Source organism: Malaclemys terrapin, chromosome 6, assembly GCF_027887155.1.
Source record: "Malaclemys terrapin pileata isolate rMalTer1 chromosome 6, rMalTer1.hap1, whole genome shotgun sequence".
Taxonomy (NCBI): domain Eukaryota; kingdom Metazoa; phylum Chordata; order Testudines; family Emydidae; genus Malaclemys; species Malaclemys terrapin.
In genome coordinates, this window is record NC_071510.1 from 94,864,167 (window position 1) to 95,440,882 (window position 576,716).

At 41.8% G+C, this 576,716-nt stretch overlaps 4 protein-coding genes across 11 annotated transcripts; 1 reads left to right on the forward strand and 3 right to left on the reverse strand.

Annotated features, from left to right (window-relative positions):
- Window positions 1-124,492: 124,492 nt before the first annotated feature.
- IPO11 (importin 11) lies at window positions 124,493-355,281 on the reverse strand. Its single transcript, XM_054033042.1, has 29 exons — window positions 355,141-355,281; window positions 347,493-347,593; window positions 338,638-338,710; window positions 331,962-332,165; window positions 324,770-324,902; window positions 322,550-322,608; window positions 314,311-314,359; window positions 312,610-312,680; window positions 309,787-309,979; window positions 307,874-308,026; window positions 307,512-307,555; window positions 305,034-305,124; window positions 302,152-302,199; window positions 301,396-301,501; window positions 289,976-290,102; window positions 278,561-278,594; window positions 278,326-278,366; window positions 276,695-276,811; window positions 271,409-271,522; window positions 255,587-255,702; window positions 254,672-254,748; window positions 235,994-236,073; window positions 233,603-233,683; window positions 224,891-224,986; window positions 214,432-214,545; window positions 200,659-200,780; window positions 152,654-152,749; window positions 145,940-146,024; window positions 124,493-126,084 (listed from the first exon to the last, which is right to left on the reverse strand). Exons 1-29 carry the CDS (start codon window positions 355,276-355,278, stop codon window positions 125,920-125,922), a joined length of 2,928 nt encoding a protein of 975 aa, XP_053889017.1. The 5' UTR covers window positions 355,279-355,281; the 3' UTR covers window positions 124,493-125,919.
- LRRC70 (leucine rich repeat containing 70) lies at window positions 162,572-166,991 on the reverse strand. 2 transcript variants are annotated; one of them, XM_054033038.1, is made up of 2 exons: window positions 166,830-166,991; window positions 162,572-166,198 (listed from the first exon to the last, which is right to left on the reverse strand). In XM_054033038.1, the coding sequence occupies exon 2, from the start codon at window positions 166,185-166,187 to the stop codon at window positions 164,262-164,264; it is 1,926 nt and encodes a 641-aa protein (XP_053889013.1). In that variant the 5' UTR covers window positions 166,188-166,198; window positions 166,830-166,991; the 3' UTR covers window positions 162,572-164,261. The 2 variants fall into 2 exon arrangements, with proteins under 2 accessions (XP_053889013.1, XP_053889012.1); XM_054033037.1 differs by having other exon boundaries at window positions 166,770-166,991.
- A 16,913-nt stretch (window positions 355,282-372,194) lies between the features above and the next one.
- On the forward strand, window positions 372,195-384,835 carry DIMT1 (DIM1 rRNA methyltransferase and ribosome maturation factor). Of its 3 annotated transcripts, none has more exons than XM_054033039.1 (12): window positions 372,195-372,350; window positions 373,846-373,919; window positions 374,956-375,042; window positions 375,563-375,624; window positions 375,728-375,821; window positions 375,913-375,962; window positions 377,239-377,362; window positions 377,486-377,578; window positions 378,620-378,684; window positions 379,123-379,186; window positions 382,060-382,166; window positions 384,339-384,835. In XM_054033039.1, the coding sequence occupies exons 1-12, from the start codon at window positions 372,290-372,292 to the stop codon at window positions 384,379-384,381; spliced, it is 924 nt and encodes a 307-aa protein (XP_053889014.1). In that variant the 5' UTR covers window positions 372,195-372,289; the 3' UTR covers window positions 384,382-384,835. The 3 variants fall into 3 exon arrangements, with proteins under 3 accessions (XP_053889014.1, XP_053889016.1, XP_053889015.1); XM_054033040.1 differs by lacking the exon at window positions 372,195-372,350 and adding an exon at window positions 372,739-372,908; XM_054033041.1 differs by lacking the exon at window positions 373,846-373,919 and having other exon boundaries at window positions 372,267-372,350.
- A 2,601-nt stretch (window positions 384,836-387,436) lies between these two features.
- KIF2A (kinesin family member 2A) lies at window positions 387,437-473,792 on the reverse strand. Of its 5 annotated transcripts, none has more exons than XM_054033034.1 (21): window positions 473,627-473,792; window positions 441,055-441,149; window positions 440,360-440,479; window positions 439,746-439,800; window positions 435,727-435,792; window positions 434,996-435,096; window positions 433,182-433,277; window positions 432,168-432,222; window positions 427,818-427,980; window positions 420,844-420,934; window positions 420,555-420,618; window positions 419,158-419,249; window positions 418,800-418,942; window positions 417,824-418,028; window positions 416,673-416,783; window positions 402,947-403,014; window positions 398,324-398,437; window positions 396,976-397,126; window positions 394,764-394,865; window positions 392,859-392,994; window positions 387,437-389,159 (listed from the first exon to the last, which is right to left on the reverse strand). In XM_054033034.1, the coding sequence occupies exons 1-21, from the start codon at window positions 473,688-473,690 to the stop codon at window positions 389,074-389,076; spliced, it is 2,178 nt and encodes a 725-aa protein (XP_053889009.1). In that variant the 5' UTR covers window positions 473,691-473,792; the 3' UTR covers window positions 387,437-389,073. The 5 variants fall into 5 exon arrangements, with proteins under 5 accessions (XP_053889009.1, XP_053889008.1, XP_053889006.1 ...); XM_054033033.1 differs by having other exon boundaries at window positions 398,354-398,437; window positions 435,670-435,792; XM_054033031.1 differs by having other exon boundaries at window positions 435,670-435,792.
- Between the last annotated feature and the right edge of the window lie 102,924 nt (window positions 473,793-576,716).

The following is a 576,716-nucleotide window of genomic DNA, read 5'->3' on the forward strand; positions in this document are numbered from 1 at the left end:
TTCCAACCCCCCCTGGGATCTACAACAGGGAGAAATTAACCATCCCCCCTCCTTCCTCCCACCAACTCCTGGTGAATCAAGATCCAAAACCCCTTTGGATCTAAAACAAGGAAAAATCAATCAGGTTCTTAAAAAGAAGGTTTTTAATTAAAGAAAAAGGTAAAAATCATCTCTGTAAAATCAGTATGGAAATTAACCTTACAGGGTAATCAAACTTAAAGAGCTCAGAGGACTCCCCTCTAGTCTCAGGTTCAAAGTACAGCAAACAAAGATAAACACTCTAGTAAAAGGTACATTTACAAGTTGAGAAAACAAAGGAAAACTAACACGCCTTGCCTGGCTATTTACTTACAAGTCTGAAATAGGAGAGGCTTGTTTAGAAAGATGTGGAGAACCTGGATTGATGTCTGGTCCCTCTCAGTCCCCGAGAAGGAACTCACTCTCAAACAAAGAACACAAACAACAGCCTTCCCCCCCCAAGATTTGAAAGTATCTTGTCCCCTTATTGGTCCTTTAGGTCAGATGCCAGCCAGGTTACCTGAGCTTCTTAACCCTTTACAGGGAAAAGGATTTTGGAGTCTCTGGCCAGGAGGGGCTTTATAGTACTGTACACAGGACAGCTATTTCCCTTCCCTTTATAGTTATGACAGCAATGTATTGATGAATTCCTCTCTATTATTACCACACATGATTTTTTACCTATTCTAATTGATGGTCCTGTGAGGTCAACAGCAGTGTATGCAAACATTTTCAGAAACAGTTGTAATGGCACTGTAGGGGAAACGATGTCAGAGCAAAGGCAGTTTATTAAATTCAACTTCTTGCTTGATAGTTTAGTAGTTTATTTTCTACAAAAACACATTTAAATCTCTATTATTAAATTGTTTTATAGCTATGATCAGAAATATTCTGTAGTTTTAAGTTTAAGCACATGTTTAGTGCTTTGCTAGATTGGGGCCACAAAGATTCTAGAAACAAAACCCCAATCTATAACATTCTCTGTTAAGTTCTATGGGACTTTTCCATAATTATTTGGTTATTTAACTTCAGTCAAAAAGGTTTAATCTTTGTGGTCAAATGCCCAGGGAAAATGGGCATTGACCAAATGACTGTAAGTTTCAAATATTTAGTCAAATGAACAGCTTGACAGAATGTCTGTAACATAGAGACACTATATATAACATATTTAAGGAGTGTTATTGCTCCCAATGAAATCAATGACATATCTACCCATTGACTTCTGTGAGAGCAAGATCAAGTCCTTAATTATCTAGCATGAACTCCATTGCATCTACATAAAACTGAAGTAATTGTGCTGTATATTGAGGAGCATCTAGAGGGGTTGGAAATGTAAAATCTCCCCCCAACCCAGAGCCAGCAAGTTGGGCTGGCTACGAAGCCCTCTCCTCCAACCCATCCCACTAGCCCTCCTCACCATTTATTATTGGTATTAGGGGCCACAAGCACCATGTAAACAGAGATTCTCCTAGCCTCTCCCCTGGCCCCCCACTATTACAGCTGTCACAGAGACAGTTTCCACAGCATATAAGCATGCACAGGCACCACTGCACAGCTTTTTTGCTAGCATAATTATATAAAAGCCCCTCCATCTACAGTCCCTTTCCACACCTCATGCAGCCCATATATGGGGAGCCTTACACTGGCTTACTGCATCATGGGTGAATTTCACTCCTAGAGCGTTCTGCAGCTGGTGCAATATTTTTAATATGCTGCATATTTGTGGTGAACAATGTATTACTGTAGTAAACAGGGTTCATTTTCCATGTTGTGTAGGCCTCAAAACAATAGGGATCAGACCTACCATTGGTGGGTAGGATCTCATTAGGTGCTACTTTGAAAATATTTTCCAAAATACTTACTAGAGTGTGTCCAGAGATTTCTTGAATATTTTAAATATACAATACTGCACAGCAGTTCCAAGGCTGTAAATGGATACAGTCTACATTAATGATTTCCTGCTGCTTCACTTTGGCATCTATCAATGATAAATATGGAAAAGAAGCCAAGACATTTATTTTCAGATTGGAATACATTGATCCTGTGACTGCTGCATACCACATTGATCCTGCACTTTCATTCTCACTATACCAAATGACTAATAAGGTGAATGTTTTTATTCCATCTAATAAACAGAGGTGCAGTGGAGAGAGTTGTTTACTATACCATGCAACTTTATTTTTGACAGTATTTTTCATATACATTGCATCACTAAATGCTTTTTATAGTGTTATGTAAAATGTAATAGCAGAGGGAGAGAGAAATTAAAGAGCAGAGGCAATGAAGAAGAGATGTGTTTTCAACCAATATCTGAAGTGATTTTACCCTCTCATTGTGATGGCCTTAAACAATATATTTGGTCTGTGCCCTAGCAAGTTTGAAGACAGTTTACTAATAACACAGATTAAACAATAATTCATTGTGCTTTATCAATAAACTGTTTTCTGATGGGCTGTTGTTGTATTATTTTTCTTAACTTTTATTCATAAATAGGATTCCATCATTTATCAGTGTGATTGGCTGGCAGGAGTTTCATTTAGTATCATTGATGTTTTAAAACTAGTCCAGGGCTGGAGAAAAATGAGTTTTATTTAACTTTTGATTTTGTAGAACTGCTTTAGGGTGTAAAACGAATATATTTGAATATATCATTTGAAGTAAAAAGATTAAAGATTGAAGACAAACATTCTTTATTTAGTATGTGATGTTTTACAGCTGCTGTAGGGCTCTGCAATTTAATATTTGAGGTTTTATACCATTTTGCAGGTCTAGACCAAAAAAAAAAAAAAAAAAGAGCGAAAAATGCCACACTTTTTGCTAGATGTTTTATAGTCTTAGAAATGAATAATTGTATTTTTGACCTCTAAGAATGACTCCAAGCTGAAATACAATTATTATTTTACATCTCATGTCTTAAAACAATAATGCTGAGCATTAATATAGCACATCTCAATATTTCTACGAATAATTAATTAATTTAGCCTCAGGAACAATTTTTATAGTTGGGGTGCTAAAGGCGGAAACCATGTATTTGGGTTCTTATTCCTACTTCAAGCCAGGGGATGTGGCAGCATCCCAGCACCTATGCATCCATATGAAGAAGGGAAGCGTTATTGTCCCCATTTTATAGATGAGGGATCTATAGCAGGATGATGTTCTAAGGTGGTTAGTGCTTAAGGTGTTGGGCCCACTAGCTCTGTATAAACACAGATTGGGGAATTGGAGCAAGGAACTGGAGTGCTCAGTTTTGGATGAGAATTTACAAAGCTTTGAATGGAGAGCCCAGAGCAGGAGTCAAGTTTACAGAACTTGTGGGTGCTGAAGTTGCCTGGGCACTGGACACTAGCTGAGAACTCAGCCTTAGAATTTTCAAAAGGTGTCTGCCATGTTAGTTTTTGGTACCCAGTATCTAGATCTTTAATCATTTTGGTGGCTCTCCTCTGGACTTTCTCCAATTTGTCCCCATCTTTCCCGAAGTGTGGGGATGACAACTGGACAAATTACTCCAGTTGAGGCCTTATCAGAGCTGAATGGAATAAAGAATTATTTCTCATGTCTTGCTTACAACACTCCTGCTAATACATCCCAGAATGATGTTTGCTTTTTTGGCAACAGTATTATATTGTTGATTTATATTTAGTTTGTGATCCACTATAACCCCCAGATCCTTTTTCACAATATTTCTTCTTAGCCATTTTGTATTTGTGCAACTAATTATTCCTTCCTAAGTGTAGTATTTTGCATTTGTCCTTACTGAATTTCATCCTATTTATTTCAAACCAGTTTGTCAAGATTATTTTGAATTCTAATCTTATTCTCCAAAGCACTTGCAACCTCTTCCAGCATGGTATCATCCACAAACTTTTATAAGTGTACTTTCATGTCTCAGGTCAAGGAATCATTCAGGAACTTCCATTGAGAGTAATAACTTGAATCAATAAACAACATAGAGTCTCGGTGGACTGTCATCCACATTATGGTAAATTCTGCCTGTGATCTGCACGTGAACAAGAGTAACTCTCTCTGATATAAATTCCTGGTATTGATGACACACTGTTTGCTACAGGTGCACAGACACAGGGACAATACAAATGATGGATAGCACTAGTCAGTATTCCCTATCTGCATCCTATCTGAAGGGACCAGGGATCTGGGTGCCCTAACACTTAGCAGCAAGCAAATATCCCCAATGCCTCATTCAGTACTAGCTGCACACTATACTGAAAGGCCCATATATGAGTAATATCAGCATACTAAATTCCTGATGTACGTTTTATAATAATAGGAATTTATAGCTCCTGCTGCCAATAACTCAGCACCAGGCACAATTAATTGGTCTTGGTGCAAGGGGATCTGCAGCAGTTGAGTCCCTGAGATTGTAGTAGCTCCCACTACTCTGATAACCCCTGCCCCCGCTCTATTGAAGGGTGTGTGTGTGTGGTGCAGGGCAGGGTGAGGTGAGCAATGGAGTCCTTACACCACTAGGCTCCCTGGCATCCAAGGGCTGTGGAGTCCCACACAAGCTCCAGAAATCCTTCATGGCAGAACTGCTAGGCTCCGCTGCAGTGAGGGCTCTCCACAGCCACAGGAGAGGTGGTAGGATTTTACCCTTTGTAAAAGAGCATCTTAGACTGTCAACAATGTTTACCCTCAATAAAAATAGTAGCTAAAAATGATTTATATTTAGACATCAAAAGAGTTGAAAAATGAAGCGATAAATTTCCAGGATGGTTCAAAGAGATCCCACTGAATGGCTCCCATTAACCTTAATCGGAGAGCCATGTATAGTAGCTAACTCCCTACGATTTATGCTGAAGATTTAGTACTGAAGGCTTTTTAAACTCTATCCTCAGCCACTTAGGGACTTTAAACTCTGAAATATTAAAATTAAAAAGTTTAATATCAAAAGGATTCTGAACATTTTTACACAACATTATCTAAAGGATACGGAACTCCCTCAAGGAACAGCATTGTAAGTCTGCAGCAGTTACAAAGGACTTGCCAAAGCAGTAGATGGCACAAACTACCTGAGCATTTAAAGAAAATTGGTGAAAGTAACCCCAGCCCTGGGCACTCTGAATAAATGGGCTTTGCAAAATGACCTATGGGCAGGGTTGATGGAAAGGAATCCATCCCCAAATTGTGATCACAGAGTAATTTCACAGCTACTATTCCAGACCTTGAAATAGCATTTGTACCCAAAAATCTGTGCAACCAGCAGTCGTGATCCTGCTCTTTCCTAAACCAACCCCAAATTGTTCCCATGCACTCAGCCATACACATTTGGTGCAGAACCCTGCTCGATCATTTGCAGTGGTTATGGAGTTCGTCTCTGTACCCATTCAAGAGCTGCCATTCTCCCAGCCCCCTAGTACATCAAACCTCTTAGGGTTCCATTCCACTGAGGTCTTCCACAGTCTGTGCTTTTCTGGGTATATTTAAATGCCTTTCTCCTGCTTACTGAATGTGCTGAAAATAACTAGCAGAGCTAGCAGAGCCTGCCTGATTAGCAAACTTTGATCTACATTTTAAAAGAGCTCGAGTTCAGCAGTTTCTCAAGCCTGGGGTGAACCCAATGAAAATCTGTGAAGAATACAAGCAAGGTGGGGGAGAGAAGGAGGAATGTCTTGGGTGAGCTGGAAGCTACCAAGAAAAGACAGAGGGACATGATCCTGCTCTTCATTAATGTGAGTGATGGAGTGTATCAAGGATAAATGTCACTTGGGATCTGCAATGATGTAACAAAAAGGAGGGGCAGCATCTCACACACCTAATAACAGTAGAATATAGATGTAGCATGTTTGATAACCTACCAATTAATATTACAAATAGAGATACTAGGACAAAATATCACCTACAGTGTTAGCTGAAGTACTTTGCTTCCAGTGTCCAGTGAATCCATAATTGAAGTTATTCCCTGTACCCAAAACATACATAATCTGATGAAGAGAGAGGACAAAATTAAACAAGTACAGTCATTTTTCCCTTACCAGTTTTGCAATAAAATGAAGGCCCTGCCTGACTCTGTCAGCATCCAAATCTATATTAAAATCTTTACCAATATGTTTTGGAGCAGAAGTTTCATCTACTGGATAGAAGGACAGGAAATAAAAGGGGAGAAGTGAATTTATATATAGAGAAAGTGGTGTTTGCTTTTTAATTGTGCAAGAGACTGTGTCTCAACCCACCACAGAAAAATAGTTGACATGTGATGCAGATAGATCAGATGACACACTTGGATTGGTTTCCTAGCAAGCCAGATTTCTGGTCAGAGAACTTCTCATATTCATGGATGAGTTTGGACAAATCAATTAACATCTCTATGCTTCAGGTTCTCCATCTGTATAATGAGGACAAGAATGCTCACTTACTATTGTAAAGCACTTTGAGTACGTCTACACAGGGATAAAAGCCTCAGATTATGGTTTTGTCGGGCCCTGGGCCAGAGCATGTGGGGGACCCTCCCCACCTCTTCTGCCTGCAATCCCCACTCTCCCACCCACCCCGCAGCGCTCCTGCTGGGGAAATGGGTTCAGGGAGCAGGGGCTTCCCCTGTTCCCCAGAAGGAGCGCCAAGTGGGCAGAGCAGGGCAAGCCTCCGTGCCCTGACCTCAATTCCCACCAGGAGTGCCGGGTGGGCAGGTTGGGGCATGGGGGGTGACCATTTTCCCCAGACCCCCCAATTGGCCGTGGCTCCTGGGAATGGGCCCCGTAGTTAATCCACCACTGAAGCCTCCACCCTTGCAGGGTCCCAAAGCTCTGGCTCGAGGCCGAGACCAAATGTCTACACAACATTTTTTCTGCCCCAGAGTCTGAACCCAAATCACTGACACTTGTAGGATTCTCTACAATAGATGCAAATCTAGATCCAGAGTTGCTACCTTTTCAACTCCCTCTGCTCCAAATCTGAGATACTATTGGAATCTCTAATCTTCTCCACATCTGAATACCTAGGTAAAATGCATCGGGAGAGGGCATCAGGGGCATCCATCCCACCTTGCACAGAATCACAATATCAACTCTTGCACACCATGAACACACGGATCAGAAGAATTTTTCACCACTGGTGACACTAAAAACTCCATAGGGGAGGAAAGGCTGGAGAAGGTCAATTCTGCCCTGGCAAGCAGAGCTGAGGTTAGCACAGGGAGAAATGTATCATGTTTAAGGGTGTAGGAGTGGCTACTGTTGTGTGTGCATTTTGTCTATCTCAGGTTCAAGTGCTTCCAGGAGCTGACATTGGCTCCTCTTCACACATGCCCCACCCCCAACCCTGGGTTATAATATAACCCCTACTACCATGCTACAACAGAGTCCTTAAATAAGTTGTGTAAGAAGGTACAAACAGTGGACAATTACCATATTGTATGTGCAATGCTACAACAGTGATTCTCAATCCCAAACAGAATTATTGTTGATTCGATCATTGTTTTTGCAAATTATACCTATACTCCCTTATTGAGATTGGGCAGTAAATTGCTGTCTTGAATACTGGCAGTGAGGTAGGGAAAGGTTATGCCTATACTTATTCACTCAATGAGCGACAAGTAGAATTGTGGTGGACAATGTGCAAAGGCACCTTCATCTAATATATGCTTCTAAGTCATTGAAATAGCCATGGTGTGCTGATGCAGAAAAAGTCTTTGATAGAACTATACAAACTAGAAATAGAAAAAACCTATTGAGTCATTTAGTCCATACCATTGCCAACTCGGAGTAGAATTCCAATGGATGTAATCTCATTCACATACAAAATATATTTGGCTCTAATGAGCAATATCTTAAAATGGATTTAAAAGCTCAGTTGTGACCAAAAAACAGATCTATCTTTCTATCTTTCTTTCTTTAGGAACAAGCTGTCTTTGCTTTTTCCTATTATTTGCCTTGTCTTTATAACCTCTTTGAGACTGGGATACAAATGGGAAAGAGAATGTCCAAATTAGTTGTGCATCAATATGAGCCCACTCCCACACTCCGAACCCCTCAGTCCCAGCCCGGAGCCCTCTCCTGCACTCCAAATCCCTCCTCCCCGGCACCACCCCAGAGCCCACACCCCCAGCCAGAGACCTCACCCCCTCCTGCACCCCTGCCCCAGCCTGGAGCCCCCTCCTGCACCCTGGAGCCCGCACCCCCAGCTGGAGGCCTCACCCCCTCCCACACACCAACCCGCTGCCCCAGCCCAGTGAAAGTGAGTGAAGGTGGGGGAGAGCAACCAACGGAGAGATGGAGTGAGTGGGAGTGGGGCCTTGGGAAGGGGTGGGATACGGGGTAGGGCAAGGGTGTTCAGTTTTGTGCGATTAGAAAATTGGCAATCCTAGTCACCAACAGAAGTTAATCTACTAAAAGATATTACCTCACCCACCTATCGCCCCAGTATTCATGGTAATTTGAAATAGGTCTGCTTTACAGCATGCCAGAACTTACCTTCAAATACTTTTAAAAAGTTAAACATTTCAAAAAACACAGCATCACCACTGCAAGAAATAAAACCCAAATAGATCCAGCAGTGCATTACAAACCACCCCATTCAGAACCGACCAAAACCACCTAAAACACATGACCAAAACCAACGTATGTAAAACGCCACCGAAATCCACACACAATACGTGAAAAGAGATCATCAACTTCCTCTGTAGAAGCCTCATATAGAAACACATGAGAAACAATTCTGGTACTACATACAATTGAGAGTCTGTATTAATAAATATATGAAAAAGATAAGTACTGATGATACAACTCTATGAATTTGTAAAGAGAGGAGTCAAATTTTGAAAACTAGCATCACAATATTATGTCTTAGTTTCCCTTCCACATTTGCAAGGAAAGATGAATGATGGGATTTGAAAGAATCATATATTCGGGGAGAGCTGGAATGATGTTCTTACTAAGCTGCATGGGTTTAAGGGAAGAGAAAATAATATAAGTTGAATTCACTGTAAAATTATTCATAGAATATATTGGAGCCACTGAAGTTCTAGAAATTGGGTCCAAAGTTATAACCTAGGTTATGTTGGAGACAACACAGGGAGGCAGGAACATACATGCATATGCTGTGGAATTTACAAGCATCCATCAACTTTAATGAAAAGTCAGGCCCAATATGGAAGAAGTTGCTATTTCAGAAATACCTGCCTGTATAATCACCCAAGTTTATGATTTTTCACATTGGGAATGTAATTTACTAAGTCAAGTTAGAAATCTGAGAATTAGGAAGGTTTCCATTTGCAGTGATTGCCTTAAGGGTGAGTTTCAGAGTAACAGCCGTGTTAGTCTGTATCCGCAAAAAGAGGAACAGGAGTACTTGTGGCACCTTAGAGACTAACAAATTTATTAGAGCATAAGCTTTCGTGGACTACAGCCCACTTCTTCGGATGCATATATAGCTATATACCTTAGTCTTTAAGGTGCCACAAGTACTCCTGTTCTTCCTTAAGGGTGAGTCTATAATAGTGAAAATAAATTAATAAATACTGTGACATGTTTAAGAAATAGCATGGCTTGATCTCGAGTGACAGGATTTAATAAAATGATATATAAGAGAAGGGATAAAACTGAGGCACTTGTATTAATTTGAGTAGCCATTTTATTTCATTTTTCATCTGATTGCAGGACTCTCTGTCTCCTCCATTCACAACTTATAGTCTACTCAGCATGATGCTACTAGGTTAACTTTTTGTTTTCCTTGCTATTCTCATATCACTTCTTTAGTTATCTACATTAGCTGCTAATAAACTTGAAAATTATGTTTAAAATTCTATTTTTGGTGCTTAAGAAATGTTGTACCTTTGCCCCTTCTCTGATTTGATTCTTGACACATCCCAGTCACATTTCTCGTACTCAGTGGCTCCCCCACTTCTCCCTTTTATGGTCTCTACATATTGTATCTTTGGAATATTCTTCTGAGAGAGATTCACCAGGCTGACTCCATTATTTCCATTAAAATCAAATTGAAAACAATTTTGGGCTGCTAAATTTGATTTGACTGTCATGTTAACTTTTATTTAAACTGGCCCAATTGATGTGATTGGGGAGAAAGTGGAATATCATCTTCTCCTTTGAGTATTTACATTTGTTTTATTATCAACTGTAGCTGATCCATTGCCTCACTAATCAGTTAGTACAAAACTTATCATATGGAAAAATGAAAATGAGAAAACAAAATAGACATAAACTTTCACATTCACTTAGGGCCTGATCTTATCAGGTCCTGAGCACCTCACAGAATAAGGCCATCACTAAGTGGGACTTTATACAAGTAATTAATTTATCTTTCAAGTCCTTTTCTTTCGCTCTCAACATTTCTCTTATTAAGGTCTTGGTATTTAAACATAACCTTTCAGTTGACAGTTCAACTACACCTGCAGATAAACTATCCAGTTCTTCTTCAGATTACATCAGTGACAACTCATCTAAAATAAGTTTCCAATTCTGGGATGTGATGAAAACTTGAACTTCACACACAACCAAATAAGTGTGCAACAAAATTAATTCATTGCTACTAGACTAGAACGGATAGTTAAACAATATATCAAGTATAGCTCCTTATGCATATCTTTAATCGCTTTTTTGCTGATATGTTTTTACTGTATATGGTTATGTGTAATATGCAAAGCTGGAAAATAATCCTATCCATTCCACAGGGTCTACAAAAATTATTTCTCAAAATTTTTTGCTTGAATTGGACTGAAAAATGTTTCCCTTTTGTGAATGATCACCACCCTGTTTATAGAATCATTGAATCATAGAAGATTAGGGTTGAAAGAGACCTCAGGAGGTCATCTAGTCCAACCCCCTGCTCAAAACAGGACCAATTCCAACTAAATCATCCCAGCCAGAGCTTTGTCAAACCAGGCTTTAAAAACCAATAAGGATGGAGATTCCACCACCCCCTAGGTAACCCATTCCAGTGCTTCACCACTCTGCTAGTGAAATAGTGTTTCCTAATATCCAACCTAGACCTCCCCCAATGCAACTTGAGACCATTGCTCCTTGTTTGGTCATCTGCCACCACTGAGGTGGCAGCCTAGCTCCATCCTCTTTGGAAACCCCCTTCAGGCAAGTGAAGGCTGCTATCAAACCCCCACCCCCTTCTCTTCTGGAGACTAAATAAGCCCAGTTCCCTCCACCTCTCCTCATAAGTCATGTGCCCCAGCTCCATAATCATTTTCATTGCCCTCTGCTGGACTCTCTCCAATTCATCTACATCCCTTCTGGGGGGGGGGGAGCAAACTGGATGCAACACTCTAGATTTGGCCTCACCAGTGCCAAATAGAGGGGAATAATCACTTCCCTTGATCTGCTGACAATGCTCCTACAAATGCAGCCCAATATACCATTAGCCTTCTTGGCAACAAGGGCACACTGTCAACTCATATCCAGCTTCTTATCCACTGTAATCCCCAGGTCCTTTTCTGCAGAACTGCCGTTTAGCCAGTCAGTCACCAGCCTGTAGCAGTGCATGAGATTCTTCCATCCTAAGTGCAGCATTCTGCACTTGTCCTTGTGGAACCTCATCAGATTTCCTTTCGCCCAGTCCTCCAATTTTTCTAAGTCACTCTGGACCCTAGCCCTACCCTCCAGCGCATCTACCTCTCCCCCCAGTTTAGTGTCATCCGCGAACTTGATGAGGCTGCAATCCATCCCATCATCCAGATAATTAATGAAGATGTTGAACAAAACCGGCCCCAGGACTGACCTCTGGGGCACTACACATGATACTGGCTTCCAACTAGACACTGAACCATTAATCCCAATGATCTAGCCAGCTTTCTATCCACCTTATAGTCGATTCATCTAATCCATACTTCTTTAACTTGCTGGCAAGAATACTGTGGGAGACTATATCAAAAGTTTTGCTAAAATCAAGGTATATCTCTTCCACAGCTTTCCCCATATCCACAGAGCCAGTTATCTCATCATAGAAGGCAATCCAGTTGGTCAGGCATGACTTGTCCTTGGTGAATCCATGTTGACTGTTCCTGATCACCTTCCTCTCCTCCAAGTGCTTCAAAATGGATTCCTTGAGGACTTACTCCATGATTTTTCCAGGGACTGAGGTGAGGTTGACTGGTCTGTTGTCCCCAGATTCTCCTTCTTCCCTTTTTTAAAGATGGGCCTATATTTGCCTTTTTCCAATCGTCTGGGATCTCCCCCGATCGCCACGAGTTTTCAAAGATAATGGCCATGGCTCTGCAATCACATCAGCCAACTCCCTCAGCACCCTTGGATTCATTGCATCCAGCCCCACGGACTTGTGCATGCCCAGCTTTTCTAAAATAGTCCTTAACCTGTTCTTTCACCACTGAGGGCTGTTCACCTCCTCCCCATATTGTGCTGCCCAGTGCAGCATTCTGGGAGCTGACCTTGTCTGTGAAGACCGAGGTAAAAAAAGCATTGAGTACTTTAGCTTTTTCTACATCATTTGTCACTAGGTTGCCTTCCCCATTCAGTAAGGGTCCCACACTTTCTCTGACCTTCTCCTTGTTGCTAACATACTTGTAGAAATCCTTCTTGTTACCCTTCACATCCCTTGCTAGCTGCAACTCCAATTGTGCTTTGGCCTTCCTGATTACATTCCTGCATGCTCGAGCAACATTTTTATACTCCTTCTTAGTCATCTGTCCAAGTTTCCACTTCTCATAAGATTCCTTTTTGTGTTTAAGCTCACCAAAGATTTCTCTGTTAAGCCAAGCTGGTCGCCTGCCATATTTGCTATTCTTTCTGTACATCAGTATGGTTGGTTCCTGTGCCCTCAATAAGGCTTCTTTAAAATACAGCCAGCTCTCCTGGACTCCTTTCCCCTTCATATTAGCCTCCCAGGGGATCCTGCCCATCAGTTCCCTGAATGAGTCAAAGTCTTCTTTTCTGAAATCCAGGGTCCATATTCTGCTGCTCTCCTTTCTTCCTTTTGTCAGGTTGCCACCCACTTCTATTTCCCCTACCAATTCTTCCCTGTTTGTGAGCAGCAGATCAAGAGGAGCATGGCCCCTAGTTGGTTCCTCCAGCACCAGGAAGTTGTCCCCAACCCCCTCCAAAAACTTCCTGAATTGTCTGTGCACTGCTGTATTGCTCTCCCAACAGATGTCAGGGTGATTGAAGTCCCCCATGAGAACCAGGGCCTGTGATCTGGAAACTTCTGTTAGTTGTCAGAAGAAAGCCTTGTCTACTTCATCCACCTGGTCTGGTGGTCTATAGCAGATGCCCACCACGACATCGCCCTTACTGCTCTCGCCTCTAAACTTAACCCAAAAACTCTCAACAGGCTTTTCTCCAGTTTCATACTGCATCTCTGAGCAACCATACTGCTCTCTTACATACAGTGCAACTCCTCCACCTGTCCTTCCTGAACAGTTTATACCCATCCATGACAGTGCTCCTGTCATGTGAGTTACGCCATCAGGTCTCTGTTATTCCAATCACATCATAGTTCCTTGACTATGCCAGTTCTTCCTGCTTGTTTCCCAGGCTTCTTGAGTTCATGTACAGGTATCCCACTTCCCCACTTACCTCAGGGCTTAGGTCTCCATATCTGGCTAACCTAGTTTAAAGCCCTCCTCGCTAGGTTAGCAAGCCTGCCTGCGAAGATGCTCTTCCCTCTCTTCATTAGGTGGATCCCATCTCTTTCTAGCAATTCTTCTTTCTGGAACAACATCCCATGGTTGAAGAATCCAAGGCCCTCACTCCAACACCACCTGCATAATCACGGATTTACTTCCACTTCCACGCAGTCTGCAGTGACCTGCTCAAGGTCATTCTTGGCAGTATCATTGGTGTCCACATGGAGAAATAGGAAGGGGTAGTGGTCCGAGGGCTTGATCAGTCTCTGCAGACACTCTGTCATATCCTGAATTCTAGCTCCAGGCAAGCAGCACATTTCTCGAGTTTCCCGGTCTGGACGGCAGATGGATGACTCCATCCCCCTTAGGAGGGAGTCCCTGACCACCACCACCCGTCTCCTCCTCTTGGAAGTGGTGGTCCTGCAACCCCCATCCCTAAGACAATGCATCCCATGCCTTCCGGTCAATGGGGTCTCCTTCTGATCCCTTCCCTCAGATGACTCTTCCAAAGCATTCTCCGCCATAGTACCTGTGCAGGAAGCCTGAAATTAGTTTCTTTCCTCTATCTGCATTGGGGGTACATGGGTTCTCCTCTTTCTTCTTCTGGAGGTCACATGCTGCCAATTTTCTTCCCATTCTTCACTGCCTTCTCTGATTCTTTCAGCATGCTGTGCCTGTGGTACCAAACGCTGACTTCTATCTAAAAAGTCAGCATTTTCTCTGATGCAATGCTGGGTTGATACTTGGGTCTCTAGTCCTTTAACCTTCTTTTCCAATATGGAGACCAGCTTGCCCTTTGTACAGATGAAGTCGCTTCTATCCTCTGGGAGAAAGACAAACATGGCACATCCTGTGCAGGTCACAACACCTTTTCATGTTCTCTGTATGTGTATATATATCTCCTTAGTATATGTTCCATTCTATGCATCCAATGAAGTGGGCTGTAGCCCATGAAAGCTTATGCTCAAATAAATTTGTTAGTCTCTAAGGTGCCACAAGTACGCCTGTTCTTTTTACTATCCATATAGTCTTCCTTCTAAGAGCCTCTTCAGATCTTGTAATTACTGCTCACAGAAGCCTGAAAGGCAAAAACTCTGTGGGAACTCCCCCAGGCAAACTCCCTGTGTTGGCTTCTCCTCTGTTAGCAGTTCACTCGGTTCACAACTGGTTGCGTTTTTATAAGGCTGCTGGCTCGAAGCAGTTGCCCGGGCTCAAAGCACAATCAACCACTCTAGGCCCACCTGGAACAAAGCACTCCCAATTCACACTTTTCAAACAAACACACGATCAACCAGTCTCTGCAACTACCAGTCAAATAAATGGTTACACCAGACAGACACTCAGATATTCACCCCACCAGCTAACAACACAGCCCCCCCAATATAGCACTCACCGGAGCTCCTCTTAGATGGTTCCCAGGCAAACTCCCTCTGTTGGCTTCTCCTCTGGTCGCAGCTCATTCAGTTTCTTTTTTTTCAAAAGGAACTAAATTTTAAAAGACTTAAAATGAAACTGATGACATTGTAATACAATAGAAAAACAGCACATTGCTGTAAACAGTGTCAGAGGAAAAATGGTCATATGCAACATATTTCCAAGTGATTTACTCATCTGCTTCAGGAGGCAATCCTTGTAGGGGTGGAGACTAAAAAAGCAAACATGCAAGAAAGACTTCACACCCCCTTCACACCAGGAGATGGATTCCACACCAGATGCAAGTGGAGAGAACATTATAAGGAGGCAGGCATTGCTCAGTTGAGTGATTTGTAGATCCAGTGGCTGGCAACCCCCCTCAAATTCCTGTCCACTCACTCACCCAAAACCTCCTTCCTTAACTTATACCACCTTCTTTCCCTACCCCAATGGAACCCACCCACTCTCAGTTGCGTAGTCCATTACTGGTTGTCCCTTCTCCTTACCCTTACTTAATAACCTTTTTATCTTTCTGAGAATCTCAAGCCCTCCATCAAAAGACCCCCTTACACTCTCATACCCTCCAAACATGCATACCCCCCACACACACACACACACAATCCCTTGTCACATGTACCTTCTTCTCCCTCTGGGGAACTGTTGTCATTATTCAAAAGTCCTGTCATGGTATATTTGAGTATGGATTATTGAGGAGAGAAACTGAACTGATCTGAGTTCTGCTTCTGTTCTTTGGATAAAGATACAAAGCTTATTCAACCCTTTTGAGGGGGAACCAGGCCCGCTTACCCTCACTACAAAACCTTTCCTCACTACATGCTATTGTCCTCTTCATGGGGTGGGCCAGAGTCTTGCTATTTCCCTCTGTTGCTTGCAAGGATTGGCAATGGGGCTAATGGAAGGCCTGCTCTAACCATTATGGAACCCAGTTTCCATTCACAAAGTCCATTTAACCATTACAATCGCTTCCCAAGAATGAACTGGGGCATTGTGAAATATCCCATTCCCTGGGTGCCTGGTTGAAGAAGCAGGCCTGAAGGGAGGTTACATAGCAGGCCACCAGGCTTCCCACAAACAAACACACATGACTAGAGACAGATGAAATTTTTGGATGAATAGTTTATTCACTGAAAAATGCAGTTTGGGTGGACTTGAAACTATTTGTGAATTTAACATGAATTTAGTGAATAGTTTCAGTCAGAAACATTTTTTTTTTTTTTGGTGGGGGGCAACCTAGATTCACAAAACATTCAGAGAAGGTGGTGTCTATCTTACAACTTTTAGTCCAGTGGTGAGGGCATTCATTTGGTATGTGGGAAACCCAAGTCTCACACCTCTGAAGGGAGTGCTCTAACCATCAGGCTATTGGCTATTCTGAGAACAGACTCTCATTCTCGCCTATTGAAATTGTTCCACTTGGTATAAGTAATCACATATTAATTGGAACAGGTTCTTGGGGCTTCCCCCTCTCAGGTAAGTACCGTAACCAACCTAACCAATAGGCTATTGAGTCATTTTCATACACATGATCTCTTTCTTTCTGGCTCAATGACTATTCAAGTATTTTATCGAAAGTGGAACAGCTTCAACAGGAGACAGTCCCAACTCAGGCTACCCTATAGCTTGGTGGTTAAGCCACTCACCTGGGAAGGTGGACACGTGGGTCCAAATCCCAGCTCAGAATGAGAATTCCAACCCGGGTCTCCTACATCCCACATGAATGCCCTCCCACTGAGCTAAAAGCTAACAGGTGAGCAGCAGAGGCATCACCTCCTGCTTGTGAATCTGGCCAGAAATAAAACAGTTCAGGTCAAACAGTGTTTCATTTCGCCCGAAATCAGACTTTTTCAATTCACCAGAATTTTCAGATTCAGTTCAATGCAAACCAATTATTTCTTTTAAAAAAATTGGAACTGCCAGCACACCAAAAAATCAGTTATTCACCCAGCTCTGCACCTGACAAGAAGCCTTGCCACAGTGGACAAGCAGAAAAAGCTGAAGATGGGAGAGGCAATGATAGATGGGACATGGCTGCTCATGGACAGCTATGTACTCTGCAACTGTGGGAAGACCCTAGCTCCCAGGCCCCTTTAATAGAATCAGGGCCAGTATACTAATTCTGTTTTTATTTTCCTTCAGTGTCACTAACTGAAATAAGACCAAAGTCATCTCTCTTTATCAGGAAATAAATAAACGGCAAGCAAATATAACTGATGTATTAACTCACACTTACTTCTTTTCATCTAATGCAGTGGTTTTCATCCTTTGCAGACCCCCTAAAAATTTCAAATGGAGGTGCAGACCCCTTTGGAAATTCATCCTGTGCTCTGTGGACCCCTACCATAGAAGTCTTAGACTGAAAACTGACTGAACAGAATTCACCTATAAATGTTGCACATGCTCGGTACGGCATTTGACGCAGAATGAGAAAGGGTACTAAACTGTGGGCTTCTATGGTAATAACAACACTTCTGGGTGTTGACCTGTAGGTGGGGGTATTCACATACTTTTGATTGATCAGAAAAATGGAATGCCTTTTCTGGGATCTGAAACTTTATTTTCATAGTCACCTTTCATGGACCCCTTAGACATAGTCTGTGGACCCCAGGGATCCACAGACCACAGGTGGAAAACCATTGATCTAATGCCATGACATCACAAGGAGCACCCTAAAGGTCTCCCCAACCCGGGCTATATCAAACAGCTGTAGGTTAACCCTTGTAATTTCAATTTCTTTTGTATTTTCTGATGTGCCAAAATAAAATGAAAAAGATAAACTCACTAGAAGGGGATGTGGTCATGCCTTCTTATCAGTAGCAGCCTTAAATACTCTTTTAAGTTCCTCTTAAAGTTAGAATGGTGGATGCTACAACCATCCTATTGATTCTCTCTGGCTAGTGCCATTCTCTATCCCCAGAAGAAGGCCTCAGCCCAGATCCTCAAAGATATCATAATCAATGGAAATTAGGAGCCTAAATACCATTCCGGATCTGGGACCTCCTGAATAGTTACTTATCGTCAGTGCCAGCAGGAGGACACTAGATATATTATTGAACAACACTATGGACCACTGAACAAACTGTTGAAAGACCAAGAGGTATGTACAGACAAGAGCACCAGACACTATGGTGTCACCTTTTCTCATCTAACTCCAGCCAAAACACTGTTGTACCCCAGCTAGGGCTGCCAACTTTCTAATCGCACAAAACCGAACACCCTTGCTCTGCCCCTTCCCCCGGGAGTTGGGGTGTGGGCTCCAGGAGGGAGTTTGGGTGCAGGAGGGGGCTTAGGGCTGGGGCTGGGGTGCAGGAGGGGGTTCTGACCTGGATCAGGGGGTTGTGGTGCAGGAGCAGGTTCAGGGTGGGGGCTCCAGCCAGGTGATGCTTACCTCAGGCAGTTCCTGGTCCGTGGCATAGCAGGGCTAAGGCAGGCTCCCTGCCTGCCCCGGCTCCACACAGCAGCCGGCATGTCCGGCTCCTAGGCTGAGAAGCCAGGGGGCTCCGTGTACTGCCCATGCCTGCAGGCACTTCCCCCACAACTCCCATGCCAGCCATTTCCGGGAGCTACACAGAGCCAGGGCAGGCAGGGAGCCTGCCTTAGCCTTGCTGCACCACCGACCAGACTTTTAATGGCCCAGTCAGCAGTGCTGACCAGAGCTACCAGGGTTCCTTTTCGACTGGGCGTTCCGGTCAAAAGCCAGACACCTGGCAGCCCTAACCCAGCTATGAAGGAAAGTGAATCTGACAGCAACTTTGAGATGAAAAGGGTAGTGAGAGTAATGGCTCTGCCTTCAGCACGCAACCTATTATGGAGGAAGAGTCATGCAAATGTAACATGCTTTTCACACTTCCTCTTTGTGGTGCCAATATTTAGTACTGTAACACTTTAAAAGTTTAGTTGTAATCAATTCAGTTGAGTTGCATTGTAAGAACATTGTTCTTAATGAATTCGTTTAGCATTCATGTAATTAGTTCATCCTGTAGGCATTCCCTAGTAAATTACCACTGAGCAATGGATTTGTGAAGCATTACTTTTGTGTACAAGGAATGGGATTAGAGTTATTGTTATTGAGCTACGGTGGAGCAAATAAGCAATAGATACATTATTTAATTTTAGCATATTTTCCATCCCTTGTTTCTCACTTACTGTATTAAATTTGCCTTTCTACCCTCCACTGGTCCTGTTTGTTTTCATTAACAATCATATAGTGCTTTTCAAATTAAACAGCCTGACAATTTTGTACTTCACCAACTCAAATAATTACCTATCAAGTCAATAGGCTTGGCTGGTATTACACTGGAGTCCCATGCAAGATGTTGACAGATCTGATTTTTTTGTTTTCAGTGGTCCTGTTTAGTGATTATCAGTACCATAACTGTTGAATTTAAGGGTCTCATTTCCTCCACTCACACATAGTACCATGGTGCTGCAACCCAGACCTTGGTAGACTTATCCTGTTCTGTATCAGAGGGGTAGCCATGTTAGTCTGGATCTGTAAAAAGCAACAAAGAGTCCTGTGTCACCTTAGAGACTGACAGACGTATTGGAGCATAAGCTTTCGTGGGTGAATACCCACTTCATCAGACGCATGTGGTGGAAATTTCCAGAGGCAGGTATAAATATGCAGGCCAGAATCAGTCTGGAGATAATGAGGTCAGTTCAATCAGGGAGGATGAGGCCCTCTTCTAGCAGTTAAGGTGTGAAAACCAAGGGAGGAGAAACTGCTTTTGTAGTTGGCAAGCCATTCACAGTCTCTGTTTAATCCTGAGCTGATGGTGTCAAATTTGCAAATGAACTGAAGTTCAGCAGTTTCTCTTTGGAGTCTGGTCCTGAAGTTTTGGAAATTTCCACCACATGCGTCTGACGAAGTGGGTATTCACCCACGAAAGCTTATGCTCCAATACGTCTGTTAGTCTATAAGGTGCCACAGGACTCTTTTTACCCTGTTCTGCCGCTGACCTTTTTAATTTGAAAATCCAATTAACATCCCCCTCGTGACAGCAGGTTGTATTTACATTGGACCATCAGATCAATCCTATCAGTGGAGAGATTTGGGGTTTTTTTTTTATTTTATTTTATTGCAATTTGTATGTGAATGAAATGTCTATTTGGGAACCCTAGTTTATGGGGTTGTCTGTTGTCCTAATGCTTTACAGTAAGTGGCCACTTAACTTATTATTAATTTAATCTGCATCCATTGTAATGCTATTAATCATGATGTACTAATTTGATACCACTGTGGCTATCATAAATAATATGTAATATCTCCACAAAACATAACTAGCTACTTCACTTGTGCATTAAAAACAGTTTGCCTCAGATATTTTATTAAATTTTGTGTAGCTGTTGCTAGCAGCATTCCTTAGGGAAGGCGAGCAGAAATCCTTTCCATGCATAGTGACTTAATGACCTTGTATTATGTATAGATTATTCAATGTTTGTGAACTTAATAAAGTTTAGCTGGATTTGCATTTATAATATTAAGCTTGCTTGTGGGTGGCTAAATGCTTTTATTTAAGACTGATAACCCCCTCCTAAAACTTCATGCAGCACTCCAGAAATTGCACTCCATGTGTGGCTGATAACTATAAAGCATTTCTGAACAAGTTAAAGTAATTTAATATCTTGAACTCAAGCACAATACAAAATCTTAACTGGGAGGAACACTTATCTCTCTTGATCCTAGAAAGCACAGCAGACTTAACTGCATGCATTTGGCAAAATGTTATGCAAATTATATTTCTTCCATAGCACACAGCTTCTAGGTGACCACATACACTCTCTGTAAATACAGTTCTTAAGAGGAGTAGCATTCATGCATACAGTTATACTTCTGGAATATAAGAGCATCATGTTTTTATTTACAAGGGTAAATTTTCATGTACCTTTTAAAGTTATTTTAATACCATTGCTGAATAATTTGATGTTTGCCAAAGGCCAGACTTATTATAGCCTAGATCAAAATATTAATGAAGAAAATATGTTAAAATATCAGTGCACGAGGGTTCTGTTTCTCAAAATACAGACATTAGGACTCTGATAGGTACAATACACCTAAAAGTATGCCAGCCCTGCAGTGCGTTTTTCACCTGAGCCAAATGTCATTTTCCCATCAGGGCAGTTAAACTCAGCATGAAATAGGCATGCTACACTTTTAAGCTACTCTACATGTAGTGAGTTTGTGTACTGAAGGTAGCTAGAGCTTTTTCAGAGTTCTGTTTTCCTTGAAATAAAGTCAACTGCTGTATCCTTCTGTGAGTTTTCATTTACCAGAAGCAGGCATTACCCTAGGGTTACCATCCATCTGTATTTCCCCGGACATGTCCGGCTTTTGTGTCTCTAAATAGCCATCTGGGAGGAATTGCTAACAAGGTTAAAATGTCTAGGGTTTTTTTCTCCCTCGCCTCCCTCCCTCCCTTCCATGCAGAGTGCGGCTGCTGATTGGGCGGCTGGGCCGACTGACCCACTCCCATTGGCCTCCAGCAACCAGAGCCCTCCCCTGCTCCCCCCTCCCTCTGTCTGCAGCCCTGTGTAACACACAAACTGACCCACCGGGCAGCGTGTTTTGCAAACATGTGGAGCCAGAATGGTGAGGGGAGTCCGGGGGGGGGCAGTCAGGGAGCGGGGGAGTGTTGGATGGGTCCCTGGCCTCCACCTGCCACCCTCCCCGCGCGCATCCCCCCCCACGCATCCCCCCCTCCCTGCCTCTCCCTTGTCTGCTTGTACTGCCAGAGCCAGCAGCAACTGCTGTCTGCTGCCCCCAGGTCCTAGTGCCCCCATCCACTAATGGGACGACAAGCTACCCTTACCCTGCCCTTCCACCCTAGCCCTGAGCCTCTCCAACGCCCCAAACCCCTCAGCCCCAGCCCTCATCTCCCCACACCCTAATCCTCTGCTCCAACCCTGAGCCCCTCCTGCATCATAAACCCCTCATCCTCAGACCCACAGCCTTCACCCCTGCATCCACTCCTATCCCCAAACTCCCTCCCAAACCCCCTCCCCCCTTCCCACACACCGTCTCCTGCCCTCAAACTCCCTCCCAAAGCCTGCACCCCTCCCTTTGCACCGCCTCCCACCCCCAAACTCCATCCCAGAGTCTGCACCCCTCACCCCCTCCTGCACACCCACCCCCTGCTCCAGCCCGAAGCCTGCACCCAGCACCCAAACTCTATCCCAGAACCTGCACCCTGCACCCCTCCTGCACCCTAATCCCCAGCCCAGGACCTGCACCCCAGACCTCCTCCCCCCACCCAACCCTCCTTCCAGAGCCTTAGGCAGGTCGGGGGGTATGTTCTGGGCACCACCAAAATTTCTACAACCCTGCCACCCATACGAGTGGATAAGGGTCGGGGCAGTCAGGGGACAGGGAGGGTCCTAGAAGGAACAGTTAGGGTGGGGGGTTCTCAGCAGGGGGCAGTCAGGGGACAAGAAACGGGGGGGGTTGGGGTTCTGAGGGGAGCAGTCAGGGGGTGGGAAGTGGGAGGGAGTGGATGGGGTGGGGCATAGCAGGGGCGGGGCTTCCCTCCCCTCCTCCCCCAGTGTCCTCTTTTTTGATTGTGGAAATATGGCAACCCTACATTACTCTGAAGCTGCGTTTTAGAAGTGGAGAAAAATAAAGTTTTTTTAGTAGGTCTCTGTTCCACTGGGCTGGGCCATTAAGGGACATGAAGCCTATCGGCATGGTCCCTCTGATTTGGGGGACCCTGAAATATAAAAGAGAATCTCAGCTTTCATTTTTAAGAGAAAATTTTCTAGCCTTTCTCCTTGTGAATTTGTTTTGAAAACATAAACCAATGCAATAGATTGCTAGGGTTGAAAGGAAAAGGCAACTGAGTTCTACTTCTGCAGCAGGAGGTTGAGGGGGATCTAAAAATACATATATCTTCTAAACTTAATTTTAAATAAAAGCATATCCCAAACAATAATTTCACTAACCATCCCCCAAATACAACACCAGCCCTGTCCATGTGATTGTAGAGGACAGAAATCAGTTGCACCTGAAGGAAAAGGAAGCAAAAATGTGTTTCTTGTGCCTGTCCCAAAATGCTAAGTCTGACCTGCTGTTCTGTGTATTAGCTGTGGCAAGACACTTGTGTGGTTTCATTTCTTAAGGGAAGTTTCTTCTGGTGGTGTATTGTGTGTTAAGACCCTGAATGAGCTGCATTGTTAGGTTATGTATCTTTGACTATCCCCATGTTCCAGCTGATTTCACAGAGCCTGCTGATAGCATGTACTATATCATAGCTAGCCATCTATATGCTGCATAAAGCTCACAGCTTTTGTAAACCTTTTCATTGCCATATTTGTGAAATAAATATTCTTAGGAACAACAAGCTGGTATGATTACAAGAGCTGGTTGCTTGCTCCCTTTACTTGCAGAAGGATGGTATCTCAGCCATCTGCTCTTACTGCTTGTTATTTTTCAGTCAGAGAAAGAACAAACTCTTTAGGTCTAGTGGGCCTCTCTTTGAATCATAGCCCAGAAGCAAGTTTTATGGTAACACACTATGGCAGCTTAGCAGACTTAACTAATTAGTGGAGTCAGCCATGCAATGTCTGGACTCGCTGGGTATTCCACATATTGCTGCAAGAGAGATTCAAAACACGACTCTTTGTCCAAAGCCTGGTGCTCTACCAGGGAGCCCAAAGGGAATCTTTTTCTCTGACCAAACCAGTTAGAGCTTGTATTAGCTGAAGGTCAAGTTATTCTTTGCATATCCAACACTCTCTACTAAGAACACACTCTCTCATGGCATGTAAGCAGACTGCCAAATAATCCTTAAAGAAGAGGGTCAAAATAGTTAAATACAAAATCTGTAGCAATAGTTTTTCAAGAGACAGAACTCCAGCTATGAGACTTTCTTCTGCAAGAGGCACCCTTTGCCTTATGGGAATGGGAGATATTTTAAATACTAGGGACTAATTCTCCTTTCACATACAGAAGTACCTCTGCTGAAGTCAATGGGGTTGCAGTAGTGTAGATGAGAAGGTAAATGTTTTTCTTTATTAAGGCCTTGTCGACACTAAAGGGAAAAGTCGATCTAAGCTACACAATTTGAGTTACATGAATAGCGTAACTCAAATCGACATAGCTTAGATCTACTTACCATGGGGTCCACACTACGTGATGTTGATGGGAGACGCTCTCCCATCGACTCCCCTTACTCTTCTCGATCCAGTGGAGTACAGGAGTCGACGGGAGAGCGATCGGCGGTCGATTTAACAGGTCTTCACTAAACCCGCTAAATCAACTGCTGATGCTTCGATTGCTGCTCGTCAATCCTCTGGTAAGTGTAGACAAGCCCTAAGAAAGAACTCAGCATAAGCAATTATATTACCATAATCCATAAAAGTTACAGGGGTAATATTTCTTTATTCTTTAACCTTTTTAGGCAAGTGAAAAATCTTCAAAGCCAAGAATTTCTTAAGTAAAGTTTAAAAAATTCCTCAAGACGAGAACGCCTCTTGCCAACATAAAAGGATCTGATGGATTAGCCTCTCTATACTGTAAGATTTCTTAAATAGTGAATCTCCTCCAAAACACTGGAAATTTCAGAAGGAACTAGTTCAATGATATGGAGCTTTGGAGATGAGGGAAAGTATGTATTTTTAATTTGTAAGTGTAGTTAAAATATATATAAGGAAATACTTCCACATCCATCATGAGCAAAGTTCATATGGACTTTTTCGGAAAATTTTGAATTGCATGTACACATTTGTTACTTGTAGAATCAATAACATTATCCCATCTCTGTTATGGAAACAAAATGTTTAATGTTGTACAAAAGCCCACAGGCAAGTCCACAACATGGAGACCTGGGAGAAGGGTTGGAATCTGGGGAGGAGCATGGGCCATTATAGCAGGGATAAGAGAGGGACAAGAGAGAACATACAGGGGAAATCAAATCAGTATCTTAAATGTCTGTATACTAATGCAAGAAGAATGGGGAATAAGCAGGAAGAACTTGAAATTCTAGTTAATAAACACAACTATGACATAGTTGGCATCACAGAGACTTGGTGGGATAATATGCATGGCTGGAATATTGGTATAGAAGGGTACTGCTTGTTCAGGAAAAACAGGCAGGGAAAAAAGGGAGGAGATGTTGCCTTATAAATTAAAAATGTATACACTTGGATCGAGATTAAGATGGAAAACAAAGACAGACTTGTGGAATGTGTCTAGGTAAGGATAAAAGGGGTAAAAAACAAGGATGATGTCATGGTAGGGGTCTACTACAGACCACTTAACCGGGAAGAAGAGGTGGATGAAGCTTTTTTTAAACAACTGACAAAATCATCCAAAGCATAGGACTTGCTGGTGATGGGTGACTTCAACTATCAAGACATCTGTTGGAAAAATAATACAGCAGGGCACAGATTATCCAACACATTCTTGGAGTGTATTGGACACCATTTTTTAGTTCAGAAGGTGGAGAAAGCTACTAGGGGACAGGCTGTTCTAGATTTGATTTTGACAAATAGGGAGGAACTGGCTGAGAATTTGAAAGTGAAAGGCAGATTGGGTGAAAATGATCGTGAAATGATAGAGTTCATGACTCTAAGGAATGGTAGCAGAGAAAACAGCACAATAAAGATAATGGATTTTAAGACGGCAGACTTCAGCAAACTCAGGGAGTTGGTAGATAAGATCCCATGGGAAGCAAGTCCAAGGGGAAAAACTGTTCAAGAGAGCTAACAGTTTTTCAAAGAGACACTATTAAGGGCACAAGAAGAAACTATCCCACTGCATAGGAAAAATAGGAAGAATGGCAAGAGAGCACCCTGGCTTAACCAGGAGATCTTCAATGATCTGAAGCTCAAAAAAAAAAGTTGTATAAAAAGTAGATAGTAGGTCAAATTACAAAGAATGACTATATACAAATAACACAAGTAAGTAAGGTCAAAATTAGAAAGGCCAAGTCACAAAATGAGATTAAACTAGCAAAAGACATAAAGGGTAACAAGAAAACGTTCTATAAATACATTAGAAGCAAGAGGAAGACAAAGAACAGGGTAGGCCCATAAGTCAATGGGAGGGAATAATAACAGAAAATATGGAAATGGCAAAAGTGTTAAATGACTTTTTTCTTTCAGTTTTCACCAAAAGGGTTTGTAGTGAATGCCAGTGAAAATGAGGTAGGATCAGAAGCTAAAATGGGGGGTGGGGTGGGGGAAACAAGTTAAAAATTACTTAGGCCTGGTCTACACTAGGCGTTTATGTCGAAGTTAGCGCCGTTACATCGAATTAACCCTGCACCCGTCCACACCGCGAAGGTATTTAGTTCGATATAGAGGTCTCTTTAATTCGACTTCTGTACTCCTCCCCGACGAGGGGAGTAGCGCTAAATTCGACATGGCCATGTCGAATTAGGCTAGGTGTGGATGGAAATCGACGCTAATAGCTCCGGGAGCTATCCCACAGTGCACCACTCTGTTGACGCTCTGGACAGCAGTACGAGCTCGGATGCTCTGAACAGCCACACAGGAAAAGCCCCGGGAAAATTTGAATTTGAATTCCTTTTCCTGTCTGGCCAGTTTGAATCTCATTTCCTGTCTGGACATTGTGGCAAGCTCAGCAGCACTGGCAATGATGCAGAGCTCTCCAGCAGTGATGGCCGTGCAATCTCAGAATAGAAAGAGGGCCCCAGCATGGACTGATCGGGAAGTCTTGGATCTCATCGCTGTGTGGGGTGATGAGTCCGTGCTTTCCGAGCTGCGCTCCAAGAAATGGAATGCAAAGATCTACGAGAAGATCTCTAAAGACATGTCAGAGAGAGGATACAGCCGGGATGCAACGCAGTGCCGCGTGAAAATCAAGGAGCTGAGACAAGGCTACCAGAAGACCAAAGAGGCAAACGGACGCTCCGGATCCCATCCCCAGACATCCCGTTTCTACGAGGCACTGCATTCCATCCTAGGTGCGGCCGCCACCACTACCCCACCAGTGACCGTGGACTCTGAGGATGGGATATTGTCCACGGCCGGATCCTCGGACATGTTAGCGGACGGGGAAGATGAGGAAGGAGAAGAGGTGGACGAGGCAGTCGACAGCACTCACAACGCTGGTTTCCCCGACAGCCAGGATCTCTTCATCACCCTTACAGAGATCCTCTACCAACCGTCCCCAGCCGTTACCCCGGACACAGAATCTGGGGAAGGATCAGCCAGTAAGTGTTGTAAACATCTAAACATTTATTTTTAACAGAACAGGAATATTAACAATTAAAAAAATGGGTTTCTCATGATTAGTTTGCCCTAGGCGCTTAACGGTTCAGTCATGGGCAGTGCAGCTATTGAAAAAAAAATCTAGCAATGTCCAGTTTTGCATGATTGTCCTGCCCAAGCCGCTCTACTGTTTAGTCACTGCTACAGCAGCTACAGTAAAATGCGGTCTATATGTCCGGGGATGGAGCAGAAATCCTCCTGTGACATCTCAAGGAAGCTCTCCTGGAGGTAATTGGAAATCCGTTGCATTAGGTTCCTGGGGAGAGCGGCCTTATTGGGTCCTCCGTAGTACGACACGTTGCCGCGCCACGAGACAAGCAAGTACTCGGGAATCATTGCTCTGCACAGCAGGACGGCATACGGCCCTGGTCTTTGGAGGCTTTCCCGGAGCATTCTCTCTTTCTCGCTGTCAGAGATCCTCATGAGGGTGATGTCGCTCATGGTGACCTGCTTTGAATGAGGTAGGGGAATGTTAGTGTTGGGACTGCTTTACCGTTCCTTTACAGAACTGTAACCGCTGGTTTGCAGCCACGCGGTGGAGGCGGGAGAGGGGCAGCCGAAAGGGATCGTTCCCGGGGACAGCCGCGAGGGTGTGGGACAGGAGCAGAGTTCCTGCTTGCCGGATTGCTGGCAGCAGGGACCGACATTGATTTCAATGTGAAATGAGGCCATTGCTAATATTAAAGTTTTAAGCTGCCACGAGTCTACGGCTTACCATGTCTGCCTGCAACAGAAATTCCGTTGTCCTGACACGGTTCTCAAATGTGCTGTGCAAGACCCCAGGCACTGAATGCGAAGGCCGAGAATTCGACCTTGTGCTGAGTGCGCATGTGATAGGTGCTGTGCATGGTCTTGTTCACAGAGAAAGACTATGTTCTTTGTTCACAACTACATTTATCTTTCTGAGGAATTCACTCCCTTTTTCCCATTCCCACAGCCCCATCTGCGACTGTCTCACAACCTAGCCTGGCATCACACTCCCAGAGGCTAGCGAGGATTAGGCATAGGAAGAAGAGGACACGGGAGGACATGTTCTCAGAGCTTATGGCCTGCTCCCGAGCCCAGGCAGCACAGCAGACCCAGTGGCGGGAGAACTTGTCCCAAATGCAGCAAGCAAACATGGATCGGGAGGAGAGGTGGCGGCAGGAAGACCAGCAGGCGACTCAAACCCTGCTTGGACTACTGAGGGAGCAAACGGACACGCTCCGGCGCCTTGTGGATGTTCTGCAGGAGGACAGAGCCCCACTGCAGTCCATCTCTAACCGCCCTCCCCCGCCACCAAGTCCCATACCCCCCTCACCCAAAGTGCACAGAAGGAGAGGCGGCAGAGTCCACGCCAACTCTCACTCCACCCCTGCAGAGAGCTCTAGTAGCAGAAGGCTCTCATTCCCCAAAATTTGACAAGTTCTTTCCTTCCCGCCTGACACAAGCCCCCGTCCAAGTTTCACCTCCCAGTTCCATGTGTAGTTGATGATAAAAAATATGTTTCTGTTAACTAATGTTTCCATCATGTTCTTTTGGAGGAGGGGGGGAAAGGGGGATGGTAATTGGACAGGACAGTCACCTTTGGCAGGGTACATAGGTGGGGGCAGGTACAGCAGCAGGGCACATACACAGTGCAGAGACTAGTTGCCCTGGTCAGTCTGGGAGGTGGTTTTCATGTTCTGTAGTGGGGGGTGGGTTGCTCTGTGACTTTGTGGCGGGGGAGGGCAGTTACAGATCTTAAGCGGCGGTCCTTATGCAGGATCACAGAGCCACACAGCAGGAGATCTGTAACCGACCTCCCCCTGCCACAAAGTCACATAGCCCCCCCATACACACAGTCCCGATCAGGAGGGGTGACAGGCTCCGTTGAAAGAACCAGCCCACCACAGCGGAGCCTGTCAATCCTTGAGTTTAGAAGCTTTCTTTGCGTCACTACACTACACCCGCTCCGCACCACAATCCGCGTCCCAGTTTTAAAAAATTCCCGCGAAAACAGTAGTAAAGAAAACGGTGTTCATTAACAAAGTAGAACTGATTTTATTTCAAAACGTGTGTTGGAAGGGGGGGAGAAGGGGGTATGTAACTGGAGAGGATAGTCAACATAAACTGGGTAAAGAAACGGGGGCAGGTTCGGCTTCTCTGTACACAAACTTTACAGTCACAGGTTACCCTGCTCACTCAGGAACTTAGCTTTCAAAGCCTCCCGGATGCACAGCGCGTCCCGCTGGTCTCTTCTAATCGCCCGGCTGTCTGGCTGTGCGTAATCAGAAGCCAGGCTATTTTCCTCAACCTCCCACCCCGCCATAAAGGTCTCCCCCTTGCTCTCACAGAGATTGTGGAGCACACAGCAAGCTGCTATAACAATGGGGATATTGGTTTCGCTGAGATCACAGCGAGTCAGCAAGCTTCTCCATCTCCCCTTGAGACGGCCAAAAGCACACTCCACCACCATTCTGCACTTGCTCAGCCGGTAGTTGAAGAGTTCTTTTTCAGTGTCCAGGGCGCCAGTATAGGGCTTCATGAGCCAGGGCATTAGCGGGTAGGCTGGGTCCCCGAGGATGACTATAGGCATCTCCACATCCCCAAGAGTTATTTTGTGGTCCGGGAAGTAAATACCTTGCTGCAGCCGTCTAAACAGACCAGAGTTCCTGAAAACACGAGCGTCATGAACCTTGCCCGGCCATCCCACGTAGATGTTGGTAAAACGTCCCCTGTGGTCCACCAGTGCTTGCAGCACCATGGAAAAGTAGCCCTTTCTGTTAATGTACTGGCTGGCCTGGTGGTCCGGTGCCAGGATAGGGATGTGAGTTCCATCTATGGCCCCACCGCAGTTTGGGAATCCCATCGCTGCGAAGCCATCTATGATCGCCTCCACGTTTCCCAGGGTCACTACCTTTGGCAGCAGTACATCAACGATTGCCTTGGCTACTTGCATCACAACAACCCCCACAGTAGATTTGCCCACCCCAAACTGGTTCGCGACTGACCGGTAGCTGTCTGGCGTTGCAAGCTTCCAGAGGGCTATGGCCACTCGCTTCTGGACAGTCAGGGCTACTCGCATCCGGGTGTCATTGCGCTTCAGGGCAGGGGACAGCAACTCACAAAGTTCCAGGAAAGTTCCCTTCCGCATGCGAAAGTTTCGCAGCCACTGGGATTCATCCCAGACCTGCAGCACTATGCGGTCCCACCACTCAGTGCTTGTTTCCCGTGCCCAGAATCGCCGTTCCACGGCATCAACATGACCCATTGCGACCGTGATGTCCTTGGCGCTGGGTCCCCTGCTTTCTGAGAGGTCTGTGCTACTCTCGGACTTCAGGCCATCACCGCGGTGACGTAGCCTCCTCGCCTGACTTATCTGCATCTGCCTCAGGGAAAGGTGTATGATAAGCTGCGAGGCGTTGAGAGCGGCCACAACTGCAGCGATGGTCGCAGTGTGCTCCATGCTCGCAGTGCTGTGGCGTCCGCGCTGTCACTGACTAGAAAAGTGCGCGAACTGATTTCCCGCCGGCGCTTTCAGGGAGGGAGGGCGGGAGTGATGGACGGATGACGACAGTTACCCAAAAGCACCCTGGACACATTTTTTTTACCCAGAAGGCATTTGCAGCTCCACCCAGAATTCCAATGGGCAGCGGGGACTCCGGGAACTGTGGGATAGCTGCCCACAGTGCACAGCTTCCAATGTCGACGCTTTCCCCGTTAGTGTGGACTCACAAAGTCGAATTACTGTCCTTAGTGTGGACACACACGTTCGACTTTGCAATATCGATTCCAAAAATTCGATTTAAGTAAAATCGAACTACTCTCGTAGTGTAGACAAGGCCTTTGAGAAGTTAGATGTCTTCAAGTCACCAGTACCTGACAAAATCCATCCTAGAATACTCAAGGAGGTATCTGAGGAGATATCTGAGCCATTAGCAATTATCTTCGAAAAGTCATGGAAGACGGGAGAGATTCCAGAGGACTGGAAAGGGAAAAATACAGTGTCCATCATTCAAAAAGGGAAGTAAAGACAACCTAGGGAATTACGGACCAGTCACTTAACTTCAGTACCCGGAAAGATAATGGAGCAAATAATTAAGCAATCAATTTGCAAACACTTAAGTAACAGTCAGCATGGATTTGTCAAGAACAAATCGTGTCAAACCAATCTAATAGCTTTCTTTGACAGGATAACAAGCCTTGTGTATGGGGGAAGCAGTAGATGTGGTATATCTTGACTTTAGTAAGGCTTTTGATATTGTTTCATGTGACCTTCTCATAAACAAACTAAGGAAATACAACCTATATGGAGATACTATAAGGTGGGTGCAATAATGGTTGGAAAACTGTTCCCAGAAAGTAGTTATCAATGGTTCACAGTCAAGCTGGAAGGGCATATTGAGTGGGGTCTCAAAGGGATCAGTTCTGGGTCCAGTTCTGTTCAATATATTGGAATTGGAAAAGGTTCAGAAAAGGGCAACAAAAATGATTAGGGGTATGGAATGACTGCCATATGAGGAGGGAAAACAACACAATAAAGATAATGGATTTCAAGAAGGCAGACTTCAGCAAACTCAGGGAGTTGGTAGATAAGATCCCATGGGAATTTTCAGCTTGGAAAAGAGACAACTAAGGGGGGATATGATTGAGGTCTATAAAATCATGACTGGTGTGGAGAAAGTAAAGAAGGAAGTGTTATTTACTCTGTCTCATAACACAAGAAATGAAATTAATAGGCAGCAGGTTTAAAACAAACAAAAGGAAGTATTTCTTCACACAGCACACAGTCAACCTGTGGAATTCCTTGAGAGGATGTTCTGAAGGCCAAGACTATAACAGAGTTCAAAAAAAGAACTAGATAAATTCATGGAGAATAGGTTCATCAATGGCTTTTAGCCAGGTTGGGCAGGGATGGTGTCCCTAGGCTCTGTTTGCCAGAAATTGGGAATGGTCAATAGGGGATGGATCACTTGGTGATTACCTGTTCTGTTCATTCCCTCTGGGGCACCTGCCATTGGCCATTGTTGGAAGACAAGATACTGGGCTAGATGGACCTTTGGTCGGGCCCAGTATGGCCGTTCTTATGTTCTTTATATCAACACTTTAGATACTGGCATAAAGAGTACATTTATAAACTTTGCAGACAATACCAAGCTGGGAGGGGTTGCAAGTACTTTGGAGGATAGGATTAGATATCAACATGATCTAGACCAGCGGTTCTCAACTGGAGTCTGTGGCCTCGGTGGGGGGGGGGGCACCGCTCTGCAGCTGAAACCCGGTGCCCCGAGCCCCGGCATTGAAGATGGGAGCCACACTGGGAGCCCCCGCCCACCTTCACATAACCCCTAGCTACCCCATCCCTGCACCCTGAGCTACCCCCCCCGCCCCCACACAGCCCCTAGCTACCCCTCCGCCCACACACAGCCCCTAGCTACCCCCTCCCTGCACCCTGAGCTACTCCCCTCACTTCACACAGCCCCTAGCTACCCCCTCCCTGCACCCTAAGCTACACCCCTCACTTCACACAGCCCCTAGCCACCCCCTCCCTGCACCCTAAGCTACACCCCTCACTTCACACAGCCCCTAGCCACCCCCTCCTTGCACCCTGAGCTACACCTCTCACTTCACACAGCCCCTAGCTATCCCCTCCTTGCACCCTGAGCTACTCCCCTCACTTCACACAGCCCTAGCTACCCCACCTGTACCCTGAGCAACACCTCTCACTTCACACAGCCCCTAGCTACCCCCTCCTTGCACCCTGAGCTACTCCCCTCACTTCACACAGCCCCTAGCTACTCCCTCCCTGCACCCTGAGCTACTCCCCTCACTTCACACAGCCCCTAGCTACTCCCTCCCTGCACCCTGAGCTACTCCCCTCACTTCACACAGCCCTAGCTACCCCGCCTGTACCCTGAGCTACACCTCTCACTTCACACAGCCCCTAGCTATCCCCTCCTTGCACCCTGAGCTACTCCCCTCACGTCACACAGCCCTAGCTACCCCCTCCTTGCACCCTGAGCTACTCTCCTCACTTCACTCAGCCCCTAGCCACCCCCTCCTTGCACCCTGAGCTACTCCCCTCACTTCACACAGCCCGATACCCCACTCCCTGCACCGAGCTACTCCCCTTACTTCACACAGCCCCAGCTACCCCCTCCCTGCACTGAGCTACTCCCCTCACTTCACACAGTCCTAGCTACCCCGCCTGTACCCTGAGCTACACCCCTCACTTCACACAGCCCCTAGCTATCCCCTCCTGCACCCTGAGCTACCCCCTGCCCACATACAGCCCCTAGCTACTCCCTCCCTGCACCCTGAGCAGTTTTCATACTTTTTGAACTAAGTACCCCCTTCGAGTTATATTTTTTGGTTGCTGGCTGGGTGGCCTCCTTAGTGAGTTAGGGGGTGGAGGTGGTGCTCCCTCTCTGGACCCTGCTGAATGGAGCTGGCTTGAGCCCCGCCAGACCTTGCCCCTCCAAAATAGAAGTAAAACTATGCCTATGCCCAAGGGTACCCCCACTGGCCTGGAGCCCCAAGTTCCATCTTCACTGGGCCCTGGAGTTTTTATAGCATGTGAGGGGGGCCTCAGCAAGAAAAATGTTGAGAACCCCTGATCTAGAGAAATTGGAGAAATGGTCTGAAGTAAATAGGATGAAATTCAATAAGGACAAATGTAAAGTACTCCATTTAGGAAGGAACAGTCAGCTGCACACATACAAAATGGAAAACACCTGCTTAGTAAGGAGTACTGCAGAAAGAGATCTATGGGTCAGAGTGGATCACAAGCTAAATACGAATCAACAGGGTAACACTGTTGCAAAAAAAAAAAAAAAACATCATTGCTGGGATGTATTAGCAGGAGTGTTGTAAGTAAGACACAAGAAGTAATTCTTCTGCTCTACTCTGTGCTGATTAGGCTTCAACTGGAGTATTGTGTCCAGTTCTGGGTGCCACATTTCAGGAAAGATGTGGACACATTGGAGGAAGTCCAGAGAAGAGCAACAAAAATGATTAAAGGTCTAGAAAACATGGCCTGTGAGGGAAGATTGAAAAAATTGGGTTTGTTTAGTCTGGAGAAGAGAAGACTCGGGGGGACATGATAACAGTTTTCAAGTACGTAAAAGGTTGTTACATGGAGGAGGGAGAAAAATTGTTCTCTTTAACCTCTGAGGCTAGGATGAGCAGCGACAGGCTTAAATTGCAGCAAGAGTGGTTTAGGTTGGACATTAGGAAAATCTTCCTTACTGTCAGGGTGGTTAAACATTGGAATAAATTGCCCAGGGAGGTTGTGGAATCTCTGTCAATAGAAATTTTTAAGAGCAGGTTAGACAAACACCTGTCAGGGACAATCTAGATAATACTTAGACCTGCCTTGAATGCAGAGGACTGGACTGGATGATCTCTCGAGGTCCCTTCCAGCAGACCTTTCTAAGTTAGTGATATAGCATTTTAATTATTACATTCAAGAGATTGAAAATTACTTCCAGAAACAGTTTAAATCCCCACCCCCTTTTCGGAATCTCCATCTCTGTCTCTCTTCCCAGGACTACTTCTCTGTTTAAAATTGTCTTCTGCTGAAGAGCTTTATTTGTTTTCTGAACTTTTAACCTGTCCTCTGTACACATTAACACACTCTTCAGAGGCACTGGTAGTTCTCAAAGTGGTAATTTCCCAGTTTGTTTGCTAAGTGGTAGCAAAGAAGTCTGTGGTCCATTCTATGACTGTTCAGTGCAGGGTTGGATCCACAAAGTGACACGTGGCACCAAAAACTGCGTGCCAAGAACCACCAACAGCTCTCTGGTCTGTGCTCAGCCAACTATGTAAAGAGTATTTTAGATTCAAGACCTCAAGTCCAGGCTATTGTATACCCTCCAAAAACGCTGCACTAAAACCTTGCCGCATTTTATTAAGCTTTGTAAGATACTTTTTCTTGGTTTCTCTCTTCCCCTTTATCCAAAGGCAATGAAATTGCTAGGCAATTATTTATTTATAGGTTGCTATATGTTTAGATAGTACTTAATATGCAGGGGAAAACACAAGCCCTACTCTGAGCAATTTACAATTTAACTGACATAAAAAATACCTAATGGGTGAGATCACAGCACCACAGAAGCCAATATGAATTTTGCTGTTGACTTCAATAAGGAAAGGATTTCATCTCATATTTAGTTCTGCTCCAAATCAGTTCTGTGATGTAATTGGGGCTGTGGTGTAATTTTTGGAACCCATCAATATGCATGAGTAATTCAATTTTTTCATTCTAAAATATATTTATTTGCACTTGTCTGCACTGAATTCCATCTGTTATTCTGCTGCCCATCACTAGGATACGTTTTTTTGCCCTACCTTTGCTAGATCCCTCTGAAACTCCACACAATCCCCACTAGTCTTGACCAATCTAAAAATTTTGTTGTCTGCAGATTTTGTCAACTCAATGTTCACTCTTTTTTAGACCATTAATACATAATAAATTAAACACACTGTCAATTAGATTTGACATTAGACATCACATTTCTGTCTAATAATTATGCACCTGGTAATGATACCAGTAACACATAACTTTAATATAAAATATTTTACTCATTTTATAGAGTCAGAGACTTTAACATCATAAGGGACCATTATGATTGTCTAGTCTGACCCCCTGCACAACGCAGGCCACAGAATCTCACCCACCCATAATTTTGTTTACTGGGTTATACTTTATATTAAGATTTCCTTTATAAATGGTTTATAAACGGTTAATAACTTTTGTAAGCATGTTACATACATGAATAGTGTATGAGTTATAGATGGTTATAAATCCATTGGTAGAAGCTATTATAGCAGTTATGAGACTTTGTTATTTACAATCTAGATATTTAACTCTATAACAATGATTAAGTATTGATTCAAACATCTATTATATGTTAACTCTTTATAAATGGAATATACAGTGTGACTATTTACTTTTTACACTTAACTCTGTGCATAATTACGTTCACTATTTCTCCTGTTCAGTGAGTCAGTTACTCCTTTGCTAAAAAGCTCAAGATGGGATACTAATAGGTGTATACTAGACCACAAAGTCACATAAGAGAATGGGATGACCAGCTGCTTAAGCACCTATCTATAATGTGTAGGAAAAAAATCTACATTATCTCAGAGTTCAGTCTGAGTGACATATGCTGGAGATCTCATGTTGCCAGTACTAAAATGTCCTTGGAATTTCTAAAAATTGTAGTGGACAATTTCTTAATTCAACAAATGTTGCTTTCAGCATAAGAGAATTCTACATTAGATCTCATGTTGACAGATACAGAGAAATTGATCACAGAAGTAAAATTTTGTTTAAGTGATTATGAGTTGATTATATTTGAGTACAAACAGAATAAAGTTCAAACCAATCTGAGGGACCCAGATATTCTCTATCAAAGAATATTAAAGAAACTGGCACATGAAATTTCAAGCCCAATAGCAAGGATTTTTAATGAATCCTTAAACTTGGGATCATACCCCATAACTGAAGAATTGCAAATATAGTACCTATATTTAAACATGGGAAAAAAGTGATCCAGGAAAGTACAGGCCAATTAGTTTGACCTCAGTTGTATGCAAGGTCTTACAACAAATTTTGAAAGAGTAAGTAATTAAATACAGAGGTAAATGGTAAGTGGTATAAAATACAACATTGTTTTACTAAAGGTAGACTGTGCCAGACTAATATGATCTCTTTCTTTGATAAGCTTATTGCATTTCCTTTGTCTAAAAAAATCAGTTGATCAAATCTACCTGGATTTCAATAAAGCATCTCATACAGTTCCCCATGTAAAATTATTAGTTAAACTGGAGAAGATGAAGCTTGAGATGAGAATCGAAAGTTGGGTAAGGAACTGGTTAAAGGGAAGACTACAGTGGGTCATGCTGAAAGGTGAATTGTCAAGCTGAAGGGAGGTTACTAGTGGAGTTCCTCAGGGATTCATCTTGGAACTAATCTTACGTAACATTTTCATTAATAATTTTGGCACAAAAAGTGGGGGCATGCTAATAAAATTTGCCAATAACACAAAGTTGGGAGGTATTGACAATACAGAGGAGAACCAGAATATCGTACAAGAAGATATGGACAACCTTGAAAATTGGAGTAATAGAAATGGGATGAAATTAATAGTGCAAAGTGCAAGGTCATGCAGTTAAGGTCTAACAAGAATTTTTGCTATAAGCTGGAGACTTATCAGTTGGAAGTGACGGAAGAGGAGAAAAACCTGGGGACTGGAAAGGAATTTTCCCCCAGGTCAGATTTGCTGAGACCCTGGAGTAAATGGTGGATTCTCTGGACATTGACATCTTTAAATCAAGATTTGAGAACTTCAGTAACTCAGTGAGAGCTTATGGGCCTATTATAGGAGTGACTGTGTAAGGTTCTGTGGCCTGCAATGTGCAGGAGGTCAACCAGATGATCCTGATGGCTTTTGGCTTTAAAATAATTGATTCTGTCATCTGCAGGAGAGATATTAAGCAGAAAAGCATGCATGACAATTGAACTGTTTAAGAATATTTTACAAGGTGCCAAAAAACCACAATCAAGAGAGAAGGCTACATTGGTTAAAAAAACCAACCTGGTTTTGAGGGAAAGTAAAAGCAGCTGTAAAAAAATAAAATAAAATAAAATAAAATAAAATAAAATAAAAGTATATATAACAAATGGAAAAAAGAGATGTTGATTGCAATGAATATAAATTAGAAGCTAGGAATTGTAGAAAATTGATAAAGGAATCAAAAAGACACAAGAAGAAATCTATGGTCAGCAGAGTTAAGGGCCATAAATAAAGAGTTTTTTTAGGTACAAGAGGAATCCTAACAATGTTATCGATTCATTACTAGATGGAAATGGTAGTATTGTCAATAGTAATGCAGAAAAGGCAGAAGTGTTCAATAAATATCTTCTGTATTTGGGAAAAGGCCAGATGATATATTCATATTTAAGAATTAAAAGAGGGTATATAATTAATGCAAATCAATATAGGTTTATGAAAAATAGATCCTGTCAATCTAATTTGGTATTTTTTATGAGATTATAAATTTGGTTGATAAAGGTAATAGTGTTGATGTAATACACTTAGACTTTTGTAAGGCATTCAACTTGGTACCAAATGACAGTTTAATTAAAGAACTAGAATGATAATATGTGAACCCATGAATGTATGAGAAAGACCCTTATAAATATTAACAGGAGTCTGTGTATGATTCCTATCACAATGTGAAGATGACTATTTTCTGTGATCACTACTAAGTTGGATTGGTTTGTTATGATAAGTTCACAAGTACTCCATGGCACTCCATGGAACCAAATTCTGCAGCAATAGCCCCTACATTCCATGGCATCATTCATTTATTCCAGTGCTTCATAATATCTTTCATTCCCTCCCACAAACCTGCACACAGCTAGATGGAAAATACTAAGTGATAAATAGTTACTAATGATTATTTTAAAGGAGGAATTTTTTGTTATGACATCCAGGTGCCTGGCTCCACTCCCCATCCTTCAACTCCCATAGTGTCTTCAGAACATCCTTCTCATCTTGTTAGTTTCTTGTTTTTTTTAACTCTAGTATTTTTGTGAGGCAAGTGTTGGGGAGTAAGTGAAAAACGGTAGCAACCTTAATTTTAGCTTTAATAAATGTATTGCCTGGTGAGTTAGTTATATTATATACAAAACTGAGGAAATATTTAACAGTCTGATAAATTTAGGCCCTGGTCTTGCAAAGATTTACACACATGCCCAATGAATACACACATACCAATGGGACCAACTCAAGATGTTTTATGTTAAGCATTCACATAATCTTTTTGCAAATCAGGGGCTTATCTTCTTTTCTGCTTGCAAAAATATATGAAAGCAGAATGTGTTTATTACAAATGTATACATTATTCAACTTATTTGATAAACACTTTTTGGAATGTTTTTTTTTTCCTATAGCCTGATCATGATTATTCTAAATTCTAACTATGGGAGTTAGATGACTTTTTGACAGCTAAGTCACATGATAATATTTGTGTTTCCTGATAGACGATGCTTGCAAGCACTTTCAGAGAGAGTAGTGGAATTTACTGGGATGTCCACTTTCCATGAACATTTCTGGTTCACACAAGTGTGTCATAAAGTGAATGCAAAAAAAGGGAGTGAATATGGCTAAACTTAATTCATGTAAGAATTTAAACAAATATTACTGGAAATTTGTTTGTGTTATTCATCCAGCTCTAAATTAGATCCTGTGAGGCATAAGTGCAAGGAGCCAGAATTAAGGTTGCACTTTCATCCTTAATTTTGCCTTCCTGACTTTTGAGTGCTTGATTTTTCCACCTCAAGTTGCACATCCTAACTTTTGAAAGCTTTATTTCTGAATATTAATACCATATTCCCCATGAGTGGCAGAGAGGTCAGTTCAAACAAGTGTAAATACACGTCAATAAATTAAACTAAAACCACAGTGGAATCACACTTCAGTAGGTTTATCTGTTTTTAAGTCACTAATTAAATTTTCATAGATGATACATTTGTTAGTGCATGGTTCACATCCTTTGAGATCCAGACTTTATTCTGGAGTGTTGTATTGCATAGAACACACAATATGAGAGAAGAATCATGGCTTTTTAGGGTTTTTCTTATCATTCTCATTTCTAAGTATCATCCTTTGTTCTCCCTTCATGCATAGGAACAACAAATCTAATAGGGCATAATGAGTACATTAGATTTATTTACTGATTGATAAGTGCTCAAATCTGTCTTTTCACATTTAAGTCCTTGTGACTAACTGCATAATAGTTTTCGCTGCAAATACTTGCAGTTTGTGCATACATACAATACATATTATAGAAATCACAGGCTTTGTGATTACCACAGATATTTTACTGATATTTTCACATATCCCCATAAGTTAAAAAGGGGAAAAAAAGATGACTGCAGAAAATTCCACTAGAAGCCTTTATGCTCATAAACACTCTGAGCAAAACATCTTTTGGGAAGTTCAGATCTTTAAGAAAGAGGTGGAAAATATTGGCCCTGCAGGTGAGATCAGACATGCATCACAGCTTCAGGTTCTGCAGAATGCAGAGAAAATAGTCACGACCAACCTCCAACAATACATGACATCAGCCAACATCCTGGATATCTCTACCAGTGCTAAAGACAATCCCCTCTTGACCCAGGACACAGTTAAGATTTCCAAGCTCATACTGCTGGACCTCTCTGCAGCCTTTGACATAGTAGAATCAGTGGCAGATTACCATATGGTAAGTACTCCACTTAGGAAGGAACAATTGGTTGCATGCATACAAAATAGGAAATGCCTGCCGTGGAAGGAGTACTGCAGAAAGAGATCTGTGGATCACAAGCTAAATATGAGTCAATAGTGTAACACTGTTGCAAAAACAGCAAATATCATGCCAGGATGTATTAGCAGGAGTGTTGTAAGCAAGACACAAGAAGTAATTCTTCTGCTCTACTCCACATTGATTAGGCCTCAACTGGAGTATTGTGTCCAGGGCTGGCGCTTCCACTAGGCGACCTTAGGCGGTTGCCTACGGTGGCAGGATTTGAGGGGTGGCATTTTGCCGCCCTCGGCAGAAATTTGGCAGCGGGGGGGTCTTCGGTGGAAATTCAGTGGCGGGTCCTTCACTCGCTCCAGAATCCACCGCCAAAGTGCCCCGAAGACGGGGAGCAGAAGGACCCCCGCCGCCGAATGCCCAGAGGAGAAGCGCTGCCGCCTAGGGCAGCAAAAACCCTGGCGCCACTCCTGATTGTGTCCAGTTCTGGGCACCACATTTGAGGAAAGATGTAGACTAATTGGAGAAAGCCCAGAGAAGAGCAACAAAAATGATTAAAGGTCTACAAAACATGACCTATGAGGGAAGATTGAAAAAATGGGGTTTGTTTAGTGTGGAGAAGAGAAGACTGAGAGGGGACATGATAACAATTTTCAAGTATATAAAAGTTGTTACAAGGAGGAGGGAGAAAAATTGTTCTCTTAAACATCTGAGGATAGGACTAGAAGCAATGGGCTTAAATTGCAGCAAGGGTGGTTTAGGTTGGACATTAGGAAAAAGCTTCCTGTCAGGATAGTTAAGCACAGGCACTGGAATAAATTGCCTAGGGAGATTTTGGAATCTCTGTCATTGAAGATTTTTAAGAGCAGGTTAGACAAACACCTGTCAGGGACGGTCTATAATACTTAGTCCTGCCTGAGTGCAGAGGACTGGAATAGAGGACCTATCCAGGTCCCTTCCAGTCCTACAATTCTATGATTCTATGACAATTAATTGTACCTGAAGCTGAATGTGAATATAATGCACAGGCTTCAGCTGGTACAGGAAGTGGCTGCACCAGCATCGGACTTGTCTCATGTCCAGTTTAAGGCCTTAGTTTTAATCTTCAAAAAAATTAATAAATCAAGGCTCACTACATCAGAGATCACATTTCCATCTTTGAACCACAATGACAGCTGCATTCCTCGGTGACAATGCAGATCAGAAAGTCCAGGACAAAACACATAAGAACTGAGCAAAAAGCATTCTCAGTCAAGGGGATCTAGCTATAGACCAAATTGCCAGAGGCAATAAAGCAAATCCAGAGTCCGTCCATCTTTAAAAAACGTATCTTTCTCTTTAGAAAAGTCTTTCTACCATAAGTCTAACTCACAATTCAAAGCACCCCTTTCCCCCCAAAAAAACCCTTCTCAACCCTCTCCCACAAAAAAACAAAACCAAAAACCCTACGTCAAGCAGAGTTCTGACTCCTTAAAGTGAGAAGTGCCAAAGATTTCAATCAGTCCACTAGGAATTTCATTATTGCTATTGATTTTATAAGGTGCTCAGATACTACAGAGGTGGAAGGCAGTATAAAAATCCTTAGATAGACAGATAGATAGCAAACTTCCATTTAAAAACAAAAAGTAAGATTTTGGTTTTAGTAGGTGCAAAGAAAACCTTCTGAAAGGGGGGCTAGAAGGACCCATGCAGCAGCAAAATCTATTGTCCTTCCCCATCCATGTCCTAATACCTGTTCACTACTTGTGTGCAAGGGATCCATGCAGCACAGGCAGTACACACTGCTAGCGTGCCTTCTCCCCCACACACGTTCAGGACTCTGAGTTCACACAGCTGAAATGCTCAAGTGTCACTACAAAGAGCCACTGAAGAAGAGGTTTGATGTGTCCTTTAATATGAATCTGTTACTGTTGCCCTCAGGCAACTACATCATAGTGTTTGGAACAAAATTCTTGCTAATACTGTTAATATAAGGGACTGGAAATTCACAAAGCCAGAATCTTTTGACAATTTGTGTCATTTGTTAAAAAAAGGAAAAGCATAACAACAGTGATACATGTACAAAATGTAAGGTAATTCCCAGGAAATGCTGGCATGCTGTGTGGGATTGCTGGATTATGGATTTCATTCATTTTGGACCAAGCTCTTGGACTTTTTTGAAAACCCCTGGAAATTCAAAGCATATCAGCAATGATTTACCACCTTTCCCTACATAGATACAAACCTAAAATTTTAAGCCAGGTGTTGTTCATTTCTAGGATCTGTTTATGAGACTGCCAAAAAGGTTCTATTATTTTGTGGATGAATGATTGAAATTTATAGAAGACAGCAGGGTGGCCTCCCACACAGATGCTCGTCCTCCTCCTGGCTGGGGGTCTTTGCACTACTATTTGAACCTTCACATTAGCCAAATCCCTTCCTTGTCCCCCAGCATGAGATACATGCTATGAAAGGTATTTATCTCAGGCATCTCATGCTGGGGGCAAGGAAGGGATTTGGAGGTTCAGATAACAGGGTTTTGGATAAACGGAAATATACTGCACATTCACAAGTGTTATAACAGTGGATCTATAACTAGGCTATTAGTCATTTTCCCAAGTACCAAGACAAGTCCAACTGTTTATATAATGGGACCAATGATCCTTTGTAAAGCATTTTCAGATCTACAGATGAATGATTATAAATAAATTTGGGGATATTTTTAATGGTTTCTTATTTTGATGTTTAGGTACTTTTCTTCCTTCAAGGACTTTCAACCCAAATATAGCATGATCTTTGGCATACTTCCAAAAGGTACAGGGAATGGGACAAAAGGATTAATTATTCCATCACTGGGAAGCCCAAAATGATGTTCTGGCTCTTATTTTATTGACTAAAGGCAAAAAAAAAAAAAAAAGAAAAAAAGTAGCTAGTGCTCCCTTGTGCAAAGCGCTTCATTGATTAACCATGTTTGTATCTGAAAAAGGCCTGAGGCAGAAGGCGTGTTTGCTTTCACCAGGATTAAAAAGATTACACAAAAGTACATCTATAAGGCAAACAGGTATTGTCCCAATAGGACAACTGCTCCTTAATGCACAAAAAAATAACCAACATACTGCAAAGTCATTGCTATCTTTCGAGACAAGACGACATAAAATGTATAAGACTACATCAACACTTCATAACATAAGGCTCAATCTGTACACTTTCCTTCCCTGATTCTCAAAGCCATATATGCAGCAGTGTTTACAACTAATATTACAAGATCTTCCCATGCTCTAAGTGGTGAAAGGACCATTGCTTCATCTGTCATTTTATATCCATTTACTATTAATATTAAACACTAGTTTGTTTTTCTTTCAATAAAGTGTCAGTCCATTTTTTTCCCTAAAGGGAGAATAAAAATCAAATATTGAAGTGGATCTACACCCACTCCCCTGAGCTTGTTCTCAAAGATTATTCCCTCTGTCACATTATTCTTGCTATCTAAGGCCCAAATCCTGCCTCATGTTTATGCAGAAGTAAAAGCCATGTAAATCTCTTACTCCTGCATGTGTCAGCTGTGCACTAGCTGGACCAAGCCTTGATAGGTCAAATTAGTGTGAAGCCAAAAACTGTTGTAACTGTTGTAATGAAGCTGCTGCAGAGAGAGAGAGATGTCTAAGCAGACTCCTGAGCTGGAATGCCCCACCCCACCACGCCCCACACATAAACTTTGTATCTTTTCAGAAGGAAGGATGCAAAAACTCTTTACCAAAGCAAGTCCCCATTTGCCTGAAACATTTACAACAATCTTAAAATGGGCTTTTGAAAGCCCCTAAACATCAGGGAGAGTTTCAGATCCAGGGTTAGGGAAAAGATATACGTTACTGTATCCTTAAAGCCATAACATTCCTTGTTCAGTGTTATAAGATATTGACTCTTTCTGGATTCTTTACCATTGTTACATTTCAGTTTCAATCAGCCCAATACAAAGAGTAGGGGTATATATAAAATTTTCATCCAGTTTCATATGTGCTAAAATACCCTTTTCCCACCATTGAAACAGACATATCTCTGATCATTACAATGGCCATTATGGGATTAATAAATGCATTCAAACCTTATTGGAACAGTATTCTCCAATCTGAGCATCTGACAAGACAAAATGATCATTATAGATGGTGGTTTCACCTTGTTTTTGCAGAATTGAAAACAAGGAGAGGTGATTACAAAACACCTTGGTAACCCTTGTAATCCTCAATGTGTCTCATCAGAGAAGCTTGCAATTATATTACACACGTGGGATTTTCTGTCACATTGCCTCTTACATGCAGTGCTTAACATGTATTTGCTTTTTCAGAGAAATGACATTATTTAAGCTTCATTGATCAAACCAAAAAGGAAAAAAAAAGCCATGTTATATTTTAAAACTGCATGCTGAAAAACTGGAACAAGATTCCTTCACCTAAATTTGGATCAAAAGATACTTTAGCAGGGGCACTCATCTCTTCTAATAGCAAAAAGAGCAACAGGCTTAGCTCTGACATACCTGTTGAAGTTTTATGAAAATTGTGAAAATATTCTCCCCACAAAGTACGTCATTTGTGATCTTTTGAATTGCTCTTTGCAAAATTCCTTGGTCTGGTGTACGTGTTTTTTTGTAACCTAAGTAACTCTGAATATTAAATTTACTTCTCAGAGATTTCAAAGATTCCATTTCAGAGACAAAGGAAAAATTGTATGTGAGTGTACAGATCTCAAAGGGCTGAAGTCAGTCTTAAGTGCTGAACAGGCTTTTTGCTGGTCTTCTGCACAGAGTTGAATTTCACCCATATTAAATAGTGAAATATAATTGTTTGGGGCACTCTGAGCTGAACTTTAGAGCCCTTGTTTGAAGCTTATTCCAAATATGCCTGGTCTAAAACCCAAGAAGAAAGAAAGAATTCAGAGCTGATTAAAGAGGCCAATTTCATTCTTATCTTTTTTTTTATGTTGAACTGCTCAAAGTATTTTTTCCACTTCCCTTGTACAGCAGAAGGCAAAAGAATGCTTCTAGAGGATGCTTTATTTTAAGTCTTCCTCCTCTCCATTCCCCCCCCCCTTCTTTAGATGATACAGACACATTTCAAATGGATAATTTCAATCTAGAAATTCTTCAAAACCATTACAAATTCAGTCTGCACCCCCATCTATAACCTTCCCCATGGGAGGGGAGAGGGAAATAGGCTTTGTGGTGTACCTTGGAGAATGTATTAATTTCTAACTCCTCAAAATAATGATGAAGCATACTGGCAGGGCACTGAAGCAAAGAAAGCACTACCTTTTTCTGTGCTCCACACCATTTATAAACAGAGGGCTTCACCCTCCAATGCCATCTAGCTACCACGTTTTTATCTTCTGTGGTATGGAAAGTAAATTATTGTGTACAGGGAACAGGGTTTAGAGTACATCAAAGCCTTCAACCTGACTTGTTACAATGTGTTCTGTATTTTTTAGTACAGGTTCTTCACTACTCATGCAATGTGTCCTTTCTAATAGGTATTAGCTGTTCTCCCAAATGTTCTTTTGGGTAAGGTAACTCAGCAGCTGACAACTAAGGTATTTTAACAGTGAGCACTATCGAATGAGAATACCCTCTGTGCTGAGGTTTATTGTAATCTTTACATAAATACTGTTATAGTGACACCCACTGGTGCTCAAGTGATAACAGTCAATAGACATTTCCAGGGATTTAGAGCTCAGTTATGAAAGTTTGGGCTGAAGTTTGGCATTAAGACCCTCAGTCCAGGAGCAACACTTCTGTACAAATTGTGAAAGAGACAAAGAGAATTTTATATAAATTGTGTAGTGAAACTTTTTAGGATGTATTCTGCCACCCTTTTGCACACTGAGTGGTACATGGGGACTACTTGCAGTACTACTTGATGTAAGTGCAGGTGGTAGAATTGAGTCCTATTGAATTTTTCTTAAAAAGAAAAATATAATAGCAAGTGAAACATTACAACGCAAGTTGCACATACATACATGTGTGTGTTGACTATTGAATAAAAAAGTCATTTTTGAAATTTAATTTTCAGTAAACTGAATCCATAATGTGAATAGTTTCCTATTATTCTTCTCTAAGATAATATAAGTGATCAAGGAACTGAGCTTTAAAATTGTAGCAAGATGATCACAGAAATCAAAGATTTAGAGATGCATAATCTATACTAGTGACAAAGGCCATTTTCTACCAATGCAGGATTATTCCCTTATTAGTAGTGCTAATTATTTATACTTTTTATAGTAGCATGCAGAAGCCCCAGTCAGGGTGGAGACCTGTTATGGTAGGTGCTGTACACAATTATAACAAAAGATATGTTCTTTGCCACAAAGAATTTACAGACTAATTTAAGACAAGACTCTGCGAAGTCTTTGATGAAATGAAGAAAAGAAAGGAAATGGGAAGGGGAGTATGAGGATAACAGTGATACTTGTAAGTGCATTGTCCAGACTAATTTTGATCATCCAAAGCAATGGAGTTATTGTTATGTGTTCAGGGATGGAGCTGTACCTTTGCTCAGGCTCTTCTTCCAAGCAACACCTGCATTCTCTCAGTGGAACCCCATGAATCACCCGACTTTTACAGTGGATTTACCAGCCTACAGCACTCCTGTTTACCAACCATATTACTTCAGCAGGCCCCATTGGGTTTGGACCCTGCTATAGACTTCTCTCTGGGAGCTTGTGATAAGTATGAAACTGCAGTCACTAAGGACAGCCTCTTTAAAACCAGTACTATATATTTATTCAGAGCAACATTAAGAGAGAGGAAAGGGTTAAAACAACAAAAGTCTAAATGCATATCATCCCACCAAACTCCACCCATCCTTGCCAGTTTATGTAGGTCTGATTTAGCTTTGGGTCCCGGAACCAGGGTGCAGCCATTGTCTCTGCAGACCCTCTGTCTCTCCTGACTCACCAGAGGTTCAGCTTTTTAATTTCTTTCAAGGTATTGGTTTGAGAGTTCCTGCCTAAAAGCCCCTGGGGTTTCCATACTGGAGTCTTCATTTATAAATCTCAAACTAAATTACAAATTACTTACAGAGAAACAAACAAAAGCTGAATAGCTTACACCCCTTGAAAGCTCTCTGACCACTTTATTCTACCTGTCTATATCACTTGTTCTCTGGACAGCAAGTCCCTGCTGTGTCCAGAGATCTCTCTTACCAAGCCCTGATCCTGTGCTTGCTGAGCTTGAGTAGCTATCCTTGCTTTCCAAACAGTTTTCTCCAGATACCTAAACACACAATGGGGTTTGGCAAACAGTTTCAGTCCCCACCATCCAGAAGACGGTCTATTGAGGAAGAGAAATCTTACCTATGACTAATAGCTGCCTTTTAAAGGTTTAATAACCAGGCTCAGACAACACCTTTCACATCCCAGTATACCTGGTTCTAGCCAGTTTCAGTCAAGCATATTGGTAAGCTCCATTCAGGGGGGCTTTTTTTTCCTTTTGTCGTGATCTGTGGATTATGGACAGAGGCCCAGACTCTGTCACACTTGTGTTTGGCGAGACTATATAAACATAATACTTTTAGCATTAGCTCAGAAGTTTCTCTCCAGGCCCTTAACAGTTTTGATTTACTTTCCCTGAACTTCCCCAAGTTAACATCTCTCTGCTAATGAATTTAGAAGAGTTGTAGTCTGAAAATAAAACAAAAGTCTTCAAGATTTTGAATTAACACCACCTATAATGCCCCAAGAAAAATACAGATTAAAACCTTTATCCTGCAGTAAGATCCAATAGCATGGACTCTGGCAGCCCTGCAGAGTCCCATTAAAGGCCAAAACAGCAAATCTCATCACAGGATTGAGGCCTTGGATTTATCAACAGAAGGAAATTTCCCAGTATAATTATACTGATATAACTCCCTGTGTGGCACTCTTATTCTGGAATAAGTGTGTCCACACAGGAGTTATACCAGTATAACTACAGTGATATAATCAGGCCAGTAAATTTCCCTGTATGGACAAGTCCTTAGTTTCACTTCAGGGATCTGGTAAAGACCAAACATACCGACTATCCAAACTTTCACAAGCTGATAGGGAGCTCTGTATTCATAATCTTCTTAACCATTCCACACTGTAGAATTAAATTTGGTCCAGTTTGTAGTGAAGCAGCAGCAGCATAAAATCAGCTGTCTTTTTAAGGGTTGTTAATAACTAAACGGAATAGTTTAAATCTACAAAGAAACATAGGACTATAGTTGTTGCAACAAACCAGTATTTAACTTCTGCTCTTCCTAGCATTTTCATCGGCTAGCAACAACTGCAGTTGTGACAGAAGATGTCCAAATTCTAAATATAAGCAAAAGTGCTGGACATATACTGGAGAGCACAGTTATCTGCTGCCATTTAGAGTTCTAAGAGCAACAATCATGAGATTAATATGACCACAATGAGACACAATAGCTTAGGCTGCTATAATTCTTCTTCCTGATAACACATCAGTCTAACAACCAAAACAGTGGCACTGTAATGCCAAGGTTCAGAAATAGTGCACATTATCATTTCATGAAAGAAAAGCCTTTGAGTTTTGGCACTCTTTGTGCTCTCATCTCTGTAACTGAATTAATTAATGCAACTGACACTAGACACAAATTGATCTTTTGTATTCTCATTAAGTACCAGATCTGCTACAGTTAAGGTTGAGAACTCCTTTCTCTTTAAAGGACAACTCTTCTACATGCTCTAAAATACTGAGACTTACCTGGAATGTCTTGAAATTTTCTTTGTTGTATAAGAGTGCAGGATAGCATTAGTGATCCAAATTTGGGGTAATTTCAGCCAGGAGTTTCCAACATACAGACATCGGGGGGGGGAGGGGGAAACAGCATTTCATAAAGTCAACAGACTACCCTTCTTTGCACACATCTGGGACTCCAACCACGGATCCCAAAGCTGATCTCAGTTGCTCGACATTTAGTTCAGCTTGTACATGGCACCCACCACCCCTTTCAGGAAACAATATTGCAGATTGCAATGCACATATGCAGAAAGACTAGGTAAGAGGGTTTCCAGTGAGCCTGGTTTCATGTGAACTTTGTGGCTCAAGGGAACATGTTGTGGCTATTGAACCTATGCTACCAGTAGTTACTGTAAGTTCAAACCCTACCCTGGACAGAGATCTGAGAAAGAGCTATAGGCAAGTTACTATTATCCACCTTTGTCAATGGGGCTTTTTACTTTGGGGAAATGTAATCTGGATACAACAGCTAATTCAGAAGTAGCTCAAACTATTTACAGAATGAAAATGGATTACATGTGTGAATGCTTACTGCATGGTGTCAGGGGTGGGAAAGTGCAAAGAGATATGAGGGGGTGATGTATTAATTAAATGGGCCCAAAGAGTCAAAGTCCGTTTAACCAAAGTTCACAGTCTGTTAATGGTGTTAAAGATGCTAATAACTGGCCTTTTTAAGGAAAAGAGAAGAAGTTGGTTGAGATGGGCTGGAGATGCTGTTGTTGTTAAAGGCCGATCCCAGTTCCTAAAAGACAAGACAAACACACACAAGAGGGAAGAGAGAAGAACAGCAAAGAGAGAAACTGCATTTGCTGTCTCTGGTGTTGATTTTTACTTACAGTCTCACTGTTGGAAAAACCCAGGCCCAGTACACAGTCTTATTAGCCACTCCAAGACCTGGCAAACTTGTACCAGCATCGGGCTGTGTAGGGCATTGGTTTTAGCTGCCTTTCTGGTCACAGAGTTTCAACAGTGCTGCAAAATACTGTCTTGGCTGGCTGGACTAGACTCTTAATTGACAGAAAGCAAAAGCAGAGAGATCAGAAAGAGAAGAAATAAGGGGGGAGGAAAAGGACACAGGGGGAGGGATGGGTGTGTGTGACAAAGTCTGACATCCCTGGTGGTGTTTGGGATTTAGCCAGAGCCAATGGAGATGACAATGTCATCTGGGTCTCTCTCTCTGGTCAAGTCTGATCAGGATGAACGCACAATGTTGTCATGCTGAATCCTGGAGTCCCAGAAGATGGTGAGGGCAACAGCCATGATGGTGACACTTGCTCTTTCCCCTACTTTCAGTCAGCCAGCATCACAGTACCCAGCTTCCCTCCCCGCTTCCTCCCCCACCCCCAAACAAATGCTCTTCTTTCAATGATTCTGTGATGCGGTGAGCTCCCCACACTAGCCCTGCAAGAGCTGGGTCTGGCTGGGTGGGCCAAATCAGCTAATTAGGCTGCAAACAGGGAAGCTTTAGGCTGGAGATAGCTGATTGGAGAGAACAAGCATGGCCTATAAAGCCAAGTAGCAGGCTACAGACTGGGTGGCTGAGAAAGGGCTGTCGCTCCCTGGGAAGAGGGAGGCATTGTTGGGGGGTGCTGGGAAAGGCTATAGGAAGCCAGGCAGCAGCCTATCCCTGGGAAGAGGGGGGAAGATTTGGCGATGGTATGCCCAGAGAAAGGAGGGGAACCGGAAGTGTGGAAAGAAGCAGTGAGGACAGAGAGAGAAAGCCTAGAATTGCTGAACATCTCTGGATTGGAACCTGGAGAAGAGGATGGGCCCAGGTTCCCCTACCTGCCACCGAGAGCATGGCATAGACCTGAGGCAGTGAATGGGAAGACTGCCTAGGACCAGTGATGGACTGAACTCCTCGGAAGGGGGAACGCTGAGGGCTAGGTCACGAAAGAGACACTGAGGGTCCTGGTGTGAAAGGAGCTGCAGACCAAAGTCAGTGTGATGGCATGCAAACTGCGGATGGTGGTGTCTACCTCAGGAGCTAATCCCCAAAGGAGGAGGTGCGAGGGTAGCAGTGAGTGGAGCACCCCATGATAGACCCCAAAAGGGAGCGATGGGTGAAATTGCCCATCCTTTCATTATTTTGTTCACCAATTAGGCTTACTTTCCAACATATCAACTTTGGTACATTCATTTCTGGTCCCACACATCTCTTGTTTACCAGGCATGATCTTAACACAGTCCTCGAGTTATATCAGTAGGCCTTTTTGTTTGGACTAATTCAGCCTATCTCCCTTTTGCACCTTTCCCCATCAACATCTGTTTAAGTTATTGTGATATCTTATGAACTTTCACTCCCTTTTTACATTTGAGCTCACAATTAGGGTAAATGTGTAGGCCCACTCATCACAACATAAAGGAGTGGGAGGGATAGTGTTGAGATTCCCTCCAAGACCTCTTTCCACTTGGCTTCCAAAGAACTGAATTCAACTCCAGACTTCATCACTCAGGTATCTGCATTGATCAAACTCAAATGCAGGGGTGATGGATGCAGTGTACGTAATAGCTCCAAAGTTACACAGAAACCTTCTCCCTTTATATATGTTCCAACATCTCATTGCATTTACTATACATTGCATCACACGTTTGGATTGTGCAGCATGCACTGTCCACGCACTGTCCATGCTTTGACTTCCGCTTTACGTCATCTCTACATTCCTAATTTATTTTGTCCCTACTTATCTAGTTCATAGTAAATAGTTTCCTGAGTGTTTTCCCTCTTATCTTAGTTGGCTCAGACATTTTGTCTTCTTAGCCTACTGACCTATTTACTTACCTTATTTAACACAAACATTCTGTTTTCAACCTAATCATGAGTCCAGGCCTCAGCTACAGATAGGGAAAGAGGGGGTTGGGCTTGCGGTGGGGTGTGGGATAAAGGGAATGGAGGAGGGAAGAAGGGTTGGTGATTAGGGGGAATGGGGGGAATTAGGAGTGGGATCCCCTATCAGCCTTCCTTCCTTCCTCTGTGTGCCATGATCTGGGGGCCTCCCCTTGGAGGGGGGGAGTATTTGAGTCCCTCTCCCAAGTGCCCCAGTATCTGGGGGATCCCTGCTCTTCTAAGGGGTCAAAGCCAATCTCCCTGCCTCTTGTGCATGCTGGGATCTGGGGACTCTGACCCTCTGGGGGTGTGTGAGACTCTTTCCCTGACCTCCCCCACCCCATGTGGGAGCCAGGATCTAGGGAGGATTTGCCCCTCTGGGGCAGGTCTGAGCCTCTCTCCTTGTCCCCCATGATGGAGCCAGGATCTGGAAAAGCTCTGAGGTTACATAAATTTTAAACCACTGAAAATGAAGAAATACCAAGTTAAGGTACACATCACCCCCGTGTAGGGTGAGGAGGGTTGGCTGGATGTGTCAGAGGCACAGCCGAGAGTCTGTCTGAAGAAGGGGTGGGGGGAATAGTGGGGTATGGGGCCCAGTTCGGTATACAGCTCAGGCTATATAACCAAGAAAGTGGGCAACCTCCCAGTAAGCTGCTGCCTGTAATATGTGTATGCAGCAGCAGAGGGTTCCAGACCACAAGGAGCAACTTTTCACATGCTAATAGCTTCTACAGTGCTAATGGCTCAATGAGATGGAAAGGGGAGGGTCAGCAGGAAATATTGGCAGGGGGGCTATGTTGCAGGAGGATGGTGGGGACATGGTTGAAGAGAAACACAAGTGTCTTCTCTTACATGCTTAAAGTTACTGTAACTACCAAGTAATAAAACTGTCAACATTTTGGGACATAGACCACATCTGTGATTTCTCTCTCTGCCCTATCAGCAACTCCACCCTCCAGACATTATCACCATAATGAAGTATACAGAAGCTGGGAGGACCACTTAGGAATCACACAGCATCCTTTACCTTTAGCCAGCCACAGTAGCACTTCAACTGCAATCCTACATGCCTAAATTAACACTAACTCCTACAAAAAAACATTTCTCTTTCTGTTTAAAAAAAAACCCCTAGGAAATACACTGACAAAGAACTTTGTTAACAGAGTTGAGGCTGCCTTGTGGTATCTTGTGCTCTCCTGGAACAGTGAGTTCAGCAAAATTCATGCTTCTGCAAATCAGGGTGGGGGGGAGGGGAGAAAGAGTTAGTGCTCATAACACACATACTCACTCTCTGCCTTTGCAGACAGTGCAGGACACTCAAGTAATAGGGCACATGATTACTGCAGGTTAGAATCTACTGCTTTCTCTTTGCTATGGCAAAACCTGCTTAGGTGCTCTATACTCAAACTCTTCGCCTTCTTGTTATAGCCCTTTCTCCCCTTTACAGCTCCTTCATCCTTACACACAGGATGCCATTTAACACTATAGGTTCATTCACCCATCATTAAACACACACATCACTCTCATATCCCACCTTACTGTTGATAATCCCCATGGCAAAAAGACCCCTGTTCCCTATTATTGATAACCTACACAATACAGTGCTGAAATGATGCGCACTGGGTCTCTCACGGTATACATGCATGTAGGGAGAGAGAACGGCTCAGACACCTCCCCCAAAGGGTCAGAGCTCCTAATATCACAATCATGGCTCTGCCAAACTGCTTCAACTAATCCCTCCACCATTCAGTGCAGGTCCACCTAATACAGTGAATACAGATGAAATGCATTGAGATAATTCCCAGTGGCTATTGCCAGCCCCAGGGAGGCAGAGTTAAGCCTGTATGGGTGTGTACTATAACTCTTTATTTCCTGGTTTCCAGGGGTTTGAGTTTTTCTAAACTTGATGTTCTGGAAGGGCACAAGATCCCACTGGACAAACTTAACTGTGCATTAATGATGATTTTTGGCAATGACTAATATCTCCAGTTCATACACTTACCACTTTGTCAATAATTTCCAAGCTCCCTTTTTTTAAAGCCACTCAAAAATGTGGCGTCTTTTCTTTCAGTAAATTAAAGCAAATGTACAGAAACAGTTTTGCTGATGTTTTCATAGGCAACTAATAGGGTGTAATATTGGGAGGTTCCAAGAACCTTTCCCTTTTCACTCCATGGATTTATACAAGGGACAGACACAATCTAGTTCTAGTATAGTATGTGGCCTATTGTTCTTTCGATCAGTGAAAGGTTAGGCTAGAAAAGCGCTATTCTTTTATATTACCTTATATACTACTGAGAGCTGTGCAGGGTTAGCAGAGGTTCAGTTTAAATAAAAGCAATTAAGTTAATTCCAGTACATATGAAACTTGCAGCACTAGAATGTTGAGTATAATATTTATCATCTAGCTACGTTAGATACAGTGGAGGTAACTACAATGTACATTTCTTACAGTTTCTCACTTACTTCAGCTTGGCTAGACTATTAGTGTAAGTAGCCTATGACCAGTAGTCATAGGTGATTCAATCTCCTTTTTGAATCAATCCTGTAGGGAGCTAGTTATAGCAAGTGTTAATTTTCATTGATTACAAATAAATATTAATCATCAAACAATTAGTCATTTATATTCTCTAATTTGCCTCAAAAAAGAGTCAGAGTCCTGTTCTCACAGCCCTTAGAAAGCAAAGGTGCTGGTTTGGTTTTAGTTGAAACACTTCCCTGACAGAAAAACAATAGAGTACAAATCAACTGACCATTCAGCTTTCATGCTGGGATTCTGTTGTTGGATTCATATAAAGTTAAAGAGAAAATAAATACTTGAAAGGATTGCCCGAATACAAATGAGGTTATGTGCACAGAACCATTTGTGTGTATAGTTTGGTAAAGTTCACCTTGAAAATTTGACCCATATTTGTAATGTGCTTTCAAGGGTAAATTTTTGAAAAGTGCCTATGTGACCTAGTAGCCTAAGTCTCCGTTTCAAAAGTGACTCAGGCACTTAGGTAGTTTTAGTCCCATTGACTTCAATGAGACTTAGGTTTCTAAATCATTTTTGAGTATGGGACTTAGGCACTTTTGCCAGCATAATTAGAAACATGTCTTAGAACAATTTCATGAATATAGTTGTTTGCAGTGCAAACATTGCAGTGCCGTGAGAGTACATGGGAACCAGAAAGTAAAACTGACTAGAAACAAAAGTGAAGTTAAGTCATCTAGTTCCATTACATAAGCTGAGTAAGAGGCAAAAAGGTAAACAAACAGCAACATGAGAAAAGGAAACAGGACTTTTAGAATTCTTTCAGTAGTAATAAGTTAAGATGATATTGATGATACAGGAGAGGAAACATGTAGGGTTCTCCCGCCTCCCACTCCCATCCTGCAAATGCTTATTACTGACGTCTCACAGCAGAAAGCACTATGCCTGCTAGTACAGTCAAGGCCTGGTTTTCAAAGGTGCTGAGGACTCACAACTCCAGCTCAAAGCAATGGGAGCCGCAGGTGCTCAGCACCTCTGCAAATCAGGCCTTAAGTGTTTGCAGGATCAAGCCCATAATGTTTAGCCTAAGAGTGATTCTATAAGTATCTAGCTCTGGGTTTTATAAAACTCATATGGTAGCTTTTCAGTTCTCCTTGTTGGAGAAAACTAAACTCTCTCTATATCTTCCTGAAAAGAGGATTACATTTTTGATGCATAGAAGTAACATCCGCTGGTTTATAGAGCTTAATCCTGTAAAATGCTGAAGCACCTCCCCACAAGGTGCTGAGTGCCCTGAACTCTCATTGAAGTCAGTGGGAGTTGTGTGGGCTCAGAGTGTCTCAGGAAGGTGGGATCAAACACATTTGTCTGTGGTAGGGTTTAGTGTTGGTAACGTACTTATGTAAAACTGGAAAACTGTATTTTCTGCCCTTTAAGTAGCTGAAGGTCAGGTACTGTCACAAGCTTTTTTAAAAAAACCTGTTCTTTTCTTCATCCCATTATTAGGATAATCTTCTTTAATATAGTCAACTACAATAAATGCATGACCTCCATTAAGAGCAATGGCCCATGACAAAACTTAAAGGATTTGTAATATATTATTAAGCACATAGATCATAGGACTTAATGAACTGTCAAAGATAATTTTTCAAGACAGCCAAAGGTCTTTATAAATGGCAACCAAACAAGGTTGTATACAGAGTGTGATATTCTTTTCACAACCTTATTTTGAAGGCCATTGACATTCACCTCTTCCCCATCTTTCTCAACAGGGCAAACCCTGACCTCACTAAGGGTATGTCTCCACTCAAGCTAGCGATGTAACTTCCAGCTTGGCTGGCATACCTGGGCCAGCTTTGATCAAGCCAGTGCAGTAAAAGAAAAGTATAGCTGCAATGGCAGGGCTGGCGGGATGAGCCAGCTGCCCAGAGTACAATCCCACCCAGTACTTACTCAGGCAGCTAGCCCATCCTGCCATCTACACTGCCATCGCTATGCTGCTGTTTTTAGAGCTATAGCTCTATAGCATGTGTACATCAACCAGAACTGGAAACTATATCTCCAGCACTACCTTCAGTAGACATATCCTGGAACAATGCTATGTAAAGCCAGCTGGAGCTCTGCAGTTCTGGCTCACTTCTGTGAGGTGCTAAGCAGTCTGGCCCCAATCTAGAAAAACTCAAAGGATCTGCTTAATTTTAAGTATGTGAGTTGTCCAATGTAAATCAATCAGACTACTCATACATTTAAAGAGATGTGTAAAAGTTTTGCTTGGACTAAGACCACCATTCTCAGAACCCTGCAGAATCAAGCCCTTGATTTCCACGGGCAGTTGCAATAACTGCAGGTATAAAAAATGTGCACGTGTGTGTGAATGGATCTCTTCTCTTTATCATAAAATGTGTTACTACAGACTTAACTGTGCCCTCAGTCTATAGGATTTACACCTGTGAAGTTGCGGCCAGAATCAAGCCCTAACAGACTTAAAGCAATCAAATGCTGGGCCTCTGCAGGAGTTATATGCATGCCAATGCCTTTACATTGCAAATGAAAAATTAAACAAATTGTTTAAATCATTAACTTTCTAAAATTTAATTAACTTTTATCAACTTTCCCTTTCTCCTAAAGAGAGAGCTGTTCTTTTGTAGATCTTGTCTTGGCACAAAATATACTGTCTAAAGTTAAAGGTGATCTGCAAAGGATATTTAAATTGGGTTTGTGCCCCTTTTTTGTTTTTAGTTCCTGAACCAGCACAGATTTACACTGTATGGTACTGCACTGACTTCAGTGGGACTATGCATGTATGCTAGGGTCCTCATTAACAGATCTTGTTGCACATTTGGGCCCTACAACAAAGAAAGGTCTACAGGGCTATCAGTGAAGGTTGTTTATCACCATAACCCACAGAAAACCTGGGGTATCTTAGAAAAATCAGGAACACGAATTCCAGATTTCCTTGGCTTTGGTGGAGGACTTTGAGAGACTTTTCTGTGACATTTATTGGGAGATTTCACACATTAATAGAAAGGAAGGGACTGCTTATTTTTGTTAACTTCCTTTTCTTCCAAGCATTCATTAGGTTTTGAGTCAAATGTTAACATTTTAACTATATCTATTGGTTCTCCATAAAGACCCACAGTTTACATTCCTTTGTAACTCGCCTTTTTGTAAAAATTCATCCTTTGGCTTTAGCAATGGAGAACTTGAAACTCCATGCATTTCCCCAGTCAGAGGTCTCCTATAATGCTTTGTTGAGTCTCTTTTCTGCCACCTCAATATTACTGCTTCTAACCCACAGAGCACAGTCATCTGTGAACAGAGTGACACCTACCCTGGCACTTATTTGTGTTGGGAAATCATTTATCATAATATTAAATAAGGTTGGTGTGATAACACTTCCCTGTCATGTACCATTTTTAATAACGTACCACCCATTCATTCTTCCCCTTATCCTGAGAGAACCTATTCCGTACGATGAGCCTTCCCTCCACAGAATGTCATAAGCCCTTTCGATATCTAGAAAGACAGCTATCGTTAAACCTTTTGGGCCACATACATTTTTGTATTTCAGTTTCTAATTTAACAATGTATTGAATGATGCATCTTCCTCTCCTAAAACCACTCTGCACCTTATTTATACTGACATTGTTTTCAAAACAGGAAACCAATCTTTCATCCATCATTCTCTCCATAATGTTACTCAGACAGGACATATGGGCAATTGGACAGGATGTGGAGGCATCCACTTTTATGGATAGTTTGCCTGGTTTTCCCATTGGAATTTCCACCCTATCTTTATCACTCTTTTTTCCCATATAGTGTTGTATAATTCCAAGAGATCCCTCAAACTGCTTTCAGAGATATTAAACATTGTTACATATCTTATATTTACCTGGGGATGGATTCTTGCTGATATCTATCGCCTTCTCAAGTTCCTGCATACTTTAAACCATTAATTCAGTATAGTATCTTCCTGGTTACCCCAACTATATAATAGATCATGACTCTCCTCAATTAATTGTCTTTTAATCTGGGATGAGTCATCAGGTTTAAGCAGGCTCAGATGTAACTCATCACAATTTCCTGGATCTCTCAGAAGGATTTTGCCAGCCTGTGTCACAATATTTCCTAGAGCTCCCTGTGGAGCACTGGGTCTCAACACTATTCTCAGTGAAGGCCAGAGCTTCAGAGGAAAATGGCTAGTGGTTAGATCACAGGACTGGGAGAAAGAAGAGCTAGGTTCTATTCCTGACTCTTAACCAAGGCACTTAACTTCCTTGTGCATTAATTTTAAACCTGGTCGAAAGAATGGGAAAAAAAATTACTGCAAAAAATATATAGAAATTGTGCGTCTTCTATTGACATTTAGAAACAATTTGAAATTTTCCAACCAGCTCCCCAACTGTGAAATAGGGATAACAACACTTATTCATCTTTATAAAGTGTTTTGTACTCTTCAGATGAGCAGCACTATGTAACTAATCAAAGACCCATGTGCTTGTAAGCGGTTTAGATTTTTCTCTCCACACACACACACACACACACACACACACACACACACAGCGCTACATGAACTGTCCTTTTGCTGTGTGTATGTACATTGTCTAGTATAATGGAGCCCTGATCCCTTGTTGGAACCTAGAGGACCCATCTCAGTACAAATAAATTAATAATAAATAATAATGATGATGATGATGATGAAATGCTGTGTTGCCAATGCTATAATTTGAATTTGTGATTCCGGGGAGTCTTTGTGCTTCAAACCAGTTCCTGTACCACTAAGTTATTCACTTAGTTAACCCCCAAAACAAGACAGACAACCACATACCAGCACGGAAGGACATGAGCAAGAACATCTTTTGCTAAAAGTATCTTGACTGTCAAGATGTAACATTAAACAGGGAACGTGTTCTGGGTTGTGATGTGATTATTAGGAACTTGAAGCAAGATTATTTTATTCCACAGAAAGCTTGAAGAACATGCAGCTGAGAAGATGCTATAAATCAGCTTTTGAAAAATATGATTTCCCCCACCAGCAAATGCTGCCAGAACAGGGTACAGTAACTGGAGATTTGTATTCAGTATCCAATGTGTTTATATATATATATATATATATATATATATAAAACCCGCCAGTCTCTCTCTCTGTATATATATATAGAGAGAGAGAGAGAGAGAGAGAGAGACTGACGGTTTATATATATATATAAACACACACACACACACACACACAGAGATCTATGTAAATATAAAAATAAAACTCTAGCTTAAGAAATTATTTTGCTTAGTTCATTTGATTTCAAAATGAACTAAGCAAAATAATTTCAAAAATATGGGGGCACTCCTTCAGCCCAGCTACAGCCTCAAGGAAAATCAAAAACAGACAGACCAAATACACCACTGACCAATCCCCTAATGCGTTGTGCCAATAGTTTAAAAGAGTGAATGGGATAATCTGGGCAATTAAAGGCCTGTCAGCCTGACATTGATCTTTGTCAAACTAATGGAATAGCTGATATGGGCACGTGATTAATAAAGAACTAAAGGAGGGTAATAGAAATAATTTCAATCAACACGGGTTTATAGAAAATAGATCTTGTCAAACTAACTTGGTATCTTTTTTGATGAGATTACAAGTTTGGTTGATTAAGGTAATAGTGTTGACGTAATAGACTTCAGTCAGGCATTTAACCTGATAATCACATGACATTTTCATTACACTAGAATGACACAAAATCAATGTGGCACACATTACATGGATTAAAAAAATGAGGGATTATCATCAAGTGGGTGTGTTTCTAGTAGGGCCTCACAGGGATCAGTTCTTAACGCTGTGCTATTTAACAATGTTACCAATGAGCGGGAAGAAAACAGAAAATCATTAACTAAATTTGCAGATGACACAATGACTGGGGGAGAGAGAAATTCTGAAGAGAATAGGTCATTGATACCAAATGATTGCTTAGCTAAGTCAGCCACAAGTGAATAATATATTGATTTAATATGCCCAAATGTAAAGTTAAGCATACATGGAAAGCAGTGACTGAAAAGGAATTGGGAGTAGTGCCCATTGAAACTCAGGATTTCTGGTTTGCAAGAGATTTCAGCATTTTGTAATGTCTTGCAAACCAGAAGTCTTCCAAAAAAATTGCTTTGGAAACACCAACACACAGTGTTTCTGAAATTAAATTTGCGTCCCAGGACCTGCAGCTGCTGAATGAAATTGACGTTCTTGTCTGTCTTGTCTGACCAGCTCTACTTGGGAGTAATGGTGGCTAATCAGCTGAACATAAGCTCCCCTGAGACAATGTAGCCTTGGCTACATAAACAGGGGAATAGCAAATAGGAGTAGAGAGATCATGTTACCTCTATTGGATACTGTGTCCAGTTCTGGTGTCCACAATCCCAGAAGCATGTCAATTAAATTGGAGAGGGTTCAGAGAAGAGCCACGAGAATGAGTGTAGGATTTAAAAAAATATTCCTTCTAGTGAAAGACTCAAGGAGCTCAATCTGTTTTCTTAATGAAGAGAAGATTAAGGATTGAAGTGATCAGTCTATAAATAGCTACAGGGAGAACAAATATTTGATGACAGAATGCTTTTCACTCTAGCCGACAAAGCTATAACAAGATCCAATGGCTGGAAGATGAAACTAGACAAATTTAGACTGTGAGGGTAATTAACTGTGAGGGTAATTAACCACTGGAACATCTTCCCACGGCTTCTGATGGATTTGCTACCACTGGCAATTTTTAAATAAAGATTGAGTGCTTTTCTAAAAGATATGCTGTAGTTCAAACAGGAATTAATTCAGGGGAATCCTATTGCCTGTGCAATATAGGGGCTTGAACTAGATGGTTACAATGGTCCTTGTCCCTACTGGTTTCATAAGCATGCTGGCAGAATTCGATTTTTATTTTTTTCTAATTTCAATAATTTTTATCAGTTTTCATTTTAAAGATTTTTCCTCTATTTTTATTTTTACATTTGGGGGCGGGGGAAGAGGGTTGGTGTTAGAGTTAGGGCAGCACTGGTGGGGAAGAGCAGAGATCCCCCAGCTGGTGAATGAGAGAGCGGGATCCATGACAGGAGGGCTGCACAGGGTTCCCTGCACTGCCACCAGGGCCAGCTCCAGCTTTTTTGCCGCCCCAATCAGCAAAGAAAAAAAAAAGTGACACTTTGGCAGCAGCTCTATCGCGCCGCTTCATTCTTCAGCAGCTGGTCCTTCCCTCCGAGAGAGACTGAGGGACCCACCGCCGAATTGCCGCTGAAGACCCGGACATGCCACCCCTTTCCATTGGCCGCCCCAAGCACCTGCTTCCTGCGCTGCTGCCTGGAGCCGGCCCTGACTGCCACAGAAGTCATTCAGCAATGAGGTGGCCTCTCACGCAGGCAGGGGCTTGTCCTCCTCCTCCTCCTCCTCCTCCTTGCAGTCCTGACCAGGGGTCTCTGCTCTGCCACACCAGAACCTCAGCCTCTTCCCCCCACCCCCTGCACCTTGTGCTTTCAGGGCTTGGGTATCACCAGCCCTGAGGCAACACAGGGATCCATCTGCAGATCTGCTGTCACGGACCTGCTCACTCAAACCCATGTCAGCAGGGCTGCAGAGGGCTCCTTGCATGACCGCAGGGCCAGTGACAACCTATCCCTTCAGGCACGCTGACTATTACCGATTGATTTTGGGGGGTGGGTGAGTTCAGTGCGTCAGCTGAAATCAACATTTACTGACAGTTACCGATTAAAATTGAATCCTGCTAAGCCTATTTATAAGCCATGCATTTATGAATTTGCAACATGGAGAAATAAATTATGGATCGATGTACTAAGGCCACTCAATATATATTCACTCAAAGACTGTACTGAATCTCTGCTGGGCTACACCTCCTATGTAGAATACCAAAAGCTATATGTTAGAGACATGGTGCTGATAAAGCTATATTCTTACATATAGTATGAGATTGCTGCTCCTTTGGGCAATGAAATAGAATTTTTCATCTTAGAAGATACCAATCCTTCCCATAATTTATATAAATGGAAGAACATTCCAATTATATGCATTGTGACATTTGAGCAAGTGAGTTAGCAAAATAACAGTAACGATAGTAGGATTCTGATACTTAATTGAGATCCCTCCCCAGAGTAAAGGTGTCAGAATCTGGCCCCTAGTGAAGAGATTAATACTAAGGAACCAGAATGAGTAAGACTATTATTTTGGTAATCCATCTGTCAGAAGTCTCAGTGCCCAAAGGACTCAAAAGCATGGATATACAGCATTATTAAATACAAGAAAGCCAGCTACGTGTTTTTCCATCAGACCTGATGCAGTTAATATAATTAATCTTCTTCAAACTGAAATGGAAACCTAATAAATATGGTTACATTATCTTATATTGAGACAGATTTATTCTTATTTTCTTTTTCCCCATTTGCCTAAGGATATCCATTTTTTTAAACAATAACTTTTAAGGTCTGAAAGAAAACTGGCCTAATCCTAAAGCTTGAAATAGCCCTGTTGCTGTACATTCTGCTTGATAACATCTGCCTTTTGGAGCTTTAACAGCTCATTTTTTCTGCAGTGACGGTCATTATATGCCTACAAATAATTTGAGAATGGCTAGGCTGCTGGAACCACAGCCCATCATCCTTACCAGTATTGTCTTATTGTTTATTTGTACTCCCCCATCTGTTTGTATGCAGCTGTTGTCTCTTGTCTTATACTTGGATTGCAAGCTCCTTGGCGTATGGACTATCATTTTGTTGTGTGTTGGTACAGCACCTAGCACACTGGGGTCTGGGTTTATGACTATGACTCCTAGGTGCTATGGTTATAGAACTAAATAAATTAATAATAATAATAAATATAAATGTATTTGAATGTTTCACAGAAAGGCATGTTTGTATTTATCTTAAGGTACGTAAGTGTTAAACAGAGCTGATAAGTGCTCTTCTATAAACAAAGCAAGTATAAGTAAGTCCAACTCCTATGATTCTCTCTAAGTGAGTAACCAAATAAGACCTATTACAAGTGTTTTGTGATAGACTCTATCAGTACACTGCATTATGGCTACCTAGCTGAGATTTCAACCTCATGGGAATTCCACACAGACTTAACAAAATGATCATATCTCTATTCTTTGGGCATTTGATTATCTAGTGCCATCACTTCTCCTTCACACATCAATCCATCAGGCAAATTAAGACAGCATTACTTGACATGAAACTAGAAATACTGTGCATATAGTCTAGATGAAAGATTACAGCACCATCAAGCATTACAGCACTACTAACACACCCATTTATGTATTCATTTTGCAGGATTAAATAGGACCTGAATGGCGCACAGGCTTTGGTTGAACCCTCCAGATATACACAGATGTCACGGTCATTGATAAAAGGAAAATTCTACCTTATCATGAAAAATCTCAGTAATATTGCCAAAGACTGAAGATCACAGCCAAATGCTGCAGCAATGGTGCTGCAGTGTCAACCACACAAAGCATGAAGACCGCTGGTAGAAAACTGAGATTTTGACTATCATCTTTTGAAAATAAATTAATTTTGCAGTAAAGCAACACTGAAGCTCTGTAGACTACTCTTTTGATGATAAATCCAACTAATAAATTATCTTAAAATGTTTCTTTGAAAGCAGATAGTCAAGTAGGAAAACTATTTTTTGCCAAATGGTCAGAAGGCAGGTCAAAATATTAACTACGGCCACTATTTTCAATCTTGGGTTCCTAAAGTTAGGCACCTACATCCATATTTAGGAACCTAAATAAGAAGCCTCATTTTCAGAAGTGCTGAGCACCCAGCAGCACATATTGATTTAGCTTTTGGGACCTTGGGGGAACTAAACTTCACTGTAAATATTACCGTATCTCTATGGATGCAGATGCCTAATTTTAGGCACCCAAGCTTCAAATATTGGCCTATAGCAGCAAATGGTTCTCTCTTTACGAAAGTGGAGGTGCTAATTTACCAAGTAGTAAACAACGTTCACAAAGAAATAGTTTTTTTAAAAGTAACTAATGATTTCTATTTTTATAAACTCAAACTTTTTCTATCAAGCATGTGGAATAGGAAGTGAAGTAGAAAAGAACACTTGCACTCCAAAACAGGAAAACAACAGCATAAATGGCATCTGAGTGAAAATAAAACAAAACAAAATAAAATAAAATGGGAAAAAACTAGGGGCGATGGTAGGATCTACTATAAGCTACCGAAGGAGAAAGTGAATAAGGTATTTTTAGAACAAACAACAGAATTATCCAAAGCATAGGCCCTGATGGTAACAGGACTTTAACTACCCAGACATCTGTTTGAAAAACAAGATAGCAAGACACAGACCTTCCAACAAGTTCTTAGAACCTAGAGGAGTTAAACAACTAGCCAAAGCACTCTCTGAACCATTAGCGATTCTCTTCAAGAACTCATGGAGGATAGGTGAGGTCCCAGATGGCTGGAGAAGAGCAAACATAATACCTATCCTCAAAAAGAGGAAAAAGGAGGACCTGCAGGAAACATAGACCAGTCAAGCCTAACTTTGATATCTGGAAAGACACTGGAACAAATTATTAAACAACCAAATTGTTCAAACCTAGATGATTATAAGGTGATAAGCAACAGTCAACATGGATTTGTCAAGAGAAAATAATGCCAAACCAACCTAATTTCCCTCTTCGATGGGGTAACAGTAGATGGCATATATCTGGACATTAGTAAAGCTTTTGACACAATCCCACATGACATTCTACTAAGCAAACTAGAGAAATATAGTCTAGATGAAATTACTATAAAGTGGGTGCACAAATGGATGAAAGACTGTACTCAAAGAGTAGTTATCGATGCTTCACTATCAGACTTGGAGGACATATCAAATGGGGTCCTGCAGGGAATTGTCATTGGTCCAGTACTATTCAATATTTTCATTAATTACTTGGACGATGGAATGGAGAGTATTCTTTATAACATTTGCAGATGACTACAAGCTGGGAGGGATTGCAAGCTCTTTGCAGGACAGAATTAGAATTCAAAGTGTTCTTGATAAACTGGAAATTTTGTCTGAAATCAACAAGATGAAATTCAATAAAGACAAGTGCAAAGAACTACGCTTAGGAAAGAAAAATCAAATGCACAACTACAAAATGGGGAATAACTGAATAGGCAGCAGTACTGCTGAAATGGATCTGGAGGTTATAGTGGATCACACACTGAACATGAGCCAACAATGTGATTCTGCTGCGAAAAAGGCAAATGTCGTTCTGGGATGTATTAACAGGAGTGTCATATGTAAAGTCATGTCTAGATGGCAAGTTAGTGTGTGGCAAGATGGGGCGTAAATCTATAGTGCATACGTGTGCTGCACACTAACTGTCTGTGTGTAGCCTGCTGCCAGGCACTGAACATTCCCTAGTGTGCTTTGAATCCATTAACATAAGTTGATTTTACAGCACACTAGGGAACGTTTAGTGCATGGCAGTAGGGTCCACATGGATAGTTAATGGGCAGCATGCTCCAGCACTGTAGATTTATATCCCAGCTTGCTGTGCACTAACTCACCATCTAGACAAGCCCCCAGACATGAGAGGTAATTGTTCCACTTTACTTGGCACTAGTGAGGCTTCAGCTGGTGATTTATCTCCAGTTTTGAGCACCACACTTTAAGGAAGAGGTGAACAAATAGGAGAGGCCAGAGGAGAACAACAAAAATTATAAGGGATTTAGAAAACATTACCAGAAGAAAAGGTTGAAAGAATTGGGCATGTTTAGTCTAGAGAGGAAAAGGCCAAGGGGGGATGTGACAATAGCCTTCAAATATATTAAGGACTGTTATAAAGAAGACAGTGATCTATTGTTTTCCTTGTTTACCAAGGGTAGGACAAGACGTAATTGGCTTAGTTTGCAGCAAGGGAGATTTAGGTTAGATATTAGGAAAAACTTTCTAACTATAAGCTTAGTTATGCTCTGGAATAGGCTTTCAAGGGAGGTTTTGGAATCCTCATCATTGGAGGTTTTTAAGGACAAGTTAGACAAACACCTGTCAGGGACGGGCTAGGTATATTTAATCCTACTTCAGCCCAGACGGATGGACATGATCTCTTGAGATCCCTTCCAGTCCTACCTTTCTATGATTCTCTGATCTGACAGAAACACCTCTGTACACACAAGTCTGGTACTTTTGACAAGAATATAATGGCTTAGTAGAAGTGACTCATTTCTAACAGAGAAGATTGAAGCAACACTTAAGATGACGGCATGAGTAACTGGAAAGGACCATCTGGGTATATTGAGAGATTGGACATTGGCATGAATTGTAACTCACTGATTTTGAGGATTTATAACCTGCTGAGAGATTACACAATGATGAAAGCATTTAAAGTTTGTCTGAATATTAGATATAACCCATTAATCCTGAGCTGTTACCTGACTTAATGATCTTTTCTTCAGGAAATCTCTTTGGTTTGAAATTTTTAGGTCAGTTCTTCAGGACTGTAATTTAAGTTTACTAGCTTTCCTCCTGCACTGAAATGGAAGTCTCTCTTTTCCTTTAAATTCAGATAGGCCAGATAACAAGAGAACATATCTCAGTGGACAAGAAAGGCATCTATATTTCTGGCAAAACAGAGAACAAGAAGCAATAAATCTTTCTCTTTGTGCACAATCCCCTTCTCATCACTCACTACTAACCTCTGAACGCTTGTTTTAAGGATCTCTGCAGATTTGTACTCTCTGGGCAGAGACTCTACTGAGACCTGACTAAAAGTGACCTTACGAGCAGTGCAGCTGTGCAGCTTTACTTATTTTCCAATCAAATCAAACCTCCTTCAGTTGGCTCCCTGGACATATGGCACAACCATCTGTAATAAGAAGTTTTCCCCAATATAATGACTGGGATGGAATAGTTTGATTCTGGCAATAAATGGGCAAATTGAGATGAATTATTTAGTAGCCTGTTAAAAGTATTCATAATTCAAATGTTTACTGTAGAGTCCTCTGCAGGGGATGTGGAAAAAGCTCATGAACAAAATAGCTCTGGTGTAACAATAAATGGAAATCACTACATCGGATGTCAAATCTTTGTTCTTTTTCCCACTTTCCCTTTGGGCTATCCAGAAACTTTCCCTTTGTGTTAATGGTAGTGAGAGGAAAAAAATATCCCCAAAGACTTCTTGTCTATCTCTGAATTTAGCCTCAAGAAAGAAAAAATGAATGAATGAAACCTCTCACCATTGTAGGTCACAAGCTAGTGCTACCACTTCAAAAAGCCAGCGGAGTATTAGATCTAACTTATAATATCCTCTCATAGACTTAATGTGCCAATCTGGTTATATTATGTTCTGTTACTCTGCTTAAACCAAGAAGTTCTTCCATCCCAAGTAAAAAAAACAACAACTGTTACTTACCTTTTTGTAACTGTTGTTCTTTGAGATATATTGCTCATGTCCATTCCATTCTAGGTGTGTGCATGCCCATGTGTGCGGTCGTCAGAGATTTTTGCCTTAGAAGTATCTGTAGGGCTGGCTGTGGCGCCCTCTTGAGTGCCACGCTCATGCATCGGTATATCAGGCGCCACCGGACCTATGCCCTCTCAGTTCCTTCTTGCTGGCAACTCCAACAGAGACAGGAGGGTGGGTAATGGAATGGACATGAGCAACATATCTTGAAGAACAACAGTTACAAAAAGGTAGTTAACTGTTGTTCTTCTTCAAGTGCTTGCTCAAGTCGATTCTATTCTAGGTGACTTACAAGCAGTGTCTGAGGTGGGCTCAAAATTCACAGTCTTGCAGCACTGCTCTGCCAAATCCAGCATTGTCTCGAGCTTGCTGGGTAAGTGCATAATGAGACGCGAACATGTGGACAGATGACTAGGTAGCAGGCCTATAGATCTCTTGGATTGGCACCTGCGCAAGGAAGGCCACTGATGACGCTTGTGCCCTAGTCCAGTGTGCCATCACGATTATCGGAGGAGGCACCTTTGCCAGCTCATAGCAGTGGCAGATGCAATTCGTGATCCAGGACAAAATCCTCTGAGCACACACCAGGCAACCTTTCATTGTGTCTGCCACTGCGATGAACATCTGCATTGACTTATGGAATGGCTTTGTTCTATCTACGTAAAAGTGCTCTCCTGACATCCAGGGTGTGTAGCCTGCACTCCTTATCTGACAGATGAGGCTTTGGAAAGAAGACTCGTAAGTATATGTCCTGGCCAGCATGAAACTGGGAAACGACCTTGGGCAGAAACACTGGGTCCAGTCACAACTGGACGTTATCCTTGTAGAAGACCATATAGGGTGGTTCTGAAGTAAGCATTTTGATCCTGGAAACCCTCAGGCTGACGTTATTGCAACCAAGAATGAAACCTTCCAGGAGAGAAGCAGGAGAGAGCAGGAAGCCAGAGGCTCAAAGGGAGGTCCCATGAGCCTCAAGAGCATGAGATTCAGGTCCCAGAGAGAGTCGGATCCTGGATGTGCAGGTAGAGACACTCCAGACCTTTCAAAAACCTTGCCGTCATGTCATGAGTGAAGATCGACCTGACTTTGAACGGAGGAGATAGTGAGATAAGAGAAAGCCAAGGTAGCAGCCAGGTGGACCTTCATCGATGACAGGGACAAACCTTGGAGTATGAGGTGCAGCAGATAATCCAGGATCTCCAGCAGCGGGGCCTGCTTAGCCCAGATATACCATTCTGAGGCCCAGCACATGAACCTTTTCCATTTGGCCAGGTAAGTCGCGCTGGTGGAGGATTTCCTGCTACCCAGCAACACCTGTTGAACACAGACTGAGCATGCCCATTCATCCACATATAGCCATGCAGTAGCCAAGCCGTCAAGTGCAGCACTGCCAGGTTTGGGTGCAAAAGGCTGCCGTGGTTCTGGGACAGCAGATCCAGCCAGAGGGGCAACTGCAACAGGTCGACTACTGAAAGGCTCAGCAGTGTGCTGAACCAGTGCTGGCGAGGCCAAGCGGGGACTATTAGGATAATTCTCGCCTTGTCTTGCTTGATCTGAACAAGGACCCTGTGAATCAACAGCACTGGCAGGAAAGCATACATCAGAGCCCCTGACCTCGGGATGAGAAACGCGTCTGATCGGGGGATGGACAGGGGCTCCCTAAGTGAACAGAACACATGGCATTCTGTTCTGCCTGGACATGAACAGGTCCACCTGGGGAGCCCCCACCTCTGGAAGATTATGCTGACTGCCTCCGGATGGAGTTACTGCTCGTGGTGAGATTAGAAAGTTCTGCTGAGGTGATCTGCTAAAACGTTCCTGGTTCCGGATAATGCATGGCTATCTGATGAATGGCATGCCGCACACAAAAATCCCAAAGGCGGAGAACTTCTTGACAAAGGGCTGAAGACCTGGCACCGCCCTGCCTGTTGATGTAATACATCATGGCAGTATTGCCCATCAGGACCTGCCCCACCTTGCCCTTCAATTGGGGCAAGAAAGCCTGGCAGGCCAGACAAACCGCTCTGAGCTCCCTGACGTTGATGTGGAGGGCCAGATCAGCCTGGAACCAGTGGCCCTGGGTGCTCAGCTTGCCCAGGTGGGCTCCCCAGTCTAGGTCTGAAGCATCGGAGACCAGGATCAGCAACGGGGATGGGGTCACGAAGGGAACTTCCTCCAACACCAACCCGGGGTCCAACCACCAATACAGGGATGACCTGATATGATCCGACACCCTGTAGACCAATGCCAGTCACACATGCCAGAGATGGAGCCAAGCATGGCTGACCACAATTATACATGTGGCCATGTGGCCCAAGAACCGCAGGCAGGCATGAGTCATGGTGAACAGGTGGCTCTTTACATGGGAGATCAGGTCCGACATGGCCTGAGCATGCGCTTCTGGAAGGAAGGCTCTGGCTGGCGTAGAGTCGAGAACCGCCCCAATTAACTCCATTTGCTGGACCAGTGCTAAGGTGGATTTTTTCTTGTTTATTAACAGGCCCAGGTCATGGTTCCTCTGCATTTGCTCCCAAGACCTGCCCTTGATAAGCCAGTCCTCGAGATACAGGAAGACCTAAACTCTTCAACGTCTCAGGTAAGCAGCCACTGGTGCCATACATTTTGTGAACACACTCGGAGCCAATAAGAGGCCAAAGAGCAGCGCCGTGAATTAAAATGGCGTCTTCCCATCATGAAATGGGGGAAACATCTGTGACCTTGGAATATGGAAATAAGCATCATTCAAGTCGAGGGCGGCACACCTGTCTCCCGGATCCAGGGAGGGGATGATGGAGGCCAGGGAGACCATGTGAAACTTCAGCTTTTTGAGAGACTTGTTGAGGTGACCCTGGTCCAGAATAGGTCTGACGCCCCCTTTTGCTTTAGAGATTAGGAAGTAGCGGGAATAGAACCCTTTTCTCTTCATGTCCTGAGGGACCTCCTCCACCGCCATGAGGTGCAGGAGGTTCTCAACCTCTTGGACGACGAGTGGCTCGTGAGAAGGGTCCTTGAACAGGGATGGGGAAGAAGGGGGGTGGGAGGCAGGGGCGACCAAAAATTGCAGGGATAGCCCCGAGATACTATGCCCAGCACCCAACAGTCCGAGGTGACCCATGACCAGGCTGAACAGCAGGAATGAAGACGATTGACGAAAGAACAAGGCGGATCCAGGGAATTGACTGGGCATCGCTCTTGAGCACACCTTCAAAAGGAGCGCTTCTGGCCTCCAGGATGCTTTCCCAGGCCAGACTGCACAGGTGAGTGGGAGGAGGAAGGGTGATGATGACTAACACTCGTATCTCTCTCCCTTCTCCTCGTAGACCCCTGACGAGACTGCCAAGGCCTTGGCGGCTGGAACTGCTTCCATGCAGACTGGGGCATATGCATGCCCAGCGAGTGAAGCGTGGCCTGAGTGTCCTTTAACCCATGCAGCTTCGCGTCAGTCTGCTCCAAAAAGAGACCGTTCCCATCAAATGGGAGGTCCTGGATAGAGGTCTGCAGCTCTTGGGACAGGCTGGCAATCTGAATCCAGGAACTGTGCCTCATGACTAGTTGGCAGTTTGTATCATGCAGAGTGACCCAGGGATCAGTCCTGGGGCCGGTTTTGTTCAACATCTTTATTAATGATCTGGATGATGGGATGAATTGCACCCTCAGCAAGTTTGCAAATGACACTAAGCTGGGGGGAAAGGTATATAGGCTGGAGGATAGGGATAGGGTCCAGAGTGACCTAGACAAATTGGAGGATTGGGCCAAAGAAATCTGATGAGGTTTAAAAAGGACAAGTGCAGAGTCCTGCACTTAGGTTGGAAGAATCCCATGTGCTGCTACAGGCTGGGGACCGACTGGCTAAGCAGCAGTTCTGCAGAAAGGAACTTGGGGATTACAGTGGATAAGAAAGTGGATATGAGTCAGCAGTGTGCTCTTGTTGCCAAGAAGGCCAACGGCATATTGGGCTGTATTAGTAGGAGCATTGCCAGCAGATCGAGGGAAGTGATTATTCCCCTCTATTCAGCACTGGTGAGGCCACACCTGGAGCACTGCGTCCAGTTTTGGTCCCCCCACTACAGAAGGGATGTGGACAAATTGGAGAGAGTCCAGCGGAGGGCAATGGAAATGATCAGGGGGCTGGGGCACATGACTTATGAGGAGAGGCTGTGGGAACTGGGCTTATTTAGTCTGCAGAAGAGAAGAGTGAGGGGGGATTTGATAGCAGGGATTTGGAACTACCTGAAGAGGGGTTCCAAAAAGGATGGAGCTAGGCTGTTCTCAGTGGTGGCAGATGACAGAACAAGAAGCAATGGTTTCAAGTTGCAGTGGGGGAGGTCTAGGTTGGATATTAAGAAACCTATTTCACTAGGAGGGTGGTGAAGCACTGGAATGGGTTACCTAGGGAGGTGGTGGAATCTCCATCCTTAGAGGTTTTTAAGGCCCGGCTTGACAAAGTCCTGGCTGGGATGATTTAGTTGGGGTTGGTCCTGCTTTGAGTATGAGATTGGACTAGATGACCTCTTGAGGTCTCTTCCAACCCTAATATTCTATGACCACCCTGATGTGACCATCCTAGCTACTGATCCACGGCATTCCATGCCATCTGGAGAGAGCCCCTAGCCAACGCGGTGCCCTCCTCCACAAGGGTGCCGAATTCCTGGGCCAAACCCAGAGGGAGGGACTCCTTGGATTTATGGAGGGAATCCCATAAGTAAAAATTGTATCTCCCCAAGAGGGCCTGATGGTTCGCTACCTGGAACTGCAGGCTGGCTTTTGAATAATTTTTTCTCCCAAAAAGGTCCAGTCTTTTGGTCTTGTTATTTTTGGAAGTTGAACTGGTGTGGCCCTGCTTGTCCTTTTCGTTGGCCGCAGAGACAAACAGCAACCCTGGAGGTGGGTGGGTCTAAAGGCACTCAAACCCTTTGACCTTGACAAACTACGTTTTTTCAGCCCGTTTGGAGGTGGAGGGATGGACAACTGGGTCTGCCAGAGGGCCATGGCAATTTTCAGGATGCTGTCATGCACTGGTAGTGTAACATGTGATGGGGTGGAGGCTGAGAGGACATTGAACATCTCCTCCACCTCTAGGCCCAATTTCTCAGTCACCTGTCAAAGTAGAACTTGGAGTTCTTTAAAATTGCCCAGTGGGCTGGCCCTCGAGGGTCCTGCAACTGCCTCGTCCAGGGATGAGAACGATGACTGTACCGCTGCGATAGGCTCCAGGGCATCATCCCCCATGGGGGAAGGGTTTTTTGGGGTAGGCACTGTCTCGTCTACCCCGACCTTCAAGTGGGTCTCATGCACCGAGCCAGGTGCTGCCAGTGCCGCCAGCTGTTGCTCCGAGGTGGCGGCAAAGGTGCAAAGGGGGCATCATCATCGGCATGCCCCACGCACTCTAATAAGGCCACTGTGCTGGCCACTGGCCGTGCTGCCAAGGCGTTCGTGTTGTAGATGTCGACACGGCCTCAGGTACCCAATCGCACCGGTGGGGTCTTGGAGAGGGTCTGAACTGCCCTTCCATGCTGGAGGAATCCCCTTCCAATGACCACAGTGGGGCCATCGACACCTGTGTCTGCCTGCTGACCGTCGCCACCAGATACTGGTGTCTGGAATGGGAGGATCGGTGCCGGTATTGAGGAGACCAGTGCTGGAGCTTAGGGGACCGGAATTGCGACGAGGAGCGCTCCCACAGGGCAGACGACCAAGATCTGCGCTGACAGGACGACCGGTGAGAGGGCAAACGGTGCCAGTAGTACGGAGACCGGCGCCTCCCCTTAGGTGATCCGCGTAGACATGGCGGGGACTGCGATCGTGGTGCTGGTTACCGAGAACGAGCCTTGGAGGATCTGGGCTGCGATGTTGGAGCTCTGTGGCATGAGGTGAAAAACGCTGCTTTCTCTTGGGGGATCAGTGGCGCTCCACTGCGCCATTAGGGATCTTAGCGACTGGCTTGCTCTCATAGGGAACCTTTGCCACTTCCTCCAGCACGTGTGGTGCCGGTGCCATGGGTGGAGGCCTCTGCTTTCTCAGGAGAGCTTGGGAAGACTTCAATGCTGTCAGAAGTTTGGGTCCCCTATCACTCCTGGGAGTTGGTGGTGGATCCTTTAAGGGGCTAAGGGCCCCAACTCAGGAGGCACGTCTATGTGGCTCCGGAGTGGTAGGGCAGCCCACGGCTTTTCTTGCCAGATGTCAGGGAGCTGTGCTTCTTCATTTTCTTTCTGGGCACCAGCGATGGGGAGCAGTGCTGGGCGGAGCCAGATGCCAGGAGTGTGCTGTGCACCAAGGCTAAGGTACTAGGCGAGTCTTGGCGGGATGGCTTGGAAGCCGGACGAAGGGCCACCTCCATTAGGAGAGCCCAGAAACGAATATCTCTCTCTTTCTGAATCCGGGGTTGAAAATTTTTACAAATACGGCACTTGTCCTTCACATGTGACTCCCCGAGCACTTGAGGAGGCTGCTGTGGGGGTCACTTACAGGAATAGGCCTGTGACAGTCACGCAGGGCTTAAACCCTGGAAACTGGGGCATGCTCCACCTGTGGCAAAGTCCCTGCTGGACTCTAACTTCTAACTCCTAACTATACTTAACACTAACTACTATAAACAACTATTTACAAGGCCCTAAGGCTCAAAGTCAGGAGAGATGAAACTGCCAGTCCTTACTATATGCAAAGATAGGCGCTCTGACTAACCATCACAGGCTGTAAGAAGGAATTGAGAGGGCTAGAGCCAGCGGCACCCGATATATCGACGCATGAGCGTGGCACTTAAAGGGGATGCCGCAGCAGGCCCTACGGATACCACTAAGGCAACCATCTCCGACAACCACGCACATGGGTGCGCACACACCTAGAATAGAATCAACATGAGCAAGCACTCAAAGAAGAACTAGAGAACATGTGACAGTCCCTGGGCTATTGGGACTAGATAATACAATTAAAATAATAGACTTATAAACTGAAATATGGAGTTGTGAGGACCCATATTTAGAAACATGAACCAAACTTTTTTGTCCCCTTGTGCATAAGAAATTGCTGCTGTGATTAATAGCACTAACAATCCTCTTAATATATCCTTTTGACAGCTTAGTTTGGTTTACGAAGAAACACTGAACTATCTGCTAAAGGAAGATCAAACCTCAAGGACAGACAGGCTTAGTTTAGTTTGAGGTTTTCTTAAGTGAGATTTCACAGAGCAAGTAAGCCTTCCTATTTCTAATCATCATTAGTAATGGTTTGCGCTTTGTGACTATAGTATGAAGGGTACTTCTGATTATGTTTTGTACTGACATAAGCCAAGAGGAAAATCTATAAAGGGATGGAATTGTTACTGGATATAATTATGCTATAGTGGTACCTCACTAAGGCCCCAATTCAGCAAAACACTTATGTCCAGAGGTGAAAGTAAGCCGGTACAGGCTGGTACGGCATACCTGTAAGGAAGTGGCTGCCAGTACTGGCCAGTACACAACCAATGTTAAAGCACTGTCGCAGCAGCGCTTTAAGGACCGTACCGACAGGGCCACTGATGGGGAGAGCAAAAGGGGCAGCTGCCCTGGGGCCCAGTGATTTAAAAGGGCCTGGGGCTTCCGGCAGCGGCCAGAGCCCTGGGCCATTTAAATCGCCACTGGAGCCCCAGGCAGTGCAGGCCAGGCAGTGCTGAAGGGCTGGCTGGGGTAGTATGACCCCAGCCCCAACCCTTCCGCCTGAGGCCCTACCTCTTCCAGGGGCCCAGAGCCGCCCCCCACATCTTGCCCAGGAGCCCAGCCGCCCTGTGCACCGGTAAGTCCTTTAAGTTACTTTCACCCCTGCTTATGTCCCATTGAAGTCAATGGGATTTAGGCCTGAGCATAAATATAACCATATGCTTATGTGCTTTGCTGACTCTAGGGTAGAGTCTCTCCACAGAAGAGACTGGACTGGACTGTATGGGGCTAGTACTTTCAGAAAAACATTAACAAACTTATCCGAGAGCGAGGCATATCAGAGAGTGAGCTTTTACAAGATGAGAACTAATCAAAGAGCAGCAGTGATGTTGGGAACTTCTCAGGGTAGTTTGAGCTGCAGTGGTAGTAGTGGTAGTTGTCGTGCAAAGGAGCAATGAGGTAAAGAGCCATTAAGAAGATACAGCTGTCTCTCCAATGCAATGCCTGGATATTCCTAGTAACAAAGAAACATTCCTGCTGAAAGCTTTCCTGTGCCTTTTCTGTGTTAAACGGAGCCATCAAAACTCTTAAATTCTAAAGCACTTATTAGATATATGGCAATGCATCAGTCAGTGTGAGGAGACTCTGATCCCTGGTAGCTTTCTGGGTTCTATTAGCCTTTGTAATTTTTGCCAGTAGCTTTTCAGCTGACTGAGAATTCTAATAGATAAATTTTCATTCCTTTCTGTACAGAATATCTGATCTTGAGTTTTCCAGAGAAGAACAGGCTCAATAATCTCACTACTAAAAGCAGTTTTGATTACGGTTCACCTTGGACTTGAGGTTGTTACGTGACCTGCCACTGATCTGTCCATGATATTTCTTTAACAGGAGAGGTTAAAGACTCCGTAGTAAGATACTGGTGTCCAGAGTTGACTTTTGAGTAGAGGCCTGACTATAAATTGTTTGACATTAGGTTTCTGGCAGTTCAGGATCAAAGGACCGTGGAGGTGAACTATACACCAACCTTTGCACACACGTCTTCTGTTGATCTGCGCTTTGGTCTCCTCACCCATATCCAAGAATCCGGCTGAGTATTTCTAATAGAATTGTAAATGGAAAAGAATCTGTCCCATCAGATTATTTAAAACTCAATATGTTAGAGTCTGTTACATTTCCAGAGTACACTTTTCACAGCCCTATTTTTATACCATTAATATGCAAACGCTTTGATCGCCAAAACTAGCCTTATATTGTTATAATTAACGTAGTGCGAACATTATTAAAGTTTTATGACACATTGACACATGTAAAAGAATAGTTATTTTCTATATCTGCAAAGAAATAGAATTCATTCTCTTAAGCAAACTTTTAATGACAGTTTCCTGACACACTGTGCCACAAACCTTGGGGATCCAACTTCTGAAAATAGTGATGAATCAGCTGGGGGAATTGATATTACCCAGCAGATAAGTAATGAGGAGAGCAGCAAAAGTTAGCAAGTACACCATCAAGAGAAGTGTTCAAGAACTTCCACGATATACCCTTAATACCACAAACCCAGAACTTTCTGATCTCTATTTTTCTTCTTCTGTTAGGGTCCTTGTTCATCTCAAAGAGAAATGAAACTGCACATTTCCAGTAAGCATATTTTTAAAATGTAAATATGTGTAATTAGTCCCACTTTAAACCAGCGGCAGCGAATTCTTTGGGCCTGTGGTGCCCGGGCTCCACCAACGTTCAGGGCCAGGTCTCTCCCTTGGCCTTGCCTACCGCCCCCACGCGCATCTCCCAGAACATCTCTCGGCTCCACCCGCCGCCCCTGGGCAATTTAAAAGGCCCTGGGGCCCCCGTCTGCCACAACCGGCAGTGTAGCGAGGCTAAGGCGGCTTCCTGCCTGCCTGCCTGCTCTGCACCACTTCTGGAAGCGGCCGGCACATCCTGAGGTCCTGGAGGAAGACGGGGGGGAGTCTCTCCATGTGCTGCCTCCGCCCCGAGCCACTGCCAAACTGGTGTGCAGGTCACTTTCGGGAGCCGGCATCACCCGAGGTAAGCAATGACCCACACACCTCCTCCTGCGCCTCAACCCCCTGCCCCAGGGGAGTGGGACTTGGACCATTCTGGGCACCATCAAAAATTACCCAAACCTGCCGCTAGTGCTTTAAACAGCAATATCTCACTTTTGTTTGCAGCATTTCCTTGGAAGAATAGAAGGATGGTCTTGTGAAGAGCTGAAGTCCCCAGGTGAACAGAGTCTGAAAACAAGTCATGTCATATCACTCACTCAAGTTAATTGGGAGATTCTGTTATGAAAGGCAGTAAGTCTTAAGCAAAGGAAATAACTAATATCCACAATGGATCTGGATATTACAGAAACAAAATATCACTGCAAAACAAAGAACATAGCTATCTCATACATCACACAATAGACTCCAGCTCTGAAAGTCATAGGATTTGAACAGAAACACAGACAGAAATCCAATCACAGCCAGCTTATAATTTTGAATATTGAATGCAAACAACAAATGTCTGTAAGCAATCTATAGACCAAGAATTATTTACAAAAATTATTTGGCCAATAATTTCAAACAACATTCAAATGTAAGAAAAACACAATCTTTTTGCAGTCAATATGAGATCCAAAAAGAAAAAAAAGAAGGCAAAAAACTCAAGATGTCACCAATCCAGATCCCCAGCTTCTACAACATTTAGGAGTTCAGCTCCCTTCCCTCACAGCTGCCATCCCCCTGATTGTCTGGTCATCAGTCAACTTTCCAGTGTGGTTTCACTCCTTTTAAAGGCCATTTCCTACTCAAGTTGAATAGTACCCTGACTCTACAAATAGCCATATTGGAATCAGTAGGGACACTAAGGGTATAGGGAACTATTCCATAAAAGCAGAATATGTGGTCCAATGCAAATTAGGGGCTTAATTTATAGACACTTCCTAATGCACTATATTATCTCAGCATAATTTCTCAGAAGATTTGGCTTCAAAATAGCCTGAAAGCCTCTTTTCACTGGAGCCAACTTAATCTTGCCTTCCTCCTCTTTACACTCCCTTGAGAAATTTCAGTTTTAACTATTACAGCAGTGTCTAATTCTGAACACTTATGGGAAAGCTGCCATACAGTTCTAAAGATACTTTTCATTATGGCATTTCATATTCCTTTCTAAATAATATTTAACTATGGGATATGCATTTACACAGAGTCCATGAAATGAAAGCCTTCCCCAGGGGGTCAGAATGCTTCCTTTCCCCTACAAAGCTTTGCTGAAGGGAAGCATATCAATCTACAGACATATGGCCTCCTAACCAACCATTTGGAAAAGAGGGGTGTAGGGAAAGAATTTATCTGGTAAGTTGTGAACTGTATGGAATGGCAAGACATACTCCATCAGCTTCTGGCTACACATGGGGGTCCCCCATTGGTCTTATTCTAGCGTTCTTTCCACCCACACACACACCAACAATGGCAAAACAGCATGGACATGTATCATACTGCAGTGGCTAAGCCCCTTTGCTGCCTATATCTCTCTCCATGGTAGGCAAAAGCCACAAAAAGTGAGTTGGTGTTGTTGCCTGGAGGAACAGTAATTTCAGTGTATTTTGCATCATAATTTATACTATCCTGTGACGGGAAAAGAACTGTTGTTCCCCAACTCCTCCTGCCCTCCTTAGCCACACACCCAGTTAGACAAATCTGAGAACTCGCCAAAGCAGCTGCAGATAGGAAAGAGAAAATAATCTAGTTGGGAGTCAAGAGTGACTATCTCTCCCTTCTGCATAGACCTTCCCCCTCCACCTCTTCCCATGTATTACTTACAATTTCACCCCGTCCCATCACTCAGAAAAAGACTGCAAATGAAGCATTAAGAGCTAATGAAAGTCCTTTCGTTTGACATCTGCTGTAGGTTAGCTTATTTCCACACGTAGAAGATGAGACACATTTTAAGTATGACATACATTTCAATAACACACATAAAAAAAATACAGGTGCATCAAGTTGGTTTTGTAAGGGTGCTGACAACCTGCCAATCTGAAGATTCCAACAGGGGGCTGTGGGGGGGTTGCCTGTTTTGGTTGCTGTGCTGCCTTTCGAGTCTATTATTAATTTTTTATTAACTTTTTCACCCACCCACTCAGTGAACTGCATGTGCAACAAACTTTCAGTGTTATCAACTGTGCAAGCTAATCCATGTGGCTGGACCTTTATGCTCATGCAGAAACCCACTGATTTCAGTGGATTTCAGAACCAAGGCCCTACCCACATGCTGCCTATGACATTAAAGTAAGCAAACAGCACCTTCCTGCAACCTTTTGGTTTTATTTTCAATTGTTTTGATTTTTTTTTAAATTGATGTCAGTGACTTCTATTTACAGAACCTCCTTTCTTTTAAAGTTCCACTGATGCCTCATAAAAACCTTGTAAACATTCTGTAGAGAGACAGCCTGTGTATTTACATATGTTTATGCATTGTGTGTTAATATCTGGCATTTCTGATTTTATATTCCCTTGTTTTTTATTAGTATCGATCTTTGTGTGGTCATTTTTTTCACTTATTCTGCCCTAATTGGTAACACTAGTAGTAATTTAAATCCCTCTGAAAGACTTGATTTTCACTCAAAGATCACAAACATGAAAAAGGAGGAAGGAAATGAAAATATGAATAATTTACATATATCTAATGTATATATATAATTTACATACATATTGTATATGTATTAATAAGAAATACAAATACCAATTAGTAATAAAAATATATCTAAATTTATTCCCTGCTCTGAGTCTGCTAGTGCATCCTGTCTTCTAAGCTACTGCTGTGCTATAAACATGCTTAACTTTATGCATTGTGCATCTTTCCATTTAGGTGTGGGCCTACTCACAGTGCATAAAGTTAATCCCATGTGTAAGTCTTTGCAAGACCTGGGAAGGCTTTAGACTGTACTTTCTTTGGGGCAAGGAGACTTCATTTTTAGGTCTTGTACTAGGATGACCAGATATCCCGTTTTTAAAGGGACAGTCCCGTATTTAAGCCCGTCTGCAGATGTCCCGATTTTTTCTTAAAAATGGGCAAATTGCCTTGCAATACCACCCTAGAGCATTTATTATGCCCCCAGAAATGCTGCTTATGTATTAAGATGTAAAACTAGCAATCTTAAACACTGATTTCCTTGCTGATGCTCTTTGACTAACTGAAACAGTCTTTCTTTTAAAAGAATATAAATAAAAAGAGCAATATATATTTTAACACACTGTAGTGGGGCGGGACTCACTGGTGCGGCGCCTCCTGCTGGCTGTCCAGGGAATTAGCGTTTCCAGCTCTGGAGCGCCCTCTGCTGGCCAATTTCCCACTTGCCGCTGGCCCCCGTGTCCCTCCCGGACCCCGGTACCCCTTTACGTTGGGTGCTGCCCCGGCAGTACCCCCACAGATCTCGGTCTCCCCTCCCCGGAGAACCCCCAACTCCCTATCCCCACCTCGCCTCAGTGACTACTGCCAGTCACCATCTAGACCCCGGTCACTGGGCCAGACTGCAGTCTGTAAAGGCCACTCATCATTGGAAAAGGGGGTTTGGACCTGCTGCCTTGGCCTACCCTGGGCTGGACCTCTGCAACCCCAGTACTCTTCCTGGCCTTTCAACAAAGGCCTGCAGCCTGGGGATTTTCCAGCCTGGAGCTCTCTCAGCTCCTCTAACCTTCCCCCAGCCCTGCTCCACTCTAGGTACTTTGCTCTGCTCCCAAACAGCCAGGCCCATCTCTCTCTACTGCCAGAGAGAGACTCTGACTGAGCTCCTGGCCCACAGCCTTTTATAGGGCCAGCTGTGACCTGATTGGGGCATGGCCGCATGTGTGGCTGGTTCCCCAATCAGTCGAGGCTTGCTGCTTTCCCTAGCAGCAGCCCTCTCACCGCCTCAGCTCTCTCCCAGGGCTGATTTCAAGCCCTCCAGGCAGCAGCAGGGTGACCACCCTGCTACACACTCAGAAAGTGAAATTCAGTTATGTTAATTGTATCAAATATTAATTTTTTTCCAGCTGAATTCAAAAAAACGCAACTTGCAGACTCCTGGATACTTATTTAAATTACCTCTCCCGACTGCTCTAGTGTTAGTGAAATAACAGACAACTCTAGGAGACAGTGAAATATGTGGCAGAAATCTGAATCCAACCAGGGATTTCTGTAATGAGGAGGGATGCTGATCCCAAAGGGCATACCAAACTACAGACTCCCTATTCATTTTTTTAATGCTAGAAGGAATAACTTCTTCCCAGAGATTCCCAGTGCCAAGCTAGAGAGGGTCCTTAATTTAAAGTTTCATGCTGCCAAAGTGAGAACCAAGCCAGCAATAGCCTCTCCACTAAGGTCTCTGCTATTGTACTCCAAAGACCCCAGCTGCCAGTGGGAGTAGACGGGCCTCCAGAGGCGTACATCATCTTTAGCACACGGTAGCTTGTTCCCTTTGTGTAGAAAGGCAAAATATGGAAGCATACAGCTGGGTGTTGTCATTTCTCTTTTTTCACACCAACCTTTCTACCAACTAGTCATTTCCGAAGTAAAGTTGGATAACATTAATAGCTACAGAAGACTGATCCTATCTAGAATGGAATTCTTGTTAGAGCTGACTCACTTGGCTGCTCCTGATTTCTTGTTACAGAAAGGCACCTGGTTGAAATGGCCAATAGTGAATTGAAATGAGTTGCACAACGAGACTAGACTTTATTTAATCTACATGAGTTTCTGTTTCATAAAGCATCTTTAATGTAGCATTATGAGCACCATCTGGTGTCTATCGCAGCTGAGCTGTATGCAGGGAAAATAGTGGGAGGCAGGTGGACTGAACAGAGCTTGAAAATAGTAGCTTACTTAAACTGTATAATGAAATAGCCTATTGTGTTATCTGTAGTAGCTATTGTAATGCCAGCCCTCCTGGGGTAAATGCCATTATGATTGCCAATTCTGTAAATAATTTGGACAAAGTATAATAAAATACCTGACCTGGAAAAAATTTTACTAAGGAGTTGTAGAAATAATTATCATGATTAAAAGAGAAACAGTGAATCTGTGATTGCCCCCAAGCAGTAGTATAAAAAGGTGGGAGGATAAAACCTAGCACATTAAGATGAACCAAACATCAGGCCAAATTTCTGTTTGTCACGTAGCAGCTTAAGCTGAAGGCCAATTACCAATGAAAAAAATCAGCCCTTGGCAAAGACATCTTTACGTATCATTACATTTTTAGAAACTACAGGCAAGGGAAATTAGGTACTGGCATGGATGACACCAGTTGTAAAAGTGGAAAGCACCCAACTGTTACAACACTCATTACAGAAAAAGATAGTCTAAAACATTATGAAATAAGGACCAACTCCTACTTGTCTTACTCATGTGTGCTGTCCCACTGGCTTCAGTGAGGCTACGTGCATAAGTAAGGTGAGCAGGATTGGCCCCCTTTTTTTCTTAACTTTGTTTTCATGGTAGGTAAGGAAAGGAGAATGTTTTGAAAGGAATAAAACATAACAGCAGCATATGTCACCCTTTCAGAACTGTTTCATTATTTTTTTTTTAAATCAGTAAAATATGGCCAAGACTATCATCATCATCATGATGTTTCTGTTACCCCTCTGGCGTTTAGGGCAGTGACAAAGTTTCTCCACTCCTGTCTGTTTCTGGCAAGTCTTTCAATAGTTCCCCTGCTGTGCCCCAGTTTTTCAGGATGGCTTCCACAGCTCTTCACCATGTTGTTTTTGAGCGGCCTCATTTTCGCTTGCCTTCAAGTGTCCATCTTATTGATACTCTGGTGATGGAATCAGTTTCCACCTGAAGCACATGGCCAATCCATCATCAATGCCTCCTGGCAATGACGGCACTCAGATCCTCTTGGCTGTACTGTGTCAATAGATCTTGGTTTGAGATTGTTCTGGGCCAAAAGATACGGAGGAGTTTTCTCAGGCAGGATGTATGGAATGAAGACAGTGTGGAAGCAGAGAAAGAACTGACAGGAAGGGGATGCAATGCATGACAGTTCTTTCTCTGCTTCCACAACAGTTTGGACATGTCATACTTTCTCATTCCACAGCATTCTGCACTATAAAGTAGTGTTGAAAGTACGCAGCTCTGATAAATCTTGAGTTTGGTTTTGGTGTTGTATTTTGATTACTTGATGACTGTACTTAAGCTCCTGAAGGTGTTCCTGGCTTTATTGATTTTGTTCCAGATGTCCTGGCTTGTTCCACTGTCCTGGCTGATTGTGCTGCCCAAGTATGTGAATGTTTCTACATGGGTGAGAAAATAATCCTCTATCCATACTGATGATGGTGAGGCAATATTAAAGGTCATGGTATCTGTCTTATTGCGGTTGATTTTCAGTCCAATTTGCTGGCTGAATGCGTTGAGTCGAGTTGTTTTTTCCTTGTATATGGTGTTGGGTATATGATAGGAGAGCAATATCATCTGCGAAGTCCAGGTCTTCAAGGGATGAGAAGACTGTCCATTTAATGCCTCTTGGCATTAATGTCTTCTGTTGTATACCGCATTACCCAGTCGATGGCAACGTTGAAGAGGATTGCAGACATGACACACCCCTGACATACTCCTGTTTTGACTTCAAAACTGAGCTCACTGTGATCAACACTGCATGTAAAGTTGAAATAGAAGCTTCTGAGGACGTTGATTATACGAAAGGATTATATGCCCGCAGAATGCGCCATAGGCTGGTCCTATGAATCCTATCAAAAGCCTTCTCAAAGTCTATGAAATTTATGTAGAGTTACCGTTGCCATTCTAAGCACTGTTCTATTAAGTTTCATAGAGTGAAGATCTGGTCTGTGCATCCACGCCCTTTCTGAAAAACAGCTTGCTCTTTTCTGAGAATACTATCAACTGCCTCTGATATATGCTGGACTATGATGTTACACAATACTTTGCTTGGCACAGATAAAAGTGTGATACCATACCAGTTATTACAATCACTGAGAATTCCTTTCTTTGGAATGGAAATCCATCAGCAGACTTCTGAGATCCAGACTGAAAGGGAAACATAATAATATCACCCCGATTCAGTGTTATGCGCCAACAAATGACAGTGATGAAGAAGTAAAGGACAAATTCTACCTTACATTACAGGCGGAGTTAAAGAGAGTACCATGCCACGACCTAACTATTGCCATGGGAGACCTGAATGCCAAGGTTGGTAAGGACAACACAAACAATGACAGAGCAATGGGAAGACATGGGTGTGGCACTATGAATGAAAACGGAGAAAGGCTTGTTGATTTCTGTAATATGAATGACCTAATCAGCGGTGGAACCCTAGTTGAACATCGTGAAATTCACAAGCTGACATGGTGTTCTCCAAATGGCAGAGATAAGAACCAGATTGACCATATAATGATTAATGGCCAAGACTATAACAAGGTTCAAAAAAGAACAAGATAAGTTCATGGAGGATAGGTCCATCAGTGGCTATCAGCCAGGATGGACAGGGATGCAAAACCAAACTCTGAAGTGTCCATAGCCTCTGTTTGCCAGAAGCTGGGAATGGATGACAGGCAATAGATCACTTGATGATTACCTGTTCCACTCATTCCCCCTGGGCATTGGCCACTGTTGGAAGACAGGATACTGGGCTGGATGGGTCATTGATCTGACCCAGTACAGCCATTCTTAAGTTCTTATGGGTGGGTACAATGTCCAAAAAAAAAGAAAAGAAAACATGCAAACTGGAAACTAAGAATTCCTTCCCACAATATTAAAAATTCTTGCACAGATAAAGCTAAGAGCCTGCTAAAGCTGCATGCTAGACAACCCTTCTGAGCTGGATGCTACCCTGGATTCTCAGTGGTTTTAACTGAGGCCTTTTCACAGGGATTAATTAGTTTCAAAACGATTACCTTGAAGTATATTCCAGCAAGGTTTGGGGAGCTCTTATTTGTATTGGGCACCTCTTATATAATTGAAAGAAAAAGATAAAAAGCAATCTAGAAACTGATTTCAACAGTTAAGGAATTGACCTGGCATTAAAAGTATCTCAACTACAATATCTGTAAAACTTGGTCTGTGAATTTTTGTGAGGGTGTAGAATGATCCTGGAAATGGTTTAATGACATGTGGCTGTACCACTTCTGACAGTAATCATACCATATATCTGCTTTTTCTCTCCATAAGCTAAGCAGGGTCAGTCATGATCACTACAACACTTAGCTGCAGTGTCGCTCTTTTTCTGAGAAAATACTGAATTATTCGGGGGCACTGTGCTGCTGGAATTGCCATCTCTCATTTGAAATGTAGACTTGAGCTCTATTGGTGAACAGGATACCGTGTAACTCAGAAGGGAAAGTGGAGAGGTAGCCTAAAGCTCCTCTTTGCATTCCACTGATCCTGGCCTGGTTGTGCACAGGTCAGTGCCCTGGTGCGTATTGCCATGTATGATATCTTTTCAGGGTCCATTCTTGATATGTGTCCAAATCATCGCAGTCATCTTTCTGGAATATTAAGTACAGCATTGTTTCCTGCCCTGGCCATTATCTTATCACTTCATTTTTTATTTTCTGCAGTCTTGAAACTGTCAGTAATCTGCACTCAGCCAGTTCACTTCTGCAGTCGGCTTTCCTCATATTCCAACATTCTGACCCATGCTGCAGTATTGACTTGACAACTGTCTCATGTACACTGATTTTCATTTTTATCAAAATGTCTTTAGCCTTCCAGATCTTGCAGTTTTCCCAAATGCAGTAGTAGCAGGTTCAATTCTGCTTTTTATGTTATGTTCACAATTCCATTCTATGATACCAGTCCTTCAAGACACTCACATTTTTCCACTTGTTCTAGTTCTTTGACTTCAACTTTGATCTTTACCTTTTCCTCTTATCTTCCAATTGCCATAGATTTTGTCTTCTGCATGCTGCTCTTCAGTCTGAATTTCTGCTTTCCCAGCCTACCTTATCAGCTATTCTCTATAAATCCTCCTTGGTCAATGCTAGGAGGTCAATATCATCTGGGAACATAAGGTTATTCACTATCCTCCCATGTAACATGACTCCTCTCATTTCTTTTTTATGTACTACTGCCATTACTGCTTCCAGTACAAAGTTGAACAAAACTGGCAAAAGACTTGCATCCTTGTTTCACGCCTATGGTCACCCTGAACCACAACACAAGCATCTTGGCTACTCTCACCATGCCCAATCGACTTGCTGTAGATATTTTCTATCAGCATGGTCAATTTCTTGGGGATCCCAACCATTCTCAAGTCTTGCCTTTCTGACAAATGCTGTCAAATGCCTGTTTCAAGTCTATAAATTTGTTGTAATAGTTTCGGCTGTGTTCTGTGTACTTCTCAGATATCTGTCTTATCACAAATAGCTGACCTACTTGTACTTTGTCTTATTCTAAATCCAGTCCCCATTCCTCTGCAAATTACAAATTATAACAAATTGTCCTACTGTTCTGACAATTAAAAAAAAAATCAGTTCCTGACACATTTAATATAACTTTCTACTTGCAACTTCAAGAAGCCTGGGGAAGTGTGAGAACTGAAATTTTGGAATTTCAGAAGTCCACACATCCCTAATAACAACGATACACTTAGTTGTCTGAAATGGATTTTTTTTAATCTGATGTGTATTCTGTTTGGTTTTAATGGACATCTTATTTTACTTCCTTGATTGTTCACAGGATCTTCCTTTCCTAAAGTGGAGTTAATGTAACCAAACAAGCTGCAAGTCTTACATTCATTTTCATGTCTTTATGAGTACTCCACATGTTAAGCTTGTTTTCCAGTGTTTCCCAAACTTGGGACACCACTTGTGTAGGGAAAGCCCCTGGTGGGCTGGGCCAGTTTGTTTACCTGCCGCGTCTGCAGGTCCGGCCTATCGCGACCCCCACTGGCCACGGTTCGCTGCTCGAGGCCAATGGGAGCTGCTGGAACGGTAAACAAACCGGCCCGGCCCGCCAGGGGCTTTCCCTATACAAGCGGCATCCCAAGTTTGGGAAACACTGTTTTATACCATCATTATTCAAATTCCTGTAATGTTATCACACTGAATACAAGCCCACGAGCAGAAATTGTATTCCATCTCCCACAGATCACTTTTCATATTCTGAAAAAAATCTCACAATACATCTTCCTTGGAATGTGCATGTAATCAGCCAGGCACCTGTGTGTAAGTTGTTTCTTTCTCCCTCTCACTATAGCACACCAGGTAAAGAAGGAGGTGCAAGCCAAGGAAACAGAAGAGAAAGAATGAAGTGGGATGGGCACAAACACCCAAGTGAAAATGTAATAGAGTTTGGAATAGTTGCTGGATTCCAGGGCAGCTTTATTTTATTTAAATTTTGTATTGTGCCCTATCAAAAGTCAAGACCAAAGGTTTCCAAAAGTGGGTGCCTAAAATTAGACACCTACATTTCTATTTAGACATCTTAAGAGTGTCCTGTGTTTCAGAGGTGCAGAGTACCAAGTGATCCTAGAGAGAGATAATCAGAGCAGCACGTAGAGAAGCCTAGTTTGATCAAGATATCTTGAATGCAAGGAAGTGGGGTGGGTGTAAGGTAGGACAGAAAGAATGAGGTGGAAGAAACCTAAATGAAGATATTGATGGTAGAAATAGCAAAGAAATGATGGATTTATAGAGACATGATAGGATTTAGCAATGACCTGAATGTGATTCCAAAGCTGAATGTCTGGGATTCGAGGAAGATGGTGGAGAAGGGATGGATGCAGTTTCATGGAGCTCTTACCCTCTCCTGTGGTGAGGAGGCTGCTGTCTCAGTGTTTAGGTGATTTATCCCTCTGGCCAATAAAACATTAATCTTCCCCACAGTACTGAAGGTCAATAGGGCATAAGATTGTATTCCAGTTCCACACAATTTTATGGAATAACCCCTCAAGGCTCAAGAGAAATAAAGCTATTAGGGGTGTTTAGCAGCCATACACAGCAATGGAGTTACATGAAACAAGAGGAATATCAATTTCCCTCATGCTGCCATGTGGTTTGGAGCCTAATTCTTAAACATAATCTCTGACATGGAAGACCCAAATGCTAGTACCTGTTTAGCTGTCTGACCACACTAAAAATCAAATGAAGATGTGTAGGTAAAGAATTTGCACTTGCAATTAATTATAAGTGAAAAATTGCACCCACAAAAATGGAGGCCAAACTGAGGACCTTTACAAAATTAGGACCTTTTGAAGTCAACAGGAACTAAGGTTACTCAGCATCTCTGACAAATCAGACCAACAGTATCCTCCTTGACCCTGGTTCATAACAATTCATTGGCACTGAGAACAGAGGATGTGAGTGAGAGCAGTTTTCCTGGCTTCAGGAAGTGGCAGCATCTGAAGTACCCCAAGTGTAGGCTGCTCCAGTACATTCTATGCTCTATATTGTGAAAACAACTAGTTTATATATACTAAATCCAGATGAAGTTTGACTCTGCATGGAGCCACAGAATGCAAAGTTTGGGTCTGATATAGTTTCCATGTATGACCATGTTTGAAATCCACTCTCAAGTACTGCCTGAGGTCGGCCAAATGCTTCACAATTGCTGGTATCCAGAAATACACCTCTACCTTGATATAACGCGACCCGATATAACACGAATTTGGATATAACGCCATAAAGCAGTGCTCTGGGTGGGCGGGACTGCGCACTCCGGTGGATCAAAGCAAGTTCAATATAAGGCGGTTTCACCTATAATGCGGTAAGATTTTTTGGCTCCCGAGGACAGCATTATATCGAGGTAGAAGTGTATGTTAAAAGAAAGTGGTTCTTTTGGTTGAATATAGTGGATTTGTTGAATTTATGAAGGAAAGATAAATGACTTTAAACTTATGTTATTTGATGACAAGTCACATAGTTCTAAAACTGTATTAAAATATGCAATGTTTGTACCAGGTTTGCTACAGTGAAGATTTGCTAGAGATACAGAGCAACCCTCTCCTTCCCCACCATGTACTCCAACACAATCCATTATGAATTTATAATTGCACTTCTCCCTACCCAAAAAAGCCTAATGTTTTTGTTTATAGCCTCTCACTTAATAAACAATATCTCTCTGATCAGTGACAGGGCTCTATTGAACAGATGTCTAGCCTTTATCAATAAGACTGCACAATGACAAACAGATCTCTCTTGAACATCGCAAAGTTTACAGAATGCCCATAATATCCTGTGGGATAGCAATCATGTATTTCATGTTATTGCTTTTAAGTAGTAGTCCACACAATTATCTGGAAAAACCTCAGTTCACATTGCTTAATGCAGTCCCTTCAGTAAACACTTTCTCCAGAGCAATGACAAGTATCCTACTGCTGCCCACCATTACTCTGACATTTACTTCAAACACTTCACCAAGATCATCAGAAATCTTGTTCTTGCTCCACCAACTGCTTAGCTAATTAGCACTCATTTGACTGGTTTTGGCACACAATTTGGGACTAACTTTTTCATTTTGAATCTGAAACCCCTCTTATGCTACTGTGGTTGCTACAGAGTATAAACCATATATTTTATAGTTATTCACTCAATGTGAAGTTAAACTGTGGAAGTCAGAGAGACCAAGAACTCAACAAAATTCAAAAAGGGATTGGATACTTATGTGGATACTAAGAATACCCAGAGCTATCATAATTAATGATACATTTTGTGGAAGGATTTCAGGGTTTAAGGTAATCTCTATTAGAGATCCGGATGAGACCTATGTGTGACACATATGATCCCATATCTTCCTGCTGTGGGGTTCTTACACCTTTCTCTGACAAATCTGGTACCAGCCACTGTCTGAGAACATAAGAACGGCCATACTGGGTCAGACCAAAGGTCCATCTAGCCCAGTATCCTGTCTTCCGACAGTGGCCAATGCCAGGTGCCCCACAGGGAATGAACAGAAAAGGTAATCAAGTGATTCATCCCCTGAGACAGAACAGGAGACTTTACTAATTTATTCCCCTTACAAATGTTCAGCTAAATGTCTGTGTGCACTTACAGACAGAGATGACATGTTGTTATTAAAGTGTTAATATCATGAGTGTGAGATAATTGCATTACTCAGAAGTAACAAAGCCAGTTATTCAGGCCATCCCAAACAAGTACCAAGAAAACCTTTATACCAGATCACATCAGGTGTTCTATGTCTGTCACGTATTTTACAGAAAAACTGTCGTAGAGCATTTATTGGGACTTTTTAAAAATATCCTCCAACTGTAACACCAGCTGCACTAGTCACCATTTGCCTCAGACAGAGCCAAAAGCCCTATAAAAGTGACCTAAAATTGCTTTTCTGGACACATTAAAAAGTCAGCCTTCCTCTGCAGCATGGGGCCTGGGTTTATACGCGTGTAAATGGTGAATTCTCTGTAACTTGAAGTCTTTAAATCATGATTTGAGGACATCAGTAACTCAGCCAGAGGTTAGGAGTCTATTTCAGAAGTGGGTGGGTGAGGTTCTGTGGCCTGCAATGTGCAGGAGGTCAGACTAGATGATCACAAAAGTCCCTTCTGACTTTAGAGTCTATGAGTGTTAAGGCCCAATGTTGGTGAATCTTTCAAAGCTAGAAGCAAGTGTTGGACTCTGCTGGAAATTTGGGACTCTCCCCAATAAAATAAACCTCTGAAGGGTCAAGGTTACCCTTAATCCCTCCATTGGTGCAGACCTAAATATTCCCCACCCTGGGGCACGAGCTGGTATAATTTGGAGGGAAATTCCACATTGTAGTGAAAGAAGCAAATGTTTCTCTAGCAGGTTGGTTTTCTGTTTAAAGTCATGCCTGTTTGTAGCTGCTCAAAAGTTTGGAATATTAGACAGTCCCAGGTAGATGGACTAGAGGGCAGAGTTCAGATGAAGCAGTCAAGATACATGATAAATACAATTTGTTACATGGTAGTGTATATTAAAGCTATACATATGTTATAAGGATATATATGTGATACACTGAAGAATCATATAATTAATTCTCCCCCCGTATCCTTCCCACCTCCAAAGAACTGAGCAATTTTTCTGCCACCCCAAATGACTCTAGTCTGAGGCCCTATATAGGACTCACTAGATTCAGCCTTGAACCAAATTCAATGTCTCATGAGTCATTTGGGCTAGAAATGGAAGAATATTGACTTTCTTGTGGGACATACAACATATGCTACTAGCACTGGAAGGCTCCAAGATATCAGTCCTTGAAGCCACAATATTATTAGAGGGAGAAAATATTGTAGAAGAAACTTTACAAATTACATTCTATTTCTCTCCCTTTGTCATGTACAGTTAAGGTCACGGTAACTAAGGTACGTGGCTTTATGGGCAGAAGGATACACCTGATAATGTTTCAAACTCTCACACATTTCTAAAATATACATTTTGCATGTTGGTTGTATGCTGCATAAAGGTTATATTAGTATTTGTTTTAACTGAGCAGTTTGATTACTCATGAATAATGGATTCATCCCAAACTCATGCCCATAAAATCTTCATGAGACAATTTGTTGTGTCACTGTTTCACAGCTAAAGATTTTGTAATATGGAATATTTTTTAAAAGTAGCAGAACATAAATACTATTTAGTCTCTATTTTAACAGAAGAGAAAAGAGGCAGTACAATACAGTACCGGGGCGAGATAACTCCAAGAGTGAATGGCACTGTCCATTCACCTCGAGAGAGGAATCTGAGTTCTGGCTGTGCCAGAAATCAGGGCCTGCAGAAGAGCTAGTCTCCAGGCAACCTAACAAGCGCAGCTGGCCTGTAGTGGCTACACCTCCTGTCTGGTGGGAAGTCAGCAGACAAGCTCTTAAGTCCAGGAGCAGTTCAATGGCTGCTCAAAGCATTTGCGCGTGGCTGTGACAGCTCCTGCCTGCTTCTGCCTTGCCCCCTGAATCACTCCAGGTAACTCAGCTCTGACCCTTGGCTCCAATTCCTGACTTTAGCTCTGACCCTTGGCTCTGGCATCTGGCCCTGACTTTGGTTCTGACCCTCTGCTCCAATTCCTGACCTCTGATTCCAGCTCTGACCTTTGGCTCTAGCAGCTGATTCCTGCTCCAACCACTAAGCACAACTGACCACATCCTGGTCTCTGACAGGCTAAGGGTTCTAGTGTGAGTGTAGACTTTTCCCCATTTGTGAATGTAACAAAACCAATGAAGCATACGTTATAGTAATTATCAATCCCTGTTCAAGAATATCCCATACTACACAAAGTGCTATCATTTATCAAGATAGAAAAACATTACTGCATATTTTGGGTATCTGAACTTCTGTTACAACTAATTACAGTGAATGAATTATTTTTCCTACCCCATGAGTACTCTTACCTAGCAAATCCTATAACCATCTCACTTACACTGCTTCTCTCCACCATTTTGGTAGCCAAGACAGCAGTCTTTATACAAGAAAAAACTCCCTCTATTTTTAGTGGGAATTTTGCCTGTTTGGGGACAGCAACTTTAGGCCGCCAATGTCAATCTCTTTTTAATCAATTTTGGTTATTGCTGTAGTATTTACGAGATGTTTCGTGATACATCACAAGACAAATATAGATATGTCACACCCAATGACTCAGACACACCTACGGTGTTCTATACTTTACTCTCAATTATACTTATGTAACTGAGAGCGGAACTGGTCTCTGTATTTCAGGTATTTGCAGTGGACATAATGGGTGATACTTTGTTATATTGTGACACATTATGTAGGAATTCACAAGTTAACATGTGCCTCACTCTATTTCTCTTATCCCACAATGTCATGTTCTCCAGAATAGCAAGCAAAGCATCATATAGTAGAAAAGAGTCTTACATTGTGTAATATCTATGGCATTTTACTGAAATGATAATATGAACACTTTGATATGGCAGAAGATCAACGGAGTAAGAGAGACAAAGATACACAAAAGCACATTACAAATAAGAACTATGATAAGGGATACAGTCATGGCCGAGGATAACAGTAAGAGAAGGAACAGCATTTCCCACTGCACCATCTGAACCTCTCTCTACACAGGGATAAAATACCACACAGCTGGCACAGGTCAGCTGACTTGGGCTTGGGCTTCCATGCTGAAAAATCACCGTGTTGCTGCTTGGGCTGAAGCCCGAGCTCTGGGATCTGATTTTTAGCTCCGCAGGCTGCGAGCCTGAGTCATCTGACTCTGGCCAGCCATGGCCGTGCTGTGGATCTTTTATCCCTCTGTATCCGTATCCTATGTCACATCACTCTCTCTCTTGCTCCCATGGGGCCTGGTAAACAATTAGCCTTCTTTAGGCAGTGTTGGTGCCTGGAGGCATTATGTCTTTGAAATGCACAACACCCCTAAGTCCTGAGGGGCAGGAGTGTTGAGAGATGTGTAATATGTGCAGCCAGAGCTCTGCCCAGAGCTGATAGTAAGCGTGGGGCAGAGCTATGATCCTGCTGCTGTCTAAATAACCCTCCTGACCACTTTCTGGTGTCCCTTATGCTGTTGGCAGTAGCAGCCAGTCACACCCCTCCCTTACACACTCCAGGCCAACAGCTGAATGATGGCTGAATCCTGTAACCTCTCTCCATCTAATTTATTCATGCTGAAGCTACCATAATTTGGCCCTAAACTTTTTTTTAAATTAAAAGTACTGAAGATTATAAAGGAGACCAGGAGAGGTAGGTTAAGATAAATATAAAGGACTAACATGTATGACATGGCATTTTCCTCCCCAGCAATTCTTTGTCATAGAAATCTTTTGACTCCTAAATATCTATGCTTTACCAAGTCTCTCATATCATACAGCACAGGCTAGAGAACAAACAGAAAAGGATACTTTAGAGTCGTACAGTATTTTGTTTGGTTATGTCTGCCAATACTTCTTCCAGTGATAGTGTGTTTTAGCCACAATATGATTTGTTACATAATGCCATAACCTTTTTATTTTAAACTGTGCCCCAAGACAGAATAGATTTTTGTTTGGACTAAGCTATCATACTTATGGGCACTCACTTGTTGTTTTAATAGTATAGTCCCCAGCTTTATTGGAAAACCAAGATGAGTTAGAACTTCAATTTGGCTAGGAAACTGCATACAGGGAGAGCATCCTATACTAACATGGATATGTTTGAACTATTTGAGTTATGTAGGTTTTTATTAATGAAATATTTTATTGACATTTTCAAGTATAAACACAACTACTTGCAGTGGAAAGTAGCTTAGATTTTTCGATTAATATGGGATTTTTCAGTAAAAAGAGAGTGTAAAGTAACACACAAACATTAAATTCAGTTAAAAAAATTAAAGGTGATGGACGAACAGCTCTAGAGATTAAAGTTCCACCACCCAGTTTCTGTGTTTAAAAGAAAAAACAAGAGAAGGTCAATAATTTATATTGTCCCCGAAGGGATCAGTTTTTGGTCTGGTTCTCTTCAATATCTTCGTCAATGATTTAGATAATGGCATAGAAACACAACAAGGAGTCTAGTGGCACCTTAAAGACTAACAGATTTATTTGGGCATAAGCTTTCGTGAGTAAAAACCTCACTTCTTCGGATGCATCCGAAGAAGTGAGGTTTTTACTCACGAAAGCTTATGCCCAAATAAATCTGTTAGTCTTTAAGGTGCCACCAGACTCCTGGTTGTTTTTGTAGATACAGACTAACACGGCTACCCCCTGATAATGGCATAGAGAGTACACTTATAAAGTTGGCAGATAATACTAAGATGGGAGGGGTTCCAACTGCTTTGGAGGGCCAGATTAAAATTCAAAATGATCTGATCTAGGCAAACTGGAGAAATGGGCTGAAGTAGAGAGGATGAAATTCAATAAGGGCAAATGTAAAGTACTCCTCTTAGGAAGGGACAATCAGTTGCACACATACAAAATGGGAAATAACTGTCAATGAAGGAGCAAGGGATCCGGGGACCATAGTGGATCACAAGCTAAATATGAGTCAATAGTGTAACATTTACAAAAAAAGTAAACATCATGCTGGGATGTATTAGCAGGAGTGTTGTGAGCAAGACACAAGAAGTAATTCTGCTCTACTCCATGCTGATTAGACCTCAACTGGAATATCGTGTCCAGTACTGGGCACCACATTTCAGGAAAGATGTGGACAAATTGGAGAAAGTCCAGAGAAGAGCAACAAAAAGGATTAAAGATCTAGAAAACATGACCTATGAGGGAACATTTTAAAAAATGGGGTTTGTTTAGTGTGGAGAAGAGAAGACTGAGAGGGGACATGATAACAGTTTTCAAGTACATAAAAGGTGGTTATGAGGAGGAGAGAGAAAAATTGTTCTCCGTAAACTCTGAGGATAGGACAAGAAGCAATGGACTTAAATGGCAGCAAGGGCAGTTTAGGTTGGACATTAGAAAAAATTTCCTAACTGTCAGGATGGTTAAGCATTGGAATAAATTGCCTAGGGAAGTTGTGGAATCTCCATCATTGGAGATTTTTAAGAGCAGATTAGGCAAATACCTGTCAGGGATGGTCAATACTTAGTCCTGCCATGAGTGCTGGGAACTGCACTAGATGACCTCTCGAGGTCCCTTTCAGTCCTATGATTCTATGATAATAATTGACTGTTTTTTATTCAAATAAAGCTTGCAGATCAAGGCCAAGTTTTTCAAACTGGGTGCCTAAAGTAAGGCTTCTAAGTCCATATTTAGGCACCTATATAAATGCTCTGTTTTTTATAAAACTTGAACACCCAGAAGTTCCCACTGACGTCTGAAAACCAGACAACTCATTTAGGTGCTTAAATATAGACCCAGAACCTTACTTTGCCACCCAGCTTTGAAAATCTTGGTCTATATCCTTGACACCTGTCCCTGAAACAAAGACGAACAAGTACAAACATGTATTAAACACGTCTTACCATAATGTAGTTGTCTCTGTCTTTTCTTGCACCTCACCCTTTTGTATTTCTTTTAATCTTTTCTGTATCTCAATTTTCATTCTTTTCTTGTCTGTGTTCAAATTTCCTTTTCCCTCATTTCCATCAATTTGCTTGTTCCCTCTCTTCCTTTGCCCCCTCTTATTTATTTCTCCAGGACCTACATACTCTATTTTCTTCCCACTTTCCTCAGCCCATTTCTCTCAAATTCCTACTCAGGAATCCCTTGTGCTGGCCTCAATTACTTTCTGAAAAGGGGAGCACTCAAACTACCCGAACACAAGCTACACAGGAAAAATCACACATCGGAGAACAAAGATTTGTTGTTTTGGAAATGCAGTGTCTAGCGTGCAATTCTATGCTGAGAATTGACTCTGTAAAAGTGTCATTGTGGAGTCCATGTTTAATGTCCCGATTTCCAACCAAATGTGTTTTGTTTACAAGTAAAAAGCAAACATTTACCATTGATTCCAATGGGACCTGAGACCTAGGAATATATTGGAAGCTTTTGAAAATCCCATCCTCAGTTTCTAACTGCCAGCCCTACAATCTGCCCTGGGGTCTGAGGCTTAAGTGGGTTCTTTCCTTCTTGAACATCAGCACTACTACTCATGCAATTCCTTGCCAGTCAATGGGAGCAAGAGGTTCACATAGTCTGACTGTACACATCACCAACACAAGCTTACCCTCTAATCTTATCATAAGTGTCAAAAGAAGCAAGTTTGGTGGTTTCAACTAAATTCCCACAGAACTATAGCATATCATCCAGAACTGGAGAAGCAGGGATATTGTAAGTCAGGGCTGAGGTATACGGGCAGAGCTATATTGGGAAGCTTGCACAGTTTTCAGAGCAGCCAAGTCACACCATTACAAATATTTTTTTTCCTTTTTTTAGTAAACAATGTTTGATTTCTCTTGTGATGGTCCAAGTAAATAATGACTATTCCTGTCTTTGTAGCCATTTTCTGTTAGCTCCATTGAGTTGGATCTTGGCAAAACATGTCTGTATTTGTGGCACATTCTGTTTGTCTTGCTACCTCAGTTAACAGAGATATATTAATGTTACAATGAATACAATGTTAATATAGAATATTGACATTGTATTCTATGCACCCTCAGACTCACGTGGGTTTCAGGTACAGATTAACAAGTTTGGTTTGGTTGATACGTTAGATTAATTATGTAAATTATTCTTTATACTATAACTTTAATGGGCAATTAATGATACGTGTAACACTGACTTAAGAACTGTACATGGAAAGGTAGAAGTATTGCAAAATTAATGAATGTTTTAAACCTTTTGAATATGGCAATTGGTGAAATACCAATTTAACACAGTGCAGGAATCAGAAACAGCATCCTGAAATACATTACAGTAAATGATGAAAGAAGTTCAGAATAAAATATTAAAACAAAATACTCTGATATGCTCTGCTACTTTTAAATGCTCTATAAAACTTTAATGGAATATAAGAATGCTAATAAAATGACAGACTGGAATAACGTAAGTCTGATTCTAAAGCTATTTTCCGTCATTTTACCTCTTACTATTTATAGCTGATTTACACAGTGTAAATTAAACCAGATTACTTTTGTTGATTCTTTATTGGTAATAACACATTATATTCTTCTAATTTAGTGAGTGACTTTTAGTGCTTATGAAAATAAGGAGCTCATATACCAGATATAGTGGGAGAAGATGCTGTGAACACATTCCCATGAAACTCTGCCAATGCCCATACATCAAAGCATGCCCAGAAGCTCTTCTACTATTTTAGGTGTGGGCCTTTTCTAAACTAAAAATTTGTGCTTTTTGCCATGTGAGTAATCTAAGAACTCAGGCAAAGACCATTACAAGCATTTCATCAGTGAAATGAATTAATATTTGAACCCAGAGGAAGTGTCTTAAACCCTTAGCCACAAGTATGTCACTTGTTGCAAATATAGGCCTTGTTCCTGCAAAGATTTAAGTAGTCCCATTGAAGTCAGTGGGATGACTCACAGTGTGTAAAGTTAAGCACGTGCATAAGTCTTTGAGGATCAGGGTCATAGAGTCTGAACCTTCCTAGGAAACACTGTTCAAAAAGGGCTCAGTTGTGCCTGGTCTTGCAGTAAGGTCTAAGGAGAAGAGGGCAAAAGGAGCCTACCTTTCTCCCCTATGTCTCTCTATGAGCACCATCGCAATTCCTACAGCCAGAGTGGCTACGTTAATTTAGAATCCATACATCTGTATAGAGTAAATCCAATCAGTCTCTCCTGCAGTAGATAGCTGTGTGGGTGTAATTCACCTCTCCAACAGCTATATGGCCATGCCTCAGTTTCCTTGAGGAAGCCTGTCTTTTCCAAGCTGGTGGGGTGACTTGGCCTTCTGGCCAGATCAAATCTCCCCCTCTTCTGGGGTAAATAAAAAGCCAAACAACAAAATAACAGTCCATCATTCTTTGGTTGGTGCAGGGGCTCCACCAACAGAACCTCAACTTTCCTGGGCAAAGCATTGCTCCCTTCTCTGGGTCCACATAACCTTCCTGTCTTGTTTAGTCTAGGGGTAGCTATAATCCTTTTTTGCTTTACTAGGGCTCAAATATCTTCAACCTCTCACCACAGGGTTTCAACAGCACCTCTAGTATCAGAGGGGTAGCCATGTTAGTCTGGATCTGTAAAAAGCAACAAACAGTCCTGTGGCACCTTATAGACTAAAAGAAGTATTGGCACATAAGCTTTTATGGGTGAATACCCACTTCGTCAAATGCATGCATCTGACGAAGTGGGTATTCACCCATGAAAGCTTATGCTCCAATACTTCTGTTAGTCTAACAGCACCTCTAGTTATCTGAGTTGGCTCATGCCCCTCACTTTACTAGGAATCTGGCTCTGGGACCCTTAACCATGGAACATTTTTTTGCCCTAATCCCCAAACTACTGTTTCATTGCTTCCCATGGCCACATCTTAGGAGGCAGTCTCCTTCAAGCCCTTCCTCAGGCCTCATCAGCCGATCTCTGTTCCCAACTCCCTCTCCACAGAAAACTACGTCAGCCCTAGAAGGGCTTTTCCAACCCACCATTCGTCAGGGCTCTGTCCCCACACCCCTGGCAATAGGAAGCTTCTCTCCCTTACCAGCAGGTCTTGCTCTGTCTCAGCAACTTGATCTCTGGGCTATAAATATGCAAGGAAAATTAGGCACAGGTGAGGCCTTCATTTCAACTCCTTTGAAACACATAACTGTTACAACTCCTGTAACATGAGCATTTTCCAACACTGAGTTTCATGTACCATTGTGCAGCCTATTCACCTAACTTGGTTAAGATTCTTTAAAGTTCCTATGATGTTTGCAAATTTTGCCACCTTACTGTTCATTCTCTTTTCCAAATTATTAATGAAGATATTAAACACTGATTCTGATACAGAATCTTGAGGCATCCCTTTATTAATCTTCTCTCATGTTAAAAACTGACCACTTATTCTGTCTTTTTTTTCTGCCTCTTAGTTAGCTTTTAACTAGGGCTGTCAAGCAATTAAAAAAAGTAATTGCAATGAATCACGCTGTTAAGCAATAATAAAATACCATTTATTTAAATATCTTTGGATGTTTCTACGTTTTCAAAAATATAGATTTCAATTACAACACAGAATACAAAATGTATTTTTGATTACAAATATTTGCACTGTAAAAACCAAAAGAAATAATATATTTCAATTCACTTAATACAAGTACTGTAGTGAAATCTCTTTATAATGAAAGTTGAACTTACAAATGTAGAATTATGCACAAAAAATAACTGCATTGAAAAATAAAACAATGTAAGACTTTAGAACCTACAAGTCCACTCAGTCCTACTTCAGCCAATCGCTCAGACAAACAAGTTTGGTTATAATTTGCAGGAGATAATGCTGCCCACGTCTAGTTTATAATGTCACCTGAAAGTGAGAACAGGCGTTCTCATGGCACTGTTGTAGCCGGCATCACAAGATATTTACATGTCAGATGCACTAAAGCTTCATATGTCCCTTCATGCTTCAACCACTATTCCAGAATATATGCGTGATGACGGGTTCTGCACGATAACGATCCAAACCAGAGCAGACCGACGCCTGTTCATTTTCATTATCTGAGTCAGATGCCACCAGCAGAAGGTTAATTTTCTTTTTTGGTGGTTTGGGTTCTGTAGTTTCCACATCAGAGCGTTGATCTTTTAAGACTTCTGAAAGCGTGCTCCACACCTCATCCTCTCAGATTTTGGAAGGCACTTCAGATTCTTAAACCTTTGGACAAGTTCTGTATCTAGCCTCAGAAATCTCACATTGGTACCTTCATTGTGTTTTGTCAAATCTGCCGTGAAAATGTTCTTAAAATGTACATGTGTTGGGTCATCATCCAAGACTGCTATAACATGAAATATATGGCAGAATGCAGGTAAAACAGAACAGGAGACATACAATTCTCCCTCAAGGTCACTCACAAATTTAATTAACACATTATTTTTTTAACAAGCATCATCAGCATGGAAGTATGTCCTCTGGAATGGTAGCTGAAGCATGAAGGGGCATATGAATGTTTAGCATATCTGGCACATAAATACCTTGTAACGCTGGCTACAAAAGTGCCATGCGGATGCCTGTTCTCACTTTCAGGTGATATTGTAAATAAAAAGCAGGCAGCAGTATCTCCCGTAAATATAAACACACTTGTTTTTCTTAGCAATTGGCTGAACAAGAAGTAGGACTGAGTGGACTTGTAGGCTCTAAAGTTTTACATTGTTTTGTTTTTGTTATGTAACAAAAAAAATATCTACATTTGTAAGTTACACTTTCATGATAAAGAGATTGCACTACAGTACTTGTATGAGGTGAATTGAAAAATACTATTTCTTTTGTTTATCAGTTTTACAGTGCAAATATTTGTAATAAAAATAATAATATAAAGTGAGCACTGTACACTTGGTATTCTGTGTTGTAATAGAAATCAATATATATGAAAATGTAGAAAAACATCCAAAATATTTAATACATTTCAATTGGTATTCTATTGTTCAACAGTGCGATGAATTGCAATTCATTTATAAATCAGTTAATCTTTTTGAGTTAATCACCTGAGTTAACTGCGATTGATCAACAGCCCTACTTGTAACCAGAGACAGAGTTTTACCTCTCACCTCACAATTTAATTTCCTTAATAGCCTTTTGTGTTCAAGATTTTTTGAAAGTCTAAATTATGTCAAATATTTTCTCTTTATCTGCTAGTTTGCTGACTTGCTCAAAGAACCCTAACAGAGTAGAGAGGCACAGTTTTCCTTTAGTCATTTCCAAAACCGGATTGCCAAATGTACTTGTTGATTATTATACTGATATTCTATGGGGAGCTGCTCCAACTAACACTGGCAATAGCCCTTCTGCTCCAGGGTAGATGGATGCTGGCTGCGGCGCTAGATGCTTGGCTTCTAGAGTGAGCAAATATGAAGCAGTGAACTTCAACATTTGTAAGAGAATGGATCATAGAGGCAAGAAGCCAGAGCTTTATTGCATCCAAAGGAGCAGGGTATTCCTGTGTGATTTCCAGAGCATTCAAAGCTCACTTGGGATCCTCCAGTTTGTGGGAGACACCATCTTACAGGCTCTATTCAGAAACTATGGAGGGTGGCTTCTGATGGGATCAAGCTATTACTTGATACTAAAAAAGTACTTAAACTGCAGATGACCTCAGCAAGGTTCTTTTCAGAGTGGGCAGGCCAGCACTAATGGTGAGCAACTAAAGTTGACAGTTCTTTACTACGGAGAGAATTTCTGTTTGCAGTATTGTTGCAGCCTGTTGGTCCTAGGATATGAGAGAGAAAAGGTGGATGCGGTAATATCTTTTATTGGACCAACTTCTGGTGGTGAAAAAGTCACGCTTTTGAGCTACACCAAAGAACAGATCTGTTTTGATCAAAAGCTTGTTTCTTTTACCAACAGAAGTTGGTCCAAGAAGAGATATTACCTCATTCACCTTGTCCCTCTAAAAAAAATTTCTGGCATTTTCCATCTAAATCTATACAAAGTAACCCATATGATGTGGGTAAGAAGAAGTAGGGTGGAGCTGAAGAGTTTGTATTCAGGCTTCTCTATTGTTAGTTACAGAATTCTGTTTTTCAATATTTTGTACAATTGCATGATTAACAATCACATGAAAATACACACATTTATATGGTTATAAAAGCTTTGTAGGAATACTACTATGACATGATGGGTCTTACTGGAGTGTTTTATAAGTTAGAATACGTGTGGAATTTTCTGGAGTCTCATTTATGAATTAAACACCATTTTTTTCTTGAATATAGCAGACAGGCAGAGCTAACTGGGAAATAAAGTGGCAAATTTTGAAGGAGTGGAGAGGGGGGAGCCACTTGTTAAATTTATATTTCAGATTGTTTTGGTGATCTGATGTGGCCGATCCATCTCCTTAAGAGGTAAGCTTCTAAAAATATTTGCCAAAGCTTGTTCATTCTCTGCTCCCTTTAGCATTCTAGGGTGGAACTTTGAATCTTCTGATAATTTCAAATGTCACTCACCTCTACACTTTTTAACTTATCTGTCCCCATAACTCAATTTTTTGAAATAAGCAATTATCTCTGCTCTTCCTTTCAAGGAAGGAGGTAAAACCTTTATTTTCATTATCTTGAGCCTCTAACTCCCTGTCCCATTTTACAGAGAAACTTCCCTTAAATTGTGCTTCTGGGTATTATAAAGTTTTGTTTTGTCCATTGCTTTTTAAATCTCAGTTTCAGGTCTTCTGTTTCCTAGAGGCAGTATGGATTTGTTATTTATCCTTAATATTGTTCTGTATTTCCATATATCAATTCTTTCAAAAAGCCAGTGGCTTATTAAAACAGTGTCTCAAGGCTGGCATCACTGGCAGACAGGAGGAAACAAAGTTTGAGCCTTTAATTATACATGTGTATCTAGTGTTGTTGTAGGCATGTTGGTCCCAGGATATGAGAGAGTCAAGGTAGGTGAGGTAATATATTTTATTGGACCAACTGCTGTTGGTAAAAAGGACAAGCTTTCGAGCTTCACAGAGCTCTTCTTAAGGTCTAGAGAAGAAAACTAGTCTCTCCAAGTTAAATATAAGCTAATTACCTTGTGACATAATGACATTACCTATAGCTAAAAAGCAAAGCCCATTTGTGCTGAAAATGTTGCAGATGTAAGGATTGGCAGGACTTGAGTCCAGGCCTGCAGGGCTACCAGGCAGCCAACATTCCCAGCTGGCAGCAGCTGTAATGTGGGCACCCCCTGCGGCCCACAATCCACAGAAATTGCATTCCACAGGAAGTTCCACCTTCACTGATCTCACAGACAGTTACCATAGTGATCCCCAATTGGCTCCTTGCTCATATATAAGCCCATGGAGTGTATCAGGCAGTTTTGAATCATAAAAGTTACATACAGCTCTTTCTCACTTTCCCTTGGCAAGCAAGCAGCATGGCCAAACCACTAACCGTGGTGAGTTCGGCTGGAGTGGGGGGAGGTGCAAAATGGGACAAAGGATTTGGGTGGTTACAGAAGGGGATCACCTACAAGTGCCCAGGGAATGACCAAGAGGAGGCACCAGACAAGTGGTGAGTGGAGCACCCCAAGACAGCTTGACTCCCGATTCTGACTCCAGCTTTGGCCCTCATCTTGACTCTGGCACTGGCCATGACCCCCGGGCTTTGGCTCCTGGCACCCAAGCTCCTGCCACTAGTTCTGCTTACCTTTGCCCAGGAGCCTCACATGCTGTATTTATGAGGCACTGCCACTGAGCAAATAATTAGTATTGTAATTATCCTAAAAAATTAGGGGGGGGAGGTTGTTTGTGATCTGTCTATGAGCAACATACATTATTCTCAAATTTAAACATTATTTGAAATTATTTGCCAAATGTGTGTAACTCATTCTTGGCCAGAATATTGTTCACAAGTAGGTTATTGTATTTGATGTTAGGGACATATTCATTAGTTTTGAATTGAGACACAGGCTACATGGTATAATTTCTGTTTTTGACTAAGTAAAACTGTGAGAATCAGTTTTATGGTGCAAACCCTGGAAAACTGATTCTAAGTTTCTGATTTCAATGTAAAAAAATATGTAAAAAGTTGCTTTGGACATATTGACTGTCCCCCCTGCGTCTTTCCTCCCTTCTTTTGCACTTGGTGTAAGTTTTCCACTGTATGACCAAAAATCCATATTTCATAGGATCAGTTTTAAGGACGTTTCTAAGGAAATTCTTGTGCTAAATAATTTTTCTTAAACACAAATTATGTACTAACTGCAGTAAAGCACAGCAAAGTCTTAGATAGTGAGTGGGAATTTAGAGGTGATAATCTGCATCACTGTCCTCTAGCGGCTCCAAATCTCTTCAACAATAGATTTTTTTTTAACAAAAGTTGATTGTAGTCAGTTTTCTTCCATTCATTTTGCATTCCCCAAGAGTCAGCAAAATCCAGTATTTATGTGCAACTACTGTACCTTATGGAAAGTTTCTTCTGAAGCAGTTAAATCTGATTATATGATGATTACTCATCATTATTAATTATAGTTAGGAAGTAAAATGGAAGTTGTGAACTTTGAAGAATTAGTAATTAATCATTTATTTTCTGAAGCAGCAGCATTCAAGCAAGACAAGTAAATGAGTCTGGAAAGCCCTCAAAATGTGCACCTTAATTATAAATATGCTGTATTTGCTAACTCAAGACATAGCATGTTCAACTGTTCAAATCTCCTTAAAATCTGTAAATTAAGCATTATAAAGAGTTTGGAAATAGACAATGGAAAAAATTATTTTATTAAACTATAGCTAATACCATTAAGTAAAGATCTGACAATGGATTTGAGATTATCTTGTGAACTATAAATGGAATTTTATAATTGTTCAGCTGTCAAAGAAAACAAAACATTGGTTATGTAGATAGGTGATGAGTCATGTCCATGTCGACAACTTGTCTGTCAGTCAGGAATCTTATTATACAAAGGATCTAAATATCCATGAAAAAACAGATTTTTGATGGACAGCTGAGCTACAGGAATAGACTCCATAAAGTAGACAATTTTCAAACAGCCAGGATGGTTAGAATGGTTCAAACGGCCATGGTTAGAATCAATAGGATTTCGTTTTTTAACTTAACTGGTGGGCTGTTTACAACTTTTATTTTAGATTTATTTTCTTCACATTATAATTTAAATTCTATCCAGATTAAATGCTCTTTAAAGCATTGCCAATATAAAAATGCCAGCCTGGTTGTGGGTATGTAATAGAATTTAATTATCAATGGAATAACAGCTTGTTGTACATGGCTGTCTATTATTCTATTTGTGCTCAGACAGCAATGATCCCACAATTACCCCTAGACTGTAAGCACTTTGAGGCACAGTGCCTAGCCCAATAGGGTACTGATCAATGAGTAGGGCTGGTAGGTGCTATAGTAATAAATGAATTAATAATAAAGTAATGTAACTTGAAGATGGCAATACAGCACAATCATGATCAAATATTTAGCACCTATACAGATCACACCCTATTAGCAAACCAGTGGATGCCCTGAAATGAGAACTTCACACACTTCCTACTGCCTCAAGGTAGAATATTTCTGCTGAGCAAATGGTATTGGATGGGAATCATTCTACCATTTTAAAAGCACTGTTTTTGGTAAATAAATCTTAGTACATACAATATATCAAAGCTTTTGTGAACATGGCAGTTATAAAAAGCAGATCTCTTGGCATTGGTCATACCATCTCAGGCTGTGAGCCTGACCAATCAGAAGTTAAACAGATCCAGTCTGATCAATACTTAGGAAACTTCCAATGAAAAGTCAAGCGCTGTAGAAAGAGGTGGTGTCAATTCAGTACCTATATCTTCTAGGTCAGTACCAAGTCAACATCAAAACAGGATTTACTTTTAGGGAACAGTGACATAAACTGGTGCTTGGGTGATAAGTAAAACCAAGAGTCCCTGGCCATTAATGATCCAATAGCATCTTTTGTAAGAACAAGGTCACTAGCCTTAGTGTCCTGGCCAAATTCCTTCTGTAGTTTCAATTGGACATGGTGGTATCTCCAATTTCAGACAAATAATTGAGTGTAGTGTTGCTGTGCACTGTTAAATGGTTTTACCCCAAAGCTGGCTGTACTTTATTGATGGCTAAAATAATTATTGCATAAACAGCATTCAGGGCCTAATCATTCATGAGCAACCCAAGGTGCACGTTAGGTTAGAAATGGAACATTTCCACAGCTTTTCACTGTATTGATGGTCAATGCAACAGAGATCTCTACAAAACAAAAACAAAACCATTTATTCCCCCTCAACAACTATTTCTCTTCAAGATTCCAATTTAAAAAAACAACAAAACTCACAGATCTTCTTAGCTACATGCTAAATTCCTTATTTAATCACACTGCTTTCACTGCTTCCCACTACCATTCAGATTCTAAACTCTTTTGGTCAGAAGCTTGTCTTCACATCTATATGTAGTGTCCAGCACAGTGGTCCCCAAACTGGGGGGCGTACCCCCTTAGGGGGGCACGGAGGAACGCTTGGGAGGGTGTGGCTGGGGCCTGTTCTGGCCCCAGCTCCGCTCCCAGCCTCACCCCTAGGTGTGATCCCAGCATTGACCCCTGGCTCCCGGCCCGGCCCGGCCGCAGCTCCACACCTGGCTATGGCCTCAGCTGGTGGCCCCAACCTGGCCATGGCTCCACTCCCAGCTACAGCCCTGCCCCTAGCCCCAACCCGGCCATGGCTTTGCTCCCATCCCAGACCCCACCCCTAGCCTTGGTCCCTGGATCCTGTCTGTGGCTTCGGCCCCTGACCAAGGCCCCGCTCCCAGCTACAGCTCTGGCCTTTACCGTGGCCCCATTCCCAGCCCCAGCTCCTATGGGGGGCAGGGGGCATGGACAGAGGTAAGGGGGGAGTGTAATGTAAAAAGTTTGGGGCCCATTGGTCTCACACATTGTTGGTATGTATCAATTGCATAATTTTGCCCAAAAATCGGGGTTGGTAGGAGACAAATAGATTCCTTTGCAGCCCTGCAAGAAAAGTCTTCCTCAGTGCCAGAATGAGAAATGTCTTAGCTGATTTTTTCCCTCATTCATAATTAATGGCTCTCCTGTGGAATGTGGAGATGGTCAATATTAGTGCTTGAGGCTCTGGACTAAACCCTGTCCTTCAATCAAGGCCACCAGACAAGTTCTTCCAAAACTGTAGAAACACTCCAGCAAACATCTGTTAGCATTAAGATAAAAATTTGAAGTTATATTGGCAAACCTTAAGGCAATTATATGTTCAAGGTTCCCCTTAGAGAAAAAATTCCAATTGTTATAAATTGTATTCTGGGTCATTACCAGACTATCAGTGGGTTGAAGGAGGAAAGAAACTGCCAGAAGAAAGTAAATTATCAACAGGTAAGAAATTTTTCATTCTGCTGCACAGCATCTCTCCTCACTCATCACAAATAGGAAGTAGTGAGAAGCGATTCCCCCGAGTAGGGACGGAGAAGGATAAAGCAGAATTTTAATGATAATAGTAGAATAATATGAGCAAGATGAAATTCCCCCCGTATAAAGCAAAAGCTTAGTAATTGAAAAAATTATTTGCGAAATAAGCCAGTAACATCTAGCACATTTGATCCCCCTCCTGACCTTCCTCGAGGGCATCCACATAAAGGTTTCAGGCTTCCTAGCTGTCAGCTCACTCAAGTGGAGACCCATGTCTCTCTCTCTCCAGACTGGAGGTTTAGGCTTGCATTTCGTCTGCACTTCACTGTGACTTCCCCAGGAGGCCTGACTAGGGTCTAGTGCCTGTGGTTAAACTTTCTCCAGAGGCTACAACAGTGTATACCAGTTACCAACCAGCCTTCAGAAAGCAAAACACATTTATTCTTAGGGTACAAGCATTACAGAGAAAACGTATAAAAGGAATAAAAGTTTCTACGCACATGCTAAAAGCTTACCAGCGGTCTCCCATCGGTTTTATGGGGTCCAGTAAGGCAACATCCTTTCACAAGGGTTGCAGCCCTCCCTTGGGCAGAGGGTCCTGTCCATTTGCTGAATCAAAAGGCCTTTGTTAGTCTAAACTCAGCCATTTTATACCAAAAGCCTTTTCTTTATCTGTTGGTCTCTGGAAAACCCAGTTTGAACCAGTACATGCAAACCTCCCCAAGGGGTTGTACATCTCAGGGGGGAGGTGGGTTACAGCCTCTTTAATCATCCCCCACTGTTTTTAGACCTTGGAGGAGCTGTGGAAACCCCCTGCCCCCAGAGTTGCATACAATCCCTGGCTTACAGTGATATATAAACCATATATATAAACTTAATAGAATGTGGTCCCCAAAGTAAGATACTGTGTATAATTGCACCTTCCTACCAAAGGATGCCGCTGCAGAGGAACAGAAACTTACTTTGCAAATCTTTCTCAGATGAGGCAGAGACAGTCTCTTCACAGAACATAATTAGGGACTGTGGAGAGGGATCATTGATTCCCATCTGTGAATGGCTTCCCAGATGCCTAAAATGCCAGCGAGTACAAGACTTTAACATCTTGCCTGTAGCAACTTTGAAGCTTTATGGTCTTAGCAATTTGAATGGGAGTGAGATGAGCCGGTTAGGTTTGGCAGATCTACTTCACATATCTTTATGGCTCCAGGACAGGGGTGGGCAAACTACAGCCTGTGGGCCAGATCCAGCTTGTGGGATTGCCAGCCCCATGGCACAGCGGGGCTAAGGCAGGCTCCCTGCCTGCCCTGGCCCTGGCCCTGCGCCGCTCCCAGAAGCAGCTGGCACCATGTCCATGCTGCCCCTGGGCGGGTTGGGGGGGCAGAGGACTCCATGCGCTGCCCTCACCTGAAGGCACCGCCCCCCACAACTCCCATTGGCTGGGAACGGGGAACCGTGGCCAATGGGAGCTTTGGGGGAGGTGCCCGCAGGGGCTGCAGGGACATGGTGCCAGCTGCTTCCGGGAGCGCATGGGGCCAGGGCAGGCAGGGAGCCTGCCTTAGCCCTGCTGCCACCCCGGAGCCACTACAGGTGAGCAGCACCAGGCTGGAGCCCGCACCATGAACCCCTCCTGCACCCCACACCCAAATCCCCTGCCACACCCCGCATTCCCTCCCACACCCCAACCCCCTGCCCCAGCCCTACGTTCATGGCCCTGCATGCAATTTCCCCACCCAGATGTGGCCCTCGAGCCAAAACATTTGCCCATCCCTGCTCTATGAATACCCAACCTTTCCAGAAAAGCACTAAGGATTAAAACAAAGTGATCGCAGAGCTATTTCCCAAGAAATGTGGAATCTGAGCTCCTTTCCCTGGCAGAGCGAAGATACGTGGGCTAAAAACCAGACAGGTACAATCCTCATTTGGATGACTGAGAGAGAGCTTCACAGAAATATCAGAGTACAGAGAGAGGCTAAGACTATGTCTATGCTACAGCGGCGCAGCTGCACCAGTAGCGCTTCTGGTGAAATGCTCTAAGCCAAGAGAGCTCTCCCATCAGCCTCTGCAAGAGATGGCAACTATGTCACTGGGAGAAGTTCTTCCACCAGCAGAGTGGTATTCTCACCGGTGCATAGGTTGATATAACTTACATTGTTCAGGGGTGGGGATTATTCATACCCCTGACCAATGTAAGTTAGCTGGAGTAATTTGTAGTGTAGACGTAGCCGAAGTGTGGGAGAAAAGCTCCAACAAACACTCCCTTAGGGGGGGGGGAAGGCAAAAGAGAAAGGTTTTAAATCCTTGTTTTTACATCACTTGCTCATTTACAAAACTAACTGCTGCCTTATGAAAGGTTGTCTTTTAGAGACCAGGCACCTCCAGAGTTCACACAATTTCCCCGAGCAGACTGTGAGAGGTTCGCATCCTTGGGAATCATCATGCTTCTAGTTGAGCCTTTTCACAGTGGCTTTGTGTGGGAGGGGAGGCCCCATTTACTGGTCCAATTCAAAGCCCCAGGACCTGGTAGAGTGAGGGCCGCCTGACGGCAGCAATAGCAGGGCACAGCTCGCCCTGTAACAGTCCAATAGCTCTGTTAGACTATTAATAGTGGGAGGGATAGCTCAGTGGTTTGAGCATTGGCCTGCTAAACCCAGGGTTGTGAGTTCAATCCTTGAGGGGGCCACTTGGGGATCTGGGGCAAAATCAGTACTTGGTCCTGCTAGTGAAGGCAGGGGGCTGGACTCGATGACCTTTCAAGGTCCCTTCCAGTTCTAGGAGATGGGATATCTCCGTTATAAATACAGTATTGCCAACCTCAAGAGATCAAATATCAGGTTAGAACCCCAAAATCGTATTTTTTTAAAAAAAGACTATACCACGTTTTTATCGGTCTTTTGATCTTTGAAACTCCCTGCCCATCCCCACTCTGTGCATGAGACAATTGGTGTTGCCCACTGTCCCAAATTTATTGAGCAAAGCGATTATGGCCCTCACTGCAAAAGCTCTCACCTCCCCACCCCTACACCTCTCCTCTGCCCTGCTATTAATTTTGCACCACCCCCATTAGTTTAGCCCACCCTCAGTTCAGCCCATCCAGCCCCCCCAACAGTTTGCCCCCCCAGCCCTTATCAGTTCATTAATTCCATTAGTTCAGCCCCCCAGCCTCATGGATGCTCCTCCTGAGGTTTTTCACTCCCCTCCACAGGACTGGAAGGGGCTGTAGTAGGTCCCTGGTCCCTCTTCCATCCTGGGGGGTGGGGCAGCTCCAGGGGCTCTTCATACCCCTCTGCCTTTCTCAGGCTGGGGGCTGAAGGCAGGGAGAGAGGAAGGGGAGTAGAGGTGACGTCCTGTCCATTTGGTCACAGAAGGAGAGCAGGAAGGAAGATGCGGAGTTGCCCTGACCTGCAGGGCTCTTTAGGTCCCTCCTCCCCCCTTCTCTCTTATAATAATAGCTTCCTGTTCCTACACAGAGAAAGAGCAAGAGACAGAGAGAGCATGCAAGCACTGCCAGCAGAAGCTCTGATCGGTTATTTTTGCCCCAGGACAAATGGGCTGACAACCAGAGGGCTCAAATTCGCTAGAGGGCTAGATCTTCTGGCATCATCCCAAGACTGGCTCGACCCCAGCTAAAATCATGTCAGGGATGGGGGGAATTGCAAGAGTTGACAAAGCTATAGATGCTTGCAAGACTTCCCTACTGTTGTTGAAGGGGGAGAGGGAGCTTGTTGGAGTAGTGCTGAACAAGAGGGTTAGAGCCTCAGTGCTCCCGCCGGTGATTCCTCAGTTGAGGACAAGGAGAGAGGCAGGGCTGGCTCCAGGCACCAGCCCACCAAGCTTGTGCTTGGGGCGGCACCTGGAGGGGGGCGGCCCGGCCCGGCGCTCCGGCTCTGGCCGCCGGGGAGAGCGGGGCCGCGACTTGGCTTGCCGCCCTTCCCGCGGCGCTCTGGCCGCCGGGGAGAGCGGAGCCGCGTCTGGGCTCGCTGCCGGGGAGAGCGGAGCCCCGTCTGGGCTCGCCGCCCTCCCCACTCCCCTGCGCTCCAGCTGGTTGGGGAGAGCGGCCCGCGGCCGGGCTTGGCGCCCTCCCCTGCCACGCTGGGGGGAGGGAGGGGCAGCGGCCGGAGGCTTTTTTGCCTAGGGTGGCAAAAAAGCCAGAGCCGGCCCTGGAGAGAGAAGCTAGGAGCTTAAATGAAGTCGCTAATTCACAAAGATGAATAAAAATGAAAGTTATAAAACTTGTTACACTGCCAGAGGCAGAATTTCTGTGTGGACTAAATTGAAGGGCACAGCTTAGTCCTGGAGCCTCCAGTAACAATATTAAACCACCTCCAGATTTCCCAAGTGGAGGGGCTGGGGTGTTACGCATTTGTTATGAACCAGAAGAGAAATTGTGTAGCAGAAATATGTTCTAACACAAGCTACTTTCTCCCCCTTCAATAAATACATATAAACAAGTCTCTATCACTTACTTTGGCCTCTGCCCATCTCTCCTATGGTACCTTCCTGGACAGGCTCCCATCCGGTGCTGCAGCAGTCTTCAGACAGCGTGCCATATTTCCACTCCTTCCAAAATTCCCCTGTAGGCGTCTCTCCATGTGAAAGCTCACTTGGATCATCTACTTTTCACAAGCACTTCCAATACGTTCTCCCTCTCCCCTCCCCACAAACATCAGTCTCTCCTCTACCAACCCCAATTATTCTCTTTTCCTTGCATGCTCTCTCTCTCTTTCCCCAAACTCCTCATTCTCTCCTCAGCATACTTCATTCTGTCCTCCCACAGTCTCTCGTCTGGACAGTTTCTTTCCCCTCTCCACAATCCCTCCAACCTCTATTCCCATTCCTCACAATTTCCTTCCTCTTCCCCCAAAGCTAGGGCTACCATATGTCCGGATTTTCCCGGACATGTCCAGCTTTTTGGTCTATAAATAGCCAGCCGGGGGGGGATTTTTAAAAATCTAAAAATGTCCAGGATTTCCCCCTGGTCGGCTATTTATAGACAGAAAAGCGGCGGCCAAGCGCCGCCCGGCAGCCAAAGCCCCTTCCTGGCTCCCCCTATCCCCTGCAGCCTTACCACACTGTCCAGCCCCTCAGCTGTCTTCCCCCTCCTCCACTCCCCTGAACGCTGTGCCCACCTGCTCCTCCCCCTCCCCTGCTACCCGCAAATAAGATCTTCGCGGGAAGTCTGAAAAGAAGCAGGGGCAGGTGGGAGGCAGCAGCAGGTAAACTGGGGTGAGGGGGTGCAAGGAGGAGAGCTCCGGGGAGGCGCGTCCCTGGCCGAGCGGCACCCTCCAGCACGGGCCGAGTGGCGCCAGCGGCCCCAGCGGCTCCGGCCCAGCTCAGGCCCCAGCGGCTCCGGCCCCAGGGCGGCGACCCCGGTTCCGGCCGAGTGTGCCAGCCGAGCCCAGCGTGGACCAGCTCGGGCCCCAGCAGCGCCGGCCCAGGTTCCGGCCGAGCGCGCCGGCCTGGCCCCAAGCCCCGCAGTTCCAGCCGGAGTGCAGCCCGATTCCTGGGCTCTTTAAAGCCGGCCCTGGTCAGGGGACAGGGAGGGGAGGTTGGATGGGTCGGGAGTTGGGGGGGGGGGGGCTGCCAGGGGGGCAGGAGTGAGGAGAGGGGTTGGGACAGTCAGGGACAGGAGCAGAGAAGGTTAGATGGGTCTGGGGTTCTGGGGGGGCTGTCGGGGCAGGGGTATGGAGAGGGGTTGGGACAGTCAGAAATAGGGAGTGGGGGTTAGATAGGTCAGGGGTTCTGGGGGGGCTGTCAGGGGGCAGGGGTGTGGAGAGGGGTTGGGACAGTCAGGGACAGGGAGCAGAGGGGGTTAGATGGGTTTGGGGTTCTGGGGGGGCTGTCAAGGGGCAGGGGTGTGGAGAGGGGTTGGGACAGTCAGAAATAGGGAGTAGGGGGTTAGATAGGTCGGGGGTTCTGGGGGGGGCTGTCAGGGGGCAGGGGTGTGGAGAGGGGTTGGGACAGTCAGGGACAGGGAGCAGGGGGGTTAGATGGGTCTGGGGTTCTGGGGGGGCTGTCAGGGGGGCAGGGGTGTGGAGAGGGGTCGAGGCAGGCAGGTAGCAGAGGGGATTGGATGGGTCAGGAGTTCTGGGGGTCCTGTCAGGGGGCAGGGAGCAGTTGGATAGGGCATGGGAGTGCCCAGGGGTTGTCTGGGGGCGGGTATGAATATGGGGTGGGGGTGTGGATAAGGGTTGGGGGTAGTCAGGAGACAGGTAGGGTCGTAGGGGGTTCTCAGGAGGGGGCAGTCAGGGGACAAGGAGTGGGGGGGTTTGGGGTTCTGAGGAGGGCAATCGGGGGTGGGAAGTGGGAGGAAGTGGATGGGGGCAGGGCAGGGGCGGGGCTAGAGCGGGACTCCTCCCCCCCCGTGTTCTCTTTTTTGCTTGTGGAAATATGGTAACCCTACCCAAACCAACCTCACTCTCTCCATTGCTCCTCCACTTGTGACTGTCTCCCCCTCCCCCCAGCTAATCCCTCTCCTCCATGCCTGTCCTATAAGGGGAAGGAAGAAGAAACTGCACTTCCTCTAGGACCTGCCTGTTGTTCAGGCACTGAACCTGCAGGGCAGGGGCCCAGGCAAGGCTCTGAGCCAGGGCAGGCAGAAGTGAAAGCTGCAGTCTCCTGCTTGTAGGGTTACCATATTTTGTGCCTCCAAAAGGAGGACACTCCACGGGGCCCTGGCCCCGCCCCCAGCCCCCCCCTCCCCAACTCCGCCCCCTCCCCAACGTCTCCGCCCCCTCCCCTGCTTCCCGCGAACATTTAATTCGCGGGAAGCCTGGGCAGGTAAGGAGGGGTGTGGGGGGAGGAGGTGCGGCCCAGGCTGGCCCCCCCGGCAGCTCCAGGCTGGGTCGGCTCGGGCCCTGGGGTGCCGGCTCGGGCCCTGGGGTGCCGGCCCTGGCCCCCGGCCGACCACCCCCGGCCCGCCCAGCACTGCCGGCCCCCGGTGGCCCAGCACACCCCCCGGATCCCGGCCCCGGCGGCCCGACCCCGGCGGCCCAGCGCACCCCCCGGCTCCCGGCCCCGGCGGCCCAGCGCACCCCCCGGCTCCCGGCCCCGGCGGCCCAGCGCACCCCCCCAGCGGCCCGACCCCGCGGCCCAGCGCACCCCCCCGGCTCCCGGCCCCGGCGGCCCAGTGCACCCCCCCAGCGGCCTGACCCCGCGGCCCAGCGCACCCCCCCGGCGGCCCGGCTCCCGGCCCCGCGGCCCAGCGCACCCCCCCGGCGGCCCGGCTCCCGGCTCCCGGCCCCGCGGCCCAGCGCACCCCCCCGGCGGCCCGGCTCCCGGCCCGACCCCCCGGCCCCGTGGCCCAGCGCACCCCCCCGGCGGCCCGGCTCCCGGCCCGACCCCCTGGCTCCCGGCCCCGCGGCCCAGCGCACCCCCCAGCGGCCCGGCTCCCGGCCCGACCCCCTGGCTCCCGGCCCCGCGGCCCAGCGCACCCCCCCGGCGGCCCGACCCCGCGGCCCTGGCCCGGCTCCCGGCCCGGCCCCGCGACCCCGGCCCAGCCCTCCCTCCCGATTTTCCCGGACATGCCCGGCTTTTGGGGGATTTCCCCCCGGACGGGGATTTGAGCCCCCAAAAGCCGGACATGTCCGGGAAAATCCGGACGTATGGTAACCCTACCTGCTTGCCTTACTGAATGTGGAGCAGGGAAGGGGGTAGAAAGAGACAGAGACCCTTTCCCCTGTTAGGTCCAAGGAAAATGGAGTATAGAACAGGTTGTTTGGCCAGCTTAGCCAAAGTTAGGCTAACAGTAGTTGCTGGGCCATTCCTGTCTCTCTGTGAAACATGAGGACATGCTTGCTTGGGCTACAAAGAATTAGATAAAGGGCGGGGGACCGTATTCTTGAACCAAATGTACTAGGAACGGTTTGTTTGGACATATGGAGACTTGCAGTCCCCACTCCCTGTTTCTGTTCTTAACTCCCTCCTTTCTCCTAGTTTCTAGTGCATGACGAAAAGCTGATAAGAAGCTGCTAAGGCATCATGAACTGTTTGTACTGTCAAAGAACATAGATATGCATGAATATTAGAAGCTTTTAACTAGTAAAGGAGGGGATTGGGTTGCTTTAACTATGACGCGACGGAACTGTCTATATAATCTCACTAGTTATTGTAATCGTGGCTGGTTCTCTCAGGAGACGGGCCGCTCTCTATTGTTGTGTGCACTCTTCAATAAAGAGCTTGTATTGGACCTTGCTGGTGTTGCCTGTCTCTCACTCTGCGGTCAGACAACGAACCTTGCCGTCTGGGTTAAAAAGTCCCCGACAAATTTGGCGACTCCGCCGGGACTCGTCTGACTCTCCGGTGCGGGATCAGACTCCGAAGCAAAGCAGCGCGCATCCTCTGGCTTCAAGGAGCCTTGCCCGGTAACCTGATCCCTGCATCGGCGATAAGGCGAGTTCTGTGAACCAGCTGAAGCCCGTAGAAACCCAGCAATGTCCACCTACCCGTTGAGTAGGATCCAGGTCTTCGGGGTTCGAGTCCCTGGGGAGGTCAGGTCTTCGGGGTTCGAGTCCCTGAATAAGGTAAGCAATCGCCATAAAGGGGTTAGAGTCCCCGGGAAAGGGGTTAGAGTCCCCGAGAAAGGGGTTAGAGTCCCCAGAGAGGGGTTAGAGTCCCCCGAGTAGGGTTAGAGTCCCTACAGGCTAAATGGGACAAGTCGGCAGTAAATGCCCGGGGGACGCCCCGTTGTCTCTAGTACTTAGAAATTGGAAGGAAATCTCTGGAACAACCGGTTTGACTAAATCTAAATGAGAAACTTATGCCAAATTCAATGGCCTTCCTTTACTACCCATTTGTCCCCGACTAAAGACTGGCCAAGGTGCAGAACCTTTTCTGTTGACAGGATGGATTCCCTCAGGAATATCCTGGTTGATCTTAGACCGGGACAAATGAATTATTTATTTGTATGGTATAACTATAAACCAAAAAAAAACTGCTTTCGGCCCCAGCTGGCTGTGAAAAAAATATAGACAGAGGCAAACCAAAGGCAGTACAAGTTACAGTGCTGAGATTACATTTGCAAAGCTTAACTATCCAGTGAGATCCAACAGTCTGCCTTTGAGACCCTGGAGCTGGTGTGGTTTGGGGACGCTGAAGAAGCCCCAGGCAGCCGGCCTGGACTGGAATCTCTGAAAGAGACCCCAGGGTGTAAAAGAACAGCCCTCCCAAGAGTGAGAAGTTAACTCTATAGTTGCTAGAAGGAATTAAGCAGTGAAACTTGGTAAGAATTTCTGTAAGTAATCCAGGCAAGAAGTTATTTAAGTGGAATTATTCAACTATGAATACGTTAGTCTAATTTGCTAAAGAACACTCCTTCTGTGTACAATCTGTATTTTATAAGTTTAAGATGAATTGGTATTGTTTAAAGTTGCAAAAACGGAGAATACTTTTGCCAGGCACAGGAAACTAGTGTTGTTTAAGGTATTTAGCATTTAATCCTTAAGGTGACTTAATGCTACAAAATTTAAAATGTTTTAAATAAAGACCAAAAGTTGTGGCTGCAGCAGGGTAGTCAAAGCCAAAAGAATATAAGATTTAAATTTGTTTTTGAGTAACAAAATAGCAGATAAAAGATCTGGTAAAGAGAGAGAAGGACAGTGCCCCTGGCTCTGTGTGGTCGAGCTGTCACTTTGCTGTGGGTGCATGGAGATTTTGTAAGCATAAAAGAAACAGTTACACCTTGAGTAGAAATTGATGTGGCTAGTGTTGTGGAAATTGAATTGTGGAGAGGATGTGCATTTTCCCCAGAACATGTGCAGTGTATATTGTAGCAGAGATAAAAGAAATGCAAACTTGCCAATATAGGTTGTGTTGTCTCTTTCAGATCACTGGGTGTTTGAAAGCAGGAGTTAGAAGTAAAAGGCAATCAAAAGTCTAAGAAAGTTAATTGTGTCCTTTTTTAAAGTAAGAATCTTTAAGCTGTGGATAGCTTTGGATCTGGAAGCAAGCTAAAAAGCATCTGTATTAATGCAATTTTCTAACTAATAAGGTAGAAGCCACTGAAACCTGGGCTGCCTATAAAACAAATACAAGAAAATATGGGGTAATTCCTCTGTTTTGCCTAAAATCAACAAGAGTATGTGTATATAAAGGAAATATTTTAAGTAATTAATGTCTTTCAAATCATCAGAGAAAACGGATGCCAGCTGAACAGCATTCAACATACCATGCATTTACTAGTACAATAAGAATTATTTTTGTGTTCTTTGTCCTGTCTTGTGGTGTTTGTCTTGTGGCCAGAATTGTTGTGTTTAATATTTTCATAAGACAGTCTAGTTCAAAATTAAATAAAAAGGTTAAATAAAAAAGCAGATACTTGTTTTATTCAACTTGAAATACAAAGTGTTTGAATAAATCAAGAAAAATGTAATAAACTAAAGTCTAATACATTTGCTTAAGTAAAAAAAAAAAAAGCTTTTAATTAAAAAAAAAAATGTTGTTAAAATTTGCATATCAACAGTCTTTGGAAGCAAGGACATGGAAGGTTAACCCACTCCCCATATTGCCCATGGGATCCTTCTGGCTACCTCAGATTTCTAGCTAGAGGGCTGGGGAGGGAGGAAAGCTATTGGACACAAGAGGTTGTACCGAGTGAACTCCTCAAAAGTGGGTGTGCTCGTCCTGGTTTGTTGCTCCAAAGCTCTGTAATAAAGTTATTTTACTGGAAGGGTGTACATGGCATACATTGAATAATAAGACTAATGTACTGTATAATGGCAATGTGTATGCGTTCATTGTTGAAAAAAAGTGTATGAGTGAAAAGTGAAAGTTTCCTTTGTAAGTTAAAAGAAGCCAAGAAGGAAAGAAAAAAAAAGAACAGAACGAGTTAACTGAAAAAAAAAATAGCTAGCAAGCTCAATCCAAAGATAAGATGCTGGCCCATCCAAGGGCACTGCCCACAGCTAAGACTTGGCTGACAGCCAAGAAAAAGGGGGGCCTGAATGTGCCCAAGCAGCTGGAAAATCTGCAAAACACTGCCAGGCATTAATGAAATGTGTTAGGTTTTTCTCACAGGTAAAGAAGTGCTACCTAAAGACCGTAGCAGCCCTGCCATTCATTGAAACCAGAAGACTGAGTCTACATAAAGTCCATCAACGAAAGACTGCTTTGACTCCATGCTAGAAAGGCCCTTTCCAAGTGCTGTTAACCACCGACACTGCTGTGAAGTGCCAAGGACTACCTACCTGGACTCATGTTTCTTACTGCAAAAAGACCCCTCCACCTCGGGAGGACTCTCCGACTGATGATCAGCCTATTCCTCCTTCTAACTCTGCTGTGCCTTCTGGACAGCAGGAAAAAGAAAAAAAAGACAAGGTGAAGTGCTAGTAACCTCTCCCTTGTCCACTGACAGACCTACTGTGCCTTTGGATTTTTTCCTAAAAGAAGCAAAACCCATTACAGAGTGATGTGCTAGTAACCTCTCCCCTGTATGATGCTGAACCATGACTGTTTCAGAAAAAGAGAAGAAGGAACACTTGCTCCATTGAAACCACCAAAGTCCAGGAATTCCTGATTACAAAAAAAAAAATTAAGAACTGACCCTGGTGAAGAAACAAAGAATTACACACTGGCAGGAAGAAACTTGTGGGACCCATGCTTGGGAATGTGGTTTTGATTGGATTTTGGGGTTTATTCTACAGGCTGCGCCCTGTGTTTTGAATAAGTCCTTCAGCATGTATTGCCCTCCCTAATTGGATTTTAAATGCAAAAAAGGCTGCTATTAGATTAGCACAACAGAGAGCTTGAGTTATTTCCTCTAGAAAAAAGAGAGACTTGACCGGATCCCTATAGGATAAGGCCAATAGTACAGCAGCAGTTTAAAATATTTTAAGAACCAAAAACATAATAAGAAATTAGGGCAACTAAAGAAGGCCACAAGCCTTATTTGTGGAGCACAGCTAACCCAAGTACAGGCTGGAATTGGTGAGTTACATGTTATCTCCGCCCTTAGTACTATGACCCAAAAGTTGCTGATAAAAATGGTATTGAATATCACTGAGGCTGGGAAGGCATTGCAGTGGGATCTAGCATGTTCAGGCTTGGCCCACTGCCCTTACAGACACATCAGGAGTACCATCTGATCTGTGGCCATAGAGAAATACTTAGAGACTTTCCTGGTGGAAGTGCGGACATTCTCAATGCTCCTTCCAAGCATATGGACCGGTTAGGGAGGTGTGGGCTCCCACATACCGAATCCTGCCGGGTCCATAGGGAGGATGCATGTGGGATTGGGTAATTCACCGAGACATCTGGGAAATTAGACTAACGCTGATGCCCTGGTGGACTTGGCAACTGCACAGAGAAAACTAAGGCAGATGGTTCTCCAGAACCACTTGGCTCTAGATATTTTACTGGCCTCTCAAAGAAGAACATGTGCATTAATTGGACAAGAATGCTGTGTGTATGTCCCAGATGTTTATAATGCCACTTGGGAAAGAGCAAACCACCTTATGGAGATAGCAAAGGACCACGGAGGGAAGCGAATTGAATCCTGGTAGAGTAACCTGTTCAATTGGATTCCAGATATAGGTGGTTGGCTCCATAATGTACTCCGAAGCGCCGTTGTAATTATATGCGGCTTACTGGCCTTGTATGTTATAATAAAAGTTGAAAGTTGGATGGGCGCCAAGGTGTGTTCTGCCCAAAAGTAACCAACCCCAGTCTTTCTGCTCAGTAGTTGTCCCAGGAGTCCCTTCGAGGTACTCCAGGGACAAAGGGGGGACTGTTAGGTCCAAGGAAAATGGAGTATAGAACAGGTTGTTTGGCCAGCTTAGCCAAAGTTAGGCTAACAGTAGTTGCTGGGCCATTCCTGTCTCTCTGTGAAACATGAGGACATGCTTGCTTGGGCTACAAAGAATTAGATAAAGGGCGGGGGACCGTATTCTTGAACCAAATGTACTAGGAACGGTTTGTTTGGACATATGGAGACTTGCAGTCCCCACTCCCTGTTTCTGTTCTTAACTCCCTCCTTTCTCCTAGTTTCTAGTGCATGACGAAAAGCTGATAAGAAGCTGCTAAGGCATCATGAACTGTTTGTACTGTCAAAGAACATAGATATGCATGAATATTAGAAGCTTTTAACTAGTAAAGGAGGGGATTGGGTTGCTTTAACTATGACGCGACGGAACTGTCTATATAATCTCACTAGTTATTGTAATCGTGGCTGGTTCTCTCAGGAGACGGGCCGCTCTCTATTGTTGTGTGCACTCTTCAATAAAGAGCTTGTATTGGACCTTGCTGGTGTTGCCTGTCTCTCACTCTGCGGTCAGACAACGAACCTTGCCGTCTGGGTTAAAAAGTCCCCGACACCCCCCTTTCAGAGTCTGAGCCCCTTTTCATGGCACAGCACAGTTTATGGCTGATGCTCAGAGGGCACAATTCCAGTTCTGCTTCTGCCTCAAATCTGAGCCACTTTCCTGGCAGAGCAAGGGTCTTGGGCTGAAAGCCAGGCAGCCACAATTCCCATGAGGCTGCAGTCTGAGGCAGGGCTACTACCCAGGAGGGACAAAGAAGCTTCTCTGCCTGCCTAGACATGCTGCAGGGTGGGGGAGGGGCGGTGAGCATGCACAGAGCACAGCGAGAGAGAGACTGTGTGCAGGAGAAAAGTCCCAGCAAACACTACCTTAGGAGAAGGGGTTTAATTAGGGTTACCATACGTCCGGATTTCCCCGGACATGTCCGGATTTTTGGTCCCCAAATCCCCGTCCGGGGGGAATTGCCAAAAAGCCGAACATGTCCGGGGAAATAGGGAGGCTAGGATCTCTGAATCTGTGTGTGTGGGTCGCCCGCTGTGACATCATCTCGGTGTGACACTCGGCTCCTGCCCAGGGCATGCTGGGGGCTGTAGTCCGGCCGGGCCTCGCTCTTCAGGGAGAGCCGTGAGGGGGGAGCGGCCGAGAACTACAACCCATAGCGCTCGGGCAGCTCGGCTCTTAAACAGAGCCTAAGAGTTGGGAGGAGCAGAGCAGCTAGAGCCTGGGAGGGAAGTGCCTGGCCGGGGGCGCAGGGTCCGGAGGCATAGGGGCTGCCCAAAGCCCGAGCGCTACCGGCTTCACGGGTTTGCTGGGCAGCCTGCAGACCTTGCGCCCCCAGCTGGGCTCTTCCCCTCCCGGGCTCCAGCTGTGTTGGGGAAGCGCCGGCCGGGGGCGCAGGGTCTGGGAGCTGCCCGGCAAACTGTGAAGCCGGTAGCGCTTGGGCAGCCCTTTTCGCGTGGCTGGGAGGGAGGAGGGGGAGTTAGGGCGGGGACTTTGGGGGAATGGGCGGAGTAGGGGTGGGGCCGGGGGTGGGAAAGCGGCGGGGCCAGGGCCCGTGGAGTGTCATCTTTTTTTATTTTTTAAATATGGTAACCCTACCTTGGAGCAGGCTGGGGACCAACTCTGAGACCTGTATGTGACAGTGCAAGTAGTGTGACCAGATAGCAAGTGTGAAAAAATCAGACAGAGGATGGGGGGTAATAGGTGCCTATGTAAGAAAAAGCTCCAAAAATCGGGACTGTCCCTATAAAATCGGGACATCTGGTCACCCTAAGTGCAAGGGTTGGGTGGCTGGGAACAGGCAGAGTATAATTCACGCTCTGTAGCGCCTGTGAAAGCTGCCTCACATAGGGAACACTGCTTAAATTTCAGCCACGTGTTTGCAGGAGAGCTCTGCCATGCCTCAGTCGGGGCAAAGGAGTCCAGCAGGGAGGCATTGCAGCAGCAGATCCAGTTAACTGAACCCACCATGCTGTTTTGTAGCCAATCTGTGAGGGGAGAGAAGGAGGAAGATTATAAATCAGGTGTTGGCAACCTCTGAGAAGTGGTGTGCCGAGTCTTCTTTATTCACTCTAATTTAAGGTTTCGCGTGCCAGTAATACATTTTAACGTTTTTAGACTGTCTCTTTCTATAAGTCTATAATATATAACTAAACTATTGTTGTATGTAAAGTAAATAAGGTTTTTAAAATGTTTAAGAAGCTTCATTTAAAATTAATCTAAAATGCAGAGCACCCTGGACCGGTGGCCAGGACCCGGGCAGTGTGAGTGCCACTGAAAATCAGCTTGTGTGCTGCCTTTGGCACATGTGCCATAGGTTGCCTACCCCTGTTATAAGTCATAACTGCACGAAAACGAAAAAAATTAAAGGTTTTATAAACAAATAATCAGGAGAAACTGAACTCCCAACTTCCTCTACCACCAGAGGCAGAAAATCTGGTGGCCTGAACTGAAAGGAAGAGAGCTTTGTCCTGAAGCCACTAGCAACAACAAATTCCCGTGGCAGGCGAGAGGCATTAACCCACTATCAGGTGCAGATTAGCCTCTGAGCCAATGGGGTCCATGCCTGGGGCCCTAAGAAAAATGGGCGCCCCCGTACTCTGAGCTGCCCCGCTCTGCCCAGCTGGTGCTCCCGCTGGGGAGCGGGGTTGGAGTGTGGGGGCTTGCCCTGCTCCACCGGCCTGGCACTCCTGCGGGGAACAGGAGAAGCCCCCATGTCCGACCCCACTCCCCAGCAGAAGGTCTGTGAGGGGCAGGTGGGGGACTGCAGGCAGAGTGGGGAGGGTCCCCCTCTTGCTCTGGCCCAGGGCCCCACAAAACCATAATCCGCCTCTGTCCACTAGTAATGAATGAGAATCTGCAACATAAAGGTACCTAGTGAAATTTTCAAAAGCACTTAGGTGCCTATCTGCATCTTCAGTCACCTAAATACCTTTGAAAACCTGGCCCTAAGGGTTAAACTTACACTTATTGAAGTAAATGGCAAAGCTTCCATTGGCTTTAATGGTTCAAGGCTAAAATATGAAATCCTCCAAAGTGAAGAACAATCTTTTTTGACATACTCTGTAGAATGCCTATGTCTGTTAATGTAATGATAAATACTAAGGCATAAATACTTTTGAGGATAGAAATTCTCACAGAATGTACATCTTTCCACCTCCTGATGGGTTTTCAGCTTAGGTATTGATACAGCAGATTTACTAAATTAGCTATTTTAACTATTACTTCATTTAAATTCCTAGATAAAAATATAACTTTTAGTTCAAAGTGCCAAAAACTCCCTAAGTTCTAAGAGTATTTTTGTTAAAATGCAATCACAAAATTAACAAAAAGTTATTTTGAAAAATATGTTGTCTTTAATGTCAAAACAATACCTCACTGATTCCTAACGTGCCCACTCTCCAGGAGAATGACCTTTGAAACAAAGTTTTTTGCTGTATCAATACCTAAGCTGAAAACCCATCAGGAGGTGGAAAGATGTGCATTCTACAGAGTATGTCAAAAAAGCCTATTTAATATGTTCTATTTAAATGTATTTTAGAATGTGTAATGGAAATATATTTATAGTGGGGGGGGGGGGGGGGGGGAATGTGTAAATCATGTTAAGTAGCTTTTAGCCTGAATCATCAAGCACAAAAGTTAAATCTGTAGTGAAGAATTCAGAACAACAATAATTGCCATTTACAATTCACAGCACTTTTATACCTTATAAGTACAATAAGACTCTTGAAGGAGGCATGAATCTCTAAACTATTGAGAGTGTTTTGTATACTTAAGAATAAAAGCATACAGATTAAGACAGTCAGAGGTAAGGTATCTTTGGAAAGTTTAATTGAAACTTTACTGTTTTATTTTTGGAAGCATCAACATTTCTAACACATTTTCAGTTCTATAAGATTACAAAGGGGCAGTAGGATCTCCAGTTACATACTGTACCCAGGTTTCTATAGAAAATTCATACTGTACATTTTGCTACCATGTTTTCAACAGTTTCCTTTAAAACAAAACAAAACTAGAATAATCCACAACTAAAAAGGGTTTTGGCAATAGAGGGCAGATAGGAAAAGTAAAGTACCCCCTGAACTCTCAAAAAACCAAAAAACCCCAAAACAAAACAAAACAAAAGACACTTTTTTTTCTCTCCTGGGGAAGAGGGCTGGACAGAAACTTTCCTGTGTGTCACTGACAGAGCCCCGAACATTCCTTCCTCCATCTTTCTTACTTTACCATTCTCATCACCATTCATAGTGTCTGATCCAAGGTTAAAGCTCACTGAAGTCAAAGGGCTCTGGATCAGGTCCTTAATCTTCTGAAGAGGGCACTATTCAGCAACACAGAGCATAACTTCCACCTCAACTTCTTGCAAGGCTGGTGGTATATATCCACAATACACTCAGCCCCCACCAGCCTGAGAGAAAGAGACTAGGATCAGAAAGTGAACTTGGGTCTCTGATACAGGACAGAAGTGCATTACCACAATGTATTGGGGTTCTTACACTACATATTTAAGTAGAAAACGTGTCTGCAGAAAATAAAATGAGACAATTTCCCTTTTCTAACAATTTTACCCATACATGGATCAGTATCATGAAAATAAAACATTTTACTGGTAAATTTGTTTTCTTTTCAAACTGTTTATTGCCCAAGCATGAAAATCTTAGGAATATGTACGTATGTGGATGTATGTTATATATAATATTAAAATCCAATTAAAGACTTAATGTCTTATAGTCTCCTGCTGCAATAATTGTTTAAATGGCTGTGCAGAATTGTTTTTTTTTATTATGGTGTCATAAACAATTAAAAATGTAAGGCAGCCAAATTGAGCTGTTATTGTTACACAAAAAATATCTTCCACATTAGCCCTCAATTTTCCTCAAAGTGTTAAACACACATGATTACAAGATAATCAAAACATTTCTTTTTCTATTAACAGTAAATTAAGCAGTTGTTTCCACTGTACACGTTACCTCATGCAGCCCCCCCATTCCTCATATATATAAAATTATACTCTCTTGTGAAACAGGTTTGTAAACTCTAGTTAGGAACCAATTTACATTTATTCTGTCAATCCTACAGAAAGAAAAAAAAATCAGTTTCATGGTCTCTGCTTCTTTATTTTTTACACAAGTTACTTTTAACTTTTAAGCAGGTTTTTGCATATAAGATGGAAGGCTAGGTGTTTTTTCATATTTTTGAAATGGAGAGTCAGACATAGAAAATCTTGTTTCTGACTCTAGAAGCCTTGCAAGAATTCTTGTAGCTGTGTGAGTATTTCTGTATCCACTGTTTCCATAAGTGCCTGAAAGGCTTGTTCTCCCAGTAATTCTTGCTGTGCCTTTAGCTTCTCATAGACAAATTGCTGCAGCGACACAGTGTGTACAGGGTCCTTCAGTGCAAGCTGTGGAAAACAGATAAGAGCAAAAATATAGCAATGCAGGCAAGAGGCAGTCCCAACACCCCAGTGACTCATACATCTATTTTATAATCTGAGCTGAAGTAATAAAAAGCTTTTCCTTTCCTTTGTACTCATACTGAGAAATGGTCTCACTGAGTCAAATTCTTCCAAGGAGAACTCAGTTACCTCCACAATGAAAATTAAACTGTAGTTTCAAACTAATTAAATAACAGTTCTCAAATCATGGACTCAAACTGCTAAAATACTTTGCACTTCTATAACTTCTTCCATCAGAAGATCTCACAATACTTTATTAACTACCATTAAGTATACTCCTCATCATCCACATGAGGTATGGTAGATATTACTGTGATGGCCACATTAGAGATGCCAATCACCCAGATTTTACAGATGGGGAATCAGAGACATACATAGGTTATGTAACTTGGTCTAAGTTCACACAGCAAATGAGTGATACAGCTGAGAATAAAACCCATTCTGTAGACTTTCACATCTAATCTCTAACCACTAGATAATGACCTGCATTCACCCTTGACTTGTGAGGCTTACAGTGAATCAAACTAATTTGTATATAAACTGCCTATAGTTATTCCCTTCCTCTAACCTCAAGAATTGTGAATAGTAAGGTTATATTACCTCTGAATTTATAACTATAATGACCACTGCTAGAATACTGTGTCCAGCTCCAGCACACACAATTCAAGAAGGATGCTGATAAACTGAAGAGGGTTCAAAGAAGAGCCACAGAATGCGTGAAGGATTGGAAAGCATGCCTTATAGTGAGAAAGTGAAGGAGCTTAATCTACTTAGTTAACAGGGACTTGATCACAATCTATCAGTACCTACATGGAGAACAAATATTTGATAATGGGCTGTTTTATCTAGCAGACAAAGATATAACAAGATCCAATGGCTGGAAGTTGAAGCTAAACAAATTCAGACTGGAAAAAAGTGTAGATTTTTAACAGTGAGGATAATTAACTATTGGGACAATTCATTGTGGTGGATTCTCCATCTCTGGCAATTTTTAAATCAAGATTGGATGTTTTTCTAAAAGAAATTTAATTCAAATTCAAACAGGAATTTATTCAGGCAAATTCTATGGCCTGTATTGTGCAGGAGGTCAGCTTAGGTTATCACAGTGGACCCTTCTGGCCTCAGAATCTAAAGTCCATCTATCTATCTGTGTATTCTTAAGAGTATGAGCTCTTCAGAGCAGGTACCATACTTCTAGAATGTTTGAAAGCACTTAATGAATGTTACTATACATAAATAATAAATAAAAATAAGGATTATCTTTATTTGTAATTAATACTTTAAAAAAAACAACAAATAATCTAGGTCTTAGTATCCACTGTATAAAGTCAACATAGAATCTGTGTTTTTTTCTCAGTACTAGCTTCAATAATTAATTAAATAATGTATAGTACTTACATCGCACTTTATATCTTCAAACTGGTGTGCGTGTATTAATGACTAAATCTTTACATCACACTTATGAAATGGGTCAGTAGTGACCCCATTTTACAGAATAGGACATTTAGACAGAGAGATTATGTAATCTGGAGTGATTTAACACACAGAGTCACTTTCAAAGTCAGGATTAGACTTCAAGAGTAGATCAGATACAGAGTAGATACAAAATGGAACAGCTTCAACAGAAGAGATATAGAGAAATTCAACCCAGACTAGCCGATGGACTGGGAGTTAGGGCATTCACATGGAATGGGTGAGACCTGGGTTCAAATTCCTGTTCTAGAGCATGAATTCAAAACTTCGTCTCCCCAATCCCAGTTGAGTGCCCTAGCCACTGGGCTAAAATTATAAAGTCACCACCCTCCCCAAGCCTGACATTTTTTTTCTGGCTGAATCTGCATTATTCAGCAAATAAACTATTTGTTCAAAAAAATTGCCCAGTTTTACTTAAGAGTTCTTTGCTTCCCATCTAATGGTTATTCCACAAGAACATACCTCTTTTCTTGTAAGTAACAGAATGGTGCATAAAAGATGTGTTTCAATAGGCTCCTTGTAGGTCATCCATGAAAATACTAATGAGACCCATCCCCATTAATCTTAGAATTCAGATGAAGTCATGCATGTTAGACTTGTGCAACTCTGCTCTTCAGAGGTTCTTGTTACTGCCACTTCATTTGCAACTTTGTCTCTTATAATTTTTTATCTTACACAACTACTGTATGATTGGAGTTTCTTATACTTTTAGTCTTAATACTTTATAAACCCTTATGCAAATGACAAATAAAATTAAAATGGGTTATTGTTGCAGGCAAAGGATGTTTACCATTGGTCAGCCTGAATAAGTCTAAAGTTTTAGAAGATAATTAACTTGATGAATTAGACCAAGACTGCAAAGTCCAGGCAGTCTGTCACCCCTCTCCTATCTCTTCCTCTTATGGGAATTAACAAAAAACATCATACTTTGGGGAAGTGCTTATATCAAACAGGAAAGCAATATTGTGCGTACCTATCTAATGACCCTACTTGTGCTGACAATTTAATTTGAATTCAGTATCTTCAGAAATAAAAGCATAAGCCCCCTACTGCTTGAGCCTCCTACCTTATCTGGTGGCTGTAGGAGACAACCTCATACGTGGAGCAGCTGACACTCTCTTAGCGTGGGTTACACTTACTACATAATTTTCAAATATTCGTGACTGGCTATTACCAAAACAAATTTCTTCAAAGAAGGGAAAACACATTCTACATTGAGGACTACTTTCTACACCATATGTACTAAACCCTCTGAGCTACACAAAAGCACTGGAATGTGAAAAAACAACCAGCCAAAATTCCTCCCTGCATTGGGATAGCTCAAAAAAGGAACACCTGGCTTTTTTTTAAATCAAGTGGGAGAAATTCCAGGCCCAAAGTATTTTTATAATATTACAGTCGAAGAAAAATAGAGGTTTGAATCTAAGATCCAACTTAATGTTAACTATAATATTACGGACAAAGAGTCTTGTGGCACCTTATAGACTAACAGAAGTATTGGAGCATAAGCTTTCGTGGGTGAATACCCACTTCGTCAGATGAATGTAGTGGAAATTTCCAGAGGCAGGTATAAATATGCAGGCAAGAATATACCTGCCTTTGGAAATTTCCACTACATTCATCTGACAAAGAGGGTGTTCACTCACAAAAGCTTATGCTCCAATACGTCTGTTAGTCTATAAGATGCCACAGGACTCTTTGTCGCTTTTTACAGATCCAGACTAACATGGCTACCCCCTGATATAATATTACTGTGATACTGCAATACTTGTTGCCTATTTCTCTTATTTCATGTATGATAAAGGTAAAATTGAAAAAAAACTAGAACAGAAAAAGACAGACATGAAAAATCCTTTGACGTATCACAAACAAGCTGCTAAAACTACATTTTATATTTGTTATGAACACCTGCCATTGAGATGAAATGGTAGACTACTTTTCATTTTCATTCATAAGTGACTGCAAGGAAAGTTTTTTATTCTATTGTACTCTCTGGCATTTAATTCTTTGCAGTCTTTCACCACTCCCATATTTGTCACCTTTTTGTTGTAAATCTCTTCTAAATCAATTGTCATCTCTATATTTCCAACGCTGGTTTTTTAGCCTTTGATTCACTACCATTTCTATCTTCTAATCTTTTTTACCTCTTTAACACACCTTCTTTTCGTACTTCCCCCCAACTCATCAACTATTTTTATACTTTCAATCCCAATGTCTTCTTTTTAGTGATGCCTGTAGAGCAAATGTTTCCGCACCTATGTACGTTCGTTTCCATATTGTAAAAGACTTTGCAAATTGAATCACACTAGCTATTTCTAAGGTGTAGTAATTTCACGTGTCTAGCAGATGGTGTAATTTATATGCTAAAATAACACCATCAAATCTTATTCATTAATATACATTAATAATGTTTAGACATATACAGTAGAAACTCAAGAGTTATGCACACCTCAGGAATGGAGGTTGTTCATAACTCTGAACAAAACATTATGGTTGTCCTTTCAAAAATTTACAACTGCACATTGCCTTAATACAGCTTTTAAAATTTACTATGCAGAAGAAAAATGCTGCTTTTAAATCATCATAATTTAAATGAAACAAGCATAGAAACAGTTTACTTGCCTTGTCAATTTTTTTTTTTAAACTTTCCCTTTATTTTTTAGTGGTTTACGTTTAACACAGTACTGTACTGTATTTGCTTTTTGGGGCGGGGGGTGTCTCTGCAGCTGACTGATTGCATACTTCCAGTTCCAAATGAGGTGTGTGGTTGACTGTTCAGCTCGTAACTCTGGTGTTCGTAACTCTGAGGTTCTACTGTACACAAAAAAGCAAATTCTACATTACACCCATTACCACAGTCAATACTTGCCAAGGTAACTTTTGTTCTCTGAGTGTATTGCTTTTGAAGATCTATACTGACAAAGTGCATGCATTGCCACACAGTCACAAAACCCATTTCAAAGCAATTAGCTCTTCTGGATGGGAGTGCATGCCCCTATGTTCCAACACTCTGGAGTCAAGAGTATAAAACGCCCTTAACCCCAGTTGTCCCTCAGTTCCATTCTGATATGTGTGCTAGATTGGAGGATGGCGTTTTCTGTGAGTGTCAACCATATGGAAAATTTGAGGAGTCTACTATTTTGTTATTTAGATCTTTCAGGCCTTAGAAAAGGTGAGACGGCACTGAATTTCTCAAATGTCATGTTTTTAATTAATTTTAACTCATACTAATTAAAAAAATTGCTTGTAAATACTCATAAAAATCATTCTGAACTCAAATAGCAAGTGTGAAAAGCTTGGGGCAGATACACTGTATTCTTCATATATAACAAGGAGTTCAAATCCCTGCTTTAGGTACAAAGCTCAACTGAACCTTAAATACGGAGGTGCTGGATGCACGTGTATAATAATAATGAGTGCATTCTATGGAGTGACATTAGACGTTTTCAGAATCCACTGAATAATATATTTTATATTACTGATTTATACAATATTTAATGTTACTGAAGTGATTAATCAGGAAAAAAATCAAAGTGAGGAATCTCACAAACCTAAAAGTACCCGACAATCCAAAGTGACGACCTTGACTCTTAATCTACCCACTCTGCCTAGAACAGTGGTCCCCAAACTGTTGGGTGCTCCCCCGGGGGAGGAGGGGCATAGAGGAACGTTTGGGGGGGAGGGGCATGCAGTGGGGCCCAGGCCAGCTCCCATGAGGGTGGGGAGGGAGCGCCATGCTTCCAGCCCCTCTCTGCCCCCATACCAGCTCCACCCACAACACCATTCAGGCACCAGTCCTGCTTTGCCTCCAGGCCCAGGCCAGCCCCCATAGGGGGCAGTGAGGGAGCACCATGCTTCCACTCCCACTCCGCCCCCAGATGAGCTCCACCCACAGTCACACGCCACCCCCAGTCCTGCTCCGCCCCCAGCTCCACTCCACCCTGTGCTCCACCCCCAGCTCAGCTCTGTCCTCATTCCTTCTCTGCTCCCAAATGTGCTTTAACAGTGTTATGGTATTCTCCAATATACGTTAGGATTTTTTGTACCTGATATCCAGAATCAATCTGAAAATTGAATTTTTAAAGCTCTTTTCAAGAATTTCTAGACAAAACCCATCAGCAATCATAACTAATATACAACAATTATAATGATTGCCAAAACAAATCACATGGGCTCCAATGCAGATCCCCACTGTAATCAATGAGATTCCACAAATTGAAACACACTAGCTATTTCTACTGTGTACATCTTGGTGGATCCTTTTTCAGGGTCTAGCCCCTTGACATTAATAGTGGGGGAGGGAGGTTAATAACTACTTCTCAGGTATTACCATTATTAATTAGTACCTGGCTTAAGGGAGAAATCTGAAATCTACTTCACACCATTCCCTTATATCTGAAGAAAATGTCCTTCCTCCCATAACTAAAGTCTTGACCCTGCTAGGTTCTGAGCATTTTGGCTTTGACCCAGCAAAGCATTTAAGCTGGGGGGGAGGGGTTTGACCAATCCACCTGACCCTCCCTGCCCGGTGCTCTCCGCCCTCTATGCCTAGCTGGGCCTCCGGGACAGACCTGCCTCTCCTGGTACCTAGTGTCATGGCTGGGGGGTGGGGGGAAGGCACGCAGTGGGGAAGGGATGCCCTGGCCCATGTCTTTGTAGAGCTCATCTCTTCTCCTCCTCCTCTGCCCCCTGCCCCCCCGAATGTGGCTGGAAGCAGCTTGTCTCTTCCTGCCTGCACAGTGTCGAAAGGCAGGTAACACCTCCAGACTGCTGCTGGCCACCGACATAACCCAGCCACTTCCGGCTACAGTGTGTGCAGGAAGGGGTTAAACCCTAAGGATGCATTGTGCACCAGGGCCCAGGGAACCTGACTGCAGAGGCTTCAGCGAACCTGTCCAGAGATACAAACTTAGATACAAACTGAAGGCTGCAAATCAGCAAAGCACTTACGTGCATGCTTTAATTTTAAACAGTGAGGTGGCTCAGCTGGGGAGGGTGGCTAGGGGATGGAGCAGCCTCGCACTCCCTGGGAGCAGGAGCGGAAACAGGGTGGAAATCGTTTCCTCCCCCACTCCAGAGCTTAGCTGAGGGGGGAGAGGTTTCCCCATGCCAGCGCTGTGTGGGGCTTTGGCACATGCAGGGCTCGGCTCCTCCTGGCCAGTGCCTCGGGCCAGAGGGTCTTGGGCCTTCCCGGGGTGCTGGCCCAGCCAGAGGGAGTGGGGGAAGGAAGGAGCCTGCCAGCCATGGTGGTGACCTGAGCGCTCTGATCAGGGGCTGGTTCTCCAGATAGCACTGGGAGTGGGACGTGCCCCACCCGGGGGGATATAGAAGGGCAGCGGGACTGGGGAAGGTGAAGGGGTAAAGCAGGGAGAGACCAGTGAGAGGGGGAGCACATAAAGGGCCAATGGGTGGGCAGCAGAGGTGACACGTAACCAGTGGCTGCCTGGCGCTTGCCTGTACTCACCAACTACCGTAGCTCGCAGTGCGCAGCCAGCGCCAGCAGAAATGGGGTGGGGCCCTGCTGGCCGGGAGCTGGCATGCAACTGAGTCTACACTGATGGACCAGCAGGAGGAGCAGACAAGCCCCCCGTGCTGCTGCTTCGCCCCGCCACCAGTCTTGCTCACCCACCCCCATCATTGGGCTGGACCCCATCCCACTCACCGCTGGTGGGCGGGTGGCTGGCAAGCAGGGATCCAGCCAACAGCAGGACCCGCCAGTACTAATGGGGGAGGAGGGGGGAAGGAGAGACAGAAAATATGGGACAATTTGTCTGTTTTTAAGAAAAAAAGTCAGGACACCTGCAGGAGGGTTTAAATATGGGACTATCCCTTTAAAAATGGGATGTCTGGTCAGCCTAGGTATCTACCTGGCATAGCTGGGCCTGTCTGAAGTATGGAAGCATGGCATGTTGTGTCTGCAGGTGAAGTTTCCTATCACCCTCTCACTCTGCATGGACATTTAGAATTAGCATCTGCATAACCCGGAGAAAATGATCCAAGAACTTGAATGTAGGAGACTGGGCATATCCCTGTGTCTGAAATTCCTCCAGCAGTGGTAGCATATGTTACAGCATCATCAAGCTCTTTAATGACTTGTTGTAAGGATTCAGTGTCTTCAGACTCAAACACCTTTTGAGTCAGCCAACACTTCCCAGACAAATGCTGGAACTACATGAGCACTTCCTCCCTGCTCACACCATTTAACAAATGAATAAAGTTTCAGAGCACTCAGGGCCTCAAATACTAGATTCAAGCTATGTAGAGAAGGCGAATCACTTACCAGCAAGCATTTGATCTCGAGTACAAGCTGCATACACCTCAGATTCAATAAGAAGGACTAGCAATGTGATTTGTCTGGGTGAAAAGCACCCTGATAAATCACACTGGTACCAAGTTCATTTGGGGGAGCCCATTTCATTTGCTGAACAAAAGCATAGAGCTGCAACAGCTGCTGCTATTTCCTTACATTTCAGCATTGTGGCATAGACTGTGGCCATGTCAGCTGGTTGGACATCCACAAAAAGTGCATATGCAAAACTGCTGTGTAGGTGCTATTCTTTGTTGGAAGCTTGTACTTTAAATCAAACCAAAATGGAATCACTTGAGTGTGAACAATATCATCATCATTTGGTATTGGTAGGACATCATGAGGTAGTAGTGTTAAAAGTTACCAAGAGCGAGCTCAGATGGTGTTTATATGTAGGTGACAGGAGTTTATTTTCTCAAGTACTTTTTCATGGTGAGTTGGTTCTGGACATGTTCTAGGTTTCTCAAATGCTGCACACTGTATAAAAAAGACTTTGGTTGCCCAGGAAGAGTAGGTGACTTCCTTCCCAGCTTCCATGATATTTCTTGTGATGCTGGACTATTTGCAGACTGTTCTTGAATTACCATTCTAGACAATGAATGGAAGGTGTTTACTATATTACCAGTCTCTGTAGTGATGTCTATATTATCATCACCTTCTTTATGGATGAGATTTCCACCAGCACAAGTGCTATAATTCAATTTGGAATTAACAAATCTCCCTTGAGTCTTTCTACTTCAGTTTTTAAAGCACTAGTGATTAACCACCTCAGCTCATCATCATTGATAAAAAAAATCCATGAAGGTGTAGTATATCTCTATTAAATTGCAAGATCCAAACTCATGGTGTAGCTGTGAGGCAAGGCTTACGTGCAGTGGTGTCATGATTTTGGAACAGTTAAATACTATGTACTCCACAATTTGAATGTCTTCTGAACGATTATACTCATTGCTAGCCAAATTATATGCCTCTTTATCTATCAACCAAAGGACAAACTCCTGCTCCAAGTGGGGCAAAAAAGTAGCTGACCTCTGTAAACTACAATCACCTGGCTTTGGATAATACCGAGTCTTTCCTTCTGGCTATTTCAGAGCGAAGGATTGAAGTGGAATTATATAAAACCACTTGTTCATTTGAAAGCTTCTCATCAGGCTCACTCACCAGAAGAACATTCACAAAATGTGGGTGAATTTAAATTCCTGTTTCAGATTACTAGCAGCTTGGATAGCATCAGTTAATGTTATTGCACTGCATAGAAGAAGGGTAGACTTGCTTTGTCCATGCTGTGCATGGAATGAAATTGCAGAACATAAAGTCTTCCTAATTTTTCCTGTAATTTGCTACTGGAATAGCCTGCATTTTCTACATCTGAGAGAAGTAGGGCTTTATATCTTTGTAGCAGCTTGGACAGGAGACTAGCCTTGTTGTACATAAGACCATTGTCTAGTTCTTCCATCAGCTGATAAAATGCAATGTCATCAGGTGAATGTATTGTTGCAGTGTAACTAGATGGTTTTGCTTTACGATTTGTTTTACTGAAGTAGGAAGAAAGGCACGTTGAGTGATAAACTGCATTCTTAGCAATCAACTCTTCCTCAGATATTCTGCACTTATGTCATCATATCTTCTTTGAAATGCTCCCCCCCTTTGATTGGTTATTCTGAACTGAATATCCTTACAAAATCAGGACCCTTTTTTGAAGCTGAATTAAATTGTTAGCAACCCCGGTATTACGTTTGCTTACCTCCATGTCAGCTTCAGGCACACGAATTGTGCTCACCTGGATGTCTGATATACCAGTGAAACTTAATTTAAAGATTCAACTTTCCCTGGGATGTAAGGCAGCTAAGTAGGCCAATCTGTAGGAGACGCACCAATAACTCAGCTGCTAGAAATCTTTGGATGATAAATTTAAAATTACAAGAATGCTAAGATTAGTTTAACCAATCTCTCTGATAGAATAACTGATAATGTCTCATTATTGCCTAGAGAGCTTAGATACTATTAATAAGTTACCAGTTACCGTACATGGTAAAGTGTGAATGCGTTGTTCCTTACAGGTCTCTGGTCAGATGACAGTTATATGAAAGGCACTTAATATTATTTTTGTAAAGCATTTTAATATTTTGTATAGCAAACTGACAGATTTGAACAATTTGCATATTTTTAAACTGTACCATCTTCTAAAATATTGTGATTTTGTATCAAGAATTTTTTTTTAAAGTTTGTATTGAAATTGACCTTTAGTTAGGGATCTTTGTTTAAATTTTGTGTTGTGATTTTGTTGAATTTATTGCATTATCTGAATGAAAACTTTTCTACATGATCCTAAGATGATAAGCTTGGTAATGTATATACACCTGACAAGATTCTTTATCTTCCTCTGTACATGAATCAGGAAAACTCCGTATGAGAAAAATAAAATTGACAAGTAACTGGTTTCCATTTCTAGTTCTTCCACAGACCCTGGACACTTAATTTCTGTGCCTCATTTTCCACATGGGGATAAACGTGGGGAATACTACTACTTAATTCTATCTAACATGTGTTGTGTTGGGAGATCTTCATGAGGTAGGCCTTACAGAAATACATATTATTATTATTATTATAATTGGTCTACTACATTGAATTAGCATATGCTTAATAAGGACAGCAACTTTAGTGAGACATTTTCCTGAAAATTGAACTAGTCTAATTATAGTGTATGGCTTGATTGTTGCTTAATTGGGACAGCATTAGCAAAAATTCTGCTCAATGAGGATTCAGTCAGTGTCAAGGGGTTAAGTAATATTTACATTTGAAGTGTTTAGCCTTCTAATTCAGAAATGACCAACGAAAGATTAAAAGAAGAAATGTATTGAATATCAGTTCAGTATCAACCTTTTTAATTCAGTTCAGGGTTCTCCTTCATTATAAAGCTTTTCAGACTGTTTATGAAAAAAAAGATTATCAGAACAGCTGCTTAATCATGATGACAGACTCAGCAAAGGTGTCCCAATAAAGCAGATACCATTGTAGTTGGCATATGAAACACTGCTGCATAGCTTTCTAACAGGCTGGTAAATAGTACTTTGAATGTTGAAACAAGATCTCTTTGTCTAGGTATTTATCAGGCTACCATCAATGTAGTATCTAAGTACCTCAAAGCAGTTACTAATTTATTATGATGCCACCACTGTGAGGTCAGAACTGACTCAGAAGTGTGCACTGGGATCAAGTCACTGATTCTGGTATAGCTCTCATTTCCCAGTTATTTATATTAGCATCCAGAGGTCATGATCAGGATTGGGTGCTGTACAAATATAGAAGAATAGAATACAGAAGTCCCTGTCCCAATGAGCAGAGACAGAGGATCTGGGCTGAGCCTCTTAGAGATCTAGCACAGAACTTGCAGCACACAGGGAGAGAGGTTAATGTGGCTTTAAGCTTGAAAAGAGATTAAATTCATGGGGTTTTTTTAGCTTAAGCAATGAGGGTTCAATGCCAGTAGAACCTTGGAAATGTTAAAGAGAAATAATCCACAGTTTTGTTGATTAACACCAAATTGTTCTCATGCTATCAACAATACTGTTGCACTGCATGGGAAACAATATTTTACTATGTGCATTGTATTGTAAACAACCTAATAAAGAAAAAACAAATAAAGCTATTTATAATTAGTACTGTACCAATATTTTTTCTTATTGATTTCTGTATACTTATTATAAATCTATATTTATGTGTGATGCACTATATTATGTACAAAAAAATCCCAATAAAAATCATTTTTCAGCAAGCTGGCTGTAACAAGGAAGCTAGAAAATTAAAAAAAATTCTGTTGAAAAAATCTTTCATGGGTTATTTATTGTGAGAAAGGCTTTTTATTTTACAAACTTTCAGCCAACATGCCTATGCAAACTGAATTCTGTTTTCCTTTAAGTATATTTAGCTATCTACAATCTCATCAGAAAAATGGCATTGCGTGACTTCCACGGGGACAAACTTATCTCACGGGAAAGGATCAGACAGATACTTTAATTCAAGAGCAGACAGGGATGAGTAATATGCAGCCTAATCTTCAGAGTTAGATTTACAATATAATAAGAGAGACAAATCAATAGTCTCTTTATAATCACTGTGGCTAACTTTTTTTCAATTATAAGCAGTGAACAAGAAGTACCGTTTCTCATAGTTTATATATATAGTTATTTTCTCACCAGATTATAAGAAATATTAGGCAAGAGAATAAAAAAAAGTCCCAAATACATACCCATATGAAAGTACAGTCTAATTTCAACCAAAAAATAATTTACTTCAATATAAAGTTAAGCATGCTCAATCTCTATCTAGTATGCGGTGCACGCTGTTATGTCACTTTAAAAATGTTTCAGTTATGTTGTGATATTCATTATTAGAAGAAATCCATCTCTAAAATTACACAGCAGTGAATTATTATTCCAGGATAAAACCTCAGTGGTGTTTAAATTAAATAATCCTTAACTGACCAGAAAGTATTATTTAACCTTCACTTTACAGAGACTTTTTCTATTGTGTTCCCAACATCTCATGGGTCATGGGACTACAGTTTGATTAGAGACCATTTATTGCCAGATGGATTAAGTGCATCTGAGAGTCTGGCTCTAGATTTACAATTAATGGAGCATGATGTACTTGAGAAAAACTTAACTGCTGTACTGAAACACTCTTAAATATAGCGATAACAACACTCTAGTAACTAACTTGCTATCCTCTTCCTAAAACTACATTTACAAATAAAGTAATCTCTCCATAATTCATGAAAAAAGAATGCAGTAGATTTCTGACAGGTTGCACTGTCAATCATGCAAAAGTAAAAAACGGTTACCTACCTTTCGTAACTGTTGTTCTTCAAGATGTGTTGCTCATGTCCATTCCATTCTAGGTGTGCGTGCGCTCACGTGTGCAGTCGTTGGAGATTTTTGCCTTAGCAGTATCCATAGGGTCAGCTCTGGCACCACCTTGAGTGCCGCATTCATGTGTCGGTATATCAAGTGCCATCAGCCCTACGTCCTCTAAGTTCCTTTTTGGTGATAACCCCGACAGAGGGGCAGGAGGGCAGGTAACGGAATGGACATGAGCAACATATCTTGAAGAACAGTTACGAAAAAGGTAGGTAACCATTTTTCTTCTTCGAGTGCTTGCTCATGTCGATTCTATTCTAGGTGACTCACAAGCTTGTGTCTCTCTCACCTTCTTCATGCTGACCCCTTCACGAGGCTGCCAAGGCCTTGGTGGCAGGGGCGGACAGAACTGCTTCCATGGCCCTTTTGGAGGTGGGCAGGATGGATGATGGGCTTTGAATCATAGAATATCAGGGTTGGAAGGAACCTCAAGAGGTCATCTAGTCCAACCCCCTGCTCAAAGCAGGACCAATTCCCAACTAAATCATCCCAGCCAGGGCTTTGTCAAGCCAGGCCTTAAAAACCTCCAAGGAAGGAGACTCCACCACCTCCCTAGGTAACGCATTCCAGTGCTTCACCACTCTCCTAGTGAAATAGTGTTTCCTAATATCCAACCTGGACCTCCCCCACTGCAACTTGAGACCATTGCTCCTTGTTCTGTCATCTGCCACCACTGAGAACAGCCGAGCTCCATCCTTTTTGGACCCCCCCCTTCAGGTAGTTGAAGGCTGCTATCAAATCCCCCCTCATTCTTCTCTTCTGGAGATTAAACAATCCCAGTTCCCTCGACCTCTCCTCATAAGTCATGTGCTCCAGACCCCTAATCATTTTTGTTGCCCTCCGCTGGACTCTTTCCAATTTTTCCACATCCTTCTTGTAGTGTGGGCCCAAAACTGGACACAGTATTTCAGATGAGGCCTCACCAATGTCGAATAAAGGGGAACGATCACGTTCCTCAATCTGCTGGCAATGCCCCTACTTATACAGCCCAAAATGCCGTTAGCCTTCTTGGCAACAAGAGCACACTGTTGACTCATATCCAGCTTCTCGTCCACTGTGACCCCTAGGTCCTTTTCTGCAGAACTGCTACCTAGCCATTCGGTCCCTAGTCTGTAGCAGTGCATGGGATTCTTCCGTCCTAAGTGCAGGACTCTGCACTTGTCCTTGTTGAACCTCATCAGGTTTTTTTTGGCCCAATCCTCTAATTTGTCTAGGTCCCTCTGTATCCGATCCCTACCCTCTAGTGTATCTACCACTCCTCCTAGTTTAGTGTCATCTGCAAACTTGCTGAGAGTGCAGTCCACACCATCCTCCAGATCATTAATAAAGATATTAAACAAAACCGGCCCCAGGACCGACCCTTGGGGCACTCCGCTTGAAACCGGCTGCCAACTAGACATGGAGCCATTGACCACTACCCGTTGAGCCCGACGATTTAGCCAGCTTTCTATCCACCTTACAGTCCATTCATCCAGCCCATATTTTCTTAACTTGGCGGCAAGAATACTGTGGGAGACCGTATCAAAAGCTTTGCTAAAGTCAAGGAATAACAAATCCACTGCTTTCCCCTCATCCACAGAGCCAGTTATCTCCTCATAGAAGGCAATTAGGTTAGTCAGGCACGACTTCCGCTTGGTGAATCCATGCTGACTGTTCCTGATCACTTTCCTCTCCTCTAAGTGTTTCATAATTGATTCCTTGAGGACCTGCTCCATGATTTTTCCAGGGACTGAGGTGAGGCTGACTGGCCTGTAGTTCCCCGGATCCTCCTTCTTCCCTTTTTTAAAGATGGGCACTACATTAGCCTTTTTCCAGTCATCTGGGACCTCCCCCGATCGCCATGAGTTTTCAAAAATAATGGCTAATGGCTCTGCAATCTCATCTGCCAACTCCTTTAGCACCCTCGGATGCAGCGCATCCGGCCCCATGGACTTGTGCACGTCCAGTTTTTCTAAATAGTCCCGAACCACTTCTTTCTCCACAGAGGGCTGGTCACCTTCTCCCCATATTGTGCTGCCCAGTGCAGCAGTCTGGGAGCTGACCTTGTTTGTGAAGACAGAGGCAAAAAAAGCATTGAGTACATTTTAGCTCTTTCCACATCCTCGGTCACTAGGTTGCCTCCCTCATTCAGTAAGGGGCCCACACTTTCCTTGACTTTCTTCTTGTTGCTAACATACCTGAAGAAACCCTTCTTGTTACTCTTAACATCTCTTGCTAGCTGCAACTCCAAGTGTGATTTGGCCTTCCTGATTTCACTCCTGCATGCCTGAGCAATATTTTTATACTCCTCCCTGGTCATTTGTCCAATCTTCCACTTCTTGTAAGCTTCTTTTTTGTGTTTAAGATCAGCAAGGATTTCACTGTTTAGCCAAGCTGGTCGCCTGCCATATTTACTATTCTTTCTATACATCGGGATGGTTTGTTCCTGCAACCGCAATAAGGATTCTTTAAAATACAGCCAGAGGGCTTTGGCAATTTTCAGGACCCCGTCATGCACTGGTAGTGCAACACGTGCCGGGGTAGAGTCTGAGAGGACATTGAATAAGGTGTCTGCCTGCTCAGCCATCTCCTCCACCAATAGGCCCAAATTCTCGGCCACCAGTCAAAGCAGGGCCTGGTGTTCCTTAAAATCGTCCAGCGGACTGGACCTCAAGGGTCCTGCGACCGCGTCGTCCGGGGACGAGGACAACAGCTGTACCGCCGGGATAGGCTCCAGGGCATCATCCCTTGTTGGAGATGGGGGATTTTGGGGTGGGCACTGTCTCCTCTACCCCGACCTCTGAGCAAGTTCTCATGGACCAAGCCCGGTGTTGCTGCCAGCTGTTGCTCTGAGACGGCAGCAGATGAATGGTGTGAAGGGGGCAATGCATTACCGGCATGCCCCACGCACTCCTTTAAGGCCACTGTCCTGGCCACTGGCCATGCTGCCAAGGCAGCCGTAGATGTTGAAGCAGCCTCAGGTGCCCATTCACACTGGTAGGGTCTTGACGAGGGGCTGACCTGCCCTGCCGTGCTGGAGGAATCACCTTCCAGTGACCATGGTGGGGCCGTCAACGCCAGTGTCTGTCTGCTGACCGTTGCTGCCGGAAATTGGTGTTTGGAGTGAGAGGATCGGTGCTGGTATCAAGGAGACCAGGGCCAGGGGGACTGGAATTGCAACGGGGAGCGCTCCCACAGGGCAGGCGACTGAGAGCTGGGCTGAGAACGACCAGCGGGAGGACAAACGGAGAAATGGAGACTGACGCTTTCCCCAAGGCTATCTGAGTTGAGATGGTGGGGATCGCAACTGTGGTGCCGGAGACCGAGGGTGAGCCCCAGAGGATCTGAGCTACATTGCTGGAGATCTGCAGTGTGGAAATGGAGAGCGCTGCCTCGTCTCGGGCTTCTTTATTTTCTTTCTGGGCACTGGCGACAGTGGTACGTTGTACACTGAGGCCAAGGTACTAGGCGAGTCTTGTCAGGACGGCTCGGAAGTCGGATGAAGGGCCGCCTCCATTAGGAGACCCCGCAAACGATTATCCTGATCTTTCTGAGTCCTGGGTCGAAAATGTTTACAAATACAGCACTTGTCCTTCACATGTGACTCCCCCAAGCACTTGAGGAGGCTGCTGTGGGGGTCACTTACAGGCATAGGCCTGTGACAGTTCACGCAGGGCTTAAACACTGGAGACTGGGACATGCCTTACCTGGGGCAAAGTCCCCGCTGGGAATCTAACTTCTAACTACACTTAACAACTACTTAACGCTAACTACTATAAACAACTATTTACAAGGTCCTAAGACTCAAAGTCAGGAGAGACAAAACCACTAGCCCTTGCTATGTAAAGATAAGCGCTCCGACTAACCACCACAGGCGGTAAGAAGGAATGGAGAGAGCACAGGGCTGGCGGCACCTGATATACTGACGCACAAGTGCGGCACTCGATGTGGTGCCACAGCTGGCTCTACGAATACCTCTAAGGCAAAAATCTCTGACAACGGCGCATGTGGGCGCGCACACACCTAGAATGGAATTGACATGAGCAAGCACTTGAAGAACCACCATTCATTCTTAGAAGTCAGCTGATAAAACAATGCAGACAAAAGAAGAAATGCACATGCTTAATATCATGATGTCATTTTCAAAAAATGATTTTTGGCATAGCAGATTCAGTCCTTTTATCTAAATGTTCTGTTGCACAAAGAAATATTTTGTCTAATAAAATAACAAAATTACACTAGAGAGATATACATTCCCTCTCACTGGCAAATTTGCTTTCGGTGTCTCAGTTGCAGAAGTGTAGACCCTAGATTTCTCTTGTCACTTACTGTGACTGCTAGGATGATTACCAGTTACCACTGAGGATTTCCCTGTTATCTAGGACTCCCTCCTCTGCTTCACCATGCTACTGCCTTCCTACCTGAAAGAAATATGTTAACCTACCCTAGCTCCCTATATAATATAGTGGGTTTCTTGTAAATGCCAGTGCTTGGAAAACCTAGTTGGCAGTGAGTCTGCATTGTCTCAAATGAGAGACAGAAAATAAATTAAAAGGTGAATGGCATACAATGTCATTCTGTGGCTTGGTCTATGACAGCTCAGATGACGGTTTCTATAAAACAGTACCCTACCAGGGGGGAAAAAAACCTAGGGAGGAAGAACAAAAATTCAAGCTTGGAATAGAAGACAACGACTAAGGGGAAGGGAAGAAGTGGATTATTTTATACAACAGCAAATATATCCTGAACTACCATTGTTGGGTCTGGGTACCTGCTGCCAAAAAAGGGAGCACTTAGCATAGAATTTTGTTGCAAACAGGTCTTAAAAATAATTTACAAGCATTGCATTCTTACTGAATTTGGCTCTATTAAAGCAACCAAACCATTATCATCATAAAAGGATAAAAAAATCTGCTATGGATAATAGTAGGATAATATTTTTGTGGATTGTGAAACTGTTTTATCTTTTTTTTTTAATTAGTATGTTCTAATTAACTTAAAACACTACAGAAGTTTAGAATTAAAAACAAAATTAAAAACAGCTGAATGGGATTATTGTAATTAGGGATACTGCAGTCTTAATGAAAAGTGGATTTAGCTAGATTAATATGCAAAGAGTTGACCTAAAACACTAATTGGCTCTACTTAAAATTAGCATACAATTTAAGGAAATTAAGAACCACCTGAGGAAACTGTGAACCATATACCAAAAACAGGAAAGTCAAATGTTTATATAAGATGTTGGCTTCCTACCAAAGAATGAAATATGAATTAAACAAATTGTTACAGATATAAACTGTCACTTCTGTTCTACAGGATAGAAAATGTTTCAAGTTTCTAACAACTATTCTGCAAGAAAGACTAAATGTTTGGAAATCCTTAGTAATGTTTCTGTTTGAGACATAGGCAAAAACTGGAAGACATGTTGAAGGATTTTTTTCTCCCTCTCCCCCACTCCCATCACTTCTTCGCAGCATTTCTTTAAGAATATAAGAATGGCCATACTGGGTCAGACCAAAAGTCCATCTAGCCCAGGATCCTGTCTTCCGACAGTGGCCAATGCCAGGTGCCCCAGAGGGAATGAACAGAACAGGTAATCATCAAGTGATCCATCCCCTATCACCCATTCCCAGCTTCTGACAAACAGAAGCTAGGGACACCATCCCGGCCATCCTAGCTAATAGCCATTGATGAACCTATCCTCCATGAATTTATCTAGTTCTTTTTTGAACCCTGTTATAGTTTTGGCCTTCACAACATCCTCTGGCAGGTTGACTGTGCATTGAGTGAAAAAACACTTTCCTTTTGTTTGTTTTAAACCTGCTGCCTATTAATTTCATTTGGTGGCCCCAAGTTCTTGTGTTATGAGAAGGAGTAAATAACACTTCCTTCTTTACTTTCTCCACACCAGTCATGATTTTATAGACATCTATCATATCCCCCCTTAGTCATCTCTTTTCCAAGCTGAAAAGTCCCAGTCTTATTAATCTCTCCTCATACGGCAGCTGTTTCATACCCCAATCTTTTTTTTTTTTTTCTGAACCTTTTCTAATTCCAATATATCTTTTTTGAGATGGGACGGCCACGTCTGCACGCAGTATTCAAGATGTGGGCTTACCATGGATTTATATAGAGGGAATATGATATTTTCTGTCTTATTATCTATCCCTTTCTTAATGATGCCCAACATTGTGTTTGCTTTTTTGACTGCTGCCGCACATTGAGTGGATGTTTTCAGAGAACTCTCCACAATGACTCCAAGATCTCTTTCTTGCGTGGTAACAGCTAATTTAGACCCCATCATTTTATATTGGGACGGGGTCTAAAGTTGGGATGATGTTTTCCAATGTGCATTACTTTGCATTTATCAACATTGAATTTCATCTGCCATTTTGTTGCCCAATCATCCAGTTTTGAGAGATCCTTTTGTAGCAATTAGCAGTCTGCCTGGTACTTAACTATCTGGAGTAGTTTTATATCATCTGCAAATTTTGCCACCTCACTGTTTACCCCTTTTTCCAGATCATTTATGATGATATTAAATAGGACTGGGCCCGGTATAGACCCCTGGGGGACACCACTATTTACCTCTCTCCATTCTAAAAACTGACCATTTATTCCTACCCTTTGTTTCCTATCTTTTAACCAGTCACCAATCCATGAGAGAACTTTCCCTCTTATCCCATGACTGCTTACTTTGCTTAAGAACCCTTGGTGAAGGACCTTGTCAAAAGCTTTCTGAAAATCTAAATACATTATATGCACTCAATCCCCCTTGTCCACATGCTTTTTGCCCCCCTTAAAGAATTTTAATAGGTTGGTGAGGCATAATTTCCCTTTACAAATACCATGTTGACTATTCCCCAACAAATTATGTTCATCTATGTGTCTGACAATTTTGTTCTTTACTAGACTTTAGAGTCTGAAAAAAATGCAAAAGTATAATTGTCTATGGTATGCAGTTTGTCCTGAAGGTTCCTGACCTCTCAGTTGGCATCAGAGTTTTTAATGCGTACTATAAATGACAACAATGGATGAACCAAATCCAGTGGCAAAGACTTACGGTTGACTACTGTATTAAATTATAACTCTACACATTTAACTAAAGATATCAAGAACCTACCATCTTCTTCCTTTTGTCCTGTTCTGTAGGAGGTTCCTCATCTTCTGTCACTTTGGGCTCCTCAAAATGAGACATCAACATGCAGCTAAGAACAGGAATACACATATTGTAAATTCACACTAACAATTAAAATACTCAAAAAATAAATGGCAGACTAACTAGGTATTCAAGATAATGGAAAAATATGTATAAGTTATTTAAAAACTACCATTGCTTTCTAACAGTAGCTACCTCAACAGGATATCAATAGATAACATAAAGGATCCCATGTCACTCAAGAGGTTTATCGGTACCTGTTTTATTGCAAAGGGGTCCTTCCACTGTTAGAGGCAATAGTGTCCTTTCTAAATTGCCAACCTGCTTAGACAACTTGTTGTCAGCTAGAATATATTGAGCCAGTTTTTAAAACATGTATTCCCACATCATATATAAAACCAAGTCCCTTTTCAGTTTGTATGTTTGCTACACTAAATAGACATATGGATTTAGAAGTTACTGTGGTTAGAGAGGGCTCAAATGTTTTTCTATTTAAGTCTCTGGTTTAAGTCAGGTTTTGAAGTAAAATTAAAAAATTTCAGATGCTTAGGGCTTGGTTCGTACCATCAGGCCTTCTTGGTTCTTTCATTAAGGTTTTTCAAGGTTCAGTTTAATAACAGTGCTATATAATCCCAGTATTTCACATGTCACAAATGTTTCATGCATTTTAAAAATGGCTCTCAGAGGTTCTTTATATTATGGTAAAAAGTGATTAGGGTCTTTAATAAAAGTGAATTGGTGAATAAGAAAGTAATTTTCAAAAGGAGATGCAGATCGGTAGAAATGAAATGAAAGGCACACGTATGGATGTGGGGCTGCTAATTTCCGATCCCAAAATCATGATGAGCCAATAAATAATGTAATAAGCCCACTGTGGTGAAGATGCTGCAGTCCAAGTGTGCCTCAATGAGCTACTGAAGAAGGTGTCAGTCCCCTTTGTTTCTAGACTGTTCTCTCTTAGGACATCGCTATACTTGGGAAATGTATCACAAGACTCGCATCAGTTCGGACACTGGTTAGTTCACAGATCCTTATGTGTGTTTGAACAGCAACCACAGAACCCAAGGGCTCCCCTTGTTTTATGTTTAAAATAAGCCATGGAGTCTGCACCATTGTGGTGTAAACCCACGTTGCCAATGAAGGTTCCAGGCTGCATTATAAGTGAAGTCTAAGATTTCTGAGTATTTTTTCACTGGGGATAGTAAATAAACTGTCTCTGGGAGGGGGGAACAAAAACTGCCCTTGACAAAACACTAATACAACCTTATCCCAGTTCCTTTAGTGTGTAATAAACACCAGGGAAGACAATTAGAGAGAGATTCTTATCTAGTAACAAACTACCAACCATAAAATAACTAAATCCACAGAGCTCTTTGCAAAAGCCTATAGTAAGAAGGTAGAAGTGCTATGGACAATCTGGCAGTTAACAAAATCAGACTTTGCCACTTATAGCTGAAATAATACTTTCAGAAATTACACAAAATGAAGAGGCAGAAAATGTTAGTAAGTTCTAACCACACAACTCGTCGCTCTGGTAATGACTCATGAACCAGTGGAACAGAAATTGGATTTGATTCATACCTCAGCATGGAGTTTAGGTGACTTACACAAACCAGTACAGCAAGTAAACTTGCTTCTTTACATGAACAAACAGACTTTAATTCAGGACAATGAACCTCTGAGAAGCAGAGCGGAACTCAGAATATTTCATGAAATTTAAAATAATATATTAAAATCTGATAAAGGAAATACTTTTTTTTACACAGCACATACTTAATCTGTACAACTCATTGTCACAAAGTTTACACACACGGATGAAAAATGGGAACATCCATAGGTACATTACATTGGGTAAAAAACTAGTTCTTTTATACCGGGTATAAAGACTTCCTGCTTTAGGGCATAAACCAATTAAAAACATACAAAGTGGTTAGAAAGCAATGTCCCCTATCAGGCAGTTTATCCTTATTTATCTACTATGGAGTTTATTGCAACCTTCCTCTGAAGTATCTGGAATTGGTCATTGTCAGAGACAGGATATCAGGCTACACAGATTACTGTTTTGATATGGTATTCAGATATGCTGTGTTGCAATGGAAAACACAAAATATTCAATCCATTTATATTTTGTACATTTCTCTTCCATACTGACAGAGTTACTTAATTATCAGCCCCCTCAATGTGTTTAAATTATATCTAAGAGATGCTTGAAATTAAAGGAATGCTCCTCTCCTATAGAAAGATCTTCTTTATTCCTGCATTATAATGCTTAAGCTCCATGCTCTCTTCACTGGTACAAGAAGGATCTGTTTAAAATGGATGATCCATATTTTGAACCAATGTCAGCTATGACATCACACTCTGCTTTCATTGTGATAACTGTTTTTTGTTTTTTTTTTTTGGTCAGATTGACATTGAATTTTGGAGCTGATGAGATGAAGAAATTATGTGAAAAGCAACAGAGGGTCCTGTGGCACCTTTGAGACTAACAGAAGTATTGGGAGCATAAGCTTTCGTGGGTAAGAACCTCACTTCTTCAGATGCAAGTAATGGAAATCTCTAGAGGCAGGTATATATCAGTGTGGAGATAACGAGGTTAGTTCAATCAGGGAGGGTGAGGTGCTCTGCTAGCGGTTGAGGTGTGAACACCAAGGGAGGAGAAACTGTTTCTGTAGTTGGATAGCCATTCACAGTCTTTGTTTAATCCTGATCTGATGGTGTCAAATTTGCAAATGAACTGGAGCTCAGCAGTTTCTCTTTGGAGTCTGGTCCTGAAGTTTTTTTGCTGTAAGATGGCAACCTTTACATCTGCTATTGTGTGGCCAGGGAGGTTGAAGTGTTCTCCTACAGGTTTTTGTATATTGCCATTCCTGATATCTGACTTGTGTCCATTTATCCTCTTGCGTAGTGACTGTCCAGTTTGGCCAATGTACATAGCAGAGGGGCATTGCTGGCATATGATGGCATATATAACATTAGTGGACGTGCAGGTGAATGAGCCGGTGATGTTGTAGCTGATCTGGTTAGGTCCAGTGATGGTGTTGCTGGTGTAGATATGTGGGCAGAGTGGGCATCGAGGTTTGTTGCATGGGTTGGTTCCTGAGTTAGAGTTGTTATGGTGCGGTGTGTGGTTGCTGGTGAGAATATGCTTAAGGTTGGCAGGTTGTCTGTGGGCGAGGACTGGCCTGCCTCCCAAGGTCTGTGAAAGTGAGGGATCATTGTCCAGGATGGGTTGTAGATCACTGATGATGCGTTGGAGAGGTTTAAGCTGAGGACTGTAGGTGATGGCCAGTGGAGTTCTGTTGGTTTCTCTTCTGGGCCTGTCTTGTAGCAGGAGGCTTCTGGGTACACGTCTGGCTCTGTTGATTTGTTTCTTTATTTCCTTGTGTGGGTATCGTAGTTTTGAGAATGTTGGTCTCTGTCTGAGGGGTTGGAGCAGATGCGATTGTACCTCAGTGCTTGGCTGTAGACGATGGATCGTGTGGTGTGACCGGGGTGGAAGCTGGAGGCATGAAGGTAGGCGTAGCGGTCGGTTGGTTTTCGGTATAGGGTGGTGTTAATGTGGCCATCGCTTATTTGTACGGTGGTGTCCAGGAAGTGGACCTCCTGTGTAGATTGGTCCAGGCTGAGGTTGATGGTGGGGTGGAAGCTGTTGAAAGCATGGTGGAATTCTTCCAGGGCCTCCTTCCCATGGGTCCAGATGATGAAGATGTCATCAATATAGCGTAGGTAGAGAAGGGGCATGAGTGGACAGGAGCTGAGGAAGCGTTGTTCCAGGTCAGCCATAAAAATGTTGGCATATTGTGGGGCCATGCGGGTGCCCATAGCGGTGCCACTGGTCTGGAGGTATATATTGTCACCAAATTTGAAATAATTGTGCGTGAGGATAAAGTCACAGAGCTCAGCAATAAGTTGTGCTGTGTCATCATCAGGGATACTGTTCCTGACAGCTTGTATTCCATCTGTATGTGGGATGTTAGTGTAGAGAGCCTCTACATCCAGAAATTATGTGTTATCTCTGGGTTTTAAAGTTCTGTTTTTTCTTGCAGGGATGTGTTTGATGTAGTTCAAAGGGAACGCTTTTTAATTTTTTCAGCAGGGGGTTAAAATATACAATGGAATTTAACTTCTTCCTGTTTAATATCCCTGTTAAATTAAAGCTGCTAAATTAAACAGAGGAACAGTGTATATTATGTATGAGCCTGAACAACACTGATTTTTTGCAAGATAAAGTAATAAACCGAAATCAAATTATTTTTCAGCTAAGACATCCTCTAACTTGACAGAAGATAAACATGCTGGAGAAAATTTCAATAATGACACTCTTGCTTTCTAGAATAAATTGTATTTTGATATCCTTAGTACAATAACACTGAAGAACAGATTTTTCACCCTCATACATATTTGTGAGTGCTGTCAATAGGAAGATGTTTATATGTAAAATCCTGCTTTCTCTCTCTTGTAGCTGATAAGGCCTCTGCTTGGGGAATAAAATATGATGACTGCTTATGCTGATGTGCTATTGCTAGTCTTTGTTTTTTCCATTAACAAAAAGATTTACTCTTCACTATTGTTCATTTATTTATTTTATTTATTTTTGTAATTCATTGTAAATGTATAAGGAGAATTAAGGCATAAAGGAATTGGATGTGGGAAAGCAACACCTACATTTGTATTTTTAAACTCAGAAATACCTCTGTCATATACGTTGTTTTAATGCATTTAGGCAGAGCAGCACATTCAGAATTACAGAGGCTCTGCCTGACCATAAATACATTGCAACTTAGAAGTACTTCTAAGGTTGTTAAGGAATCCTTTGTAAGTCTGAAAACACCTGAATCACAGTGCTCCGTAGAAGGAAAATTTCTTACCAATTACTAGAGTTCTTAAAATAGATAGCCTCTGCAGAGAGACACTGTAGGAGGCACACTTGCCTTGCAATTCCACAGCCATTCTAACATATTTTAAACATCCGGGCATGTGTGTGCCTCCATCTGCGGACCCAAGAACCAGGCCTCATCACATAAGTATTCATTTCTCTACTTCATCTAAACTAGCTGCAGTACTCCCAAGAAGCAAGGAAGGAGGATGGATCAATGTGGATCTGCAGCAACAATATATTTTGAGAGCTCCAGTTACTGATTAGTAACGTTCCTTTCTCTCTCAAGAAACTGCTTCATCAGACATGGCTTGTAGAAGATTAGCACACAGTAATTCTCATGAAGAGGGATAAGGACCATTTAAATAAAGACTTTTACATCTAAGATGCAGATACTATTATGTAAACAAGCTGTGGAGGAAGGGTTACTCTTGTAGAATGGGCTCCCAGTCTCTCCAGTGCTGTAAACTGGGTACCAAATTTCATCCGGTCTTGATTTTCACCCCAAATACTAGAAACAGGATATTTTGCAAAAGCACATAGTTTTAAGCAATAACTCAAGGTCATTTTATGTCCATTTTATACACTTTAGTCTCAACAGGCAAGCTTTGTTGCTTTGGGAACAAGCCTGAAAAACTTATGGTTTCATTGATACCACCTTAGGAGAAACACTGAATGAAGTACATATAATTTATAAACCAAATGCTCTTTAATATATATGTAGGGGTGTAAGTGCACACATGCTCATGAAAAGCCATACAATAAGAGACCAAGTTAATAGGGCTGTCAATAGCTTAAAAAAATTAATCGCAATTAATCGCACTGTTAAATAATAGAATACCATTTATTTAAATATTGTCCTCTGGAATGGTGGGCATATGAAGAGGCATATGAATGTTTAGCATATTTGGTATGTAAATACTTTGCAATGCCAGCCACAGAAGTGCCATGCAAATGCCTGTTCTCACTTTTTGGTGACATTGTAAATAAGAAGAGGGCAACATTATCTCCTGTAAATGTAAACAAACTTGTTTGTCTTAGCGATTGGCTGAACAAGAAGTAGGACTGAGTGGACTTGTAGGCTCTGAAGTTTTACATTTTGTTTTATTTTTGAGTGCAATTAGGTAACAAAACAAAAAAAATCTACTTTTGTAAGTTGCACTTTCACAACAAAGAGATTGCACTACAGTACTTGTATGAGGTGAATTGAAAAATTCTATTTCTTTTATAATTTTTACAGTGCAAATATTTGAAATAAAAAATAATATACACTTTGATTTCCATTACAACACAGAATACAATTTATATGAAAATGTAGAAAAATATCCAAAATATTTAATACATTTCAATTAGTAGTGTATTGTTTAACAGTGAAATTAAAACTGTGATTAATTGCGATTAATTTTTTTGAGTTAATCGCATGAGTTAACTGCAATTAATCAACAGCCTTACAAATTAGACATTGCCTCATACATTTACCTACCACATGGTCTTACAAATCACACACAATTTGTAAAACCATGTGGCAGATGAAGTTATTAGCCAAAGTCTAATTTAGTCTACTCCTACTTCAAAGCTTGTTACAAAATTACAATACTTTCCTCATGCTTCAATACTCCCATGAAACCCCATACAAAAAAATATACTATTGTGAAAACAGACTTCTTCAAAACATGCAAATGTTTCAACTCCCCAAAGCAGTTTTTCTGGGGGGGGGGGGGGGAGGGGGGAGAGAGAGTGCAAATCTTAAACTGCTAGTAAAATTCAGCACACACAAGTTAATTAGATTTTCCACTTACTCTTTGTATGTTCTTGTTTCAGGATCTTCAGTCATAACATCATGCAGCCCTTCCACAGAAATGTTAATGATGCCACAGAATTTATCTTGGATAACACTGGAAAACAACAGGAAAATGTTTTAGCTGGACTAGCTAAACAGGAAATTTGCTTGATAAGCATAGGGCACACCTATATTGCAGTGTTTTCATTATTTAATGCTCAGTTGAACACATTGTCAAGTAACTTTTCAAAAATTTTAAAATAAATTACACAAACTGCTAAGAAGCAACTGGCAAAACAAGTGACTAAAAGTATCGAAAAGGCAAATTAACTAGAAATGTAGAGTTTTCTTTTTTTTCCTTTAGAAGGATGAAACTGCACTATACGTCTACCAATAACGTATACCATACAACTTTGTAGACAATTACAAAACTGGATAAAAATTGAAATATCTTAAATAAGGGAAAAACATTTATCATTACTATATGAGTGCAATTCATCTTTAAATTTGAAGGATAGGTTTAAAACTCAAAATGATGTGCACAAACTGGAGAAATGGTCTGAAGTAAATAGGATGTAATTCAATAAGAACAAATGCAAAGTACTCCACTTTGGAAGGAATAATCAGTTAGACACATGCAAAATGGGAAATGACTGCCTAGGAAGGAGTACTCTGGAAAGGGAGCTGGGGATCATAGTGGCTCACAAGCTAAATACAAGTCAGATGTACACCTATACCCCGATATAACACTGTCCTCGGGAGTCAAAAATCTTACCGCGTTATAGGTGAAACAGCATTATATCGAACATGCTTTGATCCGCCGGAGTGCTCAGCCCTGCCCCCCTGGAGCACTGCTTTACCATGTTATATCCGAATTCATGTTATATCGGGTCACTTTATATTGGGGTAGAGGTGTATTAGCAGGCATGTTGTAAATAAGACACAAGAAGTAATTCTTCTGCTCTACTCCACACTGATAATACTCTAGTTGAGGCCTAGTGTCCAGTTCTAGGCACTACATTTCAGGAAAGATGTGGATAAATTGGAGAAAGTCCAGAGAAGAGCAACAAAAATGATTAAAGGTTTAGAAAACATGACCTATGAGGAATATTGAAAAAACTGGGTTTGTTTAGTCTGGAGAAGAAAAGACTGAGGGAGGACATGATAACAGTTTTTAAGTACATAAAAGGTTGTTATAAGGATGAGGGAGAATGTATTTTGCTCTTTTTAAAAAAGACTATGTACAGTAAACCTAAGAAATATTAAAAATATGGAAGAAAGAATGATATTGGGACTGATTCTAACAAGCACAGTTTCTAATAGCAATCATATATTTCATAGAATCGAACACTTGGAAGGGACCTAGAGAGGTCTTCTAGTGCAGTCCACTGCACTCAAGGCAGGACTAAGTATTACCTAGACTATCCCTGACACGTGTTTGTCTAACCTGCTCTTAAAATCTTCAATGACGGAGATTCTACAACCTCCCTCGGCAATTTATTCCAGTGCTTAACGACCCTGACAGTTAGGAAATTTTTCCTAATGCGCTACCTAAACCTCCCCTGCTGCAATTTAAGCCCATTGCTTCTTACCCTAGCCTCAGAGGTTAAAGAGAACAATTTTTCTTAAACAACTTCTAAAATCTTCTATTAAAGCAGGGGCATATCAACACTGTCTTTATGGAAGATAATTATGTACTAAAATATGGTATATAAGCTTGTGAACAAATTGTGGCTACCCCAAAAATGCTTTCCTTCTTGCGTAACAAAATTACTTACATTTAATTTTTTAATCAAACAGTCATATGAGAAATTAAATTCAAGAAAAATCTTGGATTTGAATGAATACCCTTACCAGCAATAGGCAGTTTTTACATTAAGGCCAGTAAGGACCAATATGATCTAGTTTTGACTTCCTGTGTAACACAGGCCACAGAATTTCACCCAGCACATCTTTTAGAGCATCATCCAATTCTGATTTAAAGACTTCAAGTAATGGAGAATCCACAAGATCTCAGTGATTATCATCACTGTTAAAAAACTGTGCCTTAAATCTAGCCTGAATTTATCTAGCTTCAGCTTCCAGTCATTGGATCTTTTTATGTCTTTGTCTGCTAGACGGAAGAGCCCTCTACTAAAAGTTTAATTTTGTAAAGTTTTAGTTTGAATGAAGCAGCTAAGGAAACAAGACCTTGTACCTAGCTTTGAAGACAACTATAAAACAATATTTTAGACTTCATTGTGATGGGTTGATGGTAGTGACTCTCCTGTTCTATTTTAAGGCCCATTTCATCCTTTCATGCTTGAAAATGGATTTGTTGAACTGACCTCATAACTTTCACTATTTTGGGAAAAGCGATATTGGGAGCACATAATACTTTAGGAAACATTTTTGTCTGATCCAGATAGTAGATAATGTTTTCACCCCTCTACTACAGTGCATGCTTAGTCTCATGAAGGCACTAGAATGCTCCTATGGACTCTGCTGGAGCATCCAACCTCTCAACAAGCCACTTTAGCAGCACATGGCCTGCATATATACTATTCTGTTCTATACAGGTTCTTATACTGCACCTTTAACCATAATATCTGAATACCCTCCAGCAATGCATTAAGCAATGTGACTAACATAAGTTGTGTGTTTGTTCTTTCATCCCCTCCCCAGGGGAAGATTATGTGCAGTGGAGTGTTTTACTTTGGATTTAAAAAAATATATTTACACACACACACACACAGTTATATGTTTATATGAGAAAAGGCAAGACAAAAGAAATATGCCTTGCTCTTAGAGTGGAAGGTAATGAGATTTGTGATGGTTATTAGTTCCTCTGGGAGTTCATTCCAGTCTTGGACCACCCCCAAGAAAGTGCTATTCTTATTGTAGAAAGTTCCATTGTGCCAGAAGAGCAAAGTTCACAGCCTTGGACTTTATCTTCAAGCTGTGGTGGATCTTTTAGATAATCTGGGCCTCAGCCATTGAGCACCTTTAAGATAACATGAAGACCTTGAACTTGATTCGAAATTCCATGGGAAGCCAGTGTACAGAGCAGAGGACAGGTGTGATATGTTTGCAGTAGCCTTTGTTGCTGAGGAGACTTGGCCCAGTGTTTTATATTAGCTGGAGTTTCCTAAATGCCGAAGGCTTCATGCCCAGGTATATGGCAGTGCAGTGCAGCTGTGGGGGGGCAAAGGTCTGAATAACTGAGGCCAAAGCATCATTCACCAGGATGGGACAGAGTCGCTGAGCCAAGCAGAGATGGTACAAAATATTATTTGCAAAGACTGCTATGTGAGAGCTTGGTATTAGTGAAGAATCCAGGAGCGCTCCTAACCTATCCACTGTACTGCCCAATTGTGGGCATGCACCTTCAACATTGCATCCACAGACCAAACTCTTCCAGATAGTTTTACTCTATCCACCAGCATAACCTCTGTCTTGCTCATGTTCAGCTTCAAGTGTTAACTTACTGAATTCCAAAGTTTGTAAACTAAGCCTATGGCAAAATGATGCTCAGGAATATGTGTGATTAAATTGGAGAACTAAAGATAAAGCGTAAGTGTTGCTCACAATCTAAGAACTTTGATGCAGAGCTATCCTGGATTAGGACAGTGGAATTAATCTCACCTCCAGGACATTGTTGGAAATAGCCATAGATCCAGACCACTCTACAACTTTCAACCATTATTTTATAGCCAATTAGACATCACCTTAACTGGTTAAATGCAACGTGGTTCCGTTTATTTCTGACCTCACAACTCAACTCAAGGGCTCTTGTCCATACTACATTTTTGTGAAATCCCAAGAGATGTAGGGCTGTTGTAGTCTGTGAGGATCAGGTGGATGTATTCCATATAATCAATTTTGTATCTGTTTGAAGGGAGTGAGCATTGGCGTACCTCAGTCCTATCCATTATCTTCTAAATATTCTATCTTATAAAGTAAAACTGTATTTAAGTGGTGGTAAAAATAATCTATACCTGATTTTTTAAATTGAAGTTTTACTTTAATTCTTGTCAGCTTCTCATTTTACTTTCATATTTAGGATAAGAATTGCTTATAAAAGACGATAAAATGCAGCTTTCGGATTACTTATAGTTATGTGAAAATGTTCTCTTTTCATCCAAAAAAAGAAAAAATATACTACATACCTAGGAAAAAGAGAGAGACTGCATCTAGCACTGGAATATTTCATGTCCTTGTTTCTGAAGTATCATAGGGAATACATGAAAAGTTTTTTTTAAAACCTGCTTTGATATTACTTTATTTAATCTATCATTAAATAACCATCTTGATATCAAAAGTTTTTGTCCCATCTTTCGCTCAATTCTAGAAAATTTCCTCTAGGAAATGAATTTGTAATTTGGTGTTAAAACAGTTATCAAATACTTCAGTATGAAGCGTATAATAGTCTAATTGTACACAAAAGGACGCAAAAAGGGGAAACAAGCAGGACACAGTATAGCATATAAGGCACATGGCCCAAGCATGCAAAGAACATACAGGGCTGGTTTCAACAAGTTCTTGCATTTGAATAGCTCTGGTATTCTAGAGGTGTAGACTATACCCTTTGAGCATATGCCGCTCAATTAGAAGCACAAGCCATCTGGCATATATTTTCTACTGCTCTCAATATGCATGGTTCTTGGACCGCTGTTGGGGTTTTGGGATCTATATCAAAAAGGGCTGGTCTATGGAAGGCACAGTTCTGCAGGACAGGAAATGGCCAACTGTGATCCACCTGTTCAGGAGTCCCTTGAATGGATTATTTTAAGTGGCCAGAGTGCAAACTACACTGGGCAGCTCTCTTATTCACATTTTTGGGGGGTTTCAGTGTTTACAAATTGGTGGGAAAAGCTCATAGGAAGGCCCACCTGAACACCTAAGCTTCAAAGGATCTGTGATTCTCCAAAACATATCAGAGAAGGTTGACCATTGGGAACCTGAGATCCTGTCATCTGGTAGAAGCAAGAGCCAAGGAGTGGCGTAGAGCTTTGTGGTAACATTGTTTGGTCAGGAACATTCTGAAAAGAAGCAATCTGGATTATAAATTTGTTTCATCGTCATTTTCTTCCTCTTTTCTGGGGGTGGAGAAGGGATCTTTCTATTACATTTACATTATCATTTTTATTCCTTGTGCTGCAATTGCAGGACCTGGTAAAGATTAAAAAATGTAGAGTATTGCAAAGTTGAAAGTCAGGCGAATGTAGAACACTTGCCAAAAGTGGGTAAAAATTATAGTGTTCAGTAAACATGTGTGTGACTTTTCAGCCATGGAACAAAAGGAACAAAGTTTCTTTTTCCAACTATGCTAAAAGCCTTACCAAATATGAGATAATTAAACAGTGCAAAATGTTTAGAATACAAGACACATATTGAAAAAAAACAAGTCAATGCATGGTTACTATTGTTTAAAAACAAACCTACATTAAAGATCAAGGGCAATATAAAATGTATTATTATCTTATTCTCAAGGAAACATCTTGCAAATCAATGTAACAAATAAAGGATTTCCAAAATTAGCCAGTGTCTGTTCCTAGAAAGGTACTGGCAAATCAAAATGGCAGGCCAATTCAAGACAGCACTAGGGACACTGTGTTTAAATGAACTTTTCTTTCAAAATTAAACAATGAATATTGTCTATAGTAGGAGTTTAATACATAAAAAAGTAAGCATCTCTTATTCCATATAGTTTGATTTCAGCCAATAAAAATATTTTTATTACTAGTTGGTGGTGCTTTCATGACAACTGCATTTTCCTCATTATTCAGAGCACAACTTTTCTCTGGGATCCTGTGAAAAAGACTTAAGATCCAACACTGCTGGTTTATACCTCCTTTTAGTAAGGGCTGTAGGACCCGGCTCCAATGCTGCAGCTGATACCATAAACACTATTTTAATTGGTGGAAGGGCCTGTCTGCACATAAAAACTTGAGCTATAATTAAAAGTACACCAGGATGTAAGTATGTATACTTGTGGCATGTTTAGTTCTACAGCTCTTGTTTTAATATATATTTACTTTCTCAGAATAAAAACGAGTGAGATGTAGCATCCAAATAGTGTGGGTTCCAGGGAAAATATTATAAATGTTTGCCCTTTCCCTACTCCATCAACCAAGCTATCCATTCACGTTTTTTTATTATTCTAATAAGTTTGTGCAAAAATTCAGCATCACCATTTTAACAACATGCCAAACTACTGTAGACAAAATTCTACCACCATCATTTTAATAAAACACATACCCCAAAGAATCAAAATGTGGGTACTCAACCACATTGTCCCTGCCCCTAATGTGTATATCCCTGCCCCTAATGTGTATATCCTGTTAGTCTGTCAGAAAGGGAGGGAAGGGAGGGAGGGAGAGAGAGGAAGGAAGGGGGGAGAAGGAGAAGAGAAGTTGGATTGGGAAACTGGAAACTTTGCTTCCCTTCCTTGAAGATCTGGAGGAAAAAGTACAGAGGTGAAATCTTCAGTGCTCTTCCACAAAGGCCCAGAGGATTGATGTAGAAACTGACAAGTCAATGGGGAAGAACATTCAAATCAGTTCCCTATTGGCCAAGAGTAGCAGAGGTGGCAAGGGTAGATTAAAGCGTCACTCTTTTTCTCCATGGGCTAGGATGATGGGAATAACTCCAGAAATACACCATAATGAATACAATTCTTTTCATTTACTAAAATAGCATTTGAATTCAAAAAGATATATTAAATGTGAATGCTGGAAAATTAATGTATGCTTCCCTTTAATAGAAAAAAAAATACCTCCCCCGCCCCCAGCCTGATTCCAAACCTTATAACAACATCAGCAGGATTTTTGGGTGCTTAGTACTTTGAAAAATCAGACCAATGATGCTTTTCCTTCTACAATGGAATTTTTTTCTCAAAACTGCTTCCATATCAACATCATCTTTGTAGTATCTTGAAGAAAATGTAAAGAAGCATTTCACTAACTGTGGTCAGGGGAATGCTTGTGGTCCACAGAGCACTTGCTGGTCATGTGGAACTGGTTTCTCCTCATTTCCAACTAATAAATCACATAGAGAAACAGCCTAAAATTACATTAAATAATTACCTAATATCACTTGTGCATGTAAGCAATGGCTGTAGCTGCCTCAGGAATGTTACACAATCAAAAATGAGAGAGCAGTCTGATTTTGAGGGGTTGCTGTATTAAAATGTAATCTATACTCTGAAACAGTGAGGACCCCTGATCTAAGGAACAAACGTATAAAAACTGAAAAGCATGGTCCATATTCTCGCTTCTGTTATGAGAGAAGCCACGTGGATTTCTTTAACCTAGGAGATTATATTGGTCCTTTATTACGAAGGACAGACATTAAAATGTCACAGACTCTTTAGGAAGACAGAAAGTTTTTTAAAAATCCACTCATTTCATATTCTGCAATTGTTACTAACCCCACAAGAAAACCTAACATCACCAGATCAGTGAATTCTATATAAGAACCAGAATGCGACAATAAGCACAATGGGGCAAGAAGAAAGATAAGATGTTGGATGGTTTTGTTTCAGCTTCCATGACCATGCTATCTAAAGCATATTTTAAATCTGAATCCAAGGCAAGAAACATTTTCCATGCTTTTCTCCTCTCTAAGTGCATGTGCATATTATACTTAACATCTCTATATCTGTATTATATCCTCGTAATGCCAAACAATCCAATTGGTTGAAACAAGTTCACGTGACCCATAGTAGCTGTTCCCCTAGTAGCATATCAGGGATGATTTTTAAACTTAAAGTCTCATTCAAGGATGCCTGATGCTACACCACATTTAATACAAAGAAATCATGGGTCAGACACTTGGCTATTGCAAGGCGTATATAGTGCAGTGTAGGATGAGAGCACAAGTCTGATGGTGGTGGAAAGCTTGTTTTTGCACACACCCCGTACTGGGTTGTTGTGAACAGGAGCCGTCCTCAATAGCAGCTTAGAGTAACCCGAGAAGCTGAAACTGCAGCTGGGGATCAATCCAACATAGAGGCATCTCAGACATGTCCCCTATGCTGCCAGCAGGAAAGTGAGATGATACAGGAGCCCTTTGGTGGTTCTATGCCTTTAGAGCAGTGGCTTTCAAACTTTTTTTCTGGGGAGCCAGTTGAAGAAAATTGTTGACGCCTGCGACCCAATGGAGCTAGGGATGAGGGGTTTGGGGTGTGGGAGGGGCTCCGGGCTGGGGCAGGGGCTCCGGGCTGGGGCAGAGGGTTGGGGTGAGGGCTGCGAGGTGGGGCCGGGTATGAGGTGTTTGGGGTGCAGGAGGGGCATCAGGGTTGGGGGTGATCTCAGGGCTGGGGCAGGAGGTTGGAGTGTGGGAGGGGGTCAGGGCTCTGGGGTGGGGGTAGCAGGCTCTGGGGTGGGGCCGAGGATGAGGGGTTGGGGGGCTCAGGGCTGGGGTGGGGGGGGGCCTGCGGGAGGGGGTCAGGGCTCTGGGGTGGGGGTAGCAGGCTCTGGGGTGGGGCCGAGGATGAGGGGGTTGGGGTGCAGGAAGGAGTTACGGGTTGGAGGGGGCTCAGGGCTGGGGCACGGGGTTACCTCTGGCGGCTCCCAGTCAGCAGCACAGCGGCAGGCTTCCCACCCGTCTTGGCACCACGGACTGTGCTGCACCCCAGAAGCAGGTCCAGCTCCTAAACATAGGTGCACAAGTGGCTCTGCGCAGCTGTCGCCCGCAGGCACCATCCTTCCCTTCCCCAGTCCCCATTGGCCGGGAGTGCAGAACCAGTGCTCGGAGCAGGGGCAGTGTGCGGAGTCCTGTGGCCCTCCTGCCTAGAAACCAGACCCGTTGCTGTCCGCTTCTGGGGCACAGCACGGTGGAGAACAGGTAGGCACTAGCCTGCCTTAGCTGGGCAGCACTGCCGACGGGACTTTTAATGTTCCGTTAGGGTCCCTGGGTGCTGAGCAAGGCGACCCAGTGCCTTACATGCCGCGACCCAGTACTGGGTTGCAACACAAACTTTGAAAAACACTACTTTAGAGGATGCCCATTGCGCATTGTGGTGATGCTCCTATGGCAGACTGACCATAATGTACTGGCAGCATGATGAAAAAGGGATGTGCAACACTAAAGGATCTGGCTCTATAGTTGAACAAGATAAATTCATTTCACATTTGGGTACACATTTTCAAACACTGGTCTCCATTTTTACTGGTGCAAAACTGTGGGCACAAATATTGGGCTTGTAGATTTGGTTGCTTAGATACATAAATGATCTATATTTTTGGTGCACATACCTATGGATGAACTGCACTTACAAAAATGGAGATCCAGTTTAGGATTGGCTGAAAATCTGACCCTAAATTAGTAGTTGTGGCAAACTTCTATAGCTTTTTAATGCTATCATTCATATTGTCTGGGGAGAAAAACATCAAATAAATATAATCCCAAAATAAAAGAAAATTAGAACAGTTTAAAACACACCCCAGGATACCAGCAGACACAATCAAACAATATTCTGAGTAAATATAAATAGCTAAAACAGATGCACGGTACAAATTAAAAACTAATTTACATTTATTCAAGATGGATCCTGATCTTAAAAGCTAGATCTCGGGTACTGGCTGAGACAAAGTCATTTCACCTTGTGATTCAAAATACACCCCTCAGCAAAGGCTATTTAATAATACAGCATGTTTAACTTAAAAAATCTTAAATGGGATGATGAATGATACAAAAACTGGCATTTTCAAGTTCATAGGAAAAAAACTATTAACCTTGGGATGAAAAAATTCCTCCTATTAAGGAATAATTATCTAGGCCTCTGATGCTGGATATTATGAAGTCCTTTTTTCAACGTACAGGAAAATTTATTTCTCTATATACCCTATTTTCCAGTTAGTGTGATATGCAGAGAGAAGATATATGAATATATGAACAAACAATATACAGTTCACTTCTGAGGATGGTGAATTTTTATATATATATATGGCAGGGGGCCTGACCAAGGGCATAGCCACACATAGGCTTGTGTCCATGTGGGAGCAGAGCAAAGACTGGAAATAATAAGACCCTGTGTGCCAGGTCACAATGCCACTCAAATATGGCCTAGCCACTGCTCCATTATGGCAGCAGGGAAGTGGTTCTGCCATTACACTATCCAGCTCTGGCTACTGCTTCCCCATTGGCAGAAGCGTGCCTCAACCCAATCATGGCCCTGGGTGGATGGCAGATGTTGGCTACAATCAGATTAGCTGTGGGAGATGGGAGACATGGGAAAGCAGTGACCAGAGAAAGGTGCTAAGGGGCAGAGTCCTTCTTCTGCTTGAGTGTGAGAGAAGTGGTTGCACCAAGGAGTGGTCTTGCAAACAGGCTACTGCTCCCAGTCCCAGGCTTTGTTCCGCTCCCCATCAATACAGGCTCCATCCAATGCCACCCGGCTCAGGTTACTTCCTTTTTTATTGATGAAGGCACGCCCTGCCCTCATCCATTGCTGGGTGGGGGCCCTGGTCAAAACCTGATTGTTTGGCAGTTGAGAGCCAATCAGAGCCTGTGTTGATGGGGAAGCAGAGATGTGCAGAATGGTATGAGGCGGCAGCAGCTCTACTAAAAGACTGCCCCTTGGTAACCTGACTCAATCTTAAAAAAATAAAATAAAAAAATCTAGGGCTGACACCCCGCCATAATCCCCCTCACTTTAAGCATTGTGGCTGGTGCTCAGATTTGGGTGGGCCTGGGTGCTAAGACCCAACCAATCCATTCCTGGCTACACCACAGAGGCAGAGATAGATTTAGGGAGGCTGAGCCTCCTCTAGTCTTAGCAATCTGCTGCCTATGCCTGGGGAACAGCCAAAACTTTTGGATAACTGGGCATTTGGATAAATGGAAATGCTATTGGAGAACATATTGTGTATTCGGATAACTATGATTTTTGGATAGAGAATTTGGATAATGAATTATATTGTATATCTTGTTTTAATATACATACTATACACACTGCAACAATTACTCCGAATATTAGCAACATATATTTTGTATTTAAATACAAATAATGTATAGTTTATTTTGCCTGTTTCTCAGAAGATTTAACCTAATCCAAGTTAAATGAAAAGGAATGCTCATCCCTTTTGTTTTCTGCTCCATTTCAGATGGTCATTATGAATTACTATTCACATATTAAGAGACTATCTTCCTAAGAGAACCATTTTCTCACACAACTATTTCAGCTTCATGATGCTGACAACAACAATCACCATCAGTTTTGCTTACTCATTTACAAGCTGTTTTATGTTGCTTCTATGAATAATTTAATAATAATAAATATTTGAAAAGAACAAAACCTTTTAAAAGCATAGTTTTAGCTTCTCACACAGGGAGAACACTCATTGTTAGCTGCAGGAGTTATGAATGAAGAATTCCCTCAAATGGGGACAGAGTAGAATGAGATTTGTCCATGACACAGGCTTAAGATTCAAATGACAGTATAGCTATTAAAAGTTAAGAAATTCAGTGACATTTGGAGTAAGAATCATGATATCAATTCCAAATTATAACATTTTCCACAAAACCATCAACCAGTTAACCAAATAGAGAAACTTAAACTATTTTTAAGAGAACTTAATGCACTTGATTTCTTGACATTTCAAACCACAATAAATTCAACATCAAAAGTCTAGCTGAATAAGTTACAATGCTGAATGTTCAAACAGGATGACCTGTGCCTGACTTTCAGGCATTGTTCGTTTGATAAACTTAATTTGGTCCAATTCTGAACTTCTCATTGGATTTTGAGGTAGGGACTGAACTGGGTCAGTTACATTGTATCTACCAGCCTGGTAAGAACTGTAGTACTCTATTCCCTTTTCCCCCGACTCTCCCCGCATCTTCAGCTTCTGTCTAAACTGGACAATTTTATAGATTAGAAAAAGGATCACAGCACATGCTAAAATGAAAAAGGCTAATAAAATGTCAAATGCCTGATTCAGTTTCTCCACCTGCTGTGTACAGATTAGAGACGTTTTTAAGGATACAGATGCAGCATCTGGAGGAAATTCACTTTTCTGTTCCATGGTCAAGTTAACTGGCACAATCTGTGCAGCTGTTTGCACTGGTAATACTGATAACACTGTTGTTGCTTCTGATGGATTCCCAGCAGCATATTCCTCATAAAGAAATTGACTGGCAGATGTGGTTGGATCTCTTCCCCAGAAATTAACACGTTTAGTTCCAGCATTTTCCAAATGTACAAGTTTATCATATGTGGTTACCATATGCCATGCCATCACTAAAGTGGCGGTGCTATGATGGATACCTACAGATGCTACACTCCAGGCGGTTTCTGGATTAGTGGTAGTGATAGCACAGTTTGTAAATTCAGTCCATTTAACATAATGCAAAGGTCTACCGCGCATACTTGGGGGATTTTGACAATGGATTTTGACAGAGATTGAAGATAATGCTAGCCAATTACGTAGCCCAAGCAGTGTGCAGCTACAGTTCCAAGGGTTGTTATTTGCCTGTAGATGAGTTAATGAAACCAAAGGCTTGAGCATTTTAGGCTGCAAATTGGTAAGGTTGTTAGATGCTAGATTTAGAATCTTTAAAAAAGATCCCATTTTTTCAAATGCATTATCACCAATACTAACTATTTTATTCTTGTCTAGTTGCAGGTACATTAAATTATGCAACGAAGTAAAAGTGTTGGAATTTACATGTTCTAAATCATTATGGCTTAAAATTAACTTTTTAAGGTTATTTAATCCAGCAAATCCATTCATGATAATGCTTTTTATTTTTGCACTTTTTAAAGATAGATATTCAAGCCTGTCAAGTCCTTTAAATGCAAAAGGATGTATTGACCCAACAGGGTTGTGAGACAAGGAAAGTCTTTCTAGATTTTTAAGTATTCCAATGGCCTTTGATGGCACATGTGTTAAATTATTACCTTCAAGGTACAAATACACAAGGTTTCCAAGATGATGAAATGCTGTATCTGATATCCGTGAAATCTTATTGTTGGCTAGATTAAGCGTTTGAAGACTAATCATTCCCAAGAAAGTGCCACTTCCAAGGATACTGAGGCGATTTCTTTCAAGCGTTAAGTATCGAACTGAAATGAGACCACTAAATAATCCTCTAGGAACAAAAGATATTTGATTATTCTGAAGGTATAAACAATGAAGATCTGAAAGCCCTTCAAATATTCCTGGATCCAAACGTTTTATGTGATTATTATTTAGATGTAAGTAGCACAGTTTACTAAGTTCAACAAAAGCCTTTGGATGCACATATGAAATGCTGGAATTATCCAAATAGAGCACAGCAAGCTTCTGAAGGCCTGTTAATTCATTTGGAATTACATGCGATATATTATTCCCACTGAGGTATACAAGTACTGTACTTTTTGGAAAGTTCTTTGGAATGCTTGAAAGACCTAAGTTACGACAATTAACTTGTTTCCCAGTGCAGAGCTGGCAGACGGATGGACAGCCAAGTACCTCTTTCTGGAGCAGCAACAAAAGAAAACAGTTAAGGATATGGAGGAATACTCCTGTGCAGGGTACAGAACTTTGAAGTCCACACACATCCCTGTCTTTGGCTTTCTCAGTCATCTCTGACTTAGCTATTAGAGATAAAAAAAATCAAATATGTAAATATCACTCATTTCAAGTTCTAAGGTTCTATTTGAATAATTTTAAAAAACAGATGCAACTCTTTGTGATAATTTTTAATATTCTCAGCCAATATGCCATATAAATGAACAAATAGTACTTTTAAATACTGTATTCTACATCTTCTCTCTTTTGACACTAAATAGTTAAACATCATAAAGATTAAACTGCTTCTTAGGCAATGGTCCTATATTAGAAGTGAACTAAAATTAGAGTAAAAGAATGGTAAAATGAATATACTTGCCAAGCTAGTCGAAATATATTTAATCAGTTACTGTTTAAAAGCAACTAATTCTGTCATAACAATGGCTTCAGTAAATTCAACACATTGTAAATTCTTTTCCTTAATTTTATATATTTGAAAAGTTTTAAAGCTTCACTGGCATTTATAAAGAAATACTGACTTTTTTTAAGTTTCTTTTCATCAGTAACATTTACTTCCCTTTTTGAATTTTACTTTTAAGTGAGCCCAGTTACGTTCAAAATATACCCCCCCCCCTCCAAAAAAAAAAAAAGTCTTACCCCAAACCACAAATTCATATTATCAGGTGGCTTGTGAGGCAGTTCACTGGACTTACTTACAAGTTTACTTTTTAGACGTGCTGTAAGACTTTTCTTAGCAACATTCCGGTTTATTAGAGCGCTCACGTTTTGCCCTAGGTTTTGCAACTGTTCACTCAGGAAACATTCTTCCCATAGGCTCTTCCACAGTGAGTGGTTAAAGAGAGGTTACCATGGATACAGGAAATAGTGAGACAGGAAGTCATTTTATCTGTGCTTCTAAAGTATAGTTGGAAAGGAAATCTCAGCTATTTATTTCTAGAAAACCCAGAAATAAATTCATTTGTTGTAGTACATAGCTGTTACAGTCCATACATGCTTAATTTATAAAAACTGGTGATGCATAATAAGAGTTGCATATCAGATGGCTAGGCAGATCTAAATATTACAGAGTAAAACATATATATTGTGATAACACACATCGTAAACGTAAAAGCATTTATTCACAAATAGAAAAAAAATCATGTAAAGCATTTACACAGTTCACTGACTACAGAGAAAAGTTATTCCGAAAGCAAACAACATAATTAACGTAGTCTTGCCAAGTAAGAAAGTACTGAGGTCTATAAAAGGGGACTTGGGCTGTGATCTCATCAGGTCTCACAAATTAAGTAAAATCAGGTCTGGTCAGTATTTGGATGGAAGAGCAATGAAATCTTAGATGGTGTAAGGAAATGGTGTGGTGAGACACTAGAAAGCAATATTTTATCTAAGTCATTTTTTGAACTTAATCCTGCATATCATAACATGCCATTGTGTTGCTGGAGGTGTCAGATGCAATTTTCAAAAGCATGCAAGTGACTTTCATGTGCTCCTAAATCATTTAGGTGCTTTTGAAAATACTATGCTTCATCTTTGGGAGGTATAAAAACGGAGGTTGTGAAATCTTGCAATAATTAAAAGATCTTGTGATCATTTCTGTAAGAGTGGAATTCTCTGCATCCATGTTCCAGCCAAAATTAATATGACTGCCCAAAATTCTCCCTGCAGCTTCAACTGGAGAAGTTATTATCGTCCCTCTTAAAACATAGTTTTGTAGTTATGTATGCAGAATTCATGACATATTACACATATAACTTTTTACATTTCAGCAGTGATCCAGTCATCCCTATGATAAGCAGGCTGGTAGCACCACCCGATATTAAGGTTGCCTGACACTTACCACCATAAGACCCTGATTCAGTTACTTATAACTTTCCCAAACTGCAAGTGTTATGGCTGAAATTTTCCATGCTAGATAAACTGCCTAGCTTTAACTGAACTTTTCCCCCACCAAAGGGGGCTGAACCTTTTGGGGGGAAAAGTTCAGTTAAAACAGTTCAGCCATTTCCAAGAATGAGGTTAGCGATAAACCCATTGTTTTGTCCATATTAAAACACTCTGGTAACTTTTTCTTTGAGGATATCCAATGTCCCCTTGCTTTGGAACAGGGACTTAAAATTGGCTAGGGAGGGAGAGCTGAGGAGGGCTTTGGGTCAGAGATGTGTGTGTTTGCCATCCCTGTGAAAAATCCACTCAAATTTGGCCAAGTTATAAGCCTCTGAAAAATATCACTTCACACATGATTACTGGAGACTTAGTACAGCTTGGCAGCTAAAATCTCTGAAGAGTCTGTCCTTACTGAGCATGCATATTACACACAAAAGCACTGTGCTAAGAACATTACGGTCGCAAAATCAAACACTCAAACGTCAGAAAACTGCCAGAATTAAGGTTGCCTGTTGAACCTTAATTTGGCTCCTTTGTCAATGTACATTAAGATAATTTTTATTTACTATTTTTCCTACAGGACCTTGCCTCATTCAGTGCACAAAATGGATAATACTCTCTGAATGGGTATCTAGTCACTATTCCTTTTTATCCTCATCATTCAGTGTATGGCTCCATGTCTTATTTACTGCATAGTATTTAAAACCTGCACTGAATACAAAATTATTAAATTTCCTTATGGACTTTTCTATGACACCAAGAACCATTCACAAACATTAATGAATTTATATTTACAACACCTTTCCAGTGTAAGATATTATCCCCACTTTGCAGAAAAGATATTGAACCATAGGGAGATTAAGAACAAATTTTTCAAGTGTCCACTAACTTTGGGAGCCCAACTTGAGAGTTCTAGGGCCTGATTTTTCAAAGCGTGTAACCTTTTATAAGCATTTTATTCACCTAGAACCATATTGACGCAACATGAGTCATCATCAGCACAGACCTCTACCACTTGAGCTAACAGGTAGCAGTAGTAAGCTGTTATCGTCTATGTGGCTCAACCACCAAAGGGGGCTTTGCCAATAAGTTTTCACACTATTTGCTAGACAGCACCAGAATTAACACAAGTCAATTCCAGGTTCTGGATGGGAGCATGCTCTCGCTATTATAGATCCTTCTGCCTGTTACTGGTCTCAGACTGCTCCTATCCCTTCCCTGGCTCCAACTTCCTTCCCCCCCTTGCCTCCTCACTCCTTTGCATTCTAGTCAGGCTGTTTTCTCCTCTTCCTCCTTGCTGTCATGATGCTAGGAGGGGAGAATTTATAGTGTAGAAGAGACAGTCTTCCTACTCTCAATTCTGGTATCTGGCACCACGGCTGCTCTTGGCAGCTAGAATGAGAGTTGTGTGGCAATGGAGGATTCTCAGTGTAGATGAATCTTTGGAATATAATGCTGCCTGCCTCTAACAAACCTCTACAGCGGATGTGCAAACTGTAATTTTTCAGAGGCTTTTAACTTTGCTAGAGGTGGGTAGATTTTCATGGGGACAGCAAAGGGCACATGCTTGATATCATGGTGAAACCCCCAGCCAAATTTCAAGTTTCTGCTCCAATACCTGGATGCACTAAAGCTTCTCAACAAAATGGTTGTTTAAAAAAAAAAAAAAAAAAAATCAATGAGGCAAAACAACATACTTTTTCCTAACTTTGTTCTCAGAACTGTTTTTGCTAAAACTTTACAAAAAATCATCCTGAGGCACATATCTGGAAGGGAAAATTTAAGCCCTAAATTTAGCAAGCTTGTAAGGAACTGTATAATGTCTTATAATGGAAACACCTTAACTACAGGTGTTGCTACCAGCCTTGCCTATAATAAAACGGTATTTTGGCACAAAAATGCTGACATGGAAATAACTTCCAGCCACTGTTCCAAACTGCATCATTCATCTCAGTAAGGTTATGCTAAGTGTACGTACAGTAAATGTACATACAAGTTTAAAGGGTTGATTTATCATCTTTCCTACATGTTTGCTTCATAAAATTACGGACGCTTCTTTGTAGAAGGTAAATTGGTACCAATTCTTTTTAAAAGGCCAAATTCTTTCCATTACTTTAACAGAGTAACATCCTCAGAGAATGTGACCTGGGATTTTCAACAACCCTTCGCATCTGTATGAAATTTTTGTTTCCTAAGGCTTGTCACCCTTTTATATAATCCTTAGCAACCCTGCAAATGGAACAGATGAACAGCTTTCCAGCTGCACAGAATGTTGTTGATAGATCCTTAGTATGCCCAATCAGTGAGAATTTTTATAGAAGCTTTTTTAGAGTACATGGTAAACACTGAATAACAATGATTTCTTGTCCCTTCCGTGAGCATACAGATTTTTTGCAGCAATTTGTAATAGTAATGTAGTTTGTCATTTTAGTTAAAATTGTCTTTTGTGCTTAATTTCACAGCTATTGTAACGAAACAAACAGTAGTACCAAAAGTTAATTTTAAACCATTTTTTGGTGAGGATTAAAAAAGTAACAGTCACTTTTTTTGAAACACAGCAATTCCAGCATAAATGGAATGTACATGAAAAAGAAGTTAGAATGTCTTGTTAATTCATGTACAGAGCACGACAAATGTCATGTACACACCAACTGAGGCCCTAGCCTGCAAATGATAATGTGTGATTGCAACAGCCTGCTCTTACACTGTCATTTGCAAGATCTGGGCCTAAAACAGCATTACCTATTAAAATAGCCAAAAGCCTACACTTTTCATTTTCACCTTATAAAAGCAGTAATGGCCTTGTTACAGAGTATCTCTTAGACAAAAAAATGGCTGGAGTTAACAGGCTGAAGCAAAATGAACTACGCCCACCTGGCCTTTTATCCCAACTAAGTTCACCAAGGTTTGGTCATTATTGCTGACGTAATTACTCTGATTTTGCAATCTGTATTTTGGATTTTTTTTTCAGATTTATTTCTCAATTTAGCAAATATTATTTATATAGTGCCATAAATATGCATGATATTTTACTGACAAAAAGTACAATACTTGCCCTGAAAATCTTTCAATCTAGAGTGCTAGTTCTGCAAGCTGTTTTGTAATGACAGATGCTAACAGAAATTTCTAGGGAAGCAAAAATTAGAATGTCCAAATCTAATAGAATAGTGGCAAGGCCATATTCATAAAATGCATGCTGTGCTTCTTTTGTACATTAAAAGCAAACACGATCTTGTTTTCTTTAAAAGAAAACCATAAATTACTGTCTGAAATTATCTTGTTGTACATAGGCATAATAATAACTCTATGTTAACATTACAGGTAAAACAGTTCCTTTCCAAATTCCACTTAAGCATATTGCAGAATTCCCCATCACAGGGTATAAACAGTGGGGTAATCCCAACTGTCCCGCAGTTCCTTTGCCAATACAGAATCCAGTTGTTAAAGGACTTCATAGTAGTGGGAAAGGATGGTTGGTCATTGAATATTTATGGAAAATGCATCTTGAAAAACAGTAATTGTCCATATGTATTCCACTCTTGGTGACTCACAAGTAATAACCTAATTCTTAAGAAGAGGGTTCTCAGAATCTAGCTGAATAGTGATTATAAGACAGCTCTGCCAAAGTGGGAATCAGATCTTATTGCCTCCACTAAGGAGTAATGTTTTATAAATGTATGTACCAAACCACATGTTGCTGTCCTACAGATTTCTAAGATTGCAAAGCTTCCCAAAGAAGATGGCAAAACTGCGTAATCCCCAATGGAAAGGGCTGTAATTCTTCACGGTGGATCTAAGCTAGTTAAATCACAGCATGTCTTAATGTGTGTAGAAATCCAATTAGATACTTTCTGGGTCAATATAACCTGACTTTTTACCCTACTTGCATAAACTACAAAGTTCCCAGGGGAGGGAGCATCCTAAAAGGCCTAGTCCAGTCTACTTAAAAAGACAGTGTCCAAAAGGGTGTGAAATCTGGCTTTCCCCCTTTTGTTGGAATGAGGTTTATGGAAGATGACAAGTAGATGTAGCAATTGGTTGAGAAGGAAGTCATAGCTTACCTTTGGTAAAAATTTTGAATGAGGTGTCAAGTACATAGAGAGGTCCTAATGAAACACATTATAGAGAGGTCCTGTCATAAGTGCTTTTATTTCTCCCACCCATCTAGCAGATGTTATTGTTACTAGGAAATCTGTTTTTGATGGATAGGCAGAAAAGGAAATGTATAGCTAGGGGCTCAAATGGTGAACGCACCAATCTGGTCAGCATTAATATCTCAAGGAAGGGGTGGCTGCCCAAGAGTACACATGCATAAGGCCTTTCAGGAATCTAACAAGTGTAGGGTGTGAAAATACTGAATGGCAGGATAATTAGCTGTATTGCTGCCAGGTGGCCCTTTAAGGAGTTTATAACTAGTCTGGAATTGAATAGGTAATCCTCAATAGCAGGTATTGGAGCCTCAGTTTGAGATAACTGATGGAATTACCAAATTTATAATGTCAATGAGGCCAAAAGAGCTGCTGGAGCAGCTCCATGAACCCTGATGGGATGGAAACCAATTAAGGGAAAGAGACAATGTGGAGGCAACCCCCCCCTGAAACATGTAATACATATTACACAAAGGCCTTGGCTACACTGGCGCTGTATAGCGCTGCAATTTGCTGCACTCAGGGGTGTGAAAATGCCCCCCCCCCCCCCGAGCGCAGCGAGTGCAGCGCTGTAAAGCGCCAGTGTAATCAGCACCTGCAGTGCTGCACGCTCGCTCGCAGCGCTGCGCGCTATTCCCCTTGGAGAGGTGGAGTACTTGCAGTGCTGCGATAGAGCCGCAGCAGCACTGTGAATCCCCAAGTGTAGCCAAGGCCAAAGACTGTGGTTTTGAAAGCATTGGAGAGCTATTTAGCACAGACCATAACAGTAGGCAGTGCTGAAATTCAAAGAGCCTAGGATCTCAGGAGTAGGAGATTTAGAAACCAGGGGTCAATAACATCCTGCCATCCACAATTTCATGAAGTTCTGATCCTTATCTCTTGATTTTTCTCTATAATTCAGAAGAAAAAGAAGTTTCAGAGTAGCTGCCGTGTTAGTCTGTATCCGCAAAAAGAACAGTACTTGTGGCACCTTAGAGACTAACAAATTTAAAGCTTAAATTTAAAAGCTTATGCTCAAATAAATTTGTTAGTCTCTAAGGTGCCACAAGTACTCCTGTTCTTTTTGAAGAAAAAGGTGGTGGTTGTTATCAGTTGGACATTTGTGAATCCTCTCCAAACCATGACAGTAATTAGCTTCTATACTTCCTGAAATAGGAAGTAAGAAACAGAAATAAATCCTGAATACTTCAAATTTTTTGGGAAATATGGGAGGGCATATTGGAATTCAGACTTATCTCTAGTAAAATGGTTTGATCAGAAATGGGGAAGTGTTAAACTGCACATAAGAGAATTAGAATTAGTTTCCTCCTATTTTCTACTGGAAATGCCATATTCCAATATGGTATTTGGATTACCCGGTTTTTCCTGTTTATGGACTGGTGTAGAAGAGACAAAAAATTATGCTTATTAAATTGATATTACTGATTCTTAATACAAAATATCCAGGGGTGTAATTGTAAATAAAGAGATCAGTGTTGCCAAAAGAGAGTCTTTAAATGTATTATTCCAAAGGAAAAGTTTTAGCAAAATGCAAAGAAGATTACAAAAAAATTTCAAAAATGCCTACATGACTTAGCCTCCCAAGTCCCATTTTCAAAAGCAACTTAGGGCTTGTCTACACAAACATACAGTTTGTGGCAAGCTGGGGCGTAAATCAACCCTGCACTAGCTTGCCATGCGCTAACTGTCCATGTGGACCCTGCTGATGTGCACTAACAGTTCCTTAGTATGCTTTAATCTATCCCACTTGGAAATGGGGTAGTACCCATCAGCAAGGTCTACACAGACAGTCAGTGTGCAGCAGGCTAGTGTGAGGTAGATGCCCACCCCAGCTTGGTGTGAACTAAATGTTCATATAGACAAGCCCTTAGGCATTTAGGAGTCTAAGTCTCATTAAAAGTTAGTGAAATGCCTATAAAAGCCTTCAATATCTTCAGTCTCATTTTATTTTTAAAATTTTATAACATATCTGCAGCATCACCAGAAAAAACAACAACCCTGAAATATAATAACTAAGAAGTCACTGAATTATGGTTTTGTGGTTAAGGTGCTGAACTGAGATTCTGGAGCTCTGGGTTCAAATCCTGTCTCTGCCACTTACATCACTCTGTCTCTGTTCCCCATCTGCAAAATGGGAACAATAATGCTTCCTTTCTCTCACCCTTTGTTTTGTCTTGTCTATTTACATTGTTAGATCTTTGGGACAAAGACTGTCTTTTACTTTGTACATTCAGCACTAAGCACCATAGGCCCTTGATCTTGGTTGGAGCCTCTCGGTGCTACCACATCAGTTATTGTACTGCAATAGTATTTGATAACAATTAATTCCCTAGGAAAGAAAGTGCAAGCAGGGAGAGAGAACAAAAATATACCCACAATGAGGTTGGTACACAATATATTAAACAACTGAAATAGCTACTTCTCAAAATCTTAGGTCCCTCTCAAGGAGCAACATTCATAAATGGCTGAAAGTCACACTTTGATAACTACAAAAAAAAAAAAAAATCACAACTTTTAAAGAATTATCCCAAATAATGTGGAGCTAGATCACTGCATTTCAACTTATTATTGATTTTGTTCTCCAGTGGTAATGGAAATGTCATGTCTTATATGCTAATAAATAACATTTATTTTGAATGCTGTGGTGACTTCCATCTAAATATGCTCACATTACAATTGGATAAAAATTACTAATATCATTGCATTTTACATGTTAAAAATTAATGTCAGAAGGCATATACAATGCATATAAATTACTATAATACTTGTAAATATTTATACTAAGTCTCTCAGACAGTAATTTATCAGATTCTAAATGAAAAGACTGGTCTACAGATGCAGACTGTGAATACACAATTGTTGCATCAACTGTAATCTTTCCAAGCCACCTGTATCTTATCTCTACCCGCCAACCTATGTTAGATTAAAGCTAATATAATTCAGGCTATGAATATTAACCAATTCAGAGCATCAATTTATGCATAGCAGGAAAATATGCAGTAAGTTCAAAACAAGAACTAAATTGATCTATCTTTATCTTTTTCAGAAAATAACAACATTAAAGATGGTATCAAAGTGGATTTTTAAAGAGAAACCCAAACCTATAATTATTACAAATTACACTAAACTGCACACAATAGATGAAAAACAATTCATATCACCACAATTATTCTTCTGAACTTGCAAATTCTGTACTGACCTTTTTCCCTTTGTAAATTTAAGTATGCTAGACAGGAAAAAACACGGTGAAGCTCCTTAACTTGGAGAGCCAACTTTGCTTATGCCAGTGTTTATTTTTCATAAAAGGTAGGAAAAAAAGTATGTAACAATGTAAAAAATAGTATACAATTGTGGTTTCAGCTGCAATACACTGTCAAAATCTCAGCATAAAATTTAGGGTAACATTTCAGGGTCTCTATACCATCCTCAATCTCATGGACCTCTCTGCTGTTGCCACTATCAATCACAACCTCCCAAAAATACTGTCCTCGCTTGGCTTTTGTGACTTACATCCTCCAACTACTCTGATGATTTGTTCAATGGTCCTTTCAATATTTCCCCCCCTACCCCCACTCTCCAGGGGATTGCCAGAGAGATCTCATCAACTCACCCAAATTCAACCACCATCCATCTATATTGTCTGGGGATTGGTCCTGCTTTGAATAGGGGGTTGGACTAGATGACCCCCTGAGGTCCCTTCCAACCCTGATATTCTATGATTCTATATCAGGGGTGGGCAAACTTTTTGGCCTGAGGGCCACATCGGGGTATGGAAATTGTATGGCGGGCTGTGAATGCTCCTCCCTCTCTCTTGCTCATAACATCTAGGTTATCTCCAGATCATCCATCTTTTTCCTCCATATAATTTCTAACATTTGATTTTTTCTTTTGGTTCAGACAATTAAAAATATCATACAGGTCTTCATCTCCTGCTTCAATTGCTGCAGCCTTCTCTCTGGCCTTCCTAATCACCCTTCTCTGATTTGTGAAAAACACAGCTTTGAGGGGGTCCTGGTATATGACTAGGCCTCCTAGGTATTATAATAATACAAATACAAATAATAAACAACAACAAAAGGGTAACACCCACAAAAAACCCTTCCCAAGCAAAATAATTCCAATAATGTATGCACTCAATCAATTGCAAGAAATTCTGATAATGAACTGAAAAAGCTAAAAGAACAGGAGTACTTGTGGCCAATTTATTTCCAAAAATGCCACCAAAATCTAAAGACAGCATACTCTAGTGAACAGACAGGGAGCCAAGAGACTTCGTTCTATTCCTGGCTCTATTGTTGACCTGCTGCACTCTTGGGGAAGCCACTTCACCGCTCTGTACCTTTGTTTCCCCTCCCTACCCTTCATTTGTCTGTTTAGATAACAGACTCTTTGAACCTGGGACTGTTGTCTGCTAGGCAACTGTACAGAGCACAGTCCAATTGTATCCTGATTTTGGAGCCTCTAGGTTGTAACATAAAATATGCAGCATCTCCTGGAACATTTCCAAATCAACTTTCAATTGGCATATCAGCTACTCAAATAAAAATATTTCTTCCCATAAATGAAATCACAATTTCTGTACTATATTGTAAGATTTGGATTCTTCTATAATAATGTTAATTTTTGTGAGCTGGACAGTCTCACACCATCTCACTGCAAATATAGGACATCAAACAGCTGATGGATAATTATTATTGATCATTAGCAAGCAGTGATAAATCCAAATTTTCATAATAGTCCTCAGTCTTTTTAATATTTATATCAAGTTAACAACCTTTCACAAACTAAAACCATGAGTTAAAAACACAGCAACACTACTAACTGATATTTTTATCAAACACCATATAATGTATTGCAAAATTATGATGCTAACCTATTAGTTTAATAAAAAATAGTAAATTCCAATTGTAAAAGGAAACCAATAAAAGTAAAGCCATCATTCGAACATGCTAGAAACAATCATAATCACTACTATACACTCTACATACAGTAACTGTGGAATTAATACACATTTTTTTTCCAAAGTAGCAAAATGAACAAGCGCTATCTTCACAAACCTTTTTCAAATTTAATCCTAAATCAAATGAATTCACCAAAAGCATCCAATAAAATGTAAGATTTCATCACCAGAATCATTAATTAGCAAGGCTCTAAGGTGACTTGGCAAAGTTTGCACTCCAAATTATAATAGCTGTGTACAAAACATCAATTTTTACTAGGAAGTTCCAGCAAGCAACAGCTGCCAAGCAAACTGAGCAGAATAAAACAAGCAGTTATATATAGTAAATATATAAGTTACTGCATTTAAATAAAGCACTATATATGGCATCATGAAATGCTAGTCACCAGTGACATGAGCAGCCGTGGCACACTAAAACAAGGTACTATTAAATAAAATCATCAAATTAAGTTCAAACAACAAATGGGAAAATGTAATAAATGTATCTAAATAGTAACACAAATGTCTTTTGAAAAAATTTCATGTCTACAATACTGGAAAGGTCTTGTCATTATTACATTACCACCTAATTCTTTATACTACTATTGAACATCTGGCTTCTTTGATGCTGAGTTCCAACTGCACAATGACAAATGATAGCAAGTTAAATTCAAAATGATAGATTTAGGTATATTGAGGTTAATGTCTACCTTAAATCATAATAATTTAACAGGTCTTGGGATTGGACTAAAAACTAAAACAATTGAACTTTCAGCTTTCAGCAACACTTCACTGCCTGATGGTTCAGGAGACAGCACTGATATGTAGAGCCCTGGGTGGATACAAAATCTGTAACCGCATCCAATCCATGCTCTGCAAACGTGGTCCACACATATCCATGGATATAAAACGGATATCCGCAGATTTGCAAGGCTCTGGATATAAAATTTGGATCTGCATCCATCTGTAATCTGCAAACATGATTAGCGGATATCCGCGATATAAAACAGATAGCTGCAGATTTGCAGGGCTCTACTGATATGCTGTCATCACAAGTAGCTGTGAACTTCTCAAGAACCAGGTAATTACACAAAACAGGAAGCATAAAAAGCTTAGCAGACTTCCTGAAAATTGAAGACAATACAAACGTTCCATACCTAGTAATATATTGTACAGTTTTCCTGAAAAATCAAAATGTTAACTATTTCAGTGTCACTAGATATTGGGCAGTTCCTGAATATTAACTCATGCAATAGACAATCTCTTGCAAGTCATATTCTACCTAAACACAAAAGATTCATTCATAGGACCAGACTAATCAGTATTTCAAGAAATGAGACACATCAATAAGTGTTGGTGAACCCTTGCAATTTTATTGGGAGTCTTGTGATATTTGGTGGTTTTTTTGAAGATCCAGATGCTAGAAGAAAGAAATAGTCATGAAATCTCTCTCTCCTCCTCTCTCTCTCTTTTTTTTTTTTTTTAGGTTTCTAGTCCACATATGAAGTGAGTGCACCCTAATGGCTCACAGAAGGCAAGGCAGATAAAAAATACCCCAAATTTATTCTTTTTTAAAAATCCAATTTTTTTTACCCAATCTTGATTTTAAGGGACTTAACTCGTGAGTTTTGAATCCTGAAGTTAGCAATAGTGCAACGGTTTCTCTGCAAACATGTCAGCAATGAGTAAATTCTGTAATGTAGAGAAAGCTTTAAGTGGCGCAATTCAGCTGGCAATCCCTGCCTCAAGAAACAAACAAGTGCAAATAGAGGGGTAGTTACATACACAGAGAGCTATATAAGAAAGTTTGCATAGTGTCTGCTCATTGTATATATGTCCACAATTCAAGAAGGATATTGATATAAATTGGAGAGAGTACAGAGAAGAGCTACGAGAATGATCAAAGAACTAGAAAACGTGCCTTGTAGTGACAGAGTCAAAGAGCTCAATTTATTTACCTTGACAAAGCAAAGGTTGAGGAGGGACTCAATTACAGTCCATAAACATCTACATGGTGAACAAATATTTGATAATGGGCTCTTTAGTTTAGCAAGGAAAGATATAACATGATTCAATGGTTCGAAGTTGATGCTAAAAAAATTCAGACTGGACAATAGGCATAAATTTTTAACAGTGTGGGTAATTAACCACTGGAACAATTTACCAAGGGTAGTGGTGGATTCTCTATCACTGGGGATTTTTAAATCCAGATTGGACATTTTTCTAAAATATATGCTCTGGGAATTATTTGTGGGAAATTCTATGGCCTGTGTTATACAGCAGATGATTACCACAGTCCCTTCTGGCCTTTAAATCCATGTCTCCTGCCAATGCCATTAGAGAAAACACTCACCATGCTAAAGAATCTTTGCTTACGACACTCAAGATGTTGCAGAAATAAAACACTAGACTAAAGGCTGAGGCCACAATTCTTACTGAATTCAAACTGTACCGTTATCTGGCAGTCAACATGTCCACCAGTGCACATAATTACAAGGGCAAAGGGTACTCATCTTTTGCCACAGACACTACAGATGCCACAACTCCCCAAATGTACCAATGCCACAACTCCCCAAATGTACCAATATCAGAGGGGAATATTTCTGTTAGTAGGATGAGTGTGTGTGGGTGAGAGGGGCAAGGGATGTATGCTAAAAGTATTTATTCTCATGCTTGTGAAATAACAAGCCTGTTATATAAGCACCTTGAGGGGCATACACAATTTTATAAAGCAGTTTTTATCCCTTTCTTAAATTGTGTATAAAACCTCTTGTGGTGAAATTGTATTTTCATAATTTGGCTGAGGGAAGCAAAACTACATAATTATTAACTGTAATTACCTAATGAGGATTTATAATTATACATTATAAGTACATATACTTGCAGTGTGCCAATTATGTGATTGGCAGTACTCAAACTGTAAAACTAAAAGTATGGGGATGTTACTTTCGACTTTGGGAGCAGGCTTCTGTTTACAGCAGAAGCTGTAATGAGCAGGACAACCTAGGGACCCACTTCTCATACTGGTGGTGGGAGTTAAGTGCCAAACAGCCTACATCACTTCACTTTAAATACTGAAATTGAGATGTGTAAATTATGTTGCAAACAAGTCTGTCCATGCAATAATAAATAAATAAATAAATTGGAGAACCTCATGCGCATGCAGACTACAATCAACAAATAATAAAGACGTGAATAAATATAGCTTGAAAATCTTCTCACTTCAAGATAATTCAGTAAGCTTGTGGCTTTTAAAAAAATGTTTTACATAAAAAACCTCCTGGATTTCAGCTGAAATTTTCTCACTAGGAAAAATCTGTTTTTGCAAAAACTATCTTCTTTTCTTGGTAATAATAAAATTAAAAAACTAGGCAAAAACTGTTCCAAATACAACGCCAAAGATCTTTTAATATTGAGCATGTGGAGAATGATCTCATCAGGATGGGAAAAATGTTTATAAGATAATAGGATCATTAAGGTGGAACTCCCTCTTGGAGAGGAATCTTGGATGTTTCTGAAGCCCTGACATCTCCTGGTAAAATTTAGATAAGTTGGATAAAAGTTTCCAGAACTTGAAATCTGCTCACTCTGCAAGCTGTCTCCAGGAATATCATCTTTCATGTAAGGCTATTGAAATAGACCCACATGACAGTCTCATAAGTAAACAAGGGAAATGTAATCTAGATGAAATTACTATTAGGTGGGTGCACAACTGTTTGAAATACCCTAACTGGGAGATTGTATCTAGTGGAGTCCCATAGGGATCAGTCTTCGGTCTGGAAATATTCAATATTTTCATGAATTATTGGATAATGGATCGGAAAGTCTGCTTATAAAATATGCAAATGATACTAAGCTGGAAGGGGTTGCAAGCACATTGGGAGACAGGATTAGAAGTCAAAATGACTGTGACAAATTGGAGAATTGGTCTGAATTCAACAGGATGAAATTCAACAAAAACAAGTGCACAGTGTTTCACTTAGGAAAAAAAATTAAAAGCACAACTACAAGATGGAAAATAACAGGTTAGGTGGTAGTCCTGCTGAAAAGAATCTGGGGCTATAGTAGATCATGAATTGAATGAGAGTCAAGAATGTGATGCAGTTGCGAAAAAGGCTAATATCATTTTGGGGGCTATTTGCAAGAGTGTCGTATGAAAAACATGGGAGGTGATTGTCCCACTCTACTTGATGAGACCTACTTGATGAGGCCCTGAAGTACTGTGTACAAATCTTGCCGCCATACTTTAGGAAAGATGTGGGCAAACTGGAGAGAGTCCAGAGGACAGCAACAAAAATGATAAAAGATTTAGAAAAGCTGACCTGTGATGAAAGGTTAAAAACAACATGGTTAGTCTTCAGAAAAGAAGATTTTTTTGGGGGGGACTGACTTGATAGTTTTTAAATGTGTTATGTTAAGTGCTGTTATAAGGAGGACAGTGAACAATTGCTCTCCATGCCCACTGAAGATAGGACAAGACGTAATGGGCTTCATCTGTAGTAAGGGAGATTTAGGTTGGATACTAGGAAAAACTTTCTAACTATAAGGGTAGTTATCTTCTGGAAAAGTCTTCCAAAGGAGGTTGTGAAAATCCCATTATTAGAGATTTTTAAGAACAGGTTGGGCAAAGGATGGTCTAGGTTTTCTTGGTCCTGCCTCAGTATCAGGGAGAGCACTTGATGAACTCTCAACCTCTTTGATTCTATAAAATACTTAATTTTACAGGATCTGAGTAGTTCAAAAGAACCTTTCATCAGTTTTATCAGGCCCACATTAACATCCCATGTCTCAAGGGACATTTTAGTTGAGGTTGCTAATTAATTATTGTTATTGTTGTTATAGTATTTGGGAGCCCTAGTTACCAGGATCCCATTGTGCTACCGGTAGGTGTTGTACAAACACAGAACAAAAAGACAGTCTTCTGCACCAAAGAGCTTACAATCCAAGTATAAAACAATAGATGATAGATGTATAGAGAGATAGATGGAGGGGGTACAAGGAAACAATGACACTATATAGGTCAACGTGCTAGGCAGCGGGTCTCACCACACCAGCAGCCTAGCTTTTGTCAGGATTTTGGTAGGCATCCTGGCAGAGAGTTTTATGGAGCGATCTGGAGGAAGAGAATAAGGTAATTTTGCAGATTTTTACAGGAAGCTCCTCACAAGCACAAGTAGCAGCATGGCAGAAAGCATGAAGGTTCCTGGTTGAAGATTTAACAAGTGAGTGACAAATGTTGGCATCATAGGCCAACCGGAGGCAGGAGTTGACACCTCATTAAGTAGGGTGGGGATAGTCTGTGAGAGGCCTTGAAAGTGAATCCAAGTAAGTTATATTAGATGTGATAGAGTGGAAGCCAGTGGGAGGATGCAAATAGAGAGGTGACATGGTCAAAGAGATGAGTAGAAGACTGATCTTTGCAGCAGCATTCTGAATGCATATGAGCAGGGCAAGGTTGCAATTGTCAAAGCCCTAGAGAAGGATGTTGCAGTAATCCTGATGCAAGATAAGTACCTGGAGGAGAGTTTTAGTTGTGTGAATGGATATGAAAGGTTTTATGTTAGCGATGTTATGCAGAAAGAATCTGCAAGATTTAGACACAGCCTGGATGTGAAGATCTAGAGAGGGGTTTGAGTCAAAGGTCACACTCAGATTACAGGCCCTTTGTGTCAGGCAGGATGGTGGTGTTGTCCACACTGACTGAGATAGGAGGTAGCAGGAAGGGCTTAGGGGGAGTAATATTAAGAGCTCTGCTTTAGCCATGTTGGGCTTGATATGACAGCTAGACCTCCACAAGGAGATGTCAGAGAGACAGGCCAAGGTTTTAGTTTGGAGCAAAAAGGCAGATTGGTGAGTTGGCAGCACAGAGAAGGTAGTTGAATTTATGTTTGCAGATGATATTACAGAAATAAGGTGTAGAGGGAGAAGAGAAGTGGACAGAACTCTCATGGAAAGTTGAAGGGGGATGAGGAAGAACTCTAGAGGACACACTGAATAAGCAATTAGATAAGTAGGAGGAGAACCAGGAGTGGACAGAGTCATGAACACTTTTTAAAATGTTATACAGCACACAAATTGAAACACGTATAGACTTAATTGGTTTTTAAGCAACATAACTTTCTGTACAGACAACAAGAAAAATATATAAATAAATAATTTGTTGACCCGGGGGAGGAGTAGGGGGTTTCAGATTAGCAGAATTCATACAAAGTCAGCACTAAAAATAATAAATACAAAACCAAGAAAAAATTAAGCGTTATATTATTTTAGTAAGTCTTTACAGTACCTGTAATATCATTGAAATGAGTCTTGATTTTCTATTTTAAAATAATTAACGACAGATTACTGTGTATTTTCTTTCTGATTAAACCCAGAAAATAATTACAAGCATCTCAAATTATTAATGAAATGCTATTTTGTAACCACTATATATTGTAAGTAGCACTGATGCTGTTAATTGTTTGCTAAGTGCTAACAGTATGCTTAGCTCTGTAAAATGAACACAATTCCTGCACTCAGGGCCCTGTTGACACACCATGATGTGGGCCTCCCTGCAGCCCTGCGCCTGCCCCCCTTTCCCCCGAACTTGAAGTGATGGTGACACAGGACCTCCTCTCCCTCTGAGGGAGGCAAGCCAAGGAACAAGTCTCCTCTACTCCCAAGACACAGCAGTGACCTCCTCTCCACACCGGGGGTAGGGGGAATTGGCAAGGCAGGAGGTAGCCCTCCTAGTATTGACAGCCTGGCTGCTTTGGTGGATGAGCTGGACCTGATGCTCTCATCAACTACCATAAAGAATCATATTTTGAAGTGGTTTGGGGAGGACCCTAAAGAGCTATGGGTCTTCGAGGTAATAGCCCATAGAGATGAATATGTTAGTTTACAGTTCTTAGAGCGACTGTTTCAAGCAGATCTCTCTGAGGGCAATACATGATCATATACAATTTGGGTGGGGGGGAGGGGAGTGTGATATTACTGTGAAAAGTGACTGTAAACACGGCATTGTAGTATTCCACGTTTACTGTCTCAGTGACTTCCATGCCAAATGTGCCAGGTTTACAAGTACATGTATGTTTTACTTCAATGCCAGCCCTATGCAAGTATTTTAAATTTCTCGAGGGAGGGTGGGAGGCCTTTGTTTGATTTGGATGTAAGTCCCTGTAGTGAGTCGGTGTGGCTCCCCTCCTGCCCAGCAGAGGGAGTGCCCTTACAAACACCCAAGTGGGCGGAGCCTCTGCCACCTGTTCCCGCCCCCCGGAAGTCAAGGGGCGGGACAGGAAGTATAAAAGCTGGCCGCCAGAGCTCAGTGAGGCCCCAGCCACTGCAGGGAGCAGACGTGTGGCGGGAAGCTCGCGGCCGGGAGACCTCTGAGGCCATGGCCCTAACTGGCCGGAGCTGCTCCGAGCCCACTACGAGGAGGAACCACCGGAGCCCGTCCGCTCCTGTCATTGGGAGGAGCCGTTAGAACTCCCCCACACCAACCCCGAAGGCGAGATGCCACCAGGGCCCTTCTGCCCCTGCTGTTACCAGGAGGAGCCGCTTGAGTCCACACCGGACTTCCCCGAGTAGATGCCGGACCTGCCACCAATCCCCGGCCGGGAGGAACCCATGCTGATGGACTGGACTGGGCCCGGTGCCACGGACGAGGTAGGCCCTGAGGGGGAACCTGGAAGTAGCCCGGGGGTAGCCGACCCTGGTCAGGCTGCAGACACATACGAGCCGATGTCAGTGTGTTTCGGTCAGGATACCCCACTGACTCGCAGCAGCTGCTGCTAGGGCCCCGGGCTGGGACACAGTGGAGTGGGTGGGCCTGCGTCCCTCCCGCCACCCCACTCACGGGTGGCAGGCTTCCCCCTCACCCAATGCTCAGGTATAGGGCCTTGGGCCTAGCCTGACCATTATATTGTTGCTCAGCCCCTGCACCAAAGGGCCTGAGCCCCCTAACTGTTTGTTGCTCAGCCCCTGCACCAAAGGGCCTGAGCCCTGAATTAACTGTTGTATTGTTGCTCAGCCCCTGCCTGAGGGCCTGAGCCCCTGAACTAACTGTTTGTTTGTTCCACCGGTAGTGAGTCGGTGTGGCTCCCCTCCTGCTCAGGAGGGCCGAGCCCTGGCACGAACCTTCCACAGTCCCATTAAGTCTTACTCTACCTCAGGTGGTCTCAGTGCCATAGTTCAGATGCACCAAGATATTCTAAGCTGGATTAGTTGCGTTTAACAACTCCTGTTCCCTGAGGCTTGGTACATGACAGAAGGGGATCTGCACAAGCAATACTGAAGAAGGAGAATGGAAGATTTCTTAAGCGAGTTCTAAGGAGGCTAGTTTTCTAGGATCAGTAACCAACTACAGAAACAGAGCTCTTCAAACCACTTTTATGAAGTCCTCAGGGGAGTGCACAAAAATATTTGTTCAAGATTTCTGAGATTATAGATCAACACACCTTCATTCAGTGATGACTGTTGCTTTGTTGGCACTGCCAGTGCTAATCATAGCACTCACAATAGCACATTTATTTCCCAAGTTAACAATTAGCAGTGAAACATCTGGTGGGAAATGTCTATTTTCTCCATAACAGTGTGCAGAGAAGAGTCCTGTTGGGAACCTGGACCTGCTAATGTAAACGCTGAATCATGAGCCTAAGGTTTGCAGAAGTAGCCAGTGCCGCCCTTCCTACTATAAAAGCTGGCCATCAGAATTTAAGAGAAAAAAATTAGAAGTCAAACCATTAACATGCAAATAAATCAGAGCTAGGCTATATAGAAACATGTATTGATTTAGCTAAATTGGGTTCCTAAAACCAGCTGAGTTATTTCAATACCAGTCAGGGTTTGGACACACTTTCTTACCAATTTTAGCTAAATTGACTTAAGCCAGTTTTATTCCAAAAATAAGAGTGTCCACCCAAAGACTTGGACTGAAATATCTAAATCACTTTTAGTTTACACTATTTGCTATTTTGGTTTGTGTGTGTGTAGACAGGACTTCAAACTAGGTCAGACAGAGACATAATAGGATATTAAACTCCTAATTAATAATATGGCATATTACAGTCCACACAGAAATTTAGTGAAATTTCTGCAATATATTTAAGTTATCATGAAACAGTGAAAATGAATAAAAGCAATTGCATATTTCTTATTAAGCAATACCTTACATAATATTACGAATTAAAAGTCAATGGCTATTCCAAATTAAGGTAAATCTCACCAGAGAGTTTAATTGAAATGTGTTTATAGACCTGTTTGTGAAAATGCTTCTATTCAGATAGAGGACAAATTTAAAAGAGTTTATGGATTAATAAATTTTAACGCCAGAAGAGACCATAATGATAATCTAGTCTGACCTCCTGTATAACAAAGGCCAAAGAACCTCACTCAATAATTTCTGCATCAAGCTTATAATTTCTGGCTGAGCTACAGCACATCTTTTAAAACAATATCCAGTCTTAATTTCAAGACTTCAAGTGATGTAGAATTTACCACAATTCCAAAATAAATTGTCCAAAGGTTATTTTCCCTCCCTGCTAAAAATTTCCATCTTATTTCTAATCTGATTTTGTCTAACTTCAGCTTCTCACCACTGGATCTCACTATGTTGGACTAAAGAGCTGTCTACTACCAGAAGACTCTTCTCTATTTAATAACAAAAATACCACCTAGGTTTTATAGGTACTTGTAGACTGTGATGAAGTCACCTCTCAACCTTCTCTTGGATAAATAAATAGACTGAACTTTACAGTTTCTCAAAATAAGGAATGTTTTCCAGACCTCAGATGGTCTCCCTGATAGCTGGGGTGCATCTTTGATGGGGCTTGGAACAGTGAAGACTCCTTCAGGTGAATGAGGGGTAGGGGATCTCAACCAGGAGCAATTAAGGAGTGCTCTACATGTGCCTTTTAATTCCTTCTCACCCTCCCACTTGCCTTTAGTTTGTATATGGAGCTGCTTCTCTTTCCCCTTTTCCTTGTGCTGCAGAATGTGGGGTAGGGTACTGCTTGCTGCATCTGACCTGCCCATTACTGTTGCCCCTGGACAGTGCGGGTGGTAATGGAGTCCATGGGAGATTGTTCGGTTTACTGCCAAGGCAAGTTGCCATTTCGGGCTCCGTTTCTGCTCCATCCTTTTCACCCTTTAATTAGTTGCTGATTACATTGGAGGTCCGGGTCTACACTGATCACTAGTTTTGGGATCTGTAAGAGCTATTTCCCATATGATAAAACTGCTGTATGGCTTTTCACTTTCAATCCAGCATCAAGGAGGTCTGGTTTGTGGGGTGGAGGTGTTAAATTACAACTTTGGCAGATTCTAGTGTGGTTAGTGAGTTTAAAGAAGGTCCAGTTTGAGGTCACTGCAACCCAATGGGTATTGGTCCAGAGCACAGCAATGCACAGTGAAGGGCTATGCCTCCATGTCTTGTGCAACATTTGTCAGCATCCTTTTTGAAGGACACAGTATTCCAGTAAGGGTCTCATTAATGCCATATACAAAAGTAATACCACCTTCCTACTCCTAATCAATATTCCTGTTTATATATCTAAGGACTGTGTTTTCCTCCTTAGCTACTGAATCACAATGGAAATTAATAATCAACTAGTTATCAACCTTGACCCCTAAGTCCTTTTCAGAGTCACTGCTTTCCAGGATACAGTTCCCCATCTTATCAGTGAGTCCTGAATTTTTGTTCCCAGATACATGACAATACATTTGTCTGTGTTAACACTTATGTTGTTCAAATAAGCCCACCTTACCAAGTTATCTAGGTCAGCCTGTATAACTAACCTGTCTCCACCATTATTTATCACTCCACCATTTTTTCTGTCATCTGCAAATTGTATCACAATTATTTTATATTCTCTTACAGAGATTATGCACCTAATTTATTTTAACCACCTCCTATTGCCTTGAAGCATGCCATATGATCAATTCAGTCACTAACTGTCACTTACTTATCATGTTTTTTATTTATTCATTTAGCAAAATTTCCACTTTATTACTTTCAATATAAAGAGGACAGGTATTAGACACATGGCTCAGATGTTACTTTTTCATTAGAATAGTACAAAAATGGGCAAACACCACTAAAAGTACAATAGAAATACTAAATGAACAGCTTCATATTTCTTTTATTTATAAGAATTAATTTTAATTAATTTTCAAATTAGATGCTTACATACTACTATGAAGCTGTAAAATTCTACATGATTTCTGAGTATTTCTATCTCTTGACATATTCAATTTTAACTTTTAAAATTGCCCTCAATTCTACTATTAGAACAAACAAAAAACAACAACAACAAAAAATCACCACGATAAGGATCAAAAGACTTCTAGAAGAACTACTTAAAGAACTAATGGTGATGTTAAGAAGAATAATGAAAGCAGAATCAGTGTGCTGTTTCCATCCCTTTGCTTTCGAATGCAGAAAGACATACTGCATGTTTAATCTTTAACAATTTGAAATTACACCAAAAACATTTTTTTTTTAAACTTTCCCATCTATGAAATTGCAATGATAGCTTCGAAGAAATAGAAATTGAATAAGGAATTACAATCACTAATACAAGAAACTACATTTTGCTGAAACGCAAGTCCCTTTTAAAAGATGAACTTTGTCTAAAACAATTAATACTGGGTGCTAAAGTTGAAATGTCATCTTCTAGAGGTGCTTTCAGACCACAAAGCAACAGAACGAAGAATTCTAAATCTGGAGGAAAGACCTAGTTTCAAAGAGAACTTCAATCTTATGATAAAAGTGCAAGATGTCAGAAAACTTACAGCTTTGAAGACAAAGATAAATAATTTGGTTTAGAGAAATGTTTCTGAAAGAAATCCATATTTACAACTGGAACCAAAGGCATGCTTTTATGATTATCTGTCTATTTCTGTGCAATTATCTTTGAAAAAAACCTTAAAAAGATACGTAAAGAAACAAACAAGGTATAATTTCCACATAAAAGAAAATTCAGCAGAAGAAAACACAATATCTTTCTGTTTATATGAATAATATCAAATTGTATTGACAAACTCTCACAGTTGTATCAATGCATGAGTGTATTTTTGAAACCATTTCAAACACTCTTCACTCAAACAAGCTCCAAGCCTTTGTAGCTATAACACAAACATCAAGATGAACAGATATATAAGAGTGAAAGGAAAACTTCATTCTTAATTGTAATATTTTAACCAGTAAATCTAACAAATGTAGAATCATGGTTCGACTTAAACATAGTGCACTATGGGTAGGGTAGAGGTGGAAAGGGGTAGTTTGAAATGGTTGAGCACCAAATAATTTTATCCCCAAATTAGTAAAAATATCTAGTCTAGAGAAACAACAACAAAAAAAAACAATTAAGAGCTGCCCTACCATTTCTTAACGGCAACTCAACAATGTGACTCCCACTATTTTAATCACAGGGGTTTCATTGACCTATCTCCCACCTCTCAGGGAGGTGGATTACCTACGCTTATAGGAGAACTCCTCCTGTCGACATAGGCAGCATCTAGCATGAAGCACTATAGCAGTGGTTTTAACTTACCAAGAGAAAAATGCTCCAGAGGCATGTCTCTCTCAAAGGTGTAATCTCTGTTGAAAGCTCTCCACAGAGACATACATAAGAGACTGTACCAGAAGTAATCATTGTTTTTCATTTGTGTTCTGTTTTGTGGTGTTTTATTTGTTTTCTTTTCGTTTCTTTAATAATAATATATTACATGGTTAATAATTTTGATAATTTTGCTTAGTTTTAATTGTGGTGTTCCCTAAGGTATGTCAAAGAAGTGGTCTTGCATCGACCTAGCACTGTCTATTGCTGAGGATAATAGCTCATCTTAATTAATTACCCTTGTTACAGTTGGTACGGCAACACCCATTTTTTCATGTTCTCTGTCTATATATATTTTCCACTGCATGCATCCGATGAAGTGGGTTTTAGCCCACAAAAGCTTATGCTCAAATAAATTTGTTAATCTCTAAGGTGCCACAAGTACTCCTCATTCTTTTTACTGAGGATAAGGTCAGTTTACCTACACTGCTCAGGGGGTGTGGATTGTTCACATTCCAGAATGACACAGTTAAAACTGATCTAATATTCTAGTGTAGACCTGGCCTTAAAAGAAATCACCTAAGGAGTTGTCCTAAAACAGGCCAATAAATGAATACTAATTAAATCCCAATATTTCTATGTTTACCAATATTTAGAGACAGTCTTCTTTCCAGGAATACATGGCCTATCGTTTCTTGTTACTCTGGATTAGATTTGCAGTAATTTTGGGATAAAATTACATGGCACTCAGCCATTTAAAACTTTCCACCCCACAACTACTTATCTTTAAACTTGGTTAACAGTCAGGCAACTCAGGATTGCACTCATAACTAAAATGAATTAGTAAATAATGTAAAATAGCTCCTCTCATTGGATTAATAACAAGAATTAAAAAGGTTTTAAATTGTTAACATGCTGACAAAGACACTTAAAAAAATAATGATATTTACATTTTGACATGACAAAACAGACATGAAATAAAATTCTGTCTAGCTCCGTGTAGGTATGCAGAGGGGAAGGGGCACACTCTTAAGACACTGCCCTCAGGAAATATAAGGACTGCTGGAGGCTAGTGTCACAAAGGGAGCAAAGAGGAAGAACAGGCATGAGTCCACAATGGCAAGAATTGGGGTGGCACAAGGCAAGTACACACTGCTTCTGATGAAAAGGTGTAACAGGTACTTCTCTGGCCCATGTTCCCTTAGCACACAACCTGTGGAAGCAACCGCTAGGACAGTGACACTCTTTCACCATCCCTACTGGGGGTTATAGGACAAGAGCCATGATTTTACTCACCTGTGGTCCCCTCACCACCCATGGCAATTGAGAAGCTGTGGGGTCCCCTTGCCGCCAGCCAAAGATGGGCTGTTGTGGGGGATGGGTGGGGCCCTCTGCCACCTGCCGTGGCTGGGCGGCTGCGGGGCCTCCTCGGTGCCTGCCGCGGCAGGGCAGCTGCGGGGGAATGACCCATCGCTCGCAGGGAGTGGGTGCTCTGGGATCCCCCTACCACCCACGGGGGCTGGGAACAGGGGGGTCCCCCTGCCCCCCACAGGGGCTGGGAACTGTGGGGTCCTCCTGCTGCCTAGGGGCTAGGAGCTGCTGGGGGCCCACCCCCAGCAGTGGCTGAGAGCTGCGCAGCCTGTCAGTTCCAGCCCCAGGGCAGAAAATGTCACTGAGGTCTTTGGAAGTCATGGATTCCGTGACTTCCATGACATAATCATAGCCTTACTCAAAACACAGACAAAAAGACTCCACAGCCTCTGAACAGCAGTAGCCGCCACCCTTTACTAACAGCAAGACAGTACAGAGCTCCTCCTGACAGAGCATCCTGCTACAAGAGGCTTTTAAAGTTGGTCTCTGATATAAAATTTGCAAAAGGAGAGGAAAAAGGCTAGAGTTTAGTTTACTAACGTTTTGAAAGACCTCTTAGCTTAGTTCAATATATACTTTTAAATCTATTTACATTTATATGTCTGCATTTATATTTTTATTTGCATGTTACCTATAACAAACATTTTATGATTTGCCTATATATATATTTTATTTTTAAAAGGTAAGTTATAACCACAATAACCGACAGCAGAATACAGGAGATTATTTTTAAAATATTTATGTGGATTGAAAGGTGTAACTAAAAGTGAGGTTTCTAAGTAGTAAGTAAGAGCACAGAACGAGGAAGAGAAATAAAATAATGTAGTATAAGTCAGTCAAATACATGAAGTTTTACATAATTTAAGAAGGCAAACACAGATAGTTGGACACTGTTCAGTTTGAGGAAAACAAGTAAAAAGAGGAAATTGCTGCTACATGGAAATGTTTTGTAGCATACTAACCAGGAAAGATTTTTTTTTTTTTTTAAACTATGAGCTTCTAAAGACTATAGCACAATGTGCAGCTGTACTTCAGAAGATAAACAGGATGTTGGATTGAAGGACTACACGCACACAATGTTATATATAGTGCTATTATTGTTATTAAAGACACTTAGATCTTACCTACTATGCTGCATATGGCTCTGATTGACATTGCCTAGAAAGATTTTATAATACATAAACAGAGACTAAATGTAGACCAATATGAACTAAAACCATAAAGTGGTGTTAAACCTTAGCCACTCTAGAATCCTTCACTGGTGCTGACACTTTACCTACAAGCTTTCATCAAAGGAATACTGTAATATTTTTGAGGAGGTTGAAATGTAAGAAATCTCATGCCATTGTTGTGGTAAGGCTCTCTCACCCAGTCCCTGAAACTTTTGGGTTCTGAAAACAATTTTGCTTCTTAAATCCACCATACATTTTTAAACCAAACTGTGAAGGATATTAATTTTTAAACTGAATAATACAATCTATGTACTCTTCAGAATGGTTTGGGATCCTTCTGAATGCAATACACTGCCTACATGTTGTAGATGCTTCCTCAGCAATTAGAGGAAATGAATACCAGGGGAAAATACAGCAAGGAACAAAAATATTTTCCATCCGGATGGAAAGGAGGCAAAGTCTGCAGCAAGCACAAGCAAAATGGTGACTTTAAATCTGCAGCTGCTAGTCTCTTACAGATTAAAAGGGCCACAGACTAGAAAAGCATGCCAGGAAAAGCATGTACAAAAAGCCAAAGCAAAACTAAGCAGTTCAGAAGGCAGAAAGGGAAGGAAACAAAAGTCACGCTGTTTTCTCCATCTCTCCTGTGCCATTCTTCTCCTTCAGTCCCTCCTCCTCATTCTGGATTAGTCTGGTGTTCTCCACATTAAGAAACACAAAGACAGATCAAACCCAACTTGTCACATGGCTGAAGCATCAAGTCAACTGGGAAATCTTTAGGGGGGAAAACTTACTTACTCTTTCTGTGCGTGCATGTGCTTGGATAACTCAAAAGAGTTTTGTTTAAAAATTTCCAACTTAACTTGCACTTGAATGACTAATGAATTTGGAAGGCCTTTCTTTTAATGCAAGTTACAGATCTGTGTACTGAGTACATGAAGTATAAGTTCCCATAACTGCAGAAGATGTATAGGACTATAATCTTCAATAGTGGTAGGGCAGTTATTTGAGCGGTGGTTTTCATAGCCCAACTGACTCTCTTTGAGAGGGTATTTTGGACCAGGCAATCTTACCAGGTGTCATATAGGAAAATTGTGAAATTTTATGATGATCTGATTTTGTACCTGTGACATAAATTAAATTAATATGCCTGCTAACGACTGAAGTTTTACTCAAGGATAGAATTCCTCAGTATCTTTTTCTTGCAACAATGACTTGGAAACCCCCCAAAATGAACTTGTCATTTGCTCACTACATTTATAAGATTTTAAAGTTAATGGTGTAATAAACTCAAATGTTATAGCTAGTATATCCTGAAATGAATACATTATGGGAATCACAAATATATAATTGCAGAAAGTTGAAAGATCATTGCTTGCTGGCGTGAATACTGTGTGCCTCATCTCATTAATATCATCCTGCAAGCCCATCCTTACTTGAATGAATAATCCTATTGATTTAAATGGTGTTATTCATATGAATAAGGCTATTCAGGTATAGGCCCAATATTTTCAAGTTAAGTAGGGCTGAGCCCCATTAATATTTGGAAGGAAGATTTCTAGGAGAAAACAGGGCTATGTGCAAACCATGTATACTTTCCATACCATACTGTTGCAACTATGTCTCAGGTAAACAACTGAAAAATGAAAATGTTAACTTAAGAAGTAGCCCAACTTTTGGAGATGGAGAGAAAAAAAAATTGGAAAGTATTCCCCAAAAGTAAAGAGAATCCTTCATTTGAGGTTTACTCAGACACTTTTATATTTTCTACAATTTTCCCGTCTTCAATAACAAGCAGCTTTCTAGTTTTCAAAAATACGCTGAAGTTCATCTGTCCCATGGTCAAAAATAATACTATAGTTTGGAACCCTCATCATTTAATCCTATAAGTTTTTTCCCCCCTTTTAGATAATGCACCTTTTCTCCTCAAACAACATTCAGCATAGAACATGTTATTGTGTTAGGGTGGCCAGATGTCCCGATTTTAGGGTCTTTTTTTTATATAGGCTCCTATTACCCCCCATCCCCTGTCCCGATTTTTCACATTTGCTGTCTGGTCACCCTATATTGTGTAGAAGACCCACATACTGTCAACACACAATCAGTATGATATAGTGTAAAACACACATTTCAAAAGTACATTTTGTCTGTCTTAAGTTATAATGAATACCCAACATTAAATTATCATATAATAAAAAGCACATTTTATAGTAAACCATCACACCTGGGACAGGCAAGATCAGCTGAAAGGGACTACACTGTGTTGATATGTACTACTGCACTCAAATCTCTTCTTCTGAATGCTGGATCTGAAGAGAAGTTTGAGTCAGTATGTTAATGCCTATGGATAATGTACCAAGTCAGAGTAAGAAACATCATCATTATAACTGAAACAGAATTACCATATATTTAAGCAGCCCTCTGGCAGAATGTGAGCTCACAGCAAGGAGCGAAATGACCCCCTTTAGCCTAATAACACTGCTTGATACAAGACTATATCCCATTAGCTAATGATGAGTGACAGGCTTTTTGTCAATTCTTAAAACATTAGATTACACATAAGGGAATCAGATTTCTTGAGTTATGCTGAAAGACAAAACTTTAAAGCTCTAAGTAAATTCAATAAACATCAACTTTATTTTGTTTTTTGCTTTAAAAGGGAAATATTGGGAAACGGCGGAATTGGGATTAGGCCAAACAAATGTTAAATGAATATCCCAGACCTTGTTCTAAAAATAATTTTACCTAAGCAAAAGCAATAAAAGAATTTACAAAACAGAGCTGCTAATTCCCCAGATACCAGGCTAGGGTAATTCCTTACTAGGAACACTATCTTGAGGGCTGCCCAAAGAAAGAAAAATATGAGTCAACAGATTCAAGGAAAGTAGGCAAATCTTCATAACACTAAACTGATCCTCCAAGCACATAATCATTTGCTAGGGTAGACAGCCAATTTCTCTAATGGTATGAAAAAGAAACTGCTAACTAATGGACTGGGGACCTGTAGCGGGGCGGCCTGGCTCCCAGGCGCCCCTGGAAGCGATGAGCCAGAACAGCCGCCACAGTGGGCAGAGCCACCGTGGCCTGTCCCCGCCCCCAGAAGTCAAGGGGCGGGACGGGAAGTATAAAGGCCAGGCCACAGCGCTCAGTAGCTGGCCGGCAGCGGGAGAGGACAGACGCTGGTGCCCGAGCTCCCGCGGACCCTGAGCCTGCCGAGAGCTCGGTATCCTAAGGAGGGCTGGCCGAGCCTGCCGAGAGCCCAGTATCCTGAGGAGGACTGGCCGAGCCTGCCGAGAGCCCGGTATCCTGAGGAGAGGGCTGAGCTTCCCCCCGCCGAGGGCCCAGAGGGAGCGACAGACCTACCTGGTGCTCGGGGCCCGGAGGAGCCCATGATCTGCGACCCACCAGACGGAACTCAGGAAGAACAGGTACCCATGGAGGAGGAGATGGGAAGTGGCCCGGGGATAGCAGACCCCGAACCCATGTCAGTGTGTTGCGGTCAGGATCCCCACTGACTGCGCGGCAGACGGACTGCTGCAGATAGGGCCCCGGGCTGGAACACAGTGGAGTGGGTGGGCCTGTGTTCCCCCCTGCAACCCCGCGCCGGGTGGCAGTCTCTCCTCCTCCCTGTCCAAGGGGCCTGGGCCTCTGACAGACTATTTGTTGGCTGCCCCGCCCTGACCTAGGGCCTGGGCTAACCCAAACTGACCCAGCCCCTGCTACAAGGCCTGGGCCACTGACTGACTATTGGTTTGCTGCCCCGCCCTGACCCAGGGCCGGAGCTGCTAATTGTATGCTCAGCCCCTGCATAAGGGCCTGAGCTCCGAACTGCTAATTGTGTGCTCAGCCCCTGCATAAGGGCCTGAGCTCCGAACTGCTAATTGTGTGCTCAGTCCCCTGTCCAAAGGTCGGGGCCCTAACTGCTATCAGTTTTGTAGCGGGGCGGCCTGGCTCCCAGGCGCCCCTGGAAGGGACGAGCCCCACCCCGGAGCTATTACAGGACCCAACAGACTCGTCTTCAATCTACCCTGGAGTCATGTCTATGACTGATGCTGACCAGTAATTCATCTTTAAGAATCACCAGGAAGGTTTAATCTTTGCAAAAGGAAATCTGGAGCAGCTGGAAGCAGAATGAGATACTGTGGTTCAAAATGTTCTTAGTACAAGGACTGGCAAGACCAGTCTAAAGCAATCAACCTAAGTTTTGCTCCCTCCATTCATGTCTTTCAGAGATTCTTTGAGGGAGGAAAGACATGCATTGAGGATTCCACCCACTGACAGAACTCCCAACAACCTGAATCTGCGACAAAACCTCTTCAGCTAAATTTTGAATTTGGTTACAAATAAGTCCACCATGCGAAACTCTATTCTGTGCATATCTCCTGAAAAATTTTTAAGAGCATTTCCCAAGAAGCAATTGAGGCAGTCAACCTGCTGGTTCAGACTTATGGCTAGATGCCTTGCCCTGGTGGACTGGAGATAAGCTTCTGTTCATTATAAAAAAAGCAATGATCCCTCCTGAGCTGAGCTATTCACCCAAATGCTCCCCATTTGGGGAGATATGACAAGGCTTTTGTTTTCTAAAATTTCATGGATACAGAACTGACCGTAGAATTTGGTGGCATTCAAAAAAAATTATGGGGCTCACGGAAAAAATTGTGAACTAAGTTTAACTCTATGCTATACTGATTTCCTGAGTCTCAAGGCAGACTGAACAGTATTTTTCAGGTAACTGTGAATGCCCTTTCTCATCTAAATATATGTGATAACTATGAATTCCAACTGTGTTAATTTCAATGCCAGCTATTACACTGTTCATCATTTTAGCAAAAGAACAAATAAACAAACAAACACCCAGTTTATGTACTTATCTACCACTGGTGGATGCAGTGGGGCATAATGAGGAAGGGGCAATGATGTAGCTGGTTGCTATCGTGGTCTGCAGGGGGAGGAATTTATGTTTTTCCATTTTTTTTGTTCATTAATAATATATTAAGTATTCAACCCTCCATCCCTCCCTAAAGATAAATCAGCTATGCCCTGCTCAACAAAGGAGAATGGAAGAGGAAGAACATTCACTCCCTAATGCCAAAAGCTTTGAACACCTAACAGATGTTCAAACCTTAAATAATCTCCCAACTCCTTCCTGATGCTGAAAGTACAAATGCCCCCTAACCAGCTGCCAAAATCTCCAGCTTTCCACATGGCAACTTCTATACAACTTGTTGTCAATGCAAATTCTTTGGCACCTGTAAAACTTAAAATTTGGTACAGTGTAAAACTGAAAAATCATTTCAAAATTGAGATCTATGTTCAAATTAACATATCATGGAATTCTGCACTGTAAAGTATTCTTTACTCTCTAACAAACATAACATAAGAATGGCCATACTGGGTCAGACCAATGGTCCAACTAGCTCAGTATCCTAACTTTGGACAATAGCCAGTTCCAGATGCTTCAGAGGGAGTGAACAGAGTGGGTCAATTTATTGAGAGATCCATCCCATTGTCCAGGATCCATACTGCAGTATGTAACCCATCACTTAAATCAGCTTCTGTATCAGATGACTGGAGGATAGCTAATGTGATAATTTTTTTAAAAGGCTCCAGAGGCGATCCTGGCAATTACAAGCTGGTAAGCCTAACTTTGGTACCAGGCAAATTGGTTGAAACTATAGTAAAGAACAGAATTATCAGACACCTAGATTAATGTGATATGTTGGGGAAGAGTCAACATGGCTTTTGTAAAGGGAAATCATGCTGCACCAGTCTACTAGATTTCTTTGAGGGGGTAAACAAACACGTGGACAAGGGTGATCCGGTGAATATAGTGTACTTGGACTTCCAGAAAGCCTTTGACAAGGTCCCTAACCAAAGGCTCTTTACCAAACCAAGACGTCATAGGATAAGAGGGAAGATCAGGAACTGGTTAAAAGACATGAGACAAAGGGCAGGAACAAACGGTCAGTTTTCAGAATGGAGAGAGGTAAACACTGGTGTCCTCCAGGGATCTGTACTTGGACCAGTGCTGTTAAACATATTCAAAAACGATTTGGAAAAAGGGGTAAACAGTGAGGTGGCAAAGTTCGCAGATGATACAAAATTACTTAAACTAGTAAAGTCCAAAGCAGCCTGCGAAGACTTACTAAGGGATCTCACAAAACTGAGTGACTGGGCAATAAAATGGCAGAGGAAATTCAGTGTTGATAAAGGCAAAGTAATGGGAAAATATTGGAAAACATAATCCCAACTATACATACAAAATGACGGGGGGCCAAATGAACTGTTACCGTTCAAGAAAGACATCTTGGACCCACTGTGGCTAGTTCTCTGAGAACATCCACTCACTGTGCAGCAGCAGCAGACAAAAAAGCTTAACAGAATGTTAGGAACCATTAGGAAAGATGTAATAATAAGACAGTAAATATTATAATGCCACTATATAAATCCATGGAATGCCCACACCTTGAATACTACATGTAGTTCTGGTCGCCCCATCTCAAAAAACGATATATAAGAAATGGAAAAGATACAGAGAAGGGCAACAAAAATGACTAGTAGTATGGAACAACTTCCACATGGTAAAAGATTAAAAAGAATGGGACTGTTCATTTTAGAAAACAGACAACCAAGTGGGAATATGATCGCAGTCCATAAAATCATGAATGGTGTGGAGAAAGTAAGTGTTATTTACCCCTTTACATAACATAAGAACCAGAGGTCACCCAATGAAATTAATAGGCAGCAGGTTTAAAAGAAATCTAAGTACCGTATATACTTGTTCATAAGCCAAATTTTGTTAGTAAAAAAGGGAAGCACCAGAGAAGGGGGTCGGCTTATGAACGGGTATAGAGAGGGAGAGGTGGGACACAGCCTCTCCCGCCAACAGAGGGAGCAAGGAGAGGCAGCACAGCCAGCAGAGCCAGAAGGGAAGAGGCGGGGCCAGAGTCTCTCCGCTTCTGGCCACGCTGCTCTCTGCCCAGCCTCCAAAGCAGCTGCAGGTCCGGGGCTGGCAGGCTGCAGCTGTGCCGCTTGGTCCCGCCCCCCAGAGCAGGCTGTGGCCGCACCGCCCGGGTGCTGGAGCACACTGTGGCTGCACCGCCTGGCCCAGCCTGCCGGAGCAGGCTGTGGCCGTGCCACCTGGTCTGGCCTGCCGGAGCAGGCTGCGGTCATGCTGCCTGGTCTGGCCTGCCGGAGCAGGCTGCGGCCCCACTGCGCAGCCTGCCGGAGCAGCTCCAGCCAGGTCAGAGACATCCTCCCATAGCTCTCCCCAGATAAGGTGGGAAGGGATGGGATGGGGAGAGTGTGGGGGTCCCGGGCTAGGGGTGGGGTGATGTGGGGGTGGTCACAGGGGTTACTCTTCTGACTCCCAGCTTCTCCCCACGAAAAAATTTCCCCACCAGTTGCTGTCCCGGCCCGTCAGGGTAACCAGCTGGTGCGCTGGGACACTCTGTTTACTTAGGTTTACCTCCGTGTGCCTGCGGACACTCAAGGTAAACAAACCATCTCGGACCACCAGTGGCTTATCCTGATGGCTGGGAGCCAAAGTTTGCTGATCCCTGAATTATAGGGTTGGCTTATGAACAGGTTATAAAAATTTTCCATTTTTACTTATCCATCTTGGGGTGGTCGGCTTATACACGAACCGGCTTATGATCGAGTATATACGGTAAGTACTTTTTACACAAAATACAGTCAACCGGAGGAACTCGTTGCCAGGGGATATTGTGAAGGCTGAAAGTATAACTGAGTTCAAAAAAGAATTAGGGTGGTAATAACTACAAACCTTGGATGGAGGGGTACAGTTCTTCTCTACACACAGGGATAGCTGAATCAGATTTGGACCCATGTTCCCAAACTGAGTCCTAGGCTCAGAGTCCATGGCAGATCATGTGGTGGTGACAATTCCTCCATATGCACAGACAAAGGTTACTTAGAATGCCTTATTTCTCCATGATAGGTCCCAAGAGTAAGAGGAGCAAAATGAGCTGCACCTACTGGGTTCCACATACATCTTCACATGCATTTTTTTTTCTCATTGTCATGTTGAAAAAAAAAATCCTATATATGAAGTAAACCAAACAAATACTGTACTCACAAGAGAACATCAAAAGCCTAAGGAGCAGATTGATCCAACTACTTAAATGTGGAGGAGAGGAGCAGCAACTCTTTAGTTTTAAACTGGGGGAGAACCTGAAGTAGAATTATCTACTTCATATATTCAATATGTTCAAGTAATGCTGTCCAAGAAACAAGCAGACAAATTATACTAGCTATGCAGAACTAAAAAAGAGAAGAATTATTTCATACTATTTTATATTAAGCTTTTTCATTTCTTTGGTCACTAACAACAGATACAGCAAAATTATTTATCAGTATATTCTTAAAAATGTTTAAAAATCATCAGGCAAGATCTTTTTAATTTGTTTTAACATTAGTGACAAACAATGATATCTATTACATTTTGCTCACCTATTGTCTGATGGCAGAAGTGAAAGTAATGCCAAAGCTGAAAGCTTTCTTCTTTCTGGTTGGGTAATATTATCCATGCGGTCAACCCACATTTCAATCATGTTACCAAGAAGCTGGTCCAACTGCAAAAACAAATCCCCGCCACAGCATTACATATAGTCTACAAATGCAGTGTTAAACTATTCATGTAGGCAAGTATTTCCCTTTATCTGAATACACTTCTACCCCTATAAAACGCGACTTGATATAACACGAATTTGGATATAACATGGTAAAGCAGTGTTCCGTGGGGGACGGACGGACGGGGCGGGGCTGCACACTCTGGCGGATCAAAGCAAGTTCGATATAACGCGGTTTCACCTATAACGCGTTAAGATTTTTTGGCTCCTGAGGACAGCGTTATATCGGGGTAGAGGTGTATATGTAAAAGTGAGACATGTTTCACATAAACTGAAATATTCACATTCAGGTTATTAGAAATTCAATTATTTTAATTTAGCTCTTAATTTGGATCATCTAATCTGATTTCCTGTATAAAGCAGGCCATTCAATTTCTCTCACTTACCCTTGTTTTGAGCCTAATAACTTGCGGTTGGCCAAACATATCTTTCAGAAAGGCATCCAATCTTGATTCCAAGACTTCAAGAGAAAGAAATACCACCACTTTCTTTGGTAGTTTGTTCTAGTGATTAATTACCTCACTGTGAAAAATCTTTGCCTTAATTCTAATTTGAATTGGTCTTGACTTCAACTTCCAGCCATTGGTTCGGTTCTTGTTATACCTTTCTCATCTAAATTAAATGGCCCTTTAGTACCCAGTCTTTTCTCCCATTGAGGTTCTTATACACTGTAATCAAGTCACTTCTTATTCTCTTTTCCGATAAACTAAGCAGACTGAACTCTAAGTCGTTCACTGTAAGGCATATTCTTGGGCCTTGGTATCATTTTTGTGGCTCTTTTCTGCACCCTCTCCAATCTTTCAATATCCCTTTAAAAACGTGGACACCAGAATCAGACGTACTCTAGTATTGGTCTCAACAATGCCATATACAGAAGTAAAATCACCTCCCCACTCCTACTCAGAATCTATAGTTTAAAGTTTCAGATTTATCTGTGTGAATTCATACTCTTCAATTAAGAATTAACTCACTGCACAGAAGCAGCTTTTAGGATGCTAGGCAATACTTTAGGTAAGTACACTATATTTTCACCCTCTGAGCAATGGTTTCATGGTAAATTTATACTATAATTCCACACTGTAAGCAAATCAAGAATTATTAAATTCTTAAAAAACTAGAAAAGGTATGCATTTTCAATTGTAGAGTAAACAGTTATGCTGAACACAACTGCTGGGCAGTATATTTAAAGAAGGAAAGTGCATCCTCTACTTTCATTTTGCTTTCTCACAGTTCCTTGGAATGTTAATTCCACCCAGGTGTGTGCTTGCCTTTCAAATGACTGACCTGGATGTTGTGTGTGTGTGTATATATATATGTGTGTGTTTTCTTTTTGTTTTGTTTTAAACCCATTTCCTTAACAATCTGAGGTGATTATGTGATTCAACTTCAGAGCTAGCATGCACATTTATCTTCAAGAATCAGAGTAATTGCTGACACTATAAGGAAGATTCCTATTCCTATTGAAGTCAATGAAACAACTCCCCTTAGCTTCAACAGAAGCAGGATCAGGGGACCGAGAGAGAACTAGCACAAGCTGGCAGGCCAAAAGGGAAAAAAAGGAAGGTGAGAGACCGACAAAGAGAATGGATCAATTGATGGATAAACCCAGATGCTAATCTGAATGCAATGTAAGCAAAAAAAGCCCAAGCGAAGAGTGAAGGGACATGATGACTTTAGTGGATGAAGGTCAAGAAGGTGTGTGTGTGGGGGGGTGGGGGGGCGAGGGGGTAGTTGGAAGATATTTGGCCTTGTAATACAATGGCTATAAACTAAGCCCAAAACTCTAAGAGCACCTGGGGGAGAATGTACAGTCTGAAGTGTACTAAGATAGCCGGAGAGAATTGGAAGAAAATCATTCATATTAAACATGATTACAACAGACTTTACAGGGTCAAACTGGGTTTGGGGCTGCATCGTGCTAGGTATGGTACAAACACAAAAGATTACATGGCAGACCCACAGAGTTTACAATCTAAAATAACACATGACACATGAAGTTGCGGGAGAGCGGAACACAATCAAACATACAAAATTACTAGATACATACAAATATTACCAATTTCCCCCCCCAATAGTAGTAATCATCAAGTATCACCATATGCCCATTAATCAATCCATCATTAATTAGCTTACTTCTTAGAGGTTTTGAGGCAGAGGAGACTGACGGAACAGAAGTTAAGGAAGAGCATTTGATAGTGTTAAGCAGCTGACAAATTTGGAGATAAAGCTGGTATGTTTGGAGGCAGAGAGGGTGGGTGCCATGCTAAGAATCAAGAACAGACAAGTAAGGAAGGGTACAGTTACCCTGAAAGTAAGAATGAGCCTAGTGCAGTTTAAAAACAGTCTTTTGATACAGAGTATGAAGAAACGTGTCCTGAAATCAGCTGAATATTGTGAATAGTGTTAGTGAGGTAGGGTATATGTTGAGACTTGCATTTTTTTGTTCTTGAATATACATGATAATGAAACTCTACAAAAATCAGGTTCTTAATTTAGCGTATGATAGAGCGTTTTTTTTTTTTTTTAATTCACACTTATGGAGATGCAGGTTGAAACGCCATAATTAAATCTGCAATCTGCACCCATTATAATCCTTATTTTCTCACACTAGTTAATGTTGTTAAACATAATTTGAAAATATTAAACAAACTGAGGATAAAACAATAGCAGTGATATAACCAGGTGTTATTCTTGAAATAAATGTGAGTTTTACTTTTTCAGATATTTCACTAGTATTTTAATTTTGAATGAGACTGCTGATAGTAATGAAAAAAATCAAAACACAGGAAATTCCCTGTGGATGGGTAAATAAAGTTCAGCTTTTCTCTATGCAATAATATATTTAGTGCATGGCAACACAGAATATATTCTACTAACAGTATAGGAGCTACTGTACATAAATCTGCCAGCAAATTTTGGCAAACTGATTTCACATAGAGGAACCACTTTTACACGCCTTTCAATAGACATCACATTATTTTGTGACTGTATGGAATGTCAGATACCATACATTATAGGAGAAGGTAATTAATATAGGCGGTGATTATATGTGCTTGATTCTATCCATATTCATTTTAAACAAAGTGTTATCATCAAAGCTATAATACTTTCAGAAATTACAATATAAAACTGATGGGACAGCACAGTTAGGAAAATTCCGATTGCCTGGCAGAAAAGGAAAATGTGCAGAGCTACCAAAGAACAGAACTCTACACATCAGATCAGATGCTTGACGGAAAACCAAAATCCCAGTTAGGGAATTACAATGTAAAGCAGTTTGAAACTAGTGAGACTCAGTGTTGTCCCCATCTTAAAAAAGGCAGTATGAAATATGGAGAGCTGTCAGATTCAAACTAATTCAACTATATTGTTCAAATGAGGATTTAGTTTGTCTGGTAGAATCTCATGAACAACACTTAATGTGATTCTAGAAGCATTTCTCAAATGCGGACACAGATTTGTTTTTTTGCGGCCACAACAGCATGAGCAGAGATGAGGGGGAGGGAGGGAAGCAGCACTCAGCTGTTGCTCCTGAATAGCTGTTACTGAGGGCAAGTGAGATACGCCACGTTGGTATTTGCGCTGGCGCCACCAGCAGGAATCAGTGTCTTGCACCACGCAGCCTACTCAGGGGCTCCAGGCAGCGCCTCTGGAAACATGTGGGCCCAGTGTGTGCAGCACTGGAGGCAGTTCTTGTCAGTGGAGGTGGCTGCCGTGTTTGGTCGCTGGGGGGGGCTCTCCTGAGCAGCTGTCCCGCTCCTGCCCAGCCAGAGCACAGGGAGCCTGGGACTCCACAGGCATCTGGTGAGTTCCTGACCCACTTTCCCCAGGCCGGGCTCTTCCTGAAGGGCCGCGAGATGCAGGGACAGAGAGATGGGTTTGTCAGAGCGGTCACCAGCAAGAGTTGCTGACTGCACTCTGAGACCACCAAAAAAGTGGTTGTGCGGACTCCTGCTGTAGACCATGTACGTATTGGGAAAAGGAGACTAAGGACAAAAGGTGCAAGAAACAGAAGAGAAAAAGCTGAAGAAAAAAACAAAACAGTTTGGCAAATTAGCAGGTGAGAAGCTGTCCAACAAAGGCAGCATACTCAAAGAGAAGGCATAAAACGGATACTCCATTCTATTACTAACTCTCACAAATAATTACCTCTTCTGAGAACCCTAGTGCTACAGTTAGTTGTGGGAGTGTTGAGCCCCATTTTCACCAGGCCCAATGTTCACACAGCTTCCTTAACTGTCAGAACTGTAATTCTGTACTTTTGGATAAAATGTCACAGGAAAATATTAAATAGCCTCAAATCTATCTGTAGCTATTGGGGGAGGGGGGCAAGGGGAGCGAGGTAGGAGGAGAGAAGAAAAAGACAATTGATGTCACACATCAAAATACATGGACATGCCATATCCTAATCTATGAATCATGCAATTACACTGCCACATTTGCTGTACAACTAGACAGAATGTGTTATTTAATGCCATTTCATATTAAATGGCTACCCTAAAAAACATATAATTTATTTACTGAGCTCCAATCACTGAAGTATCTTGATTCCAAAAACTGTAAGATTTCCAAGCCCTGATTCTCAGTAACAATGTAGTGGAGAGTAAAGATTCCCTGATTCAGAGCCACTTACCCTGGTGAAAATTAGGGCTACACAAGAACAGAAAAAAGGAACCTTATACCAGTGGAGGATCAGTCATACCGGATCACTGCTCTGCCATGGCCCCTCCAATCTTTACCCCATCCCCAATGGGCCCTCGGAAGGCACTCAAAATACCCCTTCTTTTACCTTGGATTGTGGGGTGGGGGCTGGAATAGGAGGAGCTACAGCCATCTTCACTAGCTGTATACCAGTGGAACGTTCCCCTGCACCTGGGGAATATTCTGTTGGCCATCTTTGGGGTCATTAAGGTTGTTTTGCATTGCTTATGCAGTGCAAAATGGCCACAGTGAACTGGAGAATCTGTATTACCTCTGCTGGTAGATTTTTGCTTACTAGGCACTTTTAAAAATGTTTGTTATTAATTCCTTTTTATGTTTATTACTAATCTTCATTATTAAAGGAAGCCTTTCATAAATTAGTGAGTTTTGCATCATGATTTGAAGGCTATCAATCTTAGACCCAACCTGATCACCTGCAGGAGGGTTATTCTGCAGCTGATAGCCTTCTCTCAAAAAGGCCTTACACATCCAACTCCCAAGAGCTGTACTCTAGATTAAGCTATTCTGGGGGATTGTGAACAGATAGAAAAAGCTGGGCCCTCATCCACTGAGGGCCTTGTAGAAAAGATCAGGGCCTTATATTAGTTCCAGAAGCACAAAAGGAGCCATAAGAACATGCAGAGCATTGGGGCAATCAGTTTTCAATATTTCTTCCTTATTTAGGAGGCATCCTGCTGCATGCTGCACAAACTGACATGTGTTGACCTCACTGTCACACTCTACAAAGTGAGTTACAAGAGTTGAGGCTGGAGGAGCTTAATAGATGAGACACTATGGCTAAGTCCTCATAAAAGAAAGGAAGAGAGAGAGAGCGAGAGAGAGCGCCTCAGATCTCAAACCTATTCTGCTCTCAGTGCAGTATATTCACACATTAGTGTGTGATTAGTTACTATACAATGAATTCCAAAGATGGCTTCAATTGGTGTTAGATATGATGATGCAGTCATAATTATTTCAGACACAGCGCAGAACAGATTGACTAAAAATCACTCAAATAGGTTTGGGTGGGAGAATGCGTTTTGCTAAACTAAGAGGCCACTCAAGCTTTGTGGCTTCTAAAATTAAAGCTGGACCAGAACTTTGGGGTATTAAGTTTAGTTTGTAGCTGGCAAAAGTAACTTCAGCCCTTGGCTGATCAACTTCCTTCTTCTTCTGGTGCTCTAGCCTAAGTTCACCACCAGTAGAAATATGAAAAAGCCAACTGATGGTATCTTCAGATGTTGCTGTGCAGATCTTTGTCACTGCAGGAAGGGCTTGAGAAGAGATCCTTTGTCAACATGACTTAAAAGTCATATAAGCAATTGCAAAATTCAAAAATAAACCGAAAAAGGAAAGAGAAAGAAAGTTGCATGAAAATACAAAGAAAAAAAAAAAAAAGGGGGGGGGGGAAATAGCAGATGGAAAGCCAAAAAATAAATGCAAAGTAAAAAAGAAAACGAAACAAGTAAAGAGGTCCCTCTACAGTAACTCCTCATTTAAAGTTGTCCTGGTTAACATTGTTTCATTGTTTCGTTGCTGATCAATTAGGGAACATGCTTGTTTAAAGTTGCGCAATGCTCCCTTACAACGCTGTTTGGCATCAGCCTGCTTTGTCCACTGCTTGCAGAAAGAGCAGCCTGTTGGAGCTAGCTGGTGGGGGGTTGGAACCAGGGTGGACCAGCAGCCCCCCCCAGCAGGCTATCAATTGTCGGGCAGTTCAGGTCTCCCTCCCCCCACTGCAGTGTGGTGCTCCTGCCCTCTGCCTTGGAGCTGCTCCTGGGAGCCTCCTACTTGCTGGGGGGGGGGGGCGCAGGGGGGGGCGCAGAAGAGGGGTGTCCCCCTGTCCTGCTCCTTTACCCCATTTGGCCATCTCCACAGAGCAGCGGGGGACACGACAGGGCTCAGGACCGAGGGAGCTTGCTGGCAGCAGCTGCTGTCTCAACTTGCTGATCAACTTAAAAAAGCAGTGTACTTAGAGTGGGGTCAGCGTACTTAAAGGGGCAATGCAGTCAGTCAGTCAGTCACACACACACACACACACTGTGTGTGTGTCTCTCTCTGCCATGCTGTCTCCCTTCCCTCCATTCGTGCTGCCTTGTACAGTGTGAGGCTACATTAACAACAATAAGTTAACCCTTGAGGGCTCAGACGAGTGCTGGTTCATCATTTAGCAGTAAAACATTCCCTGGGAAATATCCCACCCTCTTCCACCCACTTACTCCACCACCTCAACCAAGCTACACAATCATCACTGCCGTGTACAGTATTAAATTGTTTAAAACGTATACTGTGTATATATATATATAGTCTTTTGTCTGGCAAAAAAATTTTCCATGGAACCTAACCCCCACTATTTACCTTAATTCTTATGGGGAAATTGGATTCACTTAACATCATTTTGCTTAAAGTAGCATTTTTTCAGGAGCATAACTACAACATTAAGCGAGGAGTTACTGCACCTCATTGTTTCCTGTTACTTACTGTTTTATACTTCTGCTGCCAACATATCTATATAACACCCATTTTTACCAGCACTGTGTTCTTCTTTGTGATGTCCTAACACACACTATGTATTTGCCATGTTATTTGTTTTCCACTCTTTCAAGGACACCATGTCTATATAGGGGATTCCCCTTGAAAAAGACATTGATGTTTACTTGAGTGGTAAAATGCTTTACAAAACAAAACCTTCTCGAAGTTTTTTTAGGAAAATTCATGAAGGAATGAGAGAGCCCAAAGTGCTTCTAAGTTAAAGACAACTGCCAACATTACAAGTTTGCTCAAACTTTGCAAAAAAAGAAAAAACCCACAATCAAGCAGAGACTAATTTTGGAAAAGATGAAGTTTCAGAAAACAGTTATAATTGAAAATTCGTGCAGCTTTCATTATACTGGGAGCTATTAGGCACACACTATAATCATTTCATTTTGAAACAACCAGGAAAAGAGGTACAAATAACATGGTCCTTGGAATAGTTATTTTTGTACTAATGTGAGATGAATGTATAAAATTAAATGAATGCTTTCATGTGTCACATTTGAAAGCCAAATATTTTCTTATATAAATGAAAGTGAGGTACACTTAATTGACTTGGCTTTCCTTGGTTTAAAATAATGAGATGAATGCTCAATTTCATATTGCCTTAACATGCAAACTACGGTTAAAATTGTATCTTTTTAAAAAGTTTTTTCAATCAGCAAATGTATTCAGCAAATCATGATATAAAACGTGATTCAATACCAGGTAAATTATTTCTTTCCTTATTCCTATCAGTACTATCACTGATTAATTGTTATCAAGTGTGCTGAACAGTGCTGATCATAGGCTAGGGGACCTCCAAGAAGCAGGATGGTGACTGCTGGCCAATGGCAACAGTCCTTTGTCAGGAGGGCTTCCACTGGTGAATTCCCAACATTTCAAAACATTCAATGGATATTTGTTGATTAGCTGGCAGGGGCCACCCACAAAGGGCAGCGCTGGGCTGAAGTAAACCTTTCGCTCATCTACCCTCTGTGCTTCTGTAAAATCTGCAAAGGGATCTGGTGATGCTTCTCTCTGTAGAATGCACATGTGGCAAAGAGCAAGTGGTGAAATTCTGGCTTCTTTGAAGTCAATAGGAATTTTGCCATTGACTTCAATGGAGCCAGGATTTCACCCAAGGTTGTTCTTGGGTTACTGTAACTGCATTTCCATATGTCAGCATGCCTGGATTTATGTTTAACCTCAACTCTGAATTTCCTGCGAATTTGTAATGTTTGTTTTGGGAATAAATGCAACATTCTTGTACTATTTTTAAGCTGTAAATTACTAATATCTCAATCTTAACTCCATCTTAATATAGTTTTTATTTTTGAGAAAATATTTCTAGATATTACATGAATGTTTATTTCTCTCCATATTTATGAGATTTTACACAAATCTAGGGCAAGTGGAACAGGAATTTCTTTGTATTCCTTTTCTGCACACCAAAAAATAAAAAGCCTATTTCTATATTCTGGGCCATTTTACGGTCATGTGACTAGTGCCCTCTCCCCCCAGCCTGTTGTTACAAGCCCTCCTTTGCTAGGGGGTAAAGGCAAGAAGTGTGTGAGAGAGAAAGAGAGAAAAGGGGAAAAGATTGCTTTCCCTGCACCCAATACAGGTTTATAGTTGGGTTATCTTTCTTTCTTCCCCCAACCATTCCAGAACACCACTACTCCAACTCCTCCCTGTTTATAATCTCTGAGATTGTGTCAGGAAAATGAATCCTACAGGTGGGCTGGTTTGCACCACCCAATAGCTCATAATAATCATGTTTCAATAGATTATTCTTGGGATGGGAACTGAAAGCCCTCATCTGCCTAGCTGGTTTTGCCCAACAGGTTATGGTAATAAGGGATTTCTTAATTCATTTTAGAAGCCTTGACATGCCCAGGACCAGTTAACTGGTACGCAGCACATGGGATATACCAGAATATAACTGAATGGTAACTGGAATTGGTTCAATTCTTCTAATACAATTCAAGATGAGGTGGGTGAGGTAATATATTTTATTGGACCCATTTCTGTTGGTGAAAGAGACAGCCTTTAGAGCTTACAGAGAGCTCTTCTGCATGTCTAGGATGGCTTGTTCAGAGGGTTGCCTCCCCAGCATCACACATCACATTAATTTGGCATCATTGCTTGAATGGCCAGTGACTACCTACTAAGAAGGACAGCTTGGGTTCATTTTGTGTTGGTGGTTACTGACATTCTCTACAAGTGAATTACTGGGGATTTGCCAGGTGAAAAGAGGAAGTGGTATTATACATTGCCGTGACCAGATCTATTTGGGAGCTATGCACATAACTGGCATCGCTAACAAGATCACTGAATAGTTTTTGTTTCCAGTGGGAAAATGTTCCAACAGTTGCTCCAGACTGGGCAAGGACCTACAGTAATGCCCTAGCAGCCACTGATCCGAGTTGCATGGGAGGTTTGGTGTCAGAGAAGTAGTCTGCTGGTGTTGAATATAAAAGGTTTTGTGCACGTTCTTCCTTTGCAAGAGCTGGCCCTGACAAGCAATTATCCATCAGGTTCACAGAGTACACCCTTGCTCATTTCTACTAGGGCCTCTGACATGGCTGCCATAACCACTGACATACAATTCACTTCATACCTCACGCCATGGAGAGTGTGATGAGGTATACAAACCTCACACTGGGACAAAAGGGGTTAAAGGACTGGGCCCAGCTAGCCCCATCCCTCCAACCCTGCAGAGCATACTCCAACTGGAGACCGAGTTGAAAAGGGAGCAACCCAGCTAAGAAGGCTGTAGAGAAGTACAGACCTACTCTGCAGGCTCCTACCAAAAGGGACTAGAGATGCCTATGATGTAGTACTGTATGCTGAGCTTGGTTGGGATGGCAATTTTGTTTCCTTTTTATCCCCACCCCACCCTCACTTCTCTGGGACAGAAGCGGAGGGAGCACTGATAAGAAGTGATCCAGGGAGGGTAACTCGGAGAGACTGTCTCCCCCAATAAGGATCAATACTGTTTACCCTCCTAGGGCCCTGGTTTGGAGCCCGGTGGAGTGGATGGGCCTGAGTTCCCCTACCACTACGCCACAACTGAGTGGACATTAACCACTAGGCCACCCAGTCCACAGTGTAGGATGGCCAGGTGCCCAGTTTTCAACCGGAAAGTTTGGTCGAAAAGGGGACCCAACAGCGTTTGGTCAGATCTACTGACCGGACACCCAAAGTCTGGCTACTGCAGGCAGGGGAGATTGGGAGGTGCCAAGTCATCACCCATGCCAGCCCCCACTCAGCCAGGGCCACCTCCTGCTTGCGCCGGGTGGTTGCAGCTCCCAGCCCTGGCTCTGCAGGTGAGTCCCTCCTGACCAGGGCAGGGGGAGTTGGGGGGGAAAAGCAGTGAGCGACAGGGGGAGGGGGTAAGAGAAGTGGATGGGGGCAGGGACTTGGGGGGAAGAGGCAGGGCAGGACCTGAGGAAGAGGCGGGGCTTTGGGAGAAGAGGCGGGCAGGGCATGTTTTGCGGGGAATACACTGGCCAGGCAGGGTTTTGTGGGGGAAGAGGTGGGGCAGGGGAGGTTAAGGCACTCCTGCTGGAGTATCTGGTTTTTAAATATTAGCAAGCTGGCAATCCTATCACCGAGGACCCTACTACAGAGGATTTCAGTGGTGCATATATTGGTGATGTGGCAGCCCTAATCTTTCTTCTTGTTGTGTGGGCTTTTGGTAGCACACAACAGGGTAAGAGTTGGAAATAATACTGATTGAGATTGCCTTTTCCTCATTTTTTTTAGGCTACTCCTGCTGGGTGAATTGGCAACATGAACTTGGGGGTGGCCAGGTACAATGTTAAAAGGATAACTCACTACCAAATCTGAAAGTCTGTCCTTTTCTCTGCACTTATCTGACCTGACAGCCAGTGGACAGAACACCAAAGTTTGTAGACTGAATAGCTTAAGGGAGTGAGATTCACCATCATGTTTGACACCACCTCCTGTAAACCCAATTTCTAATATCACAAAATTGGGCTTTAGATTTCGTGAATGGAGAGAGGGGAGGCAATCAGAGAACATAACCACCAACCAGTTATGGATCAATTTTGAAAAGCATACAGCATTGCCAACATGCTTTGACCCCCTCTCCCTAATATGTAATTTTTCTTTCCCCACGTTATATCTCCTATTTCTTCTTTTCTCTGCTTGCTTTCTGTCTAATAAGGGCCTAGCTTAGCTGGCAAAGAGACATCTACCTTTTGTAAAATTACCGAGTCTGACCAGAAAGGCAAACTAAAAGCAATGCATTAAACAGACTGACACTAATTGTTTGATAGGTCACAGAATGGCTAAGACAACCGGAGCTATGCCATAGTTTACCAGCAGCTAGGTTGCAAGTGAAAAAGATACAGGAAGAATGGGATCTCTTATCCCAGACACAGTCCTGGTTATTGCTGATGTATGCCAGTACACTTGAAGCTAGTGGCATCTGTGGCAATTCATCATGGCAGCATGGGTTAGATTTTCCTCCAAAGGGTTAAATTGATGGGAAGGGTGGCTACTGCTCTTAATCTTTCAGTGTTCAAGAGTAGGGGAAATAACCCTTTGTGACACACTGTACCTCAGAATGACACCCTGTAACACCCATATTCATTATTCATATATGGTTGTGATATTTCATGTAAAACATGCCATGTAAGGTATCATATGAAAGTCATGATCTGCTGAAACCGGCTGTTCTCTCCAAATGTGTGTATCATTAGTGTGTATAAAGTTATGCGATTGTGCTATGGTTGTTACTGAAATGTGCTGTCACTTTGTTAGTGACACACAAAGAATCCCTGCCCAGGTGGGCACTGACCACTCATTAATCAACTGTGTGACTCAATTATGCAAGCACCACACAATGGGAACTGATCATTCACAGTGACTTAGGGCTTGTCTACACTGGCACTTTACAGCCCTGCAACTTTCTCGCTCAGGGGGGTGAACATCCCCATCCCCAAGCTCTACAAGTTTCAGCGCTATAGCGTGTCAGAATAGACAGTGCACCAGTGCTGGGAGCCGCGCTCCCAGCACTGGTAGCTACACCCCTTGTGGAGGTGTTTTTTTAAGAGCAGCAGCGCTTTAACATTGCCAGTGTAGACAAGCCCTCAGCAAAGCCCACCAGGACATGCCTGGGCTAGAATCTACCAGAGTGCCAGGCACACGGGACAAGGGTATAAAATGAAGGACAATTGCAGCAGGCAAGGGCCTTTCTCCTCTATCACCTACACTGGAAACCATCAGGACACCAAGAAGACAAAGATCATCTGAGGAGACTGGTCCAGACTTCAGGAGGCAAGTCTGTACATTAAGGTCTGTAACAGCCAATGGGGTGAGAATATTGCTTTATTCAAATCCTGTTTAGTTTATAGAATATAGATTGGGTGCTTATTTTTATTTTCTTTGGTGACCATCTCCGTCCTTTTATGCCTACCACTTATAACCACTTAAAATCTATTTTTCTGTAGTTAATAAAACTGCTTTATAGTTTACCTAAAACAGTGTGTTTTGCTTCAAGTGTTTGGGAAACCTCAGCTCAGGAACAAAAGCTGGTACATGTCTTCTCCACATTAACGGAGGGGCAGACTGGGTTATAAATGTACACTGAGGTCAGGCTTCTGATCAGGGCAGGACGGTACAGCTCTGGGGTCTTAGGCTGGGAGCTGTGGGGAATTGGCTGGAACCTCTCTGTTGTTGGTTCATGAGAAGAATTCATGTAACTGCCTGCCACTGGATGTCTGTGTAAGTGCTGTACCTGGAAAAGTCTGCAGCTTGTCACAAGGTCACAGTGTGAGAGGAAGTCCAGGTTGGTAAACCAAAGGGCCCAGCAGTACCCAGTTCCAGGTTGCACCCTGGGGAACCCCTCACACCCTTCCCTAAAAATTAGACATCTGCCTGACTTCTCTTAAAAGGGATGCATCCGACGAAGTGGGCATTCACCCACGAAAGCTCATGCTCCAATACGTCTGTTAGTCTATAAGGTGCCACAGGACTCTTCGCCGCTTTTACAGATCCATACTAACATGGCTACCCCTCTGATAAAAGGGATGAGTTCTCAGAAATGCCCACCCTTGATGGTTGCTTTGTTTAGTGGTCTACACAGGGTTGTGGGAAGTCCCTGGAATTCACAACAGTAAAATATTTCACAGACATTTCAAAATGTTTTAAAACAAGCTTTCTTCCAGAGTGGGAGAAGATAGAAGGTGAAAATAGAATGACCTTTTATTTCTACCTGCACATTTGAGGTATGTCAACCAATAAAGTGGGAGAGTAACTTTACTCTTGTGAATAATAGCACTTGGTGTTCATAGGATCAAGCCTTTCATAAACAGTTCATTTGAAATGCCAAGACAAATCCTCTTACCTCTTGACCACACTCGCATGCCATCTGGCTCAGAAGCAGTGAAAAAAAACTTGCATTTTGTAGTAGAACTCTACCTATGACTCCCAAGTAAGTAGACATCACCACGGGATACCTCTGAAACAAAAGTAAAGAAAACAAACGATTTTTATTTTAATGTAGAAAAAGTACATACCATACTGCAGAAATACCAAAACAGTATAGGGAGAATGTCTGCATGCATTCCCTTTCTTGATGCCTTACCTTCTTTTACCAAATCAGGATTTATTGAAGTGTACCACAGAAGCCACCAGAGATACAGTATTGACCTACCATTACCCCAAAGATAGCTCCTATTCTACCAATCTGGACAAACTATTCTAATGTTAGATTACATATCACTGAGTAGTAAATGCTGTCAGATGCTAACTTTTAAGGTACTGTATAGTTTAGATTAATTGCATCTTACACAATGAAGCATGTATTGTACTGGTAACATGGCATTCTGTTAGCAAATGCAAATTTGGAATGTATTTTTCTAAAATTAATATTTATTAATTATATCTAGAACTGTTTAATATCTCTTAAAATATTGTTACAGTTCTCTTTGATAGCTTTTGGCAAGTCTATACAGTGGCTAATTTGCTAGTCTCCCAAAATTCAGTTTATATTTTTAAAATGTGCCTTAGCTAGTTACAATAATGGCCTTAGTATTCAGAATCTCACAGGATTGTTATAAGATAATATTCGTATAATCAATTAATATTGTTCAATTCAGGAGATATCAATGGTATTTCTGGTATTGACTCCCGCATCTAGCAAGTTATAAACAAATATTTTACAATATTTTGTACTTGAAAAATGAAAAAGAAGATACTCCACAATGATATCTGAGATTTTTTTAGATATGGGCAAGTGAATTTATTATAATTATGAGACAGAAAACATCTTTAATATCCACATCCAGTTTTTCTCTGTATATTTTGTTTTTTGTGCATCTTTTAGAGAATATTTTATTCAGAGCAGAGACTGTCTTTATTTTTGTGTTTTGTAAACCAACAAGCACATTACTGACTCTAAATAAATAAATAAAAAGAGGTTATTTAGCTTACAGTAATGGATGTTCTTGACATGTGTTGTCTTTAGGTTTTCCACTCTTGGGTGTTCACATGCCCCTAGCACCAGTAAGTGGAATTGTTTTCTCCAGCAGTGCCTGCTGGCCCATGTTGTGCCCCAGTTAACCTTGTATACCCTCGCAAGGGGAAAGCAAAGAACAGGTGGGGCCAACTGTCTCTCAATTGTTACAGACTTCAGTGTCGTGGGAAAGGAGGGCCGGTCATGGAATATATATAGACAACACATCTTCAAGTGATTGTTTATATGGCTGTTGTCTGGCCATCAGTAAGTTTAGGCTTGAAAGTAGGTAAAGGTTTTTAATCAGAGGAATGAAGTTCCGGAACAGCCTTCCAAGGGGAGTAGTGGAGGCAAAATACCTAATTTGTTTTAAGAGTGAGCTCGATAAGTTTATGGAGAGGATGGTATGATGAGAATGTCTATAATGGCATAGGGCCCATCTGTGACTGCTATTAGCAAAATATCTCCAACCGTTGGAGATGGGACATTAGATGGGGAGGACTCTGAGTTACTACAGATAACTGTTATCTGGCTGAAGGGTCTTGAACACATGCTCTGGATCTAACTGATCGCCATATTTGGGATCAGGCAGGAATCTTCCCTCAGGTCAGACTGGTAGAGACCCTGGGTTTCTTTCACCTCCTCTACAGCATGGGGCATGAGTGACTTGCTGGTTTGTACTAGAGTAAATGGTGGATTTTCTAAAACTGTGAAGTATTTAAAACAAGAATGGAAGACTCCAGTAACTCAGCCAGAGGTTATAGGCATATAATGGGTGGATGAGGTTTTGTAGCCTGCAACATGCAGGTCACTTTAGATGATCATTATGGTCCCTTCTGGTCTTAGAATATATGTAGACTCCCATGCAAGGATGTGGGAAATCTGATCTTAAGTAACTAAAGGCTGAAAAACTGTCATGCCAAAAGACGTGCCAGCTCTGGAAACCTTCCCTATTGCATAGTGCTATTGAATACTGTTTAGTAAATGTATGGATTTAACTCTATGTGGCAGCTCTACACATTCTGGCAATAGGAACATTTCTAAAGAAAGCCACTGAAATAGCCTGACCTCTAGCACAGAGAGATTTTATATGAACAGAAGGCTCTTTAACCATTTAGCCATTTAACAGAGATTGAAACCACCCAAAATCCAGTTAGACAATCTTTGGGAAGAAATTGCCTTCCATTTTACTTCTTTGGCATAGGTTACAAAACATTAAGATGTCTCTAAATGAACTGGGGTTCTAAATAAAAGATAACACCCTAGCCATGTCTAGTATGTGTAGTTTTTTTTTCTGCATCATTCATATGGGGGGTTGGAAAAAACACAGGTAAATGAATAGTTTGAATAATATTAAAATGAGAAAAACTTAGGAATGAAACTAGAATAAGGCCTAGGGCCATGTCTATCCTTACAAGCTCACAGTGGCACAGCTGTACCAAAATACCCTTGAGCAACAAAAATTTTGCTGACATGAGTGCTAGTGTAGACATGGCCTAAGTGAGACCTGATCTTTATGAAAAGTCTTCCACTCTGTGTGCAGACATAATAGTACCCGAAAACTATGTTTGCACAGATAGATGTTGAAAAGAAAACGTGGCTAATGGTTTGAATGGAGCTAATATAACCCAGCTAATACAATATTCAAATCTCACAAGGGAAGTGATTCTCTAACCAGAAAGGAATAGCTGCAACTAACCCCTTTCAAAATCTAGAAACGGTGGGATGTGAAAATATTTTGTAATTTTGAATTTGTGGATGGTAGGCAAATGCAGATGCTAGATGTACTTTTATCCACATTTTTTAATGAAAGCAAGTAGTCCAATATATATGGGATGTCTGTTAGGAAAGGTAAAACATGATGTCATTGTGCCCAAATGGTGAACCATTTCCATTTGGCATTATGGGTAGATTTTACAGAGTCCTTTCTACTATTAATTAGACTACTTTAGACAACCTGGGAGCAGGACCTCTCCAAGTCATTTAAGCAGCAAGGATCTGAGCTGTAAGGTGCAGAGATGGTACATCTTGATGAAGAGTTCTCCCCTCATCTTGAGAGATCAAATACAGAATTAAAGGTAGCAATATTGGAGTCTGACTTGACATTCTTAACGGGTCTGGAAAGCCTGGGCCAAGCTGGTGCAATGAGAATCATCACTGCAGTATTCTGCTTGAGTTTCCTCAGAATTCACCATATCAAAGGTATCGCCAGATAAGCATACATGAGTCCTCTTGACCACAGAATTAGAAAGGTATCTGAAAGAGACCCTGGACTCTGTCTGCCTCTCGAGCAAAAGCTGTTGACTATCAATGCCATGGCAAATAGATCTATAATTGGGTGACCCCATTTCTGGAAAAATCTGCTGAATAACAGATATTTATGGACCACTCATGGTCAGAAGAAAAGTTCATACTCAGACAATCTGCAACTGTGTTCATCAGTTCTGGGAGATGAATAACTTTGATAAAAATTCCATGTTTGATGCACCACTCACAAAGCTGGATTACTTCTTGGCATAGGGGAGATGACCTTGCTCCTCCCTGCCTGTTTACATAAAAATAGCAGTGGTGTTGTTTGTCATTTACCTGTATAGACTTTCCATGGGTTAGAGACAAAATACTAGACAGGCGAGAATCGTCCTGAGCTGTAAAATGTTTATATGCAGAAGGGATTCATCCTTTATAGTTTTGTGTCAGGTGTTCTGTAACTGAATTATGATTTGCATGATCTTCTTGAATCTGGACTGAGGTGGGTAAGCTGATGCCGTGGGGTCCAGAAGAGCACCTATGAATTATATTTTTTAAATGAAATCAGTACAGACTTTTCCTTGTTTACACTTCGTCCAGAATCGCCAACAGCTGAAGAAGGCAATGAACATTTTCCAAGACCTGCTGAGGGGAGGAAACATGTATCAGCTGATCACTGAGGTAAGGATAAACTCCAATGGTCTGTTTTCATAGAAATGCTGCAATGACCACCAGGCACTTTTGTTAACACCCTAGGGGCTAAGGAATAAACAAGAGTAAAAACCCCTTCCCTTGAATCGATGAGGAACCTCACCTTTGCCCTATTTGTCTGATGAAATAATATTCCGGATTTCTCAAAAATATAATAGATGGTTTCCAAAACGGGAAAATAAGAGAAAAAGATGCATAACAATCAGTTTTGAGTTCTTGACATGACCACCAAACTTGTTGCCTGTTGATAGACGTAGCTGAAGCAAATGGCCACCTCTGGTGGAAACACTGTTTCTTACTAGCAGGCCAAAATACTTGTGATACAAGGTTTGTAACAGACTCATCAGCTGAGACTGCAGGAATTTTTTTTTCCCAACTGACTGTATTCTTCCAAATGACTTTAAATTTTCACCGGAGATCTTACGGAGATACGTTGGATGTCACCTGTTTTAAAGCTAAGTACCTCTCAGCTCTAGAATGGTAAATCCTCAGTAGTGCTCTCAGCTTCATGTGGGATACCCAAAGACTGGAACGGAGACACTTGCCTCGTTGTTATGGCAGTCATCATGAAATAGACAGCAGCACTGGATACATCCATTGCGACTTGTAATGAGGTATTAGAGATAGCTGTTCATTAATCAGAGATTGCAGTTCTGATCTGGACTCCTGGGTATCTTGTCAAGGAACCTGGAGATCCTATTCCGGCAGAGATACTTGCCTTTAGAAAGGAGAGCTTGATAATTTGAGATTCTCATTTGAAGACTGGCAGAGCGCAAAGCTCTTCCTTCTCAGCAAGTCCAAATGATTGGGCTCCTTTTCCTTTGGCATTAGCTGTTTAGTATGCTCCTGGCCTGCTACAACTACAAGAGAGCCTGGTATGGGGTCAGTACAGAATAATTCAAACCTTGATGATGGTACCTGATATCTTCTATTGATCTCTTTTGAGGAAGCAGGAATTCTGGTGGTGTTTGTCAAAAAAACTGAGCCAATTCCAGCAGGTCCTCACTAACTGGCATTGTCAGCCTTTCTACAAGTGCAGTATGTAATATGTCTAGATGTTTGTGGGATTTTTCAGTCACACGCTTTCACCAACCTCTTCAGAAGCTTCTGAAATTTATGAGTGTGCTAAGGTGGTGTTGAAGAAAATGGGATCGCAGCTTTGGCAGGCAAAGAAGATAAAAGTGCAGCTGGAGGAGATCAGTCTGATGAAACTGCTCTTCTTCAGAAGTTTGGATTTGCTGCTGACCTGGAGAAACATGAGGCTTCTGTTCCGCACAAGATGCAGATGGCCTGACTGGAAAAGGGGACTGTGGTCTAGAATATTTTCATGACCAGTCTTCTCAAAAATTGAGGGCCTCGAGAAGTCCAGTATAACCAGGAGTGTGAAGCTCTATAGGAGTTGAAACCAGGTCCATGGGTCCCCAGGCAACCTTCGCATGTTGGCCACCATACATCTTGTTAGTAACTGATGGACTGAGTGGCTAATGGAACCACCGTTTTTCTCAACCTATCTGCTCCCTATGGCTATTCAGAATTATATGTGCTGACTTTAACACAATTAAGTTTTTACTGCTTTTTATTCCTATTAGCATAGCAGGAGCAAACATCGCTCAAAGAGTAAGCTGTATTTTGTTCTTTCTTGTGCATCAACAGATGTTTAACATGCTACAATCAGTCACACCTTTATACCTGTATTGAAGACAAAGAGTTACAGAGGTGTCACTGAGGGTATGTCTACACTTTGAGTTGGGAGTGTGATTCCCAGCTCAAGGAGACATACCCGTGCTAGCTCTCATCAAGCTAGGGTACTAAAAATAGAGTGCAGCCATGGGAGCATGAGCAGTGGGATGGACTAGCCACCCCTAGTATGTGCCTAGGGTCTCAGAAGAGTATGAATTTGGGCTGGCTAACTGTCCTGCTGTTGCAGCTCCATTCTGCTTTTAGTCCATTAGCTTGATGAGAGGTATCACACATATGTCTCCTTAACCTGGGAATCACACCCTCAAGCTCAAAGTGTAGACATACTGTAAAAGAAAAATGCATAGGCTACGAGGTACAGAATTAAGATAGCTGTAGGAACATTATGAATTACTGGAATTTTCTTGCTTGCTGCAGTGCAACCTTGTGCAGCAGGATAGGAAGGATACTAAGCCACCATACAAGTATTCGGTACTTCTTGCATGCCGTGTTTTGCTCTGTGGTGATTCCCTAAATTCCTCTAGCGTATGGGAGAAGTAGGTTGGACAGCAAGGGATTCCAAAAACCACAAAGGTTACACAACAGACTCCTTCCCCAATTCCCATGAAATTCCACATTCCTTTACTTAGGTTGCACAGCTCATTTATTCAGGCTATTGACTGAATTAAAATTTGCCTCTTAACCATTATGTATTTAGGAATGACATTGCCCCCATTTTAAGGAATGCAGAATAGCCTCTCAAAGTTCAAGAAAATGCCTTTCAAAACTTAAAATAAAACCCTAGCTAGTTGAAAAAGCAAAGTGTTTAACCAACTCAGTGTACGTAATGTTTATACAACAGCACCACGGAAAGGGAGAACATGGAATTCGAAGCACAAAACAAAAGCAAAATAACATACTTCTCTCTTATCTCAGTTAGCATCCTTATTCAGTGATACTTCAAGTCACTGAGCTATGCAGAACATCAGTAGCAGCTTGACAGTCTCCTTTTCCTTCCTTATCTAGTTCATTTGTCCCTGGCACAGGGGACTCAACAAATTCTCAGTGGTAGTTTGGTTCCTTTCCCAATTTATCAGATCTTTTGTTAGCTTTATAAAAGTGCTGTTGGTCTGACAACAGCAACTCATCACTGTAATTCTCAGTAGTGACACTTCCTCATGGTAACAGTTAAGGAATAGCAGAGTGCAAATACACAAATTGGTGAAATAACAGATGACGGAGAAAGTGCTGAAATATGTTATTTTACCACTTCATGATATCACCTACTGGTTATTTCAAGTCTTTTTATTCAAAGTGAGAAAATAATAGGATTTATCAGGTATACTTAAAAACCACCAAGAAAAAGAGAAATGATGAAATGAAAACCTTAGGTCATGTAACAGAAGAGGATGAAGTAACCCCCTAAAATAAGAGAACTCTATAGTTGTTCTCAGTCTGCCAAAGTTTAAACAAAAGGAAGAAAAACTGACAAGATAAATTTCAGTGCACATGGTATTAATTTATTATGTTTTCTTTAAACCCATTCTCTTAATTCAAGATTCTAATATCTAAATTATTTATAATATATAAATATATAGATATATTTACAGTAACAATGGAATCAAGTACAGTAAATGTAGGTTAAATGTCTGATGTTCCTTATTAAATTAATAGGGAAGTGTTATTTACTCCTTCACATGACAGAAGAACAAAGGGTCACCCAATGAAATTAATAAGCAGCAGGTTTAACACAAACTAAAGGAAGTACTTTTTCCATACAACCTGTGGAACTCGTTGCCATGGGACGTTGTGAAAGCCAAAAGTATAACTGGGTACAAAAAAGAATTAGATAAATTCATGGAAGATAGGTTTATCAATGACTTTTAGCCAAGGATGGTCAAGGACACAACCCCATTCGCTGAGTATCCCTAAACCTCTTAATCCCAGAAGCTGGGACTGGATGATAGGGGATAGATCACTCAAAATTGCCCTGTTGTGTTCATTCCTTCCGATGCATCTAGCACTGGTCACCATCAGAGACAGGATACTGGCTAGATGGACCATTGGTCTGACCCAGTATGGTATTATTATGTTCTTACGTTCACTAAAATTGAAAACTGAGAGGTACTTTAAAATGTTCACTTAAAACAAAGGGCTGCTCCTTAGTCAAAGGCAATATTAGAACTCTTCCCAAAAAAGTTAAAGATGTTATGACTTCCCGGACTACCGCATTTTATCTATGCCATTTATTTACTTTATTTACTTACCTATGAATCTTTTTTGAATTTGAATTAAATTAGTTGCTCACAAAAAAACTCAAAACACTTCTAATTAGCGTGGAGAAACTTATTGTTCATAATGTGCTGTATAAACTCAATTAATACAGTATTATATAATGGTTTACAATACACACCATGTTTTATGTGATATTATGAGTACATATAAACTGTCATTCTTTTTATCTGTTTTCAATATCAGCCACATATTCTGAAACAAATTAATTTTGGCTGAAATTTTCCCTACTTAGTATCAGCCTAAACTTCTTTCTTTTTTAAAGCCTGAGCAAAATCAAAGAAGTCATTTATTTTTGGTTCTGGCTTAAACAGACACACACTTTTCCACATAGTATGATCAGAAATTAGTCACACACAACTTCAATGGTTTAGCCAATCACAAATTTGCTAAAACATTAAGTCCCAATCCTGCAATGCATTGTAAGGATCCCTGCAACTTCTACTCCTGAGGGAATTCTGCGCTACTGTGCATGTGCAGAATTTATGTCCCGCTGTAGATTTCCTTTGCTTCCCTGCAGAAAAATGACTTTCTGACAGGAAAGAAAAGAGAAGCCACAAGCGTGGTCATGTGACCCTCCCTAGCAGTATGTTGCAGGTGCCCAGGGCAGCCGGCAGAAAGGTAAATCACTGTGGGGTAGAGGGTGTGACTGGGGAAGACCCAGCTGGTGGCTCCCACCCTGCATTGGGCTCAGCTGCTAGTCCTGGCTGGGCTGGGGAGGATGGGACTTCCTCTTCTCTTGCACGGCATCTGGGGCCATGTCAGACCCACCCCCAGATTTCTCCGCCACCTGTAGAAAGCTCTGCAAACTCCCCCTCCCCGTGCTTCCTGCACTCGTTGCTCCTCTGCTGCAGGGAGAGGGGACCTGCTCACCCCATCAGCCCAACCCCATGCAGCCAGACCCCCTCATACCCAGACCCTCCTACTGAGCCTTACCCCCACCCCTGCACCCAGAACCCCAGACAGGCACCACTCCCTCTGCACCTGGACCACCGACGAGTCACCCACACCCAGATCCCCCCACCTGGTGTGGATCCCCACCTCACTGAACCTCACTTCTCCAGCATCTGGACCTCCCCACTGAGCCCTCCACACCCAGACCCCTCTGACAAGCTCTATCCCTCTCCCCCACTGAGCCCTAACCACCCTCAGCTGGACCCCCCTTCAGCGTCCCATTACCATTGCACCCAGAACCCCACAACAAGCCCCTGTGCATCCAGATCCCCCCACACCCAGATTCTCCACTGAGTTACCGGAGCTCAGTTTACCCCACACAGGACCCTCTCAACTCACACCTGGATCCCCCCACACTAAGCCCCTCCACACTTGGATCCTACCTTGCTGAGCCTGCCTGCCCACACCTGGTGCATCTGGCATGGAGGGGCAGGGCACTGGGGTGTTTCTGGGGTAGGCCCTGTCCTTGTGCTGTGTCAGGGTTGGGTGCAGCTTCACCGCTGAGTCCGAGTCCTGGGTGGGAGCTGCTCAGTGATCTCCCACTTCTGTGCAGCCAGTGGCCTGTGCTCCCCAATGCCATGCTGGAGTCTCCACATTTATTTGACAAATAAAATTTGCAGAATTTTGCAGAATTTTAAAATAATATGCGTGGAATTTTTATTTGTTTTTGGCTCAGAAGTGAGCCAAGTTTAAATACTGTTTCACTGATTTAAAGTTTTGAGATTTAAATGTATTTATGAAACAACAGATTTTGCTATTTTTTTTTAAATGGCTGGACAGTTGGAAAAGTGCAGACTGCTGGGGGGTTGTGGTGAAAAACATTAGCTTTAAACTGATCTTAAGGCTGAAGTGGACAATGCTTAGGCCCATAATATGAGTTGGTTGGGTTCTGATGAGACTTGCCAAGAGCAGCAGGGATCAGTAGACATTATAAGAAGGCTCTAGTAAATGAGAAACAAATGCCTTAAGAACTTTCCTAAAATCTGTATTTTCTATAAATCCTGCATTTTATATACAAAAGAGAGTAGAACTACTAATATCAAGGGTAAAATCAATTTAATATCTGTAATTAAATTTGATACTTCTCCTATTCTTCATTATACCTGACTCCCAGGGGGATGTACTTGATGACTTGAATTTCTTCTATGATGTTAATGTACTACACACTTCATAAAATGTAATAAAAACTACCCCAAATAGAATATTTGAATTTGTAACACTGAATTCATAAGGGCAGAGGTGAAAAAGTATAGTGATGTACATGTTCATTTGGAAAGGTAAGAAATAAGCCTGTGAAATCACATGAAATATTCCAGTCACAAGATTTCATTTTCCAGTAGTTGCTTTTCAAAATTAAATCTATTACTTACTTAATATTGGTATCTGGGTACAAACTTATGGAAAATAAGTGGAAAGCAAATACATTTGCCATGAAAAACTAGAGTAGTTTGAAGAAAATAATTCTTACCTCCCCATCTATAATCCCCCTGAACACAGATGGCAAAAGGGGTTGAAACATTTGAGGCCCCAATGCTGGGTTTACTTTTAGGACATTTTCCACAACCTAAAAAAACAAAAAACAAAATAACCCGTAACAACAAGCAAAGAATTACACTGAAAAACTACAATGGAAGTTCTACGACTTATGCATATTAATGTCTATTAGCCTGGGTGACAGAATGTGGGCTATTTCATAAACTATACAAATTAGACATTTACAATACTCTTCAGAAATGTACAAAACATCCTGCTAAACTGAACAGTACAACTGAACTAATACATATGTAAGCAGCTGATCTGTGATGTTTTGCTGTTTCTAACTGATTTGAATTTGGAACAGAGAAAAGATACCACATATAAAGTAAAAAAGTGTTTGGTGGGAGGGAGACATAGGAAAGTAGGTTCCACAGCTAAGTAAAATATTAGCTAGCAAGCAATCTGTGACAATTTATTTAGTATAACCCCCATCACATGAGATGAATTCTTTCAATAAAGGAGATCCAGTTCCCCTGTGCAAGAACAGGTGCTTCCAGTTTGGTCTATTAAGAGGGAAGGGCAGCTCCTGGGGCTATATAGGATCAAGGAAGAATCTGAGAAAGGAAGAGTCTAAGGGCTTGTCTACATTTACTGGGGGACAAGCAGCAATTGATGGATCGGCGGTTGATTTAGCGGGTCTAGTGAAGACCCGCTAAATCGACGGCAGGTCGTTCTCCTGTCGACTCCTGTACTCCCCCGGATCGAGAAGAGTAGGGGGAGTTGACAGGAGAGCATCTCCCGTTGACATTGTGTAGTGTGGGCCCCGTGATAAGTAGATCTAAGTGACATCGATTTGAGTTATGCTATTCACGTAACTCAAATTGGGTAGCTTAGATCGAATTTCCCCTGTAGGGTAGACAAGGCCTTAGTGAGTAAGAGTTTCCTTAGAGCACAGTATCAGTCAGTCAGGAAAAGGGCAAGTGAGAGCTGCCTGGGAGTCAAGGGCAAGTGAGAGCTGTCAGAGATCAGGGGACTGTGGAAAGTCTTAGATGGGAGCTGCAGATGGTTCCTGGGAAAAGACTGAAAGCAAGAGCACCAAAAAGGATTTGCTGGTTGACTTTCTGAAGTGAGGGCTGGAGAAGGCTGAAGGTCAGAGAGCAGCAGAGAGACAAGGTGGGTGAGGTGTTACTTTTTCTGGACCAACTTCTGCTGGTGAGAGAGACAAGCTTTCGCGCCACACAGAGCTCTTCTTCAGGTCTGGGAAAGGTACTCCCAGCATCACAGCAAAACGCAATGTGAAACAGATCTGGAGCCAAAAGCAGTTGAGAAGGAACTGAAATGGTGGTGAGTTCACCTCTCCCTATATGCTCTTACACCAGAGCATGAAGTTGTATAATGAACAGGTGTGGACCTGCGGACACTGCTAATTTAAGTCTCTGATCAAGAGCACATGGGCATGCACATATCCAATGGTAGAGCACCCATAGGAACAATAACTTGAAGAATCCACAGATCCCACTGAAAAATTTCAGTGAGGAATGGCCAATCCCTTTTCTTTCCTAACTAAGCCTCTTTCTACTACTCTAAGCATAACTTTTAGAGTAGCAGTTCAAAATAGTACATCTTTGAGCAATGCCTCTTCTTTAAATATCTCAAGACAGATTCTCTGCTGTCTCTATGATCAGCTCAGGACACAAAGGGGGTGGAGGGATGGCCATAAAAGCCAATTACTACTCCTTCACTTTCTGATCAGCCCCAATCCAGTTTAGAGCAGTTCTAGAGGCTGCTCTAACTTGTGCCATAGGCAATGGGGCCCCCAAAGGTTCATCTAGCAGAGAGGATACCCAAAGTGCAGCACAATCCAGCCAAGACTCCCCCACACCACATGCACAGAGATTAAAGTTGCAGAGGAGCTTAATATTCCAGGTCTATGTCTGCTGGAGGCCTTCTTGTGGTGGGAGGATGATCAGTTGCACAGATTACATTCCCTTTCTACCACCATAGGAGGATGGAGTGGAGGAAAGAATCTTGCCCTTCCATCTCCAAATCTTTCATTCTTCTGAATGTCTCCAAGTGAGAATCACAAATTCTCAAGAACAGTAATCCAATACTTCATGAATTGACACCACATATGTACAGGCAAACCATTTGGGCATCTTAATTCAAGATGGACATCTTGTACTTCAGTGGCTATAAACACAGAATAACTATTTTAGATTCGAAATGCTTAGTACACAGAGCCTTTTTTAACCCTGCGCAAAAATTATAAACACCCAATGGAAACTAACTGTAGATATTAAGAAAACAAAACTTTGCCAGGAAAGCTCCAGCCTATTTAAATTCAATACATTAGTTTACAAGATTATTCAAAAACAATGTATTCAAATTACTTTCTTTAAAGTGTCAATTTTCATACAATATCTAAGCCCCAAAGTGACATTAATATTAAAATGTTGAGAGGAAAATATGGCATGTGAATTTTTGATATGGAAGAAAACCTTAACATGTCAGTTTGCTGGTCAGTAATTTACAGTATTTAACGTAAATTAGGTTGTTGAAATATACACTGAGGAAGTCCCCTGAATTAAAAAGTAATTAAAATAAAACATGCGTGTTTAAAAACATGCATAATTTATAACGTTGGTAGTATAAGACAGATGTTTGCATACAAATACTGGTGCAATTTTTCAAAACAAAGTCATTTCCTCCAAGTTTATTTCACAGATATAGCCAGATGGAAGACTAAGAGGGGATACTAAAAAAAAGAATATAAATCGATACCACACTGCTAAGTGTTGGAAGACTAAAGCTGTCTCTACTTGTCCACAAAAAGAAGATGAATGAATGAGGCGGTGCATAAGATGGTATCCAACCTTTTCAGCCTGAGGGCCAAACATGTTATTTCACAAAGGTCAAGAGGCTACAATCAATATTTTGTGACAGATCCTCTGGGCTACTCTGCTCCATTTGGCATTTCTCATGGTGCAAAAAGGGAGAAGAAACCACCCACAAATCTTCTGCTGGGACTTCCCCCAGTGTGTGAGTCTCACCAGTAGGGTGCAGAGCCAGTATATTTGACTCTGATGTATCCCTTCCCCACATTAGCTATTATCATGGGGGAAATGTTGAGATGTGCAGAAGCATATTGAAGATGTGGAGAGGGAGCGGCTGGTGTACAATGCACTCTGGCTAGTGGCTATATTCAAGTGGCATATGATTTCTTGGGTATCATAATCAGCTAGTGCTGCAGCCATGAGTCACCTAGGAACCGTGACTGAGGTATGACTGTCAGCTTCTCCTCTTCTTCCACTCCCCCCTGCTACCATGAGTAAGGGAAGCCATTTAAAAACCATCTGGGCTGCAATCTGTTCCTCCTGTGGCTCTCACAACCCAACAAAGATGGAGGGTGGCCAATGAACTGACTACTGGAACTGTTCAAAGAGATATGGGATCCCATCAGAATTGTTGTTGGGGCTGCAAAAAGGCAATGAGAGGCAGGTGGGAAAACAGTGTCCACTACCTCCTTCCAGGGTACGTCTACACTGCAATTAGATACCAACAGCTGGACCATGCCAGCTGAGTCAGGTTTGCTGGGCTCAGGCTAAGGGGCTGTTTAATTGCGGTGTAAATGTTTGAGCTCAGGCTAGAGCCCAGGCTCTAGGACCCTGTGAGGTGGGAGAATCCCAGAGCTTGGGCTGCAGCCCAAGTCCAAACATCTACCCTGCAATTAGACAGCCCCTTAGCCCAAGCACTGTGAGTCTGAGTCAGTTGGCATGGGTCAGCCACGAGTTTTTAATTGCAGTGTAGACATACCCCCAATACTGAGATGATTGATTCAAGTACTTCACTTTAAAAATCACAGGGCCTGGCTCAGGAAACACATTTTCAATTAATAATCAAATAACATTTTTCTTCTGAATTTAGCATCTCAAGGATCAAAAGCGACCCCCAAACCACAGGCTGCACACCCCCAGCCTAGGTACATTAAGTGACAAGTACTGTATGCAGAAAATTGTATACAGCTCAGCTTCTTCTTCCAGGCACTGCATCTCAGTATGCCTTTGTCTGCCAGATAAAAAAGGCCTCTACAATCGGAAATCTTCTCCCCATATAGATAGTTTTGGAGGGACGGAGATAGGGACTGGAGTGAGAATGGAAACAAAGCTTCTGCAGTATTTTGTTACCAAAAAAGGAGCTTGTTAACTTTCAAGTTTCATGAATACTTCAAAACAGAAAATGTTTTTCTTGGATTTCCTTGGGGCAAAATACACTGCAATTTTTATCATAATTAGTATATCACAATGAGAAATCAGTTCATTGCAGACTTCTACTATATGAATAATAATGTTGTATTAATAAAACTGAATGCAAGTCAAACTAAGACTTAAGAGACACAGTTAAAGCTCCTAGAAAAGACATCATTTTTTCAAACAGTGACAGTAATAAACCATAATTATTGTAACATCTGAATTGCACAGTATGAATCTCTATTTTCTTCCGAGTTTCCTCAAAAGGCATATTTAAAGTGTCAATACTTGTATTTTTAGATCTCAGAAATGAATTTATCAAGATCTGTTTTTTACAATATCTTTGGAGTTCCCAAAAGCTTTATTAAAAAAAAAAAAGTAACACGAATGAACCCAACAATGCAATTTACAAAAACAGCTACTTATATTACAGTAGCAACTAGATATCCTAACCAAGATTGTGCAAGGCACTGTACAAATGCAAAGTAGGAGATAATCCTTATCTAGAAGAGTTTACAATCTAAATAAACAAGACAAAGGGGGTGGGAGAAAGGGAATATTATCCACTTTTGTAAAGATGGGAAACTGTGGCATTGAGAAATTAAATCAGTTGCCCAAAGCTAAATAGGAAATCTGTGGCAGCACCAGGAAGTTAACCCAGACCACCCAACTCTCAGTCCAGTGCCTAAATCACAAGACCATCCTTCCGCGTAAACAGTGCTCACTGAATGCACCATCTACAATCACTGTCTGGAGTCCCTCTTCTCTAATTCTATCCTAGACTCTTGCATGCCACTGAAACTGCTCTTTCCAAGTCTTTTATGAGCTCTGCTAGCTAAAGCTCAGAAGCAGTACTCCATCCTCATCCTCCTTGACGTGCCAGTCACCTTTGACACCATCAACAATGCTCCTCTCTTCTCGAAATCTTGTGCTCCCTTCACTTCCATAACTCCATCCTATCTTGGTACTCCTTCTACCTTTCTCATCACTTCTTCAGTGTGTTGTTCAGAGGATCCTCCTCATCTGTCCTTCAACTTTCTGTCAGGATACCACCGTGCTCTGTCCTTAGTCCTCTTCTCCTCTCCCTTTACACCTTATCTCTGGGAAATCTCAATTCATCTACCATTTCTATACTGATGACTCACAGATCTATCGCTACTCCAGACCTATTTTCTTCTGTCCAAACTAAAATCTCAGCTTCTCTCTCTAACATCTCCTTGTGGATGTCTAGCTATCAGCTCAAGATCAACATGGCTAACATGGAGTTCCTAATCATCCTCCTCAGGCCCCACCTGCTACCTCTCTTCTTGATCAGTGTGGACAACATCACCATCAGGCCCATAACCTGGGCATCTTCTTCAACTCCAACATTTCTCTAGGTCCTCACATCTGGGCTATGCATAAATCTTACCAAATCTTTCTCCATAACATCTCTAAGATATGGCCTTTCTTAACCATCCGTCTAGCTAAAAATCTTGTTCAAACTCTCATCTCGCGCCTTGACTAATGGAACACCCTTCTCTCTGGGTTTGACAAATGCAATCTTGCCCCACTCATCTCCATTTAGAATGCTGCTGCAAAGATCATTCTCCTACCGTGTCACTTTGACCATGTCATGTCCCTCATTGCATCCCTCCACTGTCTCCCTCTTCTCTAGTACATCAAACAAGATGAGTGTATTCACTTTCAAGGCCCTTTACAGTCAATTTCCAGCTTACCTATCATCTCTAAGCTTACTTTAAATTAGCCTATGATGACAGCCTTCTTTGCCCATTTATTAAATTTTAAAACAAGCGTGTGCTTTCTCCCATGCTGCCCCACACATGTGGGAAGCACTGTCTGTAAACGTTTGCAAAGCCATCTCATTATTCACCTTCCAATCCCTCCTCAAATCTCTGCTTTGCCACAGTGCCTACAAAACACTTGACAGTGGTTAAGATGTTGGTTTGTTGTGATAACTGCCAATTATGATGACCAGTATTGTTTCATTGTTTTCTTATACTCCTCCAACTGTATCCACCTGTTGCCTCTTGTTTTATATTTAGGATTGTAAACTCCTTGGGCAGAGATAATCTTTTTTCTCTGTTTTTATACAGTGCCTATGAACTATGTCTAGAACTCCTCGGTGCTAAGGTAATACAGAATCTACACACATACATTCATGCCTCCCCCTGCCCCACGCCCAAATTTTTCTGATATTTCTCACTTGGTTGTACTTGTAGTTAAAATAATTGAACTGGGTGACATTTTTGCAGGTTTACAGTATACTAAAGAGTGCAACTAAAATATACCACATTTAACATTACATTTACAGAAAGGAAGCATCCACAAGATAAAATAGTTTTCACTACCCACATGACCAAAGAATTAAATGTATGGGAAGACCTTAAGATTTCTGGAGTGTTAGACATAGTTAATTACCTTTTAATATGTCAACAAAAAAATTCATTATTTATTATGAAATAATCTAGATTAAGAAATATTTTAAGCAATTTTAGAATTATATACAATTTCTTAATGTTGCACTTTTATCCAAATAATGAAAAGTAAAATATTCTAAAACTATAACTAAATTCAGAACCAAGTTTAAAAATGAAATAGCAACAATTTTCTAAAATGTATTTGGAGTTGAGAATTATTTTTTTGCATTTTCTTTTTAAATTAACAGTGATGTGTATCCTCTATATTATACTCTAGGCCACAATATACTAAATACCTACATATTTAAACCTATGTCCACCTCACACAATATCCCTTTCCTATCTCACCTGCCATTATAATAAAATACAATTGTGATTAGCTTCCTGCAAATTCCAAGATTTCACTGCTAGCCATAAATTAAATACAATAGTGCTGACCCCAAGGTCTTTCTTTGAATGTGGAATGTTCCAGTGTGGTGAATTGTTAATATAGACTTTTTTTTTTTTTTAAAGTATAAATAGCACTACTATCTAGCTTCCATGAGTTCTCTCTCATCATACCCAAATGCAAGTAAAGGCAAGTGAAACTAGGTTCCTGAGATTTCCTGAGTACAACAGCTTTACAATACAATGGTTGGCCACTCACAAATTTGTCTCTACGGTTTAAAAGTATTGCTGCTAGGCTATGGAACAAATCAATAAAATTATTTTAAGGTCACATTACACTCACTGGGCCAAGTCCTCACTAAGTTCCATACTCCAAGCTGCCTGAAGAGTTAAGTGACTGGGAAAAAATCTCATGACCATTTTAATCTAGCTCTAGCAGTGCAAAGGGCAGATGTACATGAAACATCTGGGGAAAGGGATGTGAGGAGCATGACCAGAACACTAGAGCTGGTGCCTTTAGGCTGCTCCAAGATAGGCCTAAGCAGGGGACAAGGATTGCGGAAGATAAAAAGGTAGTTTAGAGCCACCTTTGCCTCTCACCCTGAGCTGCGTTAATTGACCCAAACTTTCTTTGCGAGTTCTATGTTGCATCATGACATTCTTGCTTTTATGGGTCAGTGGCTTAATAGCACATTATTTCAAGATTGCTTCTATCTATCAACAAAAAAAGGAGTAGAAGAATAAAAATAAGTCCCATTACAGAAGTGAAGCCTTGTATAGTCATATTTGAATTAAAGAGTACATGCTTATTAATGGCTAAACTGCTTTAAATGGTCCAGTGATCATACAGCTTGGTATGCTTATTACAGTGGGGATCTTCTGAAGACACTTCACAATAGAAAATTATTAATTTAAATCTTGATCTTTACAACTACACTTGGGTTTTCTGCTGCTCTGTTTTACTTTCCCTCTCTAGGACCTCTATCCTCTAATCAATACTTTAGCCAACAAGTAGCATCAGACTCACCATAAATAATAGCATACAGAAAATCAGTCAAATCCTAAGAAGGCTATTTAATCATTATACCTTTACCACTATATGACTAATAATTTTCTGTTAGAGAGACAGGGTAGTTGAGGTAAAATCTTTTATTTGTCCAACTACTGTTGGTGAAAGACAGGCTTTCAAGCTACACAGAACTCTTCTTCATATTTTTCTGTTACACATCACAGGTTTCAGAAATTCACTTACGGTTTCTTCTAAAAAGCAACAGAGGGTCCTGTGGCACCTTTAAGACTAACAGAAGTATAGGAGCATAAGCTTTTGTGGGTGAATGCCCACTTCATCAGACGCAAGATTCTTCTAAAAATCCCAAATCTTTCCTGTTCAGTTTCTATATTACAAAAGACTTCATAACTAAATTTACTAATATTATTTCATCAAGTGAGCATGTTAAAATGTCAAAAACAACAAAAACCACCCTGTGCTTTCACTAGTAATTACTACTTGAAAGAATGAGAGGGTTTCTTCTATAAGGTGATTGTAAGAGCTAAATGCTATACCTAAACATGTTACAAAGGCCTGCTCTTTGTAATAAGTTACTGATTTTTTTACTCACTTTAAGTGGAAGACCAAAAATGACAATATACCTTCAGCACTTGAACTTGACCTTCAGTAGTTATATCCTTTAAGAGCTCACAAAACGATCGGCATAGGTCACCTGAATACACCTGAAATTAAATGAAAACCAAAATGAAACGTTTGTTATTTGCATTATATGAAGAGCAAAAACTAACCCTTAAACCTTGACATATTATGAATTCTGTAATCAATTTTATTTACAACTGCAATTCCTAGTGAAACTCAAAGAACTAATTCTGTCATAAGTTAAAGCAAGACGTACATTTAAATTGCGTGACATTTAAACTTTATATTTGTAGGAAAATGGTAGTTGTTAAAAAGTTATAATCTACTGTACATCCACAAAAAATCCAAAATGACCAGCTAGCATCTGAGAATTGTGATTATTTCATCAATTCGCATCACATTTTTGTATCTCACTCTCCCCTTATGTGCATTTCTTGTTTTTTTATTGCTAGCAATATTTCCATGAGAGCAGGATCTTTGTTGTTTCTAAACTAATCCGTTGCTATTTATATGTAATCCAAAAAACTATCAAAACTTCTATAATATTACAATTAACTTCTCCAAACAGCATTATGATTTAATCACAGTTAGGCAGTGAAGAAAGGCTATACCTTACTTGTGGATATTTCTTGATCTGTATAAACAGGAATACTGAAGATTAGGGAGGTAATTTTGCCTCTGTGTTTGGTATTGGTGAGATCACAACTGGAATGTTGTGCTTATTTCTGGAGTCCACACTTTAAAAAGTAAGTTGAAAATTGGAGGGGCCTCTGAACAGCACCACAAGAATGATTTGTGATCTGGAAAATATTCTTTACCATGAAACTAAACAAGCTCAAACTATTTTAGTTTATTAAAGAAAAAGTTGAAAGGTGACTCAATTATAAGAACCTATACAAGGAGAAGACATCTGGTACCAGATGACTCTTTAATCTGGCAAACAGTCATACAAAAAAACAGTGGCTGGAAACTGAATTTAGAAAACTCCAAACGTCTTGCCCTTGAATCTTCAGAGGTGGAGATGCTTTGTCTAGGACAGCAGGAGAAAGAAAATCCTTGGCCCCATATAAGCATTGCCCTCCTCTATTTTTCCTCCCCTTCTCAGCAGCACTCATCTTCCTCATGAGCTTGAGCAGGGAATGAAGGGGGCTCTTTGGCTTATCGGCGGTTGTAGCATAAGCCTCATGGGTTCTCTCACATCTAAAAGCTCCTACATATCTACATCACTTTTGAAAGTGGGACTTAAATTTTTCAAAAATGCTTGTCATAGATCATAATGGTTCCTTCTGCCCTAAAGTCTGTAATGATTTCTGTAAAAAAGAGAAAAAATGCCACCAAGGGCCTGGTTCTGTCACCTTTTCTCACAGAGTAGGCAGTACGTTGCTCAGACAGTAGGCCAAATCAATGGAACTACTTGGTGAATAAGGTACTACTTACTGTACATAAGAGTGACAGAATCTGGCCTCCAGATACTATAGTGAGGGGTGATTTAAAATCCATGTGATGACAGCAGTAAGTATCAGGAACTGATAAACCGAGAAACAAAGATTGTGTTTTCAAGCAAATATCCAGGATAACATAATAAGCCAGCAGATGGCATGTAACTGTGAGAGGCAAGTCTACGAGGATCAATGATCTAGATGTTTGAAACAGGAGTGTAAGAGACATGCAACCAAAGGGGCATTCAACCTTTGCGTTACAACCAAAATGGAATAGGAAGGGAGGCACAACAGAGAAAGAGATTGACTAGGGTCGTTTTATGGTTAAGTCACTGCGCTTAAAATCAGATTATCTGGGTTCGATTCCCACCTCAGCCACAGACTTCCAAGTCATTTAGGCCCAGATTTTTAAAAGTATTTAGGCACTTAGCACCCACTGATTTCAATACTTTCAAAAATCTGACCCTTAATCTCTGTGTCTCAGTTCCCCATCTATAAAATGAGAATACTACCAACTTCCTTCCTTAGTCTATCTTGCCTAATTAAGTTGTAAACTCGTTTGGAGAAGGGATCATCACTTCCTATGTAGGTATACAGCACCTAGCACAATGTGTTTCAGAACTCACTTGGTGCCTGTGGGCACTAGTATAATATAAACATTATTATTTTTATTAAAATTTCAAACTATTGTTCCCTAATGAGAATGTTTCAATGGATATTTTAAAATTCTAAATATGGTTAATATGATGCTGTATACATCTAGAAACCAGAATCTTCAACTACATTATTTTACTGAAAGCCCAAAATGTGCAATGAATCAGTTATTACAGCAAAATCATATTTTGATATAGGAAAAAGGAGAAAAGTGTCTTTTGGCACAATACACTACTAACAATCAAAATTAAATGGTGAACACAAAGCTTCACAAAATAGTAACTTCATTTCCCCACATACCTGTAGAAATTCAGATGATGATAAAAAAATATAAGCATTGATGATCTTAAAGCAGGTTCTGAGGTTTTCTGAACTTAGCTCTGCAAAAATAAGTAAGTGTCAGATGATTCATTGTCTTTGCCAACAAACTATTTTTACAAAGCTTTAACTAAAACAATTAACTTTTTAAACAATTAGTCATATTTACTTTTGTGTGATATTTATGTTTGCTTTATTTTCCTCTTATTGTTTTGTTATATCACAGAATTACTTACCTGGTGGGGCATTTTTCCCAAATAAGTCAGTAATTACAGATCTATACACCTGGATTCATACTCCCAATACATGGCTGATACTTTCTACAACCAAAACTTTGGGAAAAGTCATCTTGACAACAAATGGTATATACCCATTAATTGAAGGGAAGTAAGTCTGATCTCTAATATCCCATTCTATTTTTGAGTGAAATATTACTACAAGCATTATAATACATCAACTGACGGGAAAAGGCAGATGGGTGAGTAGAATGTGTGATCAATTATTACCCTTTTAGTGTAATATTTTTCACAAAGGAAAATAATTAAGTTTATTTACCAGTAAAATGATTGCCTTTGTGGATATGCACAACTGGAAACCGTGCGGCACTTCACTACTTAGTGTTCATTGAGGCCACGTACACAGACTACTCTTGGGGGAACTATGCGCATCTGCGTATGTGCAGAATTCCTCTGCCCCACATAATTTTGTATTTTCCCACATGAAATACATTTTGCCTAAAAAGTGCTGCAGTTGCGCCTTTTGCCCACAAGAGGCCACTGTGATGTCAGAACAGCCCCTGGTGGGCAAAAGGGGGAACTGCGGCACTTCTGGGGCAGAATGTATTTTCTATGGGGAAAAAAGCTATGCCCAGTGCCGCAGAATTCCCCCAGGAGTAGAAGTTCATCACAGCACCCTGCCCGCAGAGCCAGATTAGGACAGAGTGGGGCACAAAGGGCTGCTGGGATGTCACAGACTGGGGTTCAGAATGGCTAGCGGAGGGGAGAGACTGGGGCATGGGCTCAGGAGCTGGTGGGGTGACAGCATTGAGCCTGAGGACAGGAGAGGGGGTTGCAGAGACCCATGGGGATGGGGGCTGCGGGGACAGGGGCAGATGTGCCTGACTAAATGGAAGAGGGTTGGAGTCATCCAGGGTCTGCATTAGGGCAGGCTTCCCAACTACTTAGGAATTCCCCAATATCCCCCTCAAAAACCTACCACCCACACCCAACACCCTCCAGGTTCAGTCCTAGGCTCCTTCCCTCTCCCTCAGCTCCCACGTTAACCCTGGCTCCTCCGAGCCTTTGCACTGTTTCTGACAAGTGCAGGAAATACAGTTCTCTATTGTAAGTTTAATAAATTACTCAGAGTTCTGTATTAATATGCCTAATAAGGAATCTATTTGTAAAAATAAATAAATAAATAAATAAAATTACCAGAATTTTTTTTTTTTTGGTCTGTATTGTTAGACATAACTTGCTGACAGATATTTTGAAATAAATTACCAACATAATTGAAACTGGCATGATTATATTGTGTTATTTTGACAAATAAAATTTTCAAATATTGTGTGCAGAATTTTTAATTTTTTGGCGCAGAATTCTCCCAGGAGTAACACACGCATCGTAGCAGCACAAAAGTGAGAAACAACATTTTCAATAGCCACTCCGTTCCTTCAACTTATTCAGGAATCCATTTAAGAATCACCAAAAAAATGAATGAAGGGTGTGGGATCTATACATGCAGTCTTCTTGAACTACAGTTACTGGTAAGTAATCTCCCTCTCTCCTTCAAAAAGTATCTATAGATTAAGAAGCAATGATAAACACCTTATACAAAGCAGATCTGAGTAGAACTAGTGAAACAAAGATTGCAGGACTGCTCTTCCAAACTGGGCTTCAGAGCTAGCTGTCAAGTCAAGAGAGAATACTGAGTAAATGTACTGAGCTTCAGGTAACTGCCTTGCATATTTCAGTGATGGAGACATTCTAGAGATATTATAGAGGCTTCAGGTACTGATAGCCAATAGATTTGTATGAGACACAATTTGAAGAAAAAATGAACAAAAAGGAAAAACAAAAACAAACAAAAGGTTAAAATATGATGAAAAGTTTCAATAAAAAGCTTCAATAAAACAGCAGCTCTATTATGCAACATCTTCAATTAAGTCATGTATAACAGACACTTATCTTTTACAGTTCAGAGTTATCACCTGGCCTTCATTTTCTCACAATTCTTGGTCTTTTATGATCTTTAGATTACATAATCTAACCTAGAAGTGATTCATATTGATTTTCATATTGATTTTAACTAAGCTTTGGATCAGGAATAATTGCAGCTTTAAAATAAAGTGCACACATTTCAGTCTGCTATTTTATTGAGTCACCAAATGATATAATTTTTACTTAGGGGCTTTTGCCTGTGTAATCCAGCCTCCTCCTGATTTCCACAGATGTCCTCAAGCAAACAAAAGGTCCTCACCCTTTTTCTGGGTCTACTCCAGATATTAGCAGCCAACCATCTCTCTAAGAATCCACTCCTGAGACAGCAGCCCTTACCACTGTGACTCCCACTTCATACACACGTTTGTATAAGCCTACAACTCAAACTGCCCTTTGGCCACGTAGGCCAGGCAGGTAAGGTAGCAGTTGTACACTGGCAAATTGTTTGACAAAAGATCGGCTCTGAACCTCAGGGTTCTGGGTTCAGTTTGTCTTCCCCCTAAACCATAGCTTCTCCTTAATGTGTGGAGGTGTGAAACCATTAGAAATATCCTTGAGCAAAATGTACTCTGTTTGACCACATGGGGGAGGGGGAAGCGGAGAAAGAGGAGTTAGAATCATAGAATATCAGGGCTGGAAGGGACCTCAAGAGGTCATCTAGTCCAACCCCCTGCTCAAAGCAGGACCAATCCCCAACTAAATCATCCCAGCCAGGGCTTCATCAAGCCTAACCTTAAAAACCTCTAAGGAAGGAGATTCCACCACCTCCCTAGGTAACCCATTCCAGTGCTTCACTACCCTCCTAGTCAAAAAGTTTTTCCTAATATCCAACCTAAACCTCCCCCACTGCAACTTGAGACCGTTACTCCTTGTTCTGTCATCTGGTACTACTGAGAACAGTCTAGATCCATCCTCTTAGGAACCCCCTTTCAGGTAGTTGAAAGCAGCTATCAAATCCCCCCCTCATTCTTCTCTTCTGCAGACTAAACAATCCCAGTTCCCTCAGCCTCTCCTCATAAGTCATGTGCTCCAGCCCCCTAATCATTTTTGGTGCCCTCCGCTGGACTCTTTCTAATTTTGATGAAGGAGGGTTTTGTATTTTAAGTCACTGGTATTTACACATCTTTCAACAAATCAAAAATACGATGCAACTAAATAGCAATCTTACTCAAAAGGCTCTATTGATCCAGGTGCCTACTAAGCTTTGTTCCTGCAAGTGTTTACAATGGCTACACTTGAATGACTAGTCACAGGTGGCTCCAAGGGTGTTGAAATGAAGACCAGATCTGCCTGTGCTGATTTATGTAATCTGATCACCCCAAACACTCAGATTTTAGCGCTGAGTATGCTGAATTGTGCATCAGAGACAATATCATCATCTTTGAAACAATTTGAGATGCATATAAGGGAAGCCTATTCTTCACACCAAAGGTGTTAACAGACATGTTCTTTTGCTACATCTTCAAGATTTAAGGGCAATGCTGAATGCTTTAAAATCCAAATCTAGATTATTTAGATCTCTCCTTTCACTCACCATGCCTGAAATGATAACATCTTGACATGGAGATGAGATGTGAGAGGGAGCCAGATCAGACTTATGTTTAGACCAGATCAGTGTAGTGTATTCAGATTGAATTCTAATTAAGTTTTAAAATGACATTTTAGATCCATATGATTTAAACATCAAATTAAATACACACTGAATAGAACATATTTCTACTTAGTTTTCTTTTTTCTCTTTAGGGAATCGTTAAATGTTAAAAAGGTAATAATCACTCTTAAAAGACATATTCAAATAATGCAAAAATATGACTGTATGAATCACAATGTAAAGGAAATCATTAAACTAGCTGATTGCTTTTAATCATGTGTTGGTATTATTCAGTAGAGTAGACCTATATATAAGCCACTTACAAAAGTCCCTATGCAACATGGGAGAGGCTAGGCAACTAAAAATGGTTATTTCTCTGGTCTGTAAAATTGCAGCTAGGAATGGAGGTTAAGTCCGCTAGCAGGAATGTTTGGTAGCTAGAAGAGCAACCAGCACTTCTTGGGAAAAATTACAAGAGGAAACAACAAATGGGTTTGGAGGTACAGGTGCTTGAAGGATTGCTGGTAGGTTAGGAATCAGAGGCAAGAAGGGCAAGTGCTTGTACATTGAACATTGTTAAGTACAAAACTTAATAGCACTGCAATGCAATTTATAGGCAACATTTTCCTACGCAGTCATTAATCAAAGCAAGCACAGAACTCTGCAGTAAATCTACTGATATCTACCAACACACTTCTTGATAACCAGATGCATATTTTGCACAAAGTATCTTTAATTCTATTTATGCCATCCTTTACATCTTTACGCCTAATTCTTTTACATCTTTACTGAAGGAAAACATACTAGCAGGGGGGAAAACATATTTATACATATTACAGGTCACGATTTTTAAACAAAGGGTGACTAAAGTTAAACTCCTAAATCCAATGGGAGCTACTGCTCAGCACTTTGGAAACTCAAGCGACCTTTTAAGGCATCTAAATAAGGGCTTAGGAGCCTAACTTTATGCACTTGTTTCTGAAAATCTTGGTCTAAGTATTTATTGTGTAATGGATTGAGTTTTAAATTTCATCTGAGAGCCATGATGTCCCAAAGCAAGGAATCCTACAAAAAGTGAAAAAAATGGATACATTGCTAAAGAGGAGTACACAAGAATAGCACAAGTATGTAGGAACAAAATCAGAAAGGCTGAGAACTTGTCTATACTTAAAAGTCTGCAGCAGCATTTCAGTGAAGATGCTACCTACACCAATGGGAAAACTTCTCCCATTGGCGCAGGTAATTCACCGCTTTGAGAGGCAGTGGCTATATCAATGGGAAAAGCCCTCCCGTTGACATAGTGCTGTCTATATCGGGAATTAGGTCAGTGTAAGCATGTGGATTTTCCACACCGCTGAGCAACGTAAATTGCTAGTGTATACCAGGCCTGAGGCACAAATGGAGTTACACCTAAAAAGAGATATAAAAGACAATAAGAAGAGGTTCTTTAAACACATTAGGAGCAAGAGAAATACTAAGGAAAGTGTAGGTGCTCTACTTAGCAGGGAAGGAGGCTAATAACTGACAACATTAAAAACGCTGAGGTGTTTAATGCCTGTTTTGCTTCAGTCTTCACTAAAAAGGTTAATGGGGACCAGATATTAATATTAACAAGTAGGGGAAGGAATGCAAGCCAAAGTAGGGGAAGAACAGTTTAAAGAATATTTAGATAAGTTAGATATATTCAAGGCAGCAGATCCTGATGAAATTCATCCTACTGTACTTAAGGAACTAGCTGAAGCAATCTTAGAACTGTTAACAATTATCCTGGGGGGAACAAAGAGGATCCGGGGAATTATGATCAGCTTATGCTGTCAAACTGGGCGGGTGTATCTGTTGGGGCCCACAGTCCTGGGTCCAGTACTATCTAATATTTTCATTAATGATTTGGATAATGGAGTGGAGAATACGCTTATAAAATCTGCAGATGACATCAAGCTGGGAAGGGTTGCAAGCATCTTGAAGGACAGGATTAGAGTTCAAAATGACCATGACGAATTGGAGAATTGGTCTGAATTCAACAAGATGAAATTCAATATAGACACATGCAAAGTACTTCTCTTAGGAAGGAAAAATCAAATGCACAACTATAAAACGGGAAATAACTGGCTTGGTGGTAGTACTGCAAAGAAAGATCTGAGGGTCACAGTGGATCAAAAATTGAATATTGCCTCTATATAAATCCATGGCATGCCCACAACTTGAATACTGTGTGCAGATGTGGTCGCCCCATCTCAAAAAAGATATATTGGAATTGGGTAAGGTTCAGAAAAGGGCAACAGAAATTATTAGGGGTATGGAAGAGAGATTAATAAGACTGGGACTTTTCAGTTTGGAAAAGAGATGGCTAAAGAGAGATATGATTGAGGTCTATAAAATCTTGACTGGTGTAGAGAAAGTAGATAAGGATGTGTTGTTTACTACTTCTCATAACACAAGGACTAGGAGTCTCCAAATGAAATTAATAGGCAGCAGGCTTAAACCAAATAAAAGGAAGTATTTCTTCACACAATGCACAGTCAACCTGTGGAACTCCTTGTCAAAGGATACTGTGAAGGCCAAGACCATAACAGGATTCAAAAAAGAACTAGATAAATTCATGGAGGATAGGTCCATCAATGGCTATTAGCCAGAATGGGCAGGAATGGTGTCCCTAGCCTCTGTTTGCCAGAAGCTGGGAATGAGTGACAGGGGATGCATCACTTGATGATTTCCTGTTTTGTTCATTCCCACTGGGGCACCTGGCACCGGCCACTGTCAGAAGACATGATACTGGTCTAGATGGACCTTTGGTCTGACCCAGTAGGGCCATTCTTATGCATCAACAAAGTGATGTAGCTGAGAAAAAGTCTAATATCATTCTAGGGTGTATTAACCAACCTTTTGTATGTAAAACACAAAGAGATAATTGCCCCAGTCTACTCAGCCCTGGTGAGGGTCAGCTGCAGTACTATGTCCAGTTCTGGGCACCACATTTTTGGAAAGATGTGGACAAACTGGAGAGTGTCCAGAGGAGAGCAACAAAAATTACAAAAGGTTTAGAAAACCTGACTTGAGGAAAGTTTAAAAAAAGGGGCATGTTTAGTCTTGAGAAAAGACTGAAGCAGGACCTGATAAAAGTTTGGACAAACACTTGTCAGGGATGGTCTAGGTTTACTTCACCCTGCACAGTGAAGGGGCCTGGACTTGATGACTTCTCAAGGTCCCTTCCAGCCGTATATTTCTTTGATCCTATGAAACAACATACATGCTGAGGCAATTGGTCAATAATAACCCAAAGAGAAGAGTACTGCCTAATGAATAACTAACACAAATTCCTAGAGGTCTCTCATCCAAGTACTGGCCAAGCCCGACTCTGACTATGGGAGATCCAGATAATTTACAACCCAGTGTTGTACAGATGTACTATGACCAACACTCTCCCAAATGTCATCCCCATCTTGGTCCTTAAGACTTCTCCCGTTGTGTTCAGTGATTGCAACACAGCTCACTGGAAGAGGACACATTTGCTCACTGCCTCTTGACCAAGAGAAAAAGTAGGTGAAGGTTCCATATACTCGTTACCTTGTAGCACCTCTAATTACAGGTTACACTGTTTTTCTACTCTTTATGGATGTCTGCCCTAAATTACCCATACAGTAATAATCAATAAAAAAACCAAGCTTAATTAAAAACAGGAAATTGTCCAGCCCTTTGTCACAGGTACCAACTCTGACATCAATATAGCGGTGTTGTGCTCCCACAAGACAACACATTGCGGGAACTATTAAATCTAACCATACCATTTAAGCAACAAATCCATAAAACACTTTCACAAATCCCTGTATTTTGCCCTAGAAAACTGCCAGTTTGGTATGCAGTTCTCCAGCAATCAGTGGTGATGGAGTCTTGGCACCAGACCTGGTCAACCTGGACAGATCTAGGCAACTTGGTATTACTTCTGCTGGACATAAAGCCACTTTGATTGGGCCTTCAAAGTTTACACATTGCCGGATTTAGTAAACTGAACCTAAGGAGTCTCTCCCATCTTTTGAGATTTGAGGCATCCCTCTAATCTTTGTGAGGACTAATAATAATCTAGGGCTGTCAAGCAATTAAAAACATTAATTGCGATTAATTACACTGTTAAACAATAATAGAATACCATTTATTTAAATATTTTTCATGTTTTCTACATTTTCAAATATATTGATTTTAATTATAACAGAATACAAAGTGTACAGTGTACTTAATATTTATTTTTGATTACAGATGTTTACACTGTAAAAAAGCAAAAGAAATTGTATTTTTCAATTCGCCTAATACAAGTACTGTAGTGCAATCGCTTTATCATGAAAGTTGAACTTACAAATGTAGAATTATGTACAAAAAATAAGAGCATTCAAAAATAAAACAATGTAAAACTTTAGAGCCTACAATTCCACTCAGTCCTATCTCTTGTTCAGCCAATTGCTCAGACAAACAAGTTTGTTCACATTTGCAGGAGATAATGCTGCCCGCTTCTTGTTGACAATGTCATCTGAAAGTAATAACAGGTGTTCGCATGGTACTGTTGTAGCCGGCATCACAAAATATTTAATGCCAGATGCACTAAACCTTCATATGTCCCTTCATGCTTCAACCACCATTGCAGAGGACACACATCTATGCTGATGACAGGTTCTGCTTGATAACAATCCAAAGCTGTGTGGACCGACGCATGTTCATTTTCATTATCTGAGTCAGATGCCACTAGCAGAAGATTGATTTTCTTTTATGGTGGTTCGGGTTCTGTAGTTTCTGCATCAGAGTGTTGTTCTTTTAAGACTTCTGAAAGCATGCTCCACACCTTGTCCTGCTCAGATATTGGAAGGCACTTCAGATTCTTAAACCTTGGGTTGAGTGCTGTAGCTATCTTTAGAAATCTCACATTGGTACCTTCTTTGTGTTTTGTCAAATCGGCAGCAAAAGTGTTCTTAAAATGAACATGTGCTGAGCCATCATCTGAGACTGCTATAACATGAAATATATGGTGGGTAAAATAGAGCCGCAGACATACAATTCTCCCCCAAGGAATTCAGTCACAAATTTAATTAACGCATTATTTTTTTAACGAGCATCATCAGTGTGGAAGCATGTCCTCTGCAACAGTGGCTGAAGCATGAAGGGGCATACGAATGTTTAGCATATTTGGCACACAAATACCTTGCAATGCTGGCTACAAAAGTCCCATGTGAACGCCTGTTCTCACTTTCTGGTGACATTGTAAATAAGAAGTAAGCAGAATTATCTCCCGTAAATGTAAACAAACTTGTTTGTCTTAGCGATTGGTTCAATGAGAAGTAGGACTGAGTGGACTTGTAGGCTCTAAAGCTTTATATTGTTTTGTTTTTGAGTGCAGTTATATAACAAAAAAAATCTACAACTGTAAACTGTACTTTCATGATAAATATTGCACTACAGGACTTATGAGGTGAACTGAAAAATACTGTTTATTATTTTTACAGTGCAAATATTTGTAATAAAAAATAATATAAAGTTAACAGAGTACACTTTATATTCTGTGTTGTAATTGAAAACAGTATATTTGAAAGTGTAGAAAAACATTCAAAAATATTTAATAAATGTCAATTGGTATTCTATTGTTTAATAATGCGATTAAAACTGCGATTAATCACAATTAATTTTTAATTAACAATTCTTTTTTTTTTTTTTGAGTTAATCAGATGAGTTAACTGTGATTAATCAACAGCCCTATAATAATCATGCCATAAGGGCACCCTTGCTCCCCTTTTTTAGATTAAGAAAAGCTGTCTAATCTAGTTTACAATAAACAAAAATAACCCGCAAAATGCAGGGGGGAAAAAGCAACAAGGAAAGCACCAAGGCCATGTAGTGTACTATGAGTTTGCTATATCTTCAATCATGAGAAAATTGAGTAGAGGTTGGAAACTATTTCCTTTTATTCCCACGGAACTCTACTTGGGAGGAAAGTGGATCAGTCATAGGTTAAAATAAACCTCATAGATTAGCTAGTTAAATTCCTTCCTTAACCTTCTTCGTCTCTAAAATTCCTTCTACTTTAACTCTATTCTATATAAACATCCCTAAGCTAGAACAAGCATTCTACATGCAACAAATAAAATGAATTTTGGTACAATGTATGGTATTAAACAAGAAACCATTAAAATCTAAGCCACATATTTTCAAAAGAGGCTTTACCAAAAGCCAAACAGCATAAAGTAATGTAGAGAAATACCTGAGAGACAAACAGTGCATGAAATGAATCCTGAATTTCCAATTGGTTTAAGCAGTTCAGGAGGAACAGATAAAAAACTGCTGTCATATGGCTGCTGGCTACACCTGAAGTGTATAAACTGAACCTTAATCTTCAGGGTACAAAAATTCATCTCATGAAAAATTGTAAAGGTCACCCCTAAAACCATAAAATTAATTCTTTAAACTAACGGAAGCTAAAACAGATTAATCATAGTGGGTGGAAATGTTCAGCTCATTGAACACAAGATTACAAGAAAAAAGGAATGGATTTTAAGGTAAAATGAAACCCTGCAACAGAAAAACCAGAATAAAAATTGCCAAGAATTTTACACTACATAGAAAAGTTAGATGCCTGCAAGTCACCCGGGCCTGATGAAATGCATCCTAGAATACTCAAGGAGCTAATAGAGGAGGTATCTGAGCCTCTAGCTATTATCTTTGGAAAGTCATGGGAGACGGGAGAGATTCCGGGAGACTGGAAAAGGGCAAATATAGTGCCCATCTATAAAAAGGGAAATAAAAACAACCCAGGTAACTACAGACCAGTTAGTTTAACTTCTGTGCCAGGGAAGATAATGGAGCAAGTAATTAAGGAAATCGTCTGCCAACACTTGGAAGGTGGTAAGGTGATAGGGAATAGCCAGCATGGATTTGTGAAGAACAAATCATGTCAAACCAATCTGATAGCTTTCTTTGATAGGATAACGAGCCTTGTGGATAAGGGTGAAGCGGTGGATGTGGTATACCTAGACTTTAGTAAGGCATTTGATACGGTCTCGCATGATATTCTTATCGATAAACTAGGCAAATACAAATTAGATGGGGCTACTATAAGGTGGGTGCATAACTGGCTGGAAAATCGTACTCAGAGAGTTGTTATTAATGGTTCCCAATCCTGCTGGAAAGGCGTAACGAGTGGGGTACCGCAGGGGTCTGTTTTGGGACCGGCTCTGTTCAATATCTTCATCAACGACTTAGATATTGGCATAGAAAGTACGCTTATTAAGTTTGCGGATGATACCAAACTGGGAGGGATTGCAACTACTTTGGAGGACAGGGTCATAATTCAAAATGATCTGGACAAATTGGAGAAATGGTCTGAGGTAAACAGGATGAAGTTTAACAAAGACAAATGCAAAGTGCTCCACTTAGGAAGGAAAAATCAATTTCACACATACAGAATGGGAAAAGACTGTCTAGGAAGGAGTACGGCAGAAAGGGATCTAGGGGTTATAGTGGACCACAAGCTAAATATGAGTCAACAGTGTGATGCTGTTGCAAAAAAAGCAAACATGATTCTGGGATGCATTAACAGGTGTGTTGTGAGCAAGACACGAGAAGTCATTCTTCCGCTCTACTCTGCTCTGGTTAGGCCTCAGCTGGAGTATTGTGTCCAGTTCTGGGCACCGCATTTTAAAAAAGATGTGGAGAAACTGGAAAGGGTCCAAAGAAGAGCAACAAGAATGATTAAAGGTCTTGAGAACATGACCTATGAAGGAAGGCTGAAAGAACTGGGTTTGTTTAGTTTGGAAAAGAGAAGACTGAGAGGGGACATGATAGCAGTTTTCAGGTATATAAAAGGGTGTCATAAGGAGGAGGGAGAGAACTTGTTCACCTTAGCCTCTAAGGATAGAACCAGAAACAATGGGTTTAAACTGCAGCAAGGGAGGTCTAGATTGGACATTAGGAAAAAGTTCCTAACTGTCAGGGTGGTTAAACACTGGAACAAATTGCCTAGGGAGGTTGTGGAATCTCCGTCTCTGGAGATATTTAAGAGTAGGTTAGATAAATGTCTATTAGGGATGGTCTAGGCAGTATTTGGTCCTGCCATGCGGGCAGGGGACTGGACTCGATGACCTCTTGAGGTCCCTTCCAGTCCTAGAATCTATGAATCTATGAATCAGTTTCACATTCAAAACTGGCTGTTTCAAGAAAAACAGTTCATTTGCTCTACTTGTTCATTCCTTCAGTCTGAACTGCCAAATATACAGTAAAATGGTATATGCACTGTATCAGTGTGTCCTTAATCTTCTGTCAAAGCTGTTTTATTTGTTAATATATAGAAACACTTGCAGAAATCATTTCTGATTGATTCAATTTGACAACCATATAAAATCCTGTAATTGTTTTTCACGGCAATTACATGAAATGATTACTGAAAGCTATCACACACTATAGGTTATAAATACACAGACATACACACAAATGTATCATGAGTAGAAGCATTGAGATCTGAGATTTTTATAATTCTTCCTCATCCCTTCCCTGCATCTTCTCAAGGAAAGTGGAGAATCTTAGAAACAGGTCTTTCTACAGATTTTTCAGTGGGGAAATAGTAAACTTTAATTTCAAGAAAAAAAGATAAAGGCGGCCTATAGTTAAGAACTTTGTGACATCTAAATCAATGCATATTTGTTTTCTTGAGTCTGCAAGTCAAAAATAATGCAATATCTTTCCTAAATCACTATAGTAGCATTTAGAGAAGTGTGATCATCCGAACTTAAAAGTTTAATCATCAGTAACAATGACCCTCACTATTTATAGCAACAAAGAGGAGCTTCCATTAGCCCAGTGAAACCTCTCTTTCTCAGCCAGTGCTTGATAGGGGGTCCAGTTTGAAACTTTATCACTTCCTCTGGATTCCCAAACTTAATCTCGTCAATAACCTCTACAATCGTTTATTTCAAGATGTGGGACAGTGCCTTGGCACAACAACCTACATAGAATAATACAAGTCACCACTGTTCCACTGGAAGTGAACACTAGTGCTACTTGTACTAAAAGTCTAATGCTACTAGCATTTCAAAGGTTAAACGTTGGAATCACTGCTAACATATTATCAATGTGGTATATGAAAATGTAGATTCACTAGAACAACTGGCACATATGCAAGGAGATATTACATCTTCTTAGTTATTCATTCTATGTCCACCTATGTCTACTTATAATGTAGGCAAACATATTTCCCAACAACGTTGACATGAATAAGATGACAGAAGCCACAGAGGCAAAACACAACCAAGTCTGCCCCCATCCCAAGGAATCAAAAGCTGGTGTCACTCTGTCTATAAACATGAGTCTCACAAATGTACTGCTTAACAGTAAAATCACATCAATCTCAGCTGAGACCTTTGATATGAGAAAATTACATATCACTGATTCTATGCCGTTGTCTTCTCTTTATCTTCCTACAAATAGGAAATCATTACATCATGTTCCCCATCAGTCTTTTACCTCAACAGACTGGAAGCACGGAGAATGTGGTACAGCTCTTTCCAGCCTTCTCCACACTGTTTCTGATTCTTCCACAAAGAACAGAAAGGACAAAGGAAAAGAAGAAAAAGACTACATGAAGGAAAAAAAGATAAGGAAAGGAGACAAGGGGCTGGGCTACACTGGGGGGGGAATCGATCTAAGATACGCAACTTCAGCTACAAGAATAGCATAGCTGAAGTCGACGTATGTTAGATCGACTTGCCTCCTGTCCTCACGGCGCGGGATCGATGGCTGCGGCTCCCCTGTCGACTCCGCTTCCGCCTCTCGCTCTGGTGGAGTTCCGGAGTCGACGGGGAGCGCGTTCGGGGATCGATTTATCGCATCTAGATGAGACGCGATAAATCGATCCCCGATAGATGAATTGCTACCCGCCAATCCGGCGGGTAGTGAAGACGTACCCAAGGAGTCACCGCCCTGTTACACCAAGAGAAATGAGAGAGAACTCAGGGACATTAGTCTCAATCAGAAGATCGGCCCTCCAGATTCCAGCAAGGAAGTCCTATCGTCCCTCCTTTCTCTCCCACAGCCCTTCTTCCTGACCCAAGCAATTTCTCTCTCCCCTCTTTCTATATTGCTGCAGCCAAAAGTGCAACTCTTTTTCACTGGAAGAATTCCAATCCACCAGCTCAGTAGTAGCCCCTACTGGCAATCATATCTATTGCACTTGCTTGTGATTGATATGTATTTTATCCTCCGCCCAACTTAACTGCCCAATACACGTATTCTCCCAACAAAGAGCAACACAACTCTCCATGTGCCTGCTGTGGACATGTCCACTGCCCCTGTGTTCAGAGACCAAAAAGGAAGGCTTTTCTATATCACTGAAATCCCTGAAATTTTAGGTACCCAGTCTCTCTGCCCCTGCCAAGTCCCTTATTCTGCTGGGTTCCATGACCTCACTGAATACACAGGTACGTCTGTTAACCAAGGATTGTTTTTACCTTGGAGGTCTTCAACTTCTTTTACTTTCAGATGATAAATGCTATATAAAACCCTATATTTTAACTGAATACCTCAAAGCATTCCTTACTGAAGAGATCACAACCATCTAAAGATACTCTCCCCATGTCCTGCCACCTATGCTTCCTACTATCATCATTCTCCCACCCTAGCCAAAGTGTATAAAGATCAATGCTACCACACTACTAAAATTGGTCTCACAAACTGTGAATCACCTTCAGGGTCAGAGAAATTATGATAAGATATCAGCGGAAGCTCTAGAAGAGTAGGAGGATAACAATCATCAGAATAGGCTCTGGGAATATCATTGTCAGACCTATTACCTCTTCTGGTTTGGAAGCCAAAAGTGCATTTGAGAGGCAGACTCCTGATCAATCCACAGTGACATTCTACCTGCTTGATGATATTCTGGGATTAAACCAGGATATTTTCTGTCTCTAAGGACTTGGAGAATAAGTACTTCATAATCCTAGGAGCCAGATGCAGCCACTCCCACCTCAGATTCTCAATGGCTTGTCCTCTATGAACAAGCTTCTAATGGTCAATACTGTATCTCTCTACTCCATAACTGTAACAGTGTGACGGGATCCCCGGGGTGCAATCTAGGACTGTGGGACCGCTGTGCCCCCTTAACTCACTAATCTGGGATGTCTCTCACAATGCCTTACTAGTGATAGGCAGCAAACCCCTCCAGGTGCTACCACCATTCAGTACAACTGCATGTGGAAACCCGCACCCAGCTAGATTGCATGATTGCTCCCAGCACCACTTACAAATCACACAGAGAAAGGCACCAGCTAAATCTCCCCAGCTCCCAGCACTGTACCACAGGAATACACCATTTTACACTGCTAAAACCCTTTCTTGAGCAAGGTAAGTTTATTAATTGGTTCACCACTTCATCAATGGAAAGTAAACATACACCAGCCTTTGTAACCTGAGCAAATTTACCAAGCACTTCAGTCAAACTCACTGGTAAGGATAAACATCCGAGTAAAAACTTTTGTAATCAATAAACTTAAAGAAGTAGCCGTGTTAGTCTGTATCAGCAAAAAGAACAAGGAGTACTTGTGGCACCTTAGAGACTAAAAACTATTTATTCTCCCCCCTACTGTTACTCACACCTTCTTGTCAACTGTTGGAAATGGGCCATCCCGATTAGCACTACAAATGTTTTTTTTCTCCTGCTGATAGTAGCCCACCTTAACTGATTACTCTCGTTAGAGTTAGTATGGCAACACCCATTTTTTCATGTCCTCTGTGTATATATATCTTCCTACTGTATTTTCCACTGCATGCATCTGATGAAGTGGGTTTTAGCCCACAAAAGCTTATGCTCAAATAAATTTTTTAGTCTCTAAGGTGCCACAAGTACTCCTCTTTTTTTTTTTTTTTTTAAGATTTTAAGTGATTATAAGTGATAGGCAAAAGTCAGAGTAGTTACCAAAGGAAAATAAAAGATAAGCACACAGTCTAAATTCTCAACCTTATTAGACTAGGCAATATCTAGACTAAGCAGTTTTTCTCACCCCACTCGATACTGCAGGTTGGTTACAGTCTTTCGTATGCAGCCTCTCCCTGTTAGCCTGAATTTAAGATACGTGGAAGGGCAACGCAGCATAACTATGAAAATCATGACCACTTGGACAATACTATGTTAGTAAATTTATACCCAAAAAGAGATGTTCAAAAGGTATAGAAGGAAGATTAACAGGAAGTGTCTAGCAATTGCAAAGATGGACATGTAAATCTGAAGTTAAATACTGAACCATCTACAAAAACTTGGTTCTTTGTAATTGCAGTACTTTTCCTTGAAGCACAATTTTGGTCATTAGTATTAAGATACATGGGAAGATCATGGGAGAGGGACTAGTTAAGCCTGCCTACTATGAGGAACACTTCTCATTAACCTTCATAATAAAATATGAAGTACTGAAATTAATCTTAGAAAATATGATAAATGTTCGTGACCAATTCAGAAATGTTAACTTCTACATTTTCTGTTATGATTTAAAATTTTTCCTCTGAAAAATCCATTTGCTATAGCAATTAGTTCATCAATCTCCAAAGCACATAAAAGTGCAGCAAATAATTAAAGGAAGGCAAAAAAATATTTGCATAACAAATATTACTGTGTACAGTGTGGTAACACACGCAAAACTACCTCCACCAAACAAGGACATTCCACCAGAGAAGTAGATCATATCGTGGAATGGGTCACCCAAATACTCCAAGAGAACCTGCTTCAGTACAGAAATAAAACCCCCTCGGACCACATACCCTAGTTGTCACCTACCACCCCACGGTGGAACCCATATGGGGTATCAAACAACTACAACCCATACTCGATGGGGACCCCATCCTGAAAGAAATCTTTCTTGAACCCCCTCTTCTGGCCTTCAACAACCCCTAAACCTCTCCAAGCTCACCATCAGAAGCAAGCTCCCCACAGACCAGGACACACCAACTCAAAGCAGCATCAGATCCTGCTAGAACAACAGATGCAAAATCTGCAGACACATTTCCATTGCTACAATTATCAACATTCCCCACAACACATCTTTCAAGATTCATGGATCCAACACATGCCTATCACAACATGTGGTGTACCTCAGCCAGTGTATTAAATGCCCCAATAGCAACATGGGTGAAACCAGACAAACACTATGCTCTCAAATGAACTCAAACAAGAAAATGATAAAAGACAAAAACACCACATCACCTGTGGGTGAACACTTTTCACAAAGCGATCATTCTGTATCTGCTATCAGTCCTCATCCTCAAAGGAAATCTGCACATTATTTTCAAAAGACAAAACCTGGGGGCTTAAATTCATAACTGTGCTAGACACTAAAAATCATGGATTGAATAGAGACACTGGATTTATGGCTTATTACTACAATGTATAACTAGGGCACTACCAAATTCATGGCTGTGAAAAATGCATCACGGACCGTGAAATCTGGTCTTTTGTGTACTTTCACCCTATACTATACAGATTTCGGGGGAGGAAGGAAGGGAGGGGACCAGCGTTTCTCAAACAGGGGGTCCCGACCCAAAAGAGGGTCATGGGGGAGGGGGAGGGTCGCAAGGTTATTGTAGGTGGGTTGCAGTATTGTCACCCTTACTCCTACGTTGCTTTTAGAGCTGGGTGGTCAGACAGCGGTGGCTGCTGGCCAGGCAACCAGCTCTGAAGGCAGCACCCGCTAGCAGCAGTGCAGAAGTAAGTATGGCAATACCATATCATGCCACCCTTACTTCTGCGCTGCTGCCTTCAGAGTTGGGTCAGGACCCTTACTGTTACAACACCATGAAATTTTAGATTTAAATATCTGAACTCATGAAATTTACAATTTTTAAAATCCTATGACTTTGAAATTGACCAAAATGAACCATGAATTTGGTAGGCCCTATGTATAACCCACTAACAACTCCCCTTCCAGCTGTTTACCCTCCTCCTTCCTTTTCAATTATAATTTGAAAATTTACTACTTGAATATTAATTATTTGGAATGGAGCCATTAATTCTTTATGTTCTTCAGAGTAGCAAGTAGGATTATTATCTAATTAAGCAAGTAGAATAGTCAGCTATTCTCTACACACAAACGCAATGTTATTATTTGATTTCGTGTTAAGCTTTGAGGGGCTTTTATAAAATCAGTGACTGTGCAGTCTTAATGGAACACTATGAAGTCCAACTCAGTTGATTCTTTTTTTGCAATAAGTAAGCAAATAAACTATATATAGATGAATTTCATTTCCAAAATTAATTGTCAAATAGCACTCAGCTGCTAAGCAACTTCAGTTAGTTCTACATTTTAATAGCACTTATACTGCATGTATGAATATACATCATATAGTCTCCAAACATAAGACCCACGGAATCTTTTGTGAAACATATGCCTCCAAGAACATGCAGCCTCATAAATAAAAATTACACCATGGAGAATAAACAGATATTTGTGCAGAGATACCTATCGAAATTAGCCTACCAACCAGCAAATATTTTGGATGACATTCTGGACTCATTAAAGTCAATGGCAAATCTCCAATTGACTTCAACTGGTCCGGAATGTCACCCTTTGTCTTTAAGTAAAAAACAGTCCATTAATAAAAAGCATCATCTCCAGTTTGTTTCTTTGCCTTTTTAAGTACAAAGCACTTAAAATGTTGATTTATTTAAACACAATCGGGGTACAAGAAAATAGGAAATTCTTTAAGTTACTCAAAGCTCGTTCAAGCATTTTTAATAGTAAGAATTTTGATCTCAACTTCTTACTGCCTTAGTTATTTTATTACTAGAACATGAACAACGTTGTTAGTATAGAAAACAGAATCCTTATTATTAAGACTCACCAAGAAGGGCCGACATATTCTGAAAGATTCGCAGCAGCTCAGGAGTAAGACATGGGCTATTCTCCAATGTCACTAACCTAAGAGTAGATTAATTAAAACATTGTTTACATTTAGTTCCCTGTTTTGCATAATAAACATGTTAAGAGGAACAATTTTGACAAGTATAAAAATATTGTAATATTCTAGTATCAATATAAAATCTCTTCAAATGAAGAATGCCACAATTATTTGAAATTATTATCTTTCAAAATGGTATTTCCCACACTGCTGGTCTGTGGAATACTTGCTGGTCCTGTCATCTCAAAAGAATGGGGGAAAGAAGCAAACATTTTTATGCCTCTCTATTTTTATTTTTAAATGATGTCTGTTTGAAGCTGCTCAGATGTTTGGAATGTTCAAAGTATCCATACGGGAGGTGGATTAATGGGCAGAGTGCAGGTAAGGTGGATAAAATTGCATGCTACATGCATCAAGACAACATACTAGCATTCTAGACCTCTAAGAAATTTCAGAGTCACCAGTTAAAGAAACCTATGCTACAGAAATATCTCCCTTTTCCCTCAAAATATTGTTCTGAGGTGTAATAGCCTGCATTGTGACAATCAGGTGAGAGCAGACTACATTCATCATTCTATGTTCCAACTTATAATTCCTGTGGGTGAATAATCAGTGAAATTTTGCATTATGTTTATAAGCAAAGCACATGATTAAAAAAACACTACATGCTCAGATAGTCAAACCTCCACTGGTCAAAGCAGCAATAGCCCATAATTTGCTTGATCCTAAATCTGAGCTTGCCACGTGGTCAGTTTAGTGTACATATTACATATATGTTTCTAAGCAAGTCACTTTTTTTGTAGTAGTGATAAAAATATTAATATGCATTTATCTGCTGAGCAAAGTTCTTCCACTTACCATAATTCCAAGCCATCTTCCAGAAGATAAACATGAGGAGGCTGGGAAACATCTGTACTTAGCTGAATAATGGGAAGTAAGAAAGGGTAGAGGTTCTTGCTGTCTGCTCCTAATCCCTGCAGGAGGGATAAACAAAACAATATAAAACAATTTAAAAAAAAATCTGATCTGAAACAGAAAATTTAAGGTATTTTCTTTTTAGGCCACACCTATTTTCTACCATTACTCATTACACCAATGAAGTCAGCTGGATTTCATTTTTACAATTAGTAATGGAACACAACAAATTCTAGCATACTGGCACTAAAAATAAAACCATAAGCCTAGCACACACAGTCACTACATTTTTATGCCACATATTACACTAGAGCACATATATATAAAACCATACACTTTAAAATGACTAGGGCAATAGGCATATCAGCAAACCAACTTAGACTTTCATTTCTTAGGGAAAACTGATTGAGATTTGTCTTTAGACCCATTCAGGTTTATCTTTAAACCCACTGGGAGAGTAGAAGCAGCAGCATTTGGGGATGGACTGTTTTCTTCTCTTTGAGGTGAACATACGAGAAAATAAAAACTAATGGATTGGTAAGGAAGAGAGGCTGGGGTTTCACAGCACCTCCCATCTAAGGCCTTGGCTACACTTGCAAGTTACAGCGCTGTAAAGCCTCCCCCAGCGCTGTAACTCTCTCCCCGTCCACACTGGCAGGGCACTTGTAGCACTGTATCTCCCTGGGTACACCGCTGCAGGTACTCCACATCTCCAAGAGGAATAACAGCTGCAGCGGAGTGGCTACAACTCACAGGTGTGAGTGTAAACGCTGTACTAATCACCTTGTCAAGTGGCCAATCCTCTCCATTGTTGTGACCGGCTGCAGGAATGCAGAAGTGCCGGTTTCAAAGCTCCTACTGCAGAGAAAAGCAAACAATTTGCAGCTTGCTTTGAGTAAGTAAATGAATGAGCAGGGGGCCGGGAGTTCAGAACTTGCAAAATAGAGAGCTAACATGCTCCAAAAAGCACTCTCTCTCCCCCCACACTCCCTGTCACAATCCACCCCCCCCATTTTGAAAAGCACGTTGCAGCCACATGAATGCTGGGATAGCTGCCCATAATGCACCGCTCCCAACACAGCTAAAAATGTTACAAGTGTGGCCACAACACTGCGCTGGCAGCTGTCAGTGTGGATACACTGCAGCGCTTTTCCCTACTCAGCTGTACGAGACAGGTTTACCTCACAGCGCTGTATAGCTGCAAGTGTAGCCAAGGCCTAAGTCTGCAGTTAATCATGTGAGTCAGGATAGGGCCTAAGACAGACTCTGGTGCTTGCTAGAGCAACATCAGCAGAAGGATTTCAAACCAGACTTTGGAACTATATGACTAATGATATACACACTAAAATATATCAATTGTATACAGCAAGTAAATATAAATATTATATCACTCCTGATCCTCTTCAAATATTTTGAGGACAGTAAAATGGTGAAAAGATTGCAAAACTGATTATGAACAGTATACACATTTTAAAATCATTTCAATGTCAATCATGCTTTCTCTAGAAAAACTTTAGAGTAGCACAGATGGAGCCTATAAATACTTAATGGAAACCAGGAGATAAAACATTTTAAAGGAGGGAAAGGTGTCAAAATTTACTTTGTGGATTTTATCACACCCTAAAGCTTCTGAAATGTTCTTGGAACAGGAAGAATATAAATTCTTCTAACAAGGATTCATATTTATAGTGACATTGATTTTTTTAAAATAACTAATATAAAGAATGACCTCTACATGTGGCTATAAGGCACAGAAAACACACCACACAACCTAACACATCTTTAAATCAATTTAATCTAATCTGGGACTAAGATGCCTTAGTTTTAAACATGGTTATTGTACGTTTTCACTACGAAGCAGAATTAAGAATGTTTGATATAGTAACTCTGCATTTCCATAAACTAATGTTTGGATTTATTTTATGTTTTAATTTTAATCTCAGAAATTCTTTTTTTTGTTATAATTATACCTTGCCTGTAACATATTTTACCCTAAATTACTGCATTGTACTCTCAACCTTAACTCTATCTCAACTGTTCCTTTCTTTGCCTATAAGAAGATATGGAGAGATACCTACTCTGGACTTCCTATTTTCTGATAATAAAGATGAGGTACTATCAGAGATTGAGGTGTCAGAAGACAAGGTGCTTGGAGAAACCAATATTTTGGAAAGTAATAAGTCACCAAGCCAGATGGTATACATCCAAGAGTTTGAAGGAGCTTAAGTATGTAGTGGCTGAAATTCCAACAAATATATGCAATCTCTCATTAAAAACACCTACTGCACCACTGTAGCAAATGCTGTATTTATATTTAAAAAAGAATCTGGGATGAACTGGGAAACTACAGTCCAGTAAATCTTAAATCTGTACCTGATAAACTGGTTGAAACAATAATTAAAATTCAAATAATAGAACACCTCAATCTCTGATAGTACCTCATCTCTATTATCAAGTTACTCCACTCAAGCTAGCCTAGCTCTAGAGAGACCAAACTCTAGAGAGACCAACCACACTGAAAAACAACCATGGCCAGGGCCATGACATTCTGAGGCCCTAAACTATGTCAAGTGTAAGAGGCCCGATAACATTAAAAAAATAATTTATTATTTTCACAGAAAGGACATTTAATATATAAACATGAAAGCTTTATATCTGCATATATAAAGGCAAAGTTGTAAAAATAGAATAATAATCTAACTAAAACATGTGTCTTGCAATATGCCTGTTTACATTATAAAATAATTTCAAATTAACATATTTTGTCTATGATTTCTTAATTAGAAGATATGAAAACTTTATATCTACAGCAACACAAAAGCAGTTATAGTTACAGAGACCAGCTTACTTAATGGAAGTAGTACAACCTACAGTATGTCTGTTTGCACATCACATTAATTTTAACACTGAAATTTAAAACATTTTCTTTCATGATTTTTGGAGAGCAAAGTCATTGATGACGTCCTCAAATGATAAGCTATGGAGTTTGTCACTTTTGATGCACAGAATGCTTAGGGCAGATGTCTGCCTAGAAAATGCTGCAAGAAAACCTCTCTCTCTTCACGTTCGCTTCTCTACCCTCTGTCTCCTCCAGAACCACTAATTAATCTCAAGTAAACACCTCAGGGCCACAGAGTCGTGCATAAAGCTTGTTGTCAAAGAGAAAGAATTTACCAGAAAAAAGACTGGTAATCTCTAGACAGGCATTGAGAAAATGAGGAAAAAATAACCTATATTCAAGCAAAGATAATGAATATTATAGGCCTTAATAGCCTATAAATCATGTATGCAAATAGTTTGAAATAACTAGCTCACCAAGTATTCAGAATATTTTGATACATATGTATATCTTCCTTCCATTCTCTCAAAACCCTTTATTTATCCTTTCATCAGCACTCTCTGATATTTATTGTGAAGGTTCCCGAAACTGACGGAGGGAAGCCAACACAAATTTATCCTCCTCAAGATCCACTTGACCCAAGTCCATAAGACGATCACCTGAAAACTCAATCATGTGAAGCATGGATAGCACATGAAGCAGAAAGCAGTATGCACACTAAAATACACAATTATATGTACGTACATATCAAAAGAAGAAAGAACACACTAACACTTAAGAAAACGAAGAAAAACAGGAGTGAAGGCACTATATGACTAAGCATGCTGGACCATAAATGAAAGATGGTGGCCTTCTGGCTATTACCAGCCAAGGGGGACGCTATATATAACATCACTACTAGGATGAGTCCCATATGAGTATGAGCTTGGCAGGATTGTCTCATGACACTGCCGTCTCCGACCTCACAATTTTCCCGATTTTATCAGCAGTGAGATTATTTATTTATTTAAATACGTTATGAAGGCACAGTCAGAATTTTACCAGTAACAGCTGGCCAACAAAACACTGTCTTAGGAGACTGATAGCAGACTTACTCATAGAAATACTAATTTTACAAGTGCAATTATCGTTTTTTTCTCAGCCCTGGCCTCCCACCTGTCAATAATGAACAATTAGTGAAGGGTAAGGGAGGTTAAGGATATTTGTGTAGCCAGATGTGTATATTTTTGTCATATTTGAATGCAAATGTCTATATTTAGAAAGAATCTTCTTTTTCCCATATCTCATTTATCAACCAATTTTGCTAAAATTTGAAATGGAGTCAGTTTTTTATTTTTTATAGGCCCCTCATGTTGAGAGGCCCTAAATTGTAGAGTAGTTATCTTATGCCTTAATCTGGCCCTGACTAGCGCTACATAAAGGAATTTAATAAGCAGCAAAGAGTGATTGGATTAGCAGCTGTTGAGCTGCTATAACTTGAGCTACATTACTAGCTTGACAATAAGCAGCATTTGAGTTTCAACCCATCCCCCTAACAGGCCAACATAAAGCACCATTTAACTCACTTTAGAGATTTTTGTTTGTAGATGGGAGTTAGACTAAGGGCAAATTAAAGCTCAAGCTAATTGTAGCCAATTAGTTCATTTTATCCATTTATCATTATGTTATTTAGTATTATGATCAACTCATATGCTATTTCATATATAATCAATGTTTGCTAAATAGATTTAAATTGCAATCTTATGTATAAGATTGACAAGCATTTAGGAATGATGAGTGTGTATTAGGTACATAAGTAAAACATGGCTGGAATGCAAAGCCAATAGGTTGAGGCATGTAAGATTTTAGCTTGGCCATACTGGGGCGTAGGCTTAAGAATGTTTGACATGACCTAGGACTAACCCTATGCTAGTAGGGTTACAAGGTTACTGTAAAACAGTGGCTCTCAAACTTTCCAGACTACTGTACCCCTTTCAGAAGTCTGATTGTCTTGCATACCACCAAGTTTCACCTTACTTAAAAACTACTTGCTTACTAAATAAGACATAAAAATACAAAAGTGTCACAGCACACTGTTACTGACAAATTGCTTACTTCTCATTTTTACCATATAATTATAAAATAAATTGGAATATAAATACTGTACTTACATTTCAGTGTATAGTACGTAGAGCAACATAAACAAGTAACTGTATGAAATTTTACTCTGTACTGACTTCACTAGTACTTTTTCTATTGCCTGTTGTAAAACTAGATAATATCTAGATGCAGGCCTGCACAACATGCGGCCCGGGGGCCACATGTGGCCCGCCTGGGCTCACTGTGCGGCCCGCGGGGGTTGAGTAGGTGGGCTCACTGTGCGGCCCGCAGGGGGGTGAGTAGGCAAGCGGTGGGTGAAGGGGGGGGGCTGAGTAGGCGAGCAGGCAGGGAGTGACTAGGTGAGCCAGGGGAGGGGGGCTGAGGAGGCAAGCAGTGAATCAGTGGCTGACCTGTTCTACTGATCTGGTCTGGCTCCCATCCCCTCTCTCAGGGCCAGCTCCAGGCACCAGCAAAACAAGCAGGTGCTTGGGGCGGCATATTTCTAGGGGCAGCATTCTGGCGCCGGCCATCATAGGCGCCAACTCCGAGGCATGGGGAAAAAGTGCCCCCGCTGCCCCAGCTCTCCTCCGCTTGCTCCCCTGAGCGCACCGCCGCCACTCCGCTTCTCCCCCTTCCCTCCCAGGCTTGCCGCAGGCGAAACAGCTGTTTCATGCAGCAAGGCTGGGAGGGAGGACAAGCCGAGTGGCGGGGCGCTTGGGGGAGGCAGCGGTGGTGGTGGAGCAGAGGTGAGCTGGAGCGGGGAGTGGTTCCTCTACCCCCCGTTACTGCCTGCACCCCTCCACCCTAGCTCCCCTCTGCTCCGCTTGCTCCCCTGAACGCGCCGCTGCTCTGCTTCTCCGCCCTCCCTCGCCTGAGAGGGAGGGGGGGGAAGCGGAACGGCAGCACACCAGTGGGAGCAGGCGGAGCGGAGGTGAGCTAGGGCGGGAGGTCACGGGGGACCTGCAGGAAGCAATGGTGTGGGGGAAATGCAGTATGCCGGGGGAGGAGGCGTGTCTGGGGATTTGAAGAAGGGGTTCCGAAGGGGTGGAGTTGGGGCGGGGCCGGGGGCAGAGGGGCACAAAAAAAGGGGGGGGGAGCGGCCAAAAATTTTTTTGCTTGGGGTGGCAAAAATCCTAGAGCCGGCCCTGCCCTCTCTAAGAGTTGCAGCTGTCTGGAGGTGCCTGCCTTCCACGCCTTCCTCATTCACACCTCATTCATTCAACAGGGCAATTGATTACAAAGTGGGGGTAAGATCTTATTCTACTTCTAGCAAAAAGACATTTTTCTTTTACCTTAATTATACTACCTTAGGGGCCCGCTATAACAAATTACCGAGGTTCAATACTGCTGTTTCAGTGGGGTGGCGCTGGGGAAGGAGAGTTTGTTTCTGTGTGGTGTGTGGCGCCAGGGGGGTGTTGTGTTTCGGGGGGGCTGGGTAGCGCTGGGGAGGGGAGGTTGGCAGCGCTTGGGGGGTTTCGGCCCTCAGCTGTTTTCTTTGGAGTAATATGGCCCTCGCCGCTTTACGAGTTGTGCAGGCCTGATCTAGATGAGTGGGAGGGATAAAGCGATCATCCCAGAAAATTGGATGGGGGGAGGGGGGGTTAGTTTGTTTTCTGCTGCTGAAGGTTAACAGGAAAACCGCAGCAGTCAACGGGCTTTGCTTGGTATGTGGGAAAGGAGGGCGCAGAAGACAAAAGACAATGGCTTACTGTGGCCGCATGCATGCTGAATTCTGTTGCCCGGACCTGTGTCTGTGATCTCTAATACCAAAGCCACAGGCACTCAATATTAAGATGGAAAATGCGACCTTGTACTGAAATCACGTGCTATGTAATGTGAATAGTGCTGTTCACCATGAAAGAGTATAAGCATTGTTCTGTAAAATGTATCATTTTAAAAACTTCTCTCCTTTTTTCCATCCCTCCAGCAGCTGCAAATTTTTCAAGCCTCCCTCCTCCGTCCTGAAGGCTATCTCAGATAAGGCGGCGGAGAAAGAGGACGCGAGATGAGATGTTCTTGGAAATAATGGAATGCACCCGCAATGAAAGAGCTCATTTGAATGAGTGGAAGGACACGGTATCTAAATACAGGAAAGATGCCAGTGAACGTGAGGTCATGAGGGACGCTCGAGATGAGAGGTGGCAGGCTGCAACGCTGGGGCTGCTGCGTGATCAAACGGACATGCTCCGGCGTCTGGTGGAGCTTCAGGAACGGCAGCAGAATAACAGACTGCCGCTGCAGCCGCTGTATAACCTCCCTCCCCCCTCACCATGTTCCATATGCTCCTCACCCAGACGTGTAAGAACGCGGGGGGGGGGGAGGGGGAGGCTCCGTGCACCCTCCCACTCCACCCCAGTGGACAGCCCAACCAAAAGGCTGTCATTATATTGAATTTTTTCAGTGGCCTTTTACTTCCCTCCTATCCTCCTCCCAAACATCACCCAGGTTACCTTGTCGGTTCTCTCCCTATGTTTATAATCAATTAATAAAGAATACATGATTTTTAAATGATAGTGACTTTATTTCCTTTAAAAGCAAGCTGTGATCTAAGGGGGGAGGGTGGTTTGCTTACAGGGAAGGAGTCAATCAATGGGGCGGGTTTCCAACAAACAGAACTTTCACACCATAGCCTGGCCAGTCATTAAATTGGTTTTCAAAGCTTCTCTGATGCACAGCGCTTCCTGGTGTGATCTTCTAATCGCCCTGATGTCTGGCTGTGCATAATCACCAGCCAGGCGATTTGCCTCAGCCTCCCACCCCACCATAAAGGTCTCCCCCTTACTCTCACAGAGATTGTGGAGCACACAGCAAGCAGCAATAATAATGGGGATATTGGTTTGGCTGAGGTCTGAGCGAGTCAGTAACGAGCGCCAGCGACCTTTTAAACGGCCAAATGCACATTCTACCACCATTCTGCACTTGCTCAGCCTGTAGTTGAACAGCTCCTGACTCCTGTCCAGGCTGCCTTTGTATGGCTTCATGAGCCATGGCATTAAGGGGTAGGCTGGGTCCCCAACAATAACTATTGGCATTTCAACATCCCCAACGGTTATTTTCTGGTCCGGGAAGTAAGTCCCTTGCTACAGCCATTTAAACAGATTAGTGTTCCTGAAGATGCAAGCATCATGAACCCTTCCCGCCCAGCCGACGTTGATATTGGTGAAACGTCCCTTGTGATCCACAAGTGCTTGCAGCACCACTGAAAAGTACCCCTTGCGGTTTATGTACTGGGTACCCTGGTGCTCCGGTGCCAAGATAGGGATATGGGTTTCATCTATCGCCCCACCACAGTTAGGGAATCCCACTGCAGCAAAGCCATCCACTATGACCTGCACATTTCCCAGAGTCACTAACTTTCGTAGCAGCACCTCAGTGATTGCTTTGGCTACTTGCATCACAGCGGCCCCCAAAGTAGATTTGCCCACTCCAAATTGATTCCCGACTGACCGGTAGCTGTCTGGCGTTGCAAGCTTCCACAGGGCTATTGCCACTCGCTTCTCAGCTGTGAGGGCTGCTCTCATCTTGGTATTCTGGCGCTTCAGGGCAGGGGAAAGCAAGTCATTAAGTTCCAAGAAAGTGCCCTTACGCATGCGAAAGTTTCGCAGCCACTGGGAATCGTCCCACATCTGCAACACTATGTGGTCCCTCCAGTCTGTTCTTGTTTCCCGGGCCCAGAATCGGCGTTCCACGGCTATAACCTGACCCATTAACAGCACGATCTCCAAAGCACCGGGGCCCGCGGTTTGATAGAATTCCATGTCCATGTCCTCATCACTCTCGCCGCCGCGCTGCCATAGCCTACTCCTCGCCGCCTTGTTTTGCAGGTTCTGGTTCAGCATAAATTGCACGATAATGCGCAAGGTGTTTACAATGTTCATGACTGCTGTCTTGAGCGAAGCGCGCTCCATGCTTGCCGTGGTATGGCGTCTGCACTGTTCACCCAGGAAAAAGGCACAAAATGGTTGTCTGCCATTGCTTCCCTGGAGAGGGGGGAGGATGTACCCAGAACCACCCACGACAATGTTTTTGGCCCCATCAGGCATTGGGATCTCAACCCAGAACTCCAATGGGCGGAGGAGACTGCAGGAACTATGGGATAGCTACCCACAGTGCAACGCTCTGGAAATCGACGCTAGCCCTGGTACATGAACGCACACCGCCGAATTAATGTGCTTAGTGTGGCTGCATACATTCGACTTTATACAATCTGTTTCCAAAATTCGAATTATATAAATTCGGATTAATCCCGTAGTGTAGACATACCCTTCCTGTGAACGTGTGGGTCAGCCTGTGAAGAATGGCTACAGAAGCCTTACAGATGCATGTGACCATGTCATCTGATACTGGAACCTATCTTGAATTCTGTACTTTTCCACACGAAGCTGGGCGGTGTGTGGGGGGGTGGTCAAACTAGGAAAAAAAAGGACTCCCACCGTATGCAAATCCTATTTAAGGGTGGGAAGTGAGGTAATCCAGGTCGTCAGTTCTCCCCTGCTACCCCACCCAAGATGACTGCTGGAAACAACTAAGTTGGAACTGGGGGAAAGAACTGGACCCTGGCTGGAAGGACATCCGGCTTGTGAAGATGATGATTGGAACCATGTTTAGGGTGAGAACTTACATGTAACCAGTTTCTTGCTCTGTTTTATTTTCTTAATAATCTGCCTTGTTCGGTCTTCTACCTCCTTAACTATTTAAAATACATCTGTTATAGTGAATACATTTATTTCTGGCTTACAATATAACCCAGTTTATGTGATTTCTAATCGGGGGGAGGAGCAAGAAGTTGTGCATATCCTCCTCCACATTGAGGGACGAGGTGAATTTCATATAATTTTGCCACAGTCTCAAGCCTACTTCTGGTCCTTATTCCTGCATCACTGAGAATTACCCTTTTAGACCATACTCTCCATCAACATCACAGACTTCGGTGCCCATTATTTGCTGCACTCTGGACTTCATGCCTGATTTTGAATTATTTTGAGGATATCATTTGGATAACCCTTTTTAGACCTCAGGCCCCACTTTGGTTTTGAATTATGTTGTATTTTCTCTTTCGATCCTGTATTTAATTTTGTCTTCTGTCCATAGATTGTTAACTAGTTTGTTTTTTAAGAGATTATATATGGAAGAAAAGAACACAAAGTTTGCCAACTTTCATAACTTGCTGCCTTTATTTTTCCTTTTTCACGAGTGTTAACTGCTTTGACTTCCTGGAGATACATACAGAGCTATATTTATTAGGGCATCTGGTAAGCAGTAGTCTCTTGGAAAGTCTCAGTGAATTCCTCTGAGCAAATTCCCGATGAGGTAGAAAACTGCTAAAGCATGTATTTCTAGAGCAGATGCTTTCTCCTTTGTCTTTCCACAGAATGAACACAGGGAAAAGTGCCAAATCTGAAGTATCTTTGGATGTCAGGAAAGAACAAAAATGAGGTCTTTAGAAGAAAGAAGTGTTTCATATAGAAGGCAGCATCTCAATGTAAAAATAACAGATGCCTCTGCAAAAGGGAGGAAGGACTTCTCTATTTAAAGATTCTAAACAAAGAAAACAAATCAAAGCTGCTACACAAAAATAATAAATATATTCAGAAAGCAGTGTCCTAGTATACAAATGAAAATATATTTCATTGGAGCATAGGACTTGCCAGAATGGACCAGGCCTGTGGTCCCTCTAGTCCTCTATTCTGTCTCCAAAACTAACCAGCACCATAATCTTTAGAGGAAGATGCAAGAAACGCCCAGAAGGCAGATGTGAGATAATCTGCACTCTAGGGGAATCTCCTTCTAATATCATATAATCAGAGATTGACATAAGCCCTCAAAAATGAGATTTTATTATATGCCTTGCCCAACTCTACTTTTCAGTGTTTGCTATCAAAACTCTGGATAGATCCTCCATTGTTGACTGCACTTTTCTTGGGATTCTGAAACTTTGGAGCCAAGAAGATTGCCCCATTACTACAGATATTGCCATAGATCACAAGGCACCATCTGCTGCTTCCAGTGCTTCTTGCAAACTAACTGTCCTTCATTTATTAGGAATTTGAAGTCCGTCCTATGTTTCTATAGCAACTTATCAACAAAATCTGTGAACTTAATTATAATTAAGAAAATAGCAGGCAAGCTGGGCCTGACAATTTAACATTCTAAATTGTAAGCTTGCCGATGAATAACACCTATGACCAAACAGAACTGGTTATTTCAACTCTTCCTCAAATGGAGTAACCTTGGGTTGGGGCTGTCTAATCTTCTCGTCTGCAGCCACAAATAAAGAGCCTGTACCAGGTTTGAACAAAGATATTCTGAACAAATGGCATTTAGTATCTTTTGTCTGCCTTTTTTTTTTTTTTTTTTTTTTTAATTTGAGGTGACAGTTGCTGGTGTTTGCCAAATATTTTTAGCAAGTTCCAATAAACCCTCATTAATGGGAAGAGCTACTCTTCTTGGCATTAAAGTATATTGTGAGGGGTCTCCTGCACCTCCTCAAATGGAATAGTTCTCTGAAAACATTCGCTCCATGTGCAGTAAAAGTCAAAAAAAGCTAACAGAATGTTAGGAACCATTAGGAATGAGATAGAAAATATCTAAATCCATGATATGCCCACTACTTGAATACTGAATACCGTTCTGATCGCCGCATCTCAAAAAAGATATAGTAGAATTGGAAAAAGGTGCAGAGAAGGGCAACAAAAATAATTAATAGGATGGAACAGCTTCCATATGAGGAGAGATTAAAAAGACAAACTGTTCAGCTTAGAAAAGAGACGACTAGGGGAAAATGGGAGACATCTATAAAATCATACTGATATGGAGAAATTTAATAGGAAAGTGTTATTTACCCTGTAGGGAGCTGGGGTGGCCTCCCTCCGAACCAGAGCGTAAAGAACCACTCTCTCAGCCTGAGTGGGAGGAGCCAGGGCAAGCTTACTCCACCCCCGGAAGGGGAGGGTGGAACAGGAATTACAAAAGGGGGGGGCCCTTAGCCCACTCAGGGCAGCACCAGGGAGGGAGACAGAGCCAGACTGCTGGCTATTCCCTATAGACCCTGCTGCCGAACCAGGAGATGCCCTGGAGCAGGGGAAACCTGACCTTGAGGAAGGACTCGGGCTACCAGGACTGCTGGCCACAGAGTACCCCGAGGAAGTGGAGGAGTCAGGCAGCAACCTGAGCCCGAATGAGCCTGATGCTGAGGGTGAGATGGAGCTACCGAGGCTACCGGAGGTGGAATATCCCAACGAGTTGGAGGAACCCGAGGGACCCACTTGAGAAGTAGGAAGTGGCCCAGGGGTAGAACTGGACAGTGTGGTGAATCAGTATTTGATCAGTGTGTTGCGGATGGATCCCCACTGACCCAGTGGTGGGACCCTCTCCTCCCACCGCTGTCAGGGCCCTGGGATGGAACACAGTGGAGTCGGTTGGGCCTGCGTTCCCCTACCCCGGCCACCCCGCCTCAGGGTGGCAGAACCCCAATAAAGAACTAAGGACTCTAGCCAGCGCTCCCTGGCCTGAGGGGTGCGCCACTGACTCTTGCCGGCGCTCCCCGGCCTGAGGGGCGCGCCACGGACTCTTGACGGCGCTCCCCAGAGTACCCCGAGGAAGTGGAGGAGTCGGGCAGCGACCCGAGCCCGAATGAGCCTGATGCTGAGGGTGAGATGGAGCTCCCCGGCCTGAGGGGCTCCTCAGAGTACCATGAGGGGTGTGCCATGGTCGCTGGCCAGTACTCCTGTGTCGCGCCAACTGCGACGGCACATCTCCCTCCGCTAATTCCCCATCGACGAAGAGATATGACCAAGGCCTTTCGGCAAGGCAGTAGCTCCCCACCACCCCCCAGTGGTTTGGTGGACCAACTGAGACCTTGCTACATACCCCTTTGCATAACATACTTACCAGGAGTCAGCCAATGAAACTAACAGGAGGTTTAAAACAAACAAACAGAAGTACTACTTCGTACAACATAGTCAACCTGTGGAACTCATTGCCATGAATTGTTGTGAAGGCCAAAAGTATAACTGGGTTAAAAAAAGAATTAGGTCAGTTCATGAAGGATAGGTTCATCAATGGCTATTAGCCAAGATGGTTAGGGACAAAACCCCATACTCTGGATGTCCCTAAACCTCCAACTCCCAGAAGCTGGGAGAGACAACAGAGGATGGATCAAACGAAATTGTCATGTTCTGTTAATTCCCTCAGAAGTATCTGGCACTGTCAGAGGCAAGACTCTGGGCTAGATGGACCATTGGTCTCACCCAGTATGGCTGTTATTAATCTCAGCAACCTTTCTCAGTAAATCCTGAAAACCTCTATAGTCATCCAGATGAGACTGTGCTAAACAGATTACCATCTCCTTTGGACACAAAGATGAAATACCCAACTGGGGTGTAATGTCCTCATTTTGGAGCTGTTCCTCCTCCTCAAAGACTTCCTCTGCAGGCTGAGGATCCTGAGGAGATTCTGATGTTGCACTGTTATCTACTTCTGAGTAGAAGTCTCATTATAAGGTGGAGCATGAGGAGGATGCTCATGATAAGGACCCCAGGGTTCCAGTATGGCCATGCAGGAACATTAAACAGGTAAAAAGCAGGGGCACAAGAGGAAGAGTACCAGGGAATATGGCTACCCTCATAATTCCTATGGAGCGTAGGTTTATAGGAAATGCTAGACTCCCTTTCCAACCCAAGAACTCAGAAGAAAAGGCCCGAAGAGAATATGTGGGAGATCCTTCCCCATTGTGCTATGAGCCAAATGAAGAACAAGAAAATTCTACCTCTAAAGATGGGCTGCTGAGGCAAGAGTATTGGGTTGTAACACAGTAGTAGCGACTGGTGCCAGAGAGAAGCCCATTACTGATGAAACAGTGAGAATACATACAGGGGCAATGCTAAACCCAACTGAAAATAAAGACGACTCACGTTCCTCAAGAACTTGGAGTTCCTCTGGTGCCATGTAACTCCCCTGTACTGTGGTGCCGTGAATCTCTGCTCAATCTCAATATCTCTTCATGTGAGAGTTTTTCCAGTCCCCTACTCATTCTTACTGATCATCTCTGGATTCCCTCTAATCTGGAATATCCTTTTTGAGATCAATGACCAGTACTGAATGCAGTATTCCCAGTAAAGGACAAAGCATTGATTTAGATAATAGCATTAGAATATTTTCTGTATTATTCTCCATGCTATTCCTTATGTATCCTATTTTATTAAATACCACAGCTGCACATAGAGCACACTTTCAACTATCATATATACAGCTCCCCCGTACCCCCATTAGGGTTAGAATAATAGAATATCAGGGTTGGAAGGGACCTTAAGAGGTCATCTAGTCCAACCCCCTGCTCAAAGCAGGACGAATCCCCGGACAGATTTTTGCCCCAGATCCCTAAATGGACCCCTCAAAGATTGAACTCACAACCCTGGGCTTAGCAGGCCAATGCTCAAACCACTGAGCTATCCCTCCCCCGCTTTCCTTTTATAAAAGCTGGTAAAAACATATTTAAAAACAAGTACTTGGTCCTGTTTGGGCTGGTTTGGTATTGTGTAAAGATGGAGTTGTCTGAGGTGTGATTTTTCCAAAAGCTACCATCTCATTTGCTTTTTGGTTCTTGTCAAAACTAAGAATACTTTATATTAAACATCAAGGAAAAAAGAGACAATGACAGTACATTTTCATTTATTAAATAGGAAGGAAAGAGTGAGTATGTTGAGAGCTCCTAAAGAAATTGACTCCTGTTCTTTTTAAAGAAACTGGAGTCACCCTCATTCTTCTTCTATAATGTTTCCTATAAAAACAGGTGTGAACAGCACTGAATATCATAGGGTGGGCAGTCCCCAAAAGCAAAAAGGTTTCTATTCAGTTTATCCACAGTGGAAGGAGACTGACGCTGAGAACTGTAGAAAATTAATGCAATTTCAAATAAGTGGATTGTGAGTTATGATTTGGCAAAAGCCAAGCAGTGCTGTACAGAAAACTAACTGTTTAACTTGACCTGAAAATTCAACAGATAAACCCTTTACCTGGGATAGCCCTGCCTCATCAACCTGAGGTAGGATAATAAGAAAATGTGTGTGTTCTAGGACCCAGCACAGAACTTCTTAATTTTCTCAGAAGTTTTCCATTCCTATTTGAATTCATCTTTGTCCTTGCCTTTAGTTTGCTTATTCTCTCTCCCTGGCCAGTGGCTACCACCTCCCTTGTGGATCCAAACATATCTCAAGGGAAAGAACTCTTCTTTCTCTGATTTGGGTCTTAGATTTCAGAGTGAGATGGCTTGGACAGCGTCTCAAGCCTCAGAGCTCTCCATCCTCTGAGATATAAATGAGGAGTAAATGAAGGGATTCATTCTCAATAGGCAAAGAATGTGGTGCAAAAGTGGAAGGGACGTGGCCAAACCCAAGAGCCTTGTGGACAACTCTGAACTATCTCCAGTATTTGCAAGAAGAGACATGCACCCTAAACACCTTGGATTAAGGGAAGGGGAAGAAGCCAGAAAAAGCAAATTGTTAAAACCTTTCAGGCATTCTTCATTACTTCATAAAGAAGATAAAAGGCACAATTCCAAAATTTTTCTAAATGAAAAGTTAACTTGATTAACTTAACAACAAAACTCAATAAAGCAACTTTTAATGGCCAAAACTATGTAAACAAAACTGTTGTATGTATAATACTTGCTATGCTTGCCTACACAATTATAGCACAATGTTTCTAATATACTTTTATAAAGCATTTAAGGATAACTAAAATGTAAATAATACTCTATAAAGCTAAATACTACCTTCAGTTTACCAGCATAAAATGTTACACAGAATATACAAATGTGAGAAAGTATCAGGAAGATTTTGATACTTTACCTGAATAAGATGAATTAGAGTGGTTAGAATGGCACATCTCAGCATATTGTGCTCCTCACTTTGTTTCCAAAGCAGGGGTAAATACTGAACCAAACATCCTACATATGGCCGTATCTATAGTCAAGAAATCAAAATGACAATATTTTTAACAGAGTAAAATATTTTACTTAACCATGAAACTATACAAAAGCTATTAAATCTCCAAAAATTTCACACATTATCTTTGAGCCAAAATTGCACAAGCTATGTTCAGTTGGTTTTGTCACAATATTAAATATATTTTTGTTTTGAACATGCTCCTTTTTTTCATTAACAAAAATTCCTAACATTTCTTACCAAGAGATTTAAATGGTCCATGACTATGTAACGGTTACACAGAACATGTTATTCATAGCAGACATTATGAAAATGTGAGTAAAAGCTTAGTCATGTATGAAAAGAAAAAACGGATGATGTTTTCATATTGAAATGGTTTCGTCTAAAGTATGGATTAGAACAGCCTATATAATTGAATTGTGTGGGAAGAAAGAGTCCAAGAAAACCCAAGTTCAGTAAAAGAAAAGGAGAGGTTACTCATCTTGTGCAGTACTGGACTTCAAGATGTGTCCACCTGTAGGTGCTCCACTTCAGGTGTGCATGTGTTCTGTGCCTTTGACTAAAGATTTTTGGTAACAGTGCCCACTCAACCTGCGCATGCACCCTACATATATGCTCATGCCACATACTGAGGCTATATAAGGCTGTGTGTATGAACCACCCTCTACTCCAAAGTCCCACAGAGGAAACTTCAGAAGCAGAGGAGGAGGAGAGCAGGTAGCGGAGCAACCACAGGGACACACATCTCAAAGAATTCCAGTTACTGTACAAGGTGAGTAACCTCTCCTTCTTTGAGTAGTATCCCTCTGGGTGCTCCACTTCAGGCGACTCCTTAGCAGTAACCCCCTTAAGTGAGCAGGAGTTTCGGAACAGAGTCCAGCACTGAAGAGAGAACTATGTTGCCTACAGCAGCATCCAATCTAGCAGTGTGAACTACAGCATAATGGCTGGAAAAAGTATGCACCAAAGTACATGATGCAGCTTTGCAGTTTTCAGCAACTGGAACATCCTTGAGGAGGGCTAGACATAGATTCTGATCTAGTAGAATGTGCAGTCACTCAGACGGGAGATGGCATATGAGCCAAATTATAACAGGTAATAATACATCCAAAGATCAATCAAAGTCTCTGCATGGAGACAGTGAATCCACTAGACCTAGTCACAATAGAAACAGAAAGTCTAGGGGATTTCCTGAATGATCTGGTTCTGTCCAAGTAAAAGGCCGATGCCCTCTTAACACCCAGTGCATGGAATGTAGCTTCCTGCATAGACTGATGTGGCTTAGGAAAGAAAACTGAAAGGTGAATAGTATGGTTAATATGAAACACAGAAGAAACCTTAGGTAAAAGTTTTGGATGGGGTTGTAAAGATGCCGTTTTTCTTGAAGAACACAGTAAATGGAGGGTCTGTCATTAGAGTCCCAATCTCCCCAACCCTTGATGCAGAAGTGATGGCCACCAAAAAGGCTGCCTTCAGACAACTGTAACAGAGAGCACATAACTAGTGGCTCAAGAGGCTGTTTCATAAGATGGTTAAGAACAAGGTGAGATCCCAAAGCAGATTAGCATCTCTAATCTGTAGAAAAAGGTTCATAAAATCTTTCAGGAATCTCACTTTAGTCAGCTGTGTGAAAACTGACAAACCTTCTGGCAAGTGGAAAGCTGTTATTGATCTGAGTGAACCTTGATGGATTACCTATTGGAATTGAACCTAAGACTGGAAAGAGATGGTTGGACAGGCAAAAGATGACGGCAGTTACACCAAAGACAACATGTCTCTATTTCTGAAGGTAAGTGTGTCTTATTGTTTCCCTCCTGCTATTTAATGGCACATGTTGTACTCCCAATGAACAGGATGCTTCTATCTAGTCCCAAAAAACATTGAGGAGCCATGTTTGGAGTTACAGAACATTCAGATTGGGGTAATGTGTTCAACCCGCATTCTGAGACAACAGTTGAGAACTGATCAAAAGCTGCCATGCATGGTGAGCAGTGAGTCTGATGAGATAAGAAAACCAAAATTGTCTTGGATGAGTTGGTACAGTCAAAATGACCCTGGCTCAGTCCTTCTCAATCTTGTTGAGACCCTTTAAGAGCACTGGAGTTGGTGGATATGCATAAAAAGACACTTTCCCCATGTAAAGAGAAAGCTGTTTCCTAGAGTCTGGGGATCGAGTCCTCCTCTGGAACAGAATTTTCTGCATTTTGTGTTGGTTGCAGTGGCAAAAAGATTGACCTCTGGAAACCCCCAAGATAGGATTATTTTGTTTGAAGACTTGAGACTCCAACTCCCAGTTGTAATTTAGGGGAAAATGTCTTCGGAGGTTGTCTGCCATGGAATTTTGTATACCCAGGAAGTAAGAAGCCAAAATGACTATCTGGTTGGCCAGCCACCAATTCCAGAGCTTTATTACTTCAGTGCAGAGAGAGGAGGAATGTGCTCCTCCCTGATGATTGATATAATATATACAAGCTATGTTGTCCATTATGATCTTGATTGACTTGGTTTTGATTAAGGGTAAAAATAGGAGGCAGGCATTTCTGACCATCCTTAACTCCAGAAGAGTGATGTGCAAGCATTGTTTTTGTTGTGACCATTTGCCTTGGGCTGTGTGAGGACCTAAATGTGCTCCCCATTCCAGGAGGGAAGTGTCTAATGTTATCATGACCATAGAAGGAGTCTGTCTGAATGAGATTCCTGCACAAACTTTGGAAGGATCATTCCATCAGGTGAGTGACTGTAGGACAGAGTGTGTTGTAGACCATGGTATTGACGCTGCTTTCATCTTGGAAACTCAATATAGATGGAGCATTAACAGAAGCAGAGGGCCCCTGTACATGGGGGTTTTCTGTATCAGGGTCCAAAGCCGGTCTTAAGGCTTGCTCCATCACTAATAGTCTATACTTAATTTCCTTGTTTTTACGGTATCTTCCCTTAAAAGAAGTGCAAATCTTGCACTTGCTGAGAATATGCAACTCTCCCAAGCAATGTATACACTGAGAATTCCCATCAATGATGGGAATGCTTCTCAACAGAAAAGGCATCTTTTAATATCTGGGGAGCCCAGCCACCATGAACACAACTGTGAAACGAATGCAACTATAATACAACATGTTGTATTTAACACCAATTCAAATAATTGAAACATGAAATTACAGTTTTATTGCACATCCTTATTGCACATTGTAAAAGTTCTTCCTGGCATGAGTTCTATGACATCATAGTAGAATAAATCAAAAGGTGTTTTAACAAATTGAACAATAAAAACTACCAGATGTGTAATTTTTAACATCTTCTGCATGTTGTATAATTATCTTTCTTTATAAATTTCCAGATTTCCAATTCATTTTGTTAGCTACCTATATAGAGTATCATAAATTAACCACTTCTGCACATTAGTTTTTAATGCTGAAAGGATAACTTCCTATAAAGCAATCATTTCACATAACTTGTTTTTTCTTTACCATGGTATGTTCAACACAAAGTATGGACAAAAACTTTGTAAATTTTGCCTGATTTATTACATATTTTGTATGCTTCTTGTCCCTATTTTAATAATCAGAATTAAATTTAAAGCTAGGATACACTAAATCATCAGCTTAATTAAGCATAGTATACTATTTCAGCCAGAAATGACAAGAAAAATATTGCCTGCCAGCAATTTCCAGTTCATGGACCCAGGCATCAATCAACACAGCTGGCTAGTGTAAATTGGGAGAGATTAAGGACTGTGCTAGGTGGTTGCATTTCCCCAAAACTAATTCCAGTGATGAAGGAGTCCAAGTGAGAGGATCTATATGTGCCTCAAACACTCACGTAATCCAGAGCAGCATCAGTATTAGAGCCAAAGTAAATCTCAGGTGAACTTCATCTCTTATCCAGACACTCTCACAATGTACATACCTTTATTATCTGCATTACAGCAGCACCCAGAATGTGCTAAGTGCTTTCCACATGTAGAGTAAGATGCAAACCTCACCTTGAAGAGTTCATAATCCAAGATGATGAGCAATGCACACAAAAGTGTGCCAGAGATATAAAACAATTACTTTAAAACTATTTTAAATTAAGTATCATTTATCCTCAACCTCCCCCATCTAGCCACTATCAGCCTTACTACTCCTATCACTATATCAAGACCTCCATCAATGGGTAAAGGAAAAACAGGAATCAACAGTGCTCCTTCCATGAAGAGAAAAGGAGGAGCCACTAGGACAAACTATTGTGGAGGGAGAAGAAACAATTATGAAAGGAGTGAGGATCCACTAGCAGGCTCTCTGTTCATACAGGGGATAAACAGAAAATTTACATTTGTCTCAGAGATTCACAAAGAAAGCTGCTGCTTCGAGGACCACTTACAGGTCAGAAGAACTGCTACCACCTCTACCTTGCCTTACCTTTCTCTACCCCACTTGAGGCGAGTACCCTAAAAAAGTTGACTGCAGACAACAATCAAATGTTATTTCCTCAGGAACATCTTAAATGTCCTAAATTTAAACTGAAAATATACTTCCATACTAAGGAAAGGAAGTAGTAAAAAGTGAGGTCAACAATTTTAACCTTATAACCTTGTAGTTGATGGTGACTTTAAAACAATGCAGGAAACTGAGCTCCATGACCTTGAACTGCTATAAACTAAACTGCCTAGACACTACAGTAATAGGCACCTCAAAAAATGTATCTTGTAATTATCAGAGGGGTAGCCATGTTAGTCTGGATCTGTAAAAAGCAACAAAGAGTCCTGTGGCACCTTAAAGACTAACAGATGTATTGTAGCATAAGCTTTCTTAAGGTGCCACAGAACTCTTTGTTACATCTTGTAATTAGTTACAACAAAAAATATTAAAAATCAGAAGTGAGAGAAGCTGATTAGAGCTGAAAGTCTAAGACAAAAAAGGGAATTATAAAAATTAAATTAAATTTTGCACATGTAGGAAACAGCAAAAAAAATACAGAAAGTTGAGTGGGAGGAGACCAGGCAGAGCAAGTATTTTGGGCAAAAAAATATGAACAGGGGAAGTAGAAGCAGAGCTGTGTAGATTACTGAAATAAAATAAACACTGCAGGGTAATTAATTCCATTATTTTGATATAATGTAATAGCAATAAATAGGAAAAAAATCTTCTTTGCTCTCATCAATGGACAAGTATACTAGGCTTCAAATTTAATATTATAGTCTGTAACAGTTACCTGTATATTGACTCTTTCAATCACACAAGAAAGAACATGAAGAACATGCATCTTTGTGTCACATTCTGTGACTTCTTGAAGTAGCTGAAAGAGTAGAGTGAACATGGATTCCAGATACTACAATAAAAAGAAATTAGTAAACTATGGATTAGTTAGATTATCAAGAATACAAATAGAAATCTAAAACAGCAATTTTCTTATCTGCCTACAGCACTGGGCTGAAATTTCTCATGAATTTTTAGTGTGTTGGAAGTTCTGCAACATGTTGGTCTTGCATTTCGAAAAATAGTCTAATAATTTTGACCACTCATAATCCAAAATTGAATTTTACAAAGTTTCAGTACCTAACATGTACTAGCCTTACATAGGAATTCAAGCATGGGACCAGTTTCAATAAGCTTTGATCTCAGGTTTAAATGTATTAAAATTACTTCAAAGTTTAAATTCCTAAAAGTTGGAAGCTATCAGCACCTCTGGAGAGAATGATATTCAGAGGCCACTCTAGCTATAAGAAAACGAGGCAACTGCTAGGGCAGCAGGGGCCAAACCTGAGCAGCGCTGTAACCCTGTGCACCAGATCACAACGCCACTCTCAGATTTGGCCTGGCTGCCCCTCTGTCATGACAAAGGGGCAGCTGGGCCAAACCTTAGTGAGTGGTGCTGCAAGTCCCCCTCTCCGGTTATGCTACCATAAGCACCAAAAGACCAGAAGGCTCACTACAATCCCGCCTCCCAGAAAGTCCTACGTGTGCTCTCCCCCCCAATTTAGAGCATCTATTCTAGTGGGTGGCAGGGATGGGTGGCACACAGAAGTTTTGCATAGGGCAGCAAATTCTCTTAAGCAGTCTCTGATAATTTGCTAGAGGTCTGGAAATATTGTAAACTTTGACAACAATTTTGTTTCCTAAAGTTATTATTAATGACATTTTTAATACTTATCACAACAATTTCAAACAGCTAAAGCAAAAATACCAAATGCATAATGCATGTGGACACAAGTGTTCAACAGTATAAATTACAAGATGATACTTTTTATAGTTCATCAAATATATCACAGCAAAATAACCTTAACTGAAACAGACCACAATCTATTGTACGGTGATTACCATCTCATTATTTACTTACTGCCAACACTGTGCTCACAAAGATAAACATTGGGGAAATTCTGCTACATTCCTAATACATTGCATTACACCTAACAACCACAACTAATATTTCTGGCAAAGGGTAGTTTAGGAAGCAGTGTGTGCAGAAAGGAGCTCGGAGGGGAAATCGGGGATATGTGGAAGAGGTAGTTTAGTAAAGACTGGCACCCATACTGGGAATAATGTTTAGTCTGTGATGTGTGGTAATGACAAGGTGTGTATCTGTGGGTGGAAGAGTGGAGAATATATGTATTGTCAGGAGGCTTTTCCTTGCTTCTGTGTCAGGTAAGATGTGTGTGTGGCAACCTTAACTGTTGCACAATAAAGTCTCTGTGCAACAACAGAATAGTTTTTTTCTTGTTATTGAAGTTAAATAAATACAGCAACTATTGAACAGTTTCTTTTGAAATGGAACTGGAATTGTTTCTTTCCCTCCCTTCCTCTACCCACACAAGCACTCACTCACACTCACATACATGCCCTTACCGGTAAAAACTGGTCAGTTCTAAACTCAAAGTCATCTACAGGTGAACAAAAGTTAAAGAAAAACTGAAGATTGAAAAACATTATTACAATATCTTTGACTCAATCTGATATTCAACTGTTAGTGAGGCTACACAATTACTATTAAAATGTGAATTATTAATGATCAAAAAGCATTAATTTCCAGTAGCTTTGAAGAAATAATAAAATAGAAAATTGTAGTTAATAAAAAGGATATTTAACTTCAGTGTTGTAGCTGTCTCAATGCGGACCTGAAAGACAAAAATCAGGAAATATCATGCTATTACCCTTATTAAATATTACTTTGATTATCTCACAGAAGTTAGGGTAATGTTTTCAGATCTGAAATTGTTAAGCTTTCACATATACTTTACATGTTTCCAGGGATAAAATTAAATTAATTTAACACTGGCATATTTCTATATTTTCCTAGGGTTTTTAGCTTTATATTGTTTATAAGGAGCAGTTTTTGCATAAATTAGAATTTTTCAGGATTTAAAAAACTACTACAAATTGCCAAGAATCACACCATCTGCAGGACCTACTCAGCAGTCCCTACTCAGGCAAAACACTCAGTTAAGTCTAATAAAGACTGCAGAAGTGGGCCATATGGCTGTGATGAGAATTCTTGAGACAGAGGGCATCACCTGTTTCTGGGACGGTTCTCATGAGCTACCACCAACAAATCAACTACAGGCCCACGAACACCCTATTTCCAAGAATTCAGACAATTATGAGAAGTAGCAATCAAGGAAGCATTAACTGCAACCAAGGCCACAACCAGTGACACTTAGCCCTGCCCCATCTAGATGGTAAGAGAGAACACTGGGACCCCTTCTAACAGAGAAAATTTAAGGATTCTATTTTCTCACCTTAAACCATGCAGTAGGCCACCGAGCACTACAAAAATCACTGCTCGATGCTATAGACTTCAACCTAATAACCAGTATCTAACTAACGAAGGCTATTTTTTTTTTTTTTGGCTAGCTTCCAAAATGCCAACTGTCAGCTACTGGTATCCTGCTCTGGTCCTGATCACAGACACGGAAAGAAAACACATATTTATTCCGTGGGACCTCGCTGCAGCATATGATATCGTTGATCACCAAACAAACCTGTCCCATCCACAGGAAGCTGCAGAGGTGAACAGAAATGTCCTGATATGGCTCAAGACCTTCCACTCAGACTAAATCTAGATAGCTATTATTGGCATCTGTTTTTCCACCTCAAAAACAGTAATGTAGAATCTCCTATGATTTATTCCTCTCCCCCATATTACTCAAGAGCTATATGAAGCCATTAGGAGAGCTGATAAAACAATATAAACAGAACGGCCTGCATCATAGAGATGACACCTAATTCAACATCTTTTACATTAAACAAACAGCACCATTTCTCAGAAAGCGCTTGGGGGCCCTTTGGGACTCAGTGCTACTGAATGCCGAAAGAACCATGGAAAGTAGGATTTAGTAGGCATCCTTCAATCTCGAGAGACCATGGGTATGCACCCCAGAGAGGTAAAGAATTTACTCAGTTGGTTTTATGGCAGCCGCAAACGTGACTGAAGAGACCCACTCGAGAGAGAGAGAATCTCTGCTGCATCTGTCACATTTAAAGGTGATGTTTCGATCCTTTGGGGTCTGTCTTCTGCGAACTCTTCTCCTCTGCTAAGCTGGACTGCTTCCTCTCATAACTCCGGAGACCTTTGTTGAGTTCTTGGTTCCAAAGGCTGCGGTCCTGAGTGTGATCTTTCCATTTGTCCACATCCATGTCCATTTCTTTGAGGTCTCACTTGCACACATCCTTGAAACACAATTTGGGGCATTCTTTGGATCTTTTTCCAGATGCCAATTTGCCGTGGAGGATGTCCTTTGGGATGTATCCATCATTCATTCGGCACACATGCCCAAGCCAGCGGAAGCGTCTCTGTTTGAGGAGTGTTTGCATGCTGGGTAAGCTGGCCTGTTTGAGCACCTCAGTGCTGGTGACTGTGAAAGCTGTTGAGCCTCTTTTCCTAATGAGAGTATAGGATCCATGTCTTGCTCCCATACAAAAGTGTGCTGATAACACATGCACGATACACACAGATCTTTGTGTGTTCTGTCAGTTTGTTGTTTAGCCATACCCTCTCGTTCAGTTTAGACATTATTGTGGTGGCTTTTCGAATGCGGATGTTGAGTTCTGTTTCAAGTGAAAGGCTGACTGCGATAGTGGAGCCCAGGTATGTGAACTTGTTCACCACTTTAAGTTCATAGTTGTTGATCTTAACGGAGGGTCCTTCCTCAACTCCTTGGCACATTATGTTAGTCTTTTTTAGGCTTATAGTTAGCCCGAAGTCTTGTTGGCTTTGGAAAAACTGTCCATTAGGCTTTGAAGATGAGCTTCTGTGTGGGTTGTCACTGCTGCGTCATCAGCAAAGATAAGGTGATGGATAAGGGCCTCCCGATTCTTGGTTTTAGATCTGAGTCCTGCAAGACTGAAAGCTTTCCATCAGATCTTGTATATAAGTAGATTCCTTCCGTTGAGGAACCAAAAACTTGTTTCAGTAGCAGGGAGAAGAAGACCCTAAACAGAGTTGGGGCAAGTACACAACCTTGCTTAACTCCACTACAAATCTGGAAAGCCTCAGACACTGAGCCATCATATTGGACTGTGCCGTATATGTTTTCATGAAAGGATCGAATCATGCTTAAGAGCTTGAGGGCACATCCAATCTTTTCTAAAAGCATGATAGTCCACTTCTGTCAAAGTCAAAAGCCTTTGTGAGATTGATGAAGGCTATGTAGAGGGGCCTTTTTTGTTCTCTGCATTTCTCTTGTAGTTGTCTCAAGAGAAGATCATGTTGATAGTAGACCTTTCAGCTCTGAAGCCGCACTGTCATTCAGGATAGATTCTGTCTGAAAGGGTCTGAAGTCTGTTCAGGACAACTCAGGAAAAGGCTTTTCCCAAAATACTAAGAAGGGAAATAGTTGTTACAGTCACTCCTGTCACACTTATTTACTGCAACTCATATCTGGAATGAAGCCACACATCTTTAAGAATGCCAAATAGTGTAAAATGCTCCAGCCATCTGCTTAGCTTAAATTGAAGCAAGGGAGATTTAGGTTAGACAAGGATTCCAAGAAATGGAACCTCTTTAGCTAAAAGGCCTATTAATAGGCATGCGACAATTCAGCATTGCAAACTGCCAGACCCTGTTCTCAAAGTACAGTTTTTTAATGTGGGAAAGGGTGACACTCTTCCTGTATTGGCTCCCGCTGGAATGCAGGGAGGAACTGAGACACCCTCAAGGAAGGGCAGGTGCTAGCCAAAACAGCAGTAGTCTATCACTGGATTGCCCCACTGGTAGAATATTGACTTGGTGATCGATTTCAGCAGTGACCACTTGTGTCTACTGAGAAAGTCCACCAAGTTGTTGCTAGTGCCTCGGAAGTTCAAGATTACTGTTACGCCATGGAGAGAACACTAGCTTCATAGCTTGAATGCGTCCTTGCAAAGGGGGGGGGAGAACAGGCACCGCCTTGTTTATGTAGTACATCAACCAATTTATTGTCTAACAATATCTGCACTACTGAGTGCTATAGGACCAGGAGGAAAACATATGACCTAATAGTGTGAGGTAAATACACACTGTCATAGCCAGGTGTGATAGCATGGTTTCATTAACGACTGAAGTGAGAGGAATCTTCCATATGGTTATAGTATGGGTTTGCTATCATGGAATCTATCCTGACCTCTATGAACTCCATTGTCTGTGATAGAAAAAGACAATTTCTTATAGTTCACCAGGAGGCCCCACCATGTGAAGAGAGAGGACATAGTTGAGGGTTATCTAGAGTTTCCCAATGTGTTCTGCCTTTGATCAGTCTGTCTATATACTGGCAGATGTGGATATTTCCTTAGGTATGCCAGCACTACCATGGCAAGGCATTTTGTAAAGATACTCAGTACCTGCAGAATTCAAAGAGCAGTGCCATGTGCTGGTAATGATTGGCCTCACAGTAAATCTCAGGTGATTTCTATGGGCCAGGTGGATGCCAATGTGACAATACACATCCTGCATTTCAAGAGATTCAAATAAATCCTCAACCTGAAGTATCAGATAACGGAAGCAAGTGTGAATCTGAGTTGAGGTACATATTTGTTCAGTCTTCATGTCTAGGATAGGACACAGATCCCCTTTCTTCTTTGGAATAAGAAAATATTGGCAAAGACTTTCCCCCCTTGTACACTTGAGAAACTTCTTCTACTGCTCCTAGTTGAAGAAACAAGGCTACCTTTTTTTGTAATAGGTTGTCATAAGAAGGATCCCCGAAGAGGGATGGGGAAAGAGGCAGGCAGGGGGCAAGGAAAAGAATTGGATGGAGTTGCCATAGACAATGGTGTCCAACACCCATTTGTTGACCAAAATCTTCAATCAGACCAGATGGAAATGAGTAAGGTTTCTGAAGGTCAGCTCTGAGATAGTTGTGGCATGGCTCTTGACCATCTCATCAAACCTGCTGCCCTTGGGAGGGAGGCTGGTGCATGATGGAGGATGATCAGGATAACAGGCATCTCGTAGAGAAGCATGGTCTCTTTCTGAGTGGCTATTCCAGTAAACCACCATGGGAATAAGATGGTGGTCTCAGTCTTTGAGGTGGCTGGTACCAGAAGGGTTTATGGTATGGCGTGAGAGTGTAAATTCCCAGGGATCTAAGGGTTGCCTTCGAATTAGTAAGGGAATGGCGTGCCCTCAAAGGGTAGAACCTCAATTGTCAGCTGGACCGCTTTTGGAATTCCAGACACCTGTTACAAGGAAGCCCAGATCATTTTGACTGCTGTAGTCATGGACTGAATGGCCGCATCGGACATGTCCATTACTGCCACTACTGCTGTTTTGGCTCACACTGCCCTTCCTTGAGGGTGTCTCTCAGTTCCTCCCTGCATTTCAGCGGGAGCTAAGAGAGGAAAGGTGTCATCCTTTCCCACATTAAAAAAACTGTACTTTTTGAACAGGGTCTGGCAGTTTGCAATGCTCAATTGTACGATGCTGATTAATAAGCCTTTTGGCTAAAAAGGTCCAGTTTCTTGGAATCCATGTCTTTTGGAGTCCTCTTACTGGACCTGGTCGCTTAGACTGCAGAAATGGCAAGAGACCCTGGTGTTGGATACATGTAGAACTGCTCAAAGTCCATACATGGGACTTGGTAGCACTTTTCTACTCACTTTGAAATTGGGGAAGAGAGGCCAGGGCATGGCATAGCCCCTTCCCTAGGGCCAATATATCCTCACTGATTGGAAAAATAAGGCTTGTGGGCACCGAGGAGCTGAGGTTATCAAACAGCTTGTGCATAATCTCTTGGATCACCATTGCCTCAATAGCCAAGGCTTCAGCTATTCTTTAGAGAAGTTCTTCAAGGACATGTAAATCACTGATGGCCGGTGTCAGTGCCAATGTGACAGCTTCATTGGGGAGAAGGATTTTTTTGGTAGGCCGGGGAAGGTAGCTGAAGTGTCTCTCAAGCCACCTTTGCTTCTTCACCAGAACTCCTCCAGTTTTGGGGAAGGTGCTCTACCTACCAAAGCCAATAAAGACTGGGACTGCCTCTGAAGAAGCTCCAATCTGGGACTTAATGCATCGGGAGCCCGTGATTGAGCTCTTCTGAGATAACCATCTCTCAGGAGAGGGTTCCATGCTTGAAGTGAGGAAGGAAGAACAACCTGGGGTCACAAACCAGAAGTACATCTCCAGGAACAGCAGTGCAGTTGGATGTAGTTCCGGCACTGACGTTGCTGGTGCCAGTACCTATGATACCAGTTTTGATGCAAAGAGGAGGTGTAAAAGTGGCTCCTCGAAAATGTACCTCTGTATCAGAAATGGCTTATTGGTCATTCCAGAATCAGTACCAAGGAGTATCTCAGCACTGATGTTGGTATTAGTGCCACAGGTTCTCAAGCCTTCTTCATCAATAGTGGCTTGCTATCATTTAGCTAGGCTAGGATTTAGAGGGTTTATCTCTGGCCCTCGACTCCTTGTGGAATGATCATGTTGACCTATTCTAAACTGTGTTTTCTCGCAGTGTGGGAGCATCATTCAGCATCTGAAGAGGACAGCAGTGGGGGCCTCTGCTTGGGAGATGGTGCGGAGGTTGATGTGGTCACAGCACTGGGGATCCTGGCAACAGTGCCAATGGTCTTGGCACTCTTAGTTTTCTGCTTCTCGCTGGAGATGAGGCAGGGTGCCTAGCAGCTCGGGCACTTGTCAAGGTAATCTCCTTGGCCCCAGTTTGAAGGACAACTCCTCTCCAGAATCAGATGTGATCTCCAGAGATTGTGCCAAGAGGTTTAATTTGACTCTGGTATCTCAAAATTTCTGGGTTCAGAATGAGGAGGAGCAGCAGATGGAACACCTATCAGGAATATATTCCTCCTTGAGGCAAAAGAGGTATCTGCTGTGTCCATCGATTAAGGGCATCAGATCATCGCAGGGAGGACAGTTTAAATGCAGTGGGTTTAGAGTCTACTATTAGGAATGGTTGGCATGAAGTGTCCACACCCACAAATGAGGGCATGCAGGGGATGGGGTGTCAGTGAATTTACCATAAATTTACAATGCCATAATTGAGCCAAATTTGGCCCTCAGTTCAAAAATATTCAACAGTGATAATTCATGATAAATATTTTAACGATTTAATAACTTCAGTTTGCATAAAGGTTTTAAAATATTGACAAATTGCAGATGATGTGTGTGCACCATCTCTTCAAATCTGTTCTAATGAAGTCAATTAAAAATATATGCTTCATTCACTATAGCATTCATGATACATGCTGGGAGAAGTGACCTTTGGAAATGATAGTATGTGATCATGTGAAATCTTAACTATTGCATTTCCTGGCTTGAATGCTTTGCACCATTAATTTTCTATTAACAGTTTTTTGACTTATTTCCTAGTTTTTAAATGATAAAAATTACACACGTTTTATTTACCTAGAATGCCAATACTGAAACAAGGTTTTTATTAATCTTAGCTACCAATCTCACAGTCTTGGCTACATCGGTACCCAGGAGCCAGAAGTCACCACTTTTATGTATATGATCTAAAATTCCACATGCAAGTGTGGAAACAACAACACTTTTCTTTTTTTAAAACCAACCTGGGAGCCTAATTCTGAGTCCAGTCCACATCAGATTGTCAGTGGCATTAGCTTCTTAAAAAGAAGAACAGGAGTACTTGTGGCACCTTAGAGACTAACAAATCTATTAGAGCACAAGCCTTCGTGGACTACAGCCCACTTCTTCGGATTAGCTTCTTAGTGAACTGTTAATTGCTCTTTATTATATTTAAGATACTTAAAATATTTTAGTGGTTTATTCTTGGTAGCTAGATGTAGGGATTAGAAAGAAAATTACTTATAGTAACTGTTGTTCTTCAAAAATGTTGCTTCTCTATATCCATATTCCTGAGGTAAGGTGTCTGTACTGCAAGCCACTGGAATCTTCTGATGAGCAGAGTCTATTGGGGCATTTCCCTTCTAGTCAGCTCCCGCTCATGGAGGGCTCTGAGGGTATAAAAAATTAAGTGGTCCCTTATGCCTTTAAGTTCCTTCCACTAACTCAGTGATTCTCCTAAGGCTCTGGAGAAGTGGGGAAGGTGAGCAAAGAGTGTGAATATGCTAACTCAAGATTCTGGAAGAATAAGAGTTAATGTTAGGTAACTTCTCTTTCTTTAAGTGGCCTCTACATAGTGAGGCTTGTGGGAGGTTAGCAAGCACCATGTCCAGTAAAGTGAGGTAATGCATTTTAAGCAAAGGACTGTAGAATTGCCAAAATGAGCATCAGCTCTGGATGGCAGGTCAAGAGTATTAGAAATGACTGATTTCACTCTCTCAGATCAGATCTCAGGTGAGAGATAAAATTAAAGCCCATATACAGCTTCAAAAGCAACTTTGCAAAATTCTATGACAAAGACGGTGCAAAGGCATCCCTTTAGATACTGAATCTGAACTTAATTGACTACACTTTGATATCTCCTGGCAGTTGAACACCTGGCAATGGTGAGAATGATGAAATACAAATAGGTTAGTGGCCTGAAAGAGATGGAAATTGAACACGACACTAGACTGGAAAATGGGATGATGACATGAGTATACAGAGGCCACTCAAAGTAATTAATTATTCACAGTTGAATAATTTCTTCTTGACAGTTATCTAGAATGATTAGTAAATGAGACATAATATAAAGTGAAGCTGTTTAAGGCCACCACTATTATAAGCATCCATTCTAAAATACCTACTTGAGATGAAACCAAACCTTCCCCAAATATTTTGGCAATAAATGTAATCCACCTTCAGCAGAACAATACTTTTCTTAAGCAAATATTTTTGTCTTTCCTGAGAAGTTGTGCACAGTGGTTTCACTGCACACTGCTCTCTACAAAGCAAAAAAATATTTCTCTAACCAGAGAAATTCCCATATACACAACTAATCTACAATATGCTGATCAGATGCAATTACATAGCACGTATCAGATATGGCAAAAGGAGACATTCATTAAAATGAAGAATTAGAGTGTTTAACAGAGGAATGTAGTGATGAAAGCAATGGATACATATTAAATATACATAACATACAAGTGATAGACCTACTCAATTCAATTCTGTTAGTATGAATCCTGCAATTCAATCTAACCTTTTATAGATGAGACAGGAAAGCAACTTTCTAAATTCTAACATTTGCAGTGCTTGCTGAGCCACCCAACAGCAGCTTCATCAGAACAGTGAAGGGCCGTTAGGCCACCATGAAATCTTGTCAGTTGACACTCATCAACAACACGTGCCGTTGACTGACGGAGGCCAAAATGATAATGTGGATCATCGCACAGACCCCATGAGTAGACATTGGATGTGCATATTCTTTGGCCAGTTCGGAATCTGTTCAGCAGTCTCCAAAGTTGACGTGGCAGGTCAAATCCAGGCGGTTGAATGGTCAGATCGGCAACAAGGAAACAATTCTAAACATCTTTAGCTGACCACTCAACGTTCCATAGTGTTGCTGCTGACAGATTCCGATCTGGCAATCGAGACCACAATGGATGCCTCAATGTAAGTCGTGCTTTGGGGTAACTGAAAATGTCCTTGTACAGTGGGAGACCTGGATTGGCATGCAGCTTTTCCACCAGTCTGGCTGTAGACTCTTTGCATTTCCCTGAGTTAGTCAAAGGAACTTAAGGGCATTTGGAGCCACTTGTTCTTTTATACCCTTAGGCCCCTCCATGAGTGGGAGAGGACTAGAAGAGAAATGGTCCCAATAAAGTCTGCTCATCAAAATAAAAGGAATTCAAAGATAAAGAAGGCATTTAAGACAATAATCTAATCTACTGCCAACTAATCTGTGTGGGGAACTGTGACCGAAAGCACCCCTGTAATTTACACCCTACACACTATTGTAATAATCTTTGTACAAAATATGCCTTATGAGGTATCATTTGAAAACTAATAACTGACTGTTGAAGAATATCACAGTGAAACATATATAGTAACATTATATGTAAAGTTATGAATTCCCCCCGTATGATGTTATTAGCATATGTTCAAAACCATATAGCCCTGACTAGATAAAAGTTGTTAAACAAGCCTATCCTAAATAAAGGAAGGTGTGTTTACCTCAGTTTAACTAGAAGTAGTAACATGGTCCTCGAAACAGAGGGGGAGGAGATGGCAGGAAACAGAACAATTTGGATTTCAGAAAACACGCATGGTAAAAGAAAGAGCATGGAGACTCCTATACCACCAGACTCCATGTAGCCTTCTATACTGCTTGGATAAACTTTACTTTGAAGGGTAACCCTCAGAAGAATCCACTTAAAAGATTCACTGGACTATAATAGAAAGGGGAAGAAAACCTCAAGTTCTCTCTCTTTCACCTAAGAAGAAAAAGGCATGAGCACTTTTGGGCCTCTGGCAGAGATCCCGATTAACGAAAGGATAAGTCACTATCTCGCTGGAAGATTGTGGGTGGGAAAGCCATCTTAAACAAAGCCTTGAACCAAAACTTACCAGATGAAATTTTAGACTTATAGATGTGTTTTCACTTTTATTTGCTTGTAATCACTTCTAACTTAATCTAAACTTAATACTTGAAATCATTTAAAATCCCTTTTTTTTTTTGTTAATAAACTTGTTTTATCTTTAAGACAATCCAGTGCTATGCTTAAATTGAACAGTTTGGTAACTCCAGTTAAAGTAGCAAACTGTTGAATATTGTCTCCTTACAGGAGCAACAAATCGTATCTGAACTGTTGATGAAAGGGCTGGACAGTGCAGAACACATGTTTTTGAAAAGTTTGGGACTGAGAGTGTGTTGAGGTCATCCTGAAAGCACTAACCAAGGCTGGTGGAAGCCAGTGTAACTGGTGTGTTGCTGATTGTCTGGTGGGCCAGGACTGGAAATATACACAGACACTCAGGATCTGACCTGCATGCTTTTTGGTTGTTTGTGAGCAGCCCAGGTTGGGACTACAACAGCAAAGCATTGTGAGGCACCCAAAGTTGTGAAGCACGCGGTGACAACCCCTTACAAGTCTGGATTGCACCCCAGAATGTGACAGGAATATCTCCCTTAAATAGAAACCTGGAAATCTAGTGTGAAGGGCACTGCTGCTGAAGAAAAAAGAGCAATGAAGCTGATTCAGTGAACATCAGAATTTCATTGCAAGTAGTTTCTGTTGGTTGTGAATAATTTCTGCTGCCATAATTTATGAGTATATGTTATGTTTGTCTGATTGTTATTGTTATTTACTGTATGAGTATAAAGAATTAATTCAGACAGGAATTGGCTGCACCTATGCAGGAAGAACCACAATGGTTCCTGAAACCAGCTGTTCATAAAACACTTGAGACAATGCACAAACCACCACTTTGAAGTTCATTACCCTTGGGAGCTGGCCAAACCACTTTGACCAGGCTCAAGGGACATAGGAGAGAACAAAGAACTTGGCTGGACTTAAAGAGACACCATACCTGAAGAGAGAAGACTGGAGTATTGAGTTAAGATGAACCAGACTCCAGAGGTAAGGTAAGCCTACCTAGGACTGCAGGTAAGATAGCTATGCGTGTAGACCTTTCATTGTGTTATAATCCTTTTTTATTTTCTTATGCTTTGCTGTGTTCCTACCATTAAGATTAAACAATCTTTCATTTTAAGAAAGCTGTATGGTGTTAATCACTGGTCACAGTCCCCGGATAAATTGCTGGGGCTGAACCCAGTCAGGCTGGCTGAGCAATCACAGTTTGTGCACAGGGGGCTGTAGCTTGGAGACCCTGTCTAAGACTAGGAAAACTGCAGAACTCCTCCCCAGAAAAGCTAAGGGCATGAGGCATAAGACCTGAGGGGGTGCACTCAGACAGTCAAAGAAGGGGACAGAGGCACAGCTAGCCCTGTAATCATCGCGTTAGAAAATGGAGAAAAACCTGCAACGCTTTAACTTACAACTCTCAATTACAGTATAACATTGGGAACTGCTCCTGAAGTATATACTGTTCAATTCTAAAGTGTAGGAAATTAAAATTCTTCATCTAAATTTAGGTAAAAAATAAATGAAACATAATCCAAAATATTTCTTAAAGATAGTTACATTTATGTATACATACCACTAAGTCTTGGTCTTGAAGCAAGTTACGAATTGCCTCATATAACATTGGTCTCATGTCAGATTTGAATTTTACAGAAATCCATTGTCCGATCAGCCAAATTACTCGCCGGCGTATTGGCTTATACCTTTAAAACAAAAAAGAATTATTGTACTAGTTTCTTACTATCCTTGTTTCTTAAACTTCTGTATTAAGAAAAACTGTTTTAGAAGAATACTGGAAGACAATGTCCAACAAACCCATTTTTCACATCTTTCCTTAAACATGACTGGTGAGAACTACACTTTTGAAGTTCTGAAGTAAAACTGCCTCACTAGCAGGCAGCATTTTCGTTGAGAAAACTGCCCCTCCTCATTTATCAGGCCTTGTCTTATTACATTGTTTCACTGTGCTCCCTGTTTTTCCATGCTCCCTCTGCTCTACCAAGGACATCATCCAAAAAACCTTATTCATACTCTTCTCCCAAACCATTTGTGTTTTCTTTCAGATCATGGCCAAACATGCTAATGCCCTTCTTTAACTGATATGCAAGGCCACCACCTTGCCGCATTCAAGTCCTTCCTTCACACCAACATCTCCCACAAAGCTTACAAAGAAATAGTTTAAGACGATTATATATATATATATATATATATATATATATAATCAACATTTACTCCATCATGCTGAGCTTTGTATTTACCAGATTCCATTAAAGAGAGAATCTACTCTGCATACAATAAATCAATGACAATATATTTAAAAATAACACTACCCCTTTATTATCATGTTGTTTGCTAGGGTCAGCTATAACCCAGGAGTTTCTCCCTTTGTAAGCCCTCCTATTCCTCCTTCCCCCCTTCTAGAAAGAGATCAGCATCTTTATAATGCCTGCCAGGGTAACCAGAGGGTTCACTTGATCTGACTGGTTCAGTCAGAGCCAAAGGTATAACTCATTTCGAGAGCTCATTGGCACTAGCTAAGAAGTTAGGATGAAGCACCTGAAGGCCTGATTAGAGGATTCCAGGGCCTTCTGCCTTATGAAAAGTCCTTGACAGAGGTCACAGCTCTGAGATGCTTGCCTCAGAACCTGCTGCTTGCAGCAACATTGAAACATGGATCCCACTGCCAGCACTCATGGTCTACAGTCAGGGCTGGTCTACACTGAAAAGTTAATTAAGCATAGCTACGTGTCGCAGGGGTGTGAAAAATCTGGTGTAGACAGCACTAGATGGACAGAAGACATGGATTACTTCCCGTCGCTATAGTAGGTCTCTACACTGAAATGCTACCGTGACATAGCTGCAGCTGTGCCACTGTAGCGTTTTAAGTATAGACATAGCCTTTGACAACTAAGGCAGTGAGCAAAAGGAAAGCCTAAGGAATACCTTATTAGAAGATTTTGACCTGCTAATGAGGAAAGAAAATTACTTTACTGCAGCACTACAAGGGTGAGAAACTCTTCTACAATCAGCATTAATTATACTTACATGCACTAGGGGCTATACTATTTAAACAAGGGTTGGCACAGTCATTTGATGATACCAATCATCTCTTGTAAGACCAGGTCTCCACTCTGTACATAGGACTGTGCAGAAGGCACAGTGTGTGACTACCAACTCTCAGGTTTGAAGAAGAAAGTGCTGAAACGCTGGGATCCCTACTCATGCAGAGTTAGGAGGATATACTGTTAGAAGCATTAACTTTTATTTTCCTTGCTTTTTAGATTTTGTTAGGTATGCTATAAAGAAATCTTAACTGAAAAACAATGTAGCATTTTTGTGCTGTGAGCATAACAGGTGCAGTTATATGGAACACCACTAGATGGATCAAAGAACACTATCTCCTCTGCCTCAAGTTTTATCACTCTTGTCTCTGTGTGTGAGGGGGGACACGACATTCCATCCACAGGGATTTAATATGCTAAACTAAGTAACTAAGGAAAGTGAACAGACCATAATTCATGTAAACAAATAAAATTAAGAAAGTGGGTATTATCAAACCAAATTAATCTAATTAACAGGTTGATTAAACCATATCAGCATACACTAACAATTCTTTATAAGCTTTATTTAATAATTTAAGACGACAGCAGTCTTTTTCAGCATGAGCACTAAAGTAATAAGGCATTATCAATCTCAGTGTCAAGTGATACATTTATAATCCAGTGGAATGGGTGATTTGGTGTGCAGGGGGGAGGAGGGGGAGTTTGGGTTATGGTGTTCAAATCACTCCCAAATAGAAGCTAGTTTTGAAATTACATTTCTTGTGCCAATTAAGGCAGGCTACCCAAATTATAGGCAGCTAGGGATAATCTCCTCCCATCCCATCCCATCTCTAGCATAGAGCTATATGGTACATAAAGGACCTGATTTTGGCCCCTGAATATGTAATTTTGATGCTCTTTTACTTGGAAGTTACAAGGTAATGATATCAGGAAATAGCTTCCATTTGAATCATGCACTCTTGCATTAAAATCTAACAAAGGCCTGATTTTAAGCCAAGTGACTTTCAGTTGAATCCTGAGCTGCTTTAAATGGTTTTATGATCCTTTTCCTGTATCTTGAGCTAACAGATCTTTTAAGTACATAAATGTTAACTTGTTATCTTCAAGTGAAAATGTAGGGTTGTAAGGGAAGAAACTAAGGCCTCTTAACATTCCTACGCATTCCAGACACTAAAAGAGTGACTTGTTTCTTCTTCCTATCTTTTTCTGTTTAGATTTCAATTTAACACTTTCAATAAGCATGTATTAAACTAAAACACTTATAAGATGTAATACACCAAAAAGTCTCAAAATATAATTATCCAAACAGCTATTTTAATTCATCTTCTTATAACTGACACAAAAACCTACACAAATGATACTGCAATTCGGTTTCTGTGTGTCAATGCAATTCCTCCTAGTTAAAAGGTCAAGGTCGACATAAAGAAGCTAGAAATTAAAGCTTAGCCAGCAAGTGAGACCACAAAGCTGAGAGTCTCTAAAATAAACACCTCCAAAACTGTTTTGGGAAAGATTTCTTATCTTCGAGCAAGCTAGATATTATCGTTCCACACAACCATTAATGCACCTCTTAACAATGTGTAAAGGAATACATTAATTGAAGCTATCTCACAATATTCCCTAATTCATAATACAGTAAAAGCTGTGTTAGCTGGCACTTTACCAACCAGAAAGCTCTATAAACCAGCATATAAACCAGTCCAGTTTATAGTCCGGTTGGCGCGGAGCTGGCAAGCTCCCTACCTGGCTCCACGTGGCTATCCCAGAAATGGCGACATGTCCCTGCTGCTCTTACGCAGAGGAACAGCCACGAGGGGTTTGGAGTGTCGGAGGGTATGCAGGGTGCGGGCACTGGGAGGGAGTTTGGCTGCATGATGGGGTTCGGGACATGGGGTTGGGGCACAGGAGGAGGTGCAGGGTACCAAATACAGGTGGCACTCATCTCGGGCAGCTCCATGTCCTGCTGCTCCTAGGAGGAGGCACAGATAGGCGGCTCTGCACGCTGTTCCCACCCCAGCGCTGGCTCCGCAGCTCCCATTGGCCAGAGCTGCGGGGGTGGCACCTGAGGGCGGAGGCAGTGCCTCCTAGCTGCCTAGCCGCACCTCCATCCACAGGTGGGTGGGTAATGGAATATAGATGGGGACCATACATTTCAAAGAGCTCCAATTACGAAGCATAAGTAACTTCCTTTTCTTCTTCAAAGTCTGGTCCTTACGTATATTCCACTGTGGGTGACTGACCAGCAGTATTCACGTAAGAGGAGGGTGTAAGGATGCAGTTGATATGGCTATCTGTAATAACTGAGGTCTCAACAAATGTGTCAGGACAGGAGGCTTGGACCAAGGTGTCATGTCTTGTGAATGTGTGGATGGAACTCCTCGTTGCTGCCTTGCAAATATCTACTATTAGTAAGTATACCTTAAACAGTTACAGAACAGGAAGGTTATAGGTCTGACATCCATCCAAATACCAAACTGTGAAGAGCTTCCGGGACAGGATGTCTGACATTGCCATTCTCGTGAGTCAGGAGGTGTGGAAAGGGATGAATGATGATGAGTAGCCAAGCTGACTTATGCGGACCTGGGAATCAGATCTGCCTGGGCCATTTGGACATGATGAGAATAACTTGTTCTCTGTCCTGTCAAATCTTCCACGGTACTTGAGGAAGCAGTGGGATAGAAGGAAAGACAAAGTTCAAGTGTTCTGTCAAAGGGAGCAGGAGCGCATCACCCCAGAAGAACTGGCCCCGAGCTCTCCTGGAACAGTACAAAATGCACTTCCTGTTTATCTAGAAGAAGAACAGATCCCAGGTAGGTGTTCCACACTGAGTGAAGATGCTGTTCACCACTGGGCTGTGTAACTCCCACCCATGGTCAGTGGCAAAGTGCCTGCTGAAGCTGTCTGCCAGCAAATTCTGGGTTCTTATAACAGTGGCTCTCAGCCTTTCCAGACTACTGTGCCCCTTTCAGGATTCTGATTTGTCTGCGTACCCCAAGTTTTACTTCACTTAAAAACTACTTGCTTACAAAATCAGACATAAAAATTAAAAAGTGTCACAGCACACTATTACTGACAAATTGGGGGGGAGGGATAGCTCAGTGGTTTGAGCATTGGCCTGCTAAACCCAGGGTTGTGAGTTCAATCCTTGAGGGGGCCACTTGGGGATCTGGGGCAAAATCAGTACTTGGTTCTGCTAGTGAAGGCAAGGGGCTGGACTCGATGACCTTTCAAGGTCCCTTCCAGTTCTAGGAGATGGGATATCTCCATTAATTTCAAAATAATTTCAAATTGCTTACTTTCTCATTTTTACCATATAATTATTAAATAAATCAATTGGAATATAAATATTGTATTTACATTTCAGTGTATTGTATATATAACAGTATAAACAAGTCATTGTCTGTATGAAATTTTAGTTTTTAACTGACTTTGCTATTGCTTTTTCTGTAGCCTGTTGTAAAACTAGGTAAACATCTAGATGAGTTGCTGTACCCCATGGAAGACGTCTGCATACTCCCAGGGGTACGTGAACCCCTGATTGAGAGCCACTGCCTTATATCTTTGGCATGAAGCACAAGTAGAGAAAGGGCACAGCCACGGACAAAAATGCTAGTTACTAGAATTCTCAGTGTTCAGTGATTTTGCTTTTCCAGGAGAGTATCTTTTAACTAAAAATCCTTTATGAACAAGAACCTGGGTTTTAGACCCTTCAAGGACTAAAGTCTCAAATACAAGTAGCCTTAGGAAAGAAAGTGCTTTCCTGAAGATCAAAGGTATCAAGAAGAAATCATCCCCACACCAGAACAACAAAAGGAAAAATGAGATAAATCCCACTTTGCTCTAATGTATAGGAAGATTGAAAAGTCAGAATTTGGCCTTGGAGAATGAAAATACTGCCTTTCTAGAATCCTGAACCTTGTAGTTCAGATTCTTGTTCCAGAAATCCAGACCATTGTTCTGGGTCCTTGAATTGAAATTCCAGTTTAATAAAACTCACTTCCATAGATACTATCAAGATATTAGGATTCCACATAATTACCAAAAAAGATTATACTAGCAATAGTAAAGGAATAGAGCCTTAAAGTAGGCTTAAGATTTGAAATAGTCTCCTATGAATCACAATTGGACTGATTTACAGGATTTAAACCTAATGCCTTGTAACTAAGTACTTGTACCTAAATTCAATTGTCTGTTTTTCATCCAGATCACATAGTAATTGTGAGGAAATAAAATCTGAATTTTTATATGTTAAGGCTGATCTAACATTACTAGCTTACCAAAGCTATTTTGCTGTTGCTTAAAGAACTGACCTTGAGCTCGTAACTGTCTTGTTATGTATGTTCATGAATCTGGAACTGTACTATACACTGTTAGATCTCTGAAAATTCATTGTTTGATGTTTAATTTTTGTTTTGTTTAACTTTAAGTACTACTGAGAACTAGTAACTTTGTTAATCAATGTTCTGCTCTGCCCTGTATTTTTCATACACTCACTCTCCCCGCACTCCTGCTGTGCTGTCTTTCCATGTATGAGTGAGAATTACCCTGCTGGTGAGAGAAGCATCTGGTGAAAGTGAGAAAATCTCAAATCACACTTTACCCCTGGGGGAATTCTGCATCACTGCGCACATGCAGAATTCATGTCTGACACAGAATTTATCTCCTCCCTGCAGAAAATACATTCTGCCCAAAAAGTGCTGCAATTCGACCTTTCACCCACCACAGGCCGCTGTGGTGCCAGAACAGCCAGCTGTAGTTTAAATGAATTACTCAAAGTTTTGTATTAATATACCTAGTAAGGAATCTGTCAAAAAAAACTTTTCCTGAATCTTTTAATTTTTTTTTCTGTATTGTAAAGACATATTTGCTGACAGGTATTGTGAAATAAATTACCAAAATACTTGAAACTGGCATGATTATATTGTGTTATTTTGACAAATAAAATTTGCAGAATTTTGCAGAATTTTAAAATATTGTGCACAGAATTTTTTGGTTTTTGGTACAGAATTCCCCTAGAAGTAACACTTCTATCTTTATTTGTGTGTGTTATAAGTTTTGGAATACTTTTATGCTGACTTTAATTGTGTGTTTCTAACTACAAAGTTATAAAACGTGTGAATACCTTAAACTCCAAACTAGCCTCATTATCATTTCTGTGTGACCCCGTGAGGCATGTTCCCGGGGGAGGACCATCATGGTAGGGAGGTGATCACTGGTTCGGGCACAGTGAGGACTTTGTCCATCTTGTCTCTGACCTGAGAGAACGCAGAGGCCAACCAGAGCTGGAGGGGCCTCATCCTGAGTATGTGCACACCGACATGTAACCCAAGAGCTGGAGGCACGCTCTGGCGTGACTGTGTCGATGAGCCTGTAGTGAGACGGTTACTCAGCTCTGGCCCTGAAGGGGTTAAAACAGCCCTGGGAAAGGGCTGCCCCTGGGAGCCAATAGGCTAGGCTGTTTGGGGAAGCAGCTTCAGCTGGGGCCATGCCCCAATCAAGCCACAGCTGGCCCTATAAAAGACCAGTGAGCCAGGAGCTGGAAGAGTCTCTCTCTAGCTGTGGAGAGAGACGGGCCTGGCTGTCTGGGAGGCTGAGCAGGGTATCTAGAGGGGAGCAGAGCTAGGGGAAGGCCAGAGGAGCTAGGGAGCTCCAGCCTGGAAAACCCCCAGGCTGCAGGCCTTGCTAAAGGCCGGGAAAGGTACTGGGGTTGCAGAGATGCAGCCCAGGGCAGGCAAAGGCAGCAGGTCCAAATCCCCCTTGCCAGTGATGAGTGGTTTACAGATTGCAGTTCCGCCCCAGTGAGCGGGGGCTAGATGGTGACTGGCAACAGCCACTGAGGCGAGGTGTGGATGGGGGTTAGGGGTTCCCCAGGGAGAGGAGACCCAAAGTGTGGGGACACTGCCAGGGGGCAGCACCCAAGGCAAAGAGGCACCGGGGTCCAGGAGGGACACGGGGCCAGCAGCAGGCAAGACATCAGCTGACCTGCAGAGGGCGCTCTGGAGGCTGGAAAGCTAATTCCCAGGATGACCAGAAGGAGGTGCTGCACAGGTGAGTCATCGCCTCGCTACAGAGCCCTTTCAGGGTCTCGAACCTGTCCCATGGAGGGAGGCTCTGGCCACGTGGAATCCAGAACTGCACTGATAAACTCTATGCATTGTACCGGGACTAACGTGGACTTGGTGTCATTTACCAACAGGCCCAAAGTGGTGCACATGGGCAGAAGGAACGCCATGTGATCCCGCACTTGTGACCGGGAGCTGCCCTTGACCAGCCAGTCATCCAGATAGGGGAAGATCTGGACCCCACGGCGCCTGAGGTAGGCCGCCACCACTGACATACAATTTGTAAATACCCTGGGGGTAGTGGACAGGCCAAACGGGAGGACCGCAAATTGGTAGTGCTCCTGCCCAATTGTGAAACGGAGGAAGCGTCTGTGCCCCTCGAACATATGGACACGGAAGGACGTGTCCTGTAGATCGAGGGTGGCGTATCAGTCCCCGGGATCCAGGGAGGGAATGATGGAGGCCAGGGAGACCATGCGGAACTTGAGCTTCACCATCAAACTGGTTCAGGTCTCGCAGGTCCAGGATGGGCCTGAGCCCCCCTCGGCCTTTGGGATACAGAAATAGGAGTAGTAGTCCACTTCTGGATTCAGAGCTCACTGGTCCTGAGGGGTCTTGTTGCCCAGGTCTGATGCAGGTCACACAGAGACTTGTCTAACAAATAACTTGAGGTAGTCTTCTCTGGCTTTTGGATCCTTTTCAGGAAGGACTTGAAAACAGAACATCTGTAAACCGTTTTTGTAAAAATGAGTATATAAAGTGCATCAAGAGGCAGACACAGCTGGGATGCCTTTTTGCCCCCAGGAGCAGTAAGAAGTAAATGAGGGGCAGCAGGGCCTATTTCATCCTTTATGCATTTGGTATAGGGAACAAGGACGCTCAGGGTCTATGCGGTTATAATTTATATGTTAATATAATCACATTTTCTTTTAAAAGTTACACATTCAGTAGCTAAATAATTTGTTAACATTTTCTATGATACAGGGCTATCATAGATTCTAAGGCTAGAAGGGACCATTGTGATTATCTAGTCTGACTTCTACATAAAACATCCAATCTTGAATTAAAAATTGCCACTCACAGAGAATCCACCACAACCCTTGATAAGTTGTTCCAACAGCTAATTACCCAAACTTAAAAATGTATGCCTTTTTTCCAGTCTAAATGGGTCTAACCATCTAGCCTTTGTCTGCTAGATAGAAGAGCCCATTAATAAATATTTGCTCCCCATGTAGATACATATAAAACAGGGGTGGGCAAACTTTTTGACCTGAGGGCCACATCGGGGTTCCGAAACTGTATGGAGGGCTGGGTAGGGAAGGCTGTGCCTCCCCAAACAGCCTAGACCCTGCCCCCTATCCACCCCCTCCCACTTCCCGCCCTCTGACTGCCCCCCTCAGAACTCCCGACCCATCCAACCCCCCCTGCTCCTTGTCCCCTGACCCCCAGCCCCTAACCGTGCCCCCTGCGCCCTCCCTAATCCCCCTATCAAACACCCCCTGCTCCCTGTCCCCTGACTGCCCCGACCCCTATCCACACCCCCACCCTCTGACAGGCCCCCTGAGACTCTCACGCCTATCCAACTGCCCCCTGCTCCCTGTCTGCCCCCCGGGGCCCCCTGTCCCTTATCCAATACCCCCGCTCCCTTACCATGCCGCTCAGAGCACCAGGACTGGCAGCCGCGCCGCCCGGCTGGAGCCAGCCACGCCACCACGCAGTCTAGAGCACCGGGGCAGGCCACCAGTGCTCGCAGCCCCACCACCCAGAGCGCTGGCGGCACAGCAAGCTGAGGCTGCAGGGGAGATGGGATAGCAGGGGAGGAGCCGGGAGCTCAAGGGCCGGGCAGGACGGTCCCACGGGCCATAGTTTGCCCACCTCTGTTATAAAATGTGATGAAGTCACCCTTTAACATTCTCTTTGTTAAGATAAATAGATTGAGCTCCTTGTGTCTATCACATACGGCATGTCTTCCAATCCTTTGTTAATTCTCTTGGCTCTTCTCTGAAACCTATCACATTGAGATACTCCAAAAAAACAACATACTCTACAGAAAAGAAAGCTACAGACATTTTACTTTGTGTAACATTAGAAGCACTTTCCACCTTGTATAAACCTGAATTATATTTGTAAATCCCCAGCAATGAATACTAGCACAGCATGGAAGTAAGTTAACCAGTTTCAGGATAGCCTGATCTCTGGATTCCTAAATCCAAAACAAGCAGACAAGGTGACCTGTAATCCTAAGCACTCTGAATTCATACCCTACAAAGTATTCTAATAATCTTTATATAAAATATGCACTGAGGTGTCATTTGAAAATAAATAACTTGTTGGCCAATAACATCATGGTAAAATGTATGTATCAACATTCTATGTAACATTATGAATTCCCCCTGTAGGATGTTACTAGCACATGTTCAAGACCAGATGGTAAAGTTGTTAAACAAATCTATCCTAAAAAAAAGGAATGTGTGTTTTCCACAATTTACATATAAGCAGTAAACAGGACCATCAAGACAGCAGGGAGAGGAGATTGCAGGAAGCAGAACAATTTGCATTTTAGCAAACAACAGCAGAAGAAAAAAAACAGCATAGAGCTTCCTTCACCACCAGACTCCATGTCACCTTCCTCACAGCTTGAATAAACTTTACTCTGAGGGATAACCTTCAGAAGAATACATTTCAACTGTTCACTGAACTATAAAAGAAAGGGGAAGAAAACCCCAAGTTATCTCATTCACCTAAGAGGACAAAGGAACCCGTGCATTTGGACTTCTGGAGGAGATCCTAATCAAGGAGTGGCGGGTTCAGCCACCATCTTGCTGGAAGACTGTGGGTGAGAAAAGCCATCTTGAATAAAGCCTGCACCTTGCTAGATTAAGTTTTTAGCCTTTAAGATGTGTTTTCACTTTTCTTTGCTTGTAACCATTTCTAGATTTATCTTTTATACTTGAACTCACATAAAATTTTATCTTCTTTTGTTAATAAACTTGTTTTACTATTTATCTAAACCAACAGTGCTGTGTTTGAATTAAAGTGAATGCTAACTCCAGTTAATGTGGCAAGTTGTTTAGTTCAGTCTCTTTAAAGGAACAAACAGGATAACTGCTGGCAAACTGCTGGATCCAAAGTGACTGAATCACGCCTGTACAGTTTAGAGAACGCAAAGTGCATGCTGGCTGCATGTGTGTCCCAGGCTGGGAGCTACAAGTAGCAGAAGCATTTTGGGGGCACTCAGAGTTATAATAGAAGCAGTGACACAATCTTTCACTGATCTGAGTTGCACCCCAGAATGTGACAGTGACAATTACAGCAGAAAACCACTGGCAGACAGAAATAGCACAAGCAATATTATTTAAGTGACACCCTCCTATTAATCACTCCCTCTTAACTGTTTCTCCCCACTGAATCCATCTCTGTGACCATATCTTTAGTTTATTGGGGGCCGGGTGGAGAGTTTGCATTTGAATTAAACAAAGATCAAATATAAAACAGGACAGTACACTGGTATTTGCCTTTCTCAAAGTGAGCTGAATGATTAAAGGTGTTATTTATTGTACTGAGAAAATTTAATAAAATTCAGATGTATAAAAGAAGAAAGGTATACATTAATTTTTACAAAAAAAATTAAAAGTAGCCATCACATATGTATTGAAAAGCATAAGATCAAAAGTGAAGGGCTTCAGGAAGCTCACCCTTTTGTGTACACATCAGTCATCTGTAAATATTTTATACCTTTCTGCTCATTTAGCAGGTATGTTTAAACAATGAATATTCACCAGAGTTGCACTTGCTTCATACTCCATCTTAACACACTTGTATCAACAAATTACTTAAACAGCCAAGATACAAAGAAAGATTAGGGTGCTCACCTGTTATGAGAGACTTGTAGCTCTGCTAGCAGCTGATTTTTAAACCACTGATCAAAATCCACACTGTCAAATAGCTCATAAGCGGCCAGCCCAACTGCATTGTAGACTAGAGAAAAACAGAGAAATTAAGTTTTGCTCTAGTCAAACATTGTTAAAATTCTAAAAACTGAAATTGAATAAATCTTGAAAATTATGCTCAGATCACTTTTGTGCAGTAAGGAATATTTTTTATCCAACATTTACATTCTGAAAATTGAGAAATTAAAAAAGGAGTCATTTGAGTAAAACAATGACAAAACCTTACAAAACTTCCCTCAGTGTTCTCTTTAGTTACAAATAAATAAAGTTCTCATGAGAGGGGTGTCATGTAGTGTTCACAGTAGTTAAAGGAGTCAGGTGCTCCACAGTTCTAAACCAATGATTCCATCAGATGCCTTAGACGAGTCATCTGTCCAGCCCTCAATTTCCTTGCTTGTAAAATGGAAAGAATATCTCCCACACAGAAGTGCTGAGGGATTAATTTTTGCAAAAGTACTGAAAAGTACTATATTTATTAAATACCTTGTTCCTAAAATTCTTGCCTATAGTTTCTGCTGTTTGAACTGCTCAAACTCAGTTCTATGAGAACATAATTTTGATATTATTTTTCAAAATGTCAAAGTTACATCTCACAAATTCTTCTCAGACATTTTATAGAAGTCAGGCACATACATAACAAGCTTTATTCCTTAAAAGGCAAAGTGAAATTTAATTTACCAGCATCTTTAATCAGTAGAGCATTAGTATCTTCCACATTCGTAGGTCCTGCAATAAAGTTAAAATAAAAGCAATTATAGAAAAATGCATTAACTAAACAAAGACTATAAGACCCTCAGTGGTTTGAGCATTGGCCTGCTAAACCCAGGGGTCTGAGTTCAATCCCTGAGGGGACCATTTAGGGATCGGGGGGGGAGGGAATCGGTCAGGGACAATATTTGGTCCTGCTAGTGAAGGCAAGGGACTGGACTCGATGACCTTTCAAGGTCCCTTCCAGCTCTATGAGATAGGTATATCGCCATATATTTCAGTGACGTAGAGCACAGCAAAGAATCAAAATATTTAGCCATAGCAATATAATCAAAAATATCCTCTCTATAAATACAAACCTAAAAGTAATGCATCCTGTATTTAAAAGTACAGCACTGTTAAACTGATGCTTTTGTTTTTTTCGAACCTCTAAGAGAGGACCCATTCTGATTAAGAGAACATACTGCATATCAAGAATATTCCTGTGCCTTACTGAAATACTGAATTTTTGATTGAAAAGTATCTACAATATGTTCATTGAAGAAAGCAAAGGAAATTCAAATCCTTATTGTACCATATTTGTTGCCTTGGCAGTTGTACTTAATTACATTTATCATAAAATATGCAGCTACAGAGTACTCATAAATGTAAGTAAGTAAAAAAAAACTGGAAAAAAATAGGAATCGGTAAAGAATGGCTATCAAGTAATGACTTTTTGCAGAAAAAGTGACCATCTGGTTACTTCTACACATTACATAAAACTGTTTGTTATATAATTAAATATAATAAAGTTCTAACAATTTAAACATTTAATTTTGACTTTTTATGCCATAAACAATTTCGGCAATGATCATTCCCATGCTAACAACACTTGAGACCTCACAATTTCAAGTGTATTTACAGCTAATAATGTGGAGTCCCTACTTTGGGAACTCAAAAAAAGCTTTTGGCAGAGGAGTGACGAACATTTCCAGATTTTTACCTTAAGGGAGTCTAATTCTGCCACCTCCATGCTAGAAACCTGTAATCCCTACAGAACCAAAGCATCCAAACAATCTCAGATCTTAAATATCCAAGGTCTCTAGGTACAGATTCAAAATATATCATAAAAATCCATAACATAGTTTTGGACATTGATCCAGATTGCAAGGTGAGTCTGATGGGGAAGAAATAGAGGCAGCTCCCTTCAAATAACCTCAGAAGGTGGACATCAGAGCTATCAAGGTCATATGGTATTCTCTGGCACTCCTTTGTGAAAAACTTTGGGGATCGGAAAAAAACAGAGAAAATGCTGACGGACATCCCCTCACTATTAACTCTAGTCTTTCAGGAAAGAGTCCATTGATACTCTTTCACAACTTCCTGCTTGGAAGCAGAACTAGTGACATTTGTTGTTATTTTCTATGACAAATAAGATCAGTCTGCAGGAAATCTCACAATGGGCATTGTCGCTAGGTTTAAGAACAAAACTATGTCAGTAGAAACTGAGTTAACCTATCTGTAGTAAAGAGTGCAGCCTTTTCACAATCTTCAAAACCTATCAATCCAACATAATGAAATACCAAGCCAAGGAGAAAGAAAGATGTGTTAATTCCCCAAGAAGTGGGAAATAAAAAGTAATTGGGTTGTGAAAATTGATTTTAGGGTTTTACGGTACATCTCTCAAAATCTGTGCTTGGCTAGGAATGAAGCAGATAGAGCTAGCAAACAGCAGCACTAAGGCCCAACTTCTGCAATCATCCATTAAAATGTCTTGACGCCTGACTACACTAAGACAACTGATTGCATGGTTCTACAGAGTAGACAGGTCTACAGACTCTTAAACTGTGGTCTATGGATCACTGCTAGTCTGAGGAGAGAGCTGGTTGATCACAAAGAGTCTCCTGCTCCTCCTTTCCAACTGTTAAATGGCACTGAAAGACAGCTAACCATATACAAACATTTTTCTTTTTCTATGTGCCATAAGGAATTATTGTGAATATCACATACATGTTTTTTGACTGCAAATAAGAATGGAGATGATCCACAAGAATCTCTTCAATAAACTGTGATGCACACTATGGGGACAACAGAGTACATGGAGTAAAAACAAAGGTTACCATCATGAAAAGTATGGTGAGGCCTGCTAACGCCTTTAGGTTGACTGTAAAACTCAGAGACTGAGCTGCATTCCTGGTTATTTTCAGTTTGGCCAAGAGAACCTCTGTCTAATTGAAAAGGATTGATCTTTTCTAACCAAAGATTCTTCACCTCACCTAGAACGTCAGGGATGACTGAAAAGCTTTGGCATCATCTCCTAAAAGTATATTCTGTGGCTAAAAGTATATTCTGTGGCTTCTGCAGTGATGTCAGACACATCATAAACTCTTCCGGAGAGTTTAAACAAATCAAGGACTTCTTGGTAAGCTCCTTGTAAAATGACTTACGGGACTTATGAAGGTGATCAGCAACTAGTAGAAAATCCTATGAGTTCTAAATCCTCACTAAAGAACAGACCTTGCTCCAAATTTTGCCCCAGCTAAAGAAATCTAACCATAAACACTGAATAACCTCCTTTTCAGCCCTGAAACCCTATGTTGTCTATATAGTTATTAAAGACACCATACACTCTAGGCCCATGAAAACAAAAATTCATAATATTTCCTTTCTGTAAATATACCCTTCATTTTCATCACAATATACTTACAAAACATCTCCAATATCATTTACAATTATTTGAAAGATAGGGGGAAATATTTTAGCATACAAATTTAGATTTCACAAATACATAAACATTAGGATTAATATACAGTCTGCACAAAGTGAAATAGCATAGTAATTCCAGTATCTTAAAAACAGTTTTAAAATCTTACCTTGTAGACTGTGAACCATTTCTAAAAGCACAGGAGTAAGGGTTTGATTATATTCATGGAAAATATCAATAAAAAGAACCTCTGTGCATGGCTGAAAAAGTAAAACAAATCTGTTATAAAACCTAAATAAGACAAGTCTAGCCCAGTTTTAATATACAGTAAAATAAATACATTTAAACTACTAAATACCTCATAAGGAAAACACTCCAGCACTACAACTTTCTGAAAGTGATTTTGTCACAATACGGCATGTTCAATTAGAGCAAGATTTTGATGCAGTAGTACCACATTCACAATGTAAGGTTTACATTCTAAGTTTGCTGATCAGTTACTAAATAAATCAGAAAATAACTGAGATAAATTTAATTAGCCAATTTTTATTCCTATAGCATCCATAATGAACAAATTACACCTTTATACTATATTTCCAATATTTAACAAAACTACCCAAAATGTATTCTTCAAGTCTCTCTGCTCTATTTTCACTTGGCATATATTTATTTCAGTTCTTTGCTACTAATGTCTTGCATACAGTAGAACTTTACCCAAGTGGCTCTTAAACTGTGGTCTATAGATTATTGCTAGTCTGTGGAGAGAGTTGGCTGATCACAAAGAGGCTCCTGCTCCTTCTTTCCAATTATTAAAATGCATTAAAAGACAGCTAACAATATACAAACATTTTTTCTTTTCCCATGTACAAGGAATTGCTGTCAATATCACATGAATGTTATATGATTGCAAATAAGAATGGAGGTGATACACAAGAATTTCTAATACAATGTGGTGAGCGCTGGGGGGGGAGGGGGAATAGGATAATCCCAATTCTCAAGGCAATTTAAAAAAAAAACTTTTTGCAATTTTAGTATTGTGTATATATTTAAATTGAAATAGAGGGAAACAAGGTATTAGTAAAATGTTACATACATAGAGATATAAGCTGCCTCTTTTAGTGTATTTTGGACTCCAATAAAAAACACAGAGTACATCCCTGCATGCACAGGATTGAGTAACAAGTCCTGAATACCAGTATTAAGTGATCAATGAAAATGGAATATCTGTTCTTGAAACAACATGCTGCTCTCATTTGTACAACCAAAGTCAACTGAGGGGGAAGGAGAAGGGTAAACAAAACAATGAATTGAAGAAGAACAGGGCAGAACTGTTTAGGGAGGGACCAAAGAGAGCTCTTTGCAGCCCTCATTCTAAAAACAATCTAATTCAATTCTCTTCCTTTCTAGGAAAACAGAGTAGAGGTCCCAGAGGAAGTATTCTGAGTTATGCATGAACATCCAGGCTCCTAAGTGTAGTACCCAAAACTGGAGTTCAAAGAGCAGCATGGATTGAAACTTCCCCTAATAAAGTGGGATTTCTGGGAAAGCTTATGCTCCCAGTACTTCTGTTAGTCTCAAAGGTGCCACAGGACCCTCTGTTGCTAAATTAATGTGTAATCTTAATAATGTAACTGTGCCCTACTCCCATTCCTTAGCCCTTTATGTTTCTAATCACCATCAGTTTTATTTCATGTTTTGATCTAGACTGTATACTTTATAGAGCAGAGCTTTCTCTCTGTTTTGTAAGGAATCTGGCACATCTTTCAGCATGATATAAACATTAAATAAAGTTTGCTTAAATTCTCTGACTTGATTTGCTCAAGTGTGTTATGTATATAAACCAATAAGCTTAAGGAAAAAATATATAGAAAAACATGTGTGTGTAACATACACATACACACACAGTTTCTGTCCTTTTTTGTTAATTAGTTTGTTTTATACAATTAGGTGTCAACGGACACAGTGTATGCTCTTTTGTCCTCCACGACAGCATATGCAACCCTTGACGTATGCTCTATATTATGCCTTTTCTATCATCATGCTTTTGAACTCAAAGAATACGCCTTTGAAAGCTACGGATGCAAACCCATGGAAATGTTACATTCTGTAGGGGGGTTTGGTTTTTAGATACATGTGTCTTCTTCCTCTGATCTTGTTGTTACAATAGTTTGGTTTTTAAAATGTAACGCTTGAAAATGTTACGCCAAAGAATCTCAGGAACCTTTATTTAATATTTATTTTACAATACTCAAGGATGTGCTAAACGTCCTACAGAGCAGAGAAAGATAGGTCTTTTACCTAGAATTTTTACATAGAACATGAAAAATATTATAAAGAAATTACCTTCACTCACTCAATATTTTTAAAGTACTGTATAGAATATGAACTCCACCTCTTTTACCATAGCACACTGCACACTTACTTTCCAGTGTATTTAAGATTAAACATTAGTCAATATCTTAACACAAATTCAAATAGTTACTGTGAACTTCAATCTGTAGTATTATATGTTCACATTCTTCTGCAAATGTTGGTTTATACTTTTTTAATAAATGTCACGCCTTTGGGCTACAGGCCACTCAGCAAAGGCGTGAAGAACCACTTTTCTTTTTAATTAATCTTGTTTCATTCAAACGGAAATACTTACCCTGAGACTGTATTTCCAAGAATCTCCTCCTGTCTCCTCTACAGCTAGAGTCCATAAAGAAAACAAGAAAACATTACATAAAAATACAGTGAATACTTTAGTTATGATTTTAAACAATATTAGTTATTATTTAATCAGTATGAAAACATCATGGATAGGTAAACATGAGTTACTGCACATCTTGGGTTATGAAGAGAATCCTGAGAATGTAATCTCTCTATACAAGACTGTACAAATAAAAATGCCAGTCACTTTCTCCTGTGGATCTTACAATGGGCATTTTTTGGATGCATTGTGAAAAGGGAACAGGTACTATTAAATATCTTAATAAAATTAGATGAAAATACAGAGTAATTTCTTACTGAAGCCTTCTGGGTCCTCTTCCCACATTGTCAATTCTTCCTCTGTTAGCAGGAAATAGTGAGAGACTAATCTCCTACATATCTCCATTAATGTTGGGTAAGTGAAGAATGATGTCTTTATCTTATGTGCTTCAAGAGTTTCAGGACTGCTATCTGTAATAGTAATACACTGTTACTAGTCCATGACTTAACGTTATACTAGAATCCTATTAATCAATAAAGAAAGAAAATGCTAGACAGAAGACTCTCATAGTGAAAGGAACACTTACATCTCCATATTGACTTTAAGACACTTTCTTATAAAGCACCTAAACTGTTTAGCAAGTAAGATTGTTCTATTAGCTGAAAAAACTGGTGAAAATGATGCCTCATAAAATAAGTCTTGACTGCTCACTTTCTGATGTTAATTAAATTATTCGGATTAATAGTCTTTTTTGTTGTTGTTCTTCATAACTGAAAGATTCTACCCTCAGGAAAGATTGTGTCATCCTATCCGGTCAGGAGCAACCATATTCTCTGAATCAGCTTGACTCCACTCTGATTGGAAACAAACACTAGAAGATTGTGGCCATTCTGAAAGAGGGCATTTTTGTTAGTGGGTACCCTTACAGCTACATTATCACTGAGAATAATACAAAATGACAGCTATTGTGAAAGAGGGCAGTTCATTGTGGAATTCTCAGAAGAAGAAAATTATCCTTCATCTTTGATAAAAATGAAACTTTCAGTTATGAAGAATAAACACTAAAAATGACCATTAAGCCTAAAATAATTATTGAATTGTACCAAGTCATGAGATTTCAGTGAGTTTCAACCACATGTGATCATTCAGGACATAAAAATGGCCTGACAGGATGCTAAATTTCTTAAAGAACCAATTTTTTAAACTAATTTTAGTCCAAACTAAGTAACAGCTTTACTTTCAAATTCTCAGAAAATTCATCTGGTACCCAAAGAGTAAGTGCTGTAATTTTTAGTAGGATACAATGTATTCTTCATACATAAAGCATTTTGACTCCTCCTTTAATTCCAAAAAGTAAATCATAATTATGGAACTGCAAGTAGCAGTTAATTCTGTTCATTATAATCCAAATATGTTACAATTTGTTCATTGACATTCTAATACCTGGTACAAAAATATCAAATAACAATTGAAGATCTGCAGTTCTTCCTGCAACATATTTTTAAGTACTGGATTTGATAATCTGAATTAAAATCATCAGAGTTTCTGAACCTCTTAAAAAATGACTAGATTATTTTAATTTGGAAAGGAAAATTATATACTTTTTTTTCTGAATCCAATTAGATGCTGGTGTCTCATCATACGCAAACATGAAACTAAAACTAAAATTAAGTAATCTCTATAGATAGATGTGTTTCAACACTAAAGAAAGTAATTGTAATTATCCATGTATTAGATTAAAAAATATTTAGCTAGAGCCAGCCTCTTGTGAATCAACCATAGAGTCAGAATTGCAGAAAAATTCATTGCATTCAACAGCATGCTGAAACTTTTACTTTGATTCTGTAGCCTGAGTTTGAATAACCATAAATTAACTTGGCCCTTGAACTAAATATGGGCTCTTTATTTTATATGGTTAATGAAAGCCAAAGCAGTAAGTAATTTCTCTGTATTTCTATGTGGGAAAGTTGTTTTGTTCCATGTTTCTTATGGATTTAAGTGGTAATTATAGAACGATTTGGAGATTCTTTCCTAAAGCTTGATTTTTAAAGTCAAAATATTAACAATATGCAATATTTAGTATATGATCATGTTAACTAGTACAATATTAAGAATTTTAAACACCTTTTTAAAAGCCTTTTAAAAAAATGTTTGAGGTTAGTGTTGTGTCACAGCTGGCAAGCTCCCCCCCCAAGAATGGGAAAACATGCTGAGGAAAAAGCAGCAGTACCTTCGAAACGTTTTGATGGCTTGTAAGCATAATTTTTTACAATCATCTTAATGAAATTCATGCACTGGACAATGAATCGCTCAAAAGCAACTCCTTCACCAGCCTCTGTGAAAACATAGCTTACAGCAAACTCCAATGATCTCTGAATCAGAGGGGTGAATGAAAAAGGATGTTGGTCCAGGAAGTCCAAAAGCTAAAAAGTGAGGGAAGAAAAACATATTACTTAATTCATACACATTTTATGTGCACAAAGGACTTTCATAAACCATCTTGCAAAAACAGGAGCACATTTATGTAATGTGCAAATCTAATAGTTGGCCACAAAAATTAAATTAAAACAAAATCACTTTTATGGTGCTTACTGATTCATTTATTTTATCTATTGGTGTTCTAATTCTCATTTCCAAAGCAATGTTTTGTTAATAAGGATGACAGTTTAAGGAACCATGTACTTTTTCAACTATTCAGTGCTTTATTATCGCTAAGTAACAATTCACAGATGTAAGAACTGATTTTCCCTAAAACAAGAAAAAAGATAGCCCCCAAATTAACAATATTCTTATTAGTAATCCACCATTCATACCTATTTCCAACCATATTTAAAGTACTGAACATTTACTTCCATTATAACTGAATAACTTTTTGTGTAAAAAAGGTGCGAACAAAGGGATCTTCAGTTTCTTTCCCCCACTCCAGTCCAGGCATTTGTTCCTTTAAAACTTAGCAATTAGTTATATAAACCATTTTAAACTATGTATTTTCAAAGGTGTCTCTGCAAGGTTGGGAACTTTTTAAAATGAAATCTGATTCTTCTTTGCAGGGCCAAAGGCTGGGCCTGTTAACAAAAGGCTTGCATAAGCCCTATTAGTGACTGTAATCATTCTCTACTCTGAAATGCTTTGTAAGAGGCAGCAATGGAAGTTGTCTACTTGAATAGGGAAAGTTAAAAGTCTTCCAACTCAATTTGTTCAGTGCTGTCTCTGCTACTGCACTCTAAATGTGCTTTCAACAAACTCAATCTCAGCACAAGATTAGACTTTCATTCATTTTCTATCTGTAGCAAGTTTATTCAGAGTTAAAGATCACAGGAAACCAAGAAAGATAAGCACAATAGGGGAAGAGACAAAAGAAGAAGAGAGACTAGTTTCCTATATGGATCAGGCTTTGTTCGTGTATAGTCTTCTCCCCTGCAGTATACAGGTTATGTTTTCTTCCATGAAGCCTTTGACTCCATAAGGATTAAAATTCTAAAGTGTTCTAAGTTACCTAGTTTCCTGGCCATTACTCTAGCATTTTCTCTTCAGTTCCTTCAAATTTCTTTAGCATTCCAAAAATGACTGAGTCATAAATGTTGTTTGCAGTTTTCTTGTAACTGTTTTGGTCCCAGGATACAAGAGCAACAAGGTGGGTGAGGCAATATCTTTTATTGGACCAACTTATGTTGGTGAAAGAGACAAGCTTTCGAGCTATATAGACAGGAGCGGCGCTAGGGGTTTTGGAGCCCTAGATGGGGGTCCTTCCACGCTCCCGGTCATCGTCGGCACTTCGGGGCACTTTGGCAGCGGGTCCCGGAGCGAGTGAAGGACCCGCCGCAGAATTACCACCGAAGACCCGGAGCGCGGAAGGACCCCCCCACCGCCGAATTGCCACCCCCCAAATCCTGGTGCCCTAGGCAACCGCGTAGGTCGCCTAAATGGAAGCACCGGCCCTGTATACAGAACTCTTCTGTAGTCAAGTTCTGTATAGCTTGAAAGTTTGTCTCTTTCATCAACACAAGTTGGTCCAATAAAAGATACTGCCTCACCCCCTTGTCTCTGAGTCACATAAGGTCACCTGAGCCCAAAAGGCTTACATCCATACAATCCTCAGGGAGGCTAGTCTGAAGAGAATGAATTGCTTCTTTGCATCTACCAAGAAAATAAATGAAAGATGGATTTGGGAACAGTCCCTGTACTCTCTGGTTGTTGGGATTTGAATGAGAAAGAAAGATATATGAATGCTTTGTTTGCAGGAGACATCAAAGAACTATGGGCCTAATTTTCAGAGGTACTGAGTGCCTGTAGCTTGACTTCAATTGGAACTGCAAGTGCTTGGCACCGCTGATAATCAGGCTCCATGTTTAAGTAAGAAGTCATATGGGCCAGAAGATGGAATCCTCAAACACTGGGAATGTTAGAGGTGTTGCATGTCTGAAAGATGATGCACCTAAATCTACTAAAACTGTCTTCTGGCATAAGCACGAACTCCTTGTGCAGACCTAAAATACTAAATTGCAGCTGAACAGTATGGGTTGTTTTTTGTTTGTTTGTTTGTTTGTTAAGTAAATTAATCAAGAACAGTCACTTACTTAATATGATCATGACTATTCTTATTTTTTACTCACAACCCACATTTTCAAGTGAGTCCAGATGTTTAATAAAGAAGACTGGAAAATTGTTTACAATCTCTTATATTAACCTCCTACACTGATCAATTCACAATACTTTTTTTAAAATATGTCTATCAAGAGCAAGCCCCGAAACAGTGGCTACAAATTTTACTTTTGAAATACACTTTATTATCTAAAATAAAATTAAATGTATGTTACAGTCTGACAGTTCATATTGGTGTCCTGAATAAAGCAGATACTCTTCTCTTTAAAGGAATACATGTTTTCAAGATTATATTTTGAGAGAGTGAAGCTATGAACTGCAATTAACTGCTTCTTCACAGTATATAAAACATATGAGTTTTAAAGAATATATATTTAACTTAATGTGGATCACTCATTCAAAAATATTGAAAACTCCATTCTAGTAATGGAATTGTGAACTTGAAACTTACCACTTTAGTGAACAGAATAACAGTCTTTTCTAGACGGTCTCTGCATACATTTTCTGTTCCTATACTTCTACCTGGTAAATCACAGATATTTAACAAACATCATTTCTTAATCTTCGCTTTATTTCATAATATCCAAATTTGGAAAAATTATCTTTGGAGACACAGCTCACTCTTGCTGTCATATCTTTCTAATTGCAGATAAAGCAAAGTGAACAAGTAGCACTATCGCAGATAAAATTCAGTGCTGACAAATGCAAGGACCCAAATACTGGGCATACAGCTACTTCTAAATTAGCTATAAAAACTCAGGAAAGAACATGAGCATCATTATGGACAGCTCTGTGAAAAAGCTGTCATAAAAGCAAACGACTGCTAGGAGGGACAAGGAAGGGGATAGAAAACACTTACAAGTTGATAATGCCATTATTAAAAATCCATGGCACACCCTCAGCATGGAATACTATGTTCATTTCTGGTTGCCTTATTTCAAAAAGATATAGCCAAAACAGAATGGATTCAAAGACTGATTACAAAAACGATTAAAGGCACAGAGACATTTCTGTATAAATATACAATGATAAGACTGGGACTCTTTAAGGAAGACACAGTAGAGGTGTGTGTGTGTGTATATACACACACACACACACACACACACACGTCTTTAAGGAAGACACAGTAGAGGTATATGAGACACAATGAATCGTATAGTAAAGGTAAACTCTGTGATAATTTACCCACTTAAGAAAAACAGCATCATACAATGAAACTGAAAAGCAACAAATTTTAAAACTAGTAAAAGTAAATGGATTTTTAAAAAGCACACAAGACACAATGAACCTATGGAACCCATTGCCACAAGCTATCATGTATGCCAAGGTCTTAATAGGCTACATATATAGAGATATCTACATAAGAACGTTCACTGCTAGATCAGACAGGCTAAAAATCAAAAGATATATTAAACACTCATGTTTCAAAGCATAAGCTAATCATTAACCAAATGTCAGGAATAAACTTTCCCTATAGGTAGATTGTTCTCTAATTGTCCCCTACAAGGTTTCTTGTACCTTCCTCTGAAGCATCTGGTACTGATCATTGTCATAGACAGGATATTGGACTAAATGAACCACAAATGCATTTGGACAAATGTACCTGAAAAAAACATCTGTCACAATATTTCCTGTCACGGTAAATGAAATTTGAGATTAAAACTACTGACTGTTTCATGATAAAATTGGAGGCAGTAATCACAAATTCTCTCCCCTTTGACATTTTTCAAAACTCATCCGTGGCCATCTTCGCAGGAAAAGCTTAAGATGGCTTAGTTTCTTTTTACATTCCATGTACGTAACTTTTTTTTTTCGTATGTTTCCTCTTTGTTCTGCGGTTTATATGGGAGATATTGCCTTTTTACTAATATTACTATTAATTCTTGACTAAATCTCTTCTTTTCTTTTTTCTTTTTTTTTTTGGCAAGAGGACTTTGGTTATTTGGCACCCAAAATTAAGATCTGTATTATTACTGAACATCTTTTCTGTACACTAGAATTGAGAAGTGCATTGAAATACACAGTTTTGTATTCATGAGAAAATGTCAAAATGCCTTTGACACCAACTATTTGTTTAAATATTAGAGGTAGGGGGAATCTTAATATTATTAATGTACCAGAAGAGGACAGCATGCTTGAGAAAAGTACTTACTACAATCCAGAAACTGTTTTAGTCGCTCAAATACTGCATGTAGAAATCCCTGAAAAATATCAAAGTCACATTTCTTTAAAAAGTGAAGCCCATTGTGGACTGTATGCAGGGAGGAAAAGTATTATTTGCATACAAAAGATATAGGATTTCACTAAAGATCCGTCAAACTGAGAAGTCAGTTCAGAAGCAATTGCAGAGTTTAAAATCATTCCCTACATTACTTCATTACTGTTAGAAAAATTAAATACAAATATAATGAAAGTAGATTTTTCTATTTGAATTATATATTTTATATGATACACAATTTTCTTTTGATTTTTACTATTTTTCATTCAAAATCCAATCATTTCTCAAGGAAAATAACAAAAACGCTGCTGTAGAACTACTAATAATGACGATCTTCCCCCTTTGAACCTCTCCCTTTGTAAGCTAACACTTTATTGAAAACAAGAGGTGAGGGTTTTCTCCAGTGAATGAAATTTCAGTAAATCATACTTAATTGTGAAGCTATGGCTAAATCCTGTGGTTATTTATGAGTAAAAAATGTTGCCTTAGTGATAGAAAGAAATTAGACATTTATTTAACATTACATCAGTCTCAGGCTAAGCACTTCAATAAACTTAAGTCATAAAGAAACATTACACTGAGATTCTAAGTGCTTAGAAGCAAAATTACTGTAGGTGTTATGACCCCTGAAAATAAAAATATGTCCTGTGACCTGGCAGAGTAGCTCACTCCATTGCCAATTTATATATAATTCATTCCACCAATAGAGTGTGTCTAATATACTCTTATGAAATCCAAAATCATAAGAAATTTCTCCATCACGAGTGGCTGCACCTTAGCATTCACAGCATTAATGAGAGATATCATACACATTGATAAATGGGTATGTAGCACTGAGCAAATGACTAGCCCAAATACTGATACTGCAAAATAAACATAAGCCAGATATAAGCTTGATAAGCCCTTATAAAATGAATGGTTATTTTCACCCATTAAAGTATGAGCACCTATAAACATATTTATTAAAGTAATTGGACAGTTTCTCTAGTTATTGCTCATAAAATTACACAGTTTATAATTACACATCAACTACTTAAATAAACTGTTCTTCAGGTTTCAAAGATTCCGGAATTCTAAATCTAATAAGACAAGTGCAAAAATACCACAAAAAGATGTCATTTGAAATGGTTCTTTCAGAAACAGTGAGAGGCTCTGAAGATGCAGTATAGATCAAGTAATGAATAATCAGAGGGAATTCAACTATTTGTATGAAATGTCAGTTCAATCAGGAATCCTATTTTCAATGGTTTTGATTATGCCTACCTGCTGGCTTCTTGCCAAAAATAAATATCAGGAGGATTGATTTAAATCAGCAAGCACCTAACCTTGATGTAAATGATCAATTTACTCACGTTTTGCATTTGTACTTTTAAGTTATTTTCCTAAAGAAAGGTTGATTCTCATTGGTTGATAACCATTAAAACATGCTGATTTGCAACTAAATATCACCTTTACACAAAATCTGGTGCTTCTTTTAGATAACCATTTATTTAATCAATATCGTAGCTTAACTTACATTTATTCAGATTCTTATTTACTAATTTTAATCATGTTAGAAAATGGCAAATGATGCATTTCTTGTTCATTAGATAAATTTTTTACTTGCTATTTGTGTCAAGCTCTTTTGGGATGGAAATTCAAATTCAATTTAAAATGCACAAAAACAATATCTAAAAATTGTTTTGTTATTAGTTAATAAAACTACCTAAAATGTTCTGGATACACACACACACACACACAGTAAATATCAAAACATGTTCTGCATTTAAAACTATCTGATTTATTAAACAAAGGAAGTAATATCTGCAGTGAATTGAAGTGATTGTTCCTAGTCAGCATGTCCTTAAAGTTTTTAAAACTAGTATATCTCATCCTCTCACATCTAGTTTTTAGTCATACTTTGGAAGAGAAAAACAAGCTTTCCTGCTTTTTCAACTCCCATTTTGTTTCTTAATTTTAAATTAACTAGTGATTGAACTGAACTAATTGAATAAACTGAAATTAAGAAAATACTCTCTCTGCACCAGTGGAAGAAGCTACTGCTGTCAAAAGCTGGTTTTGCCCTTCAACAAACTCTGGTTCCATGCGCTTATCCAGGCACTCAAACTACTGAATTGGCTCAATGAGAACAGGATATCTACCAACCCAGACCACACGGACCAACAGGTTTGGGTGGCAGTGCTTTGATGGTGGATAAAGCTGGAACATGGCCACTGAAGTGTCCCTATTAAACTAATTTTGCCATCTGTGGTGATAGTGATTGATGTTTTGGGGCACAATGGCCTCCCACTGTGTCCCAAGGCATCCATGGCTCTGTTTCTTTTTTTCTTCCTTGGCTCAGAGAAGGAAGAACATTGCTGAGAAACGGAGTCTTCCAGGGACTCAAAGGGCGTGCCAGTGAAGCATGAGCCAATCTCCTGATTACATAATGTTGGTTTTATGGAACACGAAGGGTTCCTAAAGTGTGTGGCTCAACACGGGTCTCAGCATCAGACTCAATAGCACAAGACAATTTAATGGAATCCCTGCATACTGAGCTTTCTCTGGGCATGGAGCTTGTCTTGCTACTCATTCCAGACAAACAGAACCCAATAGGGACCCAGTACCTAGTTCTCAGCCAGATAGATGTCTAAGAACAAAAACCCTGGCAGCAACTTTTATGAGGTGAAGTTTAAAGCAGCTTTGTATACAGGAACTTGCATACAGTGCTAGGAACATGCTTCTCCCAAGTTAGAAGGCACACCAAGTTCTTTAATTACTGACAGACAGTGCCATCACAGGATGGGCACAGCTGGAAAGTAATAATTTGCTTTTGGATATCTTAGTTAGGTCCACAATGTCACATGAGTGCTCATAACCCTGTAGCTCCGAGGAGAAAGGGACCACCAAGTCAAAGGTTTGGGTGTTACCCTAATATAAGTATTTACGACTACTAAAAATTGTTGGGCCAGTTTGAGTTCAAATTGTATACTGCAAACACCAGAACTTAAAATATATACCCAATTCATGTTCACTTATATATACACTGTGTGTAAAGATAATAGAAATAGAAAACCACAACAGGTACAAATCATCCATTTCCTTTTTATAGAAGTATGCAAACACAGAATTTCTAAAAACACCTGACTATTCGTTTTTAACACAGGCATTCTACATCTCAAAAATATAATCGACAGCAAAAACAACATGACGAGCTTTATAAAGATTAATGATTCAGTATACAGTCTGCTATGACATTTAGAGAAGTCTCCTTGTTACAAGCACATGAGGATTCCTAGGTAGCTCTTTAGTCTGTTTTATAGTGTGTTGAGAAAAGACTGTTCTAGAATTCCTGCATTGTAGTGGAGATCTATCTTCTTAATGTAGTGTTGACAATAGAGGTTCTGTACACTCTAAAAGAAAAAACATCCAACTCTGAGGCCACAACAGCAAGATCCTACCCAGTTTATGATGCTTTACCTGAGGCCCATGTCTTTAATTTCCTTTATACTGTTCTGCTCATTTAATTGCTGCTGAAAATGTGTTCTCTTGATTGTGTATGTAAATTCAACTTAAATAATTCACTCATATGACTGTATATTGTCCTTTCCTTTATTGTTCTGTCATTAGGATATTCATTATATTCTTTAATCAGAGGACCTCAGGGTACTGTCACTTTAGGTCTCTTGGGCGGTACTTCCTGTGCCTATTCTCAACACTGCTCCTTGGATGTACCTCTGTAAGGCCTCCTGGTGGTATTGTAGGAATATTAGCTGCTCCAGGCTCTGCAGACCTGGGTTCTAATCTCCAGGTCCTTACATGGACTCACTCCAATTTGTTCACATCTTTCCTAAATTATGGTGCCTAGTATTGAACTGGGTACTCCAACTAGGGCCTCACCAGTGCCGAATAGAGCAAGACAATTACCTCCTGTGTCTTACATAAAACATTCCTGTTAATACACCCCAGAATCATATTTGCCTTTTTCGCAGCTGCATCACACTGACGATTCTCATTTAGTTTATGGTCCACTATAACCCCCAGATCCTTTTCAACAGTACTACCACCTAGTCCCCATTTTGTAGTTGTACATTTGAATTTTCCTTTCTAAGTGAAATACTTTGCACTTGTCTTTATTTAATTTCATCTTGTTGCATTCAGATCAGTTCTCCAATTTGTCGAGGTCATTTTGAATTTTAAATCTGTCCTCCAAAATGCTTGCAACCGCTTCCAGGTTGCTGTCATCTGCAGATTTTACAAACATACTTTCTACTCCATCATCCAAGTCATTAATGAAAATATTGAATAGTCCCAAACCAGGACTGATTCTGCAGGACTTCACTAGATACGCCCTCTCAATTTGACAGAGAACTACTGATAACATGTTGACTACCAAGTTTTTTAAAAAGCCAAACCAGTGACTTGGTGGAAGTTACTGACTGAGCACCTGGAACCAGGATCCACTGAAGTGCTGAACAAGCTTTTGACAGCAGTAGGTGTAGAGAGAGTACTTTATCATTTCAGTTTATTCAGCTAGTTCAGTTAAATGACTATTCATTCAAAACTAAGAAAATGATGTGGGAGTGGAAGCAGAAAAACTTATTTTCTTCTTCCAATCTATAAATAAAAACTAAGTGTGAGAGAACGAGATCTACTAGTCCTCAAAACCTTAAAGAATATAGTAAACGAACGCATTATTAACCATTTTCTAATATAATTTAAAAAATTAAAAATTAATAATCTGAATAAATGTAAGTCAAGCTGTAATTGCTTAAATAAATGTGTAAAAATATAGTGCATCCTCCTGGTTACCAAAAAAAAAGCACCAAATTTAGTGTAAAGGCTATATGTAATTGCAGGAATACTGTGCCGAATGAGACCCAAATACCAAATGTAAAGTCCCATACTTAAATATATTAACATGGCCAACTAAACACAATTTCTTTTTTAAAAAATCCTATACTAGAGAAAGGGGGACTTCTTCAAACTTAGAGATTTTTTTAATACATATGGACTTTAAGCTTTAAAACAAAGTACTTTTTTTGTTGTTGTTAAGGTCCTCATCCAGAATAACTCTTAACCATGTGTTAGAATACTTTGTTGGAACAGGGCCTTAAATGTTATTCCCTCAGAAATGTCAAGCCAATCCACAAAGCAAACTCTAGGAGACTGTGTAAATACTGAGCATTCATTTCATACAGTCATAAAAGAGTTCTTGATACTATGATGAAGAGGCTGTGATTGTAAGGACATACTGTTATATAATTGGTAGCTCTGTCCATTAATTACTGAATTATGGAAAGCAGCAGGAACACATCTTTATAATCACAAAAGAAAAATCTGTTTTTATATCCCACAGTTTATTTGGCAAGGCTTCTTCCTATTGTACGAGAAGTCTGATAGGAGCTACACACTCACTAAGTTATGTGAGTGAAACATACCTTATGGAAATGGTAAGATCCCTTGTCTTAAACACTGGGGTAGGATTTAGGACAGCGTAGCCTTACAAAATTTGCTATATTTTAGCAAAAATGCATTTACTAATTATGTAATTTGGCAGCCCTTCTTTGAATAGTACTGGAGACTCCCTTATCCACTAGATCTGGTATCTCTTAATTTTGAAGTATGTCTGAGACGTGTAAGGCGACTGCAGGAGGATAACATATAGAAGGGCACAATCCTACTTGCTAACAAGAAATAACATTCTGAAAGTTTGGTCAAATACTTGGTTGGTATTATATTGCTGGGGTTTACATTGCTGAATGTGTAGTAACCATGCTTCTGTGCACTAAGACAGAAAGTTAAAAATAATAGAAAAAAAGACAACTGAAAAAAATGATGAACATATATGGTTTACTGGGAATTCCTCTTAGGGAGGAAGCTGTCTACATATATTTCAATGGCTCTGAAATCATAGAAAATACTTGAAATTTTAAAGACAATCTGTCTCTCTCTTCAGGTCTGGAAAAATGAATGCTTAGATCTGCAGGCCCTATTCTGAAAACCTTATGTAGTAAACAGAGCTACTGGTTAACACTCACTATATGCCAATGGCAATGCTATTATTTTGTGTACAATCTATTGCCAAACCTAATAGTCTATTTCTTTTTACTTACTTTATGTACAAGAAAACAACTATATGCTTCTAGAAAAATGTTTTTATTGAATTACATTTTAAAACTAAGTATTTCTTTTGTCATTTACTTTTATGTTAATTTTTTTTTCCTGTTTCCAAATGTTCTGTGTGCAGCAGATTTTTGTATTGACAATGAATAACTGCATTTCAGGAGTCAGTAAGGAGGAGGAAGCTAGAACTGATGACTGCTGGATAGGGAGCTGCTTGGACTTTTGGCATGTGGAAAGGCATGGGAGTCCCAGGTGACCAGCTGAAGCTTTTGGCATCTGTCAGAGGATGCACCCTTCCCTACCTCTTGTGGGTAGATTTGACAAATATTGTAGTTAGGAGAGATGTTTGACTCCTAGTAGTCCCCCCACACCCAGACCCCACCAGCAACCTTAGATAGTAACCAATTGTACCATTACTCATTACCCAAAATCTTCCACTGCATGCAACAATGGTGGAGACACTGGCTGGATATTTATTTTCTGAATATCAGCAGTGAAATGATTAACAATACTGCCATTTAATACTATCATATTTTATGTTTCACAGTGAATGCCTCATTAAATGAATGGAAAAGTCCACTCGTGGCAGAACTATTGTTTCAAGATTTGGAAAGGAAGACAGAAATGCAGCAATTCACATGTGTTTCACAATTGGACATTCTGAGTCAGAAACATAAGAGATATCCTCCTTTACACAAAATTTTTTAGATTTAGTAGGTCTAGCGATCAATTCTAGAGTTTGTGCATCCACCTCCACGAAACCGACATAGCTTTCTAAAATATTCTAAGCTTAAGGCATCAGAGACTGCAACTCCTAAATTTGGGAATATACAGACACAGAAGACATTTGGAAATATACAGACACAGAACACAGAAGATATAAGGCCTTATTGACCCAAAGCTTACCACAGCTAAGGGGTGCTTAGCTAAAAGCAGTCTCAGAACCATTTAGACATGTTGCTTTATTCATTGATTAACTTGGCTATTACCAGTCTTTTTTCTTACTTTTAAGTAAAACCCTAAAGAAAATAAAGACCTGCTCATAACCAGATTATTTTTGGAACATGAGACGGTATTATCACTAGGATTGTTTGGCTGCTTTGCAACAAAGCAAACGCTTAACTCCCCTATACAACAGAACTCTTGAGCAACAAGTATATCAAATTAGTTATGGCAAAATTTGAATTAAGTAGTATTGCCTAGAAACATACAGAATTTAGATGGTATAAAAATGATTCGATTTCTAGTTCAAGCAAAATATCAAGATGAAAAAAGTACAAATCATGTTGGAATTAATTAATTTAAAAGGCTAAACAGTAATCAAAATTATATGATTTTGCATTCCAGTACTTCAGCCTCAGGGCAAGAAATCAATGCTTTATTTTATAACATTCTGTAATGTGATGGGATACCATATCAGAACATAAACAATGACAGTTTTCCCAGTATATCAATGGTTAACCACTAAATATAGCGGGTCATAATTCAAACAAGTGCAATTTTCAATCTGATACATATTGACACTTATTGGTTTTTAAAACTGGTCGCTAAAATAATCTACATGTTGGAAAGGGTGTGGAGTTTTCAGATTTGGCTAACGGCTGCTGTAAACCAGAGTTATTTCAGTTTATCTTAAATTGATTTAAGCTAAACAGAAATAGGCCTGATTTACACCAGAACAGGAGTGTATACAGAGATGTTTGAACTGGTATCGAAGCTGTTTAAAAAAATAAAATAAAAAAAAAAATCACACCATATATTAAATTGTAGAAACTCTCTTATTTAGAGAAGGCCTGTCACTAAATTCATACAAGCTATCTTTATCCAAATTGAACATTTCAGATTTTTTCCACTACTGCCCTTCAAATACGTAGCATCAGCATAACATATTAAGTTTATTGTTTTATATTTATCAGGCTTGTCTCTTGAGCCTTCTGTACATAATATAATTATGAGTCATTTTATAAATTTTAGATCTCTTTGAAGTGGAGTGAAATTCTAACAATGCGTAGAATGTCATGGAAAGAATTCTAAATTATATCTAGAAACAAAGACATCTATCACTTACCATCACCTCTACATTCCGATGAGGTTCCACAAATCCATGAACTGTCAATTTACGAAGCACTGAAAAATACGGTAATATCTTGCTTGCACAGTCTCTTTTTGTAGAATGCTGTCCCGCTCCCCATCCACCCAGATATCCAGTAATTAAACATATGGCTACAATAACCATTGCTATAAAAGCCTCTAATTATTCAAATATGAAATAAATTGCATTTATTTTGCACCTTTAGGCTCCTCACCCGCATTCTTGCCACTAATTTAAGTTTGGCAGTACTACTTTAAGGTAGAGCTGGGTAAATAATTGATTTTGTGATTAGCTGGCAGTTCTGAAAATTAGGAAAAAAATGTAAATTCAGAAAAATTTCAGTCAATTGAAAAGGTCCGATTCAGGTTGAACAAAACATATCGTTCGACCTGAAACATTTTGTTTCTGGGCATTTTTAAAGGGCAAGATTCACAAGCGGCTGGAGGGGGAGGAGGAGGAAGTGGTGGTAGTTATGGTGCCTCCCATTCAAGCTTTAGCCCACTCATGAGGGCATTCACCCAGGATGTGGGAGACCAGGGTTCAACTCCCACCTCTCCCACATGTGGAGATGGGACCTGACCATGGGTCTCACACTGCAAGACTGTTCCCCATCCACTGAGCTATGGGATATTCTGAGGTGAATCCCTCAGATTCTCCTGGTAAAGCTCTTCCATTGTGTCTAAATTAAATAGCCATTGGAGCAGGGACATCAAGTTGGGTGTCCCACCTCTCAGGTGAGTGCCCTAATAAGTAGAATATAAAGTCAGATTCTCCCTCTTTCTGGCCAAATGATTATTTATACAAAGTGGAACAGCTTCAGCACAAGAGATTGAAAAAGACCCACCCTGGACTACCCTAAAGCCCATGGATTAAGACAGTCTTCCGCAATGTCGGAGATACAAGTTCACGTCCCTGCTCCAAAAATTTATTACTTATACAGAGTGGAACAGATTCAACATGAGAGATTGAAAGAGACCCACACCATAATATCAGATAGCCCAGTGACTGGGGAATCTCCTGAAATGTGGGAAACCCAAGTTCAAATCCCTTCTCCGCATGAGGCAGAAAATTGAACCTAGGTCTCCCACATCATAGCTGAGTGCCCTAACCACTGGACTACAAGTTATAAGATGGACAGTGGCACCTCCTCCTCCTGCCATTTTGGGAACAGTGCCTTAGTGTCCCCCACCCCAAAAAATGTAATTGAAACCGTTCAGCAAAATTCATGTCAATACCACAAATACTTTCAGCGCCCTGAAAAATAAATTTTTTGGTAAATTTACTATTTGCTAATAAATATTCACCCAGCTCTACTTTAAGGTTCCATTCATGTCAAAATAAGGCTAATGAACAATAATGAAAAAAGGTAACTCCAAAAAGGTTCTTCTTTTCCTGGTCTATCAAAAGGATCCAGTGCCCTAATTTTTCCATTTCTGGAGTTCTCTCACAGGGAAGAGAACGTGTCATTTCCAGAAACTCCTGAATACTACAGCCCACAAAGCCTTCTTTTTAAATCTTCTGATGTTTGAAACAGTTGTGTTTGTAGTCCATACACAGAAGGAATACAGACACCCCCCGACTTCCGGAACGGAACACCTTGCGTAACTCGAATTTTGCGTAAGTAGGAAACATGTACCTGACAATTACTAAAAAAAAAAAAAACAAAAACAAAAAAAAAAACCCTCCTATTTCTAGCTTACGGAACTTTTTCCTTAAGTGCAGATTTGCGTACATGGGGTTTGCGTAACCTGGGGGGCGTCTGTAGAGAGATTCACAAACCACATCTCTTGAAACCCAACATAAGACTAGGGTCATCCATCTCACCAGCACAAAGTAGAAACAGCAACTCTAAAATGTGCAACAGCTATACTAAATGGCTAACAACTATTAAAGAAGTTATCCAAAATAGCCAAGTTATAACTATTTCCAATTGATTTCTGATAAAAGCAGATCCAGGTACACAGAGCAAGGTTTTTCATTTCCTATGTAGCCCAGCCCAACTGCTAAATACTCAAGTAGAAAAGAACTGAGATTATTGGGCTCCAAGTGGCTTTGCTAGAAGATTCTAAGGTTCTCACAAGATGCCAGGGACACCGTAATCCAACAACAGGAATACACAAATGTCACCTGAATAACCTTATTTCATCGTTTATAGTACATTAAGCACACATATTTAACAATCTTTTTTATTATTACCTTTCAATGACAACAGAGTTCTTTCTAATGAATTTGTAGTTGCAGCTTCATCTCCCGTAAAGATCTGTTGTAGGAATGTATCTGTGTGATGATTCCATAAGGAACAGGCAAAACTATAAATTCCAGATGCTAACTGTAAAGAAAAACCAATACACTTGAATCCCAATATTTGACACTAGTACAATAAATGTATAGATTCACAGATCTTTAAGGCCAGAATGGAATGTTAAATCTAGTCTGACCTCCACCATAACATAGGCCATCATCACTACTATATAATAGCTTGTTTGATTAAAAAATAAAATCTTCCATAAAGGCATCCATTTTTGATTTTGAAGACAGCGAAGACACAGAGAATCCCCCACTTCCCTTGGTAGTTTGTTTCAATGATTAAAAATGTGTTCTTTTATTTCTAATTTGAATGTATCTGGCTAATCCACATGGCTACAAAGAGAGTTTTGCGACAATAATTCTTCTTGCTGGAGAACAAAATTGGAGAACTGGTTTCTTTACAAACAAGTTTCAACGTGACATATATTGTAGATTGGTGAATGTCTGTTACACTCTATTCCAATTTCTAGTCATATTTATGTTGTTTAATAAAAAATAGTATTGTACAGTATGTGCACGTGTTGAACCCTATTTTGATGACAGCTGCATAGTTATGTATATTCTTTACTGATGAAGCATATTAAACTGATTTTCTGCCCCAAGTTATTTAAATTAAGAAATTATAGTGAGGTTGAGACAGATAGTTAGTTGCAAATTTAAACATATGGAGCAAGTCTTTATATATAAATAACTCAATTTACATTTCAAAAACCATAATCTTTATTTTTTTTAAATCACTGTCTTTTATCCATCCTGCAACAAAGGAAATATTATAAGAATTTATTTAGAAAATATTATAAGAAATAAAGGTTACTTTCATGTAAGAAAACAGAATTATGCCCTAATTTCCCAGAATGAGTTATTCCAACCTAGAGAATGAGGATTTAGTAGTCTGCACTGAGAGTTTCCTGTTCATTTATCCCATTAGATGGAGTGCAGTGGCACTTGATTCAGCCTCACAAAACACAGGTAAGCCACTAGAGACTAAGAACATTAATGCAGAGTCCTTGTGCCTCTAAGTTCCCCAGCATCTCACTTCCTCACTCTGGCTCTCTGGCAGCACAGCTCTGATGGAGCCATCCTCTGAGAGGCGTCCAACCAGCCACTGTTCCCAGAACACTTATTGTGTATGGCACGTAACAGCTGTCCACACTGCCAACCAGGAGTCAGTGCAAGTTAACACTAGTTCAGTCACAATAAATCTGCAGTGGGCAAACTCGTGGGTTTGGAGATGAAAGGGAAATTATACTACTGAAAGCAACTGCTCCTCAAGCCCCACAATGCTTTGAATCCATGAAGTCTGAAGTCTGTAGAGAATCTGCAGAGTTTCCGTTGTTCCCTGGGAGGAGAGTGCTGCAGAGATGGCTTTCCCCCACTGAGCTTGCATTCTCCTCGTGTAAATGGAAAGGAGCATTTGAGCCTTTTAAACATTTCCAGGGGTAGTATGGGAAAAGCACAAACACGCTTGGTTGAAAATTTAACAAGTGGGCAAAAGATGCTGGCATCGTGGGCCAATCGGAGGTGGAAGTCAACATTTCAATAATGAATGAGACAGGACAGGTATGATAGGGATAAGCTGTTAAGCGCCATTAAAGTGAATGCAAGTAGTAACTTATGTTTGATACAAACAGGGAAGAGGGAGCCAGTGGTGGGGTGACGTAATGGGCTAGGAGAATAATCTTTGCAGCAGCATTTTGAATGAGTATGAAGAGAGTAAGGATGCATTTGTCAAGACCATACAAACGGATGTTGCACTAGTTGAGACATGATATGAGGACAGCTTGGACAAGAGTTTTAGATGTGTGGATTGGTAGAAAAGGTAAAATTGACATGTTATGAAGAAAGACGAAGCAAAATTTAGACATAGCCCAGACATGAGGACCTAGAACACAGATCCGAGTTAAAGATGATGCCCAGGTTACAAGCCTGAGTGACAGGCAGGATAGCAGTGTTGTCCACGGTGATCAAGAAAGAAGGAAAGAAAGAAGACAGCCGGAGGCGGGGGGGAAATGGGGGATACGAGCTTTTCTTTTTAGCCATGCTGAGCATGAGCGATGGCTAGACATCCCCAGATATTAGTTTGAAAAGGAAGAGATAGGTCTGGTATAAAGAGGAGCATCTGTGAGTCATCAGCATAGAGATGGTAGTTGAATTTGTAGATGAGATTATCCAGAGATAAGGTGAAGAGAAGGACAGAGCCCTGCAGAACCCCCAAAGAAAGCTGAAGGATGGATGAAGAGGATATTCTGAAGGACACACTGAAGGAGCAATTAGAGAGGTAGGAGGAGAACCAGAGAAGGAGAGAGTCAGGAGTACAAGATTTCAAGAGGAAGAACAAGGTTGACTATGTCAAAAGAGGCTGACAAGTCAAGAAGGGTGAGGATGAGGTACTGGTTCTGAGCTTTAACTAGAAAAAAGTCATTAGAGACTTTGGCGAGTGGAATGCAAAGTAGGGAAGTTGGACTGGAGAAGGTTGAGGGTGGCACTGAAGGAGAGGAACCTCAGACAGTTATTGTAGACAGTGCCGTCAATGAACTTTAACTATTCACGATGACTCCAAGATCTCTTTTGTGATTGATAACAGCTAATTTAGTCACTATCATTTTGTACGTATAGTTGGGATTATTTTTTCTAACATGAATTACACTTTGCACTATCAACACTGAATTCATAAACCACAGTCTCACATAGTAAACCATGGTTCTCACTTAGCCAACAGCGATGTAAACCAACAGTTATGATGAAAAAAACAATTTTTTTGCTAATTAACAAAAGTACATAACCCAGGGACCTCACTATACGCTATTGTGAATTAAGCTAAACTGCATTGAGGCTATTTTCATTCAGAATGAATGTGTCCACACTGGGGTTTAAAGCAGTTTAATGAATCCACTTTAAATTTACACCTGTAGTTAATTCGGATTAGCTTTCCTGAGAGGCCCTGTGTAGACAAGCCCCTTAGTTTGTTTCACTCTCAAATCATGGGATCAGCACTAGCATCTTCATACAGATGACACACTGACCTCAGAGAGCAGTTTAGGAATCAGAGGCAGCATGCTGTATTTTCATATGGACAGCTGAACCAGATGTTCAAAATAAGCTTACCTGGTTAGGGGCTTTTGCTCACCCAAACTCTTGCAGGTCATCTTATGCAGGAAGCATTAGGGAGTAACTTGTACAAGAAAGCGGGTCAATCAGATCACAAAGGCATTGCAGCAACTTGATGCGCCACATTTGGCAGAATGATTGAGGAAACTTGCGTTTCAAGAAGAATGCAAACAGGTCTGTTAAGGCCACAACTGCCCCCAATCAAACACAAGAGACCAAAAGACAGAGGAAAGGAGATTATATTTCCCTAGAAGTATTACAGTGTAGCTTAGAACATCTACCACATAATCATATTTTCCCTGAAGGATGACTGACCACCACAGCAAAGAGATTTTTCGGTCACGTTTTTCTCCTCTGAATTTGGACGCCTACTAATGTGCACTCAGACAGCCCCAATTTGTTCAGTTAAATAGTACTGAGCATCCTGAATACACACCCTTGCACAACATTAACCTGAATATTAATGCACGGCCTATAATGAATTTGGAAATACCATCAGCACCTTTCTAGATAACCATCGTTTAATATAATTCTTGACAGAATGGTACCAATACAGTTCCCTGTGCCTAACTGTGCTAGAAAACAGCTTTATAAAATATACTTCATATTAGTTGACACTGGGTTGAAGAAGCACTATTCTATAACCTATAGGACAAATCTATATGCTATACTCAACAGATTTGTATAATGGAGAGAGTAGTTGCATGATTTGTCATTTTCATTCAGACCTATTAAATTAATACAAGCAGTTGAATGCTGCCTGGGATAATTTAATTTTATTTCTGCCTCTGCCACAGAGTTCCTATGTGATGTTGGGCAAGTAATTTGAACCAAACTTCTTATAGGCAGTCACTAATTGTATTCTCATTTTCTGGGTGTTGGTCTTGAGGATCCAGAGTCTGATTTACAGAAATGCTGAGCACTCACAGCTGCAACTGAAGTCAACAGAAGTTGAGCTTTCAACATATAAAGTGCTACATAATGTGAAATACTCTAAAGAATCAAGCCGTAGGCATCTCATACTGGGCCCCCAAAATTAGTGAACAATTTTGACCTTCTGCTCTCCAGGTGTAAAATAGGAATAATAAAAACCCCTCACGTCACAAGGATGTTGTGAAAATTAAATGATGACTGTGAAACACTCTGATACTAAAGTGTCACAGAAAAGCCCATGAATAAATTAATAATTTTGTATTCACAGCACTGTTTGAATAGTGTGCAGTAAATAAAGCTTAAGGTCACACATTAGACGAGTAACTGAAATGCTGAATATCTTATTAATTGAGCTCTCTCCATCTTGTGCACTGAATGAGGCAGGGGTCCTGTGGCAAGAAATAGTTATAATGTAATTAAAGACTGTATCATAATGCAGGGGTTGAATTAAGGTTGTACAGGATACTATAACACTATCAATTTCCTAATTTTTGAGTGTTTCATTTTGCAACTTAATATTTTTTTCAGTTTTATTTCTGTAATTTCCTAGGTTTTTAAAAAAAGCAAACTGAAAAAACAAATTCCATCACATGGCATCATAATGACTCCCTTGTGGTTCTTCTGCAGAGTTGGAACCTTTAGGTCCACCATACACAGACCTCTGCCACTTTATAGGATGGAATTACTGATAGCAATAGTAGGTTGTTACCCTCTACGTAGAGCAGTACTAGAGGGAGACGACACACACACTTGGCCAGTGGGTTTCACAGATATTTACAGGAATGGCAAAACTTAGCAACCTTGGGTCCAGGCTCTGGAGAGGAGTACTCTAGAGATCACAGACCCTTCTGCTTGTCTGTCTTGTCCTCCCCACAGCTTATTCTTCTACCCCATAACTACCAACCTGTCTTCCTATCCCATTTCCAGTCTCCACTAAAGTTTCTTATCCCAGTGCCAGTCTCCTTCCCAGCCAATTCTAGTTTCCATCCTACCAGCTTCTTGTCCAATCTGTCTCTCTTTCACTGTGATGCGCACACACAGGATTTTCATCCAATCTCAGTCTCCCTTTTCACCAACAAAACTCTTACCTGACTCCTTGTCCCAATTTCCCAGCAAGTCCCAATTCTCCCCACTGTTCCTGGCTCATCTCTCCCTCTCTCCATTCTCCTTCTCCTCACTGGTTCTCGGTCTCTTCCTCCAGACAATCCCACGATCTCCTCTTTGCCTGATTCCTTCACTGGCTCCCAATCCAAGCCACCCACACACACCCCAGCTCCCAGTCCCAGCCTCCATGCCCAATCAGCCCCAACCTCCAGCTCCCACTCCCAGCCTCGTTACCCAACCAGTATCAACCTCCAACCCCCATCTGCCAGTGCCAGCCTCCATCCCTCATTTCTCATGGCCAGTCTCTCTGCCCAGTCAGTCACAAATTCCCCTCTTCATGTATCTCATTCCCAGATGCCTTGCCCACTAGTCTCTGTCATCCCCCAATGATTACAAGTCCTAGTTTCTGCCTTCTCCCCCAGTTCCAGTCTCACCAGATTCCTAGTCCCAAACTATTCCTTTCCCATCTCCCCAGTCCAGCTCTTGTTCCCCTCTGCATTCAAGCCAGGCGGCTTCCTCCTCCACATTCCCATGCACCAGCAGGGGGGTCACTGACAGCACTGGAGAGGCAGACTCCTGGCTCTCAGTTCCATTGCCCGGCCTCACTTTGGCACATTCCATTCTTCTGAGCCACCAGAGCCTAGTGTGGAGCATTCCGAGTCACTCTGAGGTATGATTCACATTCAGTCTGGCCAGCAATAGGAGTTGTTAGGAAATGGAGCATGCTCAGTGTGGACGGAATCTTCTTACACTTTAGCTGCTGAATTCTAAGAATTCTCTATTGAGCATGAGCAAACCAAGTTTTGCTCGGCCAAATTTGGGGGTCAAGCAAAAGAGACATCCCACCTGCTAAATTTTGAATCTCTAATCCAAAACAGGGAGGCTATGATGGGGTAGTGAATCCTAATGGTCACCCATCCCCTCATGTGGCATGGCCCTTTAAGAGGCTGAAAAGATGCTGCTTAGGAAGACCTAGAAAATCTGATTAACAGAACCCAGCTCCGGGGGTGAGAGCTGGGAAGACTCCTAGGTAAGGAGAAAGCGTAAAACTAACCAATATAGCTGGGTTCCAAAGAGGAGGGCTGGGGATTCTTGTGTAAGGAAGCACTGAAAAGGGGTAATCCCAAGAAGGAACTGGGAAGATTTCCAGACCAGAGGCTGTTTACTGACATAGTAAAGAGTCTCCTGAAGGAAGGAGCCAGAGACAGCTAGTTAGCAAGCCTGAGGTGATGAATGTCCCTGGATGTGTCTGAGTGAGCTTCTGTTTGTGCTTATGGCTGTCAGTAATAAATGATAAATAATAAACCCTTACAAGGAGGTTGCTTTTTGATTAAAAAAGCTGTCTTGACTTGTTTATAACCCGGCTTAAGGGAAGTGAGGAAGGGTTCTCCTGTAATGCCATATCTAACCGAAAGGGGCACACACTGGGGTAACCTCCACACCAACACAGAGCCACTAAAGCTTCTCAGAGAATAGGTCACCAGAATTTTATTTTTTTTAAAAAACAGCAGAACAATGTATTTTTCCCTAGCCTCATACTTATAAATGGCTGAATCATTTTGGTTGAAATTTAAACAAAAAAAATCAGCCTGAGGAAGACACCCAGCATGGAAAATTTCAGCCCAATGGTTAAAAGTTTGAGAGAGTTATGAGCAATTGAAAACAGGATCTTATCATGGAAAGCATCAGGCAACCTAATAGGTAGTGCTACCAGCTCACCTTAGCCTACTTTTTTTTTTTAAATACATCACATATTATGACTTGTCATGTATAGAGAATAAATAACCATTTATGACACCCTTTCACATGTGCACCTCCCATGTACCCACTTCCACAGCCCATCACAAACATTTAGAAACAAATACATAAAATAGCATTTCTACTCTTCTCTCAAGCCCAGAATATTACATGTTGCATTATTAATAGCGTTACTTACGTCATAAAAAAGTTTCCTATCTGCAGCAAGTCGTTTAGATGCCAGCGTCTTAGTAACATGATAAAAAGTAAGTAATGCTCTGTGTTGGCGGAGATCATCTTGGACTTTCACTGATTCCAGAAGAGTAGGAATAAGCTCTGGCCACTGTCTAGGGCAATCCAGCCTAGCAACTTTAGCAATCAACACAGAGATCTGAGTGGCTATCTGCAGAAAAAAGAGTTACCAGAAAGACACACATAAGGCCTAGGTAGATTTAATAAAATTTACATTCTAGAAACTTAATTTCTGTTACATTTAATAAACCTGCTAATAAAATTTTAAGCTACTTGTTTAGTTCAGGCTTAGTCAACATTTTACTGTATTACTGTATTTTAAAGGACAGCTAGAGTCACTGTATGCATTTTAGCAGCCTATTATAGTTAGGATTCAATAGAGACCATTCTTGGCCCAGTGAAAAGTTTTTAATCTGACTTCACTTCTCTTCCTGTTTAATTCTATATTTTTTTTCTATACAGAGAGAGAGAAAGAGAGAGAGAGAGAGAGAGGATAAACACACACACACACACACACACACACACATATAACAGCTAGGTAATGTTAACATATGGCCCTCATCAACCTAGTATATGAGCACCACTTCCTGTTTCAAAACATGACCTTTTTGCCTTCTCTATTTGTATAATGGTCAGAAAAGTGTAGGCAGAACATAATGCCAAAAACAGGCTGCAGCCTCAAACTGCCACAAACTAAGTGCTTGGAGCCACTAAGCATTTAAAAGCACATGCTTAAAGTTATGCACTCAAGGCACTCTACTGGATCAAGGACTTAACTTGCTAGTCTGCTTCAAGCAGCAATAACTTGTCCTATTTCCCCCTGAGATTTGCCCTGGATGACTATGTTTTGGGGGCATTATGGGTTGGATTCATGAGTAGGACTCATCACCCTTTTCCAGCAGCAGCCAGTCTGTACCAACCGTATTTGGCAATTGGCTATTCTGAACTGAAGGCTAGTAGAAGTGAAGACCTTCCTTCCCAATAAATCAAGTCATATACCCTCCTTATTCACCAGAGTAGATCTAGAGTGTTGCTGTATAGATGTTTCTGTGGCAGCCTGGACAACCAAAGAGTTAGAAGCAGAATGAGAAAAGAGAAATTCTGCCCCTCTGGTTGGGACAAAATAGTGGTTTTCTTTCCTTTTAGGGGTGTGACGAACTGGGACTGTTCTTACTGTGGTCTTTGAATGCTGACAGGGGAGTGTGGCTAGGATAGTCTGCATTGGGGGATGGGAGACTCACCGACGGAGAATACCTGAGCATGTAACATGAGAACCCAGGAAGGGGTTAGAGGCCAGGTGACACCTTTGCCCGGGAAACTGAACAAAGGGCTGTGGGAGGGGTCGCTGAAGAGAGAGTTTTCAGGAGCTGGCTGGTGATATGGCTGGGAGGCAGACGGGGCTCTGACCTCCCAAGGGGGCTGGGGTGCCCGGGGACCCCAAGATGGACCTAACTGAGGGGGATCCTGTTGTCTGTGCCTGCAAGACCTGTCTTGGACTGTGTTCCTGTCGTCTAAATAAACCTTCTGCTTTACTGGCTGGCTGAGAGTCATGGTGAATCGCAGGGAGACGGGGGTACAGGGCCCTGAGTCCCCCACACTCTGCGACAACTGGTAGCAGAGGTGGGATCTACTGCACCACGTGGATGGCGCTTCCTGCAGTAAGTGACTGGGGAGCAGTAAAACGAAGGGGGATCGACGGGGACCAGGTGGGCTGAAGAATCAGAGAGAGACGGTTTCAGGGGGCGATTAACCCCTGGGAGTGTGTGACCAGTGAGAAGGACTTTTGCAGTAACAGGGTCCCCTGGGGGATAACAGCGAGCGGTCCCAGGGCAGAGGAGTCTGCAGCTCGACCCTGGCAGAGAGGTGGTGACCTGAAGGAGGGCTGGCACACTAGGGGTCCCCCTGGAACGGTGGAAAGCAGAGAGCACAGGCCAGCGAGTGGCCAGCAGGAGGATGTATGCTAAACGTCTTAAGAGCGACCTAGTGGAGCTGTGCAGGCAGAGGGGGCTGCGCATTGGGAGGTCCACCAAAGAACAGCTAATCGCCCAGCTGGAGGAGAGGGATCGCTTGGATGAACTGAGCCCTGTCCCTGAGGGAAGCCGCCCGGCGGAAGCAGCGTGGGCCCAGGGGCCTGACATGGCTGGGAGGGGTCAGACTGCTGCCGAGGACATCCCGAGACCCTGCCTACCTGTGCCTAAGGGAGAGGTTGGGGGAAGCCCAGTGAGTACCGAGGGCACCCTGACCCCAGCGGCCAGCAAGGGATCGTCCCGGCGGAGCTCCCCGTCCCGGGAGCAGATGCGGCTGGAATGTGACAGGGAGCTGAGACTGAAAGAGCTCGTGTTAAGGCAGCAAGAACTGAAGCAGGAGCGGGAAGAGAAGGAGAAACAACGTCAGCATGAGGAGAACCAGCGTCAGCATGAGCGGGAAGAGAAGGAAAACCAACATCAGCATGAGCTGGAACTGGCCAGGCTGAGGAGCAGTGGGGCCCCAGCTGCGGTAAGTGAGGGGGGACCGAAGACTGCAAAGAGCTTTGATAAGTGCTTTCTGGCCCAGCGTAAGGAGGGGGAGGACATGGATACCTTCCTAACGGTCTTTGAGAATACCTGCGAGCTGCTCCAGGTTGACCCTGCAGACAGGCTCCAGTTTCTCATCCCCTCACTGGACTCCACAGCCAGGGAGGTGTACAGCCGACTGAAAGGGGTGGAGACAGGGGACTACGAATTGTTCAAAAAGGCCCTGCTCCGCGAGTTTGGGCTGACCCCTGAGATGTACCAGAAAAGGTTCCGGAGTCAGCGTAAAACCCGTGAGGTCACATACCTACAACTAGTCAACCGGGCGCAGGGGTATGCCCGCAAGTGGACAGATGGGGCCCAAACTATAGAGGACCTGCTTGACCTATTCGTACTGGAACACATGTATGAGCAGTGCCCATCCGACCTGAGGCGATGGTTGATGGACCAAAAGCCAGAGAACCCGCAGCACGCAGCCCAGTTGGCCGACGAGTTTGTGAACAGTTGGGCAGGGGATAACAGGGAGGAGTCCCAAAGGAACAGTCCCACCACAACGCAGAGCGAGAGTCACCATGGGACCTCCCAGTGGGGAAATATGGAGAACCCCCACCAAAGGGGAAGATCCAGCGTCAGGTCCATCCAACCCGCTCGAGGGGACCCACGGGACATGGGCTGCTATCACTGTGACCAGAGAGGTCACATACGGGCCCAGTGCCCCAGGCTCAGGGACAGACTGAGCAGACCGAACCCACAGAGGGTTGACTGGATAGAGACCCAGTCGGGCGAGAGGCAGCATTCCCAGGGAAGGGGGGCTGGTAGAGTACCACCTGCTAAGGAGGGAGGAGAGCTCCAGGCCAGCTCCTCTGGGGGCTGGATGCTCCAGACTCAAGGTTTTTGATTTATACGGTGGGCGTGGGGCTGTCCCTCCGGAGAAAGTATCTTGTTCCCCTGGAGGTGGATGGGAGGAAGGTCAATGGATACTGGGATACAGGCACAGAGGGGACGCTGGCCCGGCCCGAGGTGGTGGCCCCAGATTGGGTGGTGCCCGACACCTACCTGACCCTGACGGGGGTGGATGGGACCCCATTCAAGGTACCTGTGGCGAGGGTGCACCTGAAGTGGGGGGCCGAGGGCCCCAAGGACGTGGGGGTACTCCTGTATTTGCCCAATGAGGTGTTGATGGGGGGGCGGCCTGGAGGACTGGCCAAGCAACCCCCAGGGTGCCCTCGTTGTGACCTGCAGTCAGAGCCAGCGAGGGGCACAACGCCCTGGCCTTGAGGAGGGTGCCTTGCCTGAGGCGCAGGACCCTAACTTGGTGGGGAGGGAACACCCAGGACATGGCTCAGGGAGGCTGCGGCTTCAGACCCAGCCGGCGAGAGAGAGCAGGTGGCCATCCCTGTCCCAGCTGCTGAGTTCCAGGCCGAGTTGCAGAAAGATCCCTCCTTGCGGAAGATAAGGGACCTGGCCGACCTCAGTGCGGTACAGACCATGGGGAGAGGTGGCCGGAAAAGGTTCCTGTGGGAGAAAGGGTTCCTATACCGAGAATGGGCTCCCCCAGGGAAAATGGAGTTGGGGGGATCAGGAGGCAGCTGGTGGTACCCCAGAAGTATCACCGCCAGCTGCTGTACTGGGCCCATGACATTCCCCTCTCAGGGCACCAGGAAACCTGGCGTACCCAGCAGAGGCTGCTACAGAGCTTTTACTGGCCTGGGGTCTTTGTTACTGTCCGACAGTATTGCCGATCCTGTGACCCGTCAGAGGGGGAGGAAGGCCCGGGACAAGGGGAAAACGGCTTTAGGACCCTTGCCCACCATAGAGGAGCCTTTCCAGAGGGTGGCCAAGGTTAAAAGGGGGGCTCTGAACCAAGAGAGCCCGAATCACCGACTGCCAGACTGGAGCGCTGGGAGAAGACCCCAGCCCAGTTGGAACCCCAGGGGTATTGGGGTGGGAAAAGGGCACAGGCCGCATAAACCTTCCCACATGCAAACTACGAGTGCCATCGAGCACCCCCGACCTAAGGGGGGCGTGAAACTGGAGGGGCCTGGTGTAATTCTCACCAAGGAATGGGAGGGATGCTGGGGCATCCACGGGAACGGGGGTAGGTTCGAACTTCCCCGGGTCACTGGCTAAAGTGACCCCGCTCAGTTCGGTCTCGAAGGGGGAGAGATTTGACGAACTGGGACTGTTCTTACTGTGGTCTTTGAATGCTGACAGGGGAATGTGGCTAGGATAGTCTGCATTGGGGGATGGGAGACTGACTGATGGAGAATACCTGAGCATGTAACATGAGAACCCAGGAAGGGGTTAGAGGCCAGGTGACACCTTTGCCCGGGAAACTGAACAAAGGGCTGTGGGAGGGGTCGCTGAAGAGAGAGTTTTCAGGAGCTGGCTGGTGATATGGCTGGGAGGCAGACGGGGCTCTGACCTCCCAAGGGGGCTGGGGTGCCCGGGGACCCCAAGATGGACCTAACTGAGGGGGATCCTGTTGTCTGTGCCTGCAAGACCTGTCTTGGACTGTGTTCCTGTCGTCTAAATAAACCTTCTGCTTTACTGGCTGGCTGAGAGTCATGGTGAATCGCAGGGAGACGGGGGTACAGGGCCCTGAGTCCCCCACACTCCACGACAAAGGGTATGGATGCAAGTGGCTGGGATATGTCAGACTGTTCTAGTTGGTTCCAAAATGGGTACATTAACAAGAAACGCAATTTGGCTGGATCTGGAGGATTGGAGGGTCTGTAGCTCCTCTGCAACCCTAAGTAACAGTTCTCTCTCCCTGGAGCACAAAGGGTCCTGGCCTGCCCAGAATGACAGAGCTAGCGCAGTTACAGTTTGTGCCACAGTTAGGTAAGGCAGAGCCAATGCTGCTGGTGGTTGAGGCGCCCTATGTTTGGCTTTTGTCAGTGCTATTGTTTATCAGGGTTTAGGCTTAAGTTGGTACCGGAGGCACCATTGCCACTGGAGCATGGTCTGGTAGCAAAAGAGCCCTGTATTTGGGGGCTCTCTTGTCATGATCCTGAGACTTAGGATGTTCTAAGTCCTCATGGGATGAGTGGGAAGACTTACACAGGGTTATATCCAACTTCTTTGAAGAGATTTTGGAAGAGAATTTGCTCTTGTTTTTATGAGAATGCTCCTGCCCTCCTGACAAGACCCCAGTGGGGGATCAGTGGAAGTAGATTCCCTGGCTCCTAAGTCAGACCTCACGACAGGATGTATACTCATTGCTGAGTCAGGCTGATGTACTAGAGGGGGATCCTCCAATCTGAGTCCGACTGCTTTCTCCATTAAGCGGTTCTTAAGACAAAATTCCTGCCGCCCCTCCCTCCCCTGCGGCTGTACAGGCAGCATTGATGGTCATAACTGATTGAGAAGAAGTGTTGGCAAGAAGCACAGATTTTGAGGCCCAGAGTCCTGGGCATAGTTCAGTACCTGCAATGAGGTACTGGTGGAAGGGATGGAGAATCTAACTATGAAACATAACTAAAAACTATCAAGTAAAATTCTCAACTATTTACAAAATATATACATATGTATTTACAGATTGAAGAATAAAGGAAGATGAAGCTCTGGATGCTGGAGTTTCCAACGCAGGCCGTGCAGCAGTATGAAGAAACTGGAGAGGCAGACAGTCTGCTCCACTCTTTATCTCCATGATTAGAGGCACAAGGAGAGAGAGGGCACATGTACAGACCAACAGACCCTGCCTTCCAGAATTCTCTGACTTTGGGCACATGAAGCACATGTGTATTCACAGTGGAATAAACATAGGAACCAGAACTCAAAGAATGAGTCTTTAGTCTACCTCAGACAAACCCAGAAGTACAAAAATTAGTTATTTAAACACAAAGAGATACAAATTTAATTCTGAAATATACAAGGGCATAAATATGATAATCCAGTCAAATGAAGAAAAACTTGATACTTAAGAAAAACTTAATTCTGTGATAAAAATCTCACATCCCACATCAACATGAAATACTATTTGAAAGGAAACATGAAAACTGGAAATTCTGTCACATCTCATTTTTAAACTTTCATTTAAAAAAAAAAGTTACATCCCAGTAAGAGCACTTGTTAAGAGAATAACTAATCATCATTAATTTCATTACTAACCTGATTCACTGGTTCGTTGAAGTTGGTGATGAGCCCAGCACGCAATGTAGATTTCTCCTCTTCCGAAAGAGCACTGTTATAATAAGATGTTTAATTAACATGTTATATTTTCAAACTATAAATCCCCCCAACTTTTATGCATATTTATAGAGAGTTATTTTTATAGGTAGTATCAGTAAAAAATTTAAAGACCCAGGCTGGATAAAAATCAATGATTTTTTTTTAATCAAAATATTAGATTTGTTCATTTAAATTGAATATTTTTATTTAAATTGTTTTTACTTACATTAGATACAAGTTTATTTTTAAAAAATAACCTATTTGAAATTGACAACCTATTGTGAGGCATATACTTATTATTTATTAAAATATTTTTAAAAATTAAACAAAATATAATATTAAGCACTATATGTATGCTGCCAAGTTTTAAAGAAAGTCAGATCACTGAACGGCTGGAAGTCACTGGTTAAGCACCTGGAACCATAACATGATGAACATGCTAAACCAGCTTTTGACAGCAGTAGCCTCTTCTGCAGGTACAGTGAGAATATTTTTTTCATTTCAGTTTATTCAACTAGTTCAGCTCAATGACTAGTTTATTCAAAGTTAAGAAACCAATTAGGAACTGGAAAAGCACGAAATCTTGTTTCTTCTTCCAATCTGAATAAAAACTAGGTGTGAAAACATGATATCTACTAGTTCTAAAATCTTCCAGGACACAGTGACCTGAAACAACCACTTCAGTTCACTAACTAAGGATAATACTTCCTTTGATTAATAAATTAATCTTAAATGGAAAAGGTGTTTTTTTCTTATGTATCTACCACATTTAAGGAAATTTTATTTAATTAATTAAAAAAATAAAATGCTGGTTTTGTGCATGTTTAACTGAATTCCAGTTTCCATCCAAATAGAGCTTAACACAAATCACAAGTAAAAAGTTAATCATTTATTAAAAAGACATGCATCATTCAACATTTTCTAACATAATACAAACGTAAAAATTTATAATCTAAATATATGTTAATTAAGCTATATAACTGCTTAATTAGTGTAGACAGAGCATATCCTCTTGCTTATAAGAAAGGAGCGCCAAATTTAGTATAAAGGCTGTATTTAGTTGCAAATTAACGTTTTAATGGTTATCAACAAAAAAAACAAAAAACCTTTCTATGAGAAAATAACTAAAAAAAGTAAAAATGCAAAATCTGATTAAAATCAATTATTGAAATCAAGGTTTCCTGCTTGCTGATTTAAATCAAGATTAAAATCAGTGATCTAAATTGCTCTGATTTAAATCAATCCACCCTGAAAAGACTATTTCCATTTGAGTTTAATACATCTGACTGGATGATGAATATTTTCATGCATATAGTTTTCTTGCTACTAACAAACTTCAGCCTGGTGAAGTATAAAAAGATCATTATTCTGGTCACTGACATTTGAGAAAGTGGAGAGACAGTAGGAGGACACAAAGATGGACGAATACATGCACTTATGAGACCTTTTGTGATCTACTTTTTATTGACTTCCAGCAGCGTATATAAATCACGTTGCAGGCGGTTGTGTGTAGCTAGGTAATACACACAGACTTATGACAGATTTATCTTGGTTGCAGTCCATTATTAACAGACTCAAACCCAACACATATACTCACAGATAACTTGCAAAAGAATATAAGACAAATATAGAAAACAGGATCAAACTGATACTGTGTATGAAATATTATGTACAGAACTGTAAGCTGATGTATAACAAGGAAGGATAAGCAGTGAGGGACTTAACACAAGTAAATAATACTTTTTTTACTTTATCCTTATACAGCACTGTACTTTTCACCAAAGTATGTATTTTAAAGTACGTTACAAACAATTAAGCCTCAAAACACATATGAGGTTATTAGATATTATATTTTCACCTAAGGTTAAATAAAGCTGCAGAAAGATTAAGTGACGTTGACACAATGCAAAAAAACATGATAATAATTAAGTCATTCTACTGATTTTTAAACATGCATTTTCCTATCATCACTACAGGGCAGCATTAAAATTGTTTGGATTACATAACAGTAAATGTTTATAACTTAACATGTTTGGATTTCTTAAAAATTAAACCTTAACTCTGAATTTCCCTAGCGTAATACTTGATTTTGGGATAACTACAATATCCCTGTAATGTGTATTTTTATCCTAAATTATTGAGATGCACTATCAATTTTAATTCCATTTTAGCATTGCTTTGTCTGGGAATTTCCTTGCTTTTATGTAATTAAAAGATTCATACATGAACACTAAAGGAAGAATCTCCAAGAGAATGTTATAATGTGATAGTTCTAATTATATGACAATATGAAGTATCAACATTAAATCATTTTATTTTAATTTGTATGACCAGATTCACAATAATTTACCTAACTCTAGAGTTGTGCAAAACACAATTAAACCGAGTTCAGAGCTGCTTTGTTTTGCCACAGCAATGCAAAACAGATAGTGTAAATCCCAGTTTTCCCTGTCCCTGTTTTTGTACCTCCCTATATTCACTTGTGCACACAGAGAGACCTTAATTTCTCCCTGCCTCCCTCCCTGCTGCACTACCTACATACATCTGCATGTATGTTCCCCTTCTCTCTCGCTCTCTATATTGAACAGATCCAGAGCCAACAGTAGCTTTAGAAAATAAAATTTTAGGAATAAGTCATTTTTGCCATTGATTTTCACAACTGAAAATTTATCTGTCAGCAGAGGCAGGAGCATAAAACTGCCTCCAGAGAAACTCAAGAACTGTCCTCAATCAAAATGGCCTGTAATCTCCCATTGTTCTCAACAAGAATGAACCAAGTTGCCTTCTGGGAAGCTCCCCAGACCGGTGGCCAGGACCCGGGCAGTGTGAGTGCCACTGAAAATCAGCTCGCATGCCGCCTTCGGCACACGTGCCGTAGGTTGCCTACCCCTGCTATAGTGGAAAACTGAAGGTCCTTTGGAAGAGGCAGCATTTGAGTGAAAATTATTGATATATGTAGCAATAACTTACTAGAAAAACAGATTAGGGACGATAAATTCCAGGCTCTATGGTCAACTTTTATGCAAATACAGTTTTAAGCCTTCCTTTCACATTTATTTTACGTAACTTCTTATACAATTTGAGACTATATACACCTCTACCCCGATATAATGCGACCCGATACAACACGAATTAGGATATAATGCGGTAAAGCAGCACTCTGGGGGGGTGGGACTGCGCGCTCCGGTGGATCAAAGCAAGTTCGATATAACGTGGTTTCACCTATAACGCCGTAAGATTTGTTGGCTCCCGAGGAGAGTGTTATATCGGGGTAGAGGTGTATTACTATATAATTTAACCATTTCTCACTTCTGCAACATACCATATTGCACACGACTGTAGTTATATCTTTTTTAGAGAAGTCTAAATGAAAAAATAGTTAGACAATGGCCTATTGTGCATTCAAAATAAGGAATTTTAAAACATTTTATCAGGATTTACAGATTATACAGGGCCTGGAAAAAAAATTCACACATTAACTGTTGGCACATGGAAAGATCTCTGGCAAAGGACCTAAATGATCATTTTCAGCAGAATGTAAGCTTTCACCTAAATCGTTTCTATCAAGCCTTTATGGCTGCAGAGAGACACTTGCAAATGTTAAATGAACCAGTGTTCTCTTCCTGAGTTTGCTGACAGTTCCAGAATCTACATTCCTTTTCACAGTTTTCTCAAGCAACAAAGAGAAACGTACCAGACACTAACCAGACTGACTCCCTTCTAGGATTCAGTTCTCCCAACAAACACTACTAAGTTCCCTATTGTTTAAAACTTGTTATCTTAAAAATATACCTTTTAGCCTAGTCTAGACAAGCCTTAAAGGTCCAAGTTAATGCAATACAAAACAAAATGAGATGTGTTCTTACATCAAACATTTATAGCAATTTTCCTAGTTTTCAGCGATGTTCCTCTCCAGCTACATCACATGTACTCTCCTCTCCCCTACTCCCCAGATTAATTTAGACAAATTTTAGGACATGGGTACATTTTCAAAAGTGCTTTTAAGTCCCATTTTCAAAATGAATTTAAGTATTTAGGAGCCTAAGTCCGATAGACTTTCAATGAGACTTAGATGCCTAAATATCTTTTTGGAAATGGGATATGGATATTTTTCAAAATTTTACCCTACTGTTTTTGAATAGTTCTATAAAAGTGGAAAATATGTTCGGGAAACAGTAATTCAAATTATCTGAAGTATCCAGATGCCATTTAAAAAAACAGACACTACCATAATTTTATTTGGTTAGACCAATGGTTCTCAAACTGTGGGTCAGGACCCCAAAGTGGATCGCAACCCCATTTTAATAAGGTTGAAAGGGCCAGCATTCGACTTGCTGGGACCTGGAGCTGAAGCTGAAGCCTGAGCTCCACCCTGTCCCGGGGCGGCAGGGCTCAGTATCCGGGCTTCATTCCTCCCTTCCTCCTCACCCACAGGGTCACATAAGTAATTTTGTTGTCAGAAGGGGGTTCCAGTGCAATGAAGTTTGAGAACCACTAAGTTAGACATATCAAGTATGTCTTAAAAAATAGCCAATCACAAAAGCCTACACTTCTGAGTGACATTTTCTGATATTTGTAAACTACTGTGCTTACAATTAAGACATTTAATCTTCATTTTAAAAGTAACAGTGACATCTGCTGGATGGTAATTGCCCAACAGGATACTCTTGGGAAAAACGGAAAGCATAAAAAAGCAATTTAACTGATAATACTTTTTCACTTATATTGTGTGTTATTTAACGGGAACTCATCTCCTGTGCCAAATTTTCTTTACACTCAATCCCACAATAGTCATATCTGTTACACCCAACTCATCCTTCATGTAAATAAACACAATATGAAAAAGTAAGGATTAAGGTTCTACTACAGGATCAAGTAGGAGAAGATGGACTATTCAGGAGAAAAATCTTCAGACACAAACATCTTATGATAAGGAAATATGGCAAAGTGCTAAAAAGCACTTGAAAAATTGATCTGTGCACAAGTTACGTATCTGAGGTTTATCCTTAATGTATTGATCTTTCTAAGACCTGTCAAGTGCACAACAGAAGAAAAAAAACAAAAATATGCTCATTAATAGTTACATGTAATAAAATGTCTCAAGACACTTTAAAAACAAGAAACTCATGTTTACAGAACACTTTTTTCTCAATTGATAAGCAGCTCATGTGAAGCAACAGTGACATCTGCTGGATGGTAATTGCCCATCCATATTATGTTGAGCCCACTGCAAAAGACTTGCTGGAGAGTCAAAAACCAAGAGAGAGAGATTGTGATCTTCCCTTAATATTTTAAGTTGTTATATTACAACTAAATTATGAACAAAAATAAGTATTTAACAGAGAAAGTAACTATAGTACCATTTGCTAAATTAACTTCACTTCCGTGTTAAAATTCATGGACTGAAAAGCTAGGGTAGGCAACACTACTAAATTGCTTCAGTTGGAAGCCAGAAAGACAGGAGTTGGCATCAGAGGTACTGAAATCGTTAAGGTTTGGACAATTAAACACTTTTTTTCTTTTGGCACGAGAGGAGAAAGAGGGGTATTTGTCTTGATGTTTTATGAAGTGTGGAAAGAGGAAAAACTGAGGCATTCACTTATTCAAATAAGTATTTTCTTTTGTCATCCACAGAAATCCAGGATGAAAGACTACTTATCCTGAGTACTCACAAATCCAAGCATAAATTTAGTGTAAGAGAGCATTATTCAAGTTGCTACCACAATAACCTAATTGAGGGGCACCAAATATACAAGAACGGAGTGAAAAGCAATCCACAACAGCAAGGAAAACAATGCAGCAAAGGAACACAAGCTCAGAAAAAAGGACAGCTTCCCAGAGAAAAAATTAGGAGCAGGAAAAGCATCAGCTTAATGAAGTGTTGAATATGTAACAGATAGAATCCTAGAGACAACTGGCCAGATTATAGCCCCTGCCCCACTCCAGGGACAAACAGGGAGCTGTGAAGAGGCCATAGCAGGCTGGGCAATAACCCCTGCTCTATTTCAGTCCCTGGCATGGGGGGTGTATTTGTAGCAGGAGGGAGAAGTGGCCATAGCATTCAGCACTACAGACATTGATACTCCGGGGGGGAATTCTGCGCGACTGCATGCCTGCAGAAAACGCTCCCCCACCCCCCACAGAATTCCTGTGCTTCCCTGCAGAAAACATGGGTGCAGTTTTGGGGGGGATTGCCCCCCCCAAAACAGAGGCAAGTCATGGGTGGGCACCTCGGCAGCAGCTGGGGCTCCCCCATTAAGCAGGCCCATCGAACCCTCACCCTGACAAGCCCTATCCCTCCACACCTGGATCCCCCCCGACGAGTCCCACAAACCAAGACCCCCACCCCACTGAGCCCTAACCAGCTGCACCTGGACCCCCACCCCATCAAGCCCCATTCCTCCAGCACCCGGACCCCACACACACACTGAGCCCCACACACCCCCATCTCCCCACAACCAGACCTCCCCTGCTGAGCCCCAACCACCTTCACCTGGATCCCCTGCAGAGTCCCATTGCCCCTGCACCCAGAACCCCCAATGAGCCCCTGTGCATCCAGATCTCCCACTGAGCTGTCCACAGCCAGACTGCCCCACACAGAACCCTCTCTCCCCATACCTGGGTCCCCCCACACTAAGCCCCTCCACACTTGAATCCTGCTGGGCTGAGCCTGCCTACCTACACCTGGTGCACCTGGCAAAGAGGGGCAGGGCCCCAGGTTGTTTCTGGGGCAGGCCCAGCCCTTGCACTGTGTCAGGGTCAGATGCAGCCTCTCTGACGAGTCCCTATACTGGGGGAGGTGGGGGCTTCAGGGTGATCTCCAACCTCAATGCATTTAGTGGCCTGTGCTCCCCACTGCCATGCTGGAGCCAAATTTATTTATTGACAAATAAAATGTGCATAATTTTAAAATATTGTGCACATAATTTTTTTTTTTTTTTTTGGCACAGAATTCCCTCAGGAGTAATTCTAGGCTGCTGAACAGCCCACAGGCAGCCATGAGGAGGCAGCTGTAAGCCTCGATGTCAAGTAGAAGCCAGGTGTTACCTTCTGTGTTCTTGAGAGGCCCAGATGCTATGCTGTGCCTATGTTAGGAAGAGAAGTGATGACACTACTAGAGACACAATATTGTCAAAGTAAGAAGATGCCAGACAAAAGGAAAAGGAGAAATCACAATCTCTCCTAGAATAGGGGATATGAAGTGCTGCAAATAAGACATGTAAGTACATGCTTATCAAGCTTAAGCAGCTGGACTACTATGTTTGCAACATATCCAGATGCTGTACAAACAATTAAATCTGCGCTAGAAGAAGTCCATTACCCAGTCTAGTAGCTAGAACTAGTATTGCTTAGATCAGCAACTAGAGGAAAAGAAGTTATAGTCAGCCTTGGTACAAACATACATTAGTTCTTGTTATGCCAGAGTCCTTTTCCCCAGACCTGGGGAAGAGTGGCGGGGCCTAACCAAGTTCAGTAAGTCACCTTCTCATTTTCCATAAAACTCTTCAACTATAAAATAGGGGCTATTGTCTTCTCTGTGGCCCCAAAAGAGGTGAAGAGAATGGGAGATCTAACACTACAAAATGGTTATGGTCACTTCCTCCAAAAGGCCATTATTAAAAATAGTTGTGTGTACAAATATATAGAATAGTTATTATTCTTAATCTACTCACAAAGCAAATATGCCTTAGTGAGTTTTACTACCTGTTACATTTTTCTTTGAGAGAGTGCTGCAGAGATCCCTGGAGCTTTTTAGTCTGAGAACCCTTTAAGAAGGATATCTTTAGAAAACTGGTATTGTAGTTGTTGCTCTGCGGCAATATGTATTTTAATTGCATACCACTCAACTGCCTAACTCTGCAAAGAAATTATGGTTATGTAACTTCATATTATTTTCCTGTTTCAGTAGTTTGTTGTTGGTAAGAAAAGAACTGAAGATTATTTCCAGTGTTCCAGTTACCTCAGCAGGAAGAGCAGGGGGCTAGCTCTGGTAGAATCAATAGAATAGAAATTTAGATTTATGGGAGTTCCCATGAAGCCCAAGCACAGACCCAAGATTATTAATTTATTTAAATACTTTTTGAGAGCAATAATTGACGGTTCTTATTGATTCTCCAAAAATATGTAAATTAGATTGCATCCTAGATGACAGATATCTTGATATTCTTTTTGCTATATAAAAGGATTTTTTTAAAGCTACTCTTGCAGACCTCTTAATGCACCTCATGGCAAGAACAGTACACTTCATAAATTTAGCATAGAGCTCACAGACTTTAGAATGGTTCAAAGTCTACAGCTACGGTGACCAGATGAGAGGAAGAAAGTATCGGGACACATGGGGGGGTCGCCGGTGGAGGAAAAAAAAAAAAAAGCGGAGTATTGTAAATCTGACACATACACCTACAGTACAAGTTCTAGACTCATTCAGCATAAGAGTACCCATAAAATATCCAAAAGAGCCTTTAACGTTTTCAAATGTCTGCCATTACTAAGACTTTCAGATAGCAACTGTTCAGTGCCTACCCAAAATATAGTAAACATGACTAGATTGTGTAACACAGTCCTTAAAAGCAACGCAACACAGGACAAATTGTAAGTGCCAAAGTATGAATAAACTAGTTCATTAATGAGTTATTGGCTTTTTCATGTCCCTTCTAGTGCTGAAAATTAATATAAATCTATAACTTCAAGGCACACATTTCTTCCCTCCTATCAGTTATAATTTTTTGTTTAACAGTGGTGAAACTGCAACAAAATCTACTCTAACATGTAAACAAAGGAAACATACAACTTACTGTGGTGCTACACGCCTCCAATAGCGGTCAATTCCATTTTTAAAGTACAGCACAGCTAACCACCTTACATTTACATCCAGAGTATGATTTGTAAAGATATTCTGTAAAGAAAAAAAAGTTAAAATATTATTTAGTTCTTGGTCTAGTCCACAAGTCTCCCAAAGTTAAGACTTCACCTTTCTTCCAATCATCATAATGAGTGATAAATTTTCCCTCATGTCATCTTTAATGTACATACACAGCATATGAGACCTGTGTTTGTAAGATCTCATCCAGAAGAACCTTCAATACAGTAAATTGATTGAACTCCATTTAGTAACATCATGGGAAAATAATAGGCTATGGCTAGCTGGATTTGAATTGTTGTTATTCCTTGGAATCTAGATAAGTCAAACCTGAAGATTAGACCTCTAAGTGATGCCTCTGAGAATGCAACAACCTTCCCAGACCATCTTATCTTGCCATCCAACATTCAGAGCATGGTGAGGGAGGTAGTATAAGAACCTAGATAGATCAACTGATTTAAACAACAAAAATTGGGCATTTTTGATTCATCAACCTCTAAGTATTTTTGTTTTGACTGGAGAAATTAAACAAATGGATCCAGAAAAGTAATATGTATTGTTGGTGAGAAGAACATGGAAGGCATTTGTATAAATCTGTGTGAGTGTGTGTTTTATATATATATATAGCTATCCGCAGGTTTAGTGGTTATTGTATTGCTGACAAACAACTGACATGGGTTAAATCCTGCAGGAACACAAAACAATAGTTGTAGACAGAATTCAATTGCCTGCTGTTTGGTTGCACAATACCTAGTCTCCTTGTCCGACCAATCCCAGCCATTGCACACCCAAGTGCCTCATCTGAGATAGCATTTACTGGCTCCCAGTCTCTGCATCCCAGTTTCCCTCCTCAGCTTCCAGACCCAGTCTCTCCCAACCCCAACTCCCAGTCTCCCCCTCACTACTCCTCAGCCAGTCTACAGTCCCAATCTCCCTGCCTGATTCCTCCTTTCAATCTACTCCTCCACACACACCCTTCTGCAAGTCCAGCTCTTGTCCTCTCCGAAAATCAGCTTCCTCCCGCATATGCTGCCTGGGCCAAGCAAGCAGGTGGTCACTGACAACATAGAAGAGATCACAGCAGACCAGAACTGCAATTGCAAGAAAAGTTCTGCTCAGCCTGGAACATGCCCAGCCTGGTCATAATCTTTTGGAATTTAGCAGCTAAAATCAAAGAAGTCTCCAGTGAGTACGTGCTAAGTGTGATATTTAAAAGGTTTAAAACATGAACAAATTTGAGTAGATTTTCATAGGGAAATCCAAAGCCATATCCCTGACAAAGCCCACCTCCCTTACCAAATTTCAAAACCCTACCCTAAAGCATGGAGGCACTAGGGCTTTTCAAATTAAGTTCTGGTAACTTCTATTATGAGCAGAACAACATATCTTTTCCTTAGCCTCGTTCTCGGAAATGCCTGCAACGTTTTAGCTGAAGTTTTCCAGAAAATTTCATCCAGAAACAGAATGCAGCATGGAAAATTTCAGCCCAAATGGTAAAGTCTGGCAAAGTTATAACCAAACGAAAACAGAGTACTATAATGGAAAGTGTTGGTCAACCTTAACAAGTGATACCAGCCCCACCTATAATACATGTTCCTTTTATTTTTAATCTATACATAATTGGAACCTTTAACTTTGATTCAGACAATGGCCTTCCTCCCATAATAAGGCAGAAAGAACCATTGCCTACTATACAGTAACTGTGGTTCTTCAAGATGTTGTTAGTGTGTTGTTAGTTATATATGAGCCTCATGCATGAGAGACTGGATTCTTTTAAAGAGCAGTGCCCACTGAGGCCTTCTGTCCACAGTGTGCCCTGTGCCGCCTCATGCTTCCTGCGAGGACATAAAGGACAGAGTGTCTGTGACCTTTCCCTCAGTTCTCCCATAATTCGGAGTCTATAGTAGCCAAGACTCTGAAAGAAGGATAGAAGGTGGACACACTGGACAATATTTTCCATGCCGTATTAAAAGAGGGCAATAAAGAGCTCATTCAAATTGGAAGGGTTCACAAATCCCTTGTCTTCAGGCCCCCGGCAGGCTCCAGATCAAGAGATGTAACTGTCTGTCTACATTATTAACAAGACAAGGATAAAATACCGAGGGAGAGATCTGAACCATTGATGATTGTTAATCAGCTGATACGAATTTTCCCAGATCCCTTACAAAGTGAAGAGTGACCAGGTGACCACAATTCTTAGACAGAACTACATAAGATACAAATGGGGGTTCCCATTTAGGCAGTAATTTAAATGGAAGGATAGATCCAAAAGAAGGTAAACAGGTACTTATAGACATGGGAATAGGTGAATCAGATCAAGAATAATCTGAATGGGATCAAAGGCATTGGTCCTAGAAGTCAAAAAGAAATCACTGGGAATCAATCAGATCAAGAGTCAGGGCAGCTCAAAGATGCATCATCAATACAACAGGATAGACATGAGAGCGGAAGAAATAGTCCAGATGTAGAAGAACAAGATTAGTATATGGTCTAATCATAGAATGTAGGGCTGGGGGGACCCCAAAAAGTCATCAATGCCAGACCCCAGCGCTGAGGCAGGACCAAGTAAAAACCTATACCATCCCTGACAAGTGTTTGTCCAACCTGTTCTTAAAAATCACCAATGATGGGAATTCCACAACTTCCCTTGGAAGCCTAAGCCAGAGCTTAAATACACTTTTCCTGGTATCTAACCTAAATCTCCCTTGCTGCAGATTAAACCCATTACTTCTTGTCAGACCTTAGGTGGAGAACAATTGATCACGGTACTCTTTGTAACAGCCCTTAACATATTTGAAGACACATCAGGTCCTCAAGATTAAACACGCTCAGTTTTTTAAATCTTTTCTCACAGGTCAGGTTTTTTAAAACTTTTATCATTTTTGTTACTCTCCTTTGGACTCTCTCCAATTTTTTGGCATCTTTCCTAAAGTGTGGTACCCAGAATTAGACAGTACTCCAGCTGAGGCCTCACCAATGCCAAACACAGCAGAACAATTACCTCCTGTGTCTTATATACAACACTCTTGTTAATACACTCCAGAATATTATCCTTTTTCACAACTGCATCACATTACTAACTCATATTGAGTTTGTGATCTACTATAACCCCCAGATCCTTTTCAGCAGTACTACCAACTCACTAGTTATTCCCCATTTTGTAGTTGTACATTTGATTTCTCCTTCCTAAGTGAAGTACTCTGCACTTGCCTTTATTGAACTGCATCTTGTTGTTTTCAGACCAATTTTCCAATACAATAAATAATGAATATTATATCCATGTGGTTATGATAAAGGGATATAGCAAAATGGAAGCTGTGCTATACAGCATCCAGGATATTTTACTCTATATGGACACAGTATACTGAATGGATATAACATTATAGTTAATTTAATGTTGTGATTTATATTCTAAATAAGGTTAATAACAAAGTAGCAGAGACCCAGATCTCTCCTACTGAAATAAGTTTGACTTTAGAGTTAAACACAAATGTCCCAAAATTTATATTAATTGAAGAAGGCTTATGGTGGAAAATTTTAAGAATAAGAGAATTAAAAGATGGTGTAGTCATCTCATAATACCCAATGTTATGCATATATGTCCCCCCGCAGGTATTTTTTACACCACAGAAAATAGATTCAGCCGGAGAGGTGCTGCAATTACACCTTTTTCCCCACCAGGGGCTGCTGTGGCACCAGAACAGAAGGTAGCCGGCTCTCGCACTGGAGCAGCCAGCCGCACAGAGGCAGGGAGCAGAGTCTGTGTTCCTCACAGTGCCCTACCGTGGGGCCAGGTGAGGAAGCACGGGATATGGGGCGGACGGACAGAGTGGGGCACATGGGGCTGCTGGGGGCAGGGGGTAACAGACTGGGGTTCAGAAGAGCTAGTGGGGGGGGACAGACTGGGGTGGGGGCACAGGAGCTAGTGGAGTGACAGCATTGAGCCAGAGCAGAATGGTATTGGGGGTCCAGGGCCACATGGGGATGGGGGAAAGGAGGGTAAAGAGACACATGGGGATGGGACTGCAGGGATGGCTTAGTGGGGGTGCAGGGACACATAGGGACAGGGGAGAAGGGGTGCAGGCTCACAAGGAGACAGGAGCAGATGTTTTTGACTGAATGGGAGTGACTAGGGGGTCAGACAGGGTCTGTATGGGGGCGGCTCCCCAACTCCCTAACAATCTCCCTCCCACCCCAGAAAAAAATAAAAACTGTTCCATACTTCTCCCACCCATATCCAACAACCCTCCAAATTCACTCCTTCCCAACAATTACTTCCCTCTCACTCAGCTCCTCCATTAGCCCAGACTCCCCCAAGCCTTTGCACTGCTTCTGAACTGTGCGGGAAATAGGTTTCTGTATTGTAGTTCAAATGAATTATTACTCAAAGTTTTGTACTAATATGCTAGTAAGGAATCTATTTGTCAAAAAAGATTTCCTGAATCTTTTTTGTTGTCTGTATTGTTACAGACATATTTGTTGACAGATATTTTGAAATAAATTACCAAAATAATTGAAACTGGTGTGATTATAATGTGTTAATAAGATATGCAGAATTTTACAGAATTTTAAAATACTGTGTGCAGAATTTTTAATTTTTTTGGCACAGAACTCACTCAGGAGTAGACTGTATACATAAGACATTCGGGAGGAAGAGTCTGAAGCTACACTTCCAGGTCTCAGAATCCATTCTCACCATGAAGAGGGAAGTACAGAGGACAATACTAGGCAGCAGACATGTGGGAAAATGTAGCAATGGAGGGAAGAGCAACCCAAATACTTAAACACATACAGTGTTTAAGATACTTTTTTGCCACAGCTATAAGTGATTTTCTAAATCATTCTAACACCACAAAAACTTCATTAAAATACTCCTGGGGGAATTCTGTGCTACTGCGTGTGTGCATAATTAGCGAGACCTGCATATATTTATTTTTTTGCGCAGAAAAAAAGCTTCTGCCGAAATGTTATTGCAGTTCCACCTTTTACCCACCAGACAGCGCTGTGGCGACAGAAAAAAGCAGCAGCTCCCCACCAGCAAGGAAAGAGAAAGAGCCTGCCTTCTTCGCTGCGGGCCAGGTCAGGAGACGGGGCTATGGGGAAACAGACAATGTGGGGTGCTGGGGGGGGGAGGGGTCAGACAGGAGCTCATAAGGGCTAGTGAGAGAGGATAGACTGGGGCAGAGGCTGAATGGGAGTGGAGACACAGGGCCACAGGGGATAAGGAGGTGCAGGGACACATAGGACCAGGAGAGCGGTTGGGTGGGGGCACAGAGACACATGGGGACAGGGACACATAGGGACAGGGGAGAGTCTGGGTGGGGGCACAGAGACACATGGGGATGGGGAAGGGGGTACAAAGCCACATGGGGATGGGGCGAGTGAGTGTCTGAGTGGGGGTGGAGGGACACATGTGGCCAGGGCATGCAAGGACACATGGGAGTGCAGGAAAAACACAGGGACAGGGCAGATGTGCCTGACTGAATGGGAGAGGCTAGGGGTCAGCCAGGGTCTGAATGGGGAAAGCTCTCTAACAACCCTCCCTGCCCCCCCAACAAACCTGTTCCATACTTTTCCCACTCATACCAACAACCCTACAAGTTCACATCCAGGCTCTTTTGGAGCAATTTTCTTCCCTCTCCCTCAGCTCCTCTGTTACCGATGACTCCTCCAAGCCTTTGCACGAATTCTGAGGGGTGGGGGAAATATGGTTCTGTATTACAGTTTATATGAATTATTACTCAGAGTTCTGTATTATACCTAATAAGGAATCTATTTGTCAAAAAACATTTCTTGAATCTTTTTTGTTGTCTGTATTGTTACATACTTGCTGACAGGTATTTTGAAATAAATGACCAAAAATAATTGAAACTGGTGTGACTATATTGTGCTATTTTGACAAATAAAATAAGCAGAATTTTTAATTTTTTGGCACAGAATTCCCCCAGAAATAATTAAAAGATTAACTTTAAAGAGAGCGGTTGGAGAATTAAACAATATCAACTTTATGCCAGGAGACAAGAGAGATACATGGACATTTTTAAGAAGTTTCTGATTTTGCAATACACAAAAATATGTCAGATCCCTAACCAAAGAAGTGCTATATGCTCTGGCTGCATTACTGTCAAATGAAACAGTTATTTTATCATTACTGATCTTTTTCACCGAAGGAAAAATAATCTGTTGAAAATGTGCCTTACCATTAATGGGTCCAATGTGCTGTGCAGAGAGATAACACTCCCCACCCCCTTAAGTTTATAAGCTTTATTTAATAGAAAACATTCAATGAAAACAAAATTGTAAAAAAGAGATCATCATAGTTTAAAATGACTATTATTGAAACATTTTAATTAAATATTCTTGTCTTATAGGATAAAAACAGGGCTAGCTCAACTTCTGTTTTTCCATACACAGGGGATGAAAAACTATAGAAATGGACCAATTTCTGTCACAAGGGTGTGAGGCGTGGGGAATTGTTGAATGTAAGTATCACCTTCCTCACCCTCAATTCCAACCAGATTTCCACAAGTTTAGGGCTCTGCAGTTTCAGGGAGTGTGGCTAGATAAGAGAGGCAGAGCCAGAAGACTACTATTCTGCACTTATTATCTTACTTATTCCCCTTCAAATCTGCAGAGATTTCCTCATGTAATATAGTGCTGACCCTCTCTAAGACCTTCCACAAATTGATCCCCTTATAACTGTGTGTGGGGGGGAAGAAAAGAGTTTGGGACTGCTGTCATAATGGTTCCTGAAGAACCTTACTGCCATTTTGGGAGAGGAGAAGTGGAGACATTGGGAGTAATGCAGAGGTTTCTGGGCCACCAAGCAAACATTCCAGCTCTCCTCAAATATAACAAGATCTGTGGGAAAGCCCTGCAGATATCATGACAGCAACTGGTTTGAAGGACCGTGCTCACCCAGCACTCCAAAAGAGGCAAACCCCACACACCCTTCATGGGACAATTCCAAGGAAATTGCAAGATGAAATTTACTTTCCCCATCCTCCTCCTTTCCATGCAGATGTTGTGATTTGGCCCACAGTCATATTTTACTACAATAGTCTGACATATGGCAATTGATTTGCTTCCTGTTTTTAATGAGTATTTTTATGCAGACATTTAATTTAGTCATACTACATCAACTCTTCTAAAAAGCAAATATGGAAGTTTAGAGTACTACATCCCCCTCTCTTTGTGATTAAGATATGAATAACTAAAGCAAAAGACAAGTACCTAGCCACTGAAGACTTAACTACATTAAAAAATTGACTTGTCACAGACGACATGTTACTAACAACAAGCACTCCTGAACCAGTGTTGAAAATGGTTTATTTACTACAACTGATAGGAGAAAACCATTCTCTGAACTATTACAGAAGATTGAGACGTATTTCCTACAAGTATAAATAAGTGCAAGTGATCAAGTAAATGTCCTGCCCACCTCTTCAAAACCTAGTCAGGTGACAAGTAACAGGAAAAGGCTGAATGGTAGAAAATTTATATATATATATATATATATATATATATATATATATATATATTAGTGAAACATGTAATGAATAGCACTTTTCACTCCAGCTTACCAACAAGACTGAATAAAAGCCCGGCTGTATCTCCCACTGCTTCAACTGCTCCTCAGCTGGTTTCAGCACAGCAGTATCTTGACTGGTGGCTTGGGTCAAGACCTGCAGCACAACAGTGCTGGCACTATTGAGATCCATGAAAATCTGATAAGAATATTTAAAAAGGAAAAACATTAATGTACAGATTAATGAAAGATGCTGAACACTGCACTCCCAATCCAGCAAATCACCTAAGCACACATTTGATTTTAATCACCTTATAGGATCGAGCTCTTACAAAAAAAAGTATATACTTTTCTATGGCACGCAACACGATAGTATTTAAGCACTTGAATATATAAATGAATTTATCCTCACGCCATCTATGCAAGGCAGAGTATTGCTCCCCGTTTTACAGATGGAAAGCCAAGTCATAGGGCAATTAAGTGACTTGCTCAAGGAAATCTGGGGCACCATGACAGAACCCAAATTTCTTGAGTCCCAATTTAGTGCCTTATCCACAGAACTATTTTCTCTCTCTAATGCCAATTTTTCCACATTAGTAGCATGCAGCCCATCCTCTCCTAAAATGCTAAGAGAAAACTAGAAGTGAGTAATTGTTAAGATACCAGAAAGTTTAGCAGCTTTCAACTTTCAGTGGTGAATTTGCCTATTGACAAAAGAACAATATAAACATTCAGATTGTGATAAACTATATCCTTATCCTTTTTTTCCTGGAATGGTACAAGTATTAGGAAGAAAGCAATAAACAGTATTAGCCTGGTAGCACAGAGGATACAACCTTGGACATAAATTAGCCAAAGTTCTTCCAGTGTCTTCTTTTGTATGACAGCGCTTCTGAGAGCATATAGGCTTCATAAGTTTCAGTAGGAGAACAAGCCCACAATCTATGGTTGCAAGTTTTCTCCATATCCAGTGCCTTACAAAAGGTCAGGGTTTCTTGGGCCTGGTCTACACTATGACTTTAATTCGGATTTAGCAGCGTTAAATCGAATTAACCCTGCACCCGTCCACACATCGAAGCCATTTATTTCAAAATAAAGGGCTCTTAAAATAGATTTCTGCACTCCACCCCAATGAGCGGAGTAGCGCCAAAATCGGTATTGTCATTTCGAATTAGGGTCAGTGTGGCCGCAATTCGATGGTATTGGCCTCTGGGAGCTATCCCACAGTGCACCATTGTGACCGCTCTGGACAGCAATCTGAACTCGGATGCACTGGCCAAGTAGACAGGAAAAGCCCCGCAAACATTTGAATTTTATTTCCTGTTTGCTCAGTGTGGAGAGCACAGCTGACCACAGACAGCTCATCAGCACAGGTAACCATGCAGGCCGATAATCGAAAAGAACACCAGCATGGAGCGTACAGGAGGTACTGGATCTGATTGCTATATGGGGAGAGGATTCAGTGCTAGAAGAACTTCGTTCAAAAAGACGAAATGCCAAAACTTTTGAAAAATCTCCAAGGGCATGATGGAGAGAGGCCACAATAGGGACTCAGATCAGTGTCACGTGAAAGTCAAGGAGTTCAGACAACCCTATCAAAAAACAAAGGAGGCAAACGGTTGCTCCAGGTCAGAGCCATGGACATGCCACTTCTACACCGAGCTGCATGCAGTTCTAGGGGGGGCCGCCACCACTACCCCACCTCTGACCATGGATTCCGAGGCGGGGATAATCTCATCAGCTACACCTGAGGATTCTGCGGATGGGGAAGAGGAGGAGGAGGACAACGAGCTTGCGGAGAGCACCCAGCACTCCGTTCTCCCCAACAGCCAGGATCTTTTTCTCAGCCTGACGTGTAAGAACGCGGGGGGGGGGGGGGGGGAAGGCTCCGTACATCCTCCCATTCCACCCCAGTGGACAGCCCAAGCAAAAGGCTTTCATTTTTTAACCTTTTTTTAGTGGCCTTTTCCTTCCCGCCGATCCTCCTCCCAACACCTCCCCCCCCGGGTTCTCTCCCTCTTTTTATAATCCATTAATAAAGAATACATGATTTTAAAATAATAATGACTTTATTTCCTTTGAAAGCAAGCTGGGGGTAGGGGGAGGGTGGGTTCCTTACAGAGAAGGAGTCAATAAAGGGGGCGGGTTTTCATGAAGGAGAAACAAAACAGAAATTTCACACTGTAGCCTGGTCAGCCATGAAACTGGTTTTCAAAGCTTCTCTGATGCACAGCGCTTCCTGATGTGCTCTTCTAATCGCCCTGGTGTCTGGCTGCACGTAATCAGCAGCCAGGCGATTTACCTCAGCCTCCCACCCCGCCATAAAGGTCTCCCTCTTACTTTCACAGAGATTGTGGCGCACACAGCAAGCAGAAACAACAATGGGGAGATTGGTTTGGCTGAGGTCTGAGCGAGTCAGTAACGATCGCAAGCAACCTTTTAAATGGCCAAATGCACATTCTACCACCATTCTGCACTTGTTCAGCCTGTGGTTGACCAGCTCCTGACTCCTGTCCAGGCTGCCTGTGTATGGCTTCATGAGCCATGGCATTAAGGGGTAGGCTGGGTCCCCAAGAATAACTATTGGCATTTCAACATCCCCAATGGTTATTTTCTGGTCCGGGAAGTAAGTCCTTTGCTGCAGCCATTTAAACAGAGTAGCTTTCCTGAAAGACGTGAGCATCATGAACCCTTTCCGGCCAGCCCACGTTGATGTTGGTGAAACGTCCCTTGTGATCCACAAGTGCTTGCAGCACCACTGAAAAGTACCCCTTGCGGTTTATGTACTGGGTACCCTGGTGCTCCGGTGCCAAGATAGGGATATGGGTTCCATCTATCTCCCCACCACAGTTAGGGAATCCCATTGCAGCAAAGCCATCCACTATGACCTGCACATTTCCCAGAGTCACTACCTTTCATAGTAGCACCTCAGTGATTGCTTTGGCTACTTGCATCACAGCAGCCCCCAAAGTAGATTTGCCCACTCCAAATTGATTCCTGACTGACTGGTAGCTGTCTGGCATTGCAAGCTTCCACAGGGCTATCGCCACTCGCTTCTCAGCTGTGAGGGCTGCTCTCATCTTGGTATTCTGGCGTTTCAGGGCAGGGGACAACAAGTCACAAAGTTCCATGAAAGTGCCCTTACGCAGGCGAAAGTTTCACAGCCACTGGGAATCGTCCCACACCTGCAACACTATGCGGTCCACCAGTCTGTGCTTGTTTCCCGGGCCCAGAATCGGCATTCCACGGATAGAACCTGCCCCATTAACAACATGATCTCCAAAGCTCCGGGGCCCGCGGTTTGAGAGAATTCTGTGTCCATGTCCTCATCATGCTTGTCGCTGCGCTGCCGTCGCCTCCTCGCCTCGTTTTTCTGGTCCTGGCTCAGCATAAACTGCACAAGAACGCGCGAGTTGTTTACAATGTTCATGACTGCTGTCTTGAGCTGAGCGGGCTCCATACTTGCCATGGTATGGAGTCTGCAGGGTTTACTCAGGAAAAAAGGCGCGAAATGGTAGTCTGCTGTTGCTTTCATGGAGGGAGGGGTGAGGCTGTTCCCAGAACCACCTGCGACAATGTTTTTTGCTCCATCAGGCACTGGGATCTCAACCCAGAATTCCAATGGGCGGGGGAGACTGCGGGAACTATGGGATAGCTATGGGATAATTACCCACAGTGCAACGCTCCGGAAATTGACGCTAGCCCCGGTACATGGACGCACACCGCCGAATTAATGTGCTTAGTGTGGCCGCATACATTCGACTTTATACAATCTGTTTCCAAAATTCGAATTATATAAATTCGGATTAATCCCGTAGTGTAGACATAGTAGACATAGCTTTGGAGGCGTTTTTTTATTAGTTACCTTTCTGCAAAGCGCAACAGGTTCAGAGCAGTACGGTCAGTAGCTTCAACTTTCGCAACACGCAGAGCACAACCTGGGATGATATGAAAGTGTCAGATGAGTGAAAATTAAATATTAGCTCTTTTGTCTATTCTGAATAAAATGTTGATTTGTTAAAAGTAACTGATCAATTTCCAATAGTTAATTTACACAATCTCATACATTTAAGCATGTTATACCTGTTTAAATGATTGTAGAGCTTCAAAATAAGAGACAAAAGACATTCCTAGAAAATTCTATATTTGCACTCATTAGGCATCCATGTTAATGCACATAAACCTAATTCATCTGAACAGGGACTGTTAATTACTTACTTTTCCACAAAACATAAATTTGTTCTTATGTTTCTTTCCCTTTTAAAATGTGAATTTATAATGACCTTGCTGTCCGTTTAACAAAAAATGAACATAAAAGAAGCAAATGTTACATTAACTACTCATGGGAGAATTCTGCAGCAAAAAAATAAAAATTCTGCACACGATATAAAATTCTGCATATATTATTGCGTTATTTTGACAAATAAAAACAACTCTGGTTTCAATTACTTCAATAATTTATTTAAACTACAATACAATGGATGGAGAATGGGAGTGGGAAGCATTGGAGGAACTCCCCGAACATCCTTGCCTAACAGTAATGCAACTAGGTTTGACCCTTTATTTCTAATTATTAGTCAACAAATATATGCAGCCAAATGCTCAGTATTACATCATAGACAACTGAAGAGCAAGTGAGGGCTTGGGAATCAAACTCACAATTTAAATTGGCTACTGACCATCTCCAGAAAGGTCAGTAGCAAACAGTTCCTGGAGCACATTCTGATAGGAATTTTTTTCAGCCCAAAAATTTAGACCAGTTCTGTAAAGCACCATAAGTATTTATAAGGCCATACTGTCCTTTACATCTCTCTGGCAATGTAAAAGAGCCTTAAAACTTTTACACCTGTTTTACACTCCTGGGGGAATTCACAAAGAGAATGGGAACAATTCACTAAGCAGGCAGGCTGCTACATTTTGCTCTGAGGGGACAGTGCCTGTCCCACGCCGACCTCCTCAGAAACATCCCAAAGCCCTGCCCCTCTACACCGAGCATGCTGCAATAGCGAGCGAGAGGGACGGAGTCTCTCTCTCTGACACAGTGGAAGGAGGGAAAAAACTTTTTTGAATTATAGGAAAATTATAATAAAACCATAAAAATTGGCAGAGGCAAGTGTAGTAGCAAATTATTTTTTAACTTTTTAAAAACTGACTAGATTTCAAATTTAAGATTTCCTTTTAAAAACTAACCTATCTTTAAGAAGAATTGAGCCTTTAAAAGTTGGACAATTTCACTAGTTTAGAATATGAATTAATTAATATAATCTGTTAACTAAAATTCTAATTGTACAAATAAATCAGGTACAGCTACAGTACCGGCAAGGAAATTGCTATAAAGAAATAAATCAAAGGATTACTTCAGCAAAAGCATGTAAATCTAGCATTGCCATTCTTTAGCATCCATCCATTGGATCCTAAAGAACCCAGTATAACAACTCACTCATAGCCAGAAATCTCAATTTGTGATAAAATAGTATGTTATATTGCCACCAAGTGGTAACAATTAATTCAATCTCTTTCCAAGCCCGTAAAGTTATCTACTTTGTAGCCTAAATCTAACATTTAAACGGTGTTGCTATTTTATATTTAGGCTTGGCAGAATTAGATTTTCTTTTCAATTTTGACAATTAACTATTTTTATTTTTATGGTTGTAAGAAGTTATGGGGTGGTGTAGAGTTAGGGTAGCACAGACAGTGGGGCTGCAGGAGTTTCCCAGTATTGACAACAGGGCTGCAGGCGGCTTACCACGTGGTGAAGGGGTCCCAGGCACCTTGCCATAAGGTGTGGGGGAGGTTACAGTCCTGGCTCAGCAGAACAGAAACCCCCAATTATGGCTGCAAGGATGAGGACAAGCACCTGAGCATGGGGTAGGCCACCCTGATGCTGAACAATTCCTGCTGAACAAGTGGAGTCATGACAGCAGAGCTGCACAGCTCCAGGGCCAGTGAGACCTGATACCTACAGGCGCAAGGAAAGCTGCAGTACTGATGAGGCAGGGCAGAGGCCTTTGGCCAGGACTGCCAGGAGGAAGATGAGCCACCAGACACAGGGGGAGACCACCCTATTGCGGAATAGCTCCTGCCCAGGGTCAAAGCCATTCAGCAGCATGGTGGACTCCCCTCTGGCTAGGGTCTCATCCTCCTCCAGGTCATAGCTGGGAGGGACCACAGCCTTCCCCACTCCTTGTGCATGCAGGAATCAGAGTCATCAGCCCTGTGACAGCACAGGAATCTCTCTGCAGCTCAGCATCATGGCCCCGCTCACTAACTCCCAGGATAGCAGGGCTGCAGAGGACTTTCTTTGCTACCACAGGGCCAATGACATCCAATCCCTGCAGGCGCAAGTGTAGGTGAGGGCAGGGAGGCTGCTGTTACCAACAGATTTTTTTCATCCCTTTCACTATCTCAGCTGAAATTGATGTTAACCAACATCTATCAATTTAAACTGATTCCTGCCAAGCCTATTTTTATTTAAAATCAAGTCACACCTATCTGAATTATTTCCCTGTCTCACTTCAGAAACAGGAATGGAGCATGCCAAACATTCTGCAGCAGATCTTTCTGTTCTGGAATTTAATACTGTTGCAACAATTCTTCCCAGCATTTGTACACACATAGATAAAGAGCTTACCAAAAGCCATAACGTTGTGCAATATGTAGCTTTGTTGTATCATTTTATGCAAAAGAAAATGTCATCGATTAAGAAAACATGTATGTCAGCACCCAGAATGTGTTCAAGAAACAGCAATGACAACAGCACTTCTTTTAAGAGAAATGGAGGCAGATGGTGTTTGCATCGAAAGAATTCATTTTTCCAAAAGACCAAAAAAAGACCATCTGAAAAGGCACATCATCGAAAACAAAGACTTTTCCAGAATGTCAGATTATACTTTCCCGTAAATACACTTGGTAATAAAAGAGAAATGCAGAATGCACAGAACTATTGTTTAATAGAAGATTACTTATGAACTATTCCATGATGCATCAGCGAGTTCAATTGTATGAGTTATAATTTCTTAAGAATGCAGGCTATAGTTTTGCTAACTACACTGCTCTACAGCCAAAATGCTTCTGAAATAAATGTAGTCAAACTTTACTAATTCTGGGTCACTGAGAACAAAAATGATGCTTAAAATTGTTGATTGGCTCTAGTTTTCAAGATATGGTATTGGGTCAGCATATATGACCCTTGACTTGGGAATGGCGGAGGATAAGTGAGTTATAAAGGGAAGGGAGCTCAATTTAAACCAGAAGTGACTAAAATACATCTTTGACTGGATCTATGAATAAATCTATGACTGGGTTTGGACAGTACTTGCCTTTTAGGCAAAACAATGAAGGATGCAATCTGAAGCTGGTATTGCGTCATACATGATATGAATTGCATCATGTTATTCCTAGAAGTCATGGATGATGCAATCATAACGAAGCTTACATCACTCTGCTGAACAAATTGCCCTATATCAGCTCTAGAAATCATACAGTGTCGTGCTCTCTTATTTGTCAGTGTTTGATTTTGCAAAGGGACACATTTCTGTTTAGCCAAAGCGCGCAGAGATGCCTCGTACTTCTGTGAACAGTGCAGATAACTTCTGCTATGTTTGTGGTGAAGTGACTTTTGCATCACAAAAGCGCAGTATAACCACTATGGTTAAGAAAGCCTATCACCTTTATTTTGGCTGCAAAATTGGAGATAAGGACAAGAGGTGGGCCCCACACATATGCTGCAACACTTATGCAACAAATCTTCGCCAGTGGTTGAACAGGAAAAGGAAATCTATGCCTTTTGCAGTGCCAACGATTTGGAGAGAGCCAACAGATCATACCAGCAATTGTTACTTCTGCATGGTGCCTCCAGTTGGGAAAGGTGTGTCAAAGAAGAAAAAGTGGACTGTGCATTATCCAAACATTCCATCAGCTGTATGCCCAGTACCCCACGGTGAAGGACTGCCGGTTCCTGATGCACCAGAATCCTTCTCACTTGAGTCAGATGAGGAAGAGGATGACACTTCTGGTCCTGAACCATCAATGTCACAGGACCCACATATTCTCCCATCCTCCTCCTCTAAACCACACCTCATAACACAAGGTGAACTGAATGACCTTGTCAGGGATTTGGAACTACCCAAGAGTAAGGCAGAGCTGTTGGGCTCCAGACTACAGCAGTGGAATCTCCTGGCAGGTGATGTTAGGGTTTCCATGTTCCGTGACCGTCAAAAGGATCTTGTCCCATTCTTCTTCATGGAAGGTGATCTTGTAGCCTGCAACAACATCGATGGTGGGATGGCAGCCCTCAACATTGTTCACGATCCAGATGAGTGGAGACTGTTCATTGATTCATCGAAGACGAGTCTTAAAGCTGTTTTACTGCATAATGGCAATGTTTTGCCATCAATTCCAGTTGGTCATGCAGTCCATATGAAGGAAACCTATGACAACATGAAACAACTTTTGAGGTGCATAAACTATGACCAACATCAGTGGCAGCTTTGGGGCGATTTGAAGGTTGTTGCTCTCTTGCTTGGTCTGCAGACTGGATACACAAAGTACTGCTGTTTTCTCTGCGAATGGGATAGTCGTGCAAGAGATTCCCACTACATCAAGAAAGATTGGCCACTCCGACAGTCATTGGAGCCTGGGAGGAAAAGTGTTCAGCATCCACCACTTGTTGAATCAAGGAAGATTTTGTTACCACTCTTACACATCAAGCTGGGTCTGATGAAGAACTTTGTCAAGGCCATTGACAAAACACAAGCAGCTTTCAAGTACCTCCGTGGAAAATTTCCAAGGTTAAGTGAAGCTAAGATACAGGAAGGTGTCTTTGTTGGTCCTCAGATTCGTCAACTTCTTCGAGATGATGCATTTGACCATGCACTGAGTGGCAAGGAAAAGACGGCATGGAAAGCCTTCCAGTTAGTGGCAATAAATTTTCTTAGCAACAACAAGGCAGACAACTACAGGTTGTTGGTGGAAAACCTCCTCAAGGCATACAAAAGCCTTGGTTGCAATGTGTCACTAAAGACACATTTTTTGCACTCTCATCTAGATTTTTTTCCACCGAACTGCGGAGCAGTGAGCGAGGAGCATGGCGAGCGATTTCACCAGGACATTGCAACAATGGAGAAATGCTATCAGGGCAAATGGAGCCCATCAATGCTTGCAGACTATTGCTGGACAGTGACAAGAGATGCTCAATTTAATGAATACAAGAGACAAGCCAAGAAGCACCAAGTAGACACTGAATAGGACTAAACTATGTACATAATAGTTTTTTGCCTTTTGTTTCATAATAAATGTTATTTATATAACCCTTTTGCTGATTTTTAAAGTGTTACATAAACAGGACAGGTGAAATATTATCATGTAAAGCAACCATAAACACATGAAAAGACCTAGGTTTACAATTTATGATTAAAACTTTACTATCTACACAATATACATAGACATAAAATGTAAAAACTTAAATATCTTAGAAACAGTAACCAGTTGTTTTAATTGTCATATTTGAATTCAGCATATCAAAATACATAATAAATAGCACATTTTATCTCTGAAGCAGACGACTTCTCAAAAATTGTAGACCAGTGTTATTTTACCATTATCCCTTTTACAAGCTCTCATTTTTAGAATGATCCAAACGCTATCCAGATACTAGATGGGCACAGTAACACTTCTATTATTAAGGGGAGTTAAGTTTCACACTTAAAGCTAGAATTCAAGCTCTTTGTTTTGTAACGCAACACTGTGTATATTCTCTGAGCTTAGAGTACAGAATCTGAGAGCACATCATGAATTTTCTAGATATTTTTTAGCAAAATCTGTTACTCAGTTTGTGAATTAAAATTTATTAAAAATGGGCCCTTTAAGAATTTTCTCTCTATTGTGTGATCTGTCTCTGTAGCCCTCACATTTTCCATATAATTAAGACTTATCAGGCAACTTTGAATGTATATTTGAGGAAGTTAAATTTACTTAATTACATTCTATTAACTGTCTTTTCCTACCTTTCCTAATATAGTCACAATCTTCCCTTACTCAAAATGGCTACTATTTCCCATAACTTACAATACAACTAGAAATATCCCTGCCCTCAGTAAATTTCTTCACTGTATGAATTAAACCAATTATTAAAAAAAAAAGAAAGAAAGGAATACGGAAAAACAGGAATTCTATCATGTGCAGCCTTAAGGACCCCTTCTGGATCTTCCTCTTTGTGGATCGCCTTTCAAGTAGGAATCAACAAACTCTTTAGGAGTGGGTTAAGGAACTATTTAATAAACATCAGAAAAGTGCTGGAAATCAGGACCCCTAGGTTCTTCTCCCAGTTCTAGGATGGAGTGTGTCTACTGGTTAAGAGTAGTGATTAGATGTAGTCAAGCACAAATATTTGTCAGATTCTTTCAGAGAGGCAGTGGGGCAAAGTGTATTTCAATCACATTATGGAATGAGATTCTTCCTATTTGTTGTTACAAAGAAAAAATGCTGCAAAAAAGTGAATTGTTTTGAAATAGTCCTTTCTAGGAGGCTGGGATCGAATGTGACAGGACCAGTCAGGCCAGTTTGTGACTTGAGTTTTCACTGCACAAGGGGCTGGGAACCCCTCTTGGGCTGACATTCCTGCAAGGGTTGGGAATCTGTCTGTATCTCCCCCAGCCATCTGCCTGTGTATTTCTGCCTGCTCAGTTGCCCATAGAGACAAGCGGTCAAGTACTTGTAGCTGGCTTGAGTTCTGGGGGCTGTATTTGGAACGGGAGCCCCCTGAAGGTGGCAGTGGCTGGAAAGAGATCTAGTCATTTCTGCCTAATGCAGAATCCTATTGCATTTGCTCAGGTCTCTTGGAATCTGACTGTTTAACATCCCCTCCTGCCCCTCACCTGCTGGCTAGCACTGTAGTTCTAATGCAGAGTATGTGTGCCAAAGATGCAGTGCAGACATCTCCTAGGATCTGAGGCAGCTGCTGGAGACAGATCGCAGTTTTGGGTTTTTAATGGCATCCTCTCAAAATGCACAAGTCCTCTGCAAAGCTTGGGCTGGATTCTGCTCTTACTCTGGTCTATGTATCATAGACAGGTCTATGATACATTACATATCGGGGTTCCATTTCCAGCTCTGCTAGAAAGGATCATGTACTACCTCCATTACTCTTACTTGTAAAATGGGGTGCCTGATACCTTAATACATAACCTTATTTCTGTGGCTAACAGGCAGTCAACCTACATTTCTTTACAGTGGACTGCACTTCCACTTGTATCCTCCAGACTGGAACATGCAGTCTCCTCAAAGGACATCACTAATGGTACACCTCTACCTCGATATAACGCGACCCGATATAACACAAATTTGGATATAACGCGGTAAAGCAGCGCTTGGGCGGGGGGGAGGAGGGAGCTGCACACTCTGGCGGATCAAAGCAAGTTCGATAGAACGCAGTTTCACCTATAACATGGTAAGATTTTTTGGCTCCCGAGGACAGCGTTATATCGGGGTAGAGGTGTATTTCAAATATCAGCCAGTAAATAACCTTTAGTGTTATGGAAATTTACCAGCCCAGATAACAAAATCTTCTCACCTACTCTGACAATAACAATATTGAAAACCCTAACATTATTGTACTTTTCATCAAGTAAGTGGGCAAACCGAATGTGGCATGGACTGAAGAATGCTCCAGAACAATGCTTTTCAGATTCTTCCCAATAAAAGCTAAAGCACTACACTACAAGTACAACCATATCTAATAACCAGCGTATGATTTATCTAAGTTACAAGAAACATGGTTGAGTTGTGTCCACATAAAAGGCTTCCCGCCCCATACACACACAATAACCAAGTGCCAATCAGGTTTCTGCATTCATATATAAAATCATAATTAGGAGGCATAGTATTGGCAAATTCTGGGAAACTTGGATAAGTAATCCCATAGATTCTCAGCAAGGACAGAGTGCACAGAGGTTATTATATCTTAGGTAGCTAAATATTTACTGATTTTTTTAATTTCAGAACTATTGATAAAAATATCTGTCAACATTTCAGTACCTCTATTTAGTGAGTGGGGCTAATCTCTCCTTTAGTAGGAATGCCATTTTACTCATTGTTCCTGGTATGGTCCTCAGGATTTCTGATCTGATTATATGATGTGAGACAAACTCCTTTTCCCAATAGAAAGCACTGAACATGTTGTTGTGCCTTCTATTTTTAAAATAACCTCAAATACATCTAAAGCCCAAAATCATTCTGGTATACTGAACTGCAACTTCTCATCTAATTTGCCATCCAATACAAATCAGGCGACTATCATACAAGAAGTCATTTGTACATATTCTGTACCTCACTCTCATAGACATTATTAAAAGTATGTACTTTCACACAAATATGTATGCAAACATTTCAACTTGCATCTCTGCCTGTGACTGATTAGATATGCTTTTAAAATACCCCAGCTTAGTCGAAGAGGAGTTTGATATTTCTAGTAGTGTTTCCTTCCAACTGGAGTCTCAAACTGTTTTTCTAAAAAAACAATTTTATACTTTGCTAACTGTGGCATCAATGATGCTGTATGTCAAAAGTTTCTACTGGTTCTGCAAAAATATATAGAAGTAAATTTGCTACTTAAAGTATTACTAATGTCACTCTTACTGGTACCTGAAACACAAAAAAAACTCTAGAAGTATTCAGTTTAAAAATAAGAAAAAAATTTGTATTGTTTTTGCCTGATCTAAGTCATGCAACTCAGCAAAGAAGGAAACTAGATATAGGTAAGAAATAGTAAGTCACAGGATCTTCACATTCATCCTGATTCTGACAAAACTCCAGGTAACACAGAGGGACAAGACTTCTGTTTTGAGATGCTCTTAAAGGAAGTTTATATCAATCATAGAAATGTAAGGTTGAAAGAACCTCAGGAGGTTGTCTAGTCCATCCTCCAACACTAAGATGGAACTAAGTACACCTAGACCATTCCTGTCATGTTTGTCTAATCAGTTCTTAAAATCTCCAACAACAGGGGCTTCACAACCTCTTTTGGTAACCCATTCCAAGTCTTAACTATCTTTATAGTTAGCATGTTTTTCCTAATATCTAACCTGAACCTTTCTTAGCGCAAACTATGTAGATGACATCTTGTCCTACCCTCGGTAGACATGAAGAACAATTAATGGCTGTTCTCTTTCTGACAACCTTTTACATATTTGAAGACTTATGTCCCCCCATGAGCCTTCTTTTTCTAAACATGTCCAGTTCTTTCAACCTTTTATCATAGGTCATGTTTTCTAAACCTCTTATTTTTGTTGCTCTTCTCCGGACTCTCACCAGTTTGTTCACATCTTTTTAAAGTGTGGGGGCCAAAACTTGACACAAAGTCATCCACAAATTTCATTAACATACTCTCCATTCCACTATCCAAGTCATTAATGAAAATATTGAATAGTACTGGACCAAGGAGAGATCCCTGTGGGACCTCCTTTGATACCTCGTCCCAGTTTGACAACCACCATTGATAACTACTCTTTCAGTACAGTCTTTCAACCAGTTGTGCACTTAACTTACAGCAATTTCATGTAGACTATATTTTCCCAGTTTGCTTATGATAATGTCATGTGGGACTGTGTCATGTGAACAAGAGAAACCAAAAATCAGCTCTTGTGTATCACCTCCACTTCCCTGGTTCTACTTAAATCAGGAAGAAGAGGTAGAAGAGCAAAGGAGAGGACAGACGAGGGTAAGGAAACAAAGCAGTAGTCTGAAGACCAGGACTGGTGGTAACACCCAGAAGACGAAATCAGATTACCTATAAAATCTTGATGGCAGGAATGGTCTCTTAGTATACGTTTGTACAGTACCTAGCACAGTGAAGCCCCAACCCTGATTGGAGCCTTTGGGTATTACTGTAATACAAATAATAAATTGTAACGATAAGAGGACATTGTGAATGGGAAGATACTAGAGGGAGGTAGGAGACAATACTGGGAGAGGGCAGCTGATGAGGAAACTGACAATAGCATCTAGCATAAGTAGAAGGGAAAAGTACCCAAAGGGTGCCTGGGATAACAAAAAAGAATTTCCCTCAGTTTGGTAAGCAGAATGAAGGAGAAGCCCTCCAATCTGCAAGTATACATTTAGTGTAAATTTCAGCCTGAATTTTCAATCCAATATAGGTATGCACAATGGAGGATGAGAGGAATACTTCCTACTGAGTTCAAAAGTCAGAAGTCAATGCATTTTTTTAACTCATGATTTCTTGATCTGTTTTAGATTTTCAAACTTGCAAGGTTGACAATACTTGCTCCTCTGACTTTTTCACCTCCCTCCACGATTAATAAATAGATTTTATTCCCTCCTTGTTTCTTCAATCTATGCTTTGTAAAGTTATTTAATGCACATAATGCAAAGCAATAAGTGAAGCAATAAGACAGACATAATTCTATAAATTGAAAAGATACGGAAACAAATTATTAAACAGTAAATTTGTAAGCACCTCGAGGTTTATATGGTATTACGGAAGAGTCAACATAGATTCGTCAAGAACAAATCATGCCAACCCAACCTAATTTCCTTCTTTAGAGGATTACTGGATAGGAGGGAAGCAGTCGATATGATATGCCTTGATTTTAATAAGGCTTTTTAGTCTCACATGGCATTCTCATAAGCAAACTACAGAAATGTGGTCTAGACGCAATTACTATGAAGTGGGTGCATAACTGGCTAAAAAATCATAGCAAAAAAGTAGTTTAAATGGCTTGCTGTCAAAACGAGAGGCTCTAGTAAGGTTTCACAGGGGTCTGTCCAGGGTCCAGTACTATTAAATATTTTCATTAATTACTTGGAAAATGGGAGGGAAAGTGTTCTTATAAAAATTGCCAATGACACCAAGCTGGGAGGGACTGCAATCAGTTTGGAGGACAAGATCAGAATTCAAAATGACCTGGATAATTTAGAGAACTGGTCTGAAAACAAAAAGATGAAATTCAATAAAGACAAGTGCAAAGTATTACTCTTATGAAGGGGAAAATCAAATAATGCACCAAATACAAAATGGGAAATAACTAGTTAGGAACTAGTACTGCAGAAAAGGATCTGGGGATTATAGTAATCACCCATATGAAATAACCCTTTCTTATAATGACTGTCATGTTTTATGCTGTAGCAGATTACAGTATCATTTGGAGATGAGGGCTAACATATACCCATAATGAGCATTTGATCCAAAGGCTTGCAAAAGCAATGTGGCTGTCAGTCTCTTAATTTTCAGAGAAGCCAAGATACCATCCAATACCATACCATGGAAAAGGTGGGATTATTACATACCACATATACTGAGGTTATTTTCTAATAAGATTAGAAGAGGGAAAAGTAACTCACCACTACTGTGACAGTCCTTTCTCCAGTTCTGGTGAAAAATGGTGTTGTGAACGGGTCCCAAATCCTGCTTTTTCAAAGACCTCTAAGAAGAGATGGCAATTCTCGAATTGGAAAGCTGATTCTGGAGGAAGGAGGAATCTTTTGGAGGAAGAGGGAAATAACCTAAAGTGAGAAAAGTACAGCCTGTGAAGAAATATGGAGCTAATACTTCAGTCCTTCCAGTTTCCCTAACAAGAAGCCAGAAGAAAACTATGGGGTTGGAGAAATGGATAATAGCCCACTTTCTCCTCCACATCAAAAGGAAGTACTTTGATATGTCTGTACAATACAAGACTTGCTAAGGCTATGGCTACACTACGAGCTTTTAGAGACACGGCCATGCCGCTACAGCCGTGCCGCTAAAAGGCACACAGTGTAGCTGCTATTTGTTGACAGGAGAGAGCTCGCCTGCCAACAAAAAACTTCCACACACACACACACCCAGGAGCAGCAGTGGCTGTGTTCACAGCTGTTCACACCAGCGCTTTTTGTCAGTAAAACTTTTGTCATTCGGGGGAGGGGAGGGAAGGTGTTTTTAACATTCCTGAAAGACAAAAGTTTTGTGGGCGAAGTGCCAGTGTAGACAAAGACTACGAATAATCCTGAACGGTCTTTTCTGCACTTAGAACAGCAAATGGCATACTGTATCAGAGTGGTCCCATATCTTGTCTCTGACCCTGAACAGTACCAACTACTTCAGAGGAAGGTGCAAAAAACCATGTAATGGAAAATTATGGAATAACCTGCACAAGGGGAAGTTTCTTTCACTTTTCTCCTTGCTTCTCCCCATCAACCTATGTTACAAACAATTCTTATTTTTTCTTCCACAACATAGAGAACAAATCTGATTCTCTCTGTTTTAAGAGCCGAAACCTTCCTCCACGCCCTGATTAGCCCCCATTTTGATTGTTGTCACCTTTCCTCTGCCCTATGCAGCACTCACATCTCTTCTCCATGCAAAACACTGCAACTGAAGGCACGTTCTTGGTCTGACATGACCATCTCACACATGCCCTTGGAATCCTTGCACTGGCTCCCCACTAATCACCACATCCATTTTTGTAAGGGTTGTGCTCCCTTTAAGGGCCCCACAATAAACACATCCAAGTCTCGGACCTCACCTCCTCTAGCATCCTCCTCTGTTCCGCTAATTATCCCTGCCGAGGTGCAAGTCTGATCCTTTATCCTACCTGCTTCCACGGGGGATAAACTCGCTGTACTGCCGGGCAGGAGGGCGAGGTAACTAACGGGCGATCCCCTCGATGTGGACTTTAGCGATCTCTCGGGACTTTTCACACGATGCACATTGGGGTCCCTGGTCCAAGTGTCCCGAGGCCGCCTCTCCCGCACGGCGCGGTGCTGGGGCCCTGCCGGCCCGGCTGCCCGCAGTCCGGCTGCACGGGCGGCGGCTGGGGCGTTCGCTCACACTCGGGGCCGCTCCCCCGCTCTGGGCGCTGGCACAGGTGAGTCCCGCTGCCCCCGCCACACACAGTCCCCAGCCCGGCCAGACTCCGCCCCTGCCCCAGACTTCGCCAGCCCCCGGGGCCCGACCAGCCACCCCTCGGCGCCCGGGGCCCGTGCTCACCGTTGGGTCAGAGCCGCTGCACGTGACGCGACCCCCACCTCTTCCGAAGCTCGCGCCACTAGCCGGGACCATTCGGCTCCAGCTAGAGCAGACACGCCCCCCCCCCCGGCGCGTACTACTTACGTCATCCAAACGCGACAATACTATCCCGGCTTCCTCCTCCTCCTGTGTTGCGGGGTGTGCGTGCGACTAGTGTGCGCGTCTCCGGGGCTCGCCGGCCGCCGCCATGCCGAAAGTCAAGGCAGAGAAGCGGTGCCGGCAGCAGCGCCGTGAGGGCCAGGGCCCAGGTGAGTGCGCGGGCCCGGCGGGGAGAGGCCGGGCTCCCTAGGCCCGTTCGGGCGGAGAGGGAGCTGGCCCAGGGCTGGCGTGTGCCGCTGCTCTCTGGCCCACAGGCAACGCTGGGTGCCGCTTGGGGAAATGGGAGCCCCGACGGGTGGGCGCAAAGGAGTCTCGGCTCCGAGTGCCGCGGGCGGAGACGGTGTGGCGCCGTCACTCGCTCCCTGGGACGCTCTCAGCAACCCCGCCGCTATCGGAGTCGCCGCTAGGGAGCGTCCTGGCGGCCCTCAGGAGCGCTGGAGAGCCGGTCTCTTGGAGGCGCTGCCATAGCCTTCCCGGCTCGGCTGCGGCCTGCGGGATGGAGCTGTGCGCGGGGAGGCAAAGCCCGGCAGGAGCCTCGAGCGGCCTGGCGGCTGCAGTCTGCTCTCCTCGGTGGCCCTAGTGAAAGCTGATGAAGCCGCGGGCTCTGCTACGGAACCCTGGCCGGCTAGTGTTGGCTCTCCTTGTTTTAAGCTTTCTTTAGAACATGCTTTTTCTGCAAGCCCTTTGAATGATGGCCTCCACTCCAGGTACTGAGCTTCGGTACGGGTATTGCATGCGTTAGGACTGCGATGTTTGCGTTTAATTTACGCCAAGTTTCCTAGTTTGACAGCTCCTGGCTTGTGCTTGTACACTGGCGAGCATGCTGTTGTCATTCCCATTTTATTACTGATATACAGCTGTGTAAAAAGACAAGATCCATATCCTAAAAGAGCTCTGTCTAAATACAATAGTGAAAAAAGTAGTTGTGGTTTTAGAATCCTAGCAGTAGTATTGCTTTAACCTGAGTACAGTGTCACCAATAACTTTCTTTATTGTTGTTCCCTGTATCACTAATAATGGTATTTCCAGCTGCAGTGGTTGATATTGTGGGCTCCCCTGCTTCTGGAATGTCACTACTCCTAAGTGCCAGCCTTTACAATCACAAGGGCATTGTATACTCCAAGGGGATCGGTGTACTACACACAGATCAATGGAAAGAGAGAGGCAGTGGTTGTTATAGTTAATGTCTTAGACTATGATACCTGGAATTTGCCACTGTCAGGAGACAGAATACTGGGCTTGATGGACCGTGGGCTTGACCCAGTATGGCCGTTCTTATGTTTACACTACAGAGGCACAATTGCGGCATTGCAGCTGTAGCACGCCTACACAGTGGGAAGGGGTTTTTCAGTCAGTGTGGGTAATCCACCTCTTTGAGAGATAGCAACTTTCTGTCATCCTAGCTGCATCTATAGTGGGGGTTAGGTCAACCTAACTGTGTCACACAGGGCATGAGCTATTTCAGAGCCCTGAGCCATGTAGCTAGGTGGACCTAAGTTTTAGGTGTAGACCAGGTGTTAGACTGCTAAAGTGGTCTAGTTCCAATAAAAGAATGTGACTCACTGCTTTAGAAGTATAAAATCTAGTTTGCTGTGATATTTTTAATGATAGTGATATAACTGGCTTGGTTATACCTTATTTTAGGTATCATGTTCAATACTGGAATTGGCCAGCACATCCTGAAAAATCCCCTCATTGTTAACAACATTATAGAGAAGGTTGGTAATAACTGGACCTAACTAATTAAAATAGCTGTCATAAGAGTTGCATTCAAATGTTCTATCTCAAAATCTTTTAAGGCAAATGCTTGTAAACAATTTACAGCACTACTTAAAGTTGGATACTGTGTAAGTCTGAGGTGCTTAATCCCTTCCTGGCCTCTTGAAAGGTATGAGGAATGTTAATTCAAGATAAGCAACAGAGGGTCCTGTGGCACCTTTAAGACTAAGGGTACATCTACACTACAGGGGGGAGTCGATTTAAGATACGCAAATTCAGCTACGTGAATAGCGTAGCTGAATTCGACGTATCGCAGCCGACTTACCCCGTTGTGAGGACGGCGGCAAAATAGGCTTCTGCCGCTTTTTGTCGGCGGCGCTTACTACCACCTCTGCTGGTGGAGTTAGAGCGCCGATTCGGGGATCGATTGTCGCGTCCCAACGGGACGCGATAAATCGATCCCCGAGAGGTCGATTTCTACCCGCCGATTCAGGCGGGTAGTATAGACCAGACCTAACAGAAGTATTGGGAGCGTAAGCTTTTCATGGGTAAGAACCTCACTTCTTCAGATGCAAGTGTTAGTCTTAAAGGTGCCACAGGACCCTCTGTTGCTTTTTACAGATTCAAACTAACACGGCTATCCCTCTGATCGTTAATTCAAGATGTACAGTTGGTGAAAGATTTTCTAAGTGCTTTCTCTCTTCCTTCAGAATGGCCATGGGTAAAATCCTGGCCCCATTGAAGTCAGTGGCAAAGCTCCCATTGTCTTAAGTGGAGCCAAAGTTACACATAGGGTTTTGTGTGCACACAGAGATGTGATTACCTAATGGCTACATTTTCAAAAGGTTGCATGCAATTAAAAGTGAAACTGTTGGGCAACTTTGCTTTTGCCTTGAAAACAAGTTTTCCAAATCTATTAACCGTATACAGGATCAGCTCCATTAATGTCTGCACATAGAATTCTTTAGTTAAAATTACTTTGCAATATTGTTGTTATTATTATTATTGGTTTCCTACAATCTCATTTGTTCTTAGGCTGCCTTACGGCCCACGGATGTTGTCCTTGAAGTAGGACCTGGAACTGGTAACCTGACAGTAAAAATGCTAGAGAAAGTAAAAAAGGTAAGAATGAGTTAGGAAAATTCATCTTGATTTTTCATTGAACAAACTGCTACTTAGTAGATGAACAAATGAAAAAGTGTCCTCAAACCGGGGGGTGGGGAAATAATGTATCTATTCCTTTCTGGGTGTTCGTATCCTTCTCTCTGTACAACTCCACTGATAGAGTAAGAATGGTGCTTTTAAAGTGAAGCTAAGAATATTTGACAATCAGATACTCAATGTAATTTTAATCTATCTACTGCATTAACATTTGTGTTGGACCTTTACCATTTTTACAAGGCATTCAATCACAATTAGGTAAAGAATTGTGCTTTACATGTGTGGTTTTCTTCGATGGCCTTGTTATCCTTCTGAAATTTTAATATAGTCTGATACTTTTGTGATAGAAAAGGTGCATATCCTAATGTAAGATTTTTAAAAATGTCTGTAACAAAAGCTATTCTTATTCTGAGATAATAGCAAGAAGTCTATTCATAGTTCTGATTTGGTTAAAGTTGCAAATATAACTCTTTGTTTTCAGGTAGTTGCTTGTGAACTTGACCCACGACTTGTGGGTGAACTTCAGAAGAGAGTCCAGGGCACGTAAGTACTACCACTGGAAATAGCTCCACTGCATTTTAGGGGCCTGACCTCTTTAGAAATGTGTATTTCTAAGGTAATAACTGTGTTTTTTTTCCATCCCTAGATGCCTAGCAAACAAACTAGAAATAAAGGTTGGAGATGTCTTGAAAACTGACTTACCGTTCTTTGATACATGTGTAGCTAACTTGCCTTATCAGGTAGGGGCAAAGCAATTGCAGTGGAATAACGGTTTACATGAATTTTTGATGGCTTAGAGAGGACATACTAACAGTGTTACTCTTTCCCTAGATTTCTTCACCTTTTGTTTTCAAGCTGTTGCTGCACAGACCTTTTTTCAGGTATATAGACAAGACTCTCTGGATTGCCTAATGCAAAACAAAGACTAATTTTACAGAACATCTGATTTGGGATTATTGTTAACGATATTAGCCCTGCAAACCACTAGTCAGGAACTCTCCTCAGCATAATACTCCCAATGGCCATTGCCAGTGCCAAAGTGTTAAACACCTAGGAAGAATTTAAGACTTGGCATAACCAAGTGCAGCTCCCCCTAAAGTAAATGGGAGTTTGCTCCTGCTTACTCTAGAAAGGACAACCCCAGGCCTAAGCAGAGTATCTTAAAAGTTATGGAGAAGTAGAGCAGATTTGGACTGGAGGGTGGTGGGGTGTCTCCAGGGAGATCAAAGCAACCGGATGTTTAATACACCTCTACCTCGATATAACGCTGTCCTTGGGAGCCAGAAAATCTTACCGCGTTATAGGTGAAACCGTGTTACATTGAACTTGCTTTGATCCACCGGAGTGCGAACCCCCCCGCCTTCCCCCCCTCCTCCCCCGGAGCACTGCTTTACCGCGTTATAGCAGATGGCATTATATCGAGATAGCAGTGTATATGGTTGCATAGCTTGCTTAAGTGCTCTTGCTGATAGTTTAACTTGAACTGGAGTACTGCTATTGCTGATGCCATTGACTGGAAATGAAGGACTAGTGGGGGTATCTACTTTTACTATTTATTTTTCTAAAATTAGATCAGTTTTGAAATGCAAATAGCTTACTTTTATTCTAATTTGGCAGTTCTGCAAATTCAGACTCGTTGCTGCAGTACTAATTAGTGACATTAGGTACCAATATGCCTATTAGCAGTCAGCAAACTTGTCATGCACAATGCAAGGTTAATGATCAGCACTTTTTTAACTTAGTGAAATACCAAAAAACAATTAAAATCAGTGGAGGCTGTTAATTTACTATTTTAACAATTTAATTCAGGAAAGTTCATTTCAGAAGAAACATCTGGCTTTCAGAGGTCCAGAATGAGAGAGATAAGCAGGTGGAATTATTTCACATAGGTCGTGCACGTAAGACTGAGACTACATTCTCTTAATTTCCTTCTAACCACTAGGTACAAATAGCCAAGTTCAGACCAAGGGTAAGCAGGTGCTATATTGGGTTTGCTATAGTTGTGCCTGACTTGCATCAGGGCTGAGTTTCTCTAATATGAGTGTATGACACATCTCTGTTTGCCTTTAAAATAAAAAGCCAATAATCCACAAGTAATCGTCTATGAATAAATTATTTGCAATATAGCACTCATGTTTTCATTTCTTTAATTCTCAGGTGTGCAATACTTATGTTTCAGAGAGAATTTGCTCTTCGTTTGGTTGCAAAACCAGGGAATAAACTATACTGCAGACTCTCAATTAACACTCAGTTATTAGCCCGTGTGGATCATCTAATGAAAGTAAGTGAAACTACATCTATAACTAATGTAGGAATGTATGTCAGAGTGAGGAGGCTTTCTCAAGAATGTGAATATTTGCTTCCTGCTATTTGAAATAGTTACCTAATTTTTAATGATTAACAGGTTGGAAGGAATAATTTCAGGCCTCCACCCAAAGTTGAATCCAGTGTTGTCAGAATAGAGCCAAAGAACCCTCCACCACCTATTAATTTTCAGGTGAGATTCAAATGCTGCAGACCATAGCCAATAAAATAACTGAATAATAGTACTGTTCGATGTTTCATTCTATATGCTCTTTCAAATGGTGTAAAAGCAACACAATACAGCTCATGTAACCTACATTAGCAGTGTTAAAGGGTTTCTTAATCAGTTTAAATAGGCCTAACTCCATCATATCAATAGACTAGACCAGTGGTTTTCAACCTTTTTTTCATTTGCAGACTCCTAAAAAATTTCAAATGGAGGTATGGACCCCTTTGGAAATCTTAGACATAATCTGCAGACCCTCAGCAGCCTGCAGACCACAGGTTGAAAATCACTGCACTAGACATTCATTGACTCTCCATTGTACCTTGCCCCTTCTTGATCAGACTCATCTGAGTATCTTTCCAACATTATCTGGATGCCCCAACAGCAGTTCAAACTTAGCTTTCCTCAGAACCCCTGTTCCTTCCCTGGAAGTGACACAGGCCAGGATTGCTGTGGTTAGGTTTGTCTCAGACTGAAAGGTAAAAGCATTTGGCCAGCAGCTGGTGGTGGTAATACCTAGCTCTTTTGTAGCGCTTTTCATCTATAGACCTCAAAGTGCTTAAAAGACATTTATGGCTGTTGGCAGTATTTAGTTGATCAAGAGCAAAGAAGAGTCCTTTAGGATTCAGAGACTATGCACTCTTGCTGAAGATCGACACTCCAGGGCAATATTACTCTAGACATTTATTAAGTGTTTCCCTTTTTTACATATCATCACCCCAGTTTTGCCCAGGTTCAGCCAGATGTTCTTCATTCATATGACTTCTAGCTATCTAGATATCTATGTGATTGTCCAGTTAGCAGTTCAGTAATGCCTGCCTACCTTTGCCAGTGAAGTATTTAGCTTGTCAATTTGTACTACATTGTACTGGACTGAGCTGTGTTGTGCTATTACTGAGATTTACCTCTTTGTCATTGTGCTGTCATGAAATTAATAGTAGATAGTCTGGCCTGGTTGTTAGCAGCTGTGTATTGCTTCAGGCAAATGTTGTGCATTTTGTGTTTCAGGAATGGGATGGTCTAGTAAGGATAGCCTTTGTCAGGAAAAACAAGACACTCTCTGCAGCATTTAAGTAAGTTATTTCTATTGGAGGTGTGGTGTTTTTTGTTTTTTTTTTTTTGTTTGTTTTTGTTTTTTTCAAAGTTTAAGGGTTTTATCTAATTGCTTGTTTCTCCTACAAAAATGCCTAGCAATCCTTCAGTCTAGTTCTGTAGCAAGCCTGGCTTCAACAACCATGTTAATAAGACTATTCAGGCATCCCCATAGTGCAAGGTTGGACAGTTTACACTGTGGTCATGGATATATTATACAGTGAAACCCTTACATGCCAAATAGGCAGCTGCCTTAAGAGATCACCCAATGTGTTCAGTACAGGTGCTTCATCTTTATTATAAAAACCTCTGAACAGCCACTCAAGTCACAACTTGTTTTTTAAAAAAACAGGTTTTACTGCAGATATAGTTAGACTTCTGTATCCATGGTTGACTCACTGTATTGACTCACTTTTCAGATCAAGTGCGGTACAGCAGCTGCTGGATCAGAATTATCGAATTCACTGTTCTATACATAATATTGTAAGTAGAATGGTTTTCCTTTTTAATGTGTTAAATGTAACATACAAGGTAAGCTAAGTATGAGATGTAAACTTCAAAAGCAGCAAGATGGTACAAAAAACTTACATCCAGAAGTTAAAACCTATCAGAACAAACATTACCTAAGAGTACCTTTAGAATAACAGAATATCTAAAATAAACAGAATTCTAAGATCCTCTAAACTATAATGAAGGTTTACATGAGAATTTAGAAACAAAGGATATATTGGGATTCCACTGATGTCTCCACGGGTGTAATTTTACTCTCCTCCCCACTAAGGGCTGCTCAGACCTTGGCATAGTATAAAACCATTGACACTGCATCTATTTGAAAATATTTCTAGTGACTCATCTGCAGTGAGTTTGAGGTTGTTTACAGAAATCTAGAAACCAGGCATACACTGATCCATTTTTAAAAAAAATATTTAGCTCTTTTAATAAGATCTATTCCAGATCCTTAGAAGAGAATGGTGAGTCAGGTTAACTTCAGCTAAAGCAACCTGTTATGTATAGAATTGTGCTTAACATCTAAAGTATTTTTTTGTTCAAAATATACACTAGTTCCACATTTTAATACTGGCTAATGTGGCATTCACTATGCTGTCCAGTTCTTTAGTCTTCCTAACTTGCATGGTGCTGCATCAAAACTTCCAATTTGCTCTGGGGATATACATTATTCAAAAATAAATTTCTCTTAAAACTTTATGATCTTCTCTTTGTGCATATAGAGCCAACCATTGATATAAAATAAACAGTTTTTTAATTAGGTAGCTGTAGAACCTAAGTAGTCTAGAAAAATAACTACATTCTCTGAAATATTTATCCACTGGTTGTTTTTATCCTGATTTTCTTCTTCCTGAGGGCAAGAAGTGTATAATTTCAGGGGACTTGTGTCTGACAATGATTAGTTCACCTAACCTAGGATTCAGTGTTTGTCTGGTTGGCAAGATGGCTGTATCAGGATCAATATAATATCCATAATTTTCAATGTCTTCAATGTAATTGCTTAATATTTCAGTAGTTTAATATTGTTTTAAGGGAGGGTATGAAGTTAAGCTGGGCCACACAGTATTTTGTGTGGTTTGAATTCTGCAAACATTTAAACTCATTCTTTTGCATTTGATCCTCTTCGCTCCACATTTTTAGTCTGTCTATTGCACTAAACAGTGCAAGATTCTGTATTTTAAAGAACCAGATAAATAAGGTGTTTGTTTAAAATTACACTGGACCTCAGTTGTTTGGGGGAGGGATAGTTGTTTTTAAGCTAATATTTAGCATTTTTTGGGGTACAGCTAACGGAGGGTAAATCAAGCCGAATTTCCAGGTTTTACTGTCACTGGTGGCTAATATACTTTGTGTTGATACCTCAAACCCAAAGGTTTTTATGCTATTATACATTTAAACTGTTATAGACAAACATACAGGAACCAGTATCTTTTGCTAAATTCAGTGTGGATATGCTCAACTTTAAAATGGGTTGAGATGAGTTTCCAGCAGGTTTAAGTGGTAATAAAACTAGAACTAGCATAGTGTTCAATGGGTGGTGGTTTCCCTTTTGGATGTTTAAATTGGGTCCAGGCTACCTAATCAATACCTGCATGCTTGGCACAGAAAAGTTATCTCTGCACTTAAAGTAGCACATAGAGTTCAGACACTGCCCACCTGGCTAGTACAGGTATAAATAGCAATGTAGCTGGTGAGGTACAACTTAGGCGACTAGAGTGCCCTACCCCGGTGCTCTACATGCCCAAGCAGTGCCTCCCACATCTACACTGCTATTTTTAGTGTTGTTGTGTCCCACTGCCAGCGCCTTTCCCTGCCACAATGAAAGGCTCCAGTGGGTACAGACAGCAGGAAAAGGCCCCAGGAGTTCCCTGCTGCCTCTCCACTGCAGGAGTCTTTTTCTGCTACACGTAGCTGCACCCTGTAGTGATAAGTGTGGATGCAGCCTGCCTTTCACTGCCACTTGTAGCTGCATGTGTAGTGCTTGTACTCTGCACACTAAGGGTAGACATAGCCAAAGATGCAAGCAAAAAAAAAGGGGGGGGAAATAGATTTATATTCTAGTAGCACCAGAACCTCTGATCTACGTGCTGAATGAAGGTAGAGGTAGGCATGGTTCCTGCTTCTTTCTCAAGTATATTCATACCTCCCAACATTCAAAGTAGCTAAAGTAGGTTGGATACTACCTCCAGGAACTGAGGACAGGTTGGGGGTCGGGGCGGATCCTGTCCCCTGCACGGGGCAGGAGGGGAATTGCAGGGTGAGCGCAAAGCAGGTTGCTCTGCAGTGGCAGCTCCTATTCTGCAGGGCTGGCTGACCTCAAGTTCCTGCTCTGAGTACTGTGACTTGGACCCTGGCACATGGGTTGCAACACTGCTCAGGTTTAGCCCACATGGGCCAAATCTGAGTGAGTGGTGTTGCAATCCTGTGCACCAAGTTGCAATGCCACTCACTCAAATTTGCCATCCCCACCCCTGCTGGGGGCCAGGCCAAACCTAAGCAGTGTTGCAAACATGGACAGCAGGGGCCAGGTCACAATGCCTGGAGCAGGGAGCCTAGTCCAGCCAGTCACATGGGGCAGGCGCTGCTTTAGCTGGGGGTTTGTGTATCAAAGCGGGACAGTCTTGCAAAAGCCAGGCTTGTTGGACAGTCTGTGTATACCTTGATGAGAAAACGGCAACCTGAATTTTTATTCTTTAAAGTATTTTTCATCTGGAATGGTCAGTCACTTTGATGTATAGCAAAGCTTGGGCATGGTGCTTGGATACCTGAAGACTTGTGGAATGAACAAGCTTTTAAAAATCATTAATGTTGAAGAAATAACTTATCTGTATTGCAACTTACATTGACAGGAAATACCGGAAAACTTCAAAATTGCAGAGAAAATACAGATGGTTCTAAAAAATACAGGTTTCTCTGAAAAACGGGCTCGCTCAATGGATATAGATGACTTCATTAGGTAAACTCATGGTCTCTGAATTCCCTTCATACTTCAAACACTTATTGTGCTCTGTTCTAAAAATGAAGGCACATCTCTGGGTTGGATTCAGGGAAAAGTAGTGATATCCCAAACATTACTCTCTTTTGATATGAGATGTCAAACTTTTGACATGCTATAGATCCAGTGAGTACATTACTGTAAATATAGGGGAAACTACCTCTTAGTACGCTCTTTAACTCTAGTAGTCTAGGATGATTTTAGGTCCAACAATGAATATATATGAAAACACTGGGGCTTCTGAACGGAAGACTGAGTCTGTTGTAAACTTACTTATGTTAAACTTCTAGATTAGTAGGAATTTAAATTTGTGCTGTATTTAGTTGAAAACTTACCCTAGACTGGGGTTCTCAACCTTTTTCTTGCTGAGCGCCCCCCTCAACATGCTGTAAAAACACAGGCCCTGTGGGGGAATGGGAGGGAAGGGAACTCAGGGCTCTAGGCCAGGGGGGGCCTCTTGGGCATAGGTATAGTTTTACTTCTAATTGAGGGGGGCAAGAGCTGGCAGGGCTCAAGCCAGCTCCGCACAGCGGGGTTCAGAGAGGGAGCGCCACCTCCACCCCGACCTCACTCAGGAGGGCACCCAGCCTGAATGGACTGTGGGGGGGATGCAGCCAAATACTATAATTCAAAGGGGGGACTCAGTTCAAAAAGTCTGAAAACCGCTCAGGGATGGGGGTAGCTCAGAGTGCAGGGATGGGGGTAGCTGGGGCTGTGTGTGGGCAAGGGGGTAGCTCAGAGTGCAGGGAGGCAGTAGCTAGGGCTGTGGGCAGGCAGGCGAGTAGCTCAGGGTGCAAGCAGGGGCGTAGCTAGGTGCTGCATATGGATGGGGTGGGGGCTCCCAGTGTGACTTTAGCCCCCCTTGCCCCCCCCCCCCCCCCCCCCCCCGCCGCTACTCCTGGCTTGCAGGGGGGGAGTTTGTGGGCTTCAGCCTTGTGCCACTCCCCGCTGGAAGGGGGTGCTGTCGGCTTCAACCCTGTGCTGCTCCCGGCTTGTGGGGGGTGGCGCTAGCTATAGTGCTGGGGGCACTGGATTTCAGCCATGGGGCTCTGCAGCCCCCATGCAAGGGCTCACAGACCCTCTGGGGCCACAGACCCAAGGTTGAGAACCGCTGCCCTCCACTCCAATTATCTGTTTTCTGTGAGCGGCATTATTTATAAATCCTTAAACTCATTATTACACACGATGATGCTACACGCAGGCTGAGGGCAATAAAGCAACACACATTTAATCAAATTTCTGTTGAAAAGGAGCTTGACAGTTGGATTACATAAGGCTGAGAGAAGTAGTTTATCACCACAGATGAAGATCCTGATCCCTTGGTATGAAGAAACAGATTATATAGCTTAAACTGCTGTTTACAGCATTCTGGAGGACCTAAATCTTATTCCATAAATTACATTATAAGAGTAGGACAAGTTACCTCTAATTTTCATCTTTCCTGAAGTCTTATACATCTCTCCCTTAGCCTCCCTTTGAGTTTCTAGGCGCATTAGACAGCCTACAGAATTCTGAAACTGCAGCTGTTATATTGATGACCATGTGTTCTCTTGTTGCTTGTCATCAAATTAGGCAGTAGAAATTCTATTTTACTGTATAGCTTCAGAATGTTTGATACATTGTTTACTCAAATGTAACACAGGATATTAAAGAAATGGCCTAGAACACTTGCGTACAAGGAAGTACTCACTTGTTTTCCTTTCTATACTGTTATCTATTCATTGTTTAGGAAATGTGGCCAGCTAATCAGACCTTGACTCAGGTGGAGAGGAGCTACACCCAAAAGGGTAGTTTCTGCTATAACTAATTCCAACTTCTTGGCATAAGTGACTTAACATGTCTTGCTCCTGTGCCCATCTAACTCAAGTGCTGCTCTTTGGCTAGTGAAGGTTAAACTGACTGGTAGACAAGGTTGCTCTCAAATTACATTTGTCCTGAACTTCCAAAGTTGTGTGCTTACTACTAGTCCTTACCATAAACCTACTAACAGCTCCTTGATGTAATGACTGGAACAGAAAGCAGTATTTTAAGACTTCTCTCTTCTGACCCACTCCCTTCATCTAGGTAGTATTTGAAGTAAGTGTTACTGTGTGAAGTACAAATTCATGTAAGTTGACCATTTTAATTTTTCAGAGTGCTGCATGGCTTCAATTCAGAAGGCATCCATTTTTCATAAATGGCTGAACGGGGAGCATTTTACATTCTCTGGGGCGAACTGAAATGTGACATCATCAAAGGTGTTCATAGGAGGAAGACCTCTCATGTTGAGAGCAATCACCAGCATACAAAGTTCATATGACTATTCTGCAATAATTGCTCAGAAGTACTTGTTTGAAGACAATAGCTGTAAAGGTGCTGTGTTGCATTTTAAAATTGTAACTGTCAAGACTAAAGCTGTGCCTTTTTTCCCCCATCAGAGCACTTTTTAAATGTACCCTATGCTATGAAGTGGCTCCAAAAGCCCCCAATTAAACCCTTCCCTCCCTGACTTTTTGCACCTTCTCCTGCCATTACAACATTCACAATGGAACTCAAACCTTTGTTTGGCCACCACAGAACTATTTGTAGATTGGTGACATGATACCAATTCATGAGAGTTTAGAATAAATTAATTTTTTTAAAAAAATGAAGTATGCATCTCTTTAACCTTTCCTTTCTGGTAGCTACCATAGGCCCTGGACTATTGGAGAAATTGCTCCTAGACTGAGCAGATCACCACTGTATGTGTTCTAGATGTAGGGGCAGTTAACACTCTTGGGCACGTTGGCTGTGCAACCTGCTAGCAAGAGCATGGTAGGTTTAAAAAGACAGAACAGTTCTTTTGCCTGGTACAGTCCTCTTAAATATCCAAACTTGTTTTCAGCTGTAGTTACATCTTACTGCTAGACCCTGAATTGCATTCAGAGGCAGGGAAGAATATGATACTACCATTTTCACATACAAATTTTCTGTAACAATGCAGTTTGACAAACATTGTATGGTGCCTTTAAACTGCCTTAACCATACTGTACACTTAAGTACTCCATCTGTTATAGACATCAAAGTGCGTTACAGGGCTGGGTAAGCAGTATTCTCCTATTTCACAGATTGTAACTGAGGAGCACAGGTTAAATGTCAGTGTCAGAGCTGGGAACAGAAATCACCACACTGTCCATACTTCTTTCTTACACAAATAACTCTAGGCTGTGCAGTAACTGCACTGGCTTTTTACTTAAACGGCATACATTAAATACTATAACCTGTGTACATCTAATCTCAATAGAGATCCCTATACTTAAATATTTATCTCAATTGTAGGCAGTTGTACAGTACTGAAGAGTGCTATATATCAGATATTACCAGATTACTATTCCAGGCAAGCAGGAGAGGTGGTTTCTTGCATAATTTTCCCCCTTACATCTCCCTTTAAATTCTTAACATTGAATATAGGCAGTAAGCTTTGTTACAATGCTAGCTGCATTATTCCATTTTTGTTAATGAAACTTACAAAATGTTCCAAAAGTATTTGAATATGTAACATTTCCTAGTTCTAAAACTGAGTCTTTGTTCATAGTGTGAATTATAGGTTAAGGGCTACAGCATCACACCATTAAGTAGCAGTTAAAGATAGAGTAAATGCTCTTGTGCTAATTGCCTATGCTTAGCGCAGTGATAGGCAAAGCTAGATCAGCCTTGGAACACAGATTCTATAACACCCTTTTCCCCCTGCCAATGAAGAGGTGGTTGATGGCCTTAAGTGCAAAATCTGTAAATGCAACAGCTGGAGATAGAGGGTTTCAGGCCTGGAACAGCATCTTACAAGGAACAAGCATGTCATTCTCTATCATAAGGTTCTGTAAGTAAGTATTGCTTCAGAGTCTGGACAAGAGAGCTTTTATTCACCTTAGGCTAGCACAACAGCCCTCTTCTCCCAGCGTGCAGAAAATAAGCAATCTATACAAAACTAGCAAAGCCTAGCTTGACAAACCGATCTGCAGCCAGTAGCTGACTGGAGTAGCAGCAGCACTGGTCCCCTTTGTTTTGGCAGGGAGGGGGAAGTGTCCGTAAAAACTAAGGTTTTATCTCACACACTTTGGTAGGATTTAGACTCTATTCTCTAACTTCCCTCTATGCAAGCTGAGACAATCGGCCTTAATTGGTGTGGTATCCTACCCTTTTAAAACCTTAAATCAGCAAGTGTCCTGATTTCTTACTATAAACATACACTTAGGGCAAGAGTTCAAGTGGATCACCTTTTGGAGAATATGTTTACCACAAAGATCTCATTGGCTGTCTATTATAGCAGAATGTTCCTAAGAAGCTACTCTCCCTAAAGTGGAAATACATAAGTGATCATACTTCTTTCCTTTCCATTATTCCTTTCCCACATGATTTCTTTTGTGATGTGAGGCCTAGTTTGGGAGACAAGAACTAGTCAGTGAAACATTTAGCTAAGAATAATATTTCTCATCAGCAGTGATGAAAGTAAAATGTGTTTTACATAGAAGAATTATTTTAAAAAAATTGGACATCGATAGGAGCAGGCATATTATCTAAAATACAGCAGATTCATACTTAAACTAGCTGCACAGTTTCTCATGAAATTTACAACAATCTGAATAGCATCTACCATTCTTAATTTGCAGTTTGATGCAGTAATCCATAATGAATCACATTTAGATTACACATTTCAGAGGATCTTAAAGCACTATATGTATTGCAAGACTCTTTACAGGTAGACAAAAAGGTTGTGACTTGCTAAAGGACCACCACCCACATTATCTTGACTTCTTGTATATAAATCTTCTACATGATATGGCTCAAACCTTGAGGAAAAGTGAGATTTAGACTTAGCAATTCAGATCATTTTAATTAAAGCTTTTGATTTAAGAAGCAGGAAATTCTTTTAACCTACATCAGTTACTATGAACAGAAACACTGTTGCTAGTTTTACTTAGTTATCTAATAAAATTTCCTTTTAATTTTTTGATGGATTGCATTCTTAGATGAATGCAGTGAAAGATCAGTACATTTTGATATAGTTGTTGAAGGACTGAAGTCAGTGAAACAATACAAGTCTGTACAGGATGGTTATTACAATAAAACAAACACCCATTCTAGCACCATGTGCCTTTTAAGTATGATTTTTTTTTTTTTAAATCAGATACATCTAATTTCAATAGATGTGATCACAAAGTAAATTCCTTCCCAAAGCAAATGCAAGTTTCATAGAAGTAAATTCTCATCTCTAATTGATGTTTCATTGTTTAATTTATTAAACACATTGTGTAAAATCTACATTGCTTTTTCAGCTTTCATGTTTACAGATAGGAGCTTTTTACCATGATGCAACAAAGGTCTCCCATAGCCTAACTTCCTATGGGAGTTACAAACATTAAATGCTGAGAATCTCTGGCTCATTTAGCTCTCTTTTCATTGCCTTCCCTTTATTTCCCTTCAGTCCCGGCATAAATGGGCTTGTGTTCCAAAAAACAAGTTTTAAACCATTCCTAGGGTCTGCTGATATTAACTCTTGGAATCTGTCCTGGAAACAGGGAGAACTCAGAGAGGGCTAAAATTGTTTGACAAAAAGTTCTTACATAAAAGGTTTTTGTTTTTTTCCCCCCCTTCTTTTGGACACTGACTGGCAAAAATAACTCAAGTGCCATCACCTAAAAAGTGCTGGATACGTATGGTGCTATTTGCGAGACTTCAGGTACCTGTGGGATTTATATCTTATTATGTAGAGTTTGTGCAGCCTATTGTGCAAATCCAAAATGATAGATTCACCCCACTTTTCAGCTGCTGGCACTGTACAAAGGGAAAAATATGCATTAGCTACTTTCTTTAAAGCAACAGTACTACTCCATACAAACTATCTGCAAACTACAGTTAATGCACATGTAAGTTGTCATGCTAGTATGTGAAAAGGTATTGTGTTTATGCTATTCACTGGATCCCTGAACTTTTATAGTCCTCCTACCCATAAGTAGAGATCAGATTGCACCTTTATTCTAGACAGCATTTATCACACTTATACACATACTGTATATCTGTATTATTCTAACATACAACTCTCCTCCATACTTAAATGTTACCTTTTATTATACATCAACTAATTTATATTGTTCTTTACAAAGAAAACATTAGCATTTTATAACCATTCTTTATGGTATTCAAATAAATCATGATTCCAGATTTCTACGAGGATGGAATGTCCAGCTGTTGTACATCCTGTGAAATGAACTAGTCACCAAAAAAAAAAAAAAGGCTCACACACATTAAAGATGTACACACAATAAAAGTAATTTACATTGACAAATAAGGAATGTCATTTATTAAGGCTGTGCTTCAGAAAGGACATTGAGGATCAAGTAGCCTTCATCAAGGCACAGAATGGGAATAGGTTAGCACAGCTATCTCTAGAAGAGAAGTTATGTACAATCACTGATGAGGTGTGCATGCACACAAACACAATTTAAAACTGAACAGCTGGTCTTTGTAACAAAATTGGACATCATTAAAAGGAAATAGTGAAGTTTTTCAAGTCCACAGTTTTACTTCATTATTAAAAAAAAATGGCAAAGATTTCCAAAACATAAAATTCACAATTTGAATAAATGAAAATTTTTCAACAAAGTGCTTCACAGCTCTGAACCCTGCATGGTTGTGCTGTGCTGTCTGGTCTAGAAGCATTCTGGAGACATCATTGAAGTGTTTCACACAAAACTGAAAATGTCATTCAGGTGAAGGAGAAACTGGACATTTCCACAGAGACTTCAAAAGTTTTTACGCTTTCAAGTAGTTGAGTTCTTACAGCCACCGTCTCATAACAACTGTATGTTACAGCAGTAAGGTTCGGGGGATCCATTAGCAGCAGAGGCCCATTTCAAAGGGCACGTGGTCTCTTCGGATTGATCTGTTTACTGGCCTGTTCCTCCTCTTGTAGAGCTGCCCGGAAAGATTTCACTTTATCTTAAAAAAAAAAAGAAAAAGAAAGAAAGAAAGAAATGCCACTGTGCTTGTATTCAGTGGGTGTTTTGTAGGTAAGTCCTGAGGTTGCAAGTATTTCACCAGCAAAGAGCACAAAGTTGTTGCATTCCTCCATACATGTGAGCAGAGGCTACAGACAACAAGGAGCCAGGGAAGATAATGGACATGTTTGAGTACATAAGCTCAAGTGTAATACTCCGTATATAAACAAGTTTCTTAGCAACCTGTTCCCCTCTTAGGCCTTACTCCTGTTTCTAGGAAACTTCACAGTAGCACATTCAATGCAGAGTATGCTTCCCAGGCACTCCCTGTCCATCCTTATCAGCTATACGCACAAAATCTCCAACTGAGCAGTACAGGATTAGCCTCTAACATGTTTCTACATATTAATGCAACTTCCCGTGCTATCTTTAAAATCTCTAGAATTGGATTGGAGACCATTCTTTATACTGACATGACTGATTTAAACATCTAAAAATGAAAACAATGCCTTCCAGAATCCACTATTTTCCTGTAACACAGAAACGGACTTTTGTGACTGCAGTTACACCACAAATGGAGACTTCCTCCACATTTATTTATTTCACTGCAAAACTCCAGAGAATTAAAGAATACTGGAAGAGAAGGGTGTAAAGGTAATTCTGTCACTGTCTTCCTTTTCACACCCTACAACACTATAATCCATAGATAGTTACACAGCTCCATCTACCAAGAAACAAGGAGAGAAGACTCAAGTTGAGGCCAGTATAGAGAAACTAGTTCCAAAATCTCTGAGCAATAAACAAGAGTAGGAGTACTCATCACCATGACCAATACCCTCCAAGGGGAGGAATGGGAGAAGTACCAACAATTACTGGCAATAATTTCCTTTTCCATCTCTTTTTCCCCACCCTACAAAGAATTCATAATCGGCAAGTGTACCAGGCAGTATGAATAGAAGCAAGTGTTTATTCTAAATAGATATGCTTGCAGCACCTTATTTCAAAGGCAGTCTAATGATTTTGAAAGAGAGTGGAGTTGCCCAATTTGCTGCTTTACCAAAGCCATTGTCAATGTCTACCAACTTCTCTTCCTCAGAGGAAGCAATAGGCTCACAGGTGGCTCAAGGAAAGTATAACACTCTTTTGTTAGATCCATTTGAGTTACACTTAACCCAACACACAGTGTTAGAGCAGGAGCATTAAATATATAACTCATGGGACACATCCAATAAATGCATTCATGTGGCCTGCAGGACATATTCAGATTGTGCAAAATCTAAAACTGTTTTCATTTTTTTTTTTTTTAAAGGAACTTCCCAACATTATGGTTTCAAAGAAACCCAATATATCCAAAACTAATGACTCAGAGGTGTACATTCACCCCCATTACTCTCACTGGAGTGACCAATTATGCCATGAGGAGTGGCTCTAGATTAGATACAGTCTGAAGAGACAATCTGGGGCACTGAGAAGAATCTGCATTCTGATATGATTGAACGAGAGGTTGAAAACAAGCTGCAGAGATGAAGGCTTCTGAGTTGAGAACACATTTGTAAGCAAGAGCTGTTCATAGCTGGATACAGATCTAAACTCTGGTGGGCAGACCTAGAAGAGTGACCTAGAAGCAGTCTCCCCAGCCTCTGATATGCAGCTGGGAAATAAAGCAGCAGTTGGGAGTTAACTGGCAGACTATTTATTTCTCTCTGCCTTATTTTCCCTTTTCCTGCAATTCCATTTAGACTGTTTCCTTCCTTTGTTGTTTTGAATGGGCTAGGACAGAGAGATAGACAAAGAGAGAAGAAAGCTGGAGGACTGAGCATAGGTTCTAGACTTCCAGGATCCAGGGGGGCAAAATGAAGAATTTTTCCTCTATACTGGTACTGACAGATTATTTGCTTCCTTGAGCCGGTGTAATGGAGCTATAGTGCTCTCTGAATTGAATATGGGTTGTAGGACAGAGGAAGAAAAAAAATTCATAACAATATTCAGTTATAGCTCATTATTGTTAGTTAGTCCTTTTGATGCATAAAAACCCACAGCTAGTAACACACACATAAATAGGTCTACTTAAATCACGGCGAAATCACACATTTTTCACAGGTTGGTCATGGCATACATAGCAAGTTTCACAGATGTGTAACACATCTGTGAAATTTGCTATTTATGCCATGACCAACTAACGAAAAATGTATGATTCCTCCGCAGCGTTTCTCAAACTGGGGGCCCGACCCAAAAAGGAGTGTGATGTTACACTCCATATTCTTTATGAAAATATACTTATGATAGGGATAGGACATAACAGATATACTTTATGCAAGATGGCTCATGTAAGATATCATTGGAAAGGTTCTGATTTACTGAATGTGATTATCCAATTTGTATGCATGTATCGTTTCTGTATCTAAAGTTAGGAATATGGACTATGTAACCATTACAGCTGGGTATGTATTTGGAAGACACCCCCCAGACAACAGGCCATCAAATTTGATGGGCCATCAGGAAGAAACAACAAGACTGTGAAGATACTAATCTTTCTCCTTCCTGCGAGGTGTCCCGGACTAGCTGACACTACTAGGTCAGGTGGTCCTGCCACCTGGTACTAAACACTACCTTGGACTTCTAGTAATTTTCCACTCACAGGAAGAGGAGGTCAAGTTTGGGAAACAAAAGGCTTCCCGCCTTATGTAAATTCTATTTAAGGCTGGGAGGAAAGGCATTCCAGACTCTCCTCCATGGCCTACCCAAGAAGAAGGACTGCTGAAAGAACCTGAAAGGACAAAAGAGACTAACCTGAAGGGAAAGGCAGGGGTAAGTCCAGACTGAGACAGGGGTCCAGTCTCTAAGAATAAATAACTAGAACTCTGAGCTACAGAAACTCTGCATTCTGCCTAATTCAACATTTAGGGTGCGAAATTACTTTTTGTAATCTGTTTCTTTCGTGAATCAAGCTTAGTTTGTGTGTTTTGTTTTATTTGCTCAGTAATCGGCTTTGTTCGGTTTGCTACCCCTTTAACCACTTTAAATCTGCCTTTTATAGTTAATAAATTTTGTTTTCTTTATATTAAACCCAGTTTCTGTAATTTCTAACCGGGGAGAGTGGGGGGGAATGCAGTTGTGCATATCTTCCTCCACACTGAGGGAGGGGGCGAATTTATCAGCTTACGCTGTATAGATTTCTCTACAGCACAAGACAATATATCTTTGGGTCTGCACTTCAAGGGAGGTGGACAACTGAGTGCTGAGGCAAGTCCCTTAAGCTGAGTCTTCCAGAGCGCTAGGTCTGTGTCTTTCTACAGCTGTGTGTGGCCCTGCCTGTGTGTGTATGCTAGAGGAGGCTTAAGAGCCTGGCTCAGAAAGACAGGTTAAAGGGGGCCCATGCTGGCAGTACTAGCAGCCTCAGTGGAATCTCAGCACATCAGGTGGCATCTTGAAGGGGGGCAACCCATCACAGGGAGTCGCAAGCTTATTAGGGGGTCACGGTATTACCACCCTTACTTCTCCGCTGCTGCCAATGGTGGCACTACCTTCAAAGCTGGACACCCGGCCAGCAGCTCTCACTCTCTGCTCTGCCTTCAGAGCTGGGCGACTGGAGGCCACATTTCATGGGGGAGACCAGATTCCACTGTCTGTGATGTGATTTTCACAGCTGTGAATTTGGTAGACCCCTACTCATAAATGGACAAAAAAAACACAGCCTTACCTCGGAGTTCAGTCAGAATGTCAATTTTTTGTTCTAGGATTGCTTCAAGTTGTGTAGCATAAGAATCCACATCATAATCTACTTCTTCAGTCATCTCTAGAAGAGCTTTTTCATCTTCCAACCATCGAATAGATTCCTGAAAAGACAAGAGATGCACGACCGCTGAATGCATTAGCCAGGAGACAATCTGAAGGCAGACAGCTGAATTCACAAAGTCTTTCTGCTTTCACAAAGCTAGTTATACCCTTTTACTAGACAAACAATTTCATGAATTGTAACAAATTCACTTCAGTATCTGAATTTTTGTTTTCTATGTAGCAAAACTGTAGGTTTTTAATATGTTTTATAATAGATGGTTCCTTCATTCCAATGGCTGTGTCAGGAACGGCCAAAGATAGTGGCCCCAATTCTCTGCTACAGTCTGGAGCACTCAGCATAGCTGCAGGCAGAGGGGAAAATCACTGCTTGATGCCATCTTTGTAGCCCTGATATAAGGACACCATGCACTGAGCTAGACTGGTGATGCTGCCCACAACTCCAAGGGGCCATTCGGACACCCGGGGCACACCCCCAAGCAAGCTTTGTGGGAGGGCCTGTGCCATAGGAGCCACTACAACAGCTCCATTCCACAAGAGGATTCCCTTACATCAGGGGTTCTCAAACTTCATTGTCCCACGACCCCTTCTGACAACAAAAATTACTACACAACTCCAAGAGTCAAAAAACTCTGGGATAGCTCAGTGGTTTGAGCATTGGCCTGCTAAACCCAGGGTTGTAAGTTCAATACTTGAGGGGGCCAATTAGGGATCTGGAGCAAAATCAGTACTTGGTCCTGCTAGTGAAGGCAGGGGGCTGGACTCTATGACCTTTCGGTGTCCCTTCTAGCTCTATGAGATAGGTATAAGAGGGGGGACTGAAGCCTGAGTCCTCCTGAGTCCCAACGCCTCAAGAAAGGAGGCCGAAGCCCAAGATCTTCAGCCCCAGGCAGGGGGCCTGTAACCTGAGTTACCAGGGGAGCTAGCGAACAGGAGCGGCTAAAAAGTGAGTTTTGCGAGGGAGTTCAGAGGGGAAGTGGGTGGGAGGGGTGCTAGAGAAACTTAACGTTCTTTAAAACTTAAAGCCAAAAACACCCCCCAATAAATACAAAACATCAACCAAGGAACGAAGCTTCAGGAGTAAAAAGATAATGCAGGCAAAAGTCCAGCAACAGAGTGGGGGCTATCCAGTTTATTGCACCCAATGCAACATGTATGATTACCTGCCCTATGGGCAGGTAGTGTATGTGTGCATTCGGTGCAAGGAGCTCCTGGCCTTCAGAGACTGTGTACAGGCTGAACTAGAGGAGCTAAGAGAGACAGAGATACATAGATGAGACTTTCCAGAACACAGTAGAACAGACCAACCCCCGGTCTGACAGCCTCTGTCAGATTAGACTGATTAGACAGTCAAATTTCAAGCTCAAATTGTGGGGTTAGTGCCAAATAAGCTTCATCACCAAAACACACAGCCACTAACACTGGAAGGCATGACTAAAACCAGAAAGGAACCAAAGCAGAAGAATTAACTCAATACTAAAAAAAAAAAAAAAAAAAAAACAGTAACTGCTCTATGGTAACAAGACTTCTTTAAGACTATCAGCTTCTGAAAAGAAAACAACAGAAGTTACACTGGGTTTCACAGACAATATATCAGTGTGTTTCTCCTCTGCCACTGTGACAAAGGAGTTGGTGCTTGGGGGACATGGTGTATTATATATGATTCTGACTCTGTCTTGCCCGTGAGAATTGTGTTTAGAAATCTGTGAAGGTATGAGTGCACTAGTATACCATGACATCTTCCGTCCCAAGAGTTTGAACTTCCCTCTGGCCAATGTGAGCTATTTGATTAGTACAATCAGTATTTTACCTGGAAGACAGCCCTGTGGTCTTCTACTACTTGCTCTTCCATTTCTACCATTTGTGACACAGCTTCATGGAAAGTAAACAACTGTGGAGAAACTTCTTCCTCCTTGAAAAAATAATAAAGTTTATTATTCTGTGATGAATTTTGCTTTAAAAATAATAAATTAAATAGGTGTTTCATCCTATCCCAAGATAAGAAAGGGAAATATATAGAAAGCTGTACTGCTGAAAAAGGGACTTAGGAGTGTACAATTTTCAACTTCTTGCACCTGGCTATACATTATCAGAAATTGGGGGAAGGAAGGGGGAAAAAAGTAGCAAAACAAATGAAATTTCATTTATTTTTCATCTTTTTTGTTATAAATTTTCCAAACAGTTCTTCTACTGAGTAACAAACAAACAAAACAAAACAAGAAGGAAACATGGAGTGGGAACCACAGAAATCATTACGCCTATTCTTTTTACATATCTACTAGTGATCTGGAAGAGAAAGAAATGTTAATTAGATCCACAGATACTAAACAGGGAGATGTTGCCAACACCAGCAAAGACAGGGAAAGTAACACAGGATCTCAAGAAAGTTCAAATTAGATACCTAAGAATTTTTCTTCAGTGTATCCATATTCACCATTTCCACAAACAGAGTTTTACTTCAGTGGTGCAATTAAAGGGGTAGGACCAGACTCGGCACTGAAGAGGTAGGGGACCTGTCTACCTATTAGTCTACTTCTACTGTGCTCTCCTCTAGCAGAGGTGCCAATGCCTAAAAAGTCATTCCTGCCAGCACAATTGGTGTAGTCAATGACAGACTCAAAGCCAAGCAGGCAGGCAGAGGCGACTTCCGGAGAGCAAAAAATGCAGTACTGATTTGCTTGACAAGGTGCAGGACAGCTGCCCAGGATGCTCGCAGCTCTTTGTCTCTACCTAAGGTGGCACACTGCGCCTTTGTTATGAAAGCAGACTCCTAATGAGGAGCCCAGAGTACTATCCAGCAGGCAAAAGCAAAGCAATCAATCTGGAGCTAAATTAGGGCTTGTCTACACCTGGAAGTTTACCAATTCTGGAATAAGAATCAGAGGGGTAGCCATGTTAGTCTGTATCCACAAAAGCAACGAGGAGTCCAGTGGCACCTTAAAGACTAACAGATTTATTTGGGCATAAGCTTTCGTGGGTAAAAAAAAACACTTCTTCAAATCTGAAGAAGTGGGTTTTTTACCCATGAAAGCTTATGCCCAGATAAATCTCTTCTGGAATAAGACCATCCACATGGCATCTTATATTGTAATAATGATCATTATTCTGTAATAATTATTCTGGAATAGCTATGTTATGTCCGCAAGTTTCAAAGTATAGACAAGCTCTCAATCATTCTAAAGTATTCTCTATGCCCTGTAGCTCAAAAAAGATGATGGGTCAGGAAACCGCCTGTGATTAAGGACATGGGTTTTGTTCCTGAAGAGAGAGTCAAGCCCCATCCTAAGGCAGCCTCCAAACTATAGTGCTGAGGGAACCCAATTGTAGCAGTGAATTTAGAAACATGGACATAAGGCAAAATAAGATAAGCATGGAAAAATGCACGCTAGCAAGCCTTGTGAGGAAGAAAATCACTTGAAACAGCTATTTGCATGAAAGGAAAATATCTGGAGTAGTAATCCTGAGAGCCCTAGAAGCAATAATGGAGAGAAAGGGCTTTACAGAATGCTGCCAGTTGCCCAATATGGGATGAAGGCATGCTAGGAAAAACTGTCCGGAGAAAAGCAGCAACTTCTAAAACAAACAGGCAGTGCTACTGAAGTGTCCTTAGCAGCCAGGAAAACAGAACGAATCTGAAACAATGCAAACCCCCAAAAACACATTTTTAGCATCAGCATTAACTTTATGACCATTTGAAAGAGTCCAGAGGCTAACTATACTCAACCAAGTAGCTAGTAGCCTTATAAACATATATTACTCAGGATCTGATCTACTGTTGAATTCAAAGACAATATTATACATCTCTACCCCGATATAACGCGACCCGATATAACATGAATTTGTATATTACGCGGTAAAGCAGTGCTCTGGGAGGGCAGGGCTGCACACTCCAGTGGAGCAAAGCAAGTTCGGTATAACGCGGTTTCACCTATAACGCGGTAAGATTTTTTGGCTCCCGAGGACAGCATTATATCGGGGTAGCGGTGTATATACACTCGCCTAAAATGATGAACGCTACTTACATTTTGTTCACAAAGAAGTTTAAGATCATCTCTCTGAGGTGAGCTCCCTACAGCCCACTGTGTCTCTAAATCATCAATTTGATTTGGAGCATGGTGTATAATTGGACGGATATCTCCTGCAGCACTAGGATCAACCGTCAGTTCCTTCACTCTACAATCATTAAAAAAAAAAAAGATTTTATTTTAAAATACATGATGCTCTACATAAAATAGCAAAAATAAATTAAAGCCTTATGGATTCAGATGCAATTTAATTCATTTAATAAAGGTGATGTCAACTTCACAAATTTAATGTGACTTTAAGGCCAAAAAAGGACCATTGTGATCATCTAGTCTGCCCTTCTATATAAACACAGGACACAATTTCATCTATTTCATCAAGGCCAATAACTTGTTAGAAAAACATCCCGTTTAGATTTAAAGATGGTGACTGCAAGACTGGCTTTGTTATAAATCAGGTACAAGGAGGGAAAAAACAACCCTAACCATAAACATTTAAGAACTGTATAACAAGTCAATAATAGTCGTAATCGTTAGTGTAAAGATAGCTTCACAGATTGTACACCAAAATCTGGCCAATATATTTCTCTCTCTTTGTGTGCATCTTTTTGGTTAATAAATGATTCCACACTTTTTGACTTTAAAAAACAAATCTGTTTACTCGCACTAACAATCTAGTGTCCACAAAGAATGGACAGATCATTAATTAAAGCCAATTTCAATTTTGAGATTCTTAGAAAAGCTGAACATTAGCAAAATGAAAACAGTTTACAAAAGTGCAGCTGACATCATCCATTCAAGCAAGGATGTCCACTTTAAAAAAAGTTTATGAACTAAATGAATCCAAATTTACAAATAAATTAAAAAAGGTTAGACAAATATCCTTCAGTAATAATTAACCTTAACAACTTGCTAATATGGAGTAAAAAAAAAAAAAAAAAAAAAAACCAAAACCCCCACACGGATATGTAGGATTCACTAATGAAAAATAAGAAGGTATATATTTCCTTTTATTTTTATCAGGTAATAAAATTCAAAGACTTAGAATTACTCTAAACAGACTTATGAGAACCAATCCACTAAATCTACAAAGGTGACATCACCATTTTTATGTATGAAGGGAAAAGCAAGCCTGAATATGAAATATTCAAATGTTTAAGGAAGAAAAATGAACAAAAAATTGGGAAGATGATTGAGGACCATGCAGTACCGTCACCTGTCAAACAGGACGAAAACAAAGTATGTGATGACTCAAAGCAAGGGAATAAATGAAGGTTTGGGTCTGTAAAATTATACAGCTAAACAGAGAAACTTAAAATAAAGATTCCATGTATAGAATGAAGTAGACCTGGTGATCGAAGGAGAAAAGTCGTCATACTCATAGGAAGGAGAGAGATCAGAGCGACTGCCACTACTCTGTGAGAAGGGAATGTCCGAAGGACTAATTCCAAATTCCTTTACTCTGCAGCAGCAAGATACAGCAGCATATTAAAAGAAAGTGTTCTTGTAAAGACATTAATTAAAATGACAATTTTTCATTTAGCATTCTCTTTTATAGTTTTGAAAAGAATGAAACAAATGAAGCAGTTCGTTTTTAAGATAAAACATGTTTAGAGACAGTGTTGAGACATTTAGGCCTTTCCTCAAATTTGAGTTTCAAGCATGTTTCTAAGAAAATTCAACTGGACAAATTCTGTTCATTTACAGCAGTGTAAATTTGTAACAATTCCACTGTCTTCAGTGGAGTTATTCCGGGTATACATTGGTATAATGAACAGAATTTGGCCCGAGTTCAATATTCCATGGAATTGCTCTTTTCAAAAAATCAAGTGACTACAATTATAATTACTTCAAACTGCATACTACCCAGTTTCATGCGTATTGTAAACTGCACACACATTACTATTTTATGTGACAAGAGTTCATATAATATCCGCAGGAAGTTACTTATTTATAAATTGATTAGCGCTGTCAAGCGATTAAAAAAATTAATTGTGATTAAGCACATTGTTAAACAATAATGGAATACCATTTATTTAAATATTTTTGGATGTTTTCTACATTTTCAAATATATTGATTTCAATTACAATACAGAATACAAAGTGTACAGTGCTCACTTTATATTTACTTTTATTACAAATATTTGCACTGTAAAAAAACAAAATAAATAGTATTTTTCAATTCAGCTCATACAAGTACTGTAGTGCAATCTCTATCATGAAAGTTGAACTTACAAATGTAGAATTATGTACAAAAAATAACTGCACTGAAAAATAAAACTATGTAAAACTTTAGAGCCTTCAAGTCCACTCAGTCCTACTTCAGCCAATCGCTCAGACAAAGAAACTCGGTTACAATTTGCAAGAGATAATGCTGTCCGCTTCTTGTTTACAATGTCACCGGAAAGTGAGAACAAGCGTTTGCATGGCACCGTTGTAGCCGGCGTCACAAAATATTTACGTGCCAGATGCACTATAGATTCATGTCCCTTCATCTTCAACCACCGTTCCATAGGACATGCATCCATGCTGATGATGGGTTCTGCTTGATAACGATCCAAAGCAGAGCGGACCAATGCATGTTCATTTTCATCATCATGGAGTCAGATGCCACCAGCAGAAGGTTGATTTTCTTTTTTGGTGGTTCGGGTTCTGTAGTTTCCACATCTGAGTGCTGCTCTTTAAGACTTCTGAAAATATGCTCCACACCTCGTCCCTCTCAGATTTTGGAAGGTACTTCTGATTCTTAAACCTTGGGTCGAGTGCTGTGGCTATGTTTAGAAATCTTACATTGGTATCTTCTTTGCATTTTGTCAAATCTGCAGTGAAAGTGTTCTTAAAACAAACGTGCTGGGTCATCATCCGAGACTGCTATAATATGAAATATATGGCAGAATGTGGGTAAAACAAAGCCGAAGACATACAATTCTCCCCCTGGGAGTTCAGTCACAAATTTAATTAACACTTCTTTTTTTTTTTTTTTTACGAGCATCATCAGCATGGAAGCATATCCTCTGGAATGGTGACCGAAGCATGAAGGGCCATACAAATGTTTAGCATATCTGGCACATAAATACCTTGCAACGCCAGCTACAAAACTGCCATGCAAACACCTGTTCTCACTTTCAGGTGACACTGTAAATAAGAAGCAGGCAGCAGCATCTCCTGTAAATGTAAACAAACTAGCGATTGGCTGAACGAGAAGTAGGACTGAGTGGACTTGTAGGCTCTAAAGTTTTACATTGTTTTGTTTTTGAGAGCAGTTATGTAACAACAACAAAATTTACATTTGTAAGTTGCACTTTCATGATAAAGAGATTGCACTACAGTACTTGTATGAGGTAAACTGATAAACAAAAGAAATAGTATTTTTCATTTTTACAGTGCAAATATTTGTAATAAAAATATTATAAAGTGAGCACTGTACACTTTTCAGAATAGCAGCCGTGTTAGACTGTATCCGCAAAAAGAACAGGAGTACTTGTGGCACCTAGAGACTAACAAATTTATTAGAGCATAAGCTTTCGTGGACTACAGCCCACTTCTTCGGATGCATATAGAGTGAAACATACATTGAGGAGAAATATATATACACACATACAGAGAGCATGTACACTTTGTAGTCTGTGTCGTAATAGAAATTAATATATTTTAAAATGTAAAAAAACATGCGAAAATATTTAATAAATTTCAATTGGTATTCTATTGTTTAAACAGTGCGATTAATCATGATTCTTTTTTTAATCACGATTAATTTTTTTGAGTTAATCACGGGAGTTAACTGCAGTTAATAGACAGCCCTAAAATTGATATGAAAATGACACATTGTTAAAAGAGCATTAAGAGTTAAAATGCAACGGCAAGTGCAAGATTTAAATGTATGGACAAAGTCTACAAATGTAAGGTACGTATTAGATTCTGGCATACAAAGACAAATATAATTAATACTTCTGCACAGTATATGGGTCTCTCTAAAACGTAAACCAAGTTCTCTAAGAAACTTGTTACAGAAATATTAAAAACACATACAGGCTTGCAGTGCATTATTTTTGCAGAATATAATAGCATCACAAGCACAGGGACAGTTTTATGTGCTTGAAATAGAAAACAAATTAACTGCCTCCCCTCAATTATGAAAAAGTAAAGATCTTCAAGGATCTCATACGTTTACTGCTGAACATTTATTTCAAAGTTCTTGTTCCAGCAGTATACTCAAATATACAGTAAATTTAAAACATTTCTTAGATTTACAAAGATTTTTTTTTTTTTTTTGGAACCCTGGAAAACACTACGCAGTTGAGAAGTCCCGGACTACCCATTTCTACTCATAAGCCCAATTCTTCTAAAAGGAGTAATACAAAAGTAAGAGAAATTCTACCTCCCCACTTCTTGACAGTTAAAATATATGCCCAATGCATTATTCTATGCATTTACAAATCAAGTTATCAAGTTTAGAAGAAAACTTAAATTTACAGGTGACAAAAAATCCTGTTTGTATTGCATACTTCTGTCAAAAAGGTAAAAGTGACGAAATTAAAGCAATACAGGATATCCATACTCAATCAGAAACATGTAAAAAGCATTTCTGGTTTTTGAAGGGAAGAAACAATTTAAAAATAAAAACAGAAATAGTGGGGAAAAGGAGGAATCTAGAAGGGCTGGTCTACACTTAAAAATTTGAGTATTATAACTATATCAGTGAGGGGTGTGATTTTTTGCTAATACAGGCCTCGTCTAAACCTGCAGTATGTTGATACACATGGCAATGAAAGACTCTGGCAGTGGAGAGGGAGCAGGGAAAGGTCCAACAGCGGGGAGCTGTCAGAGTCTTTCCCTGCGGCAGGGAAAGGCTCCAGCAGTGGGACACTACACTGCTAAAAATAGCAGCGGGCACGTAGAAAGCCATGCAGGGAACACTATGACGTTGTGCTCAAGACACTCAGAGCTGTGAGCATCTGAGTTACCACTCAGCCTTAGCAAAAGTGAGAGCTTTGCTGCTGCCAAGCTGTGTGTCAGGTCACTGACACACGAACCTGTCTGCCTTGCCAGCCAGCTCTTCAAGCTCTGCCAGTCAAAACCTTGCCTTGCAAGTAACAATCAGTGAACCCCATCTCCCAAAGTCCCCAGAGATGTCTCCCTGAAGTGTACAGTCCCTCTCACTGGACACACTCCGAAATCATTAGAGTCACTGCATCCAAAGTGACAGAGCGATAACAGTGGCTCACAGCTCTGGGTGTCCTAAGCAGGACATCACAAGCATACTCTAAGGTTATGGCCTGTTCATACTCTACTCCCCTAAGCAGTGCCTCACTGTATACCTGTGCTAGCTGAGCATGCAGGGTCTGTACTGAACACACCGATTTATATGTAGACATACCTATAATTACATCAGTAAAAGCCCTAGTACACAGAGTTCTACACCAGTATAATTGCATCCACACTAGGGACTTTTTGTGGATGTAATTATACCAATAGTTAAAGCAGCAACGTTTTCTATTCTAGACCAGCCTGGAAGCTCAGGTTCTGAAAAGCAATACTGTGCCTTTCACGGCAAGGGGGTCTCAATTCCTAGTCAAACAGTGTATATGCTACAACTGACCATCTAGGCAGAAGTCCTCAAGGAGACTGAACCTGTCCTCTTACCCCAAAAGGGGACACCTCCAGAACAGGACTGAAGCATATTGGTCAGTGTGAAGATGCTTACACACTGTTGTAGTCCAGTCTACCAATAAATACTGGAATTCAGTTTCCAGTGCTGTTAACTTGTTACCTTTCATAAGCATGAAATTAACTTCAAATAAAATAAATGTTTGGATCAGTCTTTTGGTCTGTGTTTTAGAAAGAAATGCAAGCATACTAAAAATAATTAGAAAGTGCCTAAAATAATTATGTGTCACACAGTAACAGAATACCACAATTCAGAGATCTAATACAACAGCTAAATTAGCTATAAATAAAATATTTCCCATACCTATTTGCATATCTCAGTGTATTTAGAGTGTTTTCACAGGATGCCATCCCTGGAGAGATAGTAGCAATCTGGAGAAAACAAACCATAAATCAACAAACATTTTGTAAAAAGAATAACATTGCAGAACTTAAGAAGTTTACCTTGCACTTCAGATTTCACATAGATTAGCACATTTTTAAGGCCAGAAGGGACTATAATGATAATTTAATCTGACCTCCTGCATAACACAGGCCAAAGATACTCACTCAGTAATTTCTGCATCAAGCCCATAATTTCTGGCTGAGCTACAGCACATCTTTTAAAACAATGCCCAATCTTGATTTGAAGACTTCAAAGTGATGGAGAATCTACCACAATCCCAAAGTAAATTATTCCAACATTTAGTTACCTTTTCTGCTAAAAATTTCCACATTATTTCTAGGCTGATTTTGTCTAGTTTCAGCTTTTCATCACTGGATCAAACAATGCCTTTTTCTGCTAGATTAAGGAACTGTCTACTAGCCGAGATCTCTCCCCCACGTAGGTATGTGTAGACTGTGATCAAGTCACTTCTTAACCTTCTTTTGGATAAACCAAATTGATTGACTGTCTATCATCTCTCCCTATAGAGATATATTTTCCAGACCTTAAATGGTCACCCTGCTAGCCAGGATGAAGCTTTGATGGGGCCGGGAGCAGTGGAGACACCCTCAGCAGGTGTGAGGGTATGAGATCTCAACTGGGAACAGCTAGGGCAGCGCCCCAAGTGTTCCCTTTACTTCCCCCTCCCACTTGCCTTTAGAATGTGTATGGGGGGGAAGGGAAGGAGCTACTTCTCTCTCTTTCTTTCTCCTACCCCTCTTCTTCATGGTACAGGGCATGGGGAGAGGATATCACATTCTACATCCAGCCCTGATCACCCACCACTGCTGCCTTTGGGTGGTGAGGGTGGTAACAGGACCTGGTGATTGGCTGTGTTTGTTGCCCTGGCAAATAGCCATTTGGGGCCCCCCATTTCAGCTCCACCCTTAAACTAATATAATGGGTCTCCTTTGATCCCAGGGGCTAGATCACCAATTTTGGGATCTGGAAGAGATTTTTCCAATTTGACAAACTGCTATATGGGTTTTCACTCCTATCCAGCATCCCTGTGGTCTGCTCTGATAACTACTGTTAAGGATACCAGATTTGCTAATAACAAATGAAACAACTTGAAGGTGCTGTATGTCACTAAGTATTTACTTAAGCACCCTTTTTGAACCACTAACATTTACGAGACCCGTGGTGCTCTTCTGATGTGGTACAGAACCCCATACAATGCTTGGGGTCTGATCCAAAAGCCTACTGAAAGTCAGTCTGTCTTTCTGCAGCCTTTAATGAACTGTGGATCAGACGGGGGGGGGAAGAGGGAAGGGAGGGAGGAATTACCACAAACTCCATGTTTTAGGAAATTGACCAAACAGCATTAAACACACACCATTATCATTTCCACTAAGTCCATCTCATTGACCTTACTTCATTATTTCAGCACCAGAGCCATGCACTGCAACTTCAAACAACCTTTAAAAAAAACACGAAGTAAAATCACTACAATTTTGAGCTGCATCCATTTAACTCCATGGTTCTCTTTCATTCAGAAGCCTTTCCTATGTTCAGACTCCCAGCATTTACAAACATAAAATCTGATTTTAGGTGAGAGTCTGAGAAATGGGTGGTTGTTACTCCCACTCCCTCTCATAATACCGAGCGTCCTAGCAATTTAATTTTGGTGCTTAAATTTCATCTCACTGAGCATCTCTAGCCTACAGATAAAATTAAAGCTATATATTACATGTATAGGTTCTCTCATACATTGGCTACTGCTGGGGGAATTCTGCACTACTGCACACGCGAAGAATTCATATACCCTGCAGATTTTTTTTCTCTACAGAAAAAATATTCTCTATATTCTACTGGATAGGCACTGCAGATACGCATTTTACCCACCAGGGTCTGCTGTAGCACGAGAACAGAGGGCAGCCGGCTCACTGCCCATAACAATCAGCAGCAGATGGGGAGGAGGAGAGGCTGCATTCAGCACAGGGCCCTGCCCGCAGGGCCAGGTGAGAAGGCATGGGATGGGGCGGGAGGGGGGGAAAACAGACAGCAGGACACAGGGGGCTGCTGGGCAGTCACATAGACTAGAGTTCAGAAGGGATGGGGGGGGAGGACAGACTGTGGTGGGAGCTGAATGGGAGTGGGGGTGAAGGGCCACATGGGGACAGTAGGCGGATGAGTGGGGTTGCAGGGATACATGGAGATGGGGATGGCTGAGTGGGGGTCCAGGGACACGTGGGGATGGCAGCACGTGCCTGTCTGAATGGGAGGTCAGGGTCAGACAGAGTCTGCATGGGGGAGACTCTACTGGATCCTGGCATGAGTTACCAGATTTTTTTTCTTCCCTTACTTACTGTAACTGTGGTTCTTTGAGATGCGATGCACACTTGAGTCTGTGCATGCCCAGCACACCGAAGCTGGAGAATTTTACTTAGCAGTATCTGTAGAGGGGGGCACTCATGCCTCATGGCCATAGTCTCTCCCACCCCCACCCCCACCCCGGCTATATCACGTGTCATCACCCGGACCCCCCTCAGCTCCTTCACACTGAATGCCCAGAGACATACAGATGGGACGGAGGGAGGGTCGTGGAATGAACATCTGCATTACATCAAAGAACCACAGTTACAGTAAAGTAATCTTCGAGTAGATGCAGCCATGTATTCCACTTAGGTGACTCAAGCTGTACCCTCTGGGGTGGGGGCTCAGAGTCTATTTAAAAAAGAACTGCAGGACTGTCTTCCCAATGTTTGCATCTGCTCTGGATGCCGCTGTAATGGCATAATGGTTTGTAAACGTATGTATCAATGACCATGTGGCAGCCCCACAAATGTTCAATATTGAGACATCACTTAAGAAAGCTATGGGCTCAGACCTATATGTAGTGTACATTTCGTATGCAGTCTTGACACAGGAAGTTATCCACTTAGAGATCGTCTGTGAGGAGACTGCTTGTCCCTTCGTATGGTCTGCATATGAGATAAAACAGAAGAGGCAAAGCCCAAAAGGGTTTAGTCCTGTGCGGGTAAAAGGCCAGACATCATCTGACATCTCACGTTTGAAGGCACTGCTCCTCCAAGAATGAATGTGGTTTAGGAAAAAACAAAGGCAAACATACTGCTTGGCTTAAATGAAACAGAGACCACTTTAGACACAAATTTTGGGTGCAGCTGCAACATCACTTGGTCTTTGGAGAATTCCACATAAGAAGACTCTACCATCAAAAGACTACAACTCACACACTCGCAGATGTTATTGCCATGAGGAAAGCATTTTTTTTGACATAAGAGAGGAAAGGGGCAGGATGCCAGAAACTCGAACAGAGGTCCCCTGAGAGCTGCTAAGGCCATGTTAAGGTCCCACAAGGGAAACAGTTCCCCTACCAGTGGATGGAGACAAAGAATTCCTTTCAAGGATCTCGCCACTATGGCTTTGGAAAACACCAATCTTACATGAATGGGTAGATGAAAGGCTGAGATCACCAATAGATGTCCCCCAACAACTGAAGATGCAGCAAACAGTCCAAGATGTCTTGGACACTAGCCAATGTCCGCTGAATTCTGCAGGCCAATGACCACACAGTCAAATCAGCAGGAACGTTCTCGAACGCGTACAGTCTATTAGGGACATAATTAATTCCATTTTCTGAGTAGGGCCCAATGTTGACTTTCCTGTGTTGAGGATGTGACCCAGTCAAGTAAGTGCACAGTGATGCAGATGAGAGGAAGGATTGGGTACTGGTAAGGATAGGGATTGGTGGCCAGTAGGCACCAGGCCAGGGGCCCCCCATCCCGACCACAAGACGAGTGCCAATCCTGGTGCCTGTAGTGCCCCATAAATGGGCCCCAATGTGGGTCAGCTGATGAAGAACAGGAGAAAGATCCTGACCACAATGCTGAGGAGTCTCAGGTTTCTGAGGATAAAGGGGAAGCTAGTCCTCAGGGAGCAAGTAACCGGTCTAACTCATCTGTCACCCAGAACGAGGCAGGGATCGGCGCCAATAATGGAAGCGGTACCACCAGCATCAAGTACACCAGTGCCAGAAACAGTGTTGACCCGAAGTCAGCAGTGGTACTGAAACAGCTGCCTAAGTGGAGGGTGGTGAAAGCCACCACTGTAACATCTGTGTTGCTGACTGCAATGGTGACAAGGAGTTTCCTGGTGCCGAGTTCCTTGCACCGAGTCTGGTACTGGCCCTGGTTCCACAGACTGTGGAAGGGGAACATTGGGCTGTGGTGCCAACAGACCCAAGGGTTCAGCAGCCTGTCCAGCCAATGGGCTATCAACGATGCAGCCCTGGCAAAGTCCTGGACCACAGGAGAGGTTGGAACAAAAAGGCAAAGGATGTCTGTAGCCCCTGGTATGCCACTGATGTGGAAACAGTTACTGCCAGCAATCAGTACCAGACTCAACAGATGCCCTGAGGCCAGAAACTGGAGTCAACAGTACAGGGTCTCTAACCTCCCAATTTGGTACCCGGGAGCGGTTAAGAGGCATTTGGCACCATCCTGCGCACCAGCACTAACCCCAGGCTAGTCCACGCTCTTCCTAGAGGAGGCAGAGGAGACCCCATGAGACCTGGAGTGGTCTCAATAGATTTTATGCAACCTTTTCCTCAATGCATTGGACAGGGAACAGCTCCTCCATCTCTCTGGAGAGGTGCCTGCTCCAGAGTGTGGAGCAGAAGCACTCTCAGAACCTGAGGGTGACCTCTGATCTGCGTCTCGTAAAAAGTATATTAAAAAATTTAAATGGGGGGGGGGGGGGGGGAGAGATAGCTCAGTGGTTTAAGCATTGGCCTGCTAAACCCAAGGTTGAGAGTTCAGTCCTTGAGGGGGCCATTTAGGACAAAAGCTGTCTGGGGATTGGTCCTGCTTTGAGCAGGGGGTTGGACTAGATGACCTCCTGAGGTCCCTTCCTGATGTTCTATGATTCTATAAGGGCCTCTGTGTCAAAGCATGCTGCAGGGCCTGTTTGAGCAGATGCTATTTTAGGCAAAGATCCCTAGCTGAATCCGTTTTGTGAACCATCTACAGATCAAACACCACTCCTTGACATGGGGCTCACTCAAGAACAGCAAGCACCACGTGTGGTGATCATTGTTAGGGATCACTCCGCCACATGACGACAATGCTTAAACCCCAGAGAGGGCATCACAGGGGAATACTTAACTAAATACAACTAACGCTAATTTAACCAACATTAAGGGTACTACTAACTACATACAACTAGAAAAAACACTAAAATAGGGAGAAGTTATGAGGTTAAGACCACACAGACCTCTGACTCCAGCCCCGAGCAGTAAAAAGGAACTAAAGAAGGTTGGGGCAGTGCCACCTCATATAGCCAGGGAGGGGCTATGGCCACAAGGCACGAGCACCGCCCCTCCACAGGTAGAGCAACGCAAAATTGTCCAGCTCTGGTACACACACACCTAAATGGAACACATGGCTACTCAAAGAACTGTTCTCCATTTCAGCACTCGTGTGACCTGACAGGGATTTAAGGGATTCATTGTGGCCCCCAATTCAGGACCGCACATGTGCCTGTTTAAAGTTAAATATATGCTTACATGCTTTCCTGAAAGAGATGCTTTCCTGAATTGGGAACTTTATCTATAGATAAATTTATATTGCTAACAAAGTATCAAATAAAGAGGTCTGGATCCTACTCTTGTTTCAATTTCAAATTTAGTATCAAAGTAAAATACTGCAGCTCGCAGCATCTTTTGAACATTCAGTAAATTTAATTATGCTAAAATCAGGTACTAGTGGCATAACTGTGTCCTAGCTCTTCCACATTATCTAGTTTGCTCCTCCAAGTGCCACATGAAAAGGTAAACATGGGACTACTCAGGGCAACTATGTCTATAATCTTTCACAGTAAAATTTTTCTGCCAGTCCAGACAACAGCAGTTTGAAACAGATGAAGATTAGTGTAGTATAGTGAAGATTGCGTATTGTACAAGAGCGCAAGCAATCATCCTGAGAAGAAATTCTCCTACTTCAGAGAATGGAAAAATATGGGGGTAGGAAAGGCTGGAAAAGTCTAGGGAGTCCTGCTATCCCACACCAAATTTAAACCTCTAATATTAGTACATACTGGTTGCTAAGAAAAGCAGAGAAAAATTATTCATTTAAACAGATCACATGACTGCCACAAGCTTTTCTTTATGAATTACTATGGGACCTAATAAACAAGATCTGCAAATTTCTAAATCCTTGCAAAGCCATTACTGTGTAAAGGGGGTATCAGGCATTAGCTTGCATCAAGTTGTGTTCAAACTAAGCCCTCACCTGACAATTGTTCCAATACCTCAAGGGAGCTGAGTAACTGAATTTTGTGAATGTACTACTGTATCATTCACACTGTTCTAAATACAGCTTTGCATTTCTTTACACATTCCATTCTTAAAGAGTACTGACTGAAAAAGACATCAATAACATCACACACAGCAAGACCTTCTAGTTTTTCTTTCACTCACTAAAATCAATCTATTCAGGAGGTATTTGACAGAGGACTACATATGCTGCAATATTTAGGTATAACTGAAAATTTCCACTAGAGAGACAAGGCCAATGACGTAATATCTGTTGTTAGATCAACTTCTGCTGGGGGAAAGACAAGCTTACACACAGTAGCTGTCTTTCTAATATCCTGAGACCAATACTGCAAAAAAAGTTCCCACTAGTACTTTCCAGGTAAAAGTTAGCAGATTTCTTAAAAACATCGGGCACCTTTCCTCACTCCATTAGGTTACCGGTTTTGAGTCTTTGTTCCTGAACTACACCTCTTCACTCTACTCTTTGGTAGGATAAAAACCTTTCCCTATCATTTTGGAATGGCTACATTTGGAGAACAATTCTGCTCTATATTTCCTTTGGAAACATGAACCTGAAATCATTACCAAAAGCCCCGTATTTCTAAATCCACATATCACAAATGAATGAGATACACAGACATGAGAGGGGAGAGACAAAGACATTCAGTTACAAAATAACATGCATGGTACATAGACAAAACCAACAGGTTCTTAGTTTAATATAGCGCCAAAGAAGATGCTCTGTAAATATTTATAATGTATTCAGGTCTCAAGAGGAATGATTCACCTGTTGCTGCCTATTGTTTCATTACTTTAGCAAGCTATAATTTGACACTCTAGTTACCTGCCATGTACCGACAACCATCTTTGCACATTGATTTGGAAGCAGGCTGACATTATGGAGACAGTAAATATCACTGGAGAAGACATGCTTGTTCCAAGTCTCTTACCAGGGTCTTATTTTCCTAAACTGTTACCCTTAGCTTGGTCTTACTCAGCGGAGGACTGCAAAACAAAATCTAATTTAATCTGTTCAGTCTTTTCTGAGCTATTCAAGCATGAAAAGAATGGTTACTTAAACCTTATAGTAATAGTGGTTCTTTGAGATGTTGTTGCCCATGCAGATCCCACTCTAGGTGCTCACATGCTCCATGAGCACAGCAAAATCAGAATATTTTGAAGAGCAGTGTGTGTTGGGCCCCATCCACACTGTATATGTGCCTCCGCAATCCCTCAGCTCCCTCACTATTTCAGAATCCCAGATAAGAAGACTGTGGGAAAGCAGAGATGGACAGCACATCATGGGATCCATACAAACATCTCAAAAACCAGTTACTATAAAGGTAAGCATTTTTTGCTTCAAGTATGTGTCTGTGTGGATCCCACTCTAGGTGGGATTGAGGAGTTCTGACTGTCACTTAACTAAAACAACTGACACTGCTCTATCAGCCAGGTTAAGGGCATAGCATTTAATGAAATTAAGAGGATTAACTCTACGTAGCTGCCTTGCAAATTTCAGACACAGAAATCCTAAAGCATGGAGAGGATGCTGCTTGTGCTCTAGTGGAGTGAGCGCAAATCTGTGAAGAAAATGGTATATATTTCAGCCATACGATCATATAATAGCAGACAGATATACACTGTGTAATCCATTTTGAAATTCTCTTGAGAGGAGATGGCAAAAAAAGAAGGGGTGTGGGGGGGGAAGACAGCCTAAAAGGGTTTGTTCTGTCAAGTTAGTATATTATAAGGCCCTCCCAAGTTATGGAATTCTCTCTCCCCCTGAAAGGTATGGAGTCTTGGAGGGAGAAGGGGAATGGATAAATTAGGTCAAATGAAAGACTGACACAACTTTGGGAATCAACTTGGGATGAAGTTTTTATACCATCATATCTCTGTGAATGGATGTGTAAGGAGGGTTAACTACGAGAGCTTGGAGTTCAGTTCCAACTGATGTAATGGTAACTAAAACAGCCATCTTGAGTACAAGAGTAAACATCACTCCGAAAGAGGCTCAAAGGGGGGGCTCCATCAGGTTTGTAAGGATAACGTTGAGCTCCCCACACTGGAGTGGGCTGGTCTACACTGAAAAGTTACATGGGTATAGTTATGTCTCTCAGGGGTGTGAAAAATTCACAACCTGAGAGATGCAGTTAAATCAACCTAATCCCCAGTGTAAACAGCACTAGGTCAACAGAAGAATTCTTCTGTCAACCTAGCTATCACCTCTCAGATATGTGGATTACCAAAAGCAATAGGAGAACCCCTCCCATCACTGTAGTAAGTGCCTACACTGAAGCGTTACAGCAGCTCAACAAATGCAACGTATGAATAGAATGTGCGGACTGCACATTCAAATTAATGCTCCTCTGTATTAATTTGAATTTACAGTCAAATTTGTTTGACTATACATTAACAATTAATGCTCTGCTTCCTTGCTTTTATAAATACAGGAGATAAAGGGCAAACAACTATGTTAATGCAACACTAAGACTTAAAACACAGAAGTCAGTCAATTCAAATATTCCCACAGCAACTAACTTTGCATCATTGCATAAACCTAACTTTTTTTGTACTTCTTATAGTTAATTTGCTTTGATGTAATATTTTTGCAATGTGGCATAATTAGAACTATAAAACTTTTCAATTTACTGGCTTCTGATACATTTAAATATCACCCATAACATTGCTTTCAGATTTTTTTAAGAAGCGGTAGATGAGATTTTTTTTTAAATCTCCATTCTGGCTTTATTTAAAAATACAGTGCAATGTGAAATTTTTGTAGCAGAGTTTTTCTCTAATGTTTTTATTAAATTAGCAGTAAGAGCCAGGAGTATCGCTGGTTTTTGACTCATTACCTAATACATCTTATTTCAGGATCTTCAAATATTTAGCCCTTAACATTTGTAATCAATATGTTACCCAGTGTTAGTGGAAATACTGTTCTGCAACCATGACCTCGTGCTAATACTGTACACACATTTTAAAAGTCTATCACAGTGAAGGCATGCTACTTTAACACATATTAACAAGTTAAATTACAGTGGTGGCTTTAATGTGAACAGCAATTAATACACATTAAAGGCAGTGAGCCTTATATACACTAGTCTTTTCAAACATGTTAGCACACGTTAGTTAAAACATGCTAACATTACACCTTTAAATCCTAATCCAGACAGTCCCATAAGCATATCTCGTTGTGATTTAACCAGTACAACTTCTAGAGCAGTCAAAAGCCAGGGAAAACAGCTTTACATTCCAATGCTCTCTCACATACTATGATTAATAACAATCATAACAATATATACTTATGTTTATACACACACATCCCTCAATATACCACTTAGATTAGCAATAATACAGTATTTACAAACTCAAAGAGGATGCCCTTACTAAAAGTCTGGAGCTATGCTGATGCTCCTTTGAAGCTGAAGATTTTGTTGGATGTTTCTAACTTCCACATACTCAAGGTACCTCAAGAAAACTAGAAAGGGTACTGTGCCAGCAAACCAGAGTTCTGCTTCTCAGAGGGTCGCAAGGTAAGATTGCAACTTCTCCTTCCGAGCTCTGATAGCTCAAAACAATATCTTTAAGCAGATCTTACATCTGTGGCTTTCTTTATAGCGAAACAGGTCCCACTCATAATTGTCCACATTGAACATCTTTTTTTCAACTCTTGAAGCTTCTGGATCATATTCTGATTTCCTACATACAGTAGAGAACATTTTAAACACTAGGCCTATTAAGGCTTAATACTAAAAATTATAACAGAAAACCTAATAAACTATAAAAGGACAATTGGATAAAACAATCCATGAATTCATCGTAAAGAGCTTTTCAGGCTCAAAAAACAGCCCTCCAAAGCTGATTTGTGCAAGAAAAAATGAACTAGTGGGTATGCACTAGCACATTTCAAGAACCTGAATTCACGTACATACAAGATGTTCCTTAAGATGGAAGTTTATGGATAATATATACACAACCCACATTTGCAAAATGTTTTGAACTCTAATGGCAAATTAGAACATTTGAGACAGATTTATTTCTCTTGTAAACAAATCTCCTTACAAGAAAAGATCCTCTCACTGCCAAAAGACAGGATAATTGGGGGCGGGGGGGGGGGGGGGGAGTGAAATTTTGATAAAGTATTTTACATGATCAATAAAATGAGACTATTTTCTTTTAAAGTATTTACTTTTTGTTTAAAAAAAAAATCCATATTCTAAGGCTAAAAAGATTTGAAATCTTATGCCTCAGCAAATCAAAGGTGTGTTTGTATTAGCGGACAACCCATGTGTTCTAGCTTATATACCGCATAAGGTGTTAACTTTGCACATATACTAAAGTTTTAATCAGAGTTGTAGTTATGATGAGAACCATAACTTACAAGTTCCTGACATCTGTGTGTGTAAAATAATCACGAAGTTGCTCTAGCAGTTCTTAGAAGTTCCTTCTTTTAATAAATTAAATAAATAAAATAAAATAAAATAAAATAAAAAGACAAGGACACACACGATCATGGTATTCTACAGTCAAATAAATGCAGTCATTACATTGCATACTCACATTTTTTCCACACACTAGGACTTTACGCCCTTTACATAGAACACACTGTGCTTGAAAGTGTAAATTCTGAAAACAGCAGTGTACACAGTTTTAGCAGAAAGGTCTGCAAGTTTGTTGCATCCTTTGCAATGCCATTTTAAAATATAGGGGTAAGAAGAAAGACGGCATCAGATGTTTCTCAAGACTGGCATGTCCTTTGCTACATTCTCTGCATCAGTTTCAGTTTTGCACTTCCAGTAGAGCACAGTACATTAAGTTGATGTATTAGACTAGCACATGTGAAATCTGAACTGAGTGTGTCATCAATGACATGATCTAATTCAGCGATTCTCAAACTGTGGGTCGGGACCCCAAAGTGGATCACAACCCAGTTTTAATGGGGTCACCAGGGCTGGCATTAGACTTGCTGGGGCCCGGGGCCAAGGATGAAAGCCAAAGCCCAGCGTCTTCAGCCCTGGTTGGCTGTGCTCAGATTACAGGACCCCAGATGGAGCAGAAGCCCTTGGGCTTCAGTTTAGGCCACACCCAATTTTGGAATTGGCCCCCCCACCCACAGGGCAGTGGAGCTCTGGTGGGCTCGGGCTTCAGTCCCCACTCCTGGGGTCGTATAGTAATTTTTGTTGTCAGAAGGGGGTCACGGTGCAATTAAGTTTGAGAATCCCTGATCTAATTCATAACATCAATGGTTGGGGAGTAAGAGGGTCAGAAGAAACAGAAAGACTGTTTCGAGGGTAGGAAAGGCTGACTAGGGTTTGTGGAGGTGCTGAACAGCTGACTGGTCTGACCTAACTATCTTAAACTATATTTGATAATATGTTCCTTCACAAGTGGTGCAATTTGTACATATCTGAAATGTTCCCATTTCTCTGCTTTGTTAAAAATGAGTAATTTTCCAATTGCTTATAAACCTGGTTTCTACAAATGTTTCCACAATCAATCATACAGAATTTTAAAAATAAATCTTTTAAAAAAAGATAATCTAAATGCAAAAACAGCATACAAGACATAACTGCTACAAAACATTTTTTGCGGTCTTAAAAAAAACCCACGGCCAAAAATATTTGTTTAAACTTACATACACAAAAAATACTCCAAAACCCAACATCTTGTCTTTAGGTTGACAATAAGCATGAGAAAATTCAAAATAAAAAGTTAAGTGCCTGAAAAATATGTGGCTTATAATGAAAGGGTCTTCACATTCCTAATTATGGGAATACTGTAATTATGTGGTTGGAAAACAAACAAAAAATATCATGCAGTCAAATTTCCACACCCCCACATTCAGAAGCTCATTTTACAGTGAACATATTTCTGAAATTAAAAAAAAAATGAATGTTTCATCCATAATTAAAGCACAAAGAACTGATCAAAGAATCATAAGGACCACTCCAGCATTCTCAACGCAATTCTCAATGTAATAAATAAATAAAAATAGTAAATTCTTCTCATAGATGTCAAAAATTATAAAAATTAAGCAAATTCAACCTGGGAAATCAGGAAAATAATACACAGATATCTATGTAGTATTCAAAAAGTGGTATGATTTTAATCAGAACTGCACTCTGATTCAATTAGTCTAATTCCTGCATGTATTCATATTCCTATCTGTTTACTATTTTTGATTTAAACAAGTTTTCACCACTGTTACCACAGCAGATCTAATACAGCTATGGCAAAGTGAGTTTGGTCTATTCTGGCTTTGCACTAGTAATAAAACATGTTAAAAGAAACTAACTGTAGGGCCAATTTCTGCTCATGGAAAACAGGCAAAAGTAATGGAAGACTAAGTTGCAGAATCTTTATTACTAGTGCTCATGCACAAGCCAGAAAGAACACAGTTCAGCTTTCTGATTCTGGGTGAAATTAGTTGAGTCGGCTGTTTGGAGGAGGTTGGGGGGGGCAGGAGGGGGGGAAGAAGACTACCACATTTCCATTTATAAATTCAATGTTTGATCCAGAAGTTATTGAGAGAGAACCGTTATGGAACACAAAATGTCCATTTTTACTAAAATCGATTTCACAGTAGAACTGCACTTGAAAGTTAAAGAGAACCTTTGGTTCTCCTAATCTGTTCCCTCTGCCAATTTGGCAGAACAAGTCTTGCTTTTCAGAATGATTGCTGGGTAATGATATTGCACATTGATGTATGTATGTCTCTATCCCCTTCTTTAATTCTCCTATACTAACTTCTCTAATCCCTTTCACCTCCAAGCAGACTATCCTACAGTCTGAGTACTTGATACCAAACTCTGAATTTATCTTTTTGTCAGGTCAGAGACTCTCATGCATTTCCCCCCATCTTTTCCAAGATTCTGGTACTACTGCCAAACACATACACAATGAAGATATCTGGCTGGGGAGAAGGAAAAAGGGGAGGAAAGATGATCTCTAAGTGTCATGCCATATGTTGGATACAATCAAGTTTAATATACATTCCATGGGTGACGTACCTGAGCCCACTTATCCACTGATGCTTTAAAAAACCCCACACCCCTATCTGGGTCTATTCTGGTTATGTGATATGTATGTAACTCTTCATCCTTGTAACTGATACCTGTAATCCCTCATAACACAAGCCAGACCCCAGATTACAGTACCTTCCCTCTTAACTTGTGTACATTTAATTTTAAACATTAACTTTAAATAAAAATTTTAAATCTACACTCTTGGTAGCAAGTTACCAAGACTAACCATCAGATCATTAATAGGCAGTTCCTGTTCTCTTTATAAATATATCACTTACAATCTAATAAACAAACTTACCATACAGGTACGGGAATTTTCTCCTATGAATGAATCTCTTAGCACCTGAGTAAGTTTGCTTGCTCTGAATGGAGTATGAGGTTTATTTCGGCCTAAGGCTCTAATGCACTCCTGAAAGAACAAACAAGTTTATGTTCTCCTCATAATCAAAGCAAAAATATTACAATATAAATGCAATCCACATACAGAAAATATAAGCACAGGATGATATGTTGCTGTACTTTAAATTAAAATTAAGTTAATATTAGGCATCCACCTTCAATTAATGTAATGAAGGAAGTTCAGAATTAATACTAACGGTTTGTATACACTCAAGTTGGGGGTGTAATTTTCATCGAAGGCAGACATGCATACTAGCTTTGATCAAGTTAACACACTAAAAATAGCATTATAGCAGTGGCAGCACAAGCAGCATGACAGGATAGCCGCCCTGAGTATAATCCCACCTGCTACCCTAGGTACTAAGATGGATAGCTCATTCTGCCATCCAAGCTGCCGCAGCTATCACGCATGCAACTATTTTTAGCATGCTTGATCAAATCTAGCGTACACATGTAAACCTTAGCTAGAAATTACATCTCCAGGTCAAGGGCAGCCAAATCTTTAGTCCCCAAGTTCACAATCACAGCACTGTAGTTATGCGTTGAAAGACAAGCACATAACTGTACTTTGTGGAGGAAGCGTGGTCTAGCAAGGAAACATGTTAGGATTGTGAATCTGGAGTTCTAGGGAATTCAGTGCATTCAAGGTTAGGTGGCAGCTATGCAAGAGTTTTGAGGATCTCAATGGCCCCTAAATGTTGGATTTAGGCATGAAATCCCTTTGTGGATCTAGCCCCCAAATGTCACTTGGTAATAATGTTGCCATCCCATGCTTATGCTAAGAAAATCTTTATACCATATTACCAAGTAATTTTATGTTCTATGTCATGCTTGTTACACAATAATTAACAAGTAGAACTATAGTACAAGTGTCCGCTTAAGCATTTAGAGGAAACATTTTAAATGTCGTAGCAATCAATTTATCAATTTAGTGGACAAGACCTACCTACACAAACACTCATCTTATTAGAGACTTTTTTTGGTTATATGAAGAATAATAAATGAGCAGACTTCCATCTGCTCAAATAGAATTGAGTGAATTTTATTTACCTTGAGTGCTAAAAGGCTCTTGTTAATTTCAGCACCTTCCAGCCGTGTTTGCCTATCAGCACTGGAAGTATCTGCTCCTCTTTCATTTCCAGCCAAATCAATCAGAGAAAATTTACCATGCAGTTTCCCTTTCCTTCTGAGAATAATCTGAAACACTGCATGGCTCCGAGATGAATGTGCATTTGCAGATGTCTGACCAGATGTTCTTTTTAAAAAAAAAAAAAAAAAAAAAAGGGGGGGGGGGAAGGAGGAGAAAACTATTTAGTGCACATGAAGGACCACACACACTGAAACATCCTGTAAGTTAGCTCTTCAGGGCAGGGAAGACAAGTGTTGATAGTGCCTAGCACGTTGTGGATACCACCAAAATACAACTTGACAAAAAAACAGTAAAATTACATATACTGCTCCATCTCGTCTACCAGGAAAAAGGGGGGAGAGCGCAAGCATGAAAGAGAGAGCAGTATCCAAGCATTTTTCCCTCTCCCCACCCCCCAAATGTATAATCAGACTGGATCCTAGAAAGAACATTTTAATCTTTTGAGAGCAATAATCATGGCAAAAGACTATTTTTTAAACACAGTAAGGCTGGATTTAAAAAAAAAAAAAAAAATGTTACATTTATGTTATATGACAGAGATTCTTAACTGTATGCTGGCTTTTAAAACCTAAAAATCTGTCAGTATTCCAGAATATTAACAATGTGACATTAAGACAGTAAGCTGGTTACATAAATACATACAGTTCACAGCACACAGAACATTCATCTCAACTCCTCTTGGCAGATGTAGATAACCAAACAACTTTTATCCAAAAGGAAGGCAACAGCACAACTGTAGTCAATCAGCTCAAGAAAAGCTGTATTGTACAGTGTAGAAAGCTAAGACTTTGAAAGGACAAACACACAGTCTTATTATGGCAAAAGTGTTCTGATTCACTGTAATTTACACTGAAAAACTAAAAACATAGTAGATACCTGCAGCTGTTGCCTATTTCAATAAGCTTGAGTACATCTTCAACACATTTAACCTCCCGTTCATGTAATCCCACCACTTGGACCTGCTGTTTACCATCCTCCAGCACCCTTAATTTGGTCTTCCTGTTCAACAAGTCAAAAACCTTAAAAAAAAAAATTAGGTATAATAAGAGGTCTTTAGGACACACTTAATTCTAAATAATAATAATAAAATTCAGAATAATTCAGCCAAACAAGTGATTAGAAAAATGCTGTAAATATCCATATGAAAATAAAATGAGAAATCCTTCTGTGTTCTGTTCAGAACCCTTATGTGTTCTCTGAAGATATTTTTCCCAAATCAAGAACTTGCACTTACCTTCCCACTGTAAATCTCAAAAAATGTTGCATATACTTGAAGTTCTAACTTCTTATAGTTTGGCTTCTTTAGCATTAAAAAGACATCTCGAGCTGTGAATAAATTTTCAAATATACAGAAATCTAGTTATGCATTTTCATCTAGTCAAGAATCTTTAAATACACAATTGTCTGTCTTATTCACATGTCTCTCTCGCATACATGTTACAACTATAATCAGGTATTCCATTCTGTAGTGAGGAGGGATTGCCTCCCTCAGAGATTGACAGGGAGGAATGGCCATATGCCCCCTGGTGGGCAGAACTTGGAAGGCCATGCCCACTCCACCAGAAGCAGAGGGGCGGGACAGGAACAGGAACTACAAAAGGTGGGCCCTGCAGCTCAGTTGAGCTGGAGATGCTGAGGAAGACATATACTTCCAACCTGCTGCTGGAGCAGGAGCGTGCAGAAAACCACCACTGTCCCGAAGACTCACCAGAGCTACCGGGATTGCCACTGGTGGTGTACCTTGGGGAGATGGAAGATGATCCCAGGATTTAGGTACACCCCAAAGGGAGGGTAGGAAGTAGCCCAGGAACAGCCAACAATAGTCCAGCTGCTTTGCTGCCTGAACCCAGACCAATGTGTTGCGGCCGGATCCCTGCCGACCTAGTGGCAGAACAGTCCGCCACTGTTCGGACCCAGGGCTGGGACCCGGTGAAGTATGGTGGGCCCAGGTCCTCCTACTACCCTATCTCTGGGGTGGCAGCTTCCCCACCTTAAGCCAGGAGACCTGTGTTAGTCTACCATCTGCCAGAGCTAGGACCCTAAACCCTTTATTGCTCTGCCCTACCTGAGGGCCTGGGCCCCTAGATTATTCACTGTTCTGCCCGGCCTGAGGGCCAGAGTCCCATGTACTATTTGGGTGCATCGCCATGCTTGAGGGCCTGAGCCCCGATGACAAAATACTGTTCAACCCAGAAGGCCGAAGCTCTAGAGACAGCTAGTTTCCCCCTTTTACAAATTATTGTTCTAAGTGTGTGACAGCTAGGAGGCATGGACTCCCTTAGAGATTGACAGAGCAGGATGGCCAGGTACTCCTACACATTCTTTTCAGGAGTTGGTATATTTGTCTTAAGAATTCCTTTTGGAGTTAAAACTAGCAAAATATTTTGGAGAGTTACAGAAGCCCCCACAAATGGGAAGTTCAATTCCTCAGTCATTTATACTTTCTTAAGTACACTGATACATATATTGAAGTAAATAAAGTTTACAAGCTTAAAAGCTATTGGTGCCTCCCTTCTATAACAATGCAAAATATGCAGGCACTTAAATTAAAATGGGTAAACTAGATTTTTCTACTATCTGTTTATCTCCAGCAACTCGTAAGAAAATACATGCACGCACCTGATTACTTACCTGCAAGTGCATAAATTCCTTTAGAACAATCTTGGTTCTTTCCTGAAAAGTCACCACCCATAGTCTAAAATAAAAATGGCAGAACATATTTATTATCAGAGAGACGAGTTGGGTGAAGTAATATATTTTTATTGGACCAACTTCTGTTGGTGAGAGGAACAAGCTTTCAAACTTCACAGAGCTCTTCTACAAGTCTGGTTATTTAATAAGTGAACCAATTAAGTGAATGTGTTGACAAAAAATTGTACTGTGGATACATTGTGTTATTGAGCTTAAAAGAATTGCTTACATGGGTTTTTCCACTGCCTGTTTGCCCATATGCAAAACATGTGGCCATTCCCCTTTCAAATATGGTCTCCACTAATGGTCGAGCTGTAAACCTTAAATCAAAAAAGCAGAAGTATTAGACATTTTTCATTGAAGTTTAACAGAATTAAATGTAAATCCAACATTTCCCCCCAAGAACTCAACATTTTTTTTCCTAAACATTTTCCTAAGTATTTGTTCAATAAGTTACTGTTCGAAAGTTAAGCTAGGAATGACTGTCTAAATCAAAGGATTAAAATAATCTTTTAAACAGTTTATTGTAGTTATGTATACTGACAGTGGATTTTCATTAATAGAGTAATTTCTGATATAAATCCCTAGTCAAATGTAACAGTCACACCATGTTTTCTGCCTAGTAACCAATACTTAAGCAGGAGCTCCAAGGGAGATTTTGCAAGCTCTCCAAACCCCTAACAACTTCTTTGCAGTTGAATTCTCTAATAGATACTTCCATAGCCAAGAGACATGGCAAAACAAAACTATAGTCACACATTATCCTCCCTCTTCTACAACAACCAAATCAGACATGACACAGCAATACTCCCATCAGTAGAAAAAATATAGGAGTCACTTTAGATGAAAATTGTGTTTAGAACGGAATTAATTTGCACTCTGGGGGGGAAGGGGTGACTGTATATTAAGTGACTATTAGAGATACACAAGGTGTTTGTCCAGGCAAATACCTAAGTACACAGGTTTCCTAAGTTTAAGGGAAGGCCACTGAAATTTTCTTGTTTCAGTTGTTTTTTACCTGCCATGGGTAAAAAGACAACTCACAGAAGGAAAGAGCATAAGCATTTTAAAGTTTAGATTATAAAGGATCAGTGAGGAAGTATTCTTGAAAAATACATAATTTGCTATATTTAGAGGGCATAAATTCTTTGTTTGTCATAGGATAGTGATCCCTTTTGAAAAGACTATTTTCAGAACTCCAATTATTGTCAACCTAATTTACCATAAAACGGAGACCTACATTAATAAAAGAAGACTAAGCCCTTATAACGGAGTAGATTTGGGCACAGGATAAGCTCAATGGAAAAGAGCTTACCAATTATACAGTGTGTAATAAGCACCAGAACAGTTAAATAGAGTTTAAAAGTAAACTTTTTAGCTCATAGCTGCATTGAGCAGTAACACCAAATCCTGGGAATAGCCATCTATAGATATTCTCTCCTCCCACCCTCAATTTCAGGATCTTACAAAAACACCACTTAAAAAAAAAAAAAAAAAAAAAAAGAAACAAAAAAAAAACACCATTCTCTGTATCTAAAAAAAACTGTACTGCTTAAGAACACTTGCTAAATTTAGAAAAGCTCTAATTTCTTACCCCAAATAATACTATTTGTAACTCAGACAGCAGTTTTTTAGCTGATGCTTTCATGGTGTTACGAGCACATGATCTGCACATGGTTCACAGGACTGCATTATTCATGGTAATTCTGCATGTGTGTTTTTGAATGTGCACATTCTGAAAACCTGGGTCCCTCTCTTTAAGCACCGTACAAGGATATAACTAGAATGCAAATGTTCTGATGTCAGCTCAAGACTCCCTAAGATGGAGCATGTGAGTAATTGCTGTCCCCCATTCTGTGCATCAACTATGAAAGATTATCTTGCTTCTTTGGGTGGGGAAAATGGTTACCCACCTTTCATAACTGTTGTTCTTCAAGATGTGTTGCTCATGTCCATTCCAAGTAGGTGTGTGTGCACCGCATGCATGATCATCGGAAGGTTCTTCCTTAGCGGTACTGATCGGGTCAGCTCTGGAGCCGCCTGGAGAGGCGCCTTCATGGTCATTTATATAGGTCCCTGCCGACCCAATGCCTCTTCAGTTCCTTCTTGCCAGATACTCCGACAGAGGGGAGGCAGGTGGGTCTTGGAATGGACAGGAGCAACGCATCTAGAAGAACAACAGTTACAAAAGGCAGATAACAGTTTTTTCTTGGGGGGATTGCCCATGTCAGTTCCAGGTAGGTGACTCCCAAGCACTCCCCTGGAGGAGGGATTGGAGTTCACTGAATTGCTCACTGAAACACTGCTCTACCAAACGCGGCATCATCTCTAGTCTGCTGTGTGATGGCATAGTGCGACATAAAGGTATGAACAGACTATCACTTCGCCGCCCTGCAGATGTCCTGAATGGAGACCTGTGCCAGGAATGCTGCAGGTGAAGCTTGCACTCTCGCGGAGTGCACTGTCAATGCTGGGGCTGGTATCTTTGCCTGGTTGTAGCATGGCCTGATACAGGCCATGATCCAAGAAGAGATTCCTTGGGATGAGACCGGCAGCCCTTTCATTCTCTCAGCAATGGCAATGAAGAGTTTCGTCGACTTCCTAAACAGTGTAAAAAGCCAGAGCCTGTCTAACATCTTGGGAATGGAGCCTGCGTTCCCGGTCATTTGCGTCCAACTTCGGGAAGAACACTGGTAGAAAGATATCTTAATTTCCATGAAACTGTGAGATTACTTTAGGGGGAACAGATAGGTGCAGCCGCAACTGCATCTTGTCTTTATAAAACACTGTATAAGGTGGCTCAGACGTTAAAGCTGCCTGGGACGGTTGGGGTTGAAGAGCTGACTCCATTAGAAGGAGCTTCAATGAAAGTCCCGCTCCTTCTTAGTTCTGGGTTTAAAACCCCTGCAGATCTTACACCTCTTGGACTGGTGTCCCTCTCCGAAACACTTTAGACAGAAATCATGTGGGTCTCCCCTTGGCATGGGCTTCAGGCAGGACCCCCATGGCTTGAAACCTTAAGACCAAGGCATGCTCCGGTCCCCGGGACGGGAACAAAATAGTGAGGAGGTTAACCCCCAACTAAAATTTAACTACTACACTTATCATCAACTATAACTTTATCATTAAGACTTTCAAACCTTTTACAGAGTGAAAAGGAGAGTCCACTAGGAAATCGCTAGCTAATGCAAGAGAGGAGCTGCTTCAACGACCATCACTGGCGGTAAGAAGGAACTGAAGAGGCAGCAGGAACCTATATACACAGCATGAAGGCGCCACTCCAGGGGGCTCCATAGATGACCCGACGGGTACTGCTAGAGAAAAACCTTCCCACGATCATGCACATGGCATGCACACACCTACATGGAACTGATGAGCAATCATTTGAAGAAGAAGAATGGTTTCTAACTAGAAGCTTTATAAGGGGCGGGGACTTTGGGGAAGGGTGGAATGGGGTGAGGTGAGGGCGTGCATAGGCAGGAAGGGGCAGGGCCAGGGTCCAGCACCCACCAGGCAGAGGGGAAGTCAGCACCTATGGCCCAGATAATTAAGTTATATTAGCCAAAACCAAAGAAACAAGATCTCTCCATCTTGTTACTTAAGCACAAATTGGTACTCAACCAGCCTTGGAGGGAAATTCCTCATATTAATGATACAATATTGCACAATTGGCTACGTGTATTATAGGAGGCTTTTATAATCTTCCCAAGGAGGTAGCATTGGCCACTGCCAGAAGCAGGATACTAGAACAGATGAACCGTTGGTCTATTTAATATAGTAATTCCTCTGCTTATGTATGCTCTTCCTGAATTAGACCTCCAAGATTAACTAAACATGGAAGATGATTCCAATTTCTTTCACTCTTTCGTCAGAAGAAAGCACTAACTCTCTAGAGGTTTTGAAGAGGTCACAAATGCCAGAGACAGTGCTTTAGAAAAAGAAAACCCTAGATTAGATAGGAAAAGCTTGAAGATTCCTGGAGTATACTTAATTTGCTAGGGGACACTAACTATGCAGAAATGGGGTCACAAACTTTCCTTTTAAGTGATAACAATATTATTTCCCCTCCCCTGGCTACTTGTTACAGAGAATATTACTTCATGAAAACCTCCAAGGCACAGGAGAGCCTGAAGGAAGACACTGCAACAGAGTCCATTTTTTCCTCCAAGACTGTTTACACCTAACAATGTATTTGCAGCATCTTTTTTCTTCTGGCACATTTACTTCAACCTGTTTTCTCAGATGGAGTTATATGGGGGACATTTACCATAGGTTGGAAGTTGTATCTTTTATATTTATGATCTATTACAAAAAATATATTGTCTGTCTAGCCTGAGAATATGCACAAATAGCTCGCCATATAAATGGACTTGATAATATATACTTCAATTCAGTCTATGCAACATACATTGTGTTTTAATACAAGGCAGAAACAATATATTTAAGAAATGTTTAATAAAATAAGTCATTGACAGTTCAAGAGCTAAAATGGTACCAAGCCCAAATATACTCCAACTTTACTCTTAGTATGTTCCTTAAATGCAATCCTAGGCTTTCAGAAATACAAAGATTAGTCCTTCCTGAAAATCCAGAAGAAACATCAGGTTCAAAACTAAGATGATATATAACTTTTCTTTTATATATTTAAAAAGATGACATTAGCCTGACTGCCATGAATGTAGGAAATACTGCAATAGCAGTAGGTCATCAAAAAAAAAAAAAAAAAAAAGATAAATAGATGATTATGCAGTAGAACTGAACACTCCTGATTCCCAAATTTAAGAACTTTCAGTATAAAAATATGAGAGGATTTAAAATCCTGAATTAAACTGGAACTAATCACACTAAATCTTCTTTTCTTTGTGACATAACTAAATGGTGGTAATGCACTAAAATACATAGACTCATAGACTTTAAGGTCAGAAGGGACCATTATGATCATCTAGTCTGACCCCCTGCATGCTGCAGGCCATAAAACCGTCCCTACCCCTTCCCTGGACTCTGCTGTTGAAGTCCCCAATCCTGTTTTAGGTGACTTCAATCGGCAGAGACCCTCCTGCTAGAGATCCCTGCCCCATGCTGCGGAGGAAGGCGAAAAACCTCCAGAGGCTCGGCCAATCTGCCCTGGAGGAAAATTCCTTCCCGACCCCAAAAATGGCGATCAGTCAGACCCCGAGCATATAGGCAAGAGTCACCAGCCTGACCCCTGTCAGCCATTATACGATTTACCTACCATTGTTTGGTTTTCCTTGACTACTATGTTTTACCATTAAACCATTCCCTCCATAAATTTATCTAACTTAATCTTAAAACCAGACAGGTCCGTCGCCCCCACCGTTTCCCTCGGAAGGCCGTTCCAATATTTCACCCCTCTGACGGTCAAAAACCTTCGTCTAATTTCAAGCCTGAACTTCCCCACGGCCAGTTTATATCCATTCGTTCTCGTATCCACATTAGTACTAAGCTGGAATAATTCTTCTCCCTCCCTTGTATTAATCCCTCTAATATATTTAAAGATAGCAATCATATCCCCCCTCAGCCTTCGCTTTGTCAGACTAAACAACCCAAGCTCCTCTAGTCTCTTTTCATACGACAGGTTTTCCATTCCTCTGATCATCCTAGTGGCCCTTCTCTGCACCCGTTCCAGTTTGAGTTCATCTTTTTTAAACATGGGAGACCAGAACTGCACACAGTACTCCAAGTGAGGTCTCACCAGCGCCTTGTACAACGGGAGCAGGACCTCCTTATCCCTACTAGATATACCTCGCCTAATGCATCCCAAGACAGCATTGGCTTTTTTCACCGCCACGTCGCATTGTCGACTCATAGTCATCCTGCGGTCTACGAGGACCCCTAGGTCCTTCTCCTCTTCCGTTACTTCTAACCAATGCGTCCCCATCTTGTAACTAAAATTGTTATTAGTCATCCCCAAATGCATTACCTTACACTTTTTACTATTAAATTTCATCCTATTTCTGATACTCCAATTCACAAGCTCATTCAAGTCTCCCTGCAGGATATCCCTATCCTCCTCCGAATTTACAACGCCTCCCACCTTCGTATCATCCGCAAACTTTATCAGCCCACTCCTGCAATCGGTCCCGAGGTCAGTTATAAATAGATTAAATAAAATGGGTCCCAAAACCGAACCTTGAGGCACTCCACTAGTAACCTCCCTCCAACCCGACAGTTCACCCTTTAATACGACCCGCTGCATTCTCCCCATTAACCAATTCCTTATCCACCTCTGGATTTTCATATCGATCCCCATATCTTGTTTCAAATACTTCTTTAATGGGAAAGCTAAATTTGATTATCCTCCCAAATAAGAAAAAAATATGGAAGAAAACACACTACTACGTTGTATGAAGGGAAGAGAGAAACCTCTGTTAACATAAAAGAGATCTGAGATTTATTGTTTCAATATAAGAGTGGGTGTGCGCATGCATGTATGTATTATATATATGCAAGCAGTTTTTATTAAGTTTTATGAAAGAAACCATGCATGAGGATCTAAATACACAAACTTTCATACAAACTTAAAACTCCTTTCAGAGTTAAACAGTACAGTTACAAAGATAAGAGAGAAATAATACCAACGGAAAAGTGAGATTAAAGATTTACAGAGATTGGAGAAATGTAGATTATTAAATAGGGTGCAAGATGTTCGAGAGAGTGTGCACTACAGATAGAAGGTTCCCACAGGGCAGGCACGGTGCCGGGACAGAACAGAGGCTAGCACTGGATGAAGGGAGGGATTGGTAAAAGAAATAGAAAAAGAAACATGCAAAGACATAGTTATGCTCCAAGTCGCATCAATAAAGGGCTTTTAAAATATGTAAGGTGATTTTTAACTGGATCCTGAAGTGACCACAGGGCCAACAGACTGGTCTGATGAAAGGGTTCATGAGGTCACATACTGCATGCATGAGAAGAGAGGAAGCAACATCCTGGTCTAAAAAGGTGGGATTTGAGGAAGGGCAGAGAATTACAATACTCTCGGCAAGTGGAGTTTAAGGAAGAGATGAATTCAGCACAAATTGAGTTAAAGGAAAAATATACATGGGCAAAGCTATGGAAGTGGCAAACAGATTTGAAGACCAATTAGAGGAGGAGGAGTAATATCTAGGGTCAAGGATAAGCCCAAGAATACAGAAAGTGAAAAGAAATAGGAAAATAGTCACAAAAAGTGTATACACATACCTGTAAACCATTTCATTAGGAGCAGTGTCATCAAAGGCATAGTCAAAGCGAAAAGTTTGGTTTTCTAGGTACCTTGTTAAATCCACCTTTTGTTTTGGTTCATGTACCATCACAACATCTTTACTAGGAATTGTGATTACATCAAGGTCTTTCATTACAGTTTCTATAAAATAAATGATTGATATATAAATATGTATCTATATATACACACTATCTATGCATATTAACTTTTACACCATTTGGTCATCTACATTCTTACAATGTCCAAGGTAATGAAACTGCTCCAAGTAAATGTGATGTCATGGATCTCGGCTTCTGATCCCTACATTTTAAAAAAAATCAGGCACATTATGATCTGTAAGTGTGTAATTCCATCATGGAGTCCTAGTGATTATACAAATTACTAAAGTTTTGAAAATGCAGTTTCTGAGCACCTTTCTAGTATCACTTGAAAGAATAACCGCTTCATAATTCACAATTGCCTGTTTGTTCTGTAATTACTTTCTAAAAAAAATGCTTTAGTTCTTCTAAGGTTTTATTTAGGACATAATCAAAGATTATTGCCTTATGTTTTGCTTTTTTACAAACAAAAACAAACAAACAAATTACATCTCCTTCTCAGCTGGACAACTACAATCCAACACTATTTTGATTATCAACCTTAAATTCATAAATATAATTATTACCTACATAGCTGGACATTTTTACAAATGGTACCATTTATTTTTCCACACATGCCCTTTGCTTAACTCCTTATAGCTATATGAAGATTTTTCAACCATGGAAACTTTTTATTCCATTTTATACACAATATAGCTTCATTCACAATCACTCCAGGAGCAGATTCTTTAGTCAGCAAAGCATAAAAACTGATCTTTAAAATTTTATTCTGCTAAAGTGAAAACCCTTTTAAAATTATTTTGTTAGAAGAAAAGGCTGCAAATTTCAAAGGATGTTACCTATCTTCTCAAACAAACAAAAGAAATGCATTATTAAGTTCATGGGCTATAATTACTACACATCACTACAGTTTGTTAATTGCATGAGATGTATGAATCAGTAAAACACACAGAGAACCCAGTCATCTACAAGATGCACAAAAATAAAGATCCTTTGTATATAGTCAAGACCAGTGATGTGCCCTGCTTCTGTCTGTATATAAAAATCTCTTTGAGGCACACAATTTAAGAATACAATGTAGTTTTCCACAATTAGATGGAAGGTTTTGACTTCAATAATTATGTTTTGATTCTTGTCCATCATCTTTTAATTACACGGGTATTAGGAAGTAACTAAAGTATAAATCCAAGTTACCAAGTAAATTACTCAGTTTTCAAGTGCAGTACTGCACATTGAAAATGTGCATTATTCTGCAGTAAATGTGGAACTGACACACAGAAGAATGTAGGTGAAAGGAGAGTTTAATAGGTCCATACTTTGCATCAAAACTGTACCTCACTTCTAAGTAGTCAGAATGTGTATTGAGGGATAGTCTTAAATAGTCTTTTATAATGTCTGTCATAATCATCTGATATGGCAGCCTATGCTACTTGCTGATAACCCTCTGGGATAACCTCTGAAATTTCTTTTGCTTTATGTTAATTACTGGACATCACAGTTTAACACTGAAATGTGAATGGGTCTTGGCCCATGTCCTAGGATGATCTCATCAAGCTACTGTAAATCATGAGTAAGTTTTTTCTTAAACCAAGATTTTACAAAACTGAACATTTTTTAATCTGCCTGTTTCCTAAGAAACTAGCAATATATCACTCAAATGAAATCTTCTAATTATCTGAACCTTGCTATTATAGGGCCCAGCCCAGTTCTTGCAAGCATGGAACTCCCACAGACTTCAGTGAATTTGGAGTGTGTAAGATTGGTAAAAATTGAGTCTTTTACGTCCCATTTTAAACTAGGTGACTAATACAGTAAAAATATTCCAAATGTGTAGCTTGAATAGGGAAACACTATTTTTTTGAATATACGAGTTATTCCTTTGTTAATACAATAAGCTCTCTATTCACCTTCTCTCCTTTCAAACTACCATACACAAGTTTCTCCAAGTCTTTTTTCTTTTCCAGTTAGAAGACTGGGGCAGTTGAAGATATTGTTCCCTTATCAACCTCCACAATAAAAGTGTGCATGTTTTTCAGAATGTTATTAAATTTATTATGTGTACACCTAGGGTGACCAGACGCCCCATTTTATCGGGACTGTCCCAATATTTACTTCATTGTCCCGCGTCCTGACCGATGTTCGGTCGGGACGCAAATTGTCCAGTTATTTTGCCTCCACAGGCGGAGCCCAGAGGAGGCTCGCGCCGGGGGGGCACTATGGTTCTTCCACAATTAATCTTTTTAGTTCCTTCTGCAGATGCAAAACTTCAATCTTATATCCCATTTCCAATCAGCTGCTCATCTCTCGAGCATCCTGCACAGAATCAGTTCCTTCACTGATGTCAACCACCAATACAGACGACTGGAACAGAACCAGACCCAGTTCTGCACCACAAAAGACCCATAAGTCATGACTCATGACAACAGGCTGCCAATTTGCTGTTTCCTCTCTAATTAGCTTTGTCCAATTAGTTATCACCTACAGCATTCTCCCCAAATGTATTAGATTCCTAAGTCATATTTTAATAAAGATGAACTGCAATGCTAAAATGAAAATTGAATTGCTACCAGATTCATGTGCTGAATGTCTCTAACCAACCAGGCTGTGGGGAGCAGTTTTAAATAACCTGATTTTGTGACTGTTTTATTGATCTGAAAACAATCAAGGAATAATGAAAGAAGAAACATGGAAGAAAGGCAAGAGAGAAGAGCTCTCACTGTGTATAAACAACAATGTACCTTTCTCTCCCACCCCTTCTCCAAAATTCTCCTGTCACTTCCAGGGCCACCCAAAGCATTCAGGGGGCCTGGGGTTTTCGGTGGCAGGGGCCCCCAAAGACCCAGCGCTTAAGCGGCGGGTCCCGGGGCAGAAGCACCCCCCGCCGCAGGTCTTCAGGGCACTTCGGCGGCGGGTCCCGGAACGGAAGGACCCCCCACCGACGAAGACCCAAAGCGTAAGAAGCTCTGGGAGCCCAGGCCCCACAAGAGTTTTCTGGGGCCCCCAGAGCGAGTGAAGGACCCCACTCCAGGGGCCCCGGAAAACTCTCGTGGGGGCTTCTGCGGGGCCCAGGCAAATTGCCCCACTTGCCCCCCCCCGGGCAGCCCTGGTCACTTCTTGTCTTGTTGAAGTGAATGTGTCATTCTGGGACACAATTCCAAGAGACTCATTGCAACCATTTAGTATTTTGAGGGTATGAAAATTATGCTCTGAAATCGTCAGCCAACCAAGATATCCCTGAAAATTTTAACAGAGGGGAACAAACTTTTTTCAAAAAGTAAGTTAATTTATTTCAGTGATGACTGAACTCCAGTCAGTAGTGGGTAGTAAAGGAGAAACTGGCAACTATACGAATACAGGACTGTTAGTATGGTCTCTCGGCCAGGTACCTCTCAAATATTCTTTGTATCAGATGGAATTCTACAAGAGATTTGTTGGAATATTATTCCCATGCCTTCCATTGCACAAGTGGGGAACCATTTTGACCACACCTCGAACCGTTATCTTTTCTGTTAAAATCCTGTACACAACTGTCCTCATTTAATGTCTTGACATAATACCACTTTCTACTCTAAAAGACCTATGAAATATTTCAATCAATCAACCTGTTTTCATCATCTTGGCTAATTATGATATTTCTGTTTCAGAAAGGATGTATTACTAAACCCACCACACATTTGAGTAAGACTGTGCTATGCATATATAATTATAGTTTAAAGGCCAGTCATTTTGATTTTTAACTTTAGGTTACAAATTAACATATTTTCTATTATACAAATGAACATACTGAGGAAGAACTGTTATTAGGTTGTTACATGATAAGTTAATAGATTACTGATCTGAAGAAAATCTGAGTGAATTAGAGAAAAGACGACTTTGTGATCAAGGCACTGGAATAGGATTCAAGATATTACAGTACAATTGCCAGCTCAACCAAAGATTTCCTATGTGACCTTGTTCAAGTCACTTAAACTCCGTGCCTCAGTTTCCTATCTGCAAAATGATAATACTACTATTACTTTTCTACCACCTTTTGCTCATTTTGTCTATTTAGATTATAAACTCTTTGAGGCAGGAACTCTCTCTTACTACATGTTTGCACAGTGCCTAGTTTAATGGGGCCCTAATTCTGGTTGGTGCCTCTAAGTGATTCCATAATACAAATACGATCAAATACCACCAGAAGCTGCTGCTTAGTGAGATTAATACCAGCTAAACATTAAATGGTCATACCTTTTTTATTGAGCGGCCGTTTTCGTACACAAACACATATCCTGTGTTCATCAATCTACCAAAAATAAAAATAAAAAAATCTTTCAGTGAATTAAGTACTAATTTTAATGGAGAGTGTTTTAAAAGTCTGATCACTATACCAGTTATTCTGAAAGTAGTAAATCTGAACTTTCAAAAATGTGCAGTATCCAACAACCCATGGGGCACAACTCTATATTCACTGCTATGAACACTTAAGACCAGATCCTGCAGGGTGCAGAACACATCCTGTATGGTGTTGAATAACCTCTGCTCATACTGGGGCATGTACTCAGCTAGTGTAAATTATCACAGCACCACTGATTTCAATACATCTATGACATTTTACACCAGCTCAGAGTCTGCCCCATTGAGACAGGAGATGGTCTCAGTACCTTTCAAGATAAGGCCCTAAATCTACACATTTAGAATTGGGTTTTCAAAGGAACCTAAGGGAGTTAGACACCTTAGACTCCTTTGAAGATTCTGTCCTATAAATGTACATTGGTAGAGTTCTAATACTGTAGTGCCAGCGCACATTTTAATGACATAAAATTTAATAATTCCTTTCAATGCAAATGGCATTCAACAAGTTAAAAGTTACAGAATTATAATCCTAGGGTACAAAAACTACTTTTAGGTGTTTAATCACTCAGGCCCAGATTTGTAAAAGGTATTAGATCCTGCAGCGCTCAACACTGCAATGTCCAAGTCATTTTCAAAAGCAACTACAGCACTTAATAGCCTAAATCTCATTGAATGTCAATGGGACTCAGGAGCCTAAGTCACTTTTGAAAATGGGACTTAGACACCGCAATGTTCAACACTGCAATGCCTAAATACCTTTTAAAAATCTGGACCTCACTGCTTCACAAGTACATTAATATCTTTAAAAAAAATTCAAGTGTAGTAAAACGATATAAACGGCTAAAAAAAAAAAAAAAATCTGTGAAGAAAATCCTTGCCTTTTAAAAACAATTCCTGAGGTAAACTTACAGGATCAGCTGTTGTCAATGGTCTATAATCCAAACTTCCCCTGAAATCTCTTATCATACACATAATTTCATAATTTGGGTTTGTAGCATCAACATCCTATGGAAAAAAAACAGAGTTACAAAGTTTTCATTAACATGACACTTGCAAATACTTTCCAAATATAATTATAGAAAAGCTACAGAAACAAGAATAGAAGTATACCATGTTTGCTGAAGTTTTAACTTTCTTCAAAAAGGCATGTTTTGCAAAAGTTAAACCACATATTTTTCACACATCATTAGTTTTGACCATGTGACTATTTTACTCATGAAGAAACAAGCTGGATTTCTACGGCAAAACCAAAACCAAAAAAAATACAAGCATTCTGTTCAATTTTAAAATTAACTTATGTTTTGGGTTGCCTATAAATCAACCTTGCTAATGACTCAACATAAAAAAACTTGAAAGGGGATGGGAGGGACCTCTTGCCCTTTCCCAAAACCTTCTCCATTAAAATAATACTGCCTAAAGTAATAATAAATAAATAATAATAATTAAAATAAAATAGGTCATCTACAAATTCATCATCACCCACTTATAAAAACTGAAAAATTATCCTACATAAATCTACATAAAATGTGTTACCTTCATGCCTGCTTCTTTCTAAGATTCAGAAAGTTACACTGTTCGTTACAAAAAAGTCTTGGCCTTACTGCTATTCTGAAAACTTTGCACTTGGGGTTCAAGAACTGAAAAGGCTTTGATTAGATACTCCAATACTGTTGCATTTTAAAAAAGAAACCTTTGAAAACGAACACAACACACTTGCATAGTCACACAGATCAGCAGAGTAACTCCCATATACAGAAGTTTAGAAATGCTAGACACAAAAAAGGCTTCTTGGAATCAAATAATTTAAGATTTAATTCAAGATTTAATGCAGGCAGAATCTCAAAAAATAGTATCCTGTATTTTTAAAGTATTTAAGTATTATTTGTTCTCATAGAAAGAAACAGTACCTTTCTGATTCATTTAAATGGATGAAAAAAGAAAAAAAAATCCACGTATATCCTTTTAGATAAGCTTAGGCCCATCATAAAGCCATGAAATCAAGTTGCTTGAATCATTTACTTTCTGGTGGTATTTATGTCCTTAGCAGATTGCTAGTATCTCCCTAGAGACTAAAACATACATACAGGACTGCCAACAAGATTATGCTACTAGTCTTTCTAAATCTTTTACTCTCCTGTGACAAAGTCATTAAATTTTAAAATATTTCTCTTACAGGATTAGCCACTTCACATTTTAACAGAAAGTTCTAACAACTTATGGCCATATTGCTTGTATGTTACAAAATTAAAATGTCTGTAGAAGTATTTAAAAAACATTCTTCAAACCTCAAGCTCTCAAATATGCCACTCACCCCGTCGAAGATAAAAGGGTAATTTGTCACAAATATTATGCTATATTTTGAGGTAAAGGATCTTAATATTTTTGTCCATGTGTTTTTCTTAGGCAACAGTTATCACTGAGATTGCATTTGTAAGTATTTATGGCCAGACCAGCAAATGCAAAACTTAAATAATAAATGTATGTGAAACAAAAGAATCAGATAAAATGATAAGGTGAGTTACCATAACAACACAACCATGCACTCTAAATGACTATGGAACTTGAAGACTAATCATTCAGTTTTGTACATACGAAGAAAACATTTAGTTTCAGGCTAGTCATAGTTTATATAAATAATAAAGATCACAACAACTTAGCATAGATCTTCTCACCACAGGCTTTCTGCGATGTGTAGAATTCAGCTCTGAACTACCAATACAAACCTGAGCTCTTTTTTCTCTAAGTTCCTGCTGCTGTAGCCTTCTTTTCTCACGTTTCTCTTGCAATTTTTCAACCTCTTTCACACAATTAGATTTTCTACGTGCTTAAAGAAAAAGATACTTTTTTGAATATTCAATTGTCACATGGATTGAATATTTACACTACAAGTTTTCAATTATGTTATTTTATCAATAATTATAATTTATTTAAATCTTTACACTGATTAGCTCCTCAAACAGCTCAATACTAGCAAAGCATAACTACTGCAACTTTAGTTTTTTTAATTCAGAAGCTAATAAAGTTCAGAAATATTCATGGGAATTGGACAAGAAATACCCAAATAAAAATATAACAGATAATGGCCCTCAAAAACATACTAACTGATTTATATGATCGCTTGGTTTGAACTAAAAAAGACTGGACAATTTAAAATAATTTTTTAAATGAACAGTCAAGGTTTAAAAAAATTGAAGGAAAAATTTAAAACCTAATTACCAACAGAACAATGACAGAACTCAACCTTTTGTTTCCCACAGTAATCTGAAAATGCTTGTTATGGAGACCTACAGACACAACTGTGTTTAGACCATTCAACAATTATGGATTACACAGATGTCCAAGCGACTGTACATGTAATGCCTAAAATGAATGAATCCTTGATACGCGGTTTACATACAAGGGGGTCCAAATTCCTTTTTTGCAGCTTGAACTGGAGATATATCTGAAACACTACCATTCTGTTGTGTAGAGGAAGACTGTTCAGGAAGTTGAGTAGGCCGTGCACGTGCAGAACCAACCGCTGCAAAAGAAAAACATAAAATGGTCTAAAACTAATCTTAACATGAACATTTAACAAATTTTTCATTTAACAGAATGACCTTTTCACATTTCCCATATTACTGTCAGATTCTGAAATATTTTATGATTAAAAACACAACAAAAAGGTCTTTTAGTGACATCTAAGTAAACAAATAGTTTACTAGAAAAAATTAAAGGTATGTTTTTAGTTAAGACACACTATACAGTGAATTACTAATCCTAATGTTATAATTAAGACTACGATTTAGTCTTGGGTATTTTTAGTAAAAGTCATGGACAGATCACAGGCAATAAACAAAAATTCATGGCCCGTGATCTGTCTATGACTTTTACTATAAATACCTCTGACTAAACCTTAAGGGGGTCGGTGCTGGAGAAGGGGGATGTCTGGAGAGGCTGCTGCTGGGGGAGAGCCAGCTGCTTGGGCAGCCTGGGGTCAGCTGCAGTAGCCCCCGCAGAAGTAACAGAGGTCACGGAAAGTCACAAACAGAGAGCCCTAATTATAATCAACATAAACTAGCAACTCAGGCCTCAATCCCACAAACATTTAAGCAAGCATTTAACTTAAGGTAAGTAGAACTATTCACGAGTGAAGTTAACCATATATTTGTGATTGTAGTCCTGGGACCTAAAATTTTATTTGCACTGTGGCTACAGCTAAAGACCCAAACCAAGACAAGGGTCCCATAGAGCACCGAGAACACACACATAATAATACATAGTCCCTGCCTCAGAGAGCTTGCAATATTTGGGGGTGGGGAGGAGTGTGGGGCAGAAAAAGAAAGAAGGAACAGGATACAATATACAAAGCAGAGCAGAGCAGACTGAATGCTTATAGACACATCCCATTCTTATTTTGGCAGCTAAGGGCAGGTGACATATAAAGGTTAGGTGTCAAGGATACAATAAAAATATGTGCATTTTTTATATATTTGTGTGGCTTGATTTTCAGAGGTGCTGAGCAATCCCATCTTCCCACTTAAGTCAATGGGAGTGGCAGGTGTTTAATGTTTTACATCTTTATGGCATGATTTTTTTCCAGAGATGTTAAACTGTACCTATAACTGATGCTTAAAACTATCCCTTTTCAGTTGGCCAAGTTCCTGTAAGCATCACAGAAATAGTGGGTTATGAGAAGGGATTTGAAGGAGGAGAAAGTAAAGATCTGAGTAGCAATTTCGACAGGACAGTCCATGCAAGAAAGGCAACATGAAATTAGAGTATGAAGACAACTGTGGGAGCAGCGAACACATGGATGGACAAACAAACACTCCCTTGGTATAGTTGAGGAGAAAATATGATAAAACATCCAATTCATCAACAGATGGGATCTAGTTTACAGTATCAATCAACTTATTGAACAAAATAGTATACTGACACAAAGGCTTAACTGAATGACCAAAAAAGGAAAAATTCTTAGAGTAAAAGGTGTAGGATAAGAAGTGCAGCTCCCATCACAGTGAATGAGAGTTACACAGCTCTCCTGCACCAAGCTGAAGTTACTACTGTACAAAGACACAGACAACACTGACAATATCAACATTTGCAGAGCTAGATTTATAAATTTTTATTTTTAAACAAGTGAATTAATATAATGAAAGGAAGGACACAACTTATGTAATTAAATGTTTTAAATTTAGGCCAATCAAATGAATGTAAAACAAGAATTCTTCCCCTCTCCCTGCCAATACACACTGACATTTTCTTTTCCCCTTTTTGTCCAATGGAAGTCTCTGTCTAGGGAGGGAGAAGGGACAGAGTGAGTGGTCCCAATTGCCCATCAGAAGATTCTGGAAGCTTATGATGCAGGTTCCTTGATCCCACAAATAGGAATATGCAGAGACCACTCAAAGATTTTTAAGTTAAATCATTTAACAAAATTGTTCTAATGTGACATAGTGGTAATGCTGACAAATCAGGTAAGCATGGTCAGTAAAGATTAAATAATTTTAACACCGTGGAGAGAACAAAAACTCCCTTAGCTGGATAATGCATGTTTATTTTGGTATTTTTTAGAGATTTTATGCATCACATTATTATTTATCTAATAAATATACATGTTTTTAAAAACATCCTTTTGTCATATTTCATGCTGTGTCAACCTCTTCATGCTGGACAGAGGTGCTGGTAGATGCCCTAAGCTATCAAGCCTGCGCCTATTCCTCTCCAGGTTGAGCATTTGCCCCCTTTGCTTACATGAGTCCAGAAAGTCTTGACACAAAACCCAAAAACACACAGAAGGGTATTCCAACTATTTATATAAAAGAATGTCAGGCCAGGGAATGGGTACAGACCAATGGGCTGGAATACATCTGGGAAACTTAAGGGAATTCAACAACAGCACAATCCTTCCCCCACCTCCAGAGGTGCCCAAAACCTTCACTAACCTCACCCCCCCCCGGAGGCCTCTAATCCCACCAGTGGTGCACATGGAGCGGAGATGTGATAGCCTGGTAAGGTATCGGTTCTGTGTCTGCTCAGTCTGGGCCTCCAGCCTGGTGAGGTACGATACTCCCCGGGGGTCTTCACCTTCTCCCAGGACGCACACAAGCCTAAGCGCTCACCAACCGCCCCAGTCCATCACAGTACCGCACCCCAGGCTCTCACACACTTGCCCTGCATGCGGCACAGTCCTCCTTGCTTTCACAGAGGATGCCCGCAGTACTAAAGCCAAAATTGCCCCTCACTTCCCTGGCTCCTTCCAGCCAACCTGAAATCCTCCAGCTTCTTGCCCCTCTAGGCCACTGAGCCTCCAGGACTTGGCTGCTCACATTTGGGGACCATCTGCTGGTTTTTTACAATGCATTCCTTTGTGCTTTTGATTGTTGATCAATCCAGTATTTAAGTAGTCTCTAAAGGAGTGATACTCAAATTTCAGTGATTCAGGAGCCAAATTAGCGATCAGTATTACTCAAAAAATCCACAGTAATATGAATTCATTGTTTCATTTACTATTATATATATAAAATATAAAATTAACCAATTGTAGTTGATAAAATAATAATACCTGGTCAGTTTTTTTAACATACATATATTCAACTACAATTGGTTAATAACATAGTAAAAGCGTCCTGACTGATTAATAACTTAGATTGGTTAATAATTAAATCACACATTATTTTAATATCATGTGCTGCAAAGAGCTGCAGGAGACACATTAAAAAGCCACTTTGCGACTCCCGAGCCTCAGTCTGTGTATCACTGCTCTAAGGGCACGTCTACACAGGGCTGCAAGTTCAGCTAAATTAACTGAAGACATGAATCTGAAATGCATTAAAGTCCTGTGTTGATGCTCATAATTCAGAGGTAAAGTGACTTTAGTTCACTTTAGCTTAATTCACTCTTAACTTTCCTGAGTGTCCTGTAGACATGCTTTTAAAGACTAATTAAATACTGAATTGAGGAACAAACAAAAGTAGTATCAAAAGCACAAAGGAATGTCTGAAATTGTGAAATATGACAAGCGGCTGTTTTAAAGAATATATTTATTAGATACGATAAATAAGTGATGCATAAAATATAGACATGCACTAAATCTCTAATACTGAACTTAGGCCATGTCTACACTCTAGAGACTATAGCACCACAGCTATGGTACCATAGCTATACCAGCATAACCCCAAGCATAGATGCAACCTACAGCGACAGATGTTGTTCCCACTGTGTAGGAACACCACCTCCCCAAGTGGCGGTAACTAGATTGATAGGAGTTTTAAATATAAACGAGGCCTTTTATATAAAACTGATTACATACTAACTTTTTAAAAATACATCAGAATAGTTCCAGTAATTACTCCCCCTACCCATTAAATTTAACATGGCCAAGTAATAAACCAGAGAAAACGTAGGATACTAGAGAACTTTAAATAAGTGTCAGTTTAACATTTTCACTTTCTTGCTTTGTGGAATGGAAAGATATAACTGGTCGTTTACCTCTGTTGTCTCTGGCAGGAGTTTCATTCTTAATAGGAGCCACAGTCCGTCGATTCTATAAAGAGAGAAAGCTCTATAATCTGTTCACTTTATCACCTCTTTTGTAAGTAGTAGCCCAATCTCTGCTTACTTTCAGTGAACAGAAGTAATCACAGATATCAGCATGAGCAGTATTGGGGAGGTGGTGCTGCACAGTCCCTCCCAGCAGCACATATGATGAAGAGGATACAGGATGCGAGCTAAATGTATCATTTAATAACCTCCAAAACCTTCTCTAAGACAAAAGGTCCAAATATCATTTTCCTCAAGATATACAAACATTTCACAATAAAGGACACAAGCTATATTTAACAAGTTTAAAGTTGGTTCCAAGCTAAGAAATGCACTCTGTCCCCTTTGTAAGATCATTAAGGTTAATTGCTGATTTCTTCTTTTTCCAGTTCTGCCCTTCAGAAATATCGTAAATTTTTTCATGATGATACGGATTTCTAAAATATTCCTGAATTAGCTTATAATGCACAGAAGTGAAAATTAAACTTAACATTCTTAAACATTACAGGTAAAATACTAATATGAATGAGACGATAGTAATTTTCATTGAACATATCACCAACCTTCACAATCTTGTTTACTTTGGCTGAAGGAGTGGGAGGTGGTGGAGTCTCTGGGCTGGGTTCAATATCTTCATCAGGCGCAAGATCTGGGTTAAGTGAGAATATACTCTCCAAGTCAATCTGTTAATAATAAGAAAGAAAAAAAAAGACGCACACTTGTGAGGCTTTTTACATTTACACACAGCCAAGCAGACACCTTTAGTGATTTTAGTCCATCATTTGTTTAGCTTTGTAAATGGAGATACTTCGTGTATCCTCAGCTGAAGAAAATTTTTGAACAATTTTGGTTGCCTGAAAATTATATAAATAAAAGAAAGCATCAATAGTTTGGTTCTATTATATTGCAAAAAGGAGTTTTTCTATTCCCAGCTCTGACACGGGCCTGCTAGATGACCTTAGGCAAGTCACTTCCCTCTCTCTCTGTCTCAGTTTCCCGTCTGTAAAATGGGGATAATGAGACTGATGGCCAGTGTAAAGAACATTGAGATCTATAATGAAAAGTGCTACATAAGAACTTGGTATTATTATAGAAATGTATACTCAGGAAATAAAATACAGCACCACAGAAACTGATGTCATTTGTTCTATGATGCACATTAAACAATATTTGGAACCACGGAATCACAATTTAATTTAATTAAAAAAAAAAAAAAAAAAGAGAGAGAGAGAGAGGAGTTCAAAATTATTTAGTGTACCTCTTTGCCTTTAGTGTCTCCATTTTCAATCCATTCAACGGTAACGCTTTCATTATCTTCATTGAGAGATGTTACCATAGCTTGATGTATTCGACCTAGAAGGGAATTTATTAGCAGTTATGGAATTTTCCCTAAAATTATTTTAGTCCCAGTCTGCACCCCAGAAGTTTTGGATCTGATCTTGTAACTTCTCTCACAAAAAGATATGTAAGAAAAGGAAGTAGTTCCAATTTCCCCTAAACGCTTCCAAATAAAATGAACGTAGACAGTTTATTTTATTTCTGTCATGGTAGTGCCTAGAGGCCTCACTATGCAGATTTTTATATAAACAGACAATCCCTGCCTCCAAAAGCTCACAGTGTAAACAGACAACTCACTGAGACCAAAGCTGAGACCAAAAAACTAGCTCCTGACAACCCATTAGTATGCACAGAATCACAGGAGTTAAAAAATAAAAATGTGACTGCTAATTATGCAGGAGAGAACAGGAGATGTGCAATCTGGCAAACTTTCTTGGCTTAGAGGGGTTTCATAGCAGTTCCAGTTTTGTGGTCCTTTCACTGAAAGGATATTACCTGGATGTACTGTATATAGTCAAGATAAACGTATGTTTCTGAGAGCTTTTTTGTAGTCTTCTATTGAGTTCCTGAAATAGGCTCAGAGCCTCCTGACCAGCTTTTCTGATGCCCTCAGTTGACAGGGAATGGATAAGCTAGTCATCCAAATAAAATGGAGAGGATTTCATCATTAGCACCACCATCAGATCGGCAATATCAAAGTGTAAGCAACATGAATTGATCATTGTTGGAGAAGCGGAGGTTTTGAGGATATGACTTTGCAAACAGCATGCAAGTCTTCATGAAGTATATTGAGACAGGAAACATTTTATATGGAGACAAGGACCGAAGAATTTTCATCATGAATATTTAGTGTACTACAAATTGGTCAGCTGAGCTTGTAAGGCATACACTCAGCTTGATGGCATGTGTCTCTCTGTAATCGGATAACTTTGAATGTTGCATCATATGAATTCCAAAATTTCAGAGACTATTTAGCCATCAATGGCCAGAACCCTATTGATTTTGGGGGGAACTGAAAGAGGAAAATGAGGCACACATCGAGGCCCCGCCATCTCTTTAGTACAGCCACAACTTCAAGCACCTCTGCAATTACCTGCAGATCAAACTGGGTAATGGCATCCATAATGCCTTTCAGAATGACAATATCCCATCTCATCTCCATGCATTCTCCCAATATAGTTGAACATGTTCAAACCCTGAATAACTTTTCTCCCAGAGAAACAACAATGGTGTGGGTGGAAGAGAGGGCTGTGCACACAGAACCCGTAGCAGGGCGGGAAATGGGGAGCACACAGAACCCCTTGCAGGGGGGAGATTGAGGGACCATGGTATGGGTGTGAAGGTAGGGAGGATAGGGAGCATTTGGCAGGGGGAAAAGAGAATCGGGAGCACACAGAGACCCTACCATGGGAAGAGAATGTGGGAGGGAAGAATGGCAGGCGCACACAACCTCTGGTGAGGGATACTGGGGGATTCTGCTGTGGGAGCAGGGGGTATACTGAGCCCCTAACATGTGGGGGAAAGGGTGAAATAGAGGACTGACACAGAGCCCCTGACATGGAGGGAACAATAGGAAGGAAGGAGGGAAGAATAAATGGGTTTGCACAGAGCCACTGGCATGAGGGGGAGATGGCAGACCCTGGTATGGGAGGAGGGAGAATAGGCAGTACACAGAAGCTCTGGCAGAAGAAATTGTAGGGAGTCCCTGAAATAGAGAGGAAATGGAGGAATGCACAAAGCCCCTGGTGGGTGCAATGGCTAGAGATCCACTTCTTCCAGATACCGCCTCCCGCCCCCACCCCTCTATTTCTGAGAGAAATCAATGGAAGGTGTGGTAAATGGTAGAATAGACCCAGCCAAGCCTTATAAAACATATCCTCCAAGGGAGATTAAAGACAAAGATTCAGCACATAGGATCTTCCATGTTAGATCTTCTACACAGGAAAGCTTTTTCAGAATAACTTGAGTTTTTCTGGCATAAACTCCCTTGCATCCACACACAGTTCTTTTTTTGATTTATTCGGCGTCCTCTCCTGCTTTAATTCATCTTTCTGGAAGCAACATAACTTTGTTCCCGAATGAGTTATACCAGTAAAAAGTTTGTGTGGATACATTCCCATTTCAGATTGATAACACCACTTTAGGCAGTTGTCTTACTGCCAAGCCATACGGCATTGATTTACACATGGACCAACCTGTCTGTTTACCTGTGTGCCTCCACTGCTCAAGGGGTCATCTTGACTAGCTATCACCTCCTTGTTTAAATGCTGGCACACATGTAGGTGCACTCATTTGCAATTTCAGTTTATGACAAGTACACATACCCACAGTCCATCATTGTAGTCAGGCACTATGCTTCCGTGTGGTCCAATCCAGAAATCCAAGACTCCCTTGCCCTCAGGGGGACAAGAGCACGTCCAGTCCCATCTTTATGGGAGCCATCAGAGTGTGACAATCTATGGGCAGCTATGGAGCAAGTGCAGAAGAAGACTCCCGGGACATGGCCTAATGCAACACCCAAGCTAAGGAACTCCAGCAGAATTATGAAAACACAAGGGACAAAAACAAGATCTCTGGTAACACTCCCAGCAACGTGCATAGTACGAGGAGCTGGCCTGACTTTTGTGAGGAAGACCACCACAGAACCCTGCTGTGCAGTGGACAGTTTCAAAGGCACCCAGCTGACCACAGACCCTGCCAAGGAACAGATTTCCCCAAACAGCCACAATCTCTTCAGCACACCTAACTCCAAGCCAGACACTTAGGCAGAGATAGCACTGGAGATGACTTCTGAGAGCCAGGCAGCAGCTCAGCCTGACTATCCTGCAGAGGGGGCCTCAACCATAAGCATTATGTGCTGTATTATAATAAACTGTCTGAATACTGACTGCATAGAGGGATTTAAACAACTTGGTTCCTGATACCACCTGGGAGGTGCTGAGTTGAGGATGAGAGCGGACGCAGGCCTCTTTCCACCTGCTCTCCGTCCCACCCACACTCCCAAATGGCATCAGCTCCAGAAGCTCAGAAGGGTTTCTCTCCCTGTATGTCAAATCCCACAACTGGAATAAGTGTGCCATCCCTCACCCCCTTTCCCATTCTCCATGATGCTCTCTCTCCCTCCTGGCCAATAGCAGGTCTCTCTACCCCCACACCCTGCTCAAGATGGTGGCACCCTGTGGGCTAAAAAATACCAAATATATTGTCTGGTGTGTTTGTTTACTGTCACAGCAGATAGAGAAAAGGCAACAGAAAAAGTAATTTGGCTGACAGTCTGATCAGTGCCCTGAGCTTTTAGCTACCTTTACATTTACAACATGCACTGGATTATGAGGAAAATTGCCCAAATGGGGCTACAGAGATACTCTCAATGCACTGAGCGTATAAGGCATTGGTGACTACACAAGTTACGGAAGCCCATGGTCATTTTCAGTCAGATCCTCAGGATCGTTAAGCCCTTTGCAGCAAAATGGGTTCAGAACACTCATTGAAGAAGTCTACCTCTTTTATAGCGCACTTTGTGCTGATCTGTAGGTGTTATAAAACAGAATTCAAGGCAAAGGCAGTGCTCTATTTTGGCACACCCATTGCAAAGCAACGAGTCCTTGCAGCTGCCCATATAGGTGGCATTTCCCTTCCACTCCTGCACCGGCTGAGGGGCACCATCCTCATAAACAACAGCACTCTCCATCTTCCCAGTTTTCCCACTGCCTTTTTTAACAGAATCTTCTCCATCTCTTGGGGACACCTCACAGGATAACATCCTGCAGTGTAAAGACAGCCTACAGATGTAACATGCAGTTAATAACCTGTCTCTTGGGCGACACACTCCCACCCTCATACCTCCAGCTCTATACACCCAGCATTAGTACAGGGGGCTTGTGTAAGGGGAAATAAGTTGGAAAGTGTCTTACCATCTTCAAGTGCACCCAGAACTGGAAGAGCAGAGGGGAAAGGAATTCTGAAACTGACGGGGGAGTGATATTCTATCACTGTTAGCACGGAGACTAGTATAGAACAGTTACTACTTGTACTGTTTCTCTGTTCTGTTAGCATCTGATACACTGCAGCCCAAACAGGGGCATTATCAGTTGCTCAACAACCAGCAAACCTGTGAGGGAAAAGAAACAGGACAAGGGAGGACTTGTTGCTGATTTTGTCACAGAATTTCAACAGAGACTGAATAAGACAGTGAAGCAAAGATTTTATGCTCCAGGATAAAAATGAAAGAACAGGGATAAATCTAGGGAACACATGGACAGAGAAGAGGACATCCAGGAAAAGATATCAGACATACGGCAGAAACAGACCAACTTACTGGAGAACACTGTTATACTTTGCATGACATGGCTAGGTTGGGGTACTGTACGTGAGCAGTCTGCCAAGAACACAATACTGAGAAACCCCTTTCACTTCCCCCAACTACAAGGACAGGCCTTTCCCATGCCATTCTACCCCCACAAGACAAAAACAACAACTACAAGCCTGTACATTTTTACACATTGTGCCTCCCCTGCCCCAAAGAGGAGTGCACTCAGCAATTTAGGCACGTCTGCCCCATTTCCATTGGTTTAAAATTTGCACTGTGTTCTCTTTATTGTTAAATCAATTTTAAAAAATTGGGGGGGGGGGGCTGGTTTGATTTTTTATTTTATTTTATTTAAAAGCATTGCTGACTAATTTAATTGAGGTACAATTCCCCGTAATAACATGCATTCCTAGTAAAACAGCTTTACAAATCATATAAATTTCCTTCCCTGACTCCGCAGCTACAATGCTGGTCCCCTGACTAGTTGGGAAAATTTGTAGAGGCACCCAGTCTGGCTGTTCAGAAAGCCCTGGAAGTCTCTCCACATGTGCCTCCCAGCTCTCAGTGAAGCTCTCTCAGATGTTGTGCAAAATACAGAAAGCAGTTATAACATGAGACAGATATTTCTCAGAAGTATCCAGCCTTTTTATGAGTCACCTCCCCCTTCCCTTCAGTCTACTAAATGCACACTCCGTTGTCATTCTGCAGCTACTCAGTGTATAGTTAAATAGCTACTTTCTTCTATCCAAGTGTCCACTAAAAGGCTTCATAAGCCAAGGAAGGAGAGTTTGATAAGCAGGGTCTCCCAGGATGACTGAAGGAATCACAACACTATTAATTGTCCACAGTAGTACTGAGAGCATAAGTAAAAATTTTCATTGCCTAAAACTGGTGTGATCCCGGGATCATGGAACTCTCCAGACCACCCCATGTTAATAGCTCAACCTACCATGGTAATCAACTAGATCAGGGGTAGGCAACCTTTCAGAAGTGATGTGCCGAGTCTTCATTTATTCACTTTAATTTAAGGTTTCACGTGCCGGTAATACATTTTAACATATAATATAGACTTATAGAGAGAGACCTTCTAAAAAATAACTAAACTATTGTTGTATGTAAAGTAAACAAGGTTTTCAAAATGTTTAAGAAGCTTCATTTAAAATTAAATTAAAATGCTGATTTTACGCCACCAGCCTGCTCAGCCCACTGCCAGCCTGGGGTTTTGTTCACCTAGGCTGGCAGCGGGCTGAGCAGGGCCTGCGGCCAGGACGCCGGCTGGCAAGGGGCCGGCAGCCGGGACCCCAGACCTGGGGGGGGGGGGGGAAGGTTCAGGGGTCAGGGCAGAGGGCTGGGGGCGTACAGGGCAGAGGGCTGGGTGTGGGGTTCAGGGGTCCGTGCAGAGGGCTGGGTGTGGGGGGGGGGGTTCAGGGGTCAGAGCAGAGGGCTGGGGGGTATGGGAGTGCAGGGAAGAAGGATGGGTGTGGGGGGGTTCAGGGATCAGGACAGAGGGCAGTGGGGGTGTGGGGGGGTTCATGGATCCGGGCAGAAGGCTGGGTGGGGGTCAGGGCAGAGGGCTGGGGTTGTGTGGGGGGGGTTCAGGGCAGAAGGTTGGGTGTGTGGGGGGGGTTCAGGGCAGAGGGCTGGGGTGCTCGGTTTGTGGGGATGCTCCCAGCCCCCTGCCCTGAGTGGCTCATGGCAGGGGGCTGGAAGGGATATGCCCTGTTCCACCCCTTTCCCCAAGGCCCCGTCCCTACCTCTTCTCTGCCTCCTCTATGGAGCAGCGAGAATGCTGCCACTCATCCCCCTCCCCCTCGCAAGGGCCATCAGCTGACCAGCACAGGGAAGGAGAGGAGGGGGGGCAGGAAAGCACCATGCTGGGGGAAGAAGCAGGGGAGGGGGAAAGCTTGGCTGTCGCAGGACCAAGCTTCTGCTTCCTGCCTCCACAGGGGAGAGCAGTGGGCGGGGGGGCTGGGGGCCGGGACCTCGGCAGGCAACAGTGTGCCACTCAAAATCAGCTTGCGTGCCGTGTTTGGCACGCGTGCCGTAGGTTGCCGACCCCTGAACTAGATCTTGCATCATCATAGAGAAATACCTTTTTCTGTTCATGAACTCTGAAGCCTACTTTTCGAGGATGGAGAGGGGTTGCAAAATAAAAGGGGCCCAATGATCTGGATACAATTCAGGAACCCTAACTGTGCAAATCTATCAATCTCCTGTGCACCTTCTTAATACTAGCACAAACCTCCATGACAGCAGCCCTTACAGTTGACCTGCCATCACTGAACTGCTTAGCTACTGACTGACAACAATTGGGGATGGCAAGCTTCTAGATGGCCATGGCCACATGCTTCTCTATACTGAGGGGAATTCTCATGTTGGTGTTCTGCCACTCTAGTGTGTGCTCTACGCAGATCTCTAAGAAAGCAGCCTTCTGTACCCTGAAGTTCTGCGGCTGCTGCTGGTCATCCCAACTCTGAAGCACTATTTTGTCCCACCAATGTTGGTTGGCCAAGCCTAGAAGCAGCACTCCACCAAGTAAAGCCATTCCAGGAAAAGATCATGCAAAAAAGTTAAATGCTCAATTTCATCCTCCTCCGCCAGTAGTATTCACATGGCTTCATGGAGACTATACTTGTAGCTAGCTGTCTCCCAACTCATGCAGCCAGACTGTCATAGAATCATAGAATATTAGGGCTGGAAGAGACCTCAGGAGGTGATCTAATCCAATCCCCTGCTCAAAGCAGGACCAACCCCAACTAACTCATCCCAGCCAGGACTCTGTCAAGCCGGGCCTTAAAAACCTCTAAGGATGAAGATTCCACTGCCTCCCTAGGTAACCCATTCCAGTGCTTCACCACCCTCCTAGTGAAATAATGTTTCCTAATATCCAACTTAGACCTCCCCCAATGCAACTTGAGACCACTGCTCCTTGTTCTGTCATCTGTCACCACTGAGAACAACCTAGCTCCATCCTCTTTGGAACCCCCCCCCCTTCAGGTAGTTGAAGGCTGCTATCAAATACCCTCTCATTCTTCTCTCCTGCAGACTAAATAACCCCAGTTCCCTCAGCCTCTCCTCGTAAGTCATGTGCCCCAGCCCCCTAATCATTTTTGTTGCACTCCGCTGGACTCTCTCCAATTTCTCCACATCCTTTCTGTAGTGGGGGGACCAAAACTGGACGCAATACTCCAGGTGTGGCCTCACCAGTGCCGCATAGAGGGGAATGATCACTTCCCTCGATCTGCTGGCAATGCTCCTACTAATACAGCTCAATATGCCGTTGGCCTTCTTGGCAACAAGGGTACACTGCTGACTCATTTCCAGCTTCTCGTCCACTGTAATCCCCAGGTCCTTTTCTGCAGAACTGCTGCTTAGCCAGTCGGTCCCCAGCCTGTAGCGGTGCATGGGATTCTTCCTTTATAAGTGCAAGACTCTGCACTTGTCCTTGTTGAACTTCATCAGATTTCTTTTGGTCCAATCCTCCCATTTGTCTAGGTCACTCTGGACCCTATCCCTACCCTCCAGCATATCTACCTCTTCCCCCAGCTTAGTGTCATCTGTGAACTTGCTGAGGGTGCAATTCATCCCATCATCCAGATCATTAATAAAGATATTGAACAAAATTGACCCCAGGACTGACCCCTGGGGCACTCCACTTGATACTGGCTGCCAACAAGACATCAAGCCGTTGATCACTACCTGTTGAGCCAGACAATCTAGCCAGCTTTCTATCTACCTTATAGTCCATTCATCCAATCTTGCTGACAAGAATATTGTGGGAAATGGTATCAAAAGCTTTGTTAACGTCAAGATATATCACATCCACCGCTTTCCCAATATCCATAGAGCCTGTTTTCTCATCATAGAAGGCAATCAGGTTGGTCAGGCATGACTTGCCCTTGGTGAATCCATGTTGACTGTTCCTGGTCACCTTCCTCTCCTCCAAGTGCTTCAAAATGGATTCCTTGAGGACCTGTTCCATGATTTTGCCAGGGACTGAAGTGAGGCTGACCGGTCTGTAGTTCCCGGGTTCTCTTTCTTCCCTTTTTTAATGTAGGCACTATATTTGCCTTTTTCCAATCATCCGGGACCTCTCCCGATCGCCCTGATCAGTATCTCTGGAGCACACTGTTTGTATTAATGGTTGTCAATACTGTGGCACTCAGCAGTACTTCCTGCATGTTGCCTTACACAAGTTTAAAAATGGTACTTAATCGCTAAAACTGGATAAATTGTGGGATATCAGGAAAAGAATCATTATTACCTTGATCTCAACTCCCAGAATTCTAGTAGGTTCAGGTGAGTATTCAAAAGAATAGATAGTTTCATCCTAAAGGCTAAGTACATATGTGCAGCTAATTAAATGTGGTCACACATGGAATGGAATACAACAATTATTTAACATTACATAACAGTACACAGTTCTTCAACTAAGTAGTTCACAGGTGTAGCTCCACTGAATCACCACAAGGAAGCTGCAAACATGCATTATCTACTTAAACAGGAATTGGGCTAGTACTTATTGGCAGGGATTGTGCTGCTTTATGATGTGTTTGTATAGTGGCTACCAAAAAATTACTACATAACATTAAATATTCACTATGAAAATGCTATGAGTTCTTTAATGACCAGATAGTCAACCAATTTCTTCTACAGCACACTTTTCCCCTTGTATGTCTTCCATCCAAGACATAGACAAAACCTGTTTAGTTTGGATGTGACCTTGTCAGATCTAAAAGTACAACTGCAAGCTTTAATCCCCCATTAAAAAAGCTAAGCAACTGTCTAATTCAATCTCCTTTTTTATCTAGATATTGTGCATTTACATTCTTCTACCCCACTTTTTTTCTGACTGCATCTCTCGCCTTCCTTAACTTTAATCTCTTTCACATCCTTGCTTCTGCATCGCTGTCCATTCCACCTTTTTATGGCTGTTGGATTTCCTTCCATTTCCCAACATACTGAGAGCCAATCAATGTTGTTTCTTAAATTGTTCAGATACAATTAGATAGTGACACAAGGTCTCCCTCTACACACTGGGCTCAATTCACCTCTGCATCCATGGGGATTACAATTTGCAACCTCTTGCAATGCTTCTGCAAATGCACCTAAGATGAGATTCCAGGAGGTCAGGCATTGGTATCATTGTCACCCTCTGCCAGCCTAGGTCAGCTCTGCTCTCCAGCTAGGGTTCTACAGGAACCATATTAGCACAGGCTGCAAGGAAGATATGCTCCCAGGAACTCTGGCCATGCCCTTCTTTGACCACAATTGTCCAATTTGTGGGCAGTGCCTAACAGACTTTCTCCCCCTCCTTTCCCCTCAGCACAGCCTGCACCTTGCACTGCTCATTCGGACTCTGTACACCTAAGGCCACAGCCTGTGTTTCAACAGTAGAATCCAAGTAAACTGGGACCACTGACTGTGCTGCTTCAATGCTAGCACAAATGGCAAGGGCCCCAAGATTAAGCCTAAATCTGGATAGGCCATGACCAGGCTTTTTGATATGGGAAAGTTTTACCAATTATATGGATATACAAGCGTAGAGTATGTGAGGGAGGGAAATTCAGCATAACCCAAGGTATGAATTCAAACAGGTATGGTTATAGCAGTATAACTCCCCTGTGAAGACACATTTATTGCAGTATGAGTTCGCCTTTTTTGTTTATTTGCATTACACTTCTTCACAAATGACAAACTAAACTAAAAAAAGCTACCCTTATAAAGGGATAGGAATTTCCACACAGGGTTTAAACTGGTATGACTATATCAGTTTAAATTCACATCTTGTGAGATATATTGAAGGTTTTTTTCCTGTGTAGACAAGGTCTAAAATTCATACACAGCCTTCCTTAAGTCTCTCACCATTCCAGCTGGTAAGCTGACTGTCCCTGTTACAGGGACAGGTGCCTCCTGAGCACCAGTCGTCATTCACCGCTGCCCTGCTACAATTTCTCCCCTCTTCAAGGCCCCTTAACTCACAGACAGGTAATTAAAATATCCTCCCCCTCTTTGGGTCCCATTTGTTGAGTCCTTATAAACTGGCCCTCCAGACTTCAACCCCAGTTCATTCACTCTCCCCCTTTAGGTAGGGAGTCCCCAGCCCTTCCTCCCAGAGCAAAGTCCCAATTCAAAGTCTCTCAGGCTTTATGTCAGTACAGGTCTCTAGCAAAAAGTTTTCTGCTCACTATCACAGCTTCCTCAGTCTCAGCGTCTTCTCTGTAAGAGCCTTTTTCACACTCCACAGTTTCTCTATAATTTCCTGAGTTTTCCCCCTTCACTGCAGCCTCCTGCTGCTCTTTATAGGGCAATCACCCTGATCTCCTCCACGAGTAGTTCATTCTGTAATCAGGGTTGGCTATTCCCATGCATTAAGGGATGAGCCACCAGGTTACACCCCACGACAGAGACCTCATTATAGTAGCAGACCATCACTCCTATGTTCCTATAAATAATTTCCCGGGACTATTTGCAGGAGCAGGACTACCTATAGAAAAAAATAGAGACAACACAATCCTAATCTATTTCACTTGTTCTGGCAAGCACCTCTAGGGAAAGTCTGGTGTGAGACAACAGGTACAGTTCTCCACTAGATTTTCATACACAGTTAATGACCTGTAACAATTTGAACTCTTGCAAAAGGATTTTCTTTCAAAACTGGTTTAACTAGTTATCTGTTTTCTTCGTAAAGTGAGTAATATCTGTTTTTGTTTGTAAAGGTGTTATCCCTGCTTGTTGTACAAAGAGTGTTTTGGGGGTTAATTTGCAAGGCTCAATCAGCCATTCTTTACAAATTCTTAAGACTTTTTACCAGTGTTTTAAAATTGGAAAAGAAAATTTATTGAGATTACATTTTCTATTGTCTCAGGGGTACTATTTAATGTTTAGTCCATTTGCCAGTCTAGAATTAGGAGACAACTCAGAAATGAAAAGTTTGTTAGTTAATTAACTTGTGAGACAATATAGGATTACCTTTGTTCATTGGCTGATATTTTAGAACTGCTATCTCTTCCATCTGAAGAGAAGAAAAGTAATAGTCTATAGAACTATGTAACAGGGTGGCCTATCCCTTTAAGGTCCAGTAGGCCTGGATTCAATCAGCCCCACCTATGCTATAATTAATTGCCCCTCAACTTAAGGGAGCTGAACTAATTGGGGTCAGGTGACAGACAAACACCTGGGCCTCATAAAAGGTGTGAGAAAACATCATTTGGAGAAAGAGCCACAGGGAGGAAGTTGGGCTCCTTTGGAAGGCCCTCAAGTACAGTCTAGAATGACTTCAGCAAAATAGCCTGGGAGTCCATGCTCTATCCTAGAGTGGGGAAGACTGAAAGGCAACCTATAGGGGACAAGACTATGATGTCAAGTATCAGGGGGTAGCCGTGTTAGTCTGTATCTACAAAAACAACAAGGAGTCTGGTGGCACCTTAAAGACTAACAGATTTATTGGTTTTTACTCACGAAAGCTTATGCTCTAATAAATCTGTTAGTCTTAAAGACTATGATGGGACTCCAGAGAAGCAGCCTGGGAATCAAGTTCTATCCCAGAGCACAGACACAAACTGAGCCTGGTGGGTGGGTTGAAGAGGAGCCCAGTGGGGCAGAAGAACCATTTATTTGGACTTTAATTACACCAGAAGGTGACTGAACTCAGAGTCACCCAGACAGAGGACTGAGCCATGGAAATCCTTGGGAGACACAAAATATGCTGCTGAGGGGAAACTGAGGTAGGCAGTGCCTGCAATGCCACATTTGACCATGACAGGGGGATACTAGAGGGACGGCATGCCCTATGACAACTCATCTTTAATAAGAAACCATATTTTGTAAGTCTTGAAGGAAAAGCAGTCCTCAAAACTCAATCAATGGGCCATCCAAGAAGGCATTATTAAACTAGGAGTCTATTCCGCATTAGGTCATCCAAGTGCCAGAAGTTTTATCTTTGCCAAAGTAAATGAAAGAAGATCAAGGCAGCCTAGTCCTGGAATGGAGAAGATTGAATTTTCTCACAAACAGTATCCAGCAGACCATAATAAAAGATGACAATACTCATTCCAACTCCATGCCAATCATGATCTGCTTTGTGGCAAAAAAATTAAACATTAGGATTCAATAAATAACACTACCAAAACCAAAAAAGTTATGTCTAGCTTCTAAATATTCCCAGCTAAACTAGCAAGCATGTAGTGTAACATTAAAATAGGTACTACTCAAAATTTATCTGTTTTACAACAAAAAACTGGCAGAAAGTTTTATATCTTTACAATCGCCTCTTGCTCTCTGCAAACACTATTCCATTATATTTTTCTAGTACACAGCTGAATACAGCAGCTGTGAGACTAAGAAATGCCAGTAACCAATTAGGCTGGCATAAACCTTGTCTCGCATATAAAGTGAGATTCAACTTCAAATGCTGAAGCACAATAGGCAAATGAATCTGCAGAGAGTTGTTGAAAGGCATCAGTCCTTGATTCATAGTCCATTTTCTGGAGTCAGAGAATTTAAAAATCTCAAATATAAGAATTTTTATTAAAATGCATTTGGTAGGGTAACGATAGAAAAATAATTAGATAAAGAATATTTTTCTACAACACAGACATCTCCAAAAGAAGGGGGGGAGGGAGAGGGAATGCAGCAGCTGTTCCTGATGCACTAGGATTTCAAACTCAATGTTTCTTCAATTTCTGTTTCCTATAATCACAGGATCGTGATTCACATTACAGCACAACAGCTTCCCAAAAAGTCCCACTGCTACAGATATCAGTCTAACTGAGAAGAATGCCTATATTATCCGTATAAGTAAACTTGTGTTGCACAGCATACAGTTACTTCCCACAAGCTGGAGTACTTATACTACATCTCTCATATCTACACATTGTACATGTCATCTAGATTTAAAATTACTGAAATACAGTTAGCTTAGCTTTTAGCCACATTCTTCCAACACACATACCCTGTGCGTTTCGGACACCCTAGGTATAAAAATGAAGAAAGTCAGCCACACACCCTTCATTTCCCAGAGACAGTATGGAAAGCCTGAAGACAAGTGACAAGGTAAGGCAAGTGCAAACATTCAGAGAAATTTCTTGAAGACTGGATAATAGTGCAGGAGAAAGTTTAGGAATAAGGAGAAATTGCAAAAACCCTTTGGCCAAATTAAACATCCCAACTAACTCCTAAATTCAGTCAGTGATACTGAGTAAGTGTGTGCACTGAATTGTACATAGTTTTTTTTAACCCACATCTGCATTGGATGTTTTTTACCAAGAAACTCCTTGAATCTGCCCTAATTCTGGAGGAAATGACCCCATATGGGACCAACACTTTAGAATCTTTCTAACAGATTTCAGTATATTATGCAAGCTACCCATCAGCATTGAGCCAGCAATGATAGGACGAAAAAATGTCAAAATGGTTTGTTAAGAATAATTACACTATGCTAAGGCATTTTCCCCCCACAGGAGAATTTTAGGCATTTTCCCCACAGAAGAATTGCACACACCCTATGATGCTTATAGATTGGCTCCAATGCTTTCCTTCCTGCTAGAGTTTTCGTAGAGAGTAATGGGAGGATTAGAGAGCAAATGTTATGTTTTGTTGTGTATCATCAGACCTGGAATCTTTGTGTGGAATTGGAATTAACCTGTTCTATTAGTTTTGCATTTGTTACTTGGGGCTGTGTGGTTGTTTGAGAGGTATTCAGAAGCTTCTCCACAGCACAGTGCTTTAAGTCAGGATTTCAAATTGCACGCGGAAAACTGTAAACACAGTGTCCCTTGTAGATCATTAGAACTTCTGTTTTTTTGTTTTTGGTGAAGGGCTGCACTCCTTTTTCCTGGCTTAAGCTTGCTGGGACAGTAAGAAGTAACTTAAAATTAGTATGTGACCTCAAAACCAGCTAACTGTTTGTAATAGTTCCAGGTTAAGGTGGCATGAAAATGGGAATTGCTGGAGGCAATTTTCATGAAAGAAAACAAAGAACTTTAGTGTAATATTTCTGACCTTCCCTCTTAAAGAATGTGGGAGGTGTTACTCTAGTTCAGACCAATGGTCTTTGACAGTGGTCAGCACTAGATGCTTCATAGGAAGTTGCAAGAAAACCTAAAGCAGATGTTTACCTATTCTAGGTAGCTATACAAGTACCTACATAGGCCTCATCACTGGAATATCCATGTGCCTCCCATTCCTTAAAAGATGACAGGGTCGAATTGTGGAATAGTTTGTCAATAGGCAAGAGGTATCCTCACCTCATCAGTCAATGTTGATATAATCAGTCAATTATAACAAGATAATGTTCATGTTAAACATATCTGGCCATGTTATAATCCTCTGAAAATTTCATTTCCACAGTAAAAGTACAATTGTACATTGAAAAAATTCTCCTGAAAAATACTCTGAAAATAGTATATAAAAAAATTATGTTAAAAGAGAGAATATTGAAGTTGTAAAATCAAGCCCACCAAAGTTAGGAAATACCAGAATTATAGTAGACCATGCAACCTTACCTCTGCCCCCATATGCACATTACGATACAGGCTCCAATTAAAATGATGACATTGTTTTCTTCCACAGAACTTGAGCCTCATTCAGTGAGTAGGATAGATACTGCTCCGTGAATTAATCAGCTTTACATAGAGGGCAAGGCTGTTGCATATGAAACACTACCTCATTCACTACTTAAATTGGAAAAAGTATGTTGCTAATAAGGCATGGGTCTGCAGGAAGAGAAAAAACGATCTTGTGGTTAAAGCACTTAAATACCTAGCAAAAGAACTGGGACCTGCCACAGATTTCTTATGTGATTCTGGGCAAAACATTTAAGACCAAAATTTCCACAGATGGCCTCTACTGTGTTTCTATATTTTGGCATCCAGTCTGACACTCCTGGAGCCCAATCTTCTTCAAGTGCTCAGCAGTCACACTAAGTTAAAGTCACTGAGAGTTATGAATCTTCAGCAACTGTGAAAAGTCAGACCCTAAGTGTCACCCAATCACTGAAACACTCAGTAGAGACACTTGCAAATTTTGGCCTTAAATCTGGACCTCAGATCCCCCATCTGTAAAATGATTTTGCCTCCCTGCCTCACATGGGTGTTGTAAATATTAAATGTTTAAATGTCTGTGGGGCGCAGTAACAACACACAATGAGGAGGAGAATAAAAAAAAAATTCAACAGCTGCCTCAATCACTGAGCACCATCTATGCTGTGCACTCAATGAGAGAGGAGTCCTGTAGGGATAAAAAGGCAGTCTCTAATTACATTATATGCAATCATAATGCATATATTACTTTCCTCCCCGTGAAAGATTGCATAGGCAACCCTCTATTCTGACATTTCCTAACTTGCCCTATGCAGTTTATTCCACAGACAAGAACTGAGGCACCAAAACAGGATCAAGCTCTGGAACACCAGCATATCAAGACAGATGCTGAACTACTTTAAGTACTAATGCTGCTGGAGCACCAAGACAGGCACTGAAGCATCAACAAAAGAGCCACAGGTGCCAAAATGGAGGCTGAGCGCCAAGCACACACTGGCACAGAGGCACCGGTAACACCCAAAAACAGTCACTGAAGTGCCAAGGTGAGCGCCAAAGTATAAAACTGCCATAGCTGGAGAGCTAAAGCTCAAGAGAAAGAACTAAGCTCCACTCCATTTCTTGCACTCATGCTACACTTCAGATAAGAACATAGCCCAATCTTGGGAGTACCAGTCATACTAGGTTCAAGCTTGCTACATTGGTGCTCCTCCCCCATAAGGATTACCTGGAACTGTATTCTATTTCTGCTATATGTTCTGTTTGCTTCTCTTACACTTAAGTCTTCCCACATTTCAATCAACTGTTCGGCTGACTTTTCATTTTACAAGTATGTCTATGAATTTCCCAGTACATACAGAACACAAGTTTGCATAGTTTCCTCTTTTACAGAGGCTTTTTGGTTACACACCCCTTTGATGCATGTCTGAGTTTTTAGTTTTCATTTTCTTTTCTTTGAAAACCCTGAGAAATTTTCCTGCTTCAGATTCCTAGACTCCTCTGAGAACCTTTTCTTCCATTTACTCATTTTAAACTAGATCCAATTGCCATCTATCCAGTGACTTCAAATGACACTTCCACAAGTTTTTCATCATTTTGACACAACAGATTTGAGTAGAAAACTGGATCTTCCATTTCAGCTACTAGAACAGGGGTCGACAACCTCTGGCACGCAGCTCGCCAGGGTAAGCACCCTGGCTGGCTGGGCCGGTTTGTTTACCTGCCATGTCCGCAGGTTCGTCTGATCACGGCTTCCACTGGCCGCTGTTCACCGCTCCAGGCCAATGGGGTCTGCGGGAAGCAGCGCAGGCCAAGGGATGTGCTGGGTGCGGCTTCCCGCCACCCCCATTGGCCTGGAGCGGCAAACCGCGGCCAGTGGGAGCTGCAATCAGCCGAACCTGCGGACGTGGCAGGTAAACAAACCAGTCCAGGCCGCCAGGGTGCTTATCCTGGCGAGCCGTGTGCCAGAGGTTGCCGACCCCTGTACTAGAATATAAAGAAATAAACTTTTGCATCAAAAAGTAATTTAATTAATTTTAAATTAGTTGCCCTTCAATTTCAGTATATTTTCTCTACTACTGGTGTTATGAGACAGACAAAACTGAACATCATCTGCCATCATGTTGCCCATTTACTTTGCTTGCGTAAGTCCCGGTCTTCTCTGGACTTACCTAACAAACAGTTTTGTGTCAAATCCCTTCAAAAACTTCTTCAGTTGCTTTTAAAGGTAGAATGCCCCTCTCTAGTGTTAGTTGTCGCATACAATGTTTTGATTAAGATCCTTTTGTTGCTCAGTACAATTTCAACACAGTTATGATATTTAGAAACAAATGTAGAGACACAATCAAATATCTTTCTTTTTCAACCAAACTCCCGGAAGCTGATGACACACATTTTTGTGGTTGTGTAAGAGTTCTGAAATGTCCATAATATGCTTTAAGATGGTGTTGGTCATTACTTCTTTCTCAATAAGTTCTAAATACCCATATGTCAAACATTTAGGATGATCCGACCACTTCTATATTCCCCCGCATTTTATTTTTGTTGCTTGAGCAAATGGCAGAGATCTCCCTGACAGTTTTCTCAACCTTCTTGGATATTAACTTCAACTTTCTTAGATGTTATCTTCAGCAACTTGCACACAACATTCCCCAACTGAAAAGTAACTTGCTAAAGATGCAAAAACTAACAAAGAAATTTTTTTAAGTACATCAGAAAGCCTGCCAAACAGGCACTGGGGCCACTAGACAAAGGTGCTAAAGGAGCACTTAAGGAAGACAAGGCCGACGCAGAGATGCCAAATGAATTCTTTGCATCAGCCTTCACTGCAGATCAGAGTTATTTGGGGGAGGGGGGAGGTCAACAAATCTGAAGTACTGTCACACATTAATGTGTCAATAGAAGAGGTTTTAGAACAAACTGATAAATTAAACAGAAAGAAGTTACTAGACCAGATGGTATTGACCCAGGAATTCTAAGGAACTCAAATATGAAATTACAGAACAACTAACTGTAGTATGAAACCTGTTGCTGAAACAAGCATCTGTACCAGATGACTGGAATGCACCGATTTTTAAAAAGGCTCCAGAGGTGATTCTGGCAATTACAGGCCTCTGAGCCTAACTTCAGTACTGGGCAACATAGTAGAAACAGTACTAAAGAACAGAATCATCAAACAAATAGATGAACATGATTTGTTGGGAAAGAGTCAACACAGCTTTTGTAAAAGGAAGTCATGCCTCACCATCTACTAGAATTCTTTGAGGGTGTCATCAAGCATGTGGATAAGGGCATGTAACACCACTTCCTGCTAGCACCAAGTGTTAGGTCTTGTTTACACTGGCAAGTTTCTGCGCAGTAAAGCAGCTTTCTGCAGTGTAACTCCCGAGGTGTACACACTGCCAAGCCACTTAGTGCACAGAAACTGCGCAGTTGCAGCGCTGTAAAAAACCACCCGACAAGAGGCATACAGCTTTCTGCGCTGCGAGTACAGCACTGTGGTGCCAGTATAGACACCCTGATCGATTACAGCACTGCGATTGGCCCCCGGGAGGTGTCCCACAATGCCTGTTCTTGCCTCTCTGGTCATCGGTTTGAACTCTACTGCCCTGCCCTCAGGTGACCAATCATCATCCCCACCCTGTAAATTCCTTTGGAATTTTGAAAGTCCCCTTCCTGTTTGCTCGGTGATGCGTGCAGTGTTCTCAGCGCATCTTTCCAGGTGGCCATGCCTGCTCCATGCACCAGGTGATCCCCTGCTTGGAGCAATGCCGAGCTGCTGGACCTCATCAGCATTTGGGAAAAGGAGGCTGTCTACTCCCAGCTGTGCTCCAGCCATAGGAATTATGATTCCTAAAGACAGATTTCACGATGCATGACAGAAAGGGGCCATGACCAGGACACACTGCAATGCAGGGTCAAAGTGAAGGAGCTGCGGAACACCTACCACAAGGCATGGGAGGCAAACCGCTGCTCCGGCGCTGCGCCCACGCGCTGCCGGTTCTACAAAGAGATGGACGCGATACTCGGTGGCGACCCCAACTCCACTACGAAGGCCATACTTTGGTGGCTCGTGTGCCAGACTGGACTGAGGCAGGAGAAGGAGATCTTGGACGAGGGTGCGGAGGGGGACCCATATGCAGAGGACAACTCAGAGGTCAGAGATGCATGCAGGCAGGAGCTCTTTTCTACCCCGGAGGAGGCTAGCTGTCGGATCTTGGAGAAGCACAAACAGTAGAGGAGGCCCCTGGTAAGTTGATTTGATTTGGGGACTCGCTGAAGCGAGTTGTTGGGGGCAGAAGGGTTGCAGAAAGCAGGCTTGTGTCTGCATGATGCATGTACCATCACATGCCTAGTCTGAGCAGCGGAACAGGCTGTTGATTTACTCCTCACTTGACGTGAATCTGCCTCAGAGATTGCCAGGAAACTCTCATGGAGATACTGGGCAATCCACTGCCGCAGGTTCTTTGGCAGAGCTGCTTTGTTTCTTGCCCCATTAACGGTAACTTTCCCGGGCCACTCTGCCATCACAGGGGGGAGGAGGAACCATTGCTGCACACAGGCGAGCTGCATAAGGGTCAGGGCGGAAGCCACAGTCTTGGAGAAGACGCTCCCTTGATTCCCTGCTCACCTTCAGCAGCGAGATATCTTCCATAATGAACACACCCTGTGGAAAATATGGGGACAGGAATAATTATCAGGCTTCCCTGCAGTGCTGGCTTTCTCCAAGAGCCACGTGCCCAGTGTACAGTGGGGTCCGGGAACACTGATTTACCCTGCCCCTACGGCTACTCACCATTTTGGGGGTCTTGTGGCTCATGTGTGCCTGTCTGGGATTAGCCAGTTAGTGACAGGTATGTGAATAGTGGCTGTGTTTTAAATCACTGAATCAGTGGTCTGTGTGTTGCAAACAATACTGCTTCTGTAAAATGTTGCGTTTTGGCTTCACAGAGATGATCTTGGGAGCCCAGTCTCCCTCTTTGTTATCGCCAGCTGAATGGCTGCGCAGAATTAGAAAGCAGCCACGAAGAACTAAGGAGGACTTTCTGCGTGACATTATGATGCACTCCACCACCGAGAAACAGGAACTTAAGGAGTGGTGGTACAGCGAGAAGAGGACCAAAAGGAGAACCCGGCACGCCAGAATGAAGCCATGGAGCAGCTCTTAAATATTATGGAGCGCCAAGAGGTCAGGCTCCAGGCAATACTAACACTGCAAACCAAGCAGCTCCGCGCCCGCTCGCCTGCAGCTACTGTTGCAAAACTCTTTCCCATGTGACCCCCAGACACCACCAACAGACTCTGATCAACCTCTTGGCTCCACTCCTCCCTCATCACAGTCCAGCCCTGCGGACTCCCAGTAACCACTGCACTCAACACCCGTCCCTCTACAGTTTAGCCCTGCTGAAGTACAGTACCCACTGCACTGTATTCCAAAGGAGAAGGCTGGATATGATCCCTGGACATACATAAATCTTTAACCGTCCTGGGACCCCACCTCCTCCTGGGACCTTCCCTTCCCCCAGCCCCCTCAGTACTAATGTGTTTTTTTGTTTGACTCTCTTCCAGTTGTTGTTTTTTAATAAAAGAATTGTTTTGGTTTGAAAGCAATCTTTATTCTATTAATTGAAAGCAAACAGACAATTATCTTAAACCTTCATATTGCATTGTCTGCACCAATCGCAATCACCTCCTAGCATTACAAGCACTGCACTCCCAAGCATAGCAACAAATATTAGCGGCTTTCAACTTCAAATCGCTGCCTCAGGACATCCCGGATCCTTATGGCCCCGCGCTGCACCCCGCTAACAGCCCAGGTCTCTGGCTGTTCAAATTCAGCCTTCAGGTGCTGAACCTCAGCAGTCTAGCCCTGAGTGCAGCTTTCACCCTTCACTTCACAAATATTATGGAGCGTACAGCACGCGGCTATAAGCATAGGAATACTGTCATCAGCTAGGTCCAGGTTCCCATATAGGCACCGCCAGCAGGCCTTTAAATGGCCCAAGCACACTCAACAGTCATTCTGCACTTGCTCAGCCTGTTGTTGAACCGCTCCTTGCTGCTGTCAAGGTGTCCCATGTATGGCTTCATAAGCCATGGCATTAAGGGGTAGGCGAGGTCTCCCAGGATCACAATGGGTATTTCAACTTCCCCTACAGTGATCTTCTGGTCAGGGAAGAAAATCCCTGCTTGCAGCTTCCTGAACAGGTCAGTGTTCCGAAAGATGCGTGCGTCATGCATCTTTCTGGACCAGCCTGTGTTAATGTCTGTGAAACGCCCACGGTGATCCACAAGCGCATGGAGAACCATTGAGAAATAACCCTTCCGATTAATGTACTCAGTGGCTAGGTAATCTGATGCCAGAATTGGAATATGCATGCCATCTATCCCCCTCTACATTTAGGAAAGCCCAATTTGTGCCAAGCCATCTACAATGTCACACACGTTGCCCAGAGTCATGGTCTTTCGAAGCAGGATGCAATTAATGCTCCTGCACCCTTTCGTCAACAGGAGTCCAACCATCGACTTTCCCACTTCGAACTTGTTCACAACCGATCAGTAGCAGGCTGGAGTAGACAATTTTCACAGTGCACTCGCCACGCGTTTCTCCAATGGCAGGGCAGCTCTCATTTTAATGTCCTTGCGCCGCAGGGCTGGGGCGAGCTTATCACACAGTGCCATGAATGTGGCTTTCCTCATCCGAAACTTCTGCAGCCACTGCTCGTCATCCCAGACGTGCATGACAATGTGATCCCACCACTCAGTGCTCGTTTCCGAAACCCAAAAGTGGTGTTCTACTGTGGTCAGCACCTCCGTGAATGCCACAAGCAATCTCATGTTGTAGCTAGTATGTGTGGCGAGATCAATGTCGCACTTCTCTTGTCTTTGTATTTTAAGGAATATCTCCATTGCCACTCTTGACGCGTTAGTGAGAGCGAGCAGCATATTGGTCAACAGTGCGGGATCCATTCCTGCAGACCAAAGAGGCAGAGAGTGCAGTACACAAATCATTGAAAGATGCCGCCAACGGCGGACAGAAGCACAGGGATTGCTGGGATGTGAAGCAATGCATCACAGGGCATTGGAACAGGACCCAGGATGCCCCGTGACTCCCTCTGCCTTCCTATAACTCTTAGCAGCAACAGAAGAAGAGATGCGCTGTGGGATAGCTGCCCAGAGTGCACCGCTCTGAATACCACTGCAAGTGCCGCAAATGTGAACACACTATTGCGCAGGCATCTGACAGTGTGAACACACAACAGCGGTTTCCCTTCAGCGCTCTCTGAGCAGCGCTGTAACTGCCAGTGCTGTAACTATGCTAGTGTAGACATACCCTTAGACTGGGTTTTGTACATGGAAGAGCTCAGACTTTCAAACTTCCAACAAAGTTAACACTTACTGAAATCTAATCTTACATTTAGAATCTTTTTGGAGTGTAGCCTTTTAGAATGGTCCTCTTTTGCCATTATTGTTCATAACTGGAAGACTCTCCTTCAGCTAAAGCTGAACATATTTGTCTATATAATGAATTCCATGAACCATCTATCCTGTTCCAAAATTGTTGCTATTGCATACAAGCAAAAATGGTTGACCATGATGGGGTTTCTTTTAAATGTAATCTTAACTCAGTTTCCTGGGTTTGTAATACTTGCTTCTGGGATAGTTTCAAAATCTCTATAATTGTTTTTAACCTTGTATTACTGATGTATACTCTAGACCTTCCTGACACTTTTGCATAGTTTTCCTCTGAGTAAACATTTAAATCATAAACTTGCTAGGAAAAGTAATAAGCCACTTTTTCGTTGGATTTGTGCCTACAGGGCCACTGTCAACCTGTTCAGATACCTTAAAATTAAGGGCTCACAAACCCAAAGACAGGGCCTACATTTTAGCAGCTTTTCGCTTGCAGCCTAGTCTATTTTTTTCCTTTGTGCAATTTTATACTTCTACTCATTAGTCTTGTCACACCAGCCTTAACAGGTCTTTTTCCTCCTTGACGTTGACACCCTTCAGATATTTGTAAATGTATGTCACCTCTTATTCTTTCACACTCCACCCCAAGCTATACATATTAAATCTTAATCATTCTTCATATTTTAATTGCTCCCAACCCTTTTTCGTTCTAGTTCTGTATATCCTTACCCTTCACATCCCAGTGGATGAAATGGCAACAATAAAATATTCATTTAAAAACCTACAAAAACAATGACCCAACAGTTCAGGGCTGCTATTCATCTTTAGTCAAATGTTACCGTATAGAAAAATAAAAACATTCTTTCAAAATGAAAGACATGGTAAGAGCTAAATGGATTTAATTTCACCCACAAGCCACCTCTTTGTATGTGTATCTTCTCTTTCCCCACACACCTGTATCCTTTTCCCTCCTGTATTTCTCTTACACCCCTCATCCACTGACATGCTTTAAGTAGCATTTATCTCAGCAACTGGGGAGAGAGGTGCTTCAGAGGAGGAATTAGTGCTTCTGCAGCCACACCAACCCCATAATATGAAAGGGGAAGATCTTAATTTTCTGAAGGGAAGCTTCAGATCAGCTCTTTAGCCAGCGGCTGGGGATCTGGGGAGCAGCATTCTAGCTGCTCCTCAACTAATAGTTCCATCTTGTAAGTGACTGGCCAATGCAAAGAGTGGGGGCTGAGCCAAATCTTCTACTCGGCAGGCTGAGCTACAATGTGGGTTTCTCCATCAGGGAAATAGGCCATGATTATGTAATCCCAGTGATCACACAGGAGCTTTAAATCCACCATTAGAAGTAGCTTTACACTAAACAAGCCTGTGGTACAGAAGTACTGAAGAAAACAAAATTTCTCTAAGGAAGAAGAATTCTATTTTTGACTTTCAAGAGCTATTTATAATCAGTGTAGAAAAGCAGCATAAATACCAGGAAAGGCTGCAAGTTACATCTTTAATTTTAAAGCCAATGTACAGCACAGTAAAAAACTAATGCTTTTTAAAGTTTGAATTACACATGATATGCCATGAACAAGTAACAACACTGTTTGTCATGTCGTCTGCAGGGACTGAACCCAGAATGGCTGAATCTAAGAACAAGAGCCTTTACTACTCAAGCTAAAGGGTCATGTCCATTAGCTCAGATGCAGTAGCAAACTCAAAGCTCTTTGTTCTCCAGCTAATGGCTAGACCACATAAAGATACATTGTGTCAGCATGGATTACCCAGGGATAAGGTAACTGAGTCAAGTTATTTGTTAGCACATTTGAGCAGTCTTAAAACCAACCAGGCCTGGTCTACATTTAAAAATTTGACCAACCTAAACTAAAACATTCAGGGATGTGAATTTTTCCCCACCCTGGACTACCCAGTTAAGCCATCCTAATCCCTAGTGTAGACATAGTTAGGTCAATGGTAGCATTCTTCCATTGATCTAGCTACCGCCACTCAGAGAGGCAGATTAACTACAGAAACAGAACAACCCCTTCCACTGTTGTAGGAAGCGTCTATACTATGGCTCTATAAAGGTACAGCTAGCTACAGCTGCACCACTCTAGTGCCCAAAGCATAAATAAGGCCTCAATCACAAAACATATCTGTCATCAAAGAGGAGAGCGAAAGTGTGCTCTTACTTCAAGTTAGCCACAAGGGTCTACAAAACAGCGGGATGACCCAAACTTAACACAATTATATAGGGTCATATTGGACTTTCATCCTTAATATGAAGTTCCCAATGATATCAGTAGAAGTTGCACATATAAAGAATATGATACAGGAGATCTTGACAAATTAAGGCCAGCAGCACTCTTTCAAGGAGGAGCAATATCAAAATTCTGCAAAATCTAAGGTTTTATTTTAAAAAAAATTAAGTTTACAGCACTTATTGTTACAAAGATTACTCTCAGGTAATGTTTTTAAGGTTAACAAGCGTAGTGATGTCGCTATAAGTCTAGTTTCAGAGTAACAGCCGTGTTAGTCTGTATCCGCAAAAAGAAGAACAGGAGTACTTGTGGCACCTTAGAGACTAATAAATTTGTTAGTCTCTAAGGTGCCACAAGTACTCCTGTTCTTCTTTTTGCTATAAGTCTAGGAACTGCCACACAAGATCAGACCCGTAGTCCATCTAGTCCAGTACCCGGTCTCTAAAAATGATCAGGATCAGCTGCTTCAGAGAAAAGTACAATAAACCCTGCAATAGGCAGTTGCAGAATAATATGCCCATAGGGAAAGCTTCTTCCTAAATTCCATCAGTTAAAGACCGGCTTATGTACTGCAGCCAGTGGTTTATATTCCTTCCACCACTCTTGGGGGGGGGGGGGGGGGGGAGGGTTTGTGTTTTATTCATTCTTAGTATAACACTCAATATTTCTTCCATCCATGTCAACATTCAATTGTTTTTTTTAATCCTACAAAGCTCTTTGCCTCAATGATATCTTGTGGCAATGAGTTTCACAAGCTAAATTGTGTATTGCTTATTCTCTTTTATCTGTTTTAAATTAGCCGTCTTTCGAGATCACGGAATGTCCTCTTGTTCTTGTATTATGAAAAAAGGTGAATGAAGTGCTTGATCCACCTTCCCCATATCATTCATAGATTCCAAGACCAGAAGGGACCGTTATCTTGTCTGACCTCCTGTATAACACAGGCCAGAAAACTTCCCCAAAATAATTCCTAGAGAATATCTGTTAGAAAAAAATCCAATCTTGATTTTAAAATCGTCACTGATAGACACTTCACTACAACTCTTGGCAATTTGTTCCAATCATGAATTACCCTCACTGTAAAAAAATGCCTTATTTCCAGTCTGAATTTGTCTAGTTTCAACTTCAAACCATTGTATCATATTGTATTTTCTCTGCTAGATTAAAGAGCCCATAAGAGCTATCCCTTGGGTACAGCGAATCAGGGTGACTGCCCTGGGCCCTGCACTTTGGGAGTCCCCATGCTTCAATAAAACCACGAGGAGGTAGGCGGGGAGGTGAGGCAGGCGCAGAGCGGGGTGAGGAGGTGAATGGGGAGGCGAGCGGCAGGTGGGCTGGGGCAGGAGGGGGGCGAGAAGCCCCCTATCAGAACCTCCCCCTCCTCATATTACCTACTGCCTGCCAGCAGGCCCCGCCAATCAGCGCCTCTCCCTCCCTCTCAGCACTTCCCGCCTGCCATGGTTCAGATGTTTTGCAACGTCAGGAGGCGCTGGGGAGGGAGGGGAGAGAAGCGAGGGTGCAGTGCATTCGGGGGAGGGGGACAGAACTGGGCAGGGAGAAGTGGGGTGAATGGGGGAAGGGGGCAGAGCCTGGGGGGGACCCTCCAGCCAATTAGAAACTCACTGCTTATGTCCCAGGCCCCGCTCCCCCTTTAGGGACGGCCCCGGAGCCCATTATCAAATATTTGTTCCCCATGTAGATATTTACAGAGTAACCAATTCACCCCTTAGCCTTCTCTTTGTTAAGCTAAATAGACTCAAAGACCTCAATCTATCACTACAAGGCAAGTTTTCTAATCTTTCAGATGTTTTCATGACTCTTCTCTGAACCCTCTGCAATTTATCATCCTTCTTGAACTGTGGGCATCATAACGGGACACAGTATTCCAGCAGAAGTAACACCAGTGCCAAATACAGAGGAAAAGTAACCCCTCTGCTCCTCCCTGAGATTCCCCTGTTTACACATCCCAGGATCACATTAGCTCATAAGAACATAGGAACGGCCATACTGAGTCAGATCAAAAGTCCATCTAGCCCAGTATCCTGTCTTCCGACAGTAGCCAATGCCAGGTGCCCCAGAGGGAATGAACAGAAGAAGTAATCATCAAATGATCCTTCCCCGGATGTTTTGGTGACAATTTCAGACTGGGAGCTCAAATTCAGCTGCTTATCCATCATGACACCCAGATCTTTTTCCAGAGTCCCTGCATCTCTCTTTAAATATATCAGAGGGATAAATACCAGGGAGGGAGAGGAATTATTCCAGCTCAGTACTAATGTGGACATGAGAACGAATGGATATAAACTGGCCGTAGGGAAGTTTAGGCTTGAAATTAGACGAAGGTTTCTGACCGTCAGAGGGGTGAAATATTGGAACAGCCTTCCAAGGGAAACGGTGGGGGCGGAGGACCTGTCTGGTTTTAAGATTAAGCTAGATAAGTTTATGGAGGGAATGGTTTAATGGGATAACATGATTTTAGTCAAAGGAACAGCGTGCCATGGCAGGTAAATAGTATAATGGCTAATGAGGGTCAGGCTGGAGAATCTTGCCTACGTGCTCGGGGTTTTACTGATCGCCATATTTGGGGTCGGGAAGGAATTTTCCTCCAGGGTAGATTGGCAGAGGCCCTGGAGGTTTTTCGCCTTCCTCCGCAACATGGGGCAGGGATCGCTAGCTGGAGGATTCTCTGCTAATTGAAGTCTCTAAACCACAGGATTTGGGGACTTCAACAGCAGAGTCAAGGGAAAGGGTAGGGACGGCTTTGTGGCCTGCATCATGCGGGAGGTCAGACCAGATGATCAAAATGGTCCCTTCTGACCTTAAAGTCTATGAGTCTATGAGTCATCCGAGGATAGAATCCCCCTTCCTGTAATTATGGCCTACATTCTTGGTTCCTAGATGTATGCATTTAGCCATATTCAAACACATTGTTAAACTGTGCCCAGTTTACCAAGCGATCCAGATCACTCTGAATCAATCCTCTCCACTCCCCAATTTTTGGGTCATCTGCAAACATTATCAGTGAGGATTTTGTTTTTTCTTCCAGGTCATGAATAAAAATGTTAAACAACGTAGGGCTAAGAAGTGATCTATGCAGGACCCTGCTGGAAACACACCCATTTAATGACAATTCCCTGTTTACAGTTACATTTTGAGACCTATCAGTTAGCCAGTTTTTAATCTATTTAATGTGTGCTTTGTTAATTTTATATTGTTCTAGTTTTTTAATCAAAATGTTGTGCAGTACCAAGTCAAAACCTTACACAAGTCTCAGTATATCACGTCAACACTATTACCTTTATCAAACTTGTAATCTCATAGTTTGACAGGATCTATTTTCCATAAACCCATGTTAATTTGTATTGATTACATTACCCTCCTTTAATATGCATTAACCTAGTCTCGCATCAGCCGCTCCATTAGCTTGCCTGGGATCAATGTCAGGTTGATGGGCCTACAATTATCGGGTCAACCCGTTTACTCTTTTTATAAACTGGCACAACATTAGTTGTCTTCCAGTCTTAAACTTCCCTAGTGCCCCAAGACTTATTGAAAATCACCATTAACGGTTCAGCAAGCTCCTTAGCCAGCTCATTATTGTGTCACCTCTTATTCATCCCCTAAGATAAACACTCCCAGTCTTTACATTCTCTTCATATTAAAGTTTTCCTATGCTTTTATTCATCCTTCCCACCCACCTGTGAGGCCTCTCTATTTCTATTAAATCATTTTTGAGGTAGTGAGCAGTGAAAACAGAGTATTTCACGTGGATGAAAAACACCAATTTGTACAATGGTTTTATAATAGTTTAATAATTTTAGTGTTCTTTCCCATACTATTCCAAGCCTGCAGAGACACAGCTCCAGTACTATTTGGGCAAGGAGGGAAAAAAGTAGGGTGAAGAAGCTGCTGCTCTGTGAGTTAGACTGGGCAGGGAGCACCGTGGGGAGGGGAGAGGGATTCCAGCCACCCCAGCAAAGGGATGCAGGGCATGGGGTAAGATTTGCCTATCTCACCAAAAGATTGTACTTGTAGAAGGAAAGCCAACATAAGATGATTTATTATGGAGAAGAGTTAGCATAAATTGATTTACTGAGAGTGGCTATCATTAGCTGTATTATTGTGTGAGTGAAATGGAAGCAACATTAATTGATTTGGTATAGTTTGTATATATATATATTTTAGTGGTGGGCAGCTATTACTCAGGTGTATTACTCAAGCAGGAAACAGGCGATGTTTGGACCCCAGCAACATGGTACATGCTGGAGACCAGGAAACACGGGCACAGCCTGTGGCACTGGTATATTTTGGACTGGTGAGTAGGTTTAGTCCATAGGACTGAGGTAATGGGAACGTTGTTCAAACTGTGCAGATAAGGCACATAAAATTCAAACTAAGTTAAGTTATTCATGCGATTGAGGTTTTGCTTCCGAACGGAACTGTTACTTGTCAAGGGGGTTAACAGATGCTCTTTTCCAGCTACATGATCATTATTTTGAAACATGAACACTAAATTTAAATATAATAGATGCTTTAAGTAACTGAATTAGTTGGCTGGTTACTGCTGTTCCATTCTAAATGAAGGGAACTAGTTATTCTCTACAATTGATATCAAGATGGCATTTGTACCAATACTCATCTGAAGAAACCAACATTTCCCTGCAAAAGCTACTATAACATCTCTTCTTGGAAATACTGAGTTTCTTCCAAAAGCTGTCATGATATTTTAGCTACTGATTCTAATAATATATTTTATTTCTATTATACTTATTTTCCATTTGCATCATACAGGAGGAGACCACGGTTGGAACTTTAAATCCTAATCACAATGAAAAACACAATAATTCATCATACTGGAGTATTCTGATGCCCTTGCTCTCAAGTATATTATTCCATCATTAAACTTATTTTTTGTTGCAATATGCAAGACCATCAAGTGCTGTACAAGAATCAAAATCAAGTTATTTTATAGAAAGTTTATTATTGTAAGGAATAGCAAATTGTGGACTTTAAAAAAAAAAGAGGGGGGGGGCTTAAAGTGTTATAATTTCAATGCAGCTCTGTGCACAGAGAAACATTTAAAATAACTGGTGGACAAACTGGAGACTCCGCCTACCCATTGGTGTCACTCTAGAAACTGATCAAAACTTTATTGTCTGATCCTAAAGAATATTCAGGTAAACAAACAGATAAACAGCTACTTGATTTTGAGAGATCATACTTACCACTCAAATTAATGTTTTGTTTTAGAAAGGGTATGTGTTCACTCAGAGTTAGCCTGGACTCTTACCTGAGCGTTGCCCTAACCCAGGGGTGGGCAAACTTTTTGGCCCAAGGGCCACATCAGCATTGCGAAACTGTATGGAGGGCTGGGTAGGGAAGGCTGTGTCTCCCTAAACAGCCTGGCCCCCACGCCCTATCCACCCCCTGACTGCCCCCCTCAAATCCCCGACCCATACAACCCCCCGCTCCTTGTCCCCTGACTGCCCCTAACCTCCCCCTGGGATCCCACCACCTATCCAACCCCCCTTGCTCCCTGTCCCGACTACCCCGATCCTTATCCACACCCCGCACCCTGACAGTCCCCCCGGGACTCCCAAGCCTATCCAACGCCCCCCCGCTCCCTGTCCCCTGACTGCCCCCCAAAACCTCCACCCCATCCAACCGCCCCCTGCTCCCTGTCCCCTGACTGCCCCAGGACCCCCTGGCCCTTATCCAACCCCCCCCCCTTACCATGCTGCTTAGAGCAGCTGGAGCACACAGCCCCACCGCCCAGCTGGAGCTGGCCATGCCACCCATGCTGCCTGGCAGGAGCGGCGGGCCACAACTCTGGTGGCGCAGAGAGCTGAGGCTGGGGGGGGAGCAGAAAACAGGGGGGGAGGGGGCTGGATAAGGGGGCAGTAGCTGTAATTGGGGATTGTGGGGGGGGGGCGCTAGCCTCCCCATCTGGGAGCTCAGGGGCCGGGCAGGACGATCCCGCAGGACAGATGTGGCCCACGGGCTGTAGTTTGTCCACCTCTGCCCTAACCTTTCACTCAGGCAGCTAATCTGCTCCTTTTGCAGCAAAGCATAGATAAAACAATGCTGACAGTCCTCTAGTGCCTTCCCACAGTTCCCCCATGTGCCCAAAAGGACAGTTTTTCCCCAATTCATGAGAAAACATGAGATGTGCCCCAGAAGTTCTAGTGGCACACAAGGGTGTGCAGCACCAGTGAGGACACATAATTTGGGTATAGATTCACAGCATGGCTGCTCACACCCTGTTGGGCTAACCCAGGTGCAGATCACCCATGTGTATATGAAGAAATACCCAAAATGTTTTACAGAAATCAAATACTTTTATTGGAATACATGTAATCATTACACATTTTGCTGCATCACTTAAACTAATTAATAATATGGGTATTATGTACAAGACTTAACTGTTCTCATTTCTGGTATCAAAAGTGACCAGAAGTAGTCAGGAAAACAATTATTGTATGAGGCAAATTTTTTCAAATGTAAGCAAGACACACAATCCCCAATTACAGCTACTGAAAGCTCACAGAACTCTCAGTGAAATCATCTGACAAGCACAATGAAGTATAAAAAAATAAAACAGTATCTATAAAGAAATCTGCAATAGGTTAACACACAATCAATGAAAAGCCTATCCGGTTCTTTGTGTCACACACAAGTCATAATTCGCATACTGAGATGTTATGTATAATGAGTGATGGCAGTCTTAATGACATAACAAAAATGCAGTGTTTAAGAACATTCAATCTAGAGAGTGGGAAGGTAAGGTAGTTAACAGCACATCCTCATGCAGTTTATATGCTGCCTCATGCTCTAGCCATACTCTAGTTTCAGCACCCTGGATCTCCAGCTTTTTCTCAGCTGCTGCACAAGCATCTGAACTTCCCCAGAATGGTTCTGAATATTCACACTACTGGAGAATAAACTGACTTTCCAGAGACAATCCCAACATGACCCCACCCCACAGGACTTCCGTTCTTAACTGGGTTTGGGGATGTGCTGACGTATCCCCATTCAAATGACAAAGCTGAAGGTATGAGAGGCCTGCCCATTGATTCAGCAACCAAAATCCCCATCCAGCCTCTGCCCATAAGCCTCCATCCAGACAAAATACCCATCACACAAGGGATATCACCCCAAAACCCAGTCACTCGTCTCCTAACTTCATGCGTATCTCCAGAAACCACTGCACAAGCTACTGAGCAGGCAGGAAGGGAAACATTGGATCAGCAACAGAGAGGTCCAAATACAGAGCGGTGTATTTACATTGCAAAGAGGTACAGAATAGCCAAAAGAGCATCAGGTTTTTTGTTAAATAATGATGGAGGGAGGGAGTGTCCCAAGCCATCTCTCTGGCGCTGTACATTGCCGTCTACTGCAAGTACAGCTAATCACAGCTTGTGTTTCAGTGTGACTGAGAAGTTATTGCCGTACATGACAAAACCCATCATCACCCTTCTGCTCCTTCCCCCCAGCCCATCTCTCAACCTCCCCCCGCCCCAACTTCCCTCTTTGGATTTTCACCCCAAACCAGATCGTCTCCCCTCCCCCCAGTTACCCACCGCCTCCCCCAAACAGACCTTGCCCATTTTCATTTCTGCCTTCCCTTCCCCTCTCCCAATCAACCCATATCCCCCTAACTCATTCCCTCCCCCCTTTGCTCAGCCACCCCCGAGTCAGACCATCTCCCCTTACCAGCCCCTCCCCTCCTCCCAGCATTGCAGCAGCCTCCCTGTCTCCAGCGACGGCGGCTGCCGTCCGTGTCCTCGCGCCGCCCCCCCAACGCACCCGGGAAACGACAGCAACGTTCCCTAACAACCGCAGCAAACAGCAGGCCCGGCCCGGCCCCTCCCCGGGCCCCGGCGCACAATGGGCCCCGCGCGCAGCCCCCTGCCTCGCGGGGGAGGTGGCGGGGGCCGGGGGCTGCGGCTGCTCAGCCTCCTCCCCTTCGCTCACCATCGCTGCGCTTGATCTCCACATAGATCCCGATCTGGATCTTGCCGAAGTTGGCCGCTGCCATCGCTTCATGGGGCAGCCGGGGTCCGAGGCGCTGCCGGGCGGACGCGCAGGGGGCGGGGAGGGCACAGGGCAGCGGCAGCGGCTCCGGGGGAGGGGAGAAAAGGCGCCGGCCGGATACAACAGGCGCTGGGAGCCGCTGCGCCTGCGCACTGCACGGAGGCGTCACTCGGCGGGACCGGCTTAAGGGGTGGGAGGGGACAGTGGCACCTCCGACTTGGCCTCCGCCTGCCGCCTCCTCCCCCGGCAGGAGAGGGCGCTGGGCCCGGGGCCCTGGCCGGGCTCGCCGCCTCCCCTGCCCCTCGGGAGCTCTGCCCGGGGGCGCTCGCGGGGATGCGGCGGTGAGCGCGCCCATGGCCCGGCTTACGGCAAAGCGCCGCTGGCACCCGCCCCGCCATGTGATTCCGCCTCCCGTGACTGCTGCCCCGGCTGAGCTCCCGCGTGTCGCGCCCCGGCACCGCCGCCCTGTGCTATCCCGCCTCCCGCGCTGATCCCACAGCCACCCTGTTAAAAACCACCTCGCACTGATCAACCTTCCCAGCCCACGGTGATACCCCGACCATGGCGGCAAAGGCAGCCCGCTAAAAGCAGCACTTTGCTCTTATCCTTTCCTTCCCCCAGCTCAGCATTCCCCTGTTCAAAACCTGCCTCTCGCAGTAATTCACTATCCGCAACTCAAGTCCGTCCTGTTAAAACCACAGCTCAGGTTTATCTTCACCCCAGGCAAGGCCGCTGTGAGCAAACCCATGCCCTGGATTTAGGCCTCCACCTCCTCCTGTCCCCAGCTTCACAAACTCACCACCTCCTCTATACCCACACAGGACTCAACCACACTGGGCAAAGCTACCCTATTAAAACCCTGCTTTATCTTCTCTTGTGACAACTTCTCTGGTCTTATTGGAAAACCACCTCCTTACCAAATGCACCACCTCATATTGATTTATCCCCAGCTGCCAGCAATTCCTCCAGCCAGGCCAAAGCCATTTTGTTAACAATGTACATCCTGCTAGCTTCAGCTCACAAATGACTCCCCTAACCTGTTAAAACAATCCTGTTAAAAACACTTCATAGTCATCCTTTTCTCATGATGACTTCCCTGCTTCAGGTGAGTCACCCTGTTAAAAATTGTACCTTAAGTTTATCCCTCTGGACATCTCCAGACCATGCCAAAGCCCACTATTTAAAATTGGTTATCACATTTATTCCTCCTCCATCCCACCCCCTGTGATGTCCCCCACTGGAGCAAAGTATCTCAGTAAAAATTGGCACTCTTCCTTCCTCCCCACCCCCCAACACAGAGACACAATGACTTCCTCTCCAGTAAAGTCAGTCCATTAAAAATCTGCAACTCACTTTTAGCGCTTCTCTATCACCCCAGCAAAGTCACTGTTAAACATCAGCACCTCAACTTTATTTCCCCCACATAAACTTTGACAGCCCCCCCCATTCTGACATAGCCAACCCATTAGCAATCCACTCCGCAGATTTAACTCCCTCCCTATCCCCCGAAGAAGCCTCCCCGATTCTGTCAAAGGAGATGTAAAAACTGGCACCTCCAATTTATTCCCACTACACAACTCCCTAAGCCTAGCAAAGTGTCTCACTAAAATTTGGTACCTCATGGTTCTTTCCATCAGTGAGTCATCTCTAGCACTATTTTAAACATGTATATTAGTGCTTTTCACGTGGAATTTTAAAGCACTTTACAAAGGTGGTAAGTACCTTCCCCATTTTACAGATGAGGAAAATTAGGCAGAGATTAAGTGATTTGCTCAAGATCACACATTGGGCCAGAAGCAGTGCTAGGCCAAAAACTCAGGCTGCTGTTGCCCTGCCCTCTATTCTAAATAGAAATAGAAATAATGGAGATATGCCATCTCCTAGAACTGGAAGGGACCTTGAAAGGTCATTGAGTCCAGCCCCCTGCCTTCACTAGCAGGACCAAGTACTGATTTTGCCCCAGATCCCCAAGTGGCCCCCTCAAGGATTGAACTCACAACCCTGGGTTTAGCAGGCCAATGCTCAAACCACTGAGCTATCCCTCCCCCCACAATACTTGACTATGCCGCTGAAGGTCTTTATACATCATTGAGAAACTAAAGCTAACAAACCAATTTTTTCCTTTGATGTGGAGGAATATTCATACAGGAATGTTCCACATTTGTATGTATGTAAATAGGTAACTAATAGGTAAGGTGCCAATAGATTAGGCCCAAGAATATGTAGCACAGTTCCTGAGCTTCATAGGATCAATAAAACTCATTGTGTGCTGCAGAGAGCATCCTCTAGCTGCTTGCTACATCAGTGCTTAAGCAGTATAACCACCCTTTAAAGGTGACCTGCAAATTGAAAAATGGGAGGCTTTTATGCCTCTTTATTCTGTTGAAAGGTCAGAGATTCTTCCACCCTCCAACCCCAAAAAGGTTTGTTTCTCTGCTCGTTTTTTACATGAGAAGTGTAGGTTTTATTCATCCTGTTTCTATTCATGGAAGATACTCCCAACTGGAGATACTGTAGTATTATATTAGATAGAGTTGCCATCAAAATTATCAAGAGGAATGAACTTATAAAACTGCTAACAATACTTTAGTATTTTTGTTTTTGTTAATACCTATATAACTCAAACACCTGACAAACTGTTGGGGGGAAATATCTCTTGTTAAGGATTCAACATTTTCCCCTTTAGTTAACAATTAAGAAAGTACCCACTCCAGTTCTTTGATTTTCTAAGGAGATCACCACTAACAAAGAAGTCAAGACTTGATATTCCTAATATATATTAGAGTAGAAAGTGTGAATTAACAAATCTTTCAAGCCTTCATCAAACTTCATAAAGAAGGATTTTTTTCTTTTGTACACTATCTTTAAATCTGATATTGCAGCACTTCTGTTATGCTGTTTATATTTTGTAAAGTACTTCAAGATGAAGTACTGCTGAAAAGGATCTGGGAGTTATAATACATCACAGATTGAATATGAGCCAACACTATGATATAATTGCAAAAAAAGGCTAATATTCTGGGTGTAGTAATAAGAGTATTGTATGTAAGACATAGGAGATAGCTTCTGGTGACACTTCAGCTGGAATACAGTGTCCAGTTCTGGACACCACACTTCAGGAAAAATGTGAACAAATTGGACAGCATTCAGAAGAGAGCAAAACAAATGAAAAAAAGGTTTAGAAAACCTGACCTATGAGGAAAGGTTAAAAAAACTGACCATATTTAGTCTTGAGAAAAGAAGATTGAGGCAAGACTGGATAACAATCTTCAAATATGTTAAGGGCTTTTATAATGAGGATGGAGATCAATTGTTCTCCAGGTCCACTGAAGGTAGGACAAGAAGTAATAAGCTCAATCTGCAATAAGGGAGATTTAGTTTAGATATTAGGAAAAACTTTCTAACTATTAAGCACTGTTAAGCCCTGGAATAGGCTTCCAAGGAGGTTTTGGAATGCCCTTCAGTGAAGGTTTTAAAGAACAGGTTAGACAAACAACTGTCAGAGATGGTGGAGATATACTTGGTCCTGCCTCAATGCATGGGACTGGACTAGATGATCTATAGAAATCCCTTCCAGGCCTACATTTCTATGATTCCATGCTATATAAAAATAATACAGTGTTATTTAAACTCTTTTTTTCAATAAGGTTGATAGAAATAATGCTTTCAGGTTTAAATACCCATTTCTTAATCTCAGTTTGATAGTGAGATAGTCAATTTGTGGTCAAATGGACAAAACATGTTTAGATGTTTTGAATTGAATATAAATAGAAAAATGAAAATTTGTGAATTTATGATGCTTTTTCTCAAATAATTAAAAAGCAGCTTTGTTTTAAAAACCCAAACAAGGCATAATATTAATTCTCATTCAGAACCAATTGTTTTGCCTATTAATTTTAAGAAATGTTTTACTGAAAAATTTGAAAGGCAAGTTATAGGTAAACAAAGAGATATTCTGTGTCTGGGCATTGATTCTGCAGACACATACAAGCTTAATTTTACACACTAGTAACCCCACAGAAGTAAACAGGATGACTTGTGCATAAAGTTAAGAACATGCATTAGTGTTAGCTGAACTTGGGCCTTGGTTAAAACAAAATACAGTAAAACAAAATTCAAATACATGTCATTGTAGACTCAATCTGGAAATATGTGAAGCAATTTAGCCCCAGTCCAGCAAAACACGTAAGCATGTGCTGAACTTTAAGTACATGACTAGCCCATTGAAGTTAGCATCTTGGCAATATCTCATTTGTAACTCGGTGAACTTCCATCACCACACAGTATGTATGAAGGTGTAAGCAAATCAAAGTCCTTGCATGTCTCGGGAGAATGTATGGTAGTAATAAGAAAATATCAGTTCAAATGTCTTTGAAGTATGACAGAACATTAAAGAGAGTCGTCATGCAAATAAAGTTGCCTAGTAGTTTTCTAAGTGAGGGTTGATTTTTCATTGGCACGCTACCTAAAATTATACTCCAAAGGACACAATAGCCTTTTACCTTATCGTGAGTATATGCCCCTCTTTCAACAATTTAAGTTAACAATAGATGTTCAATCCAATGTTAATAGTAGAGGAATGCTGTGAGGTCCACAACTACATTATTCATTTTTAATTAAAGTACAGGAAAAACTTATTACATGGTGGGTTGCATTTGGATGGCTGCTAATGTGGAAAACTCTCCTCATGCAGCATTTATGAGAAAGTACATTCAAAATTTGTGTGATTTTTGCAATGTTTTCAAAACTTCCAAAATAGTATATTTCAATTCTTAGACCATAACACATGCTAGAAGTCTAAATAAGATGAGTGAACTAGAGTGCCTCATATTAAATGAGTATATTGATATAATAGGCATCACAGAAACTTGGTGGAATGAGGATAATCAATGGGACACAGTAATACCAGGGTACAAAATATATGAGAAGGACAGAACAGGTCGTGCTGGTGGGGGAGTGGCACTATGTGTGAAAGAAAGTGTAGAATCAAATGAAGTAAAAATCTTAAATGTATCAAATTGTACCATAGAATCTCTATGGATAGTAATCCCATGCTCTAATAATAAAAATTACCGACCACCTGACCAGGGTGGAGATAGTGAATGTGAAATGCTCTGGTAGACTAGAGAGGCTATTAAAATAAAAAAAACTCAATAATAATGGGGGATTTCAACTATCCTCATATTGACTGGGTAAATGTCACCTCGGGACGGGGTGCAGAGATAAAGTTTCTTGACACCTTAAATGACTGCTTCGTGGAGCAGCTAGTCCTAGAACCCACAAGAGGAGAGGATTAAATCAAAGAATTACCTAAGTGGAGCACAGGATCTGGTCCAAGAGGTGAATATAGCTGGAGTGCTTGGAAATAGTGACCATAATATAATTAAATTTAACATCCCTATAGCGGGAAAAATACCACAGCAGCCCAACACTGTAGCATTTAATTTCAGAAAGGGGCACTACACAAAAATGAGGAAGTTAGTGAAACAGAAATTAAAAGGTACAGCAGAAAAAGTGAAATTCCTGCAAGCAGCATGGAAACTTTTTAAAGACACCATAGTAGAGGTTCAACTTAAATGTATACCCCAAATTAAAAAACATAGTAAGAGAACCAAAAAAATGCCTCCGTGGCTAAACAACAAAGTAAAAGAAGCAGTGAGAGGCAAAGCATCCTTTAAAAAGTAGACGTTAAATCCTAGTGAGGAAAATAGAAAGGAATATAAACCGTGGCAAATGAAGTGTAAAAATATAATTAGGAAGGCCAAAAAAAGAATTTGAAGAACAGCTAGCCAAAGACTCAAAAAGTAATAGCAAAATAAAAAAAATAAGTACATCAGTAGCAGAAAGCTTGCTAAACAATCAGTGAGGCCACTGGACGATCAAGATGCTGAAGGAGCACTCAAGAACAATAAGGCCATTGCGGAGAAACTAAATTCTTTGCATCGGTCTTCACAGCTGAGGATGAGAGGGAGATTCCCAAACCTGAGCCATTCTTTTAGGTGACAATTCTGAAGAACTGTCCCAGATTGATGTGTAATTAGAGGAGGTTTTGGAACAAATTGATAAACTAAACAGTAATAAGTTACCAGTTCTGAAGGAACTCAAATGTGAAATTTCAGAACTACTAACTGTAATCTGTAACCTATCATTTAAATCAGCTTTTGTACCAAATGACTGAAGGATAGCTAATGTGACGCCAATTTTTAAAAAGGGCTCCAGAGGTGCAACTACAGAACGGTAAACCTAACTTCAGTACCGGGCAAACTAGTTGAAACTATATTAAAGAACAAAATTATCAGATACATAGATGAACATAATTTGTTGGGGAAGAATCAACATAGTTTTTGTAAAGGGAAATCATGCCTCATCAATCTACTAGAATTCTTTGAGGGGGTAAAAGCAGGGGGACAATGGGTATCCAGTGGCTAATAGTGTACTTAGATTTTCAGAAAGCCTTTGACAAGGTCCCTCACCAAAGGCTCTTAAGCAAAGTAGGCTGTCATGCAATAAGAGGGAAGGTCCTCTTATGGATTGGTAACTGGTTTAAAGATAGGAAACAAGAGGTAGGAATAAATGGTCAGTTTTCAGAATGGAGGGAGGTAAATGGTCAGTTTTCAGAATGGAGGTTGGTGTTCCCCAGAGGTCTGTACTGGGACCAGTCCTATTCAACATATTCATAAATAATCTGGAAAAGGGGGTAAACAGTGAGGTGGCAAAATTTGCAGATGATACAAAACTATTCAAGATAGTTAAATCCCAGACAGATTGTGAAGAGGTACAAAAGGAGCTCTCAAAACTAGGTGACTGGGCAACAAAATGGCAGATGAAATTCAATGTTGATAAATGCAAAGTAATGCACATTGAAAAACATAATCCCAGCTATACATATAAAATGATGGGGTTAAATTATCTGTTACCACTCAAGAAAGAGATCTTGGAGTCATTGTGTATAGTTCTCTGATAACATCCACTCAATATGCAGCGGCAATCAAAAAAGCAAACAATGTTGGGCATCATTAAGAAAGGGATAGATAAGACAGAAAATATCATATTGCTTCTATATAAATCCATGGTATGCCCACATCTTGAATACAGCATGCAGATGTGGTCTCCAAATCTCAAAAAAGATATACGCCTCTACCCCAATATAACGTGACCCAATATAACATGAATTTGGATATAATGCGGTTAAGCAGCGCTCCGGGGGGGGGCGGGGCTGCGCACTCTGGTGGATCAAAGCAAGTTTGATATAATGCGGTTTCACCGACAACATGGTAAGATTTTTTCGGCTTCCGAGGACAGCGTTATATCGAGGTAGAGGTGTATTGGAATTGGAAAATGTTCAGAAAAGGGCAACAAAAATTATTGGGGGTAGGGAACGGCTTCCATAAGAGGAGAGATTAATAAGACTTGTACTTTTCAGCTTGGAAAAGAGCCAACTAAGTGGGGATATGATTGAGGTCTATAAAATCATGACTTGTGTGGAGAAAGTAAAAAAGGAAGTGTTATTTACTCTTCATAACATAAGAACTAGGGGTCACCAAATGAAATTAATAGGCAGCAGGTTTAAAACAAACAAAAGAAAGTATTTTTTCGCACAGTCAACCTGTGGAACTCTTTGCCAGAGGATGTTGTGAAGGCCAAGACTGTAACAGGATTAAAAAAAATAACTAAATAAATTCATGGAGGATGGCTATTAGCCAGGATGGGCAGGGATGGTGTCCATAACCTCTGTTTGCCAGAAGCTGGGAACTGGAGACAGGGAATGGTTCATTTGATGATTACCTGTTCTGTTCATTCCCTCTGGGGCACCTGACATTGGCCGTTGTCGGAAGAGAGGATACTGGGCTAGATGGACCTCTGGTCTGACCCAGTATGGCTGTTCTTATGTTTTTGGGCAGTCCAAATATGAATAAAATAATGCTTTGGTATTTGTATTTAGGGCAAGTTTTATTTGCTTTTGAACTAACAAAAGATAAAATATATGGGGACATATAAAGCCAATGGATCCATTTAAATTGTGATAGGTTTCAGAGTAGCAGTCGTGTTAGTCTGTATCCACAAAAAGAACAGGTGTACTCCTGTTCTTTTTTTTAAATTGTGATGAAATTCTCATCTTTCAGTAGGCAGTAATGTTTTTGCCTATATGTAACAGAGGCATCCTTCAACAACAATAATGTATTAATTAACACGTGCAATTCATCATTTTTATAAGGTAAAAATCAGATTTTGGCAAGCAATACGTATCTTTAAACAATTACGAATCAGTTCCCATTAAATGTTCAAAATATTTCATGGCATATGTTTAGTCATTTTTGTACATTTATGTGAATCACTGTAGACATGAAACATTTTAACAACTGTCATTAAACGTGTTTCCATGGCATTCAGTGATCGGGGGGAAGGAGAAAACCTTGAAATCTCCCTAAGTATCAAATAAAATATTTTTCTACATATCTTAAATTATTCCTATGTAATAAATGTTGAGCCACAATAATACAGTAACTTTTTATCTTTTCATATGCGCACCTGTTATATTAATTGTGTGTAAAGCTACAAGAAAATCAAGTCAATAAAAGATGTTTACTTGCATTTGGGGATCAATAAAAGATGCAAGGAGGTGGTGTAATTTTATGACAGTTGGATATCCCAGCTGTCCACTCAGGATGATGATCAGTTTTGTTGCATAGTACAGTAGCTCCACTGAAGCAGCAGCAGTTCAGCTTTCTCACAACCCCTTTCCTCCTGCTCACTCTCCTTTTAAGCACCTCTTCTACTGTATTGTGTAGCTTTTTAAATCTGGGCATAGTAGTTCATGAATACAGCAATACTAGAAAATAGTGCAAGGAAGAGAGCTGCTACACCTACACAGATGCAACATTTTTAAATATTTACTTCTACTGCTTTGCTTGTCAAAAGCTGGCTTTCATACAGGAAGAAATAGCAGCCCATTAGAGAAAAGATTATCATAATATTTACAATTTTCCATGGCCTTCTCAGCTGAGAATTAAAATGTTTTCAATGGCTTCATTGTGATTCCTTTCCTCATCTTTGTCACAATGTTAGCTTACTCAGTCTCTCATCCTGTCTGTGTCCACCTATATATGAGTAATAAAACAATCTTCCTTCCACAAATCCATGTTGAAGTACATTGGATTTAATTTAGTTTAGACTCTGATTGTTACCTTAACAAGGGCCGGTGGCTCCTTTCAGCAAAGCAATTTTTTGGATTACAGTGGATTAATTGCATATCACAAACAATGTAGGTGATTCGTTTATGTCGTTTAAACAAGTTTTGCTGAACACAATGGCCTTGTCTACATTAAAATAGTTAGACATTGAAACCACTGTTACAATATTTGTAACATATGTCCACACAGAAAATTGCTGTCAATGATGTACAGGTGTTCATGGCATGATTAGGACCGAAATTGTTATGAAAACAGCTAACCACTGAGGCATTCTGCACCATTATAGGGCTAACATAGGTGGCAATTGCTGGCAGAGCTGCTGCATTGGTTCAATTGGTCCTTCTACCACTATCGCACAGTGCACTAACCACTCCTTAAGAGGCTCCTCTCGTCATTTATCTATACTCTGCTGTCATGAGGTCAAATTTTCCAGAATCCTCTTATCTGTACAAATTGAGCTGCGTACATCCTCGTTCTCATTGTGCCCATGTTTTCACTATCATCCATGTCTGTGCTATTGCCATATTTCTGTGCTGGCTTCCCAAGTCACTTTTGGATCATATTTCAGAAGAAGCCTTCATCTGAGCATGTCCCAAGCTAGCCTGATACTCACTTCAGGGCATTTGCTCAGATCTGGGGCAACAAGGAGATATGGGCCTAGCTGAACTCTTCTATCAGGAACACCCTGGTTTAAGACCAGGTGTCTGAGTGCCTGTCCCAGTTAGGTATCACCACACACACACCCAAGAAATATTGTTGGGTGAAGAACGACGCTCAAGACACAAACAGCCACTTCAGGGATGAAAACTGATATTTTTATGAGGATATTGAGTGAATTCTTGCAGTATGGGCATCCAGGGAGCTGGGTCTGATTGTGGACAGCACAGAGGTATCCTGCACTATGTTGCCGAGAGGAGGGGAGAGGAGGACAACATTGCCAGGAAACAAGAAGAGAAACGAGATGTGATGAAAAGCATGGATGAGATTATGCTAGGATTATGGCAAAGTGGCAGCACCCTTTCCCATTTCCCACCTTCTTGGCAAGATGTGCAGTGACTTTCACGGGGAGTTGGGTGCCCAGCTGCCCTTTATGCATTTGAAAATCTGCCCCAAAGCCTGTTACAAAGTGTGGGCCAAAATCCAAATGAACTAACATACACATGATTAAATCTGAAGTGGCTGTACTGGATGAGCCATGTCATGTGACTGGACTCAAAATGGCAGTCAAGCAGGAAAAAATGTACTAGTTCAAAAAGTCACAAAGACACAAGTATTGAAAATAGCAAAACTGAATGTATTTATTGCAATAAGCTGATGAGTTATCACTATGGCTCTGATGTGTATATTACATTCTCAGTCATTCCATATGGTATTGCTGGATTGTTGGTCCAAGGCAGCTATGTATGTAGGATCTGATTTCATTTTGTATTTCTTATGACTCCATGAAACACAGAATTATTGTTAGATAACAAACTACACAAGCAAAATGGGGTGGAATTATGGCTCTGTCCAAGACCCTTGCTGCCAGCCAGCAAGTCCAGGCCAGCAATATGGTAGAGATCGTTTATTTTAGCCCTAACTTCCATCCACCCCCAATCCCCACCCCATTCAGGGATAATCTCAGAAAATCTCGTGCTAAAACACTGCTCCTGTTTGGCAATAAAATTAAGTGGTAAAATTACTTCCCCCGCGCCACTGTGAAATCCCACTATGTCTTGTCCAGTCAGAGAAAGTGTTCTGTGTTATTATCCACAACAATAATACTAACATGAATTTATCAGCCTGGTCCTTCAGCCCAATAAACAGGGGCTCATCAATGGGGCTCCTCATGTGAGTAATGAAGTAGGATTTGGCCAAAAAATAATGACCTGTTACCTAATTTGTTCTTGTTCTTCTGTGTTTAGAGATAAGTCTCATCTTATAAGTTATTTATATATTTAAAATGTATATTTCAGAATCATTCAAACTAACTTATGATACCACAGATGTATCAATGCTTATATAAAAGAATTTAAAGTATTTCTATAATGATTTAACAAACCCTTGGAAAATCTTTAACAAATTATTTCTATATATCATTTCCAATAATTGTTGATACCCAAGACATTTGTTTAAAAGTGGAAATTTTCTCCTTTATTACCTATGCCTCTATTCTAATGTCTTTTGTGATTACTTTGATACTAATATATTTTTGCAACTCCTAAGTGTGTGCTAGGCACTTTACAGTACAAACAGAAAGAGAGAAGCTCAGTCCTCTGATGTGGCCAGTCTTCACTAAGTTCAGCAGAGGTGGAGAAAACCACAAAGGACAAATTGCAGCTTCTCAGTCCTCAGCCAGTCAGGACTGCCTGATTAAAACAGCCCCGGGGAGGCCATCTGCCAGCTGGAGATTGCCAGGACAGGAGACAGTGTCCTTTGACACCCTGCCTCCCTCCTGCCCCCTCGCAGAATATGGGAAGTGGGTGATATATAGGTCTGATTATGATGAGAAGATTCCCATTTGGCTGTTTGAGCCAGATATACAGACTCTTTGCACTGCCAGATATCTTTCTTGTGTTAAGTTAAAAGTGTAATTGGCACTGAGAAGGAACTTTCAAGTTTAAATGCAAACTATAACGGTGAAAATATAAGCAAAGTAAAAACAAAATAAATATAATGGGCTAAATTATTTGCTGGTGTAAGTAGTTACAGATCCACTGACCTTCCAGGGGTTTCATCCATTTACAACATCAGAAAATTTGGTCTAGGATCATGACTTTTTTAGGGGTTTTCATATCTTAAAAAATTGGGTTCAGTTTGTTATAAAACAGAAAAAAGTAAATTTAAAAAAATCCATAACTACTATATAACAATATTTAAAAAATGTAATTATTTACTAATAATTTGATAAAAATAAATATTTTATACTTGTACAATAACTTTCTTCTGAGGATCAAAAAGTGCTTTTACAATGTGGAAAATTTCCCCACTAAACCAATAGAAAAACAAAAGTCATTTGTAAGATTTACTTACTCTTGTGTATACCTTAGCTAAAAATATGCTGCATATCCTAAATATTCACCAGACAAAACTAGCCATGAATGACATATGCAGACTCTAGGATGAAAGATAAAGTTCCACACTATTCCCATACCTCACCCTGCTGACTGATTTGTGTATTTGACATAAACATATATTGTTTATACTTGTCCTAACATGGGTAATTTATGCTTGTAAACCCTTTTGAGTTATGAGTACTGCAAACACGCAGATGAACTCATGAACTTTTTTGAAAAAGCATTTTAATTGCTTTTTTGACAGCAATTAAGAAGCTTACAACAATGGATAAAGTACTAGGAACCACTATTCAGGTCATTCATCAATAAAAAAGTAAACATGTTTGTTTACTAAAATAATGGAAAATAGTCAACTGACAGGCCCTGTTTCAGGGCTTCAGAAATTGAAAAACTTATAAAACAGAGTATAATTGTACTATCAACCTATCATGGGACAAATACCTTACCATTTTTCTCTCTTCCACCAAAATGAGGAGGGTGAAGAAAGGAGCAAGATTAGAATAAACTGCCAGTGTAGCTTCCCCATTACCACGTGTCAATATTACTGTAATCAAAATTAAGCACTGACTCTAACTTCTGATGAAATCAATGGTTCCTTTACAAATGTCTTAAATGGTATGGCAACTACACCCTAAAAACAGCTGCGTCTCTGGTGGGTGGCATAGATACCTAAGAGTTTGAAAGGGTGAGTTTAAATTTCTGTTATGCCCAGTTCTCCTAAGAAAAAAGAGATGCATTGGCCTTGAGATTGGGGGTAAAAATTGGTCTTGCTTAAATCAATGGCAAAACTCCTATTGACTTAAATAAAGCTAGGATTTCATCCTGATAAAGCAGGGTTCCAGTTGAAGCTAGGACTTTGGAGAGTTTCTCTCTGCTCGGAGAAGTGAGGGAGGAGTTCATGATATCACTGGAGCTTAATTCACTAAAGGGAGCTACACTGCATTATTGAAATAAAAACCTTTGAAGAGAGGTTGATATCGAGGGGAAGGACAGAGGCTTCCAGAGGAGCTGCTGTATTTGTCTCCCAGGAGTAGGGCCGGCTCTGGCTTTTTTGCCGCCACAAGCGAAAAAAAAAAAAAAATTGGGGCGGCTAGAACAGCAAAGCAAAAAAAAAAACCTGTGGGGAGGCCGGAGCCAGGGTGCAGGGGGACTCCTTGCACTGCAGACGTGCCCCGGCTAGTGGGGGCAGAGAGAGAAGGGGGGCGGCCACCAGGGCTTCAGCGGGGCACTCACCAAGCAGCTCCTCCCGCCGCGCCACCTGCTGGAAGGGCTCTGTGCCGCTCCAGTCGCTGGGGAGGGAAGGACACGGGCTGTCCTGCCGGGCTTGTTACAGATCTGGCACCGGCTGGGGCAGACGAAGCGCGCAGCCCGCTCCCAGCAGGCCGCTACCCTCCTCCGCGCTGCTGCCCCCTACAGGGCAGCCAGATTGACAAACAAAACAAAAAAACAAAAAAACCCCACAAAAAAGTGGCCGTGCTGCCCTAGGATTGGGTGGAATGCCACCTCGTAGAATCTGCCACACCAAGAGGAAGCTTGCTCCGCTGGTGCCTGGAGAGGCCCTGCCCAGGAGCTTAGGGAGTCCAATTGTGTCCCAGAAACTTTGGTTTCAGTCAACCCTGAGGTACTTGGGGCTTTGAGTCAGAATTTTTCTTTTTGGTAATATTTAAAGCTAATAATGTTAATGATGCTTTGAAGTATGAGAAAGTAAAGTACAATCTGACAGAACAGACACAGAGTGGAGTTTTTATAGCAGGAATGCTTCAGGGAACAGGTAAGTCCTAAGATAGAAGAGTGAGGTGTTTGGTAAATATTAGCCAAACTTTGAGCTTTTAATGAGCCCACCTCTGAGGCAGTATTTAAATTTATATACAATTAGAGCTAGGTGCAGGAACTCAATATCAAAACCCCTACTGTATCTAAGGAAATAAATGGGAATAGAATATTTATTTTCATTAGATTATTGCCACATATTTAAACATTGTACATTGCAGAAGGTGCTAAAGCCACAACCAAAATCTGTCAGAGACAGTAATAAATTTTCTGATTGGCTAATTATTTACAGAGCTAATCTTTTTGTTTTTCTTTTTATATAAATGGGTTTGGATAGTAATATTTGTAGGTTTTTTGAGTCTTTGCTTTTCTTAGTAATGCCATAATATTTTCCTATAATTCTCTTTTCCCATCACATAACTGAACATGTTTACTAAAAGTCTGCATGCAATTTTTTTTCAGAAGGCTGCAGAAAGCCCATTTGGACACAGAATCTTCCCCCCAAGGGTAGATCATTTCTGATCTCCATTATTTCCCCTTACAAAAAGGGTTTAACTAAATTTCCTTTTTCCGTAATGGAACACTAGGGAAAGTTCTGGTAAGTGGGAGAAGTGTTTATTAAAGATAGCAGAAGTCTGGGTTTTCAGGCTATAGAAGAAACTCTGTACATTTAAATGTTTATATTTTACACTTTAGCCAATCTGTGACCTTTTTTGGACTTGGTGATAACACTACTCAACATGATATTATTTGATTTCAAGAGCCTACCCAGCAGTTTTATTCTTTGTTCCAAGTCTAATTCCTCTTAAAGTCATACCTCTATCTGTGTTCTAATATACCATGTTGAAAATGAAAGAGCACTTCAAAAACAAGAAGGATTAACATCGTGGCTACCATTATTGCAAAATAATTCATCGATGTTACTGGCAAATATACTAAGACACCAAGAGGAGCCCACCCCAAACCCTAGATTTGAACAGCCTTCAAGTTTGTGGAAATTTGGATTTGAATCTGGATCTGAATTTTGCAGCTGGGCCTTATTTCTATAATGCACTAAATCACTACCCTGGATCCAAATACTCCTTCAAGTCCATATGTTCAAAACCACACTGTATGGCTACAGCTGACCACTAAAGAAATTCAGACTTCAAAGATTAACAACAATATTACATAATTTGGGTAAAATTTTTTATAAGGTATACACTTCTCCAACATTGCCCCTTTGGTATCTCAGTCCCTCTCCTAATAATGACCTCTAGCCAGACCATCTCTAGGCTCCCCTCCATTCTTGTCCCCTCTCCATCCCTCCCACTAACATAATAAAGTACATCATCAGGAGCTCAAGTCTAGACTAGCACTTGTCTATTGTAAACATAGAAGATTAATGGGATAGAGAATGTGCCTCTTCCCTAGGGAAGAAGATTTGCATCTCAGGCTGTGTTGCCTACAAGCCTCTCCCTATCTTTGCACCGTGTCCCAGTCATTTAACAACAACAGGGGCAGGGCCGGTGCAAGGAAGTTTCGCGCCCTAGGCGAAACTTCCAACTTGCACCCCTCCCTTACCCAACTAACCCTGCCCCTCCGCGGCAGCTAACCCAGCCCCCCACCCGGGGAGCCCCCCCCTACAACAGCTACCCCCCCTCCACGGAAGCTAACCCCACCTGGGGAGCCCGCCTCCACGGCAGCTAACCCCGCCCGGGGAGACTCACCCACCGTGGAAGCTAACCCCGCCCAGGGAGCCCCCCCCCGCGGCAGCTAACCCCGCCTGGGGAGCCTGCACCAGCTCACCTCGGCTCCGCCTCCTCTGCTGAACACGCCGGCGCCGCTCTAATTCTCCTCCCCTCCCAGGCTTGTGGCACCGATTGGAGGAGACTTAGAACGGGGGCTGTGTGCTCAGCGGAGGAGGCAGAGTGGAGGTGATCTGGGGCGGGGAGTGGTTCCCCTGTGCGCCCCCCCCCCCCCCCGTTACTGTGGGTGGCCCTCCCTGCGCCCCCTCCTGGCCCAGCTCACCTCCACTCCTCCTCCTCGCCTGAGCGGGCTTTTAGGTGCCCCCAACCACTAGGCGCCCTAGGAGGCCGCCTAGTTTGCCTAAATGGTTGCACCGGCCCTGAACAGGGGCACAGAGAGGAGAGAGAAAGCTGGGCTCACAGGCAAAGTTACTTGAGAAACAGACTTGTATTTCATGTGATAAGACTAGGGTTTCACAGGAGGCTGGTTTTGCGTGAAAGTGATGTGATGGTAGGAAGGTACAGAGAAGGTGTTGGTGAACGGCTGACTAGGTGTAGATGTTAGGAGCAGAGCAGGTGAGCCAGGGAGGCAGGCAATATAAGGGCTGGCTCACAGCTTCCTCAGTAGCACTGCTTAACTCTCCCCGGTCTGCTGCTCAGATGGGTGCCCAGTCCAAGCTACCCAGACCATTTCCTCAGTTCCATGCCTCTTCTTTCTATCTCCACCAGTCCCTAGTTCCATTCCACAAAATAAAAGTGAGAAACACTTTAAATTTTGAAGTGGGGAGACAACTGGCTGCATGGAGGGGATATAGGAGAGTGAAGAGCCAGAGGTGGTTCAGGGAGATAAGAGAAACAATAAATGGTGACCCATAGGGGCGGGCCCAAAGGGTCACATGACCATCCCCAAAATGCTGGGGGGCAAGGCCGGCAGCTGGGGAGATGAAGGGGCAAGGCCAGAGCCTCTTCTCTTCTGGCCTCCTCTTCTGGACACGCTGCCTGGTGCACCACACCGTGGCTGCACTCTCCCAGGCAGCCTCTGGCCATGTTGTTGCCTGGGACTGCTCAGGCAGGCAGTGTGGCTGGAGGCTACTTGGGAGAGTGCATTATTGGCTCCATGGCAGGGGGACTGGAGCAGAGCCCTCCCCACCCCCCTGCCAGGTAACATGGGATGGGAAGGGGACAGGGAGAGCATGGGACCCCCAGGCTGGGGGCAGGGTGGGAATGACTCATCGGGGGGGTCACATAGGGAGCAGGGAGGAGTCACATGAGGGGGGTCCTGTAGGGGGTAGGGACAAGTCATGTGGGGGGGTCACATGGGGAGGTCACGTGCCGCCCTTTAGCTTCCCTCCCACTAGTTGCCCCTCTGAAGGGATGAAGGGAAGGTGTACAGGGACATGTAACAGGGGGCATGGAAGAGAGCTACAGAGGACATGGGGCAAGCAGAAGGCTACAGAAGAGTGGGACTACTGTCATATAACAATAGCAAAGAAACGGAGTTGCTTTTTTCTACAGGAACTTATTAGAATAAGGAAAACAGCATTATCCCTAGCTACCCTGTTACTTTCTGTTTCACTCACTGTTGCCTAGATCTTTCCTCATCCCCTTCTGTCAAGCTTCCTGATAGTTTTTTTTAAACTGTATATTTCTCCTCACATTTTCCAAATTTTTCTCTGTGCAAACTGTCTTCAAGGAGAGTTAATAGTAGAAGAGTTGCCAACTCTAGTGATTTTATTGCAAGTCAATGATATGGGCTGTTTTTCTTAAACTCTTAGTTCCTGGGGTCATGTTTTTATGTAAGAAACTGATCTTTCATTTGAAACAATGTTTCTAGCCCTCATGGTTGTAGAATAATATTAACACTTAGTATTTGTATGGCTCCTTAAACTGTCAAAGAACTGTTCAAACGTTTATTAACCATAACCAACACCCATGTGATAGTCAGATAAACTTTACTATTCCTACTTTACAGGTAAGGGAACTGTATTATGTATAGATCAAGTGATCATGTAAGCAATTTGCCTCCAGCAGCCCAGTAGAAGAGCAGGGCATTAGCAGTCAAGGTTCCCTTACTCCCAATCTCATGCTGGTTCCTGTAGATTATGCTGCAGATATGCAATGTGAATCATGACAGAGTAGACCAGATTATGATGAAACTTGAAGTATAAGGAGAGAAGATGAAATGTGAATTGGTGCAATTTCCCACTTAGGAAAAGGGCTACTGGTAAATATTTAATACAACCTGGTTCTATTCAATTTGAAACAAACAGTCAACATATTTGTAATTAACGTTTGTAAGAAACTTAATTCACTAAGGAATTGTTTCTTTTACATTGTGTGAAGAATTGTTAAAATTTGATTTCTGAATATTAAAACCTATCTACATCTTGAATGACTCTGTATCATACATCAGAAACAATGGTGCAGTTTTACATTTGTATTGTACACTGTGTTATCAGCAAGTGTTTTCAGTAAGTAACAACAGTGAAAAGGGAAGAAGAACATGGAAGAGGAATAATAATAAAAGGGGAAAGAGGGGACACATTAGTCCACATGCACTTCTATATTCTACGATTGTGATAATTTTGTTCAGTGCACAGGTGATACTGTGACAAGTGTGGTATAGATGCATAGATAGGTAAGACAGATATATTTTAAATGTTCATCAAATACACTTGTAAGAAGCTGACAAGAAAACAGATCAGAATTCAGAATGTTCAAAAACACCTCTTCTTCAGTTTTTAAAACTTTGAAAATGTATAGGTTGCAATATATTGGTTCAACCAAAAGTAATAATTGAGCTAATATTAAACCTTATTGTATAATGAAGTTGCCATTACTGAATATGGTGTAGGATAGGTGGTCACTTTTTTTGGTTTTGCAAGTTTATTTGAAATAAGTGGGAGATGAAGGAGACTCAGCATTTCTCAGGAGGTATTCTTCACTTTGCAGGATATGCACTTAGAAAAGTCTCCTGTGACAGTGCCCCCCATAAGACTTTATGGAATATGCTTATGAATGTATATATGATACAACTAGAATATATTTTATGCTACCTATGCCATGTAACATATCTCTGTAAAGGTTATGATCTACTGAATTTATTAATCCTATTTGTATGCATGTATAATTTTGTACTTGAAGTTAGGAATATTGGCTGTATACTTGCTTGATTTCTATTGAGAAAGGAATGTGCAAATTAAATGCCCAATCAAGAACCACTTAAGCCAGCAATGAACTCGAAGATGCCAATCCACATCAGAGCTTTCCCAAGAATGTGGTTCTGCTGGTAAGAAACTCAGTCATGCATGGACATGTGACTAGCCCATGTGACTCCAAAACTCCATCTTGGAGCTGGTCTTTGCCTAGGAGAGAGGAGGGGATCTCCCCCCACAAGGGAAAGTCTATTTAAGCCTGTGGGAGATCCCTCCATTTTGTCTTCAGCTGGCTAACGAGAGAGCCTCTTCACCCACAAGAATACCTGAAAGAAACTGGAATAAAGGTCAGTAACTACAGGGGGTCTGAGTGATTGCTGGACCCAGACTAGAAAGAGACTAGTCTGTAAAAGGAAGCTTACTGGAATTGGTGAGGTTTTATCTGTATTCAGTTTTATTACTGTACTAGACTTAGACTTGTGTGTTTTACTTTATTTTGCTTGGTAATTCACTTTGTTCTGTCTGTTACTACTTGGAACCACTTAAATCCTACTTTCTGTATTTAATAAGATCACTTTTTACTTATTAATTAACCCAGAGTATGTATTAATACCTGGGGTGGGGGGCAAACAGCTGTGCATATCTCCCTATCAGTTTTATAGAGGGCAAACAATTTATGAGTTTATCCTGTATAAGCTTTATACAGGGTAAAACGGATTTATTTGGGGTTTGGACCCCATTGGGAGTTGGGCATCTGAGTGTTAAAGACAGGAACACTTCTGTAAGCTGTTTTCAGCTAAGTCTGCAACTGTTGTTGAAGCAGACTGGCGTGTCTGGCTCAGCAAGACAGGGTGCTGGATTCCCAGGCTGGCAGGGAAAGCAGGGGCAGAAGTAGTCTTGGCACCTCAGTTGGCAGTTCCCAAGGGGGGTTCTGTGATCTAACCCATCACATCTCCCTTACTAGCCAATATTTTGGAGAATCATTTTAAATGTTTTCCTATTTCTCACAATGAAGAAAATAAAATTTTAATGCTCAGCATTACAATATCATCTTAGACACATGAAAAGAAATCTTCTATGGCTGATGAAAAAACTGTCACTAGTTGGAAGCTGAAACTTATTCTGCATATTCTTGTGCCCTAGATTCTCTCTAAACATCCAGTACATGTTTGGAGATTCAATTTGTTCTTTTTTAGCATAATGGGAATGAATCTATATGATTAAAATAATCTCAGATCAGGTATTTGTAATAGTTGTAGCAATTTCACCAAATGCATGAAACACAGAACATCTAAAATTCTTTAAAAAGACAGGAAAAGATATTAAAATATTCCTCCCTCTTTACAATATTGATTTCTCCCCCATAAGGAATTAATTGTAGGACCCTTGGTCTCCCCTTTTGTTTGTCACTCTCCAAATATAGCACAGGTATTTAGGTACTAGCTGAGGTAGAAATAATTATTGGAAATTTCACTATATCTACTGTACATTTATTTAAAATGCATCAAATTGTAATTGCTCATTACAAGTGGTAGCCTGGTTATGATGCTACAATAACACTGACTAAATGGTTATGATGCAGACATTTTCATAGCTCTCTTTTTAAATGATCACAGCCATGAAAATGTATACTAAGGTTTAACTTGCTAAAGTCAGCCCTGATTAGTCTACCTCTGTTTAATTCAGAACTCTGCTTAGTTGAAAAGACTGAGGTGATAGCCAACTTATAAAATGCATGTCACTAATTTATCAATCTTAGTTTAAAAATGTTTAGTAAGAACACAAATTTTATTTTTAAACTAATTTTGTAAGATGAAAGTGATCTGCAATTGTATTTTCCACAGCTTTAATTCATAATGTAACAGGGTACTTGGAGGGCCAGGCTGTCTAGCAGTTAGCACACTGGACTTCCTGGCAGAAGTGCCTGTTTCCTTAGGCCAGGAACCTTCTGGCCTCCGCTTGCATCTCTCATGTAGAGAAATGGAGCTACCTCCTGCCTCTTTGCCAGGTTCTCACCTTTTCTTCCCCTTTCAGGCCTGGCATTGGCTGTAGATATAGTGGGCAGGGCCGGCTCCAGGCACCAGCCCACTAAGCTTGTGCTTGGGGCGGCACCTGGAGGGGGGCAGCGCGGTGCTCCGGCTCCGGCTGCCGGGGAGAGCGGGGCCATGGCCGGGGCTCGCCGCCCTCCCGCCGGTGCTCTGGCCGCCAGGGAGAGTGGAGCCGCGGCGGGCTCGCCGCCCTCCCCCTGGTGGCCAGAGCGCCGGGGACAGTGGAGCCGCGGCGGGCTCGCCGTCCTCCCCCCGGCGCTCTGGCCGCTGGGGACAGTGGAGCCGCGGTGGGCTCGCCGCCCTCCCCCCGGCGCTCTGGCCACCGGGGGGAGCGGAGCCCCGGCTGGGGCTCGCCACCGGGGAGAGCGGAGCCCTGGCCGGGGCTCGCCGCCCTCCCCCCGGGGCTCCGGCCGCCCTCCCTTGCCGCGCTGGAGGGAGGGGCGGCCGGAGGCTTTTTTGCCTGGGGTGGCAAAAAAGCCAGAGCCGGCCCTGATAGTGGGACAGGGCTAGCTAGGCCCATAGGCTCTCTAACTCTTTTCCTGCTGCTATGCCATTTCTCTGGGCTTTAGCCCACGAAAGCTTATGCTCAAATAAATTTGTTAGTTTTTAAGGTGCCACAAGTACTCCTGTTCTTTTTGTGGATATAGACTAACATGGCTACCACTCTGGAACAGTATCACATTATAAAATTAGCATAATATATGTAACATACATTTTACTTGCTTAATATGGAATGCAGTGCTTTAATTCATCTGATAATTATACTGCAAATAATTGATCATATATGCACCACTACAAATATGAAAAAGTTAGAAGCATACAGTGGGCAGCCCCAGTCAGATTCTCTTTCTACTGGGCTCTACCATTTGAGAAGCCTTTTAGAATATACAGGCTGTTCACATTTTAAAAAAACCTCTTGCTATTCTGTATTCCAGATGTTCTCCTCTATTGCTTTTAGATCACTGTGATAATATTTGATGGTATTACAGGTTCTATGGACAGATAATGGACCTTGATGCCTTTGTTTCCTGAACAGAGTCACATCCTGATCTATTACTTGCAGGTAGTGCTTGCAACAAGAGCATGATCCAAATCCCATTGGAGCTAATAGAAGTCTTTTAAATGACTTCACTTGGAACTGGTTTAGGTCCCAACTGCATGGTTTTGACACTATTGCTTAAGTAAAATGTAGATAGTAACATTATATGTCAGCTGCATGCCAAGGGAGCTATGTAGCGTTCACAATTTCTAGAGATGTACATTTCACCGTACTCCGCTGTCAGTGCACAACAAATCCAAAATCCCTATAGTATCTTCAGTGGGTTACTCTGGATTTACAACTGCGTAACTGAGAGCAGACTGGTTACAGAGTGGTAGCTGTGTTAGTCCTTGCTTACAGACAGCCCCCCAACCTGAAGCAAGTACTCACCAGCAACTACACACCACACAACAAAAACACCAATCCAGGAACCAAACCCTGCAACAAACCCCGGTCCCAACTCTGTCCACATATCTATTCAAGGGACACCATCATAGGACCTAACCTCATCAGCCACACCGTCAGGGGCTCGTTCACCTGCACATCTACCAATGTGATATATGCCATCATGTGCCAGCAATGCTGCCATGTACATTGGCCAAACCAGACAGTCTCTATGCAAAAGAATAAATGGACACAAATTTGACATCAGAAATCATAACATTCAAAAACCAGTAGGAGAACACTTCAGTCTCTCTGGTCACTCAATAACAGATCTCAAAGTGGCAATTCTTCAACAAAAAAACTTCAAAAACAGACTCCAAGGTGAAACTGCAGAACAGGAATTAATTTGCAAACTGAACACCATCAGATTAGGCCTGAATAAAAACTAGGAGTGGTTGGGTCATTACAAAACCGAAACCTAATTTCTCCAATACTAATTTCCCCCTACTGTTACTCACACCTTCTTGTCAACTGTCTGAAATGGACCACTCTCCTTAGCACTTCAAAAGTTATTTTTCCTCTCTTGGTATCCTGCTGTTACTTTAATTGTCTCATTAGACTGACCTCACACTTGGTAAAGCAACTCCCACCCTTTCATGTGTTTATACCTGCTCCTGTATTTTCCACTCCATGCATCAGATGAAGTGGGTTCTAGCCCACGAAAGCTTATGCCCAAATACATTTGTTAGTCTCTAAGGTGCCACAAGAACTCCTCATTGTTTTTGCTGACAGCAGACTATGGCACAAGGTCAATAGAGGTATGGGACTGGAGGATCTGTTAAGGATCTAGTCTGTTGTGTCTAAAAGAACTAAGAAGGACATACTCTGATGCTGACAAGCTCAAATGTTTGAAGTCTGACATTACATTGATTCAAGCTACTACAATTTTTGTTGTCTCTGAGGGAAATTTCCCTACAAGAAACACTAAAGAATACAATTGCAGTAATAGTCACTAGGAAAGTGAATACTGACTGGGTGGAACAGGAGGAATTAGGTTGATTAACCTGCAAAAACATTTAGGGCTGCTCTTATCAGTTCCACAGGCAGCAGAGTTTGTTGCAAAAAACCACCCCAACAACCAAAAAACAGTAAGATTCCAGCCTGGATTCTCACACTGATTTTTGAAGGGAAGACACAAAAGGTGTCTTTGATGTTTACAGTGCAAAGCAAGATCAGAGTTGTTAATCAGACAGCTGCTGACAAGCTCCCTTAAGAGTATAGCACAATAAGGTCGCTATACTCAAGTCTCTCTCTCTCTATTTCTGCTGCAATGAAGCTAATTTGTTTTGTAAAATATTAGAAGAGAATAATCAAAGTGAAGCTTGGAAGATTTAAATTTAGATTTCATTACCTGTTTACTCATTCCTGTTTCTGGTGGGCTACCTAATTTCTTAACTATTAGCAACATTGGGGGTTAAATTACCCTTCCAAAAAGCTAGCAGTTTAAAACTGAGAAATGATATTTTTTTAAAAAAATGTTAAAGCACTTTCTCTAGATATTTGGCTTTAAAATGATCTGCACTATTACTAAAAGGAGGAAAGATGAAAAAAGAATCTTGAAAAGAAATGTATAGGAGGAGAAAAGAAAAATAGCTTAGGGTGGTGGTGGGAAAAACTCCACCAACCTCATTCTCCAAACTCCCTGTATACCAGTGAAGTGGACAGAGGGAAGAAAATATCAAAATGTTTGAGATGTCACTCTTGCAATAAAGAGGTCATTATAGATGACATTCCTCTGTTTTCCTATCTTGTAACAGGTTTCCTACTGGTCAATTGTTTAGTAAAGACTTATAAAAGAATAAGATGCTTACATGCAGAATTTATGCTTAACATAGCTTGGCTAACAGTTACAAAAAGTATCAATTCTTGTTCTTCAAGACATAAGGTGATGATTGTCCGGTGTAAAAAAGAAAAGTGTCCTGCTGGCATATTGCAGTTATTCAAGGGCATTATGGGGTGGGAACTTTCTTTTTCTGAAACATCTGGTACGGGCAATGATTGAAGACAGGATACTAGAAGATATATGTTGAAATAGATCAATGGCCTTTGTTTCCATGTAATTAATCTGATCTTCAAAAGAAGTTAAAATTAAATTTCAGTGGCATTCATGGATAATGACTGGTAGGTTATTAGGTATTTATAGATTAATATTGTGTCACATTACATTTGGAAATACTTTATTGTTTAAAAATAGCTGACTAAAACTAGGGACATCCAGCACATGGATAAAAAGGAAGCAGTACTGTATTACTTTCCACTAACTGAAAAGCTTGTGGGAGAGGAATAGTTTAGAACAAACTTTCGTGTTTCTGGATACACGTTTTCTGAATCCCTGCCTGGCACATGGATGGGCCTAACAAAGGCTAACAAAGAGAAGAAACAACTTTAGATACAATGCTATTGCAAGTGCTTTGTGCTTAATAGATGTTACATTGTATTCAGATGGAATAAAATTACTCTTTAAACATTTATTTTTGTGTGGCAACATACAGCCACATTACTGAAGCACAAAGATACATCAATGCTACATTTTTGCACCCACCAAGCTAATATAATAACAAAGATGGTTTAGCAACACTACCGCATATTAGGAATCTGGCAGACAGGAGGTACATTATTAGCAGTTGGGGCATGATATGCAAGCACCTCTTGACTTGACTAATCTTTTGATAGACATGGGTAGATGCCATTGGAAGAGACCACCTTATATCCTGGCATCTAATGTCAGATAGCTTCTGCCAGACCCAATGATTAAATTTGCACATGTACAGCTCTGCAATGCATACTTTGGTGACAGATTTTAACACCTGCATACACAGATGACAGAATTTTCAGATACAAACCCCATTGGTCCAAATAGATTTTGCTGGTGACATTTCTATGAACTATGTGTGCAGGAGTTAGAATTGTTAAACTATGCATGTAGATGTTATTGCTCCAAAAATCTGTGCATTGCTGTGTGTGCGCATGCACATGTAAAGTACACATACTTCAGTGGAAGTCAAGCCCCTGGAAAAATTGATTTGTACTGGTGCATTTTTCAAAATAGAAGATCGAAGTTTTCCTTAGCACCTATTGTTCTGAATCAAGCATTTCATCCATCTTTAGATAAAATTCTTAGGACACAAAAGCATATCTAGGTTTTATAGGACAAAGCATGAATGATATAAATATAAAATACAACCATGTTAACATTGCAATCACAGTGTTGAAATGATTAAGTTCACTTTCATTATTTGGTCAAAATATCTTCAGAGAATTGATATATAGAAGGTGTTATGGCAAAGTAAACACTAGAGTCTATATCATTGTAATTAATGTTATCCAAAGCTGATTTACTAGTCAGATTCACTGAGCTTTTCTGCCAAAGTAGCAGTTTTTGCTTTCTTCAGACTTTTTCAACAATGTGATCCTGTGCACATTTTTATTTCCAGCTTGCTTCAGTTCACACTTTATTTTTTAAATGAGGTTGATTATTTGTTTCGGTCATTCGTTCTGTTTTTGTTCTTTAGGATTCTTTTTCCATGCTCAAAACATGCTGAATACAAATTTAGGATTAACATACAAAAACAGGGGACTCTAGAAGAAATAAATATAACAGTCAAGTTGTAACCTACTGTACATAGTCCAAATTATTATTAATATTGTTACTCTTGGCCTGAGTGGTTAGCCAGTATTCTAGGCTTTGCTGGGCTGTTTCCATTAGGAGATAAATTGATTAAATGAGTCAGGTGCTGCTTTGGTGCAGCGTTGTTTGTTGACAAAGAACATAAATGACGTCCTTGTTTACATTGCATTCAGGGAAACAAAGAGCAGCAAGCAATTTCCTTTCTCACAATTTCCATGCCTGCCTTTTGTGCATGTTCTGTGCCCAAGAAGCTCTGTCCCCCAGCTCTCTCCCAGGGTCATTATGGCTCTGCCTATACTACGGGGACTATATCACCATAGCTACGATGCTGTAGCTATGCCAGCATAACCCTGTTATGAGGATGCAGCCTACAACAACAGAAAGGCTTTTCCAGTGCTGTAAGAATACCATCTTCCTGAATGACAGTGAATAGATCACAATAGATGTAGTGTGCAAGTGTGTGGATTTTTCACATCGGACTGACATAGCTGTTGACCTATTTTATGTGTAAACCAGGCCCCTCTCTTGTTTTTTGCAGCTGTCTCTAACATACACACATGCTCCTTCCATTTAGCCTGAAAGAAAATAGATAGCACACCCATCAACTTTAACCAGAAGTGTAATTAATTTATAGATCAGAGACATTCTTGATGGCAGTCGCTAACACCTCACAGCATCACATTAGTATTAATTTTAACATTACCCACATTTTTGTTGGCTCTCTATTTAGAGGCACCTAAGCGCTCTGACGCAGGGATCTTGTTTTATCTAAAATGAGCAAGAAAGATCCCCTTCTTCCCCTGGCTGATCGTGTGGCACCATAAAATATGGTCCCCAATGCAAACCTAGTGTATAGTAAGTTCTTGTTAGGAAGTCTCCTACAGGTATTGTGGACCACCTACTTTTGAAGATCAAGCATGCCACTTTAGGGATGAGATTGCCTACTCTTTGCCATAATAGGAAATAGAATTCCTTAGGTTGTTCCCACATGTATATCCCTTGTATTATAGCATGATACCTTAAATGCCATTAATATGGCACAGATTTTATTTGGAATGAAACATTTAGATGGAGATGTTTGTTCACTACAATGTTACACTGACCCAAAACTGAAGTAACTATTGATTTCAGTGGTGTTACAGTGCTGTGAAAACAGGAATACTGCTTTGGTGACTCAGGACTAAAGAATATACAGGAACAAGAAACCAAAAGTAATAGACAACTTCTGTTTATCTCAGAGAACAGTCTGAAGGAAAATTGGGATTTCACTACAACTCAGTACAATGTCCCTGCACTTGCATGCAAAGAATGAGTGGTCTATTCAGTTGTCCAAACAGCCAAAGTAGTTATCCTTGCCCAAGATGAACTATCCAGGGAGCTAGAGAATTCTCAGTCCTTCCCACTCTTAATGGGTTGAGGTCCAAAAAGCAATGCCAGACCTGCCACGTCTGCTTTTTTCACCTGGGCACTATGGGTTTCTGGCCCTTTTAACAGGTCTGGAAGGAAACCCAAACTACTCTGATGCTCAGCAGGCTCATAGCTCATTGCAGAGAGACTTCATATGAAATCAGAGTGTGATTTGTGTGTGTTAAGAAAGAATCCTGACACTAAAATATTTCAGTCTTCTCTTTCCCTGACTTCTTTAATAATTTAGATTATACAAATCCAGACAGCCCAGGCTGGCTCCAGACAGAAATTGAAGCAAATTTCTCTCTCTTTTTTTTTTTAATGCCCACACTCTTTAGATGTCTCATTTCATCCTACTCGGATTTGGCAGTTGCAATAAATTAGATTGTGGTGTGAAAAGTTGTCCTGTGTGGGGAACTGCACATAGTTGCCCTGCCCAGCAACACTTCAGGACAGAAACAGCCCGTACCTGCTGATGGGGGGTATTTGGGGGGAGGGGTAGAATGAGGGAAGTGGCTTCAGCAGTTGTTAGTGAGCATGCTCAGTACAAGACAAGCAGATAATTTGGGGCACATGTGCCTCCCCCCCACACACATAGCCTCAGCTCCAGGAAAGGAATTGGCCTTCCCTTTTTGCTCCAGAAGGCTGGAGGCCAGGATTGTACCTAGTATCAGCCCATGTCCAATAAAAGATATTACCTCACCCAACTTATCTCTCCAATATCCTGGGATCAACCTGGCTACAACAACCCTGCATACAATATTAATAGGCAGCCGTTACATATTTTGAAAAAGATAATCTATCATTGTAGACCATTCAAGGAATGCACACTGTTAGACTGGTAGCCATATCCTCATTCTCACTTCTCCTTTGGTTACACTCCCTTGTTGCTTCTTGTCTTAAACTAGATTGTAAACTCTTCAGGGCAGGGACCATGCCATTCTATAAATTTGTACAGTGCCCAGTACAAGGGGACCTTGACTGTGTTATTTGGGGTCTACTTGAATAATAATAATCGGATAAGATGATCACTGCTCTGATCTAGTATGGCAGTTCCAACGCCCTGGTTTCCTTACCTATGCTATGTAGAAATATTACTAATAAAAATAATAAATTGATAGAAATGATCATGCCACAAGGTTGGGTAAAGTAAGCAATAATCAGCCTGAGAGGGCTAAACATCTAAAAGTGAAAAAGCACTAGTAAAAAAATAAATAAACCCCAGGTAAGAGCCAGACATTTTTTAAAGTTGGGGGAAAAAACACCATCTTTATAATATGCTGAATAAACACTCTGTTGATTATTAATCAAACATATCACCAACATTTTGAATAAAAAATATTAATAATTCCTTTTCTTTCTTTCCCTCAGGAGCAAAAGGCTTTGTTTAACCTCTCTCTCTTTGGGTAAAAATGTCATACAATATTTGTTGTATCAACGGGAAAACTGAAATTGTGTTGGCAAGAGAACTCTGCAGTAACAATTATTATCTTGTTAATTGTGTGATTGTGTAATATAGTTTCCAAGACACACACAAAAGGGTTGATACATATTGCATTCACCTCAAAGAGTGCTGTTTTCTGTTCATTGGAATAAATTGGCTATTATTAGTCTACTTTGACACATCTCTGTTCAGATGTAGATCTTTTGAGGTAAGTATCTTGTGTATTTTTAAGGCATTTTCTTCACTGATTGTTAGACTGGAGTTGTAACATACTGACACATCACAGAGAGTAGACCAAATGTTCTTTAGCTGACCTTTAGCTAAGAGTACTGTAGAGTCAGCCTTGAAAACCCATTTAAACTAGATCTAAAAAGAAACAATGGGGTGAAAGTGTGACCCATAGGGTTTCACCTATGATGTTTATAGTAGTATAATGTTAAGTATAAGATACTCAACTCAAGTGAAAGTGCTGCACCATCACTACAAAAAGAATAGTTAAGATATATGATTTTATTCAGTTACTGTTACTGTATTTGACTCTGGCTGCCAGTTTAATTATTATGTAAGTAGTCTCTAACTCATACTTTAGTGTCAAAGGAGATGAAGTTCAGAAGAAGAGCAGGGGATTCAAACCAATTATCAGTTGAATCCATTAGCAATTGTCTGTCCTCTCTATCTTGAATATTTTGAGGAATTTGAAGAACAGCCTAACAAAGGGTCTATGGCTCACACAACAGTATGTGAACAGCTTATCCTACACTAAGGACTAGAATGGTGCAATTAGAGATCTAATGCAGAAAGAATCCCCCAGAACACCTGAACCATGCAGTGACATGATGTGCCTCTAGACAGTGATTCCAAAAGTCAGTTCCAAAAAGTTATCAGAGACTTCAGTTAAACTCCTTACTTTCTCATCCATCAGTGTAATTCCTCTTCATTAAACTACTTACATCCCTACAAATAGAAAAGTCCAGCAAGGCACAATCCCTTCCTGAGCAACAATGTGTGCCAAGGGAGCCTGGGAAGACTGCATCTCTCTTTGGGTGAAAAGCCATCTTACAGGCAGAATTTATCCTTTCATATGTAAAAGAACCTGTGGGTCTGTCAACCAGGGAATAAGGTCCCATCATCTGAGAGCAAACTGTTAGCAAACTGGCAGATCCCTTTGAAATCATGCATCATGTTGGAAAAGTGGACTATTGGGTCTGCATAGTAGGAAAGCAGCAAGGTTTCACAGTATATCATGTAAATCTACTGAAACGGTGGAAAAAGAAGGAGGCGCTCTTTGTCCACGTGGTAACATAAAAACTAGATTTAGGGCTTGACACACAGTTGACACTGGGAGAAAATCTCTCCAGTGCACAAAAGGAGAAAGACTGGGAGCTGATCAAGTACTTTGAAGATGGCTTTACTACCATCCCAGGGAGGACTTTTCTGGTGGATCACCATATTCCCCATAAGCCCTGGAACCCTGTTCAGAAGAGCTGGTTCTGAATCTCTGTGCAGATGAGGGTTGCGGTGAAGGAGGAACTGGAGATTATGCTCCAATTTGGGTAATAGACAAGTCCCAGAGCAAATTTTGCAAGCCGATTATGCTAGTTCTGAAGCCGGGTAGGAGTATCGACTTCTGCATTTACTTAAGGAATGTGAATGCAATTTTGAAGCTTGATGCCTAGACCATGTCCTGGGTGGATGAGATGTTGGAGAAACTAGGAAAGGCCACATATATAACCACTCTGCATCTCACCAAGGGGTATTGGTAAATACCTTTGGCCTCAGAGTCCAGGGAGATAATAGCCTTTGCTACCCCATTTGGCTTATAACAGTTTCAAACACTTTTCTCTGGGATCCATGGGCCCTGGCCACATTTCAGTGGCTAATGGAGAAGGTCTGGTTATCAACCCCTTCCCACCCCATGAGAAATGGCTGCAGTCTATGAAGGAGACCAATTCCAGGCTGATGCACTGCTATCTGGCTCTGCAGTTCTATGCTGTCATAGTATGCCACAGATCTGGTGCAACCCATGTGAACGTACATTTCTTCTCACAGGAACGGGGAGGCTTGTTAGATGAAGAGTGTGTCCTGGATCCCACTCTTCTGTATGCTTATGACAGGGTGAAACACTAAGAAAAAGTAAAGGGCCTGTCACACGATTAAGCAGAGGTTTCAAGGAAAGGGTGTATCCTTTTTCCAGAGAGGAAGAGAGACACAAGGGGAAAGGAGGATGGGAGCAGTCAGGGGAATAGCTTTATTTTGTGTTACTTTGTGAGTTTTGTAAACTGTTTCCTGAAGCCAGGGCCTGAAACAAACTTGGGTGTAGCACTGGTTCTTCCCTAGGCTGGTGCAGGAGCCCTCTGTCTTACAGAACCCAGGTTATGAAAAGAGCAGTACTTTTATACAGATGAGAAAGCTGTAACAATCAGACACAATGGATTACATACAGCCCAGTAAATAGACCAGCGGGTGTTTAATAGTTTGTCATTACTAGTTTTATAGACATAAGGTCAAATTTACTGAAGATAGAGAGATGTGCCATTTACACCCTCCCCTATTAGCATACTGGCCCATTGTGTTCTCCCAGAGGGAAGGTAATGTTGCTGTTTAAACAATGTATATGACTTTACTCCACTCTGATCACAACGCTATGTTCAATGATATCTTATGGATATGGGGAATAGTCAGTGAGATGATTTAGGGGCAGCTCTAAACTTAAGATACATTTTCTATTAACAGGGAGGCAGGGATTTTCAAGCCATCACTAGCTTGTCACCTTTGTCCGGCTTGTCCTCATCTATCCCTCCATGAATGCAGGTTGGCACTTTTTTCCAGGACCAACTAACATGTTGGTCAGCCCTCCTCCCCCCCAGCCACTGGAATGTTTTGCATGCCTTCAGATGAATTTTAGCATTTATGTAGCAGAGCTTTACAAACATGAACTAATTAATCATCACAACATTCTGGGGCAGATAGGTAAGTAAACATTACTATTCTCCATTTACAGCTAAGGAAATGAGGAAAAGTGATTGTCACCTGATGAAAGATGAGTGAGCCATTATCATGAAAAGAGTCCCTTGCTCTCAATCTTATGCTTACTCCACTAGACACTACACTCCTCTGACACTATTGGTGTCCCTTCGTTATTGGCAGACTATAATGGCTATTAAGCAGAGTAGGCTGGCTTGTGACAGCCTTTTCTGCATCAGTTGTATCCTACATGGCACCATGCCCCATAGCGGTGAATTGGTCTAGGGCCCCTTTCAATATCTGGGAGATCTGTGGCTGTGCCACCTGGTTTCCAAAGCACAACCCTAGGCAGTGATCCCCCTAAAGCACCCCATAGTTTGGCCAGCACTCAAGAAGCCATCTATGGACCCTGCGGACCAAGACAGTTACTGCTCCATAACCAACCTCTTCACCTGAGCAAACTAACTGAAGAGCTAGCAAAGAACTTTCTCCAGCTATGAGTCCACTATCAGTAGGGTCTCCCCTGGTAGGGTTTCAGGCTTTGACATGGAACGGAAACTGGACTAGCTTCCCTAATGGATCACCTCTTCTTGTCCTTATAGGTAGGGGGAGGTTGACTAGTTTCATATAGCTATTTCTCTGACATTGAATACCATTAATCTTTCCTTTCAAGCCACACTTAGTGTGATAAGTTTCAGAGTAACAGCCGTGTTAGTCTGTATCCGCAAAAAGAAGAACAGGAGTACTTGTGGCACCTTAGAGACTAACAAATTTATTAGAGCATAAGCTTTCGTGGACTATGCATCCGAAGAAGTGGGCTGTAGTCCACGAAAGCTTATGCTCTAATAAATTTGTTAGTCTCTAAGGTGCCACAAGTACTCCTGTTCTTCTTTTTACTTAGTGTGATGACAGTCACCTTCTCCTCTGCTCCCATACTGCTCACTTGTGTGGCTGCTCCTGGATATATACCATTACCATCCTGTTCAATATCTATATGAAGCCATTGGGGAAAACTGTGAGACATCATCGTCTCAAGCATCATAAGGATGACACCTGGCTATGTCTCAACTCACATTTAGTGCTGGGATTGCTATTTCTCAAATGTGCCTATGTACAGGGCTGGTGCAACCACTAGGCGAACTAGGCAGTGGCCTAGGGCGGAAAGTGGTCGGGGGCGCCCCTGGGGCCATCCTCAGGCATAGGCAGCTGGGTAGGGCACCTGAAAATTTGGGGCACCACTGGGTCTTCGTGTCCACCCTAGTGGTTTTCCTATCCCTGTTCTGACCCTTCCTGCAGGCTCTGAGTCTTCCTGGGAAGGCGATCTAGTAGTTAAAAGGGAACTGCCAGACCTATTAGCACAACACTGAAACTGTTAAAGAGCCATTCAAGGGGTAATGAAGACATTTAACAGGCATTTGCCAACCCCCAGGTATCTACTGTTAGTTTCTGAATGTACTGACAAAAACAGTTGTGCATGACTGTAATATTTACTCAGAACATGTCAGTCTACGGGACCTTAGTTTAAAATTTGCTTTAAAATATTTCGTTGGTGAAGATTATAAAATCACATCTCTAAAGAAATCCTTGCATAGATTTTTAGATGCACAATCATCTTTAGCCTTAAATGCTTGGATCTTCAGACACAGACATATGGTTTTTTAAGTAAATTCGTCAAAAGACCACCCTTATCTAAAATTAGGGTGACCAGATCACCCAAGTCAAATATCGGGACGCGGGGGGGGGGGCTGGTGACGCGGGGGGGGGGGGGTGGCGTAGGGGGCCAAAAAAAAAAAAAAAACAACCTTCCTCCGCAAGCGCTGGAGGGAGGCCTGGGAGACTCAGGGGAAGCGAGACTCAGGGGAAGCGCGGGGCCAGGGTGAGTAAGAGTCCAGCCTGGTTCCGAGCAGGCAGGACTCAGTTGGGTGGTAGGGAGAGTAGGCAGGTGGCCTGCGGGGCCAGGCGGTGACTGTTCTCACCCCCAGGCGGCGGGACTCGGGAGCAGCCGCTGCTGCAGCTCCCACTGCCGCGGGGGGAGGAAGCGGCCATGGCGCTTGGCGATGGGGCTGGGCTGCTGATGCCTCCACCCCGGGGCCGCCGTGCGATAGCACCAGCTGGGCAGCAGCCCAGACGCGACTGGCCAGGGGCTGGGCTGGGCGCAGCGTGCACGCTACTGGGTCCCCGCAGCAGGCCCCGGTCGGGACGCGGGACAAACAAGGAAATATCGGGACAGTCCCGATAAAATCGGGACGTCTGGTCACCCTATCTAAAATACACATTTTAATTACTATAGTTAAAAACAAACAAACAAACAAAAAAATGTACTTCCAAAGTCTTCCTGTTCTTTCTGTCAATCCATTTCTCCCTTCACCCCCTCTCCCCCACCTCCCGCTCACTGAAGGAAGCAACAGCCCTTTGCTTCCAGATAGCTGGACAAAGAGTTTCCCTTTCTTTACTTCTGATTATCTGATGAACTAGTTTTAAGCAAAATCAGTACCTTAGTAAGATATGAAATCCTTTGTTATGCCTAAAGTCTTTGGAAACATATTTTTTAAAGTTGGTGAAATTTCATAAACATGTCTATTGTTATGGAGATATCACACAGTAAATTAGTGTTCCCTTTTTCTAAAAGCAATGAACATTGTTATGAACACACTAAACCTCTGTGACTGATTAATTTAAAATAATGTCTGTTTCAGTGAGTTAAATATGTAGTAATCTGGAATGATTAATTTATGAAGGCTTAAGAGTACATTTAAAATATAAAATCAGCTTAGAAATACTGATTAAGAAAATGTAAAACAGAGAAGAGCTGCATCATGTATTCCATAATATTTAATGTTGTATTCAGCAAGACAGTTGACTCACCCTTACTACAAGTTTTTGCAAATAAAAGTTTGAAACTTCAGGGCATATCAAAAAACCTGTGACTGACATTTTTTATTCCCAAGTTTAGTGCTTTTAATTAGGTACCTTCTGCATGTCCATTCTGTGTGAGGGAGAGGGTACAGGAGTCTCTGCGGGGAACTGTGACTCTCCGCCACCATGAAGCGGGCCGGGCATCTTGTTATTCTTTCTGCCTTGTCCCTCCGCCCCTGCCCCCGCTGGACTGCAAGCTCAGGCTGCCGTCGGGCATAGGGGCATCAGTTTAATAATATTGCATAGGGGCCCATAAATACTAATGAGGACCCTGGGGGCGCCAAAAAGCGGTGCCCTGGCTCGGCAGAGAGAAGTCACCTTCCGGAAGCACTGGAGAGCCAGAGTGTCCCGCTTGTGGCGGCGGCGAGCCCCAGCCATGGAGGAGCCGGTGCAGTGCAGAGGGGCAGGAGCCCTGCAAAGGCGGCGGTGCTGCTAGCGGGAAGCAGCCATGCCCAACGCCCCTCCTGCCCAGGCTGCAGCCTGGCGCCTCCCCTGGGGGCTCCTGCAGGCTGCAGCAGATGCATGTGGGCAGAGGCCCCAGTGCGCCCCCAGCTACTCCCTTGCTACACTCTGTGGCTCCTGGGTATGTGAGCTGCCGCCGGGGTGTGGGGCCCTGAGCCTGCTCTGGGAGGGGCAGCAGCGGCTCACACTCCCGGGAGCCGCAGAGCCCGAGCGTGGTGAGGTGGAGCTGCGGGGGGGGGGGGGGCGCACGGGGGCCTCTGCCCGCATGCATCTGCTGCGGGAGCCCCCAGGAGCCTCCAGAAGGCAGCTCCTCCCTGCCGAGCTGCTGCAGCGGCCCAAGTCCGGCAAAGCCAGTGAGTGGACTCGGGGTGGGAGCCGCCGGGGTGGGGAGGACTCACGGGGGGGGGGCTGTGCACCCTCCAGGGGAGTTCAGGGGGCGGGGAGGGGGGAACCTGGTCTGGGGAGCAGCCCCTGGGCACGGCTGGCCCCTGGGGTCTATAAAGGCTCATTGGGATTTGTCCCTCAATGAACCGATGTTGGCGGGGGGGGAGGGGGCACAAGGTGGAAGTTTTGCCTAGGGCACAAAATATTCTTGCACCAGCCCTGCCTATGTGTGACAGACCAGCAAGTGGATGAAAGGCAGCAGGCTAAAGCTAAACTTGAGTAACACTGAAGTGATATTGGCGGTGTAGATAAATCTCTGATAATTTTCATATCACTTTACATTGTGCCTCTTCATATAACCTTGTGGTGGGTCTACCCACTTGTGACCTCTGTTTTCATGGGACTTTGTATCAAAGCCTCATTTAGAAACTTTGCATTGCCATTGGTAGAATATTATAGCCCCTAAGGATAGAATAAGATAGAAGAAAAATTTCTTTTTGCTAGCAGTAGAACAAGAGCTCTCCCCCCCACTCTTAATCAATTGCCCTGTTGAATGAATGAGGTGTGGATGAACAAGGCATGGAAGGCAGCACCTCCAGACAGCCTCAACTGTTGGAGAGGGGCTGGGAGCCAGACCCAAGAACAATAAAACGTGTCAAGTGGGCTCATTAAAGACAAGCAGACATACCGACGGCCTCGGGGGTTAGAAGCAAGCACCTTCTTTTGGAAACACCCTCTTTGCAGTATTGGGACAACACTCAAAAGAAAGCAGCACAAAGGACCAATGGACACAGACACAGAGTTTGAATCTGGTATAGATTTGCATAAGAGGAAAGCTGCTATAAAAGTGAGGTGTCTTGCAGAGGACCCCGGGTCTCGTCTTGTCAACATGGGAGCATCGATCCGGATCGGCAGAAGCCCGGCTCCACCCCCTCTCCCATCTAACTCACCTGGCCAGTGAAGTTAAGGGGAGCAACTAATTGGTAACAACAAGACGTAGTGTGTTTGTGTGTGTGTGTGAGTGTAAGTGTAATATATTAGATGCATATAATACAGTGTTAATGAATACATGTATTACTAATAACTGTGGCATTCTGCCTTATTCACCCTGAAAAGATCCTGTGCAGTACTTTAAGTACAACAGCGGGAAGAGGAAAACACTGAAAGTTTAGTCAGCACCCTAACCTCTCTCATTATGTGGACATTACATTTGTAAATAGTGAGGTTAGGCCATAATTTGGGTCACTGGTGCCAGAATTGGGGAGAAACAGGAGACCATGCCCCCCTCCCCACTTTTAAACAAAAAAAACATGAGTGCAGATCCCCTCCCCCCAGCAGAATAATATAGGTCTGTCTCATCTTACACTGGGGTTACATTCCACGGTCAGCGCGTAAAGTGAAAACCGCATATAGTCAAAATGACCCTTGAAAATCCCTTAAATCACCCATAAAGTACAATTTGTACAACTGTACAGTACTATGTATTGTATAATGTACAGTATATAATAAAGACTACATATGCAAAATATAATTTTACAGTATTTTAATAACATAACAGAGACAGAAGAATGAAAGAATAAAAAATGAAAACAGTGCAGTGCAGTACTGTAAACCTGAACAGTCACCAGTCATCCTGGATATTCTTGCTAGTCTTGTACTGTACACACTCCAATGATTAGTCTTCCTCTTCCCCTGACAACACTATTATTGAGTCGTCGGGCTTGATGTCGATCCAGGAGACGATGAGCCAGGCTCGGGTGATGGAGAGTGAGTTGTAGATGAAGTGGTTGGCTCTGGTTCAGCTTGAGAAGTTGATTGTGTAGGCTCTGCTGCTGCTGGTTGTTTTTTCTTTAAAAACATGGCGATTGGCAACTGTCGCTGTTGTCTCTTGAGCTCCTCAAACATTTCTTGGTACGGTCTCACATCATCCGTAATGCTACGTGAGATTTTGAGGCTTTGTTCCATAGAAGGATCATATTCAGAAATTAAATCATTCAAGTATCAAAGGGGAGCCGTGTTAGTCTGGATCTGTAAAAGTAGCAAAGAGTCCTGTGGCACCTTATAGACTAACAGACGTATTGGAGCATGAGCTTTCGTGGGTGAATACTCATGCTCCAATACGTCTGTTAGTCTATAAGGTGCCACAGGACTCTTTGCTGCTAAATCATTCAAGTGTTTCGCTGCTTGGAACACTTCAGAAAATTTATTAAGATTCCAAGTTGCTGGCTCTTCCTGTTCGTCATCATCTTCGTCTTCTGTAGACGATTTTATCAGTTCCTCTAACTCTTCGTTAGTCAATGTTTCTCTATGGCCCTCAATTAATTCCTCAATTTCTTCCTCGAGGATGTCGACGAAGCCATCACCACCCACTTGCCTGGCCACCTGAACAATGAGTTGCACTTCTTTGTCAATGGTCGGGAAACCCTTAAAATCATTCACACAGTCTTCCCATAGGTTTCTCCAACATTCATTGACTGTTTCAGGCTTGATTGCATCCATTGACTGTTTAATATAAATGATGCAATCAGCAATGTTGAAGGACTTCCAACACTCCATCACATTAACATTGGGATCAGCATCCATAGTGGTAAGGATCAGTGAGAATGTAAGCCTCGTGTACGTGGCCTTGAAACAGCTAATGATGCCTTGTTTGAGAGGTTGGAGGATGGAGGTGGTATTGGGGGGGAGAAAGACGACTTCAACGTTGTTATGCGCAAACCAGAGTGCCACAGGGTGGCCAGGAGCATTGTCTAGGATCAGCAACACTTTAAAGTCAAGTCCTTTCTCTTCAAGGTACTGCTTGACCTCCAGAATAAAACACTTGTGGAACCAATCCAGAAATAATGCTGCCATCACCCAAGCCTTTTTATTTGATTGCCAGAACACAAGCAGGAGATTTTTGTTCTTGCCTTTGTCCTGAGTTGCAGCCCTGTAGAACAAGCCGGGCTTTATTAAATGACCAGCCGCATTGCCACAAAGCAACACAGTCACACAGTCTTTACCTGCTTTGAAGCCAGGTGCTTGTCTTTCTGATTTCGAAATGTAAGTGCGGGTGGGCATTTTTTTCCACAAGAGCCCAGTCTCGTCAGCATTAAAAACTTGTTCTGGAAGATAGCCCCTTTCCTCTATGATTTTCTTTAATTGTTCGGGGTAGGCTTTTGCTGCCTCCTCATTGGCAGATGCAGATTCACCAGTAGTCTGCACGTTTTTGAGGTTGAAGCGGTTCCTAAAACTGTTAAGCCAACCTTGGCTGGCTTTGAATTCCTTCTTATCAGAAGGCTGTCCCTCTTCGGCGGGAGGTTTGAACAGCGCATAGATGCTAAGAGCCTTTTCTCGCAACATGTTGCCATTGATAGGCACACGTTTACGGTTCATGTCTTCCAGCCATAAGTTTAATGCCTTTTCAGTCTTCACTAAAGTCTTATCACACACTTGGCTCGTCACCTTAGCAGTTACTGGAGCACTTCATGCCACGGCTTGACGAATTTCTGTCTCTCAAATCTTGATGGCATGGATGCTAGATTTGTTGCAGCCGTATTTACGCGCCACATTGGCCATGGACATACCATCTCTCAATAAGTCCAACACAGCCAATTTTTCCTCCAGCATTGGAACACATTGCTGTTTCTTCGGTTGAGCACCAGATGAAGTAGGTGCCTTGCATTTAGGGGCCATGTTATACAGTACGAAAAATACGTACTGTCTCTTTAAACAGTACAGGCACAGTAGAATCTGACTCAGCGCAGCGAGATGCGCACAGTATGAGAGGCACAGGGGGACTGAGTGCTGTAGTGGGAATAGCAGATTCGCTTTTCCCATCTCACACTTACTCCGGGGCAGACACACTATTTAAACTGTTTTTGTTTTGTTTTTTTGCCAACCCTCCACAGTTATTATAGGGGAGAACCTTATCACAGGCCTAAAGACATGCTGTTGCTGTCAAGTCCCCCCCAAAAAATTTTTTAGTGGGAAGAGCAGATTCGCGTCTCACGCTGGTGGAATCACCCACACTTCCCCCCCCACCCGACACTAATTTAACCACAAATTCCTTTATTTAGTCCAAAGGCCAAACATTATTTATACAATTACCCTAAACATGCCTGACAGCCTAAAAATAAAGAGTGTCTAAACCCAATACAGTAATATGGTATTTATAATCATGTGATTAGTATGCTTACAAATAGGCCAGACCTAGGGAAAGCCATCTCATTCTGGCATGCTCCACATGATCAGGTAGGTTTCTGACAAAGAAACTTCAAATTTGTAACTTTTTTTATACCCTTCAGCGAATAAATGATGTCACTGTCAATTACTGACTTCATCTAAAAACCAATATGAGACAATTCACCCCCAGTTCCAGACTTAATCCAGATAAGATTTATAACCTCCTTTCTTCTCAAGGCCTTTCTTCCCCTCCTTCTTGCTGACCAACATTTTTTTCATTCCACTTGGATTCACAGAGGCTTTACTTTTAAAATAATACTGGGATGTGGGGTGGGAAGGTTTACGCTGACTCCTTTTAAGACAGATTCTTTTTGTTTTATTTAAAACCATCTGCAGTCACCCCATCAGTCAGAGGCATTCTTTTTAAAAACTTCCCCATATCTCATTAGTTATTATTTGATCTAGACCTCGTACCTACTTTGTTCTTTCTCCCTTATAACTCATCATTTTCAAGGCCTTCCTTCTTCTTCCTAGTTAGCTGCTTTCTTTACAACCCATATGTATTTCTTAACCAAACTTAAGATGACTCAAAGTCTGTAGGATAAATACGAAAATAAAGTGTCCCGATCTTAAAAATGCTCCAACTGCTCCACAGGGCAGCAGCTCACCTCTCTAGCAACAACAGCCAGTGAGAGCACATCAACTGAGTGATCTACTCCCCAGCGAAAACAAGGTACATTTCAAGGCTTTGGTCACACCTTTAAAGTCCTCTTGCACCATATAACGTTACCTAAAAAAGCACCTTTTGCTTAGGGACGATGCCTTCCCTTGAAAGTAATGTTCTTTGGGAACTGTCAAGCTCATGAGAGCAGGAGACAGAGCATTCTTGACAACTGGCCAAGACTATGAAAGTCTCTTCTAGAGGAGATAAGAGTAACTATAGACCTCACTGCCTTATTCGCTAAGGGCTTATCTACACGAGAAAGTTACACTGGCATCATTATTATCAGCTTTTAACTCAACATAGTTAAACCAGTGCAAGAGGCAGCATGGACACTTATTTCAGTGCAAGAATGATGTGTTTTGGTCTAATTAAACCTTTTACTTATCACCCAGCCTTTTGCACTGGTTCAACTATGTTGAGTTAAAAACTTGAATCTGTTGACACTGTAATTTCCTCATATGGACAAGTCCTAAGTGAAAACACGCTTTGTTAGCCTAGCCTTCCCACAACAACAACTGAGAAAGAGAGAGAAGCGAGAAAAGAAAGTGCAAATGGGCATGTGTACATGCACTCATACATGGAGGGGAACCTGATGGGGAAGAGGGAGAAATCTATTCCACTTCTTAGGCCCTTTCTTTTTTTGTTCCATTTGGTGAGCATTCAGGCAGTAGGGTGTATTACATTCTAAATAATCTGGAAAATGTTAAACCAGTAGAAATCTGTCTACACAAAGACAAGGGCTAGACACTTCTTAAAAAAGAAAAGAAAGCAAGTTGAGATTATTCGACAGCTTCAGGTTTCTTAAAAAATAGAAAGCTCATATGTGGGCTTTGCAGTCTCCAAAGGGTGGTTCTTAACATGCGTGTACGGTTTACCACATCCATCTTTAATAATAAATGATGATAATAAAAATGTTGGATGAAAACCATTCTTGCACAGGTGACTTGATAAAAGGCCAAATGTAGTCAGCTTCCTGAACAGGTTTCACAGATGTTATTTGGGTTATATTTAAATTAACTATTATAAGTTTACAGAGAATATAAGTGTCTTGCTTTTTCCCAAATTGGATCTGTGAAATCTAAAACAGAATACAAGTCAACTTGATTGTGAGTCTCTAATCACTCACATTTCCTGAAACTAGAATGCTATTGTGAAATTGTATTGTACCAAATACTTTCATAGCTAAAAAGGGATGCTATCATATGCATGGAATTAAGCATACTAGATCAGACCATCAGGCCCAATGTTTGTGTTCAGAAGTAGATAACATGGTGTTGCAAAGGAAGGCAACTTCCTTCCTTTCAATAATGTACCTAACCAACACTGAAATGCTGTAAATATAGGGCAGGAAGGGCAGGTACAGAGTGAAGATTTTTCAGCAATGATCATAATTTTTTAAGTTGAACTGTAACTCTGAATTTCCAGGCTGTTTGTTTCTTGAGAGTTCTTTAATGGGTTCCCCACTTTTAATTACATTCTTAATTCCCTATTAAGCAGGATTTTTGCCTGGAAGTCTACTACATTTCTCTTGGGTCCCTACAAAACAAAACAATAAAATCTGCTGACCATGTTTCTCCATCTATCCAGATGATGGCACTGTAACCCTTATTTTTCTCTAAGGGAAGAAAACTGAATATCCTGAGAGAAGCAAAATGTTTTGTTGCATATCATTTGTTCCATCAGTAAATAAGCATTTAAACTTTGTTTTTTAGAGTAACACTTAAAAGGAAAAATTAGCAAAGCAAAACAAGGACCTTTTACATTTCTTACCTGTGATACTTCATCTTTCTTCTTCAAGCAGTTTTTTGAAATACTGTATCCTTCTGTGCATAAAGACTGTTTATTATTTCATGCACTATTTACTCATGTTAAAACTGAAGTGACAAAGAATGGAGGCAAAGGTCTCCTGCTTGCAAGGAACGGTGGATAATATATTTGTTTGTACTATAGGATGGCAGTTCCACTAGAAGGAACACTTGACATTTTGATGAGTGCCTCCAGGGAAAAAAGGTACTAACTTCAGAACTTAGTTTTAATTATACTAAGCAGATTACATTATTCAAAAGTATCCCACTGGTAAGGTGCAACATTTCCTGAAACAGTTTGGTGGAAAATGCCACATTAATCAGTTCAATATTTCACTCAAATGGCTTAATGATGGGGAAAAGTTTAAAGCACTGCAGTGGGAAACAAACCAAAAAAAAAAAAAAGGACACAGATTGTTCATTTAATAAAGTAGTATCAGATTTAAATCTCTTTTCAAAGTAAGTGGGTAATGCCAGGGGGGAAAATCAGTGGGACTTATTAATTTTAGTAGTAGTATTCTGATAACATCCACATTATCCCAGTCCTCTCTGCACATTCAGGAAGACACTAGCTTGGTCTACACATAAAAGTTAGGTCTATATAGCTACGTCAGTCAGGTGTATGAAAAATCCGCACCCTTGACTGACATACCTATTCCAGCCTACCCCGCTACATAGACACAGTTACGTTGATGGAAGAATGCATCAATGTAGCTATCTTTGTGCAGGCAGGTGGTGTTCCAACATCATTGGAAAACCCGCTTCTCTTGGTGTAGACTGAGTCTATACTATGGGGGTAATTGGTATAGCTACAGAGACCTAGCTGTGCTGGTATAGTCTCTGCAGTGTATTCATCCCTGCCTCAAAGGAATTCACACTCATACAGACTCTGCCTACAGTCTTGCAATAGCTTAATGGTTCTACTGAAGAGTGATCAGCAATAAAACAAGTGATATTGGCATTTACACTGTCAGAGTTAGCATCCCATTTAGATGTTCACATCTCTGAAGAGCTACTACTTCAATCTCTCTGCATGCAGACACAGGAATACAGCATTGCATTGGCTCACATTTAGGAAATTCTCTTTGTAAGCATAAAGGGTAGACATTTGGGGCCAGATTTAAAACAAACAAACAAACAAAAAAACAGATGCACAAACATAGTTGTTGTTTTTTTTAAAAAAAACCTTGTGAAATATATGAATGAATGAATGATTTATGTGTGAAATTACTGCAACTGTGCACATTGCACATGCATGACCAGAATTGGCCATTTGTATAAGTGTTTTTCCCCCATGTGCACCCCTGGCATCCTTGGCAAATTAAAGCATGCAATTGCACATGTAGTTTGCATCTCTGTGCCCAAAAGCTTTAAAAATCTGAGCTTTATGGGTTCTCCCCACAAATAAAAGTGGATGCTTAAATTCTGCAGTTTTAAAGGGGACTTCAGAAGAGAGTTTGTATGGCTTCCAACTTTGTACTGGTTCAGTCCAAACCCTAGGTAATGTGAAACACAAAGTTGTTGGTCAGCCTAATAGAATGGAGGATCAGAATATGGATCTCAAGTTTTCTGAGATGGTATGTACCAAGCATCATGCATTGTGCTGTCCACATGGCATGCTCAGCCCCTTAAGAGTGGAAATGCTTCTAGCTACTCTTAGGCTAGGTCTACACTACCCGCCTGAATCGGCAGGTAGAAATCGACCTCTCGGGGATCGATTTATCGCGTCCCGACGGGACGCGACAATCGATCCCCGAATCGGCACTCTTACTCCACCAGCGGAGGTGGGAGTAAGCGCCGTCGACAGAAAGCCGCAGAAGTTGATTTTGCCGCCGTCCTCACAGCGGGGTAAGTCGGCTGCGATACGTCGAATTCAGCTACGCTATTCACGTAGCTGAATTTGCGTATCTTAAATTACTCCTCCTTGTAGTGTAGATGTACCCTTAAACAGCTCATCCTAGGAGCATAAGTACAATGGAGCTGGAAAGTGTAATCTCCATCTTGAGCAGACATATCATGCTAGCTCTGATTGAGCTTGTGTGCTAAAAACAGAAGAGTAGATGCTGTGACAGAGCTGATGGGTGGGGCTAGATGCCTGAGTACGTACCTGGGGTCCTGAGTGGGACTGTATTCTGGCAGCTAGCCCATCCTGCTGCTCACACTGTGGTAGCTACGGTACAGTTTTTAGCATGCTAGCTCAAATCAGAGCTAGTGTAGGTATGCCTGCTTGAGCTAAAAATTATATCTCCCATCTCCAGTTCAGACATATGCTAAGATGCCTGGATCTGTGTTGATGTTCTCAGGAGTGACCTGTGTCTGGTCCTTTTCAAGGAGAGAGACGGTGGATGCAGCAAAGTGCCTTTTTGGGTTGTGGGGTTAAGAGAGAAAAATAAAGAGGAGGAAAAGAAAAGGAGAACATCCTGGAGATCCTTCTTAAATCAACTAATCAGATATTACTAATGTGAATTTTGCTAATCCACCCACTTTGATTTGCACACAGATATCAGGGCCCTATCCCCACTCTGCAGCAAAGATTTAAGAGCAGAGTTGTAGAGAGGTCTCATTAAGACATCAACACTTTACAAAATATGTTGCAGAACCTTTACTTGTATAGTATAAACCATGAAGTCTGAACTAAAGAGCAGAACAATAAAAATGATCGGGGACTGGAGAAAGTGATTTACGAGGAAAGATTAAAAGAGCCAAATACATATAGCTTGGTTAGGCAATGACTAAGGAAGGAGAGGAATATGATAATCTACATAAACTGACAAGGTATAAACGCCAAGGACAGAAAGGAGTAATTTCATGCTGCACAGGAGCATAACTAAAAGTATGAGAAGAAGGTCAGAACAGGAAACTTATGCTGTGTATAATAAAAAATGGCTGACAATATGTATTAGGTTATGAAACAGTCCTCCAAAGGAAGTGACAGAAGCCCCATTGCTTAGGATTTTTTAACTAAACTTCTCAAAATGCCAGAGAATTTACCGTAAGGAATAATCCTACTTTTAAAGTGAATGGATGATGTAACATGTATTTTTCTTCTCTGTCTTCTAAGATTCTGTGAACAAAACATTGTTCTTTTTTCTTCTGTTTGTCTGCTTACTTGCTAATTTATAAAATTCAGTAATTCCCATTTGGTATCTCAGTCCATAGTGCAAATTAATAGACTCACCTGGAAAAAATGATCCAGCTAAAATGAGACCATCATATTTGATGTTAACCAAATAGCAGAAAAATGGTTGCAATGCTTACATTTTGAGAATTTTTTCTTCATGTGGTCATTTAAAAAAATTGATGCAATAGAAATTAAACTGCAATTATAACTACAGAGAAAAAATAATTCTAAGGATGGCATGTCCATTAAAGGAAATGATACACGGAGGAAAGAGATGGGTTATAACGAGTTCAGTGATTGCCTGGCTGGCTATATTGGGCCCAAGCATGAAAGGTACTGAGTACCCTACCACACCATATAATTGCTATTTCCCCTAGGCCTGGGGCTTCAGCTTGACCAGCTTAGGAAGTCTATGCTGCCTTGTCTACACTAGAGTTTTGGAACACGTCATCTAATGACTTATAAACAACACACCTTTAAATCCCAGTCAAGACAAACCCTACAATGTGACTAACTCTCTTCAGATTCCCCCATGGCATGCAACACAAGAGGGCAAAAGGGCCTAAATGTGAAAACATGATTGTTCAAATATTAAATAAAATTCATGCATATACAAAAAATGCCTAGAAGCCTAGATCAGAAGTGAGGGTCAGAATGCATTTGGTGTTTGAGCATTGGCCTGCTAAACCCAGGGTTGTGAGTTCAATCCTTGAGGGGGCCACTTAGGGATCTGGGTCAAAATCAGTACTTGGTCCTGCTAGTGAAGGCAGGGGGCTGGACTCAATGACCTTTCAAGGTCCCTTCCAGTTCTAGGAGATAGGATATCTCCATTAATTTATAGTGTAAACAAACAGTTCCCACCCAAAAGAGTTTATAAGCTAATTTAATGCAAAACAAGTGCATGCAGCAAATAGGAAAGGAGTAGGAGAAGGAGGAAAAGGGAAATAAGTTCCGGTGTTTACACCGGCTAGTTAAGTACATAGATAAAAAATAACTAACTCAAAACTGCTTATTATATATTAAAAGAAAGAAATATCAGAAGCTCCTGCTGGCTGGCTGTCTATCATAGTCAGTCCGTTGGCAATTTACTACAGACATCATTGCAGAAGTAGGTCTTGAGGAATGGTGTGAGGAGGTCCCTCACTGGGCCAGCTACAGTCAAAGTTTTGTGCATCCCACTAGTTGCACCCCAAAGAGCATTGCATGCATATTTTTGTTAATATTAGAAAGCCAACCCTATTCCTCCATTATTCCTTTATATTTTGAAGAAAGCTGGTCATTGAAAGACACTACATATGAGCAGCTCACGGACCCATTTATATAACTGGTAATGCAAAACAAAATATAGATAATAGCTGTAGATTTCTCTTGTTCTCTTGAAATATCAGCTTCCTCCCTCTGCATCTACAAGACTCAAGAAAGGAGGGCAGGACAACAGATTCCCTGAAGCCCGTCAAAGTGCACTGTGGAATGTGAGAACTGTAGTGTTACTTTCTGTTTGCTCCCCTCTTTTAAACACTGTTCTTCAAATACTTTCCTTTAGGGCTTGTCTACACATGGAGTTGTCCCTGATTAGCTCTATGTGGGGACACTCTTATTTTAGAATGGAGCTAAAACAGCTCTGTGTTTATACAAGCCCTTGAACTATCCTTTGACAGCTAGTAAAACAGAGCCTTATTTCTGGTCTAGAGAACCATGATAGGGTGAAAACCTTCCTGGTAGTCTAAGCACACCCACCTTGCCCTAAGCTGTGAATACTGCATCATCAGCTGAAAACAAGGCATTATGTAAGCCACACTCCTCCATCTTGGAAACAGCAATCTTTTCACAGGACTGACCCTCTGCTGGCCCAAGGCTTGTAGGCTTTTGAGCTGCATGCTGAGAGTCGTTAATGCAACTTTTTAGCCTTGAGGCTTGCTCCTTTCAAACCACACACCTCCAGGTTTTTGTATTTTAGTCTTAAGCTCATTTTCTTCCTTGAATGGTGTCAAGTATCAGGGAGTAGCCGTGTTAGTCTGTATCTACAAAAACAACAAGGAGTCTGGTGGCACCTTAAAGACTAACAGATTTATTTGGGCATAAGCTTTCGTGAGTAAAAACCTCACTTCTATGCATCCGAAGAAGTGAGGTTTTTACCCACGAAAGCTTATGCCCAAATAAATCTGTTAGTCTTTAAGGTGCCACCAGACTCCTTGTTGTTTTTGACCTCATTTTCTTGTGTTTTAAAGCTTAAGCTCTTCTTTCTTCTATATGTCAGACCCTTTGAATGGGCATTGTAGTTTTAACATCTTTAGGGCATTAAAATCTATATTTCACAGTAACAAGCAGAAACAAGTTTCAGGATTTCTAACTGGAATTCTCTCTATATTTTTTTCTCCTATTGATGGTTGCAGTTCCATTGTGCTCTAATTATACCCACTGGTACAAATAGGCAAGTTCTTACTCACCACCAAAGGACTGTTAGCCACCACCACTTTTTCCTTGATTGTGAAATTGAATGGCTCACATGGGGAAAAGTTGTACTTTTTAAAAGAGTGTTGACAGCTTGGGGATTAACACTACAATTACTTTGTAACTACTGAGTCTTCCCACTGTCATTTCAAATAATGGTCAAAATCCTACTCTCAGGCATCTCAGGACAACTTCACTGACTTTTGCAGGCTTACATCACTAGAAAGAAGAGCAGAATTTGGCCCATACTCTTGTAAGAAGCTCTGCCGAAAGAAAGAAAGAATATTAATTTAATTGATAGCAAATAGAAACATGACCAAATCCAAGAGGAGATAGTGGGCTTAATTCTTCTCTCAACTCACCTTGATTTTCTATAATTGAAATCCATTGACTCCAATGGAGTTATTCCAGATTTACACCATTTTAAGGGAGAGGAGAATTAGACTCATTACACATTAGACTACCTTGAACAGACGTCATTGTAGCACCTTAAATCTAGAAGGCTGCTCTTTAGTTAGCTTCTTTGCACTGAGGTTGCTCTAAATTAATCTCTTTTACCCCCACTGCTTCTTTGATGCTCTGAACAGAGCTCAGCCCTGTGTCCCCCCTCTCTCTTATAAATGCTGTTAAGAGCAATTAGAGAGATTTGATCACTGTCAAAATAATGGGGAATGAAAACTGGTTCAAATAAAATTTTCCTATTTGTGAAAGATCCCTAAAGAGGTGGCGCATATTACAAAGTTGTGAGAAAAATGAGAGACCAGGCAAATATTTGGACTGGGAAAAAAGTCTCATGGTTAAAGCTCTGGGCTGGGCCTCAGGAAATCTGAGTTCTCTTGCCAGCTCTGCTACAGATTTCCTGTGACACATGGGTCAATCACTTAGTTCATGAAGTCAAGGGGACTTGAGGTCTCTTAGGATCAGGCCCTTAATCTCTGTGCCTCAATTCTCCTTCTGAAAAATGAGGGTAATAGTTACTTTCTCCCACCCTGGGCAATTTAGGTCATAAGCTTGTCAAGGCAGGAGCGCTCTTACTGTCTATATGTACAGCACCTAGCACAAAGAGGTCCCAATCTTGGCTGCGGTTTCCAGATGTTACAATAATGCAAATAATAAAAACATATTTCACAAAAGGACAAAGCATGCTAGGAAGGAAGGTTCACTGAAGAAGGGAAAAAGTGAAATCAATCTTCATAAATGACCATGGATGAGTTTTTAATTTATCCTCATGCACAATTATTTCAAATTTGGTGACAATATATACCTCCAGACCAGTGGCACTGCTGTGGGCACCCGCATGGCCCCACAATATGCCAACATTTTTATGGCTGACCTGGAACAACGCTTCCTCAGCTCTCGTCCACTCACGCCCCTTCTCTACCTACGCTACATTGATGATATCTTCATCATCTGGACCCATGGGAAGGAGACCCTGGAAGAATTCCACCATGATTTCAACAGCTTCCACCCACCATCAACCTCAGCCTGGACCAATCTACATGGGAGGTCCACTTCCTAGACACCACAGTACAAATAAGCGATGGCCACGTTAACACCACCCTATACCAAAAACCCACCGACCACTACGCCTACCTTCATGCCTCCAGCTTCCACCCCGGACACACCACACGATCTATCGTCTACAGCCAAAGCGCTGAGGTACAACCACATCTGCTCCAACTCCTCAGACAGAGACCAACACCTACAAGATCTTCACCAAGCATTCTCAAAACTACGATACCCACATAAGGAAATAAAGAAACAAATCAACAGAGCCAGACGTGTACCCAGAAGCCTCCTGCTACTACACAGGCCCAAAAAAGAAACCAACAGAACTCCACTGGCCATCACCTACAGTCCTCAGCTTAAATTTCTCCAACGCATCATCAGTGATCTACAACCTATCCTGGACAATGATCCCTCACTTTCACAGACCTTGGGAGGCAGGCCAGTCCTCGCCGACAGACAACCCGCCAACCTTAAGCATATTCTCACCAGCAACCACGCACCGCACCATAACAACTCTAACTCAGGAACCAACCCATGCAACAAACCTCGATGCCAACTCTGCCCGCATATCTACACCAGCAACACCATCACAGGACCTAACCAGATCAGCTACAACATCACCGGCTCATTCACCTGCACGTCCACCAATGTTATATATTCCATCATGTGCCAGCAATGCCCCTCTGCTATGTACATTGGCCAAACTGGACAGTCACTACGCAAGAGGATAAATGGACACAAGTCAGATATCAGGAATGGCAATATACAAAAACCTGTAGGAGAACACTTCAACCTCCCTGGCCACACAATAGCAGACGTAAAGGTAGCCATCTTACAGCAAAAAAACTTCAGGACCAGACTCCAAAGAGAAACTGCTGAGCTCCAGTTCATTTGCAAATTTGACACCGTCAGATCAGGATTAAACAAAGACTGTGAATGGCTATCCAACTACAGAAGCAGTTTCTCCTCCCTTGGTGTTCACACCTCAACTGCTAGCAGAGCACCTCACTCTCCCTGATTGAACTAACCTCGTTATCTCCATACTGATTTATACCTGCCTCTGGAGATTTCCATTACTTGCATCTGAAGAAGTGAGGTTCTTACCCACGAAAGCTTATGCTCCCAATACTTCTGTTAGTCTTAAAGGTGCCACAGGACCCTCTGTTGCTTTTTACAGATTCAGACTAACACGGCTACCCCTCTGAGCAGTGAAAAAGCTAATTGGAGCAGGAATAAAAAAGGTAGAGAAGCCTGTTTCTGAAATTTCTTTTGTTTTTAATGGTTTTCATTGTTTATGAAGCAAATGCTTAAACAAGCATTACTGGTGTTGTCAGTGATACTGTGTAACATTTGCCTTCAGTCCCTTTGTTGCTCAGGGAACATGTTGGATTTTCAGCACATTTAGCCTTGCCATTTACTTCACAAATCACAGCTGTAAAGTGGTACAACGGAGCCAGTTTTACTAGAATGAAATGCTGATGAAATGAAACTTCTCAAACAGTATTCCCAGATAGGCTAAGGCTAGTTTAGTCTTTTCATTAATATACTGTAGCTGCATCAGAAAAATGTTAAGAAACATTGTTTTCCTGAAAAATTAAAGATAAGGATTTTGTTACAGCTAGTTACCACAATGGCACTTTGAAGGTTTCCATCATTATAGGTTACTACTGAAAATTAAAGAAGAAATTCTGTAAGTTTGTGATTATAGAGTATCCCTGTTAGATGGATGGGTAATGGGAGGCAGTACAGAGTTCAGGTTGTTTTGGGAGAGTGCAGTGTGGTACTTTACAATGTAGATTCATTTAAGAGTATGAAGTGTGAAGAAATTTGAATATTTAGAATCATAGAATATTAGGGTTGGAAGAGACCTCAGGAGATCTAGTCTAATCCCCTGCTCAAAGCAGGACCAACTAAATCATCCCAACCAAGGCCTTAAAACCTCTAAGGATGGAGATTCCACCATCTCCCTAGGTAACCCATTCCAGTGCTTCACCACCCTCCTAGTGAAATAGTGTTTCCTAATATCCAACCTAGACCTCCCCCACTGCAACTTGAGACCATTGCTTCTTGTTCTGTCATCTGCCACCACTAAGAACAGCTGAGCTCCATCCTCTTTGGAATCCCCCTTCAGGTAGTTGAAGGCTGCTATCAAATCCCTCCTCACAATTCTCTTCTGCAGACTAAACAAGCCCAGTTCCCTCAGCCTCTCCTCTTAAGTGATGTGCCCCAACCCCCTAATCATTTTCGTTGCCCTCCACTGGACTCTCTCCAATTTGTGCACATTTCTTTCTGTAGGACCAAAACTGGATGCAGTATTCCAGGTGTGGCCTCACCAGTGCTGAATAGAGGGGAATAATCACTTCCCTCGATTTGCTGGCAATGCTTCTACTAATACAGCCCAATATGCCTTTGGCCTTCTTGGCAACAAGGGCACACTGCTGACTCATAGCCAGCTTCTTGTCCCCAGGTCCTTTTCTGCAGAACTGCTGCTTAGTCAGTTGGTCCCCATCCTGTAGCGCTGCATGGGATTCTTCCTTCCTAAGTGCAGGATTCTGCACTTGTCCTTGTTAAACCTCATCAGATTTCTTTTGGCCCAATCCTACAAATTGTCTAGGTCACTCTGGACCCTATCCCTACCCTCCAGCATATCTACCTCTCCCTCCAGCTTAGTGTCATCCACGAACTTGATGAGGCTGCAATCCATCCCATCATCCATATCATTAATAAAGATGTTAAACAAAACCAGCCCCAGGACCGACCCCTGGAGCACTTCGCTTGATACCGGCTGCCAACTAGACATCGAGCCATTGATCACTACCCATTGAGTCCGACAATCTAGCCAGATTTCTATCCACCTATAGTCCATTAATCCTATCCATACTTTTTTAACTTGCTGGCAAGAATACTGTGGGAGAGCGTATCAAAAGCTTTGCTAAAGTCTAGATATATCACATCCATCGCTTTCCCCACATCCACAGAGCCAGTTATTTCATCATAGAAGGCAATCAGGTTGGTCAGGCATGACTTGCCCTTGGTGAATCCATGTTGACTGTTCCTGATCACCTTCCTCTCCTCCACGTGCTTCAAAATGGATTCCTTGAGGACCTGCTCCATGATTTTGCCGGGGACTGAAGTGAGGCTGACCGGTCTGTAATTCCCAGAGTTGTTGTTCTTCCCTTTTTTAAAGATGGGCACTATATTTGCCTTTTTCCAATCATCCAGGACCTCCCCCAATCACCGTGAATTTTCAGAAATAATGACCAATGACTCTGGAATCACAGTATTCAGCAACCTTCTCTTGTCCAGTCATTTACACACTTTTAAATGCATGTGTTTCTACATGCAATGTTTCTTGCTATAAATATTTCAACTTGAATATTAACAAGCCTTATTTTTAAGACATTTGCAGTGACCTTCGTGGCAAAGAAGAGATCTAGTTGTAGTGAATGAAAAGCTGTTTCTTTATTTCACTTTATCTCTCTGACTTTTTAGCTCCTGGATTAACAGTACAATGGAAATGTACCCATTTACAGCAGAAGGGAATTTGGTCCCATGTTTTCTTCTGCACAAATTAGATATCTCAGGGCCTGGGGAAGTGAGGAAGGCGGCCTGTTTTCTCCTTGATGTAGGGTGCACAGATAACTCCTATTAATATTAACAAGAATTAAATGCACACTGTATCCCTTACTAAAGAGAGGGCCATTATTGTATCCCACTAATAATGTAGTAGCACTATTATAAATCCAGGCTGGAATTTCCAAAAGTACTTGATGTTGACTTAACTCTTCTCTCATGGAAGTCAAGGAGAGTTTTACCAGACTCCATGCAGTCCACTAGGGACTTTGCTATTCATATTAGTTTTACTTGGAAGGCACTCAGTACTGACGTGATGGGTGGCAGTATAAAAGCATAAGGTAGACAGACGGAGCAGAGTTAACCCAATGCTGAATGCTTTTGAATATCTTACTTGTAATGTTTTGGGCCATTACTCTGTAGCATATCATGAATAAGGTACCTTTTCACCATTGGAATATAGTATCCTACTATCAGTGAAGTTCATATGTTTTGTATTGGGCAGCTTGGTGTAATTTTGACATTATAGACACAGTAGTATTTCCTTCTTGTTTAATAACTGTCTTTAGAAAGTAAGAACAATTTTACCAAGTTAGTTGGATCATGGTATTACCTTTTTAGTCACAGTATAGTTGCTGTAGTAAAATCCAAGTCAGGACGTAGGCAAATATCCTCTACAAAAGGTTGATGGTATCTAAAAGCAGTGTTTAACCCACTGAATGGCTCTCTCTCTCTCTCCATTATTCTGTAAACTGGCAGATAATAATTGCTACTATGTGATAGGTAAAGTAATTTTCACTGGTTTTGGTCAGTAAAAAACCCAGTACGAAGTCCCCTCCTCCCCCATCAGACAACATATGTAGGACCTGATTCATAGACTATCATACATTTCTATGTCATATTTTGGGTATTGTGACTCCATAAGAGGATTAATTATTTATTCTGAATATTTTTTATCCATACAGCATATGTATTCTCACAGCTGTTAGCTTCAGTACAAAAAAATTAAAGTAATTAAACAGGTTTCAGTATTACAAAGAGGTGTCAGTGCCTCTTGGTGAATTTTAAATATCAGTCTGTTTAGGAATAGCTCTGCCTTTCTGGATCTCTCTCTCTCTCTCTCTTTTCGTTCCTTCCTTTTTTTAATGGATATTTGCATGGAAAATGTCATGGTTCCTCCTTTTCCTTAATCCTTAGCTGAAATCAATTCATAATGCTTTATGATGACTTATATGTTGAGGAGACAGAAGAAGAAAATGCATCAGGAAAAGCAAATGAGAGTAAAGATAAAGAAGCCTCCTCTGCTTTATTTTACATTCTCCTGTAAATTGCTTTCCTTTCATCTGTAGGATACATGGATTTTCATACTCACAGAATGCCAAATCAGTGGAAGTTGTAATACCCAGTTCCTGACATACACCCAGATAACTTCCACCACTGTAAATTTGTCAGATGGTCCCATCTCTACTCCTATAGAGGTAAATGGGCATTTTCCTATTTATTCTAATAAGAGCCAGAGCAACCTAAAGGCCTCATTTTTCTAACTTGCCTCCATATTAATAATTGCAACAAAACAGAATATGGCTTAGGAAGCAGGGCTAGATGAACAACATGGAGTAATCTTCCATTTTGAAAAGGCATATTCTAATGTGTTTGAATTCAGACGGTCAGTAGATTGGTCCCTCCAACAGTTCCAGGGATGGTTGCTGGTCTGAATTTAGTGTTTCTCCTGTTTTCAGACTCATCAGTGTCAGCTTTAGTTGTTCAACCAGCAAGGCTGCAGCATTGGACAAATGTGTCGTTTTGCCTATTTAATATCCTCTGATCTGCATCAGTAATCTGTTCACAAAGTTGTTCAGTTTAGAAGTGACATCTGATTCACTTGACAGACCATTTTTCAGCAGGGCACAAGCTAATCACAAAAGGCAAGAAGAGAAAAGGGAAAGTCTTTAAAAGCAAAATTAATCTGGTTTGTTATTAGCAGCTCGTGCAAAAGGAAATAGCCTGTGAAGGAAATCCAAGCCCTTCCAATTGGACAATGCGATGGCCCACTCATCAAATGTGAGGTTTCATCAGAAACACTTAGTAACATGAATAAGATAGCCAAACTTTGTCATATTTCTTCAACAATGTTTTAAAGATTTTTAAATAGGAAAGAGCTTTTTCTCCAAACAGCAACATTCAAATAGGCTTGATACTCCAAAGAAGGCTACAACAACATTTTAGTCAAAATGTGCAGCCAATTGAATGAACCCATTTAGTGACCATTTCATGGTGTAACAAAATAGGAACACAAGGAAGACAATGGAACTTCATAGAGTCAAGAGGTCATTTATTGACAAAGCAGTAGACATTGTTGAACATTAAAATGGTTTATTTGCTTGTGTCCACAAATGTCAGATGGCGAACACAAATGTTTTCTAGAGAGAGACATAGACATACTTAAGAAGACATACTTAAGAAAATCAGTATTATCCCAAGAAAAAGGCAACTGAACAGCCGAGGAAGACAAAAGCCCAGGATTCATTCTCAAGTTTTGAAAGTAGAAGCCAAAGAGACAAAGGAACCTAATAACACATATTTAAAAATTCACTGAAAATGAATTATAGTAATAGACATCTGAAAAGACAAATACAACTTCTGTCTGCTGTATTCTGTATTTCTAAGTGGACTGACATGAGATCAGGGAAGCTTCAGAACTGTGGACATTACTTTGTAGTGGGAACAATTCTAGAAACAGTTTTCACTGTGTTTTAATTAGAGCTTAACCATATCTTCCTTCAAGTCTAACCTCAATAAACACAGCATCTATGACTATTGTCTCAAGAGCTTCTCTTCCAAATCCATCCTGGAACCTCATCAATCTGGCTTCTTCCCGTTCCTCTCTACTTAAAATCTTATCAAGGTCTCTAATGACCTGCTTATGACCAAGTGTTATGGTCTATATTCCTCCTCCTTCTCCACCTCACTGCTCTTTTTGACATCATTGATCACACTCTTCTTCTCAGGTTCTTTTCTTCTTTTCATGCTGCCCTTTTGCTTCTACTCTGCTTCTCTCTCTAGCCGTTCCTTTAATGTCATTTCCTCCTGCCTTCTGCTCTTTATGAGAATACCACAGAGGTCTGTCCTTCACCATCTACTCCACTTGCTTGACATCCTTTCTTTGTATGATCTCATCTACTCAGACATGCTTCAACTACTCTAATTAATCTGAATCAAAAGCCTCTTCCTATGCTCCTGATCAGTCTCCTTCTAGCCAGTCTATTAGATCAGTTTGTTTCTGACTTCTTCTGGAGGTCTTGCCATCGGCTTAAACTTAAGGAGTTCAGTTTTAGCCATGTTATCTTTCCTTTAAATCCCTCACCGCCCTACTCCCACATTCTTCTCTGTTACTGTTCACAACACCGTCTCCCTTCCTGTCACTCAGGCCTTATCTTTGACTCCTCCCTCTCCCTTGCTCTGCATATCCAGGCTGTATTTGTATTCTACCAATTCTTTCTCCAATGCATTTCTAGAATCTTTTCCATCTGTCCACACGGCTAACATTCTCAGTCAGGCCAACATCAACACCTATCTTGATTATGATCACCTCCTCTTCTCTGGCCTTCCCAACACCTACAATACCACTTTCCAGTGCCTATAAAGCACAGCTGCTAAACTCATCTTCTTGCCCATCACTCTGACCACGTCAGTCCTCTCTGCAAATCCCTCCATGGGATCCATTTTCCATTACATCACGTTCAAGTTCCTGTACTCACCTTCAAGACCATGCTCAACTTTGCCTCTCCCTCTTATCAAGTCCCCTCCACTCCAGCAATGATGCCAGCCTTGAGAGCTCATTTCCCCCACCTCTTTCACAAACATCTATGCACTTTCTTTCATGCTGCCTCTTACACATGGACCACCTTCCTGGAATTAATCCACGATTCCACTATCCTCTTCTGTAAATCCTTCCTCAAGACCTACTCAGCTGTGACACAAGAAATCAGTCAGCTATGATGGAGGACAACTTCCTGGTGCAACTACTGGAGGAACCAACCAGGAGCCATTCTCCTCTTGACCTGCTGCTTACAAACAGGGAAGAATTGGTAGGGGAAATAGAAGTGGGTGGCAACCTGGGCAGCAGTGACCATGAGATGGTTGAGTTCAGTATCCTCACAAAAGGAAGAAAGGAGAGTAGCAAAATACAGACCCTGGACTTCAGAAAAGCAGACTTTGACTCTCTTAGGGAACTGATGGGCAGGATCCCTTGGGAGGCTAATATGAGGGGGAAAGGAGTCCAGGAAAGCTGGCTGTATTTTAAAGAAGCCTTATTGAAGGCGCAGGAACAAACCATCCCGATGTGCAGAAAGAATAGTAAATATGGCAGGTGACTAGCTTGGCTTAACAGTGAAATATTCGGTGAGCTTAAACACAAAAAGGAAGCTTAGAAGAAGTGGAAACTTGGACAGGTGACTAGGAAGGAGTATATTGCTCGAGCATACAGGGATGTAATCAGAAACACAACTGGAGTTGCAGCTAGCAAAGGATGTGAAGGGTAACAAGAAGAGTTTCTACAGGTATGTTAGCAACAAGAAAAAGGTCAGAGAAAGTGTGGGACCCTTAATGAATGGGGGAGGTAACCTAGTGATAGATGACGTGGAGAAAGCCGTAGTTCTCAATGCTTTTTTTGCTTCAGTCTTCACAGACAAGGTCAGCTCCCACACTGCTGTCCTGGGCAACACAGTATGGGGAAGAGGGAGCAGCCCTCAGTGGTGGAAGAACAGGATAAGGACTATTTAGAAAAGCTGGATATGCACAAGTCCATGGGTCCAGATCTAATGCATACTAGGGTGCTGAGGGAGTTGACTGATGTGACTGCAGAGCCATTGGCCATTACCATTGAAAACTTGTGGTGATAGGGGGAGGTCCCGGATGATTGGAAAAAGGCAAATATAGTGCCCATCTTTAAAAAAGGGAAGAACAACAACTCTGGGAATTACAGACCGGTCAGCCTCACTTCAGTCCCTGGAAAAATCATGGAGCAGGTCCTCAAGAAATCCATTTTGAAGCACTTGGAGTAGAGGAAGGTGATCAGGAACAGTCAGTATGGATTCACCAAGGGCAAGTCATGCCTGACCAACCTGATTGCCTTCTATGATGAAATAACTGGCTCTGTGGATATGGGGAAAGTGGTGGAAGTGATATATCTAGACTTTAGCAAAGCTTTTGACACGCTCTCCCACAGTATTCTTGCCAGCAAGTTAAAGTATGGACTGGATGAATGGACTATAAGGTGACTAGAAAGCTGGCTAGATTGTCGGGCTCAACAGGTAGTGATCAACGGCTCGATGTGTAGTTGGCAGCCGGTATCAAGCGGAGTACCCTAGGGGTTGGTCCTGGGGCCGGTTTTGTTCAACATCTTTATTAATTATCTGGATGATGGGATGGATTTCACCCTCCACAAGTTTGCAGATGACACTAAACTGGGGGGAGAGAGATAGATATTCTGGAGGGTAGGGATAGGGTCCAGAATGACTTAGATAAATTGGAGGACTGAGCCAAAAGAAATCTGATGAGGTTCAATAAGAACAAGTGCAGAGTCCTGCACTTGGGATGGAAGAATCCCATGCACCGCTACAGGCTGGGGACCGACTGGCTAGGCAGCAGTTCTGCAGAAAAGGACCTGGGGATTACAGTGGATGAGAAGCTGGCTATGAGTCAGCAGTGTGCCCTTGTTGCCAAGAAGGCTAATGGCATATTGGGCTGCATTAGTAGAAGCATTGCCAGCAGATCGAGGGAAGCGATTATTCCCCTCTATTCGACACTGGTGAGACCACATCTGGAGTATTGCGTCCAGTTTTGGGCCCCTCCACTACAGAAAGGATGTGGAGAAATTGGAAAGTCCAGTGGAGGGTAACGAAAATGATCCGGGGGCTGAGGCACATGACTTACAAGGAGAGGCTGAGGGAATTGGGCGTGTTTAGTCTGCAGAAGAGAATTGTGAGGGGGGATTTGATAGCCTTCAACTATCAGGGGGAGAGATAGCTCAGTGGTTTGTGCATTGGCCTGCTAAACCCAGGGTTGTGAGCTCAATCCTTGGGGGGGGCACTTAGGGATCTGCGGCAAAATCAGTACTTGGTCCTGCTAGTGAAGGCAGGGAGCTGGACTCAATGACCTTTCAGGGTTCCTTCCAGTTCTAGGAGATGGGATATCTCCATTAATTTAAAATTTATTTAACTGGTCATCAAAGGTTATATAAGTGGGTGGGAAGAAGAAGTGCTGCTGCTTTGGTTGATTTTTAATTAGTATCACTTGTGTTCTGGTATTCTTAAAAGTATGTCAAGGCCATTCAGAGCTTTTTGATGTGGAATTTATATGAGACCAAAACCTGAATAAATAAATAAATATTTGTATTACAGTAGTGTCTAGAGGCTCCAGCCACATTGGAACTCTGTTTTACTGGGCTGTGCAGACATAAAACAAAACAGTCCCTTCTCCAGAGAGTTTATAATTTTAGTGTAAGTCAAAATGCAGTGAGTGAAACAAAAACAAAGCAAACATAACCACCAATAATTAAGAGGAGGATCGGGTTTATGGGTGGAGAGAGAACTGGTAACAGTAATACAAATATGTTTGTACACAGACCTGTGATATGCTATATAGAGGGGGTTTTAAACTGTGTTTTTGTTTTGTTAGCAGCAGCAGATCAACAGATCAGAAACAATTACTCTAGCTCATCACTTGCCTAGCCATTATCAACTGGTAGTGTTTTGAAGACACCATGGTATAAGCAAATCTTAAGGAAGGAGAGGGCTTTCTGGATTTTGTATAACCAAGTGGTTATTTTACTGTTACCTTTGTCAATCTTCTCTCTCCTCTTCCATTGTTGGTCACATCTTGTCTTAAATTAGACTAAGATTTTCAAGGCACTGACTGTCTTCATGTGTTTGTATACATTGCTTAGTGCAACATAACCAAAATTCTGATTGGAGTCTCTTGGTGTTACTTCAACGTTAATAATATTTCCAGACCAAAAAAAAAAAAAAAAAAAAAAGATATTAAAGTGGTGTTATTTCGATTGCAAAGTCTAACCATTCAAAGTTAGGAAAAAGCAAATTTAAGGTTGCCTATGCCTCTGTGTGTCCATTCTACACACTGAGACATGGATCCTGTAAAAAGGTATATGATCATGTAATTAAAGATGGTGGGTAACATTTTGTAAATCAGTGGGATTTAGACTCCTAAATCACTTAGGTAATTTTAATTTCTTTTTTATTCTGGGTCCTAATAGATATGTCCCAGACAGCAGAATTAGGGCTGCATGACAACCTTAAATCTAGTATTTCTGAACTTTCAAGTGCTTGACTTTGTAACCTGAACATTCTCTTAATGTAGCTTTTTTGTTTGTAATTGCCCAGTGTTTTTAAAAATTAGAAAGTTCTGCTAAGTACAGGTGTAACAACACTTCCACCAGGCCTGATCATTGGAGTTAGAACCCTGTATCTTCAGCATTACATCGATACCTCTATCACTTGAGCTCTGTAGAGCTAACTATGTTTGCTGGTCTCAGGGCAAAGCTGTTATTCTAGAGGGGTGGATGTTCTGCTGGGGTCATGTGCTCAGTCTAGGAGGTGGTCAGGGGAGCACAACATGGTGTTCTCTCTCCAATCCCCAACTTTAGCTGCTCTAGGAATTCCCAGGCAGTCCCAGGTGCTGCTTTGACAGTGGTGTAGGCCCGGCTCCTTAGAATGTTTATGCTCAATTATTATTATTTTGGCATGCTGCCAGAATTTTCCTGAGCAACGCAAGGAAAAGAAAGGAAACTGTGATTTTCTTTAGTTTTTCCTTCTCATGAAAATATGAACAGAATTTCATAAACCAACATAAAGGCGTTTCTATAATCTGAGGGCTTTAAAAATGGAGGTATTAGAGATTCTGCGAAAATAAAAACAGGTCGCAAGCATATTTTACGAAGAAAAGTGTTAAGCAGGCAGCCTATAAACAGGGGTCACTACAAGCTGCCCCTATGATGATTATGTTACTAGTATTAACAAGGATGAAAGTAATTAGTGTATATTCACCAAACAAATATGTTTGTACGCAGACTAGTGCTATGGTTTTTTATTATGTTTTTACTGTACACACAGTACCTACCAAGTAGGATTTGAGTGGGATGTAGAAAAGGACCCTTAAGTGATAGTTGTTAGGCACACTGCTTTACGGATTACTGTATGGTGCTCAGATACTATGGTGATGGTGCAGTATAAGAACATGGGGTGCAATATAAGAACCTGAATAAAACAGAATCACAAATAAAATAAATACTTTGAGGAAGTCATCGATATAATGCCTTAGATAGCTACAACACACTACTCAACAAGGTTAGTTTACAACAGAGATACAGCTACTTGTATGGATAAAGGACTTCTTCACACCCAGAAAATATAAAAGACAGACGTTAACTGTAATTGTGAAGGTAAGTTATTAGGGATAGTAAGGATGGCTAGTGAACAGCTACAGAAATTATTAAAGTAGATTGTATTCATTTTGTGTCAGTGATCTGGAAGAAAGAACATGTAATATGATGCTGAAACTTTCAAAGAAGGGGCAGTTTATATCTATGGATAAACGCGTTGTGAATGATTTGGATAGATTATTCCAAAATACAAATCTGAGTCACTGCAAAATGGTGATGTGCACAAAGTGTAGGGAAATCCTATAAATAACTGTATCCGCAATGAGGACAGACAACAAAACACTGGGATGTAGACAAACCTAGGGTTGCTACAAGGCTAACTGAACAAGGGTGTCTTTTCTTGGCACCACAATTTTCAACTGCTTGACTATTTTTCTTTTTAGCATTTCCTTTTATGTATTATGTAGCTTTCATGCTTATAGAAATTCATGTTTCCTTGTAGCTTGCCATTCAACAAGTTTTTTATTGAGGTCTGTTTAATGGCAGGTAGACATAATTTCAGTCCTTTAAGGTCATGCTGAGCTCTTCAAAGGTTAGGACATATGCTAGAGTAAGCTGGCTTTTCAGAGCAGTTACTCTGTGGTTTTTAAAGTAACGAGTAAGTTTTAGCAATGAGTAAGGTGTTCTTAAGGATATTACGTTACTTTCAAATAGTCTTAAAATAATTTGCTTTCAAAGGAATGCTTTATGTATTTACATATAATTTAGATTAATGAAGCAGCATATGCTTATTCCCACATTTATAACAATTAAAAAAAAAACAAAAAACCCATTATCCAGCCAACAATTAGCTGTGTCAGAGGATGCTCCCCATTTTTACAACCCTAGCAAAACAAATTCAGAGGCAGCCTCTGAAATGAACAAAATAAAACAAAACAAAACAAAAAAGGCACGAAAGGGTATTTTGACCTTTCAGCTAGCAATGTACCTGAGGCAAAAACCTGAAACTGATTGATGGAGTTTGGCTGAAGGTTAACTCTGAATCTGTCAGACCAGCTGAGGAAGTGAATTCTTGACTCAAGGGCCCTCCACCAAGAATAAGAATGCCCTAACTCAGTAAGATCTAAGGTTTGTTGCAGAGAGTAGATCACCCGTTGCATCAGTTCCTGGGCAGAGAGGTGATCTCTCAGGTAACTAAGATCTAAACCATACGGGACTTTAAATATATAAAAAAAAAATCAACACTGAGTTGCCCTTTGAAGTGAAATGGAAGTCAACGCAGTCTATGGAGCCTTGGCACAATCCACTTCCTATTGCTATTTCCACTAAGAGCATGATCTAAAGTCATGGAATGGAAAGCCTCCTATTGACTTCCATGGGCTTTGGATCTGACCTTAAGTGGGCAGCTACACCATGTCTTAGCTCCAGTAATTAAAGTAATCCAGCCAGGAGGTCACAAACATGGATCACTGCACCAAGATCTGTGTTGGAGGGGAGAAAAAAAAGGGGGGGTTTACAAATGTTCTAACAGCAGCTTTAAATAAATAATAATAAAGCACAATTCTGACTACTGAAGACACTTGTCACACCAGGAACAAATTTCTAGAAGCTTCCTTAATTTCTGAACTCATTGGAAAAAACTAGGCACCTTCCCTCAACAGGGGAAGCACTATTCCCAGCATACTTTCAACAGCCATTCACAGCCACACAGCATCATCTTAATTGTGTTTGGAAGACTGAACCTAGGCCTGATTATTCTCATTTAAGTCCTTATTTTGGTCAGGAGACCTGGGAAAGCAAAGACCTGGCACTAATTTGGTCTGTGTCCTGGCAGCACCACAACCCAAACTGCCTCACTGCTTGTTCCAGAGATAGCACATGCACACCAATTTGGGTGACAAAAAAAAAACCCTGCAGAACCCAGTAAGGCAGACCTCTGGGGTGGGTGAGCAGTTATCCCAAAGGACCAGGTGGGTCTCTGTGACAGGAAGGAACAGAATCACTCAATTCCACCTATGCATTTTGAGATTCTCACTCAACTCAACAAAACCTCATGGTCAATGGTATCAAAGTCTAACTGCTAGACCTAAAATAATCAGCATGGACACCTGACCTTCGTCCAGTGTTAGGAGGAAGTCATCAAACAACAAGTTTATCAGACTCCATACCATGCCTAGACCTAGAACTAGACTGGCAGAAGCAAGAGTTACTCCACCATGAGATGGGAGCTGCAGGACATGCAATGCTAAATATAGAATTGGTGGGAAAACCAAATTGGCAGGGACCCAGCAGATCATAACACTGAGGTAAAGACTGGCAAGCTAAAAATAGAATTGGCAGTTGGCATGCATCCAAGGAACGTTGGCAGTTGGCATGCATCCAAGAAAGATTTGACAAAGATATTAGCAGGAGTGTCTAGAAAGTTCTGTCAGGATAGTATAAAAGTCAGTGTGTCAGTGGGCAGTAGAGATAGTAGGAGATGAGGAAGCAGAGACCTGAGAGCTCACAGACAAGCAAGCAGGAGCAGCAAGCAGACAGCAGCAGAGGGAGTCCGGTCACTGGAGCAGAGGGAGGAGAGAAAGAGAAAGGGTGCATGCAGCAGGGACAGTGTAGTGAAGTCAGCAGACAGGGTAAGTCTGTCAGTTATAGTATAATATAGTGTAACTTAGTGTGTGTGTGTGTGGGGGGGCAGGCATTAATAAAGATGTCTGTGTGTGCATTAATTGTGAAAGGAATTGCTATCTATAAGACCTAAAGAACACCTAAGAACTGATCTCAGTGACCTGTGGAAGACTGATCACCTGAAGCAGGGTGCAGCCACTTAAGAACATTTTAAACTGCAAGGCAATATAGTTTGAAGTGCTCCTTAACTTGTTATAAGGGATTTGTGTTTGCTATCAATAGGGAGATTGCTAATTTGTTGTTATATTAGGGATTGTTGTTTGCACCAATAAAAGGTGCCTTGTTTTGGAACACTGCTTGTGTCAATCATTTATCAGAAGGCTACAATTGTGTCCTCTGCAGGTAACAGGTCTGAGCTGTTCTGTGGATTTTTTGAACAGGGAACCCCTGGTATGCCCAATGTATTTCTTTAGGTACCTTGAAGACCCATACCTGATGACAACAGATTGGTGTGGTTAGCCATTTGAGGGAACCCTTGGTAAACCCTGTAGGGGGCAATAGGTTAGCTATTCTGGGGATATCCCGAAAACAGAATTCGGGTAACAGCTGGGGTCTAGGAAATCTGAAGACTCCAAATATTCCCAGCATTGTCTCACCATCATCTTTTGAAAGGGGCATCTCCACCTCAAAAAGGGCAGGACAATCTGGAGATCAGCAACATCAAGAGATAGTTTCTTGAGCTAGGGCATACCAGTCTCTCATCTGAGGGCATATTTGTTTCATGCTAGGGTTTGTGTCTTGCTGTGTGGGTGGACAACAACTAGCACATTATGAGTTAGTGGAATGCAATTACTGTTAATGTAATAAGACTGGGTGACTGAACCTCAGCCATCTTGCTCTTATCAATTCCCCTATCTTGGCCAAGCACTGGGAAAACAGACAACATTGAGGCACTCATGTGAGGGTTGCTTAAGACAACATTTATTATCCCCTATCAGCAATAGACCCAGCTTGATCCCACTTGATTTTAGTAATCAGGAGCACACATCCAAATTCCAGGTAGCAGCACCAAGCCCCTGAACATACCGAGAATGTCAGTGGGTGAAATTGTCTGAAACCCAATCAGATCAGGGAGGAATTTGTTTCTCTTTGGATACAGGATTGCTGCTTTCACCTCCTAAAAGCCAATACAAATCAAGATGTCATTGTGAGAAACCAGCTGCTGCTCTATAATGGGGCTATGGGAGTCATTCCCCAATCCCTCAGGATCTTCTTGAGTTGACAGGGGGTGCTCAAATTTTAGAAGTTAAACTAAAATTTTTGTGCCCTCTTAAGTTCTCTAAGATGCATAGAATGGATGTAGATTTGGTGTAAAAGGATACAGAATAGGACCACTTAAAAATCTGACTTCACTATTTATTCTGTTAAATGCAACGGATTGATGGAAATAAGGACTATGAATGCCATTTATTGGTTAAAAGATGACAAATGGCTGACACCTCCTGTTGCTACTTTTAACACGTGGCCCAATTTCATCTCCAGAATGAGGGGGGGGGAGCTCAAAAAAGACACTTTTCTTCCTCCTGCCACAGATGCCTCTGTTGTGCTGTTCCTCTATTACACTCTGCATCCCTTTTGAGAAGGAGAGGCCAGAAAAGTCATTCTCTTTCCTGATGTAGCTATTGTTACCAACATGGTCCTGATGTCATTTCCAGTACAGAAAGCATGATTGGTCAGAGGGAGGGGAACTTTTGCACAGTGACAAAGATCCCTGAATCTTTGTAAGCATCAAGGAGCTGGGATAATATTCTCCCAGTCAGTAGTGACTGAATTTTTGTTTTAATTGGCTGCTGGTGTATGGTTGTCATTGTCTTTATACTGGAATTTTAAAAATTTGGCTTTAGAGCTATGTAATGGAGATGACTCCTAAAGAAACGAAAACCTCTGAAAAGCTAAAGCACCTGCAGAAACACTTGTAATCTTATTTGCAGTCTAGAACAGATGCATTAAGGAAAGGAACTACTGGAAAAATCTTCATTGGCAACGGATCAGTCTGACGTAGGATTACCTTTGGAGATGTCTTAGAGTTTTTGCCCTAGCCACCAGGCTATAGAGTGTGGGAGTCTTCCTGTCTCCACTCCCTCAATCCCAATGAAAACTTAGGAAAAACTCATACATCTCCATGTAAACAAAATTTTGGCGATGTTTCATTTAATCAAAAGTGTTTTGACCAGCTTTACTGCAAGCACTGCATGGACCTCCACACAATGCAGAGTCAACCAGTGGAACTCATTGCCAGGGGATGTTGTGAAGGCCAGAAGTATAACTTGGTTCAAAAGAGAATTAGATAAGTTCATGGAAGATAGGTCCATCAATGACTATTAGCCAAGATGGTCACGGACACAACTCATTGGCTTCAGGTGTCCCTGAACCTCTGACTGCCAGAAACTGGGATAAATGACAGGGGTTGGATCACTCGATAAATTGCCCTTTTCTGTTAATTCTCTCTGAAACATCTGTCACCAGCTGCTGTTGGAAGACAGGATACTGGGCTAGATGGACCATTGGTCTGACCCAGTATGGCTGTTCTTATGTTCTCAACTTGCCTTTGGGCCACTGTCTGATTTAGGGCTCAAATTTTTCTCATTTAGATAATTTTGAGCAAATGTTTTCATATGTTTCAAGTCAAACTCTCATGAGAAAAAAGTAATATACTCAAGCTCGTATTTTCTCAACCAGGGCTTGAGATGCTGTCTTCTATCTCATACGCTATCTATTGTCTTGGAATGAGTGGCATCTGTTTCTTTGTTCTGATGAAACTAGTATTTTCTGGATCCTCACTAAACTCCTGTAATGTTGATAAAGATTATGAAGTTACATATTCAGAAGATAACTGTATATTAAATTTCACAGGCTTTTTAATTGGATATTTCTATCATATAGCTAGTTTATGCTTGATTTACAGTGATCTTATTTAAACATTTCTAGCTAGCATGTTTCACTTTTGTAGTAAGGCAAATGTAATGTTGTAGACAGCGTTATCAATTTTTCTTAATTTATATTTGATTATTTTTATTTATCCTTCATTAAATGCTCACATTCTGCTCAGCACAGTAGAAGACACAATACCCGTCCCTCATCCCCCAAGTGCATATAATCTAAGGCTCCAGTCTGGCAATTGACAATGCATGGGTGGACTTCACATTAAAGTTAATGGGGCTCTACATGGGCACAGCAGCCTGCCCGCTCATTGTAAATTGCAGGATCAGGACCATAAATAATTGCATGTGGATCTGAGATTAGCTTCAAGTTAAAGACTATAACCAGAGGCCTGCAATTTCTGTATTCTGAAGGCCAATGGGCCTATCCTGTGTGCAATACAATCCTATTTGTCCTCCACTTATTAGTATTTTAGCGGAGAGGTTTTAAAGTTTATGCATAAATGAAATGAGAAAAAACTGAAATGAAAAATCTCCCTAGTGTGCCTTTGAATCTGATTAATTGATTCAAACGGGTTGAAAGAGAAACTCCTACAGCTTCAAAAGGGTTAAACCTTTAAGTAGTTCTAATGGAACAAACTCCACATACAGTCCAAGAAGGTGAACAATTCCTGTACAGTTCAGATACAATGCCATTGTATTGAAACTTAGTAAAACGCACAATCCCAACCACCAAGTACAAAATTCTACACTTAGAGGAGTCTAGCAAATTTTAAAGGTGAGTTTAGGACTGTTTTAGATATGGAAGGAGCAATTTTTCAGCACTTTCACCATTCCAATTTACACAGATTTTTCCACAGAAAGCAGTCAGCTAAGTCTGACTGATATTAACAAAAATAGCAGCAACCTAATAGGAAGTAATTTCACTGTTGACTGAATTCCACTGCATACAACTGATGCCATTCCAAATTCAGTGGATTGAAAGTGTCATGGATACATTGTCCTTGGCCTCTGCGTGATACAGCCAGACTCGCTGTTCTTTCAGCATGCTGAAGTTGGGCTATATCTCATTCTGAAAAACTGGACCCTATCACAACATCTTCTTTTGCTATACTGGCTATCTATTTTCAAACCAACTCCTGGAATTCCCCCACTATCCTCCTGTCCACCTATGTCTCTACCCACTCTGCTCCTCCACCTGGGGCCTTCTAGCTGTCCCTTACCTGTAACTTTCTATTTACGCATTTCTTTTCACTTGTACTGCCACTTTAAGTTTAGGATCACAGAAGTTAGAGATGGAAAAGTCCCATCAAATCCACCCTCCTTAAATGTGAGATATAGTTCCATATTCTGCTCTCAGTTATACCCAGTGACGGATTAATAATTTTGCTGCCCCTAGGCTGGGAAATAATTGCCGCCCTGGCCCTGCCCCGACTCCACCCTTTTCCCGCCCCCATTCCAACCCCCTCTCCAAAGTCACCACCCCAACTCCACCCCCCCCTTCCCCTATTGGATCCCTTCCCCAAATCCCCGCTCCCAGCCCCGCCTCTTCCCCCAGTGCATGGCATTCCCTCTCCTCCCTGCCCCACGAAACAGCTGTTTCGCGGTGCAAGCACTGGGAGGGGAGAGAAACAGGACACGGCGGCGAGCTTGCAGAGGAGGCGGAGGTGAGCTGGAGCAAGGGAGGGGGGCGCAGAGGGGAGCTTCCACCCCTGCAAATTTGTCACCCTAGGCAATAATACGGAGCTGGTTATACCAGTGTAGATCTGGAATAACTCCAATTTTCTTCAATGGAGTTAATCCAGTTATTTGGGAGTAGAGACAAGGCCAGAGGATGTATCATATCAAAGAGATACTTCACTTGTTCTTTGCCTTAGAATCTCTTTACACTTCAGCTTACAAATGACTCCTTTTGTAAAGAATTTTGTGGGGTTTTTTTTGTATGATGAAAGGTATACTGTATTGTATGTTGTTTGATTAAAGAAAAAAGTGGATGACTTGCTTAAAAAGCAGTCATTCACACCATCACAGTAATAGTGACTGGATTCTAGAAACACACCAAAACAAACAGATTTCAGAAGAAAGAAGTACCTGACAGCCTACAATAAGAAGGCCTAAAAATATCCTGATGCCCCATAGGATGGAGGTGTCACACATATTATAGATCCTTTTCCCCGTGACAGAAGAGCTCTCATTCTTTTTCTCCTTGAAGTGATCAGGACAGAAAACTTAGATACTGAGGGGAAAAAAAACCTTCTGGTTTTCTATTTTACACCTCTCCCTCCATTCTACTATTGCTGTCTAACCTTTAGATCACAACTTCCCTTCTATTTTACATTCTCCTTGCCTTCCCCCATTTATCCTATATTCTTTTTCACTTCCTCTTTCTTTTCTCCTTTTAGAAAAGGCCTAGCTCCTATACACATAATCAAAAAATGTTCAAGTAACCAACCCAGAATATGTGAAATGTATTTTGCACTCTGTTATAATTACTTTATTTTTTCTGCTAGCACTGCTTGGGAAGATTGCTCTAATTTGTGTAATTTTTGTGGAACTGCAATAGCACAACATTTAAGTAATTGGAATATGTTTTTAAAATAGAAAGCTACCATAATTGGATATTTCTTTAATGATTTCTGCTTATACTTTAGTAATCATCATTACCCATATACTGTGCTCAGTTTTATGGTAGTTTATTTTTTAAAGTAATATTTCCACTGTAACTTTGTTTGAATGTGAAAGTAAATGAATGGCTGACTATATGCACGGTCTCTGCTGAAAAGGACCTCTGGCAAGATTTCTAGCATTGTTTGTTTCCCACCACATGGTTCTGTTGCCATGGGAGCAGAATTTCTGGCACATGTGGTGCTGTTTCCCTTGTGGTTGCATTTCCCAGCATGCCTTGCTGTTACTATGGAAATGACTGCCCATTAATCTTGCTGTCCTTTTACTATCAAAGCACCTTTAACTGTCTCAAACAATCAAGTGATGTTACCTGCTGTCCTGAAAAGAGAGAAAACTGCATCTAGTTCTACAATTTCTGCATTGATTTTAGTTCAGATTTAACCAAGGAGCAGAAGGAACCAGAAGGAGACTTGCTATATGCCCTATTTCAGCTCTCTCTTTGAAACACTGGAACAGAACGGTCTTTCCGATACAGACCCAGGCCATTGACTGAGCCCTGCATTTTATATAATTAAATGAAAAGGCAGTTTACAGAATTTTTTTTTAATGTTTCTGTTTCTCTACTTTTTGTGTTTTCTGGTCCATTAAACAACCACACACTAAAAGTTTTGTCCAGGAAGACCAAACAGCTGACCAATAACATGTTACCGGAATATGACATGTAAATTACTAGCACTAATCTGAGGAGTCACATCTCTATGATAGAACAGATATACAGGAAAGACAGTATCTAGCACAACAAGATCTACGTCCATGTCAGGCGCTCCTTGGGACTATGATATACAAATAATTCATAAAAAACGGAGTTCTCAGTTTCTGTAAATCTTTCAACTGAAACTGATTTCAGGGAGGAAGAATACAAGTTATAGGTAAAACCCTCCAAAAGTCTTAAAAATTATGGGACCAAATCCTATAGTTATTAATGGGCAGATCCTTAGCAGATGTAGATTGTCTACAAGCTATGTCAATTTACACTCAGGAAAGATCACCACAATGTCAACACTAAATAGAAACTTTAGACTGAGGATTAGGCAACTAATGACAATATTTCATAGGAAATAAAGGGTGGAATGGCAGAGAGAAAGAGAGGGAGCATTTGTGTATGGGTGGGCTGTTCTTGCCAGTACCAACAAATACTGTATAAGAAATTTCACAACGAAGGCTGTTTTGCTGAGGACCAGAATTAGAATTTCTGGAGAGAGTTCTCACAAGTATCTGAACTACTGGACACTCACCCGAAGCTCCTAAACTTTAGAGGTTCTCCTGTAGTTAAATTGGAACCCACTCACTCCTAGAGTTTAGCTGGAAGAATGATAGGCCAGGTTCTGATCTGAGGTACTGTTGTAACTTCGAGGCTAGAATCTGGCCCAAACATGGTGGTGGACGAGGCACAAGTACAGCTGCCTGGAGAATTCTCGCACCACTAAGGTGTGTTGAACTAACTTAGGCAGCTCTATGCTCTCCTCCTGCCCAGCCCCCAGCATAGGGATGGAGGAAGATAGCCAGTGTTCTGTTCTGTTGCTATTCTGGGCTGCAGAGCAGCCCACAGGCAGCCAGAGCAGACTCCAGGGTTGTTTTATCATATACCAGGGGCCATGATGGCCAATCAAGAGGCCCCTTTGCTCCCATGTTTCCTGGTATATGCCTTCAGTGCAGAGTCTTGTCACAGAATCTGGCCAATTTACTTCAGTGGAGTCACACTTGATTTACACCAGCATAAGGTCAGAATCAGATCATTTATCATCACCGGCTAACCTCTCCCCTGAAGAAGAGAAAAGAAAAAATACCACATTCAGGAGCACAGAGTCATTGGTGTATGCAGCAGGGTGCTACTTACTGTACACCATCTTGTGGCCACAGGTCACTTTATAGGCAGCCTGCCCCTGTTAGCTCCCTCTTGCAGGCCCTTAAAGCTCTGGACAGTCTCTGTTGTGGCTCACAGCTCCCCTACCCAGAGCTAGTTTAATGTCAAATAAAGTTTAGAATCCTGAATCACAAAATAATCCAAACAATCTCCAAAGAGCCCCCACCATAAAGTCTATAAACCCAATTCATACTTTGGTCCAGTTCTTCTCCCACACCCAGAGCTCTTCCTCCGTCAGTCAGCTCCACCCAAGGCCAGCAGTCCCAGTCTGCTCTTGCTGAAGCTCTGACCTTGGCTTCCTTCTCCTGTCAATGTCTCCCTTGTTCTGAGGGAGAAGGCAGCATATATACTGCCCTCCTACAGAGATCTCCTCCTGATTGGCTGGAAGAGGGAAAGCCCTGCCCCCACCCTACACTACAGGTCTCTTGAGCATGGGCCCTTAAAGGAAATATGTCTTTCCTCTACTGTCCCCATTACATTGTCTTGTTGCCCCTTCATTTCATCATAGAATCAAAGGGTTAGAAAGGACAGCTGAAACCGGATTCTAAGCATGACCTGATCTCACAGGGCTGGAGGCTCTCTGCTATGATTTTTGGGCATTTTCAGACATCCCCCTTATCCCTTCTTCTAATGTACGGCATCAGGTGCTTCCAGGAATGACATCATAACTCAAGTGTGGTGGGTTGCACTCACCTCTTTAAGCACCGCTGGTTTCCTGGCATGGAGCTGCTGCTCTCCTCAGCTCCTAGTGCCCCCTGTAGGCTGTCAGCCTGCCTATTGAGGTCTTCTGTGGCTGAGCCCACCAGCTGCGACACACTGTTCAAATCCCTTCCAGCATACAACAAACTCAAACAGAAGAAGTTCCTTGCCCTTCAGGACCAATTATAAATAAAATGGTTTCTTACTTTTCTGGGGCTTAATTCTCTCTTTAGAATTAAATCAGCAAGGTTCAACCCCTGAACTCATGCAACCAATTGTGGCCACCATAGGCCCCAGCCCAACCTGCTTCTTTTGCCTATGGGCTAGGAAGCATCACTCCTCACTCAACAGGCTCCAGCCAAGAACTACCTTGCTAGCAGCAGACAGCTTCTTCTATTTTGGCCTGATGAGCCTTGACTGGCTCTTGGTGATTCCCAGCCCTTCTAGTTGCTGGAGGACCAGATGTCAATGGTTCCCAAAATGGCTTCTCCTGGGATGCTTCTGTAGGCAACCCTAGAGGCCTAGTACTTGCTTCTCTTTTCCTCTCAGACAGCTGTTTTCTGGGTCAGGGTGTAGCAGAGCAGCAGGGTTTCCAGCAAGGGGCCCACAGAGCAGCAGGGTTTCCAGCAAGGGGCCCTGTAGTAGGTCCTAGCCGGGGCTCGACCCTTCCGGGCAGGAGGGGAGCCACACCGACTCACTACTCTGGGAATAAGCAGTCAGTTAGTCCTGAAACTCCGGCTCTTTGGTGCAGAGTCGGAGCAACCACAGTTAAAGCTCAGGAGCCCAGGCCCTGGATCAGGGCGGGGCAAACACAGTTAGCTCAGACCCTTGCTTGCTGGGCTGAGCGGGCAAATAGTTCAGAGCCCAGGCCCTGGATCAGGGCGGGGCAAACACAGTTAGGCTCAGGTCCTTATGGCAGGGGCTGAGCGGGTAAATAGTTCAAAGCCCAGGCCCTGGATCAGGGCGGGGCAAACACAGTTAGGCTCAGGCCCTTGTTGCAGGGGCTGAGCGAGCAAACAGTTCAAAGCCCAGGCCCTGGATCAGGGCGGGGCAAACACAGTTAAGCTCAGGCCCTTGTTTGCAGGGGCTGAGCGAGCAAATAGTTCAGAGGCCAGGCCCTGGATCAGGGCGGGGCAAACACAGTTAAGCTCAGGCCCTTGTTGCAGGGAGCTGAGCGAGCAAATAGTTCAGAGCCCAGGCCCTGGATCAGGGCGGGGCAAACACAGTTAGCTCAGGCCCTTGTTGCAGGGAGCTGAGCGAGCAAATAGTTCAGAGCCCAGGCCCTGGATCAGGGCGGGGCAAACACAGTTAAGCTCAGGCCCTTGTTGCAGGGAGCTGAGCGAGCAAATAGTTCAGAGCCCAGGCCCTGGATCAGGGCGGGGCAAACACAGTTAGGCTCAGGCCCTTGTTGCAGGGGCTGAGCAGGCAAATAGTTCAAGGCCCAGGCTTCTGTAGCCGAGCGTTGGGTGAGGGGGAAGCCTGCCACCCGTACGGAGGGTGGCAGGGGGGAACGCAGGCCCACCCACTCCACTGCGTTCCAGCCCGGGGCCCTAACAGCGGTTGCTGCCGCTGCTGGTCAGTGGGGTATCCAGACCGCAACACACTGACATAGGCTCACACTCAGTTGCAGCCGGACCGGGGTCGGCTACCCCCAGGCTACTTCCGTGATCCCCCTCACAGCCTACCTCGGTCGTTGCGCCGGGATCGGGCCAGTCCACCTGCATGGGCTCCTCTCTGCCCGGGCTCGGCGGCAAGTCTGGTAGCTCTGCCGGGAAGTCCGGCCAATGGTCCTCAGGCGGCTCCTCTGGATAGCAGCAGGGGCTGAGGGGTTCGGGTCCAGTCTCACCCTCAGGGTTAGCGGGGTTCGGTTCCCAGGGGTTCTCCCAGTGGCGGGCGTGAACGGGCTCCGGCGGCTCCTCCTCGTAGCGGGCCCGGGGTAGCTCAGGCCAGCTAGGGTCTTCGACGGTCTCCTGGCCGGGAGCTCCCGGCCGCACGTCTGCTCCCTGTGGTGGCTGGCCGCCAACTGAGCTCTGGCGGCCGGCCTTTATACTTCCTGTCCCGCCCCTTGACTTCCGGGGGGCGGGGACAGGCGGTGGTGGTCCCACCCACTCTGGTGCCGGCACGTGGGCTCCCTCTTCTGGGCAGGAGGGGAGCCACACCGACTCACTACAGGCCCACAAAGGCCTGGTATACCCCGTCATAACAAGTCAATCAGTGCTAATCAACAAAATCTCACTGCCACATAAGAGAGAGTTGCCACATACATGAGAATACTTCCTCAAGGCGTTTCACAGATGCAGAATAGATACAGAGAAAGCGGCAGTGCAAGAGGTGCCCCACCTGAAAGCCTGAAGAGGTTCTTCAGTTCCCATGCTCCTTCAGTCTTTGGCTGCTGACATACAATGATGCCAGTTAGCATCAGTGGTACTGGTACTGCTTGTCCAGTAGGAACTTGGTTTAGACCATTTCACATAGGCCAGTGTGCAGCCATCAAATGGAAGCGATCACTAGAAAGATTTTAGTTTTCTCTTGTGGAAAATGAATATAGAAATATAGAAACACAGGTAGAGGTCCACTGCAGTGTATTAAACTGCAAGCAGCCTGCCTCATGGTAGTGCACTGCTAACTTTCTACCACTGTTTTCAGATTGCAAATGATGGCTACATCTACACTACAAGCGAGGGGTGTGATTCTCAGCTCATGCTGACATACTCATGCTCACTCATTTCAGAGAAGTGGGCTGTAGTCCACGAAAGCTTATGCTCTAATACATTTGTTAGTCTCTAAGGTGCCACAAGTACTCCTGTTCTTCTTTTTGCGGATACAGACTAACACGGCTGTTACTCTGAAACCTGTCATTTCAGAGAGTGCACTAAAAATAGCATAGCACAGACATTGGGACAGGCTAGCTGTCCCAAGTATGTCGCCAGGGGGTTCAGACAGGTTTGAACTCAGGGTGGCTAGCCTGTGGTGCCAGAGCTGCTGCCCATGCTTCTCTACTATTTTTAGCATGCTAGCTTAGATGAAACTAGTGCAAATATTTGGGGTCCGGAAGGAATTTTCCTCCAGGGCAGATTGGCAGAGGCCCTGGGTTTTTTTCACCTTCCTCTGCAGAGTGGGGCACGGGTCACTTGCTGGAAGATTCTCTGCACCTTAAAGTCTTTAAACCATGATTTGAGGACCTCAATGGCTCAGACACAGGTTTGATATAGGAGTGGGTGGGTGAGATTCTGTAGCCTGCATTGTGCAGGAGGTCAGACTAGATGATCATAATGGTCCCTTCTGACCTTAAAGTCTATGATTCTATGAAGTATGTCTTTGTGAGCTGGGAATCACAACTCCTAGCTTGTACAGTAGTTGTAGCCTAACTGGTGCCCTGAAATGGCCACAATTATCATCCAGAGAAATAAGTTTGACTGGAAATAGAGGGACACTATATTGTATTTTCCCCTGCTGTTAGGTTATTATTAATTATTATAGAAAGGGTTTTGCAATAATTTGCATTTGTATTAGTTTTTGTAGTATTTTCCTGGTGAGTAAGAATCTTAAAATGAAACTGACTAGGCACAAAAGTGAAATCCATTAGTATGTTCAGTGTCCAGTTTGAATGTACTGAAAAGATAAAAATGAATAAACAGCACAAATGATTAAGAGAAATTAGGTTTTTAAAAAGAACAGGAGTACTTGTGGCACCTTAGAGACTAACAAATTTATTAGAGCATAAGCTTTCGTGGACTACAGCCCACTTCTTCGGATGCATATAGAGTGGAATAAATATTGAGGAAATATATATACACACACATACAGAGAGCATAAACAGGTGGGAGTTGTCTTACCAACTCTGAGAGGCCAATTAAGAAAGAGAAAAAAAAAAAACCACTTTTGAAGTGATAATCAAGATAGCCCAGTACAGACAGTTTGATAAGAAGTGTGAGAATACTTACAAGGGGAGATAGATTCAATGTTTGTAATGGCTCAGCCATTCCCAGTCCTTCTTCAATTCTGAGTTGATTGTGTCTAGTTTGCATATCAGTTTTTAAGGTTTTTAAAATCCTTTCAGTTGTAATAATCAAAGGTATTATTGGTAGCATAAGCAGGGAAATTTGTATTTTAACAAACTTGACTTGCTGGACAGTATATAAATACAGCAGATAAGCATCCAACTGTTTTGGAGAGTGAATTGAAGAGGCTGGATAATTCAGTGCATCAGAGAAGCAATTCCATGAAAAGCATATTTTTCCTGCAAATACTTTTTGAGACATTTTGTTGCCTGTTGCATAGGCTATAATCAAGGAGTACAGGTGCATTTGCAGGTGTTGTATATATTTGTGTACAGTATGCTACATGTTGGTGTACCCTCCTTCCAGGCACCCCTGCTGGCCTCAGAATGGCTCTGCAAGTGGCCTTTCACCTCAATTTCCCCCTTTCAGGGTCTTCCTTAATAACTTACCAACACTTTTGTCCATTCCCATCCCTTTTTGGGTTCTGCTTTAAGTTAGAGAATCAAAATAATGTTTTCAAATCAATTCATTCTCCCAGGCCTTTTCTGCCTTATCCCACAGGTTTCAGGCTTCTCTGCTAGAGCCTGTTTGCTCCCAGCAGCAACTCATTTCCCCTCTGTTCTCTCTGAGAGTTCTCTGCAGGGCCAGCAGCCTGGCTTCTTCCTGCTGCTCTCTGTAGGGGAATCAGGTGATTCCTGCTCAGATGTGCCTCCTTAATAATCAGAGGTGACTGGCCCCAGGCTTCTAGCCTTTAAGGGGCAAACCACCCTGTTACACTAAGTGTTAATAATAAACTGCAGGTTCTAGATTTTTTTTCCATTTGCTTTGAACTAATACAAAAATATGTATTTTTTCAGGAAGAATAATTATTCTATCAACTGTACTATCTTAAAATAACAGATGGACTGTGTTATCTAATAGCCAGTCCTCCCTGGAAACTAGTCTCTGTTCTGCCACTGTGTAATCTTGCTGTGGTCACTGAACCAGTCTGTGCCTCAGTTTACTCATCTGTAAGGATTTTTGTACAAATCTTACATCACAGGTGTGCTCTATTCCTACATGAGCCCAATAAGGGTTTGTGATATGTTCTGTACATGAAAAGTGTGATTTAACTACGCTATCCGGCAATTACAGCAATTATTCCATGAAACAACTCAAATAGAATATTTTTACTAATTTACCCTTCTTGGGAAAGTCTGAATTTGGCATTTAAAGAAGGCAATACCTATTGATTCAGGACTGTTTTAACTGACAAGATGAGCATGTTTTAAAATAAGGATCACAATAGAGATCCTGTGATTTACAGTAGCTGAGGATCTGATCCAAAGTGTCTAAGGAACAAAAAGAATAGAATAATTGGAAAGCATAAGGATGACTTTTAAACTTATTCTCTGGAACACAAAATAAGGGGATCGGTACAAGGCAAGGTAAAAGAATAACCAAAATGCATGTCAGATACTCAATAGTCAGATTTACCAGGTATTCTGCCTTAATATTTAACAAGGCTTTTTGGATTTCTTTTCATGCTCTTTACTCACTTTTAAGTTTTTTTTTTAAAACTTAACCTTAACTTATTCATTGTTCCTTGGAAAAGCAGTGGGATACTTTATTACTGGTGCTGTGATTCTCTTAGATATAGTTGGGCTAGCAAACTCGCCATTTAGATCTTGAAGGCTGTGCTTAAATCCCAGTGCCACTTGTCAGGTCAAGAATTGTAGCTGTGTCTGTGTAAACTTCAAGGACTCAATATCTTTGGACTGATTGTCCATAGCACAGCTAAAACCCCAAGGAAGATTTCAGATTTCTGTGGACAGCTGAGATAGCTTAGTTTCTGTAACAATGATCAACACTGGCAGGGCTCCACTTCAGGGAAGCCAACAGTGATGTTGCTTTTCATCACCACCAGCAGACATATCACTCTTCATATCAGCAGAGAAGAGCTAAAAAGAAAAGAAAATAGGATTGCAGGAGGAGCTGTGAGAGATGGTAAAAGTGATATAATTGTCCACAGATGTGAAGAGCAAAGTGTGAATCTCAGCACAGTTCACATGGGAAATATGGAACAAGGGAAACTTTTCTGCTGATCTCTTCCTAGATCATTAAAAATTACTTTATTTCAGTAAAGGGAATGGCAACATCCTGATACGTTCTCTGCTATTTCAGACTTAGTCTTAAGCAACCAGGGCTAAAAATCCAAAATAAAGTAGTGGCTATGATGTCCAGATTTCAGTCAGCCTAACCAGTAAATTCAGTACCCCTCCCTAAACGTTGTTTCATCAACAATAGAGCTACTAGAATTTTCTTGTCTCTACCTCTACTTCTAGAAACAAAGGGGCAGATTTTGTTCTGTTACATCCATATAAATCCAGAATAATGCTGTTGGCTTGAATGGAGCTACTCCAGATTTACACGGGTCCAATGGAAAGCAGAATTTGGCCCCAGAATTTCTAACCTACAGTGAATAAACTGCAAGCTTGGAGCTGGATAATAAAACTCCATTTCACATGGGATGTGACCTTCTCATTAATTATAAAATGTTCCAGCTGATTAACTCTGATTTCATGCCATAGCTTAAATGTCTGACAGAGGGAAACAGATTTGGGTTGGAAAAAATGGAAGTAGTAAAGGGAGAGGTTTTTTTGTATAGTAGTCCCATCTGTTCTAGATGTTCTGTGCTTTATTTCTAATTGCTCATGGAGAATTCTACCAGAGAGGTGACATTTATAGGCTGACCCCTCAACAGATGTCAAATTCTTTAAATACAGGAGAATAAAATAAGAATCAAAAAGTCAGAAAGTTAACAAGGAAAGTATGAGTCAAAAAGCCATTTTTCTATTTTAAATCCTATCAAGATAGTCCATCCCTTCCCAATATAAATCCAATTTTTTTACAAACCTCACCTGAGGAGCAAGAAAATACTAAAGTGACTTTGCTATCTCTTCATCTTCAGGCAGAAGCAGTCAGTGCCATCATCAGAAAGATGAGAGCAAACAACAGTAACAGACATAAAAACATGCACCCAGTTCTCCATTGCATTACCCCAGTTTTCTGCCAGTGAAACACTACTGATGTCAATGGAGATATTTTGCTGTACAATTGTTATAACTTACTAGTAAATCAGGCATTGTATGTTTAATACACCTAGTGAGCTTTACATGGTCCAAGATCTGATGGTCCAACTATTATTGCTATTGTCTCTTCAAGAGACTTGAAAACAAGGTGTCTGAAATAAGGATGTCTGAACAACCAGGGCCAGAGGGCATAATAATTAGATAAGATGTCAAACAAACAAAAGGAAGTATTTCTTCACACAATGCACAGTGAACTTCCAGAACTCTTTGCCAGAGGATGCTGTGAAGGCCAAGACTATAACACGGTTCAAAAAAGGACTAGATAAATTCATGGAGGATAGGTCCATCAGTGGCTATTAGCCAAGATGGACAGGGATGGTGTCCCTAGCCTCTGTTTGCCAGAAACTGGGAACAGGCGACAGGGGATGGATCACTTGATGATTAATTGTTCTATTCATTCTATCTGGGGCATCTGGCATTAGCCACTATCAAAAGACAGGACCAACTGCACTAGATGGACCTTTGGTCTGACTCAGTATGGTTGTTCTTATGTTCTTAAAAGGATGTGATCTAATGCTGTGTCCTGCAGCAAAACATATAGTCCAATGCAAACAATGTCATTTTTATATTTGTTGATTGGGAATTACTCATATCCTTTAGGATGAGAACAGGGTCCCAGGCCATTCCCATTATGGGAAATTCCTATTGGATATTGACATGCTCTATCCCCACTTGGCCCATAAGCCTAGGCTCCATTTGAGTGTAGCTCACCTTCCAGGTTATTAGAAGAAACCAGAAACAAAGCTCACATACTTGTGCTGCTGACTCATTCACACAGATTGAGATCCTATCCTCCAGCCCTGACTCACATAAGTAGTCCATTAACTTCAGTGTGACAACTCATAAGGTCTGCAGTACTGGAATGAGAGAGAGAGAGAGAGAGAGCGCGAGCACCACTGACTTGGGAGTCTTCCCAAGTCAAAAGAGCCCAAATCCTTTGGGAGCTGCCTGGGCAAATGTATATTTGTGCAGACAACTCACATAGTTGCACAGTAAGTACATTATAGCCTTAAACAATAGAATACCAATTGAAATTTATTAAATATTGTGGATATTTTTCTACATCTTTATATATATTGTATTCGGTGTTGTAATTTAAATCAAAGTGTATATTATTTTTTATTACAAATATTTACACTGTAAAAATGATAAAAGAAATAGTTGTTTTCAATTCACCTCATACTAGTACTGTAGTGCAATCTCTTTGTCGTGAAAGTGCAATTTACAAATGTAGATTTTTTTTTGTTACATAACTGCACTCAAAAACAAAACAATGTAAAACTTAAGAGCCTACAAGTCCACTCAGACCTACTTCTTGTTCAGTCAATTGTTAAGACAAAGAAGTTTCTTTACATTTACAGGAGATAATGCTGCCCTCTTCTTATTTACAATGTCACCAGAAAGTTAGAACAGACATTTGCATGGCACTTTTGTAGCTGACATTGCAAGGTATTTACGTGCCAAATATGCTAAACATTCGTATGTCCCTTCATACTTCGCCCTGACATGCTTCCATGCTGACGACGCTCATTAAAAAAATAATGCATTAATTAAATTTGTGACTGAACTCCTTGTAGGAGAATTGTATGTCCCCTGCTCTCTTTCACCCGCATTCTGCCATATATGTAATATTATAGCAGTCTTGGATGATCACCCTCTTAGATGATGACCCAGCACATGTTGTTCATTTTAAGAACACTTTCACTGCAGATTTCACAAAATGCAAGGAAGGTGCCAATGTGAGATTTCTAAGGATAGCTACAGCACTCGACTGAAGGCTTAAGAATCTGAAGTGCCATCCAAAATCTGAGAGGAACGGGGTGTGGAGCATGCTCTCAGAGGTCTTAAAAGAGCAACACTCCGATGCAGAAACTACAGAACCCGAACCATCAAAAAAGAAAATCAACTTTCTGTTAGTGGCATCTGACTCGGATAATGAAAATGAACATGGGTCGGTCCGCACTGCTTTGAATTGTTATCGAGCAGACTCCGTCATCAGCATGGACACATGTCCCCTGGAATGGTGGTTAAAGCATGAAGGGACATATAAATCTTTAGCGCAACTGGTATGTAAATGTCTTGTGATGCTGTCTACAACAGTGCCATGAGAATGCCTGTTCTCACTTTCAGGTGACATTGTAAACAAGAAGTGGGAAGCATTATCTCCTTCAAATGTAAACAAACTTGTTTGTCTGAGCAATTGGTTGAACAAGAAATAGGACTGAATGGACTTGCAGGCTCTAAAATTTTAGATTGTTTTATTTTTGAATGCAGCTTATTTTGTACATAATTTTATATTTGTAAGTTCAACTTTCATGACAAAGAGATTGCACTACAGTACTTGTATTAGGTGTATCGAAAAATACTATTGCTTTTGGTTTTTTACAGTGCAAATACTTGTAATCAAAAATAAATATAAAGTGAGGACTGTACACTCTGTGTTGTAATTGAAATAAATATATTTGAAAATGTAGAAAACATCCAAAAGTATTTAAATAAATGGTATTCCATTATTGTTGAACAGTGTAATTAATCGTGCAATTAATTGGAATTAATTTTTTAATCAGAATTATTATTTTTAATTGCTTGACAGCCCTAGTTACTAACTAAACCAGGATAAGCTAGCCTTTCTCCTTTCCATGAAAATTTGGAACTCCTCATCTAAGAAGAAAGGAGAGCTGGCAATTTCTCAAAAAGACAATATTAAAGGCACAACAGCAAATTATCTCAATACAAAAGATAGGAAGAATAACAAGAGGCCAAATACAGATGCATCTGGAGCCCTTAAATGACTTGAGAATTAAAAAAAAAATCTACAAAAAGTGGAAACAATGAAGAACAGCTGATGAGGAGTGCAGAAAAATAGCATAAGCATTTAGAGATATATATTAGAAAGGTAAAGGGACCAAATGAGTTAAACCTAGCAAGAGACAAACAGCAATAAGAAGAGGTTCTACAAATGCATTAGGAACAAGAGAAAGCAGAGCGTAGGCCCACTACTTAATGAGGAAGGAGAGCTAATAATGGCTGACACCAAGAAGGCTGAGGTGTTTAATGCCTATTTTCCTTGACACTTAACTTTTTTTAGTGAATTGTGACCAGATACTTAACAATTAATTTTAACAATAAGGGGGAAGGAACACAAACCAGAGTGAAGAAAGAACAGGTTAAAGAACAATTTAGACGTATTCAAGTTTGCAGGGCCAGATATAATTCACTGTAGGGTACTTAAGGAACCAGCTGAAGCAATCTTTGAACCATTAGCAATTATTTTTGAGAACTCATGGAGGAAGTGTGAAGTTCCACAGGATTAAAAAGGGCAAATACAGTTCCTATCCTTAAAAAGGGGAACAAAGAAGACCCAGGGAACCATAGACCAATCAGCTTAACTTTAGTACCCAGAAAGATATTGGAACAAATTATTAAACAACCAATTCATAAGTACCTAGAAGGGAAGAGGATTAAGGAATAGCCAACATGGATTTGTCAAGAACAACTCATTCCAAACCAATTTAATTTCCTTTTTTGATAGGGTTACTGGCCTAGGGATTGGAGAAAGCAGTAGAGGCAATTTATCTTGATTTCAGTAAAACTTTTGACAGTCCCACATGACATTCTCATAAGCAAACTATGGAACTGTGATCTAAGTGAAGTTGCTATAAGTAGCTGTACAGCCGGTTGGAAAACCATATTAAAGAGTAGTTACCAATGGCTTATTGTCTGTCATGGAGTGGTTCTCAGAGAATCCCTTCAGGCCTTAGTCACACACCACATCACTTCAGGTCTCCTTCATCACCACCATGTTTTATTGGAGTGTTCAAGCAGGCCACCACCTGTAGTGACTCCACCCCTTGGTTCCGGAGAAGGGAAGAGAAATAGCAGCAGCCAAGCCTGCCTACCTCTGCCTTCCTTTAGGCTCTCAGTGCTTCCTTCTTCTCAATTTTTATGCTCCCAGCTGCTGGGGTTGCTTTCCCTTCAAATTAGCCCTTCAGCCTTAGTTCTACTCAGTTAATTGATCTTTCAGTTAGGTCACAATTGACCTATATTGGTGGGGATTTGAGTGACAGGGTGCGCTGAGTCAGTTTCTGACTCAGCACAACCTGTTACACTGTCAAACTGGAAGGATGTATCTAGTGGGGTCCTGCAGGGGTCTGCCACTATTCAGTATTTTCTTGAATGACTTGAATAATGAAATGGAGAGTATGCTTATAAGATTTGCAGATGATATCAAGATGGGGGGGGGTATTGCAATTTGGAGGACAAGATTAGGATTCAAAATTACCTTGATAAATTGGAGAATTGGACTGAAATTCAATAAAGACAAGTGCAAAGTACTACACTTAGAAAGGAAAAATCAAACGCACAGTTACAAAATGGGGAATAACCGGCTAGGGAGTACTGCAGAAAAGGATATGGGGTGTTAGAGTGGATCACACATTGAATATGAGCCAAAAATGTGATTCATTTGCAAAAAACAGCTAATATAATTCTGGGGTGTATTAAGAGGAGTGTTGTATGTAAGACATGGGAGGTAATTGTCCCATTCCTCTCAGAACTGGTGAGGCCTCACCTGGAGTAATGTGTCCAATTCTGGGCACCAAAGTTTAGGAAAGACGTGACCAAATTGGAGAGAGAGCAGAGGAGAGCAACAAAAATGGTAATCGGTTTAGAAAACCTGACCTATGAGGAAAAGCTTAAAAAAAAAACTGGCCACATTTAATTTTGAGAAAAAAAGACTGAGAGGGTCCTGACAACAGTCTTCAAATATGTTAAGGACTATTATAAAGAGGATGGTGATCAATTGTTCTCCATGTCCACTGAAGGTAGGACAAGAAGTAATGGGCTTAATCTGCAGCAAGGGAGATTTAGGTTAGATATTAGGAAAAATGGGGAATAACTTTCTAATTATAAGGATAGTTAAGTACTGGAATAGGTTCTAAGAGAGGTTGTGAAATTCCCATCATTGGAGGTTTTTAAGAACACTTTGGATAAACACCTGTCAGGGATGGTCTAGGACAGTGGTAGGCAACCTTTCAGAAGTGGTGTGCCGAGTCTTCATTTATTCACTTTAATTTAAGGTTTCGCGTGCTGATAATACATGTTAACATTTTTTAGAGGGTCTCTCTCTATAAGTCTATATTATATAAGTAAACAAGGTTTTCAAAATGTTTAAGAAGCTTCCTTTAAAATTAAATTAAAATGCTGATCTTACGCTGCCAGCCTGCTCAGCCCACTTCCAGCGTGGGGTTTTGTTCACCTAGGCCTGCAATGGGCTGAGTGGGGTGACTCGAGGTCAGGGCAGAGGGTTGGGGTGTGTGTGGAGGTGCAGGGCAGAAGGCTGGGTGTTGGGGGGAGATCAGGGCAGAGGGCTGGTGGGTGTGTGGGGGTTCAGGGCAGAGGGCTGGGAGGGTGTGGGGGTGCAGGGCAGAAGGCTGGGTGTTGGGGGGTGCAGGGCAGAAGGCTGGGGGTGTGTGGGGTGCAGGGCAGAAGGCTGGGTGTTGGGGGCAACTCGAGGTCAGGGCAGAGGGCTGGGGTGTGTGTGGAGGTGCAGGGCAGAAGGCTGGGTGTTGGGGGGAGATCAGGGCAGAGGGCTGGTGGGTGTGTGGGGGTTCAGGGCAGAGGGCTGGGAGGGTGTAGGGGTGCAGGGCAGAAGGCTGGGGGATATGGGGTGCAGGGCAGAAGGCTGGGTGTTGGGGGCAACTCGAGGTCAGGGCAGAGGGCTGGGGTGCTCAGTTCGTGGGGGTGCTCCCAGCCCCCTGCCCTGAGCGGCCATGGCAGGAGGTTGGGAGGGATATGCCCTGTTCCACCCCCTTCCCCAAGGCCCGTCCCTACCTCTCTCTGCCTGCTCTATGGAGCAGGGAGCACACTACCACTTGGCTCTGCTACCCCTCGCAAGGGCCGTCATTGGTAGGGAGCGGGGGGAGGGGGAGGAGGAGGAGGGGCCGGAATGCACCACGTTGTGGGAAGAAACGGGGGTGGGGGGGGAGCTTGGCTGCCGCAGGACCAAGCTTCTGCCTCCTGCCCCCAAAGGGGAGAGCGGTGGGCCGGGGGGCTGAGCGGGGCTGGGGGCCGGGACACCGCCCCCCGCTCTCCCCTGCGGAGGCAGAAGCTTGGTCCTGCAGCAGCCAAGCTTCCCTCCTCCCCCTTCTTCCCCCAGCGTGGCGCTTTCCGGCCCCTCCGCCACTCCTCCTCCTCCTCCTCCTACCACCAGGCAGGCAGCATGCCACTCAGGCCTGGTCTACACTACGGGTTTAGGTCGACTTTAGCAGCGTTAAACCGAATTAAGCCTGGACACGTCCACACAACGAAGCCCTTTCTTTCGACTTAAAGGGTCCTTTAAACCGGTTTCTTTACACCACCTCCGACGAGGGGATTAGCGATAAAACCGGCCTTTGCGGGTCGGAATTGGGGTAGTGTGGACGAAATTCGACGTTATTGGCCTCCGGGAGCTATCCCACAGTGCTTCATTGTGACCGCTCTGGACAGCACTCTCAACTCACATGCACTGACCAGGTAGACAGGAAAAGACCCGCGAACGTTTGAATTTCATTTCCTGTTTGCTCAGCATGGTGACCACGCAGAGCTCATCAGCACAGGTAACCGTGATGGAGTCCCAGGATCGCAAAAGAGCTCCAGCATGGACAGAACGGGAGGTACGAGATCTGCTCGCCATATGGGGAGATGAAGCAGTGATAGCTGAACTCCGTAGCAGTAAAAGAAATGGAAAAGTATTAGAAAAGATCTCCAAGGCCATGAAGGACCGAGGCCATAACAGGGACACACAGCAGTGCTGCGTGAAAATTAAGGAGCTACGGCAAGCTTACCACAAAGCCAGAGAAGCAAACGGAAGGTCCGGGGCAGAGCTGCAAACTTGCCGCTACTACGCGGAGCTGCATGCGATCCTAGGGGGTGCAGCCACCACTACCCCAACCGTGTGCTATGACTCTCTCACTGGAGAAACACACAGGGAAGACGGTTCGGGGAACGAGGAAGATGAGGATGGAGGTACTGTAGGTAGCTCACAGCAGCAAGGAAGCCGAGAAACCGGTTTCCCCAACAGCCAGGATATGTTTGTGACCCTGGACCTGGAACCAGTAACCCCCGAACTCACCCAAGACCCTCAGGGCACACAGGAGACCTCTGGTGAGTGTACCTTTGTAAATATTTGTAAACATTACACACAAAAAAGCAAGCGTGTTTAATGATTAATTTGCCCTGGCAATCGCGGCCAGTACATCTACTGGAAAAGTCTGTTAACGTGTATGGGGATGGAGTGGAAATCCTCCAGGGACATCTCCAGAAAGTTCTCCTTTATGTACTCCCAAAGCGTTTGCAAAAGGTTTCTGGGGAGGGCTGCCTTATCCCGTCCGCCATGGTAGGACACTTTACCACGCCAGGCCAGTAGCACGTAGTCTGGAATCATTGCATAACAAAGCATGGCAGAGTATGGTCCCGGTGTTTGCTGGCATGCAGACAACATCCATTCCTTATCTCTCTTTGTTATCCTCAGGAGAGTGATATCATTCACCTGGTTGAAATGGGGTGATTTTATTAAGGGGACATTCAGAGGCGCCCGTTCCTGCTCTTCTGAACAGAAATGTTCCCTGCTGTTAACCACGTGGTGGAGGGGAGGGGTGAAGTGATCATCCCAGAGAATCGTGTGTGTGTGTGGGGGGGTGGTTTACTTGTGTTTGTGCCGCATGTTAACTGGGAAACCGCAGCCCCTCCTTTTACATTGAAAACCCATTTTAAATGGACAACCCAATTCATCCTTGATATGGGAAATGCGCTGCTGTTTGCAACCTTTCCCGCATGTTAAGAAGGTTAAAAAAGCCAAAACACTGTGGCCTACCATGGCTGCCTGCAAGCCGAAATATGCGACCTTGTAATGAAAGAGTGTACCCATTGTTCTCTAAAATGTGTCTTTTTTAACCACCTCTCCCTTCTCCTCCACCAGCTGCAAATGTTTCTCCTTCGCAGAGGCTAGTGAACATTAGAAAGAGAAAACGTAGGACGAGGGACGATATGTTCACGGAGCTGCAGATGTCCTCCCACGCTGATAGAGCACAGCAGAATGCGTGGAGGCAGTCAATGTCGGAGATGAGAAAAGCACAATATGAACGAGAGGAGAGGTGGCGGGCTGAATGGCGGGATGAAAAGAGCAAGTGGCGGGCTGAAGACGATAGGTGGCATCAGCTTGGAGACAGACGGCAAGAGGCAATGCTCTGTCTGCTGGAGCATCAAACTGATATGCTCGAGCGTATGGTTGAGCTGCAGGAAAGGCAGCAGGAGCAGAGACCGCCGCTACAGCCCCTGTGTAACCAACAGCCCTCCTCCCCAAGTTCCATAGCCTCCTCACCCAGACGCCCAAGAACACGGTGGGGGGGCCTCTGTCCACCCAGTCACTCCACCCCAGATGATCGCCCAAGCATCAGAAGGCTGGCCTTCAATAAGAGTTAAAGTTTTAAAATGCAGTGTGTCCTTTTCCATCCCTCCTCCCCCACCCATCCCAGGCTACCTTGACAATTATCCCCCTACTTCTGTGAGGAACTAATAAAGAATGCATGAATGTGAAAAAACAATGACTTTATTGCCTCTGCAAGCGGTGCTCGAATTGGGGAGGGGAGGGTGGGGTGGGGTGGTTGGTTTACAGGGAAGTAGAGTGAACCGGGTCGGGGGGGGGGGTTTGGAGGGTTCATCAAGGAGAAACAAACAGAAGTTTCACACAGTAGCCTGGCTAGTCACAAAACTCATTTTCAAAGCTTCTCTGATGCGCACCGCACCCTGCTGTGCTCCTCTAACCGCCCTGGTGTCTGGCTGCGCGTAATCAGCGGCCAGGCGAGTTGCCTCAACCTCCCACCCCGCCATAAATGTCTCCCCCTTACTCTCACAGATATTGTGGAGCGCACAGCAAGCAGCAATAACAATGGGGATATTCTTTTCGCTGAGGTCTGAGCGAGTCAGTAAGCTGCGCCAGCGCGCTTTTAAACGTGCTCAGCCTGTAGTTGAACAGGTCCTGACTCCTGTCCAGGCTGCCTGTGTACGGCTTCATGAGCCATGGCATTAAGGGGTAGGCTGGGTCCCCAAGGATCACGATAGGCATTTCAACATCCCCAACGCTTACTTTCTGGTCCGGGAAGAAAGTCCCTTCCTCCAGCTTTCGAAACAGAGCAGAGTTCCTGAAGACACGAGCATCATGTACCTTTCCCGGCCATCCCACGTTGATGTTGGTGAAACGTCCCTTGTGATCCACCAGGGCTTGCAGCAGCATTGAAAAGTACCCCTTGTGGTTTACGTAGTCGGTGGCTTGGTGCTCCGGTGACAAGATAGGGATATGGGTTCCGTCTATGGCCCCGCCACAGTTTGGGAATCCCATTTCAGCAAAACCATCCACTATTGACTCTGAGCTGCCCAGAGTCACTACCCTTGATATCACCAGGTCTTTCATTGCCCTGGCAAATTGGATCACAGCAGCCCCCACCATAGATTTGCCCACTCCAAATTGATTCCCGACTGACCGGTAGCTGTCTGGCGTTGCAAGCTTCCACAGGGCTATCGCCACTCGCTTCTCAACTGTGAGGGCTGCTCTCATCTTGGTATCCTGGCGTTTCAGGGCAGGGGAAAGCAAGTCACAAAGTTCCATGAAAGTGCCCTTACGCATGCGAAAGTTTCGCAGCCACTGGGAATCGTCCCATACCTGCAGCACGATGCGGTCCCACCAGTCTGTGCTTGTTTCCCGGGCCCAGAATCGGCGTTCCACGGCATGAACCTGCCCCAGTGACACCATGATTTCCACATTGCTGGGGCCTGTGCCTTGTGAGAGGTCTATGTCCATGTCAATTTCCGCATCACTCTCTTCGCCGCGCTGCAATCGCCTCCTCGGGTGGTCCGGGTTTCGCCTTGGCATGTCCTGGCTCTGCATATACTCCAGGACAATGCGCGTGGTGTTCATAGTGCTCATAATTGCAGCGGTGATCTGAGCGGGCTCCATGATCCCAGTGCTAGCTATGGCGCCTGGTCAGAAAAAAGGCGCGAAACTAGTATCTGATGGACCAGGAGAAGGAGGGAGGGCGGGAGGGAGGGAGGGCCGAGTGACAACATGGCGTACAGGTACAGGAACAGGGAATTAAAATCAAGAAAGGTGGCTGTGCATCAGGGAGAAACACAAACAACTGTCACACAGAATGGTCCCCCCAAAGATTAAACTGAAAACCCTGGGCTTAGCAGGCCGTTGATTTCACGGAGGAAGGGGAAGCAAATGAATACAGAACAAATCTATTTTTTACATCTTAAGCTGGCAGCCGACGGTGCAGCATGAGCGATAGCCTCTCCAGTATGATGACGACAGTTACCAGTCATAATATACCATCGTCTGCCAAAAGGCAAGGGGCTGCTGCTGTGTAGCAATGCAGCCCCACGTCTGCCAGCCCCACGTCCGCCAGCACCCAGCATCGCCCTCGGCCTCTTCTGGGTGCTTAGCAGAAAATACTGGGCAATTGGCAGAAAATAGTATATTACGACTGGTAGCCATCATTATCGAAACAGTAGCATGTCTGCCCAGGTGGCCATGATTGACAGCCACTCCAGTACGACGATGATGGATACCAGTAATAATATACCATCTCCTGGCAAGGGGCTGGTGCAATGCAGCCCTACGGCTGCCAGCCCCACGGCTATTACTCATGCTACACCGTCTACCGCCAAAAGGCAGTTAGCAGCTGCTGCTGTGTAGCAATGCAGTCCCACGTCTGCCGGCATCCAGAGGACATATGGTGACGGTGAGCTCAGCTGAGCTGAGCAGGCTCCATGCTTGCCGTGGTATGTTGTCTGCACAGGTAACCCAGGTAAAAAGGCGCGAATCTATTGTCTGCCGTTGCTGTGACGAGGGGGGAGGGGCCTGACGACATGTACCCAGAACCGCCCGCTACACTGTTTTGCATCATCCGGGCATTGGGATCTCAACCCAGAATTCAAAGAAAAGGCGCGAAAGTAGTATCTGACGGACTAGGGGAAGGAGGGAGGGCGGGCCGAGTGACGACATGGCGTACAGGTACAGGGAATTAAAATCAAGAAGGGTGGCTGTGCATCAGGGAGAAACACAAACAACTGTCACACAGAATGGTCCCCCCAAAGATTATACTGAAAACCCTGGGTTTAGCAGGCCGTTGATTTGACGGAGGGAGGGGGGAGCAAATGAATACACAGCATATCTATTTTTTACATCTTAAGACGACGGTGCAGCGTGACTGATAGCCCTCGGCATCTTTCTGGGTGCTTGGCAGCAAATACTGGGCGCTTGGCAGTTAGTGTATGACGATAGTCTTCAGGCCTATTGCACGATCGGCTGCTCGGGGAAGACTCTGCTAATGTGCGATGACCCAACTTGTAACAGGACGGTTAACAGTCGTAATACACCATCTACTGCCAAAAGGCAAGCCCCACGGCTGCCAGCACCCAGATCGCCGATGAAGGCTACCAGTCTACTGCACCGTCTACCGCCAAAAGGCAGTTAGCAGCTGCTGCTGTGTAGCAATGCAGTCCCACGGCTGCCGGCACCCAGAGGACATATGGTGACGGTGAGCTCAGCTGAGCTGAGCGGGCTCCATGCTTGCCGTGGTATGTTGTCTGCACAGGTAACTCAGGTAAAAAGGCGCGAATCTATTGTCTGCCGTTGCTGTGACGGGGCAGGAGGGGCCTGACGACATGTACCCAGAACCGCCCGCGACACTGTTTTTGCATCATCCGGGCATTGGGATCTCAACCCAGAATTCCAAGGGGCGGCGGAGACTGCGGGAACTGTGGGATAGCTGTGGGGTAGCTACCCATAGTGCAATGCTCCGGAAGTCGACGATAGCCTCGTACTGTGGACGCGGTCCGCCGACTAGAGCACCTAGAGCATTTTATGTGAGGACACACACAATCGGCTGTATACAACCGGTTTCAATAAAACCGGCTTCTATAAATTCGAACTAATTTCGTAGTGTAGACATACCCTCAGAATCGGCTCGTGTGCCATAGGTTGCCGACCCCTGGTCTAGGCACTTGGTCTTCCCTCAGCATGGGGAGATGGACTAGATCAGTGGTTCTCAACCAGGGGCCACGAGCAGGTTTCAGGGCGGCCACCAAGCAAGGCCAGCATTAGAATCACTGGGGCACAGGGTAGAAAGCCAAAGCCCCTCCCCCCACATGGGGCTGAAGCCCAGGGCACTGAGCCCTGCCACACGAGGCTGAACCTTCGGCCTGAACAATGTAGCTTCAGGGGGGCTCTTGTGACATGAGGCCCGGGGCAATTGCCCTGCTTGCTACCCCCTAATGCCAGCCCTGGTTTTAATATGCAGAAAGCCAGTTACTGTGACACAGGTGGGCCGTGGAGTTTTTATAGCATGTTGGGGAGAAGGCTCAGAAAGAAAAAGGTTGAGAACCCCTGGACTAGATGACCTATAGTGTCCCTTCCAGCTCTACGTTTCTGTGATTCTGTCTACACTATACAAACACTTAAGCAAGATGCATTGGAATACCAGTGCAAACCCTTGGGCATCATCTTAACAATACTAACTATCCCAGACAAGGGTAGTGGAAGCATAACTGTATGCCTTTTCTTTAAGAATGCCAATATAGGCGACAAGACTGACATTTGATTTATAAAAGTCTCTTTGCATTGATGACACACAGACTTGCAAATACTGGAACCTATTTGGGGCCCAGGATAGATTTAAATCTGTAATTATTCCTAGGTACACTTACAAAGAGAGGAAAAGGGGCAAAATATTCAGACTTCTTTGAGACTTACGGTAACCAAAAACTTTCTCAGAGTCATTAAGCCTGCAAGAACTGTGCAGGTTTATTTACAGTAAATGCCATAGTCTAAATTCTACTCTGTTGCACCTGTAAATCTGGAGTGTAACAGTTGACTGGGGTTAAGGTGACTAGATGTCCCAATTTTATAGGGACGGTCCTGATGTTCACGGCTTTGTCTTATAGAAGTGCCTATTACCTTGCACCCCCTGTCCTGATTTTTCACACTTGCTATCTGGTCACCCTAACTGGGGTCAGTAGAATGTTGAAGTCAGTCTTCACCTGAGTTGCTACTGATTTACACTGGTGAAACAGAAAGTAGAATTTGGCCCAAGAAATATCTTGCAAATAAAAGGTGATCAATACCAAAAATATTTAGATAGAATGGAGTTACTCCACTGGATTTACAATAGTGTAAACTGGATCATATCGAGGCCCCGTCACACATTAGACATGTATTGAAACTCATTGTCCTGCATATGCATCATTATCAGGAAACTCTTTTCTTTTAGTAGCTAGAGGCTGAGTGGTGAGCATACCAAAGAGGGGATGACAGAAGACACTGTGGATAGATCTCTTTGGACAAGGAAAATACTGAGATGCATAGCTATTTATGCAAACATAACCTCAGAAGCACTCTGCAGACAAAGCATGGATTATATTCAGAACATTTCTCCTCACACCAAGAACTAAAAAAGAAAAATTGCCAGTTAACCTGGTTAAAGCTCTTTTGGTATCTATAGAAACAACCGCAGCCTTATCTACAGCCTGTTTTATAATATTAAATAGCTGTCTAATATTATATGATGAATTGTTCTATAAAATTAAGCCTGTTTTTAACTAGCTGTGGGGGCAACGTTTCCATATTGAAGTCCAAAAATTCCAATACAATCTTTGGGTGCAAGGTAGAAATATATGGGGCCAGACCCTCTGTGATGGAGCTATGCCAGTTTACATGAGGTGAGGATTTGGTTTATCAAGACAGAGACTGTAGAATCGCTAGACTCGCTTTATATATGAAATGAGATACTTGATGGGCTTCCTATAGTTTGGAATATATTGTATCAAGAATGCTCAGGATTCTGAAAGACAGCTGGAAATTCCATGTGGCCCAGGGGCTTGAGAAGATTTCATATCCTTATAGCCTCTAACTTAATAGGCGTTGATCATGAAAGTCCTTTCACGGTGCACAGCAGGGTGTGCAGTGTTGGTGCCGTTCAGTGCCAATTGAGACTACACATGGAAGCATGAAAAGTAAGCACTAAGGGCTAGATTCACAGCGGAACATAGCTATGGTGATGCTGAGTGTTGCCATGCCTAATTTTTAAGCATCTTGGCTCCCTATAATAAATCGGGAGAGATAGGCACCTCAGAATGGGATTCACAAATATCAGCATGCTAGGTGGCTCCTTGCTTAAATTAGCCAATGAGTGATGCCAGCTGAGGGGTTTGTGATAAGTCCTGTCCCTCTCTCAGAAACAGGCGCATAAGTCCAGACTGCAGGGAGGTGCCTCCTTTGCTTGGGATTCGCAGCTGCAAACCCTTTCTTGATGTTAGGCCCCTACACCATTTGTGGGGAGAAGGGGGGGGAAGGAGGAGTTGCTGTCACATAACTTTTAGTCCAGTAACTAGGGTACTCACCGAGGATGTGGGAAGATCCATGGTTCAAGGATTTGTAGTGCCCTAGCCCACTGAGCTATGGGATAGTTTGATATGGGGCTCCTTCAGTCTCTCCTACTGAAGTTGCTCCCATTTGTATTAATAATGAAAGAGTGATTGGACCCTAGGTCTCCCACAGACCAAGTTAATGCTCTGACTACCAGGCTACAAAGTCATTCTCAGGCTTGTGCTCTCTCTCTCTCTCTATGGCCCAATGATTATTATTTATTCCCAGTGGAATGGCTTCAGTTGGAGAGATTGAGAGACCCTGTCAGAATACCCCAGAGACAAGGCCACTCACCTGAGAAGTGTTTAAAATTTGGCCTGTCTGCCCCACAGTCTCCTTCTGAGCTGATCTCAGCCCAGCTCCGCGAGACAAGAGCCGCAGGAGTCACTACTGTAGAGTCAGTGTGGGGTGGGCTCATTTTGTGAACCCTTTCCACCCCCCAGGCACCTATCCCCCCAGAACTTCTGAAGGCAGCACTTGTCCCACTTTAGCCACTTCAGATATTGGGAGGTATGCGCCTAAGTTTGTTTGTGAATATAATCCCAGGCATTTTCCTCTCCACTGACTGGTAAGAAGTCTCAAATCTCACTTGTGTGCTTGCTTCCTTTCTCTTGAGTGCACAGGGGAAAAACTGTGTGGGGTGTATGGTTCGAGAGTGAACACATCTGAGTCAACCCCAACTTAATCCTCAGCATGCTATGAAGTGCTTTGCTACCTGTTTGTTCCTGTCTTTGGCCACAATGTTGCCTCAAGAACATGTTGGCTGGACAGCAGGGCACTCATTAAGCAGGTACCTTGCCCAACACTCCCTGTTCTACTCATCACTTTTTGCTGTGTGCTTTGACAGTCAGTGCAACACTCTATACCTGCACTGTGTGATTCTGTGTACACAGAATCTGTTGTTTATTTAGGCAGAAGTTCTGTGACAATCAATGAATTGTGCCGATGAGGCACAGCCAATCAGTGAGTCAAATCAGTAGAATACTTGAGCCCATTTTATAATCTTACAACTGAGGTAAGTATCATTTACTGTTAAAGGCAGCTTTACTTTTATTTTATCATAACTTGGTCATGTTGTTTGTGTTTTTGAGGAGAAACATACACTTAACTAGATTAGTTTGCCCATTTCTACCCATTTATACTTTGCCTTTTTCATGGAAGTTGCACAACTTCCCTCAAGTTTCAGAGTAACAGCCGTGTTAGTCTGTATCCGCAAAAAGAAGAACAGGAGTACTTGTGGCACCTTAGAGACTAACAAATTTATTAGAGCATAAGCTTTCGTGGACTACAGCCCACTTCTTCGGATGCATATAGAATGGAACATATAATGAGGAGATATATATACACACATACAGAGAGCATAAACAGGTGGGAGTTGTCTTACTAACTCTGAGAGGCCAATTAATTAAGAGAAAAAAAAAAAAAAAAAAAAAAAAACTTTTGAAATGATAATCAAGCTAGCCGAGTACAGACAGTGTGATAAGAAGTGTGAGAGTACTTACAAGGGGAGATAGTCAACGTTTGTAATGGCTCAGCCATTCCCAGTCCTTATTCAAACCGGAGTTAATTGTGTCTAGTTTGCATATCAATTCTAGCTCTGCAGTCTCTCTTTGGAGTCTGTTTTTGAAGTTTTTCTGTTGTAATATAGCCACCCGCAGGTCTGTCACTGAATGACCAGACAGGTTAAAGTGTTCTCCCACTGGTTTTTGAGTATTTTGATTCCTGATGTCAGATTTGTGTCCATTAATTCTTTTGCGTAGAGACTGTCCGGTTTGGCCAATGTACATGGCAGAGGGGCATTGCTGGCACATGATGGCATAGATCACATTGGTAGATGTGCAGGTGAACGAGCCCCTGATGGTATGGCTGATGTGATTAGGTCCTATGATGATGTCACTTGAATAGATATGTGGACAGAGTTGGCATCGGGGTTTGTTACAAGGATAGGTTCCTGGGTTAGTGGTTTTGTTCAGTGATGTGTGGTTGCTGGTGAGTATTTGCTTTAGGTTGGGGGGTTGTCTGTAAGCGAGGACAGGTCTGTCTCCCAAGATCTGTGAGAGTAAAGGATCATCTTTCAGGATAGGTTGTAGATCTCTGATGATGCGCTGGAGAGGTTTTAGTTGGGGGCTGAAGGTGACAGCTAGTGGTGTTCTGTTATTTTCTTTGTTGGGCCTGTCTTGTAGGAGGTGACTTCTGGGTACTCGTCTGGCTCTGTCAATCTGTTTTTTCACTTCAGCAGGTGGGTATTGTAGTTTTAAGAATGCTTGATAGAGATCTTGTAGGTGCTTGTCTCTATCCGAGGGATTGGAGCAAATGCGGTTATATCTTAGAGCTTGGCTGTAGACAATGGATCGTGTGGTGTGTCCTGGATGGAAGCTGGAGGCATGTAGGTAAGTGTAGCGGTCAGTAGGTTTCCGGTATAGGGTGGTATTGATGTGACCATCGCTTATTAGCACAGTAGTGTCCAGGAAATGGACCGCTTGTGTGGATTGATCTAGGCTGAGGTTGATGGTGGGATGGAAATTATTGAAATCATGGTGAAATTCCTCAAGGGCTTCTTTTCCATGGGTCCAGATGATGAAGATGTCATCAATGTAGCGCAAGTAGAGTAGGGGCGTTAGGGGACGAGAGCTAAGGAAGCGTTGTTCTAAGTCAGCCATAAAAATGTTGGCATATTGTGGGGCCATGCGGGTACCCATAGCAGTGCCGCTGACTTGAAGGTATATATTGTCCCCAAATGTGAAATAGTTGTGGGTGAGGACAAAATCACAAAGTTCAGCCACCAGGTTAGCTGTGACATTATCAGGGATACTGTTCCTGATAGCTTGTAGTCCATCTTTGTGTGGAATATTGGTGTAGAGGGCTTCTACGTCCATAGTGGCCAGGATGGTGTTTTCTGGAAGATCACCGATGGATTGTAGTTTCCTCAGGAAGTCAGTGGTGTCTCGAAGATAGCTGGGAGTGCTGGTAGCGTAGGGTCTTAGGACAGAGTCTACATAACCAGACAAGCCTGATGTTAGGGTGCCAATGCCTGAGATGATGGGGCGTCCAGGATATCCAGGTTTATGGATCTTGGGTAGCAAATAGAATACCCCTGGTCGGGGTTCTAGGCATGTGTCTGTACGGATTTGTTCCTGTGCTTTGTCAGGGAGTTTTTTTAGCAGATGGTGTAGTTTCTTTAGGTAATCTTCAGTGGGATCAGAGGATAATGGCCTGTAGAATGTGGTGTTAGAGAGCTGTCTAGCAGCCTCCTGGTCATATTCCAATTTATTCATGATGACGACAGCACCTCCTTTGTCAGCCTTTTTGATTATGATGTCAGGGTTGTTTCTGACTTCCCTCAGTTAACTGCTGAGCTCTTCAATAAATGCACGACATCTGTAGAAGGACAGAACACAATTTTATGCTGCCTGTATGACAGAACTGAACACTTGCCACCTATTTAAATTGTGCAAATGTCTGACTTATGAGCAATGTAAGTGGCAGGAGAATGCAGCCCTTAGGATCAGTGACAAAAAATTGGATTCAGGTTGTTTTATCTCTTGCGAATGTTCAACATTATTTTTGTCAGGTAGTAGTTAAGTTGAAGAGAGATCTCTTTTTTGGAATAGAAACATGAAATAATAATGTCCTCCAATGTCATCTCATCAGGTTAAGTCACTAGATGGATGATATCTTGAGATGAAATGATGCTAATGATACTGAGAGTGAATATATTTGTGGGTAAAGGAGTTCACATTTTTCTCTCTATCGGGTGGGGGAGGGATAGAGGGAGTAGAAAAGGAAATAAATGCACATGCAGATAATAACAGCAAACTTAAATATTACGAGTTTCCAAATGGTTTTTAAACAAAGGAAATTTAGGCTGAATATCAGTTAAAAATTTGTAATGGTGAGATCTATTAGACTGTGAAATAATTTTCCAATTAACTCTATTGTTTGGGTCATTAAAAACTGGACAAAACATGAAACACAAGGACTTCTTAAAAGTCTGTTGTACTGATGCCAGCATATGGAATGAAGGCAGCCAAAGCTAATTGCTGTAATAATCTTTAAGAACCACCATTGGCTGACTTCCTAGAACATCTAGCATCATACCTAGTAGTGTAGTCCCCATGATTCATAGTCCTGGAGACCTTGACATCCACATAGAAAATACGCACAACCCAGTAATCCAAGGCGTTTTGCCATCATTATAATTATGGGCTTCTCATGAAGACAGTTGGACAGCCCCATAGCTTATCTTCTACTATAGGTTAGATCATTTTAGTGTGGAAAACACTCCATTCTTATGAAGAGAGCCCAATTTCCTTAAAATAGAAATCAAAGTGCTCCATCTTACCAATTCAGTGACCCAATCATATGGTGACCAGATGTCCTGATTTTATAGGGACAGTCCCAATATTTGGAGCTTTTTCTTATATAGTCACCTATTACCTCCCACTCCCTGTCCTGATTTTTCACACTTGCTATCTGGTCACCCTACCCAATCAGCTAGTTAGCTCTAGATCTCAGAAGGCTCTAGTGGGAAACACTCATTCACAAGACCAAGGCATTGACAACCAGAGGGGAACATTGCAACCATTGCAAAGCAGTCCCATGTGATCACCCATCATCTTCAACATTTATATGAGACTAATTGGAGACTTTCCGAGACACCATGAAATCCACTATTCAGCCTCTGCCATTACAAAACATTCCAGTACCTGGAAGAAATAAGTAAGGACTATTTGTTAAAGGTATGAGAGCAACCGACTCAAACTCAATTCAGGAGCAACTGGCTCAAATTTAATCCAGGCAAGATGGGCATGGGGTTGCTTGGAAGTGTTTTGTGACTTTCCACACAAAATCTAACCTCAGTGTGGATCAAGGGCATCAAGGATTGTCAGCGTTGTGAGGACCTGTGATCATGCTAGAGTCCTTGCTACTTCTGGATATATAGATTGCTACAGCAGCAACAAATCCATTCTTCCGTCTTAAGTGAGCCAAGTGACTGTGACCTTTCCTCTCATATAAGGACCTTATTGTAATCCCTATATCACAGAATATTGCAACTCATTACTTCCAGAGCTGGGTATAAACACAAGATGAAGATGGTTTAGTACACTGGTCTATCACTTATGCAACAAAAGCCAACACAATCAAATCACACCAATAGCTCTTCCTGATCACATGCTCGCCATTAGTTCCCAATCCAAATCCTGTTCCTAATCTGATAGTAGTTTAGCTCAGAGGCACTGCAGGGAGAACATTCTCTGTGGAATGACCCCAGTGGCATAAGTCCTTTTAATCAGATATCAGACAGAACCCAAGCTTCTTGGTGTTCAGACTTAAGTATGAGCCAAACCTTTTTGATAAAACTTTTCCCAACAAATACTTCCCTCCAAAAAGGAAAGAGACTCTGGCCTCTGCTGCCAGGAGATCAGGACCCTTGTTTGACTTTTGCCTGCACACATTTTGCTTAGATACTGAGCTGAAGGGCACCTTAGAAATACCTTAAATAGGTATATGGATTTGATTTGTGATTCCCCATCACAAGACCACCATGTTCTTGGCAGTCTAACTGACAGGTCATAGATGGGCAAATCTCTTCTCAACTCTTGGAACAGGCACCTGCAGGTGAAGGGTAAAACAATTGTTGAATGGCTGTGGGTTTAGCTTGTTGTACCTTTTGTCAGAACAGAAAACCCATCTCCAAGGCTGTCAATAAGGGACATTTCATGAGCACTAGAGTCTCTAAAAAACTATAAAATGATTTTTAAAGAAGAAAAGAAAAATCCCCTAAAAACCCAATTTTCCTGCTGTGAATGGAATAATTTCTTTTAATATACTAAACCATTAAAAAATTAAGCTTCTTTCTTTAGCACCACAGTAAGGGAAATGCACTTTATTTGGAGAATGCAAATGCCTCAAGCTGTATTATTTTTCTTTCAGCAGCTCTCAGCAAGTGGCCATTTAGACTTAATTGCTCCTCACAGTGTAGTCCAATTAAGAATGGTATCAGCAGGGCAAGGACTATTTGTTAATCTGTAAAAGGTGTGAGAGACAGTTCTTGTTTTGCCTGAGGTTTCTATTCACATGTTTGGGTAAAAATCTAACCAGCCAGAACTCATCTGCCAGCCATATATGAGTATTAGCAAGCTATCAGTTATAAGCAAGATGAATGTGCAAATGTAATTGAGTAGAACAAAAACTTTATAAAATATTTATTTGCATTAGGAAAGATACAGTATTGCTGGACCTATAACCTCAAATTAAAAAGCCAAAGTTTTGACAGTTGACTGGAGAGGTGTTTTTGTTCTTGCTTTGGATATAGTTGACTTGGAGGAAGACTCTAAAACACGGACAGCCAGCCAGGCTGGGATGCTGGTGTAGAAAAAGAAGAAAAAGCTTTTCGGTGCTAGAATATTTTGCCTAGTAAAGGAATGTCAGATGAGTCACCATGTCTATGTGAACAACTCTACTCTTTGTATTTGGAACTAGTGTTCTGAACACCATCGGCATATGAGGCAGCATAATTCCCATGAGTACTGAGAACTTGGTACCAGATCCTTTGCTGATGTAAGGCAGCCTACCTCTATTAACATACATCTATTTTATATATTTCTAAAAGATTGTCAAGAGGGCCCAGGGCATTGCAGGGCGCGTTCTTCTCTGAGAGTTGGAAAAAATCCAAACAAATAAAAATTAATCATTTTAATTATTATTAAAATAATAATGAATAATAATAAAGAATAATAATGATGGCTGATTTACATCAGTTGAAGAGTTGGCCCTTTTGGTGAAATGCTGTATGTGAATGTGTGATAATATCTCTGGGAACTCATGCATAAAAAGACTAAGTGCTTGTGTTCTGATGCCTGAGGTAATAGTGAAAGAATCTCTGTCTTTATTTTCAAGAAGTGCCTCAGTCCCCCTGAAAAAAGAAGAACAGGAGTACTTGTGGCACCTTAGAGACTAACAAATTTATTAGAGCATAAGCTTTCGTGGACTAGCCCACTTCTTCAGTCCCCCTGGTGCACTCCCCATTTAGAGATTCATTTTCTTTCTGAAGCCACCAGTTTTCTTCTGCTGCCTTCCAACAAGATGTTTTAGGATATTAATTTCCGTCACAGTGGCCTTCTTTTACTTCTTGATCTTCTCCAAAGATGAAATTCTCAAATCCCACAATCAGCATGAGTACTGAGATTTATATGGCTGCCCCATATCCTGGTTGGAGACAAAACCATCCCCCACACCGTAGGTCAGGCAATGTGGCTGCTTCCCAGTCTCTCTGCTGAAGCTACTGGCTGAAATAGTAGCTGCTGCCTCTCTCCACCCTCAAGAAGAGTCCTCCCACCCACTGCTGCTGTGCGAATGCAGACCCAGTGACCTCCCTCTGAGGATCATCACTTGTTCCCCTGCACAATCAGAGCCCTCCCTACCCATAGAAGGATGTGGTGGACTAATTTTCCCCCTAAAAAAGTATTTCATAAGCATCTGTCGTTGTATTTGAGAAAATTAGGTCTCTTGTACAAAATAACACATTCTTTCATTTTTACTAAGTATATATAAGCTGCAGCATTTTCCAGTATGGTGACTGTTTTGGTTGTAAATCTCTTTTTTTGCAGGGAGGTGCTACATGTCAGGACAGAAGGCCTGTCCCTGAATGCTGCTGAGCACTGGTAGTTCTCAGTGACTTAGTGGCAGTTGCCAGCATGCAGTAGTAATTCTTAGGATCGGGGCAAAACTTTCTCCATTGCTCTCCTTTCCAGGGCTAATGAAGACAGACTTTTTTTTCCTGGAGGACAAAGAGTTTTAACCCACCCATCATTCTTGGCTCCTCGGAGTGGAATTGCAGTTTCCATCAGCAGTTTCTAATTTTGACTGCAGCATGATCCTTCTACAGGAAAGAGGCACTGTGTGAGAGCAGAGTGAGCCATGGACCCATCTCCTTGATGAAAGTTGAATTGCTATCAGGAAGGCATACAGTACAGGACTTTGTTTCTTTTAATCAAAAGAGATACTTGTGGGGCAATAGTGCAGATTCTACCATATTTTCCCTCTTCTTCATTGTTCCCTTTTATTTTGTAAAATATATATCATCTAATCTAGTAGTGTCTGAGCCTTAAAAGGGCAAATAATTAGGGTTATTAGTTGGTGATGCAAGAATATCATAATTAGTAGGAATTTTTCAAAGCTGTAATTAATAGACTCATCATATGATAAACAGTAATAGGTGTAGAACTGGTCAAATAATCCATACATTGCAAATTCTGGTCCTTTATGGCTCTGGGCAAACTCTCTTTGTTCTACTTTGGTAAAACTAGTCTAGAATGACATCCAAGATCAGTGTAAGTCACTGAAGACATTGAGTGAAATACTGGACCCACAGAAGTCAATAGAAATTTAGGTTTTGAGTTGCATGGGGCTGGGCTTTCACCATTTGTCTTCAGTGGAGCTATGCTAATTTACACCAGCTGAGGATCTAACTTAGTAGTGGGTACTGAGATTCACTGATGTTCTGTCTACCCACTCTGTTGTTGGGCAGTAAAATTCTTCACCCTTGCACATGAGAAATGTGGAGTCCTTTGTTATTTACAGATCCAAACCAATTTTTTTTTTTAAAGACTAGATCCTTCAGTTTAGCTCTTGGGCCCATTATTGTTTACATACGACTACTGTGGAGCTCTCAGAAGTGCTGACGTAAGGATACCTATTGTGACAAAGTTCCTCCTCCATCTTGGTGGGTCCTGCACTTATTGGTGGATTTTCTTGCCTCAGAGATTCACCATGTGGGTTGGGGAACAGCCCAGAGGCCTTCCCCTCTGGAAGAACCCACAGTCCAGGTCAATTGGGAGGTTTGGGGGGAACCCAGGCCCGCCCTCTACTCCGGGTTCCAGCCCAGGGCCCTGTGGACTGCAGCTGTCTATAGTGCCTCCTGTAACAGCTGCATGACAGCTACAACTCCCTGGGCTACTTCCCCATGGCCTCCTCCAAACACCTTCCTTATTCTCACCATAGGACCTTCCTCCTGGTGTCTGATAACACTCATGCTCCTCAGTCCTCCAGCAGTACACCCTCTCAGCTCCTTGCACCTCTTGCTCCCAGCTCCTCACACTCACACCACAAACTGAAGTGAGCTCCTTTTTAAAACCCAGGTGCCCTGATTAGCCTGCCTTAATTGATTCTATCAGCTTCTTCTTAATTGGCTCCAGGTGTCCTAATTAGCCTGCCTGCCTTAACTGGTTCTAGCAGGTTCCTGATTA

Bases quoted from the DNA above. Each gene is read 5' to 3' on its own strand.
- DIMT1 (XM_054033039.1), top strand. From the start codon at position 372,290: ATGCCGAAAGTCAAGGCAGAGAAGCGGTGCCGGCAGCAGCGCCGTGAG. The intron at 373,920-374,955 runs GTTGGTAATAAC...ATTTGTTCTTAG, and splicing joins TTAACAACATTATAGAGAAG to GCTGCCTTACGGCCCACGGA. The intron at 375,822-375,912 runs GTAGGGGCAAAG...CTCTTTCCCTAG, and splicing joins TAGCTAACTTGCCTTATCAG to ATTTCTTCACCTTTTGTTTT.
- LRRC70 (XM_054033038.1), bottom strand. From the start codon at position 166,187: ATGACTGAGAAAGCCAAAGACAGGGATGTGTGTGGACTTCAAAGTTCT.
- IPO11 (XM_054033042.1), bottom strand. From the start codon at position 355,278: ATGGATCTCAATAGTGCCAGCACTGTTGTGCTGCAGGTCTTGACCCAA. The intron at 308,027-309,786 runs GTACTGCTGCTT...TTACTATTACAG, and splicing joins GCCATCAAAACGTTTCGAAG to ATAGCAGTCCTGAAACTCTT. The intron at 278,595-289,975 runs GTATGTATACAT...TTTGTCTTTCAG, and splicing joins TTCAAGACCAAGACTTAGTG to GTCCGCATTGAGACAGCTAC.
- KIF2A (XM_054033031.1), bottom strand. From the start codon at position 473,690: ATGGCAGCGGCCAACTTCGGCAAGATCCAGATCGGGATCTATGTGGAG. The intron at 420,935-427,817 runs GTATGTGTATAC...TTTTGATTTAAG, and splicing joins CCTAATGAAATGGTTTACAG to GTTTACAGCTCGACCATTAG. The intron at 416,784-417,823 runs GTAAATAAAATT...TTGTTCTTTCAG, and splicing joins AGAGCCTTTTAGCACTCAAG to GAGTGCATTAGAGCCTTAGG.